Source organism: Lonchura striata, chromosome 4A (assembly GCF_050655825.1).
Source record: "Lonchura striata isolate lonStrDom1 chromosome 4A, ASM5065582v1, whole genome shotgun sequence".
Taxonomy (NCBI): Eukaryota; Metazoa; Chordata; class Aves; order Passeriformes; family Estrildidae; genus Lonchura; species Lonchura striata.
This window is the reverse complement of record NC_140742.1, coordinates 3,702,609-4,279,324: the sequence shown is the minus strand read 5'-3', so window position 1 is coordinate 4,279,324 and position 576,716 is coordinate 3,702,609. Positions and strand designations below refer to the sequence as shown.

Below are 576,716 nucleotides of genomic sequence, written 5' to 3'. Positions count from 1 at the left end.
CCCAGGCTGCTGTCTGCAAAGCTTGGAGCAAGCCTGCTCCCTCCTCACCCTTCTGCAAGGGCAGGGGAGCAGAGCCAGAGCTCAGGGCTGTGCTGGGAGCACTTCCAGCAGCAGCAGGAGCAGGGATTCACATCCCCCCATGGGATGGCACAAATGCCAGCCTGGCAGCCCTGCTGCTCTCCCACCTGCCCTCTGGAGATGCTGCACCCTGGCAGAGTGACCTGTGCAGTGCAGAGGAACTGCTCTGCTTCTGTTCCCAGCCAAACAGGCACCAGCAAGCCCCAAAAGAAGGGAAGGAAAAAGTTGGTTTGATCCAAGCCCTCTGTGCAATCCTCCCACCCTCCCCTCCCAGCTGGGAGCACCTTTACCAGCTCTGCTGCTGTGGTCACAGGAAAAAATTATAACTTTATAAAAACAAATTCAAGCCTTCTTGAGGAATCTTACCAACACTGTGACTTTTGGGGAAAACTGCAAAAATACAGTTTGCTTTTAAATGTAGTTAACTCTCCCCAGTGCATCCCCTGGTAGTGCAGAAATCCTGATTTATCACACACTTACAGTGGGTTGTAGGAGGAAAACAAGGCTTACAAGTCAATGTTTCAATGTACTAATTCACTTTGCAATGTAGTTTGTTTGTTATTTGTAAATGTACAAATATGCGAAAATTAATTGTACCATTTGCTTTCTCAAAATAAATATGTTTTTTCATCTACCAATCCAAATGTTTCCAAAGAACTGAGTGATTAATACCGTCTCTAAAACTGTGATTATGTCAATAAACATAAAGCAAGATATTGGACTAAGTATGACTCCAACTGTGAGTGATTTACAGTGATAAAAATACACAGATGCCATCTGTACCAACAGAAGAACACTCGTCAAAAATTTGTCTTATGGTAACACTTCTCTCTCATTTATACTGAAACGAGCACTATTTCTTTTCCAATGGCATTGACAGTAAAATATGGCCACTTTTCAAGTGAGTAACCCACCAGCAGGAGAAATACACTGAACACTATGAATTAAACTTCTTTGACTCACTCAGGGCCTCCAGGATGTATCATTGAATGCTCACCAAGTATTAAACCCAGTTTGCCAGCCTAGCTCTGCTAACTCAGTAGCTGCTTCCACACTAAGAACTTTTTTTGGAGGTAACACCCCCTTACTTTTTGCAGAGAAAATTAGAAAAAAAAAAAATCAACAAGAAAAAAGCCCCCAAAAAACCCCAAAAACCCCAACAAACTCACAAACCAAAACAGAAAAAAATAAAAAGGAAAAAAAAACCAACCAAACAAAGCCAAACCTCAAGCAAAATGGCCAAAGCTTTAGGTTCAGCAGCAGCCTAAGTCCTTAGTCTGTGTGTCTGATGCTTGCCAGCATTTTTGCCAGGTCAGCATTAAGCAAGAGGGCCATGGGGTAAGCACTGGGGAAAGCAGGGCAGGCAGTGAGCACTCCGTGATAAATATCAGTCAACTTCAGATGCTGACAGAGACATCAAAAGAAAAGGAGAATTTAAATAGAATCTGCACACAGAGAGCTTCCAGTAGCAGCAGTTGCATAAACAAAGACAGGCTACCCAAAGCATTTTTAATTTCTAACCATGCAGCAGACCCTGAGTTTGAGAGTGGAGAGGGGTTATGTCATTATTTCCATTTATTTCCAGGTGTAATAAACCCATGGCAAGTGCAGGGGAGGATCTGGAGGATGCCCAGCTCAGCCTCACGTTCCCAGTCCTGCCCTGACTCTGACTGTCCCTGGATGTCCAGGGGAAGGGAGATTACAAACACCCACAGCCTTTCAGAAATAATTTTCACTAACAGTGGCCTAAAGTGGGTCTGCTTTGGGCTCTAAAATATGGCAAGAATGTAAATTAAAGTGCAAAGTAAAGCTGTATTTATTTCTGATTTTTGTTCTGTCACTGTGCTTCCACCCCCACTTCTGTCAGTGCTCCAACCCCGCAAAATTTCCTTTGTATCAGAAAGTTGACAGATTTAGCTCCTGAACACTTCAAGCTACTTTGCTTGCTGAAATTTAGGAAAACAGAACAGCTGTCATTCAAGCATACTTTGCAAGTAGCAAGCCTGTTCACTTTCTAATGTTTACTCCCTAAAAATCAACACTTAAATGACATGTTCTACTGACATCACAAACCCCACTCGGATCTGACAGACGTGTGGAGCAAACCTGTGCCAGGGCCTGGGGTTCCAGAGTTCTCACACAGCTGATGCTGGGCATTTGTGTAATCACTTTTTGCTTTGTTTTGAACTGTGCAGGGTTTTTCTGGTGCAGTGGTCACTCTTGGTCAGGTTATGAATTTGGACTGGAGGATAATTCCACCTGGAGCAATTCATGGCACAGGAATGGGTAAGGAGCAGCTTGCCACAAGGTGAATGGCTGAAGCTGCTTATTTCATGGAGATTTTCTGGTTCAGGTGTCCTTCAGGACCATACCAGGGTGCTACACACAAATCCAAGGTGATTTTCTCCTTAAGAAGCTGTGAGATCAAGAAGCCTCCCCTGGGCAGTAAGCATTTGTTCATGAGCTCACTCCTTCATGATTTCACATCATGGTCCTCACTAAATCTTCTAAAATGAAGTGCACTGAAAGTCACACATAATCCCATTTATCAGGGACTGGGGAAAGGCACAGTTAAATCTCAGTTCTTGATAGCTTTTCCTCTAAGAAACCAACCAATTTTTAGATTCCACAGAACTATCACAGAAATGAAAAATAAATTCACTGACTACACACTAGACAACCCCCAGCAGTTCAGTTTCCATCACTTAAGCCTTGCTACCCATTCTAGGGGGTGCATTTTTAATGCCAACTTTGATGCTGCTCTGCTCATTAGCAGATTTTCCATACCAGCCAAATGCCACTTATGTGCCAGCAAGGCATGCAAAAGTAGGTGATCTGAAATTATTTTCCCTAATGACATTTTCTTTCTGGATGCAAATAAAATTGTGTCTGGACGTGTATCTGTATAATGCAATTACATGGCTTGATACAAACAGACACGATAACTACAATCCTAAATTAAATAACTGCACATGAAAATCCCATGAAAATATACTTCTTGTATTTAACATCCCTCGTTCACCTGCCAGCAACCAGCATTATGGGCATTTTTCTGCTGGTTCTTAAGACAAAATAGTGCAATCTTCATTCTAAAGCAGTAAACATTCACTCTTGGCATGACTGACTGTGGATTTTTACTAAAGTTGGTGCAAAAGTCCCAGGAAGCAGTGGAAATTTTTCTATTAATGTGCCTATAAATATGTGCTAGTAATTAAGTAGAAGTTGCATAATTTATTCTGTCCATGCTGCAGATACTTTAATTGCAACTTTTTTCCTTGAGAAAAGTGATGGAACATTGCTTCAGGTATCTGCAGTAATCAATACTCCCATCCTGAGAAGAACACAGCATGAATAAATTAAAAATGTGACTGAAGACTGGGAAAAATGCTGATTATACATTGTTATAACCTACAGAGATAAACTGCATCCATATGCCAATAGTTTCCATACTTTTTAACAGAAGGATATATCCCAAATATCTTTGTGTCCAAGGCCAGGTTGGATGGGGCTTGGAGCACCCTGGGACCGTGGAAGGTGTCCCTGCCATGGCAGGGGTGGCACTGGATGAGTTTTAAGGTCCTCTCCAACCCAAACCAGTCTGGGATTCTATAATTCCATACAGGAAAGAACAGACAGATGAAAACAAATGTCACACTGGAATTTGTATATAAACCAATCAGAGCATGAAGAATAAGTAAGGTTAACAAAGAGTTTGTGTCTGTCTTCTGAGGAAGCAAAGGTAGACATTTGATAATCCATAAAATCCCATTATGGCACTCATTGTGGGTACCTAATTCCATGCCACTGGCCAGTTTTTATGCTGAGTCTCAAATTTTGTGCCTGTTTTCCATCACCTGGTACCACTCACTCCTCACCTCATGGCTCCTAAAACCTTTACCTTTCCTCCACCAGTGCTCACTTGTCACGCTTCTGTTGGAAATCTGACAATTTCCAGTTAATTGAAAGAAAAATGTCTGATCAAAGGGCTGGATTTTACAGCAGCCATGGTGACATATGGCTGCCCAGCTGGGACAGCCTGGGTGCTGTGACAGTGACTGCAGGGCCAGAGAAAACAGCCCCACCAAACACCTCCAGCAGGGCCAGGTGCTCCAGGAGGGCAGCCAAAAGCCCAAAGCTTCAAAGACCCAATTTTTGAGCGAAACCATGCAAAGGCAGGAGGAATTGCCCCCATGTTACCAGTGGGGTTACTGGGAGGTTGGATGAGAGCCCTTTAGGAGGTGTTTGGTGTCACAGAACAGGTTCCCATCCTCTGCCTGACAGGGAAACCTCACCCAGCTGCAGACACTGCCACTCCACACCAGCCTTGAATGGTGTGAATATTTGGCTTATCACAAACTGCCCCAGGTTTTCTGGGAGCCTTTGGCTCAGGGGGCCCTGCCTCTGTCCCCGTGGTTTTGGGGGGACTGAGACCACACAGGTGTCACCAACGTGATGCTGCTTCCCTCAGGGCTCAGGAAAGCAAAGCTGCCCTATGCAGATGAGGCAAAGTGATGGACACGGGCATTGCCAAGGAATCTGGTTAATTGTTTTGCTCAGAAGAGGAAAAGCTGGGAATTCTTGTCCAGAGGTGCAGCACCTTGATGAGGCAGAAGATTAAAAATGTCCAGCAGTATAAACCACAGCAGGAACAGGCAGGTTTATTTTCCTGACTCTTACCTGAATTAGCATTACAAAATGTACTACAGTGGTGGGACCCCTTGGCCTCAGCCCGCAGAAGGTTCTGGACCATCACCACTGGCTCAGTTTGGACTTTCTGTGGAACTGAACCTCCTTGACAGTAACTGATAGAATTAATAAGTGTGGAAAATCATCTGTCTTCTCACAGAGGTTTTCAGTAATTCCTCCAAACAAGATAACCATCCCTGTACAATTAACTTCAATGGCCACAGTATTCAACATTAAAATGAAAATAAATTCTTCCATTTGAAAGACATGGAGTTAAAATACATAACCTCATTCCAGCTGCAGACATTGCCACCTCCAGCACCAGCCTCAGTGTGAATATTTGGTTTATCACAAACTGTCATTGAGTCCTGAAACAAGGAGTGTCCAAAAGGAAAACCACGTGCAGAACAATGCAGGGAGACTGGAGAGAAGACAGAGTGTGAGCAAGGTGGAGGGAAAGGATGTGCTGGATTGCTGGGACACCAAAAGAAAAAGGAAGCAAAACAGGACAGTAGCAAAGAGGACAAGAAATTGCACATCAGCACATCCTGACTTGTAGGAGTGCACAGAAACCAGCCCTCAGAATTTGGAATTATGTTTTAAAAATTAACCAGACATTCCAAAGTAAATTTAAAAATAATCACAAGGATCACATCACATTTTTCGACATAGGCAAAATCCATAAAGAATGCGAAAATTACTTTCATCAAAATATATGTCTTAAAATCAGTCTTGGTGGGATTATTTGAATTTACACAAGCAGAATTTCTGCCCTTAAATCTATATAAAACCTCCAAATGTCTGAAGAGACACGTTCAAATGAAGTCCCGGAGCACATGCTGGTTATCCCGGACATTTACAACACTGGTTTTCAAACACAAAACGCGCAAAGCTCCGCAGGAGCTGCTGGAGTGAGAAATTCATCGAATGTGTGCAAAACCTGATTTCCAGGGGTGACGTCGAGCGGCCGCTGCTGGGAACGTGAGAGAAGAGCTCTCTCTGCTGGTGCTTTCCTGGAAAAATCCCGCTGGAATGGGAATAAATCCGGGATAACACGGCAGCCCCAGCTCTGCTGCTGGCCATGGCTACAGAAAAGCAGAATTTGGCCAAATTCACGCGTTAGGTGCTCTCAGCTGCACGAGTGTGAGCAGCCTGCGTTTTGCCAAAGTACTTTAAAAACCCAGCAAAAAGAAATGGGATTTGCTCCGTACCTTCGGGGAGGGAAATGACTCCTTTAGAGCCGGCAGGGATAGAGGCGGCTCCCGCCGGGATTTTCTGCTCCCAACAAGCAAAACTCCACCTCTGGGTGACTGGGAGGATTCCTGCTTTATGTCGTCTAAAGAAGTGAATGGCAGCAGGTGAGCGAGTAACCTTCATCTGCGTGCTGCGAGAGCGCTGGGCGCAGCGAGAACGTTTTAAATCCAGATGTGCTCCAGGAGAAGCCAAAAGCTCAGCCCGTCCCCTCCTGTGGCTTTGGTGCTTTGCAGGCGCAGGAGACAGAGAGAGCTGCTCAGCAGGCTCAGGGGAGCACAGAGAGCCCGACGTGGGGATTTCCAGGGGTTCAGGGCTCGTCTGTGGGTGCAGGAGGGGCTGGCATGTCCCCATCCCTGTCCCCAGCCGGGCTGGACAGGGCTTGGAGCAGCCTGGGACAGGGCAGGTGTCCCTGCTCCCCCTCCCCAGCCTGGTCACAACTCACCTCTGGGAGGAAGAACAACAGAAGAAATCAGGGAAAAGCAGATAAATAGGGCTCCCTTCTTAAGCTTTTGGGTTCCTTGTTGTAAACAAGAATAAACCCCCACGATTTCAGTAAATGTGGTTATAAACCAAATAAACTCACTTTTAACAAAGTGTTGGTTCAAGCATGTCACCAGATGCTGAATTATTTCATCAAATGAAATTATGCCTTCACTTATTCCAGATTTTTTTTCTATAGGACTTTTATGTTTATACAAACTAAATATATTGCTTAATACATTTTCTTTTCATATAAAACCATGGCAATATTTTAACAATATGCCCATGCATGGATTCCTACTATAGTATTAATTTGCTTTATATTCAGCATAGAAGAAACAAAAATTGTGCAATTTTGAAGCTCTATTTCTACACAAAGCATAGGGTATTTTAGGATTTATTAAGGCAAAATTATCAAAAAACAAAACGAAAGTTAAGTTTTCAGCTGTCATTAATTTGTGGATTGTGGGCTCACATTGCCTACAGGTAATACACAGAGAAACGTTTATTTTGTGAAATCTATAAAGAGAACTTGAAGTTATTTCTAAATGCTAACATTATACAAAATTTGCATTTATACAAATGAAACTGGTTTTTGTGTCATATTACAAAAAAAATCAAGACACAACATCGTGAACAAGACTTTCAGACCAATTAGGCATACAATTACATGTGCAGGAGGCATGCACAATTGTGCAGCTAATTTGTGCATGAAATTACTTTGATTGCACATCCTAATTGGATAAATGTGTGTGCAAATGCCAGCAGTCATTGGTGCTGCAATTATCCAATGCACATCCATAGTCATGGCAACTGCCTGCAGAAATGAGATGCAGCCTTGCATTCCTAACTGGGCTTGGGATTTCAGCTGAAATCATTTTTGTTTTCTCCTACCAGGTCTCCTGGACATGATATTTCTGGAAATTTCTTACTTATTTCCTATGCAGATGAGGCAAAGTGATGGACACGGGCATTGCCAAGGAATCTGTTTATGAGCAAGAAGAGGAAAAGCTGGGAGCTCTTGTCCAGAGGTGCAGCGCCTTGATAAGGCAGAAAATTAAAAATGTCCAGCAGTATAAACCACAGCAGGAGCAGGCAGGTTTATTTTCCTGACTCTTACCTGAATTAGCATTACAAAATGTACTAATTGTGAGGACCCCTTGGCCTCAGCCCGCAGAAGGTTCTGGACCAGCACCACTGGCTCAGTTTGGACTTTCTGTGGAATTGAACCTCCTTGACAGTAACTGATAGAATTAATAAGAGTGGAAAATCATCTGTCTTCTCAGACAGGTTTTCAGTAATTCCTCCAAACAAGAGAACCATCCCTGTACAATTAACTTCAATGGCCACAGTATTCAACATTAAAATGAAAATAAATTCTTCCATTTGAAAGCCATGGAGTTAAAATACATATCCACTCTTATAAGTAGGGGACCAAATCCTGGATGAATCCTTAAAAGAAACATATTTTTCCATTATTTATTTTGTATTTAAAGAGCTCTCTATATATCCAGAGATACAGAAAAATGCTTTTCAATAAGAATGGGCTGTTCAAAGGAGTCTGGTGGGGTTTGAAACTTGATGGGGCAAAGGTTCCATAAAATCCTTTATAGCCCTGGAAAATCCTCATCTAAACAGATACCCAGCAGCTCAGAAAAAGCAGAAGGGTGAGGGTCAAGTTAATGCAAACTCTGTTATCAACCCACCAAGAGCCACTAAATCAAGCACTTCCAAAGCACTCTCAGGAATTTTAAGGATTTTCCTCAGCCACATGAGTTTATTTTGCTCACAGAAGGTATGTTACTATGAGTCTATCTTAGAAATGAGTGAAACAGCTTCCTCCCACAATTGTCTGTGATTCTGGTCACACTCCTTGAAAAAAATAAAGTACAGAACAGACCAAAGGGCTCTGCAAAACAGCAAAGGAATTATCAAAGCTAAGAAAAAAAAGAGATGTAAAAAATAGGACATTTTTCTATAGTCAAGATGTGCAAGAAAAGAATGATAGATAAAATAGTGAGCCGTTATGGAAGTAAATTAAGTGATTACTCTGTTTACTCTTATAACAGAGATAGAAAATTGAAGTCCATTTAAATCTAGAAAAACTCACTCTTCTTAAAATTAAGGCATAAAGAACCTGTGGAATGCATTGCCAACAGGAAGCACAAGAAACAGAGATCCTGTCAATGTGGCCATGGAACTGCACATCTCTAAAAACTGCTCCTACCTGCAGTTGTACCAATGCACTTCTAGGAAGGTTTTAGATCTTTTCCCAAGCTCAAAACTCCTACATCTCTTCAAGTTCATTGTTTTGGTCAGAAAAGCCCCTGGGGTGCCCAGAGCTGCTGCCAGCCTGGCCTGATGTGTTCCCTTGGCAAGCAGAGCTCTCTCCTCCTCCTGTCCTTGCAGAACCTGCCCCACCCTCCCTGATCTGGAATCAGTGAAGGCATCATTTCAATTGATGAAATAATTCAGCATCTTGTGATGTGCTTGAACCAACACTTTGTTAAAAGCGAGTTTATTTGGTTTATAAGCACACTTAACTGAAATCGTGGGGGTTTAGTCTTGTTTACAAGGAAACCAAAAGCTTAAGAATGGAGCCCTAAAGAGACCCCACTGTCTCCTTAAACCTTTCCAAAACACTCTGGGAAAGAATATTATTCCTGAATGAAGGCAGAAGTGAACAAGGCTTGTCTTAAACAGCATCTTCATTTTGTGTTTTTTTCTCTTTAATATTTATTTCTCTTTCTGGGTGCTCCCCAGGCCCAGCAGTAACCATGAGCTGAGGCTTTCAGGGCAGGATGAAATCTCTGCCTCCATGCTCAGACCTGAGGTACAGCCACCTTCCAGAACATTCCCTCAGTTTCCCCTCCCACATACAGTTTTACTCCAACAGCTTTTGCCTTGAGAACTCTTCATTTCATGGGTTGTGCAGTGATAAATCTGATCCCCAAGGAGACTCCTAAATCTCATCTGGGATTTTGGGCAGGTCACAGCCTCCTGATGGAGTCTTTTGGCCCTGAAATGGGGCATCAGCCCTGTTCATGAGGTTTCCAAGTGTGCCCCAGCTGTGCCAACAGCTGCTTGACAGAAACCCCATCAAAGCAAGGAACCAGGCCATATATTAAACCCCACAATGCTGGAAGGAGGTGGGAGAGGAGAGATTTGGGGGTTGATAGCTTTTCTATCATAATAAAGGTGGAGGGATAGCAGTTTTGGAACTTGTTGATATGCATGGAACTCCAGGAGCTCCTGTTCTTTCCCTGCAGTGCATCTATCACAGCCTATTCTCTTCCAGGACATAGAAAAATGATTCAGCAGAAATTGAAGTTCCTCATTTCTATGCTGCAAGGGCTCCTGTTCATTTCCAGGGCACTTGAGAGCCTCAGAAAGATAGTTCTTGTTAGCATGCAGCCTCCCTGGCCCCCAGCTGCCCTGCTGAGGACACTCCATCACGGAAATCACAGCTCTGCTGCTCGCTCTAAGTGATGCCCTGCTGTCCCCAGGCCTATTACACTGGCCCTGGGAAATGTGTCCCTTGTCAGCTGGGGAATTTGGAGTTTTCAGCAGTTTGCTGCCATCAGCTGTAACACAGCTCCCCTTTTTTCTGCAGATGGCAGTGTTCTCTACGTACAGGGGAGGAGGAGGCATCTAAAATGTGTTGTTACATCTCTGCTGGGAGAAAGAGCCTTTTAAAGTGTTCCAAATTCTTACAGCTTTACTCCAAAACCTGTGTATTACAACTACTATCCACTTCTGGCAGCAGTAGGAAAGAAAAATTCATTTCTCCAACACGGGTACAAAACACCTTTGGGATTTTTTTGTTTGTTTTAATAATTTTTAGAACACTCTTCCCACGGAAAGAATGTGAAAAAAATAGATGCAGTGAATATGTCACAGTCAGGTCTTGTGATTATCTATAACTAGAGCTGCAGTAATTGTTTTTGTTGTTGTTTTGTTGGTTTTGTTTTTGTTTTGGGATTTTAAAAAATGTTTAACTTTTAAAGTGCCTGTACAGAAAAGTCAAACTAAGCACCTGTGGTTCCAGCATTATTTTGTCAGTCAAAAGGATCAAGAGTATGGACAATTTGAAAGGAAAATGGCATAACTGACATTGGCATAACTGGCCAATTGCAGCCTCTATTCCCCCATTGTTTCCTAGTCAGAGAACTTTGTATTTCTCTCTAAGTTTCAGCCCTGAGCCGTCATTTTTTTGTGTATCCAGCTTCAGGTCTGACAATATTTCAGCATTTGAATTTTTCCACTCTGGAAATACGTATTAAACGGTATAAAATGACAAAGTAGTTGCCAGAGCAAAAAGTCACCGTCAGCATTAGATAAAAACTGCAAAAAATCTTAATCCAAAAATTATCTAAATGCATATTTGTCTTACATTCCAGTTTCAGCAGAGCTTGCTCCTTTTGGTGCTCTCAGGGAAGGAGAAAAGAGGGCTGTGTTTCAGTTTAGCTTCACTTCAGAGACTCCTGGTTCTCATTTAACATCAAATCTTTCAGTGCTGCTCAGTTTCTTGCACTCTTTTATGTCCATCAGTTCTTCCCCAGTCTAAGTAAAAACAGTTTATAGGTTGTTGGGAAAGAGATTAAATCACCTCAGCAAACATTTGGGCAGTTTCCCTTCAACCCCTCCAGCTTCTCCCAGGACCCCTCAGTTTGGGGGCTCTGTTCCTCTTATTACTTGGCAGTAATTTAACCAATTAAAACAGATCTCTAATGACAGCATTAACATCTAAAAATTACCACACGTTTTTATCTTTAAGAGCAATAACTCCCTTTAAATGAGCGACTCTGATTTCTGTATGTAGTGATAGGATTTCAGTCTTTAACTGCAGCAGTTACTGCCTTGTTTGGACTCACCTACTCTACCACAGGGCAAAATCCAAATTTTGAGGACTTTTTGAGAAAGAAAAGCCATCACTTTCCCTGGCTGCTTTCTTCACAGTTTTCAATGCTGACATTGCTGGAGGTTCTGGTCCTTGCTGTGCTTGCATTAAGGGGGTTTTAGCAAACAAACCTTGATCCAGCAAAGTTATTTGTAGGCAAACAGTTTCTCCTATTAAGTTCTTTTTTAGATGCACAGGTGTTTCATTAGCCTGACTTACACTTGAAGCTCTTCTCTACATCCTCTAAGTTCTTCAGCACTGTTTACAATTTAAACCCCAGAATTAATGAGAAAACACTGTGGAGTCAAAAATTAAACCTCCCTGGCCTCGGCAGGGCACAACCCAATTTTTACATTATTATTAAATTTATCCCACATTGCACAGCATTTGCTGGGAGGTTCTGTTGAGTCATTTAGTGATTTTTCAAAGTCCCTCCCTGCCTGGACACAGTGTCCATGCTGTGGCTGGGAGCTCTTTTCCCTGGGCTGCAGCAGCATTAACACATAGCTCATTATAATGGCTCTGCTCCCATTTCCAGCTGCATTACTGAGCATAATGGCCCTGTCCTTGTCAATGCTGATTAAGCCATAATCATCTTGTCAGTGGCAAATGTTCAGAGTGGTATTGCAATATTTATGTTACATTATTGATAAGAATATTGAAAGCATTAGACTTTTCCACCCTGGCAGAAAAGCTGCCTTTCCAAGGGTATTTTCCATTGTTGGCTCAGATCTATTTTACATTTTATTCTGTTCCTAATCCTCTGCTCATTTGTGTGTTATAGCATAACCTGCACCTAAAATATACATCTGTGCAAATGGCTTTATGAACATGAATTTTGAAGAATGAGATAAAATTCATCTAATGATTTCTGTCATCCACAATACCATGCTGACTGGCAAAATTCCCTACAAACCTTTTCTCTTCTATTCTTTGCCTGGGATTCCTGAAGTTAATCAGCCTATAAGTAATTATCACAAACCCTACTATCAAATAAAAACTAGAAATTGAGTCTGGTAGAAAAAGAGCAAACACACACTTGGAAAATCCTAATCTACAATGATGAGACTTGTAAAAAATGGCAACATGGTTCCTAATATTTATTTCTCTGTGTCAATTAAATTTTGAACAAACTCCAAAAGTGAATGGATCCCACTAAAGCTAAATTCCATAGGCTGAGCTTTTATGGGAATAGCACTTAGAAGCTAAGAATGCAATAAAATACTGTTAGAAATCCTGCAGACAAGACAGGTTGTGTGAAATTAGGCAAGGGCTATTTGGTAAAAAGTTAGAGGAAGATCTGAAAGTATTTTATGACTACAACAAGCTGCCTCCTAAAGAATTGCACACATTTCAAGGAAAGCTCATTGGAAACAAAGTCACTGAGCTTGTGGTAAAACCAGAATTGTATGAAGATAAAATGGGCACTGTAAGCAAGTTATAAATGGAACTACTACAGCACTTGTTTGTCATATTTGAATGAATATGAAAGAATTTTTAAAAAATTAAAATAATTAATATTATTTAAGATAGACTTTTCTTCTTTGAGCAGCTTTCTGTTTTATATTAATCCTGCTAAGTCCCTGCCCCTGAAGTGTGATGGAGCAAACCTGGTGCCGTGACTGAGAGAGAACATTTTCAGCTAGATTAAAGTCAGCAATACATTTTAAAGGCTGAGAATTTAGTGGTATTTTCCTGAAACGCCCAAGTTTGCTTTTTCACTATGTGAATACCTGGAGAATTGCTGCTGAAAAGCAGAGTTCCCCCAGCCTCCCTGGCTGCCACGAGGCATCCGTGTGTTTCCTCCTTGCCTTTGATGAACACCGAGCAGCCAGCGCAGCCATCTGGTCAGGGAGAGAGGAATTGTGTAAAAATGAGATATGCGTGTGTAAATAAAAGATTGATGAATGAAGCCCTGAAAGCTGAGATGAAAGTGAAGCAGAACAGACAGGTAAATCATTCTGATACTTATGTTAGTGCTGAAATTATGTTCCTCTACTTTCTTTTTTTTTCTTTCCTTTCTGCTGACAGCAGTGCAGGTGACAAAGAATACTTTCAATTTTGCTGCTGACACAAGTGCTGGAGGTTAGCAAACTGTTTGAGTTCTATTGCTGAGGAGGGATGCTTCAGTCAGAAGTGAGAAAGTTTTGTGGCTTCATTTTTAATTACTTAGTTCTTTAGTTATGAAGCTCCAGCTTCAACAGTACCTCCAGAGCACCCTAGGCTGGCTTGCCAAAAGTGATGCTATGTTTAGGAAAAAATGTAAGTTCTTTATATCTTCTGGCAGAATTTTAAAGCTAGAGTCCTTCCCCCACAGGTCTGTGAATTTTCAATAAATAAAATATTATTTTTAGCCAAAGTAAAATGGGAGTAAAATCCAAGCAATTCTTTACAGGCAAGCTTCACCTAGGAGCCCATTAGACGGAAAATGTAATTAGGATGTGTTTTTTATATGAAAATTAAGTTGACATTTGAGCGATGAACAAAAGAAGATGGTGATATGCAAAAAACCCACTGCAACTCACTTTACACATAACAAATCGCTGTCTGACATTACAGAAAGCTTACTGAGTCCACCTGCAACTCCAGCACTAAGGAAAAGCAACCAGTAACTCATCCATTATCTGAAATATCTGAAATATCCACTGCTTGTGTGTTGGTGCATTGGGCATTTTATAAATTTAAAGCCAGCAGCAGGCTCAGTTCACTCCTGTTTTACAAAACATCCATGGAACAGACTCATTTTGTAGATCAACAGTATCAGGCTTATTCTGAGTTACCTCAGCTCCTTATTCAGAGCTTGACATTTCATGTAAACCATAGGACCATGCAAATCACCACGTTTACTTTTGATGAATGTTTTTGTGTTCTGTGGCTGTTGGTTCCCTGAGAGTTTAGGAGATCTACCATGAGATATAAAAGACATTTAGGAGATCCACCATGAGATATAAAAGACATTTAGGAGATCCACCATGAGATAGAAAAGGCTTTCCCCACCAACTTTCTGCAGAAGAACATCTGCAACTGAGCAGCTGAGTCCACTAAAAAGCCAGGATTTATCTGGTGCTTATCTCTTCATGTGACAGAATAGTTTTGTGGGTAATTTTCAAAGGCAGAAGCAGGAATTTGACACAGGCTTTTTCTCTAAATCACAGTTTAAGAGTTCATTCACATGTTGAACAGGGAAAGAAATCCCACACAAATATATACAGGCAGTTATATTTAAATAAAACAAAAAACAATCCAAACCTTTTTACACTTGGGATAGCCATTCTAGATTCCATCTAGGCATTAACATCCCTGGCAGTAGAAAGTTCTTGAATAAAATATACTGCAGACTTCTTGACAGAGAAATGCTGGCAGTTCACCACACAAATTACTATAAAAATCAAAGGTATAGAGAAACTTATCTGTAATTTGAAGTGGAAGGATAAAATGGGACCAATGCTTTAATCTGTGCTCCACTGTTTATTCCACAGGGAAATCAATTAACTTCTTCAATTTGTTTTTGCAGGTGATAAAACAAAGATACTAAATATCAGTCATCATATCAAGGCAAAAATCAGAAGAGTGTTAAAGGTGGCAAAGAAGCATAATTATCATGAATCCCATGGAAAGAAAATACTGTCCTGACATGAAAAAGATTATTTTCTCTGAGAAAAGGCAAGATTAAGGAGGAATAATGTGTGAGTACTGGCACATTATTTAATATAATATTTATTGGACAATACTGGAACAGAGTCACAGACACAAGACAACAAAAGAGCCTGAGAAGCTGTCCCAGCCAAACCTCAACACCTTTCCCTGCCAGCCATGCTTGGGAACACAAGGGTGTGGGTGGAAAAGAATTGATTTTGGTAAACAGAATTCTACTCCAGTTGTATGAAATTCCTGACAACAGCAGTATTGTAAATACAGGTGAACCTGGTGGGAAGAAATGCTGATGTCTGACTCCAGTTCAGAAGGCTGACTGATTTCAAACTATACTATAATGCATTAATATACTATTAAAAGGAGATACTAAAACTACAAACCTATTTTTTCTAACTACCATATTTAACTCACAACTCCCGGCACTCTCCCAACAGTCCAGCCCCAGGTGGGTTGGATTGGCCACCAGGCTCAAACAATCCTCACCAGAATCCAACCAAGCATCACCCCAGCTAAACAATTCTCCAAACACATTCCACATGGGAAAAAACAAGGAGCAGAAAGAGAAATTGTTTTTTCTTTCTTCTCTCTGTGCTCCTCTATGAAAAAATCCTGAGAAAGAAACTAATGTACCTGCAACACAGCAGCACCTCCATGACACCAGTTCTTAATTCAATCTTTGTGTCTCCTGAATGTCACAGTTTGAGATCCCTTCACACACGAGAGGAAGTTTCCAAGGAGGATGCAGGCACAGGGCAAGGGAAGAGCCAGGTGAAGGATGGATGGACACAGAATGAATCTCTTGGGCTGAGAGACCCTGGAAATTCTGTGTCCAGACAAGGCCTGGGCAATGCTGCTGGGATTTCTTAGGCCAGCCTGGTGCTGAGGGAAGGCAGAGCCTGAAGGCAGCACAGCTCAGCATTCCCTGTGCTGTGCTCAAACACACACTACCAGCAGAAATCAGTAAGGAATGAAGGTGTTCTCTTCCCTTACTGGGATTTCTCTCCCCTCTGAATCAAGGAAAATAAAAATCCCTGAACAGTCAGAACCACCACGCTGCAGAAAAACAAAACACTGTCATCTGATGCTGCACAACAGCCTCAGATAAATCTGTTTTGATGATTTTGAGCAATTACTTTCAAAACAGAACATGGTGTTGAAAAGGAAGACATAGGAATATATTTTACATTGAAAGGCTTTGTGAAATTATATAATCTGTAAAAACGGAGAGATTTGGCCTCTGTTTGCTTTCCTTCCGTTCCTCATGGTTATTATTGCCTCATTATACAGTCATTTGTACAATGTTTTGGCAGACATTCACTACTGCATAAATTAAAGTTGCTGAATCTAGTCATGCCTACAGGTCTTTATGAAAATACCAGCAACATTTTTATTTGAATGTCAAAGTTTGTCAACCATTAAACTGATTGATTTTTCATTATGCAATTCAATAGAAGAAGCAATCTTCAGTCTGTATGCAACATTACTCAGAAAAACATGCAGCTTGGAAAAATCCTTCCTGCTTAGTCTCTCCACAAAAGAACTGTGCTTTAAGGCTGACTTCAGACATTTTATTAATACAGTAGCAACAGATAAGATGCTGTAATTCAATTCTGTGAAAGAGAATGAATTCATCTGTGGTAATCCAAAAATTCCAATAATCCTTTAAAAACCCTTCCAAGTGGCTTTTTAAGTGCTGTGCCTGTTGGTGTCAGGAGGAAGAGGTTGAAGCTGTGCAGGGTGAAGCCAGCAGAGCCCCCAGCAGAGCCAGCACCTCAGGCTCCAGCAGGGAAGGACCTTCCTGTCCAGCAAGGACACAGAGCAACCTCCTTACCCTTTCAGTGTGTTCCTCCCTGCAAAATCTCCGAGGAGAGGACAGGAGTGGCCAGCAGGAGCTCCAGACTCACCTCGTGTTCCTCTGAAGTCAAAGACTGTGAAGCTCCAATCCAGAGCAGCACTGAGCTGTGCCAGGGAGGGATGAGCTGGGCAGTGCCCACAGCCCCTTCCCCAGCAGTGCCCAGGGAATCTCCAGACCTGCAGAGCTCCCAGCAGGACGATTTCAGCTCCTCTCCAGTCTGACTCCCCCACCAAGTGCTCCCCGTGTGCACATGAAGGAGGGGAACACCTGTGGCAGGCTGATTCTTCTCTCTCTCAGGACTTTTCATAGAGGATCCCAGGGAGAAGAAAGAAAAAACAATTTCTAGTTCTGCTCCTTGTTTTCCCATGTGGAATGTGTTTGGAGAATTGTTTCCCTGGGGTGATTGCTTGATTGGATTCTGGTGAGGATTGTTTGAGCCTGGTGGCGAATCCAACCCACCTGGGGCTGGGGTCTGGAGAGGGTCACGAGTTGGGAGTTAGATTTGGTAGTTAGAGAAAGTAGGCTTGTAGTTCTAGTATCTCCTTTAAATAGTATATTAATGTATTATAGTATAGTTCTACTAAAGAAATCATTCAGCCTTCTGAACTGGAGGCAGACATCAGCATTTCTTCCCACCAGGTTCACCTGCATTTACAAAAGGCACCAGCAGGATTTACATTTCTCTTCATTCCCACTTATCACTCCAGTATTACTCTAGGCCTGGCACCATTAAACCTCCTTGACTCAAAGATTAAAGTATACAAAACACACAATAAAAGGACCCTTTTAATTAAACTGGGACATGTTACAAATTTTACAAAATAAGCCCTACAAATACACAGAATTCAAGCTGTAAAAAGATGAATTGAAATAAGAATGTGCATGATCTGGTCACTGAATATAATCTGCATTTAGATGTTAAGGGCTTAAGGACAACAGTGAAATACCCAAAACAGGGCTGTGGTTACCGAGTCTTGTGAGAAGTATCCAAATCACTGCTTTTATTTGAACATCTCCCTAGAAAAGATAAGTTATGCAAATAACATTTTACAAATTCTTAGGGAAATGCCATAAAGAAAGAAATCCATAGAATTCATTATCCCTGCTAAAGGGATTACATGGAGTACAAAATCCAGCAGTTATTTTGCACTTTATAACCCCAAATAAAGCACACATCCATATTTTTGGTAAGAAACCAAGAGGTGAAGTGCTGTCAAATTACTTGATTTAGAAGCAGTGAATAAAATTCAAACAAGATGCCAGTTACTTAAATTCAGTGTTCCAAATCCCAATTGTCTTCAAGGACAGTATTTCAAACTTCAGACCAGTTTTCTGAGATTCGTGCTTAGTTTAGTCTATTTTTTTCCCTCAAAGGAAAGGATGACTTGGACTCAACCAAAAATAAATATAATAATTAAGAAACCCCATGTTTACTGCATGCAGCAGCATTTTTCAGACTCACTGGACCATGGACAATGAAACTGAAAGCTAATGTCAGGTTAGAGTAAGTTTATTTTTAATTTAATAGCACAGTCAGAAGCACTTCACTACAAAAAGTTATGACTTTCATTATGTCTATAAATAGGCAACCTACTGAATTGTCGAATAGAATGTTAATGACATTAGCATTAAGTCCTAATTAAACAATGAAGCAATATGCATTACAATCTGCCAGCAAAATATGCATAATCAGAAAAAAATTCATAAAATAAGGATAATTTGGTTATTTTTATTAAGCAGTAAATAAAGAGTTTGTGCTGATTGGTGAAAGCTCACTTGAGAAACATGGGAAATGTCAGGGATGGAAGGAGGGACTTGAATAACAAAACATCTGCCATGCCAGGCACATTACAGGAGTTCCACTGGATTTTTTTTCCTCAGATCATTTGCTTCTCTACTCAAATAATTCTGCTATCCATTTTCACAGTTATCATTCCACTGTTCATTTTCTTTCCCAAATACATTTACTTTTATTTCACGGACCTCCTAAAAGGCTTCAGGAAATACCTGTCACTGTTTTACACCTTTTTACTACAGCATTAGAGGGAAATGACTCAACCACATTGAGTGAGGAAAGCAGTGCCAGAGCCAAAAAAAATTCCATATTTTTAGAGTCCCAAGTGGATCTAGAATCCACTGGTGGTGTTATTCCTCACGTGAGTCCTGCTCTGTCCCCCCTCATGACACTTGTGTGTTTTCAGACCTGTGCATGCCAAGTGCTCCCTCAGCAGACAGGAATATCCTCACAACTGAGAGGGCTGCTGGCTCTTACCATGCTCGTATTTTCACTCTGGAATCAGACTGGCAAGGAACCAAATGTTTCTTGGCTTAAAACTTCCATGGAAAGAAAACACATCATGTACAAACGTCACCAAAATAAGAGGGTGGTTTGGTTTCTTTTTTTTTTTCATTTTACAGTGGCTTCCTTAAAATTAAGACTTTTAAAAATTTTTCATAAAGACATTTTTTCTTTCTTAGAAATTATATAATTTTTGAAATGGTGTGTTCATAATTATGTATTATTTCAGCATCCAAATATGGAGCAAGGAAATACCCCATTATTTAAGCTAATAAATTGCTGTAGGAGTCCCATAGTGGATTCTCCCTCGATAATCTGCAATCTAAAAACAATTCACTGAAGGTACTTAGCTGGGGCTTACACAGATTTTTGTGCAAGAAAAAGGCTGAATTCACTGGGTAATTTATTCACAACAAAGGAATCCACCATGACTTGACTTGCAGTGACTTTCACGCTAGGGAAAGTTCCCAGAGCAGGGAGCTGTTTGGTTGCATTGGGCTGACAGCTGGTCTCTCATCATGATTAAATGGCTTTCCCTTGGGTGAGCTCCAGAAATATGCTGGGTTTGAGGCAGAATAGATGCAGAATTCCACATTAGCTGTTACTGAGTTTCTTATGCACACAGTGTCTAAAACAGCCCAGGAGGGTTTGGATCTGGGATTATAAAAATGTTGGTTTTTCAGAGAAGATTCTTGTATCTTTTCTCAGACTCAAGTTTCCAGTGATTAAAAACTTGTTCCTCACTCTAGACATCCAGCTCAGGTACAATTATCAGCTCAGGTACAGTTACCCACACTGGTTTGGTGGTTTGTGACCAGGTTTTGAGGCACGGGTGAGCTGCAGTCTGGTGCAGCATTACCCAGATGTTTTCTCATTACTGACCTCAGCTCTCCAACAACCCCTCCCCACAGAGCATTTCCAGAGCAGCTTCATGCTCACGCCAAAAGAGTGAGACAGAGCTCATGAGAGAAGCTTCCAGAAGCTGGAGCAGCACAAAAGCTCTCCCAAAGCCAAAGGTGCATTTGTTTGGCACCAGCTGCTGCCACACCAGCAGAGAAGCCTGGGCTGATTCAGGAGGTCCACAGGCATGGCCTGCCTCACTTCCTGAAGTCCTAACCCTACAGAATGTAGGAACAGCACTAAGGCCTTCTCCAGAGCCCAAATATACAAAGAATTATGGGGTGGCCCTTCAGAAGGAAGTACGAGATCCTGAAAATCTCCACCTAAAAATGTGAGTGCTCTGAACTTCCTGAATTGTTTAGTCAAATCCATCTGGGTCTGATATACACTCAGGTTGATACTTTCCATCTCTTTTGCAAATAGTGTAAAATAAATTGTCTGTTGGAATTGTGACAGCAGGAGTATTTTCTATTAAAGTCCCCTCTGATCAGAACTCCCATGCAGTCAACAACTGCATCTTCTTGATACTTTGCTGTCAACTTTCTGAATCTTGGATGTCAGTGGGATTTACAACATTCCTGCTGGGCTCCCCAGCCAGATTTTGAAGAAACATTCACTCTTACAAATAGGAACTGGCAGCCTGTAAATAAACATAATGGTGGAATTGCTAATAAGTTCTATTTCCACCACAAGTTCTTCTGTTGCTGGGGATGAGGCTGACAAAGTGAATTTCACATGCAGACCACTTCCTACCATTCACCTCTGCAGCTTAAATAATCCTTCTATGGCAACTTCTGATCCAAATAAAGTTATTGAAATCATACACTTAAGCTAAGATTTCTATCTGATAATTGCAGCAAGATTACTATTAAATTGGATTGCAATAAATGAATGTTTTGTATCAGTGTCTGGAACTTCCAGTGTCACTTCTCCATCTTACCACAGGTACTTGGCATTATTGCTTACCCAAGGAATGCAGGCAATTGCCTTGCCACCACAACTCTCCCACATATTTTTGACAATTCTGGCAACACAGGTAATTCTAACTTTTGGATTTTCTGTAGTGGTTGGTTTCTGCAAAGGTTTAAGTGATAAGCTTTCATGAATTAATTATTTTGTCATATAATACTCATATATATACCCCCATAGGAGAAGAATTGTTAGGAACTGTAGACACACACACAGATCAACTGTTTCATGATGTGATATCAGCAAATTACTCCCCTTACTGGCAAATCAGCAACTGCATTTAATGGCAGGCACAAAAGCCTCAGAAAAAATTAAAAAGGAACATGAACAGAAGACAACCCACCAGGATCTGCAGAGCTGATTGCTAATTAATGGCTGAAGAGAGCACTCACTGAGGCAGGAAAGCCAGGAGAGATCTCTGGGGCAGTTTAGGGTAGCTGTAGTTCCACACCAGACTTTTTACATCCAAAGGATGACTTGCTACTGATATAAAATCACCAGATAAGCAAAACCCAAAAATGCACTGCAGAGATTATATAAAATATCTATATAAATAACTGTGTGAATGACACCATACACAATACAGGATGAATAAACTTATCCACAGATAAAATACATTCTCATTTGTACTGCCAAGGTATTGAAGCACATATATGAGTGTTGAGGAAATTAATTTTATCCTTTCTCTAGTGGAGATTATGGATTGTAAGTGACCCAGTCTCTTATTGTGTGAAAACAGTACATTAATACTTCTGACTTGTCATTAATCAATACATCACTAGCAAATTATTCTTGAAATTAAGCTGTTGCAACACACTGCTGAAGCAAAAAGATTTAGACGGGAGAGAGAGGGGGCTAAAATAAAATTAGATCAAATCCAAGGAGCTGTGCAACCTGTATTGAATGGGAAATTGCATTTCTCAGCTACACAAAGAGAATCACTGGGGTAACTCTGACAAGATATAGTCTGTGGAAAATATAAAATACAATGTAAAAGAGAAAATCCTGAATATTCCCCCAGAGCATTCCTGTGAAACACGTCCCAGCACATTTCCACAGAGGAGCTGGCAGTGCCTGGATGTTTCTGAATCAGCAAGTCTAACAGGCAGATATTTTGTTTCAGGGGTCAATTTTCCCATTGATGCAAGGAGGATTTACACATGCAAGTCCCATTAACATTAATAGGAGTTGCCCACATAAATCCCCCTGCAATGATGGGAAAAAAGACCCCATAGTCTGCAAGGATCCAAGTTCTAATGATTACCTGTCAAATGGCCCTAAGCATCATCATCACCAGAAAAAGCAGACGAAGCAGCTTCATGGCTGAAAATGCCTCCAAAGGAGCAGTAACCACCTGCATCCTACAGCCCAGGCAATGCCACAGAAGGGAAAATGGCATCAAATGGACTCTTTGAATATGAAGGGTTAATCCAATTAACCAACTTAAAAAGAAAGTACTCATTAGAAAAGGAATTCAAACATATCAAAGCACTCCTTAGGAAAAAAAAAGGTGTGAATATTGTATGAGCTCCAAGGTGCTTGAAGGATAATACAGCTACTTGTTTAAAAATTCAATTAACCTTATCTTTCTTTAACTTGATTTATTAATAATCCCACAGATAAATTGCCAGTTTTTAAAAAGTCATGTTATCTTTTGAATACATCCTGTATGACAAGCCTTAAAAACTACTTCAAAAAAGCCCAACCTTCACTTTGCATGCTTACACCATTTAAAGAAAGAACAAAATGCAGTTCAGAGCATGATTTCTGTAAAATACCAGCATCAACAGTCTGATCTACTGCTCCTGCAAGTGAGCTATTGGGTACTCAAGTACCATAGGAAAAACATTTAATGCTTCCATTCACCCTACGAAAGAGACATGAAAACAGTTTTTAAGCAATCAATGTAGTGTAAAGTCATAGCCTCCAACGTGTACATCATCCCATCAGATCTCAAATCAAATCTGAGCCATTTCCAAACCTAGCTTCACATGGACACAGAGCACTCAGACAGGAATTGATATAAACTTGACAACACAGGTACCCATATTGGCAATTACAGGTATCCTTGTGCTGAAAGCAGCCAGGGGAATTCTCAGGAAATCCCAGCTGAAAGTGAACTGTTTTTCTTTGAAAAAAAGTTGAAAGAAAACACAGGACCATACACTTGCAAGCAAACCTTTAATTTTCGTCAAGAGATTTCCTTGTAAACACAGATGAGAGATTCAACTATGATCCCTGTTTTTGAGAGACAGACAGGGATAGGTCCCTCCACTTATCTCTTTTCTAGATCGGCAGATGTTAAATAAAAGCACCATACACTCATGCTTCCCAATACACAGAGAAATTACAGCTAAATGAAGAGGCAGCCTGCTTCTTTATATATATATATGTTTATATATAAATAACTGCTCAGTCACAAGCATCCAGAGGTTACAGCTGTTGAACACTGGGAACATTCCAGCCACGTGTTCTTCTGAGGACTCTGGGATTATGCACACACAGACACACACATACCAGTACCTATCTGACAAAGGGTGCAAACACTAACCCTGAAATGCAAACTGGACAGTGGGCACGATGCAGGACAAAGAGAACAGGATCAGTTATGATGTAAAAAAATAAATAAATTCCCCTTTCTGGCTTGGAGCCAGGTTCAGGGCAGGCACAGGCACCACAGGACTGTACAGAAGCCTGGCTGTGGCACGGCCAGGCAGAGCTCCATGTTCATGACCCAGTGGCATTTTTTATTTACTTACAGTATTTAAGCACTCCTGGAACTGGCTCTACCTTCATGAAGAAGTTTAAACCCCAACTCACCAACTCTAGAGATACTACTGAACTACTGGGTGTGCATTTTAAAGTAAATCTTTAAGTACATGATAAATACTTTCTATATATGATTTCAAGCATGGTTCAGAAGAAGTGCAAGTTTAACATGGTAATTTACAACAGCTTTCTCATTTTGTAGTTTTTAATACAAACTAGGTTTATAAATAGTTCGATACATTTTATTGTATAAATGCTTCATGGTTTATCATTACAAAATGCATAGTTTATAGTTATCACACTAATTTTAATCCTATTAACTGGGATCAACACAAACCTTTGGAATTATCAGCTGAACCTTCTTTTCACCACAAACTCCCGCAGCTGATGGTCATTTAAACCTCTCAGACCCCAAACTTCCAAAAAGTAACTACTGACTTTACTAAAGGCCCAAACAGTGCAACAAATCCAGGGGGCTAATAACAGGAATGCTCCATTTATGACTGAATTTTGCTGGCAAATCTGGCATTAAGTTTAAATTCTGCCATTCTCCTGACTCCAGTAAATGAAGTCACTAGAGAAAATGTGTCATCTGTTAGGTCTTACTAAAAAAACTGAATGTAAAATAGTTCCATGAGAGGAACATCTGGATTATATTTCCTACATGGTTATGGCATCAGTTTCAAAACCATACAATAAAGCCACTGCAGAACTGTCAATATTATTGCCTTTAAATTCCATTCATAAGACCACTGTGAAGGGCAGATGGTGAATCTCACCTTCAGCTGTTTAATTAGCAGAGATCCAGGGATTTTTAGGAGAAATCATCTAACCGGTAATCAAACTTGCACTTTTTTTCTTTTGCTTAGCTTTGACTTCCTCCTTAAAAGATGGAGGAATCTTTCCAAGTTGTAAAACAAAACCAAATCATCTCAATAAATCATGAATCCTATTTTAGCATTTTCAATTCAGATGCTTCATTCTGTATTTTTTTGTTTAGATACAAACCCCACTGGATCTGGTGGGCCTCTGACTGTTTAAAAGTGTCTCAGCTATCAATGAAACGACTTTAAAAAGATGATCCAAGCTAAGGAAAGTAAGGCAATGGCAAATAACACATCTCTGGGGGTTTAAAACCTCTTTTTGTTACCCTTCCTCTCTTATGCACTAGTTTGGGTCAACCTCCTCTTCTCCTAAGAGAACACTGTTCATTCATTCACTCATTCATTCATTCCTTCATTCATTCTTCCCTTGTAACAGAAGCACCACCTTCACTACTGCTCTCCTCAGCTGAGGTTTCAGGCTTTGTCTCTGGTGAATTATTCAATCCAGACTCTTCTGGCTCAATCTCATCTTCATCATAAATAATATCTTCTGGATTCGGTGGTGGGGGGCAAAATTCCTCTGTTGGAAACATTTCCCGGAAAATGGTCTCAGCCTATTCAGGAAAAAGAAGAATAACAAACTTTACCTTGAAATGTAACACCCTGAGGCAATATTTTACAGATATTTAAGATTAACCTCCGTTCTTTCAAATCAATAGTGATTTAGTACTTTGACAGTATTGTAAACACATGGGAAATCCATTCCTTCTTGCAGACCTCGAAAGAGAAAAAGCAATTTATCTTTTTACATTGTTCTACTAGGAAGTCACAGCAGGGGGCTTTGTAAAAAATGCTGGTCATTCTGTGTTGCATTGAGAACAAGAAAGAGGATTTTTCTGGAAGCAAACTGATCTTCTGCACTATAAAACTATCCCTTGCTGCAGTGCAAGGCAAAGCATGAGAAAGATCTTGGCTCTTTCCAGAGAGAGGGATCACTTCACAAGGAAACCCAGGGAACTGTACACATGTACCATCCATATCATGGCTAGATGGGTTTCCTTCTTAGATTAAAAAACAGCAAAAAAATTCTATTTCTCCTTTTCTGAACAGCTTAAACATACAGCACAGCTGAGAAGTACTCTTATCCAAAGGAATATTATCATTGAAAATACATCCCAATACATTTGTGGTTTATATAAAACTCCTATCTATAATCTATAATTCCAAGGTGCACAGACCTGTATGTGTGAAAAGAACTGTGTTTTAGATAAAAAACACAGATCTAGTTCAATGACTTAATTTACAATGGCACCTGCTCTTCATGCCATCAAGGTTTAGAAATCAAATAAGACCAACAAGTTTTTTGGCCACTACAATAGAAAATATTAAAAAGAAACATATTCTTGGAACACCAGTGTGGTTGTTATTCCAACATGCACAATACAAGTACAAAATCTGGGAGAAAAAAAGAACCAATGGAATACAACCTTAGGATTCCAGAGAACCAGACATTTTGTACAAAGGATGCCAAAAATGCTTTAAAACACAAGAATGCAAGAAGCTCTATTAACTAGTGTTAAAAAACTTATACATGTACAAATAACCCATCTATATGGTTATCTTATAAATAAATTTTAAAAGTAATTTAAAAGTAATAAAGTAATAAGAAAATTCAAAAAAGTTATTTAAAGTAATAAAGTAATTAAAAAAAAAAAGCCTGAGATGTTTGGAATTTATTTACTGAACCCACATGCTCTCCATCATTGGAAATCATATTTCCATCGAGGCTTCCTCTTCCAAGCCCTGCCAAGGCAAACCCAGACACCTGAAGCAGATGCTGGGTGTGGGCTGGGTTTCTCAGAAGGCACAGGAATGTTCCCTTGGCACTCCCCAAAGGCAGCTGTGCTGAGAGCTCCCACAGCAGGACTGCAGGGATGCATTTAACCCTGCCACTGCTCCAGGCCTGCCCTGCCACCTGCAAAGGCCCACTCACCATGAGCAACCCTGGACAGGAGGGAGTTGTCTGTGGATGAATCCAGCCCTGAGCTCATCCCCAAGAGCTCTCTGGATGAACCCCACTCCCACCAGCTCTGGCTTTCCATCAGCACCTCGTGGGTGCAGGACTCCAATTTTAACTGCTTAAACGACCCTGTCTACTCTCAGTTCAATTTCATTTTTCATTCTCCTTCCTAAATTTTACTCCTCCATACTCATGAAAAACAGTTTCAAACTTTCTGTATTAATATAGGAAAAATGGGACAATTCTGTTCTCTACTTCAAAACCGTAGTTTTGTCATTTGAAAGCCTTGCCTAGTAAGTCTGGGGAGCAAGGGGGTACAATATCCTGAAAAGCTGGGGTTTAACCTTTTGAAAGCAAGAGGAAAACTTTTAATTTCAAGTTTGCACTTGTCCTTGCTACTCCAAAAATACATTTAAATTATTATTGTATTTAACAGAATACTGAGGGAAGATGTTGTATTTTGAACTAAATACATGACAAATGATAGCAGACAAACATTTGCTATGCAGTTCTCAACAATTATTCAGTCCAATCAGTCAGCAAATATCCACTCCAAAAACAGCCTAACAGTTATGAGGTTGAACCTGGGAAGAAATTCTCATGGGAACAACGTTATGTAGGACATCATGACACTGATTACAACTAAACAACTTAACGGTAATAGAGCACTTTCAGGTCTCCCAAGTTTTTAAGTTAACTTTATCCAGCTGAAGCAATACAGAATAAACAATAATAATTTAACAACTCTTTCATTGTAACACTTTGATATTTAATGTAAGTAATTAAGGTAGACAATAAGTCCTTCAATATTTCATAGTATCAGCTGAGAAATGCGTATCCAGTTGAATCCAGCATTAAGACACAGGCATGTAAAGCCCTTGCACAGCAACTCCAGTAAGTTGGAGTTATTCAAAACTAAATTCTGTTCCTGTTTTATTGCATTCCAACTTGTGGATAAACTCTGGGGACTTTCACAGCAACTTTTACAGGGACCACAACCAAAGTACCAACACTTGATTAACTCTGAAATCCTTCCAGATATAGAAAATAAAGAGGTTAAAGGACAAATATTGGCCTGACAGTTTTAGTACATCCTCTCATGACCATGAAGATGCCTCAGAAGTCTGAAATATGGCAGGGAATATATTACTTTAGCTCATAATAATTCATGTCAGGTTGCAGCAGTGAAAACAGAAAACTGGAAGCCATATGCTTTACTAGCTCCACACACAGGGAGTTTGAAAAGATCATAAATGGCATCTCCATTTCATTTAGCCTGTCCTCGGGGCAAGTAAATGCAACCATCAGCATTAATTCAGTATCACAGCAGGAACTGAACACAGAATTACAATAAAACAAGTGGGCAGTAATTTGTGTATCAGGCATAGATGGAGAGTTGTCTGTAAGAGCTGTGGTCCTGCCTTGCCAATAATGTATCAGCAGTGCAATCACACAGCATGACAAACAGAATTCAGTAATACTGATGGGAATGAAGAAAATAAATCACAGCAAGTATCGCTGAAACACTAATCCCAAAATGATTACAGGAATCAGATATAATTTTCAAAGCTATCTTTAAGACTAATACACACACTGGGGTTTTTTTTAAGCTGTTCTGATCCGTGAGTTTGCAAATATCTCCTGCTTGGAGATTCCATCCCATTCCTAGGAGGGTGAGAGTGATTTGGGAGTGGAAGACACACCAACTTACAGCTATTTCCCTCCTCCTCTTGTCTACAAGGTCCCTGCATGGTGTGACTCCTGCTTCATCTTCAGCCTTGTCTTCATTTTGCTCTCACACATGACTTCCAATTATAAACATGTTTACACTGAAATATTTTCCTCTTTTCACTTCTTGTGACCATTTGTTTCAAAATTTAAGTCAGGTTCAAAAAACACAGCCTCTCTCTGTTTTTGTCTGAAAGGCAGTGATTTAGGCTCTTGATGGTTCCTCCTCAGAGATCTGCCTGGCATCTCTCTCACTGATGGCCAACAGTTTGAACATAAAAGCTGAACTACAGCACCAAGAATACTTAAACAGGGCCTGATCTATTCCATCATTGTTCACTGATATGAAGAAAACCTCTTAAGGGAAGACAAATCTGAATGTTAGAAATATTAAAATCAGAAATAAGTTTTAAGTGTATTTAATCAGTTTTTAACATACCCTGTTTTAAACATCAGTTAGAAAAAATCAGACTTAGAAAGGTACTAATTTACAATTTAAAAGTGCTACCATAATAATTGTCTTGCATTATTTTTTGTCTTTACAGGTCTTTATCCCTCTGAGAGGCAAATTATTGCCTTGTAAAGCAAAATTAAGGATACTATTAGCCCTTAATGACACTGTTCTGACCCTGCAGTTCAGGCTATGTCAGCCTTTCCACTTCAAAACCTTATTTTTAAGAGGTTTATGACTTAAGTCATAAAAAATCCTGCAACTGGCTAGAAGATGGCATGCACATTGTCTGAACATGGCTATTAAAAATACAGCTTTAAAAATGCCTAGAGACACTTCATCCTCCAAAGCTGTGAAGTGTTCTCCTGCCAGGAATTTGTACCTTCTTTATCCAGGGGATCTCTGAAAGGAAAATTTTTTAATACAGTGATACCAAGTCAAAGAGAAGGAAAACAGAGAGGAGGCCTAATCTACCACACTGGAATTGTGCTGGGTTTTTCTCCCAATAAGTTTCTGGTTTGGGACTGCCCTACAAGTATTAAACTTCTTTAGTGATCCTTCCAACTTGAACTGTAGACTGGATTTTCTGGCTTTGATTTGTACTATACCTCTTCCTTTACCTTCCAGGTGAAAGCCTGCGACTATTTCCTGATATCTCCATCTACCTAATTTTATAATTTTGCAGAGTTATCATGTATATTATCATATATATTACATTAGAATTATAATTCTGCAACCAAAACCTGCTCTGCCCAACCTGTTTGACAGCACAGTCATTTCCTAAAGCAGAGTCTGGCCCAGAGCAGACATAGACATTGGAGGGTAAGCCAGCATAGGAACTCTTCTCAACTCCTGAGGAATCTCTCATGTTGAAGTAGACTGCCCAGAGGACTCTGGGTTTCTCCAGTTCTTCATTTTCAGTCTCTGAAAAGGAAAAGGAGTGTTTTCAGTAATCAATGTTGTTGTGTGATAAGATAAATATGGAATCTAGGACACTGGAAATCAAATTTTTACCATGGAATTACTGTAATAAAGTATTTTTGTTCTTCAAAAAGTCAACTATTTAATTTTCTGAGATTCTCCTTCATCATTGTTTCTCTTTCCTTTCCAAGCACAGCTATGCAAACTCTACTCTCTGCACACCCTCCACCACAGCAGCACCACTTATCACTACCAGCACCCTACCAAGAAGCCTGGTTTAAATTTAACACCTCTCACATTATCTCCTGCACTGGGGATAAACTGCCAGAGCACATGACAGACAGCAAGTCCTCCCTGGGCTCTGCCAGCTCACAGCCACTGCATTCCCTGTGCACAGATATTTCTGATGTGTCATTTCTTCCCTCCTTTCACACTTTTTACATAGAATCTCTAATTGTGGCAGTGCTGCTAAATGAAAATAAATGACTAATTTGTATTTATCTACGCTCATTGTGCTGCAATTCTCATCAAGAATACAAAATCATCACAAACTTAACTTGCTTGCTCATACTCTGTCCCTCCCTGCTGTACTTTGCACATTCCTATGATCCCTCTGCACACAGGCAGAAAAATCTCTGGAAAGATGAAGGTCACTTCTGAACAGCACAATGCAATGGAGGAACACAGACCACAGAATCTGAGCTTGATAGATACTATTTGTTTGGAATATTTGCTGTCCCCTTTCATGTATTTTCCTCCTCTAAAGTAAATGAAGCTTATAAAAGATCTTATGAGATTTACTTCTTTCCAAAGCAGAAACTTCTTGACAACTATAGCATTCAAAACAGTATTTAAAGCAACTGAATTACAAAAAAAGAGATAAATCTATGCTATTCCTTCAGTATCTTTTTATAACTGTCAAATAGTTAAAAAAAAATAGGTGCCACTCATACTGAACAGTTTGAAATATAAATTAAATTCATCAGCCTGTGAAAGTCTGAGCCTTAATACAGGGCAAGATGCTCTTTAATATATTTAAAAGTTCACATTGCTCATAAAAGTTACTTCTTCCTCATTTAGGCAGGAAAATGAATGAAGTCCTCTTCTCCAGGTGACTTTGCCTCTTTGACCTGCCATGGCCCAGTGCTCACTTTATCTGGTGATTCATTTTCAATAACTCCAACAGTATTTGTTCTGACATTTTAATTAAAATACGACCACTACCTCATCCTGATGATAAAAAGGCCTATGTGTCAGGGAAAACTGGCTTTTCAGTGCCTCAGTGCACCTGAGGACCCCTATGATCACAGAGTTCCTACAGAAGAATTTCAGTCAGCTTCTAAACAATCTATCATTTCAAAACTGGATCACTTTAAACATGAAGATTAATGCCACCCCTCCCCAAATGATTAGAAGACACTAAGCTGATCTTCTCTTCACCAGGTCTTTGAAACACATGGCATTGTCTTGAAAATTGAAGACAGAAGTTAAATATTAAAAGGTGAATATTAGCAGGCTTTAAGTTAACACATATACAAACGAGAAATGTTTGCAATTCTCCAGTCTAAAAAAGTTTTCTATTTACAAATCCAAGTTGTTTTCTAAATATTACAAGCAAACCAATTATGAGTATTTTATCTTAGTAACTTGCATTTATACCAACAAAACCCCAGTCACTGGGAGCTGAGCATTGTTTTCTCTCAGAAGAAGAGTGATTTATTGCCTTGCAGCATGGGCACAACTGTGTTTCAACTGTTTTGGCCAGGGTTAGAACACAGCTGCATCTCCCAAATGCACATCACCTACTCTGTGAGCATCTACCACGAATATGGTTCAAGATCTCAGGATTAAATTTCAAAAACTTGTGTGCAATTAACACAGGTATTTCAGGAACAATTCCTTCTGCTCATCAGCAGCTGCTTTCCTCTGGGGTGTGGAAGTGTCCACATCAAGGCCAAAGTTCAACAAAGTAGCCAATGTTTCCTTGAATTTAGAGCCAAGTAGTTCATTATTGGAAATCTATCTTTGTTATTACAATACAGAACAACTTTATGCTACCACTGCTTACAGCAGAATCCAGAAAATTTCAATTCAAACAGCAAACAAGGAAACACTTGAAGACAAGAGGCTGAGCAACAGCCTGAGAACGAGGCAAGAACAACCCAAGAAGCATCCACAATTTCACAAATATTTCATTTCACTACTGCACCTTTCAAGGATGTGCTGAACAGCTAATATGTTCCATGCAAAAAAGAAAATGTAAAAAAATAAATAGGTCCCAGACACTTATGATCATGTCCTTGGATACTGAAGTTAATCCAAAACTGAACAAGTCAGTAACAGCTACTTTAATAAATTATACTTATGCAAGATAGTATCATAATACCTCATTTATTTATTTTTACCTTTTTCTGTATTTAGATTGAATAACTTCTGTACAACAGGCTCTAAATCTTCCCTTGCAGTTTTAGTTGATGGACAGGTTAGATGGACTAAATCTGGGGAAAGAGAACACAAACTAATTCCACTCACCAACACACAAATAGATAAACAACATTTAAATTTTTTATAATGCACAGCAGGCTTTTAAAAATCACAATTCTTCACAAAATTCCTTCCTTTAAGCCAGGGAAGTGCTGTACCATGGGCACACAGTGTATGTACAGCACCCAGAGAAATTCTCTGCAAACACCTCAGAATTCTCTAAGTTACTCCCATGATGTACATATGACTGTGCAATCCTTTGCACAACATTTTATTCATCCACTTCTTAGATGGGAGAACTATGGCTGAACAATCCTTTATTTGTTCTGTTTTGCAGACTCTGCAGTTGCTGCCTCCTTGAACAACCACTTGATGCAGCTCCTGACCCTCTTCTGTGCCACTGGCACCTGCTCAGACACAGAACCAGCTGCTTCACCCCACCTGATGTTCCAGCCATTCATTCATTTAAAAGCCTCACCTTGAAGCTTTTCATGGGTCCACCCTACTGGACTCATTTGCTCCTGGAAACTTGTCACCAGAGAAGTGTCCATCAGAGAATCCTGAAGGAATTTAACACTGTACAAAATTTAAACTGATCAGTGTTTTCTTCATTATTGCAAATTTCTGATTTATTTAAAAGCAGAGCCCAGCTCTGGTATTATTTCAAATCTAGATGACATTTTTGTTTCTTCTCTCTGAAGCCTGGCTGTTTTCATTATTTTCCAGTACATCACACAGATCTTGATCCTGGTTCCATCAGGAACAGAAATTTAACCCTTCATGGGCCTCTGCTTTCAGGTTGCACACATACAGTTTCTATTCAAACATTAATTTTTTATTAAATCCCAACTAAACCTTCTGTCTGAAGGAATATGTACTAAACTAAGGAAAAGGGTGGTGATAATCAAAGTTTCCCCCTAACCTTAACTAGATGCTTCCAATCCCTGTAATAAAATCTATTCTTTCCTCAAAAAACCCAGCTATAAATCACTAAAGTTCACACCATTTACTTTCTATAAAATCTTTTTTATTATCTTTAAGGTTATGGTTATGAGTCACAGTCATCAGTATATATTTTGATTATACTTGATTTACTCAGGTATAACTGCATTAGTTACAGTGGTTGCCAACATTTGTCTTCAAGTAATTCTCCCAGCAAGAAGAACGATGAGTTCAGTTCCTGATTTCATCATTACAGTCTCCATTTTTAGGGCAAGTGAAGGAGTTTGGTTCCACTCAAGTGGCAATACAGATGATGTGCCTGTCATTTGTGCACTGTGATCAAAGAGTAGATGTATTTGTATACTTATCTTAAATAATTGTTCCAAGGAGAAATCAGTCAGGTTAAAACCCATTTACAGATAATGATGTAAAAGTTTTTTAAAAAAATTATGAAATATGTCCCATAACTGGACCTCAGCTATGCCTAATATAGAACTTTATTATTTCAATATATGAAGACAAATTTCATTAAGGAAGGCAGTACCTTCTCTTCTGAAATGAAAGGAATTTATGTAGAAAACTAAGTAACAGAAACCTAAATATTTCAGCACCATAAAAATCTTCCTGAAACTAATACTTTAGATCTATGGAACATCAATCCTTCATTAGTTTCACTTCCTGCTGTATATATTTTCTGAACCCTGAATAAAAAGAAATCAGCTATTTAAATGATATATTTTAACAACATGCTTTATAGCACTAGGTTATTAATTAATGACCTAAAATGCACTCTTTCAGCATCTCTTGTATCTCCTTAACCAGAACCCTCAGGACAATTAATTACAAGCTTATGTTTTTTTACTATTACTTAGTAGGAAATATAACTTTGAATGACTTAATAATTTACTTTACTCTTCTTTTATATGCAAAGAACTTAGTTCAAGCCTATTTAACAGCAAAATAAATTGGTTATTATTACAGTTACTTCTTTCTTGTGAAAAAGAATTAGGTAAGGATTAGGTAATTCTATTCTAATAAATACCCAAAACGAACATTCTATTGCTCAATTATTTCAAGTTCATATAAAATAGCAACAACAGAATCCTTTCAGAAGATAAAAAGCTCCCAAATACAGTGGATTTCAGGTATTTCCATTTAATAGTTCAGCTAAGGGAGCCCATTTAAAAAAAAAACCAAATGACAGATTACCAGGAAGATTCAAGATTTGTATCTTTCATTAAGATTTCATTGGATTATTATTTTTATCTTCTGAATGAGGATTTATTCCTGTGGAAGTGAAAATGAGTCCATGAAGCTCCACAATGGCAGGAAGCCACGGCTGCCTGTGCTCTGAGCAGCAGAGGAACAACATGCAGAGATTTTCAGTTGTGCTCCAGAGCTGCCAGAGCCCAAGGGGAAAAGCTCCTTTACTTACAGGTGTCCTTCATGCACGTCATGGTGGAGGAGCAGAGCTCGATGGCACAAACTGCTGCCCTGCCCGGCTCCAGGGGAGGCACTGTCAGGACAGACACCTGGCAGCAGAAAGCAGAGCTTGAGAGAAATCACAGTGCCCTGGAGGATGGGGCAGCACCACCATCCTCACCACAGCTGAAAAGGAACTGCAGTCCCACTGCTTGGTTTTCTAGTGTGCGACGACAGAGCAAACACAACTCTGATTAATAGTCTCTAAAATTAAGGACTGCAAAGACTGACAAAGCAGATCCAAAGAAGCATCTTAAAGTCTACAATGAGAACTTCAAACAGCAAAAAGGAATGTTTAAAAAAACCAAAGGAACTTTAAACGAACTTTAGACAAGATGAATAATTAACTGAATAGTCAGGGTAACAGTTTATTAAAAAGCAAGCAAAATTAAAATTAAAGACAGAAGCTTAGAAACTCTATTAATTATAGTGTAAGCCAAACAGGAAAATCCCAATCACTGAACTAAACTAAACTAAAATTTGTAATAGCTTTCATAGACACTAAAACAAATTAAACAATTACCAGTACAGAGAGCTGACTAAAGATCTTGATTCAAGCACAAACAAAATGAATTAATGACTTAATTCCTCCCAACAACGAAGTATTAACACACGAGACGTGATACAGAATTGTTGTGTACCTGCTGCTCTGAGTCTGTGTTCAATACAGACTGATCTGTAATGAGCACTGCCCTGGAGATCTGCCTACAATTAAATAAAATAATGATGTAAAAAATAATTATATAATAAATTTAATTATGCAAAATGAAAACAAAGATGTAAAAAAATAGCAATTTAGAGTCAAAGGTTTGGTAATACCAGGACCATTTCACTACATAACCTTTATTACTATGATTTTTAAGTGGGATATTTTGCCTGTTGCTGAAGCAGAAACACCCCTGGAATATCAATGTAGTATTTTCAACCACCAAAACAGGTGATGAATAAATGAATCAGTGCAATTGTATCAAACAGCCTCCCCTCTGTTTTTTAGGAAGTTCTTTTGCTTACTTGATCAAGATTAGCAGCAGCACATGAAGGCCTTGTGCCATTCCAGAGAGCACAGGAGCCGTGGGATGAAGGGGAAATGCAGCAGGGCAGAGGTCACTCATCACCTGCAGTTTGTGCTCCTGGGTTATCCTGCTCTGCCCTCACCAGCACAGCTCTGCTGATCCCTCCCCTGCCCTCTTGTGACACACAGGCCATGCCCAGGGCTTCTGGCAGCAACAAGCAAATCACAGAAACCAAGGAAGTTTAGTACTTGTCTAAAGATTAACAAATTTAAAGCAAGGACAGCAACTGGCGCCTTCACCTTCCAAACACATTTTGGCAAATATGAAATTCCTAACACATTTAGAGCTCTTGGATTTTTATATGGGAAGGGGGAATCTGATTTCAATGACAACTGAAGAAAACCTGACTATAGAAAGTACACAGTTAATAGAGAAATACTTTGCACAGAATTGAACTGTACTGCAAAAATAAAGGAGTGGACAAGAGGTTCCTCAGTTTAACCTGCAGGGTACTTTACACACCATGATTTAAAAAAACTGTGGTTTTTGCTTAACCACATACCTGTAACACACATTTGTGCATGTGCTCTCTGAGAGGTAACTGTCTTCCACAATAAAATAGTTGGCACTTATTCTTTGTCCAAAATGATCCACAATAGCTTTGCACCTGTTTAAAAAGAACCAAACCACAGTAAAAAAAAATTGATATAACAAAAGCATGCACAAAGTTAAAATTGAGTTATACAGCACAATATTTGTATCTTTCATTAAATTTAGCTGTGTATTTCTTGAATATGTGAACTCCTAAACCAGTTCAACTGATCACCAAATCCTAGACTGACACATTCTACCTGGTGTATATGCAGTTTACACATGCAATGCCAATACAGATAATGACATCCCACCTTCAATAAACTGATCACTTTTTACAGAAAATATAAGTTTACAGCACTCACATTTAGCTCCACGTTTCTTACCTCCTGATACGTAAAGAAATGAAACTGTGAATTATTCTGGAGTTACTACCCTATTGCAGTGGGGTTTCTGTCTTAGGAAGACACCTTTACCAAAACCAAGTTTATTTTGACAAAATAATATTTGACAAATTAAATAGAAAATTAAGTTAGGAGATTTGGGAAAGCTCCTTGACAAATGAGTGCATCAGACTGTTCCAAGAGTGAGTTACTCTGTTTATCACTAAATATACTCTTTATCTCTAAGTGACACACAAATGGATTAACTGAGTCCTGGTGTTTCAAGAACAACACAAATGTTCTCCATAGAACAAGGACAGAAATAGAAGTGGGACAGAAATGCAAACCACAGAAATTAACCCATTCAGTGAGCTTAAATGAGAATACAAATCTCAGATTTTAAGGGGGAAAATTGGCTGTAAAAGAACAAACTTCACTCATGTATGACATATGAAGCTACATCATATATATGAGACAAAGAAAAAGGAGGCTGCACACAGATACCCAGTAAAGCAACCTCTGCTGCTGATTCTATTGAGTCCTCTTCCACACTATCAGAACATTTACTGCATAAATAAATAAAGCAAATTAGCTTAACTGAACTTTTTCTTGGGGCATGAAAATTACCTTTTTTAAAATTAAACTTTTCTGAATAACTTTACCAGTGTTTCAACAATTTAACACACAGGACTTAAAACAGCGAATTTTCTCACACACACACACATGTGCATGCACAGGGAAACATCCAAAGGAACACAATGTCTGAGCCAGAGATCATGTGCAGATTTACCTTTTTATCATACCTTTTTCTGTAGAATATCTGACAAGCAAGTTATGCTTTAGGAATGAACAACATTTCTGTCACTTAAAAGCTATTTGTCAGCTTCTGTGATCATAATGATCTACAAACCCAAATCTATGTAAGTAATAGCAATCAGCTCCACCAGCTCTGGTAAACCAGTTGTCCCTATAACCTGAGATAAGAATTGAAAAAAGGTGACACATAGTCCTCATCTGTAAATGTAAGAGGTTTATGACTATTCAATATGTTTTTGTAACACTGACTTCTAATGCTGACCTCCCAGGCATCTGGTCCCTACATATATTCCTATTTTCAAATTCAACAGGTACCTGACAACAGTCCAAGCACTATTTAACATCTAACATTCTTCAGTTTTAAATCCTATCCAATGTGTGTTTCACTTAAAACTTTAACAAGTTTTTCCTAACTGTTAATCCCAGTGATTTCATCCTTGAGCTCTCATTTGAATACTGCAAATAAACAAGGAAGTTGAGCTGCTGCAGCTCATTTCTAATTATAACCTTTCTTATTGTTTATGAAACAATTTCCCCACCACCCCCCAAACATTATGGAGGGGAAAGGTTGATTAAATGTCATGTTGCATCACTCAAAGCCAGTGAAAGCAACGACACATTTTATTTTCCTGCTAAGTGTTCTTTCCTCTCCTTTGTTCAGAAATAGCAGCAGGTTGTATGTGTGATAAGATTTTAAACTGAGAGAGAGAGAGAGAGCTTTTAATTTCAGTCCCACTTTACTTCAAAGGGTGATGCTGAGAAAATTTCTTTCAAGTAGTGCTTCCACATGCAGCAAACACTCCTGCACTGACATTATCAGGTCTCTGTCATCTGATCTGTGTTGCGACAATGAATCACAGCCAACCCTCCATTGACCTTCTTTCAATGTGTCTGGATAAAAGGATGAAAATTAGAATCCATCTCCTTGCAGTGCCACGAGTTATAAATGTACTTTATAGGGCTCATTATCCAAACTAATGGACTAAGGGCGACATCCTTGAAATGGACTCAGCAGCACTGACAAAGCCAGTCTGCAGTATTTCAGCAGATATGTAAATTACTGGCTGTTTGCTCTACCTTTTTATCACAGATGTATAAATGGCCATTTATCACATCCCTTCCATTTTGAGACAGAATTATGCAATTGGAAACATATGTGAAGTGTGATCAATATAAAATGCTCACCATTATGATGAAATTTTACATGTACCCAAAAAAGTGATATACAGTAAACACAGAGAATAACAACATTAGCATACATTAAATGTGGCTTTTTTCCTCAGCCTCAGAAATATGAGGTGGTTTTAATTTTCTAACAAGTTCTATCAAGAACTCAGGATGCTCTACAAAGTTATTAAAACAGCAGAACTGGTACCATACATAAAACTCACATATTTTAAAGTGCATTACTAAAACCTTAAAATAGGAATGTCTAAAATTTCTGTTCTTTCACCCTGTCTTGCCTGAATCTTATTTTCAAATATTATAAAAAGAACTACAGAAAAAAGATAAAAATAATTGTAGAGCTGAGTATGAAATCTACTGTTCCCTGTATATACAGGCATGGGTGAAATGTGAAAAAGCAATGTTAACCACATCTAGAAAAATGCTGGAATAAACTTTGGTTTATTTTCTGAGACTTTTATTTTATTTGGTTTATATTCTGAGACTTTTAATTAAACTCTAACAAAAAAGTTTTAGAAGAAAATCAAGGCTGGAGCTAGAAGTATGTATTTTCCTTATGTGCACTAAACAAGGAATATTAAAAATATAAAAGAAATCCCTGCCTAAAGGCATGGATGAAGCCTGGAGGGCTGTGGAAGGAGCTATAAACTGGTAATGACCACTACATGCATTTCTGCAGTGCTGAGTGAGCCATCTGTAACCTGGGGAAGCTGCCTCTGCAAGCACACAGCCAGCTGCACTGACAACCAGATATGAATTTGCCTCTTACCAATTACTATTAATGGTCTGTTGACTCAAAAGCTCAGTAACTCATAAATAGCCTCATTAACAACTTGATAGCTGATTTTTATTAGGCAAAACACTGAAGCCCAAAGTCAAGAGGAAATACAAGCTGGTGCAGGGAGGGAATACACAGTGAGGAAGGAGATAACAGCAAGAATGAAACAGAAGATAAAGGAAATGGATGTCTTGGATGTGTTGTGCTTCTTCATATTCACTATCAGATAATGGCATTATTAAAAGCTCAGTGTTTTTGGAATAATGAAAGTCTGGTACAATCTTTAGAAGTATTCTTATAATTTTGCTCCTCAAAAATCTATCATTCTAAAATGGCACAAGTGAACCCCAAAAGCAGCCTAAAAAAAGACACTTGTGCTGTTTTTTTTAAAACTATATTCAAAACATAAAGGCAGGTTAATGGAAAAGCAGCACTCCAGCTCTTCTGGAACCCACATAACCTTATAAAGAAAACATTGATTTCAGAGGTCTTCAGGATGTGTGGAAGAAGCTGGAAACTGGGGCAAGCAATACCACTGACCAGTTAAGACCTGCACAGAATAGAGTTTGGAAGTTGCTACCAACTAAAAGCTTTGTCCCCCTGCAAGAGCAATTTAAAGATTTAAACATTATTGGAATATAAAACTTCCTACAGCAACAGTTCAAATATCAGTGTTAAAATAAATGACAGCTTCTGAAAGGGGCACAGATTAATTTGCATATGAACTGTGCATTTGGAACAACACACCTGATAAAACACATTTACATCTCAAAGTCTACCAGTGTGCAGTGAACTCCAGAACCTTCGGGAACTGGCAGAAAGGTAAAATCTGGAGTTTATTCAGTTTCAGGGAAAACAGCTACTTGACCATGTTGTAGCAAATGCAGCTACAAGGACTGTGCTCAAGGAATTGCAGAGCAGCTGGGAATTAAACTCACACCCCCTCATTTAACTACTCATTCTCCTAATACATTGGAACTACTTCATTTCTAAATTAATTCTCTAAATTTTCTACAAAACACCTTGAACTTTTCAATTATAGAAGCTAAGCTGCAAACAGTCTTTAAGACAGCCAAAGTCTGCAGTTAAGATTAATATCTGATAAAATGTGTATAACAGAAATATGACAATTTACAGAGGTGTGAAAAATGCCACTATGGAAAAAACTCTGTGTTGGTTTTTCTTAGCTCAACTTTAAACCTGCCTACAGGCCTGATATTGTTGTAAAAGAATTTATTCTGGAATAAGAGGGCAGCATAGTTTATGACAACAATCTACCTAAAAACTCATTAAAGTCTTTTCTCTTGGAGTGACATGCATTATCAGCAAAGATTAATCTGATGAGTCTTTAGGTGAGCTCCATTTTTAAAAATGCAATAACAGAGGGCTTTGTTGTCATCTGATGAAAATCAATTAGAGTAGGTAAGGCCACAAGGAAAACTAACATCACTCATCACCAGCCCCCCGGCAGCTGAAATGATTTGTCTTCCAAGCTTGGGTGATCAGGAGCTGTAGTAATATCACAGGGAAATTAATTTAGTTTCTATATTCTAGACCCACTTTCCTTGTTCTGGAGGACCTATACACAAATTACTTTTAATCAAGGTTGATGTGTTATTAATACCAAGGAGGATCTGGGAAGAATATTTTTTTTTTAAATTGACTCAAGACATTTTTCACCTGTGTTTTGTGTACAAACAGAAGGTCTCTGATGGCAGCCTTACCGTCCCGAGGCTCTGTCCAGCACCAAGCAGCGCACGGCGTGACGGAGGCAGTAGATCCCCCCAAACACAGCACACAGCCTGCAACAGGGAGACAAAGGGTATTACTGCACCTCTGCTAATTGTAATCAGGTGAGTGGTCAGCAAGGCAGAGCTCTGAGGTGTTGGTAACACTGGTTTACTGACAGAAGCAAGATGTGGAGCTGCTGGGGTTCAGAGGAGGTCACTGAGTTATCACGGGGTTGGAGCCAGCCTGGCAGAGCTGGGAGAGGAGAAGGCTCCAGGCAGAGCTCAGAGCCCCTTGCAGGACCCTAAAGGGGCTCCAGGAGAGCTGGAGAGGGACTGGGGACAAGGGATGGAGGAACAGGACAAGGGAACAGCCTTAAACTGAAGGAGGGTAGATTTAGATTGGATATATGGAAGATATCCCTCCCTGTGAGGGAGGGGAGGCCCTGGCACAGGTGCCCAGAGAAGCTGTGGCTGCCCCTGGATCCCTGGATGTGTCCCAGGCCAGGCTGGACAAGGCTTTGGAGCAGCCTGGGACAGTGGAAGGTGTCCCTGCCCATGGCAGGGGTGGCACTTGTTGAGCTTTAAGATCTCTTCAAACCCAAACAAGTCTCTGATTCTGTGATTTTGAAGTAAAAGCATTTTGATATTGCTTCACAGATGACAAACTTGAAAACTTTCACTTTGCAAACCTGCCTTCCAAAAATGGCATTATTTTGTCATTCTAACATCAGATGAGGCAGTTCAAAGGCAGTCAGTCCCACAACCCCTTCTGACCTGCAGGACTGGGGCAGCCCAAGGAGCTGTCAGCACCACCAGGTACTATGGGACACCTGGAATACTCAGTTCCCTAAAAGCACTCCTGCTCCTCATGGAAAATCAAGAGATGCATCCCAAAAATCCCAGCCCTGGCTGTTTGGAGATTGTTGAAGATGACACAAAGGTTAAACATCCACTGAAGAACTCTTAGAACCTAGAGCTCTGGGTTTATTATCTCTCATGCTGCAATCCACAGCTTCCTGCCTGACACAGCAGCAATCAGGATCTTTCAAACCAACTCAGAAGAGTTGATTTCATATCTTGCATATAAGAATAGAACTATTAACTACTAATGGATTCCTTAGTTAAAAACATCAATTACAGTTTTCCTTCAACCACAGCCAGGGGATTTTGATATATGCATTTTATTTTTCCAGCATGCTTTGAAAGAACTTTGCTACTTGGCTGCACAGAAATGTGAATTACTTCTTTCCAAGGGTAACCTGGTATCCAGGGGATGAGGGCATGACCAGTTTTCATAGGCCAGCAGAAAACTTCTCTTTTAAAATGAAAATGGAAAGGAATTTTGATTGTGTTGCTAAACAATCACAAACAGCCAAAACACCTATTAGAACAGCCTAGCATGAAAAATGACACAGTTAGGATGGACTTGCCAAAAGTATTTAAATACAGAAACTGAAATATTAAACTAAATGGCACCCCAATAATTTATGACAAAGTAAAATCATTGTGCTGGCATTACTTTCATACAATGGGCTATTCAAGATGATTTGACTGCACTTGAAGTACAAGGCAACTCTTTGATACCATTAACCCTAAATGACAGACATTTAAACTGATATTACTCTAATTAACTGGCGACTGCCTCCACCAATAATTCAAGTTTTGCTGAAAGATAGCAACAACACTGTACTCGGCTTCAACTTTGCCCTGGTGACATCAAATCATATTACAGCTAAATTAACAGTTGTGAAAATTTTTGGCCTGGTAGCCCTCCATCATACACAGCCTTTAAATGCCATTTCAGTCCCCATCAAGGCAGAAATCAGGAGTAGCAATTTTTAATACAGCTGTGAAACAATGGGACATATTAAAAGCTGCATTTTTGACAGCATATTCGCAGTGATTTATGAGTTTGTATATAATTTGATTATTCTATTAATTTTTCTGATTACTGATTCAGCTAATACAGTGAAGGTCACTTACAAAATAAATCTTCATTACATTTCACAGAAAGTAACTGCCTCCAACTAGTTGTTTTCTTTAATTAAACACTAATGTAACAAGAGAGAAAATAGGCTTCAGGGTTGCTGCATCTGTTGATACAAGAGGAGTTTACTGCTTTGATGTAATGCTCTGTGATATTAATTGAACAAAAATAGAATGTCTCTCCATTTGACATCTCGATTTCCAACACTGAGATGCCACAAAAACACTTGCATTACAGACTAAGCCTTAGTTCACTCTGAAAGAGTTTTAAAACTGTATCAAATAATTTTATACCAAAATCTAGTTTTTATTTCTAGCATGTAATTAGTCTTCTGCTTTCTAAAATGCACGTTGTGATTAAAATTTTAAAATTTACTGTTTTTTAATTGTGCATTTTTTTCTGTAGTAAAAACTACTTGCTTCTCTCCTTAAAGCTGAATACTCCATGTACAGCACTGCAAGCTTTGGAGAAAGATGAAAGAAAAACATGGCAAGTGCTGAGATAATGAATTGTCCTTTTCAGTTTATTTTTACACACAGAGCAAACTGTGACCTCGTTCTTATATTAAATTGTTTCCTGAAAGGCCCCTAGAACATCAGCCTTTCCTCCAATGTTGTTGTGTTCTAAAAGCATTAACAGCTAGAGTCCAGACAAATCAAATAAATAAAATAGCTACAGCTACAAAAAATGATGGTCAATCTTTCCAATAAAGGGTATTCATACTAAAGTCAAAACTTGGTATGTGCATCCACCTGGGTAGCACCAAAAATCCCCCACAAAAAACAGCACTAATGAAGAAAATAATCAGTGTCATCCTGAACTGTCCTGGCATTTGGAGAGCTATGGAAGGGAAAATATACGACAGAAATGCTTAAGGAAGCAGATGAAGAGTCAAATATTTTGACTTTTTCCTGCAGGCTGTGTTCATTATTCCTGTGAAATTTAAAAAGGTCCTGTAAGATTAGAGAAGCAGCCTATGGTCTAAATCCATCAGCAACATGACAATTCTAAATTAATCACAAAGTTCCTGCACTTACCCACCAGCACTCAGTTCACTCACAAAGAGTATTTTGAACCTGTAGCCTGCAATAAGATGATTTCTTTTCCCAGATCTCCCCTTCCTTCTGGAAAATCAGGCTGTGACTGGGAAATGCTGCAGGAAGAGGAGCTGGAATGGCAGAGCTGGGGTATCAAATTTAACTTTAAAATAAGAAATTGCTCCTTTTGATTGTATGGAATTTAGACTGCATATACAGACATATCCATTCACATCCTGTGAAACATTCTAGTAGTGAATACAGTATCTGCCAGTCAACCAGACAAGATAAAAACTGGTATGCTTGGTCTGGTTTAGAGCACAAAGCTCTAGCTACTTATCACTGACCCTAAATAGACCCTCTGTGCACTTCTCTCCATAATTACAAAATAGGGGCAATTTAAGTCTATTTCATCAGACTCTGGCAAGGATTGGTATTTATTGTTCATGGATTCTGAATGATCACACAGCACTGCAGTACAACTATTTCAAGAGTTTTAACATTTGAATTCCTATTATGTGATATACTAGTTTTGGGGTTTGGGAAGTCACTGCTGCCTTTTACAGGCCCAACATTCCAATTCTGTTTCCCCAGTTCAAATGTTAGAAGATGATGCAATAAAAATCTTAATTCATCATATATTTCTATGTTCCTATACTTCAGCCTTACTTTGTGCCCGTGTAGATTTCTTAGGGTGTTTCTAAACATGAGGAAATTCTGTTGACAAAAATAAGACCATGTTTAATCTGTCTTTTCATTTCAACTAGTAATTACTAATTTAAACAACTTTAGTACCAGCACCTTATTGCTGATAAGTCTCATGATACTGATGACTCTTGTCACAATATAAAAGTGTTGTTTCTTAAAATTAACCACATTATCAACCTAACTTTTTCAAGGATATTGCAATTAACACTACTTCTTAGCAAATCAAGGTTAAGAGCCATTCTCTGGGATTCTAAACTCAATAAATAGATGATTTCTATGAAGCTTAGGTGAGAAACCATCAGGCAATGTGTTTAAGTGGCCTAGAAAGTATGGTAAAAGCACTGTGGCAACTGTAAAAAGTTGCTACAGAGCTGGAGAGGGAAAAAAGAAAAAGGAAATAGAAGAGTCCAGTTGTTTCTGTGCTGCTGTGAGGGCAGGGAAGTGCAGAGGCACTCCCAAGGCTCCTCTCTGGAGGAGCTGGAAGGATGGGGCCTGGCTGTAAACCCCATGGACCTTGTTGGAGAAGCAGCAGATCCTCACCCAAGGTCATTCAGCTGCCATTACACAACAGCTCTGCCCTCCCAGAGAAGCTGGGGAGAGCAGGACTGCAGGGCAAGGCACAAAACCCAGGCAGTAGAACCAGTCACTAAACATTAACCCATCTATAAAACCCATTTATGCGTTCTCTGCCTTCAGAAAAGACACAAAAATTCCAGTTCTCTTAACCCTCAATGAAATTTAAGGGCTATTTTACTAATTCTGTCATGTTTAGGAAGCTACCTTTCTCTATCTTCTGTTGAAATGAGAAAGGACTCTGCTAAATGCAGTTTGCCTCCTCATCTCAGATTTGCTCCAGTAATAAACAATCTTGTCATTTCCACAGCTCTCCTGATAATGCTGCAAATATTCACATATCCGAGTCAGAATTCTCAGGAAGGCCATGTAAGGCACAATCTGCACATTCCACACAATTAGGGAGGAATTTCCTTGCTAAGGGACTGGTAAGAGGTAATACCAAATAATATATTAAAATACATTTCCCTCCTATTATCACCATTATCCTAATTATTAAACCCTGAAGAAGTCAAGATGACCAAGAATGAGAGCAGGACAATGTAAGTCTGATCCCTCAATACAATTTCTTGACTGAGAACTTTTCCATGCCAAGTTAGGGATGGGAAATCAATACACTTTGACAGCATCCACATGATTCAGAGCATCCCATGCGATAGATTCTAATGGCTGAAGGCCTTCATGAGGTATAACCTCCTGCAGAACACAATTTCTAGTCAGAAATAACAAGGAGCAGAACAGCTCTCATATTTGCAAGTAATTTTTTAAACAAAGAATTGACAAACGCTCACTTAGAAGACAAAATCTAAAATGGGAAGGTATTCTCCAAGTTTCATCCACTTAATGCATTTTATAACAAAGGTTATTTCCAAATTAAAAGTCTTTTCCTGTCAAATTCTGAGAAATACTGTGGGCAAGGACACAAAAGCATTCCACAGCTGTATTAACGACAAGGCTCACTGATCTGTGAATAACCTGAAAAAAATGAAGATTATTGAGTTACTTTACCAATCTATCCATCCATCACTAGTGAACAGGTCTCAGAATGATGGATTATCTCACTTCCCTCATGTTTATCCCAAGAAGGAGTTTCTCCTTAGAGGGAAAAACAAACAACTGATCCTACAAACAATCCAGCTAACTCTGCTTGCCCATTTTGCATTCATCTGCCAACGAAGTGCTAAGAAATATATCAAGTTTGTCTTTAAATGCCAAACTACATTTGAAGTTTTATTATTTCCCTGAAATGCAAGTGAAAACAATTAAGAAGAAAGCAGAGTGCAGCTACTGGTACTATTCAGTATTTTAGTACAACCCAAGCAATAGTGCTAAGTTGTCAGTAATTCCAATTACATTTTCTGGTCCAAAGAAATGGAATAATTAAAAATTATAAGAGATAGATAAATTAGGTATTTTGAAATGGAGGACTGAACTCATATCTCACTATGTTTTTTACATCACCTGTGATTGTTTCACATGTGCTGACACTCAAATCTGTCACATCTGATTGTCACCAGGAATTAACATTGTTTAAATTTCTCATTATTTTCTCATTAATATGCTAAATCATACAATTTACACACAGAAAAGTTCTGCCTCTTGCTAACATGCAGACATGATACTCATGTATAGATTTAGCTGAAAAACACGGTGTTCCGCATTTTTAATTATTACAGTCAGGTTTCCTGAAGTCCAGTTTTGATTTTAGACCACTAAAACCTTTCTAGATTGTAACAGGGACATAATTGGGAATTTTAAAGGACCTGAAACTACCCCAGAAGCTCTGACAGTTGTAGCAGGTAATAGTGCACACGTAAAGGTAAAACTGATTATTCATTTTTAAATATATACAGGAACCCTTGGAATCAATCACACTATCCATCTTATCTCAGCCTGGCCTCTTAATCTTCCTGTAAATATGGGCACTGAAAGAGATGGAACTGTCTTAATCAGATCTTTCCTCCATCACTAAATTACTGCTGTCACTGTCACGGAGACAGAAAATTACAATTTCAGCCATAATCTGTAGGAACTACCACAAAGAGTGACACTGCCCACTGAATGCACAATGGGAAAGCTCAAAGTCTGTTTATAGGAAATACACATCATTAACCAACTACCCCTAAAAGTCAGGGACTCACCAATTCCTCTGGCCAAGCAGCTGAGGATATTCCAGCACCTACTGCCACCCCAACATCTCAGATTTTGGATAACTCTTAACAAAGACATGAGACACAACATGTCACTGTAGAACCTTTGTGACATGACACAGTGCACAGTCACCAATTCCCTCTGAAAGTTCACATGGGAGAAAACTACTGCTTCTCAGAAAGTCAATCCATTTGCATGTTTATATAAGTAGGAGTCCAGAGGAAAGAATCTGAAACCAAACTGAAGAGAAACCTTGCCTGCTCTGCCCCAAATTCAGTGTGTTCACAAGCTAACACAGTAGCAGATGTAAAGGCTTGTCTGGGTTTTCCTCAAGAATGAGATATTATTATATTCACTTTTACTTAACATCACACTATTGCTACATCATTAGAAAGGAGGAGTCAGAACAGTTTAGTACCAAGAATGAAGCAAAGGAAGCTGTTAAGGGCCAGTGAAGTTTTGCTGCTTGTCAGCTCAGGAGAGCAGGAGGCTCCCAATGACCTTCCTTGTTCCACGGCTCCAATTTATGAAGACAGAAACATCCCATCTGTACCTCACCATATTGGGATGTACATTACAGTGATATAAAAGTTTAATTTTCTCTCCTAAACCATCCCTGCTTAAACCAATAAAGAAGGAAGAGCGCTTCTGCTCACTCGAGTGTCGTCAGCAGTTCCAAAAGGTTGTGGTGTTTATGCAGGATTCATTTGGGATGCAAGGATGTGACTTACAAATGTCTTTGACTCATTCCCATCAATATGCATGTGTGCCATTTATAACAGTAGCCTTGATGAGAACACACAGTGTAACTGGCTGCAAGAAACGCTTAAGAGGTTTACATTAAAGCAGAATATAGAACAGTGGTTAGAAATCACAGGCCAGGTGACACCTTCCTCTGATAAGCTGGTGATAAAAGCTGTAGGCTGTGATCTATAGGCTCTGGCGTTGCCTCTTTACTCCACAGCCCCAGCAGCATTCTTCACATACGGCTCACTTTGAGCAAGACAATCCTGAGGGCAGAGCAACTTTAAAAAATGTGATTAATCTCAGAAAATATTATGGCTGCCTCCTAAATTGTTCACTTAAAAAGTAAAGACAATTTTTTAAGAAGTTTTGTATTAGAATGTTTGTAATACAAACCTTTTAGAATTATAATTACTTTTTGGTTTGACAGATTAATTTGCTTCATCTACTAAAATACTGTCTTTGGTGTAGAACTTATACATTGTAGCAAAAAAACTCTAAAATGCAGCAATCAATGATCTGAAATAGAAAGTTCAGGCCATCTGAAGAACTCCTGTCATCACAGAATGATTTTCTGATAAGAATATTTATAATACTTCTAGACACCTCTACTGCTAACTCTTGAAATATACTGCTGTTACACATCAGAAAACTGCATGTGCTGGTTATTAAATAAAAAAATTAAGCCAAAGGGATTTTGAGAATGCAAGAAAAATGTCATGGATAAGAATCTACAGAGCAAAAAAAGAAAGCAAAATTTTAATCTTAATTATTCAATTTACTTTTTCCCCCAGGTATTTGAAGGTTGAACTGCCAGAATTGTACTACCTCGATGGCTCTGATAATATTCTGATTTATTAATCTGCTGATCACTTACAGATACCTGGCCTCACATGAAGTCCCATAAAGACACAAACATCCATAAAAGGCCAGAAACACAAATTCTGTTGCATGACTGTAGGCAGAGTAGTTACCTAACCTCAATTCTTGGTCACAAATTATCTGCCCCATCACCTAATTACATAGGTCTGCAATTTAAATCACCATGTAAATACAGTTTAAGGAGCAGATGAAAGGCTACTGACAGAAGATGGTAACAAACAACATTTCTATTCAATGAAGCACAATTATTCCAGAACGTTTCTATCAACATATAACTGCATCCATCCTATACACAGCCAAGCAGGATCAAGCTGCTAAGGCCATTCTTTTGGCAGTAATTTAAGGACTATTCTGGAGAAGAGAAACAGAATCTATCACAAACAGGAATACCCAACAACCTGCTGTAAACCACAATTTCATAGTAGCACACATGTAAAAAGCAGAACTAGTCCAGCACCAAACAAAGCAGGTAAGACCCTGCACTGTTATTTAAAGGACTGATGCACAAATATATCACTCAGACAAACTGGCCTTGCCAGGCAAAACTGCTTTTTTTAAACAGAGCTAATGTTTACTTCAGACCTACAGGTTACCACATTAAACCCACATTGAGCAGATGGAAAGGCTGCTTGCCAGCAAAAGCAAAGATGAAAAAAAAAAACCCTCAGCCTTTTAAATGGCAGCTGAACTGTTGGAAACAACTGAAATGAAAACCACCCACCCTCTGCACACGGGTCCTTGATGGTCCCCAAAAGCACAAATCACCAGCCAGAACCACAGGCCAGGGACACCTCTGGAGCCAGGGGAAGGACTGCACTGCCACTGCCACACTGAAGGGGATCTTGGTTTATCCTGGAATCAACTGGGCTTTTTTGTTTTACTTGCTTTCTAAGGCTCAGGGAGTGGAGAACATATGGCTGCTGTTTGGGATGTCAGAATGCAGCATGGCTCAGTGAAACAGAGCTGCATGGGATCTCCTCTGCTGTTCAGTTCATAGGAGCTGGAACCTTGCAGTCTAAAGACAGCTACAAAATGATGCCAAGAGCATAATACATAATTTCACACCGATTGCTCTGTTTGTATAAAAGTCTGTGATGTAGAAAGGTTTGTTTTAAATCTAATTGTAAACTGGACACATGGCACCATTCTCCTCTTTCAGAATAATCCAATTCATTGGTAAATATATACCTGTGAATGGCAGATGCTTTCTCAGCATTAATTAGTAACACAAACTGACAACATGGACCTTCCTGCAGCTTATCAGGAAAGACTCACATACAATGTTTTTCAACCTATCCAAATGCACAGTCACCCTTTTGGACAGATATCACTGAGTCTCCTCTGTCAGATTTAAAAAGGAACAGCTACATATGGGTTAAATTAAATGGCTTTCTCATTATTAACTTACTCACAGCAGCCACCACAGCCAGCACCTACTACAAGCTGCATTTGTAATACAATGAAAAATGTTGCAAAGTATTATCCTAGTGAATGATACCTCTTACATTACAAGGGTTTCCTTTTTAGAATATGTCTGGGTTAAGTGAGGCTTACCTGCAGAAGCACTGTGGGATCTCTCCTTGCCCATATAGAGGGAACAAAAACGGGGTGTTGCCATAGCGGCCAAGGCACTGCAGGAATTTTTTTGTTGCCTGAAGACCTTCCAGAGTGCTGCTCTCAGTCTCTGACACCATTGCAATGGAGTGAAGGATGAAGTGCTGCAGGCTGGGGGTCAGCTTCCGTGTCTGGAGGAACTGAGCAAACGTGCTGCTCTCGTAGGCTGAGGGAAGAGCACACGAGGCACTGAGCACACTTTAACATCTGCACTGTCTCCTGTGCTTCCACTCAAGTGCTTTTGGATTCCAGCAAGTGAGTTTTTCAACAAACACCTTGCTGAAAATGGATCACCCAATCAATGATGGTTAGAAGAACTACTCCCAGAAAGCGAGTTCTCAGAACACAGAAATAGCACTCCATTAAAATATTTCAAAATATTACAAACCTACTTTATGGGTCTTCAATGGTATCGCCTATACATTGTTAGACTTGAAATGTGATCTAACTTGACTTGTTAGACTTGATCTAACTCCACTTCCCAATCCTGAGAGAAAAGTGAGAAACTGTAGGCAAAAATCCATTGAAGTGCCTTGGGATGCTATATCCAGTAAATTACTCAAAATATTACCCCAAATGACACCCACTCCAGAACAGGACTGCTGCATCCACACTGCCAGTGCTAGAGTGGATATTTATGCTGAGACAAGCCACTCACACAGTGCCATCATCCATTGATAAGAAGGTGCAATATTTATTTCAATTTGATGACTTGCTGGCAACAAACAAATGTGGATGAGACAGAGAGCAGAAAGGGATCAAGGACTCCATCTTCCCTTTAAAATAATATTATTGCTGGCACATTTTGAAATTCAAAGAAACACAAGTCTTCTGGGAGATGTTTAAAGCATGTTGGCATTGATACATCTCTGAAAAGCTTTAGTCATCTTCATAACAGAAAGGTTTTTTGCCAGGAAAAGATTGTATTAAGCAATAGCATACTTCCATACTATTCAGAGATCTGCTCTTATTTCAGTCCTGGATAAATTCCTAACTAGTTCAGAAACACTCCTATCAGTGCAGAGACCAGTATTATCAAGCTATATATTCTGTTCAAGATTCAACCAGTGTTTTATTAGAAAATGTATCTTACTGCTCTTTGTACAGCCATGCAGAAAGTCATAAAATGACAGGGTTTTATCTTTTGTTTTATCATTCTAAAAAAATTCTCAAGTTTTCCTCACTTCAAACTTCTTATATAATTTCATATTTTACAAAAAAAAAAAAGCTTTAAAAAAATTCTTGACGCTCATGAACTCTGCCTATTAAAAGTCTGCCTTCCCACGAATGCAGTGATCTCATCAAGAGCAATTTTAAATTTCTGAAGATTTTACATTAGCCTAATCTGACTCAAAATGTTCTCAATTACTTCTCTGGCTATTTTAAAATGTAGGAACAAAATCTGTTTAACTGTCTCTGAAAGTAAATCTAACGTTATTTAGGTACATGAATCAATGGATTCATTTAAAATTGATGTGGCATCTCCTTTTTTTACTTAATAAATTTTCTAAATTCCACCAATATCCTTACTGAGCACCTCCGTTTCTTCCAGCAGCAGTAAACTGAGATCACCTGTAATCAATAAACCACTTCAGACTAATGAGTTTTTCCCCCTTCAGGATTTTCTGGAGTTCATTACAGACACTCCTTTTCTTAATCTTACCAGATCGTGATGCTGTTTTTCTCTTGCCTATGTTTAATAATTTTCTCTGATGTTTGTAGTCCTCTTTCGTCACTATTTCTTTTTAACAGATTTTTTCTCTTTGCCTTAGTTTACCTTCAGACTCCAAGAACTGGGAACATCTCTTCATTCTTTGTACCCTGAGGAGCACAAACCCAAAGCACCTTCCTCCTGTTAAGCTGATTTCCCTCTTTGACCTGCTGCTTGTTATTCTTCACACATTATAGCTCAAATCTAGTCTGATTTCCTCTCATCTAAATAAGCCAACACTTGATAAAAGCACTTTGAACTTGCCCTTTACAACTAAAGAGCATTAAATTACATTCACTTTCGTAGTTAAAAAATTCCATTTTCTCCATTTCTGATTTGTTGTAAAGCATTGCAAAGGTTTACCTAGTAATCAAAAAAAAAAAAAGACAGAACATTCAGATACATCACATTATTTTAAAAAATACCTGGGGGAGGGGAAGAAAACACTTAAAAATGACAAAAAGCATTTTGCAACCTTGGTGTAATATATAATTTTGCTGTTAAAGAAAAATGTAAATAATAAATGATGTGGGAACTAGAAGAGCAAGTGCTTAAGTAGAAGAATTTAACACTGAAGGGAAAAGGTCACAAAAAGGTCAAAGCATACTTTAAAAATGAATCTGTAAAAATAAACCACATGAAAACACAGGAGAGCTCTCAGAATTGTGCCTCCCTGAAGGAACTCCTCAGAAGGGAGTGTGCCTTGTTCAATGAGACACTACCTTGGTACTCCTCGGGGTGCTGCTCATAGTCCAAACAAAATGTCAGAAATTTCATAAGCATTCTCTTCTCCACCATGGTGAGCTGTCTGCTGTTGAAGACATCTGCTCTAGAACAAGGCACCTGCAAAGTATTTTTTAATAATTTCAGATACTTTCCACACTCTGAATGAAAAAACATCAAGCGCCAACAGCCTGATTAAATAACAGACACTTCAAATTACTGTTTTCAATTACAGTTATTTTCTTACATATTTATTTTCCCTATTTTCTATTGTAACTAAAGTTACCAATTTTCCACAATAAGAATATCCAAAAATCTTTTTTTATATCCCTTCAATTTCACTTGCATCTCTAACTGCAGAGATAATCACTAGAGTTTGTACTAACTATGCCAATATCTCCTGTTGCCATTATCACACTGATTTCTCTTGTATGTAACAAAGACAAATCAAGTCTCTATGTCAGAATCTTAAAACCTTAAATCTGTGAATCTTCAAGAATTAACTGCCAGTCAGTCATGGCCTAAACATTTAGCCTGAGGTAAAGATTTATGTCAATATGCTGGACTGCACAATTTTATTTTAGTTTGGTTTGATTTTATTTTAATATTTCTATATAACATACAAACATATTTTCTTCCAGAAATTAAATCAGAATCATAATTAAGGAAAAAACATCAGCCTCTTGACACAAAATTCTCAAAAAACCCATTTCAAGCTTCTTGACTTTCAGAAGAAGAGATGAAACACATGCAGCACATTATTTTCTGTACCTGTTCTACTTTCCCTTCTCGGAAGGCGAGAACTCGCATGGCGTTTTTGAACTCGGCGTATCTGCTCACGTTGGACTTAATGAGGAGCTCAATTAACAGCCCCCGGGAGTAAAGCAACTGCACAGGGAGGAGAAAGGAAGTGGTGGCCGAAGAGAATCAATGAAGCACCCAAGAAAATCCTCACCAGCTGCTCCCTAAATCACCTGAACCAAGAAGCACCTTTTCCACAGGTAAATTCCATGACTCCCAAGCTAAGGTTTAGTCATATACAATTTAATCTTTCTAGAGCTACAAATATATGATTAAATACAGAAGGGCCAGAAATGCAACTATGAACTGAAAATGTTTATATTGAAAAGTGGAACAGACTTTGCAAGATCACACAGGAACTTTCTGGACAAAGGTTTCCTGGGGCATCACAAGGACACTACAAGGAAGCTGATGTTCCCTTCCAAGGAAACCCCAGCACAAATTCCTGGCCTTGCCCTGCTGACCACTCTTGTGTCCAAATTTCTGAGATTTGCTGCAATTAACACCATGTCCCACAGTGGGACAGCCAGAGTACAACAAGGATACAGAATAGCATTATCTGCTTAACCACCACCCACTGACTGGTGTTCAAGATGCTTGGAAGTGGGATCCACTTTTGGAACACAAAGTTTGCAATATGGCATTTTGTATTGTCTTCACAAAGAATCAAATGAATTATTGAAGAGAGTTTATTTTTCATTTTCCAGAGGTTTGAAAACTCTTTTTAGGCACAATATATAAAGTGATGCATTCAACTTTGAAAAAACTTTCTTGTGCTGTAAAAACCATTTTTTATCTTTTTAAAAAGATAAAAAATCCGTATGCAGATTGCTTTTGCTTGTTTAAAAATACAGTTTTTAATGGTGCTACTTAAAAGAACATATTTTGCTGGTACTACCTAAGTGCTATATTTAATGAAATTTATTTCAAGGCAATATTCCTGAGCCATGTCTTTTAAACTCTTTAGTAATAAACCACTTAAGGAAACACATTAAATAGCTCATGTTTGTTTTAGGAGTAACAATTCTTACTTCTCAAGAGTGGCTATTTTGCCTTAAAGATGCTGTCTCAACGTGAAGGGTTTTAAAACAAATGTCAGCATTTTAAGCAAAGTAAAAGTACTTAGACAAAAAGAGTCATTCCGTTCCTACCTTAGAAACTAAATCAATATTAAACCTTCTGCCTTCTCTAACAATTTGTGAGTAGGAGATTTTCTTTGGTTCTTGGGCAGCATTTTCGGAGGGCGCAGCTTCTGTCTTCGCCAGTTGCGGAGCGGAGTCGCCTGCAGCCGTGCTGGGAGCAGCTCCGCTGCCAGGGGCTGCTCCTGCCCCGTCCCCTGCAGCTGCCCTGGCTGCCTCAGAGCTCGGGGGCTGCTCTGCCTCTGGGCTCTGTGGCTCCTCTCCAGGGCTCTGCACTGCTGGATTCTCTTTCTCCAACCCTGGAGAACCCCCCTCTGCTTCTGGACTCTCCTCTGATCCCAGAGGAATCCCCTCCGCTGTTGGGCTCGCCTTCTCCGGCCCTGAAGAAACCCCCTGGGCAGCAGGGGCTCCAAACACAGGCAGCTTTGGCAGTGCACCAGCTTCTTCAACACCTTCAGCTGAATCCTGACTGATTAAAAACACAGAGGGGGAAGAGAGGAGGGAAAAATGTTTTTGAAGAGTCTTAAAAACTTGTTTGAAGTTTTGAGTCAGTGCCAGAACAGCAACCTCAAGCATTTCTAGGAAAAGCACTAGAATTTCTTTATCCTGGCCCATTTAGGTGCTCCACCCACTAACAAACTTTGGTTCTTTGGCTGCAAAGCTATAATTCAATAGACTATTTTTACTGAGGAGAAAAAACACCAACAAAAATTTGAGTTTTTACTTTACATATACTCAAAAGCTAGAAGGATCTCAAAATTAAAATCAAGGCCCTCATGATAAAAGAAACACAGCTACATAAACAATACAAATTGACTATTTTGAAATAAAACCAATAACTTGACCAGGTGTTCCCCATGGATTAAAACCCATGAAGCTGAAAAGCAAATATGCATTAAGGTCATTAAGCTGAGATACTGCCCTGAAGAAAACAGACAAGCTTTACACAACCAAGCTCCTCAGCAGCCAGGATCCCAGCAGGGCCATTGAGACCAGACCACTTGGACCCAAACTTTCAGTAAAACTTTCAAATTCCTGTTTCAACTCTGCCCTTGCATTCTAATTAGTTGTTCAAGCAGCAATGCTGTTATGCAAGTGTTCCAAATCCATGCACAGGGGATGAAGGCGGCCACAGGAGGGACATTCCCACATAACTTTCACTCTGCACAGTTCATTTCCTTTCCACAACATTTCTTTAAAATTCCACTTATAAAGCAGCCCTCCACTTTTAATCTCATCTTCTTGTTTTATGTTGAACTTCAAGGACACCTCCCTTAGAAAGCAGGACTTTTGAACTTGGTTTAGTTTACACTACCACTGAGATGAATCAAATCAGTGTCATTGTAAGTGAAAGGAGTTCAGCAACAATTCCAAACTATCTTTTTATCTTTATACCACAAGCCATTAATGCACTGAATAAACAATTTAACCTTGGCTGAAAACTAATGAACTATGATTTTAAAGGTGACCTGCAAACACAGAGTATTAACAGAGATGGTTAAAATTCCCAGAACAGCAAGGAATTTCTCAGCATCAATACCAAAATGCTCCCTCACATACCTGCAGCCTTGCAGATGGAAGCAGGGGCAGGATTTCTGTTCAAAAAGGAACAAAAACCTGGTATCCTTTAAAAATTGCTCCTCATTTATGAACTCATTGAGCTCACATGGACTCATGAAAAGTTTGGAAGTAATCTCCCAGCCTGCTTCCAGTCACCAGGAAGCACTTAAGTCATGACTGGGGTAAAATATTGCCCTGGGAAATACAGGAACTGCTACAAGGAAGCACTAATGAGAGAAGGCTGTTTCTACACATTAATTATGTCTTTTTGCTTCAGATTGCCAGCATTAGGTAACTATAAAATATCAAAGAGAGATAAGTACTTTGTCAAATGTTGTTCAAAAAAAGTAATCTTTGCTACAAATAAAAAAGAAAGTCAATTAACTTTTGGGGCTCTATTTGGATTTTGGGGTTTTTTTAGGATTTTGGAATATGGTGTTTGTGAAAAGTGCAAAAGCTCTTGCCAGTAATTCAGTAACTAAGAATGAAGCTTTTATTTAATTAATCCTAAATCTTTATAACACAAAATTTCAGAATGTTTTCTCTCTAGCTTCTCCCAATCTCAATGAACAGTTCATCTCATTTTAAACATACTTACTACTTTTTAAAATCAAAATAAACTTGGATTCATAATACACTGTATTTTTCTATATCACTCTGAGAAGCAGTGTAACAAATATTTACATATTTTAAATCTCTATTCACTTCCCATTAAAGAATAGGTAAATCTTCATTGTTTGCAGCTCCACACTTTTTATAATGAGAGTCTAAAAACTGTATATAATCTAAATTCATTACATCCTTCCTATAGGACCAAATATCCCTGAATAATGTAAGAAACTGTCTATAAAAATGACTCAAATTGAACTTCTGTACAGACAATTCTTCTCCTAATTCAGAAAAAAATAATACATCTGCAGACAAATTGTTGTGTAAATTTAGAATATTATCTTCCACCATTCATCAATTAATGGTACTAACAAAGGAATATCTTAAAATGAATGTGTCTTATTAATGCCTTGTAACAGCAACCCCTTCAGATAGGTCAAATGAAAAATTGCCAACCAGCTGGTTAATTTATTCAGCACAGGTGTTCACTATTTATTTTTCAGCCATTTGCCTTTTTTCAATCCAGCTTGTTGTAGACACAGTATTCTTTCCCTTTGATGGATGCACTTTGTTCTAAGGCCATTCATTTCAGAGTTGCACTGTGTATATTATACTGCTACCCAGCTGTTTATTCTTTCAAAATAAATGTTTAATGGTTACTTCATAGGAGTTACAAAAGTTAAGCAAAAACAACAGAATCTAGGCAGAACATGTAAATAGTCAGAAACACAGTAATTGACTCTCAGAAAGTATGAAGTTCTTTAGGAGAACTTTTACTTTGCCAGGTTTATTAATCTTATCTTTGTTCCTTGGGGGAAATGTTTTTTTTTTTGGTGGGGGATGACCAAGTCAGCACTGTACTGATCTAAGGTGAATGCTTAAAAGCTTAATTTTACCCAAGTATAATCTCACTTCTAAGTGTAACATCTCAGTGGTAGGGGGACTCACTTGGGAGCCAGCTATCAGTCAAAAATTATAAACAAAATTAAAAGACTATGAAACCTTTCCATCTGATTTAATTCTGGTTCTGAACATTATTTATTATGACAACAGGATGACAATTACAATATCCAAGTGCTATTGCTTTAAAATAAGCATTACATTTTATCTGAAATCCAGTCAAGCACCATTACTGTGCAGCACTGAACCTTGGAAGAGTCTCAGTCTGTGACCTTCAGATTGCATTTATGTAATTCACACCATTTTTTCCCTCCATATGATGTTTAGAGAAAGAAACCTGTATTTCTCTATGAGTATGTGTCAGCATTTCATTTAGTTACCTATGGTATTTTCTTAGAGATTCAAGGTTAAACTCTCTCAAATAATTTCCTCTCAGGAATTCTGGAGAATGTTGAGTACACAATCCAGAAGACAAAAATAATAAATAAATAAATACACAGTTCAGTTAGTTAAATTTATATTCAGTGGATTGAACTTCAGTAAGTTAAATTCATTGCATATAAAAAGGACAAAGGGTAATTTTTACTTTATAATTTTACCACAGGAAGTATTTCACAGTTACAGAACTGTTGTCCATTTGTGTTCCTGTTCTTTTGTATGTGGGTCATTTTACATGTAATTAGGGTTTTAATTTTTGACTATGAGAACAGCAGCTTTTAGGCAAATTAAGAATGGAAAAATTTAATTGATGGCAGTGCACAGCTGCCACCTACTACTACTATCTAAACATAACACTTCTGTTTCCTACTCAGAAGTAAATCACAAACTCACAAATTGGCCAACAAATTACACTGCACCCAGAGAGGTCATCTAGGAAGGATCAGGTTGTTTCAGTGAATTGATTTCAACAAAGCACAAGGACATGAGAACATTTCAGAGGCCAGGGTTGCTTTTTGAGACAATGTGTAATATGGCAGCATGGTGAAACCCTTAAAACCAAAAGCACAATATGATCATTTACTCCAGGCATACAAAATTGTTCATGAATTTCTACATTTTTACTTACTCGCCAAAACAGAAATCTTCTACATGTTGAATAGTTTTATCCTTGCTGCTAAGAGGAATTGCTTCTTCATCCTCAAGGATCAGTTTTCTCCATTCCTCACATTCATCACTGAGATCTGTCTTTTGCTTAAAAGAACAAGTATAACATTACATATTATACTGTGCAAGCTGTTCTTGAAGTATAAATCTCTGCAGACACAAATAATATGTACCATCTAAAGAAAAAAAAAAACCCTTAACTGTCCTAATGGTTTTTTTTTCCATTTATATTTTTTTAGTTAAAACAGTTAGAGCTGGTTACTTTATTACACCATGCCAGCATTTATGCTGAAGCATGGGCTCTAGTAATCTGAAATCTAGGCTTTAGTGGAGAGTTGAATGTAACTTGGAATACAATCTCATATCTACATACATACAATCTACATACAAAAGACAGGTTTGCCACAACCAGGGTAGTTCCAGACTCTGTGACAAAAGTCTTTGAACGGAGACTTGGTGATCTGGGGGATTGTATTAATCTGTGCACACAGCAATCTCTAAATCATACAACACAACTCATAGGATATGAAGCTCTGAATAAGTGCCCTGATTATGCCAGGAGGCAGCACAGTGTAAAGAGCAGGCATGAGACTGAGCTGAGAAACTTCCATCTTCTACGGCCCAACAGGCTCCGAGCATTTCCGTAAATAACAGAGCAGCCATTTGCTAATGCAGCCCTAGTGCTCCATCTCCTGAATAAATATCCTCCCTGGAAGATTTCTAGTGGACTGCCATGAATCAGATAAACTTTGGTCATTGAAAAATACACTATCAGCATTCATCTTTTTGTCCTGGTTACAGGACATTTCAATGCAAGGATCCAGCACCCACTTCTCTGCCTCTAAGGAAGAATCAGCTGAATACAAACGAGAAAAACAAAAGGGCTGAAACATCAGAGAGTGGCAAATAATCAAAGAGGAAATGGAAAAGATCAGATTATCATAAAGGAATTGAAACAATGGTGTAGATGTTTCTCTTTAAGCTCAAGAACCCAGGAGTGTGGCTGAGCACCAAGCTGGTCTCAATCAGATTGACAAGGCAGGCACATCACAGCCTCAGACTGCCAGGCCAGAGGGGTGAGGCTCAGCCAGGAAAGCTGGGAACTACAAACCTCTTTGATCTGTCAAATTACCAAAGAGCAAAAGCAGGGAGGTAATTTGTCTTGAAATAAATCATGCAAACAACAGAGATTCAATGTTAAGGAGGCCTAAAAGAAACAATTTGGGAAATTTTTACCTGATTTTCTTTAATCCAGGACAATAACCCTGAAAAACTAAAGCTGGCCCAGTTTCCACCATAGTAATTTCTCCTGTAAAGAAAAAAAACAAAAGGAAAACTTGTTGGACAGGTAAACAACTTTCCAAGATTTAAAGAAAAAACCACCAAGTCTGATACATTCAAAACATTTTACATGGCAAGATTTTTCAGATGCAAAATAGATAAAAATTATTATTTCATAAGTTTTAATAAAATGGAAAATTTCCATTTCCTCCTTGTATGCATCTCTGACCAAACACACTATAGTCTAAACTCAAATTATCTGCAGGGTAAATGGATAATGCTGAGAACAACACATGGGATGGTGTGAAGAAGAGGAAAATAGAGATAATACTGCTTTTTGGCCAAGACTGGCTCTGTTATCCATTATGTCAAATACAGGAAAGTGCAGTTTATTGTTTATTTACTGCATACACAATGTATCTTGCCTATTGCGGGCTGTGAAGATGCTCTGGCAAAACACTCATTGAACTGCATGTACTGCAGGTGGAGCCAAAGGAACTGATTTGTACAAAGTGATCATCCCTCCCTGAGCACTTCTCAGTTTCTATTTACCACCTTCTTGCTTGAAAAAGATTTTAAATCACAGAAAATGAATAGTTCTGCTGTTAATCAAAGAACGTCTCTGCTCTCTCTTTTTGAAATTTCTCTACCAATATTTCTCTAAACATCTGTTGGATTAGTTGGCTTTTGTTGTCATGCATAGCACATCTTAAATATTTAACAACTCTGAGAAGAAAAATAATAGAGCAATTACATTTTAAAAAGTCACCAGTCCTTGCAAAATTAAAGTTATTTCAGGATTTATCTCTGTTTTCTGGCAATGGGTACTGGCTCTTCAGAAGCCTCAAAGATACCAAAAATACCCTCCTGAACAGATAGCTAATGTTATTGCATACACTAAAAAAAAAAAAGGTAGGGAGGAAGATAGGGTTTGCATTTTAAAGAATAATGTGAAGGCTGTTAAATCAATCTTATCATAACCTCCTCCACTTTTAAATTGTAGAGATCAGTGTGATAACAGTGAAAAGCTAAATTCAGGTTAGATTCTCCTGACTAGATTTACGATGGGATGCTTTTGACAGGGCTTATCTGCACTGACAAAGACTTCATCAGGAGTGTCAGCCCTGCTCAGCACCAGAGCTGCTGCTCTGGACCACGGTGCTTACTTAGCATATGAAGGACAGATGTCTGCTGAGCACTGCCTAATTGCTCCTGACTACAAACTGACCTAAAAAAGTCTTTCAGCTCCTGCAAGGCAATAGTGAAGAACATAAATAGGACATCTTTTGCAAAGACAACAGAATCCAGCATTCACTGAATAAAGGTGGCTCCAACAAGGGATTGGGCAGCAGTGACAGCACAGCTCCTTCTGCACATGGTTCCCAGGCAGGAGCTCCAACCCTCTGGAACAGGAGCTCATCCTTACTTTGTGTGACTGACATGGTGAGCTACAGAGCTACTGCTGTTTGGAATCACAGAGAACACAAAGCAATGAAGATTAAATCCATGAAATGCCCAATTCTGTGAGACTGCCATCTGTAAGAGACACTGACAGTTGTATGTGATAACTTCTAGCTTTGTTTAAGCTGTCAATGGTGCAGGGTAATTTTTTCACGTTTCTTCAAATTCTACAGAATAAAAAACTCAATATCCATGTATTATCTGTCATTTCTGGGATTTCTAAAAACCATGGCCATGAAGATTTATTTTTAAGGAAATGTGCTGCTCTGATTGCAAGTTTCTTCAATATGGAATACAATATATAGTTGTTGGAGCAAGCAATGCCATGATCACAGAAATCCCAGAAAAAACCTAACTAAAATTAGGAGTGGGTTTCTTGAATCTACACCAATATTAAGTCATGCATATTTAGACTATTTAAAGTTAGAATTTTCAGTAAGAGAAATTAACATTACTTTCACAGAAAGTTACAAAAGTTTGTTTGTGAGCTGTCAGACATCTTTCATGTGAACATTCCTCTGTTCATCAGCCTGGTTTTCCTCTGAAATTATTTGTTTTACCCAGTGTTGAGGCAACCCAGTGCGTTCAACAAAGCACTGCATGACCCTGCTGTGGAGCTTCATCCATTCTGAGGAGCTGGCACAGCCCCTCTCCAAAGGAAAATGAACTACAGCTGTCCCTGGTGTCTGAGCACCCTTCCCAAGCTGGGTAATGCCACCTCAAATATTCATCTCCTCAAGTAGCAACTTCCAGATTTTTTTTATCCTGGAATTTTAATTAGTTTCACTGTACTACACGATGAATCAGGATTGCTTAATTTTCTCATCTGAAAACATTACAGAAGGAAGACAGAGCAGACATGATTACTGACATAATGAGCAAAGTTTATAGCAAGTCTTGAAGAGGAATTCTGAGAAGAGCTGACTAATGGTTTTACAATTAGGACTCCTTTGTAACCAAATATTTTTGTTATAATTGCCCTGAAGATGAACTGAGGAATTCCTTTAAGTAATGGTCAAGATCAAAGCCTAATTAAAGCTAAAATATTGTCCCAAAATCTCCAGGCCTAAGCTCCCCTCTTCTCTTGTTATATTAGCAAACTACAAAGATGGATATTCTTTACCTTTCTTAGGGTTATAATCCAATTATTCCCTAACTAAGAACATGAATAATTTTGAAGGTGTAACAGCAGAGGTAGAAAATACTTTTTCTACCAAGTTAGAGCAGAGATGTTTTCCTTCCCTACCATACATTATTTCCTAAATTATATTTGTTCAACTCCTCCTGTGTTACCTGGATTTCACCTAAATTACAACACTGCTCCTTTCCCTTCACCATTTTCAAATCTCTAATCTGCAGTTCAGAGCTAACAGCAGAAAAAAGTTTTGCAAACTTTTGGAAATGTAGCTAAAGTACAATTTTAACTCTGCAAATACCTTGTCTCTTCTCCTGTGCTACTTTTTCACTTTTTTCTTCAGTTACCAGGACTGAAATAATTGGCTAATTCCAATCTGGAACACTGAAATCACAAATTATTTCTGACCAATTACCAATCTTGATCTGAACCAAGGAAATATCTAACATGCCCTTCTGCAGACAGACTGCAATTTGAGAAACAAGACACTTGTGAAAGCAGGAGATTCCCAATGAAAATGCAAGACCAGCAAATGGATTTGTTGGCTAGTGCCTGATGGGGAGCTGCCCTTGCCAGGCCACAGCCCCCATGGTGACACTCAAAGTGCTGCTGCCTGCACAGAAGCTGCTGATGCCTCAGGATTTCCCCCAGGAGCTGTCTGTCCAGCACCTGATCTTCCAGAAAGAAGTCCTGACCCATCAGAGCAGCTGTCTTTTGCACAGGAAGTTACTGCCACATCGATTTTAAAGATCTGAACACAAAATTATTTATGTTTCAAACTCATAAAGTTTTCTGTGCTACTTATTAGTGCACAGGCAGATGTATTAAAGATTCCCAGAACCCTGTGATGGTGTTTAGGAGCTGCCTGGCTTTCAAGAGGAGGGGTTTAACCCAAACAGCTCCTGAGATCCTTCAGAAAAAGAGTGGGTAATGGTGGCAGTCACTTGTGCTACATCACATTAGATCCTGGGATATGAACATGACCAAAGGGAATTACCATGGCCCAGCTAAGACCATGTTTTACACTCCAACACCTTTGCTGTGAGATTGTATCCTAAACCAAAATAAACAGAAAAAAAGACTTTTTCAAAAAAACTCAAAATATACCAGAATTAACATTTTTTCCCTAGTTTTCCTAATTGAAATTAAATAATTTCCTTATTTTTCTTCCAAGAAATTGACCTGCCTAGAGAAGCACCTGTTTTGCTCTCTAGCTGCTGTACTCCCACAGCTCCCTCACTTCACAGCAGTTAAAGATCCAAATAAGGGCTGTATGGATACACAGGGTATATTACAACATATATTTTACAAGTTCTGAAAAAAAAAAAGTGAGACAAATTATCTAGCAGAAAGTAGAACAAACTACAAAACTAGGGATCTTGGACGGGGGGAGCAGGGGGGGGTGTACAGGCATAAGGTCCAGCACACTTCTGGATGCTCAAATAAAAAATTTTGGACACAAGGAACACTTGAGTGCTCCACAGGCAAAGTATTGGCAAAAAATAAGAAAGGTAACAGGTGTAAAGAAGCAAAACATGCCCAGCTTGCTCTACTTCTCACAGAAGAGAAGTTAAAATTCTGCATCTAGACCCTCCTTTGCCTTTGAATTAAATTCTATGTGGAAAGATAAATAAGCCAATGAGGAAGAATGTAGACAATAAACTGCAGCCTACAAATGCTGTATTCCAGATGCTGAATATCAAATACAAAATGTAGCTAAACATGCCTCACCCCTAACTGCCTCATCCTCAGTAACCAAACTGGTGCATAACTACAGATACAGAATTAAAAGAGGCAAATAAACAAAGGACCAAAAGCAGAAACTTGAGCAAGTGGTTAGGAGAAAGTCTTTTGCATGTGCACAATTAGTACAGGAAGCATATTCACTTCAAGTAATCCACTTTTAGTCTTGATCTACCTTTCTCCAGCGGCTTCAAATTTAAACTAAGTGCCAATCTCACATTTTAAATTGGAAATTACTTTTCTAAATCATTTAACAAATATCCTTGAAATCTCACATGTCAACAGCTCATTAATATCTACAGTAAATGTAGCTCTCTGAGAAGAACCACAGATTTTATGTTTATTGAGACAGATAGCTGGCACAGAGAAATAGAGCTCCTTCAATTACTAGTTGGCAGAAGCTAACTTCAGTTTAAAATCAGTCTACAGCAATTTATGGCAACACTGCAGTGAAGTGACTATTTTGAATAAGATTAGCTACTGCTGATGGCAATGCTTGGACAGTGTTTATAAATCAAACTCAGAACTCAGTATTTTATAATAAGCCACTTCAAAACTATCTCCCATAATCACCTAAGCAGTATATTATGATAAATGCAAACATGGCTGGAGATTAAAAGTAATAAAATAAGGTACACAAGGTAATGAGAGCAAGTAAACTATAAACAAAGACTTTATGCATGTATGTGTGCAATACCTGGTGCCTGACTTAACTCAGGCCTTTGTAGGGAACAACAGATTAATCAAAGTAGCACATCTAACACAGCTATTTCAGTAACCCCAAATCTCATTTCTTTATACACTGAGAAAAAATTTAATTAATAATTCTGATCTTTAATGAGGGGAACAGCTTACATTGTTAAAAGGCAATATTCATCATAGCTAAAAACAGGCATGGATAACAGAAATCAAAGTTTCAGTGGCCGATACTATTACAGACTTTGATAGCAAATGAAAAGAGAAAACTGAAATAACACAAGTCATTCTCACAAAGAGAATGGGATAATTATTGTCAGGAATAAGAATTAAGGGCACTAAACCTGCAGCCATTCCTGCCTGTTGCAAAGAAGCAGCCATCACAGCATCCTTCACCACAGCACTGATGTTCCAAATCCCTGAGCTAGCTTCCAAAAACTGCCTGCTCTATTGATGGAAATAACACCCCCAAAATAAGGCAGAGACAGAAACATAACATTACTTGGTGCCAGATGAAGAGACAGGAGTCCTGCAGCCCACACTGACAGAGACACAGAAACCCTTCCAGTCAGTTTAGCTCCCAAAAAGGAAATTACTGGAGTAACTTACGAATCCACATGAAGAACTCTCTGGCCACTTCTGGCACACGCTGCTGCAATAATGGACTCGGGCAAACCTGAAATGACACATGCAGTTTTTAGAACTTAGCACGCAATGATATATTAAAAATTGCAATAATGGTAGAAATTGGTCAGAAGCAGGCAACTCAAACAAAAGAAATGTTACCATGTGAGTTACTGAAATTTTTAGCAGTCTCATGCTACTAAATTTTATGCACTTTAACATTTTGCTGACTCCCAATTGCAACTTTATTTTTTTTTTTAATAACTCTATGGCACATACCACTTGCGAACACTACTGAGTTAAAGCTTGGAACCAGCATCTTCTCTCCACACCCTGCTCTCATAACCAGACTGAGCAATTGCCAGCACAATGACACCCAAAGCTTTGTGGGGTGCTCTGTAACCACATCCTTGGTAATGCAGACAGGTATTACTTGAGGGCATTTCTGCTCACTTCAAAGTGAACAAAAAGACTGTGATTGTCCTCAGAATGGTGTCCCTATCAAAATCTCCCATGTTATGCAATCACACTCTACCAAATCAATATGTTTTCACTATATTTAGGAAAAAAATGTAGCAAAAAAGCACACCAAAAAGCTGTGATATCTCTACCAGCAATACATGCTTGGAATGGCACAGGATCTCACTGGAGTCCAATAAATAAATGGGGCTGTTCTGTAATGTCTACTCCCACTCACCAGATTTCACATGCCCAGTTAAATGCCTTGGATTCTGGAGCAGGTACAGAAAAGCAGGACAGTTCACCAGCTAAGCTCTGTAGCACTAACTTCCCTCAAATCTCTTTTTCAATGATCTGTTGCCTATTTAAGCAAGTAATTCAAGGACAAACAAAATTCTAGGGACTGGTATTAGGAGACTTAGGCCATGTATTCAATGAAGGGATGAGATTTAAGGAAGTGAAAGGAGTGTTTGGCTGATCTGATTTCCAGCAGCACCAGAAGCAGTTGCACTGGTGCAACTGCAGAGACAGACCTGAAGGGGAAAAAGCAGCACTGGAAGGGCACAATCTACTCTGGCTCACCCCATGACAAACATCATCTCCAGCAGAATTCCAGGCCTGTGCTGTCTATTCCTCAGACATAACGGTGCCTTCACCAACAAATAAACCTTGCAGTCTAGAAACATCCCCTGGGAGCTGGGTACACCAGACCACACTTTCACCAACTCTTCAGACCAGCAAAGGACAACACAATCATCAAAATAAAGATGAGCAACCTCTGCCCTCATCATCTGCCCCTCCTGACCTCACTCCAAATCAACTAAATGGTTGGTTTTTGGGAGAGCTGTTCCATGGTGTTGTCCAAACGTACAAATGTTTATATCAATACAAAGAAGGAAGTGTAAGACAGGCACGACAAATTTTCCAGGAAAATAGCTAAAACTTCCCTCCAAAATTTCTGGTTTTAATGATTACTTTTTTGATGGATTAAAAAATAAATCCTTTTCTGAATTGATAAAGCAGAAAAAGTGAAAATAGTTTTCAATGTTGACCTTCCATAGCAAGTGAAGGTTTAACATAGAATTAACCTTCAGGGGCAAAAGGAAGGATGAACAGTTGCAGCATTTTCTGGGATATTTGTTTCACAGCCTAGAAAGGCCAGGTCTTCCAAGTTGAATTTTTGGAAGCAAAAGGTCAAAACACAGACCATTGTGACCAAGGAGACAAGGAGAAAATACGTAAGTGCACCACACACCTCTGGACTGCCATGAGGCCCTGGCTGCACAGAGCCATTATGTGAAAGCTCCACACTCAGCTGTCCCCCACGTTTATATATATGGTTCATTTCGCTCCCTCTATAAACTATCTGGAATAGAATCTACAACTACTCTTTGTTTGGAGTTCCCAAAAAAGCTTTTCTTTCCCTCATTGGGGCACAGAGAGTATTACTCTAGAAATGGAATTGAAAAACTTGTTTCTCCTTTCCTATTGATAAAAGCCACTGAGAAAGTGTTGTAAAACATCACCAATGCTGCCTGGCTGACCTGGGCCGAGTTATAGCTACCAGGGCATAACTGATTGCTTTAAGCTCGATCCAATTGATACTGTGTTGGAGGTCTGTTCTTCCATTAACCTTGGATGAAATTGTTCCCTGAATTAGCTTCCTTGCTCTTGAAAGCTGGCATCAATTTTCTTCACCAACCCTGTACTTCTAAGACACCGTGGCCCCCCACATATCCAGTGGTAAGAGTGGGAACGTGGCTGGAACGCGAGGCTGGTGCATCCCAGCTTTTGGGGAGGCTCCCAACAACCTGCTGGAACAGGACACCCTTTGCTCTCAGGTGACACCACCTTAGGAAAACCAAGATATAAATAAGACTGTCACATGGCACCAGTTTCTGAATTCTCTTCTCCAACAGAAACAAGGGCACAGGGAAAAGAGGAAGTTTTGTCAAATGCAAGTTGCTCCTACGTGTGACCTGTCTTACATCGTGGTTACTGAACAAAAGCCTTTTCCAAGAAAGAGGGTTCTGGACAATTACGATATAGATATTGGCCTTCTCTATCTAGGAAAAAAAACTAACCTGGAAAAGCCTGCTTAGCAAAATGGCAATTTATGAAATGACAGCATGGAAAGCTGAACTGCCTCTGACAGGATGCTCAGAGAGTCGTACAAAATAGGTCCCTTCAGATAACTCAGTAACAGAGAAATATGTGTTTTTAGAAACTGTTCTTACTCGGAAACAGCCTCCTGATCAGAACTTTGATTTCTCAAAAGCCCTAAAATGGATTATATTCAGATTTTGAAATGTGTTTAGATCCTCACTACAAGACACACTGATCCTCCTGCATTTGGCTTCCCACTGGAAAGAAACAAAGTGGCAAGCAGAATGCATTGTAACAATAATTAGCTCTAATTAAACTAATGAACATGGTGGCATGGCCACTTCAGCATGCAGAGGAAAGCAAGGTCTGTACCAATGTTTCTGTCCAATGACCTGGGAAGTGCTGAGAGAGACTTCAGGGTTGACCCAGAAGCAGCCGCAGGCAGAAGGAGGTGCCAGTGGGCAGAAGGAGGGAAGGAGGGAGGTGCCAGTGGGCAGAAGGAGGGAAGGAGGTGCCCAGCTGCAGAAGGAAGGAGGTGCCAGTGGGCAGAAGGAAGGAAGGAGGTGCCCAGCTGCAGAAGGAAGGAGGTGCCAGTGGGCAGAAGGAAGGAAGGAGGGAGGTGCCCAGCTGCAGAAGGAAGGAGGTGCCAGTGGGCAGAAGGAGGGAAGGAGGGAGGTGCCAGTGGGCAGAAGGAAGGAGGGAGGGAGGTGCCCAGCTGCAGAAGGAAGGAGGTGCCAGTGGGCAGAAGGAAGGAAGGAGGGAGGTGCCCAGCTGCAGAAGGAGGGAGGTGCCAGTGGGCAGAAGGAGGGAAGGAGGGAGGTGCCCAGCTGCAGAAGGAAGGAGGTGCCAGTGGGCAGAAGGAAGGAAGGAGGGAGGTGCCCAGCTGCAGAAGGAAGGAGGTGCCAGTGGGCAGAAGGAGGGAAGGAGGGAGGTGCCCAGCTGCAGAAGGAAGGAGGTGCCAGTGGGCAGAAGGAAGGAAGGAGGGAGGTGCCCAGCTGCAGAAGGAAGGAGGTGCCAGTGGGCAGAAGGAAGGAAGGAGGGAGGTGCCCAGCTGCAGAAGGAAGGAGGTGCCAGTGGGCAGAAGGAGGGAAGGAGGGAGGTGCCCAGCTGCAGAAGGAAGGAGGTGCCAGTGGGCAGAAGGAAGGAAGGAGGGAGGTGCCCAGCTGCAGAAGGAAGGAGGTGCCAGCGGGCAGAAGGAGGGAAGGAGGTGCCCAGCAGGCAGCACAAGCACCAGACTCAGGACAGCCCTGTGCTGAGCAGAAAGGTTTCTCTGCACACACCCCTGACTGCCTCTGCCTGAGCACTGCCTCCATCCCAGCCCTCCTGGATACAGAACAGGCAGATTCATCTCCATAAATCTCCAAGAGGTGCCTGCTGCAAGCTGACCTTGAAGTCTGTATCTGGTTGTTTCCAGTAACCTCTGACCAAGATAATCTCCATTACATTAATTTTTGGAGATTCCCTATGAAACAAAATCAGCCATACTCTCATTTTCTAGAATATAAGAAGTAAAGAAGAAACAGAGGAATTAGCTACACATTATTTAGTTATCCTAAAACCAATTATATTTTTAGTTCCAATACAACAAAATTAAAGTTTGAGATAAGTGCTAAGGCGGAAAACTTTTTTTTATTCAGGTTTAAAGCCAATTAATTTCTGAAGTCTTATGAAATAATGAAAACTTATAATTCACCTCTGTGTGACCAAAAATTCATTTTAGGCTTACACATTGTGTCTCCTGTTTAGCAGCTGCACTTGCTGCTCTAGTGCTGCACTGCCTCTTGCAGTGCCCTGAAAAGGACGCAGTCACTGCCCCGAGCAATTTCTAAACTAAACAGCTCCACATCTCTGTGAGCATCCTTGTTCCTGAGCTGCTCACTGCAAACTGCTTTGCAGTCATCTAGATGATAAGTTTTTACTGAATTACACAAGATCCATCTTGAAAAGGCTTAAATGTTTAATTTGCTTCACTCCATCTACTAAATAAATCACAAGTGGCTTTTCCATAATATAAAATGTTGGAAGGAAAATATATAAAAACGTTGGAACACAGACAATTTCAAAACAATCTTCTGGAGTCAGACAGTTGACCAGCTGCAATACATTTTGTTTGCATCTGAACTTCGAAGTAGAGAAGAGCAGCTGACTCTGGAAGAGCTCACTACAAAATACTCCTAGTGTGTTTTTGGTATATGTGACATTTTAAAAGCATTTCATAATTTAATTTCAAATTAAAATACTTATTGTATATAATATTTTAAGGTAAAGATGATTAAAATTGATTCATTTTAATATTTGCTCATATTGCAGAGCAGTATCAGAAAATACTTCTGCATTACAGAGAATGGCATAAAAATGCCAACCCACTAAAAAAAAGTAAGAATGTGTTGGTGGTCAAGAAAGAAGTCAAAAGTAAAACGTTTCTTCTCCTACACTGTAATTGCATATAGTTATCTGTGTCTCATCAGAGGAACTTGGCAATGAAAACCATTCAATCTCACAGTTGGTGTAAATGAACATTATTTACAAAAAGAACACAAGCATTTAGACTTGAAATAAAAATTTAACTTCTTACTAAAAATTATACTCACATCAAGCAATGTTCTCCAGCACAAACTACAGCTCTGAGTCCAATCATTGGTTTAAAGCAATAGCAGCAGATAAAGCAAAGCATTTGAGTTTAAAGATCTGCATAGCAAGACACATTGAGTTTTATATTCACTCAAGTCTTCTAATACTTCCACTTCTGTTTCCCCATGGGAGAAGAGCTTGCTCTCCTTGTTCCTTACACATTTATACACATTTAATGAAAGGATAGTGAAGTTTCTCCTCCTGCAGCAGCAGCTCCAGGCAGCTCCCAGGTAGCAGCAGGGGCTCTCTCTCTCAGGGTGCTCTGGCACAGCCCTAAGCAGCTCTGCAGGAGCACTGGACCCACTGCCTCTCTCCAGGCAGCAGAACCACATTTCCTGCTGGGATACACAAACCGGGCTTTCCACTGTTCCTCACTCCAACTGGAATTTCAAAGTACCTTACTAAGCCTTTTTCTAAAGGAGTTTTTCACCTTGATATGCAGATGACCTACTCTGTATTTTTCACAGTAGAGTCACAGGAGTCCTACAGGCTCTGATTCTGTAAGATCAGCAATATAATCTGGAAAAGCTGCAGAACACAAACAGGCTGAGAAGGACAACAAAGGATTCACAGAACAATGAGCTCTCCCACCAGAGCAGCCAGGGATACTGCACAGTAACTGGGAAAGAAACCAGTGGGAGCCTAAACCTCCCAGGCAGCACCTCTGCTACACCCCAAAATCCAGACTGGAAGCCAGGCCAGCACACAACCCCTCCATTCTAGTCAGGTTAAAAGGATCAATAAAGAAGATAAAGATTTATTTACATGTGGAGAATACTGAAAAAAATGAAAGGGGGACATACACACACAGGACAGGACTGAGTCAGTGTTCATTTTGTTTGACATTTAAATGGACAGGCAATGACTTATGTACAAATGATTATAAAACGTGGGTCTATTTCCTCCTTCCAGACACCAACATTACAAGTCAGTGCCACTGTGTTAGTCCACAATGACCACTGACGTCAAAAAATATCCATCTTCAGCTGGCTTTCCATTGAGCTTTCATCAACTCTAAATAGCTGCTGATATAAACTGAACACTGTGCAGTTATATAAGATAATGCAACCAAAATATCTACCCAAATGATGTATTACAAAATATTTTAGTCACATGCTAAAAATATCCTGCAACAATAAAACTATTAGTTTTTTTTTTAATCAATCTTCATTGTTTACTTTGAAATTAGCATCTGTAATATTTGTGTTAGTTTATTTGTAAGGTATATTTTCAAAATTGTGTTAGTATCTGGAAGTGATTTTTTCTAACACACTACACTTACATAAGATAAACATAAAGTACTTACACCACTCCCAGCATATCGAACAATAAATAATAGATTCTTCTGACAGGACTTTGATGACCTGGCAAAGCCCGAGTGCTTTCAGCCAAAATCATATGAAACCATAAATCACTCCTTATTTTATAGAATATTTCAAAATGGATTCCTGCTTTCTACCTTGAAAGTCATTTCATGTGTTATTTATAACCACTGAAAACCAGAATGGAAAGAAAATTGCATAGAACTAGAATATTTACTGTGACTGCTTTTATAAAGAATAACTCTTTTTTAGGAAAAAAAAATAGAATTACTAGCAGACAACTTGTGAATACAACACCTTTCAAAGAGCCATATCCTTTACAACTTTCCCAGCAGCTAACACAGGTCTTAAGGAGTGTCAGAGACAAGAAGTCCAGACTGAATACAATCCAATTCCCTGAAGAAATTCCAAGGTAAACATGACCCTGCACCTGTATCCACACCACTCTGCACAGCCACAAAGTTGCAAATCTTGGCACTTACAGGGGTTTCTGCCCTAAACTCAGCACTGCTGAATGTTTTGCCCATGAATTTTTCTATTTCACAACCGTCTGAAGACAAAAGGTCAGCCACTGACCCCCAGTTTTGCTTTTAGACCAAAAATCACAGAGAAGAGACCTTCCCAAATAGCAGAGCTGCTCTGAGGACTGATGATCCTGGAGAATATCTGCTTTGGCCGAGAGCTAGCCAACAAACCCACTCCTGCCTGGCTGATGGGCAACAGGAACACAGCACTGCATTCAAAAAGCAGGGAAGCAGGGATTTGAGAGACTGGAGGAGGCAGGGAGGGGAGAGTCACTTCAAGGCTGCAACAGAAAAGGAAGTAAAGCAAAACAACATCCTAACAGCTTTAATTCTCATATTGTGTTGGCCATGAAAAACATCAAGATATGCACATCAGTTTCCTGTCATGAGATAATCCAGTTTTCTTTACAACTATGGATGTCAATTCCATGCTAGCAGCAAAACTTCAGCTGCTGTACCCACCAGGATGAGTATTTTTGTACCCATATCCACTCTGCTCTAAACTTGCTCATGCAAGAAAATATCTGAGTTAAGGAAACGGAATTTCTTCTAAAAGAAAACTTCCTTTTCCCAAAGCAATATTGATGAATTAATTGAATCTAGATATTAACTGAAGCACTGATGACTAAAATTTAGTTGAGGCTCCATCTGCACTAAGCTCACTACAGGGAAACAGTTAAATGAGCCTGAAATAAAAACAAATCCAAATCTTATGTTACCACTCAGTCTAATTACTAAATTTAATAGATGCATAAGTTATAAAACCAGGAAAAGACCACACATGCAGAAATTAATACAATTACTACAATGCATTAAAAATACCATTAAACTCAAACATTCTAATTATTATGGTATGACAATTGCATATTCATAGATACACTCAGCACTGGTGACAGCACTAGAAACCAGAGAGTTGAAGACTAGGCTAAAATATTCCCTCAGGAGTCACTTCCCAAAGAGAAGAGAGATGAAAGTTCTACTCTGAACAATCTTCCATACTGAGAAATTTAATACAGATTAAAAATCCTCAGTCAGTCATCAGTGCTAATCACCACTTATGTGTGTTCTCAGTAAAAAGGAATGCAAAGACAAAACAACTCCTAAAGTGCAGAACTCCGAGAATCTTGAAATTAGTTAGAGCAGTACTCTCTACAGGTGGGCAAAAAAGCATCCTTGAAATATAAATCAACACCCCCAAATACAGCAGTATTTCAGAGAATTTAGCTCAGAGAACCTCCCTCCTGCAAAATCAAAGCTCCAGTATCACACCTCACTCCAAAGCAGGGAAGATTGGGTTTGATGGCTGCACATGACCTGCTCTCTCTGGCACAGACAGTCCTTGTTGCCTCCGTGGCTAGAGAAGTAAATAGCTTAACATGAATATAATTTTCATAAAACTCTGAGTTTATGCATATTTACCTCATGGATGTAAAGAATGGATCATCCTCAAAAATCACAGAAGTTACACAATGTTTAATATTTCACCCTTACAGTTTGATACTTCAGTTTCTCATTATTAACCAAGCTCCTCACACACTCAAAATGTTCTCAAATCTGAGCACATATTAAAAATGTCAGTCATTACTGCAAACCACTCCACAGAACAGGGTTAAGACACAGAAGAGATCTCTTAATTTGCTCAAGAACTTAAATTTTTTATTTTTAGCACAGTGTTGGTCAAAACAATGGGGGCAGTATGGTTTTATAATTATTCAAAAACTCCAGATATAAATCAGAAATCTTTTAAACAATTATACATACACTGTATGGGGGTTGCTTTTCTCTGCTGAACACTGAAATCAGCAAATTCTTTAGAGAAATTCATTCATTCTATTCCAAAGTGCTAGGAATCTTAAATCCCATGGACATAATTTCACAGATCAGCAAACTCCAAAACCAGAGTTACTAATTTCACATGAAAACACTAACATTTGGGAGTGCCTTCCCATTTGTGCTCCAAACAACACCCTGAGCTCTTTACAAAAACAAACAAAATCTGACTGTAAATTTGGGACTTATAAACGGTGATGCACTTTAAGACTAGAGCTCAATGCTGAATTTAAGGCTTATCAAGATCAGTCTGAACCAAGCCAGTAGAACCCAGTTTGTAGAACCAATCTGAACCAGGTCAGATTGGTTCTACAAACTGAAATTGATTCTACAAACTGTGTTCTACAAACAGAAATATATTCCAATAATTCAAGATTATTTTGCTACACAAGCACCAAGAATCTCAGTTCTGAAGGAGTATTGAAAAATTTCTCTTGGTTTGTGAGACTGTGGTAAGTTACAGTGAGACACTCCAGGTCTCCATCATTATTCACCTGAATAGTATGAAGTTGCACAGAACACAGAAAGTGCAGAAACATTAGAATTAAGTGTCTGGAATATGCAAGCATTCATAGACAGAGAAATGTACTTTAATGAGAAAGACTCAAAAAGTTTTGTGTTATTTATAAAGCAGGCGTAGAAATCAGAAAACTGACTTAGAAGATTTAAAACTACTTGTATTGCAGGATATGATAAAAACCATGTTATCAGCCTATAGCACATATACTGCAATGAGACAGAAGTTCAGCTCTTCAGAGCTATTTTCCTTGCACAAAAGCAAACCTGAGGAGCAGGAAGGTGTTTCGGGAGTAAGGGCTGGCAGGAGAGGCAGTCAGTCACACAAGGCTTTCCGAGGCACCAGAGGAGCCCCGATCTCAGCCGTGGGGGCAGAGGTTTGTGCCCGCTCACAAGGCCGGGGGTCCTGGCAAATCCCTCAGGGCCAGCCCCACACGGCCCTCCGTGACAACTCCATTTTTACGCAGATCTGGCCACCGGAGTGCGAGCAGCACCCCCACAGCGGGCTGCGGTGCCCGGGACGCCGGGAGCAATGCCCCCGCCGGTGACACGGAAACGTCCCCGCAGGTACCTCAGCAGCCACTCGCACACCCTGCCCGCCCTCCCCGGGCGCCGCTGCCGCCCCTCAGCCGGGGACCCGCGTCCCCCCGCCGCCCCTTCGAGCTTCGGTCCCTGCCAGGGCCGGCGCTGTCCCTCCCCGTGTCCGTCCCGCCCGTACCGGTGCCCACCACCACCACATCGAACTCTGCGGGCAGGTTGTCCGCCATCTTGGGAGGCGCCGTCACGCGCGCGCCGCCGGCGGAAAGGGCGGGAGCGGCTGCGGGGGTTCCGGCGGCCCCGCTGAGGGAGCGCAGCGCTCGGGGACGGGGAGCGGCGGCCCCGCTGAGGGAGCGGAGCGCCCGGGGACGGGGATCACCGGCCCCGCTGAGGGAGCGGAGCGCCCGGGGACAGGGAGCGGCGGCCCCGCTGAGGGAGCGGAGCGCCCGGGGACAGGGAGCGGCGGCCCCGCTGAGGGAGCGGAGCGCTCTGGGGGGAGCGGCGGCCCCGCTGAGGGAGCGGAGCGCTCTGGGGGGAGCGGCGGCCCCGCTGAGGGAGCGGAGCGCTCGGGGGGGAGCACCGGCCCCGCTGAGGGAGCGCAGCGCTCTGGGGGGAGCACTGGCCCCGCTGAGGGAGCGGAGCGCTCGGGGGGGAGCACCGGCCCCGCTGAGGGAGCGGAGCGCCCGGGGACGGGGAGCACCGGCCCCGCTGAGGGAGCGGAGCGCCCGGGGATGGGGAGCGGCGGCCCCGCTGAGGGAGCGGAGCGCTCTGGGGGGAGCACTGGCCCCGCTGAGGGAGCGGAGCGCTCGGGGGGGAGCACCGGCCCCGCTGAGGGAGCGGAGCGCTCGGGGGGGAGCACCGGCCCCGCTGAGGGAGCGGAGCGCCCGGGGACGGGGAGCGGCGGCCCCGCTGAGGGAGCGGAGCGCTCGGGGGGGAGCACCGGCCCCGCTGAGGGAGCGGAGCGCCCGGGGACGGGGAGCGGCGGCCCCGCTGAGGGAGCGCAGCGCTCTGGGGGGAGCACCGGCCCCGCTGAGGGAGCGGAGCGCCCGGGGACGGGGATCACCGGCCCCGCTGAGGGGGCGGAGCGCCCGGGGGGAGCGGCGGCCCCGCTGAGGGGGCGGAGCGCCCGGGGACGGGGAGCGGCGGCCCCGCTGAGGGAGCGGAGCGCCCGGGGACGGGGAGCGGCGGCCCCGCTGAGGGAGCGGAGCGCCCGGGGACGGGGAGCGGCGGCCCCGCTGAGGGAGCGGAGCGCTCTGGGGGGAGCATTGGCCCCGCTGAGGGAGCGGAGCGCTCGGGGGGAGCGGCGGCCCCGCTGAGGGAGCGGAGCGCTCGGGGGGAGCGGCGGCCCCGCTGAGGGAGCGGAGCGCCCGGGGACGGGGATCACCGGCCCCGCTGGGGGAGCGGAGCGCTCCGGGAGAGCCCCGCGGTGTCCCGGGTCCGTCCCCCAGCAATCCACCAGCCCCTCGGCCTCAGCGTCCCTCCTCCCTCTGCTGTCCTCATCCACAGGACCCTCCCCGAGCTGCCGTGCGGGGATGCTGCGGGATGCCGCAGGGAGTATATATACATACACAAGCACTTATATCCATCAATAAGCTTCTTAACTACAGTCACATGGCGGCATTCCACCCACTGAGCCCAACGCGAATCGCTTCAATGCAAGCACGCGTGTTTTTGTATGACTTAACGCGTCGATTTGAGGAAGAAATTAGGAAATTGTTCCCTGTGAGGGAGGGAAGGCCCTGGCACAGGTGCCCAGAGCAGCTGTGGCTGCCCCTGGATCCCTGGCAGTGCCCAAGGTTGGACAGGATTTGGAGCAGCCTGGGACAGTGGAAGGTGTCCCTGCCATGGCAGGGTGGCACTGGGGAGCTTTAAGGTCCCTTCCAACCCAAACCATCTTATGAATGCCGCTGAAGTTTCTTGGATGACCATTTCCTCAGAAACAACAAATTTCACTCTTATTATTTACATATTTACTGTTTCGAAAACAGTTCATGTTGTTTTTTCAATCTTGTTGCTCACTGCTCTTTATTAATATATCCAAGAAAATATTTTCATAATTGTTTTTAAAAAGTTCCTTTACCCCTTAGTGCAATATTTTTTCCTTTAGCTAGCATGTTGAACATAGATTTAAAAAGAAAGTTATTACTGTTAGAAAGTTTATCAGTCATTAATTTCATGTACTTTCTTGTTAATTAGCAGATAGATGTTTGACTGTACTACATTCTCTGCATGCAAAACCCTTTCTTTTTTTCTCAACTAATTCATTAACTCTTTCATTCCCTCTGAAGCCCAAAGCCACACTTTAGTCTTGCTCAGCTTCTTCTTTCACCTTACAAGGAGAAGAAGGTGGAATTGGATAAAATCCATAATCTCCTGCTTCAGAATTGCCCCTCCCATAACACCAATCTGAGTGTAAGAACAGCGGGGTTAAAACCACAGATTTGAAAAAGCCAGATACAGCAATGTAGGCAAAATAACCCAGCACAGAACACCTGTGCCAGAGCATGCTGGAAATTTCTGGAAAGTTTTTATTTTATATTTAATGGCTTATATGGCTTTAAACTAATCTCTTAATATTATTCATTGTGTATGATTATATTAAAGTCTTAGCACCTTAAATCAATAATAACAATAAACCAGCTAGCAGCCTGTTAACACCTTATTACAAGCTTCTTGTTCACATAGCAAAAGAATAGTGAAAATAGTAAAAAGTGACTAATGGAAACCAGAGGCCACGTTACCCCTGTGGTACTGCCAGACGTGCTGGAGCACAGTACAGCACAGAAAACAGTCTTGCATGAAACATCCAACCATGCAAGAACAAAAAATGGAGATTTAACATCAGCACTTGCTTATTACTACACTGATAAATATGTGACAGGGAAAATTAGGAGTTGTGAATTCAGATAGAAAAGGAATATGATCAAACCTTATGTTCCTTATATTTATGTTTCCAACTGTCCCAGAGAGATTTTGATTAAAATTTACATTGTTTTATTGTTTGATTTTGATTAAAGCTTCCAGCTCCCATGCAATTCCATGGATGGAGCTGTCATTTCGTCTTTTTAACATTTAAAAGAAATAAAGCTTCAGAATTCTTACAGTGCTGGATCATCCCTGACCTAAATGTCTTGTGCTGAGGAACAAAGCATCACTATATTGGTTAGATGAGATACGACAAACTCCCCTTGCACATCCTTTTCCTACTGAGGGAAGGCACACTTGGGAAAGTCTAACATCACCACGAAACCCTTTTGTTACTGTTCAGTATAATTCTAGGACTGCACTGGAGCAGAGCTATTTTACTGTCAATGTCTTACTGTTTCTCAAGTGCTTAAGTATTTATCTCACCACAAAATGCTGTTGTTTGGTGCTGTGAGTTCCTGTTAGCTTCATTCATAGGATGCAATCAGTGCAATCCTATTTCGTGATGACAGTCATTATCCACTGGACCAGAAATCCTCCTTAGTACTTTTTATTTGACAAAAATGATTATTCAGGATCTTTAACTGCAAGGTTTGTCAGTCCCACACAACACCAAAGTATTTCTTTGTAGTTTGCAGTTTTAGTATCAGCAAATGTAGAAGTGAAATATGTAAGTATGAATAATTTTTATGAGAATTTCATGGACCTTGAGAAAATGTCTTGCCATGTTTTTCTCTTTAGCTATTTAATTGCAATGTCATATTAACAGAAAGCAGCATACCCAATTCTGCATGGATGAATAAGCACATTCAATAAAGAAGATTTAACAGAGTAAATCAAACACTGGATTAAACATTTTCTGCATAACAGACCACAAAATGGGCATTCATTTTACCAATAGATCCTCTACATTAGAAACAAATAGAAATGCACACCAACGTAATTAAACTGCACATCCTGTGCCCTGATTACTGAATTTCCCTATATTTTGTTAAACTAGGTCTCATCAATTGGGATTGCCAAAATGCATTCCAAAATGCATACTGAAAAACTGAATGTATATTTTTTTAAACATTTGGATTAAATACATTTTCCCCTATGTTTTAGGAAATAATTCTTTCGTATGTAATCCTACATGTTGCAGAGGATTTATGCGGATTTTTTAGCAATAGCAGTTCAGAAAGGCACACAAAGATAATTTTAAGATCCCACTTTTAGCAGTTCTAAATACTTTTTCTATGAGCAACTTTTCCAACTTTGATCTCAACCAAAACATCTCTCATAAAAACACGGTGTTTTACTTTATGACTTTTATTTGGGATTTTCACGTGTTCGTAGAAATACCCTTGTTAGTTTAAAGTTTGTGTAGTTAATACCTAACTCTATCAAATTGCTTTTCAGAAGTACAGTAATCTGAGCAAAATCTCATAAGGTCTGGAAGTGTTTTTATTTTCCCAGATAGGAACACTGAAGTCCAAAAGAAAATTAGGAAGAATCAGCATTAGAATTATGGATTTTCTAGTTATCTCAAGATCTAATCTCCCACCATTTGATAAAATGCTTCTTTCTCCAAAAACAAACAGCAAATGCTATAATGCTATGATGAATTTTAATTTTCTTGAGTTATGTAGTCTCTTTATCCTGTGGTGATTTCACGTGTGAAATCTCATTATTCATTCTATTGTTCCCTCAATGGATACAGAATTTAATTCTCCTTGAGTACCAGTTTGAATAAGGATCAGCAGCAGGATCGGGCCCATTGGCTGCTTGAAACACCCAGTGAATAATCTGATTTATCCCAGCGAAATGGCTCATTAGTTCAGGCAGTGTTTGTGTGCTGCTGCAGTTGTGTGTGGTTTTCCTCTGGAGTTTTGCAGTTCCACAACTGGCACCCACTCACGCGTGCACCACCCTGATTGTTCATTAACCACAGGAACAGCCTTGCCGCAGTCAGGCATGTTTGGGAAAAAATTATTTGTTTCTAAATTTATCCTGAGCTCTCAGACAACCTTGATTCCAACTTCCTCTTTTCTACCATTATCTGAGTTTGTCTTCCTGTCACAGCTTGCAGTGGTCAGCCTCAATCATGCCCATACAACTTGTGTGATGTTAGTGCCATTAGACGCTATGCTGCAAATCCTCAGTGGGACGGAGACACTCAGTTCCCCTGGATGGAATGAATATTCTTGTGATACAGGCCTTGGTAGATCAGTGACCTGAATATATTTTAAAAACTCAGTCTAAATAAACTCACATTCTCTACCTAAGGAGCGCTGAAACTCATTTTGAGGTTGCCCTTTTGATTACTAAGATGTGTGTAAATTATGGGATTGCTTACAGACACTGGAAAGAGAATTACATGTCACTTGACTTCTGTAACCATGCAAGGCAAAGAGTTTATTTTTTCAATCTTTAATTAATGACAATCTGCAAAAATTCTGCAGGGCTCTCATGGCAGTCAAAATTACCTTGTACAAAGTGAGCACCAAGGAGAAAAAACCCAGGACCACAGTTTTGACAATGCTGCTCTCCCCGTGTACCTGGCAGAGTATGGAAAGAAAATTCCACTACAGCTACATTAAGGATTACCTGTAAGTTTTATGGGTTTCCTAAAACTACAGGTATTCAGGAAGAAGGAGAAAGTCTTTGCAGCAGCCCCAAGATTCAGGTTGGTTCCAAGTCCAGGATGCCACAAAGCAGAGTTGAATGCTTTCTGTCCTGGCACTTCCACTCTTTGTCTATTCCAGAATGTAAAATTCTTGGTCAATTACAATACCTCAGAAAGTGTCAATCAGAAAAAAAGAAACTGGAAATATAAGACTGCTGTATGAAGTTGTGTAATAAATGAAGATTCATTAGGATTATGATTTTTAAGATTTAAGGAGGATTAAGTAAAGATGGACAAGTGTGTAATGACATTCAGTTACTGCCTTACTTCATTTGCAATATTACTCAAAGCAGTTTTATTGCATAATGAGGTTTTCAGACTTGTGTTCTCTGAGTTTAGGAAAACTGTACCTTTTCCAGCACATCTGGAGACTGTAACTTAGGTAAGAAATTAATCTCTTTTCTCTGGAAATATTCCCATTCTTTTATATATTGCATTTCTTTTATTCATCTCTTTTGACTTGTTGCCAGTTTATGAATACAGATCCTTCAGCCATTAGTGCATATTCCTAATTCATTACAGTTAAAGTCAGCACAAGTTTTACCATGTAAAGTTCAGCCTCACACTCTTGGTCTTTTCTGTTTGATTAACAAACCCTAATTACACCTGAAGGTAGACTGTATATTGCCTTAAATGGGAGTTAGGAGTAGTTATTTTATTTCATTTCACTTAATTTATATGTATGTATTTTGAAATGTGGCCATACAAATACTGAAAAAAACAGGAATTAGTCTGGGAGATGGATGATACAGAAAATGAAACAACATCAGCCAGCCACAGGTTGGAAGTTTTGCATTTCATATTTGAGGAGAATGACAAGTGCAAGATCATTGAGTAATTTTTAAACAGCAGCATTCTCTAGTCTTGAAAATCCTAACTGGCACCTGGCTGAAATGAGAAGAGAGGATAAAGGAAGACTTTAAGTTCTGAAACTGATAAAGGTCCCTTAGGAAACTGCCCATAAATATTATAATATAATTAAAAGGGTTTAAAGTAGTCCATAAAGTAAAGGAATTGATGTGTCTCATATGCAGTATTTTTGCCCAGACTTCACCAGAGAAACCATAAACAAAAGACTATAAAGGCCTCAGCTGAAATGAATTCTTGCCAGCTGGAATTCTTGTGAAGACACACGTGTCACCAAGGACTCCAACACCAAAGTGTAGCCAAGAGACTGCTGAAAGTTAAAAGTGAGTAACAGCCAGGGACTGACTTTCAGGTAAATCAGGCTATAGGTGGTAACTACTAAAAATTAATACAACAACTACATTTGAAATTACAGAAGCAGGTGACTAAAAATGATAAAGCAAACACTGTTCCTGGTTTGATAAAATCGCTGTTGGAGGCTGATTTGCCTCAGTTCAAGGCTGGGTCTGTCAGAGCTCCACTTGGAGCTCTTTGTAAGAGCAGAGATTTAATTTGGGTTTTGCTGCTGCAGTGGTGGAAATTTAACATTATCTGAGCGTACACACAGCCAGGGAGGGGCTGCCAGACCCTCTTCCTCTGTTTCCTCTAAAAGGGCATGTATGCAAATATCTCAGCTGCAGCAGGGTGATTTGGGGACAAATTGAAGTTGTGAAAGGGCTGTGGCTAAAAAGAAAGTTATCAGCTTATAAACAGGAGTATGTGTAATCACCTCTTTGATAAATGAATTTACTAAACTCATAGACAGCAAAGGCCTCCTTATTAAGCATTTCCATCCCAACATTACAGTTCAAGCAAGTTTTGTATTTAAAATACTCTCTTTAGGATTTTAAAGCCAGAGAGTAGCAGTAGTGGTGCACTGAAATCTTTAAGGCATTTGAAATATTATACTCAGCTTGCTCACAGAAATGAGAAAAGCTCTTGTTTTTCTTTCAGAAGCAGTAAACTGGTGCCAGACTGTATGTATGTGTGGTGCTTTTGAGAATTCAGGATGGACACTCAGGATTTAACATCCATTTTTCATTAATCCAAACATAGTACACTCCATTTAAATGCTGCCTTTTCTTCTGCAGAAAAGAAGAAATCCACATTGCACTTATTAAACTTTAATTAAACTATATGTCTAGGAAAAGAATTCCCCTACTGTAACAATATGTGGCCAGCTATATTGAAGTATTTAGTGTTTCTTTTAAGATGTTTGCATTTTAATTTGCTTTCAGTGGGCAATATCTGCAACCTGACTTTCAACCCCATTGCCTTGATAACAGCATTTTCTCCAGGCTGTGTGTTCTTCGAGTGATAATATATAAAATGAAAACAATAAAAGGTCAAATCTTGTAGTCTGAATGAAAATTTTATTTTGAGTGCAATAAATCATAATGCACAGTACTTTGTTTAATTTTAGCATCATCTTTTTCAGGGTAAGATGCTGGCCTAGCAGATCCCAGATCCATGCAGCACTCCCAGGACAGCTCTTCCACAAGGTAACTTCTCCAGGAGCACAGCAGTTATTCCTGGAGCTCCAACCACCTCTCTCAGGCATTCTGCACCACAGAATCTCTGAGGGAGCGAGGAGACTTCGAGCTGTTACCTCTGTGCAGCTCTGTGCCTGAAATGGCTCAAACCAGAGAGCAGAACTGATGGGAGCACCACGTGCCCTCCCTTTTGTACCTCCTTAGCACCTAAGGAGCAGCACTTCCTCCTCTGTTTGATGCAGTAAATAAGGAATAGGCTGTAGCTCCTCACACTGGGAATATTAATTCTACATAAAGACCCTCATTTCGGCCCTTCCATTGAGCCAGAAGAGACAGAATTTCCCCCCCACTTCAGAAGAATGCTGTGCTGTTGTCAATGTTGAGGCAGATTATTAGGAAGATTTGCAAGAGTAACTACTTAAAATGGTCACATTCATTTTAAAGAAAAGAAATATAATTGGTATTTGCATAGAAGAAAATGGATGAATTTGAATTTTAGTTGATTATAATTATTGTCATCATAATCATCATCATTATCTTTGTATGTCTAAATGACTGATTCAAAGAAGAATTTTTAACACATTTCACATGTCAGTGCAATTCTTTTCTGTTTTGTGCTTTAGTGCTTGGGGTTTTTCATTTGCTTTTTTCAGTCTGAACTTTTCATGGAAGCTATTGTAATTTTCTTTAAAGGTGGAAAAATGTTTCAAAAGAAGTCAAATCTAGAAGTACTACATACGTCCTTCTTTTTTTAAAAAAAATATAATAAAATTGTACAGAAAAACAGGTACCTAAATACTGTGGAATGGCACTGTGAACTTCTCCTAAAAAAGGGTTTTTAAATAGTCAGGTGCTACCTAAATCTAGCCTTTTGAGCCAGGCAAGGGATGTTAAACAGGGATGGCTGCACACAAATTAGTAGGTGAATTAATTGAAGTGGTACTGCATCTAGATGAGGGTATCATTCAAAAAGTCCATTAACGAGCTGTGTGTAGGCACTGAGCTCCTAAAGACTTCCAAAGTTCCTAATAATTGTTTGTATTTCAGCACTATGGATACTGATCCAGCTGGGATTTAATTCTATGTTCCTTGGTAATGTTGCTACATAAACTCGGTGTATTCAACTAGTAAATTATTGTGTGGGTTTATCAGTATTGGCAGTTATGAACAGTTCAGACCCACAATATTTGTTGGTGAAAGCAGTTTCCTTTTTCCTGAGTTTGTATCACATCAAACCAGAGATGAGCAATCAAGACTACAAAGGCTGTATACTGTGCATAGCAAAATAAAAGTTTCATAATTCCCATTTCCCTGATGACTTTGAAATGACTATGAAAAGCATTTTGCAACAGAGGGATCAGCAGAGCTGGTGTGATAGCTGCAATTCCTGATATCTGGCATCTGTGAAAAACAGGGCTTGATCTTCCAGACCTTAACCTTTCGTGTTACTTCATTTGCTTTTGTTCCTTTACTCTTCTGTCAGGGCCAGTGAGCCATGTGCTAAAATCCTGTTTCTGACCAGGGTTGCTGTGGCTTGTGGAAACAATTGCTCCCTGCAGCCTTGCAGATGGCAGCTTCCTGACAGCCTCTTTTCAGATGGCCTCCTGCACAACCAGGAGTTCCCTAAATAGGAACTGGGAAGATGGATTCTCTGGGAAGCCTTGGTTCAATTCAGTTATGGTGTCTTTCCTATTTTCTTGGGATGAGCAGATACATGTTCATGCCACTGCACAGAAAGATACCTTAAAAAACACTCTTGGAGCTGTAAAAACTCACAGATGAGCTGTCTCTGCCCCAGAGGTGGACTGAGGAGAGCCTGTTGGAAGGATTTTCCTGCGTGGCTGCTCTTAGGCAGAGGAGCTGTCACAATTCAGACTGGCAATTGATGAGCTGCAGCACAGCCATGGGAAACCTCTGGCCAAAAGACAGACTTTGAAGTTTCCTCACTATGTCCAGGAATTGGAATTTTTAACGTGTATTTTGTATGGAAAAGGATTGCACTGGATGATGCTGGATTCAAATAAGTTTCAATTAATGGAAAATATCAACAAACCCAGGATTCCTGGCTAATTTCATGCACTGAAGTGACCACAGTGTGTTCAATCAACATTCATTATTGAAATAGCAAATAAAATAAGTGTCTGAAGTCCTATCACTCTAAGCAAAAACTTTTTTTTAAATTTTAAGTTTTCTTTGATTCTATTGATATATAAAATAGACCGCTGTCTAAAATAGAACACTCAGTTCAATTTTTAAAATTTAAACTAAATTGTACATTTACATTTTAGGGAAAAATATTTACATTGCAAAGTCTTTATTAAAATAGAACACTCAGTTCAATTTTTAAAATTTAAACTGTATTGTACATTTACATTTTAGGGAAAAATATTTACATTGCAAAGTATCTATTAAACCTTGTTTTATTCTATATTCACAGAACTTGTGAGAAAAAATAGGGAAGATCTTGTCATATTTAAAATCATAATGGAATCAAAATTGTAAGACATCCCTTTAGAAAAAATTTGGAAGAAATACTTTCAGTTTACAGTGCTCCTCAATGCAAAAAAACCTAAAATTCATAATACTAATGAAAGATATCAGTGATGGTATCCCAGGGTACTAGCAAGTTTTAATATTATAAATACGGGCAAGGAGAATTTTTTAAAAACTCAAACTACAGGATGATTATGCATTAAATAATTATGATCACAGGTGTTCCAACCTGTACTTTCAACTCATGGCCTGATAATCCTTATGCCTCCACAAGTCACTGGTAATTCCATCAGAAAGTAAATGAAGTTACAGTATATAAAACCAGGTACATTTTTTTTTCCTGGGTTATCAATGTTTGTCACATCAACCTTGATGTGAAAGTAAGAAAGAGGAAAAAAAGGTAGATAAAGTCAATAATGTCTCTTGAAGATGATGAGACACTTCTTTCATACGGCTTTATCCAAAAGCTCAGAGAACATATTGAGACACATAGATTGGTCAAGTTAAAAACAAAAGCTGCTCTTAAATATTTGATTCTGATCTCATTCTGAGTTGCTTTGACTGAGATTCAGACAGACTCAATTCTATTGTGGATTCAGCCTCAGCAGCCTGGGCTTTGTGACAGGGCTAAAATAGCAGAGTGTGTCCCCAGTGAGACCTTTCCACTTCCTATAACGAAATATGGAGTATCCTGGAACTAATTTAATTAAATAGTTTTATTTAAAAAAAAAAAAAAATTAGGTTCATTATATTTTCTTCAACCTCCATCAGAGCTGTGAAAAAGGTGACCCAAGAGTTGGCAGAGCAGCAGGAAGGCCTCAGGACCAGGCTCACTCCTTGGGGAGTTGAAAAATAGATGAGAATTCTGAAGGAGAGGCTTTCAAAAGTTCTGTGTGAACCCAGGAGGTTGTGTGGATCTGGCCTGAACTTCCCTACACCTGTCTTCTGTTCTCTCCAGACTGTTCTCCTTATCCCCTGTACATCCCAGACCTCTTATTTAGGTGGGATTTTTATTCCTCTAAGAGAGTGTGAGGTAGAACATCCTGGACTTCATCAGCTGCAAGCAGTATCCCCAATGAAAGTATTTACCTATTTTTAAATTGGCATTCTAAGTGAAATTCAAACCTTCCCAGGAACAAGGTTCAGGGATCAAAGGGTCAAAATGGCATTTACTACCTCAACCAGTTTGGACCAGTTCTACTGATTTTTACTCAGAACTCCAGACTGATTTCAATAGGAACTGGCAGCACAGATTGATATTACTTTATGGATTTCAGAAGAAATGTAGTTTTTGAAAAGACAGTATCATAAAATTGATGTTCAATGCAAAATACCCATTGATCCCCATTTGTGTCAATATAATTTCTATAATTTGAAGATAGTAAGACACTGAAATGTCTGGTAGTATCCAACATAAAAATACCAATCACTTCCATGGAAACAGAAACAGGCCCACATTATGAATACTAAAATATTTCTGTGTAATGAAGTATTTAAATCTTTATTATTTCATTACTGAATGATAGTAAAAAAAACAAAGTATCTATAGAATTTTAAAATATGGTAATTTCTAAATATTTTTCTATCATGCTTATAAAAGATCTGGACTCCTGAATGATGCAAATCAATTATCCCTGTGTGTGTGAAATGCTGTAACAAGATCAATGAGACCTGAACACAAGGAGGCATCTTAGGATAACAGCTGCAGATGCACACATTGTGTAGTGAAACCCAACCAAAGGAACTCACACTGCTCACCCTGATGGTTCTTCCTCCCCCACAGAAAATCCCTGCCACTACCCTGCCCAACTCTAAATGCATGAAAGGAAAACCAAGTAAGAGCAGGTAGCAGTCAGGATATCAGCACAGGCAAAGTACAATAAATGGTCACTCCTAGAAGTAAAAGGAATGCTTTGCATTCAGCTTGGGAATTTATTTTAGATGGGACTTAATGGTCAGACTCTGCTTACAACCAAAAGCTGTACAGTTAATGGCTCTGTGGAAAACTGCAAGGACAGATACTTAGTCCCTAAAACACATACTGGTTTTAAAGATGAGCTCAAGATGATTACTTTCGCAGTATTAATAATTCTGCCAATTGGATTTCCACAAAGTAGATTCAATAAAATACTGGGAATATTTAGTCAATAAATCAATTACACTTCCACTCAGTCTGGATAGCTATAAATTGTTTTCTCATTGATAGAATTCTGTTTATGAAAACCTATTTTCAAGGAAACGACTCCTAAGGTTTTTATTGGAAAATGCTTTGCCGTTAAAACAGAAATGAGAATTAATGGAAGGGCCACATGAGCTTTATATGTATAAATAAAAAAAAAAATCCCAGACACTTTTTTTTTGCTATTTGAGGTAGAATGCGATGTCCATGTTTAAAAATACCAAAAGAATGTAAAGAAAATTAAATACCTTCTTATCCCACTAGATGGTGGTGCCTTCAGACTAGGGCTGAGATGCTCAGACAGACAGTACAGGAAAACTTTTGCTTTCTTTAACTGACCTGCAAATGTGGAGAGATGAGGTTAATCTTGTTCCTCTGGGAATGGTAACAAGCATCTGGGTCTGATGACTTACTGAATATATTGAAGTACATGAATTGTGTCCACAGAGCTTTGCTATGAAGTGTGTTTTAACTCAATATACATCTAATAGTATTAAGTTTTCTTCTTGAAGAAGAAAAGGTGCAAACAATATTGAACCTCAACGATGATGGTATCTTGTGTAAATCAGCTTTGTTCCACTGAGGTCCTGCTCCTTTTGCTGCCCTTCTCTCCTCAATCAAAATCCAGATTAACGTGGGGGGTCATTAGCAACGACTGCATCTTGTATTCATGGATTTCATTGGAACCAGCTCAAAAGTACCACTCACGTTTTTGTATGACAAATGTGCTGCTGGCTTTCAGAAAATGTATTTACACATCTGTTAGACAGAAAGTGATAGTGCCAAATGTGACAGGTCACATCTCTCCAGTGATAACACAAGTGACATTTTGATGAATAGGAAAAGTGGAGGGGACCTTGTTTGAGAGTATGTTTGTGCTTTAGTTATCTCAGGCTCTGTACTGAATGGTCACATCCTTCATGCCTCACACAGAGCTTGAGCTGGGAGCTCGGCAGGTTCTGTGAACTGCAGAACTTCTCTCAAGGGCTGTGTCTATTGGGGGCTGGCCCAAGAGAGGCCCCAAGTCACACTCAGTGCATGGAGGGAGCCCTGAGGTACTGTCCCACCTGGGCTGGAGCGAGGTTGGAGCTCACAGAGTATGAAATGTGCAGCTCTGCCAGTGAGCAGCCACCAATCTGCCTACACAGGCTCTCCCAAAGCAGCCACAGTTCCCTGGCCCAGGGCAAGCCATGGGGACAAACTGCTGGGTGCACACATTTGGTCCAGAGATCACCCACCCAAATCTGTGCAAAGTAGTCAGTGATCAGTCAGAAGCAATGTCTGAGACTTGCACTGGAAAGAATAAAATAAGTCTGAACCGTTTTCATTTTGTTTAAATATCATTACGTCCATTGCCAGTATGAAAATTTTAAGATTAAAGTTAGAAACTGCTTTGTGTATGGAAAAACTCCAGTCAGGTAAGCTCTAATGTTAGGTTTTCCAATTTTCTTTTTAACGATGGTGTAAGGTACAGAAAAGTTAAGGATGACCATGTGTGTCTCAGAAAAGACAGCATTAATCAAGAACCCCTGACTTCTCTTGTCATCTGTAACTTTTGTTCTCAGTGGGTTTTACTCAAGCGTTCACCCCACTTATAGTTTTAAATGACCTGGAGTCATTTAGAAACCAGGCCTCCTTCTAGCACAGTTTGCTTTGTGCTTATTTGCTGTATATTCCATTTATTCTGTCCCTCCTATTCTACTCCTTCACTTTTTGATTCTTGTGTTTGCACCATCTCCTCAATTTCCTACTTCTGTTGCAGGTAACACAGTAAACAGCAGCACAAAGCTAAGCTATGTCACACTAGTGTGACTTCCAGGAAAGATTACAGACCCAATAGTCCAGACACTGCCACATGAGAACATCACAGCCAAAAAAGGCTTAATCTGAGACTTTTTAATGAGCACTTTGTAGGGAATTCATTTGTATATAAGGAGGACTGAGGCAGGAAAATGGATACAGAAATGGATGTGGATGCCTGGTTCTTCTGTAGAGCTTTAGCTGTTTTGCATGTTAAAATCTTCCCAGCTGTATTAAGGAGAAGGGATCTGCTCTTATTTTGTCTAGAAAGGCAAGCAGGATTTTCTGAAATCTTGAAGAAGCAAAATTCAATCATTGTTACTTGCTGCCATTAAGGGTTGAAATGCAGCATTTGCCAAGAGTGCAAGTTCCTTCATTTGATCCCTTTGACTGTACCAGTATAACTGCCAATCACAGGAAATACCTCTAATAACTCTTCCTTTTACTTAATAAGGAATACCACATCTTTAAAACATTAGAAACAGATGTCACTGCATTACTTCACTGCTGATGTATGTAATAGAAATGACACACTAATTAATTTAATGCAGTATAAATGTACTGATTATTTATCATGGCTGACAATAAAATTATGAAAACATTCAATTACAATCAGTGGTAATTCATTATTTATTGATTCTGCGTTATGCACACATTAATACAATACATTTAATCACCTAAGAGAAGGGATCATTTTTCTATTGATACTTAGACATTTAGATTCATCAGTTTCATGTAAAAACCTTGATGTTGAGGTGGGAAGTTTTAATCCACAATTCCAAAAAAACCTCAGCTGAAATGTCAGAACTAAATTGAATACAAGTGTCAAGTACAAGTGCGTCTACAAAAATGTGGGCACAAAGAATGACACACTAATTTCAGTCTCTTCTTTCTCTCACGTCAGTGGCCTACATTTGTTCATATAATTGTGGGTACTCTTTCTCAAGGCACTAAACACTAACCCAGCAGAAAGCTAATACTGTTTTTTCTTCCTTTTCAAGCCTTTACTCAGAAGTAGCACCATCAGGGCTTTGCATGCTCAGGATATAAGCTCAGAGCTCACTAGAGCAGGTTACCAGCTTTACACCGGGCCCTGAGAAATTTCATTGTTAAGGATGAGGAGAAGGGTTTGTCACTCAGACTCCAGCTGGGTTGGAATTCAGGGAAAAAAGGTGTTTCATTTTGTTATGATTTCATTGCTAATGCATCTTCCAGTTATCTTTTATCTTTATTTTGGACCCGCAGTTACTTCTGACCCGTGTAAGTCTAGGTTCACATTTATTCCCTCCCACTTACTTTAGGGACAATCAAAGTTCTTTACTAAAAAGTAGCATTTTTTTCCTATATTCTACTCACATTGAACATACCTCTATGAAGACCATAGGAAAAAAATATATTTTTAAAAAATCACATTGTGATATCTATGGAATTCCTATTTTTATTGTCCTCCCTCATGTTTGGCTACAGGAAACTGAAATGAAGCCCAAATAGCACTACTGAGCTTTCCAGTCTTCTCTAAACAAAAGTATTATTTTTAGTTCATACCCTGATTCTTCACTTAGCTGCCATTAGTTTTCCTCAGTGTCCCCCCCTCGTCAGGTGTGTCACCCATAATTTTCTCCCTGGACCCCATGGAGAGCAGGAGCCCTGTTCCTGCCAGCTGGCAAAAAGAGATTTCCAGAATGCTCCTGACTGGGGCTTTCCTCTCTCCTCCTGCGTCAGGGAAGGCTCTTTCCCATTTCACTCCAGTGGGGCATATGCAAGGATGATAAAAACAAAAACAAACAAATGGAACCTTTACTTGACATCTTGCTATACAAACACAGCCAATTTTTATATAGGATTAATACACAATACAGCAGGATTTCTATGGCTGCCAGTGTAAGAAAACAGAGTGTTTTGCAGACCAGCCAAAGAGCAAGAAAAATAACAAAACCTTAATTTTAAAGTAATATTCTGAAACACTTATTTCAGCTATAGGGAGGCTTAGTAGTTTGTACACATTGAGATTATGTACTGCTGGACTTCATTCAAAGAAACCATCTGGATACTTTATAAATGACAAGATATTACTGGATGATTGTTAGGCTTTAGTAACTTTGCCTTGTCTTTAACAAAATTACAGAGAAATAATAATATTCATGGATATAGTTGATTTGTATATGCTTAGTTGAACTGGACAGCTGCCTGGCATTAATTCTCAAACCTTGAGCATTTTCTGAGTTTCAGAGCAGTTCTTCTCTCCATGGACAGTCACCTCTCAAGGGTACTGCTTTTACTACAGCCTTTATGATTTTATATTGCTTCATGCCACTCCAGCTCACTGGGTGTTGATGTGCAAGGCTTCCTCTGGCCTTGTGAAAATTCAGTTTTATTTAGAAATATGTTTAGCTTATGGAAGGCATTAAAGTCAAAAAGGAAAAATAATTCCCACGGTGTATTTTGATTGTTGCATTAATTTTAAAGGGAAAAAAAAGTCCTTTAAAGGGCAATGTTTGAATCTGATTTATTAAATCTTTTAATAGCAATCATGTTCAGAAAATTAACACCCAAAGGTTTCTATCTGGAGTCAGTTATTAGCTGTTTCTATAACTTCCAGTATATAAATATCTCAGATGAGTTCAGGGCTTCATTGTACTTTGCCAAAGTAAGTAGGCCCTGCCCCACAGAGCTTCCAATCTAAGGTTTGAGCCTAAAAAGATACATGAACTAGTTCAGAAAATATGAGAATTCTTATTGAAAGGTATCAATTTAAACCAAGTTATGTGAAAAGTCTGCCTTGGTGTCAGGCAGTGAGGTTAGAGACCTGAAACCAATGGCCAGGGTCTTAGAACACATAAAATCAATGGAGAGAAGGGGAGGTTCCTCCAGAGTGTAATTTAAGATCAGTTATGTTCACAAATATAGCAATTTAGTTAGCATACAGTCATCTTCTCTCATCTAAAATGGGATTACTCATAATGCAAAAAACATTAAACTTTGCAGAGAAGGTGCCTAAATAAGCAAGCCTAACAAAAGAAAAGAGAAGATGGCCCACACAGGCAATGGAACCATGGAAATAGCTGAAATGCTCTGTTGGTATTGCTTGTTTGGCATCAACTTGGAAAGTTTTGTTTGTTCTTTTCTGCTTGCTTTGTTTATTGAACGGCTTAGGAGAAAGCTAGAAACAAAACAAAAACAACAACAGAAAAAGGAGGGGAGTGAAAAAGTTAAAGGACTAGGAAAGAAGGAAGGATAAAGAATGAAAACCAGAGGCAACAAAACAGGAAAGAAGGATGTTGAAACGCAGGAAAAACGGGAACAGGGTGGGAAAAGAGGTGTGATACAACACTGGGAGAGGGTGAGAAGCAAATAACCAATGTAGGCAGTGTGCCCTGGGTCTGCTGGATGTCTGATCATCCTTCGTCTCCTCTTGTTCAGGGAGAAGGGCCGCAGGAGCTCTGGCAGCTCTTGTGTCACCCGCCCTGGATGCTGGAGAAGGCGCAGGATGTGCCGGGATGTTCGCAGGCCGAGGCACCACATGGAGCTTTTGGGGGCTGTGTGAGGAGAGGGCCGAGCCCGCCGAAGCTAAACCACAACTGGCGTCCCAGCATCGAGGCTGGGAACTTCAGACACCTGCGTGCCAAACCTCCCGAGAACGGCCTTTGCCTGCTGTGAGCGACCGCCAACCTGAGCATCCCTCGCACCTCCCTCCATCCTGCTTGTGCCCCTCTCCGGCGGGTCTGGGCTTGCTTTAGGCCGGACTCAGTGGCCGTGGACCCGCGTCCTGTGCCGGGCCGGTGCCACCGCGCTCGGTGCGCTCCCGCTCCGCTCCGCGTTTGTCTCGGGTACCACAGGGAGCCCCGCACCGCCCCCGCTCTGCCCAGCGCCTGCAGCTCCGGCGGGCACAGGTGTTTGTGCGCTTACAGCCGTGCCCGAGCGCAGCCCGGGCAGCCCCGCGGGATCCCGGCACGGCCCGGGGACCGAGACCCCATGACAGCCCGGGCAGCCCCGCGGGATCCCGGCACGGTCCGGGGACCGAGACCCCATGACAGCCCGGGCAGCCCCGCGGGATCCCGGCACGGCCCGGGGACCGAGACCCCATCACAGCCCGGGCAGCCCCGCGGGATCGCGGCACAGCTCGGCGAAGGGGGCGTTCTCGCAGCCCGTGCAGCGGGAGCCCCTCGCGGGCGCGGGCTCCCTCCCAAAACTTCGCCCCGAGTTGCGGGCGCCGGGCGCGCCGCGCTCGCTGCCCCGCGCCGCCCGCCCCAGGTGCGCGGCCGGCGCTGCCCCGCCCCGCCGCGCCCGCAGCCACTGGCGGCGGCGCTGCCGGCGGCGGGCGGGGCGCATTGGCTGCAGGGCGCCGTCACTCTCCCCGGCGGCGCTGGGGAGGGGTGTGGGCGCTGCGTGCGGGCGGGAGCGCGGCGGTCCGGCGGCAAGGCGCGGAGCGCAGCGCGGGGCTGAGGCAGCCGCGGGGAGCCGCGCCGGCCATGGCGGTGTCCGCGCCGCCCGTCATCGCCGCAACTTCCAGCGGCGGCGGCGCGGGGGGCTCGGCGGGTTTGTTCCGGGCGGACCCGCTGTACTCCAGCCCCGCGGAGTCCCCGCGCCTCACCAACAGCCTCGTCAACACTTTCCTCTCGGCCGGCGGCGGCGGGGCCGGCGCGGGCGGCGGCGGCGGCGGCAACGAGTGTAAGATGGTCGACCTGCACGGGGTGAAGGTGGCCTCGTTCCTCGTGGAGGGGCAGGAGCTGATCTGCCTGCCGCAGGTCTTTGATCTCTTCCTCAAGCACCTGGTGGGAGGGCTGCACACGGTCTACACCAAGCTGAAGCGGCTGGATATATCTCCCGTGGTGTGCACGGTGGAGCAGGTCCGCATCCTGCGCGGGCTGGGGGCCATCCAGCCCGGCGTCAACCGCTGCAAGCTCATCACCAGGAAGGACTTCGAAACTTTGTACAACGACTGCACCAACGCGAGGTGAGCGCGGGCTCCGCTCCGGCCCCGGCCGGCCCGGGGGAGCGCGGGTCCCAGGGGAGGGGCCGAGCGGGGCCGAGCGGGGCCGAGCGGGGCCGAGCGGGGCCGAGCGGGGCCGTGCGGGGCCGGGGTGCGGCGGTGCCGGCACGGGAAACTTTCCCTGCTTCCATCAGCCCCCGCCACCGCCGGGCAGCGGAGCGGCTCCGCGCGCCCGTCTCCAAACTTTTCTCCAAGCAGGGAAAGCCGACAGTTCCAGAAAACGCTCCTTTAAAAAAAAAAAAAAAAATCAAAACCCCGTATCTCCAAAAGTTTTCTCCGTTATGTTTGCCCGCTGGAGCCCGTGGCTGTGCCCGGCGGGGGCTGCGGGTCCCGGTGCCCCCGGAGCGGCGCCGCTCCCGCACTCGCAGCTCCGCAGCGGCCGCAGCCCCTGCCCGGCTCCGGTCACCGAGCCCCCGGATCCCTGCTGGGTCCTGCACACCCGGCGTTATAATCCCGGTTTGTGACCTCATGGCTGCTGCCTTTAGAAATGATAATGATCTAAATAAACACAAAACCCTCTGGGGCTCGGCAGGAGCGCTGGTGCCGTGGGGCAGGGTGTAAGGCAGGCACTTGGGAGCTGCCGTTCCTGCCTCAGCACTTGCTGAGGGACGTCTCGGAAACATTTCCATGTCAGCGTGCCGCCGCTTTCTGTGGCAGCAAACTTTCTTTGCAGACGCTTCAGCGAGCTTGGGGTGCGATACGCGACCCGCGGCGTGCCCGTGTTCGTAACTCCGGGCTTTGTGTCCCCGGTTCGACCTGCTCAGCACTGAGCGAGGCTTTTAATTTAATAACTTCATTTCGTGCCATGCGGGGCCTGATCCTGCACTCGCTGCTGAAGGGGGAGCAGACCGGGCGTTATTCTTGAACGCAATATTTGCTTTGTTTCAAATCACTTTATATTGCAGGTGGCAGTTTAGAGATGCACTTTATTGCTAGATCTGTTCATACGAACTATGTGCTTTCTTTCCTTGCTCTCGTTCTGTTTCTGTAACCCCTTCTCCCGCTGCCTATTTCAATGTCAGGCACCTCGATGACATCACGCCCACTGCTTTATTTAAGGGATGGGTTGGGAAGTACGGTTTGAGGCTTACATTAATTTTATTCCAATACATTAGATTACTAAGGGGCACATTTCGCATGTAAATGCTTCTGTGAAATGTGTCTGAGACTGGACTAGCGTGAAAGTTGATGGTTAGAGAAATACATCTTGTTAATTTCTGTGACCGTGCCAAAGTTTATTAGGGAAGTACAGGATCTGATATGATGCAGCCCGTAGATGCAGTCTAATGATTTCTGCTCTTGTACAACCAGCGTTTTAAAATCTCTAAATGCTGCAGTGTTGAATGTTTAAAACTTGTATTTCCCAACTTTTTTTTTTGCCCCCTTCTCTTTGACACAGACTTATGGGTGTGATAGGACAAGGTAATGGGTAATGCAGGGAGCAGTGGGAAGGGGAGCTGCAGGTGAGGAGCCAAGTGATGCTCCAGGAGGGGCTGAAAGGAGCAGAGAGTGGAGCAGAGCCTTGGGAAAGGCTGGGGATGGGGCACAGCTCTCAGCTCAGACTCACACGTGTTGAATGTGCTTAAACTCTCCCCACCCCGCTGTGAAAACTTATTTTTACCCATTCAAGAGTAGCAAATCCCTGTACATTTCGCTTCTTTGTGCCTCGTGAAGATGCCTCTGGCTGGAAGAACCTGCTCACATCAGGTGTTTTGCATTCACGGTTTCAGGTGTAATGCATGAGGAGTGTTATCAGCACACCTGAAACTTTGTTCAAGGATTGTAACTTAATGTTAATTGTATTCTGTCCTGTGAATTAAATGCTTAATGCCTCATTTTATTTACAGATTATTTTTTCCCTTGAGCAGTCCATACTTACTGGAGAGAATGTTGGGTAAAAATAGTTAAATACATGAGTAATCTTGATTATTTTTGTTTGCTGTGAAGTGACCTGGGAAGCACTGCAATGCACATTATCAAACAAATCAAATGCAGTAGAACTGTTAAAAGATATGCTCACAGTTTTTAGTTCTGCACCTGGAAAGTAAAAGCTTGAAAATACAGTATGTTTTAGCAATACTGCTATCAACTCTGAATACTGTGCATTGCCTTTCTAGTTAATATTTAAAAAAATTGATAGCTATTTATATATTTGAATACTGTAGAAATGCTGCAGTAAACTCGGGAGCTGCCAGTAAAAGCAGTAAGAAATGCTGGGTATCATTATTTTCACTGGTAATTGACTTGTAAAAGTCGTCATCTCTTAGTAGTGTGCACTTTTAGTTATTTTTTGAATTGGGATGCAAACCATCAATTATATATAACTGAAGAAAAAGATAAATTCTGTTTGTCCCATTTACTCTGTTGCATTTTTCTAGTTGAGTTTGCCTACAGAGCTTGCAAGAGCTTCAGAGAAACGCACCCGTGGGTGGAAGTTTTTGGTGTCTGTGTTCTGTGGCGGGAGTTACTCTGTCCAGCAGCTCTGACCTGGCTATTTCTGGAGCACGTTCATGTGCACTGTTGACATTTTAATTCACATATTTACACAATATTCCTAAAATGTTTGTATTTAGCCAGCACTGTGCACTCTGGTTTGAAAGTAAGGTTTGTGAAATGAAACTAACTCGCTCATTTCATTGCAGGTCCCACCCTCAAGTGAGTACAACATACTGACAAAATCAAGCTCCTGATGGGCAATACCTTAGAATATTGCTTACATTATGGAGGATTGCTTAAATTTAGTAGTGAAGCGTAACATTTAGTTAATTAAAAAAAAAAAAAGCAAACTATAATGAGGATGTATTTTTAAAAGGAAATTTAAAACTGTAGCAAGAACATGTTGATGATAGTACATACGTCAGTCCTGAAAAATTGGATTATATGAATGTGATCAAAGCCTCTTCCACGCAGTTCTGTGTTTGATGGATGCTGCTGGCCACTGAAAAAAGCATAGCATTGGTCTGGATTATTCAGTGAATGGTCAGAATACTTTCCAGAAAAGAGTATTCAGTGCATGGCATATTTTTTTATGATTTAAAGCAACCAGTTAAGCTAATATTTTGCATTACTTTGGCTATTCACAAACAATAAAAGGCTTTAGAAATGAATTTAAGCAGTAAATGCAGACATTTAATTTTATGAGATAATGAGGGTCTAGTCATTTGACTATTAAAAGCTACCCTATAGTCAGCAGTACTCTGTCTTTTATTAGGAGACTGATGTCAAGATGATAATTAAAGCAATCCAGCCATGGATTGCACACAGCTTCCTGTATATTGATAGGAAATGTGGACATCTGATTGTCCATAAACTTCTTTTTCTAAGTGGATATTTAGCCTGCATTCAGACTTGGCCAAATCTATGAATTTTGAAGGTGTTAGCATTTTTAAATAAAATCGGTTTTTCAGTTTCCCTCTCTTCCTTGGAGAAGAGGCTCACTTCAGACACTCTGGAGAGAGATCACTGGCAAAGTGGATTCTGCTTGAGATGGAGAAAGGAATTCTCCCACTTCCTGAGCGGTGTAGTTACGCTTTTGGAAAAATCCCTCTTTCTTTTTGGGTATCTTGAAAGTCTGTGCCTGTTCAAAACTCCTAAAATACTTGAATATTTTCATCAGATGCATATCTAATCTGGAGAACCCTTGATTAAAATTCCCTTCTTTCTTCATAGCACTAGAGCTCCCCATTTGAAGGATAACATGCTTTTCCTCCAAAATGGAGTATTTGTATGATTCCTGCATGTGTATATGCATAATACATATGTAATTTTCTACTGAGACTTCTACAACTGAAAAATACTGTGTTTTTGTAGCAAAGACAAAAAAGCTAAACAATTAGGTATTAATGATATTCTTGTTGCATATTCAAAAGGTCTTTGCAAGCATTTCTTCTCCTTTTTTTTCTTTTCACCATTTCAACCTGCAGAACTCTTCACTGTCACTTCAAATCACACAATTCTACAAAGATAAAACAACATTTAAACTCATTTGCTTTGGGAGGAAAATTGAGCATTTGCACCCAATAAGCCTGATTGTGGAACTGCATGCAAATTGTGTTTTGATTTATCTCTTTTGCACTTTTTTCCATTTGAATTGATCTTGCATTAATTTCGCCAAGCGGCTCTGTGAGGCTGCAGATGTTGCCCTGTGTTTAATAAATCAATGAGACAGATCTGAATGAATCACTTCAGATGGATTCTCTGCTCGGTTTGATGTCTAGATGTTATTCTTAGCTTGTTATCATGACAGATGCATTAATGTTCCCATACACTGCCAGCAATGTCAAAGAGATTGAAGCTTTTAAAGTGGCGGTATCCCCTTTTCCCCCTTCTGTTGGAATAACTAAATTGCCTTTAGGAATAGGTCAAAATATAAATTTAATCTTGGCATTATTGTGGGGGAAGATGCTAAACTTCTGATCGTGCTACAACACAGGCAAATGCAGATTCTTACAGAATGATTAATTATTCCCAAATAGTGGAGATCAATATTAAAATCTAAACATAGGATAGCTCCTTAATAGAGTAACCACTTTCTCAACATTAATATTTCATTGTAATAGGAATGATACGAATAAATAATATAAGACTAGAACATGTTAAAAGTATTGCTATAAATAGAATATCATTGTGTCCAAATTGATTACAGGCTGAAGTAAGGCTTTTCTTTTCTTCCTTTTTTTAACTCATTAAGAATTTTCTTTTAAAGTTAAGTATGTCTGGATTCAACATCTGTTAGATTTAAAATACTTGTTTATTATGTTTCTGCTACTACTCCCCATGTAAGGCCAGATATGTTGGAGAAGTTGTTGATCATCATTAATTTCGGGTCAGTTTAGTCTGGTATCCATTATCTTGGACAGAACCTGTGGAACACAAACTACAAAAGGCTGGAACGTGTCTTTGTGGAAAGGTTTTAAATTCTGAAAAAAATTTAGCACAAATTGTAAAGTACTCTGCCATGAATAATGAAGATCTGTTTCCCACGTAGGCTATGCACAGCTTTTATTCCTTAGTTGTTTACTAAACCACTCGTGGTCATTTTTGTTTTTTCTTAAGAGGATAAAACAGTATTTTGTGCAGTCATTTTGCTAAACCTGATTTCTCTCTCTGATGATTTTATTTTCATTTTAAAAATTACCAGGAATATTCCTTTTCCTAATCTTTCCTTGACACAGAAGAACTTTGACTTTTTGTCTTTAAGGCTTCTGAGAATAAATTGGACAAACTGGCTGTAACGGATCTAGATTTATGTTGGCATTCTTGGTATTCTTGCTCCAGTAGTTCCAATTTGATAAAGGAAACAATATATGTAATAGAAATTCACAGTTTATTCAAATGAGTTTAAGCTTTAGCATTGTTATATTTGCCTTTCTCTCACCAATATATCAATGTGTGGCAATAGCATTATACTGAGAAAGCCTCCAGAAGGGACCAGCTCTGTGGATGGGGAATTATTCTCACGCTGGGGCTGTGGCTGCACACGCAGCCTCTGTTTGTGCACCCTTTGAAAGGCAGGGAAAATCAACTTTGGTAGAGAACTGAGGAGCACAGCAAAACCCACTGAATTAAAGAATCGTGTTTTATTGTATGGCAGTGGCCTTAGAGTGAGAAATACTCTCTACCTACCTTAGTAATTTTGCAGTAAATATTTCAAATGAGCCTCATGAGATGTTTTAAAGAATTGTCTTGGTTATTTCACTGCTTTCAGGCTGGAATTGGTATTTTGTAAAGGCTGTTTGTCAACATTAGTGTTAGAAAGGTGTTGAAATTTGGGCTGCAAAGTCTCTGTTTTGACTTTGCTGAGGTGAACCTCCCTTTCATGCCAGGGGCTGTTTTCCAGAACAAGGGAAAAGAACTTAAAAATGTTTCTAGGATCTGAGCCCTTCTCACCAAAGGTGAGATTTATTAAAATATTTACTGAGCCCTGCCTTTGGAAGAATAATGTGTTCCTGTGTTTTTGGGTCTGATCTTGTACTTGCTGAATATAAGAGCTTGAGTCTCTTTTGAGCCTTTCCAGAGGTGATAATTACGAATTTTCTGACGTTACAAAGTTATCCAAATCCTTATTTTAAAATACATGGAAAGTTCCCAGCTGGTTGCTTTTTTAAGTTCTTTGTGTGATTATCAGCGTAAGGAAACCTGTAGGTGTATGGAAATGTGTAATTTTAATGATTATTTACATGCACTGTACTAATATCAAACCCAAACGTAATGAGGCTACTTCAGAGTTCCTGCTGTCTGGGATGTGTTCCTTTGGTGTAAGCCAAGGCAAGGTTTTTATATGTTCTGATTAAACCTGCATTCCCAAGCACAAGTATGTTAGTTAGTAATGATTCCTAGTGATTTAGATTTATCCTGCTTGATATTAGAACCGTCCCTCGGGGCTACAAGCTTTTGATCTTTGTTCCCTCTCGGTAAAACAGGGTTGTCCAAAGTGTCTCGGTAATAGGGTTTCCCCTCTCCCTCCATTCTACAACCTGTAAGAAACACTGATACCTATTAACTAATGTACTTTGATACCTGCCCCAGAAGGTTCCAATATCCGAATCCTGTAAAGCAGAAATTTCTTTGCTCGCCTTTAGTTTTTGGTAGCGCAGCCACGCTGTTGTTTTGTGTGCGTGTAAAGTTTATTGTCACTAGCAGACGTGGGGAGATTATATTCCCTTGTCAGTACATCCTGACCCCCTGAGCCCGTTTTGCTCATTAAAATAGATTATGTCAGAGCCTTTCGTGACTCACTCACAAATACCACTTCTCCAGAAAGTAAGAACCAAACCCAATTAATGTGCTGCCTTTATTACTGTGCAGTGCTTTAAAGTGTGATGTTTAGCAGTGTACATCGTTCCTATGATAAGGTATAAAATGTTCAATTGCATTGTGCCTGATGTTATCAAGTTTCTGGAAATTGATATCTGGTACTGGCATTTAACCTACATCCACTCTGCCTGCTATCTATGGGATGGGTTAAAAAGAAAAAGTACTATTGATCTGGAACTGGATTAAAGTTTGAAATCGGCAACAGCATGAGCACAAAAGGCTTTTTTATGATTTCTCAGCTTGCCATTGATCTACCAGTTTTATTGCATTCATTATTTATTAAAAGAATTTGCAAGCTAAACATAACGTTAAGCTAGTTTGCACACAGGGACTGCACTTAGGAAATTGAATGGAAATTGCATTAGAGATGAACATCTGTGCTATTTTTCCACTCGTGTGTTTATGGGTTTGTATAAAAGGTGTATTGGATTAACAGTTATAACCATTATAGCTTGCAGCAATATGTTAGAACCCCAAGCATTTAGTAGTTATTTAAGAAGGAGACTCTTTTTTCTTACACTAAAAAGTATGGTAATGCCATGACAAACAGAGCTTTTATTGGATTATTCTTTATTAATGGGCTTTTTACAACTAATGTGTAAAACTTGAGGTATCTTGCTATATTATGCATGTTCACTATTATCTATGCTACATAAAGCTCCATTAATATTGTCATTAATTGAAGGTTTCCAGTGGCAATATTAGTTAAGGATTTGGCATATAGTCACTGAAGTATTGAAATGTATTTTATAGGAATGTAAGTATTGAAAAGATCCTTAATATATGTTCCTTCAGATTTTTCCCCAGCAAGTCAACTAGTTTACTCTCCTCCTTGAGCCGAGTGCCTTCTGTGATGTATTGTCAGTGAATCGGGTGAAGTCTTTAATATTTTGAGATAATTTTCCATTTCAGTTGAATTGTTCAGCTGCCCTTTACACTGGCTCTAGTTGTGTGTGACATGCAAAGTGTAGGGTATATCTTGAATTTTGAGGTCACGTCCTTTCTAGATTGTGCTCCATTGGGGACAGGGATAGTGGGGTGGAGCCATTGGGGACAGTGGGGTGGAGCCACTGGGGACAGGGACAGTGGGATGGAGCCACTGGGGACAGGGACAGTGGGATGGAGCCACTGGGGACAGGAGCCATTGGGGACAGTGGGGACAGGGACAGTGGGGTGGAGCCACTGGGGACAGGGATAGTGGGGTGGAGCCATTGGGGACAGGAGCCATTGGGGACAGTGGGGACAGGGACAGTGGGGTGGAGCCACTGGGGACAGGGACAGTGGGATGGAGCCATTGGGGACAGGAGCCATTGGGGACACTGGGGACAAGGACTGTGGGGACAGGGACAGTGGGGTGGAGCCCTTGGGGACAGGGACAGTGGGGACAAGGACTGTGGGGACAGGGACAGTGGGGTGGACCCTCAGCTGCAGCCCTGGGCTGGGTGGGGTGGGCACACGCTGGAGGGAAGGGATGGATCCAGAGGGACCTGGTGGGGCTGGAGGAGGCCAAGCTCAGGGTGCTGCTGCCTCCCAGAGCAGCTGTGGGTGCCCCTGGATCCCTGGCAGTGCCCAGGGCCAGGCTGGATGGGCTGGGAGCAGCTGGGACAGTGGAGGTGTCCCTGCCCTGGCAGGGGTGGGGTGAGCTTTAAGATCACTTTAAACCCAAACCATTCTGGGATTCTGTGGTTCAGAGCAGTTCCTTTTCTCAGTGGGGTGAGCTGGAGTCAGTTGTCCTGAGCTGTCTCCAGTTAGATTTTGAATATTTGCAAGGATTGAAGTTCAGCCTTTCTGGGCAACTTATTTGCAGAGTAGAAATAAGTGTGCTGTGGGAGGAAGATTTTATTGGGATGGCTGGGTTCCGTGGGAGTTGGGAGGAGATGTCACAGGCAGCCACTGCTGGGGTCACTGCCCTGCAGAGGAGTCACTCAGGCAGGTCAGCACAGACACTCTGCTGCTGTGCTTGTCCTTCCTGGGAGTCAAGCATGTCATCTTGTGCCATCTCCATCTCACAGACAATTTCCTGAAATCCTCTGTGTGTGCTGAGGAGCTGACTTTGCCTATTCCCCACCGCCCCTAGAGAAGAATATTTGTATATTTGCAATTACAAAATAAAGGTGGCTGTAAAGAAAGCTCCTGGCACAGAGGTTGTGCCAGTAGGGGGATTTAGTTACTTGTATGTTACAGTAACTTAAGAGTTGCTAATTAAGAAGATAAAGCTAGTTGAAAGGAAAAAATATTTTGAGCTTCATTTAGAACCTCTAATCAGCATGTGTAAAATACGATACATTATGGTTTTTCTTAAATGTACAGCGGTTGTTTTTGCCTAGTGCAAGTTTGACATGCTAGCTAATAGACTGTTTTGATAACAGTTAATCAGAGAATGTCCTGTGTCTGTGAAATGTTATCCCTGTTGTTTCTGTGAGGCTGATGAAGGCATCTCTCTTTCAGGGCTGCAGGTGTCTGCAGCTGCCTCCTCTCCTCGTACTTTCAAATGTTGTTGTGTGCTGAAGGAGGGCAATTTTCTAAAGAGCTGCTGAGATAATACTGAAAAATAGAAGCAGGAAAAATGTCAAGTCTTTCCAGTGAGACTTAAAATACATGTCTAAACAAAAAAAACTGAAACCCCTCCCCCAAACACGCAAAAACTCCCAAAACCAACAATAAAAAAACCAGAGCAGAGCGAGGTGGTAAAATGCTGGCAGTTTAGACAAGAGCAGAATATGGATGCTGAAACAGGACCCAGGGTAATGAACTTGGTGTTCTGTTCCCTCTGGTGTATGAGCTTGTTGCTGAAAGATGCATTTGTAGGTTTAGGGAGTCGTTTGTGTTTTTTACACGGCAGTTCATGTATCTGATAGGTGACTTATTAGAATACCTTGAGTTGAGCACCCTGTCATTACAAATTAATTTTTATATTCTGCCAGGCTGTCAGACTGTTTTCAGAGATGTCAGACAGCACCTTTTGCTGCCCTGCTGCATTCCAGGTGTGTGCCACTCCAGGTGTGTGTGGTCAGCAGTGCTGAAGAGCATTAATTCATTCTGCTGTTCTACGGACTAGGATTTCTTGTCTCAGAAGCAGAATTGTTCTCACTTCATTCTGCTCTGGTCTTATGAATTGCCTTCCTTGCCACACAACTGACTTTTGGTTCAATCAAATCTCTTCTTGCTGGAACCTTGGAACATTCCTGTTTTGCAGCTTCATGAATGACTTCTGTCTTGCATGTTAAGGTCGAGGGTTTCTGGTCATCCACTTTGCCCTATTTAAAATACTTTCTTCAGAATTTTAGTTTGCATGTACCTCTCCCACCCCACAACCACAGCTCTCTAATAAACTGCTCTATCTTAGTTATTTGTCCTTAAAGGAGAGAATCTCTATTCATGTTGGTGTGGAAGCAAAACAAAAAACACTGGTGAGACATTTATTGTACTCACCTTTCTCAAGTAATGCAGAGAGTGCAGTGGAGTAGATCAGATTATGGCATTAGACTTTTAAACCATTTTTAAGAACTTCTGTTCACTGAGTGAAAGTCAGTTGAGTGACTGAGTTCTTAACTCTGGTATATTCTGATCTGGATAGAAACTCTTTAGGACAACTTTTTTTATTTGTTCATGTGAAGTTTCTGATAGTATAAATGCCATATTGTTGTTCTTTTTGAAACTTAGCTATTAACAAGAAATTGAATGCCTGGCAGGGATGAGCATCTCTGCTGCTCAGTCTCACACGTAAGCCAACTATGTAAGGGGCTTATTCTAGCAGGACTGCATTTCACTGAAGTAGTAGTGTGTTGTATTAGGGCTGAATGTGCTGTGATGATGATTTCTGTTCTGTGGTCTGTTCAGTGATGATGGTTCCCCCCCATCCTTTGCTGTCACAGAATTTCTCTTTGATATGTTCAGGTTCTTGTGGCCACACAGCTTCATTTTTCCTCCACATCTAGATAGTCCTGTCATTCACAAAAACAATACAATAACTCAATACACAAGCAGCAGACACAGCTCACAAGTTTCATTTATTGTGTTGGTCACCGAGTTGTCTTTAAAACTTTAAAAGTGTCTTGCAAGCTCCAAGTTCAGGATTTTCTTGACTGTGTTTTGATACTGGTGGTTGCAGGGGTTTTTGATGCTGCTGTTAATTACTTTTCTGCTTTTTAGTTAGAAGCTCTTTTTAGCATCTTACCACAAGAAGTAGTTTATCTGATGATGTCAGATCGTTTCCAGAATAATCCCCTGTAGTGTCTAGCACTGTGAGAATCTGAGTCAAAGTAAACAAGTTTACAGACAGTAGGTGGGCAAAGAGTGTTTTTGTTTAAGTGTTTAGGTTGATTGCTTAGTTTGGTTGTATGACTGTGGGCAAAATTTGAAAGTTCCTTTTTTTGCTTTTGGTTTTTCATAATGTCCTGACCCAACCAGTGTAAGACTGCCGAGGAGACTGAATGAACACGAAGGCTTTGGATTGCTATGCTTTGTCTTTTTAACTCATTGCAGGCAAAATTCCACACTGGAACCATTGTAGAACCAGAGTCTTCCAGCTGGTTTCAGTGATTTCTGATCGCCAGCGTGGAAAGCATCCAAACCTCCATGCATGGCAATGAGTTAATCTGTAAGTTACTTAGGGCCACATCAGGAAACATTTCATGCAAATTTGGAAGTGGAATAATGAAACAATCCTTGGGACATCAGTTGTATCCCCTTTGTATTTAGTGAATCTTATATTTGGATAGATTTTTATTAAGTCCATATATTTGTACAGGAAATAAATGTAGAAAAGGTGCACAGTGGAACCCCAAACCTTTCCATCTGCATTTTTATGATGAAAGGCACTGCATGGGCTAGGAGTAGTGAGAGTCAGTAGATGTTCATTTGCATTGCCTGGTAAACACTTGTCAAGAATCAGGGATTACAAATTGAATAGGAATATTCACTTTTTCCATTGAGGGAAGTGTTGACCAATGGTGATAAATACAAATCATTTTAGTATAGGGAATACTATAAACTTGTTGCTGTGCATATATTGTACATTGCTCACATTCAGAAATCCTTACTTGGAGTATAATCATATTTCATCTATTTGAGACTATCTTGATTACTTTTAATCAGGGAGCAAATTTTAATATTCTAAGTGGAGGTGACTGCATGTGAAGAACAGTGAAAAATAATTGTATGTACCTTAGTTTAAAAAGTAGTAAACTGATAATTATTATGTATTTAATTAGCACATGCATTTCATAAAGGTTATGGCATCATAGATAGCATCCTGGATACTTAGCCAAATCTTGATTTATTCTTGCAGAATTCAGGAAAGATTGAAAGCACAATGAAGGGCAAAGCACCGAGCCCCTGTATTTGTGTGAACGCTGTATGAGCCCAAATGGTGGCTGGTGATGAGTAATTCACAGTGCACCTGGCTTTTCTGGGAAATCCTTTGCACTCTCTGAAGGGGAATGGCCATTGGTGGGCTATTTCTGACTCTGGTTTTGGTGGAAAATTCGGCCTTGTGTGTCACTTAGACTTTGTGACACGTGTAGCCTCCCAGGGCCTAATGACTTGTCTGCAGATGGGCTGTTATTTATTACAGTCATGTAGAATAAAATTGATTGTCTTCTAAAATTAATTTTTCATTTGCCTCCAGCTCTGCTTTAATAGAGGACACACAGTTGCCTGTTTGCAGAAATACTGTTTAATCACATTAATATCTCAGCCCCCCAGGCTGGTGAAGATAATTGTACAAACGAACAGCAAAATCTGTATCTTTAACTTCTTTTTATGATTAAATTATGCAAATGACTTATCTCCTGCCCTTCCAAGCACTAATCATCTAATTAGGAATGATGTGTTAAAGGGATGGTTTTGAATCAGGAGAAGGGGAGAACGGAGGAAGCAGAAAATGGGACCTGACAATGAAACTGCTGAAAGTACTGTAGCAGTACAAGATAAATTTGTGTATGTGTTCAAAAAGAAATAATAAAGGCTTGCTGTGCTCTTTCTAGTGCTGTTTTTCATAAGAGGATAATTCTTCGGTCTGATCTTCACCCGTAATTTTCCATATTAACTTTAAATTCTATATTATTGTTGTTATTGTTAACTTAGTACTTTCTCTTCCAGTTCTCCTAAGCAATGAGTGCGAGTGTCTCTGCATTCGGCTTTAGTAATAGAATGCTTTGAAAGACAGAATACATTTATTTGTAGTTTGTGTCTTATCAAAGTGCTTGTCATTGTACTGAAAGATGTCCTGTGCCTGTTAAATACTTCACATATCTCTGTCTCTCTTTTTTGAATACTTAACTGCTGGTTAAAGAAACTCACAGTTTTGCATTTTAATGTGAAAACGTAAGTGTCCAAGTAAAGAGGGTGCTCATCTCTTCATTGTCCTGTGCCTAGTTTGTAAAGTTTCCCTTTGGGTGAAAACCTTTAAATTTAGATACTTAGGCAATAATAAATTTATATTTGAAGCATATTTATATGAAATAATCATGCCTTGACCTCTCCAAGAGCTTACAGCCCAGTTTGCTGTGTTTCATTTTTTTTTCCTATTCCATAAGCAAATTCTGGTTTTTGTAAGTCTGGCCTTTATAAGCAGATCCTCCTGCTTAAGGCGCATTCCCACATTGGGTCCAAATTGTCAGTGTGTTAAAGGTACAGCAAACCAGCTCATACCAGGTGACAGTTTGGTAATGTATTTGTTCTTGTTTTTCCTTGACTCAATTATTGCTGTACTTTCTGTATGTGATTAGAGTGCAGTTAACCAATAAAAGAAGAATATTCTAGAGACTAACTGAAATTTCAGGTATTCCTCTATGAGAATGTATTAATTCCCTTATAATGTGTGAAAGTATTAATGCATAAGAGTATATGGATTCATAGGATGCTGTATGTAGATAACCAGTACCTTCCACACTCCCCAAGACATTTTCCAACATCTGTCTCATTCTTTAAGGAGCCTTAGCTTCCCTGCCTCGTGTCAGGCTTGTGCCCCTGTGTCTGTCAGAGGTTTACTGATGCAGTCTGAGGAGTTTAACTTGCACAGGAAGGTGTGAAACACTTCTGCAAAGGTAGGTATCCCCCAAGAGAAGCTAAAAGCAATGATGTCAGAATAATCTTTTGGTAGTGCTTAGGTGTATGTCACAGGGATTTAAGAAGGATGAAAAACCTCATACAAATGAGTAGTTCTAAAAAATTAAAATGCTGACTGGGGCAGATAATCTGGCTTTTCTGTGTTGTTTTTGGATGGTTTAGCATAAAGGCTGCAAGTTCTGACACTGCTTCCATTTGTCTGACACAGACGTAAATTGCTGGTGGAATGTTTTCATAAACACTTCATGGATGGGGAGGCTGCATTTTCTTTCTGTACCTTCCAGCAATGGGATTGAATTAAATCAGTTCACATCTATCTTTGTGTGTATTTTTATCATTATCCCCTCCAAGTTTTCTCAGAAGCAAAACTTGTTGAAGAGGACTTGCACCAAGTCTTTGTGCCAGAATATTTGTGGAAGTAATTTTGGTACACAAGGTCTAAATATATTTTGGCAGAATTATAGGAGACCCAAAAAGAACATGGGATTTCTTACGGTATTAAAAGGTTCTTGGATCCATCAGGGACTTAAATTGCTGTGAGGGCTTTGAGCAGATCTGTTCTTTGGGTAGGAGTTCTACGATAATTAAGGAGCACACAATCCTAGACTAAATTCTTCTGTTTCTTTTAGATTGGCTGGATTGTGATACCACAAGAAGAGCTAAAAATAGAGGCTTTGTGCTTAGGCTGATAGTGTGTGATAAGTCAATGGAGAGCATGCTGGACAGCATCCAGCTGCCATTCTTTGTGTGGCTGAATTTCATGAGCCCCTTGGCTTTTGGCTGAGGTGTTTGTAGGACAGTGGCACGGAGGTCAGGGTTTCTGAGATGGGCACCTGCTGAGAGACCATTTGTAGATGGTCTTAGCATCAGCAAGGAATCTAAAAACTCTTGTAATCTGTAGCCTGCATTTCCCAGTTTTTAGGCAGAGGCAGATTGGAGGAAGGTAATCTGTAGTAAGCACTTGGATATCTTTTTCTTTTCTTTGTCTGCACAGGCTCAGGGCTTTATCTTACCCAGCTGCTCATTCAGATGTTTTTCTTATCTCTCCACTGGGCAGTTTGCACTGAGTAATGATATGTGACAACAGATGGTAGATAGTGAATTGTTCTGTGAATTAACTTGGTCTTGCAAGAAGTTGGACAGGAAAGAATTCTAAGACTTCCCAGTTAATAGGTACAGTGCTGGAGCCATCTCATTATTTTTTTTGGTGTCCAGAAAGTGTTAAGTCATTTAACTTTACTCCCATAAGTTCTTCCTCCTGGTGGCTGGAGTGCTGGGCTTACCTAGAGTGACCAATTCTCTGTACTGACATAATTCATGGTTGCTAAAATATCCGGCAGCCTGTCTTAACACAGTCAAATTGTGAAGTCTTTTAAATGTGAGAGAATTTAAGCCAGTCTTGACCTCTCTGATTGCTGCTCATGCAGGGCATAGAGAGAGAAGTGGAGATGAGTGTTTCAATTACTCTCATACCTTACTGGTCTTATACTTTGTGAAGGAAAGGATTATACCCAATTAAACAGCAGGAGAGTTAATACCTACTGCTTTTTTTCCTTCTTTTTGTTTTGGTTTTTCTTTCTCTTATAATCGTTCAAGGCAAAGGCCATTTCAATATTAATCAAGTTACATATTAAAATACTTACTGCACAGAACACTAAACTGTTATGCCTTTCCTCTAGCATGTTCTTACAGCAAATCCTGTATCAGTGGTAAGGTCTAGGCCAGATGTGACATTTAAGAGCAATGAGAGTTCTTACAGAAGAGTGGTCGTAGTTATTGATTTGTCTGCTAATTTCAATTTAATTTAGTCTACAAATCCAAAAGAATTCCTTTCTGTGGTCTTATTGTGGGTTGGGGTAATTTAATATTTTCGAAGAAACACATAATCTTGTCATTGGGCTGAGGTTTTGGCAAATCTTGAGAAATGGTAGAAGATTTAAATATTCAAGGATCCAGATGCCAGTGTGTATTATATGATGCACAGTTTCTGGAATTGTGGGTAATGCGGAATGAAGCTGTGTTGGTCGAGTTTCCTTGACTTCCAAGAATAATGTGAAGATCTTTCTTCACCCATATGGTTGAAACTCCATTTTGATAAACAGAAAACAATAATCTCTGCTTTCCATGGCAGTAGGGTGCCCACTGCTTCATCTCCTTTTCAAGGCCTGGTAGTTCATGAACATGAAATGACAGCCTGAGCTTATTTGTGTGGTCAGTTTAATACATTCACATAGCTCTGCTATTTCTTGAAAGTTATAATCTTTGATCGTGGTTTTTCAGAAATTGCTGAACTTGTACATTTGATGACTCACAAACATTAGAGAGGTCAACTTTCTTCATGGAGCTGAGATTAGCTGTCCATGTGTCAGTGGTGTTCAAGCTGGAATATGCAACAGTTTTCAAATTGCAGCTGTGTGAAAGTGGTGTGGGAAAGTGTGGAAAAAACACTGGAACTATTGAGAGGATGCTGATCCCCCTTTAAACTGTGGGGGCTGTACATAGGTTACCCTTGGACTGTAGGTTCTCCAAAGTAGCCTCTCGTGATCATATTCTGTGTATTTCAAGTGTCAGGAGAAATAAGTAGTCATTGAAATAATTAGTGATGCGTAAGAAGGTGAAGCTGGGATTTCAAGACTGTGCAGGCACGTGGGTTAATACTTCTGTAGGAATTGTTCTGGTTTCTGCATCCTCAGGTGTTGACAAATCCTTGTTGTCAACCACCTATCATGGAAAGCAGGGCTGGGGAAGGGTTAATCTCATCTTTTTCAAGTGCATTCTTTGGCCAGTTTTGCAGTTGTTACACTTCTGTATGTGCAGGAGATATTTAGTATTGTTAGTAATATCCCAGGAGGCTAAAGTGTGATTTTGGCAGTGGACAGAGCAATTAGTTTGAGGGTAGTGAGGGTGCCTAAGTTGTACCCCCTTTATGAAGTGTGCTGGTACACGTCTTCTCTCTCCTTGGCTGCTAAGCTTCAACCCTCTGCCAGCAAATAGTAACGGGGCACATCCATTCTGGATCCATCCACATACAAACAGATTGCCTGAGGGCTCTTTGTGTAGCTGCTTCTACTCAGAAAATCCTAGGATGTGTCACAACTGGATCTTGTCTCTTCACATTTGAGATCAGACTCGTGTCTCTGTGTCTCTGAGCCTGCTTGTAAATTGGTGTATCTGAGGAGTGAGCAAGGAGCAGCATGATTCCCAAAAAGGCATTGCTGGGAATTGTTTGGCAAAGTCTGTGGGACAGACAGACAGCAGTGATAAGGTATGAGTATGACAAGCACATTCTTCTCGCTCTCAAGATTTTTCATAGAGGAGCACAAAAAGAAGAAAGAGAAAACAGTTTCTATTTCTACTCCTTGTTTTTCCCATGTAGAATGTTTAAAGAATTGTGTACCTAAAGTAATTAATTAGATTCTAGTAAAGATTATTTAAACCTGATAACCAATCAAACCCACCGATGTCTGAACTCTCAAAAAAAAGTCACAAATTGTAAGTTAGTTAAATATAGTAGTTAGAAAAAGTAAGTATGTAGTTTAAGTATCTCCTTTAAATAGTATATTAATGTATTATAGTATAGTTATAATAAAAAAAATATTAAACCTTCTAAGCTAGAATCAAACATCATCATTTCTTCCCACTGAGTTCACCTACATTGACAATATTAGGGGACTCTGTAGATTCAAGGGGCACTTTCATCTTGGAAACTGTCTGGGGAAAAGTGAAGGAATGAGAGCAAAGGTATCCAGGAGCCATGCATACAATCACCATGTGCCTAAAAATTCTTATTTAATGGCATAATATATTCACCTTGGGTAAGAAATTAAAGTTAATTAAAAAACCAAACCAAACAATCACTTAGTGTATGAATGCATAATATGAAATACACATGTAATAATCTAGAAAAGTAAGGTATGTATTCCATAGTGCAGTTATTTTGGACTGGAAGGTTGCTCACATCCCACTTTAGATGTTAAAAATTAATTTTAGGAATAGAATAATTTTTTTATATGGCAAAATAAAAACTTTAATGGGAAGAACCTTTCCCTATAACATTTTAAAAATTGATTTCTTGTAACTTATTTTCCTGAAGACAGTTGGAGAGAATAAGTCGTGAGTATAGGTAATGAAAAAAAAATACATTCTAAAACTACTTTGAGTTCAGCATCTGCCCCAGAAGACTCTGGGAATCATTTCTGTAGACTGAACAGGCTCGGGTTGTTCCACAGCTGGCCAGGGAGGAGCTGGTTCCATTCCTGGTTGGAGCCCTTGGGCACAGGTCTGTGCCTGGCAGGAGGTATTGGATTGGTTTTCTTTGAATTCATCTCACTTGATGCTGTGGATTTGCAGAACTGAGGGTGCATTTGATTCTGGAAATTAAAACATTTTTTAACAGATAAAAATTCCCAGAAATGTATTATGCCTGGACAAAATGATGTGGTATGGATTGTTGCATGAGAAATTATTATTTTTAATTTTATTTTTCTGTACATGTGCTCTATTTATACTGTATGTGTATAACTCATAAACTAAATTTTTAAAAAGAATGTTCATTTAATCATAAGTAAGTTGTATTTGCATTTCCATGGCATTTAGTGTTGTGGTAATCTCAGGAATTCCCCAAGGTATTAATTCTTCATGGGCACTGAATGTTAAACTGCTCCAGTAGTTTATGAATCTCAGATCTTGATTTTCAGGTAATTGACAAAAAGCATGAAGAGCAGCTATATCCCCAGGGCCCCCTGAAATTCCCTTGGTTTCTGGGGTAAGATTTCAGTGGCTGGCTTGGAAAACTTGAGCCAGAGTCACTCAAGGTCAAAGGAAAGTTGGACACGTCAGAGAAAGAAAACCTAGAGAGGCAACTCTTCCCCAGAGCCTGAAAATACAGCTGTGTAGAACTCTGCTTTACAGAACTCTCTAATAGTAACTCTTCTATTATGGGATGAAGGTGAAAAATACTTTCCAGATTTTCCCCTTTATGCTTTCATCATAACAGCAGCCTTAAATTTTGCTATAGGAAAAAAAAAAATTAGGTTTTTTATCTCTTTATTCTCCTAGTACCAACAGTATAGAGCTGGGGCTTGCTTCTTTTTCAACCCTTGTTACACTTAAGAATCAAAGTGTGAAGTATAACAGATTGATAAATTCAGTATCTGGATCTTTGTCCTAAATTAATTTATCTTTTCAAACATTTGTATGCAAACTCAATTGGAATTAAGATTAGAAAATCCAAAGGAGTTGAAACTTGTCACATCTGTGGTTACATAAAAACAGGGCTTTACTTTGTGATATTAAAGCAACAAATTGCTGGTTTATTCCTAGAACAGGCAGATAATCTTTCTCAGTATAGCCTGATTTTATCTTTTATAGTTCTGTGAATATCCCATATAATTTGCACTTTGCAGATAATGTAGACTTCTGAAGATCTTCACCATGGAATTTGTACTTTTTTTTGTGGCAAGCAGCAGAGAAATAGGGAACAACCCTCTCATCATTTATGTATCATGACCCAGCATCTCGGAGCCTTGGGCTATTATTTCAAAATCCAATATATTCAAACTTTGGCCTCGGAGAGCAGTAGGATCAGTACACAAGAACAATAGAGTGATAAATATAGATTTTTCATTAAGGAAAAGACTATATCCTGTCATTTTTGAATCAGTGTTGGAAGGAGGATCTGAGGATTCATGGCCTCCTATAGGCTTGGACGTTGTTTTTATTCAAAAAAAGGCCTTTTCACATTGCTGTGAGCGAGGCACCGCCGCCACGCAGAAATAAAATTTTAATTTATGCTAAAGGAGGGATGCACTAAGAGTGTGACAGTAATTTAATGCCAGTCAGTTTGGAGCTGTGCATAATGAGGGGGAGATGTGGAGCTCCGCTCATGCCCAGGGCTGCACCCAGGTGCAGAGCCTTGGCTTGGGGTGAGCTGGGCTGCCTCGCTCCCTGCACCAGAAATTTGATTTTTTTTTTAGTCAGATTATCCACAGGAGCATTCTTTGGAGCCCAGAAAGGTTTCTAGGGTGAAGTGGGGCTCCTGGATGGATGGCATATGCTTTTAGGCACCTCCTGGATGAACGTCCATATGTACGTGGAAGCCACCCCCACGGAGGAGGGGGATCTGCTGAAGTTCTGGAAATTGCTGAACTCCTCAGAGCTGTTAACACGTTATATTCTGGGAGACTTTCCCATTCTAGGAATACTTTTCGTTTAAATGGATTTTCACTCTATTTCTTTAAATAGAGCAGCTGTGATAGTGTACAAACAATCAGGATTTATGCTGAAAAGTAATTCTTGTGCTGTTTGCTTCATTCTCAAGGAAACAATTTATGTTCTTGTTTTGAACCCAACAGTCTGATGCTTGTTACTAGAGAATTCACCAAACAGTGAAAAGTTCTGGTTTGGGCAGTAAATTTAAGAAATCTCTGATTTTTGCTGGGTTCAGATGTCAAAAAAGCATGTTTGACCACATCTGTCAATATGTGTGTGCCTGTTTAACCACACTTACTTCTATTTGAATGTGAACAGCAATGCTGGGGTGGGTTTGGGGTGGGCTTTGTACGTATGTGGTGATTATATATTGCTGTTGTACCTTTTGGAAGTTTACAGAGGAGACCTGTGTTTGATTTGGTGGGAGGGAGGGTGGAGGTGGAATGATAAATTATGGCCTTGCTTTCCAATCCTGACGGGAAGATGCTTTATTCTGTATTGTTATCAATGAGAAAATAAAATTACAAAAATAATATTATTTCACAAGTTTTCTGCTTGCTTTTAGCTGACAGGTCTCAAAGTGGAGATAGCTTTTTCCACCTGCAATCAAATGTAATAAACCATCTTCACTGCAGAAGTCAAATTCCTGGAAAAAAAGAAGTTGGAAGCTCACACTTACACCATAAAACCTTGTTTATTGCACCCATCAGTCTTGGAAGATATGCCCCACAATGGGGTTTGGTAAAGCCATTACAAGGTGCCGTATGAGTTCCATTTGCCTACAGTAAATAGAATGTCAGAAGTGTCAGGGGGAAATAAATATCGGGCTGGTTAAAAGGGAGCAGAGATGGCTCAAAGCATCATTGAGAGGATTGATTTATCTGGCATGCTGTAATGACTGCAGATGTGGATCTGTTATTCTAGATGAGCAATGAATTTGATGAGCTGATAACACAGGGCCAGAGAGGCCTGGTTTTAATTACTGATGAGGAATTTATTTGTGAAGCACTGTGATTTACTGAGGGTTTGTTCTGTTATTGACAGGTGACCTTGGGGCTTTTCTCTTTTGATGAATAAAAAAAGCGGCATTTTTTAAAGGAAAACTGTTTTATCAGTGCTGTGAATACAGTGAGGTCATTTTAGATAGAGTATTGTCTTTCAAACCATCTTTATATATAATTATTTTTTGCAGCAGTTGTTAATTGCCTCTCTCATTGAGATTGTTGTGTATGCTACACTTGCTACTTGAGAGACACTAATTCTGGTGCAGATTGTTGCTAGCAAGAATATGTTGAGAAGAACTTTGTGGCAGAGATCTTAAAGCAAATAACAAAAAAGTCAAATTAACCAAGAGTATATTACTGGGTTGTTCAGCTTTTCAGCTGCATGTCTTATCCTGCATGTATTAATTTTAATTTTCTGATTTTCCTTACAGACCACCAAGGAGAAAAAATACAGAGAATTAAAAGGCTCTTTGTTTATCTGTCTGCTTGGGTTTGGTTTTTTGGGTTTTTTTTTAGTAATGATGTTTTAATATTTGAAGCAGAAATTTTTTTGGTGTCGTGTCCATCAGAATACACCCTTTTGTTAGGCAGAAAGTTATTGACATACCTGTTATTTTTATACACTTATTTTACTTCATTTTCTCATGCAGAATATTGTTTTCTTTTTGATCTCTGCATACAATGGGAATTTTAGTTTTGACTTCTGTGCTTATTCTCCTAGTTCTGTGATGCACTTGCAAACTAGCATCAGAATAAATCAAAGTGATTTCTGTCTGAACTGTGTGCAGGTACTGTAGTTTTCCAGTTTTTTGATACTATTTGCTCTTAAATAAGTTTTTATTTTAACAAAGTAGGAATTCATTTGGACTCAGCATTTTGTACATGATGTCTTGAGGAAGGTACCTGTGATTTTGGACACAGAGGAAGGGTGAGAAGACTTAGGATGAAGTTCCTTGATTTTTTTACATGAAAACATAACTTCTGGAGATACTGGAGAAAAGAAAGGATCAAAGATCACTTGATAAAATGCAGAATTACAAAACCCGAACCAAACCCACCAAAACCCCCTTTGAAGCAAACACCTCCCCTTTTCCCCCCACATTGTAGTGCAGTTTTGTTCCTTGCTTTTTCTGTGGGATTTTCCATGTAAAGGGTGCAGTTAGCTAATCACGAATAACATGTATCTTATTATAAACACTCGGTGTTTAGCTCTGGGGATGGTATTTCAATTAAATGCATCTGACAATTTTAGATCTGTTCATGACTTAAATATTGCAATTAAGCAAACTGCTGTTAGTAAGAGTATAAAAAACATTCTGTTTTACAGATTTACTGGTTTTAGGTTGTGTCTTTTTTTTTGTAAAATAAATGTGTTTTTTAAACCAATCAAGTATATTTCACCTATAAATATGAATATTTTTAGTAACAACAGCAAAAATCTGTCTTCACCTTTTTTGGGGCTCAGTTCAGAATATTATGTGGGACTTCCCTGTTATTAATAAAGTGAAGAGAGATCTATTGCATGAGTTTTCAGCAAGGGTTTGGGTATTTCTCTGCAATAATTGCAGCCCAGATTTTGGTCTGGTGGGTGACCTGCAGCTGCTGAGGTCGGTTGATTTTTGTCATTGATTACAGCAGGAGATGGTTGCAGCCCACAATTCAAAGCAATTGCATTGCTATTTATAAAATCTGTTTTTTTTTTTTTTTTTTTTTTAATCACTTCTTACGTAGCATCTTAACATGCACAATAAATATTAAAGAATTAACAGACTTGGAAGTTTTTGTAGCTTCTGTGGGATTGGGCTGAAGTTGGAAACAGTGCTCCAGAAGACACATTCCTTATTGCTGCTTTTCCCAGTGCCAATCTGTGTTTTGTGGCACTGTAAGTAGCAAGGATGGAAGGGACAAATAAGCTGTTGTATAGGAACTGTGCTTGTTTAGAACAGGATTTACTTTTTTTCTCCCTCATGGATAATTAATGTAGTTCTTATTTTAAGGTTACAGTCTGCTGCTGAATTGCTTCTTGCTCTTGTGGGAAGGTTCTGTGAGAGTTGTGTGCGTGAAAATAATTTCTTGTACAAAGTTTGCATTATAAATTAGCTATGATTTTTCCCAATTTCATGCCTGTCTGTGAAAGCCATTTTACTCTGTGAATCCTGTGATTCCAGGCTGTTGGTATGAAGGATTTGGTGCCTTCACTCCCCTTTCATCCCTGCGTGGCCACTTTGTGATTAGTGTTTAATGCCTCCAGCTTCATTGTCTGGATTTACTGACGCCAAGAGTGGAACTCGTGAATTCCAGCCCACTACAGGGAGCTGTGTTTGCAAGAGGAAAATGCAGCTTGGGTGTGACCTGGCGTGGCTGTTTGAGGAGTGCTGTGCTTGAATTCCTGTGCGTGATGCTGCGGTGACCCCGCGCTGCTGCTTGTCACTGAGCTGCTCTGGGCTCCAGAAGGGGACCCTGTCCCTGTGTCTGGAGCTGTAGGGATGGAGAGGCACCTGCCTAGTGGATGCTCTCCTCCTGGGATGTGCAGCAGTACCCAATTTACCTGCTTCAGTTGCCTCTGCTGTCACTGCATGGCGACGTGCAGCATGCAGCAGATGCAGCAGAGGGCCTGTGAGGCAGATAATCAAAGTTATTTGGAATATGAACATCTCTGTAGCAGTACCTTACTTCAGGACAGTCTGTGAATAGACATCAAGGCTCTTTTATGAATTACAATATTTTTTTTCCAAAATGTTTTGTTTGTTGTTTGATTTGAGCATGTATATAACATTGTATTTTGTTGGATGATTTTTCTCATGTTTTTATGCAATCATGTATATGTGTGTATATATAAATACCTCCTAAAAGCAGTCTAGAGAAGTGAAAGGTTTTGCACTTTTTGAATGTTTAGCTCACAAACACTGAGGTTTTGCCCGAGGCAAGGTGGATCTTGCCTGTGCCTCAGCACCTGCATGCAGCCAGTGCAGTGAGCTCCTGCATCTGTCCTCACAGAATGATGCAGAAGCCTCAGGACAGGAATTAAGACATGTCAGATGTGTCGAAGCTGGAGATGTTAAAAGGTGTGTAGCTGTTGCTACCTGGCAGGTTGCACAGTGCTGCTGAAATGTAAACAGCCAGTCTGTTCAGAGCCAGTTATTCCTGGCCATCCCTTCATCCTGTGGGATAGAACATTATTTCAGTTTAGCAGTTCTCAGTAGCTGTATGAAAACTGTGAAGCTTGGAAGCAAATGATGTTTTCTCCTGTTGAGAGTGGTTAGAGCTAAGGCAGTTGGAATGAAAAGTACTGATGCAGCTTAATTGAGCTAGCAAGTGATGTCCTACAGAGCAGGGTGGCACAAAGGTGAAAAGTCCGCATCTAAATAAATGTCAGGGAAAGGATTAAGTGTTCATTTGAAGATGTGTATAGCAGTACCTTCTTTAAAGAGTTGTAATTAATCTTGCAGTGTGAACTTTTTGACCATATGACAGTGTAATAAGGCACAAACGTTCTAATTCAGTGTGGTGCCACGTGCTCCAGAATGAGGAGCCGAGCTGTTCTGTCATGTAAAGCTGGTTCTGGACTGGCTCTGAGGTCACTGGTGCCTTATCAAATCCTCAGTTGTGTAGGACAGAGCAAGCATGGCTCATTCTGTGGAGTTTTAGTCATTCAGGAAAACTCATCTCTTCTATTTCTGTCAGTATTTTTGGTGACTTCTGTCAGTGGTGTAATTGGGAAAGGATGCAGGAGTGCTGCTTGCTTTCCAGCAGCACCTGATGTCCTGTTGTGTTTTATTGCTCTGTATGTAGCTGTTTTGTAGAAATTCCTGAATATTTTTATTTGCACAGTTAACAGCATTGGCTATATTCTGCACTCAGGCTAGGGCTCCTTTCTTGTTCCTGTTGATGTTGCTTTCTTGACTTGAAGTCCTGCTCAAGTTCCTCTTGCACAGAACCTCTGTTTTTAAATGTTATGGAGCCCTGTGCCTTCCACAGAGGGGCAGACCTGCAGCTGGTGATTTTTCTTGCTGTTTGTATTGATAATTGTTGTTAGAAGCCTTGTAAGATCCCTTACTGCTTCCAGTGTCTCTGTGTTTAAAACAAAAAGCCATGCTTTGCTGGCAGTAACTTCATGTTGAGGGGACATAAATGAACATTCTAGAAGGTGCTGGGTTCCCCTGGGATTGCTATTCTGCTCTGGCATTTCTCCCTGTGAAGTTTGTGTTTATAGATTTCTAGAAATTTGCCAGGTGAAAATGAATTATAATTATATTAGGATTTTATTTTACCAAGCATACCTCCAACAAGGTATAGGATAATATGGTGTTCATTTGCATAATTTGGAAGTGAGTAGTAAAACATGCAGCTTTGCAGAGTTCATCTTCAAACTCAGATTATTGGCATCAGCAATAACAGCTCAGATGGGATACAGCAGCTCTGTTTATAGACACTCTCACACTCAACATAATCTCATGTTCCAAGTTTTTTGTCACTACATAAAAAGTGATTTTTGGTTTCTATCATTACTTTGAATTACTTTGAAGTAATTCTTTTCCTGTGGTGTAATGAAAGAAATACCAATTGACTAGTTAGTCCTTGTCTTTTTTTGGGAGAGGAAAAAAAATGTCCAAATTTCAGGAGCAGTTTTGATACCTTGCTGGAAAAGAAAACACAGAAATCCATTCCTTTGCTTTCCGAGCTCGCGGTGTTAATGTTTGAGCAGATCCTGAATATTTGTGGAAATATCTGTAAGTCTTGAAGGTTTCACAACTTCCATCACAAAACCGTGTTACTATGGAAAAGTGGCGTTCACTCTTTTGACAAGTGTGACACTTAACGAGGAATAAAAATAATACAAACCACAGAATATATACACTGAGGAGGGAGTTGTCTGCTCAGACAGTTTGTTGACACTTTGTTGGAAAAGATCTCTCTGCTCTGTTTGTTGGGAAGGATCAAAAATACCTCGGAATTGGACAGGGTTGTGAACGTTTTGTGGGGATGTTGCTACATATACATACGTTCTAAATTGGGGCAGAGCTGTTACGGGCTCGGGGCCTTCACGTTGAACAGAGAGACTGTCCAGGGCTGGGGAAATGCCACCAGCTTGGTGAAAAAAAAAGCAGAATACAGCACTTGAGCACTATTTCAGAATGAAGATCTTTCTTCACAGCTTTCCATTAAGATGCTCAATGTAAGGTGTGCAGCTCTTTACAAATCGGAAAAAATAGAATGTGTCTTTATTTTTTTTTTTTCTTGTTAAGATTGTTTTCCAAACATGGATGCAGTGAGACAAAAATGTGCAGCTTTTTCTTGGCGTAGGCTGTCAGCAATGACACCCACGAAGGTTTATTTCTGCGAAATACAAAAACGTGCTCATATAATTGGTGCCTTTTTTTTTTTTTTTAACCATATTTAGAGCTGGCTGTAGTGTAGTTGAGCGTTTGGTGCTTCCCCCCACCCTTTGCTCAAGGTTTGGGGGCAGAGCGTCAGTGGCTGTGCGTGGTGTGGGGTGGGCTCTGGTGCAGGGGACATCCATCCTTTGTTGTCCCTTCCCTGCTCACAGCCCAGCTCACTGTGGATGTTGTTCTGGAGGCTTTTCAATGTGGATGTGAAGCAGTTTGCCTGTCCTTTGCTTCGCAAGAATTCTCTTTTTAAAAAACAAAGCTGTGGCTATGAAGTAGCCTATTTGTCCTAAAACTTATGAAAAGGAGGGGGAGGGAGTGCTGGGACCCATCTTTATAACAACAATCAGCCTTTGTAAGGTTTCATTCCAGGCTAATGGCTGGTGAAATTGTTCTGGGTAGTTAAAATGAAATGAAATGAATTAAAGAACATGAAGGAGAGCAAGCAGAATGGTTTATTGCTTTTCTTTGAAGGCACAATAGCTATACTCTGTCTCTTTTTGTTACTCATATCTGTGTGGCGGATATTTAAAGTCAGGGGTTTGAATAGCATGATGGCTAAATGAGGGCTATAAATCGAGGGCTATGGTGCAAAATTCTAGTGCCAGCAAGTACTAAAACACAAGACCAAAGAGGCTGGGGTCTAAAATTGTTTTAGACTGATGAATATGCAGACATAAAAGCAACAGAATACAGATATTTCCTACCAAAAATCTCCAGAAAAAAATAATGATCAGTTATTTTAAAAAGGAGAACAAATGTTTTAAACACATTAATGCTTTCAATTTATCCTGGAATGTTACTGGTATTTCCTTAAAAGTCTGCCAATCCATGCTTAATTTTAATTAAGAATGTGAATAACATGAAGTAGTCAAATATTTTTGTTACTGGCAAGATACAAAAATGTCAAGAAGCTGATGTACAATATTTAATTTATAAGCCTACAAATATAGGCAAAAAAAATTTTTTTTTCTAATGTGTTACCTTACTGATAGCAACACGAAAGTTTACCAAAGTGGGATAATGCAGCTTAGAAAGCACCTGGTTTAAGACTGTTGTTACACAGCTGAAAAAATAAAGTGTCATATCAGGTTGGGGTCACGTTTGTCTAAGAAAAACTAACAGGAGGATTTCTATTGTCAACACAGAAGATGAGCAGTGCGATAACAGCAAATTATACTCTCTGATCCACCCCCTGTTATAGAAGTGACTTGAGATTAAAGCCTCAGCCAGGAATTTCATTACTCTTATACATTTTTCACAAAGGCAGTATTTGCAGAAGCAGTGGTAAAGAAGGGTCAAATTTTCATGAAAACATGAGATGATTTTTGACCATGTGTACGTGGGCATACATATATATGTGTGTGCACTAATATAAGCATGTTTGGAGCCCCAAAAGATACTTTATATTATGTAAATGTAAAGTGAACATGCCTAGGCCTTGGGCTCAGAATGAGAGAGTGGATGTTGGCTTGTATTTAGTCCATGTTGTGTTAAAAGGCTGGGGATTTTTTTGTTTGCTTTTCATATTTTCGGTTTTAAAACTTCAGCATAAGAATATAAACCAAAGTTGAAGATAATTTAGAATATTATGAGTTAATAAAAAGTAAAGTGGTTTTCCGGAGGTGAAGAGTACAAAACTTTGTTACTTTCCAAACAACAACAAAAAAATAGTAACAGTTCTGGTTTTATTGTTATTCAATTCAGCAGAGTCCAGAGTCTGGGAATGTCAGTTTTCAGGCTTTTAGTGAACAGTGGCTATTCCAGGGTTTTGTAGTTGAGTCTTCATGAGCAGTTGCAGGACCCAGCCTGGTGCTGTCCCTCAGTGTCCCTGTCATTTCCCACTTCTCTTCTTGCACCAAAATCCATTCTTTCGCCCCCGAGCGAGGGCACAGGTGAGTAGGGGACAGATGTCCTGGCTGCTGGGTGTGGGCACTGGGTGGCTGGTTCCTTTGTGGGGTTCTGCTCCTGGCTTTGCTGTCCTGCTCTGCCATCAGTGCTGGGTGAGCTGTCCCACTCTGCTCTGTGGGATCTTTCAGCTCCAGGCTGTGCCAGTCCATCCCTGCTGGGGGAGAGCCAGCCCCCAACCCATGGCATGTCTTCTGCTGAAGGGAGATCAAACTCCTGAGTCTGACTCACAGAAGTGGAGCAGAAGTGGAACAAGGCACCAGATGAGAGCTGAGGTGTGTTCTGGGTGTCCCTCAGCTGCTCCCTAACTGGCTTTAGCTGCTCACCTAGGGGCAAAGGCTGCTGGAGGATGACCTATCCAGGTACAACAAGCCTTGGAGCTTCATCAGAAGAGAAATTTGGGGTGAATGAGCAGGAATCTGACTTGTAACCTGAGCATTTCACAAGTGTGAAGCTGCTGCACAACTTGTGCTAGAAAGCAGCACTCTACATTTTTATCGTGTGTTAGGGAAGTTCATCCATCAGATTTAGGAGATGGATCAGCTCCAGCCCTGTGGCTTGCTGTGAAATTGCTATTTGGCATTGCCCATCTATTGTTGCAGGGCACTTAGTGCTGCATGTGGCTTTGTTTGTAGTTGCTCCCTTTTTAAATAAGTCAGTGTGAAAGGTATTTCTTTGCAGATGCTTTGCCTTCCATAGGGAGGATCAGAATGTGGCTCCATAACAAGGGATGGGCTTTGTGCTCAGCTGGGAGGAAGCCTGCACACGTGCTCCCCACCTTGTTCTCCTTTGCTATTGGAATGCTTTTTAAATGCCTGAAATGTGGTAGGTGACTGACATCTGCTTAGGCAGACACGAGGAAAAGCTTCTTACTAGTTATACATTTAAAACTTAGAAAGAACAGTAGATAGCTGCCCGTGAAAATATTTATTACATCCATATGAAATGGCCCATTTTTTAGCTGCTGGTGTATTTCCATAACGAGCATGTTCCACTGGGATTGTGTTTACTTTAATAAAATTTTTCACTGCTTCACTCTGATCGTATCTGTTCTTGGATAAGGATAGTTTGCAGGGCAAAATGAATGAGTGGCTTTATGCATAATACAGGAGTATCAAATTAATCAAAATGTAAGGTGCTTTCTGCTTTTTAATACTGACTAAATGTTTTTCTTGCAGAAATTAGTTGAGTTGGCTGCAAAATAGATTGTTATATTAAAATGTCTTTTTTTTCACAACCTTTAAAAAATATTTGACTTTTTCTTTATAAAAAGGTCACACATGTGAGATGTACTCTACGAGGTGGCTGTGGGAAGAAGTAGTAGAGTTTATATTTAAGAGGGTTAACTATGGCTTTGGGAAGATGTGACAAATATTGGGGGGCCCCTGAAAGTCAGAACAGTAGCTCATGAGTTGGGTTTTTTGGGTTTCCAGCCTGATATTCCCTAAATAAAGGATGCTTTACTTATTGAGCCAGATTGTTGTCTTCCAGTTTTTATTGCTGTGGCTGATGTTTTGAGCAGCTCGTGGTGGAAGACTGGATCCACTTCATACTTGAGTGCTTTTAAAAAAAGAAATTAAAGCGGATAGAAGCTTTCTGCAGGTTTACCAAGCCCTTGGCGTTGCTGCTCACCCCAGTCAGTGGTGCCAGCCTGTGGTGTGGCACTGTACAACTGGCACTTTGATTTTGAGTAAGTAAAATGCTTGGGGGGAAAAGGCAAATAGTGCAGGAATTAGGGCCTCCACCTCTTTCTCCTTTTCCCCCCATATACTTCGGCTCCTTGTGCAATTGTTCTTTGTTCAGAAGCAGCCTGGGATGCTGCTGTCCCTGCTTCCCTGAAGCTGCTCAGTCTCTGGTACAGCTGTTGTCTGCTCATAACCAGCAGCTTTGAGGTGAGAGATTGAGCTCTGTTCTCACTGCCCTTTTCAGCCGTTTTGGTGTGGAATTTTGCAGAACAGTTTTGCCAAAATAATTTTCTGATATGTTTTTACTGTCGATGTGCACATTTTGCAGGAGTCTGAGAGTTCCCAAGTCAGTGTTGTGCTGTTCAGCATTAACATTTTTGGGCTATGGTTAATGGCACTGATGAATTCTGCAAAAATGTAGGAAATTTGCAGTATTTTAACATGGAATAAGAAACTAATAATATTGATCTTTCTGGGTTATTACATTTGCTTTTAAAGGTAGATGAAGCATTAACACCTGAGACTGCAGCGTTGATCATGGCAGTGTCACTGTAAAAGCCTGACTGTCACTGCACTTCAGAGATAATATAAAGAGCAGCCCACCTCTAAATCAGGTGATTAACTTCCTCCTCCATGCCTAGGCTGGAAGAAAGAGTTTGTCCACTGAATTTCAACAAAGGGCAGATTCACAAATCCTGTTCTGCCCAGACAATGGGAGTTTGCAGTGATGGTGCTGGGAATTTTCCAGTTGCTGAGCATTTCCCATGAAGTGCTCTGGCCTTTTCTTAGCTGATGTGTTGGAAACCAACTTACATTCTGAAAAGTTTGAGGTATGTAGGAGTAGAGATATTTCCAGATCTTGTTTTTGGAAGTATTTGTGGTGTTTTGTCTGTGGAAAGTAACCTTGGAAGTATGACATGTGTTGCCATGAATCTCTTTTGTTAAGAAGAGCAACAGTTAATGTTGATTTTGGGGTGTCCATTTGGGCACCCCTAGAGTGAAAAGTGATGAGAAGAGATCTTTGAAAAGGTACAAAACCTGTTTTTGGTGTTGCAAGTTTATTTTAATTTAAAAAAAATTTCTTTGTTTGCAGGTAGAAACATGTAATAATCTAAAATCTAATTCTCCAGTGACTGTTTCAGTTGTGATAGCCTCAATACTCTATTCAGTAATACTTTCAGAAGTTTAATTAATTTAACAAGAGCTGCTTGCATGTAGCTTTTGTCAATTTCTCTATTTTTGATAACATAAAAAAAAATTCTGAAAGCTTTTCACAGCAGTTTGAGATTTAAATTTAAAAGTAATAGAAAACAGTTTTAAAACAGTCTTGTCAGAAGAAGTAAATATTAAATGTGTTAAGTGTCTGTTCAGGAATGCAGAGGTTGTGTATTAATGTATGACTCTCAAGGCATCTCCCACTCTCTTCTGCAATTTTTTTTTTCCTCCCTGCATTATGCTTGCCTTTTTTGATAAATAAATACATAATGAATTTAGGGAGTGCTGGGAGACAGGAAATTAAAGGAGTAGCCATTTAATACTGGTAATAATATGTATTTTGGGCATCAAACATTGAATTAAGATGCAAAAACTAAAGTAGATCGCTGGAAGAAGTTTGTGTGATACAGGATTTAAAATTGCTAATGAGTAAATGCTGCTGAGGATTTGGGATTTCCCCTCCCTTCTTCCTGTTCCTTCAGAGCCCGGAGGGTATCTGACAGTCTTTAATACTGGGTTTTGATTTTTGAATGTAAAAACACAGTAAAAGTCTAATAAAGTAAAACAGGTTGCATGGTTTCAATTTCTAGGGGTGGGGTAGGTTTTGTTTTTTGTTTCTTGGCTTTTTTTTTGCTTTTAAGCAGTTTAGCAGAAAGCAATTAAGAGAGCTCATTCTAGTGGCTAATCAAAATCATAAACCAAAACACAAAATAAAGGCAAAGTATAAATTAGTGCTACTGAAAAGATGTTCCCAAACCAGCTGTGCTTACATACATCAAGTTTACATTATTAACTGCACCATTTCTCCACCAGTATGTTGTCAGCACAGTGGAATGAAGCCTTCATCTCTCCCCATTATTTCCTTTCATAAAAGCTAAAATAACTTCATCATAAAATAAGGCGGAAAATAAAGTCACATAAGACGCCGAGTTGAAAATGGGCCTTTTCATTCAGACGTTTTGTTAAAAAAAATTAAAAAAAAAATAAAAGCGGTGGAGCTGCACGTGAAGAGCTGAAGAGGAGCTGCAGAGATAAAGATGACAGATGGGTGAGGGGGCTGCCGGGCCGAGCCCCCCTGTTGGGGCTGACAGATCTGTCCAGCAGTGGCACCGGGGCAGGGAGGCATCGGCTCCAGTAATGGAGAGATGTCTGCTGGAAAGATTGCTCCATCACCGTGATGGGCTCCCTGCACCTCATAAATCTGAGATTGTTCTGGGCTCTGCGAAATGAGAGCTCCCTCTCCCTCCCCGAATGAAATGTCGGGCAGGGAAAGGGACAGAAATGAGAAGCAAAAGTGAGGAAAGTTATCTTTTTAACGTAAATCTCTCGGGGAAACAATAGCAGAGCCATTCGTGGTTTGAAAAACGGTGCTGTGGCAATTTTGGCCCTAAGCTGCTTTATGGCCTCTCCTCCCTCCCCTCCCCGGTGCCTTTCATCTGCTCTGAATTCCATGTGGGAGGTGGGATCTGAGGTGGTGACAGCTCCTGGAGTCCCCATCCCTGGAGGTGGCACTCGGTGCCCTGGGCTGGTGACAAGCTGGGGATGGGGCAGAGGTGGGACCTGATGATCTCAGAGGTCTTCTCCAGCCTCGCTGCTCCTGTGGCTCCTTCGTTGCCTTTGGATTGTGATACAGAGCCAGGACGGGGTGCTGACCCAGCCCTCCTCCCCAGAGGGGAAGCTGAGGATCTGCAGTTCCCAAAAAAGGTCTGAAGTGAGTAGGAAATGATCGTGGGGTGTGTGATGGTGGGACTTTGAGAGCTCTGAGCATCAGCCCCTGGTGCACACGCACTGCTTGTGGAAGCTGCCATGGATGCAGGCGTGCTCCCCCTGCCCCTGCTGCTTTTATTTCTGCATCCTGTGTGCAGCTTGGGACCAACTTCTGTCTGTTGGAAGAAGCTCTGCTTGAGGGTTTACTTTAAAATGCTTTGCGAGTCCTGAGCTGCTGCAGGGTTTGGTTGCCCTGGTCAGCAAATGCTGTGGATCCTTCTTATTCCCCAGTAAGGACAGATATGTGAACATAATTTATCGTGGCATATTTTTATGAGCTTTTATTAAGTTTAGGTAGCTTATCAATATAGATTTCACAGTAGTAAACATGGAAAATTTAGAGGTAATAATTCATCTAATTTGCAAAGGGGAACTTGTGACACACTTGGTTATTGAATATAAAATTCAAACCAGGCAGAAAAGTGCATGGTTAGACACAATGTCCTGTGATTTTCCATGGGTAGATTGTGCAAAGCTGACTTAATAGCTGTGTTTGCTATAATTACTGATTTTTCTAGAAATAGAAAAGCTGCCATTGCTGTCTGGACTTCTGTAGAGGATATAGTTAAGGAAATTCCTGGACAGGCTGGCAAAAAGTGAGGAAAGCAGCTTAAGCATGTTCAATGTAATTTGAAATTATCAGACTTAAGAAAGGTTACTTGATTGAGTTATCAAGGATATTTGTGTCTGATCTTATTAAATATTTTTAATGATCACCCAGACACAGAGTGGATGTTTGGTAATACGGTTTGCTGATGACAAATGTAAGAAGATACTGTCAATATATAGAAGAATAAAGATGACCATTTGGTAATGTGAGGGACTTGAGTAATTGAAATGGGGTGGAAATTTGTAAATTATAGGCCAATAATTCAGTTAAGATGACTGCTAAATCTGAAACAGTAGTGCAGACAAAACAGTGGAGTTGATTAAAAGGGACTCTAGAAGACACCAAGAAGGAATGGTGTAGACAAGTGAAGGAAAGCTCTGGCTGGTTCCTTTTAGAACTCAGATGATTAAAGCTGCTCCAGGAAGGGCCTTGCCTGTCCTGAAGGCATCAGTACTTGGGTCTTTGCAAGAAGCTCCACTCCTGCCTGGATAATTCCTGTTCTCTGGAATTGGATGTGGCTCTTTGTGCTCTGGCTGTCAGTGCAGTTGGGAACAGAGGCTGCTCCTCCAGGAAGGCTTTGCTGAAATGGTCATCCCTTCACCTTAACTACATTTGCAAAATGTTTGCAGACATGTATTATTTTTATTTTTTTCTCCCCTACTTAAAAGGTTTTCTGCTCTCCTTGCACTGTCTTTACCATCTCTTCTGCTTCAGTCTCTTCAGAGCCTACTTTTGTCTCACCAGAGATCTCCCATTCTCATAACCATCCCATTTGTTCCTCCCTAGATGTTTCCTTATTTCTGTTTGTTGTTATACATACTTACTTTACATTGTACCTTGCCTTTTTGTTTGTCTAATCTGTATGTTCTGACTCTGTTATGAGTAATCATTTGAATCCCTCCTGTGCCCAGTGGGATGTTGAGTTCTTTGTTACACATACACAGTCTGCTGCTTCCACACTGAACCTCACAGTCCTCAGTGACCTCTGGTTTATGAGGTTGTTTTTTCAAGATGGAGGAAATTTTTCTTTTTTTTTTCCTCACTTTTTCATTTAATTTCATTTTTCTCATTTCTTTTTTTCTCTTTTTTTATCTCACTAGAAGATGAGAACAAGCTGAGCTTAGTGGACATTAGAGTAGCAGCATTCTGTTGTTTATCTTTCCTTATTTCTACCTGCACAAGAGAGGAAGCAGCATTCATATTATAGTGAATAAAGGTATTTCATTCAAATCGGGCAGCATCCAAGGGGGGGAGGCCATGCTTCAGCAAAGTAACAAGCTTCATTTTAGAGTGATCCAGGCACTTGCAGTTTATGGAGAGTGAACTGAAAAAGTTTGGTTAAAGTCACCCAGCAGATGAGTTGAACGATAGAGAATGGGAAAAAGAGTCACAGAAAGGATGATGTTGGAAAGGACTTCTGGAGTTCATCCTGTCCAAATTCTTGCTCAAGCAGGATGCACAGAACCATGTCCAGACATCTTTTGGAAAGATTAATTATGATATATCAATTTATTATTGCTTAATTTCCTGTATTTATTTATTTGACAATATAGTTCAAACACTTAAAACATGGGTGAACGGCCCATGAAAAGAATAACCCGTCTCTCTTGATTTTTTTTTTTAATGTATTTGAGGAATAGCTACACTGAAATACGTATTTTGCATTTTGTAGTGGATGTTGTAATGATTTGTGCAGTTTTTTTCTCAGTAAATTGTCAAAACCCTCTGTAAGAATGATTTGCAGTTTGGTGGCTGGGCTGTGTTGTTTTGCTTCAGCTCTTTGTATTCTATATTCTGTTCTGTGCAATGAAATTATATACTGTGAAAGGAAATTAACATTTTATTTAATTTATTTTAAAACTTTGGAAATTTATACATAATTGCAACAATTTATTTGTCATTCATGGAGCATCCCATAGCTTGTTCAAACTCTGCTTCTAAGCCATCTGTGTAATGACCACTGTTCCTTTTAGCCATAGGACATGGGGCACAGGCTGTTATTTCTCTGTGTCCCTGAAACTGCTAAAAAGTATAGAAAATAGATTGATAAATGGATAAGAAATAGCAAGTAGTAAACAGCAGTTTCCATATTCTGCCTCTATAATATAGACAGTTGTTTTCCAGTGTAGCTTCTGAGATTTTTTCAGCAGCTTTGGGAGTTTTTCAGGCTTTTTCTTCCAAGTTCTCGGGTCTGTAATGAAGTGTTGTCCTCCCATAAAAATGTCATAATCCTGGAGTGATTTAGAGTGCTTCTGGAGCCGAGATTGATGACACAAGGAATGGTTTGCTGTAATACACTTAAAGGCATCATGGTCTAGTTGCCAGAACCAGGAGTTGAACTTAGGTCTCATTGCTGGCCCTGGAAATGGTTTGTGTGGTGACCTTGGACAAATCACCTCTTCTCTTGGTGGCTGTGCTGTGCTGGGCAGGGTGTGAGATGGGATCCCAAAGCTCCTGTAGCCTCACCAGGCACAGTGTGAAGAATGCTGTGGGCAGGATGAATTTGCCATGAGGAGACAGCTCAAGTCTATGAATTCCATATGAAGTAAAATTTATCTCCTTTATCTGTGTTTATCTTTACTAAAAGCCCTGGAAACAAGTGCATAAAATTCTGCCTGAATTTTCTCATCAGTCTTGGCTATTTCAGGATCTCACCCTCTTTGCTGGAATCAGACACTTGCTTCCCTAGCAGGGTGCATTTTCCATTTGAATCCACTGGAATTTACTGGGGATATTTTTTTAAATTTATAGTGCCTGTTAAGAAAGGAGGTTTGCCCAGTGGGCCAGTTGCTGTGTTTTAAAGTACATATTTATTATATAATCAAATTCACTCTGCTGTTCTAATATTCAGCAAGGATTCATTTTCCCATGGTTATGAACCTGCCTTGTGCTCACATCCTGCTTGGGAATTGCACGTGTATGGTGCCTGTATTGACCTGTTGAATGTAAAAAAAGCAAAGAAGGGAGGTGACACAGATATAATTTCTTCTATTTTCTCCTGATTCTCACTATATTTGCCTAGTTTCAACAGCTGAAGATTTTAAGAATTAAAGGTTAGTATAAGGAATTCCACAATGAACTTTGGGTTTGGCAGCAGGGTACTCCTGTTGAGCATCACTTACCTTGTGCCACGGGGTCAGTTTTGGCTGCCTGAAGGGAGAACATCTCCCCTGCCTTTTGTTCTCTCAGTACCTGAGTGACTTATGGGAAGCTACAAACACATCTGTGCAGATGCTTTCATGTAACATCTATTTTGATGTTATATGTCCAAAATATATTGCAATTCTAGAACAAAATCTGACTTAGGAAGGATCTTCGTTGGTGCATGCAGCTGGGGATCTTCCATGATCATCCAAGGGGAGTTGTCTTTCATTCATGAGAAAGCACTGGAAATATATAGAGATGAAATTAGAGATGGTATCTTAAGGCTTGTGTTGAGTTCTTTATGTATCAAAGAAATAAATAATGGAATTTAACCTAATATAAAACAATTTTTCTGGGCCTTTGAGGGCGTTTTGTCTACACTGTAAGAAGATTTTATTACCATTTAACCTTACTGTTTTCTTCTTCACATTTTCTTTTAAAAGACATATTAAAAGGAACATACCACACTGAGAATGGACATGACATTCAGGTTTAAAAATGGAGTGTTTAATGGAATAATGAATAAATGGAAACAGATTCGTCTGTCAAAAATTAAATAGGAGTATTCTTTGATTAATATCAAAATCTAATCTAAAATAGTTTTAGCCATTTCATACAGGTGACATCTGTGCTTAAATATAATTTCCTCTCCCTGTTCTGGCATGACTGTTAATTACTTACTCAATGTAGTTCAACATTTAGTTAATAAATATGTCAAGCTTTTACCATGGTGTTCTTTTTGCAGAGTTGTGAATTTGCAATTAGTTTTAGATTTACTACATGGTGACAGACAGTGCTGTATAAATAGAGGTTAAACACACAATTTACATATTAATTTCATGATTCATTTATTCAATGATTTATGTGGATATAGATTGTATTTAATCTCCGTGCTGTAGTTGTTTCAGGCATGACGAACAGAATCACTACACTGGTGGAGAAGTAATGATGTCTGTATTGAGCCACAGCAGCACAGAGGAACAATGAGAGATTTGGAAACCCAATTATTCATTAATCTCAATACTTTTTGAGAGGCTGGTGAAAAGCAGTAATAGGTTTGTAAAGCATGTATTTACAGATGTACATGTGTACACATGCACATACACGCTGGGGAATTGGGTACTCCATCTTGTCTCTGTAATAATTCACATTATCATTAGATTGTGCTCTGTGCCCAGTTCTGTTAACCCTGGAGGCCAGATTAGTCATCACCTTCCCATTCTGGTCCTGCATGTGTCATGGCATTGTTTTCTGGACTTGATGTGCATGTGTGCTTCATTTAAGTGCATGCTGGTTATTGTATTCCAGAAGTCTCCATCTCTTCTACTTCTGGTCAGATCATTTGCAGTCATTCTCTCTTTATTTATTACAATTTTTAAAAGCTTAATGAGTATTATTTTATCTGTAAAAACACTTTCTCAATTTTTTTGTCCTTAAGTTTTAATTTTGTTTTATTGAAAAGAAGAGCAAAATATTAATAGGTGAGATGAGAACTTGAGAAAATAAATGCTCTGATTTATATATGCCTATTATACATATGTGGGTATAAATGTAGTTAGGGGGAAGTATTTTATAAATACAGTTAGGGTTATAACTAAAGCTCGTGCACATGTATTCGGTATGATGAATGTACTAACTCAAAGCATATTTTTGGTTTAGTATGATTTTCCTTCCTGCCAGTTGTGAGTATAAAGGTCTCTGAAGTGCAGAAAGATCTCTGACCTAATTCAGCAGATTATGGCCTTTCAAAGGACTTGATCCACTTCAGACAGTGTTGAATTAAAGTATATCTCTGACTCTGCTGGGTTCCCTTGCAGTACTGTGTGTGTGGATCCTGCATGCCTCTTATTCCAAGTCTTGCATGAGGAAAGGGGAAGGCTCCACCTTCAGTGTGTTCTTTGAATCCCTGCAGACAAACACTGATTTAGCACAAAAAATCCCAGCATATAAGTGGAGCATATAAATAAGGGTAGTTGAAAACAGATTAAGCAACTGAAACAAAAGACATAATTACATCTTAAATTCATTAAGATAAATGGCTCATGGCTACTTGCTTTTTGGAAAGCCATAGAGGGACATTTTCTCAGGGAATGTTCTCGGGTACATCCCTGGCTGTGCTATTCCATCCTCCCAGCACCTTCACAGGGGTTTCACATGTACAGTTTGTGTACATTTCAGGAGAGCATTTTTGGAAGAATGCTCTGATTTTTAAAGGACTGGAAGAGCCACTGATAAGGTGAAAATACTGTATGAATGGTCCTTTTGAGGTGAAGTGCTTTGGACTGACAGCAGTCATTACTCTGTCACCAGGTCCCACAGCTGGGAGAGGTGGAAATCCCATTTTGCTGTGAGGAATTTTAGCAGTGTGAGTTGAGTTCAGTTGCTGAACGTGGCCAGGTTTTGGTGGCAGGAGGAGGTGAGACAGCCCTGGGGATGCTGAAGGAGGCTGTGACTCCATGGGAGCCCCAGGCTGGAGCAGGGTCCTGCAGGACCTGTGACCCCGCAGGGGACCCTGCTGGAGCAGCCTGCACGCCGTGGAAAGGGATCTGTGCTGGAGCAACTCATGGAAGGGTGTCTCCCATGGAGGATCCCACACTTGGAGCAGGGGAAGCAGCAGGTGAGATGATGTGTGATGAGCTGAGCACAGCCAGCAACCCACCACAGCCATCTGGAGAGTATCCACAGGGAACATCCCACAGAACTCTTGGGATCCCTTCTTTCCTGGACATGAAAGGATGAAAAGTAATCCAAATTTTTTTTTTTTTTTTAATGTCATGGAAGCTGCATAGGGACCAGTTGAAAACTTCAGCCTCTTCCTTAGGTCCCCCCTTTGCTCACACATTTGCTGTGTGGTTTTCCTGAGTCCCTGAGCACACAGGTATGTGCAGCCCATGTGTTCTGGTGCTGTTTCCCTTTAATTACCTGGGAAGAATTGCCAAGTGTGTCTTGAAGCTGCCATTTCTACTTCTTAAATCAATCTTAAATCCCTGAAATATGTTAGTAGATCTGGAACCTCACTTCAAACCCCTTGAAAGTGCTCTGTGCTGAGTAGCTGACTGCAGGGAGCAGGTGTCAAACAATATTTAAATGACATTCTCAACAAAATAAATATTGAGCTGCCCTGTCACTTTGGTGGGAGAATAATCTGCTCAAAAAAAAAAATCCCATTCATTGTAAACTGCCTCTGACATTTGTTCTTAGGAATTATTTGCAGTTTATCTTCTGAGCTAGAGCCTTTATCAGCACAGCAGTTGAACTGCAGCGCAAAAAAAAATGGTAATTGAGTATTTTATCAAACGCTTCCAACAAAACGGACTTTGCAAGTCGTAAATGAAGATTAAAACCATTGTTGGCAGGGATGAACAAATTGGAATGATTTATTATCTGAAACATCAATATGTCACTGCTCAGAAATAAAATAAAAAGAAACAAACAACTGCCCCCCTCCCTGCAAAATGTGCACTTAGTCTCAGCCGAGGGATGGAAGGTAAATACATGTTTTAATTATTTGTGCTAGAGAGGCTGTTTAAAAAAAGAAAAAGAGAAGAGAAAGCATCATCATAATGGCACAGCTGCTGTGGGACATTATGTGAGGAAAAGAGACAGTAATAAGAGAACTGTGTCAAAGGAAAGCAACTCTGAATGTGTACTTCAGCTCTCCTGATTACAGAAGGAAGATTAAATATTATAAATGGGGCAATTTGACAGAGTGGATTTACTACTTGTGTTTAACACCTAAAGAGCCAGGGATTTTAGAAGGAACCTTATCTCATTTGTGAAATATCTTCAAAAACATTTTGAGAGGAAAACATATTGAAATATTACAGTATATAAAAATTTGAGTGGTTGGGAATGAAAGAAGTTAATCTGTTATGAGCTCTGTATCAGTTTCAGATTAGAAAACAGAAGGCATGAGAAGTCTTACAAGAACTGTGGGGTTTAGAAATTGTATTTTCTGTATTTGTTCATAAACGGGGAAGCCTTACAGGCTTGATCTAGGGACTTGTTGACCCTGGTTCAGCAGGAGTCCCTCCCTGTGACAGTGCAGTTGCTCTCCCTCCTGTGAGAGCCCAGAAGGCAGCAATATTTTTCAGGGACAACAGCAAAGCCACTTTGCTGCTAATTCCCTTGACAACTTTGTGTAGACAGGGAATCTTTAATGTTGGAAGAGACTTCCAACATCATCAAGTCCAACCTTTGGCATCCTGTCAAGTGCCACATCCTGTTCCTTGAACACTTCAGTGCCTGCCCTGGGCAGTCTGTTCCCCAGCATCCCCTCTCATCCAGTGGAGAATTTCTCCCTGGTACCCAGCCTGAGCCTCCCTGGCACAGCTCAGGCCATTCCCCTTGTCCTGCTGCCATTTGCCCGGGTGCTGGCAGGTACAGACACACTGTGGTGTTCAACCATTTCATCCCTGATTTTACATCAGGATCAAAGAGTTCTGCTTGGATCCTTTGCCTATAGAAAGATCAGAAGGATTGGGGAAAACTTTTCCTGGTAGTTGCCCAGCTGCTGTTCCCGTTTCTGAATGAAGGTAATCACTGAGCTGAAACTTTCCTGTAAATCAGAGGATGTGAAGTCACACCTTTAACATCTCCACATTTTTTAATTTTCTTGCTTTTCTTCTCAGTAATGTGCTTTTATCTTGAACACCAGGTAAAGAGTTCTGTTCAGAGAAGAGAAAGATTCTGTTCTGAGAACAGATTTGCCTATTGCTGCTGTATTTGTAGCATTTAAGGAAGAGAGAAAGACTTGTGTGTTAATGTTCTGCATGTTGCAGATTTGGGTTTTTTTCCCCATTGAGTAAAGGAGATAATTTAAAAACAAAACAAAGCCAAAACAAAAAAGCAGGGACCAAAGACCAAAACAGGAGGTAAAGCCTTCTTTCATCCTGGAGAGCCAGCTCCAGCAAAATCATTCTCGGTGTAGTCAGCCTTCGTGCTTTACTAATATTTTTAAGAAATGAATGAGTGGTAGAGAATTAGCTGAAAGAAATAACCTAAGCTTTTGGCAGTTCAGATACAATAAAACCCAAGAGTGACCAGTTAAACCTTTCTGTTCTGTCCTGCAGTGCAAACAATGCTGTTCTTCTGTTATCAAAGTTTGTGTGTGTTTTTCTTATGTGTATTCAAGAAGCAGACCTGTGTCTGTTCACCATGACTGTTCACCCTGTTTCGGTTATTTTCAAAGTATTTTGTAATTGAAACAGCTATGGAAATTGATTAGGAAGATAGAGAGCTTGTTTCTGCTCCAAAAATTGGGATTCCCTAGAGTTTAGTACAGTATTAATGTATCTTCTGGTCATTGTTTTCACTGAAAAACTGAGATCTGTTAGGAACTTTCTGCTGTTCCTGTAAATTGCTGGGGATATGGTAAGATTTTTTTTTTTTTTTTAAGAAAAAAACCCCACTTTTTTTGTTTCACATGGGAGCTTACAGCTCATTACTGGTTTGATTATTGTACATCCTCACCATTAACTGTGAGTTGTTACATCTTTTGTGTTGTTGCTTCTGAGTAAACCCCATTGTACAGAGTTCCAGGCACCTTTCAGTGAAGGTGATGCCTGGGATTTCTGTGCTGAACAACTCCTCAGTATACTGTACATCATTTTTATTTGTTGTAATAAAGGGGGAGAGGCTTTGTGCCATCTGCACAGTGTTAGTTGGAAGTTTGTTCAAAACATTATGTTCCAAAGAGATTTGGAGTTCAACAGAGATAATATTCCATCTTCTCCAATTAAAAAAAATGAGGTTCAGTAACATAATATTGAGGTTGGAAAGTAAAGCTGCTCGTAATTGGGCAAATGCCAAATCTGGGAAATAGGACCCTTTCCATACACTGCTTACATAACTGCTTGATTATTTTTTTTTAATGAAGCTGGTTTCCCATGGATTTCTGGCTTTTCCATGGATTTCTGAGTACATATAGTGTGTTTAGGGAAACCATACTTATGGTGCAGGAGAACTGACTTCAGGGTGTGTCCTGTACAGCCTGGAAAATAAGGAGGGCTGTCCTTGGAACCAGCCCAGGGATGGGGAGAGGCTGAGAGCCACCAGCTCCATCCACAGCTGGTCCCATCAGAGCCCACAAACCCCTTAGCAACCATCCTGGAAGTCATTCTTGTGCTACAAATCATAACGAGGTCTGTGCTGGCTCGGCTTCTGTCCTGCTTTGTTGTTTGGTTAAAGAAACATCTCTGAAGACTTGCTGAGTAAGGAACATTCTGTGTCCAAGCCAGTAAATTTCACGTATTGTAGCTGTTTTTACATAATAAATTCAGCTTGTGGAGTTAGAGGAGTTTGACAGGCCTGTATGTGCTGATTAATCTTCAGCATCACCTTTGTTCATAAATTTGGTGTAACGTAGTACATAGGTTGGCAGAGCTTTAATTGTTGTCCTCGAGAAATTTAAGTGGTGTAATTCCTACCCCACCTATCTCAGTTTGCTGTACCACTGCGTTAAAATATATAGGGAGAATAACATTACCAAATTAACACGGCTCAGGCTATTCTGTGAATACTATTCAAATATGTTATACTGAATATAAGAATCTTTTGGTTACATTTAGCTCTTCCGAGTCAACATTTTGCATCAGGTTTTAATATCATATGTAATAGAGGAAATGCAGTTACAGTGAATTGTTTATGTACTTGTATTTTTCAGTCAGCAGGTTTTTGTCTTGGCCCCTGATGTGCCAGAGACCTTGAATTTTGAACAATTAAGTAATAGTACCCATTAAACTTTATTATCTTCTGCTGCTCCCCAAGCTAAAACAGTCCTGGGCAAAATTGAGATACTCTGCAGGCTAAATGAAGTAAGGGGATTGTTCACAGTTTTTAAAAGACCTTCCTTGTGTGTAAAATACACAAAAATTATACCTTATACATTTGAAAAAAAGAAGTAGTATTTATGTCCTGGCTTAATCAACACTGGTCTTTTGAGACTGCTGGGTGATGTAGAGGAGGATCATTTGATATTTTTGAGAAAGAAATTAAATGAATTATCAAGAAATTGTATTTGTCTCTTCAGAGAAGATGGATACTCAGGAATTCTCTGCATGTTCTGGGCAGCAGTGATTCTTAACCTGGAAGGAAAAGCTTCATTAGTCTTTAATGGTGTGATGCCTGTGGTGCTGCATGGGCTCTGCCAGCAGCCCTGGGGGGCTTTGGGGGCAGCTGGATGGTCCCTGTGGGTTTTGGGGTCCCTGTGGGTTTTGGGGTCCCCGTGGAAGCTTTGGGGTCCCTGTGGGTTTTGGGGTCCCTGTGGAAGCTTTGGGGTCCCTGTGGGTTTTGGGGTCCCTGTGGAAGCTTTGGGGTCCCTGTGGGTTTTGGGGTCCCTGTGGAAGCTTTGGGGTCCCCGTGGAAGCTTTGGGGTCCCTGTGCTGCCACCCTGGCATCCTACAGGGTCACTTCAGTGCCAGGGGCTCTGAGACAGCTCTCCCAGGCTACCCAGGAGGATTTTCCTTCTCTGCAGCACTGCCTGCATGGACCTCTCTGCTTTTCAGGGCTGAGTGGTCTCCTGGAGGCAGAATTCCTGATGATGCTGCTGGGCAGGAGTGTCCAAAGCTCTTGGACTTTGTTTTACCAAGCAGTGCTCAGACAGGAGTGCCTCATGCACTGACAGGTTTGATACTCAGCTGCTTACCAAGAGATGAAGTTCTTGTATCCCCAGCTGAGCCTCATTTTTCCAAACCCAGCAGATTTCTTAATAAATAAACCCACTTCTGCTGCAGCCTTAATCCAGTGGACATCATGGAAGAGAGTTAATATAATAGTCAATTTTGTTATGCAGTATATGGATGAGATAAAACTCCATGTACCACATTGAAATGCATGGTTTAGGTACAGTTTTTAGCTTTTTCTCCTCTTTTAAGGTAGCCCTTTATTGGCTGCAGTGGGAAAAGCAATACCTGCTTGAGGGATCAGGTTTTCATGCAAACTCCTATATCCCAATGGGAAGTGCATTAATAAATCTGAGACACAGCAGCATCAGGGATAATACCAGGCAAAATAAAATGGTTCTGGCTCTCCCGAGCCCAAATAAAATGCACTGAACAGAATAGCTCTTGAAGAATTGCCATTAGATGCTCTCTGTAGTGGTGGTGTGTGTCCATCCTACCTCAGTGTTCAGATGGGGTTTTGGTGGGTGATCTTCAGTTAAAGAGCAGCTCGCTGCTTGTGCTGCATGTTTCATTTAACTCGACCAAAAATATTTTTCACAAGTCGGATGTAGCTACAAAAAGACTCTACTGCTATTTTACAGCCCTTCTTTAACCCACTTTGCATCCTGGCAGCTGCAAGTGGTGGGAGCATATTTAAAAAATACCCCAGGTTCTGAATTGGAGGAGTTGGAGCATGAGTTTCCTTCTCCCTCTCCAACAAGAGCTTATCAGGTCACTTAGAAAGCATCATGCTGATTCTGTTGATTCAGGCTTGTAGAAAACAGAAAGTTCCAGACAGCCAGAAAGCTGACAGTTATGAAATCTGTGGTGAGGTTGGAAGATAATTTGTAAGATGTGGACGTGTTTATTTTATGCATTTGGTAGCTGACTCAGGTCACATTTGCATTTGAAAATAAGTTACTCCTTGTTAACAAAGTGTGCAAGTGAGATGGTTTTCTTCAAGTAGTTATTGGCTCTTCTGAAGTGAGAGGAACAATCCAAAGGGAGGACGAAAACAAACTATTCCTTCGTATCACTGTTTTTGGGTGCTTTTGTGCACTGATGCCACTGATCAGTGTTGTGGTGATACCCTGGGCTCTACAAAAAGGGAGTGGAGAGGTGATGAGCAGCTGGTACAAAACCTGACAGACTGCCCTTACTGTGAGTTTTTAAATGGTAATTCTTTCAGTTAAATCTGTACATAGCTCAGGTGGGATTGCTGATGGACAGTGTGTGGCTGCAGTTTGAATTTGAAGGATTTTTGTGTTGGTTTTGGAATGTCCTGAAGAGAAGTCAAACAGCCAACATAAAGACTTCGGGTGTGGTTTTCATTTGGAGATTTTTTCTTATAATTTTACATATGGAATATGGTAGTTTTAAGGCTGGATGTGAAATAATCTCAATATATTCTGTGCTCAAAGCCTTCTTCCAGTGATTGTCATCTTTACTCCAGCCATCTTCAGAGAGAGTTTTGGTTTATTCAGAGAATTATTCTCCAAAAATTTACTTGAAAAGACTTTCCAGCTGCCCCTGTCAAATATTAGGTATTAGAAAAAGGGAGGCCCTAGGAGGGTTAATTTTATAATACCTGTAGTACCATAATATTTTTGATTAAACTAATATAATTGGTCCTGGCTGCTGTTTGAATCTCAAATTTGACAGAAAAATCTGTGTGAAATGTGAGGGAACAAGTAACTGGGGCATCACATGAAACCAACCATTTTATTTCTTGTAATTTTCTATCTGCAGCAAAGTTGGAAAAGCCCAAGGCCCAGGGTTATGACTTTGTACTCTTGCTGTTCTGCAGAGTAGGTTGAAGATGGAGATGATTTTGATTTATGAGGCTGTCAGTCAGACATTAAATTAATTACAAATAGGCAAAGATTTCACAATGAAACAAACAAGGTCTTTGACATAAATTATATCCTATCATTAAAATATTTAGAAATGTGTAATTATGGTATTTAGCAATGTTATTCAAATTATAATTAATAGGAGCCTTAATAATAATACCACATTTTAAGTGACTTCACATTTTGAAATGCTTCCTTTTATCTTTATGTGCATTTTGGATTTAGATATCCTATTTAGGTATTTTTATACTCTTCCTTCAGGGATCATTATTCTGGTGCATCGTGTGCAGAAGTTTCAAGGTCAGCATTACTTGAACAGTTGTAATAGTCCCAACAGAAAGATAAATATATATTGACTAAGGCTGGGGCTTCAATTCTTTCAGTTGCTGAAGGTCAACAGCCCCTCTGAGGTGCTCTCCAACCTTCAGATGTCTATAGGTTAAATCACTGATGAATTACTGCACTTTCCTAAATGCAGGAAACAATTCTAGACAGAGGCAGCTCACGGAGTTGTGCCTGTTGACTGTTCCCAGACTTGTGGAAATGAGTGAAAACCCAAATGTCTGAATTTGGTGTGTCAGAGCAGAACTCTCACCCTTTTCTCTGTGGAAATCCTGCCCCTGGCACGCCCCTCCATTGAAACTCAGTTGTGATAAAATAATTCTCACTAACTTGCAGCAGTGAGGGTGTCTGTGAGGCTGCAGTGACAGAATTCCAAAGAGAATTCCCTGGGAATGCTGTTCCTCTGAGGACAGTACACGACCACGCCTCGCTGTAAGCAGTGATGAGTCTTCTCCTTCCCAAAAAATGTTGCAGGCTGGAAGTAAATCCTCTTAGAGAGCCCTTCCAGCCTGCTCAGGCTGTGCAGATGTTCCTGCAATATTCCACAGAATATGCTCTGCAGAGATCACCTTGGGTTCTAGCTCTGTATTTTGCAACTCAGCCTTCTAAATCAGCAAGCACTGCAACATCCTCTGCCAGTTTAAGGGGATTCAAAATATATCTTCATTTCATGTTACTTTAAAATGTCTTTTGCAAAATCAAATACTCTTAAAAGTGTCACTTTATTGTGTCATTTAAGGCTCATTATCCTAGATATTGTCAATATTTTTATTTTCAGTTTGATCTGTATAATATGTGTACAGTGACGCGTTCTGACATAAAATGTAAATTAAAACTTTACCATTCAGAAGATCTGTTTTACAGTGACTTCTGAAGTTTGCATTGTCCATACACGTTGTTTGCTATTTTGATATATCCTGTATCAGGAGGTTCAGATAAAGGTTTTTGACCTGTAGCTGGTCTAGAATAAATAATTATATTTTTTATATATAGCTGTATTTAAGTGTGTGTGTATATGTTACAATTTTTAATATTAAAAAAAACCCTTTATATTGGAAACTTTTCAGTATAGTTTTGATAGCAAACTTCTTTGTTTCTTTCTACAAATGAAAAAGCTGATCTATTTATCAGCAGTGTAAATGTATGACCAAGTATAGACTGACTCAACTAAGTTTCACGGCCAAAATTAGGGAAAACATTCAGCAATATAATTTCTGTGGTACTGTGCAGTCCCTTAATTTGTTTGTTCTGATTTTCATAGGAAATAGTAATTAATAGCAAAAAATTTGCAGCTGCCATGCTTGATAAGTAGTAGTTTCCCATGTGCAAACATAGCTATTTAATGTAATTTCTGCCAGAACAGGTATTTGTAAAGTAAATCACTTGAAATATAAATTTAAAAGTATGAAATACATTTCAGGAAATCCAGTTGTCCTGATAGCAGCTGAAATTCAACCCAAAATACAGTTAAGTGTAGATGTTGTCATGATCTTGAACAGTTCAAAGAAATGACATGCACAGTATTAAACCTCAGCAGTTTATTCCACATAAATGACTGTAACATGCTGGGCAGCATTTTTGTCATTTCAGATTTTCATCCCAACTTTTCCTTGTGCTGTTTATTAAATGCCCTCAATATCTGACTAAAACTTTTGGGGTCCAACAGTCTGCAGGAAGATGTGTTGCTAAAATGAGGAAATGTGAGAGAAAGGAAGGTGAAAAAAAAATTTGGTATCAGCAAATAAATTAACACAGTTTTAAAAACCGCATAAATTTCATAAAAATTAAGATTTTATTTGCTTTCAGCCTTCTGCTTTTTTCCTTTTCTTCAAATGAAAGCTGGTTCCCCATACATGTACGTGACTCTTGGAGCTGAGAACTCTTAGAGAACATTTCAGAATGTGAAGAGCTGAGAACTCTTAGAGAACACTGCAGAGTGTGAAATCTATGAAAAAACCGAACATTGGTAACGTAAGTCCTCGATAAGATTTGGATTTCAACAGTGCAGCCGTGGGGGAAATGGGGAAATACCGAAACCAGGGAGTGCATCAGCAGATAAGGGCAACCTTCTCCCTGTGCTTGTGACCGTGTGTTGTTGTGTCAACTTCTGACTCACTGGATTCTTCCTGGAAGGTTAAACCACAGGCTTGGCAGTTTAAGTGACAGTGACGTGCGAGTAATTGCTGCTGTGTCCCAGGAAATTAATTGGATATTAATTGCAGCATAAATGGGAAAGGAATTTTGTCGCTCCTGGCTGTGTTGAAGGCGTGCCTCAGGTGTACCAAAGCTGTGTGACCTTTATGTTGCTGTGGAGAGCCCTTGCTTTATTTTATTATCATCAGAATTCACTATTGGTACAGTTTTCTGCATTTCAAAGGACTTCAGGTTTTATTGATATTGTATTTGATGTAGGATGTGTTTGATGTCAAAATTTTTTGGGAAGGATGGCCTTCATCCTTTGTTCATGTTGAACTTTGGTTGGGGATGGGATCCCTTTTGAAGGGAGGAGAAATTGGTCTGGGCACCTCCAATCCTCACTCTGCTTCCTTTGTCCTCCTGAGCTCCAGCAAAGGCTGCTGGGCAGAGAAGGACCAGTTTGGATTTACAGTTCCATGGGAGGGCAAGGCTGTAGGTGGCAGAGGTGGCCAGGGAGGTTCCTCACGAGGTCCAAGAGCATCCTTCCATGGGGATTGTCAGGAGGAGGTGGTTCCACCCTCCCTCCTTCAGAAAAGGCTTCTCCTTGGAGAGGGCACCGGGGTTGCTGCTCTCTGTCGTGTCTCACTTCTCATCTTGGCGTCTTTTTGGCACTGATGCTCCTCCAGCCTCAGTTCCACTGAGGATCTGCTGTGGCAAAAAGTCCTGTTGGAAAGGTTTCTATCTGATAGAGGATAATTGATGTTGCTTGCTCTTTTAAACCCATTATGAACTGAGTTTCTGTTTGAGTTCTTCTAAATGGTCCAGAGCATCAGAAACTAACCTTTATGAGCATCTCCTAAAACATTCGTACTGATGGGATCTCCTCATAGGTATCAGTATTGACTCTAAGCATTGGTACTGTCTTTAAAATGTGCATGAAAGGGGGGAAAATGTAAAATCAAAACAATTTATTTCTTTAAAGACCTAAATGCTAATAAAGAAAAGCATAAACTCCTTTAATCAATCAAAGTTGTCACTGAAATGCCATAGCTTGGGCAGAGGATAATGCAATTTGGTGGAATTTTCACTGTCGTCTAAGTACCAAATATAGATTAATATATAGTTCAAAACACTTTAATTTTTAAACTCTTGTCTTTCTTCTTCGCTGCTGAAAAATTATTCTTGAAAAATAAAGAAACTGCCCTGTGGTCAAAGATAGTCTTAACTACCTGTCAATCAAAAGGAGAAGTTTGTTGAGACATTTAATTACAAGATAATGTAGTCATCAAAATCTCGTTGTGGTAACTGACAGCTCATTTTGGACTGAAAGCGTACAGCTACCTCCCCTGAGGTCAGAGATGTTCCGAGGTTAACGTAGTAATGACAAGTCCTTTATTATCACATTATGACATTGAAAAAAATTGCAATTATACTAATAAATTAATAACAGTAATAAAATGACAGTCATAATTGCATAATATACATGTTGTCAACGGCATTTTTGTTACATGGTTGGAATTCATATTTTATCTGCATATCTTGCATGATATTAAATTTTCCCAGTTCAGTCCAGGCATGCAGTGGCTCCTGAAATTTCTAAAAGCCTGGGCAGTTACTGTAAGTGCTGGAAATGAGACTTGGAGGTATCAGTTGTTTTTTGCATTTAAAGATTAAAAACATAAATAGTGAAAATGAAGAATTCCACGCTCAGCTGTAATTAAATATTAGAATTTGGGTTTTAGCCATATCCCTTAAGAAAACATAATGTCAGTTATTGGATATATTAATGGATAAAAACCTGAATTAGAGAGGAACTCTTAAACTAACAGACAAAGAATGTTCATTTTCCTCTGTAAATAGAGAATTCAATGGTGTTTTTTTCCTCCAGATTTTCTTTACATCTTTGCATTAGAGTGAGGTAAATTTTGTGTGGACAGGACCAAGGGAAGAGGATGGGCTCAAGACACCTCTACTCTTATTTTATTACTGAATTACCATGACACTGATGGAAATCAGAAGTCTTCCATTCTGATACTCACCCATAACATTTAGTTTACATAAACCTCCACTAGGTACAAAAATAGGGGTCAGCACAGAGTTTCACCCATTTATCTATCAACAGTAGGCTTCCTTCTGCTGCTAATGCAGCTTTTTCTGCCTGGGTTCTGACAGGTCTCTGTCAGCTTCAAGTGAATAAATGTCCCATCCCTGTACCAGGGGGACAAGTGCACTTGTCCCTCTGCTTCCCCTGTCCCCGTGGCCTTGGGAAGGGTCAGGCTCACCCCGAGCTCTGGGCTCGCTGGGGATTTTGCCCCTTTTCCAGCCCGACTGCAGGGATGTGCAGGTCCAGGCCTCTCATCTCCTCCCCAGCACCGCCCTGAGCCTTCTCCTGACGTGCAGGATTCCACTCCAAGTGCTCTGAGTTCCAGCTTTGCTTTTTGTGTGCATTGAACTCCGTGGAACTTTTATCTGCAGACTCTTTCCTTGTTTTATTTTCATTTTCCAGCAGAGTGTGAAAACACCACCAGGTTTTATGACCTGTTCTTTGATTAATTTGAGTTAATTCTTGGCTCAGTTCCACCCTCCCTTCTTGATTCTACTTCTACTACAAGTTTTAATTCCTTCCCCAATACAGCATCATCAGTTCTATTAGGGAGCCATAAGTAAAAGCTTAGGATACAGGCACAGTGAGGCAAAATCTTAAATACTTTTATTCCTGTGATTTTCCTTTGGACCTTTGTGGAAGAAAGTGATGCTACTGCCAGCACTGTCTGCTTCTGTACTCCAGGCTGGTTTTTTTTAGGTTTTTTTTTTTTAACCCTCAAAAAAGAATTGTTGGATTTTTTAAAATTTTGTTTAAAATTCTGTAACCTAAAAAAGAAAATGCAAAGGGTTATCTATCACATAGAACATTCTGATAATTTAGATACTACATAATTAGCATTTACTACATCCGATTGACACAAAGCTTTCAAGAATTTGTTTATGATGAGGAGTTGACATATTTTCATGACTACAGAATGAGTTTCCTGGAGGAGTCCAATCCCTGCTTCAGGGTGTGGAGGTGCTGAAGTTTTGCAAGCAAAGACTGGTATTTTGTTAATAAAGGAGCAGCAACCTGTTTTTCTCTGTTTCCATCACATACTTAGGATGGAAGCAGATACCAGATGTGGAAAACTTCAGTTTAACTCATTAATAATTTGCAGGAATGCAAAATACTGACTTTAATATTACTGTCTCTGGAAAAGCAGTTGAGAACAGGGTTGTAATAACATCATTATCAAATCTATGTTACACCAACACTGATCTTGGGCAAGAAGTGCTAAAGAGCTGTGCAATGCATGTGTAGCCTGTGTGGAAACAAATTTTGCTCTTGACACAAAATTTTAGTTTCTTCCTTTTTTTTTTTTTTAATATTATGCAAAGTATTTTGGAGTTAGATAACATCAAGAAACAAAAGAATTTGATGTTGAATAGTTACATGAGTTGTAGCTACCATTCTAGCAGAAAATTTCTGTATTATTTAGCTCACCAAATTATGGAATGGAAAGAAAAAAATGGTCACGACTAATATTTCATTAATTTAATAATCTGCATGGGTCATACATTCCAGCAATTCAGGTAGAGTTTGCTCAATGCAATTATTTTACTGTTCATGTGCATGTCAGTTATTCTCTGGAGATAGTGATGAATATCAAATAATTAATACAGCTGAGAATGTTTCTCTGTAGCAGTGGGTAATTTGTGAGATTAAGGGAAAAGGTTTTTTTTTTTTTAATTATCCCATATTCCTAAATTTACTCTGTATCAGTGACAACTTCCTTTTCCCACAAAAGTTAAATGTGAAAGGTCTTTTTCTTGAAAGGTGATTTGGGTTCAGAAGCAATGGAACAATGCAGTTATATTTACAATTGTGTAGTAGAAGTTTTTGCAAGTAAAGAAGCGTGTTGGATCTGCTGAGATTTCTTTCTGTCTGAAGGGACAGTTCTGTCAAATCCTTGCTGTTTCTACCATGTGCTTTGTGCAGGAGTCAGCTTTAGATGAGGCAGAATTTCAGTTTTTATTACATATCCAGTGATTTACTTGTGCCTGATTTTATCCTTGTTGCTTCCATTCCTTTCCAGCTAATCCTGATCTTCTGGGATCCCCTTTCATTTTGTTTTCTTCCTTTCTCCCTGTCCTGTTTGATGCAGGTAGCCCTTCATTTAGTGGACAAGTTTTTGATGAGAGTGTGAAAATCTGGTCCTTGGAGTCCACTGAGGGTGTAGAACTCCTCAGCAGGATGCTCTGCACATCCTGTCACCATCTTTCTCATAACTCTAGCAGCTAATGTGAATATTTTTCTTTCTGGAATGAAGACACTCAGGAAAAAAAAACAACAAAAAACCAAAAAACCAGAATGTAAAATAAATCCTTTTGTTCCCCCAAATCCAGACTGCTGCCCCCCTTCTCTTTTCCCCCCAGACATCTGCTTTTGTGGTTGTAATTCTGGCTCCAGTCAGTTTCCCTTTGAGTTCGGAGAGGGGGGTATTAGATGCTTTCAAGTCATTCACCTCTAATTTCTGAACTGCAATTAGGAATAAACTTTTTTCTTGCCCCTACTTTTTGCATCCTAGGGTAGCAATTAAGAAGAGCCGGGTGAATAGGTTACCATTTTATCCAACTCTATTACTCTGACTGATGGAGCTATTAGATAAAGGCAAACTGTAATTCTTTATTACCTGCCTGGCTCATTTCTGCACTTTGCCCTGGAGAAGAGCTGCATAAAAGATCAGAGTGTTATTGAAAACTCCTGAGCAAATATTGAGCAACTTGCTCGGTCACTCAGGTAATGACAGAATTCCAGGGAAATGCACATGCGAGTGTTTGGGTAAATATGTGGTGAGAAACTGCTGGATGGCAGGGCTGGAAGTAGGATGGCTTTGGGAAAGAGGAGCTGGGAACACTTTGTATATGATAAATACGCTTATAATTAGTGAGATCATTAGCATGGACACCATGTACTTAAGTATTCACAAAGAAGTCTTTAAGCTAAGCAGTTAGCTTCACAATGAAGGAAAGAGACAAAATGAATTATATACAGCTGAATAAGCTTTTCAGAATCTCCAAGGAGGTGACTTGTCTGTTGATGGCCAGTGGGGGTCGAAGAGTGAAATAATTACTTAACAGCATGTAAACAATGTGAGATGTGAAGTGTGCATTTTTTTCCTTTTCTTTTTCTTTTCCTTTTTTTTTTTTTTTTTTTTTTTTCATTGAGAGAGTTTCTTGTTGCGATGGCTCCACTGGGACAAGCAGCAGAGAAATTTGATTAAATGGATGCCTGGGGTCACGACCCTGTCTAAACATGCTGCAGCTCTCAGCATTAATCAAAGAATGTTAAAAAAAAAAAAAAAATTTCTGACCTTGCTGCATATGAGTATTGGTGAGCTGTGAATGCAGGCGTGGATGGATCGGGGCTGTGTGAGCGCCCTGCTCACAAAGGGGATGCAGGAGGAGGCAGCTTCCAAGGACAATGGAACCCTTCGTGGTGTTTCAGTTCTTGTTCCGGGACTTTCATGTGCTGAGAGCCCAGCAGCAGCACTGGAGTTGGGAAGATTCCCATTAGGATGTAGTTGGGAATGCAGCTTTTTGTTATGGGCTGCTGCTGCTTGAACCCTGAGCGTGGAAAATATTTATAGCTCGGTGCTACATGGGAGATCCGTGGGTTCAGAGGGATTCTTGGCTGCCTCCCCTCAGTTTAATGGATCTGGAAGTGCAGAGGAAGCAGCTCTCCTCTGTAGGAGTAGCCAGGATTAGTATCACACTTATTGTTTAAGTTTGTATTCTTAGAGTTCTGGTAGTAGCAGGGTGAAAGGTCTTGAGTTTTACTGAGCGAATTACCTTGTAATAGAGCTTACAATAAATCAGAAAGTGAGACGTAGCCAGAATTGCACAAGTGGTTTTTTAATATTTGCAGTAGTCTGGATTGCTCCCTGAAACTCCATTTGATTTAGCTCTCAGTACCAACAATTCTCATTGCAGGCAAGAATATTTTGGGTAGACAGAATTCTATCAGGGAAATCGAGTGTCATCGGTGTCCAATTTTGAAAACAGTCCAGGATAAAGATCTTTCATCTATTTTTATATTATTTAACTGGGAACTGAAGCAGTGCAAATACAGAGAAAAGGGAGGTGGTCAGTGCCATATTAGAGGAATTACTTTGGTCTTTCTGTCTATGGTTCTCCCTAAAGAGTCACTATTACGAAAAATTCCTGGTATCATAAATGGAAGCAGCTCTATACATTTACATGTTGGACAACAAATTAACAAATTAGAAATTATTAAACTGTAAACAAATATAAATACGGGAAATACACATGTAGAGAGTCTGTCTGAAGGAGATATCCCAAAGTTTGCAAACACCTGAAGTAGCTGGATAGGAAAAGATGTAGTGGAGATCTGTGTGCTTCAGCAAGGACAGCCTACCCACACTGTAAGCTGTAGAAAAGTTCAGGTGGAATTTTAAGTGTATTTCCAAGTGTAGTGATTAATCATGGAACTCATCATGGACCTGCATTCACTGCTTTGAGAGTCAGAACTTTGCATGAACAGCCCAACAAGCCAGTTCTCAGTAGAGCTGTACTCTGCATGTCCTTGTGATAGAAAAACCATAAAAAAGCAAACCAAAGATTCCAGTATTATGAACTAATAATACATGAAAGTCAGTTGAAAAGGTCTTGGGTGAAACCTCAGGCAAATTTCCTCTTGTGAGAGCTGCAGGAACCCTGAGTTTTAGAAGGGTTTGGAGTTACAGGGTAGCTCACTGATGGCAAAACCCAAAGCTGGGGTGGTTGTTGCTGGCTCCTGCCTGGCTGTGTCCAAGGGGGATCAGTAACACAGGGCTGATTGTTAACAGTGTTTTTGTTACTCTTCTTGGTTTTCTTCCTGGTTTTCTCTCCTGCCTTCTATGAAATTCCTTCCCAAAGAACAAAATAACATTATCTTAGGTCTCTAAGCTTTTGGAAATTCACAGATTGAAAGAAATGTAATCTTCAAAAAACAGCCATCAGTACTTGTAAGATGGTTTTTTTGGAAGAGGAACTTGGAGAAGCAGATTGTGCAATTTTTGACTGTGATCTTTGCTTGTTGATGCAGAATTGAGTCAGAAATCACTCCAGAGAGCCTTGGATTTTCCCTAGAAAATCTCATTGAAACCAGAGACAGTATTTATGTGACATTGTTCAGTCTCGTCTTTGTAAAGGAAAGAGTTACTCCAACAGCAGGTGCTTTTCAAAAACCCACCTCAGCTTCCCACATCCTGAGCTTCTGAGCTTTTTTGACCTCATTGAAGAGATTTGGCCAAGTTAGGAAGATAAAGACAAAATTTTGGATGTGCCACGATGGACTTCAGTACGTATTCTGTGACAGAGAATAATTACATTTCAAAAGTTGCTTTTATACTTCCATCTGCCAAATGCACAATTGCCTGTCCTGAGGGTCCTTAGGTGTGAGCCCTTCAGGTGGGGACAGGGTTAAGGTTGTTCAGGTACTTCAGCTACCCTTTAATGTGCTGATTTAGGTGCAGATAATCCCTGAATTTCGTAAATGGCAGAGCTTCTAGGATAAATATTTCATAATTGTAGCTTTTGAAAAGGTTTAGGTTTTTTGATAAAACATTCCTGATTTTTTAGCTGTATTTAGTGCTGGATTTTGGCTGGGACTCGCCATGTATTTCTGTAATTGTCTGCATTTATCTTTGAGAAGTGACACAGAGGGTGGCTGCTGTTTGGACTGAAGGCGATCCAGGTCATTGTGCTCATGCCAGGCTGTTTGTATTTTTATAATTGCACTGCAGAAGAGTTGTTTTGTTCATATCAGAGCCAGTTATTAATATATAGATTCTTTTCTGTTAATGTTTCTGAAACAGAATTTAAAACATCACCATCAGTGTCCTTTTACCATCACTCTGTGGCAATTGTAACACATTATGCCATAACTAACCCTTACTGACTTTTCACTAAGGATATCTGTATTCTAGGAAGACTTACATAATTAAAAAAAAAATTAAAACCCCATTTTCATTCACATTGGAAACAGCATTTCATGCTGTAAAATATCTAAATGGTCAATGACTTTTAAATACCTTTATTCAGCTGTGCTGAACATGCATTACTGAAGTTGAAAGTTCCTTTATCTTAACACAGAATTTTTTGCACAAACACAAAAGTGATTTTTGTGTAGTAAAAACAGGAGAGTAGAAGATGACCAGGTTTCACTTTTAAGTATATGGTCTAGTATTAATTTAATGTGGTTTTTTTTTTTTTTAAGCAAAATGAGCAACTTGAGTAGGAGTTACCTGGTTAAAAAGAGTATATTTACAGAAGTGCTTATTGTAGTTTAAGAAGAAATATAAAAGTGATTGGTAAAATGCTGTAGGTAATAGAATGTTTCAGAGCTGATCTTGTGTATTCAGTGTTCCACTGGGCTTTGAAGCTTTATGGTAAACTTGTATTTTCTGGAAAGGTGGTTGTGGAAGTGGAGTTGGCACATCTGTAGTCTGCAATTCCCAGCTTCTGCAAGACACCCCATAATATCTGTGTTTATCCATGCTCCAGACACGCCATGAGCCATTCCAGGAATGATTTTTTCCCTTCTGCCTCTGCACTGCCTGATCTCTGGTGGTCATGGCTGCAGGACCCTTCCACTCTGGGCTGGACTGACAAACTCTGGTTTTTCTGACAACCTCTGCTGGTTTTTCACTGCACACCAAACCTCTTCCACGTGGTTCATTTTTATGTTAAACTCACACAGCTGGCACTGACTGAAATGGTCTCATGTTCTTTGCTGTTGCTTTTATCATAATCCTCAACCCCTTTTACATATTCCCTGCTATTTCCCTCAATCTTCCAGTAAATAATCTGAGTGTCAGATGGGGAATTTTTTTGGATATACAAATAAAGAAGACTGAGCACAACTACCTCCATTTTTTTTCACATGGTGCACGAAGTTGGGCTCACAAAGGCAAGACAATTGTGTAAGTGTCATTTAGAAGAGGATAGGGATTTACAGGTTGCAGAATTTGATTAAAATAAAGTGATTCCTGCAAAATTCAGAGTTTTAGGTTACAAACCAGACTCACATCTGTGTGCCATTGTGATCTCTGTGCACATGTACAAATACAGAGCCTTGGAGCCATGGTTCTTAACACGTGATGTGTTTATTCAGATATTAAAAGGAACTCCATGAAAAGCATACTTTTAACAAAATATTTTGTTAAAAAGAGTTAAATTTATTCATCATTCTCGCTAAAAACAATTCTACAGTAAATATTTTAAGTAAGTTTCTTAGGGAACACAATGGGCCATCTAGACTCAAGTCACACTGACAGCACTAAAAGGCATTGCTCGATTTATGAGAGCTCTCTGTTTACCCAAGAATGTAGAAATTTCCCTTTCTAAATGGGACAGCCTTATCTTTATTATTCCAGTGCCTTTTAGTTTACAGTTCTGCTGTAAGCAATGTTTCAGGAGTCTACTTCAGGATTCCTAAATAAATGAATAGACAAAATTAATGCTCACTGCTAGCAATCTACATTTCATATATTGTGTGATTGAAAGTAAGCCTTGCTGAGCAGCAGAAAAGAAAAATGATGGTGGCACTTTATTGATACAGAATTTATGTGATAACAGACGGTAAATTGAGCTTCTGAAAATAAACCTTGCTTACAAATCTTGGGGTTTTTTTTTGAAAAACAGAAGCAGACCGTGATGGCAATGAAAATCCAGTTCCAGGCATATCCAAGAAGCCATCTCTCTACTTTCCATCAGATATGTGTCAGAATGGATAGAATTGTGCATCATATTTGCTCACTGCATGCAGACCAGCACCCTGCACACAGTGTGGCTGGCTTGTAGCTGTCACAGGAGTAGAAATAAAGCCAGATTTTTATTAACAAAAAGCAGATTCCAGTGCATAAACCAGTGCTAATTGCATGGTCCCTATCCGGATGTCCCCAGGAAGTGTCACTTCCACACATTAATATGGACCAGGGGCTTTGTGTGCACCAGAAAAGTTTTCAATATGTCCTGCCCAGAGTAACTATAAAACCAGCTGATGGAGTTCCAGCTCAGAGCTCTGTTTTCTGCCCAAGATAAAATCCTACCAAGTGTAGCAGCTGATGGGAGCTGAAGGGACGTGTGCTGTTCCCATCTTCAGATAAAAATCTGATAAAGAAAACAGCTGATGTAAGTTAAAACACAGTGTACTATTTATATGCTAAAAATAACATTTGGAATGCTTTTGTGTTGAGTTATCTTGGCTGTCTAGAGCAGCAATTAATAATTTATTCTGCCTATCTTAATCTGCTTTTCTGTCTGTTTATCAATGGACCTTCACTGAAGAAGCCACAATGACAAGTCAGTGAGATCCTGGGATTTGATGGGCTTCTGTCTTTAACTGTGAGGTGCCTCTGTTTTTTTAGCACACTGCTACTGCAGCTGAAATTTTACTTAATGTGCTTTTCTCAGTTCTGTTTTGTTTACTCTTGCATGTGACTGCTTCCCTCACCCAGCCCCTTGTTCATCAAATAATCCATCATTCTCCAGGATGAACCTTAAAAAAACCACTACGACCCCTCCTACCCCCTCCAAATAAAACCCCCAGTGCTCTCTGAACTAAACTGATGCTTTCTGCTAATTTAGGGGAAGATTTTGGCTATGGAATAAATTATCAAACCAATAGATAATCTGCCAGAAAAAATTCTCTTGTTTTTTTATGTACAGGGTAGTCAGGTCCCTGTGGGAAGTTTTTGCTTGTTAAAATTATTTAAAAGAAATTAAACTGCTTTGTAAAATTGATTTTATTTTTACTTCTGTAGTAATGTTTATTTTTCGTCTGCATTTTTGCTTGAAGTCTTGTCATGTTATTGTAGAAATTTAATACTGTTTTAAGGTTGATGAGAGGCTCATAGTTCAAAAAACTCTCATCTGAGCATAGTTTGGAGAACAAAAAGCAGTGATAACCAGGTTGCTGCTCTTGGGATGCTGAGACTTAACATTAATTTATATCCCTAGCCACACTTGATAGTGATTAAATACAGAAAAGCATTCACGGATCATTTTAATTCAGTAATTTTACGCATTTTCATTAATTTTTAGGCTGTACACCGACTGCAGAAAATCGGTGAAGCATTCCATATGTTTGCCTAAGTTGCCTTTGGTGCTTGTGCTGCATTTTGGCTTTTCCAAAAAGGAACCTGGGGGCCCTGGAGCTGGCGGGGTCCGTGCGCTTGGGGCCGGCCCTGCCTCCGTCCATCCCGCACGGGCTCCCCGCTTCCAGCCCGCTTCACATGTTTGTCTTTCCCTAATTAGATCCACGTAATCCATTCAGCCGGGCTGTGACGTCCCGCTCCCTTGTCCTGGCTGGCTTGGGCCAGACAATGAGCACAAAGATACAGTCGGACTCGTTTTCTCATTATTGATTTCACGCACCAGCTGGCAGCTGTTGGAGCTTGTTCGTTTTTATAACCCTCTGGGCAACTTTTTAAAAGTACTTTTCTTTGGCCATCTGCTAAATGCAATTGGTTTAATAATTAAAGACTTGCCATCCCTTTTTGGAGAAGCACAAATGCTGTTTCTGCAGCTGAGAGTTGGCTGGTTTTGTTTTAAGCATAGGTGGGATGATTCCTGTCGGCGATGCAGCCGCGGCGCCTGCGAGGGTCCCATGGCTCATGTTAATAAGGGATAAAAAAAGGGAACTTTGCTGTGGGTTTGTTCCACACCAGCTGAGTGCAGCATGTGGGGAGGGGAGCTCGTGTCCAAGCTCTGCCTTGTGTCCCAGTTCTCAGCTCCTAAGTGCTGAGAATTCCCAGTTCTTGTGTTCGCAGGAGATCAAGGAGAGGTTTTCCGCTGGGTTGTGCGCAGCGTGTTCCACCATGAATTGTGCAGCAGGGGAGGGAGGATGAGAAGATTTGGGGATGTTTTCAGCACAGGCTTTGGGAGCACCATCTGCCTGTGCCCTGCCTGGGGTCAGGGTGGCACAGAAGCCTCGGCACAAATGGAAACCAAACTCCTGGAAACCATCAAAACTTCTCTTGTGTTCTGTTGCTTTCAGCTTCTTTCTTTTTGTCTTTCCCTTTGCAGCAGTGATGGCAAGTGAAACACCAGGGTCAGTCTTACTGGGACTAACTGTAGATAAAAAATTATAAGAAGCATATGCAAGTTCTTCCTAAGAAAACCAAAAAAAACCAAAAAAAAAACAAAAAAAAATTTTTTTTTTTTTCTAAAAATAAAAGCAGAGTCACTGGCATGAATGGGTCCCTTGGAGCCCCTGGATTTTCCATGTGTATCATAGGCAGGATGTGTAAAAAAGATCCAACCTTAGTTTGAACCCATCTTTATGATGTGATTAGATCTAAACTTTCCCATGATTCCTTCAAAAAGGGCTGCTGAAAAATCCTTCTGTTTACCAAACAGTTTACCATTTGTTTCAGATGTACCTCAAAGCTGACCTGGAGGATTACTCTCATGAGAGGTGAAAAAGGGTAATTCATTTTTTATGTTCCTTTAATCTTGGAATTCTTTCAGGAACTCGCTGTGCAGGAATTAGTGCATTTAATTTTGCTATGGCATCATTTATTTCCCAAAAATTCTTCGCTGCACAGTGTATGCTTACAGAATTGGTTAGAAATTTGCATGGAGGAGAAAAGTCCATCAGAATTTATCAGGGTTTTTTAATACAATTGAATGAGACCCTTTTGTAGAGAACGAAAAAGGAAATAGTCATGTGTTTTCTTAATAAGATGAAAGATATCTGTGTTTGCTTTGAGATTTTTATGTTTGTTTGTTTTAAAAGTATTCCCATCTTTAATATTTTTGTACTTTACAAACATAATCTTGTTCCAGACAGCTGTGATCTCTGGTCCCCTCTAATTCCTAAAGTAGACAAGAGCAAGTCAAATTTTCCAGAGTATTTGGCTAAATATCCCCTGAAATATAATTGAACTGAAAGTGAATGCTTACAGTAAAAGTTCAGATTAGAGTGCAAAGTTTGCATGAGAAATTCCTTTCTTGAACTTAATCCTGTGGTGGTTTTCATATGGAGCATTCTCATCATAGATTTCATGGTTGTTGTATTTTTTTAGATTGCAACAAGTCTGCCCTAAGCTGTGTAAGCCTGTGCTTTGCGTAGGTATTCCTCTTTCAAACAAACCTCCTCACTTCTCTTCCGTTTCTGCAGCTTAATTCCAGGAGCTGACTCTCTCTGAGGCTGTTAATTCCGAGCCTCTGTGTAAATGGGAAACGGGCAGAGGAGCTAAATACAATTTCTTGTATTTGTTGAGCTGGCAGAGTTGACAAAACGGGTGACAGCTGCACAAAGCGCGTTTGGGTCAGTGATGTTTCTCTCTAGGAGGTTGGAATGATTCTTCCCTGGATGCCCTAAACCTCTCGGAGTGTTTCACAATGCTCTGTGGAGCTGCTTTGAAGTGTCCTTTTCCTGTGCTAAGTTTAGTGCTGAATGAGCTGCACACAGATGAATGGCCCACAGGCCACTGGCAGGGAATTCAGCTTGGGATCAGGGAATTCAGCTTGGGATCAGGGAATTCAGCTCAGGATCAGGGAATTCAGCTTGGGATCAAGAGCAGGGAATTCAGTTTGGGATGGAGATCAGGGAATTCAGCTCAGGATCAGGCCCATGGAATTAAACTCAGGATCAGGCCAGGAGCTGCCGTGGGTAGAAATCCAGTCAGATCCTTAATTGCAGGAACCACCGTGTTTGATTTTATGGAAATACAGTAAATGCTCCTTGATTTGCTCCTGGATAGTGCTGGCATTCACTTGGGCGTGTGGGAGAAACTCCTCATCCTCTTCCTCTCAGCCCTGGGGTGTGCAGACAGCCCAGTGCTTCCTTGTTTCTGGAATCCTTGTGGAGAGGTTAGGAATGAGAACTCCTAAAACCATCCCCCTCCTTCCCCTGTTGACCTTTCCTTTGTTTGAGCTGCACCCCTTTTCCAGAGAGAGAAGGGCAGAAACCCCGGAGAGGTTTGGGGTGCAGCACTGAGCCTCAAGAACAAGTGCTTGATTGTGTTATCTGATAGCATTTTACACCCAACTTGCTTCCCTGTACAGAAAGACAAAGTCTTCACCAGGAATAATAGAGGCCAGAAATAAGCTGAGGGTCTATAAAAAGAAGTCATCATAAAATGCATTCATGTGCTTGCAATCCCCAGGATAAATATTTTTGTTGGTGCTAAGTAATGATCTGCCATTGGTACAGATTCTGAAAGCAAGAAATGATGTTTCATAAGTTATTTTTTCTCGGGCTATTTTTTTTCCTTTTTCCTTCTGACAAAACTTTTCACAGATTTTTTTCCTCTGAGGTGGCTTTTGCGGTCGCCGGGCTGGGGGTGTGTGACAGGCGGATTTCTCTGGGATGTGGCTACAGACAGCTGTCTCCTCTTGGAAATGGACTTCTGGCTTCGAGGGGGGGTTTGAAATGGATGCTGACATGTGGGAATTAATCCACTTTGTCACATACATTGGAGTGTGGCAGAGACTGGGTTTTTTCCCCCCTCTTCAGGCTGTCCCCTTGCAACAAAAATAAAAAATACAGGCAGAATTTTTCTTGTGCTACAGCTGCAGTCATCATGTCATTCCTTAACTGACCCCCTCTGGAGATGCCTCACATTCTGCTGCAAGGCTTTCCACTGTGGTTCCAAAGAAAAAGGTGAAAGGATTCAATTCTCTCCTAAGATGTGAGGGTTTTGTCCCATGCCATTGATTGTTTTCAGATGGTGACCGGAGAGGATTTGGGTCTCTCCACACGTCTCTGTAAGGGTTGGCAGTAAAAATGGGATCTGCCTGAAAAATTTCCATCCTGAGTAATTCCTGGGCTATTAGAATTGTTGGACAGACCTTTCAGTGGAGAGAACCAGATAGTGCTGAAGGCAAATACACTAAAGATTTGGTCTGTTTATTTTTGTCTGTAATCTAATAATAACAGTAGTGCTTGGAATTTAATTTATTTATTAATTTATTTGGAGTTTAATTTATGGTATCAAATGAATTTCACTCACTAAGTGATGGTCTGAAACAGGTCTGATTTTGGCAGCTTTGGTCCTTTCTCCATGAGAGAGCAGGACAGTGTCTGTGCTGTTTGCAGTTGCATGGAATGACTGATTCTCTGACCTGTATATAAAAACAGTCCAATATTTTTTGCAGGTTTAATGAGCTGCATTTTCCAAATCTCATCTCTGGCTTGTGGAATTTGTGCAAACAATTTGTGCTGGTCTCGCTGAGGTGTAATTGTGCAAATAATTCCTGTAGGACAGAAAGGGAAAATAAACACTTTGAACAGGGCAGGAGAAAACAAAGGTGGTGGTCAGTGCTTCTGTTATGTTATCTTTAATTACAAATAATATAAAATAAATATTGAAGGGTTTTCTAGGGAATATTAACACTGTATTTTCATAGCATTTTTTATTGCTTGCTGTGTAAAATGCTACCTGCAGTTAAAGGTGTTTGCAAAGGGAGATTCAGCTAAGAACCTGTTGCTCAAAGTAGTTCCATGGAAAGATTTTATGGTACTTATACCAAAGCATGAAAGGTGCTTTTTTTGTCTAAACATTGTAAATTTTGAAATATTATTTCAAACAGTTTTATGCAGGATCAGTTCAACTAATATGTACTAAGTTCTGGAGAGCCTTTGAAAAAAACTCATGAGCACAAACACTGCTGAAAAGAAATATAAATAAACAATTTCTTAATCTTTTGGACTAGAATGAACAGTTTACTTGTAGATCCATCATCCAAGTTTTCTAAAATTAAGAGACGAAACAAAAACTGTGAAACAATTCTAAGTAATTTATTGGTATTGTTGATGCTTTCAAGTGAGTGAAGTGCAAAATGATGTCTAGATAGTAATTATTTGTCTTTTTTAACATACTTTATAATAGAGCAAAATAGCTTCCTGAAGACTGTTTGTATTTTTTTTTTTTGCAAGTTCTGTCAAATCCAGCAAGATGTATAGGTGCCATTAAAAATCCATATTGATTTCCCACAGTCAGCTGGGAGTTTACTTGAAAAGTCAATCATTAGTTGAATGAGTATCTAAAGCATGCTCCAATATCTACTGGTAGCTTAAGTTTTTAAGCAAAAATGATTATTTAAAAAAGAAATGCAGGTTCTGGGGTGTGGTATGTGCAGATTTGTGTTTTTCACCATGCTGGGCTGTTCTGCCCTGAGTTTGCATCTCTGATCCTTCACATTTTAATTTATTTGGATTCAGCTTTCAGCTGCCCCTTGAGTACTCACCATGTCCTGGAGCTGAGCAGGATTTTGGCTTTTCCTCCTCCTTCCTTCCTGTTTCTTGTCTCCTTCCTTACTCTCCGGAGGAGAGAGTTTTGAGAGAGGAGATGGCAGCACCTCCACAGGGCAGGTGGAATGGTTATAATTAATGGATGATACATTCTCTTTACACTTATTTCATGGACAGCTTATGGGATCTCTGTGCTAATGGATTGATTCTATTTAATGTATATTAGTAATTAAAGAAAATACATTTTTAAGAGGCAAGGATATATTTAATTTTAATAACTATCTTTCCCTGAATCAAGGAGTCTTTGCACAGAGCTCTAATGGGTAACATTAGTCAAATGTGTGATAGATCAAATTGTTAAGTATGAAGGGTGTTGTTAATGTAACACAGAAGAGAAATCTTGTGAGGTAACTCTGAATAACACCCAGGAAGAGTGCATTCATCATGGCATGCTGACAAAACATCTGAGTAATGATGGCCATTAAATCTTTTGTCATGGCTAAGATATGAAAAAAGAAAACAAGTTAAAGTGTGAGCCATTTAGGAAAATTGCCATTTGACATGTAAACCTTTCTGCCTCTGTGTGTTCATTTTTATATTGTGGAATGAATTTGCATTTTAGGAGGAAATTTGATTTGCCTAGCAATTAGAGGAGAAATGGTGAATTTCAATTTCTAGTTAGTCAAACATTTAAATGGAAAGAGCAGAGTTGCTTTCCTTTCCTTTTTTTTTTATCCTGGAAGGGAAAACCCCCAAAATCGTGGCAAAACAACCAGCTCACGAGATTCCAAAAGGTTTGATTTATTGATCTATTTATTCTTGGAGAAGGTGTCTGACCATCTCTATTAATCTTTGCACGACCCTGGGTGTGAGTAGATGTTAACTGGGCTGTGCCAAACCCAGAAGAAGGGAGCAATTCCCAAACACTCAGCACTGCTCATTTCCCTCTTCGTGGTCAAACATGGCAATAAAGCCATGGATTTACATGGTGAGGTCACTGGAATGCAGTTTATAAGAGAGTTTTGGAATTGATGTCACAGAGAGAAGAGACACTGGAGGGGTGCAGTAAGAGAAGCAGAACTCGGAGAGTCCCTGGTTTTTCTGTTGTGGCTGAAAAGCCAACTGCCAGTTTCTTAAAAGGAATAAACTCAGAATAAAATTGGTTATGAGTTTCAGGACTTCAATGGAATTGGCATTTTTTAGCAGCTGGTTCCAATATCACATTTTTGTAAGAAGATAAATAAGAAGAAAATGGTGATGTTGAGATCAACGAAAAGTTTGTGGTGAGACGTTTTGGGGTTGCTGGAAAGGTCTGTCAGGTCACTGGAGTGTATCCACACAGCAACATTCTGTTGTTATATTTGGAGGAAATGAGGCAAATTACAATAAAAACTACATTTAGCCAAGAAAGAATTTGTAGCAAAATTGTCCAGATGGTTTATCTTAACCCTGACAGCAAAATATGTTAACCAGATTAGTAATTTAGACACCAGTAATACAGAGGGACTGTTTGGAGCATTAGTGGTTTGGGTTTTTTTTGAGTTGGTTTCTTGACTGAATTTCTTTAAATGAATGGTCAAATTTTAGTGCTTCAGGTTGTATTTTAATAAATATGCCTCTTCAAAAAACCTGAATTTGCTATATACAACTCGGAAATAATGGCAAAGGTAACTCACACGAGTTTATTGAGTTTGTTTTAGTGTAATCCTTTCTAAAAGTAAACTTCAGATAGCTTTGACCCATCGAACAGTGGTGTTTCATCAGCAGCTTTTATGGGGTAAGGGGAGGGCCTGGGAATTCTTCTGCATTTTGTTACAGCAAAGTAGCAGCCCCAAAAGAACTGAAAGGGCTTGGAGCTACTTAAAATTTTAAACTGTGGAGTCATCAATAAAATGCCTGAAAACACACATGAGACACGGAGAGACAAAGGGGAAGGAGAAGGGGTACAACAGCCAGTAATGGAATAAGAATGCAAGGAATATATGTAAAGGTTAGGAAATCTTCTGACCTCACTTAGGATATTGTTTTTGTTCTGGTTACCATATTCTTTAAAGATGGAACATTTGAAAAGGGGAATTTGATTGACCTTATGACTAAAGATAGGAAGTCTGAGGAGAGGCTAAAATCATGAATTTCTATAACCTTTAAAGAGCAAAGGTTGAAAGGCATTTAATTGGAAATATAAAATCTCCTGAATTATATATCGATATATAACTCTATTTCTTTTATATCAGGAATTATTATGAAAGGAAGGGTATCTGTCAGTTGAGGGGCAAGTAACTGAGCAACCCCTGTGCACTTTCTGCTGTTGTCTTCTGAGCACAAAGAAACCAGGCTTTCTTTCCACTTCTAATAGTACCTGAGCTGGGAAAATACAAAAACATGTGAAATGCATCTGAAAAAGTCTGGAAATAGTCTCAGATATTCAGGCAGAGTTACTGGTCATTGCTGGAGGGGCTTGGGTTCACAAACACAAGTTCTCTGTTGACCTTAGAGGCTGTGTGTGACTTCTCAGGAGACCTTGCAGGATTTGGTTCCTCCAAGTTCCTGAGACAGGGAGAGGTTCCAGCCCTCTGCAGATCCAGATCCTTCTGCAGATCCAGATCCCTCTGCAGATCCAAATCCCTCTGCAGATCCAGATCCCTCTGCAGATCCCTCTGCAGATCCAAATCCCTCTGCAGATCCAGATCCCTCTGCAGATCCCTCTGCAGATCCAGATCCCTCTGCAGATCCAAATCCCTCTGCAGATCCAGATCCTTCTGTTCCTGCTCTGGAGAAATCCTGCACTCCACACCCCGTGCCTGGATCTGGGTGCTGGCAGAGCTTCCCCTCTGAAATAGGAGTGGGAAGGGAACCAAACGTGGGGGAAGCTTTGCAGTTGTCACCTAAAAGTGCTCTGGAATTACCAAAATACAGGATTTAATTTAAAACTCCTTACAGCCATAAATAGGCTTTAGGATGTTTTTTAAGATGAATTTTAAAAATTATCCTATTCAGTAAATATTTTGGGTAATCATGTAATATTTTCGCTGTTTTTTAGTAACTAAAGAGATCAAAAATAGTTTTTATAGTAAAATACTCAGGCCAGAATGCATCTGTCTGTGATGGCTCATCCCAGAGCCATGTTTTAAGTAGTTGGTAGAAAGAGGAAACAGAAATAAGGAGCTGAGCAGCAGCAGTGTTGCTTCTCATGTGGGTTGGTTGGTTTTGCTCAGACAGCAACATGAAAAAAAGAAGTGAATCTACTTTTCACCCTGCTGTCAACTTGTAGAAATGGAGTCACTTTTCTAGGAGGTGAAATGGATAGATTTGGTATTTCCATTTATCTCTGATAAATGCTGCTTTTTGTACTCTAGGTCTAATGCCCACTGACATCACTGTTCAGCTATAATAATTTAAATATGTTAACTGAGTTTAAATTGGGCAGCTCCAAATACAGTTCTGATGTGATGCAGTGCTGCAGTCACTGGATTGCAATCACTGTTTGCCTCTTTCAATATTCAGTCACATCATTTAAACTTTCTGTGCCCAGAACATTAGGATGTTTTTATAGTTTTGAATTTGTAAATAATTTCCATTTTGAGGAAGATGCCTGGTCACTGGAGCTCCTCGTGTGCATTGATTAAATCTTCCTGTGGAGCAGGATCCATGAGAATGCTGAAGGTCCATTAGAAAATACCCAGCTTGATTTATTCTTGATGAGAGAAGCATTGATCACATTCACATACTGAAACAATTATTGATGGAATCTATGATGAACAAGTCATTCCAGTTGTGATGAACATTGGCTTCTAGCAGACATTTGACACTGAACCATGAGATTCTTTGTTGTTACAGCACATCTGAGAAAATCATTAAGCTTTTTGAAGCCTTTACAGGCTGGGCCTGAGAGTATTATTTGCATTAAGTTCCTTTCACATCAGTTTTGTTTTTATTGCAGTAATTTATTAGAAAATTTGGGATTATCAGTAGCCACAGCAGATATTACAGGCAGAAGTATAAATGTAGCTCACCTTATTATCAGCATGTGTATGTGCCAAAGGACTTTTGAGAAAAATCAGGATTATGTTTAAGCTGCTAATAACACGGTGAAGGCAAACTGCAACATTTCTGAAGAACTAGAAATGTTTGCAGTTCAAAATTTTCGAGTTCTTAGATTCTTCTTGAGGAGAGAAAGGTTGAAAATCAGAAATGTCCTTCATGGTTGGTTTCAGTCAAGCGTATGTGAGTGGGAGGAGAGTGTGACACCAGTTGGAAGAAACCACATTTCTGACTAATTTTCACACTGGAAGTTGCAGGATTTAATTGAGAGTTTTGAGAGTGCAGCTGGATTCCCAAGAGTTGTGATCATTTTTACATCTGAAGTGAAGCAAGCTGCCTGTTCAGCTGTGCAGGGCAGCCAGGGAATTCCCTCCATTGCTGGTCAGACCTTTGGAATGGTTTTGCAGAGCTCTGCACATGAGATCAGGCTGCTCATGAGCTGTTCCTCACCGATTTCATGGCATGGAACATGCAGGGGGAAACTTGTGCTCTGTCCATGTTATCACATCCACTCAATGCCATGAAATCTGCTCCTGGGAAAGCAGGAAGAAATCTGTGATTCCCCCCCAGACTGCTTGGGAACAAAGCCAGGGAATACAGCAACACCTTGTCCAGCAGGATCACACTCTGTCTGCCTAAAGATCCCAACTGATTTGTGTAACAGCCTGAATAATGAGTGTGGATTTTCAGTTTGGTCCCTTGAGCTGTTCCACTCCCTGTGAACTCTTCCTTTCAGTTGTGATCTTGAAGTTAAATTTGCTCAGTATAATTTTATGTTCAGAAAGAAGGTAAAAAATTAAATTATCTTAAGAATACAAGATTTTTAATTGTCTTTTTTGAAAGGTATGGGTAATTAATGTTATACGATGGAGAACAGCTTGCAAGATTTACTGTCATATTAGTATTTAAATCTTTGAGATCTCTGACCCAGTGTTCCCTGACCCACAGGTTTACTGTCAATCCTCTTGACCTTCTTGCACTTGGGATTTTCTTTGGATTTTTTTCAGTAAACTGGTGTTACTCATAATGAGATAGATTTATTAAAGTTAATAGTCCCTTCTTTCCAAGCAGAGTCACTCAATATTTTCCTCCTGAATTGCATTTGAAAGTCTCCATACAGGCAAAACAGGATTATATTTTGTATTTTATGTGCTCCTCAAAGGATGATGGACAAACACAAACCCACTGTCCCGTGTTTTTTAACTCACACACATAGGGATCCTGTTTTTTTCTAATACTTTTGAAGACCAGAAATTGGGAAGTCTTGAAAAAGAGAGTTTAACAGACTTAACCACTAGAAGGTTTTGCATTGGCCTACATCAGAAATGCACGGGGTGAAAAATGTTAAAAAGCATTCTTCTAACCCACCAAACTTTTCCATTAAAGCCAGCGTGTCCAGCAGTGATTTCTGCTCAGCATCACTTTCATGAGGTGACCTCTGGGGATGTTCTACATGCACAAGAATCAGGCAGGCAGAGCTGACTCGCACTTGGACTTGCACAGATCCATTTGCAGAATGTGGTCCCTGAATAATTTAGAAAGCAACAGTCCAGAGGAACTGCAGCTCAGTGCTAGAGCATGCTGAGAAAGTTGGTTTGTAAATTATTATTTTTATTTTAAAGCTGGACTGCTCCAAACTTGGAGTGTTTTTCTGTTTTGTTTCCATTTTCTGTTGTCTTAAAACAGATGCTCTTTGGAGGGGGGCAGGGGGGGAAGGTGTAAAATTAAAACTTAAAGACAGAAAAATGTAATCAAGGAATAAAATACCCATTTTCCTTCAAATACCTCTGAAACCTGCTCTCAAATAGTGCTTAAATGAGAATGTTTTGCAAAACTGGTTTAGAAACAGGTATTATTTAAACTAAAAAAAAGGAAAAATTAAATACTGAGCTTTCAAAAGACTTGGGATTTCGCAGTACCTGCCATACTCAGGGAATACTTACTTCACAGGGAATTTTGACACATGTGGAGATGGTGTTGTGTGCCTGCCATGGGGGATAACAAATCCATCTCTGAGTAGGGAGCAGCTTCTTGTGCTCATCTTGGATTATATGAGGTTTTCCTGCCAAGTGCTCAAATTTACCCTTTCTTCCCAGATGTTTGGGAGTAACTGCTGTGAAATTCTCCAGGGAAGCTGCTGTGGTGAGGTGTGGGATCATTGCTAAATGCATCTCAGTCCATACAGAATGCCTGCTGAAAGGCAGGATGGAAGCCAAGTGGAATTGCCAGGCTGTTTGGAAGAGGCAGCTTTTCACATGTGGTCACCCAGCATCACTCAGAATTCTATGGATTTTCATAGGATAAAAGTTGTGGTTATAATCACATTACAGGAGAATGGGTCTCTGTTAGTTTCCTGCACCCAGAGACAGGACTTAGCACTGGGTGACACTTGGCAATTAAAAAGTGAACTGGGATGTATTATAATGCATTTTTTCTGGTGATAATTGCCTCAGGTGAGTGTTGCATGAAGATATTATCAAGCATATGTGCAAACAAGGTAAATGGAGTGCTGTTGCTGGCATATCTGTAGTAAAGTTGGTAAGAAAATTATTTTAAAAATGAGTGGCAGTGGTGAGTCTCCACATAAATTAAGCATTGTTTACTTGCTGCCACATGAGCTTTCTCTTAGTGGAGTTTGTTTATTTATTCCCCCCTCAAATGGTGAGAGAACACTTCATTCCTTCTAGATGCAGGACATCTTCCTAATTACTTAAACTTTTCTTTTTCCCTCCTTGCATTCCAGATGCTCACAGATATGAGTTCTGTTATGCTATCAGGAATATTTGTTAATAAGAAAGTAACTTAAGTAGTTAACATAACAGGAGTTGATTTGACCTGCTGATACGCATTTTTGCAGAATAAACAAAGCCTGTTATCTGAGATTTTATTTATAAGGATCTGCTCAAGTGATCTGAGATCCCCCCTTGTTTGCCTGTCCTGCCCTAGACCTCGGCACATAATCTCACTGTACTGCTGCCCTTTTGACATCTGATTGCCCTTTCCATCAGCATCCATCCAAAAGCATATTTGTCTAAAAAGGAAACAATTAAATTCCAATCTCATACAGAAAACCTTTACTTTTCAAAGAAAACATACTGAAGAAGTCACAAAGTCGTACATGATGGGGAACCCTCACTAAATCAGAACCAGAAGTCATTAGGGCAAATTCAGCTCCTGCCAAAATAGACACCAAGCCACTGATCTTGATGATATTTTGCCTGTTTATATTAGTAATATTATATTCACTTACTTTTTATTTGTTTTTACATTAAATCCTGTAGTAAGACTTGAGTTATAATGTATGTGACAAGTATCATTGACATGCAAGATAAATAACAAGTGTGATTGGGGAATACTGAAATATTTCAAATATGAAATGATCTACTTGTTTTAACCCCCTATGATAGTGGGCAAAAATGGCTGAATGCTGTGAAATTCTGTTTAAATGATGTTATTTTCCTCTCATACATGGATGTCCTATTGCAGAGGGATCTAAGAGTTGAATTATTGTGTTTTTTCAAGGATAGCAATGAATTACTGTAGTGCGCAGAGCAGATCTGCTGCTCTCAGTGTTTGCACATCCTTTTTTATTTGTATGTCTGCAGTGATCCCACTTGGGAAATGCCTTTTTGCCTTCATTCTGAGCATTGTTCCCTGACTTTGTCCATAGCCACAGGTACAGAGTTTTGGATCCCAGGTTTGAGCTGTGTTTGACATCTGTGCCTGCAAACAATTGTGAAAAAGCTACAAATAATTCATGCTGTATAATCAGTGGTATCATTGAGTTATACTGTGAATTTAGGTTTGATAGGGAAGCAGACTTTGTCATGCCTTCAAAGCCTTTCATGCTGAAGAATTTACTAAAGGGAGTTATGTCACTGGTGTCTCATTGTAACTTTCTCCAGGTAAATAAAAACTTGACGTGGTATTTTCAGAGTGGAATGCTGTGGGGGCATCCTGGTTAACAGCTGCAAAGAAGAAAGTTAAGGGATGTATTTTCATCTTAAAAATGGAGAAGAACATGGTCTAAATAGAAGAGGATTTCTTTGTGTATTTTTTAAATGTTAGTCTTTATCTGTCATGCTTGATCGTAGACTGGAGATGAAAGGTTGATTATATCAGATTATACTGTAATTTGAGCTTTGGAAGAGGGATGCAGCCACTGAGCACACTGTGAACTTTGGTGTTCATGGCCTGCCTGGTGGTCCTGGACATCAGGACAGGATGAGTGAGCTGGGAGCAGGCTCCTGGCTCTTCCTGACAGCCCCATCCCTGCCTGCAGCAAGGGAAGAGCTGGCCTGGGCAGATTTCACTCCTGAAGCTTTTTGGCAAAGGCCTGTTTTTATCTCTGAACTTCCAAACCTAATTCCTATCTGAGGGAAAACTTGAAACGTGTAGTTTTGTTATTAATTTAACTTCCCACAGCTTCTGTTCTAGAGAGAAATGGCTGAAATGACAGCTCCAAGGATCTGGAATGTCAGTGACGTGTCCCTGGGTACCACTTCTCTGCAGGTGGAATTCCCAGGAATTATTAAAGCCTCACTGCTGATAAATCCCATCCCATCCTGATTTTGTTACATCTCCAGCTATGTAGGCTTGAGTACTCATGGATTTACAGTGTTTGAACAGCTTTGGAAATGCTAACAAGGTTTTTTTCTGTTTAGTGAGTTTTATAGTACAGGAAAGGGGTGGGCTGCTGTTTCCAAACTTGCAGAGCTTATGGATTTGTAAAATGTTACTGCTAATATGAGGAGTGCAGCTTGCTCACCTGGGCAATACTTTTGTTCAGTCTCAGATCAAACTAAATCTTGGGTAGTTGAGAACTAGGCAAGTGTGTGTATATGTATGTGTGTGTGTGTGTGTGTGTGTGTGTGTGTATTTTTTTTTTTGTTACACTGAAACATGTCTGTGTGCTTGGAGTTTACTGTGTACTTCTTAGGGTAAAAGAAATTCAGCTGTGAGTTTGTCTGTTCAACAGTCAAAATCATAAAAAGACATTAAATTCTTTCCTATTTGATATTCAAATGTAAAGCAAGTCCAGCTAAGTGAATTAAAAGAATTGTTCTTAACAATGAGGTTAATATTTTTCCCAGCTCTCTGACTGACAGTTTAATGGAGGTTTTATTGTGTTATGTTAATGATGTCGGTGGAATATATATTTCTTTGTTTGCATCTGTCACTTATAGAGTTAATTAATATTCTGCTGGTTCCATATAGCTTTTTGTTCAAAATCAGTCCTCTTTTGCTCTGTGCATTTCTTTGGCAGCTCAGTCCTTGCAAAAGGAGAAGTTTGCAGAGTCCTGAGCAGCTATATGTCCCTACACACGGAGCTGCAGTTTGCCACTGATACCTTCTGCAAAGCAGGACTAAAATACCAGTGTAGTACATAAGCCTTTTACCACCCTTGAAAACCCAGCTTGAACCTTGAGCGAGTCATTTACATGATGTTTCCTTGGGATTACCTACATTCTTGTCCACTTTGACCTTGTAATTTTGCTCACAGTTGGAAATGTAATGCAGAGTGACTAAGATAATGTTGTTTACACAGACTTTAAGTGGAGTGACATTATAGTCAAGCAAGTGTCACATCACCCAAAGTGAAGGAAGACTTAATTACCATAATCCTGTGAATACTAAAATTCCTTAGCCATGTGCAGCATAATAATGTAATGTTCTGCATGTTCCATTTAATAACCCGAAGGTGCTGCATTAACTCTTGGGGAACTTTTAGTTATCCTGAAGTGAAAGCAAACAGATTTAGAGCGGGTTGGGAGAGATTGTGTGCTCAGTGTTGATCCTTGGTGTATTACATTGCTGCCAGCACATCCCATCTTCTTTGAATTTATACTTTGGCAGGTGAAACAAAACTGAAGCAACTGCACCAGCATCTCTGTCCGCCCAGTGGCTGTGGTCTGGGCCAGGGATTTCTGCAGGTGATGAAGGCTTAAGTTCACTAAATAACAAGACTGATACAGTAATAAAACACAGTGTGTCATGGTAAACACACCAGTAAGCAGAGAGAAGTGTTAAATCCTTCAAGGCTGGAACAATCTGTTCCTTAAGTGTTCAAGCCATCCTACCTTTTGCTGATAGTCAATGCTACACCAGCTTTAAGGACTCAGTGAGTAAGTAGATCTTGAATGAGGATATAATCATGAAAAGGCAAATCACGAGCAATTATGGTGCTTCACAAAGAGCTAAAGTATTTGTCATGTTCTCTTCTGAGCAGCGTGTAACTGTTTTATAGCGATGGAGTGATTATTCTTAATATGTTGTCTTTATTTGAGTAACACTGAGTAGTAGTGCACAGCCTCCTGCATGCCTTAAACACAGTTACAGACTGACTTAAACAATAAATAGACTATTTAGCAGCTGCAAGAATGCAGTGTAGATAAAACAGAGTGCAGTGAATAGCTCTCTTAGAGCCCAGAGAGTTCTCCAGATCCTGCTGGCCCACGTCCTGCTGTCTGGGCTCTGGGCTGCTGTGGTCAGTGGCCAGCAGGGACAGATGGATTTGAAAGCACAAGTGGAGAACCCAGTGTGATTTAGTGTGGTTTGAAATACAGATTTGGGGTTTGCATCTTTCTGAGAGCAGCAGATGCAGTGGTTAATCTTGAGCAGGGTTGTGCTTTTATTTGGAACTGGTTTTTGATAACTGTGTGTGGGGTGTAGCTGTGTGCTAATGTTAACTGTGTGCCAGTGTGTAGTTCAAGTTTAGGGTATAAGGCTCAGATCTCTGAGGACTGGAAAATGTAAGTTTACAAGGAAATGTTAGGAAGGGGGACATTAAAAAGCACGTGCTGCTGGTGGAGGATGTGGGTGTACAAACAGGCAGGAGCACTTGAGCAGTGAGTCAAGAGCTGGTGTTGGTTTATGCTGGCATGAAAAAGCTTTTCTCTCTACTTACACCAGTGTGATGCAATTGATGCAATTGCCTTTAATGGAATTGGGCTTATTTGTAGGGAGGAAATGGCAAAGAAGGGTTTTTGTGTGTTAGTGAGGATTTTAAAGGATGGATATTGGCCCTAAGGATATTCTCTGGAAGGAGGGCACCAACTACCATTGCATGGCCTAAGCTTTACTGTATTACAGCAGTTTTTGGAAGGTGTTCCTCAAAAGTGATCCTTTTCCCTGGGAATTGGGCCTGGGGGGAAGACAGGAGGATACCCTGCTGTCATCTCCAAATCATCTCACAATTCTGGAGAATGAAATTAATATAACAAGCAAACATTTTGTGCTTATCTTGTCACAGGGGTGTTTGTAGTCATACACATACACATTTGTAATATAATTTTCAAGCTAGTTCTTTTTTTTTTTTTTTTTTCCTATGGACTTTCCAGCCATTTTGCATGTTTAAAATAAATGCCAAATCTCTTATCAGGGCAAAGAGCATAGACTTGCTGTTTCTTGGGTTGTTTTTGTAGAATTAAGCCCTGCTTAACACTACTGATTGCCAGAGGTCTGGCCTTGCCCTGTAGTATTCAGTAAGGGTATTATGGGCTAAATAATAGAAGACAAAACAAATGCAAATGACAGAGAATGTAGATCATATATGAGAAAAGTTTTGTTGTTACGGATTGATTTATTATTTTTAGAAACAAACTTCCACTGCTAGCAGCAGTGCTGTGTTCTCATTCACACATCTTTGTGGTAGAACAGGAGGGTCTGGGGTGCCCTTGGATCTGAGGGATGAACCTAAAGCTCTGTGCAAAGCTGAACCAGCGTTGGCTCAAAGCCCAGCTTTGTGCTCCTGTTCAGCCCCAGCACGGGTGGGCTGGCCCAGTGCTCTGAGCTACCCATATCCCTTTGTAAACTTATTTTCCAGTCCTCAGAGAACCTAGTCTTACACCCTAAACTTGAACTACACAGTTAGCATTAACACACAGCTACACATCACATAGAATTAGCAAAAACCAGTTCCAAATAAAAGCTCACATTCAGCCTGAGCATGGCCAGGGTGGTCCAGATCCCTTCTGCGTGCTCCAAGCTGCCCATATCCCTTTGTAAACTTTTATTTTCCTGTCCACAGTTAAACTTACATTTTCCAGTCCTTACACCCTAAACTACACACAAGTCCTTACCCTTGAACTACCTACCAACACACAGTTAGCATTAGCACACAGCTACACACCACATACAGTTCAGCAAAACCGAGTTCCAAATCAAAGCTCCGGTTCAGCCCCAGCATGGCCAGGCTGCCCTGGTCCCTTCTCCGTGCTCCGAGCTGCCCATGTCCCCTTGGCAGGGGGCACGGGGCTGTGCCCAGAAATCCCAGAAATGCAGTTTGGGGGTGCCAGCTGGAGCACCTGTGAGCCCAGGCTGGGCTGGCCCAGCTGCCACCACGAGCAGCAGTCGCTGCCTCGGCAGGGTTTGCCCTTTCTGTGGATGTATAAATTTTGTTGCTTAACAGGAGTTCTGGGAATGAGGCCTTTTGTAAAACTGATGACAGGGAGGAGCTGCCTGGGGCAGGGGCTGTCAAATTATCTCCTTTGTGACTGCAACACTGCAAATATTACCAAGGAACTAAAATCCCTTCCCTCATCCAGGGCTCTCTGGGGGCAGTGATGCTCAAACACAGAACTCCTCCTGTTGCCAGAGATGAATCTTACAGGTTCCAGCTTTTTTTATTTTTTAACTTCAAATTATAGAGTGCTTTTGGAACATGCAGATTTTATAGGATAATTCTTGAGAGCAGAAAGTTCAGAGACTTTTCCAGATATTAGGGCACCAGAGTTTGGCTCTCATCATTGCTGGCTTCCTTAAGTAGGTTTATTTTCCTAGATGTCTCAGTAATTAGTTACTTATGTCATGACTGAGAGCATTTTGGGTCCAGCATATTTTAGTTTTCCTCACAGAGATGTCACACTCTGTTCTATGTTCTTCTGGAATGCAGAGGATGGGAAAGGGTTTTCAAAGACACAAGTACTGGTTACAGAAATTTGGAAGAACATTCTGAGTGACCTGAGTTTGGGAAGAGATAAATGCTGTGTTGAAACATGCATTGAAAGTTCAGTTTGCATAAAATCTGGTCAAAACCCTTTAAGGAAACAGCAGAAGTTTGGCTGGAAGGACAATCAGTGGCCAGATTGTGTCCAATTTCAGAATAGTTCGCATTGTCCCGTGCAAAGACTGAGATGAAAATGCTGCTGGATAAATCCAGCAGCATTTTCATCTCAGTCTTTGCATGGGACAATATATTCTACTATGAAACTAAATCAGGTTTTCCATGACTTCTTTCCCATTCCCATAAAAGGTCTCCCAGTCACTTGAAACATGATTGAAAGTAAGAGGTATATAAATATATGATGTGTTGATGGCTGGGGGCAGAGCTGGAGCTGGCACTGGGAGGTGACCCTGCCCATTCCCTGCCCATTCCCTGCCTGTGCCCAGCATTCCAGAGGGGCAGACACCCCCTCGGATTCCTGCAACTGCAAAGCTAATTAGTGAAATTAAGTTGAAAACACTGTAAACAAGTGAAGTTGTTATTCATTCCGCACGGCACTACAAATGTGGGAGGACATGTTAAATGATAAATTAGGCATGAACTGCTTTAATCTGGAAGCTGAACATGCCAGCGAAGGGCCTGCATTTGTAATTAGCATCGGGGGCCACAGGAGAGTGGTGCCTCTTTTAAAACAGTGACAGGGAATTGATCAGTTTAGGTTGCCGTGGCAACCAGGAGCCCTCCATCACTTTCCCTCGTCCTCCTATTATGCCGTCCCCACGTTCAGAAATATATTTATGAACTGTAAAGATAAACTACTCAATAATGCAAAAGAGGCTCCAGTGCTCAAATGCCAAAGTGATGGGGGCCAAGCGGCTGCCTGACTACCCGATAACAAGCTTAAGTGTTCTCTGGTTGTCATGACATTTCTTTTACAAAGCAAATGATGTCTGCAGGAGGAAAAAAAAAAAAAAATCTTAAAATTAGCCGAGAATGCAAATCTCTTTATGAGGCTGTCACCTTCATAATAACAGACAATAACTGATGATTTATGAGATGCCACCATAGCAACCAACTCCTTCAGCACCCCCTGGTTCCTCTCACACAATAGCTTGGGCTCCTGTGGAAAAGTTTCCAGCATGAGGCTCAGGTCTTGGAGCTTCTTATTCCATGAAATGTTGCAGGGATTTTTGCAGTTGTACATGTAAAGGGACTGAAGTCCATTCTGTAAAAGCAGTGCAAAGCATTATCGACATAGAGCGACTTCAGTCTGAGAAAACAGATTATTTTTATTTGCTATTCAAGTTGCAGCAGGAGCTGGGCCACCCAGGTCTCTGCTGTGCACTTGGCTTTTTCTGAGTCTGCCATCTAATAACTTGTATTTAAAAGTGGTGGTTGTGTAAATCAGCTCTTTTTATGCCTTCTGGTGTGTAAGTTAACCTGACTGTCCTAGAATAAGTGATTGATTTGGATAAGAACTTAAATGACTGCAGAAGAAAGGCTTTTATTTGCAAATGGTTCATTACATAATGAATGATTTTTTAAAAAATAGTTTTTTAGATGACTGCCTTTTCTGACTGGAAAAATTGACTGCTGGAGAATTAGGATCTCTAATCTCGGTTAAAGGTCATACAGCACCAGGAGATATCAGGTGAAGTAGTGTTTGTGTCTTCATGCCCAAAGACCATATTATTTGCTCTTCTGAACAGGAGTAAGGGCATGGAAACCCTCTTACCCCAGTCCTGTATCACTTTGTACATCTCAGGTCCCCAAATCTGGTACCTCGAAAAGTCAATTTAATGTTCAAAGAGACAAATTGTGAGGAGCAGTTTCTGCTTACAGGGGTGTCATTCACCTCCTCACCCCCCCGAGTTCCTTCCACTCTTCCTGTCATTAATAAAGGAGATTCTAAATGTGCCCTTTTATTACAGTTCCCTTTTTAAAAAAGGACTGTAGTAGTAAGAAAAATCCACTGATTAGAAAAAGCATTCTGAGAGTAATATGTTAATTTTTGGCCCTTATCTTAAGATCCATGCTCAGACAATGATTCCAAAAAAAGTAGTAGACACTTGTTTGAATTAAGAATTCATGATCTTTCCCATTCTTTTTTGCTTTGTCAAATATGACAGGTAGAGCTGTCAGTTCCAGTAAGTGATTTCTGGTAGAATAGTATCTTTCAGTCACCCTGCCTGCCATAGAGAGGAAAAAAAGAATGAATAGATGGAAACCCTTCGTGTTGTTCCTGGTTATAGCCAGACATTTATTTTTTTCTATTGGCATTTTCATTTCTTTTATCTTTTACCTCATTTAATCTAACTTGTTTCATAACTTTTTTCAGGAATAGTTTTTCTAAGACGAATTAATTACGTGTTTATGAAAAAAATGGAGATTTCTTGTTGTGCTTAGGATGAAAACAAATAAGCTTGGTGGTTTTCTCCCCCATGGCTGTGTCCTCTTGTCATCCTCACCTCTGACTTCAGCAGGACTTGCTGCTTTCTCTGCCATTGACTGTCTCAAAACCATAGACAAAAAAAAACCCCAAAAAACACAACCAAAACCCCATAGTATCTCCTGCCTTTTTCTGGATCACCAGGTTTGAATACTGTAAAATACACACACAGGAGGAAGAGGAAGGAGTAAAGGCTGGTGGTGGTGGTGGGCTGTGAGAAGTGGGTGTGGTTCCTGTGGCTGGAGCCTTGGGACCCCTCCTGTTGTGTGTTCTCCTCCTCTCCCCGTGCTGCCCTGGTCTCAGGGACATGGAGGACATTCCCTGGCTCCCTCTGGGGCTGGGCTGGGTGTGGAGCTGTTCTCATCAGCATTTTACAGCTCTGTGTGTGCAGCAAGTGCAGAAAAGGCAGTAAAATTTTTTTGCAGTGTATTGACCTGAAGTCCATTTGAAGTTGATAAATACCAGCTGTTCAAACAGAAAATTAAATAAAAGCAAGTCAAAACTTACTCTGAAGTAAACAGGTGAACAGTATGTAAGACAAAGCAGTTCCCCAAAGGCATTTTTAGTACATGGTCATTATTTAAGTCCTGACTGAAAATAAACAATGCTGACAGAGTGTGTGTTGGGGGGCTGTGATATATGAACAGTGTCAGTTCTGTAGGCTGATAACCTATAGCTTGACATCCTTATCTATAAACTTTGACAGATACATCAGTTTGTTATTGTCACTTTATTAACTTGCTTCTATGATAGCAGAAGATAATCTTTCTCAAAGCCTAACTCAGCTAATACTTTATTACGTAAAACAGTTGGAAAAATGTCAACAAATTTTGTTTGCCCTGCTAAGGAAAATCCTTTACAGTTCTTTACATGTTGAGCCAGTATTTCACAATATGGAACAGCATTGTTTTCCTATCAGCAGCAAACAATAAACTGTTTTTTCACATTAAGTTACTTATGCCAGAGACATCCTGACAGCCTCTCTTAAAAAAAAAAAATATTGCTCAGAACTGTAGTTGTGGCTGCGTGAACTAAACGCTTGCTTAATAAATTAATATTTTGGTCTTGTGATTTTTAATTGGAAAATAACAGCTGTTCCTAGTTGGAACTGTGTGTGTGTACTTTGTCTTGTGGTGGTTTCAGCAGAGCTGCTGAAACAGAGCTGCAGCACAGCTCTCACCAGCCCTCTCTCCAACCCACCCCAACTCTGGTGGTGCCACGGGGCTGAAGGGGCATCACAGAATCTCCAAAACCAGGGCTGTCTTCTTCTTCTAGAACATCTCTCAATCTTCCTCTGGAATGTTGGTGTGAATTATGCTTCCAAATGAGCATTTTTCTGAGTTCTGTGAAACAGTTCTTGAAGGTTTGTTTGGACCTGAAACTTGATCCAACATCTGCTGCATCACTCTGTGCCAGTCTCTGCCCCTGTAACTCTGTGCCCCGTCTGTCTGAGGTTTAATGACACATCTTATATTGCAGGCTGTGTCTCCATGTGTGTGACTGATGGAGGAGCTGGGAGATGATCCTTTAAATGCTCATAAATGCATATTTTTGTGCAGCGAGGTGAGGCCAGGCTGCTCTCCAGCTGCCCGAGCCCACCGTGTGCCCTGGGTGTCCATCCCAGAGATGTCCTTTGGGATGGCTGGGAAAGAACCAGCAGAGCTCAAGGTGCACAGGCAGCCTCAGTTCTGAAATTACATCATTTTGGGAGCTTGGTTGTCTCCATGGTGGTCCTCCATGTGCCATTGTGGTCTCGAGAATGGCAGTAAAACCCCCAGAGCTGCTGTGATCTGCACTGGCTGGGCTGCCCAGCCCTGCTGTGGGACTGATGGAGCAGCTGTGCCTGTGGCCATCCATCCTGGGAAGAGCTGGGTGCCTTTGGCAGCACTTTCCATGGATCTGTGTGTGGTGGAAAGGCTGAGCTGCACTCGTGGTTGGAGAGTACTTGAGCAGCTACAAACTTCTGCTCGTCTTTCCCTGCTCACACCATAGACTTTCCTTCCCTTTCCTGCTCTACCCCACTCCTTCACCCCATTCACAGGCCTTCATCTCCCATCTCTCTTCTTCAGACTTGGTCTCCATGTCCCCATTTTACTCAGCTGCTTGCCTCGAGCACAATCCTGGGTTTTTTGTCTCAAAACGATTGGCAGGAGTAGGAGATCATCCCCCAGTGTCCTGAAGTGTTCCAGTTTTCTTGAAACACTTCGGTGAAGTGTTCCAATCTTCTGTAAACTGTGTTTCAGGCAGGGAGGATCTACTGAGGTTAGTGCTGGGAAGCAAGAATACATTTGGAGAAAGGGGAGAGGCAAAATTCAAGTGTCAGTGGTTGCTGTTGATTTTAGCAGGAATTTAGGAGAGGAGGATCCAGGCAGGAGTTTAAGCAAGTTTGAGCAAAGGCCTCAGTTGGCTTCACTGTACAAATTTAAAGGGAGTTGGCAGTGCTAATTATCATATGTGTAATCCTGGGAGTGGGAAAGGATGTTAATAAAAGGACAGGTTGATGGCATCCAAATTAAATTTGAGAAAATATGAATTTTCAAAATTTTGACAGCTTTTCAAGAAAGGGGTATTGTGAGGGTGCCCCAGATCCAAATCTGTTTCTGCTGCATGAAAGTCAGTGTTATGAAACATGGGAGTGTTAAAGGATTGTATGTAAAGAAAACTGTCATTGTAATAGCAAATGACACTATTCTTTTGCTGTTCTTCCAGAATGATCCAATGAGGTCTTATCAACAATTTGTGCTTGTATGATTTCCAGAAGAGACTCTGCAACTGAGCGTGGAGCTCAGTGTGTCATTGGAGCTTACAAATATTTATTGTTTGGTTTAGTTAGAGTAACAGTATTATGTGTTACAGCATTATTACTTCACAAATGAAATAATTTTTATCTCAAGTCAAAGCTCTATGGATTAAAAAAATACTGACTTTGTAGACAGTCCTGCTTTTCACTGGGATTTATTGATGCATTCTGACATGTTTTTGAAAAGATCATGTAGAATAAACTCAATTTTAAGGACATGTATGTGGCATCAGAGAAGAATCTTGCAGCATAACATTTGGTCTCTTTCTTCTGTTCTTTACTTAAGTAAAAGTAATGTTCCTAATTTAACTGCACACAAGTTTAGCATGGCCTAAAAAAGTAAATCATTAGAGAAGAGAAGCTCAGCTCCCTGACTGAATGGCTAATGAAGCACAGCTCGAGGAAGACAAACTCCTAATTCCTGTTAAATAGAATTCAGCAGGAAGGTGGGAGCTAAACAAAATGGTCATAAACAGAATAAGAAACACTAAGTGGGAAAAGAAAAGCGTTGCAGGATTGCTGTTGTTGTCCTGCTGGGTTGAGATCAGGGTAACTCACACCCAGTGCTGCACCAGTCCCTGGGCAGCTGCTCTGCACACCAGCTCTGCTCATTTTTGGTGGAGCCTTGCTGGCTTTGACTACTCCATCACAGGGGCACTGCATGACAGCAGCAGGGCTCCTGGATCAATATTGCATCGTGTCATTTTGTGCTCTGAGAGAGCTGCAGGAAACTTCAGCACGTGCTGCTTTGGAAATGTGCGGCTGGAACTGAAAATGGGCTGGGAGCAGGCAGTGGTGGGGTGTGGAAATGGAGAGGGGTGGTGAGTGTGCAGGGAAATAAGTAAAGAGGCTTTGAGGGTGAGATGAGAAGGGTAACTCTGCATTTACATCACTGCCTTCAGAGACTTGAACAAGCTCTGGGTAAGGCTGGTGTATGTACCTTCGAGCCCACTGGATTTTGCTGCATTTCCCAGGTGGAGTAGGACTGTGCACAGGCTGTAATTAATTATTTCTGCAAGAAACAGGGTGGTTATACCCCCCTCAGTGGATCAGGAACTCTGCTGATGGTGTGATTTAGGAACTCCTTGCTTGTTCTGCTAGTTTCTTCCTTGTCTAACCTGTCTGAGCCAGTGGAAGTGTTAATATTAGAGGGAAATAAACGTGTTCATTGGGATGCTCCATCTGAGGAAGTTGCTTTGTGTGTTTACATACAAACTTGTAATTAAGCAAAAATATTCTAGATTTGAATTAGAGTGGTATGGCAAAAAACAGATACATGAGGTTATTGTTAATGTTTTTAGAGTGGGTACAAGAAACAGGGTGGTGAGTTGGCTCCAGATCACCTTACAGTTGATGTTGTAATCTCATTAGGACAGGGAAATAAACAGGAAAAGCAGCTAAGAAATCAGTATATGATCATAATTTATGGTTGTTATGTAAGAGAGTTGATCAGATAATTCACAAAGCTGGAATGTTACTGTAAAGGATGTGGCTTGTTTGGGAAGCAAAGACAACTAAACAAGAAAGAGATTTTGCCTTTAAAACAGGGCTTGTGCACCTGCCTGAAGGTTGAGCTCTGCAGGGAGATGATGTGGGAGACGGGCACTGGATGTGATGGTGGCTCTGCTGGAAGGGCCACCAAAGCAGGAGGGATCCCTGTGAATTTGGGCAGAATCATGGAAAGCACAGGATTTTGTGGTAATGTGAATTTTTTTTTCCAGGGGAAACATAACCAGCATGTACTGGAATGCTTTATATAGTTCCCCCCTCCAGTTTTTTTTTTAATATACATACATACATATATATCTATACATATATATATATATATATATATGTGTGTGTGTGTGTGTGTGTGTGTGTGTGTGTGTGTATGTATGTATGTATCAGATAAAGAAGCTTTAAAGTGTATGAGTGTATGATAAAAAAGCTAGTTGAGAATGTCAAAATGTAATAGAAGTAGGGTGAGAGGGTTAACAAGAGTTAACAAGCCATATGACAAGTAGAAGAAGAAATAAATCAAGTGCCTTAAAATCATGCAGACTGGTGTATTGGGATGAAGAAGTAACAACTCCATGGCAGTAGAAGAAACCTTGCAATTCCTTTAAAATAATTAATGTGGGCATAAATACAAATGATTCCTTTGCAGAGTAAAAAAAGGAGCTGTGCAAAGAGGTCGGATTGGGTGATTTAGGATCTCTCTGACAGTCCTGGGTGCAGTGTGGCAGCAGGGGAGCTCAGGGAAGGTGTTTGGGACAGAGCAGAACAGCTCGAGCACATGGGACAGGATGGGAAAGGGCAGAGTGATGCCTTGTGAAGGTGACCTAGAACAGAGACTAGACAGAGCTGGAGAATAAAGTAGGGATTTATTAAGAGGCCTCAACAGATTCACCTTGGGCAGCACAACCCAAAATGGTCACAAAATGCACGACTGCTCACAGGGTCTCACACTTCTATCAGTTCTGCTCCATTTTTATATTGGAGTTAATTGTCCTTTAGCCCATGAAGTCCCATCCTTCTTGTTTTTCTCTCTTCGGTCCACATTGTTTTTGCTCTTGGGCCTGAGGTTTGGATCATTGTCCTTGATGCCCATCTGGAGAAGGAATTGTTTTGTCTCCTTGCTCTGTAAGAGAGCTCACCATCCCCTGATATGAAGCTCAGAGTTACACACTCAAGCAGCACAGAATCTGAGAAATAGAAAAGCTAAAACCTGAGGCACCAGAGAACAGCGGGAGATGCCATCAGAGAGGGAATCATTCCACGTGTCCATCTCAGGAAAACCAGGCTGATGTGCTGCAGTCAGAAGGGAAGGGCAGCAACAGATGGTGCTGGGAAGATGGAAGAGTTTCATGGCTCCAGGTCAGCTGCCAGGAGATGTCTGACACAATTAACAGCAGTGGCACAAGTGCAGGAGCCAAACTCGAGTGAGAAAACAAGTGTGACAGAAAGCTTATTTGGGGTAGATGTTCTCAAATCAGCTGGGTCTGGTGCTGTGGAGTTAAGGAATGGTGGATGAGGTGTCAGAGTGATTAATGGCTAACTTGGGAAAGCCATGGAGGGATGAGAGAGGTACCAGCAGAGAGGAGGGGAGGAAGGAAGAGGAAAAGCCTGGAAATTGTAGAGCACTCAACTAGAAATACGCTGTGATTAGTGAACAGTTTGTGAGCATCCAGGAGACAACAGACAACATGGAATAGGAGGGGCAAATTCTGTCAAACTATTGGAGTTTTCTCTTGCAGAAGAGGGGCAGTGCAGGAGGACAGAGGTGAAGCACTCAGTGTCATGTGTCCTCACTGTAGGAAGGTTTATGAGTGTCTCACAGAGTGGAAAATGCAGTCGAGGTGAGGCTTAGGAGATACAAAACAGGTTTGGGTTTGTACTCAAATATTGTTATTTGCATGGAGAGGGCAAAAATGAGCTCTTAATGAAGTTGATTTGAGAGTTGCAGGGTGTTCTATCACAATTACTGGAAATTTGTCTGGGCTTTTGCTGCCTCCTGTGCAAATTGTGCCAGTTACATAGGATTAAGGCACAAGGGTTAGGATTCAGCACCTTGACTAAGTTTTGCACGTTTGTTTATTTTCCTCTTTTCTTCCAAATTACAGCAGTTTTTTTCCTCTTAAAATGTTACCTTGCCCTGGACAATACCTTAGACCATTTCGGGTATTTTTTTAAAGTAGTTACATTCTGTGTTTAAAGTCTGGTCTGTGGAAGAGGTAAAAAAACCTGCTCATTTTCCTTTTTTATTCTGAAGACTGTCTTAGAGAATGGTGCTTGTTAATGGAAAGAAAAGTGATTTAAAGGGCTGAAAATCAATCTGTAGGATGGGATTTGTATCCCTGTCAGTGGAAGAAAAGTGTGTTTATAATAATTGAAATACCACGTGTTCATAATTGACAAAATTAGAGGCTATATGCACAATTTCCCTGTAGAGAAGGAAGATAATGATTTCAAAACCTTGTTTGTTCAGGCTTTTTAATAAACTTTATTACAAAGGAAAAGGAAATCTGGTATTTGCAGCGGTCTAAACTCTCACTCACGTGGGAACTTCAGATAAAATCATGGCTTCCTTTACATGATTTGTACATTATTGCAAATCATCAGGCTGCATTCTGTGGCACGAAGGCTGGTTGGAAATCATGGCTTTTTGTCAGGATTTATTTGGATGGCTTCTTAATTTATCTCCCAAAAATTAAGTTGGTGTTGCTGGAAGCACTTGATTTTTGCCAGAAATACATATTTGAAATGTAATTTTATTGACTTCTATGTTTTTGCCGTAAGTTTACAAATCTAATCTGAGAGAGCATGATTTCCTCAATATTTAGCATAGGAAACCCAATGTTTTCTAAAAAGTAGCCTGTCAATAACTGTTACATTTTTATGTTCTCTGAAGAGAAGTGCCTTGGCTCTTGCTGCCCAGTCCTAGGAAAATTTTAATTTTCTACACTTTTATATCCTTCTGTTGAAAGCACTAAAGGAAATCATGTCAGTGGTGCCAAAGTGTTGGTAACAGGGTTTGTATGAAATGGCCATTCTGCACTTACCAGGCCACAGAGAGGCCAAGAATGGGTAGCACAGAGGGGCTGAAATAAAGCATGTTTTATATTTGCAAGTTTCTTCTGCAACAGTCAATTCCAGTAGGAGTTGATTCAGTAGGAACCACCAACATTTCAATTTGCTCTCTCCAAATGGTAGTTTTTGTAATAAAAAGTGAATTTTAATGACCAGGGAAAGCTCATTTGAAACAAAGAAAGCCGTCTGTTAGTTTTATTTTGATTGACAAGCGTGCCAGGGATAAACTGTTGGCTGACACTGGAACATGCCTCATCAGAGCAGTCTACAATGTCCCCAAAGTCAGCTGAAAATGTTAAATAACATAGAGCATCAGGATCTTGGAACGGCTTGAGCGACAGGAAACAAACTGTTTTTTGTTTTTCATTTGGTTTGTTTGTAGGTACAAAAAGGAATCTGGTGAGTGTTTACATCTTCCCATGACATTTTGCACTAATACTGTTGCAAACAGATTACAGAGTAGAATATTAAATAAATACCACAAAAGGAACTCCTGGTTTTCAGTTTCCCCCAGTGCTGAATGACAGTAATCCACTCTGACAAAAGAGGGTTATTGCCATTAGTTAATCCTGTTATGTAGTTCCCTCAGCAGCCTGGAACACACGTTGATAAAGACTGGGAAAATCTAAAATGTCAAACTGAGAGGCCACTGATGATGTTGACCACGAGGCTGTAGGAGCAGCCCCGAGCTGAGGGTTCAGCTGCTGGGGTGATGCTCTGGGGCTGAGAGGAGCCGTGGTCGGGGGTGGCTCCGTGTGTGGAAAAGTCTCTCCTCCAGCCCGAGCTTCCAAAGAAAGGCTCAGCAGTCTCTGTTGTTGGTCTCAAGGCAGTTTATTGCAAGTTATCTAAAAGATTTTCTCCTTGGGCTGTTGTGGTTTGCTCCCAGCTCAGGCAGAGGCACACACACACCCTGACATCCTCTCTGACCCCGACTGCTTCTTCTCTCCCGCCAGGGCTGCTGCTGTCTTTTATATGGGACATTACGTGTGACATGGTTACAGTTTTCCCCAATGCCTATTACCTATATTAAATGGTGATTTTCTACTCTAAACCAATCTGTGAGTGCCAACATCACCAAGAACATGGAGGTAAGGAAGAAGAAAGAGGGAGGACAGGGCAGGCCCAAATCCCTGTTAAATCCATCTTAAAACTTCTGACCCCCATGTACAAAACCAAAACCCCCTGTACAGCACTCAAAAATTCTTCTCTCTACTTTGTGACTACTTCTACTCTAATATCTAAACTTTTGTGATTCTTGTTCTTCCTGCAAGGTTGGTAAATCATTCCATGGTTCAAACCCAAAATCACAGCTGTTTGCAGCTGCCTGCCAGGGTCCCAAATGCTTCTGACCTGGGCCCAGAACCTCCAAAAATGTCTGAGGGACATTTTGAGTTCCGACAAGTGGCATTGCCCAGCAAAGGGTTGGGTCAGTGAGGATCAGCCTGGACATAGGCAGGATTTCAACCTGTTTGTATCATTTTTGATGTGCCAAGCCTTATGCAGACAGTGTACCCAAATCGTTGCTCTTACAGGAGTTGGTTTTGAAGGCAGTGCAGTTCTGAAGTTTTTATTAAGTCCTCCCAAAAATACCAAAGTTGTGTAAGCCAGGGGTTTGTTTTAAAAGGTGTAACCCAGTGTGTCCCTGGAGAGTCAGTCTGTCAAAGCTGGGGCTCGTGGTGAAACAGTTAATTAATCTTTGGTTCATTTGGAATTACGAAAGGAGGGTTTCTGTGTGTTAGGGTGGAAGGCCTGTCTGGGAAGTAGAGCCTTGTCTTCCCCCAGCAGCAAAGCCTGTGGAGTCAAAGCAATCAATGACTATTAATTATCTTTGTTAGCATAATGAGGAGGAGCCAGTTGCTTTCTTGGTCTGATGCTGCTTCGCAGCAATATTCTGTATTAAATCCCTTGGCACGAGGGTGGTTTAAAGCACATCCTGTGTGTCTGTTCCAGAGACAGACGTGTTAATTCCGTGCTGGGAGGTTGAGGATGCTCCTCCGCTTCTCTTGCAACTCTGAACTTCATTAGTGTGTGGGTGATCTGTGTGATTTCCTGTTTCAGAGCATGTGACAGTTTAAAACTTGTTGCAGATCTGAAGGAAACTTCAGCAGAACAGCTCACAAGTCTGTTGTCATGGTGAGAGACTTATTTCTCTTTTTCTGTTAGAGCTTTTCACCGGTTGCAGGACAATTAGAAATGTTGGGCCCCTGTGTAATCTTTATATATGTACATCCACTAGTAAAATATTTGCTAAAATGTTAGCTAATAATTTTATATAATAGTGATCATTTCATAATGTAATTTTCATTAGTCGTGTCACTTGAAAAATTTATACATAATAATAATAGTTACATATATATACAGATATATATATAAATACATATATACACACATATATGTGTAAATAATTATATAATTTAGTATCTCACACAATCATTAGTATATGATCTAAACAATTTAAAATGCATCTAGTTGTGGCATGCTTGAATGCATGTAAGTTATTTCCAAGATATTTGAAAATATTTGGAATACTCATTTCAGCATGAATTGCATTTTTGGACCTCAGCCGTTGAACCATCAGGGTCTCTCTGGGATATCCCACTGGAATATATCCCTGGGTTAGGGTCTTGTTTTCCCTGAAGATTGCATGGTGTAGTAAAATAGAGACAATTTTGTTGTAGTTATCCGATCCATCACATCACAAACTGATATTTTTTCAGAATATATGAGAATTACTCTAATGACTCTGCTTTTCCTTTAACTAAGCCTCCACTGAAAGCCTGTAACTCACAGTGCTGCTGCTGGGAGAATGGCTCCCATTTATTTCTAGTCATAGCAATTGAAATCCAATATTTATTCATTTACCTCTCAGTAATATATCTGACAGATGTGTTGAATAACCAAGTAAATTGCTGCCTTTAAACTCCTAGCCTTTTTTATTTGAATTCACAGTATCTGGGAACACTGCTGGTAATGTAGTAGTTACAATATCTACAAATTAATGTAGTTGAGTTCCCACTTAATCTTGTGATTTGGCTGCAGATCGGATTTGTGGGTTTTTTAAAAACCCCCGAGTCAGGTTCCCTCTGAGAGCAAAGTCAGCTCAGCAAATCCTACAGGAGGCAGATCCGTGGTGTTCCTGCATGGAGAGCAGCTCGGGGTGTTTGGTACCTGCCAGAGGTTTTGGCTGTGGCTGGTGGGACTGTGTGACACAGAACAGGTACAGTGCATGTGTCTTCCTTGTTTCTCTACCAAAAATTAATGGATGCACCCCAAACACCAAGGTGCTCTTCCCCTAAGGGGTGCAGAGATGAACTCAGGGTGTTGAGACACCAAAAGGAGCAGTGCAGTCTGAAATGCTGGCCCTGGAGGAGAAGCAGTGAGGAATGGAGGAGTCACTGGGCTGCAGAGATGGAGTGGTGAGGGTGTTGGTTTGTGTGAGGTCAGCCCTGAGATGCCAGGAGAACAAAGGAATTTCACTTTCTTATTGTGAGATAGACATGGAAGATTGCTGTGTAAAGGTCTCAGGTCCTGAGATTTTAAGATAATCATAACGTAAAGAGAGTGCACGTTTCAGTGTCCAGCTAGATTTGAAATTAGCCCATGAATTTTGTATTTATACAAAATATTATATATATATATATATATATATATATATATATACTAATATATATATATATACTAATATATATATATACTAATATACTATATATATACTAATATACTAATACAGAGATTGAAAGGTGCAGGAAAACAGTGAGGAGGAAACCCTTCAAAGCAACTGTGTAATGGAGGTGGAAAGGACTCTAACAGCCTTGTGGGAGACTGAGCTTCCAGGGCTGTTTGTTGAGTGCTCTATACCTGCAGCCTTTTGATCACAGATACTTTGTAGGAAATCCAGTATTATTTTAGAGTGGGTTTATCCACTGTTGACCTCTGGTGTGACACTTTTGGGATGGCATAACTACCTGTAGGGAACAGACTGTGACAGAAGTGGAGCAGTTCTTGAGCAATGTTTCATGTTGTCCCACTGGTTGCAAAAATAATGATCTTTAAAAGAAGGGAAAGATTCTTTGTCTTGTTTTTTTCTTGTTTTTTTTTTTTTTTTTTTGTGTGTTGTTGGTTTTTTTGTTTGTTTGTTTATTTGTGGTTTTTTTTTTTTGTTTTGTTTTGTTTTATTTTGTTTTTTTTTTGTTTGCTTTTTTTTCTTCTCCAAGTGTTAATTTATCACTTGTGGTTTTTCAAGTGGAGCTGCTGTGGAGGAGCAGAGCTGGCTCTGCAGGTAACTGGAAGGTGGAACAAATAATTGCTTTTGTAACTGGATCAGTCAGGGTTGGAAAGCTGCTGAAAAGTTTGGTCAAATTCTGGTTCTTGTTGATGAACGGAATATGATTAAAGCCCTCTCCAATGATGAGGCTGTAGTTCCCTGCTTCCAAATATTACGTTGGTGTCAGACAGCAAAGTCTGAAAATTTAAAATAAATCTTAATGAGCTGCTTTGGCCACATTTATCCAGAGAAGAGTTTTGAATGAAAGTGTGCTGCTTGTCTTCAATCCCTTTTTGGCAGGGAATTTGGGAATATGCATTTACCATGAGCAGAGATTTTAATCTGAAGTAGAGTTTTTGGTCTTTTTTTTAATCTGGAGGCAATTTTTGCTCAAATAATGTGATAAGACTCTGAATGGCTTCTGCCAAGCATTAGGAGGGGCAACCAGAGCACACAAAGTGGGGTGAGGTTCCCTTTCCCTCCAGGTGCTCTGTTCTCCCAGTGTTTTGTAGATGCAAATAAGCGGTGCTGATGAAAGCATGCATTTTGTTTTCTCACTTCATCTCCTGCCAGAAAAACTTAATGGTATTTTAGAGCTGATATTACACCTCAGAAAAGGGGTAATGCATCTTTAAAAGCTAAACTACATCTTCTTTACTTTTATCAAATTCTCTATAAATCTTTCATGACAGTTTATTTAACAAAGTGTCATTGAAACTGTATAGATGATTGATGTGACCCATGTAAGATCAACATGAAATGTTTGTAAATGTCAGCAAAATGTGACCATCTAGAAGCAAGTAAGGATGGTGTTGCTGTGAAAGTGAAAAACAAACAGAAAATGTTTATCTTATTCTTTACTTTCTGGGATGAAATTACAAATTCATAGAGGTAGTATTAAATGATTTTTCTTGGACATTGTACCATGCAGCAGGGAGGAAGATCAAATTTTATTTTGACGTACTGGGCTTTTATTATTTGCTTCTTTTACGGTGGCTAATATTTTCTCACCTATTAAAAAATTCTAATTTCACTTCTCAAAAGAATAGTTTTAATTTGGATTAAAAAATACTAGAAAATAGATCAGATTCTGAACAAAGCAGCTTTATTCAAGCAGCTGCTGTCATCAGAGGAGCTGGAAACAGGTTGAGATTCCCTTAATTTACCACTTCTCTGAAGAATGTTGGTCTTAGGAACACACATCTGCTTTTTACCTGTTCCTTGTCACCATCTTGGTGAAGATGTTGACCTGGTAACTCCATATCAGTTCTACACTTCTGGCCTCAGTATAATTGAACAAAAAAACTGAAAACTTCTACTGTAATCCTTCTGATAAACTAATTTTTGGGATCATCTTCTTGATCTCCTTTATTGCTACAGTTTGCCAAGATCAAGGAAAACTTGATGTGACTTTGGGGGCTCTTCAGAGCCCTTGGAATGCCCTGGGGGTGTTTCATGGTAGCAGATGGGGCTCACCAGCCTTTAATGGCTCATCTTTCATCCTGCAAAAAATTGCAAGGCAGAGCATCACATGCCTTGCATTTATAGTCCTTTGTGCTGGTGGGTGTTCAGACACAGATAATATTCTGGGTCCAGAGAAAGATTTGCAGCAGCTGCTCTGTTCTCTGTGTTCTTTATGCGAGTATGATCAGCCACCAGATTTTAAGGGGAGGAAAAATCAATAATGAATTAGTGATAGAGGTGTGTGTGTGTGGTTCCTGGTTTGCTTCTCATCCCAGTTCAGTGCAGAGCTTCTCTGTCACAGCTCAGGGCTCAGGCAGGGTCCCCCTCTTGATTCACAACCACCCAAAGCAGCTGCAATCCTTGTGACCAAAACTCCAAAGGAAGTTCGTGAGAGCTGGAGATAAAAACATTTTTGGGCAGCAGCCAAAGAGAGTCTGAGCCTGAGCCCGATGGTTTTTGTAGTATTGCAAAACTTCCCTGTTTGCCAGGACCTTCCCTCAGTGCCCAGAGATGAGGTTCAGCAGCTCACAAACAGACTGAGAAAGGGAAAAGAACCTGAAGGTGAAAAGAAATCCTTTCTGCTACCAACTGGGACAAAAGCCTTTGCAAATTACTCTAATGAGGTGATAAGATACTGTGGTGATAAAAATCTTGTAAAGCAGACATGTTTGTGTTGCTTTTAAATTAAACTAAGACAACATCAAAGGAAGATGATTGAAAAATTTAATATCTGAAGTGGGAGGCACAAAACAAAACTGAAGGAGAGAACAACAATCAAATCCTGTGTGCTGATGAATTTCCAGATGTGATGGGATGAGCTGAGCATAGCACAGAGGTTGTAGTTGGGTTAGCCACTTCCCAGGAGCAGATTTTGCCATTCCTGGCTTTTTTTTTTTTTTTTAATTTTTTTTTTTCATTCCCTATGAGACAGTTCTAAGTTTTCAGATACATAGATACAAATGTCACATTGGCTGTAGGTATTTAAAATGGGTTTACTGGGGATGCAGTATTAGCTATTTACAGTCTAGTGCAACAATGATATGACGTCTGGGAAATGGAGAATCTTTGGCATTTCTGTGGGAATACAGGACTTTGTGCTTTAATGACAATAACATTGGCATCAGAGCCTCAGGAACAGCATTATTCAGGAACCAGGAAGCACTGGGGTTATTCTGGTATCTTCAATAACTACAGTGCCCTGATTTAAAAAAGTATTTCTTCAAATACACTTTAAAGATTTTAAAAGCTACTTGATTGCTTTTGGAAGAAGCTGTGAGTAGTTGTGGACCAGAATTTAGGTGTGTGCATCTGCATAAACTTTAATATCAAATCCTGAGTGCAGGTGAGCAGGTGTGTGACAGGAAATGCTGAGTGAACTGTGAGAAAAGCTGCAGATCTGAGTTATTTGTAAACTGCCTTCATTTCAAAGTAACCTACATTTGGGGGTTTATTTTTTAATCATAATTAAATAATAATCCAGCATATGGTTATCATAAAAAATACAGGAAGTAGCTGGAAGTTAAAAAGCAGAGAGTTAGTGAGTTCACACTGGTGTTATTAACTGGTCACGGGTGACAAAAAAGGCACGAAGAAAGCAATAATCAAAGGAGACAGGGTTATATAACAAATAATTTGTAGGTGGGTATGGGTTGCAGGTTTTTTGGGAGTGTGCACAGGCAGGCAGAGGAGCTGTGGTTTGCACAGTTGGTTACAGTCCCTTGGCTCCCCTCAGTTCTCTCCTCTCTGCACCACTCGGATCCTGCATCCCCCTGCACCAGGAGAGCACCACTATTCCTTACAGCCATGGCAATGAATATGCAAATATCATTACATTAATTGGCAGTTACAGTTCTCTGTGCTCTCAACAGCACAGAGGATTCTGAGCTGTTAATAGAAAAGCAAAGGAACTGTGGCCCGTAGGCGACCAATATAAAATTAAACTTTATTTTCCCTTCCTTCCTTGGCACTGCAGTTCCTGGGTATGTGTTGCACGTGTCATTATGTTCTTCTGTGAAACTCCAAGCATCTCTCTTAGCTCAAATTCACTTTTGACACAAGTTCAAATTAAAATCCTTCAGCACACCAACCCCTCTGTGTGTTGCTGGTCTGCAGGAAAGGAATGATGGAAGCAGAAAGGAAAAATTGAAAACATTTTCTGTTTTCAGATGCCCTCAGCATATGGATGGTTCTGCATCTTCCATGGCTCCTCATATTTTAATGTGAAGTTCAGAGATTTAAGGAAGATTTTTCGTTCTTTCTTGGCTAATTTGGGCAGAAGTTAAAGTATTCTGTGTAGTGCTGGAGCAGTGTTACTTTCTGGTGTTTGACATATTTCTGATACAGCACAGATAAATCGTGGGAATTCTGTTTTATTGTGGATGTGCCTGATCCTGAAAGTCTAACATTTTTTAAGGGAAAAAGGGACTTTGAGCTCTAAAATCGCACCTGAGCAGTGTCTTCCTACTGCATCTAATTTCTGTAATTATATAAAGCAAGTAATTTTCAAAGATAATATAGATTAGTTTCTTCAGTTTTCTCAGCTAAAGGAATGAGTAAAATGAATGTACACTTCTGAGTGATGTTTAGTTTTACTGTGTCTTCTGATCATGTTCTGCATTACTTCCTTTATATACATTAAACATTAAAAACGTAGAAATTGTTCAAAAAATGACCATATAGGGTTCTTTCCTCTGCAGAAAAGAGTACTGATAGCTTGATCTGGCAGCTGACCAGTCCAAAATCTCAGTGGTAATCTACAGCTGGCTTAGACTTTAGTCTTTAACTGAGAAATGAAAATTAAAATGTAAGAATTTGTTTGAATGTAGACAAAATTGAAATACCTACAAAAGTACTTCCTTGTCACAATTATACAGGCAAAATGACACATTTCTGCAAATTGATGTTTTAAGAGACACACATAATTTAGTGACAAGAATCTTGGACATTGGAGGGTGAAGACTTACTTTGAAGGGTACCCATGGGGGTTGACCATTAGTTCATTTTTTTTTCTGAGAGAGGAATATTGAAGGTGAAACCCAGCAAGGCTTTTCCTGACAGAACTCCAGCATGAAGTACTTGAGGAACCAGAGGAGCTGTCTTCTGACAGGAAGTTATGGCTGGAACCATCTGTCTGTTCCAGCTATCAGAGGGAAATTGTAGATGTGCTTTAACATTATTTAAACTTTTAAAACTTCAGTTTAATGTGTACACAGTAAAAATCCGAGGTGCATTAACGTATGGAAGGCTATTAATTTAGAACAGTTTTCATTTTCTGTTTTGAAGCCAGATGTTTGTAGGTGTCACCTTCCAGTCTAATGATGGTTTAAATGACTTTCTCCCCCCTCTTTTACCAGTGCACAACTTCATGTGCAGAAAGATCAATTCCCAGAGGCCTGCGACGTGTGGCATGAAGGAGAAGTTGTCAGTGCCATTTGCTCATCATGCACTTCTTGCAAGGATTTAGGACACACAGGTGGTGTTACCAAACAGGGATAGAGGCGGTAGTGAAACACCAAATGAACTGTCTTCAGTGACTGGACAGGGCAGCCAGAGCAGAGCTGGTGGATGAGGAGTGGGTTTCCCACAAATCCATAATGTTTGTTAGGAGAAGGGAAGATGCATTTTGGAGAAATGGCAGAAAAAACCCCATTTTGTGGTGCCATAAGTCAGATCTGCAGGCAGAGCGTGGTCCAGGCACTGGTCAGGGCTGGTGGTCGCAGCTGGCCATCTCCAGTGGGCACAAGGGCGAGCCTGCAGGGCTCAGCATCCTGCCAAAGGCTGCTGCTGGCATCCCAGGAAGCTGAGGGGTGCTGGGCAGTGACCTTTCTCCACAATTTTCATCATGAACATCACTGGAGAGCCCCAGATTTTGAGTTCTTTCCTGTTGATTGTAGACACAATGAAAGTCCAGTCACTCTGTGCGAGGTGATTGGAGCTCTCTGCCAACTTCCCACACATTCCAGAGGGTGTCAGCTCCAGAAACTTTAATTAAAATAAACTGGTTATTTAGAAGCTACTGTGGGACGGATGTTCTCGAGGTTTTTTTGCAATGAACTGTACAACAGTGAGACAGGTAAACTTTCAGGGCAGTCAATAATTCAATTAATGCATGAAGTCATGTACTTTTTACTGCTGGTGTATTTGTCACCTCTGTACACTGATCATCTCACAGATTCATTTTTTAGGACGTGTGTTGTCTCCTTACATGCAGTATGTATAATTACATTTGAATAGTTACACACAGAAAGGATACCAGTAGGTTAGAAAATGCCAGGTTCTGGAGTTTTCCTGCGCAGTGCAGCTGTTCCACGCGCTATTCCCAACAGAGCAGCTGTTCTGTGAGCTGCTCAGGAGCCTGGGATGTGAGGTGGAGCTCAGGGAGGGTTGGGAGTGTGCCTGTGCCTCTCCTGTGTTGTGACAAGGCGTCAGCGCGAGGGCCCAGCCCCGTCATTACACGGCGTGTTTATAAAACAGCGGCGGGGAAAACGTGTCAGTCACTGCAGGCAGTGGTGACAGAACTTGAGGGGAGAACGTTCCCCCCTCAGAGCTCCGGGGAGGAGCGGGCTGGGAGGATGCTCAGCCACGCGAGGAGCTCAGCGCGGCCGGAGCCGCGGAGGCGCGCGGTGCCGGGGGCATTCCAAACCTCTGGTATGTCCCCAGTGGGAGAGTTCATGGCTTGGTGGTTGTTGTGTGTTGACATCTTGTGTTTCGTGGGCTGTTAATGCTGTAGAAATCTATAGTTTAAAATATTTTTTAAAAATATAATCTTGAAGTGATGACTGATGTTGAAACACCCTTCCCACCCAACGGTTTCTCTTAAATTCAAGTTAAAAGCGAATTAAGAAAAGACAATGTTAAATCAAGGCTGAAAAGTGTGAACTCAAATATCTCTTCCCAATCCAATCATCTCAGCACTGCTTTCTTGGGATTTTTAAGAATCCCAGTGATTCTTCAGTGGTCAAAATTTTTCCTGGAGAGGCCGCTGTGTGAAAAAGTGCATAACCTGTATCTGATTGTCCTTTGAAACAAACAAATCTCTCATTCCACAGGGCGTATGGAATTTTGAAGAGGGATGTCTTTGCATTGTAAAAGTGGATTTAATGCTTGTGAGAATGTTGGAAGCACAGTGAAGTGTTCTGTTGTTAAAGGGAAGTTAATAAATGGACAATGTTACGTTTCATGGTTGCTTCAGTAGATCTTAACACCTCAGCAGTGGTAGAACTACACCACCTCTTAGTCAGAGAGTCACTGAGAAGTTAGTGCTGACATCAGCTCTGTTCTTATTCTTTATTCTATATTCTATATTTTATTCTTTATTCTATAACCCAATTAATTCCATTTGGTTATGCAAACTTATAAAAAAAAATCATAAGATATCCACAGATATCTATCCACTCATATCTATCTTAATTTAAATGCCTGCTCCTTATGCCTTTATATTTATGCAGTGGCTTTAATTGTTAAATGGAAACAAACTGTTTTAAGTAATTTTTAAAAACAAATGGAGAAGAACAGAAATACTAGGCTAGTTTTAATCATGTAATAGAAAGCATGCTATAAATGGGGCAAAATCTCAGAGTAAGAGACAAGCATTAGCTTAGTAACAAGACTGTAATAAGTGGTTATTGTTTTAGCCTTTCCCCTTCGTTGATGTGAATTTAAGACCTGCTTGAGGCAGCAGTTAATGTAGTTGAGGGGTTTCACACGTTCTGCTGGGTGCAGTTATCAGAGTTGGATGTAAAAGGTCTTGGGCTGGGCTGGCAGATGTGTGGCAGGTCAGTGCTGAGGTGCAAGAGCTGTGGGAGGGAAACACCACCTTGGTACATTTATAATCAGCATGTTAGTGGAATATTCAAAAAAGAACAGCCAAAGAAGAACATGACATTTTGCTGTTGCTCTTCCATGAAGCACTGCTGTGGTTGTTGGATGAGCAGGAAATCTCCACCAGTGACATGGACATTTGTTCCAGGGACTCTGTGGTCTAAAACAGCAGAGCAATGTGAACTGAGTGAGCAAAGAAAATGCACAATGGAGGTTTTACTGAGACTCCCACATCATTGTGACAGGCTGTTGAAAACCTGATCTAATTGCAGATACGTGTGTTTGTTTCACGGATTACTTTTCAAGTCATAAGCTACCTTGTATTCCCAGTGTTAGATGCTTAAAGTTCATTGTCTAAGCCCCAAAAAAAGTATAAAGCAGGATGTAGAAGCAGGATCTGTGAATCACTGTTGGGTTTGATACTTTCCCCATGTAGTTTCGGAGCCCGTTGGTGTGTTTGGTTGTGTTCTCGTGAGTTCTTTGTTGGATCACTGCTGTCCTGTCGTCAGACCACGGCAGCTGTGGGAACAGGGACGAGGAACTGGCTGTGGATGGGCAGACAGCTGTGCTGTAGGGATGAGGGGCCGTGGTTCAGGTAGGGCAGGAAATGCCAGATGTTTCTTTGGGCACTTGGATGTGCCAGCCCTGCTCTGCTGCTGGAGCGGCTCACACACATACTGGAGTATAAAGCAATTAGGAATATATTCTTCTTCAGGTAAATATGCTCTGAAAAGGAAATATTCCCCACGTGTATATGAGATGCGCTTATCTAAATATGTTTGAAAGTGCTAGAAAATTACTGGGAAATTTTCCTAGATCAGAATACATTCGAATATGGATAAATATTTTTGAACACTTAAAGTAAATATTTTGTTCTGACTTAGTGTGTCCCTTAATGGCACAAAGAGAGTTTTGTGAGCAGTGAAGGAGGCAGAAATGCCTCCAGGTAGTATTTATTACTTATTAGTAATCAGAAGCCATCCCTGAAGGGGTTCAAAAGCTGTGTGGATATGGCACTTGGGGACACGGGTTAGTGGTGGCCGTGGCAGTGCTGGGGGAACTGTCAGACTTGGTGGATCTACATAAATGTGATTGTGTGGTTCTATGGTTCTGTTTGAGAAGATCCAGAAGAGGCCTGGCTGCCTCCAGCAGCATGGGGAGCGTTCCACGGCACGGGGAGCAGCGGCTGCGGTTGGGTGGCTCCAGGAATGCCCAAATGTTGGCGTGCAGCTGGCAGATTGAGCCGAGCAGATCCATCCTGCCCAGGGGACGTGTGTGAGGAGCTGGGGGTGGCGTGTGGCTCCAGAGGAGGATCGGGCAGATGGAAGTGGCTCTCCCCGGGCCCGCGGGCGCCGCCGGAGCGTCGCTCCCCGGGAGCGGCGCTGCCTTCCAACACCAGGAACTGATGAGTTGTATGCAATATGCAAATGGGAATGCATAAATCTCCTGAATGACAGCTTAATTTATGTGCAACAAATTTATGTGAACCCTTAAGAATGTGGGATTAGATTTTAATTAAATATCTTCAAAGGCACCCTGACTTACTCAGTTTTTTGGCTGCTGTCTTTATGAGAAGTTTAGGAGGGGACAAAATCCAAATGTTAACTATATTATTTACTGTATTTTCTAATAAATTATCATTGGAGAAATCTCATATATATATATCTTGAATGCATATATTTCAGAGACTATTAGATAAATCCTAAGACAATAATAATAAAATCAAAGTACCATGACACTTGTTGGAGCTTAAATAATTAGTGCCACTGGTTCCCTTGTTCCTTTCTCTTTAAAATGGGTAAGCATCCAAGTTAAAGCTGCTGTAAATGTTTAATGTTTCACATTCAAGAAGTACCGTAAACTTCTAGAAACTAACGTTTGCATTTTAATGGTTATTGTTGCCATAGTTGTCACCCCAAATGTGATGAGTTGATTGTTTCTGCTAAGGCAGTGAGAGCTAAATCCAGCTTGGCACCTCAGCCAGTCTGTGGCAGCTGTGTCAGATTATTAGCCTGGGCAGAGCATTTTGAGGTACCAGGGTATAAACAGTGGGTGCCTGTGGCAGGCACATTCTTCTCTCTCTCTCTCAGGATTTTTTTATAGAGGAGCACAGAGAGAAGAAAGAGAAAACAATTTCTAGTTCTGCTCCTTGTTTTTCCCATGTGGAATGTGTTTGGAGAATTGTTTACCTGGGGTGATGCTTGATTGGATTCTGGTGAGGATTGTTTGAGCCTGATGGCCAATCCAACACACCTGGGGCTGGACTGTTGGGAGAGAGGCAGGAGTTCTGAGTGAATTAGATATGGTAGTTAGAAAATGTAGGTATGTAGTTTTAGTATCTCCTTTAAATAGTATATTAATGTATTATAGTATAGTTCTACTAAAGAAATCATTCGGCCTTCTGAACTGGAGTCAGACATCAGCATTTCTTCCCACCAGGTTCACCTGCATTTACAATAGGTGCCTAATTCCCTGGCTCCCAGAGGAGCAGGTTATCCTGCCCTGGAACCAGCAGATGACAGGAGCAGTGCTTGAAGCTGGAACAAGCTGGGTCAGCAAAACCATGGGGGTTTAGCCAAGTGCATATTTTGGTGTTTTGCTGGACAGAGCTTGCCAGTCTGGAAGAAGCAAACCCAGTGTGATGGGAAGAGGAGGTAAGAAGACAGCAAGAGATTTCTGCTTGGAATTTAAGTATATGTAAAATTAGACCTGAATCATGTCATAGTCTTAATATTCTTTTTACAGAGATGCAGTTAAGCTTAGCAAAATACTTTCTCCAGCTCAGTCAGTTAATGGTGGCCTTGGCAGTGCTGGGTGAACACTTGGACTTGATGTCTTCTAGGTCTTTTCAACCAAAATAATTCTGTGATTCTGTATAGGAAAAAAAAAAGAAACTGTGTTACCCCTTTGTGATAACCTTTCATTTAAAAAAGGAAGTAGTTAACGAGGGTGAGGAAACACTGGCACAGGGTGCCAGGAGATGATAGATGCCACATCCCTGAGAAGATTCAAGGCCAGGTTGGGTGGAGCTTAGAGTAACCTGATCCAGTGGAAGGTGTCCCTGTTCACTGCAGAGGGTTGGACTGGATGGTGTTTAAAGGTCCATTCTAACCCAAACCACTCTAGGATGCCCTTTCTGTATTATTTCTGTAGTATTTCTGCAGTATTTCCAGTTGTGTTGCCCCCCCTGCTCACACCCACTGAGCTGGACCCTTGAGGTGAAGTTCCAGCTCTCTCTTTTGGGTGTTTCACATGTCACCTGCCCCATGTTCTTGGGGGGAGTGAGGTCCCACTACAAATTAGGCAGATGTGATAAAACAAGGAAAATATCCAACAGGAGCAGTGAGGTCCTTGTTACTGTTCAGGAGCAGAGCAAAAAATCTGTTTTCCATCAGCTCCCACCTGGGAGAACCTCTGGGATGGTGTGAAGGTGTCGGGCTGACTCCTTCTATCCAGGGAGAAGCAGTGAGAGGAAGGGGCAGGAGCTTCATTCCCTGCTGTCTTCTGGGTCATTCTTTACTATATTTATGCATTTTATACCATAATACTGGCCCAGGGAAAGCAGCATGGATGAGACATTTCCCAGTGGTGGGAGAACAGACTTGAGGCTGCAGGATAGATTTGGTGGATGTGAGGACAAGAGCAGAGACTTTGGGGGATAGTCTATAGGCAAATCATTGGGAAATATTGAGCAGTTAGGGCAGATGTTGATTGAAAGCGTAAATGTGGAAGGAAATGGATTTTGAACCTTGTATTTCACAAGTTTTTAGTTGCAAACAATTTCATTTTTATCTAGCTTAATAACACTCACTCCTAATGTAATACAGTTGCAAAATGGGTCACACTGGTGAATACAGCACACAAATTTGTGTTTAGGCTGCCTTTTTCAGTTGTTTTTTGGTGCAAGTCCTTAACCACAGCCCTGGTGAGCTGTTCCTGCCGGGTTCCTGTGTCCGTGCCGGCGGTTGGGAGGGTGGTTGGTTATCAGGATTGGAGCTCCAAATTCACATTATTGGCTGTTGCATAAACCATGATAGCACATGAAAGAACAAGCTTACAGTTGCTGTAATGGCAGTGTTTTTTAATGCCAGAAAGTAAATAAAATCTCGAGGTACGGCGCTTTTTTATTGTTGAGTAAGGACTAAGAGTTTCTTGAAGTAGGGTTGTAGGGTGGATAAATCAGGGGGAGATTCTGAGGTTCAGCAAGGAAACACTTGGGGGTCAAAGAGGAACAAAAAAAAAAAAATGCAGAGAAAAACCCATCACCTGAACAAGAGACCAGAAGTGCACCAGGAGTTTGAAAAATATTCTCATTGAGTGGGGCGACATCTAAGTGTAAGCCCTTTTTAATGTTTTTCCTGGGTTTTTTTTCTAGGCAGAACTTTTCTATAGGTGACCACCTTTTTGCACGCTTGTGGGCCTTTTCTATTTCACAATATCTCCCTGACATGGGCAGATCTGTGGGGATATGTGAAGGCAGAGTCTTTCTGTACATCTTTACATCTTCTTCATTTAGGCACTGATGGGTAATGTTTGCTAAATATCTTATCAATGCCTTTTATAATTATATTGACCCATTGATATTAAATGAATGTTTCCTGTCATTATGGCTGCATTTAAAACTGCAGCCTTTAAAACTTTAAAATTCCAATAAAAACTGGTGTATAGATTAAAGCATGGCAGTAAATGCCGTTTATTTTTGAGTATTTTTTTATTTTATGTTGCTCGTGATCAAAGCTGTTTTAAATAATGAGATTGAAAAAGTCAAGTTAAAAATAACTCTAAAACACGTAAAGGCTGTTGATGGAAAATTTAAATACATAAATATAGAATTGTTAAATATCAAGGTAAAATTCAAATGTAGAAAATAGAACAGGCCAGTGTGGTTTTTTTAACAGTTTCATGTTGATTGTCTTGTTTTTAATTTTGCCCAGTTTTAAGTCTGAGTAAGGGAATCCTGCTTTGGGAAATCTGCAATTAATATAAATTTTATACTCTTGGGAGGTGTGGCAGATCTGAAAGTCTTTAGTGAAAACACAAATGCTAATAATGGATGGCAGAGGTTTTCTGGACTTTAATGTGCACATAAGTCATTGACTGTGCAGTTTTTGGCTGGAAAGTTAGAACTGATGCCCAGGGACTCACAGGGATAGCAGGACTTGTCCATAACAGGAGAGAAGTGCTCTTTGAAGTGTGTGACTGCAGCCAATCTGTTTTGAACTGACTTGGAAATGCACAGTTACTAAGAAATTTAAATTTGGGTAATTTAAAATTATTTTTACACTGTGCAGAATTGCTGTTATAAAGTTAAAAATGAGCATGCTCCAGCACTGCAATATTAAAAAGGAAATCCATTTTACTTCATTAGGAAAGCATGTTTTAAGAAACGAAAATTGGAAAAAATAGTTTTAAAGCTTCATTATTTTATTTTTGTTTTTCCCAGGAAATGTCTACATCCAATAATAATAAAAATCAATGAGTAAATAAACTGTGAGAACATGCTCACCAGGCACCAGACTTCAAGATTGCACGTAAAAGAAATCGGGCTTACAAGGAATTACCGGAAAAATGTTCTTGTACATTTTCCTTTGAGATTTCAGCACTGCAGCCTAAGCAAAATTTCAACCCAGGCAGATTTTGTGCAGTTTGAAAAGAAATGTCTTCTGTTGTATTTGAAAAAGAATCAAGTTATGTACTTTGCACTTCTTCTAATGTCAATTAGTCACGGTCGAATAATGCTTTGGAATAACTGGGCTCTTTTAAGTATCGCTGGAAAATAACCTTTGCAGTTAGCTGAGGAATTTGTTCTGTCGTTAATATTTGCTTAAGGAGAAGCTGTGCAATTAAAGCTGGAAGCAGCAGCGAGCAGTGCTGGAGGAGGACACTGGAAGTGCTTCAGCATCTCTGCTCTCAGAGGGGAACCCAGGTTTCACAGCAAATGATGCTCCTGCACAGAGCTCTGCCCGTGCCTGAAACCTGAAATACCTCTCTGGATGCTCAGAAATAATCCCAAAGAGTAAAGGCTGGATGGAGTGAGTGGGGAAATCTCTGCAAAGCCTGATGGCTTTCAAAGCAGTGCAGTCAGGGCAGTGAAATGTTAGTGAAATGTTATTTTGCTGTCCCAGCTCTGCCCCACAGGTAATCCACAGGGACTGAGGAATTCTGTGCCTTTCTACCATTTCATGTTTAAAAGTAGTTGATCCCTACAGTGCCATTTCAAGGAAAAAGTTGTGCTGCTTTTGCTGTATATGCAAAGATCTGTTTAGATGTGTTTTATGTTGAGCATTCCTCTCACATCTGCTGTTTGCCACACAGAATACAGTGATGTAAATCTTAATATTTCATTTGAAATCAGCCCATTCTTACAGCTTAATCATTCTGACTTGCAGTGCTTTCAATTCCCTCTAGCTTGGGAATACCTTCCTTGCAATCAGGTGCTTCAGGAGCCCATGTGCAGTTCCAGGTACAGCCATGCAGGACCAGATGAGTTTGGGCAATTTCTGCCTTTCCTGATGCGACGCTTCCAGGCTGCAGCCCAGCAAAAAGTTGGATATTTTCCTTGTTTTATCACATCTGCTTAGTTTGCAGTCTTTTATAACACCTAAATGTCTCTCAGCATATTAACGTTGCAGATGTTGCCTCTCTTTTGGAGGGCTAAATTTTTGTTGTTTTTCACACTTCATTAATTTTGCTTTTTGAAAAAATTGAATTAATTTTTAAGCTGCTTTTGTTCACTCAGATCTCACTGAAGGGTTTTGTAATCTTTCCCCTCTCCCGTTGATGCATTCTCTTCTTTGAGCTGTTTTAAAGTTCCCTGCTTTCTTTTCTGAATGTTTATGAATATATTAGACTTAGAGCCAAATCAATTTATTGCTGGTTTTCCAAGGTAGATCCTCTCCATACCATAATTTGCTTTTTCAGTCCACGAGTGCTCACATTCATACTCATCTTTTATTAGACCAAGGCACTCTGTTAGTTGATTTTCCCCATTAAAATAGGGTCTAAATGTACTGCATCTTCTTTTTCCCCCCATATATCAATTAAATCTACAACTCCCTTTCTAAAAAGATTTTATTCTGCCTGTGTTGCCATCGGCCTGAGATCATTCTTTTTATGGTTGTTTAAGTATTTATCAGAAGCAGAAGTTATTTATCCAGGTCAGTAATTACTGGACCTACCTAGACTTGAAATGAACACAGAACGGATTTTCATGCTTCCTTCTCTGTGCTCCTTGAAAGTTGTTTTTTTTTTTTTTTCAATAAAAGCTATTTTTAAAATTAAGGGAAAACAAGTCATTGACCTGGAAACTAATTACATTGCTTGAACTCAAGTTTGATTTTTGTTTGTTTTTAAGAAAAAGGAAAATTATTAGTTAAAAATACTACTTAGAAACAATTACTTGAGCAGCTGGAAATTTTGCATGGAAGTGATGGGACTGTTTCAATGTATTGATACAGAACTGAAGCTGCCCCCTCATTTCAGTGCAGTGCAAGGTGAAGTTTATGGTTGTAGTTATTTAAATGTCTCTACTTTTTGAAAGACAACCAAAATGAAGCTGAGCAATAAATTCAGTGGGATTATTGTGCAAGGAAATTGTAACAACCCCCCTAGAAGTGTGGGGGGCCCACAGGTTGTAACTTTGCCCTGCAGAAATTCCCTGTATTCCAGCATACTCTGCTATATCGTGTGGCATATGGGGTACATTTAATGGCTTTGTTGCCTTTAATTTGTTCATATTTATCTGTCTTGAAATAGTGCAAGTCTGATTGTGTGTTCCATATCACAGATAATGCCAAATTATTTGCTTCTAATGACACTGAGGAAATTCCTCTTCTGAATTTTTTCACATAAACCCCAGCACTCTGGAGCTCTTAAATTTCAAGGGAAGAAATGTATATCTAAAATGATAGAAATTGTTAACAGTGGTACACATTGAATTATCTGAACAAAAGCAGGCCAGATGTCCATCACTGTAGAATTAAGTTAAGCAGTTGAATTTATTGTCGAATCAGTCAGTTTGCTGTGTGATGTATTTGATAATTTCTCCTAAGTTAATTAGTTCCAAGCAGATATTTTATGGCACTATGGCCTGGCTGTAAAATAATGCAGCTGGGTTGTTTTCAAATGGGAGAGTTTTCTTCTGTCATTTCTCTACAGCTTTAAAAAATATCTGAGTGTTATCTGGATAAGGCTAAGCTGGAATTTCTGTCGCCCATGTAGGCCAAGGTGATTATTCCAACTTGAGAATGTCAACAATTACCCAGTACTCATGTTTAATTAGTAAAAGGGAAGCACCTGTATTTTTAGAGGAAAAGAGTTCAGGATTAGACTGTACAAATTCAGGTTGTAACAAAAGACAAAAATGAGCAGATTATTCATCCTTGGGGAAAATCAGTCACTGGATGGGCTCCGCTCACGGAAAAAATGCAACAAATAATTCCTTTTGCCTCTGGTCCCTGTGCTTTTGTACTGATGCATATCAGTAATGATGTTTGCAACTGCTTGGTCTGTCCAGCAGCAAAACAAAAGAATTAAGAGCACTTCTGGTGATTAGGCAGACCCGTAGCACTGTGGCTTTAATATCTTAAATTTTACACTTGACATATCATTGCCGAATGAAAAATGTGACTTTTTATTTATTTTCTTTAAATGGCTTTCTTTAAACCACCATCTGGTTGAGGCATTAAAACAGGCAATATTGCTCTAAGAGTTTTCTTAAGACCTTTCTTTGGCTGTTAATTGCACATTTATAATTATGTTCTTACAAAAAGATAAAAGAGTTTTGAAGAATTATTCTTGGCAACAGACCTAAGGTTGAAAACCTGCTGGTTTAATGTGTAAATTATAACGTGTGGAGTTGTGAAGAGTGGTTTTGTGAAATGCTCGAGTAAGCTCAAGAATCTAAGAGAGCTGTCAGAGAGTTTGCACTCGTAAGGGGCTAATGTTCATTGCAAAACAACTCATAATATGCTGTGCCTGAAGGCTAAATGAGCAGTTTAACTTAAACACAATCACCAACTTTCTGGGAGACAGATAAAGGAAACAATTGTTCCTCCAGCAAACTTAGAGAAATGAAAAAAACAGCCTCACTTTGATGCCTGTTTTAAATCATTAATTTTCCTGTAAGTTAATGTAAATTGAGGATTAAACAGAAACTGTTACCATCTGACCCTTATAAACTAAACTTCTGTGTGGCTCATCTATTTGAAGTCAAATCTATCCATACATCTAAACAGGAAACTGAATGAAAACATTTTTTCGTTTCATTTCCTATATCCTGGAAACTTTTTCAAAGCCTATTTCCTTTTAAAAGTTAGGCTGCATGCTTCTAAAGCTCTTTTTTTTTTTTTTTTGGTCCTCTGAGCATAAACTTAACCAGCAGTTCCTGAGCAGAGGATTAGGAGGGGGTGATCTCTGCACACTGAACTTTATCCATCTGAAAATGTTTCTAAAGTACCATCTTTGCAGATGGTTTTGGACTATGTGAGGGATCCAGGCTCTGGGTTAGGGTACAAATACTGTAATTATGATCAGTTTAATTTCACAACCAAGTGGCAAATGCTGGGGATTCAGGATTATGACATGTCCCTACAGCTCAGGGTGATTTCCACCTCATAAGATCTGTATTTCACTGTCTGTAGTGATAGTGATCTCTAGAAATACTTTGCACTCTAGGGATGAAATTACTATGCATTAGATTATTATTATTATTATTATTACTACTACTACTACTAGTATTATTATTATTGCTGCTGCTTTTCTTACTGCAAGGATAAATGACACAGTTCTGATGCTCAGCACTGAGGTCTGAAGATCATGTAAAAATATTGTTTTGATTGTTTTAAAATTGCTTTGGTGTTTAAAAGGTGGTAAATATCAAACAGGATGGCTGTCATCCCTCGTGTTTCAGGGATCCTGAGCACATGGTGATAGGAAGCTCTTCCTCCAGCGAATGGGTTTGGCTTTTTGTGCATCTGTGCTTGACAAAAACTCATCTCAATGAGCTGACTTGTTTCATTATCAGCTGTTCCCATGTCAGAACAGCATCATTTTCTCCCTGGTCGGTTAAACCTCGCCCAGCACAGTGGATTTGAAGTCAGGTCCTTCCGTGGGATAATGGGACTGGAAAGGGCAGACACTGACAGGGAAGGATTCACAGCCCTGACCCTTCCTCCTGGCCATGGCCCTGGGAGCAGGGCTGGCTCCCAGGATGAGCTGTTTTTTCCTAGATAACAGATAGGCAGCAGCTTCTGCTGTTGCACTGTTGTGTATTGAGTTTCCAGAGCTGGTGCTTGTTTCCTGCAGTCCTGAATTACCTGTGGAGCTGACACCGAGTGCTGGATGCAAACAGATGAGAGGTGGGCAGGGTTCCCAGGTGGGCAGGGTTCCCAGGTGTGCAGAGTTTCCAGGTGTGCAGAGTTTCCAGGTGTGCAACATTCCCAGATGTGCCCTGTTCCCAGGTGTGCATCATTCCTAGGTGTGCAATGTTCCCAGAGGTTCAGCGTTCCCAGATGTGCCCTGTTCCAGGTGTGTAACATTCCCAGGTGTGCCCTGTTCCCAGGTGTGCAACATGTCCAGGTGTGCAGAGTTTCCAGGTGTGCAACATTCCCAGATGTGCAGCGTTCCCAGGTGTGTGGGAGGGTGCAGGTCATTGCTCTACACCTTTCAGGTGTTAAATCATTGTTTTTCTTTCCTCCTCACATAGCTTTAGCCTAAAAAGAAGGTTTTGAGTGGTTTTGCTTTGTCACAAAATCAATTTGAGATGATGCCTGCCCCCTCCTAAAGGTGCACCAGGATTTTTGGCTGTCCTGGTACTTTTCCTTCTGCTAATTTGGCCATGAAATATGAGCTCCCACATCTCTACCTGATTTAAATGCATCAAAGAATCCTGGATCTGCTGATTGGATACATTTTCCTTCACTAAAATGTCCCTCCCTAAGCAGAAAAATACACTCAATATGGGAGGTGTTGTAGAATTTTTACTTCAATACCTGGATCAAGAACATGAAGCCCATTGCTTTTGGAATAATTCCCATACCTGAGCAGTACTAGGCAAGGTTTTTCATTGAAGACATGGTGGTGAGGAAGATGATGTAAAACAGCAGATTCCTGCCATTCAGTGAGGGTCTGTTACAGCACATGGAGAAAGAAAATATAGAGGGGCTTCTGGTACCCTAATAATTGCCACTTGATAATATGCTTTTAGCAAGAAATATGACAAAAATTCTGCCTTAATGCATGATATGATATGAAATTAGGATAAGATAATATAATACCACACAGCCTCCCTACATTTTTTTCCCCTGTAGTTCACTCAAGTTAGTTGATGAGGACATTGGAAGTTTGAAGGAACAGAGAAGCACAGAACTCTGGAATTTGCCCTTGTTGAACAAACAACATCCAAACAAGATGCTCCAGGTCACAAGTGTCACCTTCTGCAAAAACTCTGCTTCCCTTGGTTTTGCAGTTGATTCAGGAGTAGTTGTGTTCCTTGTTGTATAAAATCTGAGTCTCTTGGACTGGTCTGGTGGGAGGAGACAGCAGACTTTGTCATGTTAGAGCATGAGCCACTTGCATTGAAAGGAAAAAAAGGATTCTTTTAGCAACTTTCAGGGTAGCAAGATAGGACTTAAATGACTTTGGCTCTGGACCAGATAATCCTCTTTTGTTGATGTTAAACCACTGGCCACAGCAGTGATTACAACATAAGAGTACAAAAGAGGCTTTATTTATAATACACTTTTTCTTTCATGTTTCCAATCATAAAAATAAATATGTTTTATTGGAAAACAAAAATTTTACTTATTTACTTGTTTGACTGCTGGGAGCCATTAAGTATTTCCTTTTTTTTTTTTTAAGGGGAAGTGTGTCACTTGCATTTAACTCAGATAAAAATGAAGGAAGATGAAACTCATTTAATTTTAGAAGGTAATTTTTTTATTTGTTGAACAACTGTTTTAAAATGGATAGCCTGCTGCGAAAGAAACAAAGCACTTCAACAAAGCAGGAAATCAATAGCCACAAGAAAGCCTAAAGAAAGTGAATGCATACAGTGAGCAAGTGCCATAGAAATTATTTTCTGGTGTAAGAATGGTAATAATAGAATGCATATGGAGGGAATGAATAACATGATAGAAATATACATAGAAAAGACATGTTCTCCATTTCCAATTATAAATAATGACCTCTGTGTTCCAGTATTTAAACTTTGAAGGGTCTATATGGTGGTTTTCTTCCTGATTTCCCCACCCCTCAGTCCTAGGTAAATATTTATGCTTGCAAAATTTAGCAGGCTGGCCGCCATGGAAACGTATGTCTTTCATTTATCTCCAGGAAATCTGGTTACAAACACACTTTTACTTCAATTCTTGCAGTTTTTTCAGCAGTTTTTAAAACAACCTCCTGAGTGAGGAGCAGGAGTTGTGTGTGTGACGTGTGAGTGGGATTCTGTGGCAGGGCTGGGTTTGCCCAGAGGTGGATGGTGCTGGGAGGAATTTTTGGCAGAGTCTGAAGGGAAGTCTTGTAGAGACATCAACAGCAGGTACAACTTGTCTGCTGGGCTGTTCTATCTACTCCAGATCATACTTGAGTTCAGGAAATAGCTGAATTTGGGCATAACTTGTGCTGCTTTTCAGTAGTTTGAGCTGCTTTTAATGTAGTTGGCGTCTTCCAGTTTTTCCTAATGGTACATGAGAGACATTTGTAAAATTACGTGGTGTTTCCAGTGGGAAATGATCTGTGACTCTGGTGAGAAGGTTCCTTGGTGTAGCTGTCGATGGAAAAGCAGACAAGCTTTTGGTTAGAAAAGTATAGGAAAACAAGTAGTATTCGAGGCTTATCATGAGCTGAGAATAATTATTCCCTGTATCTGTTACCCCACCTTGGGGAGAAAAGGGAAACCTGACTGGTGGAGCAGAGGGAATATTACCAAGAAGGGGAAGAGTGATGCTGTAATCTCTTAGGGGAGGGGATGAAACCCAGTGCTCACCTGTAATTTGGAGAGGAATGAGATCCCATCACCTGGGATCTTTATGACCCCATGGCTTTGGTACCCAGCTGAGATTACAGAGTTACAGATTCTTGCTGAAGCACCTCTCACTGTCAGCTCTGAGGCTGGCCACACTCACAGGCAAAATTCAGTGGGGTTTGCTATCACAGTCATTTAATTATCTGCTGTTATGGAGTTCTCATCAGGTAGAGTTTCTCTGTGTCTGCATACCTGTACACAAAATAGGGAAAATTTCTACATTCCTGTGGGTTAAGCCTCATGTAACTGATAACACTTCTGTGGTTTTATATATTCATTTTAGCATCTTTTCAAAACATGAAAATTTTATAGCCAAAATGTTAATTTCACCAGAAATTTCCTTCTGCCCTTTTATTTTCTCATGGTCCTAAAGGTTTGTGCTTTGTTGTTTGAAAAAATCCTCTCCTACTGTAATTTGCAGTAGAAATAATAATCTTGTCTGTCTTTGGAGATAACAAATGAAATACCAACAGTCACAAAATCTGGAAAGGCAAAGTGGAGCTGTGTCCCTACATTACTGCCTGTCTAATTTCATGCTGGTCCAGGACCAGCAACAAACTGGTATTTTGCAAATATATTTGGCAGCAAACTGGCGAATTAGGGTATTTTCTGTGTAGTGGAGTTCAGCCCTCAGATGTTCACTCCTGGACAGAATCACATAATCACAGAGGCACCTTCGGACTGCTGGGAACAATTCCTCCTTTCAACATGGATATGGGTGCAAAGGACTGCTTCTGTGTTCTTTCATTTATTAGTCTTTAAAAGATGAATTTCTGTTTTCTACCTTTGAAGGGTCTTTGCCAAGATTGTGAAAACACCGAAACCTGTAATGCAGAGATTAAAAACAGTTACAGCAGGAGCAGTTTCTCCCTGCATCAACCTGCAAATTGCTCTGACAGCACTGCCCCACCACAGCACAATGCAGCCCTGTTAGGGAATTAAGATCAGCCCCCCTGGGTTACGTGATGCTCAGGGCTGTGAATACGTCAGGACTTGCTCTTGGGTTTCTGGCCATCGATAATAGGCTTAAACAGTCACATTTTTACAACTTTCATTGAATGGAGACTTACTGAGATACAGCTTAGTGGAAACCAGCAGTATTTCAAAACTCTTTTACTGTAATACATGCCTCTAAATTGGCATTGAATTCAGATACAGGTCAAAAATAAAGCTTGGAACAATTCAGAGACATGACGTGGGTGTTTGTAATAGATGGTGATTCCTTGCTTGTAAAGTTTCTGTGCAAATTTTTGTGGATGTACGTGTAAAAAATCAAATAATTCTTAAAAAAAATTGGGGCTGAATTAAGTAGTATGAAAGGAGATTTATAGCTCCTCGGTGTCCTGGCATATCTTTGCATGGGGTTGGAGTGTGTACAGTGTTTCTGTCTGTGCCTTGGGCAGCATCAGCTGTTGGGATGGAGCTGTGCTGTCCCTGTGCTGATCCCAGTGCCTGCCTTGTCATCTGCTCCTGTCAGTGCTGAGCTTCCACACACAGGTGCAAAAATCCTAAAAACCTGCTCAGTGGCTTGGTTCTACCTGCTGAATAGTCAGATACTTGAAGAGATTAAAAAAAAAAAAAAGAAAAACCAGTCAGAATGCAAATTACATAATAACATTGGCTATAATCTGCACTGGTTCCCACTCTGGCTGGATCCAGAATCCGAGCAGAGCCATCCAAGCAGCTGAGCTGAGCTTTGCAAGGCTCAGAAGAAAGCTGGCCTTGTCTCTGGCACTTCCACATTTGGTCTAGCTGGACATCGTGGAGGAGCATTATTTTGGCAACAAATCTGTAATTCGAATTTGTGGTCTGGGTGTGTTGATAGTGGCACAATTCCAGCCTGGACTGGCCCCCTCCTGCAAGGTTTGGTCTAGGCAGAGTGGGAACAATGGGAATGAAGACGCAGCAGCAGGAACTGTGTTCCCCTGGCTCTGATCCATAGCTAAATGCAGTGTATTTTATCTGTGCCAGTGCACCTCCACTGCCACAGTTACTAACTTGATGCATTTCTGTTAAATTTCTGTGTGTCCCTGCATCTGCTGCAGTCACACTTCCAATTTCCTCCCTGCCACATGGTTAAATTGAGCTGGGGCAGTGTGGAACATGGATCAACCTCCAGCTTGTCTGCAGCCATGAATCTCCCCAATTCAGAAATTTGGTGAGGTATCCCCCTTTTTCCTGTGGTCTTGTTTGACAGGAAAAAAGCAAAACCAGGAATGTTGAGGTACTGTTGTATCTGCAGGCATACTCATAAGTAATTAAAGAGTTCTTTAAAGTTCTGAATCTCAACTAACCAAAAACCCTTTTTTGGTTTTAAATTCACTTTGTAATGCCTGATTTCAGAAGTAAACACTCAGACTTTGTTAAGTAAGAACTACTATAGTGACAACTGAATACAAGGAGTTCAGGTAATTTTTCTGACTGTAGTTTTCTGACTGTAGTCCAAGTCAAGTTTTAGATGAGTAGTGGATTTTCACTAATTGAGACTTTTTAGGATGAACGCAGTGATAATGTGCTACATTCCATTCTTAAAGATAAAGTTAAAAAGTTGTAATATTCCATGGGAGTTCCAGCTCTGAGCATCTCAGTGCTGTTAAGGAGTGCTTTTTTTTTTTTTTCTAACAGTAACACCAGTCACAGTGACAAAGAAAGTTCAGATCTGTGATGCTTTAGAACAAACTCCCAGTGACATTTTCTCTTTGGACATTCCTGGCTGGAATTCCCTGGAGAATCAGGTGGGGATGTGGCGGGGATGTGGCTTTGTGAAGGCTGACCTAGAACAGAGACTAGATGGAGTTAAAGAATAAAGTAGGGATTTATTAGGAGGCCTCAATGGATCCACCTTGGGCAGCACAAGAGCCCAGCCAGGGCTGCACCCAAGATGAACCAAAATGGTCCCAAAATGCACGACTGCTCATGGGGTCTCTCACTTTTATAAGTTCTGCTCCATTTGCATATCGGAGTTAATTGTCTAATTACAGCTTTAGCCCATGAAATCCCATCCTGCTTGTTTTTCTCTCTCCAGCCCATGGTGTTTGTGCTCCTGGGCTGAGATTTGGATCATTTGTCCTTGGTGCCCAGCTGGAGAAGGAATTGTTTCATGTCCCTGCTCTGTGAGGAGAGCTCACCATCCTTAACAAGAAGTCCAGACTAAAGCATTGCACACACTAAAGCAGCACAGAATGTGAAAAACATTAAAAGCTAAAACCTGAGGCATCAGGGGGATTGTATTTTGGAGTGCCAGAGCCTTTCTGCACACGTGCTGTGTCCCTGGCAGGTGAGCTGTGCCTGTCTCTCCTGGCGTGGGCACTGCCCCGAGCGTTGCCATGGGCACCAAGTTCTCCTCATCGGCTCCAGCAGCTTCATCCATGATTAATGTTAATTGCCCATTTTGCATGGATGACTTTTTCCCTGCTGCTGAATTGGCTCCTGTTGCCTTTGATGTGGCTGGTGATCCAATGTCCTGCCATGGCCAGACAAGTGATCAGTTTGCCAGCGCCCAGAGCAGACAGAATCAGGTTGCTGCGGGGTCAGGGTTTGCTTTTCTCCTTAAACACCAAAAGGTCAGGCAGAGTTTAACTACCACAGGCATCTTTGAAACCTTGTAATAAATGCCAAAGAAGGGAGATTATTTTTAAGTCCGTGCTACAACTAAAAATCTGAAGGTAACGGGGAAGAATTCTATCTCATCAGGATGTTACATTTATTGGTAAATACTTCAAAAAGTACCTTGCACAATCACTAGGGGGTATTTCATGATTTTTGAAGAGATGAAAAATTTAAATTTCTGCTTCCTGTGCCAGTTTCAGGAAAGTAACTAAGATTGAGAGTATGTGTGTTTTATTTAGCTTTTTTAAGTGTTATTTTTTGTAGTGTTTTTCTTTTTTATTTACGTCTGAGCGCTTGCACCACTTACTGCCACTATTAGCAGGGCAATTTACACAGTGTGTCATACAGTACTTCAGTATTTCTCCTTTAAGCTTAATAAAATATGTTGCTATTGAAGAAATCTGTGATACATATGAGAGCTTCCTAAATCACAGGACTAGCATATTTTTGTACCAAATAGCTCCAGCCTCATGAAATCAATAATTAATTTATTAACCGGATCTCTTTTATAAAAAAAATAACCAAAATCAGCAGTCCTGGTGAGGCTGCCTCCTGCCAATTCATAAATAGTTGATGACAAAAATGAAAAAGTGTAGAAGTAAAATTCAAATCTGAGCGATCAAAGTATTGGGTACCTCATCTATCACAGCTTGGAATAAACATATCACAGAAAGTGTCATATCTCATTGACACTGCAAAACATAATGCTTTCCCTTGTTATCTAGCGAGCTGCCAAGGCTACAGAGTTTATAGGCTGCTAAGATAATGTGCTGCTGGTAATCCACTTCACTTGCAGAAATATGAAGTACTGTTGAAATATATTTCTACTTGGTTTATTCTTTGCTCTCCAGAGGGTAGGATGCTATTTCAGTTCCTCTAAAGAAGCTCAGAGAATGAAAAGCAAAACATCAGGATAAATTATGCTAAATGGTGGACTAGACCCCAGAGGAAATCATGCTTCTGTGGTACAGTATTCCTTCATTTATCTTACAAATGTTACATCTAATGTTAATTTTGTAAAGGGAAAGCATTCAAAGGTTCATCTGATCTTTTTAATAATAGTTTTAGTGCTATAGTGTTATTTGTCAAACTCCTGCCATCATAACTAACTTGCCTAGTTTTGGCAGACTGTTCATACAGAAAATATTTTGGGCTACTAATACATAACATTTTATTTCACAAAACACAAATAACCTAGTAATTACACTCCAAAACTTAACAAATAATTGCCAGCAAGCAATTACCATTCAATTAAAGAGTAATTACATGGTTATTTGTGCCCTGTAAAATAAAGCATTACTGAAATCAGTAGCGCAATCAATATTTTAGCAGAAACAGGATGCTGCAGTGATGGACCTTTCAACCTGTGCTGATTAAATTGTCATCCAAATAACAGTTTCCTAGTTAAATCACCACATGTTTATTTGTCTTGATTAATATGCAAATTCGCTTCTGATTCTAGTAAATCTCCTATATTTAAAAGCACAAAAGTAGAGCACTATCATACATCAGCGGTGATGCGCTGCATATTTCCACTGATTAATTACATTTTAAAAAGCATTGATGAATTTGTGGATTTTATGAAATACAGTTATCTATAATGAGCATAAAATAGAGTTACAAAAGATGGAGGTGATCAGTAACTTTAAGAAAATCACAAAAATAAAATCTTTTTTAATGTATTGATTCAAATAAAAAATTTTTATGATATCAAGGGAATATATAAAACCTAGAAAGAAAAAATAATAAAATTAGCTCTCAACAGAAGTGGAAAATAAATAAAGAAAGAGACATTAATGAACAATTTCTCAGCATTTTACTGTATAATTTCAACTGTCAGTTATACTTCTCAAAATGTATTTTATTTTTTGACAAATCTAATTTCAACCCAAATTTAAAAAATGAACAACATTCAGATTAGTTCATTTTTCTCTTTCAAGAGTTAGTGATTTTGTGGGGCTGGGGTGGAGAGGATGACAGTAATGACTTTATAACCATGGTGCAAATACAGGTAAAAACCCAAAACCTTCACTCGTTCTCACTTTCAAGTGGTTGGTGACCCAAGGAGTTTTTAGGGTTGAGAAATGCCAATCAAATGTTAATCACTAGAGACTTTATTTAGTAAAAAGAATGAGTTTCTGGAAGTTATACATGGGAAGCAATATTTTATTTTGGTTTTAGCCTCCATGGTCTTCACTTGGGACCATAATTTTTGTTTTTTAAAGAAGTTTTTAAAAGATACCCATAAACTAGGAGTTTCTGACTGAATTAATATCTAATTTAGATTTGAGTAGTTTTCCATTTACAGAGATCTATTGATGGCAAGCACAAAATTTGTGTAGAGATTGTAGACTCTCAAAAAAATGCATTTAAAATTGTTTGAAGGTGATTGTTCCTGTTTATACTTCCTTTGTTACCAACAAGGAAAAGATTTTTCTACACTTCTTGAATATGTGACTTTCTTGAATGAGAGAAAGGAAAATGTGAAAAGAAAATGCAGTAAAAGAGCAGGGTGACAAAAAGATGAGCAATAATATTAAATAAAGTTAATATTTATATGCTAATGCTATTAGCATTTATATGCTAATACTTCCATAATCACAGATTATGTCTTACTCTCCCCAAATGATAATTCTGCTTGCCTTGGGTTTACTGTTCAGTGCTTTTATTATCAATTTTGGCTGAATTGTGGAGGTTGCATGCGTTTTAAATAGTAAAGGAGAAATTTGGTGGATTTTGAGAGCATGTGGGACAATAAGAGGGGATTCTGGGGGGAGTGCTGAGACACAGAGCAGTGCCCAGCACATTCACAACAGAAAGTAAATCCCATAAAAATCTGAAATCTACTGGTCCTTTGTGCATACCTTACCAAAAACCCCAAGACTTTGAGCAAACGTTTGTATCCTGTCTGTAAAATTCCTGGTGTCATGCTTAAAGAAAAATGCCAGAAAATTTGTTTCTGGCCCAAAGTGGAAGCGTTTGAACTCAGATATGTCATTTCTGTGAGTTCTGTGTCCTCCCAAGCTAAAGCTGTTGATTCCTGATGGCTGACACATCTCTGGGAATATCCAGGGAATCCAGCTGGAATTTTGAGGTGTCTGCTGCAGTGCTGGGGGCTCTGGGATTCCTGTCCTTGGCTGGGAAGCAGACACAGGCACTGGGAACTGCACAACTCAGCATGACAGACCCAAAGGGTCCTTGCAGGTGTGTCAGGGTCAGCTGGGAGCAGCGTCCAGTTCTTCACTTAAAAACTGAGATTAAATTAGAGACAAAGAACTTGGCTTTTATTTGAACAGATTCAGCTGGGAACAGTTCCTTTCAAATTATCATGGCTACAGCTGTCAGCCCCAAATCTGGGCCCTAGGAGTTACTGATTTACAGGAACGCTCACTAAAAGGGCTTTCACTTCTTCAGTCCATCAGACTCCTTCCCCAGAAGGACCCAATCCCAGAGACACCAAGATCTTTGTTTTCCAAGTGGAACTCCCCTTGGCTGTGTGAGGAAGGGTATAAATACAGCCAGCAGTGCCTGGAAGGGAATGGAGGAAGTTTTTGATGTGAACTTCTCCTCCTTCATCTCTTGGGCTTTCCATGTGGGTCAGTGCTCAGGCACAGGTGTCACACTAAGGTGTGGAAACACCTTAAGTTGTGCTCAGAGCCATCAATGTGAGCTTCTGTCAGGGCAAAAACTGCAGAACAGGGCTGGAACTGCACACAGTCTCCCCTCCTCATCCTCTGAAAACACAAATCATGACTAAAAAGTCTCTTTGTAAAATCTTCTGAAGCTGTTTGTTGCATTTTGAAAATGTTTTATTTAGATTAATACCAACATAGGGAGTTTTCTGCAGAAGATTTGTTAGTATTTGAGCTCGGGAAGAAAATGTTTTGTTGTTTTGTTGATTGAGCTCTTCCACTGGGAAGAGCTGCTAATTTTAGCAGGTTTGTAGGGTTTTTTTTCAGAGACAGTAAGTGCCAGCTAAGCACTTACACATGCCTGTGGATTACAGGCTCCTGTAATTCAAAAGACCAACGATTCCTCTTTGTTCAAAACACCCATGTTTCAACCTAACTCTGTCTATTAGAAATTTTGTTGTGCAGGAGATGTTTTCAGCAGGTGATTTTAATAGAGAACACATGTGTGCATCAAACTTCCCCTGGAAATCAAATGCTGTTATTTTAGGTTTACATTATTACAGCCCACTGGTTCTTGTAGCAAGCTTTACTGCACAGCCATCATAGTATGATAAACAACTGAAAGCATCAAAAAGAAAAATGGAAAAAATACTGAATAAAATAAAATTCAAAATGGACAAACCTGAAGCTAAAAAGAAGGGGGGAATGGTTTTATAGAGATAAAATGGTAAAGCAAAAAAATGATTTTGTGCTACTTTGATGTACAGTAAAACAAAATAACACTAGCACAGTGTGAAAAATGAACAGGTTAATGGTACCTCTGTGGAGTGCTGCTGGAAGTTGTCTTCATTTAAATGCAGAGTTTGTCGTGCATTGATGGAGGGCTTTGCCACTGTAACTTGATAGAGTGAAGTTTAACTTAAATTTCTTTGTGAACTAGAAGTCGTTTTGGAAATGCTTTCTATTCAAACCTCATTCATTGTTGCAGCTTAGTTATTTTATACAGTGTTTCACTCTATGTTGTCAAAAGCTCTATTATTCAACAGAGTAAAATCTCTTATGACCAAAGAGAAGCAGCAATACTTTTCCAAACACGAGGAGGTTGCATTTTTATTAGATGGCTTGAGGAAGAGTCGATTCAAATGGTTTTTTGGCCTGTAAATCTGTGTTATGATGGCAGTGGAGGATGGGGACATGGACACACACTGATGTAAGGGCTGAAGGTGATAGCTGAGAACAAGAGTTCAGTGGAACCGGTCTGTGAAGGGACCTCTGACATTTTGGATTAAAATCTGCACGCATAATTCCCAAACTGGCGAGTTTTTTGGCAGCTTGGGCTAACACTTGTTTGATCTGTAGTCATTAAACCCACCAGTCAAGCTGAGAAGGTAAATGTGAGCTTTGCAAAGCTCAGGGTTAGGTTAATGCTGCCCTTCAGAAGGAGGCAGGTACCTGCCATGAGCAAGGTTTGAGGTGATGTTGCCTTCAGGGTTTCAGCTCCTCATTTCCTCATCACAGCCTGGAATTTCCTGGGTTTCAGGTGCATGGCAGAGACTTGGGAGCAATCACTGCTATAACCCTTCTCCACTGAGTTTATGGAAGCCTTGGATACTGGAAAACCTTGTTCATGTGACACCCGTGCAGTTCTTCCATGTTTAACCAAGCAATTTTTCCTTTTTTTTTTTTTGTCCTAGGCAGGAACTTCTAATATTTATTTTCACATATCGCTGGTGGCTCGTGCGTTTCGTACAGATGGATGGCGTGTGCGGGAAGCAGACGTTTCACAAAGAAAACGTTTTAATTTCTGCTCTTGTCCCAGCAGCTCCCGCCCAGGACGACCCCCGAAGCGCTCGCTGGGAGTGGCGATCCAGGAGAACGCGCGGCTGCTGCCCCACGGCGTGCCAGGCCTCCTGTCACCAGGGCTCATCTCCCCAACAGGTAATAAAACCCATCAGATGATCAGCCTCATCTCTCCATACCGCACAGCAGTTAAAATAAACTAATATTGATCTAACTGCCTTGTCCTTCAGGGCTTTTGCAGGCTTTACCAGAGGTTACATTATTGGATTTTTTTTTTTTTTTTTTTTTTTAGCGTTCATGAAAACTCTGTTTTGCTGCTGCAGTGACTGAAATCTAATGGATTTGTAATTTAGTTCTTTATTAATTGTAATTTCCTTACAGGAAATTCCATTAAATGTGTTATTTTAGTAAAAGAAAAAAAAAAAAGCCAACCTGAGAAGCTGAACTATTGTCTGGGAGGCCTGTTAGAGGCATTTCTTCCTTTGAAATGCATGTGTGTTTTAGTTCTCGTGGGATCTGAGCAGCGTGGCTAATGCCTGGTGTATTGTAACCCCATTAATGTGTGCTGGGGAGAGACAGAGATGCTTGTAGGAATTACAGCAGGAACACTTGAAAAGCAGATAAGTCCACATTGCCACTGTGCATTGTGCTTTAATAATCTGCTTTCACTATCATAAAGTGAAAAATCTAGCATGAAAATATGTGGAATTATAAACATAATTTAATGCGTAGTATTTAATTTCACTTCATTAATTTATTAATAGAGTTTAAATTAAATCTTGTGCTATCCTGATGAGTGTTTTAATTTTTTATTAATTGCTGTATGCTAAAGGTAAGTTGATTTTCATAATAAAGCTGTATTCACAGGCCGTATTCATAAAAGTAATTGCTTAAATATTCAACAGACTTAGCAGTTTTAGGATTGCTGTCAAAGTCCAGTCTAAATAAACTGTAACTCCCTAACAACCAAACATAGTGAAGTGTTTAGGAGAATATAAAGTCATAGAATATGGAACAGGAAAAGCAGAATGAACAAAGATCCTTGCTGGGAGTAGAGTGCCATCTCTCCTGATCTCACAGGTCACTCTGCTTGCAGAACCTGTGCACTGCAAGCGAGGGACACAGTGAGGGCTCTAACTCCCCTGCAAGGATGTCCCAAGGATATCACAGGGAACCTGTGGAAGGGGGGAAAGAACATTCCTAAACAATATTTACAGCAGCCTTAGCTGGAGCAGTTAACAAAGTATGGAAGGACTTGGCCAGAGCCAGGTCGGGCTGCTGCAGCTTCATGCACTGCTCAAGTTTGTGATGGGGATCCAGAACTGTGATTTCCCTCCTGTAGTTTATAAATGAGGATTTTTAGTATCTCTGTTGTATTCTCAGCTTAGGAATTCCATGGGTTCTTGTTTTTGTTACTGCTGATAGACAGGAAAGCACAAGAGCCTCTTGCATGGATCAGTTCTTCTCTGAAATCCAGAATATTCCATGTTACTTTTCCACTCTGTGTGTGTGTTTGCAAATAGGACACCAGATCACACAGACTGCCGTGGTGCTTCAAACTGGGAAATATTTTAGGCTGCAGCGTGTTGGGGATGCACAGTGAAGCACCACAGACACATTCTGTGTCTCACAGATATTTTGAGTCGCACACAGTTTGAGCAGAAGATTATTAAGTTGAATTTCCAGGCTGCTGGGAGTTGTCTGGAGCCTGAAGTGTGAGTGGGCTCCATCCCCTGTATTTAGCACACGGGGGGAGGTTTGTCTCGGGGGTGTCTGTCGGGGCAGCCACCTCCCTGACCCTGGGGAAACCTTGGGGAGCTCCAGACAATGTTCCTGGAGCTGCTGATGGGGAAAGTGCCCATTTCAGAGCGTGGTGGTGTCTCCAGGGGCTGCAGACAAGGAGGGTCCCGGGGCTGAGGTGGCCCCAAGACAACCAGGACAGCTCCTGTCACCCAGGGCCACAGCTCCCCAGGGCTCCTGGGGCTTATCCCGTTCCTAAGGGAGGAGCTGGGGAGATGCTGGGCAGCCAAAGGTGCCAAAAGAGCCTCCTGTAAACTCCCTGGGGATCTGAGCTGCTGTGCTCTGGGTGGAGCACCCCAGATGTGAAGCCCCCATCAGGGTCATCTGTACCTCTTTGCACTCAAATTGCTGATTGCCTTGCTCTGGGTGCCTGCAATACTTTGGGATTGGATTCTTTCCTTTGGCTGAAGTAAGAACAAAACAGGTTTAAACACTTGTTATAGAACAGAGGTTTTTGTTCCAGATTTCCAAATGGTGGACAATAGACTGGAATAAAAGCTGCTCCCAGCTCCCATGTGGATGTTTGGATGGCTGTGGGAGGGGAACAGGACCAGGACTGAGATTTTGCAGCATGGGAGGGTTGGATCCGTCCCTTCCAGAGGCTGACAGGGAGGCAAGACAAGTTCTTGCAGCTTGAGGACTTCCTTGGTTACCTGCCCCCTGTAACTGCAGTGTAATTGCCTGAAGCATTTCCTCTGCATGTCTTCTTGTCCTTGATAATCCTTGTTTCCGATCTTGCCCATTCATTCTACAGCACAGATATGCAGATGTTAATGTTAGTCTGCCTACATTATTCTAATTAAAAAAAAAAAAAATCACTCTTCTTATGTGGCTCCCTCATTTGCTATGTCCAGCTTAGTTGTTTTCTTCATTTTAGTAACAGGCTCCCCGTCAGCAAATGCAGCATGATTCATCCAGCGTTGCATTTTTTCATTTTTACCTCCTCTTCAGGCTGCTGTCAAGGTAAAGTGGAGGCAGTGGCGTCCAGGCTGGCTCTTGCTTAGATGGATGGGTCTGGAGAAGTCGCAGTTGTGGCTGCAGAGCTGGCAGCTCTGTCTAGAGGGGGTATTACAGAGTGATGATTAGTAACTTCCTGCAGACTCAGACGAGCCGTCTGTGTTTCCACTCCTTGAAATGTGCTGTTATTTTCATCACCCATTTGGTTTGTGTCAGCTCGGTTTACATGGTCATTTTCACATAATAAACAGGTAGTTAAATTAGGCACACTGCATTTCCCAGTGTGGAGGGTATTTTTTTGACCTCTTGGCACAGCGAGCTCCATCTACTCTTAGACCTAAGTAATGTGTGAAGGAGCTTCAAGTGAAGCCTCGACCTCTTTAAATGTTTGTAGGTACTTTCCACCCTGGGGAATGGGAATATTTGGGTTACATCTGGGTTATTGCTGTGCCTGAGAAGGTTGAGGTGGTGTGTGGGATGCACAGCCCTGGGGAGGGCTGAGGAGGCAGCACAGGAGCCGTGCCCTGACTGCATCCTCCAAGAGCTGATGTTAAGCCCTGTCCATTTTATGTTAACTTAGGAGAAAGTGTTTTCCTTTTTGTATTGGTGTAGGAAACGTGGGAATCAGCGTGGTGCCCCTGCCTGCTGCGAGGGCAAAGCTGAAATCCTGTGTGTCACAGAGGGATGGTCATCAAAGGCTCAGTCCTTCAAACAATGCCGTGAGATGAAGTGACATGAACAAAAAAAAGGCTTTATCTCCTATTAATGTACAAGACTTTATCATCAGTGTATCTTAACAAGACAGCTGAGACTTATCCGTGGAGTAGATTCTCAAGGAAGTTTTGGGGTCTGAAGCATTAGTTTGCTGTGTGGAGAGAAGCTGAAATCTGTTACATGATTAAAGCCAATGGTTCAGCAAAGTGGAATGGAATGAAGCTGAAAGAGTGGTTGGATCTTCTGAAAGTTATTTGTGCAACTCCAGCCCTCCTACCCCTCACTTAGGTTGTCCTCAGAAAAGGTTAGAAAACCACTCTGCCTTCATTGCACTTTTTTTCTTTGTTCAGTGTGTAGAATGGCTGCTCTTATTTCAAAAAAAGTATTTTGGGGGCTGCTTCATTTTGTCATCAAGGTATTGGAGAGTGGCTCGTGGAGAAAATCATGCTGTCTGTAGTGAGATGGTGGTGGAGGGCACACAGCAGCTGCGTGGGCAGTGTTGGAGGCAGTAGGGTGGGATCTCTGAGAGTGCCCTGGGCTGTGTCCTGCAGCTGGAGCTGGCAGTCCTGGCAGGCCCAGGGCGATGGGCACGAGCTGTCTGGAACATCCCTGCTGGCTTTTTCGGGGCTGTGCAGCCTGGCAGGGCACAGCTGGGAGGTCAGCAGAGGGATCACAGTGAGGATTTAGGGCTGGGAGCTGCTGAGGGCTCAGCACAGGGCTGGCAGGAAGCCTGGCTGGTGGGGAAACGTGTGAGAAGAGGAAAAAAAAGTCATTTTCAACTGGGTACTCAGACAGAAGTAAACCTCCTGCATTTCTGATGTGTAAGACAAACTGCTATTTTCATTATCAGCTACATTAGTTTCACCCCTCTTGAAATGATTCTTCTTTTATTTCATAAGCAGTTAAAATATACACTTTGTCTAGAGGTTTTAAGAATGCAGTGTTTAAAATATTGACTCATTTGTAGAGATACAAATACTTTTTTCAGAACAGTTTTGTCTTATTAATAGTTAAAGGAATCTGTTGTGAACTTAATAGTTTCAGGTAATTAATAATTCAGTGGAGTTAATATTTTAATAGCTGCACCAAGTCCCATCATTGTGGGACTCACATAGAGCAGCTCACAGGATCTGGTAACTTCATGTGTTCCTTCATTCAGTTCAGCAGCAACAGAGGCAGCCACCTAGTCTTTTCACAGAAAAGGGAGGATAAAACAGGATTTGCTGCAGTCTTTGGGCATGTTGATGTGATATCTCCCTGTTAGAGGAGTAAAGGAGGCTGGAGGCTTTTGGGGTCTCTGGTGCCCAGTTTTGTTTGTCAAGGTGGGCACACAGCAGCCAGCACAGCCTGTGGCAGCTCCTGCTGCCAGCAATCCCACGGACCCTCTCCTCACTTGTTAATTTAACTGAACATTTCTGTGTGTTTACATCCCATTTCTGTGGCTCATTTCGCTGTTTACAATTACCCTTTTTTTTTCTTGGGTTTTTTTTTCTTTTTTTTTTCCTGTTGTCATACGTGACATTTGAAAGTTCCATTTATAATGAGAAACATATGCAGGACTTTGTCACTGTTGGCATTACCTGGCTTGGTAAAAATTATTATTTTTAATCAAAGGCAAACACACTGATTAAGGATGCCACAACACTCCTCTGCCTATGGGGAACGTTAACAGTTTATAAATTGTTCTTGGTGACAATTCAGTAGTGAATTACTTTGATATATATGGCTAATAAATTAATATGATTAAGTTAATGAGTAGTACAAGTGTTGCCAAACTCCACTCGTCGGGCTTTTAATGCTGCTCCACATTTGCAGCTCGAGCTTCCCCCTGTGGTGAGAGGATCAGTGCTACCTACGCACTGTCATCGTGATAAATGGCATATCCCACAGTGCCCTGCACTCCATCTGCTGTGTCCCCAAAATGAGAAATATTTTATACAAATCACACACTCAGAAGCTCAAAGGACTGTGGAAAGATCTATTTTTTCAAACAATAATAAAAATGCATACGTCTCTTTAGCAACTCTTCATTTTTACTGTCATAATGAATGCAGATAGATTTGGGAAATGAAAGCTCGTGTGAGTAACATAGGAAAGTTATCCACTGCACACTAAAGCTGACAAATAAGTTACATGTGCGCTCTTTCATTTTATCATGAAATGTTCTTAGATAAAAAATGATGTTAGAACATCTATTTAACTGGATTTTAAAATTAAAGACCATGTGTGCAGCATGATTGAGTACCACCCATCTCATGCCAGCAGAATTCTGTGCTGAAGGGAGCCTGAATTGGAGTGAATGAGGAATGCAGGATCATATCATTACTCTTTTAATACAGCCATTCAGTAGAGTTCTGATAATCTGAGAACTATACTTGGTGACTGTGAGTCACTCAGTTTCTCTCTTTCCTTTTTCTCTTTTAATATTATCTTTCTTCAAGGATCCATTTTCAGTGTCTGCTCTGTCGGGTGGGACATTACGTTTTTAACAAATGAATTGCTAAAGCTGTTGAGATTTTGCTGAATGGTTAACCTTGTTGTAAATTTAATTTACACTTAGCCTCCGCTACTAATTACTGTCCGAGAAGTGTGAAACTCAGTAATATACTTTGATTTTTATGCATTTGTAGAAATGTTTTTTGGAAAATTAATCCTACTGAGTTCCTACATCTTTAGGGAAAACAAAGTTCAACCAGGGTGGTCACACTGAGAGAGTTAAGCCTGCATCATCCTGACACTCAGGGTAGGGCTGCACTGAGCTTGCCTTGATTTGCAGAGGGAGGGGAAGCATTTGAAAACGCTGGCTGAAGTGTCACAGAGTCAGCAAAACCAGTAAGTTTGCATCTCTCTGTTTCTAGCATCCGTGGTGTTCTTTTCCAGCAGCTTCTCTGCTACTCTCCTGTCTCATGGCACCCAGGTCTGGAGTGATCCTAAGGCCTGTCTGCTTCTCTCTGTCTTGGCTTCAGCTGATTTTCAAACCTTTTTTAACTCTTCTTGTTAAGAAGTGCCTTGATGTCATAAATAGCATCAGGAGGTGTGAAGGATTTGCCTTCAGCACTCCCTGTTTTCTGGAGGACTGTTTTGGAAATGACACTATTATAATTGAATTGTTTTTTTAGGTTTTGTTTTCCTTTACAGTAACTTTGATAAAGTTGAACAAATAGTTACCAGTATCACAAACAAGTGTAGTTAAATGCATCTTATTGTGTTTGTGTGACTGCACTTCGTGTATCCAGCAGTATTTCAAAGACTTGTTAAACTCAAGTTATCTAAATTCTTAATTCTGTGTCTTAAAACTTAGAGGTACAATTTTATCTGGAAGGATAATACACCTCTGGTTGCAGAAAAATACAGATCCATCATCTACTTGCAATGCTAAAGGCTGCTGTATTTACATAAATAATATTATCTTGAAATGCAGCATTCAGATCTGCATTAGATTGGAGTAGTGTGGTTTTCTAAAGGAGAGCTTTATAAAGCTGTATTTTGGCAAAGTTCTTGGTATAGCAAAACTGGTGTGAAGCTGTGCGGGAAAAAGGAGAGAACAAATCTCACTGGATTAAAAAATAAACATGAAGTGCACTTGAATCCAGGTGGTTCCATAGTTCTGGTCAGGTGTTGAGTGTGATTGTGATTTTAAATGTGTTTGTGCTCTGGTCCTTGTCCCACGGTCCTGGAGTCCTACATGAGGGAAATGCTTCAATGTGGTTTAAGATCAGCAAACAAATAATCCCACTGATTTGGCTTGGATTAATTGTTGTTTTAAACACGAGTGTTTTCTACTTCCCACCTGGAGGACAGGTTCTGTAAGGATTCTTTGCAAAGTTGCAGATGCAGTCGGAGCCTGATCCCAGGGCCACCCTTGGCTGGGTGGTGTCCCCTCCTGCACAGGAGCCCTGTGCTCGTCCCTCAGCCCTCCCCAAGCAATAAAACGTGATGCCAAGGGCTGGCAACAAATGAGGATTTGTGATGAGCAGGAAACATCTCTTTCTGAGCAGTCTGAGGAGGTGCAGGTTTTTATTTGGAAGCAAGAAGAACTGAAATAGATTGATTGCCTGATCGCTCTCATTAAGTGAGGCTGTAGTAGGATTTCACTGGAAGTGTGTTTGTGTTGTATCAACTATTTTAGCTGCACAGTTTTATGAAGGTTGCATGGTTGTATAGTTCAGTTGTATAAACTGTTTTATCACAGGGGACATTCATTGGTGTAAAGCAAAACAAGCAGATTGAGTGTAGCATTTACTGTGCACCATTCTCTGCTGGTCAGAGAGGCCTCGTGCTTTGCTGGCAGCTGCTCTTGCTGGTCCTGGGTTGTACCTCTCTGAAAGATAAATGTAGGGCTGCAGGTCTGGAGGATTCCGTCTAGAAACCAAATTCATGCTGAAAATCTTTGTAAAATATTAGAAATTCCTCCAGCTACTAACCTCCTGTGACTTGAATATGAAAAGCTGCACTTCAGAAGGAGAAGCATTTTATATAATACATGTCTGAATATAAATGACAGACATTTTATTAGGAAAAGAAAGCCTTTATTAAAATATAATGATCTACATTGTTTTTATGTAATCTAATGAATTACAGTAAAGGCCTGAGAAATGAGCTGGAAAAGGTAGAGTACTCTCCCATGAAAGCAAGCTATGATAACCTTTTTGTAATTCTTTAACATGTTGAAAGAGTATTTCTGCGCAGACTTATTAAATTAAGCAAGGTCACCTTTTCATTCTATTAACAGAATTAGTTTCCCAGATCATGGACTTTGATTCTGAAAATGTAGATGAATCATGCACTAACATATGTCAAGTAGAAAATTAGTTGTAAAATAATAAATCATTTTGATGTACATTACTTTTTTGTTTTTACTGTTGAACAATTGTTAAAACTAAAATGCCTAATTACTGACTTTTTGCATTTGCATATTGATTGGATGTGCTTTAGTAATAATAATATTTCTGAGTGGATTATCTCTCCTTACTGGGGCAGTCTCAATTTAATATTTGCATAAAAGGAAGAAAATATTCTCTTCAATAGCAGTATAACATTTTGTTCCTTTGACATGCAGTATACAGTCATTACCCTGAAAGGTTAGCTGTAAATAATAACCAGTGAAACTGGGCATATGCCTAAAGATGAGCACATATATTACATTTACCAGTCTGACCTCAGTTCAGCAAAGCAGGGATAAAACTGACATCATGTCATGCAAGTTGTTTAGATGTGTTCCCAAATCTCTGCCTGTTATTACAGTCTTTTTATATAAGATGTGTGAGGAGGAAAATTAAATTTAATGGATGTTTCATAATTTTAATGTAAAATCTGCTGTAATTGTTCATAAAGAATTTCATTATCATTCCTAATTAAGAAAAAATGTCATACATATTTCTAGTCCCTTGGAATGAATTTATTTTTTCTGTCTTTGCCTTTGTCACCTCCTTTGCTAAAAAAGAAGCAAAGCACAGGCTCTTTGCTGGGATATGCAGCAGAACTGAGAGAACATCCCAGCAGTAGCCCCAAGCTCTCTGTAAATAGGGGAGTGAATGGAACAGGTAATTTTCATGGTGCTTGAATGGTTTCACATGGAAAAAGGCAAATGTGCAGCTGTAGCTGGGTCTGACATGAGCAAGAAGCCTGGTCCTGGACCTGGTGCTGCACTTGGTTTGGCCCTGGCAGTCACTGAGCAGGTGACTTCATTACACTGAAATCAGGCAGAAAATGTCCTTTTCTGGCCACTCGAGTGAATCAGTCAAATTATCGAGTGGCAAAACTAATTCTATGCCTTGGGCCATCAGAGCTGCCACTTCCTATAAGTCAAGCCTTCCCTTAGTGTGAAATTGTTTTTTATTTTATTCCCTTTCATTTATTATGCTTATTCCAGCTAATCCACTCGGTGAATGTGAATTACCCAGCTGACCAAAGCTGTTTTAGATGTGCAGCCTCCTCATGCCTTGCTGGTGAAACAGGACTGGTTTCCTTTTAAGGAACCCGTGATCTGTTATGATCTCTACACTTAAAGTAATAATTAACTTTTTCAGATGAGAACTCAAATGAGGAGAAAAGTTTGAATATGTTTTTAAATTAACTAAAAGTGCATATGGCTGAGCTCTTGTTTTAAAAGCACTTACAATTCAGATGGGTCACATTTTTAAGAACTAGAAATATATCCACAGTGAATTGTAGGCCATTAAGTACTAGGTAATTTGAATGACTTTGACAGAAAAAATACTCCTTTGGAAAGAACTGAATATTGTTTTCCAGCAGTAAAATATCGCCTTCAATTCTGCCAGAAACAGAGCTGAGATGTGCTGAAAGCACTCATACAGGTGATATACCCTAGGCAGTAATTTGGTGTATAATTCTGTCCAAATGGCAGTCCCTCATCTGACTGTGCCCTCTGGTACACAGCATTAACATCTTCCAATAAAAGAAGAGCAAAACATATGGAGGCTTTTATTTCAAGCAAAGAAAAATCAAAAAGAATAATGAGGATAAAAAGCAAAGTGCCTGTGGTGATGGGCAAGGCAAGTTACAGGGGAGTTGCTGCAGCAGGGTGCTGCAAAACAGCAAAGCAAAACCAGCCTGAAGGCACCTCCCATAGGCATCCAAATATATTCCTGGATGTGCAGGACAAAAACTGGGAGATGTTCATGCATCAGATGCTAAAACAAAGAGGCACCATGCAGGAGAGAGCAGGGAGATTGCTGGAGCTGCTCACACAGAGCTCGGAGCTGATGGGAAGGAGGAAGGAGAAGGAAAGGGAAGGTGAAAGGCTCACACTGTGATGAAGATGGATGTTCTGCTGACAGCATCAGAGCAACAGCTGCTAAATCCAGGAGGCACTTGAAAGAGCCTCTCCATTTTGTTAGGTGTGGAAGTCAATGGGTTATTTGGGCTAAGAACACCCTATTATTCAAATTCAGCTGACCCAGAAAAGTTTGCCATCTCGCAGTGGCAATTTGGAGGGCTCTGCTCTCGTGGGTTTAGTACTGCCCTTGCCCTGTGGAATATATGGATATAGTGATCTCAAGTTTTTTACCTGAAATTCATCGGATTGGTCAGTGTAAAGCTTCAGAAGAATGTTTTGTGTTGGTAGCTGGGTTAGATTGCTAAAAACTCAACAGCAGACTCTCTCATTTCAACATATCAAACATCAAGGAAATGCACCATGAATTGTTTTGGCCTTCCTGTTTTGGAACTGGTTCATTACAAATTTTAATTACAGATAATATTTCTTCAGAGTAGCTTATCAGTCTACATTAGCTAAACATGAGTCCTAATCCTTTTGAGAATTTGTGTTCATTTATGGGACGTTTTCACTGTAGATTGCACTCAGGAAAATATCCCAGGAAGAGTTTTATTGCCCATTGATATGGACACATCCTTCATTTTCTGTTGTGTCTCTCCTGATCTCCATTTTTCCTTGCATCATATGACTGCCTTTCCTTTTTTATGTTTTTGCCCCGGACTTTGATGTCTGCACCAAAATTTGTGTTGACCTTGAGGTTGCCCTCAATTAGCTGAACAATTCCCACACCGTGGCCCCCTCCAAAATCCTGTGCACTCAGCTCCTGGTTGGAAAAGCAGAGCCATCCTAGAAAATGCTCCATGATAGTTTTTCTTTCAAATTAGTGTTTATTTCCAGGCAATAAAGAGAAGAAGAGATACAAATAGAAAGAGGAAGCAGTAAATCCTGGGGTTGCTTTGGGTGAGTTTTCTGTGCTCAAACCATCTCTGTCTGTGCCACCTGCAGAAAGAGGAGGATTGGGATGAGAGAAAAATCTCATCCCTGGAAGTTCAACACAGCTCTCAAGTGTAGGAATATAAAAGGGTAAAAGACTTCAGAAAGTGTACAAAGGTCTCAGAAAGTAGACACAAAGCTAAGAAAGGTTGGGAAATTTCAAAACCTTCTCATAGGAAGCTAGAAAGTTAAGAACCAGGTGAATACACATATAGTTATCATAAGGAACAAGAAAAGAGAAGAACTTATTGATAGTTCAGGATGTGAAAAAGATAAATGCTTTGCAAAGATGGAAAATGTTTCAGTCTTAAATAATAAATTACTGTGTATTGTTTGAGGTTCATAGAAGTAATTTTGTTAATGTTAAACCCACGTGGGTCCTTTTCTTATTAGTTAGAGTATAATGATTTTAAACCTTCTCTTTTATGCTATTGGTTCCAAGAATATGCAGAAAAAGGCTTTGCATGAGCTGCCATCTTGTCTCTGATTGTATTTGCATGGATGCTGTGATTTCCCTGTGTCTCTTGCTTTTTGCCTGTATGATACAGACAAATAATAAATCCTGAGTCTGCAGCAGTCAGGGTCCCATCCTGTTTGTGAGACACGGAGCACTCGAGATCCAGAGGTTGTCTGCCAGGGATCAGGATCAGGAATTGGAGGAGGAATGGTCAGAAAGATGTTCAGATCTCATCTCTGGAGCAGCACTGGTCCAAAGTTACATTTGTGTAATAGTCTTGTAGGACCTCTGTGCTGATGCAGTGAAAATGGCACTGAGATCAAAACAGCTCAGGAGATTAAAATACGCCTCAGTTTTGGGATTTGCTACATGCATATTGTTCAAGGCTAAAATGATTAGGTAGTGTGTTAATTGAGAAACTAGCTGGTCTTGGTAGTGAGCTTATTTTTTTTTTTTTGTGTACCACAGCTCAAGAAAACAGACTGGGCTCCAAATAGTGGGTGAACTGTGACATCTAACATGAGTTATTACTCATGTGTTTTTTGCTAGGTGATAGCCAGTAATACAACTGCAATACTTGCATCTTCTGTGTCATCAAAGTGGGCTCTTACACATCTGTGAAGTTATAAATGGAAATTTTGCAGTGGATTTTCTGGCCATTTTCACAGCTGTGATTGGGGGAGACATTAAATATTGTGGTGAAATGATTTTTCACAAATACCAAGCATCCATAACTATCCCTTTTATAATGTGCTCAAGAAACTTTGAATTGTTTCAGCCTCACCTTTAATTTTTTTCATCTTTATGCATGTTTATTTTACAAAATAAAATAAATTCAATTTGTCTAAAAGGCGTTACCCTGTGTCTAAAAGGAGTTATCAAGATTAATTTTATCAAGCAGTTGGAATAAAATACAATAATTTCCTCTTAGTTTTTATATTAATTCTCAGATTAAAAATTAAGGTTTTCCTGAAGTGCAGAAGGGATGCAGTGTTGGTTGATCTTGGTTTAGCTGTGACTCTGAAGATTCATGAGTTGAATTGATGAGATGGAGCAGGTTGACACTGATCTTGCCAGTCCAGACTTGTAACCATGTCAGTATTTTCTTCAGGTGGAGCAGTCTGTGTTTGTCCATTTCTGCACATTGAGAAGAAACACCAGGAGCTGCTGATGCTTTCCTGCTGGTTGGGTCATTTTCTGGTAGAGGGTGTGAATTTGTGGTGTGGCTAAACATCCCCTCAGTGTCTCCTCCATTCACTGGAATGTCTTATTTTGTCTATTTCTTTTTCATTCTTTGCTGGGAATTTCACTGGAGACAATTGGCTATTCAATGTATGTATTAATCAGATTAACTCCTGATTTTTCCTTTGGATTGGAACGCCTTGGTTTCTCAGTTTGAGACATTCATTGTGCTCTATGATGAACAATGTCTTCAAGTGAAAGGGAATTGGAATATCTTCTCTGGGTTAGTTTTAATTTTACTGAATGGATGAAGAAAGATGAAAGTCAGCCTCTTCCCCAGAGTTAGTCAACATTGGAACTGGAACCTAATTAAGGGATTTGAGATTTTTTTTTTTTTTAATAGTTTGAAAAGGTGAGAATGTTAAAGGCATTCCCAAGTGCCTGGCTCCTGGCACAGGGATGGGCTGGGGGCTCACTTGGCATCTTCTGATGCTCTGTTCCCATTGTGCCATTTCTGTGTGTCTGGGTTTGACTGGCAGCTGTCAGTCATCCTGCTTCCCCTCCCCAAAATGATGCCAGCAGTTGGATTATGCCACGTGGGGACAGACGAAGTTGATTAGTCAACACTTACGAAATATTTAGATGGTGGAAAATGTGTGTAGTACAGTGAGGCCATGATTATTAGTCATGTCTTTAAAAAATCTTGCACTCAATTTCAGGGCATTCCGCCCACAGGAGAAGAGTTGAGAGCAGATTTTTGCAGTGAAATTGCAGAGAACTGTGGAAGATAATTTGAAGTTTCAGTCCTTTAACATTTGTATTCTATTTGGGATGTCACTTCCAGTAAGCTTTTTAGAAATGTAGTGGTGCAAATGGAAAAGTTTCAGCAAATATTAAATTTAACAATGAAGACTTTTGTTCTTCATTAAAACATTTCCTGATGTTTCCCGATAGATTTTCATCTAAACACTTGCTAATCCCAGAGCTCTGACAGGCAAGGCCTGCTGAATTAGGCCAACTTCTGCTACAAATAGCTGCTGCACATGAAACAGTAATCATTGCTTTCCAGTCTATTATTAGATTGACTTCATAGGGATTGCTTTTTTCTCCTGTGAGTTGATGCATAAATGACATGCTTTACCCTCCAATAAATCTAACGGCAGAGTGGCTCTGACATGATGTTCATACCCCTTAGTCCCATGACAGATTATTTTTGATGGCTGCAGAAGTTTACAGCAGCTTGAAACCATTAGGATTTAAAGGCATCATTGAGATTTTACAGCGTACCTGCCTCAGACGCAGCAGGGCTGGGCTGCCGTCACCGCCTGTCGTGGAGCCCTTCCTGCCTGGGCTGGTCCCCAGCTGGCCTGAAGGGAAACCCTCCTGCATCCTCAGAGAACGTGTCCATCCCTGCATCCTCTCCCCGGGCCTGAAATTCCACCTGGAGACAGCCCAAAACACGGGGAGAGCGTTGGGCACAGACCGGCCTTGTGCACTGCTAGACATTCCAAACTTTCTTTCTTCTTACCCTCTTTAAGCATTTTTAAATTGTTTGTGGTCCCTTTATTCCCAGCTCTTCAGTATTGTTAAATTCAGTTTTAGTAGCGTGCATGTGATTTTAATAGAGTTCTTTTTTCCAGATTTAAGAACTTTGTTTTTTTTTCCTGATGAAACACAAATTAAGTTCGCAAAGCTCAAGACCTCAAATCCAAGGTGTTTGCTGCTATTTGTATCTCATGTGAATGAATGGCTGGTTTTAGCTCTATTTATAAGCTGTGATTAGCTTTTGTTTCATACATCTGTCTAAAATTTGCTGCTTTTAGACACAAGAATCACAACTATAAAATTGCTGTCTGACTATAAAATTGCTGTCTGACTTAGTAGGAAAATCTGTGTTGATTTCCATTGATTTGTGTGTGTGTTTGTATGCACCTAAAAACCATCATATCAAATTGAGCTCTATAGATTGCCATAAATCTCTCTTCTATGAAGTTTCTAAGAAAAGAAACAAAAACTTTTCCATCTAACGTCTCTGGTTTTGTATTCTGGACAGAGTGATTGAACCTGCTTGTGTTCTTAACTTCTGTCCTGTAATAGTTATGTCAGGCAGATTGGTGTGGAATAGAGAGCTAATCTTAACACAGATCTGCTGTAGCCTGACAGGTTTATATTTGACAAATACACTTTTCAGGGAATGCCTAAAATGTGGAGTATAAGATACAAAGATACTACAAATGGTACATACTGCTGGTAGATAAATAGGAAATTGTCCAAAGAAATCTTCCAGTTCATTTCTCTAATTAGGTTACTCTTTTTTCTTAAAAAAAAAAAAAAAAGAAAAAAAATCAACAAAAGAGACATTTAAAAGTTATATGGATTGATTCCCTTAATAAGGTGGGTTTGGAAATGGGTTCTAGTTGTGCTCTGTTGTGGTCACAGGCTCCCTTTTTCTGAGCATTCTTTACCATAAGTGTCCTTTCCTGTTTGAGAACGCACACTATGAATTGACAAAAAAATTTCTTTGTGGAAATCTTAAGTTCTATGGATTTATATATTAGTATTTAATATTATATTACAGTCTTTCTGGAAATAAAACTGATTTTGTTAGAGTAAAATATTTATGCCTTAAGAGGAGGATAATTTAAAAAGGCATTGAGAAGATATTTGGAGTTTCCAAATGTGAACTTGAGATACACAACCTCAAGCATTAAAAGCTGTGCTCGTTAGATCAGGGAAGAGAATTAATACTTTAGGTATTCAAGAAGGTATTACATTTGTTATTGTTAGAACACCTTGAAATTTGATTTCATGTGTTCAAAGCATTCTTGAAGAGGGTTTGGGTCTCTTCTCTGTGCCTGTTCCCTTGAATTACCTGAGCTGCCTGAGCTCAGTGCTGTGGTTGGTGTGCTGGGACAGTCCTGCAGGAAAGGCTGAGTGGGTTTTATGGGGCTGGGCTCGTTTATGTCTGCAGCAGTGACCTCTGCTCTTCCTCTCAGTATGGATATCCCTACATATTTTGTGATCTTTAGTGTTATAGATGATGATGAAATGCTGATCAGTTGGGCTCTGTCTCACAGAACCTTCTGCAGATGAAATAGAGGCTGTTGACAGCACAGGGAACCATACAATTTCACAATTAGGCCATTTTTCTTCCGACTAGGAGAGTCTGAAGTGAAGGAACCCAAGGATTAATCAATCCACTGTTTATATCCATAGGTAACTTCACAACATGTGGATTAAATCTTCCCTGCACCTGTAGTGTAACATTTTCCTCATGCTGTGGAGTAATACCTTAACTAAAACCACCTCAGCTTTCTGGTGGCTTCAAAGACATGAAAAACCACAGTCAGGATGAAAGCATTTTATTGTTTGTAATTTTTAGTATAGTGCATATTAAATGTAATAACCGATGAGTTTGGGAAGATAATCTATTACCATATGCAAGAACCATGCTCCATAAGTTATACACATCTTTAGGAACTGTTAACTTTTATAGAATTTGCTGCAGCAAATCATTCTGGGAATGCTATGTACTTGTGTTTTCAATTGAGGCTCTAACATTTGGTTGAAGTATCTTCTGTACTTCTATCATCTCATAATTTCCTTCAGAGCAGTAAGAGAACAATCTTCATCTTGGGTGGGAGGATGAGGGAATGCTAATTGAAACCATGTAATAAAAAGGTAATTTAGCAAAACTATTAGTTTTTGGTTTTTTACTATTTTAAACCTATTATTTTTAAAATTACATCTGTATTAAAAAGGCTGTAAAACTCCACTCCATGTCAGCACATTGCATCTTAATTCTCATTTTCCTTTGCATGAATAGTAAAATCTTTATAAATGGAGAACCAAAATTAATTGAATAAACTTCAGTTGAACATTTTTATGTTAATGTTTGGATTAAAAAAGGCCTATTACAGACTTTTTGAAGAACATTTAATGGTTTCTAACATTGACCACACCTCGAAGGCAGTATGGGAAAAAAGTGCTGATGGAAGGAGACAAAGCCCAAAAACAAATGTTAATTGGGTTGTGTGCTTGTGGCTGTTTTTAGGTTGCAGTGGAGTTGCTTACACCCGTATCTGCTGCTAGATCATGCTTTTCTAGCCACAACCTTGATCAGAAAATGTTCTTTTCCAGCCTGGCAGCCAGTGGGTTGCACAGTTCAGCACATGGAGATGGGGCTGTGGGTTCACCCAGGTAACTTTCCTTTCCCAGGCCACTTTAGGGCTGAATTGTGTCTTCCATGTCCAATTCCTACAAATCCTTTTTTTCTATTAATTTCTATTGCAGAGAGGACAATCCAGGGGGCTGCTGAGTGGGAGAGCAGTGGTGAGGCTGAGCAGGGGGCAGAGAGCTCAGAGACCACGTGGCCCTTTTTGAACCTGCTGGGCCCTTGTGTGTTTGGTGAATTTGGGTGTTTGTGTGTGTTTGGGTGAATTTGGGTGAATTTGGGTGTTTGTGTGTATTTGGGTGAATTTGAGTGTTTGTGTGCATTCCCAGGGCCAGGCAGTGTTGACCCAGCTTTTCCCTTTGCTCTCACTCGTAAATGCTGGGATTACCTGGGCGATTGTTTCCTCAGAATGCCATAATGTAATCTCAAACCTAATACTCCAACAAGCATGCACTAATTAAAACTGCAATTATATTTTTGCTCAAACAAAACGACTTAATAAACATTATCACAAACTGTTTACCCTTCCCAAAAACAATTTATGCTCACTAATACAATTTCCCATTAAAACTGCTGCCAGGTAAATTAAAAACTCTTGAAATAGTAAGTAAGTGGGAAATTAATTCAACAGTTTAATCTAGAGCTAATAACAGTTGCAAGCTCAGAAAAAGATTGCTACAGCAGGGAGTTAATTAACAGCTTATTCCCCATTTGATAAAAGTAATCCACTCTAATTCCAGTGTAATTTACCTCAATGTAATATAAAACCACAAGCTGCTTCTGGTGCTGGTAATTATTAGCCTTGTCCTGTGGCCACATTGACAATAAAATTCAGCAGTATCTTAATAATAAGAGGCAGTGTGCTAAATGCCCACAATTAAAGATGTAACATGGAATCTTGAAGCTGCAACAATCATGTGTGAAGCTGAAGGGACTGGAGGTACAGTTGTGACAACGTCCAATTGCTGCTGCTCCTCCTCCTCCTCCCCAAGGTGTGCCTTTCCTAGCCCAGATTGTTTTCCTACACAAAGTTCTGGCTCATAAATGCACCAAGGTACATTTGCAAAGAGGGCTTGTGTCATTCCCAAGTGAAACACAAAGTTTGGAGCTCTTGATCTGAAATACCATGCTGAGATCATAAACGCAGGGTGGTTCTTTTGACCTCCATTATAATGAAATCTGTTTTCCTTCCATTTCTCTTTTTGTGGGGTTAAAATCAAAAATCAGATTTTAAAAATGCATATATACATTTATGCATTCAGAAACATCTATGCAAATATTAGTCTGTACAGATGCATGAGAAATAAGTTTTATTGCAAATATACTTGTTTAACCCTAGCATAGTATTTTCTGATACTAATTTTGATTTCCTCTTGAGAAGTCATGGTAGTCTATCAGCAAACTCAAACTGGATATTTAAGTATTGCCAGGTTTGCTTACCTTGCTTTCTGACTGTTGGGCAGCTTCCCTGGTTTGTTTGCATGATGTGTTTTAGCACTTTTCCATTGTCCCTGATTTAGGGATGTCATAGTAAGGATAACCACAAGTTAGTGCACTGTAATTGCAATTCAACTTAAGTACGTGGAATTAAATGACCTATTTTGTCATGTAAATACTCATACTTGAAATAAAAAAAAAAAAGTGATGTTATTTTAACCCAATGGCTATTAACAAAGGGTGAGTTTGATTTTCTGCTGTCACCTAAAACATTTGTTTACCTTATTTGTGTGCTTGAGGAACTTCCTTCTGGGAGAGGAATATAAATACCTGGGGCATGCTCATTGGATAGCAATTGCTAACAAATACACCTGAATTATAATTGTAGGGATTTTTTAATTGTTCTGAGCAGAGGAAGGATTGACTTTGAAGAGGTTCTGGGTCTGTCTCTCCTGTTGGGACAGTGTCAGAGCTGGTGACAAAGATGAAGACAGCGACTGCAGTGGTGGCTCAGTTGCAGGGATAGTGTTCTTTCCCACATGTTCCACAAGAAATCTACATTTTTTTGGTGTAGTGCAGAGACAGATGTTTAGAAGTGAGTTAGAGCTTTTAGCACAGGTGAGATCTGGTAGAACACTCTCCATACTCTGTTTTTCTGTTAGTGCTCATTAGCTAAACCAATGTGCTTTTTTCTGCATAAATGTGGCTCTTCCTTCTGTATAGTATGAATAGTTTTGCCTACTTTCAGAGCTGATTTTTAGTTTGAGTAATGAGCCCTGGGGCAAGGAATGTTTGCCCAAGGAGAGCTGGGCAGCAGCTCAGCTGCAGCTGGCTGGGAGGGATGGGTGACCACTGGAGCTCCCTGGGCTGAAAATCTCCATCCCTGCACATCCCCAGGCTCACCTGGACACTGTCCTGGGAAATCTGCTCCAGGTGACCCTTTCTCAAAGGGGAGGATTGGGCTTTCATGATCTCTAGAATTCCTGTTCAGCCTCAGCCATTCAGTGGATTTCTTGTGGTGCTGTAATGTCTCCTTAATCTAATGGTAATTTATCATGTTAAGGTTTCTCTTTCAGGCTTTTCCCAACAAACGAGGTATGAGCTGTTCACTGAAAGAAACAGGAGAGAAGAGTAGACTGAACATGAGAAATGGGAGTTTTTTACTTCTGATAGAAGAATTCACAGGAGAGACTGTTGGTGTCTGACTATATTTAAATTCTGGTACACGTTCCCACTTCAGTTATTTATGTACTTAACAACAATAAGTTCTACCAACTTTAAACTTAATTTACAGTTGCATTGGGAAGGACTTCTAAAATTTTTTTTGTTGTTCAGTACAATAAATAATCTTGACTGTAAAGGACTTTCTTGCTGACTTAGAAGTCATCCATAGTCCGTATTTTGTCTATATACAAAATCACTAATATGAGTGAAGCGATGCTTAAAATTCTGTAGGTCAAGGATTGAAACCCAATCATCTCCGAGCAGATCTTGCTGGAAATGAATCAGCACAGCTCATCAGCTGCTCACAGCCTGGCTAATGCAGTCCTGGGCTGGCACTGCCATCCCTCTGGCCACGCTCTCAGGGCTGGGGCAGGCTCACAGCAGCTTCAGCTGAGTTAGCATCCAAATTGTGCAGGCTGGGGAGGTGTTCTAACAGCTGGAGAAAATCTTAGATTTAAATACGATTTCACAGTGAAATAACTTCGTTTTTTTTTTTTTATTTTGTTGCACTTGACAATCAAAGGAAAGACATTGAAGCAATATTTGAAAACAGCTTAGTTTGGTATTGCCATTGTCTGCTCTTCAAATACATCTGCAAGGTTATTGTTATGAAAAGTTGTATATAAATCAGTGTCATATTCTCAATTGCTATTCAAGTAAGTTCTCTAGAAACAAGATTCATTCTTGTTTAGTATTTAGCATTTTACCTGGGGCACGTGGGGTGTAATTGTGGGGGCTGAACCTTGTGTGTCTCAGGATAGAACACTGGATGAGGAGGTTTCTCCCACGCCATGTGGAGATGGCCTGGACAGTTCTGTGTCCTCAGCAGTGCCAGAGTTCTCAGACTGATGGGGTGCAATGGGCTGGCACCAGAAAGTTGCTGTGGTCATGAGACACAGTGAAATTTTTAATACATTTATACAAACCAGCCATTAGGGTGCAGGTTTAAACCTTCTTGCCTGCTCTAAATAAGTTTTTCTAGAGAACTATGTTTGTGAAGGACACGTGCCATTAAACAGACCATCAGAACAATTTTTCTTAGTAAGTTTATATTTCACTGAAGTATTAAAACCCCAGCATAACTATTTGTGTACATAATTATTGAGGTGAACAGTCTGTTTACATCCATGGTACACAAATTATGCCATATTCTAGGGAATGATTCTGAGTCTTCCACAAGGAATTTTCCACTCTGTGGGGTAAATGTGTGGTGCAAGGGCATGCTGTGGGCTGCTCATGGCTGCAGAAGTGTATGCAGGACCATTCTGGCCAGGTGTGGAACCCTCCTGTACAGTAAAAAATGCAGCAACCCTGGCTCAGGGGAGAAATGATGATGTCTGACTGCAGAAGACTGAAGGATTGCTTTATTAAAACTATACTATATGACATGAATATACTATTTAAAGAGATACTACACTATTCTGCATACTTTCTTCTTACTTACCTAATTAACTCAAACTCGTGACTCTGCTGAGAGCCCAACCCAGCTGGATCCACTGGTCACTGACCCCAAACAACTTCACCAGAATCCAACCCAGCCATCACTGCAGGTGAACAATCCCCACACCACATTCCACATGGGCAAAACAAAGGAGCAGAGATAGAGATTGTTTTCCTCTCCCTGTGCTTCTCCTGAGAGACAGAATTCTGTCTCTCTGTCCAGAGAATGTAAATGTCACACTCCTGTGTCACCAGGGCTGGGAATTCCACATAGGAGAAGCCTGCACTTCCAGCTGAGCTCCATCAGTAGCTGAGGAGCACATCCAGGCTCAGCTCATGGATTCAGCTGATGGGGAATTCATTCCGCACCCAGAAAATGCTCCCAGCCTTTATTTATTTATTCATGCTGTTAAAAAATGACCTTTTTGTTTTCCCGTTGATGTTAAACTTTCTGCCTACTGCTGCAAATCCTTTGAACTTTATTTCTGTGGTCAAGCACTTGCCATTTTTCTTTCTCCTGTTGCCTTTTTTCCTGCCTTGACCCCGAGTGCCCCGGGTGGGAGCAGCTGGAGCCGGTGCCCAGGAACGTGCAGGTCCCTGACACAGGGCCAGGAGTGACATCAGTGATGTTGGTAGCAGCAAAAATTGGCTGTGGAGGTGCTCTGCAGGCAGCAGGGCAGGGATTGGGGTTTGGGCAGGAGGTTTGCAAGGCTCAGGGAGAGCTGGGTGATGCAGTCCATGGCTCCTGCACCATCTGAGCTCTGATTGCAGTGTGTAACCTGTGAGCACGTCTGTTAGCACAAGTCATTTATTTTGTCCTCCTGGTTTGGTTTGGCCTTTCAGACAATTTCCATTATGCTAATGTAATTAATAGACATTCTAAAAAGCAGGATTAGGGCATTTTATTTCAGGAGTGTGTGTGCTTTGCTTTTTTCCTTTTCTTTCCCCTGCTGCCACTACACATTTCACTGCTAATGCTAAAAGAACCTGCTTTTCTGCAATTCTTTCTGGCATGGAAGGGCTTTCCTATGTTTCTCTGCCTCATTGACTCTCCATCTCATTTAAAAATCTTTGCTGAAGATACATCTTTTTCCCCTTGCATGACCCTCATAATTTTTATCTCTCTCTGCTGTTATTTTAGTATGTAATTTTACTTTTAAACTAGCTGATGGCCCTTCGTTGGAGAAGGGGCAATCAATAAATTATGTGCTGATTGTGTATGTTCTTCATCATCTTCTTGGATTTCATTGTCCAGACCATAGCAGTTGGTACGTATTTTTGTTGTACTTTTTCACCTTCTTTTGGGTATAGTTATTCTTGGCTTTTAATAATTGAAAGAAAATTAGATCTTTTTCCATCATGAAAAAGAAAGAATGAAAGAATGAGTCTTCACCTGCTAAATATCATTTATATCAATCAATGGCCTTGCTGAGGGAACACAAGCTTGAGCAAACTCAACATGGACTGAGCAAAGAAAGTGAATGATTTTCCTGAATAATTTTCAGTTCATGTCACTAAATCATCAACCAACAACTTTTAGAGGTAATAAATTTCTATTAAAAAATCCCGAGAACTTCTGAAATACTTCTTTTTGTGATAACAAACTATTTCGGGGGGAACTTCTGTAACAGCTTTTATGAGATAAGTTTTTGAGATTCACCTTGAAACGTCTCTCAAGATGTCAAGGGGAACTTTGCAACTTTTTCTACCATTAGTCGGAAAAAAAAACCTAGTAGGAAAAAATTAGTAGAAACTAATAGAAAAATAGTAGAAAAAAAATTAGTAGAAAAAACTTATCAAGAAATTTTTGAGACTCACTTTGATCCTTCTCTCAAGAAGTCAAGGGGAACTTTGCAACTTTTTTTACAATTAATCATTAGTAGCAAGTCTGCAGCAGTGAGGTTTAGAGAAAGAAGATCCCACCTGGGGTAAATCTGGTCAGTTCTGGAAACACAGAGGTGTGAGTATGGGTGCAGGTAGTTAAGCAGAAGTAATGTCATCTCTCAGATATAGAAAGGTATTTCTTGTAGATCCATTCTGTGGTCTCATTACATGCTAATTAAGGGAAAAAAAAAGATAGGACTGAGCAACTTCTGGTAATTTAGATAATTTTTCTGCCCGTGAAACATCAGCTTTTTGGCAGCAGCTATGTTGCTTCAAAAAGATTATTGGAACACTTGTGATCAGAAAAGTCTGTCTTTCTGCTGTTTTATGGGGCTTTAAAAATTAATTTAATATTCAATAGCTCTGTAAAGTAGCACCAGCCATGTGTGAGTTACCTTCCCAGCTTTCAGGAATGGTTGGTGCTGGCACTTCATGCTGTTTCTGGAAAACTAAATTGTAATATGTAAAAAAGCAGGAACATATTCTTAGGTAATCTCAAAGCATGAATCCAGTCTCATAAAGATTTTCATTCTGGTTTGAGGGATAGGATGTGCATCTTACTCATTTGCTCACACAGACCCTTGCTGCTGACCCATTCATCAAATGCACCAGTGCAGGCCAGCAGGAATGAGCTCTCCAAGAAAGATAAAGAGCAGAAATCTCAAATGAAAGACATTGTTCTCTGTACCAGTTCACCTCATCTGCCATCACCTGTAATTGAGATTATCCAGCTTCTCATCTGCCCCTGTACCAAGGTGCTGTGTGGGGAAAAAGGGGTAAAGAGGAGACATAGACTTCATAAAACAAAATCAGGGGAATTCCAAGTCCTGAGTTAAGACAGTGCTGGAATATTATTTAGAAGCCTTTCAGCTATTTCAGTTTAATAATTGCTGAAAAAAAGAGCAAGCTATAACACATTGTTGGCAAGAGAATGTCAGCCAGCCAAAAACAATCACAAAGAGAGACTACCTTGCACTCTGAAAATGCTGATTGCACTTTCTGTGAAGCCAGCAGCAAAAATATGCTTGTTTTATTTCTTACTTTTGGTAAACAACTTAATTAATTAATCTCTCGTTGGCTAATGCTGTGCCTGCAGTGTTGCAGATGAATGTTCAACTATCACAGCTCCCAAAACTTGGAAGCTGACACTCAATTTTGTAAATGTAACCCAGCAAGAACTTATGATGCCTTTTCAAACTCCTTAGCAAATTAAAAGGGCAGTTCTTATAGCAATGAACATTATTTACTAACATTTAAATATCCTCAGCAGTGCATTGTTTGATGAAATGTGTCAGTGTACCCAGAGTGAGTTGGTACCAATAATCTGTGTCACTCTGGTTGGGCCAGGAATCTTAAGCATGAAGCTCCTGCTTCAAAGATTCCATTCCTGGTGAAACAGCAGTTCTTATTGCAGTTTGGAAATAGAGCTGGTCCCTCTGCTGGAATTCCAGTAGAATTTGGTGAGGAATTCTCTGGGTGAGCTGGGTACTGCCTTATCTGTGCACATCAGGGTTGTAGGAGATGTGCCCAACTCCTGAGCTCTGCCTCATTGTGATTATTTACTGAGTTACTGCTTTCAACATACATGACAACTTTTACTGCTTTTTTTCTTTTTTAAAACCCTGGTGAAGATGGTTTCATTTCTCTCTAGGAGATCATGGGTAAGCAAGGAAAGGGAACTAAGCTGCTGTTATTGCAACAGTGCTGCTCTCAAAATTTAGTTTGAACTATCCCAAAGTGTCTTCAACTTGGTAATAATACAGTTTTGCAAACTCCTAAAAGTGGATAGCCAAATATTTATTTTAATGAGTATTTTTATTAAACTAGACAGCATTATTACTGCTACAGATGAAAGACCTATAATGTGACTTTAATACTGTTATTAGATGTTAATGTCTTAGGAAAGCACTTTGAAGATGAAATAGTTCTCATTTACTTTTCCCCATAATTAATCCTAATGTGTCAGGGGACAGCACATCTTTGCCTCCTGTTTGGTTTGGCCAAATAGGAAAGACAAGAATGTAAAACAGCTATTCACCTGTGAGTGAGTGAAACTGGAAGTTGTGAGTAAATCCAGCAGAAATCCAGTTGTACAGATCTCCTTCTTAATTTTCTGTTTTCACTGCGTAAAACAAGAACTGGCAGTAGGTTGTCCAGTTTCCAGGGTTTATGTTGGGAATTATTCATAACAGATTTGTTATTTCTACAATTTAAAACACCAATCCATCCCATCACTGATGGTGTTATGCTCATCATGTTACGAGTCCTTTCAGGAAGGGAAGAATAACTCATTTCCTGCTGGGAGTTTTTCTGCCCTTACAACTGGACACTAAATATTTTTATTCAAGGACAAAACTATTTAATCATCCAGACAAAAGTAAAATTATGATGTTTTCAGCAAATGTGGCTGCCCTTGCCTGTGTCTGCAGGGTCTGGGGGAGTGGGGACCCCGAGACTCCTGTGCCCCTCCAGGGCTGGGCTTTACTCCTGCTGCACCTTCCCGTGCTCCTGTTTTTCACTGGGAAATTTCCATAGTTAAAAAGAAAACAAAAGAAAACCTCCCCGTGATCATTTTCGGTCTCTGGCTGTTATTTTTTAAAAGGTGCAGTTATTGATGTCTCTGTACCAGATGGTGTGATCCCATGATGCCTCTTATAAAATGTGATATATAAGCATATACCTCAATAGTTCAGGGTTTGTAATATAAATCAGTCTTATGATATCCTCCACAGGCTGGTCCTTTTATATTCCTACTAAGAACCAAATTAATCAAGCACTATTTTGCTCTGATTTTTGCTTTGTAGTCTGCGGGTTTTTATTTGATACAAGTTAATTTTTATCCATAAACACACTCTTGTTTTTTAATAAATTCCTTTTTTTTTTTTGCACAGAACCAGACACAAAAGATTATGAAGAATTTATTAATTTCATTGTTTAAGAAGCACAATATTTTGAAACTTGAGCCTACCAGCAGAACAGTTGGAAGACTGAGATATATCTTCATTTACTATGCATCTGAATAACTTCTATAGCATTCTACTAATTGGTTTGAATTTTTTTCTGTCACTCAGCACATTTCTAATATACTGTATAAAGAAGGTTTCTAATTCTTGGGCTTATTTCTTTGGAAATGCCAGTAGCCACAAATTCCACAGTTTATTCTTTAGACAGATAAACTTAATTTTCTTTGGGAAATGTGTAAAAAGAAAGATGCAGATTTGTGTGGCTACACAGTAAATGGAAGAGACCAAGACCTGTTTTGGTGATGCCTAAATATTCTGTATAATGAATGTTGTAGGGTTTTGTGTCCTTTGAGGGATATGCAGAATAGCAAACAAAGCTAAACCAAAGGAAGTTTTTATTGAACTTTTGTGGGCTTCATATCTTAAGGGTAGAGAAGTGAAAATATTCCTGGCTTCAAGAAGAATCAAACATTTTTCAATGCCTGGAGAAATACAACTGAGGAGAAACAGGAATTCCACATTGCGGGTTGATCAGCAAACTGTTAATAGTGGAAGAATATATTTAGTTATTTATATGTGTATATATATATATATAAAATATAACCCCCTCCATGTGGGGTGGATGGCAGCTTATCTAAAATTAGGTTTACACCTAAGCTAATATCCAGCTTGCTTCCATCCTTGTTTTCTGTCCTTGAAAACAAGGTATTTTAACACTGATGAACATCTCTTCTGTGTTGGTGTGAAGTCGAGATCTGTATTATTTTTCTGTCAATCACTGACCCTTCTGGTTTGAGGCAGGATTTTGAAGCATCAGGTTTGCAGCAGTGTGGGTCAGTGCACTGGAGGCTGGGTGGGATCTGAAGATGAGGGTGTAATTTTTTGGGTGATGGTGAGCCGAGGTGCTGAGGAACAAGCCAGGTTTATTTGTGATGGAGGCGAGGTCCTGCAGGTGGGTTTAGTGAAGAAAGGGATATTTGTGCAAGGATATAAGTGCATATTTGTAATATCTGAGAGTGAGGAAGCCAAAACAGTGCTGGGTGCAGGTGTTCTGTGCCTGGGAGGGGCAGAGCTCAGCTGAGTGGGGTTTGTGCCCTGCAGAGATCTCAGTGTCCAGGTGGGCTCAGCAAATCACTTCTTGCCTCAGCAGCAGAAATGTGGTACAGAAAGTAATAAATAACAGCAAAAGTGTTATAGGCCATGTCCTTCTAAAACAAAAGAGGGGAAAGTTTGAGATATTTTCCCTTTTTAAGAGGTAAAGAGTACAGAGAAGGAAAGAACCTTGGTGTGGTTAAATCTGTGGCTGGAGGTTGGAGAGCAAATGGCTGAGGTGTCTTTGGGGTGGGTTTTAAGTGGCCCTGGAGAAAGGTACTGAGAGAGGTTTTGGGGGAATCACCTCTTCCTTCCCTACTTTACTGTTAGAGCTTGTGGTCAAGCCTGTCTTCTTTTGTGATGATAAAGACCTGACTTTGTGTCTTGGGAAATATCTCAGCTTTTTATCTGCTCCTTATCACTGCTGTAAAACGATGATAGAATAATTTGAAAGTAAGAGCAGGAAGTTCTTCCCTTTATATAATTTCTGTAGAGTTTCTGAGGACAAATGCTTGCATAACTCAGATACAGTAATTTTTCTTGTGATATAGTTTGTGGTATAAATCATTAATTTTCATCAAAATGCTAAAACTGAGGTTTTAGCAGCTGAAACTGTCCAACTGGGGTTGGGGCATTTCCTGCTATCACTGATTTTTATCACGGCTCATGGAACTCCTTTGGAAAGTTTGTAGCCTACCAAATGGTTTTAGAGGTTCTGCAGTTCTTCTGGTGGCTAATGATAATTAATTTTTTCTAGCAATAGTAATGATTTAAGCATATTGCTTTAATGAGTGTTATCTCATCTTTTTCCTTAATTAAGCAAGTTGTCTTCAGTTAGCAAACAGCATTACTGCTGACAAATTTGAAAGTAATAGTTTGTAGATTGTAATCCATTCCTCTCCCACTCCTGTTTAGATTTCAAGTGTGGCTGTCCCCAAGAACTGTGAAATAATTCGGGAAAGCATCTGATCTGCACTCTTGGTTAGGGACACAGTTGCTTCCTTTAATTGAGTATTCCAATATTTTTTCTCTGTGCTCTGCACTTTCCCCTGTAATTTCTTGCTAGAGGTACCATTGGTCCTGATTTTACAGCACTAGTGGATGGTAACTCTTAAATTTGCCTAAAATGAGGAAAATATATTCTTGAAATTGTTTATATACATCTAGCCTTAACAACAGTATTTAGAATTGACGTCATTCCAGTAAGGAAAAAAAAATCTGGTCAGATACTTCAGATGTTTTTCCAAATGTTGGTACATGTTAAAGTCTTACCAGTTGAAACCTTCAACCAATTCATTTTAGTAAGATAGGGCCTAAAGTTGAAGTATTTTATAAAAGCTAAACAATGCCAAATGCATTTGGCTGAGATCAAAAACCAAATCTATTTGTTCTCTTTCATCTTCAGTGTTCCATTTCCTAGGAGTGTGACCTTAGTCAAACATCTATTAAAGTTAGCTTTTGATCTTACTCCCTGTACAAAAAAAAAAAAAAAAAAAAAAAAAAGTCAATCTTTAGAATTTTCTTCCAGAGACAATCACAGTATTGTGTTTTAATGTTCCAGTAGCGTGTGAGTAAATAGGATTCTCTGATGTATGTGATAGAGCAGTGGCTAAATGGGACAATCATTTTTGTGTCAGAGACAAGAATCAAAAGGCAGCATTCTTCAGAAGCTGTTAACTGGAAAAATCCCCCCAGGTCAGTGGAAACACGTTAACTGGTCAATGTGCTGCATTTTTGGGTCCTTTGATGGAAATGCCTTGTAATTTGATAACAGGTAGCTGTTCATTTGTAATACAATTTTCTCTTCACCAGTCAAAGCTGCCTAGTGATTAATCAGTAAAGAGGTTAATTTTCCTCTCAAGTATGAGCAGTTTGGTGGCTTTTTGAAAGAAGTTAGTGCAAATTATTTATTCCCTGAAGAGAATATAAATAAATTTCTGGTCATCTTTAAGTTCCTTCACACTAGGGGAGTCTGTGTCACATCCAGCCTCAACCCTAGGGAAGTGAGTAGGTTTTCTTAAATACATACCAGTTCCTAAAAATATGCAGGGGAATAAAATTTCAGGTAGGATTTCTGTTTAGCATACTGAGCTGCTGAGATACTAATTGATAAATGTCTGTTAAATCTGTTCTCATCAATGTAGTGCTACTGTTAGGGAAATGTCAATTAAAGGATATAATAGATAAATAGTGAAACTATTTATTTTAAAGGAATGTCTATAGAAGAAGCAGAATTTGTCTTTTTAATAAACTTCAAAATTGACAGATGTTTTGCATGTTGAGCTTCTAAAACCAGAATTAAATGCTTACTGGGAATACATTGGAATATTACCTAGATAACTTTATAATAATGAATTTAGCAATGTGGGAAATGCCTTAAAGTAGATTTAAACCTCTCAGCTCTAAACAGCTGCAAAAAGTACAGTATTAATATTGAGAAATGGTTGAGGACTGCAGAGTACAATAATTGTAAAAGAAATGCTTGCAAGGGATTAGTTATATAATGTAGAATTCTGGAAAAGCAGGATGAAAGATACCTGCAGTATTTTTCTGAGTTCAGTAAAAATATCTCAGTACATCTTGGACATCATTTATATTAAATGCAGTTTTATTTTTAAAGTAAATTTATTTAATTTCAATTTTAAAATCCTGAGACTCTATTTTAAAATCTGAACATACTTTGACTACTGAAATAATTGCACAAATCCTGAGCTAAAAATGTTTGTTGCCATAGTTCTAGAAGAAATGAAACTGCTATACTGGTGCAAACTCAGGAGTAAGGACCAGTAGAGTTCGTATGTAAAGATTTGCAAGGGCAAAGAGAATATTTGCATAATTTTAGATTACTCAGGTTTCAATTCAGTAACTAAATTATTCCTCTCCTCCTCGAGCCTGCATTTGGCTTGGAGGCTGGAAGTTAATTCAGCTTGACCAATGAGTAGAGACACATCCTTTAAGATTTTAAAAATGGTGTAGTTCATCTTCTACGTGTTATTTTTATTCACCACCTGGAACAAGAAAATAAGCTTCCAGTCAGTGTCTCAGCTTTGAAAAATGTTCTTTACCTTGCACAGCGTAAAATGGAAATAGCTATTCTGGCATAACTTCATAAACAAAGGTGATATTAACCTATTGGGACTAAATTACTTGTCTCCTGTGTTATTTGTGCAAGTAAATGTGCATGAATAAGCTTCAGCAAAGCTGTAGGAAAATAACTTAAAAACAGAGAGTGCAGAATGATCAGAAGTAAAAAAATGCTGCAGCAAAGAAAGTAAAGGTGTCCACTCCCCCATAATCACATTCCTCACACTCTGGCTGTGGGATCAATAGTCATTCATTCGTGCCCCAGAGGAAAACAGGGTCCTTTTGTTTCTCTACCTGTGCTCTGAACATTCCCTGGAGTTCAAGCTGGTTCTGCAGCTCCTCATTTTCCCTGTGCACTTTGGGACTGCACAAATCCATCACCCACTGCAGAGGAGCCCAGAGCACCAGTGCAGCTCTGCGAGGTGTCTGGGCAGCTCCTGCCACAGGAATTTGCTGTGCAGGCTGGAGCATTGCATGGGAGCTTGTCCTTGCTCAGGTGCAGCCCTTTGGATTGTCCAGACCCTCTGGAACTGGAAGGAACTCATCCAGAGCATCTCATTTCCTTCTTCCAGAGGAGAGCTGCATGGTTCTCATCCCGAGTGCCAGGGTACCACGGGCTCCTTCTTGGCACCAGCAGCACTGGTGGAAGGGATTTGGTGGCAAATCTGCATTCCTGAGCACTGTGTGGAGATCAGGTTGTGACTGCTTTGAGGCAATGTGGTTTTCCACTCCCCGAAGTGGGAAGCAAACCAGAAACCCAACAGGGTTGTTAAGCCAGAAGTGTATAAAGAGATCATATTGTGGCAGCGGGTGGAATCCTCATTTGAATAGGTAGAGGCCCCTGCTCCTCCAAATGTTATTTTATTTTACATTCAGCAATTAATGGAGTATCCATTTGAGGATTGGCTATTCCAGGAAAATTAAATTTTTGCACCACATTCTACATATTTTGTCTGAATACAGTAGTTGTAAATGTGATAGGTTCTGCTTGAAGCTGGAGATCCCCTAATGCCATCCGCAAATATTTTTCAGTGTGAGTAAGTTGTGGGTTTTCAAATGATCTTAAAGCATGAATATTTTGCTTTAATTCAACAGCCAGAATTGCAGAGTGGTTACAGGTCTCAGAAGAACATTCCTGGAATTTCTGTTCCTAAGTGATGCTGCTTTCAAACTTGACTCTTTTGAGGTTGTGCTAATTAAATGCCATTTGGAGAGGAGTGTCTGGGCTCTCTCTTTTCATTGCTTAGATTATTGTGCTTCAAATAAGCATAATATTTTTGTGGGTTTTATGAACTGGCCACAGATTCCTCAGCCTTAAGTAACCAAGAGTTGTGTGTGATCAGAGCATTCCGTTTCTGTTCTGGCAGAGTCCTGAAAATGTTTTATGTGGAAGCAGCAGCACGTAGGGGATGACTGTACAAATTTGCAAACCATACTTTTAACAATCCAGTCTCTACCAGCAGTGCTGATCCTGGCAGTGTGATGAGGTTTTTTGTGAAATATTTTAGCATGATGAATTTATGGAACTCGCTATTCACTTAAAATCTTGGAAATACACCATTTTAAAAGTGTGGATTGAGACAGCTGGGATGTAGCTGCCATGTGTCATCTAATACAAAACAAATATTTGTGTGGTATTTTCCTGTCACAAGTAGGAAGTAGCTTGAAATCACTCACAAAGATACCCTTATTCCCAGAAGACCTTCCAGCCCAATTAATTTTACAAACTCAAGAGATTTGTGCCAGCTCCAGATAAGCTTTCAGAGTTCTTGGTACTTAGTTGAAAGGACTTCCAAATTCTTCTGCCATTTCTCTTCTCTCATTACTTCTTATGGACAAGTGCTTGAAGCTTGATGTAATGGGAAAAGAATAAATGTGGAGGAAAAAAAGAAACAACAGCAAATTCTGACTTCACATGGCAGCACATGCACCATGGCAGACTTCTGTGATTATAGAAAAGTAATAGATTCTGCATGATCAATATGAGGACTGGGAGGTTTAATATATTGCTAACATAATATTAGGTTACCAGGAGCCCAAGAATATTCTAAAATAGATAACAAAGTCCTCCAGTCAGAAGCAGATACTGATGGTAACCACCATTCTTTCCTGTGACTTCTGAATGTTTAGTACTTTGGAGTTAATATTTTTTCCTGTAAATGGAATTTATTTTGTGTTGCTCTCAGGGAGGTAATGTAACACATTTCTGGTTTCATTTTTAATTTTTCAAGTCCTTATCTCATACTGTTGTGATCTTTAGTCTGTGACAGCATTATGAAAGCATAAGAAGATAGTTTGAGAGTTTGGGTGATTATGAACATTAATTTAACTTAGTGAAATCAGAGTCCTTATGCATAAATTTATCACTCTCTTGATGTTTGAAAACACTGCTTAAATACATTCCATATTGTAAATTCCCATTTTGTGTCCAAACGTTTCAATGACATGACTAAAATTGCATCAGGTCTGTCCTGAAGAATGTAAAAGTTATCAAGAGGTTGTGATTTTTTCAGTGATAATTCAATGGTTGCTGTGTCCTGGTGTGTGCTTCCATCTTTTGAAAGCTGTACATCCAAAGTGGGGTGGTCAGTCAATCAAATGTGCAGAAGAAGGTAAAGGTCACAGTAATGCAGAATACTAAAAGTATTATGCATTAGAGCCTTGACAAATCATTCTCATGACAGAGATTGTAAAAAAGAGCAGAAAATGTCACTAAATTAATCAATTCTCATGAGACCCACTGTAAGGATTATAGAAAAAAAAAGCAATGTAACCCTCTCAGTGCTTTTGAAGTTCTGATTTTCCCGTTTCCCTCCAACAGGGGAAGCTGCAGTTCAGTTTCACATGAGATGCAGGTGCCTTTTTGGGTAGGAAGTCAACTGTGAAATACACACCTGGGTTTGCTGTGCATCAGCTTGAACAGGAGTGCTCATCTTACAGATCTAGGCACAAATTTGGGATTAAAATTTCTGTGTGCTTCTAACGGAGCCCCTTGGGTCTAGAGGGAAATCTGACAGCTCTTGGGTCATCATCTCCTCATATGGATGGAGGATATAAAATATCCCAGGTACTTGATGGAAAATGTTCACATTAAAAATGTTTACAGTCTTTCAGATGGATGTCAGGGAGGATAAGATCAGGACAGAGGTTATGACCAGGGTGAGAAGCTTAAATAATACAGACAGACATGGGATGAAAGCATCTGAAACTCTCCCCGTGCTTAAAGCAGACTCCCAGATTTGTCAGAATCGGGGCTCTTGCTACTGTCTAAATATGTGTGAAATTAGAGAGTGACAACCTGTTGCTTCTGTGAATTGTTCCACAGAGTAGCAGAGATGTTTTGATGTTTGGAGGCTTTAATCTTATTTATGCTCATGTGAACTTTTGCATGAAATTGTATTTTAAAGTGAGGTGAGCAAGCACACCATGTTAAACAGAAATTACCAGGATTGCAAAATCAAGGCGTCAGAAACTCAGAAACATTTGTGCAATGCTGATTCTGATCCCTTGAGCATTTGGCAAAGTCTTTAAATGACATTATCAGTGTTTTCCCCAGCATCACTGCCTGGGTGGTGATGGAGCATCCATTGACCTGTGTGGGACGAAGAGACCTGTCTGTGGTCTGTCTCCATCCAGCAGCTGCAGCAGGGGAACTTACCTGAGGAATATTTAGGGACTGCACAAAAGCAGGGCATCAAGTCCCTCAAGAAAAGACTGTGACATTTTCAAGATGACTGGAGCTTCTCTGAAAGATGAATTTCTCACAATTCCTGGTAAATATGAGTAATACTTGTTTGGATTTTTTTCCCTGCAGTAGGGTTATTTTGTCATAGTATAATGTTTTTGACATTTTGAAGTGTAGGTATTTAAAAATGTTAAGGCACTCAAAAATTTTTAAGTATTGTCTGAAATGTTTTGGCTAGGATCATCTTCAGGAGTTTCTCAACTTTCATTGACTTGTTAGAGAATCCAAGAATCCTAGATTGGTTTGTGTTGGAAGAGACCTTACAGGTCATGTCATTCCACCCCCTACCATGGGCAGGGACACCTTCCACTAGACCAGGTTGCTCCAAGCCCTGTTAAGATAAATCAAGGATTCTTCATTTTCTCCTTTGTCTTGATAATGCAGCATGATGAATGCAGAATTTCAAATGTTCTCCTCAAAAAAACAGTTCTTGCTGTCATTTGTCAGGTTTCCCGATGCAAAATGAGAAAGAACATATTTTTGAAATATGATTGTAATATCAGAACAACTGGCTGCAGGTGTAAGAACAGATGAAAGAAGCTCCAGCATTGTGATGCATTTCTTGGCTCTTGGCTGCATTTCAGCTGGGCAGTGTCAGAGGGATGTCCTGGATTTCAACCATAATTTGGATCCGAGTGCCCTCCTGGCTCTGGGGTGATGCTGCCACAGCCCAGCCCAGCCCAGAGCTCTCCAAAATCCATCCCCAGCCTGCAGTGCCCACTTACTCACAGTTACTCACAGTTACTTGCAGTTACTCACGGGTACTCACAGTTACTCACAGTTACTCACAGTTACTCACTGGTTCCATCACTGGGTCTCTCAGCTGGTGCTCACTGAAGGATTATTGTGACCATTCCCAGGTGGTAGCCAGGGAACCCTCAGTGACCACAGGACGTGCACTGGAGCTAAACCTCCCTGCTGCTGCTGTCTGGGTCTGTTCACAAACATGGAAAACATCTGCAGTAACAAGAGTTAGGAGCTCAGACCCATCTCCAAACTGCTTTAAGACTTTGGACATTTTACTGTTCTTATCCAAGAATTCAGTTTCACTGTCCTTTGTGTAGTGCTGGGTTTTGTATTTATCACTAAACCAAGATGATTCATTTCAACTACAGAGAAGCCTTCATTTCCCAGGCTGATTTTTTAAATTAATTAATTAGTAAAATTTTGCAGGCATTCTGAAAATGTGGAGTATATTATATATATTCACTTATTAATTTTAATTAAAGTGAGTGTTCCTTTTCAGTCTTGGAAAGCTTAATTTGTTGGAGGTTTCAGGATTGTTTTCACTGTTGGCAATATGGTCTCTTGTACTGACATTTCATAGTACCAGATATTTTATCATTGCTGTTTTACACAGCATGCTTGACCCATAGCAGCTTTGAATGCAGATAATAAACAAGCCAATGCACAATGCTTGACTTTTATAGTGAAATAATATGGCACAGCTAAACTGGGTTTCATTTTTCCTTTTGAATATTATTAATTGCAATGTGTTGACTGTTAATTTAATTAAATGTTTTGTTTTAATATAAAATCATTTTTCAGTTCACTGACTCACCATTTCATTTAATTAATTGCAAACCTCAGGATTTGATTACTCATAGTTCTCCTTTAGTTAATTTACTTGTTCACAGTTTTGACAGAAAAGCTTTCAAACTAATATGAAGGAGAGGCACAGTCTGACTAATGAGGAAACTGGAAAAAAATAGCTGTAGCTGGAGTATGAGATTAGCAGACACTCAGGGTCACCTGAAAAGCTCAGAGCCCTTGTATTCACCATCAAAATCCAATTTTCAGTGACTGGGCAGTGGTTAAATGTGCAGGAGTCACTTGCACCCAAGACACCAGCAGAATGTAGCTGAGTTTTGGATTCATATCCCCACACCAGAAAGTGGAATAAAGGAATAAATTGGAATACAGGAATAAATAAACTGGGGGCAAGGGACACTGTCCCCTTGTCCCCTGGTGCTGGGGATGGTTCAGCACTGCCCTGTGATGGGGCACAGCAAGCAGCCTGGGGCTGTGACCTTTGGGCCATGCAGGGAGAATGCTGCTTCTCCTGAAATAATTCCTGAGACTTCACCGAGGAAGAACCTTCAGGAGTGTGTGCTGGGGATCTGTGAGTGACAATTAATGACCTGATGGCTGGAGGAGCCTCTCTGGTGCTGCAGGGCTGCAGGAGCAGAGGATGTGCTCAGGGGGTGCAGAGCAGCCCAGGCTCCCAGGGGCTCTGCCCATCTCAGCCCCCCGAGCACTGGGTGCTGCCCAGGGTGGTGCAATGCCCTCTGGAGCCAGCTGGGAACTGCCCTAATTTGGGTCCAGACTCTTCATTTGCAAATGGTTTGGTTCTCAGGCCTGAGCTGTCTGCCCAGAACACAACTGCAGAATTTTCCTCCAGTGCAACCTGTGCATGAAATGTGTGGTTTGTGTGTCCCTGAAGGGTTATTTTGGTTATTTCAGTACATATTTGGTTATTTGTATATAAATAAATATATAAAAATAAATATATATAAATAAATATATAAATATATAATATATAAATATATAACCAAATTCTGTGCAGCAGAATTTGTCAGAAGGAGGGTGCAGCGTGTCCTGGCTGTGCTGGGCTCACAACAAGCAGATCTCAGATGGCAGCTGGTGGTTCTGCCATGCACACCATGAGCTCCCCGTGTACAGAGCACAGCTCCCAGATTCCTTGCTTCTCTCAGAGATCCCACCAGGAGCTGCTCCCTGCCAGCCCAGGTGACTGGGGATACTGGGGACACTGGAGCAGCACCAGCCCCAAACCATCCCGACAGTGCCCAGACTGCTCCTGTGCCGTGCTGTGGTGGAGGATGTCCCTGTTGGACATCCAATTTATTTCCTGGGTGTTCCCTGACTGATGGCAGCTGGCAGAAGATAACTGAAGAAAGGGAAATGTAAAGTGTAAATGAACAGGAAAAACCAGAAGCTTTGAAGTATGTAATCCAGCACGTGGATTTTCCTAGCAATTCGTTTTTGGTTTTTTTTTTAGGGGGAAGTAGAGAGATAGATGTATATGTTACAGCAGTTCCCAGGGCATTTTTCAAAGTGAGCTGCTCTAAGTGAGATTCTACTGCTGATAATGATTCATCCAAGGGGATGGAAATGATTCTTCAGTTCTTTGTAGATCCCTAGATAAGTCAGTTGAAGAACTAACAGCTAACAGAACTAACAGCCCTCTTCTCCACAGCTAGCTCAAACTGAATCAATTACAGAAAAGAGTTTTATTAATAGTTCAATTAAATAATAGCTCCAATAACATTAACCATGGTGGTACCTAACTGAAGATGATACCAGTGCTGGCTGTTTTCTGTTTTCTGAATAATTTCAATCAGCAGCACCCTCTTACTGCTGACCACATTTGCCTTAGCCTCAATTTTGTTATCTCCCAGAGATGCTGAAGAATTACTACATTGTTTTTAAAGTGCCTCAGACAGATTCTGTGAATTCTAGTTCAAGTAAGAAATTATATAGACTGTGGAGTGAGTGAGAGAATAAAGATGTTGCAGGCACTGAGTTCAGGGGTAATCCCAGCTCTGTTTCCAGCCTGTGCCTGGCTGTGCAGGACCTTGGTGCTCTCTGCACAGGGCTGTGTTTTACTCTGCAAACTCTTGCTGCTGAAGTGGAGTGACTTTGGTGTGGCAGATGGCACAGCAGAGTTTTCTGATCCATCACTGCTTCTTGGCTGGTGTCCTTATGGCAGCTGTGTCTGGTTAGGGAGCTCAGAAACGCCTGACAATAATTACCTTTAATTTCTGCAGGCCACATCGTGGTGATTTGGGGACTGTGTTTATTATTTTCTGTTTGTTCCATGGTACCTTTCTGCCTTCATTACACTTCTGGCAAAATTGTTCAATGGAAGGTTTTGGGAGATTTTTCTTTTTCTTTTCATTTTTCTTTTTTTCTTTTTTTTTTTTGAAATACAGTGCTACAGTGCCCTGAATATTTTTTTTTCTCTTGTCGTTTCCCTGAATATTTTGCTAAAGATCTGAATTTATTTTCCATTCTCTATTTACCTCTTCATGAATAGTTTCTTTACTGTTTTACATATTTAATTAAATTCCATAGCTTCCAAACTATATCAAGAACCTGTATAAATAGTGACCCTGATGAAGACACTGGAATATTGGTTTATCTGTGCATCCCTGGGTGCATACAAATGATAAAATGTTGGGAGGAAAAAACTCCATGTTCCAACACTGTATTTTTGTAACCATTAAAATGTATGTGAATTCCCTGCAAATGGATTAAAAATAGAAAGTGAAAAGGTGCCTGGAAACCTTGAAAACAGTCAATTCCTCAGAACTGTGATTATGCTTAGTTTTTTTTACTTCCTGAAAAAAAAAATGTAAAACTCACTCAAAGAGCAATGCCACTTCCTTTCCCTAAGAAAAAAAAAAAGTGAAAAAGTTTGCAGACTAGTTCATCTTCTCCAGAAAGTGTGTGGAGAGTTTTATCATTGAAGATGTATTCTGTGATGGATTAAGTGAGAGTGTCTGAGATAAAAACAGGAGTTTAAACATCAGGATTTTATATCTGCTTGATGAAAAACCTGTAGCATTTGCAAAAGAACTTTAAAGGGTGTTGAAAAAAAATCACAGCGTAGTGGTCTTTTGTGTGAAGTGAGGGCTGCATTAAATAACCTAAAAGACAAAAAATATTGGTGATGATCAGAATATCTTTGCTGAGCTTGACCAAATTGCTGTAGCCATGTGTGATAAAAGGTGCCCCTCTCCACGCAGTCCTGGGTTGCTTCCTTCCTCAAATCTTTCTGAAATAATCAGAATTTTGTGCAGCCCTTTAGAGGAGCAGCAGGGCTAATCTGATTGTCAAATTCTTAGCAGCATTTAGAAGAATGTTGTAATTTATGGATAGGGTGGGAAAATTATTAGTTCCCTTTAATCAGCATCTGAATCTCTCAGTAAGCAATGCTTTCCAGAAGCAGATTATTTAATTCTGGTTTGATGTATGAGACTTCAGTGAGTTGCTAGAACAGGCACCACAACCAAAAAAATCCTGGGTTTTAATAAATGCAGTTCAGATTTTGTGGAAATAGGCAGCAATTAATAAAAGCAAGTCCTGCTGTCCTGAGGGAAAAAAAAAAGCCAAAACATTTAAGCCATACCTGCGTGACTAAACAATTGTACCTGTAGAGATATTTTTGGTTTTGTACCTGTATCTCTTGGGTTTTCCTGCAAGAACTTCAGATTTACAGCCACATCTTGCCCAGAGTAAAAGTAATTTGGTACTGTCTGGAAGAAAATCTGATTCTTTATTTGGTGACCAAGCCAAAATGATAAAACTTAAAAAATTCACACTTCCGAAAAAAAAGATACTGGGAATCTAAATAATAATTTAAAAAATCATTATAATTATGGTGAGCCTGATGTTACTCTGGTTGCTCTCTTTTACTACTGTAAATTAATTGAGTTTTAGTAATTTGAAAACCTTCTATCAATACCCCCCTCAATTCTGTGAATTTCTGCTGGTCCTAATGGTCTCTTAAAAGTGGGAGTGATTCTGTAATTATCCATATTATGTATTTCTGCACATTTCCAAAGTAATATTTTCATATTACAATAATATTAATCCAAACCAGGCAATTCCCAGAGGGACAAAAAATGTTTGGATGCTCAATAGAACAATGAATGCTGTACTATTACATGTTAATTTGCTTTGAACTGCTGAAATTAAGGAATACTGTATCTTACTCTGCATGTGGAAATTTTGCTGCAGCTAAGTAAGTCAAGCAGAAAGTGATCAAAGTGACAAGGTGATCAAAGCGACAGGAAATTATATTTAAAAGTATAATCAAAAGGGATACCATTAAATAAATATTTCTTTGTGCTATACATGTTAAAAAGAAAAATAAACATGAAAGGTTTGGTTTTTCTAAATTCTTAGAATGGTGCATTGAAATAACTTGACTTTAAAACAAAGATGGTGTTCAGGGATAGGATTACTTCACTGGACTAAGAATGGCCATTGAATTTATGTGACTTTTTCTTACTGAAAACTAATGTTCTGTTCATACTTGCAGTGCCACGTTGTACAATATGACACTACATATTATTTATTTATATTTTTCCAGGTCTGACAGCAGCTGCCATGGCAGAGGCTATGAAGCTACAGAAAATGAAACTTATGGCCATGAACAGCCTTCATGGAAGTGGGAGTCAAAATGGAACCGAGTCAGAAAATGAAGAGCTCAATTCTAATGCAGGTAAGGGATGCTGTGCCCCTGAGCTGCCCTGGAGCTCTCAGCACCTGGATCTCAAATTCTTGGGCTCTTGTATTTTGTAAGCTTTGTCCTGCCAGTGCTAAATCAAAATTAGTGCTCTCACTCCTCCATATTCCTGCAGTTTCCCCCCTAAGAGCTCCCTTCACTAGTGGTTTGAAAAATATTGGTGAATGATCATCATCATTAGGGTTGGACACAGACCTTTTAAAGTGCCCCCTAAATACATCTGGAGTAACAAAAATTTCTCCATTGGCAATGACACTGTCTGGAGTTTTCCAGTAAATGATGGAAGGGTTCCAAAAGGCCAGGCTGTGGGAACTCCTGAGTTCCACAGGTCCCTGGAGAAAGGTAAGGCAGGGAATGCTCCATCAACAATTCATGGCTTCTCTGCATTTTGTTCTTTCCTTGGTGGGTATTTGCCAAGCCCAGCTGTGCAGGGCATTTGTGATAATCCTTGGCTGGAGTCACCTTGGACAGGAGGACGGGGCATGGACACGTTCATGTGCTACATAAACACAAATATAGATTTGAGCTAAGCTCCCCAGTCCCAGCTCCCCAAGAACAGGGCTCAAAGGTGAAGTCAAAACAGATCCTTTCAAGAGGAAATCTTTGTTCATTCTGATGTCCTTCCAGATGAATAGAAGAGATTTTTCCTTGGTCAGTGTAGGGAGCCTGGAAGGAGGCAGATCCATTTTGTCTCTGATTCCTGTTACAGTAAGGGCAGTTTCCCTTGGCCTCAGTTCTTCCTGCGTCCCACACTTCTGCCACTTGGGGAGCAGATTTTGTTTGTTGCCATTACCAATTCAAGAGGAGAGGCACAGAGTGCTGCCCGTGGCATCCTGCTCTCCCCTCGGCTCCCGAGGCAGAGCCTGCCTGCTGTGTGCTGCATGCGCATCCTCCCATCAAAATGGTAATTTATTAGACCAATAAAGCAGCAGCTGGGAGGTCTTAGACTCATTTTCTAAAGGAATAACTTTGAATTCATGACAAATTATGCACAAAGCAGTCTTTCCAAAAGTGGTATTGCCTTTTGCTAATTTTGTGTACTCATCTGTATTTGAAGAAATCTGGCTTCTAACTCATGCATTAAACCTTTCCCCAGCTCCTGTTCAGTAGGATGTGTATTTCCTATTTCCCTCTCAGACCCTAATCAATTAGTGCACATTGAATTCAGAAAAAAAGCACTGAAAAATCCTATTTAGTGGTTGTAGCTAAAATAGTTGGAATAAAGTTTTGAAGATGGAATTACCACAGAAAAGCAAGGAAACTTCATACAGAAAAGATGCAGGGTTGGTATGGGGTTTTTAAAAGCTGCTGTACAAAAGTTTAATTTGAATGCTCATTGTTTTGTGTGTTACCTGGTAAGGCAAAATTTGAGTACCTCATGTGGGGAGAATCTACATTAATGTGATTATTTTAGGTACCACATGGAACAAGGAAGGTTTTTGGGGACTCTCACACCAGCCTTTGGACAGTGCATCAAGAGTGTGCACTTTACAAGGGAGTTCTCTGTGGTTTAGCAATTCAGTGAATTCTACAATCAACTCAGTGCCAGTTTAAATATTTGGAAAAATTCTCACTGACTTTAGTTACAGTGGGACCCAAGAATAAGAGTGTGGTGGCAGTTCCATACAGATATTTTCTCAATTCTTTCCTCTTTTCATTGCCTGGTGCAATAAAATTGCCAAGAGCAAATTTTCTGGCTCCAGCGCCAGTGTTGCTTTCAGACAGAGCAATAACTCCTTATCAGAAAGAACCAGTACTAATCCTATTAAAAATCACAATTTCCCCTCTTTCCAACATGTGCAATGTGAGCGTTGGGATAATTTTTGTAATGTGTGGATTCCTCCTTTATTGCTGGGTCACATTACAAAGATTTACATTGAGCAGGATGTGTCAAATTGGAAAACCACCATGAAAGGAGTGTAAGAGGTGGCTGTGCCTTTCAGCAAATAAAATAACTGAAGAATTATCAAACACTCACTACAGAAAACTCCTTGGTGGGGCATGAAGAGAGTGGGAATTTTGTTTAGAAGTTAATGCACACGTTGTAACTTTGATCTGCTGTGAAGGGAGCGTCAGGATAATTCCGTGTGCCTGAAACCTTCACCAACTGTTTGCTTTGCTCTAGACTTACAGGTTAAATTACTATTAAAAATAAGATGAGGATGTGAAATGAAGAAGAAAATTGAATTTTGATTTTTTTTTTTACTAAGAAGAGGTGGAAAGGAACAGAGCAAAGGAGTCAGAAGCCCCAAAAGTGAGAAAAACATTTTATTTTAGGAGAGAGACCTACAGTTTCTTTGATTTGAGGTTGTGTTTAATAGCTTCTGTAATGGCTGCAACATGACTCTGCATCTAGATTTCAGCATGAATAACAACCTGTTCGTGTTTCATTTAGCTCCAAATGAGAAATTCTGTGTTTTATTGTTTTAGGAAATTAGTCTGTGTACTATTGCTCCTGGAACTTTATAATTAATCACTAAAGGTTATGGCTGTGGAGAGTTTGTGGGAAATAGATGTCTGAATGATTATAATTGTAGCTGTCAAATCAGAAATATGGTTGAACAGAGCCGAGGACCTTTTGCTTCCTTTGATTTTTTTTTTTTTTTTTTTTTAATTTTTACAGTAAAAAGACTCAAAGGGTTGCAGTTTTACTTAAAACAATTAAGTTGTTTTTTTTACCTCGGTGTTACACATTGACTTCCTACAATGCCACTTAAATATTTCACTTTTGGATATGTGCCTTCCTGCTCTTCTCCCAGTCTGATAGAAGAGTGGAATACTCTCTTTTTGCTGTTGTTTATTTTAAATTAAAAATGTAATTGAGCGGTATTAAGTCCTGAAGCTTTATTGCCAGATTTTTTTTCCAAGTGTGTCATTATATACAGGCCATTAGTATAATAAAAAAAAGTGTTGAGGATGTCTTGGCATATTCATCTCAATCCCCATCTGTATCTGGTGAAGTATGAAATAATTTTGGGTTTGCTTCTTACTGATGCCTAGCCTGTCACTTCTACAGTTTCTTCCTCTGTGCATCATTATGAGGATGGAAACTTTTAAGAATTCTCTGTCTGAAGCCAGAATTTGTCCTGTCAGTTTAAATTCTGAGCTCTTAACTCAATTTAACATGATCAGTGACTAATTCCTCAGATATTATATTGTTCTCTAGCAAATTGCAGGTGTGGAATTGAGCCTTACAAATGTGTCTAAGGAAGCAGGGGATAAATGTGCCACTTCTTTTCCTGCTTCTAATCCAGCTGGTGTTTTTTTGCCATCAGGTCCTACCTCCTCTTCATGATGTTACTATAATCTCAGTAGTGGTGGAGTTTGGTACTGGGATATTCTAAATAATTACTAAAAACAAATGCTGCAAGAGTTAATACTGAAAATATAGGGGGAAAAATTCCCCAAAAAGTTTAATTTGTATATTTTTTTTTTTTAATTGAAGCAATGCTTCAGTTCACAGTGCTGTGAAGAATGCTGTTATACATTTGAACATTGCTGTCCTCCTTCCACTCTCTCTCTCAGAAGAGAAAGAGATTTTTTGCACCTTCCTACTCATCATATGAAGTGTTGAAGCAAAACTTCTCTGGCAGCTGAAAATCTCCTCTTTAATCTGGCACTGGAGCCTGTCTGGCCCCACAGTCCAGCTGACCTGGGCTGGCTGTTCCCTGGGGTTGGGTGTCCCTCTGCATGCTCAGGTGGTATCCGGGCAGGGAGGATGAATTTGGAGAACCAGGTAGTTTGGGACAAAAGTGCCTGGATACAGGGGAAATCCATCCCTCTGGAATCTCAAATTCCCAGCGACCATAAGTCTTTTGTGATGTGTTCCTCCTCCTTTGGCTCCTCCAGGTGAGTCCTTGCAGAGGACGCGTTTTGCTGGTGGCACCTGAGGGTTGCCAGGAGTGGTCGGGGCTTTTTGTCCTCTTGGGAAGTGAGGAAAGGCTGGAGTGAGCAGCTGGAGCTGACTCCTGCTCCCTCCCAGCCCAGCCACACAGCCAGAGCTGTTGTTCTGTAGAAATAAGATAAACAGGATGAAAACTCTCTGGTTGCACAGAGGCGCTGACAAAGATGAGCTCCATGGTGGTGCAGCGCTAAAGGCAGGTGAAGTGTGTTCTGGAAATTAGCATGGCATTGCTGCCGGGGATTTGGAACTCAGCTGAAATCCAAGCTTTTCTTTTTAATGTGTCCAAGTGTGAGATAGTTTAGGTTGTACAACAGAGGCTGGGTAACATCCCTCAAGCTGCCTGAGCCTGGAAGGATCAGTGCACGGCAGTCGTGACAGGGACTGTGTGTGCAGAACCGCAAAGAATAAAGCAGGTATTTCCTTCTGGTGGCTTTTGCAGTTAGCATGCATGATTTAAGAAATGTGTTTTGCTTTCCCAAGAGAGATATCAAACAGTACTAAGTGTTTCAGTGGTATTTCCTTAGGAAGTCAAAATGTTATTCTGTATGTAGAGGCTTGTTGCTTAATTTCCAGACAAGGAGCTAAGTTAGGCAGAAAAGAAAGGAAAAACACCCGAGCTTTTGGCATATGAGGATCAGAGAAAAAGCTCTCTCATAGAAAAAAAAAAGTGTTATCTTTTTATCCTTCTTTCCCTTCAGTACCTGCCATGCAGTTTTCTCACAAATGCAAACATCCTTCACAATCTGTTTAAAAAACCACAAATACATCACTCGGAGGAATATTTAAGGAGCCATCAGGAGGGAAAAAACTCATTGGTTTAATGGAATGCTGTCAAGGAAAATCAGCATCACAAACGACACAGGGGCAGAATTGATACTTTTGCACTGACATGTTAAAAGAAAATCCCATGCATTATTTAGAAAACCCAGAAATCTGTCAGCTGTATGATTGCCGAGTTAGCAGAAGCAGGAGGATGCTGCTCAAGTTGAAAAGAAACGCGTAGGCACAGATCCATATTGTAACCTTTCATGTTCTCCACCCACCATGAATACCCAGCTATTACACGGTCAGCATTTTTTAGTTTTTCTCTTTTAAAATTTTCAAGTGCTTGAGAAGTCAAAAGAGGTAGGTCTTTTCTCTAAAAAGCAGGATGCCAAGGCTGTTATTTTATTGTAAGAATGTAAAAATGACAGGACCACAGAACAGGTTTTTTTAATCCTTGAGTACCATGTAGATTTCATGAAGTAATTTTTCCTCTTGTTAAGGCAAGTAGTTTTGTGTTATTTGAGTAGAGAGTTATACATTTTCTGAAATAGTTACAAGTTTTCTTAACTTGTCCTTTGGCCAGGAGGGATATGTGCAGTCTTGAAGCAAGAGAGAATTTAACATGTTTTGTTTTTTGTGCTATCTCATCCAAAAACCAGACTCGACTCCAGCCCGAGCAGACACGTTAAAATATTTATTCTAAAAATTGGGACCTCTGTGCTGTTTTTGTAGGCAGTACCTGAGGTGGTGATGGTGAGGATGAAGATGGGGAGGTGAGGAGGCACACGGGTGATGCTTGACCCCTCTTGTGGGACAGGATCTGCCCAGGGGAGTTTCACCCAGGGACATCACACCCGAAGGAGGTTCAGGGCGTGGTGACACTTGGTGGATTTCAGGATGTGCTTCCATGCTTTGCCTTGGAGTTGTGCTTTCATGGAATTTTGTTGAACCCACATGGAGGTGATGGTGAAATTTATTTAAGCTTTTTCAGTGAGAATGGAGTAAAGGATTTCAAACATTCTCATGACATGGGGGCTTTAAAAAGTTTTCCCAGTGGTGGTTGTCAGCAAAGATCCATGACTGGGGAGCGACACGAGCAGAGAATTCCCTGTGGATGGTGTCCGTGGTGCCTCCCTGGGGCCAGGCACTGACAATCCTGGAGGAAGGGTGGATGTGCTGTTCTGTTTTTAAGATACAACTCCTCAAGCATTAACCAGGAATCAGATGCTGTTTGTTTGGGCAGTTGTACCTCGTTTGCACTGTGCAGTTTTCTCTCCTCTTCCTTCCTAGTGGGATACTTCCAGGGCCCCCTCAGCCAGCCCAAGAATCCAGTCTCCACATGGGAAGCTTGGAAATAAGATGCAGATATTTCTGTAGGAAATTGTGGTATTTTGGAGAGTCTCAGTGGATATTTTGTGCCGTGTTACCCCAGCACTGGGCAAGGTTTAGTACCAAGAATTTTTAAAGGCTTCAGTGAACCTCATTTTCAGTGGAGGGCAAAAGTGAATTTTTTTATCTGCAAATTTTCCTTAATGTCCCATTTTAGATACATTCTTAAGCAGTTACCTATTGAATGCATGTGAATAATTTAACTGTATTTTTTAAAGTATACATTTAAATTTGAACATAAATACTTTATAGTAAATATAGATAATTATTCACACATAATTGTTGACACATCAGCTAATATTTACATATTTGGATTTACTGACACACAGTTCTGAGAAATGTGAAGTAGCTCTGGCTTTAGTTTTAAAACTAATAAGGGAGAAAGAAATCTAGAAGGGTTTTGCAAATGAAATTCCCTGTCCTCTTCTCTGTAACTGAGGCATCTTTTTCTGTGAGAGGAATTGTCTTTCAAGTTTTTGATGATTATCTTACACATGATGAAATTAACTGTGCTTATGTAACATCCTGAGCTAATGTAAACTGGTTTAAAGATCAAGCAAATTTAGGTTTTCTCTTATATTGGCTTATTTTTAGAAAAGGTTGTTATTAACTCGTGAAACTCTGGGTTGTGTGAATGCTTTTTCAGTGGGTAATTCCCAAGGGCATATTTTAAATGGATTCATGACAATTAGGTATTAGATACTGCTAAGTGTTTACAAATGGAGAATATATATACTTGTAAGTTTATATTTTAGTAGTTAAATATCTCACACAATCTGTTTCCTCATTATATTTTAGTTATCTTACTTGAAGTCAAAGAACTGTTGTTCCTTTTTTCCCTCAGAATAAAGTAGTTTGTTTTTTTTTTTTTTAATAAAGGCAAGATTCCTTACTACGATTTCTAACTTTGCTGGAACAAATCTGTAGATTGATATCTATCAAAGATTCATATCTATTAAAAAGCCCTGCCTAACACCAAATCAAATCTCCCTGGGTGCCCAGGGCGTGATCATAAACAACCTCTCCAGATTTTTGCCGTATCTGCTAGCAGAACTAAGTGCAGCAAAAGATAAACTAATGACAAAATGTAAATGGTATGGCTAAATGGGGGAGAATTGAGAGCTTTCACATGTCTGTCACCTTTCAGATCCTTTACAAATTTATAGTCTCAGAGTGCAGAGGTCTAAATCTTCAAAGCTTGAAAAACAGAGGTGCAGCATGAACTAATCTTCATTTTTTCCCCTATCTTCTTACAGCAGCACTAATGGAAATGTATTTTGTTTAATGACTCTGAAATCCTGTTTGTAATTAGATGTGGGAATTGGTCTTACTTTGTAACAGATGATACTGGAATAATAATATGAGAGATGCTACGCTGAGACCACTATCCTCCTAAATCTATATCATTTTTCATTTTATTGACAGGAAATGTGTTCCTGGAACAAAGAGATTGATTTTAAAGAGTGGAAAAATAATGTCTAGTAAAAACTCGAATGAAAACATTTTAGCATTACTTTAAGTGTGTCACAAGACTATATTAACCCTTCAGCTGTTTTTTTAATTTTAGTAAAAAATCTTATAATTGTTGCTTTGTCACTGGTACAATCTTTGAATGAATGCACCAAAAGGTAGAGAACTTTAATTAATGATGGGGTGCATACAATTAAAATGCATATCATATTTCAGAAGGATTATTCATAATAATTAATTTTGTCTGTTAAAACACTTTTCCAGTCGTAAATGAAGTAATTAGGAGTGGGCACAGAAGATGTGAGTGAGGGCTGAGCTCACACAGTCCCTTCAGAGTATTAGTCTCTTTACTAGGTCTTGATGTCATAAATCATTTTGGCCTCTCTAGAGCCAAGGCTACATTTTTTCCTTGGTTATAATTCTCGTTTTTGTTGGTAGTAGCTGAAATCTGTACTCCTACCAGTGTGCTGAAGGAAAGCAGGTGGCTCCAAAGTGTCCCCATTAAGACAAGGTCTCGTGTTCATCTGCAAGCACAGGGGCTCCACAGCACTGTGGGACTGATGCTGATCAGAAACACACCAAATTTAGGACTTCCTGAATAAAATTTTATGAAGACCAAGGCAGATTGGATGCCCCACACTTCAAAAGGAAAAGCATTGCAGGTGAGATGTTTTAGTGGGGTCCCGTGGCTGCTGAAGGACACGGTGTGGAGGGGATTGTCCCTGCAGTGACAAGGTGAGGAGGCACCTCTGCCTGGGGTCAGAAAGGCAAGGAGGGGAAAAGCATGATCCAGCTCTATCCTTCTGAAATGCATCTTGAATTTTATGCTAAAGCATCCTTGGAAAAAGTAAAAGCAGAGCCAGGAACAGGCAGCAGTCATGGGTGAGCAGCAGAGTGCTCAGGGATCTGCAGGTTTTCCACGGTGCAAGGATAAGGAAATACCCTATATCAAATACTTCTTTTATTTCCACCCCCACTCCAGGTCCTTGTATGTAGTCTTGTTTCCACAGAATCTCACCTGCTGGTCATTTTGCACAAGGTATCATGTTCAAACTCTGTGGTTTAATTTCCCTTTGCAGGGTGTAAGGATGTGAGGAATCCTGTAAAGAATTCCGGTAAAAACAAGTATTAGTGGTAGTTGCCTTTGTTAACACTAGCGAGTCCACTTCAGTCTGACATTAATGATATTTTAACAATAGAGAGTACTTCTGTATTTTAATTACATTGTAAAGTCTGGAACATTCCTGTTCTTGTTAAGGCACATATAAGGTAGGATGAAAACTGGCATATTACCTTTGATGTGGGCCACATGCTGGGAATCCCAGAGGATGTCATTGATAGTGATACAGCTGCCAACAGCAGGAGTCTCAGGAATGACAATTTTAATCAGATTTTTAAAAAAAGTCCTCTAACATACAGTTAATTTACGTTGGAGGCAAGACATGTTTGTGGTGTGATTATTTGGAATATTTTCTCACTTAAAGGAGTAGCATTAATCCCCCCCAAAATTTCCAGACCGTGGGTTTGTAGTTAAGGATTCAGCACTAGATTTGTGCGGCGTGCCCTGAGCTGACATTTCTGCAGCTGAGATTCGGTAGCAGTTTTCCTTGCAACAGTTGGTGCTGTTGAAATGTCTGGCTGATCTGTGAATTTGATGAGACAGAAGTCACTGTGGTCTCCAGTAATTCTGCCTCTCCTTGCACCCACAGAGTACAAGGCATCCCTTAGTTGTGGAGCAGGGGCTGTGTGGGTAAGCAGGACACACATAGATCAGAGCCCTACTACTTTTTATAGCATACCTTGGCTCTCTTCAGCATTTAGATTCAAGTTTTATTTTCCTTTAATGAAGTTTTGATCTGCAAGAAAATCAGGATTATGCATTTATTTCTGTGATTTTACAGTAAGCATCTGACAGTTTTGCATAATAGGTTATGCTTTCTGCTCCATATTCTGTTTAAAAAAAGCTGGAATCCAAAGCTGTGAGTGACATTTTGGTAGAATTTTAGCAAGTACAGTCATTACCAAATTAAAAATAGATACAGGTGGGTAGTCTGTGTTTTTAGCTCCTTTAAAAAAAACCCAACCCTTGACTGTATACAAGAGCAGCAGTTTATCAGATCATTATAGTTACAATTAGGAAAGACCAGCAGTGTTGTCTCAGACCAAGAGTAAATTTACCTTTATCCACCAGAGGCTTTAATTTCCATGGCGGCAACACCTTTTCCTCAAATGAAATTCTTACTCTTAATTTTTTAGAAGGTTAATTTAAATTAATAAGATCACTGAAGAGTATTAAAACGTGGTCCATTTAGTCAAGGAGAAGCAAATGTTATTGGCACCGTATAATTGAAGCTGCTAATTTGTCCATGATCTAAAGGAAAAATGCCTGGATTTTTAAACACAAGTTTCAAGTGCTTTATTATTTTGGAAATCCAGGCAGTGTGATGCTATGTACCTGACTAATACGTATTTATTGGGCAGCTGTGTTTGAGGGAGGTTCCCCAGGCAGGGCAGTGCTGCTGCTGTGGGTGGGCACTGCAGGCTGTACCTGCAGGCTCACGCTGCCCACACCTGGCTCAGCTGGAAGGTAGCTTCAGGGCAGTTCCACCCTGCAGGATGCCCCTGCTCTCCTGCTGCAATTTGTGGTGTTCAGGATCATCAAACCCAGCACTTGTTTCCTTATCATACTCCAACTCTGCCATCCTCATGTCTGACTGACAGCTGCCCTGCTTAATTTTAGACATTTCATAGGTTTTCTGATCATGGCCATTTTTCCTGACGTTCCCCTAAGTCTTCCTTGTTAAAAGTTCTTTGCTGCATCTCGTCCTGTACACGGTGGGTGCAGAGAACAATTTATTACTCTTTATGACTGAGCATGATCTTTATCTAGTGAGGACAATTAGTGAGCTGCTGCCTGTTGTCCCTTCCCTCCACTGAACACCCTGCTGTCCTGCAGGCTCACTCGGAGGATTTCCCCATCCCTGCTCAGCTCTCCCTGGGCTGCCCTGGCCCCTCTCCAGGTGATTCAGATCCTCCTGCTCCAGGGCAGTGCCTGGGTCAAGGTCTCTGTTCTGGGCAGGAGTGTGGCAGGGATGGAGACACAGAATTCCTGCCATTGTACAGGCTCTGATCTCCTGGAAACATTCCCCTGGCATGTCCTGGCAGCAGCATCCTGCTGACCTGTGTTCACCTGCAGTCTGCTGCAGACTCTAGATATTTTTTTTTTATTTTTATATTTTAAATTTAAGCAGGCAGTTAAACCTCACTCTGAGCTGAGGATGGCTACTCTAGCTTTCCCTCTGCCCTCAGCAGGTTTTTACATTGTATTTCTTTTCAATCTTCACAAAAGTTTAGACAAATTCTAATGAAGATCCAGAATTTTGGGTAATTCTGCCGGGTATGCCTAGGATATAGACTAACATTTGCCCTTGAATGGGGAACATTTAGTTCAGTTGTGCTTGGCCATTTTATAGTTCATTCTCTCTGTACATGTTGACTGAAGGAACATTCTGAAGGTAAATTAAAATTGATAGCTGAAACTGAAAATCAGCATTTCCCATCTCAATGCCGTGCATTTTTTAAGCTGTACACAGCTATCTGCAATTAATGCTCTTTGTTGTATATCTTCTGTATTTACAATATATTTGACAATAAAACCTTTTTTGACATTTAATCAGTAGCAGAGTTGTTCCACTCTCATTATATATTCATGAACTTTATCACCAAGACAAGACATAAATGTTGAGCTTCCCTTTAAGATCAGACAGGCATTGATATTTAAAATGTTGAAATTTGAGGGGGGGTTGCTGCTGTTCTACACTTGTGCAATATAAAAATTAGAATAGATTCTTCTTTTTAAGAAGACACTCAGGTTTGAAGGATGGAGACAGTGAAACTTCAGGACTAGTGAAATTGTAAGTGCTGTATATTCTGTTACTCATGAGCCATCAGAGGCTGCTTTTCCCCCCTTTTCCTATGAATCTTATAATATTAGTTAAATTGTGATTAATTTTCTCATATTTGAGATGGAAGTTGGAAAGGCAGTAGGAAGAAGTGTCTTGCAAGTTCTGTTTGTTGATTGACTGTCTCTAAGAAATTGATGTGAGGAGGATTTTGGCATTTCATCCTTGAGAAATATTCCCCCTCACTTGCAGCACCTCTTCTATTTTTCTGGATTTTGACAAAGTAGATATTTTTTGGAAGCTGAGTTCAACTTTATTCTCTTTCTGTGTAAAGTCTAAGATCCAGGCAGAAAAGTCATTTATAGAAAAACAACACAAGTAAGATCTTCAATTTCACTTTTTAAACACCAAGCATACCTGGGTATATCCTGTAGGTTAAATGGCATTTCTGTGTCAGTGGGAGATTGAACTTTAATACAAAAATACTACTGAAACCAAAGGGAATTTGCATTAAACTTGCAGGTATCTTATATTTGGGAGGGTAATCTCTAATGAACCTCTCTGAATTTAAACTCAGTGATTCTGTCTGTAGAGGACATATTTGCATTGTACTATTGCTCACAGCTGATACTGATTTTCTCTCCAGCTAAGTAACAGCCTTTCCTTTCTGCCTCAAATAATTACAGCCCAAATCGGCTCCTGTACTATGTAAATGGAAAATCCAAGTCATCAGGATAGCAGTATACCTGCAGTTTGGATTTAAAAGAAGTATTTTATTTATTAGATGAGTTATGGCACTGAAATAAATGGTTGGTGCAGTTATGTAACATCTCACCTTCAAAATTTAATCATCTACAAATGTAATTTATTTTTCATGAGCTTCTTGCTTTTTAATATGATTCATTAATTTTTTTTTCCTGTTGGTGGTTCATCTATTTTGAATGGAGACTCCAGGCATTTATTCCTCCTCTTCCTTTAACGCTTGGTATGGTTGACGTAAAAATATTTTTCAGTAATGTTTGTATTATTTAAACAATTTCATATTTAAAAGTTTGAAGTTGCCCAGAGAAGTTGTGATCTCCCAATCCCTGGCAGCGTCCAAGGCCAGGTTGGACGGGGCTGGGAACAACCTGGGACAGTGGAAGGTGTCCCTGCCATGGCAGGGGTGGCACTGGATGGTTTCAAGGTTCCTTCCCACCCAAACCAGTCTGGGATTCTATATTTATGTACTATTGGAAGCACATGAGGTATGTGACAACAGTGTGGTCACAGCTCCCCCATTTTTAGTTCTCTTAATTGTATACATGCAATAACTTCTAATTCAATTAAGACCAGCAATATTCCACATTAGCCTGTGTGTCAAAATCCATGCAGTATCCTATAAAAAAGTCATTAGTTCGGTAATATCAATTTAACAAGTTTTAGCTCATTAACCTTGACACCAGCAGTGCTGGAGAGAGGAACCTTTTGATATTGTTGTTCTCAGCATAGAGCAGGGAGCTCTGGAAATGTGCTGAAATCCGGGGCCATTATCCCTGATCATCAGTTACGGCTGTGTGCTGGCTCTTCTGGGCAAACACCACAAATTACAGCTCCTCAAGGTAGCTTAATAAATGCTTGGTGCAGTTATACAACATCTCACCTTCAAAATTTAATCATCTGCAAATTGCAGAAATGCTTCTTCAGTTAGTTCTTTTTCTGTTTCTGGCTTTGTGTTTGAGAAATTACAGTTACCTTTGTAATCAAGTTCTTGGTTTAGCTTATAAATATTATTTAATATTGGTGCAGGTACCATTACAAAATGGGAAAATGAGCAATCACTTAAAAGCAGAGGACAAAGAAATCAAGAAGAAACTCCAACAGTCAAAAGGCTGTTGCATATCGTATATTTTCTCTTATACTAGTAGAATCAAAAAACCATCACGGTTGAAAAAGACCTTGAAGACCACAGAGTCCAAATTGATGTTGTCTGATTTGATGCCTCAAACTGGGTGATTCTGATTTTCAGAATTAAGAAGCAGAGCTGAACTCATTTTTAGCCCCATTGTTAATTACAGAGGCATTTGAACAGCAGTCAGGAGGGATTCTATAAAAATCAGGGTATTTCCTTAGAATCAGCTTCCCCTAATCCCTTCCACTCATCGTGAGACTGTCACTTTTTATGAATTGAGGACAGCATTTGGATGTAGAGAGAATGAGCACCCACCTGTGAGGAAGGGCTGTGTGAAAGAGGGAAGGAAGAGGGAGTTAGAGCATTGTCTCAATGTGCAAGTGAGAAAACAAAGCAAGATGAATGTGGAAAACAGAATATTTTGTTGTCAGCTTTTTGTCCTGTTCATACCAATCAAATTTTCATGGCTTGCTTTCCTTTTCCTTTTCCTTTTCCTTTTCCTTTTCCTTTTCCTTTTCCTTTTCCTTTTCCTTTTCCTTTTCCTTTTCCTTTTCCTTTTCCTTTTCCTTTTCCTTTTCCTTTTCCTTTTCCTTTTCCTTTTCCTTTTCCTTTCTTCCTTTCCTTTCCTTTCCTTCCCCTCCCTTCCCTTCCCATTTTCCATAAAGGAACAGTTTAACCTCAGCCAAATTTTCAGCCTCACAAAAGCAAAACAAGGTCAATTTAAATGAACTTAAGTATATATCTTTTTTTTTTTTTTTCCTCCTGGCATGTTTGTCTCATAAAAAGTGAAGGTTTGTTTGTTTGTTTTTTGGTTTGGTTTGGGTTTTTTTTTGTTCTGTTTTGTTTTGTTTTTGGGTTTGTTTTTGTTTTTGTTTGTTTTTTTTTTTTTTTTTGCTTTTGTAGAAATCTAAGCCAAAATGAAAAGTACATTAGAGTAAAATTGAAATGATGGTTGACATCCAGGTAGTGGGGAAGAGCACGGTGTTGAGGTTGAGTGAGGTTTTTCATGTCAAAAAACCACTCTATTTTGTAGTACTGTGAGTTTGAAAATAGATAATTTCAAGTGATTTTAGCTTTGAGAATTTACAAAAAATGTAAATTTTTGTTCTCTTTGTACTGTATAATAAAAAGCAGCTATGTTGAAAATTCATTACAAAATAAATCTACTAAATTGTTATTCTTTTAAGATATGTAACATTTGGCTTCTAAAATCTCCTCTGTGGGCTTTTGTCTTTACCTAAGAAGCATTTTTTGAGTAATCCACAAAATAATTTTAAAAATAACTGATGACTGTATGGATGCAGAAAAGAAATGCAGTTTTATGAAGTCTTTCATCTAAAACCTAATTCGGATAGAATCACCTGTACATGAAATCAGAAAATTAACATGTGCTGGGTAGTTGGGCAAACATGTCTGTAAGCCAAAGCTGTCTCTGCAAATACTGGATTGCTTTCTAAAGGAGATGTTGCATTATTTGACATTTATGAAAAACTGACAGAGTTTTATGTGAAACATGTAGTGACATTTCTTGTGGCAAATGTATGTTATTTTACATTGATGTTAAACCCCATATGGGGACATTTCTACATGTATATGTATGAATGTATCTCAGTATATTTGAAATGAGAACTGTAAATCAGACTGCAGATTTGTGCCCTCTAATTTGGAGGTTTGTAGTCTGACCATGTTCACTTGAGATTTAAATATTTTTCAAGATATTCAAGCTTGATTACTTGGCTTCACCTGAATAATGTAGCTTCGAATGAAGGCTTTTATCTGGGTAGCTGTTTTTGTATTAGGACTAAAAATTCGTACCCTTCCAAGATGTTTTGTAGAGTAAAATGTGATCTTTAGATGTTTCAAAGGGTTTTTTTTTGACCAGTATTTTTAAAAGCTGCCATAATTTACAGAGTGGAGGTTCAGCTGCAGACTGTGGGGCTTGGCTTTAGGGGGGATCATGGTTAGGGGATGTTGCTTGAGCAATGACATGGACAGAGGATATTTGCAGCAAAGCCATCTGGAGCTGTGGAATGACCAAAGCTGTCTGTGGCACTGAGGGGACAAAATCCTTCACCTTCTGGCCAAAGCCCTGGGCTTTGGAAATTGGGGATGCTGAGCTGGAACCACAGGTAATGAGCCACAGGTGTGCTGGGACAAAGTGCATCTCTTTAAAAACCTCAGCAGAGAGTGTGATCCTCTGTCCCTTTCCTTTTCACACAGAATCTCAGAAGTGAAAAACAGATCTTCAGGCTTCACAAAGTAAAGAGCTTTGGGAAGAGTGTATTTGTCATTATGTTTAATTTGCACATACCTCACCAAAGAAAAGGCCAGGGGAGCCAGGCCGAGTACACAGCTGTACAGGCAGCTCAACTAATTGCCTCTCCATCCTCAACCTCATTTATCTTCATTTCTTCCCAATTATACCAAATTATCAATAGTCTCTGTTGCATCAGAGTCTTAATCCCCTTTATTCAGGCAGCATTAGATAGTGGCAGATGAATTCTTGGAGGGAGTCAGGGTAAACAGCCATGAAATGCCACCTCTGGCAGATGGCATTGCTCACAAGAAATGTGACAAAACATTTGGAATTTGTTACCAGGCATTGGTATGAGAAGGCAAGCTGTCAATATTTTTTTAAATGATAATCAAGGTGGTGCATACTTATACCACAAGCAGAAATGAATCCTGTCCAAAACCTCAAGCTTAGTTAAGTTCAGTTTGGCACTGTGCTATTCTGTTTTGTTGCAGAAGCCTCTCGCTTTCTCTTCTTAAGAAATAGTTTCACTTTATCTGGTATTAATAACAACATTTTATTAATGTTTGTTCTGATGGTAGTTGTTGTTTATTGCTTTGTGTAGCTCAGAAAGAAATTCTAGCTTGAGGATGTAGAGTATCCTTTACAGAATAACAAGTTTAGGAACGGTTTATTTGGCATTGTTGGTCAGTTCTAGGGGTTGAATCCTGCTCCTTAGAGAAGCTAATGCTAATCCCACTGGCATTCCTGGAGGAGAATTATTCTAGAGGTAATGGGAATACCCAGTGGCTAAGCTTGCAGAATGAGAAAAATGTCCTGAGAAGCAAAGATGGATTAAATGTGTGAGATGGATCCAAGTGCTGTGCTAGGAACCTGTTCAGGTATTACTGTGAGCACAAATGAAAGTGGTTGTGAAAGGAAGTACAAAGTTGGCTGCTAATGTAGTTCCAGGGTTTTTGTGTGTTATTTTTAGGCTGGCATGTAGTTAAACACAGTAGATGTCCCTGCTGACCTTTTCTGTGAATTGGGTTTACCCACGGGCTCCCCTGGTTTTGGCAGCACTCTCAGTTTTTTGGAAGTCAGTTGTATTTAGTGCAAGGTTCAGCTGTCAGATGTAAGAAATGGAATTAATTACATGTACCTGGCCTGAGTTCCCATCCTGACACACCTGGGTGGGGCTGCAGCCACTGATCCTTTGTGGAAACCTGGACTGTGGCACTGAATGTCACTAGAGACCTTCTTTGTAAAAGTGTGTTGGGCATCCCTCAGCAGCCTCTCATTCTCTGGTAACATCTCCAATGAGTTTTGTGCAGGTGCTGGAAGTTTGGAAAACTGTCCAGGTGTACATTAAGGCCACAGATTTTATTTAATGCTTTCAGTCTATACTTTGCATTATATAGAGTTCTCTTAGTGTTAGGAGATCTTGGAAAGATTATAAATACATGATCCATTTATGTCACTGCAGATTAACTCAGCAGATTGCCATCTGCAACTTGAACTGTTCTTAATAATTATTTCAAAGAAATAGTAAATGATGAATTGTTGAAGCTCAAATAATCTGATTTTGTAGTTACCTGTCTGCCCCGGATGTTAAGATATTCTCAAAGCCTCTCAGAATCAAAATAAAATATCTACCAAGTTAGAGTCATGGTAAAAATAATAAAATACTGTGTAGTATTTTATCTCAGTGGTTCTTTCAGTAAGTTGTTAAATATGGGGAAATATTAGGTAATTTTTAAAAAGGCAGAAAATTGTAAATTGTGGTGAGTGAGGGTGTGGTGATTATCATAATTGGAATACAAATCCTGGTTCCCTGCTTGCTGGTGGCTGCAGTAGTGGACTTCAGAGGGATGTATGTTTTATCCTTTCTGGCAGGCAGCCCTGCAAACTGTATTCAAGATCTGAAAGTTAAGCTGTTTTATTTCTGGCTTGTGCATCATCAACAGTAATAAAAACATGACAGACCAGAATTTTGACCTTCTTTCTCTCTGTGAAATGAACGTGTTTCTGAAGGCAGGCTGTAGTCCTGCAGTAGAAAACAGGTTTTTTGTTGATGGTCCTTAACCAGAATAGATGCTGTGTTCTAGTACATCATTCTTATCTTTGTATAGAAAAATAAAACAGTTGTCACACAGTTGTTACTAAAAATGTTAGCAATAAATGTACTTCATGTTCTATAGAAGAAACTGAATAGAGTTTTATAACTTAATATTTAATCCAGTGCAAGAACTAGGAGCTGTCAGAGGAAGACAGCAAATGCCAAATTAACCCTCCCAAAACACACCTTCAAATAACACCAGGTGGTTTTTCACACAGTGCAGGCACAAGTATCTAGCTCTGAGAGGTGTTTGTGAGTACCAGTGCATTTTAGTGATAATTGTTGAAAGAGTTGATGTCTAAATTTCTGTAGATCTGATGTTTTATCTTGTTAAGTGTAATTTTACCGGATGCTGTCATTGTGGAAGTTGAACCACTGAGGTGTGTTTGTTGTTTTGGAGTTCAGCTGGAGGTGCTGGAGGTGATACTGAAGTTTAGTTGATGCAGCCAGTTTGTTCATCCACACTGGCCACAGAAAGCAGTAGAAAACACTTGGGTGTATTTTAGGAGCGTTTTTTTGGGTCCAGTTTGCAGAGATGAATGGCTCTTGTCTGGGTGAGAGGGGGAACAGGTTTGCTGCTGTTCAGGGGCTGGACACCAGCCCTGGCAGTCATGGTGGGATCTTGTTTTGGCTGGAAGGGCAGGGAGGGATGGTCACACCTGCCCAGGTACTGGCACTGAGACTGGCTGGGCTGAGCTTCAGCACCAGGCTCATCCATCAGCACGTGGCAACCTCAGAGCATTTCATTTACCACCTCCTCCTTTCTTTGTTCACTGTACAGGAAGCAGTGGATGGTTTGGGAGGGATGGTTAGGTTCCTAGATAAATATTGCAGCTCTGCTTTTATCATCTCAAAAAGTATCTTCCTGAAATTAATTGTTCTTAATTAAATTGGCATCAAATATTCTGACATATTCCCAGTTACCTTGAATGTCCTGTTTGCTGTGAAATAAACTTTGATTTTGCTGTCATCAAGACTTTTCAAAAAGTTTAGAAATGATATTCAGATTTCAGATGCCTTCTTATTGTGTAATTATCAACAGATTACTTCACCTAAGTCCTGACAGACATATTTTTTAAGTATGACTGACTGATGGACAGATTGGGAATTGCTGAATTAATGGGCACATTTCAAAGCCTTGGCAGGGCTAAGCAGTAATTACATCTGCTGAACCACTTGATAAGTTTTTGGAAGTAGCCCAGTAAAGCCATCACTGGATTTCTTGAGTTTTAATATCTTACCCTACACACTTTCATGGCTTTCTTGTAGGGTACACTCCAAAAGTTGATACAGCCAAATATACACAGCAGATAAATCCATGCATTAAAGCTTTAAATGCATTTCAGATCTGCCATTTAGATTTCCAGATGGTTGTAATGATTTTGCGGGCTGATTAAAAATCTTGTTCCCATTTTTAAAGTTGAGCACTTCATTTGGGAATAATAAGGGACCACAGAAAGTGCCCACACTTGTGTGGCCTCTGTAAATAACATTTTCTACTGCCAATACAGGGAACAGAATTTGGGGTTAAATGGGTAAAAATCCTGACCCAGAGCAGTTTTATGGTTTTCTGACAGGAAGGTGACACTTGACCAGGAATGAGACCTGGGTGGTGTCTTCCTGACCTTCCTGCAGTGAGAATCTCAGTTTTCAACCTAAACTTGTCTTCCTGGAACACTCAAAGGTTGATACCATGAAAATGTTGACAGAAAGTTGTAGGCTGAAATGTTTTTGCAGAAGATATTCTGTGTAGGCCAAGGGACCATTTTTCCCAATTATCAGGGTGAGGCTGGGATATTGGTAAAACAGTCTGGAAACACAGGGCTTAGGAGTGCTGGCAAAAAGGCCTCTGTTATTTTGGGAGTCATGGGGTTCTGTATAATCCAAAAATTTTCAAAGGCCCTGTATGTGCTGGACACTCACAAGAAGTTAGAGGTGAGAAATACTTTGGAATTACCAGTGCTGAAATAGCAATGCATGGAATACTTTTTTTTTTCACAGCTGTTGTTGTGCTTAATATGCCCAACAGGATGAAAAATGTGTTTAAAAATAATTTGAGAATAAAATTGGCCAGTGAAGATGGTATTGCTTTTTACAATTGGAGTTCAATTTTTCAGGAATGTATCACAAGGAAAAGTAAAATGACAGACATAGATTGAAACAGCGTGGTTGTGGAATTCGAAGGTAGCTCTGACAGAGAGGATTTCATTTAGTTCAACCAGACAGATTTAAGGCTGATAAAATGAATTTGAAACCAAATGAAAAGAAACTGTCACCGAATTGAACTGTGATTACTTTCTGGAGATCTTTCAATACCTAAAACCAAGACACTGATTTAATCACTACAGATATGTCTTTACAAAAAAAAACCCCAACAAACGAACAGCAGATTTTGGGGTTTTGTTCTGAAGACTGGAAATGCACAGAGAGGCTTATTGCTAGAAAACTTTTGGCTTTAAGAGCTGCCTTAAAAATTCCTAAAGTTAATAATGGGTGAGTAGCAGCATTTTCAGAAAAACTGAAGCTGAGCTTATTGCTTGAATTTCCTTCAAATAAATACAACAAAACTTAAACAGAGACACTTTGTGATGGAAAATCACCCTCCAGTGGGGCTGTTGGGGGGTCTGTCATTGACAAGCAGGTAAATGTATTGCTTGGCCTGATTTTCCCTGTTTGTTCATGGTACCTTGTGATTTAACTCCTAAATTCACATGATTTCTACTTGGCTGAACATTAATGTAATTCATGCACTGCTAAGTAACTTCTCCCAAATAACCTGTGATAATAACTGGTGAATCCAAGATTTCATTTATTACACAGTAAAAAACTGCCCAGATCCACACGGGGTCCCTCTTTATGTGTGCCCTGCAGTGCATCTCCCTGGATGCTGCAGCCACTCCTGCCTTTCTTTAACCCCACTGTGCTTTCAGCTGCAGCTCTGCAACAGCTTGCAGCACAGCTCTGCTGCTCTGGGCTGGCTGGGGGAGGCAGCCCAGACTTCTTTTCCTTGCCCCTTTCTGCAGGTGTTGGTGAGCAGCCCACGAGCTCTGTGCCTGCACCTGCCCAGCATCAGGAGCTCTGGGGCTGCAGCTCCTTTCTGTCTTTCCCTTTCTTTCTGATGCTGAGAACAGCCTGTGCTGGGACAAGATCGACCACAATGCAAACAAGATAAGGAAAAATCACCTTTCTGTCCTTCAGGTTTCTCTGTTGGAAGGAAGGTCATGTGGGTAGGGGGTAAGAGTGTCAAACATAAAGCTTTTGGTAAAGTGTATAAATGTTGTATTGGCATTTTGATAAATAACTTCTGGGTGCTCTAATAATATTCCTATGACACTCATGTATCAAGTACTCATACTTTAAAATGAAATATTCTTTCTCATATAAAATAAATAAAAAGTTTTATTTCCCTTCATATAAAAGAGGTGGGTCCCGGTGCTATTTCCCATTTTCTCATTTTTCATAGGAGTGTATGTTTATTTTTTCCATATATTTTTCCCTTTATGTTTTATATACCTAACAAAATTACTTAAAACACTTCTCTGCACATACTGTAAGCTCATTATATAAAATACAGAATTGAAAAAAAAATTAAAATCAAAATGTGATATCTTTGCCTTACAGATGGCACCTGTTTGGACAAAAAAATGGAGATGAACAGAAATCTGAAAAATTGTGGTTAAACATGAATTTGAAGCATTAAGAAGGATTCGGTTTTTATGGATGTATTCAGTTCTAATTGTTATGGCAACAAAGAGTTTGAAAATACACATTGATATGTTGCATGTCAGATATGTATTTGCTGATCAAACATGCTGACAACTGTGTTCCCAAATAAGAAAATTGTATGCTCAAAAATAAATACCTTTTTTCAACGCTGCATGGCAATTAAAGGGCTGAGTGTACCAGCACAGGTTTGCACGTCACATACTTGGTTTGTACTGCGAATCTGCTTTAGGCTTGCTGTAAATTTGTATGTAATCTTTTTCTTACCCTATGGGCACAGATACTCCAGGGAAGAATGTAAATTTTCTTTTGAAATGGTTATTTTTCAGCTGTGCAGAAGGACTGTGGTAGGATGGATCTGTGGGGTGGAGAACGGGGCAGGACCACGAGCCCTGACTCGTTTCCAGTTCAGTTTCCTCACTGGTGTAACAGCAGTGAGGAATTCCTAATTCTGCCCCTCAGCTTTCCCACCTGGAGCTGACCACGCTGCCCTTATAAAACACTTCACACCTAAACAGTTCTAGGGAAGAACTGCTCTAATTATTATTTCATTTTTAAGAGGCCTCCTACTACACAGGAAATGCAGTCCAGATGGAGAGATGGAGCTGTTATCTGTGGGATACTGCAGGCTAAGGATGCATTTCATTTAACATCACTTTTATTATACATCCTACACTCGGCTGTATTTTTTTCTTTCTCTAAGGAGAAGTGATAGGGAACATAAGAATACAGGAATGGTCTGTAGAGATAAGTGTATTGCAATTTATTCTTGTGTTGCTGGCACTGAATACTGGAGCAGATTTACAAGTGGAATTTGCAGAGGGGAAAAGTTATTGTTGTCCCCATCTGTAAGGAGAACTGGTCCAATGATTTGGACTGTGTGACACAATTTAAATTCAGTTTCCCCTTCTATTGCAGATTTCCTGGGTTTCCTTAAGCAAGTCACTTTTCTTCACAGGGCAGTTCTCCATCTGTAAATTGGGAATAATGGAATTTTCCTGCAGAATGTGCAGCTGTTGCAGAGCTGGGCTCAGAGAGCTGGGGGGGCTCTGCTGCTGCAGCCTCAGGGCCACGAGGCTCTGCAAGGCAAGAGAAACTTCCAGAATTAACTCAATGAGCTGAGTTTAGAGCATCTGTGCCTAGGGCTGGAACTACCCAGGGCAGAGGAAAACGGGGAGAGGGAAACTTTCAGATGAAGACTCAGTTTTTAATTTTCATTCAGAAATCCCAACAAACTACCTTTGGCCCAATTTTTGTGGCCAGTGCCCTGATATGTGAAATTACAACTTCAAAATGTGTCCGTAAGCAAAAAATTAATGCAAAAGCATGTGTGTTTTTTGAGGAATCTAAATGTTAAATTTGTTGAAAAAGCATATGCAGAATATTAAAACTCACTTGTTAGAATCAAATGCTCGACATTTCCTCCGAAAGTCCATAAATCACACATTTAACTTCTGAAACACACCAAGTAATAGCACCCCAGCTTCACAATATTCAAAGTGAACAACTTCCACACTAAGTAGCAGTCAAATGTTATTTGAAAGAGCTGATATACAGTATATTAAATAACAAAGATGCTGACACAGCCTTGACTGTAGTAGTTCTAATTACTGCACTATGCCATGCTACATTATATCACATGGCATAATTTAGTGTATCTTTCTTTGTCAGTGTATTACTCATCATTTTACAAATTACAACTCTTTTATAGGAAGGTAATTCATACTTGGACATAGTGCTAAAATGATGGAGTGTTTTCCTTTTTTCTCAATCACTGATCTTTCAAACTTTTGCATTTAGCAGTATTAATCATGTTTATTAGCCAAGTGTTGTCATAAAGAATGGAATTTCTCTGTTACTTTCATATTCAATTAAAATGGTTTTTTGCTTGCTGCCTCTATCTGCTGCACTCCAGTAATCTATTTACTTATTCTAATTGAGATTCTTGTTCATAAATTCAAAACAAAATCAATACTGCATTTACATGTTTTTCTAAAAATCTATAATCTAAGTGACTGTGTGGGGTGTACCTGAGAGGGGAGTGATCTTAAAATACCTTTTGGCTCTAGAAATGTTCAGTCTAACATTTTTTCAGGTGTTCTGTTTTGTAAACCAGATGTATTTTGGAATTCACTAACATGGTCTATTTAACCTGATGTTCGAAAGGAATTTATTATTCTAGTGTGTAATACTGAAAAAACTTTAAAATTGCTGCAGAAGACCAGAGCGAGATTTGAGACACCAAGTGCTCAGTTTTCTAGACTTTGTGTTTGTTGTAGACAGTAATTGCTATGCATAATAGATATCTGGACAGAAATTGCTGAATATTGATGATTTCCAAGCACAGCCTGTGCCAGGCTCATTTAACCCACAAAGTGAAGGGTTTCATGTGGGGCATCCCCAGGGTCAGGCTCAGCAGTGGAGGGGGAGCTACTGAAGCTCAAAGATAACCAAGCTTGAGGATAAACTGTAGTAAATCTTGAGGGCTGAATTCCAGCTGGAATGTGGTGACACTGGAGGAAGGGAATGGCCAGATGCCTCCAGGAGTGACACAGGAGCACAGGGGTGGACTCAGATGAATGCCTGGCAGGGACTGGTGGCCTTGTGTCCTGCGATGGCAGGAGAAAGTGACTCAGCCTCTCAGATACTCCCATTCTGATAATTCTTTTAATCATGACTGATGATTGCATCCTCAGACATTTAGCTTTTCCTGTTTCCACAAAGCAATATTTTGAAAGTAGGTGATGCTGAAAGCGTCTAAAAGTTTTTTTTTGCCCAATCCTTCTTTATTAATTTATTTTTTGAAAAAATTCAGGTGCGGGTTCCAGGTGCTGTGCCTGTGCCAGGTGCTCAGCTGTGGTAAGGAGAGTTGGCTCATTGCTAACCAATTGAAATATCTCTGAATAAAGGTGCATGCCACTCATGGTTTGTTTTGCCCTGTTTTGCAGGTGGCAGTGAATCCTCCTGGGACAAAGACAAGCTGCAGTCTCCCATCACGACAGGATCCCAGCACAGCATTGGGCACCCCACGCTGTCAGGGCAGTCCAGCCTTGGGAGTGCACACCCACTCAGCCCCCTCCAGCAGAACCACCTGCTCACCAACAGTATGTACTGGGAAAAAAGAGTGCCTGGAGCCCTGCTGGGAGCTGGGCTTGCCTTTCTTCCCAGCCTCGGGGAGCGGGGAGATGGTGGGAGACATGTGGGTGACAGGAGGGTCAGGCCTTCCACTGCCAGCTGCGCTTGTGTCTCATGTCCAAGCCACCCTCTGCCATCTGTCCAAGTCCAAGTGGCTGTTCCCTCTTGGAATACTCAAATCACTCACCACTGCATTTGGGACTGTCAGTCTTTAAGTGTAATTTCCATGCATGGATTGAAAGGAAAAATAATCATAAAGTTGCTTAAAATTTTAGCTGTATGAAAAAATTCTCTTCGAGTTGGGAATGCTGACCCACCAAATAAAATATGAGAGCAAGGAATAAATGCAAGATGTCCAGTTAAAAGGTCATGCATTGAACCCAGCTATCCAAAATAACTGGAATAAAATGGCACAGGCTGGATTTGGAACTTGGAGCTCCCCAAAAAGCCATCTCTTTTCTTTCCCTTAGGAAGGGAGCAGGTGGGAAGCCATCAGTTCCACTTCTGTGCACCCAGAGAGGGAAGGAAGGGAAGGAAAAAGTGTTCCAAGAGAAATGTTTGGGATTAACATTTTAAAAATTAGTGAGGAGTAAAGTTATTCCTATAGTTGATAGTGGATGAAGAATGAAAAGCTCATTATTTATGAAATCTCGTTGCTTGTTTAAGCTCTTTAATCTCCAAGTTCTCAAAGTTAATTTTTGGTGTTAGTTTTAGGGATGAGTGACATTTCTAGCTACTTACACAATTTTTGGAGTAGTTAGTTAATTCTCCTCTGCCAGGCCCCAGACCTGAGCAAATCAGAGCTATTGAAACAACTCCTACAAAATGAGCCTGCTTTGTTTGTGGGAAAGTGTGGACCTGAGCATTTTGGATTAAGTGTCAGTAGTTAAAAACCACCAGGTCATAGGACTCAAATTCTCTGTCATTTGTCCTTTCAATTTATATTCTTGCATAATTCAATACCTGGATTTCTTTTACACACAGACATATTGTGTTCTTTGCTCTTAAGGATATTTTCCAGTGGATTTTGTAAAGGTCTATAGGCTGTTAAAGGGTTTACTGGATGTCAGACATTATGCCCAATGATTTGCAAGTGCAGGATATATTTTCCTCATAGTCCTCTGAAATGTTTGACGGATTGTGTCTTAAAACTGGTGATGTGCTGTTAAATTCTGTTTGTAGTTTGCATTTAGTTTGCATGTCAATTGGACTTTAAGTAGACATACAACTCAATGTGGCCAGATGGTGTCTGGGAGTTTTGGAACTCTATAGAGGATGAGGAAAGATTATTGGGCTGTTAAGGGAGATCTGGAGGGGAACAAAGGCTTGTGGATGCAGGCACTGGAGGGGATTGTCAGAGTGGTTTGAAGTGAAGAAAGATGTATGTGGGCATTGCTTATTGCCTATCATAATTAATATTGGCATGGATCATCATATAAAATAGAGAGTGAGTCATTAGACATCACAGTTGTTGATCATGATATGCTCATGTTTAACAGGAATAGTGTGGGAGCTGGGAAAATTGCAATTCTGCCTTTCTGGTGGGCACTGTGGTGTTTTTATATCACTGGAGTCAAATTCTGTAGGAATAACATAAGATATGTCAGTCAGTGGTATTTTTTATTGTTAATCCTGTCATACACCAAAATGGTGACTAGCCTTCTCCTTTGCAATAGGTAGGATTAAACCCAAAAGTTGAAAACTTTTTAACAAAAAACAATCTCAATGGCTTGTGGTAATGACTGGTTCTATGTTTGTGTTATTTAATACTTGCACATGAATTTTTTAATGAGGATTTCTAATCTAAATGTCATTTTGAAAAATAATAAGTAATTTTTGTCTGGCAGAATGAGTCCTGATTTTTGGGTTTTTTTCTGAAAAATTAATATTGGATGCCCAATAGTAGCTATCTTCCAGTGGTCCCTCTAAAGAACTTCTGACTGCACAATAATCTAAATAATTTTTTCAATGAATTGGTTTCTTGGTCTTTCTTTCCAGTGCAGTTATTACTAAGTACAAGAAGTAATACACATGCTGAAATGGATATTAATGAAGTATGAGAATCCAATTCTTGCTAGCAGTAACTTCACCTTTTTGGCAATGTCAGGATCTGCAAGTTGATCCAAATAAATTTCATACCTTCTTAAATTGGTTTATATCCATAGCAGAAGACAATTTAAAATGACATTTTGAAAATTAAAACCTCTGGCAACAATTTGAACCTCTCATTACATGTTGCAGTTCACAGACCTTCTGTACAATTGCTCAGTGGTGTCTGTAGTCCAAGGCACAGCCTCCTGGATTAAAAAAATAGGGTATAATAATTTAGTGTGACATTGCTGAGAAGTGGCAATGGGAAGGAGTCTTGGTAGGAGTGTATGATCAGATAAAGTTAGTAATAAATATCCATCAACATTGATATGTTGGAAAACATGCAAATTATATGCATGTTTTGTGGGGCTTTTTCCTTCTTTATTTCTCTTAACTAAAGAGATCACAGAACTGGTGCAGTGGTATATTCATTTTCTGTCTCGCCCCAGCTGTGTGCTCCTCTCCCCAGCACAAGCCAGCCTTTCCTGGGCTGCACAGACAATCATCCCCTGTGCAGCCCAAAAAATGATCAGATTTGCTGCTGTTGGGTTTGAGTGCTGGGTGCTGCAGTGGGATGTGACAATCCTCAGGGTGTCCCAGTGACGTGGATGTTTGCTGGAGCTCACCCTGGGCCGGGGCTGGCTCTGTGTGGTGGAAAAGTCTCTCCTCCATCCCGAGCTTCCAAAGAAAGGCTCAGCAGTCTCTGTTGTTGGTCTCAAGGCAGTTTATTGCAAGTTATCTCAAAGATTTTCTCCTTGGGCTGCTGTGGTTTGCTCACAGCTCAGGCAGAGGCACACACACACCCTGACATCCTCTCTGACCCCGACTGCTTCTTCTCTCCCACCCAGGGCTGCTGCTCTCTTTTATATGGGACATTATGTGTGACATGGTTATACAGTTTTTCCCAATGTCTATTACCTATATTAAATGGTGATTTTCTATCTTTTATATGGTACATTACGTGTTACATGGTTAAAGTTTTTCCCCAATGCCTATTACCTATATTAAATGGTGCTTTTCCACTCTAAACCAATCTGTGAGTGCCAACATCACCAAGAACATGGAGGTAAGGAAGGAGAAAGAGGGAGGACAGGGCAGGCCCAAATCTCTGCATCTTAAAACCTCTGACCCCCATGTACAAAACCAAAACCCCCTGTACAGCACTCAAAAATTCTTCCCTCTACTTTGTGACTACTTCTACTCTAATATCTAAACTTTTGTGATTCTTGTTCTTCCTGCAAGGTTGGTAAATCGTTCTATGGCTCAAACCCAAAATCCCAGCTGTTTCCAGCTGCCTGCCAGGGTCCCAAATGCTTCTGACCTGGGCCCGGAACCTCCAAAAATGTCAGAGGGACATTTTGAGTTCTGACAGATGTTGTGGACCCTCGGGGTGTCCCAGTGACATGGTGGATGGTGTGGGCTCTCAGGGTGTCCCAGTGACATGGTGGGTGTTGTGGACCCTCGGGGTGTCCCAGTGACGTGTCCGTGCTCTCCGCAGGGATAGACCTGCCCTTCATGATGATGCCGCACCCCCTGCTCCCCGTCAGCCTCCCCCCGGCCTCGGTGGCCATGGCCATGAACCAGATGAACCATCTCAACACCATCGCCAACATGGCCGCGGCGGCGCAGATGCACAGCCCCCTCTCCAGGGCAGGGGCCTCCGTCATCAAGGTAAGGCTTCCTCGTGGCTCCTGGAGATTTGGGTGCTTCTCTCAGGAGGAGAAGGACAAGCACGGACAGTGAGCAGTACCCACCACTGCAGCCAAGGAGTTCAGCTGCTCTGGTCTGTCAGTGAGTCTGGCATGTCATTAAAAATGGACACTGATACTACAGGCTAGACTAAGATCTCTGAAAGCTTAATAACTCTCCTAAAATGCTGTTTAAAGTAAAATTTAAGATAAAATGCTGGACGACGTGACAAGAATTCTAGTGCACTGCAAATCCAGTGCAGGTAAATAGCAAAGAAAATAATCATGAGTACCTTAGTGAGTCTGAAGAACAAAACAGGAATTCTAGCAGCGCAAAACCAGAGCAGGTACCTGAGTAAATTACTACAAGTATTTCAGTAAGTAGAGTCTTTGGTAGCCAAACCTGAACTTCCTTCCGGTTGGTTAAAACATGTTTGTATTTTGAAAGGCTTGTTGTAGTCTCTGCCAAGTAGGCTGTTGAGAAAGATTTTTGCCTGTGTGGAGAGCTGCTGTCCTGCAACACACTCAAAAATGCATTAAAACAAGAAATTTTCAAAATAGAAGTGTGTAGGATCAGTGTATGTGAGGGATTGGTATGATGGGATTCTCTAAAACAGTGTGTCCACTTTTTACTGAGCAAAAATTAAAGGTGTTAGCAGTCTGACGTATGTGTGTGTATTTGCATGCACATGTGGGTTTCTTGTTGACAAAGTAAAAGGTTGTCAGCTTTGAAAGTTCATTAGTTTAATCCATTTTTCTTTGGGTTTAAATAGATGAGTCTATAGGGCTATCTGTTTTGGAAAGTAAATGTATTCAATATTTGTGTTCATTTACACTGATGTATCCCCATCACTCTAGAATCTGACTTCTGAGTTGCTTTATTCTTACAGCTCTCACTGATTAGCTGAACTGATTTGCTCTCATATCTTTATTGTAAAACATCTTAATTTTAGTGTGTAATTTTTTTATCATTGAGAAAGTCACTGCTCCCAACACTACAGTCCAGTAGTGAGAATACATTAGTCAGAGTTGTGTTGTACTTCGTTTTGTCACAGACTGGTGCTTCAGGAGATTCTGTTTCTAAGTCAAGCAGGGAAAGGAACTCCTAGTGACCAAGCACGTGTTTATTGTTCATGTCCATGCAGCATCCTCTCAAGGGGGACAGCAAATATCACTTGTCACATCACTGCAGTAAAATTCTACATCCTTTTGTTGTTGAGGTTCTGGAGAGATTTATTTTCCTTCTGATTTGCTTTCTGACCCTAAGCATCTCCAAAATTGCCTCAGGTTGTTTCTCTTTTTTACAGAGAGTTCACTTCCAGATTAGAGCAAATTTTGTTCTTAATGCTTTTTTGTTGGATTCTAGGGAGATTGGAAAATTCAGAGGTGACATTTCCCTTTAGGATCCCTAGTTAGGATTAAGAAGTGTAAAAACTTCTCTCCATCATCAGTGTACTTGCACAATTGTTGGCTGAGTGGAGAAGACACCTCTCTCTGATGCCCAGCTGTATATTAGTTAATGCAACTCATTAAACTGTTAGAAAAATTAGTTGAAATTCCATTAATTTTAAACCTAACCTTTTCCTTAAGTGTTCAGAGACCTCTTGACAAAGCCCTAATTTAAACACAGCAGTAGAATATTTGTAGCAGCAAGTAAACTTGCAGAAGCTTTGATTGTATTCTAAATGTTACCAGTATGTCAACATGAAGATTAAATACTATATTTGTAAACAATGCCAGTCCTTTGTAATTTAAACTGCAGTTTTTGCAAGCAGCTGGGTTTCAGGGTGTTATTTAGTAGACCCTTGCTGATGTGAGTTACTTATTTACAGCAATTTTTTCCCCAACACCTGCACCAGAGGAGACACAATATCTCCACAGCAGCACGAGGTCTGGGCAGGGCTCTGGTGGGAATTATTTCCTCTCATGTTGCAGAGGAAAATGCACCAGTAGCCAACATGACAGAGGCAGAGTGGGAGTCCTTTGCTGTGTTACTCTCACCTGTCAAGTGGTGCTGCATCTTTCTCTAGTTTGGCCTGAGTGCTGGAAGTGTAGATGAATTTTATTACACTGTGAGGCTCCTTTTGTCCTTTCCTTGCCCTATGTACAATCATCCAGCACAGAATGATGACCAGTTAACATGAAACTCTTTTACAAAATGAAACGTAAAAAAAAAAAAAGAAAAGCATTGCTGCTCCTGCTGTTAGTAATACTTTTATTATAGGACATTATTTAAGTGCATTTAATAAGTACAAAATATAGCTAGTTTTCAACAGAATGCAATCCCAGCATCATGTTTTTACTTAAAATGGGAGAAATGAATGGAATATATTGAGTGTGTGTCTGTTTCCATAGTCTGATGACTAAAATACCACTTGGCCTGTTTTCTATAGGTGTGAGAATCAGCTGCTTTATAAGGTTTTGAATGAAGTCATTATGCTTTTTATATCACGTTTGCCATTTAGAAATAAGCTGTTCTACCAAGATATGCATGATCAGCAAAGTTAACATTTAGTGCTCCAGAAAGAAATGTCATAACTATGAAACTTGATTTCTGCCTGACAGGAACACCATAAATTAGGGAGGCACAATGGTCAGGCTCACAAAACCTTCTTAGCCATCTCTAACATGATGTGATGTGATTATAGCAGCACCAGCAGCACTGTGGCTGCAGGCCTGGCAGTGCCCTGTGATAAATCCAGCCTTACAGGGATTTACTGCACATCTGAAGAAGCTTGCTGGGTTTGAAACTTGGCTCAAGTGGCTCAGAAGAATCTCTGTTATTGAGGGTCTCATATGGCCAAAGCAAAATTTGACAGGGACACTGAGTTCACCACCTTCTCTTATCCCTCCTGCATCCAGTTCTTGTTATTTCTTTGTTTTCAGAGCTGTTCTTCAGCTGGGTCTGCTCTGCAATTCAGGAATGGCCTGGATGTCAAATAAGCATCAGTCTGGGGTGGAATTTGGCTAAGTACACTTGAGTTACAGTTTGGGCTAGAAAGAGGATGCTGCTCAGTGGATGCTCAAGGCCAGGTTGGGTGGAGCACTCATGGAAGGTGTCCTTGCACCTGGCAGGGCTGGAATGAGGTGATCTTTAAGGTCCTTCCATCCCAAATCAGCTTGTGAGTCTATGAATAAATGTAGCAGTTTACTGTCACACAATAATTTTGTTCCTGAAACTCCGAAAAACCTACTCAGTGGCAATATTTTCAAAAGGAAAGTTGGGATGAGCAGAAAAGTGAGAGGATTTTTCACTGAAGGTTTTGAAACATTCAGCTCCAGAGAGCATGATGTGAAGATTTTTATTTTACAGTGCACCTGTAACAAATATGATCTTACATGGCTAAAAACAGTGTTTTACACAATTCCAGCCAAAAGCAGGGAGAGGGCAGGGGAGAGGTTTGGGGTTAGGAAGGTGAAGGGAAGAGAAGGCTGGCAAGAGCCAAGTCTGGAGCTGTGACTGTCCTTGATGTGCTTGGGAACAGGCTGCTGGGAAATACTGAAATACCGGGTTAGGCTGAGCTTGAAATTCTGGGAACCAAACCCAAACCAGGGTCTTAAGATGCTCCCTTTGTGTTAGATATGCAAAGAGTACTGAGAGTAATGAGGCAAAACTTCATGCCAGAGATCTGAGACTCATCTCCCGAATTTCCCCTGCTTCTTATTTTACTTACCTAACATATTTTGCACCCTGCTTCCTCCTCTTTCTCATGTCTCACCCTCTTCCTCCTCGTGCTCCCTCCTTTTCCTTCTGGCAAACAGCCTCTTTGGAGCTGCTGAGGGATGTGCTTCTCCCGAGTAGGAGTAGTTCTGAAAATTGGTTTCCTGCTGTCCATTTTTCTTTTGTTGTCATCCCCTCATGCTTGCTTTATTCCTGCTTATCTTTCTTGCTCTCATTGAGGTCCCAGTTAGGAACAAATGGTGCTTTTGTTGAGTGCAAATGGGAAATACAGAAAAAAACCCAAAAAAAGTAATTTAAATGCTTTTAAAAGTACAGCGTTTTAATTTTCATATTTTGTAATTCCTTGAGAATTTCACCCCAATGCACTTTAGAAACTAATCTGATAAACTAAGCAAAGCATTATTTGTACAGTGGGATCTAAACATGCAGTAGAGATTCCTGAATCTCCTTCTGTTTGAGTTCTGTTTTTCTCCTGATTTTGTGGGATTGTTAAAGCATTTGTAAAGGGTGTATATGACATGATTTTAAATTCCCTGAAGAGAGTACAGATGGGCTGTGTAATTATTGCTGAGAGGTGCTATTTTTCTGTGTGCTCTACAACTCACATTCATAATATTTACCTGACAGCCAGAAAAATGTGGCCATCTCAGAATGCTCTGAAACACTTCTTCTCACAATAGAAACATTTCCCATTACAGAATTTCTAACGTCAGTAATTTCATATCTCTCTGTGCATTCAATCCATTATGAATTGTTTTCAGAATATGGCAACATTTATAAAATAAAACTTCTCTATAATGTATGTGATTTTTCATATTGTTGGATTTACTCTGTCCTGTTCCATAACAGTTTATTGCTGGATGGGATATGTTGGAGGAGTGACACGAGAAACACAGGAGTTTGTTTGCTTCTTAGAAGGTTAATTTTTGTGGCTGTATTTGAGGTGAAGGAGGAGTGTGCAGGTTTGTATCTCTTTATTCACTGATTCAGAGAAATTACTCTGCTGGGAGATGTTCAGATCCTTTCAAATTGCATTAAATACTCTTCTCATCTCCTCCTTTGGAGGGAGGCTGTCCCTCTCCCTGCAGTGCCAAGAGCACCTGGCTCCTTACCACCCTCACTGAGAGGTTTTAACCATTGAAAACTTACTTAAACTTCCAAGTAGAAAAAAAAAATTCAATCAGAAACATCTCTTTTTGCAGAGCTTGCAAGGGAAAATTGTTAGGCCAAGCACATCTAAGCTCTTAGTTCTGGCTCAGATCTTTTTAGTATTAGCTTAGTCATTTGCATTTGTCCTTAATAACTGATATGGCTCTAACAGAGATGAGGTAGAGCATTTTCATCATTAGTCCTGGGAGTGCCTTTCCTCCCTTCCATGGCAGCACAGGGTGACACAGTTCAGGAGAGGGGCACAAGTACCAAGTTTCCACCGTGAGATCCTTTCCAGCTTCAGGCACTCTTGTGCTCTCAGACTGAAAGTAAAACATCAAGATCTTAATCCAGGAGTGAAGGTTTCCATGGCTGTCCCAGTGACTGCTAATTTAAGAAATGGGGAAGAAGGCAGCTCCTGTTTGGCTGTTTCCCAACACCATCTGATTAGCTGCACTTCTCTGTTTGGCTGAGCAGCTGGCAATTAATGGATTGATAGGAAGTAGTCACAAGGTAATGGAATTAGAGAGTGAACATCTGGTATTAAAATCAGTAAATGTAGGAGTTTTTTTATGATTTCTTAAATTCTGTGAGAAAATAATTGCCAGTTGACTGCAACTGAAACAACTATATGTACACAGTGGAAAAAAAAGTGCATTTTAAATGGCAAAGTACATATTTTAGGCGAATGACTTCCCTATACACTGCAAAAGATGAATGGGATCCAGCTGGCTTTCAGACACACAGATCCTATCTTGGTTTTTAGACCAGCTGTTTACCTTGTTCATCTCCAGTACCTACAGCAATCACAGGTACTATAAGTAGCTCAGAAGACCAACAAGTCACTCCCAGTCTTTGTGTGTGCTCATTTCCAGAGCGGAATGACTCAAAATCCAAACCAAACTGCTCTTCTCTAGCCCAGAAATGGCTGTGACCATCCTAGTTCTTGTTGGCACCAGTTCAGGTGTAGCACAGCTTCTGCTTCCTGTGGCAGGGGTATTCTTTTCCTTGGAAAAGCCTAAACTGAGTAGTGCATCAGTTAAGGATTGTAAACTTGTGAGCAGCATTAAAAATATGATGGGTGTTAGGATTCAAACAGCATTAGTATCAAGTAAGGTCAATTGGAAAGAAATGCATCTTATTATTAACTAAAAAAAGGAAGTGTTAGCAATTCAATTCTTTGCTGACTGGAATTGTGAATTGTGTTAACTTTTCTTGTTCCTCTCACTTGCTGAGGATGGGATTCAGCCAGGGAGTGGGGAGCAGAGGTAGCTCAGCAGGGAATTAGAGTGTCAGATTCTGCCTGCCCATCCTGTCTTCACAGACCCCTCCAGGGAGTCTGGCTCTGGTTTCTAGAATTCTTATTTTATTTCTGTGTAGTCCATTTTGAGAATATGAATGGAGGAGATATGGCAACCACTGGGAGGTTGAGGTGTGGCATAATGAAGATCCCAGTGTGCAAGTTAATGATGGGATTTTTTTCTGCCAAAGCCCATGAACTCTTGTTTTTCCATCATGGTTAACATCAGCTTGAAGTCTTTCTTACAGCTCTCGAAAACTCAAATCTAAGCCTAAACCAAATAGAATCTCCATTTTACCTTCCTTTCCATTTCATTAGATAGGGTGAATTCCAGCCACTGCAGGGCCCTGTAGAGTAGAGCAGCAGCACCTCAATTAAATATGAAATAGAAAGATAAATGTGTGAATAAAACATTGAAGACTCAGACAAACTTTCAAAACCTGCTTGTCAGCAGTGAAATGCCACTAAATCCTCTAGGAACTCATTAATAGATTAACATTTGGAAGAGTAATTACAACTAAATTACAACTAAGAATAAAGAAAAATAAAATGGAAAATCCAGCAGCATCATTTCTCCAAACTCTTGGCATAAAAGGAAGATCAATACTATAAAAAAAGGAGAGGTAAGGAATTAAGGTCAAGATGATTATGTCAAAAATAGGTAAGCTGTTCATATATATTTCAAATAAAACTACTGTATAGTATTTGCTATTATTGGTGTGGACTACTCCCTCACAGGGATATTGAGCTGAAATCAAGGATCTGTCTGGAAATTGGGTGAGTTCATGACTTCAGTGCCATTAAGCTAAATCACAACTAAAATCAACAATGTCAAGCTTTGTAGTTGCATTTTCTGAGGCAGAGAAGGACACTGATTTTTAGTGAGACAAATATATTACCCTTCAAGAGGATTAAATACTGGAAAAGTCCTTTTTGAGAATTTATGTTACAGCTCTGTAAAGGAAGGAGAAAAGATGAGATAAAGTAGGTGCTGTAGGTAGATAAATAGGTGAGATATTGAGAAATATTTTCATTTTTCATAAAATTCTCACAATCTGTAGAACCCTTATGTATAATTCATTCAATTATAACCTAGAATATTAGTCTTGCAAATTTATGAATAAGAATAAATATAAATGGGGAAAATATTACTTTATTTAGGAATAATTCTTTATTACTGTGAGTTTACCTAGTGTGTGACCAGGCTGCCCTGCAGGGTGTAGGGGAACAGAGCCATTTTCAAGAGGAAAAAAATTATGAAAATTAACAAGGTTGTAAAATGCATAGATGACAAATCAAATGAAGTCATCAGTGTGTAAAACAAAATGTTAAGATTTTAGATTTGCAATTTTCCTATTTAAATGCCCTCATTGATTTGTTACAAATACTGTTAACCCTGTGTTTGGAAAATGGTGAGGACATTATCACTTGTGTTCTCATTTGTAATAAAATAGATTAACTTGCTGTGAAATTTTAACTAGGCTGAGACACAACAGTAGCTACCTAATGAACCAGAGCACATTGCTGCTAAGTAGCTAAATAGATGCATACTGATTACAGGACTGAAAAATGGATCTGTTTACCAGCAAAAGAAGAGTCTGCTATAGCATTATTCATTATAGGAGGGGAAAATCAGTATATTTCCACATAAACATTTAGAAATTGACAATTTCTTGATGCATATGCAGCCTCACAATGTGAACCTCCACCCTCATTTGGAGCATATCTGATACAGAGGGAATTTCAGCTCCTTTTTGCTTACAGGGAAAGCTCTGCATTCCCTGTGCCTGTACACTGTGTAACTGGTAAGATATTAGATCAACTAATAGTCAACTAATTCTCTTAGAAAGTGACTCACTGTGTGATTAAGAAGGACATTATTATTTGACACTTCTACTTCTGCCTGAAGATTTCAAACCCAGACCCTGAGTCTGAAGGCAAATTACTCCAAGCAGAGATTATTTCACAGTGAGAGACAATGGGAAATGCAGTTACCAGAAGGAGCTGGAATACTTTGCTTTTCCAAATCATCAGCTTTTGAATTACTCAAATAACTCCCATTTAAGATGACATATATGGCTGTTTGTGTGATATCTAAGTGTTAATTCCTAGTCATATTTGTTCATAGGGTTTTTTGCAGAACAGTTGGCATGTCCTCTCCTTGGCTATTCATTTTCATGGTTGCAGTAGACAATGAAATTTACTTAAACTATGCACTCTTCTGTAAAATTAATCATTTCAAAATGATATCTTAATTGTAAATTGAGTGCTCTTTGTGGTTAAAAGAGAGGAAATAGTGCCAAAGAGGACTGTTAAAACTGAAATCCATGCAAATGAAATTGCAGTCAAATTTGTAACCTGTTAGCAGGAACCTATTTGGAAGCTATTATTTGCACAAAAGTAAAAAACACACAGGATTTATCCACTCAGGATTTCATATGTATGGTTTGTTATTTAGGACAGTACTTTCTGGGGTAAGAATGTGATTTTAAAAGCAACTCAGTAAGAGCACATCCACAAAGTCCCAGCTCCCTTCTACTCATCCGTTCATCTCTGCAGCCTCCAAACCCTCTCTTTTGGAGGCCAAAAGGAAGAAAACACAGGAGACTTTAAGATTAGTGACTTGGACCTTTTTTTCCTCCCACAGAATTTGAAAAATCATTTGGATAAAACAGTTCAGTTTTCAAAATTATAAAAACATGTGACTCAATATAATAGACTCATATCTGTTAAATATAAGCATTAAAAGTCTCCCGTTCAGATCTGTTAGTTACTGTACATTCATTAAATAACAGATAATTAGTGAAACTGATCCATTGAGGATTAACAGCTATGTAATAGATACACATCTGTTACATGGTTTTGGGGCTGGCTTGTTATTTAATGTACAATAACAATCCTATTAAAACCAGGTCCGGTGCCACGTTCTCAGCTGGTGTGGTTGGAGTAGGGAAATGTCATCCCATGCTCTGAGGAGGATCCAATCTCCTGTTTCCTTTGCACAACTCTCAGAAGTACCTGAAAATACAAAGATGAGTGTGGCTTGGAGGGATGGTTTTAATGGGTAACAGAATATTCTTGTTGATCCAGCTGGCAGTGTAATTAATGAATTGCCCTGATACATCCAAACAGCAGCTTTTGTTTCAGGAATTTATAATGGAGAAAATTCTAGGAACCACCGTGTGCTTCTTAAATCTGCATTACTGATTCGGGCTTCCACCTTGATAACTGCATAAAAACTTCAGATGCTACTGAGTTTATTTTACAGAGCGCACAGTAAATTGCTACCAAGGAGCCAGATTGACTATTCCTAATGAAACATCTTCGGAATAGATTAGAAAGGAGGAAAGATTGCAAAATTCCTTTGAGACAACTTTCCCAGATGAACTGTAATTGTGATTTTTAGTGAGCTGGAGGCAAGAGAATATCTTTTTTTAAAAAAAAGGAAGTTAGATTCCAGTTCTGAGTTTGCACAGGAAGCAGCTGATTGCCAGGAATGAGGGCAACTCTAGAGTTTCAGTTTCTGTAGTTCTGTAAATTCAACATTTTTTCTCATTGATGTCTCCCCCTTGGAATTACAACTTCAAGGACTTGCATAGATGTTTTAAAACAGAGGAGGCACTTTAGAAGAAAAATACTTTGGAGTAGCTCAGGCCCTGATTGTCCCTTTTGGAAGATTCTAATTTTCTATTGGTTCTGGGAATAGGAATGAAGGGCACTGAATTTTTTAATTAAAAGAGTGTGTGTGTGAAAACAATGGGTTGAAAGTATCTCAAGTGGTCTCACAATCTCTTGTCTTAAGGATGAATTTTTACTTATGCCTTGTTTGTCTGACCTGCTCCTAAAGACTTTTACTGATGGCATCTTCAGGCAATTTGCAAGTATAGATACACAGAAATACAGAATTTAATTTTGCCTCTTTTTTGTTATTTTTTACATTTTTTCCCTCCTTAACTCAAGTGCTATATATATTTAAATTTGAGGTTAGTATCAAAGTTTCTTGTGCAAATATAAATGTGACTTTTTGCAAGAAGACTCTTGTTTTGGTTACCACTGGTGCTTTTCATGCAAGAGGGAAGTTCTTACCAGAGCCACGGCATTTATCCTTTATTCAGGTGCTACCCTGAGAAGATACTGATGTAATTTATTCAGGTACAAATTCTAGTTACAAATTCACAAGTACAGGTTCTGATTACAAATTTGACTGCATTTAGTGACAGTTCAGTCCAACTTTGAATTGTTTATTTGAAATGTGACTCATATATGGCAGTCTTACTACCTGTAGATTAAAAGTAGTTTGTGAAAGCAACATGAAAGAATATTCTATATGTTCCTACGTGTGAAAAACTTAGAACATAAAAAGTTGCCAACAAGAAAAAGGTGGCAAATGATCAGCTAAGCTCAGACCTGTTGCTTGTAGAAGCCTGTGTTGGTTTTGGCTGTAGATGACTCCACTGCTCGTAGACACGAGTTCTGTTCTCTGTTTACCTCAGAAACACCATTTGTTGCCATTACTTTTACGCCAGCCTCACTTTTTTAGTTTGCACCTCGGCGAAGCCCGCGGATGAGAGGGCCCAGCCTTGCTTTCTTCTGTTCGCAGGAGAGGATCCAGGACAGCCCTTCGCCGGCGCCGTCCCTGGAGGACAGCCAGCGGCCCGGCAGCCACGCGTCCTCCCACCCCAGCAGCAGCGTGTCCAGCTCCCCGTCCCAGCTGGACAACACCCCCGACAGGATCGGTCAGTGCCGCTCGCTCCCCGCGACCCCTCTCTGCTGGGAACGCCAGGGGTGACGCCAGGGGTGACGCCAGGGGTGACACCAGGGGTGACGCCAGGGGTGACACCAGGCGTGACACCAAGGGTGACGCCAGGGGTGACGCCAGGGGTGACGCCAGGGGTGACACCAGGGGTGACACCAGGCGTGATGCCAGGGGTGACACCAGGCGTGACGCCAGGGGTGACACCAGGGGTGACACCAGGGGTGACACCAGGCGTGACGCCAGGGGTGACACCAGGGGTGACACCAGGGGTGACACCAGGGGTGACACCAGGCGTGACGCCAGGGGTGACTCCAGGCGTGACGCCAGGGGTGACGCCAGGGGTGACACCAGGGGTGACGCCAGGGGTGACACCAGGCGTGACGCCAGGGGTGACACCAGGGGTGACGCCAGGGGTGACGCCAGGGGTGACACCAGGGGTGACACCAGGCGTGACGCCAGGGGTGACACCAGGGGTGACACCAGGCGTGACACCAGGCTCCTCACAGAGCAGGAGCGCTGGGCAGGACAGAACACACGTCCAACCAATGTGGTTGATGCAACGTTCTCCTATTATTAGTGAGAAGATGGCAGTTTATGTGCACTTCCACATAGTTTACGGTTTACAAAGGCACTCTCGTTGGCAAGCCCACATTGTTTACCTTTGCCTTAAGGTGGTCAGGCTTTTCACACTGCAGCTCTACCCTAATTCACACTCAGATCGCTCATTACTTTGTAGTCAATTTAACATAATTTCTAACTGCGCCACAACTGAATTCTTACTGCATCAAAGGCTCCGAGGCCCCACCAAGGCCAAGTCTGAGGGGTGGCTCAATTCTCACTCCAGACATAAATCCTGCCCTCTCTCTCTCAGAAATCCTGCAAGAGTGGGGAAGCGCTCGCTTGTTATGAAATAGCGCGTTAGGTTCACCCCGGTGGGTTTTTCATTAAGTTCATTTCTCTGCACAGCCCAGCCCCTCCTCTAGAGTTCTCCCTGTGCCAGTATTCCCTGCACAGAGGGATCGCCTCAAACCCTTCCCTGGTCCAGCCATCCCCCTCGGCGTGCTCGGGTAGGGAAGTGCTGCTCAAGGCACCTGCCGTTGAAAAACAGCAAGGTATCTTTTTCCTCACATGTGTGTGAGGAAAGTCACAGATTATATGATGACTTTTTTTTGTTCCAAAAACCTCCTTGTGCCCACACATTCCTTCATCACCCCAAAGCTGAGGCCTTTCTGGCTTTTTTGGTCTCTCCACCCCAGCTTTCACAGCCTGTGCACTATCGATTAAAATGCTAATTCTGTCTAGAGGAAGTTTAGATCCTATTCTTGGTGCTTCCAAGAGGGATCTAGGGCAAGTCAATTAGCATCTCCTCACGTCAGTGTGTGTCAACACTGCTGTCTCCTCATGGCCTGGAGCCCGTGCAGGCTTTGCTGAGCCAGATTTAAACCACAAAAGCCATGCACTCCGGGTGAGTCACTGGAGAATTCCCTGCCATGCGCAACCTACTCCTGGAATTTTGCAGTTCTGACCCTGGTCCTTGCAGCAACACCACAGCACTGCCCAGCACAGTGGATAGAACCCGGATTCTTTGCCCAAAACTGTGCAAACACAGGGCAGAGATTCCCCTCATCTTTTTCCTGTGTGAAATAAGTCTGGAAATACACAGGACAAGAAACTTTTCCTGTAGCAGCAGTGAAAAGAACTGTTGATGTCTCTATGTAGAGATCTAATGTAAAAATATGCATAAATAATTTTCATTTTTCATGACTTTTGCTTTTGAAATGGTAAAAAAAAGCTCTCCCTAAAACATAGTGATGAAGTTTGTAACAAGTGTCCTCCCTGGAATAACTGTGAAGTCTGTCATTGGTGGATTGTGGCAAAGGAAATGATTTAATCAAATAAGAACAAGGAAAGAGGCATCCTGAAGTCATAAACTGCACAGGTCTCACTGAGCTTGCAGGTGTTAAGTAAAGAATTTCCTTCAGCACTGAAATGTTGGAGGGTGTTTTGCTGTCACCAGTCAGTTTGGGTTATGATCTGGCAATCTGTGGTTTTCATTAAGCTTACTGCTTTATAGATAATTACTAATACTTAAATCCTTAAATGTATTTTTCCCCAAAATGGTTTTTGTGAAGTACTTTTCCCATTACTTAATAATTTTGAACTTTTCATAAGAAATTACATTTATCTCAGTAGTAATTTGTGTTCTGTCTTGGTAGCCTTGTCTAATAAACTTGAGCAGATTAGCTTTTACTGCCTATTTTATTTGGCTATAAGAGTTAAAATACCAAAATATCAACCAAGAGTAAATATAATTTAATATTTTCTTTTCTTTTAAATTTTTTTTACCGACAGTGTTATATAACTGTGCCCTATGATTTTTTTTTTTTAGCCATGCTGACCAACAGCAGGGAAGGAGAACTCATTGACCAAGAAACTGGGACCAGCCTAAAAAAAATACAAAAGGAGAAAGGTAAAACCACAGACTGTTTTCATCTCAGGCATTTAATTGCACTTATTATGTGTTTTATTCCTTTTTCTCATGTTCTGCATATGTAATGACATTATATTACTAATTTAAGAGAACTAAGTGCTTAATTGCAATGAATAATGTATCCGGTGAACTCACATGGAAGTGTAAGCAATGAGAACTTTGCTTCTCTCTGTTTATATAGCATGAAGGTAATATTTTGCAGATCTTTTGGCTCAATTATTTATGAAGTTCCAAGCAAATATTTGATCAGTCATGTGGTATTGTTTGTTTGCCTTCAGGGGACGTGTGTACAGACTGCTCTGATGCTGTGGGTGAACAATTTCATTTCATATTGTCTCACCAGTGAGGGGCAGCAAGGGAAGAGGTGATGTTTGGCTTGGGGGGGACTCTCCTGTAGGCAGGGAAGGGCTTCCATTGCTGGGCTCTCCTTGTGGAGATACTCAGGGATTTATTCTGGGAAAATACTGCAAAGAGATGTTGAGGAGAATAGTGAAGTTTTAGAGGGAAAAATATGTGAAGGGAAAGAAGGAGGAGACAACATAAGCTAAATATACTTGTAAGTCTACTGAGAATATTCATATTTATCATCATAAATGAAAGCACAAACTGATTTTTATTTTGCTTGAGGTGATTTTCATGCATTTTCAGAGAAAACGAAAAGGCAGGCATAGACAATTTTATGCGCGACTCAGAAGAGAATTTGGAGCCAGTGGTTCCAGAGTTATATGAAATAATTTGAGCAGTGTCAGGGTTTTGTACAATCCTTAGAGGTCGACTAATCCAGTCATGGGTAGGAAGAGCCTGAAACTTCCTCCTTCCTCTGTTCTCAACTCTCCTTGAAGACAGAAGCTGTTTTCTATTCACTGGTTTTTCTGGACATTTAAGCACTTTCCTCATGAACCCCAAAAGAGCCCTTCTCTGCCATTCTGAGGTCATTTTCTGTCTGGATCATCCTGCTTAAATCCTTTCCTCTTGATTCCTATTGACATTTACAGAAAGTTACCAGCCATGCCTTCACTCCTAACTTTTAAGAATTACATTTCTGTAGTAATTGCATGGCGAGTATTTAATCTAAGCCTGAAAGTGTAGTTGATTTTAATGCTGCTGAACCCTGCATGGTTTCTTGCCACATGTTCAGTCATTTTTCAGTGAAACAATTCAGTGTCCTGTGGGGTTCAAAGATGCAAATCATGTACTTCTTGGTAGTAGCAGGATTCTGTCACTCAGAATGGATGAAGGAAGGTACAGGTTAAAAATCTGAAAAAATAATTCAGAAATCCCCAGAGCAAAAATAATTGAACCTTCACCACCTGTGAACCCAATTCCCAGGCTCCTGTGATCATTTCTTTTATCATGGATGAAATCACAAAGATCTGATGCTAACAGTTTGTGTGCCATAATTCTCCTTAAGATTAAAGTTGTGTAGGTTTATTCATTTCCTAGTCTACCTTTCTGCATAATTTCTTTAATTGATTAAGTACTGGGAAATACATCTTTATACATGTGTTAGTTCTGCATGCACTTAGGGGATGTTTCTAGAATTAATTTAGTGTTCAGTGAGCCACCAGCATCAGAAAAAAATGCTTCAAAATCATAAGACATTTTAAAATATTGTTTTAGATTTAGAACAAAGTTTCTTCATTTCTGCATGGCCTGCAGATGTCAAGTTTTTCTCAGAAAATCTGAGAATGAGAAATTTTGTTTTCTGTCATGTACAGCTGCGATTTTTCAAGTCATCCTGTGACTCCAGAACCTTTTATGACATTACAGAGGGATCAATACAGAAATTTTAAAGGCACCAACCTTTATATCCAGGATTCCAAGCTGATTTTGCATTGATCAGTGGGACAGACCTGTAGTGCAGTTTCTGTAGGAACCACTGGGGTTAGTCCTTAATTATTTGCCCCAGTCCTGTGTAAATTCTCTGTTCCTAATATTGTTATTGTTTTCTCTTGTATAATTATTTTGGGACTCTGGTGCACCTCAGTTGTGGTGAGTGTTTTAGAGTCAGATGTGGACAGTGTGAGGAGTGTGATCTGTGCTGCCTTGCCCTGCAGAAAAATCCATCTAATTTGTATACAGAGCAAGCTTTGTTTTTCCAAACCTGCCATTGCTCTTACCAAGGCAAAATATATTCACCGTGGAAAAGATTTTCAAAGTTATTAAGAAGGAATGTAGTTAAAATAAAAGTATCAACATTTATTAAGTATGACAAGTAAGCGGTTTATACAACCGTGGCAAACATATGTTTTCACATCTGTTTTGAGTAATATCATCATGATTTTAAAAATGATTTATAGCTCTGCAGGCCATAAAATGCCAGCTTTGCTGTAAGTTGGAAGTTTTCAAACAACAAAGAAATTATTGAAGGCATATATTGAATGTGTTTTTGTGTTATACACCTTGACATAACTTCACAAAGCTGAGCTCTCTACAACAATTAAGATAGCAACAATTGAAAATTAAGGAACTCAGATTTATCAGGAGTAATATTTATTGAAATCTTATCAGTTAAAAAATTATTACAATTATTGTAATGATTATAGACAAAATATCCCTCAGGATACACAGGTTTTGTTTTCCATATCCCATTTTAAGTGATCTCAGCAACAGACAAAAATGTGCCACTTTGTTCTCATCAAGGTAATTAGGGCTGAGGAGAACATGGCTTCACAACAGTGCTTCTTTAGAAGACAGTTAATATGAGGTTGTTGCAATTCCTGTGATTTGTTTGCATGTGTTGGTGGGGAAAAATTTCCAGAATTGTTGGTTATTTCATTGCAGAGCATTTGGAGCCCAGTTACAGCCATACCTATAAGCTTTTTGAAAGAGGAATGCCATTAAATCTCAATTACTCTGCTTCTTTTCATCATCCTTTTAGAGGAAATATGGTCAGATTTAACATTAGAGGGCAACAAAGTCAAACATCTTTGGAAGTCTGCATGGTTTGGGGTCTTTTTATATATATCTAAAATTGTTTTTACTGCATGGATTACATACAGTGCTATATTTTTGTCAAATGCCTTTTTCTGGCATGTTACACCAGCGTTTTGCCTGTGCATCTATTTCTGAGTGAAAAGCATATCAAGAGTAATATGGACTTTATTTTGAAATCACTAGTGCAAGGAAACAGTTACAAAATCCCCCCTAGAACACACAGCCCCATATTTTACCTGCACAATTACTCACAGAAAATACACTTTTAAATTCATCTGCTTCAATACATACCCTGGAAAAAATCTCTATTGTGTGGGGTAGGATTGTGTTTGACACAGCCCTGTATAGGCTTTACAGAAAGCTCCATATGAATTCTGGCATTAGGAAGGTGAAATGAGCCAGAAAAGAATTTGGCCGTGCCTTCCAGCCGGATTTAGATGCTGGTACAATTATTCTGTTTGACTGCATGACAAGAAATATTTCAAACTCCTCACACAGGCTGGAGCAATAAAAGGCAGTGGCCCAACTCTTGCCACAGTGAAATCAGTGGGGATGTGCAGGATGTCTTCAGTGGGAAGAGTTTGAGCAAAGCTTTGTATTTCAGAAGGTTTTTCCCCCAGCTCGTGGTGCTGGTTGTTATCCAGACATGGATAGCATGTTCACGTAGGGTTTGAGGTGCAAACCAGAGGAAAATATTGCAGGAAAATTCCATTAATGACCCATGTTGTCAGACTTACCCGCTGTTTCTGCAGTCTATGATTACAAATAAATAAGATTTTTGCTGAGAAGGGGGCTTGGCCTGCACTCCCAGAGCTGCCTGAGGGCAGTGCTCCTCCTCCAGCCCATCCTGCATCTCCAGAGCCCAAATCCAGGCTGTGGATGGGGCTGTGTCCCATGGCCCAGCACAGCAGTGTCCAAACTCTGCATCTGGCAGCTCTCCCTTCCCAGTTTATTAAAGAACACCTTTTCCTTTATTGCTTCAAGGAAAGGGGAATTTTGCATCATTTCTGTCCACTGAGTGAAATATTTTCAGATGGCCAGAGACCACGGTAATGAAAGAATAACCATATTTATTTCTTGGATTTCATTAGCAGAAAAGAGGGTTTATGCTGTTTAAATTAATCACTGCCAAAGGACTGGGCTACTCAGGATGTGAGGGGAGGAGAATGAGCAGGTGCAGAACACCTGAAACAGCAACAGGCTGGTGGGGCTGTGCTCCAGAGAGGGGACTTTCCCAGCAATTAACCTGAGAGCATCCAGATGGAAAAGGGAAGGAAGGAGAAGGAGAGCAAGGAGCACGAAGCTGAAGCACACGGTGGCTGTGCAAAGTGTGCAGCACCTCACAGGGTCTCTGTGCTGCTTCTTTGGTGGGTCAATACTGGCATCTTAAAGATATCATGAGGAAAAAAAGCTGTTTTCTTCACAGATGTGTTCATGGATACATGAAGAGCTGCCCAGATTAGGAGCAAATCCATGTCCATTGTGGTGTCTGAGTGTGTGTATCACAGACTCTGGGGTTGTTGGATCAGCAGTGAGTGCAATAATACATGAACTTCAAGGTTTCTTTTTCCCAAAACCTTGAGTGACATGGGCAGTGCAGATGTCCTCTGGATAAGTCAGAGATACTTTTACATTTCTATCCACAGAGAATACTGAAAGATAAGAAGCATAGTGCTCTATTTTGGGTGGAGGCATTTTCCACAAGTGTTTTTTTGTTGTTAAATTTAGCCTACAAATGAACTGGCAGCTGTTAAAAAGGTGGCTTAATAGTAGATGTGATTGTCTGTCAGTTAGTCAATCCAAAAAAAACCCAAACCCATAAAACCAAAGCAAACTCTATTAACACTTAGATTCACAAAATGTAAATAATTAATAAAGGCAAAGCTTTAATTTTTGAAGTGTCTGTACTCATGATGTTATGATTGTATGCTTAACTATTGCTGAAAGATTTATAAATATAAAGGCAATTATGCAAGAGATGCTAGTGAAGTACTCCAAGGTCACACCTTTTACATTAAGTTTATATTAGAGCTTTATTTGCAGAATTATTTTTAGGAATGCTCTTTTTCTGATGTGTAAAACACCTCCTTCATAGTAATCTTGGCAGATGGGCTAAGGCAGTTACTTGCATTGATATATAATTTATTAATATGTTTTATTTATTAGATTTCAGTTATTTTAATGTATTGCTGTCTAAACACTACAAATTATGAGTCTGTATAAACACAGTGAAATAATGAAATTTTCTTTACTGAAGAGGCATTGAAACAAATTTTTAGTAAGGTATTAATGTCAGTCTGTACAATAAAATGGGCAAATAAGAGGGAGATCAGGTAGCTACTCTTCAGTCAGTTGTCTCTTCAGGGACATTCCCAATTTTCCTCCAATACTGTAGTTTTATGAAGGCTCAACTGAGCGATATCAAATTTGAAAAGTAGAAGAAGAGGAGAAAAATTGTTGATTTGCACCCAATGACCTAAGAAATCTTTTGGGTTAGGCCCAGGATTTTTTTCCTTAGCACTGGTCTTAAACCTGACCCGCTGAATGCTCTGCTTGGTGTTAGCTCTGGTGCAAAGTCATTAACCTAAGCCCTGCAGTTGGTGACATTCTTGATGTCTATGAGTTATTTAATAAGTTTGCCTTCAGTCCTCTTTATGAGCAGTGGGATGTGGATACTCTGCTGAATGTTTTTGTCATTCAGAAATCCTTGGGATTTTGGGGAATACACCAACAGGGGCTCAGCCTCCCCTGCCTGAGCACCAAACCTGCTCAGGGGCACTGTGCTCCTGCCTTTGTGTGCCCAAGTGTGCAACTGTGCACACACAGAGAAAGAAAGGAATAAAAATGCAGATAAAAATTCCAATTAGTCATAAAAATTGGTTAATTGGTGACTTTGAAAATGTTGTGGTATTTGTGACTGAGGAAGACCTTCAGGAAATTCACAGAAGCTGTGCTTCATAAAACACAGTTCTTTCCTGAGGGTTCCTACCAGTGAGCCAGAGTTTGTCCTGCTGCCCACAGCTGGATGTTCCAGCTCAGTGAAATGCAGAATTCAGGATTGTGACAGCAGTGTGTGCTCCTGCTGTCAGAAGAGCAAACCCAGCACTGGCGGATGGTATTTTGTGTAGCCCTTTTTGTGTACTCAGGGACTTTTATTCTGATTTGATCTTGAATGTCGAAGATGGCTCTGTGGAGTGTGTCTGTCTCCTGTGTAACAGTCACATTAAGATGGCAATTAAGGGCTCTGTCTTCCCTTTTGTGGAGGACTTGCTGCCCAGAGGCTTCTGGGGACAGCAAGGCTGAGACAAAACTGCACATTAAGATTCAGCCCCAAAGTAGTTTAGAATGTTTAGTGCATTAGATTTGTCCTTATAATAACAAATAATAAATCCTTAGTGAACTTCTAACCGTAACCGTTCAAGGATTCTGTGCATAAGATAGTGAACTAACCTCAGAGTGGAAGTAGAAAAAGATTATTCTAGATGGGTAGTTATGAAACCCAAATAAACATGTTCTTCATTATATCTCAGCTATTGTGTTGAGTTCTTTTGATGAAGTTGCATGAATTCTTATTAGCAGAGCTGATAATGGCCCATGTGCTCATCTCAGAAGCCACAGGGGCTGCAGATTGCAGGAAATCAGGTTCCATGCTTGATTGTTGGGACAGAAGGCACCACTCCAACACTTGGACCGTGTATAGGATTTCTGTGTCACAGCCACTGGGGATGGACAGTTCTTTCAGTAGGTTGTTCATATTATCAGTTGTCCTTTGGAAATCCATAATCGTGCCTGAAAGAGCAGGAGCCCCCAATTGTAATCAGTCAATACAATTCCAGCTGTATTAGCTCAGTTTGTTACAGCCCCGTGCTGATAATGCCAAGGTTTTAAGGGAGATTTTATCCTTGCATGGGCCATTCACTCAAGACTTGAAGATCCTTGTCCCTTCTGCAGATTCCCAGCTGTGAATATCCTTCTTGAAGCAGGATTGATAAAAAGATGGAAGGAGAGACAGCTGTGAACTCTGAAATTGGAGGCGAACAAGTACAAACTAGAAAGAGGGATTACTTCAATACAAAATTCCCCAGCACACTTCTTTGGTCATGCTTGGCCTTTCCATGTTGGTGTCAAAATACCAACTGATTTATTTTCTTCTTTTATTTTGTAGTCAGTGTGAAAGTACTTTCCAAAGCAGATTTTCCTTCAAGTTGACAGAATGTGACAGGCTATAACAAGCAGTTTAATAAATAAAATTCTGCTTCCAGGTGTATTCTGAGATGTTATAATCTATAAAACATGGTGCAGTTTTGAATCTGACTGTTTCAGCCATCACTGGGGCTGCTCTGTGATGTTTTGATAGTTGGAGCTGGCTGGTGTGAATTTGCTGACATATCCCGTGGCTGTTTCGGGAGCGCGTTGTCAGCGAGGGGATCCAGAGCTGTCCAGATTTCACTGACACTTCAGTGGAGAGCCTCTTCTGCTGTGCTGGCAGGTATTTGATGTGGAATATGCTGCATGATGGAGCATCTCCAGGAGATGGCTGAGCTGGAGCAGAAAACGGGATGTGTGTGTACACTTGCCTACTCACTGAGGCCAGAAAATAAACATTGTTCAGAAAATACCAAGTTATTTATAGACATTTGTAACCTCTGGTGACGTTTCTGATGGTGTAGATTAGGAGACTGTATTTGTTATTGTTGTCTTGGTTTTTGTTAGTTTGAAAATCTAGAAATCGACTGTAACGATGGCACCCTCCAGGCAAAAGTGTGGAGAGATTCACATATTAAAGGAGGAGCCACCAGAGCTGCTGTTTGACTTTTGACATTATTTTCATTATTGTCATTATTGTCATATGGCCTTTGGCACTGGAGGCAGGAGGGATTTAGGTAAAAATAGAGCTGGAATTGCTCTATAAAACCACAGATCTATATTTATACTTACATATATTTATATTTACATACCATCTATATTTATATATACTGAATTTTATTTTAACTGATTTATTACAAGGAAAGAATAATATTTCTGTGAAATCATCAGCAACAGTAAGGTTGTTAACAATAAGCAATAACAATAAGGATTATATCATGACATAATTTCTTTGTACAAAGATTTTGCTATTTAAAAAAAAAAAGAAAATAAATTCACCAATATTCAAAATCTAATTAATAAGTTCCTTAGAGACAGTTCTCTTGTTTCAGAAATGGTCATTGTTAATTTCTCTCCATAAACACGTGTGGAAAACTCAGCAGAAAATGAGTCAAGTATTTCTAGATTAGGGTCTGATTCACAATAAGAATTCTCTCTAATACACAAGATAACTTTTCAGCATCCTATTTTATGATGAGTGTTCTGTAAACATCACTTCTGTATGGGCCATATTAAATACTGTATGGAGCAGGCTGGAGCATTAATTTTACACAACTATCAGCTCATATATAATCAGTCACATAAAATACTGAGGGTAGATGGTCCCAAGTATCAGCAAAATATGATTATTTTTCTGGAAGAGGTGTTGCAAAATTGGCAGAATCAGTGTGGGTTTTTTTCACCAATGAGGGCCAACCTACAGAGGTTATGGGGGTTAATAAATTGTAATGGCAGAACTAAAGTTTAAAATTTTGCAGTTTGTTCTTTATGCTCAATTTTTTTTCTTGTAATTTTTGCTGCTTTGAGCAGCAGTGCAGCTGGGCTGGGGCCTTCCTGCCTGACTCCAGGGAAAGTGTGTTCTGTTATTCCAGTGTGGAAATTTTTGAGGAACTGGTTCCTCTTCTATGACCTTCAAGAATATCTGTTCCCATTTCCTCTGTAGAAATCTTACAGGCTCAAGGGCTGTCATTTATTCCCTAATATTCCTCCTCATCTGAAAAAGAAAATCTCATCTCTCTATACATGAAACTGTCTAGTTTTCTTTTTTTCTTGAAGTCTACACATAGAAATAAAGCTACAGAGAAATTCCTGCTGGCAAAGGACCAGCAGCATCCTGCACTGCTCTCCTGAAGGAATTACTATGGGAAGTGTCTGTAGCATAGCTTTAGAATGTTTGCATCACTACAATGAGCCTGTTTGTCTAAAAAAAGAGATTATAACAGAAGAAATCCAGAAGGCATAATAATACATATTAAACCTTGTTTTCCAGGCTGTTGAATCAATTTATAGGAATACGTGAGTGAGCAGGAAGGTAACAGCATCTGGTAGCAATAACAGTTTCCCTTCCTGAGTTACCAAATTAGCTATGGGAAGGTGATTAAAAATAAAATATAACGATTTCTGATAGAAATAGGTAAACTGCATGGGCTTTGAGATAAGAACTTGACAAATGTGTAAAATAAATGCAAAACTAGTTTTGAAAAGGGGGGGAATTACCATTTTCTGTGTTGTGTGCCAAGGTTTGTGCATTTCAAATGTTGGCAGTTGGCTTCTTTTCAAAACTGATAAATAATGATGTTTGCTGTGGAAACAATTATCCTAAAAATAATTTAAAAGGATTGTATCCCCTTTTTGTTTGCCTATAAAGACCACATTCGATTTATATATAGACAGAAAGAGCTCCACTTGCATCTATAAAACAGTTCTTAAATCATTCTAAATTATTGATGTGCACAAAGAACTCTTTCCGCTTTTGTTTGAAGTTTTATTTCTGCGGCGTTGTGCTTTCTAATTGTACTTTCAACTGCTATGACATCTGTTATAGTTGTTTCAAAAACTTTCCATACTTTTCTTTTTTAATGATAGACAGGCTTTTCAAAGACAAACTGTCTTCATTTTGAGCGAGAAAAATAATTAGTTGAAAAAAGATCACTGATTTGGCCGGCGAACTCACCATTTTACTGTGTTATTTTTTTTTTTCACAAGTTGCTGTTTTATATGATTCCAGCACCTATTCAACAGAAAGCTGGCCAAGAGGAATTCATCTCTGCAGTAACTCAGAAACCATAGAGCACCAGCATATGTCCCTTGCTTCCCCGAGGAAATGCAGGACTTTTTTCTAACAAAAAGAGGACCAAGAAAGTACTTCACAAACCCATAGTCTCTATATGTCTAACAGATGGAAAAGGAAGCTACTTTTCCAAACTGCTGTGCCCCACAATATAGAAATAAAGCTCAGAAATTGGAGATGAGGTTAATGTTTAAAAGTCTGCTTAGAAGCCCTGTTTATTATAGCTGGTGGTAGGAATATGTGGTGCAGCAGTAAACAGGTTTCTAATGATCTTTAACATAAAGCAGTCTTACCTCTGGTGTAAAATCTAGGAGACATTTAAAGTATTCCAGATTAGGAATTTAAATCTAAATTGAAATTATTCCAGATTAGGAAAGCACAGTATAAAGACATTTCCCTATCTTTTTTCAGAGGAGGGGATTTTTGCCCCTAAGGTAGAATTTTTTTGCAAATTTAAGCCCTGGACTCTGGTCCCGTTGTGGTACACCATAACTAACCTTTAAATTATAAGTTGCCCAGGATTCATATAATAATTAATACATTGCTCGGGGATTTAATTGACCACAAGATTAAACTATTAAGGAAAAAAATTCATCCTAATTGAGAATTGAACCCCTACCCTTTATTCATGGAGTGTCTGCTCTGCCACTTGAGTCGTGAATTGGGGGTTAATTGACTGTCTAGAATCTCCCAAGGAACAATTATTTCATGCAGTGGTGTTAACACATCCTGGCATGCAGCATTTTTATGGGAGTCCTTTTTTCCCCTGGATTTAGAGAGATGTCCTGAGCACAGCAAGGAAAGCTGCTGGATGTGGGAAAGGGAAGAAAGATGGGAACAAAAACAGGATTTGGAGTTTCCTTTCACATACTATCCCAGCACTCTTCATGTTTCTGTGTAGATTCAGCGATGTAATTTTGCTGCATATTTAAATGTCCTCTCTTTTTCAGTGTTCAGGGAGTATAAATTCCTTGATAATAGTTTGAATTTGTGGCAAAATTACACTTCCCAGCTCAAGTTGTTACAAAGACTTGTAGAAATGAGCAGCCTGGAGTAGTGGGAGATGTTCCTGCCCATAGCGGGATGTTCTCTAATGTCCCTTCCAATCCAAACCATTCTGTGATTCTCTGAAATAACCTGTAAGTAATTTAACATAAACTCCTATAAAAATAATAATAAAAAATATCTAGGTGTACTTAAATTTTTGCCATTTTTTACTAATTTGCTTACATGGTGATTAATAAAATTCATTACTTCATAGTAGATTTTTCTGCTTCATTAGTGCAAATTTGCAGAACTTTTCTAATTACTATTCTCCTTTGAAGAATAAATAATAAGAGATAATATCAAAACTTTTTAACTAACTGAAAACTTAGTTATGGATACAGTTAGGCATTTTTATATTTAAGTATATTCTGGTTTTTAAATGCTTTTATAAATGTGTCTTTTCTCTTTACAGAAGAAAATGTCAGAATTTAGGAGAAACTATTTTTGGGTGGCATTATCAAAGATAAAAGGAAATGCAGAAAAGTTTAGCTTTTCAAACTTTGATTTTGAAAATGAGTCTTAAATCCTATGAGCAGGAAGGACTGAGTTAATTCATGCTTGAAGCTGTGTGAAATCTCCCTGTGCTGAGTGGAGTCTGGGAAGGGACAGCACCTCACAGGTCCTGTTTGGAACTGGTGCTGTACAAAAATCTGTTTAGTTTTGGTGTTGTGGTGGATTTTTATTCGTTGGATTATTCTTCTTAAGTAAGTACCACACCCCGAGGAAATCGTAGTTGTAATGACATGTATGCACATGAAGTGTAATTGATACTCTATAATATCTCTCCCCACAGTTGATTCAGATACTCGGCAGCAGTTTAAAGATGTTTTATGAACAGGTACTTCTGGTGTAGAGCACTTGAACCATGTGCACATCTGAGAGGGGCCTTGGCAGTGGTGCTGTGGTTCACGATGCATCAAACCCAGCCCTGTGTTCATGTGCTGTGGAGAGAGATGTGCCCTGCCCTGCCAGGTGCAGCATCCCCCAGGGCAGGGGGCACCCCCAGGACCCCGTGTCCTGGCCTGTGGGGCCGCAGGGATGGGAGAGGGGAGGTGGACAGGACTGGCTCCTGGCAGAGTGCTCACTGCAGGGTGAGGTGTGCCCTTCACAGCTTCACTTGTGTTTCACATCAAACACCAAACATGAAATGTGTGCTCCTGTGCTTTCTGTCTGCACCAGCATTCTGCTGCCCAGCCCTGGGGGAGCTCAGCCCCAGGGCAAAGACAGGCACAGCAGCACTGTCACAACATCCAAGTGACCCCTTACACACACATCAGAGCTGCTGTTTCACAGCTGGCTTCACATTTGCATTCACACTTCCCAACCTGCTCTGTCTGCAGGAGATTGGAAGGATACTCCTGTGCTTATTCACTACTACAGAAATATCAGCAGCATAATCTCCCTGGCTTTCTGCTTTTTAATAGTTGTGTTTTAGAAAGATGGAAGCGTGGAGAGCAGGCATGGCTCAGACTCTTCAGTGTTTGACTAAAATTATTTCTTGCTTGTAAACATTAGAGGTGAACAGGTAAAGTAGATACAACAAGCACTAAAGAAAGGAGATTTTACGTTGTTACCTGGATTTGAGTTGGGTTTCATTCACTGGTTTCCAACTGCTCACTAAAATCTTGGACTTAAGAAAGAGGAAACATGATCTGATATTTCTAACAAAAAACTCAGCAGGGTGTTTCTTGCAATGTGAGGAAACAGTTGTCCCAGGTCCCATAATAACAGTCTAGGCTCCCAAAAGCTGCCAGCATCTGAGGAGAATGGTGCCCTGGTGAGAAATAAGAGAAAGAAAGAACAGCATTTCCCATTGCTGATGACTTGGAAGAAAAAACCTAGACATGTTCACAGTATGAACTAAGTGACAAAGCAATATTTTACACTCTGAGTGTGATTCCTTTACTGTTATCACCTAGTTCTAACTTCTCCCCTTTAAATATAATCCTGTTCCACAGTTTCCTCCACCTGCTGTTTTCCAAACCTCACACATGTCCTTAGTCCACATACACCATCATCCTTCAGCTACACTCCCAGCCACATTTTCCACTGCCAATTGAAGCTCTCTCCAGCACCCAGCTTGCTTGCCTGCCTGCCTGTCTCCCTTCAGTTTTTTTCTCTTAATGTTTTGATTTTTTTTTTCCTTTCTGTAGGAAACAAATCCATATATTGACAAAGAAACCTCCAGGATCAGAAACCTTTTTTGGTTTTGATATTTTGGGTTTTTTTCCTACTTTATTTATTCTTTTTAACTAAGTACCACACACAAAAAAAAATTAACACTTTGAATGACTTTTCAGTGTGTTAGGTAAGTGTAATTGACCCTGTGTAACATTGCTGTCTGCAGTTGGTTGAGATTTTTAGAAAATCCATAGTCTATCACATAGAAGACCTGAGTGGAAGTGCTCAGCAGTGTAAGATCCAAAGCCCTACCCTGCAGGTATTCAGCACTGCTCAGTGGGTATTTTAAATTGTGATTATGGCCACACAATATTCCCTGTGCCTTTAGCTGGGCACGATCTGGCAAGTGCTGCAGTTAAAAACCAAATAAAACCCCCAGAGCCCCTGCCCATGCTGCCTGTCCTGGGATTCCTGTGGGGCTGGGGGAAGCAGCTGTGCTCAGTTTCTGCCCTTGGAGCAGCATTTTCCTTCACCTTCCCTTCACTGTTACTGGAGGAAGTAACTGATAGGGATCGACACGATTTCCTGGGCACAGCACATTCAGATTTTTATTATGATACCAGGACATATGTTTGTGGAAAGAAGATATATATGCATATATCTCTCTGTTTAGCCCTGGAATAGAAAAGGTGTAGAAATGGTATATTACCGACATGAAACTGAAAATATGGGTGCCATAGGGTGCAGGAATTGGGCCCAGCTTTGCTTACAAATCAGCTTGATGATGAGGCTGCAAAAGTTATATTTTCACTGCTTTCACATACTGAATTTATTAGCTTCTGGAAATTGATTTTGGATGCCTTTCATTTGCCATTGGGCTGGAGTCAAAGGCAAAACAATGATATACCACATTTTGCTCACTCATCTTTTTATTGCCCAACTATTGTTATTGAGGAAAAGACATTTGATGTGTTCCTCAGAGGAGACAGAAAGCACTTTTCATTTTCTTTTAATTGATGAAAGTGCAACTGAACGCAAGTCCTGCAGTCCTCACCTTCAATATCCAGGAGGAGTTCTAAGGGATAGAGGGAATGGCACTGGGATTCAGCTTGGATCAGGGCTGAGAGCAGAAGCCAGCAGGGCTGTCAAACTTTGTCCTGTTTTATTTGCTTGGAAGGAAGGGTGCAAAGTTAATATCGATGCAGTGCTGTGAAAGTGCTCAAGTAGTTATCTCTGGGAAGGTAATGTGAACTCAGCAGTATCATTGCTTTGATCTTTGGTTAAAGTCTCACAAAACTAGATTGCTGTTTGATTGACAACCTTGTCAGAGAGTGAATGAAGACTGACACTCTAATATTGAAAACGCAGCGTTTACAAAACTTTAAGCCCGAGTTTTCTCATGACACTGCTGCTTTTGTGGAAGACTGAATTTCACATTTATTTTTAAATAAGTGTATACCTTGCTGTGTGCAGCTAAAACTTATGATTTTAGACTGCTAGCTCACAAATTCTTCTTAGCCTAATAATTGGTGCAGATATGTTTATAGCAACGGCACTGTCACTGTGCATTTCAGGAGTGGCTGTTTGAAGGCTTGCACGTGGTGGTATTTATCACATCTCAATACCAAATCATGATCAATCCAGCACAGGCTGATGGATGCAGGAGTGGCAGGCTGAGCTTGGGCTGGGTAGTGGAGCTGACAGTGTCTGGGTGGGTTTGATAACACTGGTTAAAGGTTTTCTGATTTGCAGTTCTCTCTTGAAGGGTTGTCTTCAACTGTTGTTCCTTCGATTACCCCCTGTAATACCCTCAAATGAGACTGTTAAAGGGAGACTTAATTTGTGGAGTAGACTTCTTTCATACCACAAAGTCATGGGTACTTTTCTGCACATTCTGCAATTTTTTCTTTAAGTCAGGTAAAATAATACATTTTGCTTGTTCAAAAAATAAAGGGCCTTAAACAACTCTCACTCCTATTTTTATCTGACATGACATTAACTGCCATGATTTAAATAATGTGTAAGAATGAACCACATTGTGCCTATTCTCACATCAAAATACCTTCAGCAAGAAAATGTCTCCCCAAAATAATAATCCTGCATCATCCAGAGGTGTTAGTGAAGAGACTCTTTATACGATGCAGTTTAAAAATAGGCATCCAAAAGATTTTCACAGAAGGGGCTGCTGAGCTGTGCTGTGGGGCGTGGGAACTACTTAAATTGGCTTTCCTGTCAAAGCCAGTGCTTGCTGAGGCCACATCATCAGTTTTTCCTGACCTTCTGGTTCTCAATTTACTTCAGGATTGCTAAATTCTGTGTGCACTTATTTCCTTACCTCTTAGGTCATGTATGTCCTGTATGGATGCGTATGGATGTAGCATTTAGCATCCCTAGAAATCTGCATAAGCACTTGGAGATTAAGACGCGTACAGTACAATGTAATATCATTACTAAAGTATCCTTCATGAAAAAATACTAATTAAAACCCCAGATTAAAGCCCCCTTTATCAGCAATGCAGCTTTGCTGAAGAAATTCTAAATTTGACTGTATTTTCAAATTGGACATGTGTAAGCCATGAGGACAATTAACCATTTCATCATTTGAGGTCTGCAAGTGAGTGATTTCAGAATGAAAAGCATATATAGCTATGTTGATTATGTAGAATAAGTTAAAATCAGTAATCACATTTAAATCAGTACCTTTTTTGTTTGTGTAGAAAATGCATGTCCACAAAAAAACCCTAATGAACACCTAAATTTTGCTGTAAAGGTTTTTAAAATATATGTCTGAAATTCCTTTGGAAATGTCCACAATCTGCTTCCATATTGCAACACATATGGTAAGAAAATCTTGCTTACAAGCCAGTGACTGTTTTTAAACAGTTTTCAAAATTGCACTGAATAACAGCTCATGCACAAAAACTGGTGTGTTTTGTATTTATAACAAGCAGCTTAACATTTTCTAAACTATGACAAATTTCTCCCTGGATATTTCTTAATGTAATAATAGGATTAGTTTAGCTGTCCCTAGGGTTTTTTTATGTACGTAGGCACTGGTGGTATGTTAGGAATATTTCTGAGTCATTCTGGTTCTGTCTTCCTGCTTTCTTCAGAATTTAGAGGCCTCTGTGGCCATAAAGGTTGTTGCTGTTGATGGCTTTGATGTGTGTGTGTGTATGACACGTAATGTTGATATTTAGGAACCGATTCCCTTGCTATGATTTTGATAAAGCAGTTTCTGGAACTTGTTGTATTTCAGTTAAAGATTTACGGCTCTCCTTTCGTCTCAGACCTCATTTTTAAAGGTCAGAAGAGAAAAGAAACCCCAAACCATAAACATATTAAGTGAAATATCCATGGTACCTCCAGTTAATGGTATTTCCTTAAAGAAGATAAGTTACTAAGCCCCCTTTTAAAACAAGAGCGTTAATTTACTGTTTCCTTTCATCTGTTGAAATAATGACTTTTCTTCTTCGCCTTCAATAGTTTGTTCTGGTCGTTAACAGTTCTGTAAAATTAAGTTTGAAAGGTGCTTTTAATGTTCACATAGACTGCCGTGCACATTTGACTGTTAAAATCAACCTACTTAAGGCAGAACTAATGTTTAACACTCGCAGCCATTTGAAGTAGTTCACTGCCCAGTTTAATGGTGCTGCCAAGGGCAATGGTCACATTACTCGCTCCTGGATTTGGGGGGGTTCTTGTGCTGGCAGTAAAGACAATCCACAAGATGCCTGAAAACACTGGCTTAGACCTTAAAGGCATCATTTTTCTACTCCCAAAGCTATCAACTGTAATTTCGTGGGTAGCAGCGGACGAGAAGCACTGACCCCTGCTCTTGGCCACGTGCTCTGTTTAGGAGTCACAGTTTCTGTGTCTTAATAACCTTTGCTGCAAGCTCTGGTTAAAAAAAGGTGAGATCAAACCGTGCAAAACCCATGCTGCTGGTGGGAGAAGTGATCTTCCATCATGGGAACTGGGGTTTTGGGGTCAGGTCAGCTTTAAGGCACCTGCAGCAGCAGGTGAAGAGCGACCCTGGGCAGCCCAGCCCAGCCAGGTGGGCAGGAGGTGGGAGGGACACGTGGGGACACCTTGGCTGCATCATGAACCAGCTCTGCTTTGGTCACAGCCCAGCCAGCACCTTCTGTTCTCTTGTTTTTTGTGGATTTCCCTGATTCATCTGTCTGCCATGCACTATAAAAATGCTGCTCCAGCCTTGCACTGGGAACGGACCCTCCCAGTGGCCAAATTCACTTGAATTCCCCTCCTAACACTGCCTCAATCTGAGGGGTTGAGAATGCAGGCCAGATAAGATGATTTAAGGGAGTCTTCAGGCAAATTGTACAGAAGAAAATGTAACTTATTGCTTTGTGGAGGTGGGAGCCAAGCTGGAATCCTCAGCACAGTGGGAATTGCCTGGTGCAGGACTGCCCTGAGTAACCCCCAGCCCAGCACATACATCACATTATTCCTGTGTGAGGTCACGGATTTATAACCAAACAGCTGCTTTTTCTCCTTTGATAAGCAGGGGCAGGCAGAGAATTGAAAGATTAAACAATACATCTTCTCAACCAGAAAAAAAAATTATATATATTTACTAAACAGTGAGTGAAGTTTTCCCCTTGGCTGGTCTAGTGCAATTTTGCAAGCTCCAACAATGCTGAATGGATGTTATTGAGAAGTGAATTTGGCTCATTCTTTTTTATGCTTTTAATAAATACCCAAGGGAAAGGCAGTTGTTCAAGGAAAATGAAATACAAATAAACATAAAATTTATTCTCAGTAGGAATTCTGAGGAACTTGGGGCTTGAGTTTTATGCCATGTTTTTTTCCTGTTACTTGCACACAAAAGTAAAATATTCATGTAAGCTGTCAGTTCTCTAAGGTAAATTCATCCTTTCTAAAAAATAAAACAAAATATAGATTCACAGTCTAGAACAGAAACAATGTGAAGCATAAAAAATGATATTTCTGCTCTAAAGTACGTCATTGTAATGGACCATATTATTTTGGACTGTGGATATAAATGTTGGAGGTTTTTGCACAGCATCCTGTAACAATTCTTGAGACACAGTCATGCACAAGACATCATTTGCAATTATAGCACTTTGCCATTTTCAGCTGCTCTCTGCTTACTTCTCATTTGATTGATAATTCATGTACTTCAAGCTAATAAAAGATTTTTCATTCTGCCACCTAATAGACATTACCAGTTTTTCCTACCTAAATTTCAGGAAAACAGTGGTAGTTTTATTTGAAGAAAAAAGGAGAGAGAAACTTAGTTGTTTTACAATGCCTTTTTCTCTTAGATTCGTGGAGTACCACAGAAAAGTACAGTCAGTGGAGAATGTTTATTGGAATAAAGAAGAAGAATTTAGATTTTGGATTTAATTTCAGACTAATCATTGCCCAAACTTTAACAAAGTCCTTCAGAAAATCTGTGGTTCCTCGGCTGGAGTGTCCTGTGGAGGGTCAGAGGCACCCTTTTGGGATGAATGAGTATTTTGATTACCAATTATTTATCTTTCATTATTACTATTATTACTGTTTCTGAGTTCAAAAATAATTTCGTTGCACTGTCTAATAACTGTTGGTTTAAACAAATCACATAAAGAGACTTTTTATGGCTCTAGGCTGCACATCCAGCTCAGCTACCTTTGTCAGATGCAGTGCAGGTTGATTTGAAGTCTAATATTTATACCAGAGAGTGTAAATCCAGACTCTGCATCGTAAAAGCCAGAGCAGATTTCAGTGTTTGAGACTGAACTGCAAAGGTTCCTGAGCACCTGGACTGACTTTGGAAAAATGTGGATTTTATTTTCCTGGAAGCTGTGTGGGAAAACACCTTCCCGGGTAAGGTTTGTGTTCATTGATATTTTGATCCACTGCTTGTTTTTCATCAGCCACAGCCTTGGAAATTGGCACAAACCACCCAGAAATAGGTTTATCCCCAGCCCCTTCCCCTGGGCCTGCAGTCACCCCTGTGAGAACCCCAGGGCTGGAGTGGCAGCATGTACAGCATCACTACCTTTCAGAATTGTACAAAACTAGCTGATTAAATCTGATTTTAAATACTGCTTTCAGCTCAGAACCCTGCCTTTTTAATAATCAATTAAAACATTGCTTCATTGTGTTTATTCAGTGTGTATAAAGCACTGCTTGACATGGATTAGACCTTACATAGCAGTACACAGCTGTAGCCCATCCAGCATTTTCCAAATGAGTTTGCACAAGGAATAAAAGATTGCCATCTGAGCAACACTGGAGGGAGACAAGAGCAGACAAAAGGCAGTTAAACGCTACAAAAAGAAAAAAGACCCTGTTGAGATAGAAATTTCTGAGCAAATGCCTCCATTTCACAGGGAGATACTGTAGCAGGCAATGTACATTGATTTTAGCACGTGAAGTACATTGCTTTGGGGATTCATTAAGCTTCATTTTGTGCACTATCATGAATGGGGATGTCAGCCACTCTCTCAAGTAATGCAGGGTTTCAAAGCGAGGAGGTAGAATAAGCCAAAGTGAAAATATAATGTGCCCTGCAAAGAGAGTGAGGCAGTTGGGAAAAGAAAACGCTTGGCTTGCTAAAAGCTGTACGTCACAGGAGCAGTAATCAAAACCTAAATGTTTGTAAAGGGGTTTATGCTTATAGAGTTTATAATGTGGCTTAGAGCAGTAAGTTCATGCTCCTGGCTGGCCTGCTGGGAGTCCCCCTGGAAGGAGAGATGCACTGATGGAGTGCAGACCCTCAATCCTGTCTTTTGGAAGAAAAACGTGGGCAATTATTTGATACTTTTTAGTTACCCCCTTCTTTAAACTTGTTCAAGCTATTTTTGATTTTGGTCACTGGTTTTTCACCTTCAGTATTTGAAGTGGGAGGGTGCTTAAGAAGGTGTTGTGTTCCTCCCCTCCACTTTTCCTTGGGAGCCAGTGGCAGAGCTCTGCTCTCTGTGGCCCCTCACCATCTCCTCAGGCATCAGCTGCCAAATCCAGAAGCCACAGAAAGTGGCAGGTCCATAAAACTGGATTTTTCAGCTACCAACCAAATCCAAGGCTGGTGTGAAATCTGTGAATGCACCAGAGGTCTGGGTTCCTGTGTAATTGTATCTTGTTTTAGTTGACTCCAAAGTAACTCCAATGGTTTATCCAAAAATCTGTTCAGTAGGTTTTATTTAGTAATTATGACACCACTGGCATTTTTTTTTTGTCTTGGCCTACTATATAAATTATAGTGCTTCAGAAACAAAATGTTCATGAAGTTCCTTAAAGTTTTACAAGTGATGGGATTGCAATGCTAAACCACCAAAAGAATGGGATTGTACCTAGACATGGCTGCGAGGGGAAAAAATCCTCATTGCTCAATTCTCTAGCTTTTGTGCCTTGCCTTCAGCAGGTGTGACATTGTTTTTAATGGAATTTACCCAAATATCTGGGTTGTGCTGTCACACTCTGCCACGTGCACTCTGTAATAGAGCATGGCTTTATGAATTGTGCTGTTCACGTTGATGGCACAGGGTGGTTGGGCATAGAGGAGTAGAGGGAAACTGCTGAGAGTTGCTGGGAGTTGCAATCCTGCACCATTCAGGGAACCATTGAGAGGGAAGCAGTCCCTGGAATTGCTGAAATAATTCACACCTTTTTTTTACAAATGATGTTTTGTCTCTGTTACGTGCTGGGGGTCACTGAAGAAGGTGGTCAACACAGAGGTGAGCACAACAGAACAGCATCCACCTCCCCAGCAACTCAGCTCCTCTGAGGCAGGAACACAGCAGATTAAAGTCAGATAGCTGCTGCCTTCTGCAGAAAGTTCTCTTCTTTCCTCTCCTCAGTATTTGACCCTTTAAAAGCGCTCAGGCCAAGTGACAGCTGCAGATCTCCCAGTTATTAGGCTGCAGACCAGTGCATGTGCAGAGTTTGGTGCTTAGCTTCCATTTATACCCTGATCACAGCTGCCATTTGGGTCAGGAAGAGGTTTTCCTGTTGATAGATTGGCTGTGTGCTAGGAAAACTTGTCTTTCCCCAGAGCATCGTGTAATTATTTGGTGGTGAGGAGTTGCCATGGCCAGGCAGCTCCGCACGGATTGCTGCTGGAGTATCCCTGAGTCTGGTCACTCTGTCACTGCCCTGTCACATCCCCACACCAGGGCTGTGTTTCTGCCTCAGGGGCTCCTCCTTGCCCTCCTAGCTCAGCAAGGGAGGAGCACAGAGATCAGTTCTGTGCTCAGAACTGTTCCTCAGCCCCAGAGAGGGTTGCCTGTGTCTGGGTTGTGTCTGCGACCTGGAGTCCTGCAGGAGGTACTGGCAGTGTCTGACTGGTGGCACTGGGAGTGGAGATGGGATCGGGATGTGCTCTGGGCTTCCTGGGACGGATCAGGATCTGGGGCAAGGTTAAAGGTTTCTGGGGAAAAGTCAGAATTGAAACAGGTGCAGTAAAAGGGAATGGATTTCTCATGCTTAATCAGGGTTTATAAAATCAATGTGTAACTGAACTGAATTCAAACGCTGGGATATATAAGCAGAGTCCTTTATTGACATCTGAGGAATTCATAATTCATTCAGAAGCAAACCTTTCAGGTGCTCATCTCTCTATGGGTATATTTTCCTGTTAATCATATTTCTCCTAACGATCAGTTTTGAAAGTTGTCTTATTTCTGCAGTGCAAAAAAATCCTGCTGGTGAACATTCCCCAATTGCACTCATAATTATTTCTGATTAAAAGTGCCCTGGCCTGACAGCACCAGGGAAATTAATAGGAGAAGCTTTCTACAAGTTTTAGAAGACGAGCAAAGACATACTCACTCCCTCTTAAAATTATTTAAGCAGGTGCTGTGGGAAGCCATTGCTTTTATAATGCTCTTCAGATGTTTACAGCAAAACATTTTTTTCCCAGTGATTGAATTTTTCGAAGTACTAAAATACCACAGAGAAATATGTTTCCCACCAGTTTTATGGCTCCCTGGATGCATTCTATACAAACCTTGTATCTGCCTGGACACAAACACTCTATTGCAAAAAGATATCTTGCCATTTTAACAAGCTGCACTGCTTTGAAGGGATACACTGCATCACCAGTGGGAATGTCAGTACCTTAAGAGTAATACTGCTTTAAGGGTACTATTTTATTAAAGCAGACTTCAGTAATTTGTTCCTGACTGTTATACACCCTTATTTTATTAAAGGTATTTTACATCTGTGGAGGAGATTACTACCACTCCTATTTTCTCCACCGCTTGGCTTTAATGGATGGTGTGGAATATAATATTTATTAAGCCTAAGCAGGGGAAGACATAATAGCAGAATTGTCCTTTACAACCTATTTTACACAGCTGTAAAATAAACCTTAATAAAGCAAGAATAATTATCCAGGAATATCCAGGAAATGGAGTATTCCTCCTGTTTCAAATATTTGAAAGGCTTAACTGCTGGCTATAAGTGTACTTTAAGAAATTGAACTCAACAGTAATAATATTAATATTAGTTTGATACTATTTTAAAATATAATAAGAGGTTAAGTACCTTGTGTGTCACAAGTGCTGTGTTAGCATAAATCAATATACAACTGTAATTTCTCTGTGGTGTTGACTGTATAGGATCCTCCAGGATTATCCTGTTTCCTGCATAGCTTTGTTTTCCTGTTTCTTGGTATGATTTCTCTTCTTGGTGACAGTCGCTGGAATCTCTCCCAAAGGGAAAGATTTTGTATCAAGGACCTAATGCAGCTTTGCAAACTGATTCCTGATCAGATATTCCAGAAGAACTGCTAAAGCAATTCCTCTCTTCCCTCTGCCTTCCTGATTTCTTCCTCCTGTTGTCCTATTTATATTTTTTTTTTTCATTGTGGAAATGATTTGGACTACAGTTATTACATTAATTATCCAAACTGACATTTTTGCAGTGTGTGAAAGGACAGGGTGGTATGTAAAATAGATGCACTAAGAACACCTACAGTATGACAACAAGTAGCAGGGTAATTGCTGAAAATGAAGTCTTTTCTGCTATCCCTTCTCTTCAACATCTGTTGTTCCATATGGAGTCATAAATATTTGCAACAAAATAGTTGAAGAAATAATCTCAACATTAATAGGGAAAAGCTGAATCCGTGAAGAAAATTGAAGAATCTTTTTTTTTTCCTTCTTGGCAAATTCCTCCTACCCATCCTCATCTGACACTTTAAAATCTCAGTAGAGGAATAGTCAGACTACAGTGATGCTTAAAAATCACCATGAAAAAAAACCCTTTGTGAATGTTAATAGGAGAGTTAGCTGAGAAAAATTTTATAACCTCCTGCTAATGACCATGAGGAGGATTTTGTTTATTTTGTTTCATTTTCCCCCTTTCTTCCATGCCACAGTAATTTTGCTACTAAACTTACATTGAATAGTTCGCATTATTTCACAGAAAAAATCCTCCTCATCGTGGTGAGGAGTGACAAGGTACTGGTGCCTGAACAAAATAGTCATTTTAAATTGCCTTATGGAAAATGCACATCAATAGTTTTTAAGCTTCTCTCTAGATTAAGAAGCATTTTAAAGCACATAGCAACTTGAAATATTTTGGAATCCAGATTACGAAAACCTGCCTGAGGAGCAGCTTAGAGGAGAAAGCAAATATATTAATAATATGGACAAACTACAAATTGTAAATAATTCTGAATATAAAAAATAGCATTTTGAAGGCTCTTTATATATGTATTTAGGAGCCTTAGTAGGAGTACTTTGGCTTCTCTTTAATTAACAGAATTTAACAAGGTACCATCAGTTGTATTTGTTTTTCTTAGTCTGTACATACTGAACTTCAGACTGAGGTTATGTGCTGTGAAACTTTAGTTCTGATGTTGAGCCAGTGAATTGCTGCACTTTTTACTTTCATATTTTGTTATTATTGTAAACCAAGCATTTCATCTAACTCAGATCTTTGTTTTTAAGGCTTGAATTAATAAAATATTTTCAGGTGATTTTTACTGCCAGTGCCATGTGAACATCAGAGTATATTGTAAATATGTTAAAGTTATAAATAGATATAATTTTCTGGGTTATTAATGAGAGTACACTGATGAAAATGTCAAAGCTGTATAATTACACACCTCTTGATAAAGAGTGTGCAGATAAAGGCAATTTATAAACTGTAATTTCAGCCTTTTCTAGTGAAATTTTCATTTCTTTGCTTTTTGCCGCCTCCTCGTATTCAAACCTCAAGTGGCATCTCTGTGATGTCCTTTGGGAGGAAACACCCTCATCATTCCTGAGATCAGGAACGGTGCCCGGGGGACCAGGGCAGTGCTGTCCCCTGTGCTGGCACTGCTGGGGGGACCCTCGTGACCAGAGGGACAGAGAGGGGCTGGAGAGAGTCCAGGGACGGGGACGGAGCTGGGAAGGGGCTGAGGGAGCTGGGGGGGCTCAGCCTGGAGAAAAGGAGGCTCAGGGGGGACCTTGTGGCTCTGCACAGCTCCTGGCAGGAGGGGACAGCCAGGGAGGGGTCGGGCTCTGCTCCCAGAAAATGGGAACAGCTTTGAGCTGTGCCAGGGGAGGCTCAGGCTGGATACTGGAAAAATTCCTTCATGGAAAGGGATGTGCAGCCCTGGAGTTCCCATCCCTGGAGGTATTTAAAAGCCATGTGGATGTGGCACTTGTGGACACGGTCAGTGGTGGCCTTGGCAGTGCTGGGGAACAGCTGGACTCCATCATGACCTTACAGCTTTTTGCCAGCCTCAATACTTCCATGGTTGTATGGCTTCCATTTCCTGCTGATCCCACTGAAAAAGTTTTATTGAACACTTGTTCAGACAAAATCGAGTGATTTCAGAGTGCACAGGTGGGAACCTGCTTGGACACAGATAAGTGGAGCAGTTGATGGTACTGTTCTCTGGTTGTTTCTAGAAGCTTTTAAGGCAGCATGGAAATGTATAGGAAATGTGTATTTAATTGTTAGATGCTGTTCTCAAAGTGGAGTTTTTCCTGGCAAAGCTCAGTAGTGAACAACGCTTGTATCGGTCACTGGAAAATGAAATGAAATCTCATTTAAAGGTACTGCACTGGATTAATCAGCTACTTCTCAATTGCATTCATTGACCCCGTTCATTCAGGGGCTGTAATTAATAAGAATAGCAGTGACTTTAAATTTGGTACCTGAATCACAAGGTTAAAGCACTAAATTTCTGCTTGGTGCCTGGTTTACAGGAGACATCTCTTTTCTCACTGATGATCAAGGAGTCAAAATTTCAAATTAAAATAAGTCTCTTTCAAAAAACTGATTTTGCAGTCAAAAATTAAAATTTTAGCCCTAATTGCATTAAAATACCCATGTTTGGACACTACCAATCCCTGTTGTGAAGCAGATGTAGAGCTGGAAGTCAGGACACCTCTTGCCACCATGAAGATATAACAGATGATTCTGTCAGGTCTTTGGGCAAATAATGGTATTTCAAATACATATTTTACTTTCAGAGATGAGTCATACAGACAACCCAGCTGATGTTGCAAATCCTCTGCTTTATTTTATTAAAAGTCAAAGAAGTCCATTAGAGTATCCAGGTTGTTCTGTAACTATGGGCCATTAAATGTAATCCCCATCACTGAGGTATGAAACTCAAAGAATTACAATTGTAATAAACCACTTCAGTCCTTGGGTTTCTAAATTTTATGCTGCAGGCAGGGAAAAGAAGTGACCCAGCTACCATCTGTGTCCAAAACCATCTTCTTATCCCTGCCTGAAGGGTTTCTGAGATCAAATATCTTGGTTAGTAACTAACAGGTTAATAACTATAAATCCTGTATCAATTGTTTCTCTCTCCTCCATATGCCATGCATTCATTTAATGCATGGGTTATAGTCTGTGAGCTGATGGAGGTGAATAATGCTCCTACAGCTCCAGGTAGATAAAGTTTTTAAGTGCATGAGAAGAAATAACTTGGTGGTCTAACCAGTGTAAATTGCACCTTTAATACTTCTCCCTTGTTTTGAGAGGGATGTGGCATTTCCAGTGGATCAGGGCTGTGAGTGATGGGTTTAAAAACATGCCTTCTGAAAGAAAATAAACCAGCTGGCAAATAAAAGTGCCTGTTGGTTTGGGCCGTGCAGGGAGCAATTCACATTCCCCATGTTCCCAGTGCTGTGTTCAGTCTGGAGGTTGATGCTTCATTTGCCAATCCCTGTTCCTGCAATTTAGGCAGAAGACAGAAGATGAAATACTTAAGCATATTGAATTAAGAGCAAGAAACTTCCTAGCAGATTTCTGTGTGCTTTCCCAGGATGATACTCCATTCACTGTTAGTGTTTACTGTGTATTTCTTTGCTCTGCAGTATAATTCTTACTTTCATCTATTCATCTGGATGTCAGCTAGAAATTAAAATGAAAAGACTGCACTCTAAATGGATTCCTGAATGCTTTTATAAAGCATGGCAGGTTTAACAAACAGGCTCGATAAAAGTAGTTCCCACTTTGCTTCAATAATCAGAAAGGTTGTTTGTGTCCTTGGTCACACTGTAGCTGTCTTGGCTTTATTTCTTGCTTATTCTGTTGTATTGTATATGTGAGTGCAGCTTTTAGCATTTATATTTTTAGTGGTGTTTAAAATCAAAATCCTTAAATCAACATTATTTTTTTCCATTAAAGAGATGCATTTGATACAGTCCCCAAGAAATGCTTTCAGCACATGCCATTTTTAATTGCTTTACCAATTATGATTCCTCAAGTCTAGCTAATAAATTTATGCCTAACTGTGCACTTATTCAGAGCATGGGCAAGATGTAGACACCGTTCAGATGTGAAGACCTATTACAAGATTGAAATAGATTTCTAATGCATTTATCATTCATCTTTGCAGAGTGTGATTTCAATCAGAAAAAAAATGATGAATGGTTTGACAGTTTCCACCCATATACGCTAAAACATAATATGCTGCTTCTAGTTTCAGCTATTACAGACTTTAACATGCAATGTGACCTTGGTCTGCAAAGCATGTTTGGTTAGCACAAAAACTTAATCATAAGAAGTCATAAGTAGAATCCTTCTTCTTTACTGCCCTTTTTCTGGGACTTGGAAATTTATTGCTTCTGGGACAGGTAGGATATGAACAATGGGCCAAATAGAGTCCAGGGTTATCTCATCTGTGTGAAAACTGCTGCTGAAAATCGATGTGACCTCTGCTACACTGTCATCCCAATTCCCACCCTCTGTGTCCTATTTGTCTTTTGGTAGAAGCTTAGATCTGTGTGCTGTCTCTATGTGTCTCTCTTGGGCCAGATTATCAAAATGAATCATTGCCTGCATACCTCTTATATTTCTATTTATTTTCCTGGTGTTGACTAGGTCTGATGAAATATGATTCTTTTTGCATTTGATCCTCACTGCAGCAAGCAGCACCTAATTTAGCTGTGTCTATCTCTTTAAAGAAGAGTAATACTATTTTGAAACTTCAATCTGCTGTACAGTAGCATTACAAACCATAGACCATGCAACCTGTCTTCACAGTCAATAGTAATTTTCCTTTCGGCCAATTTAATGTTATTACTTTCATCTCCAAATAGCAGAGATTTCTAGAGGTGTTAGGGCAGCTCCAGTTTTGTTATGCATACTTCATGTATTGCTTTCTTTTTCAAATGCCACTTCTGTTTAGTCTTTTGTGACTCCATGGCTTCGCTGTTACTTCTGTGTGGCATCATGTGTGACAACTAATCAGGTTATTTTAAAAACTCTGCCACTGATATATTTGAATATGAGAAATGGTGTGTCTGAATCAGCACAAACTCTGTGGTCTGAGTTTGTTACCCGAGTTGGGATTTTTTAAATGGATCACTTAAATTTCATCTAAGATGCCTTCTCCGAGGACATGTGGAGGTTACTGGCTTTTGTTATTAGTCCTGAAAAATCATTAGGAAGATGTTCTGTTTAATGAACTCACAAAGCAAAGACAAAATACTCCCAAACCAGAGATTTCAAAGAATACTTTAAAACAGCTAATGCTCCTGGTTTGTTGTCAGGTGGATGCAAAAAGTGCAGCTCAATGGAGGCTCCTGGTGTGTGTTACACCAGAAAATGGTGCTGCAGTGGAGACACCCTGGGTTAGTTAGTTGTCAGATGCTTTTTAAGTTGTTTATTCCTTAAAAACAGGAATGGGAGAGGGAGACCTTTTGAATATGGTGTGGTCTAATTGTAAATTCAGGCTTTAATATGACGAGGGCACTTGACAGGTGAAACTCTGGGGGCTGGCTGTGCTGCTGCCCTGGGCGAGCACTGGGATCAGGAGCTCATGGCCAAGGCAGGGATCACAGGCTTCTCTAAAAGGGAGGAGCTGGGCAGACACTTGTCATGATTTCTACAAGTGCAGGATCATTATATATATATATATATATATATAGAGAGAGAGAGAGAGAGAGAGAGAGGGAGAGAGAGAGAGACTGGAATATTGCACAGAAGTATTTTTTTTAGCATTTCAGAGTGAAAGAATTGTACAAAGTTTGGCTTCAGACACAGCTACATTTTAATTGTGTGATTTTCAGCAATTAAAATGAATATATGGGAAGAAATACTCACAGGGATCTGAGAGAAGGAGCTACATCTACTGTCCTAGAAGATTTTTCAGTTATTCTATTCAAAACTGGGAGTTCATTGGTGATAGTACTGAATCCTCACCAAATTGAAGGGATTCTAGAAAAAAAACAATTTCTAACATTGTTTCTTTCTGGATACACATTTCTGCTGTCTGTGCACAGCTTGATCTATACCCACACCGTGTGTTTGAAAGATGGAATGAATGGGGAAGCTGGCAGGCCCCAGTTTGCTCTCTGTAGGAGATGCTCCAGTTGCAAGCAGCGCTGGCAGAGGGGATGGATGACTCAGTGGAGATTATTTACTGCTGAGCACGGGAAGGGGAAAGGTAAAGGAGTAAAGAGATGTGATACATTCCTTGATTAGAATTTTGCCAAGGTTATACCAACAAAAAACACACATCACAGAATGGCAAACATGACAGGATGAAGACAGGTCATTCAGGTTTAATGAACTGCGTAATACTGTTATAATTCTGTGTATAATTCTGTGGAATTTGAGATATAATAGTCTGTACTCCATTACAGCTGTGTTATAGTCTCAGTGTATTGATTATTGTTCTGTACTATTTTGCCAACTTGCCTTGGCAACAGTCCCAGCTGCACAAAGACTGAAACAATGTTGATTTTACTAACGCACTTGTATTTTGACTTCCAGATAAACAAAATGCTAGTTTCTACAAATTACAGTCACCTATATTTCCAATGCTTTCTGATGTCGCTTTTAAACCTATCTTTACAGAAGAGGTCCAAATTGCCATTCCAATAATGAAACCAACCTTAGATAAAGTCCAACTGGCTGGACAGGCCTTGCCTCCTGGATTTCCGGCGCCATTTCTTTTTGCTGATGGTCTTTCATCAGTAGAAACACTATTAACCAACATTCAGGTAAATTTTCTCTACAGGGCCAGGTTATGTCATGATAGATAACGTGTGTTTCTTTTGCACTCTTAAAAAGTTTCAAGAACTATTTCATATTTGCAGTTTCCCATCTCTTTAATTTAATGTCGTACTTAGGTTTCCTCTCTCCCTGGAGTTATCAGTCATGGAAGGGTTTCATACATTGTATATTTGACTTAATAATTGGCAATAAGAGTCATATTGAAATTCACTATTCTCATTATTCCTGCAGTGCTCTCTCTGCAGTTATTGAGGTGAGCAGAGACATGGCACTGTATGTGCAACCAAATTAACCAAAGCTGTACTGAATGATTCGATGCCACAAAATTCCTCATATATAACTCCAGAATTAGTTACTTCCAGTGCCTAGTTGTGTTTCAGGTCTGTAGGTTCCTGCTTCTAATCTTTCTGTTTTCCTAGAGGGTGTAAAAGAAACAAGTGGATGAATTTTGTCCCTGCTGAAAGAAAACGGTGTTTTCAGACCATGCATTTGTGTGTATTTTAGGGCCTGCTGAAAGTGGCTGTGGACAATGCAAGAGTCCAGGAAAAGCAGATACAGCAGGAAAAGAAGGAGTTAAAGATGGAGCTTTGTAGAGAGCGAGAACTACGAGAGAGCTTGGAAAGGCAACTCACAGCTGAGCTGCAAAGCAGAGGTGAGTGAGTGAAAAATGGGGTTTAGGTGTGTGTGAAATGTGTAACCCTTTGGCATTTCCAGCTGGAGCTGTCGAGGGCTCACAGTTAGCTGACATTATACTGGTGTAATGCAGCAGTGGAGCTGCACTGGTAATGAAAGACTCAAATCTCCCAGAACCACAACGAAGCACAGCTTTCTGTAAGCAGGAAGAACAGTGGCTCAAGGATTATTACCAGTAGGACAACTGGCCCCAGAGAGTTTTGGCAGGTTCTGAGGAGGGAAGCTGGGGCAGTTCCGTGGCTTCCAGGTGTATTAGCATCACTCTGCCCAGGTATTCCCAGCCCAATTTCTTCATTTGACAGCTTTAATTTGTGTTTCTACTCTTATCCTCCAAGCATCATCAGTCTTACTGTGAGAAAGACATGGCTTTAATTTGGGTATTCAGGTGATTTTTGTCATTACTTCCCTAGCCCACGTTTCTGCAGCTTCAGTGCTACTCAGTTTATCTTGTAGAGAACTTCAGCACAACAAAATAGACCTGAGAGAAATTGTCTGCCCAAGTGCAAGATCTGAAGCAAGTAGTCCTAGACATTTTTGTTTTTTTGCATCAGGAGATGGAGGTGCAGTAGCACATCCCAAACGGGGCCTTCTGAGACAAAACCATGACTGTTAGAAGCTTTTGATAATAATAGGCAATTAAAATGGTAAATCTGAATTTCTCGCTGTGCTGTTGCAAGAGAGGCAGTATTAGTATTCTTTTTAAAATTCAGATCCACATCTGAAGGAAAGGAACTTCATGTGCCAAAAGCTACTTCTAGATTACATCCATGAAATCATAAAGATAAAACTAGATAAGATCCAAAGTGTAGGTGCCAAGTCCTAGCTTTCCTGTGCTTTTTGAATGGAAATTGGGAGTGTGGAACTGTCTGCAGTGCCAGGTCTCACTTAGAGGCACCAAAGGGCACCTCTCAGTCAAGTTGTGAGGGGTCAGTAAATCCTGCTGAAGCTGTTAAATTGCAGTGGGTGTCCAGAAATGTTGCATCACCCAAGTGTGATGGGACTGTGTATTTCTGTAAAACAAAACTTAGCTCCTTAGGACAGCACAGTGTTCCCCCTCCTGAATTCCAGTTAACTCACCAAAATCTTCAAGTCATTCACAGTCTTTGATGGCTCCTGACTTGAGAGAGAATTTCACCAATAACCAGCATCCTCAGAATTGTTTGTCCTTCAGCTCACCACCACATGCCCATCCTTATTGTCATAGGGGTCTTGAGCTAGAACTGCACCTTTGAATATGTACATAAACTAATTTCTTACTGTCTCCATCATCTGCTAACTGTGCCCTGACAACCATTCTTACACTGTATTGATATTTCAGCCACAATTCAAAAACGCTTGAAGAAAGAGAAGAAGGCAAAGAGAAAATTGCAGGAAGCTTTGGAATTTGAATCCAAGAGAAGAGAACAAGTGGAACAGGCTCTGAAACAGGCCACATCAGGTGACGGTCTCAGGATGTTAAATGGTAATGTCTTAGTTGGCCTTTCACAGTCAGCTTAAAATGATGTTTGATTGAGTGAGAAAATTTCAGAATAAACCCCCACAATTCTTTCCTGAAATAATGAAAAATCTATTTCAGGCTATGTGCTCTGGGTCGAGAATTAAAAAAATAAATAAGTCTGCAACTAGAGAAACAGACAGAGCAGTTTACACAGAGATGACAAGAAATGCTGAATATATTATAGAGAAATCTGTTACAGTGCCAGCTAAGACAATGTGAAATTTGGTTCCTATAAGGTTCTGTGAACTCTTCTCTCCCAGCAGATTCATTTTTAGAACTGCTGAGCTTCATTTCAAAAGCCGTTTGGCTGAAGTTTGCTCAGCCTCAGGACCTATTAAGTTTGTTAAATATGTATCAGCTTTCAGAGCTGACTGGGTTTTGAACACTTCCCAAATATTCTTGTGAAACAAAAGCAAATCAGTTCATCTCCTAAACAGTGATTAAGTTCTGGCTACCAGAACTTAAGTTTATTAGAATTAAGTTCTGGAATGATTTGCCTTTTGTGCTTAAGATGGTTCTAGCCAAACTTTAGAGCTTTGGTTTGAATGCTTAAGATTGAACCTAGTTGAGATTTAATTAATTTCAGGTTCTGCAGCTAAGGTTCAGTCTGTGCATCCCTACCTGGAGCCTCTGCAGAGGCTCAGGAATCAGAGTGACGTTCAGTCCCTGCTGCATTCAGGTGTCCTGTGGTGTGTTAATTTGTGCTGCCTGCTTTGGGCACTGCTAGAGACTGCAGAGTGCAAAAACTGCCTGACTGCTGAGCAAAAATAATGAATTTGGCTTCTCAGCTGTGAGAGCTGCCCACACTGTTGTCTAAAGCCAGGGCAAGGCTGTGTGTGTGCCCTGGCACAGCAGTGCTCTGCAGGAGATGGGAGCTGTGATTTATCTGGGGCACCCAAGGGATACAAACTGAGAATGAGAGCAGCATCTCTCAGAGGCATCCTCTCATCCGTAGCCCTGCACATCCTGGAAGCAGGGACTGGCTGCTGTCCCTGGAGCACTGGCAGTGCCAGGGGGATCCAGGTGTGGATTCACAGCCCCAGTCACACCGGGGTGGGGACAGTGACCAGGGAGAGTGGATGGCCGGAGCCAGCAAAAAAAATTTCTCCACCACTTCTACTGGATCAGACAAATGCCCAGACTAGATCCCACAGACAGAACCAGCACCTTGAGAGGAAAGTCAGAAAAAAGCTAAAATCCTGATGTGCTGCAAGGTCACTCCTCTGGGTGCTGCCACTGCAGGGAAGCAGCTGCTGCTCACACACCAGCCAGGAGCACCCAGCAGTTCTGGAAGCCACAAATCCAGGGATACCAACATTCCAGCAGTGTGATTAACACACCTTTACATCTGCTAGTGTGGGCCTGGCTGCAGCAGTTTGATTTGCAGGCGCACTCAGGTAGTCATATATATGTTAGTGCCTGCAAGAAGCTGATATTTACATGCTAATCTGATTGCACATGCAAATCAGGTAGCTCATTAGCATCTTAATCCACAATTTAATTGCAGGTACAATTTTATGACAACAAAATGTGAAGGGCTATTCTGAGTATTTTTAATTTAACTCTGACAGTCTGTCTCATTTAACAGATGCTGTTATTAGTTACAGATGACTTTGTCATTTTTGGTATATACGTGTATTCTGAAGGGTTTGAGAAGAAAGAACCTTTTCAGATTGATAGGTCAGTGCCCTGCACTTGCTTTCAGAACAGGAATCTCAGTAAGTGAAACCCTGCAGAATAGCAGTCACTTGTAATTTTATAAGGAAAAAAATGTGTATGTGAAAATACTGCTTTTTTATCACATATACATTTATAGAGCTATATATGCACACATTACATGGATTTCATTTGCACATTTATTGCTGAGCTATTGCTCTCCTGTAAGGGCTGTACTTCTCAGGGCTGCCTTGCTTTCACTCAGGGCTCAGTTACTGCAGGGTCACCAGCAAAGCATCACCTCTGTGACAGATCCTGACACTGAGCTGAGGGGATCTGTGAAAGCAGCAGTGCAATTATTCCCTGCTTGAGAAAGTCCAGAAGCAGGCTTTTGGACAGAAAAACCCCCAAACTGTATACACAGCTTCCTTTCAGGTGTGGGTTTTTCCTTCCTGTAATTTCTAAGGGCTGTGTGATAAGGGAAGCAGATGTTTCTTCAGGATTTGAGGTGCCATGGATTCAAATCACATCCCCTTCATGCTAATCCTTGTTGGCACAAGGTGGATCGTGGCATCTGTTCCCGTAACACCCTGGGGTGTTGGAGCCCCCACCCCCACCCCAAGGACTGTGCAGACAGAGGGATCACCAACATGAAATTAAACAGGTCCAAAGTGAGTGTCATGAGACTCCTTCTCAACTTGGGGAAAAAAAAAAGAGCACAGTCCTCTTTGGAAAGCTCTTCTCAGAGATCTGGAAATACTTCACATAATATGACAGCTGTAATTTCGGTTTGGGTGGTAACACATGCTCACACATCCCGAGCTGAGGCTGGAAATGCAATTTGCACAGTTCTTATCTGTAACATGCACTCGCACAAACTGATACACACACCCCAAAACTGTTGCTGGCACTGGCTATATTCTTCAACTCTGTAATTTGGGGGTATCTGGCTATACACAAGAGTCAGTGTAGTTTAATATTATCACAGTTGAATTTCAACTTCTATTTTTCATGTGTCAAATGCCCTCATTCTCCAAGAGGATTTTGCAGACATATTATTACCACGTGTTGGTTATTATCTGATCGTCAGAGAAATGTGAAGCACATTAAAAATAATTCACTGTGAGACCAGTAATGTTTGCACATTTTGGAAACAATTTACTACTGAAAATTCTATGAAGACCAAATGTTTTATGCAAGACCATGTTAACTTGGAGAGCACCCTAGTTTGCTATAAATATTTTTCTAAAGATGCCTGAGAGAGGGGCAAAGGGGAATGTATTAATCTTCAGTCTCCCATCTTTCAGATGCTGGAATCCCAGATATGGAAATAGAACACAACGGAACCCAACATGACAGTGCAGCCATGCAAGGTGCAGTATGTACCACAGCTCCTTACTTGTGTGCTTGTCATTAAATATTAAGTAAAATCATTTTTATATCTCTTTTCATGATTTAAGATAAATGTAAATTACAGAATTTCAGTTTGTTTTCCTGTTTGATACAGAAAACCTTTGCAAGAACAGTACTTTACAAGATCAGAAATTAACTTTAAGTAGAGGTGCTATTTAGCTGAGGTGATTTAGAGGTGGTATTTGTTTTAAAACTGATATTTATCTACCAAAACATATGCCCTTACTTCAAAAGGGGTTTCACATATGATTTATGATTTGAAATATTTTACCTCTGGTCTTTACCTACCTATCAAGATTGCAGATGTTTTCATAAAATGCATGAACAATAAGTGAAAAAGAAAAGCCATGTTCACATTATGGGCAGCTATCTGGTGCTACTTTTCCTTCACTGTGTGGCTGTGTGTAAGTGCAGCACCTCCAGGTATGGTCTGAGTGCTTCCCAAAGAGCAGGAAATGAGTGCTGGCTGAGGTCTGGGATGTGAGGAATTGTGAAATCCTCCTTTGGGGGAGCTGAGACACGGGGATATTCCCAAGGGATATTCCCATTCCTCTTGGAAGCCTTTTTGAGCCACACAGAAAATCCAGTCACCTGTGATAAAATCTTCTCTGAGCAATTTGAACATTGAAATTCTCTGATGAAAGTCCAGCTTGTAGAGTCTTCCTCCCTTCAGTCCTGTGCCGTGTTCATTCCAGACCACTCAGTTCTGTGCTGGCAGCCTGCAAACAGCTGCCTCTTCCAAAGAGCTGCTGCTTCTTAGAGCAATCCCACCCTTTCTCCTGCATCATGGGATGGTAATGTGCAAAAATCCCCTGTGCTGTGGCAACTAAAGGCAGTTTGTGCAGACAGGAGAAGGGCTGCAGTGCACTTTGAGACACAAACCTCACTCGAGTATTTCTCTTCAGCTGGGGAAGGTTTGACTTGCATACCTCTGGTATGCATCTGTCGTCCATCTGTCATCCTTACAGAAAAGCTTTCAAATATTTTTACTGCTGTCTCTTCTTGTGATTTTAGATTCATATGCTCTGTATTACAGAGATGGAGAATCACAGCTTTATTGTAATGCAGATATATACATCTGACATATGTGTGTGTATATATATGTGCACATATAATGAGAGCTGTGCTCTAAATATTGCAATTGGAAAATTGCTGCTGCCAGAAATAGTCAAAATATTGGATGAGCGTTTGGGACACATGTATTTAAATTTGATGAGCAAAATGTTCTTTACATATCTGATCTGCTCATGGTACCTGCTGAGAGGAGTGCTCAGTGCTCTTCCAGAGAACTCTGAGAGTCAAAGGTGCATCTGGGCAGACTCTGGTAAAGAAGAGAAAGGTAATTTCAGTTTTCAGTTGAAGAAAAACCATCACACCTAGCTCAAATGTGTCTTTACATCAAAAATGAGTAAAAATACTGGGAGGAAGGTGATGCACAGCCACTTCCAATGACCATTTACTTGCCTGAAGGAATCAAGAGAAATTTATAGTAGTTTATGTAATTTAATAAACAGGAAAGCCTTGTGATTTTCACCATTTTTGTTTCACCATTTTTGTTTGTTGTCGAGTTCTTTCTTGTTTTTTTCCTTTCAATCTGATCCCAACTACATCATCCCTTCAGTTACGAGAGGTTTTGGCTCAGGAAGTTTTTGTTAAGCATGGCCAAGGGGAGAGCTGGATATTCCCTGGGTTAAGTGTCCCTGTCCCTCCCAGTCCCTTCCCTTTTCTGCCCTGACCCCCTGGCTTGGAAATCCTGCTTGTGTGGAGCTGTGAGGAGCTGAGCCCCTTGGTCACTCTCAGCTGATAAAAAGCTTTCTGGAGAGCTCTCTGTGGAACTTGTTTAGATTTCAAAGTGTTCCTGTCCTGTAGCACCGTCTCTTTCATTTTTATTTATGCTGATACTGTAATAACTTTTTCTTCCCTTTCCCTTTGATAACCATTCGTGTCCCTGACAGCTCCTATTGCTGCTGCAGCTCTGACAATTCGAGCACACTCCCTCACTGCCCCTGTCATTTGCTGCCTTTGTTTTTTGGGCCCTGGGAGGAGGAAGGGGCAAAATACATGTCCCTAATACAAAGCTGTTTCCAGGCCTCCAAAATCTCTCTCAGTTGCTCAGAAAAAAAAGCTTTAGCATCAATACAGAGCTTTCTTTTTCTGTTGTCAATAGCTCTGCTGGACAGAAATCTATCATTCACACAGTGCTTTTCCTTTGAAATTCAATTAGTTCCACTGCCAGTATCTCCTTAAGACGGTTTAAAGGAAAATTACAGAACTACTGCACAGCCACCTTTCACAGTGATTAAGTCATATCATATTTTATGCTCATTTCTTAAAATGATTTTATTAACACAAGCTGTTCATGTACTGAGTTTCTGATCTGCATTATAAATCTTTTCCATTTAGTTGACTCATTTTCCCTCTGCTTTGTATATTAATTGAACAGAAATTTCATGCAGATGAGACAAAACTTTTTTGAGCTTTACAGTGTAATGCTCCATATCCCAGATGTAGTTGAGAGCTGGAGCTGGGAGGTTTTTAGCAGGCAGAGGAGATCAGTGGTGGTTGCAGAGCAGGTGATGAGCACTCAGACACCCTCCTGCTCCTCCTTCCACCACTCACTCCTGGGCCAGCACCACAGTGCATCAACCATTTTATCAGCCAATCTCCCTTCCACATAAAATAAACATACTGGGTGTCATTAAGTGCACCTTCAGATCAATGATTTTTGCAAATGACATTCAAGTACCATTCGAGTAGTGCATTTTTGCTGATAAAAGCAAATTAAATTAGCACAACTACAAGTGTGCTGATAAAAACTAAAACCGAACAGCAGCACCATTAGCTAACAAAGTAATATTTTCTCTTTACTGCTTTCTGCCATTTAGTTATTATCCTATTGGAAATCTAATTATAATCCTTTTACTCCCTAGTCAAACTTCACAGTTTTTGCAAGCTTAGCACTGACAAGTGATTTCATTACATTTGATTGCCCGCGCCCAGATTGACTTAACTTCACTCTGAGACCTAAAAGCCCTCTCAGTTTCTCAGATTCCCTGTTTGCACATTACAGCAACAGCTCCTTTAATTAATTAGCATGAACAGCAGTAACATGAACTGCTGAACAGAAAATAACATCATTTTATGATCGCGGGGAGACTTCTCCTTTTGCATGTTTATACCTTAGTTAACTTTTGTATTACAATATTTCATTGTTAGGGGATAGTGGAACAATCAGCAAAGCAATGTTAGCTTAAAATCTTAAAAAGTGGATGTTACAGTAATACTTGATAACAACAATTTACAAAAAAATAAAATTTCAGGAAGGAGGCAGCAGCATAGGCAGGCAGGCTTTCCTGAGGTGAAAATGTACTTCACTGTGCCTGTAACAGGAGGGTGACCCAGGTCTGCTGCTGCTTTTGTTTGTCACATAACTTGGCAGAGATTCAGCACAAAAAACTCTGGGATTACCATGAATAACTTTTTTTTTTTTAATTTAACATGTGAATAACATTTTATTTCTTTGTCAAAGATAAAGGACTGGTGTAGTTTGGAATGTATTTTGGGGTTTATCATGGACTGGGCTTCAGTTCATTGGTGTTCTGATCCAAGCAGTGAGTTGTCAAACCCAAGCTGCTTTAGCTGAGTCTCAGGTCTGTTGTTCTCCCTCCTGCCCAAGCTGTGTTCTCTCCCTAGAGCGTGTCCTGCTCTGGAGGAATTACTGAACCCCTGGTAGCTGTCTCGTGCTGTCATGGCAGAGCTCCTGGAAAAGCTCCTTCAAAGCTCCTGTGCAGTTCCCAGACTGTCACTCCATGGCCACACGGCCACGTGCAGCTCAGAGCTACCCCAGCAGGGGCTCACCAGGAATGGGAAATATTTGACAGGGTCCACTCAGCTGCTTTACTCACAAAATGAGAGGGGAAGAAGCTCCTGCCCAGCAGCTCTGTGGGTGAGCAGCTCTGCAGTCCTGAGGGAAGGAGAGGTTTTGGTACCAGTCCTGAGAGATGCCCTGGTGTTGCTGCAGGTCCTCAGCTGGGTAGTAATTAGCATTGACTCCATGGTTCAGAAGGCTAGATCAATTGTTTTATCATCTCATCTTATAGTGTATTATATTTCTGTATTACAGTAGCAAGAGTTCTCACTAACACCTAACTAACTAACAAGAACAACTGGTGACTCTCTCCTGAGACACCTGGCACAGCTGTGCATCTGATTGGTCATTGAATCTAAACACCATCACCAGAAGCTAATCAAGCAATCACCTTGGGTAAACAATCTCTAGAATACATTCCACATGAGAACAACAAGGAGCAGAGATAATAATTGTTTTGATTCTCTTCTCTGCTTTTCCCAGGAAAATCCTGAGAAAGTCTGTGCCTGCTCCCCGTGGCCAGAGAGCTGCTGCCACACCCTGGGCTCAGCCAGCTTGAAAGATCAGAGAGGGCACCTCTGATATCATATCTGCACCTCTGCAGAGGTGGAGAGAGGCTGTAGGAAAGTGGGAGAGATGAAAACAAACCAGGATTTGTTGGTACTGCTGCTACAGAACCAGCATTTATTGACCATGTTCTTCCTGGGTCAAGAGGGAGCTGTGCCCTGCCCTCTCTCTGCTCAGTTGGAAGGATATTTGCAGATAAAAGAGAAGTTTTACTGGACAGCTAATTTTTTACTTGTCATTTAGCTGAATGATCAGCCCAGGCCCATCTCCTTTTCATGGTAGTGAAGAGACATTTGCTGAATTTTGGTCATTGCTCTGGTCCTTACCCACAAGCAGGGCCTGGGTTCATTCCCCTTCCAGGCAGGAAGCACTCCTGTCTGCCAAGGGCTGTATGGAAAGAGGCTTTTTCTGAGGTATGTGATCCTTTGGAGAAGCAAACTGATTTTTTTCTCATTTTTTTCTTTGTACAAAGTAAGACACTGGTTCAAACTAATTAGCCCCATCTTTGCAAATTAATTTATTGTTACTGTATTGCATTTCCCATGTGTTGCTTCCTCCAAAGCTGAGCTTGGCTCTGATCTAACTGAGGTGCTGTTTACCCAGCCTGGGAAGGGTGGGGAGCTCATCTCCTGTGCAGTTGGACACTTGTTTTGTTTTAAAGTAGTTTAGGGAAATAAAGCTAAATTCCTGATTTAAACTAGAGATCTTACAAACAAAGGATTCAGAAAATTCAGAGATGTGGAATAAGCTGGGGAAAAAAAATTAAACCTGAATAAATATGGAGATGATGATTATTTGCTTTGGATTTGTCCTTTATGCACCCATTAAAACCTTGGAAGAAAAAGATAAAGGATGGTATTGTGGCTAAAAAGAGTGAAAGAGCTGCACCTACCCTGGGCTAACAACTCAAGGAGGAAAACACCATCCTGAGGGAAAATTCCATTTACTAACACAGACTCTGGCACACCAAGAAACTCAGAGGTCTTTACTTGTCTTATACATTGTGAAGGGGAAAAAAACCTCCTTTCTAAATGTCTTGCTTATTAAGCCAGTCATGCATTGCTCTGTAGGCTGTAAAGCAGTGTAACATGCACAGGGGGCTCATAAGCATATTTAGTGTTAGGGAATATCATTTATACAGTTTTTATATTGTCAGTATTACCCCTAGAGAATGAGATTAGGCTTTAAACTACTGTAAATCTACGCTTTTGCTCACCTTTGTATAATTTCGTTTTTTAATAGAATGAAGCCCACATAAATGAATATTTGATTAAGGGATAAACCTGATAAAAGAATACATTTATTGCACACAGATTTATTCAAATCTTTGCTATATAATACAGTAAAGTACTATAAAATGGTCTATAGCATGCAGTCAGCTGCACTGAGGAGATGGTGAATATTCTCCAGAAAAGATTAATTTGACAACATCACATTGTCTTTCCTGTGTAAGTGGGGGCACAGCTGCTCCCAACACGTTAATTCCTCAGAGGTGATTGCTGTGTGACGTGGTTAATGCCATGAAATTCAGTTTATTGCACAGCAACAAAAAAAAGTATTTTAATTTCTGGAGAACAACTGAGGGTGTTAGAAAAAAGGAAAGGCTTAACTGTGCACTTTCTGTTCACTGATCAGTGATGTCTCCTGGGTGGCTGCACTGGGCTTGAGATGTGGCATTTACTTTTCTCTCTTATGGGTGTTCTAGATACTTCCATTGAACTTTCCTTGAGAAATAAAAGGGGTTGGAAGGAAATATGGAAACCTGTTCCAAAGTTTAGTCTGCCCACAGTACCCTCAATGTCCTCATCTTACCTTAATTTAAAAAAATAATACTTAGAATTTATTAAGAACACAAAGAACAGCCTCCACTAGGAAGAAGCCATGTGCAGCTTCCTGATGATCATGAGAAAAAGGAGAAAAAAGCCCAAACCACAAACAAACCCTACACTGCTCAATCCTGGCATTTCTGCTGAACCTCCCCAGGCTTTAGTAATTCCCCACCAGGTTTAAAACAAGAATTTTCATCAGCCAATGGCCTGAAACTAATTTTATTTCTTTCTTTGGAGGCTCCCAAACATCCCTCTGGAGTTGTTATGTCTCTGGCTCTTGTGATCTTTATTTGTGCTTACATCCAAAATACGTATTAAATCATCTCAGTTTGGAGAGTCTGAGCCTCCTTAAAACCACAAAACATTCAATTACTAATTAGCTGTTTCCTGTTCCTAATGAAGTGAACATGTCGGATTTGGATTAAAATTCAGCTACTGCTCTCCTCTGTTTATGGTTCCAGATGTTTTTGTTTTATCTAGGAGGTTACTTTGACAGCTACTGCTAAATGATAAATCACTCATATTATAGCTGAAATGCATTTTGAAATTGAAATGTGGCAAACTTGGAGATTGCTCCAAGGATCAGTGTCAGTTTGCAGGTCAATACTTGTTCGTTCCTTAGGAGTGCTCGGTATTGGCGTATGTAAAACAGTCATGGGAGAGATGTCAACATTATACAAAATGCTGCTCCATATTATCATTTTGCTATCATCTTCCAGATCAGTTCTTGCAGATTTAGCTGGGTGGATTCATGATTCATTGTATAATGAGCAGGAATATGGATTCTTGTTAGCTTCAGTTTCTGTGGGCATTTCAATATTTATTTTTTCTCTGGGCTTAAAGTTGCTTAATGTGAAAAATCACAGTTGATAGGTACTATAACTAGGAATATTTTTATGAAGTGCTTTTCTGCTTCGTTGTCTAAATAAAGAAATAGAATTTTAAGAGAAACGTGGTGGTTTCTGAATGAGAGAACAGTTTTCCAAGAACAGATCCTGATTTACATTTTCTGAAAGCAGTGCAGTTTTAACACCCTGTTCCCTGGCAGGTTTTGTGCAGTGCCAAGGGTGTGTGCTAAAGCTGGTGCCTTGTCCCTGCTCTGTCCCAGGGAGGCAGCAATCCAACACTTGCTGCCTTTGGGAGAAAAGGACTGTTTGATTAAAAAAAATACCTTAAAGGAATAAAATCCAAATCAGAGTGTTTGCAGCCTGTCCTGAGCCATTGCTGACAAACACCAGGGCAGGTCGTGGTGTGTCTTTGTCCTTTCTTGAGGGCATGGCCAGGTGTTGTCACCCTTTCCCTGCACAAAACTTGCACACGCGATGGGCAGTTTCATTTATATTACTTTTAGATCTGCTCGTTTGCCTTGAGGGAAAAAAAAATCCACAACCAAGTGAAGAAACCACCTAAGTGTCAGTTAATTATCAAATGGTCAACTGTACAATTGACTTTTTTTCTTCTTTTTTGTTTCCCTCCAGAAAACAGAACATACATCAAGCCGACCATTATGTACTGAAGGAACCACCTATTGCTGAAAAAATGTCTAATGACCACTATTTGAAGACTACATAGTTCCTGAGAAATGTCCCTTCCAACCTTTGATGCCTTCAGTACCGTGTGAGGAACAGGATTTGTAGCATGAAACTTGAAGGACAATTTCAAGCAATTTACTGTTGCTGCATTGAAAACTGCCGTATTAAGAAATACTGAGACTTTTTACAAGCTTACCATACCAAACCAAGCCTGTCACAACAGATCATTTTTAGGTCCCTGGAGATAGAAAGGAGTTTTAGTATTTTTAAGCACATACATCAATTATTTCCCCTCCCCACCCCGCCCCAAAAAATAACTTTTTTTTTTCCTTAGGAGGTGGCTATTACTGAATAGCAATGGCACAATGATTTTAAGCCACAATGGTCCTCACTGGCTGTACATCATACAAGTCCAGTTTATCACTGAAACTGTTCAACATGGAGCTGTTTCGATTGTGTTTATAAATTAAGCTTTGTTTACTGAAGCAGATACTCGATATATATTACGTTTTAAAAAGAAATGTGTGTACATTTTTTAAAAGAACGATGTAAAAATTGTCCTTTCATTAGATGACCGATTCAAAAGTGTGAGCTAAACCCTAATAGCTGATGTAATATGAGGATTATAATTGATGCTTTTTTTTTAATGCTCAGTTCAGCTTGGCTTTTGGTCTTTTAAGATGGAAAAATGAATATGCAGTAGAGTGTTAGATAATGGAAACTTTTAAGTATGGTTTCTCTGTTGTACCATATTAAGTTAAAGTACACATTCTTTGTTAAAAATGTTCTTGCTAAAAATACAGTATTAAAAAGTTTTTTGTTTGACTTTGGAAATCTTTTAAGATTTTTTTTGGACTGTGAATTCCCATAGTAACTGTACTAATGCAAACCAGTATTTTGCACTATTAAAAATACTTGAAGAAATGACTTAATAAAGAGGGTGGGTTGGTATTAAACATTTTCCTAATTATTGTATGCTCCAGATTCTGAACTTTGAAAAGTGAAAACAGCTGAAAGTTTCCCTTCTCAAAACATGGGGCTGAAGGCTGGTTTGAGTCAGGTGGAATTTAGTGATCACCTGTTCTCTCTTTATTTTAATTCCCGGGTCAAAGGCACAGTGCTTATTTCCTTACCAGCTCCTGTTTATGTACACATGTTTACACACACATGCCCTGAATATAAATCACTGTCACTTAAAAACAAAAAAGACCTTTAAATAGATCTACAGGGAATATATTCCCTATTATTATGTTTTCTTCTGGCTACATCTACATGGACAGTGTTCACAATTTCTTTCATTTTTAGCATTGCAATTTTTTTCTCATTAGCAGACTCTTGTAAACAGACTCTGCAGAATAAAATCACCTGATTTTTTTTTTTGTTTCTAAAATAAATCTTTTAGCTTAACCAATGTCAGTTCAAGAAAAGGTGTTGCCCTCTGTTCTACACATGATCAAGTGACTTAATCAGAATATTCTTCCAATGTACAAATTGGGTTTGTTCCATATTCTTTTTATAACAGCTGTTCTAATAACTGCATTAATCATGCTGCCATTGATCAAACCATCAAAAGTTGAATGATACAAAGAAACAGGAGCATTAGGAATTGTGATTCTTTATAAACACTCATGTGTGAATAAAACATTGCGACACCAGAACTTAAATTGTACCTTTAGGTATAATATTAATTTTAGTTTCAATTCCACTGGGATTTACTTAAGTGAGGTCTGAACTTTATTCTAAATCTTATTTTTCAGAAGGAGTTGAAACAGCCCTTGGAGTGCTGCAGCATTTCTTACTGACCCAGTGCTGGCAGTGCTCCTGTGAAGTGCAGATTTTGAAGAGAGATCTTTGCTCAGTTTTCCAGTATCGTGTAGTTTAGAAAGACTCCATATAACTAAATAACTCAGTCTTTAAAATACCAACGTTTTTGCACTTTCCTTTCATCTCCATATAGGCTTTTTGAACATTTTTCCCCTCACTGGCTGATGTACACATTCCTTAAGGCATCACTGAGCCTAGGTTGATGAGCACAGGTTGATTCCTGATCTGCCATCCCAGATTGGCTTTAAATGTCAAAATTCTCACAAATGAAGTTTAGGAGACTGATAAACTGGAGAGCTTACTCAGAGTTTACTCTGTTTTCAGTCCTCACTGGGTGGTTCCTGGTAAGTATTGACAAGGCAGGAGGCTGAGGGGTTTGGGTGTCAGCTCAGCCTAATGTGTGGGAGGAAGGTGTTAAAGAAAGGCTCAGCCTTCCTCCCCACATTCCTCCTCACTGGAACAGCCCCAGCTGGCTCCCAGGGAGGGACAGCGCTCTCGGGGTTGGGATTTAGGGTGGTTTTTGTCAGGGTGTTTGTGGGAACTCAAAAATGTCCCTCTGACATTTTTGAATGTTCCGGGTCCAGGTCAGAAGCATTTGAGACCCTGGCAGGCAGCTGCAAACAGCTGTGATTTTGGATTTGAACCATGGAATGATTTACCAACCTTGCAGGAAGAACAAGAATCACAAAAGTTTAGATATTGTAATAGAAGTAGTCACAAAGAAGAGGGAAGAATTTTTGAGTGCTGTACAGGGGGTTTTTTACTTTGTACATGGGGGTCAGAAGTTTTAAGATGGAGGAATTTGGGCCTGCCCTGTCCTCCCTCTTTGTTCTTCCTTACCTCCATGTTCTTGGTGATGTTGGCACTCACAGATTGGTTTAGAGTAGAAAGGCACCATTTAATATAGGTAATAGGCATTGGGAAAAACTGTAAACATGTAACATGTAATGTACCATATAAAAGATAGAAAATCACCATTTAATATAGGCAATAGGCATTGGGGAAAAACTGTAACCATGTCACACGTAATGTCCCATATAAAAGACAGCAGCAGCCCTGGGTGGGGAGAGAAGAAGCAGTCGGGGTCAGAGAGGATGTCAGGGTGTGTGTGTGCCTCTGCCTGAGCTGTGAGCAAACCACAGCAGCCCAAGGAGAAAATCTTTTAGATAACTTGCAATAAACTGCCTTGAGACCAACAACAGAGACTGCTGAGCCTTTCTTTGGAAGCTCGGGCTGGAGGAGAAGTTTTTCCACCACACAGAGCCACCCCTGGCCCAGGGTGGCCTTTGGCAGGTGGGGCAGAGGGACCCGGGCAGCCCCTCCTGCAGTGTTGGACACTCAGCTGGGCGTGCTGGGGTGCAGCACCCACAGCCCCTCTGGCAGCTCTGGCTCCCTCAGAGCTGCCCAGCTGTGGGGTGCCCTGGGCCACGGAGCCATCCATGATCCCAGGGAACGCAGGCCAGGGAATGGCTTCCGAGTCCTGTGGGGTGCAGACCATCATAAACCCCAGAGGATCCATAGTGCCCAATCTCCATTTGAAGCCTGGATCTATAGCAGTCCACAGTGAGGACATGGCTGTGCATTAAACCTGAGTGCTGCTCGAAGGAATTGCTGCTTACAAGGAAGTGGCCTGTAAATACATTTATTTACAGACTATTTTTGATAACGTGACAAAATGTAGGCTAACCCGAATTGTTACAAATTTCCTTTATGGCCTCAGCTGATCTCCACAACCCCTCCTGTGCCTGTGCATGCACTGAGCCCTAAATACACATGGGACAATTCCCAGCCTGGGCTTGGATCTGGAGCCTTTGGCAGCAGCAGCACTGACAGAGGCACTTCCACCTTCCCCCTGCAGCTTCCACTGGCCCTGCTGCCCTTGCTGGGGTTGGCAAAGAATTTGCAGAGACTTTTCTAAGCCAGGTCATGTGCTGTCATCATTTCTAATACATCCTGCAAATGTTTAAGCACATGTAAAATCACTGTTCATAAACAATCTGACTTTAGTTCTGTCTGCAAATATGGGCGTCTTTGATGATTTGAAGCTGAGATGGAAGGACAGTAAAAAAAGTATTTTTATAATGATGTATTATGGATGGATAATGATTTGCTACTGCTTTATATTTGTATATCAAAGGAATCAATTGAAATGAGCCAGTTCAGTGTCAGCAGAGCACAAATGCTGCAGCTTTTGTGGGTGCTGCACCCACCCTTGCCTTTGGACCTGGACCTGTTTGAGTCTTCTGTTGGAACATGAACATTTGGGTATGGGCATCTAAGCCAGGGAAAAAATTCTCTTTGGAGCTCATTTTTTAAAATAAAAACTGCCATTTTTCTGAGTTTCAGTTACAAATGCAGTAAGATTTTACTACATCTTCATTATATGATTCTGTTGACATAATCCAAAATTGTGAAAGCAAATACAGCACCATACATTAAAATGTTCTTATGATAAGTGATACTTTAAAAACTGGATGCTTTATAATAGTTTAACTATCTTAACATACATTCAGCCTTCCATGTTTGAAAATGCTTTCACAGCTCTTTCAGAAAGGACACTGAAATGTGTATTCACTGAGCAGAAGGTCCCTTTCAGCATCTATTATTTTTTGTCTCCAAGAGTGGTTAGTTATGGGAAAAGAGGGTTTTGCTGTGTATATATATAAATATATATATATACACACATACCTGCTGCTCCTGGTACCAGAGCAAGCATTCTGGAATAAATTCTGGCTGGTCAGAGGGAAGATGGAGATGAAGCAGCCAGGGAAGTGACATGTTCATATTGAACTATACAAAATCTGTCCAGCTCTAATTAATCACTGTGTGCTTCACTCAGCCCCCAGCGGGCCAGACTTACTTTTCACAAGAAAATCCAAAGTAAAACAGTGGAGACAAGCTCAGTTCTTCTGAGTTGTTACCTGAAATTATTTCATAATGGTAAGTTTTGTGTCACAGTCCCCTCACAATAAGTGTTGCAGTCCAACCCCTCTGCATTAAGGTTATTAAAGAGATTTTGCTGTACACAGCCTGATTTAAATGCTCTGCATGAAGCACTTGAATGTCTCAGCAGCACATGGATGGACCAGGGCACCTTTGGACTGTGCTGCAGGGTGGGCAGGAGGTGTTTTTGGTCACATTCCCTGCCTTTGGGGAGCTGGACACAGCAAGGAGCCTGCAGGGTGCTCCTTTAGGATCTGGGCTTTGCTTGAACTTCCACTTGTTACCCAAAGCCAGATGCCTAAAATGGATTGTGCCCCCCATCCACCAAACTGGCCAAAAAAACACTGGCACTAAGTGAAACAAGATGAATTAGCTAAGAAGAGAGGAAAGGATTAACAGGAATGAAAAATAAACCTTAATTTGCTCCAGTGCTGGTAGGATTTGGCATTTAACTTTAATCTTATGTTTCGTTCTGTGTCAGGGAGAAATACCTGTTTTGTGTTTCCCCTGACAATTCCTGCCATTAGCTGAAAGTGTTTATTCCCAGAGCTGTGTGCCATCAGTTGATGATGACAAAGAGAGGTTTTGGCAGGAAAAATCCTTTAACATTTGGAACATTATTATGAAATATAATACTGTCCTTTGCAGATCAGTCCAAAGCTATTCCATGCAAATTGTTGCATTCTCTTCCTCGGTGTCAGCTGGAACAGAGGGGGAACCACATCCCTGAAAGTAAGAAAACAAAAATGCTTAAATAACAAGGAATAAACTCCCTATTGGACTTTTTCTTGATAGTTCTGTAAAGCTGCTGAAAACAGAAATGGTACACAGAGATTTTTGGTGTCAGATCAGTGCTTTGCATTTTATGTGATCATTTACACCTGTGCAAAGTAAGTGTTTGGTAGCATTTGACAGCTGATTTAGTAACGTTTGACACCTATATTACAATGTTGAAATGACTTTACAATGTGCAAAGCCGTGGAAAAAGCTCTGATTCTTTTCATGGCTTTTTCTTTATAGTTGAATATTGAAATTCCATTCCAAAGGTAAAAAAAAAATATATATAATTCCTTGCATCCTGACTGTAATTCTTTATTTCTTCTAGTATGTTATATTCTGCTCATACTACCTTGGGGGAAAAAAAAGAAAAAAACATAAAAGGAAAAGAGAAAAGCAATTGTGTTTAATCCACAGCCTGGATTCACAGGTGCTGGCACTTACACCAAACCAAACTCAGCTGGAAGGAGACACAGGGAAGTGAGAACTCTGCCACTGGGATGAGAAACCCTGCAGGATTAAAACTCCTGATTTGTAAAAAATTGTAAGTAAATTGCATTATTTTTATAGTTATCATTTTTTTTGAAATTAAGAGAAATTTTCACTAAATGAAAGTTTTGGTTTTACTTAAGTTGGTTTTGGCTTCTTCAAAGCAAACTACCAAGCCAGAGTATTTCTGTTTTCTGCTTGAAGACAGGTGGTATCAGACTTTTCAGGACAGGGGGTTGGTCAGTTTGATACTTTGGACCCATTGGAGAAAAAACTTAATGTCAGCAATATCACCTCTGTGCATAAAGAGTCACTGCAGTTCTGAGTTTACAAACAGAGCTTTTCTCACTCCAGGACAACAAGCCCGGTAAGAAGGATCATGGACACAGCAAAAACACTGTCTAAATTGTCCTGTACAATTTGTGAAGGCACAGCTATTTGAAATTCAATTGCCAATGTTGTGTGTTGACAGGATGTGATATCTTAATGAAAATAATAACATTGTTTGCTTATCTGGTACCAGCCTGATTTCCAAAGGGAAAGCCTCTCAGACTTCACACATGGAAGTGCTTTTCCAGCTGAACTGCTGCAGTAGCCAGTGCAGCATGAGTAAGTGAGGTATCTGTGAAGTTCATGGACTGGTGAGGAGGCAGGGCTGATTTGCCAAGGCTGGAATTACTGACAGGCTGAATGACCCATGGCCAGGCTGTCACCTTCCTTTCCATTACACTCTGCAGCACAGCCCAGCAGAACAGAACCTGGGAAAAATGACTCCAGCAGGAGATTGCAGGGTTTTCAAGGTCACCAGCGTTGGCTTGTCATTTCCTAGATCAATTCCAGTGGCCTCTTGCTGGCACCTATTGATAAGGCAGAGAGCAGCCTCTTGCTTTGCCATCACTCAGAATTAAAGCCTCACGTTCACCAGTGGCTGTCTCTTGGTCTGAACCACGTGCACAGAAATCAAAGCTCCCCATGCCCTCCCTGTGTTCACAGGGCTGCTTTCACCTGCACTGCCTGGCTCAGGGCAGCCCAGCCAGCTGGCACGAGTGGAGAGCCTCAAATGTTAGCCAAAGGACAGCAAAATTATTTGTTTTAAACAAGAAAATAAAGCAGTGCTGAAGCCTACCCTAGGTCAGGGCTGGCTCCGTGTGGTGGAAAAGTCTCTCCTCCCACCCGAGCTTCCAGAGAAAGGCTCAGCAGTCTCTGTTGTTGGTCTCAAGGCAGTTTATTGCAAGTTATCTAAAAGATTTTCTCCTTGGGCTGCTGTGGTTTGCTCACAGCTCAGGCAGAGGCACACACACACCCTGACATCCTCTCTGACCCCGACTGCTTCTTCTCTCCCACCCAGGGCTGCTGCTCTCTTTTATATGGTACATTACATGTTACATATTTACAGTTTTTCCCAATGCCTATTACCTATATTAAATGGTGCTTTTCTGTCTTTTATATGGTACATTACGTGTTACATGTTTACAGTTTTTCCCCAATGCCTATTACCTATATTAAATGGTGATTTTCTTTCTTTTATATGGTACATTACGTGTTACATGTTTACAGTTTTCCCCAATGCCTATTACCTATATTAAATGGTGATTTTCTATCTTTTATATGGTACATTACATGTTACATGGTTACAGTTTTTCCCAATGCCTATTACCTATATTAAATGGTGCTTTTCCACTCTAAACCAATCTGTGAGTGCCAACATCACCAAGAACATGGAGGTGAGGAAGGAGAAAGAGGGAGGACAGGACAGGCCCAAATCCCTCCATCTCAATACCTCTGACCCCCATGTACAAAACCAAAACCCCCCTGTGCAGCACTCAAAAATTCTTCCCTCCACTTTGTGACTACTTCTACTCTAATATCTAAACTTTTGTGACTTCTTGTCCTTCCTGCAAGGTTGGTAAATCATTCCATGGTTCAAACCCAAAATCACAGCTGTTTGCAGCTGCCTGCCAGGGTCTCAAATGCTTCTGACCTGGGCCCAGAACCTCCAAAAATGTCTGAGGGACATTTTGAGATCCAACAAAGCAGGACATTTGACTTGCTCAGCGTGGCAGCTGCAGCTGAGGGAGGAGAACAGACAACAACACAAATGTTTATTGTTTGTGTTTTGTACCCAAAGGGTAGCAAGGGGAAATCACTAAAGGATAATTTGCTCAGTTTCAGAGAAGGATTGATTTCCAAGGATGCAGAGTAGTGCACCCCAGCACCCGAGACTACTCATTTCCCACTGTGGCTCCCAAACAGGATCTCCCCTGCCATGTGCTCAGCATTCTGGAAAGGGAAGGGTAAGGAAGATAACATCAGCTGCTGCAAATAGGCCTGGTGATTTCTGACTTCAGTTTTATTAGGAATTTGAAGGTGACATCCCTTCCTGATGAACACATCCCCAGCCCATTAGTGTCAGCCAGAGTTATGCTCACATGGCACAGAGAGCTGATCTCTTCTGTGTGTCTGTCCAGGCTCTGACACACAGCCCCACTCCCGGGCCTTACTCAAACAATGACAACTTAATGAGCATTTACTCAGTGCTCCATGTCTCTATAAAAGTAATTTTTAAATAGCATAATGGAATAATATTTACTCGACAGCCTCTGCATTGTTTATTCCCCAGTGTCTATCTTAAAGTCTTGTAAGATGGAAATAAATATTTACTCACTCTTCATTCATGCAGTTTATTCTGTGTAGAACTGCAGCCAGCTCTATTCATCCTATTGCCTTTCAGCTGGATGCTATAAAGAGAATAAATTAATTGTTGCTAAACTTATGTATGTGATAAAAAGGACAAAAAAAGTTTGTGCTGGCTCCTGTCTGCATTTTACTGCACGTGCCCCCTCCCACCCCATCCCCTCAGCCAGGGTGAGGGAGAGTATGTGCATATAAAAATCACATTGCCTCCAGCTCATTGCTGTCCATTGACACAGCCTCTCTGTAAAAACTTTTGATGAATAGTCAGCATCTAATTCCTCAGTAATAAAAAACCCTAAGTTGCTTGCAATCATTATTCCAAATGGAAAAATTAATTGTAAATAACTGGAAGTCAATTAAGGCTGGGTTCTGCCGGGTAATGCAAATCTTTTATAGTTTTGTTTCAGTTAACTGCCTCATTAATGATTTATAGATGTGTATACAGCTGTGGGAACCATAGCATTATCTAATGCACTCAGAGAATAATTACATATGAAAAGAACTACGTGGCTCAAGGGAAAAACTCAGAAATTACTTACTGCCTTAACTTCAACCGTATTAAGATGCAAAGCATTTAGAAACCAACTGTGATGTTTTATCATATTCTTGAGATTTCATGTTCTTTTTAAAAAGGGAAAAATAATTCTTTCTAAAAAAATATTTGTACACTTCAGTATTACACAGTACACAAAAATCAGGATGTCTCGGCTGAGAATGTCAGCATTTATTTATTATTTAAAAGACTAAGTTATAAACCATTCCCATTGTGCATCTGCTATACAGGAATAAAAGACATTTCTCCAGTTAAACAATTCATGGGCATATGCATCTATCTCCCTGAATTACACAGAGCCAGAAGTAATTTTGGGAAGACTTCCTTCAGGAGTCATTTTCCTGAATATACAAATACACTGGTACATTTTCTTTGGTGATGCTAATTTTGGAAGTTTGAGGAGTTTTTTGTAAAACTTTATTTTCCCTCTTGAATAGGGCAATGAGCTTGAAGTTTGCACCATTGGATACTTATGTCTTGTAGATTTTAATCCAGTGATAAACTGCTGCTGGATATTTCGGAGCACCATATAAGATCTTTTGCTTTTAAGTCTGTTTTTCTTCTTTTGAGGGCAGAGAAGGGGTCAGGGTTTTTCTCCCCAAACACAGACATTTGACCTGCCCTGACATTTTCCATGCAGTTATCTCCATATCAGTGCAGGTCCCCAGAGCTCCTGGCACTGCTCTGGGAGGATTCCCTGTGCCAGGGCAGAAAACCCAAGTGTGCCCCAGCTCAGCCTTCATCCTCAGCCTGAGCAGCCACATCCCCTGCTTTTGTCCCCAGGGTGGCTCCAGGAATATCAGGGTGTTCCTGGCCAGCTGCTGCTGGTTTGAGCTGTCTACAGCATCCTCAGAGCCACCTCCTTCCCCATCCCTGGGACACCTCCCAGAACATCCATCCTTCCTCTCTTCCTCCCCCACCTTCTCCAGGCCTCTGCTCCCAGCTCTGCCCTCCAGCTGGTGTGGCTTTGTTGGCTCAGTCAGGTGTGACATGAGCTGTCTGTGCTCCTTCCACCTGTGGGAATCCAGGGCTTCCCTCTGGGACCCTGGCAGGTCTGGGACCCTGGCAGGGGTCAGGAACCCCCTTGACAGAACCCCCAGAGACACTGGTTGTGATCTCTGCCCATGGAAAAGAGTTTTCAGTCTTACAGGATGAACTACAAGCTCTGTGTTTGATATAGGTAATAATTAAGTGTGGCATGGGGGCAAAAGTAAAATTTTAGGGTTCTAGATTAGGGGTCCAAAGGGGACAAGATGCAGGAAATTGGGTGTGCCTTGTCCTTTTTCTCCTTCTTCATGCCCTCCATGTCTCACTGTGGTGTTGGCATTTTTCTGTTGGTTCAGGCTGGGGACACACTGTCCAACGTAGGTGACAGATATTGGCACGTTATTGTAAATGCAGCCCAGGGAGTTTCTGGTATTTAATGTTTGTCACATCCCACTGAGGGCAGAGCCCCACACGCTGCCCTGCAGGACAGAGCTGGGCAGGGCAGCAGAACATGTGAGAGATCAACAGAATAAACAACCTGGAAACCAGCACAGACCAATTATGGCTTCTGCTTTGGCAGCGGGGCAGAAAGACAGAGACTTTCTACAATTTCAGAATCATCAATAGCTCAGATTCCAACACCCACCTGTCCTGTGATTTTTTGGTCATACATTTGGCAATATTAAAACTCTGGCCCAGTTGTCTATTGGAACTATACAAGGCCAGAGGGAGGCAAATAAAATTTTTTATTTTGTCTGCAGATGTTCAGACTCTTACATTAAACCTGTAACTCTCCTGTACCACCTACTCATTTCCCAAATCACGTCAGCACATTCCACCAGGTAGGAAAGAAAAACAACCAGCCTGATGTCCTTTTTGTGGGGAGGAGGAGTGGGGAAAGGACAGCAGACACTCATTCCAGGTTTTCCCAGTGCCATCAAACCACAAACACTGCCTGGCCACCAGCCTGCTGCTGCTGTGGGATTAAATGGAGCACAGGATGCTCAGTGTCCTGCTTGCTGTGCTAGAGAGCTGCTTCCACAGAGAGGGATGCTCAGATGAAAATCCACAACTTTTTTTTCTGTGCAGAAAATCTGTGGTAGTTTCTGCTTCTTCATGCCTGTTAAAAACAGGTTGAGGTGTTTGTAATTCTGCTTGGCACTGAAGGAAATTGTTGACTCTAGATTGTATTGACTGATGGAATAATTCGGGGTGATGAGGTCTCAGGAAGTAATTTGTTCCCACCTTCCACTCAAAGACTTCTGCAATCACGTCAGTGACCATGTGTGAAATGGAAGTGAAGGCAAAACCATGGGAATAAGTTTTTTGGAGGGTTTATTGCCAGATAATAAACAAATAGACAACTGAAATTGTCATAAGATATTTGTAACTCTACAGTGGTGTAATGAAACATGTTAACCTACAGGGGCAAATTAAGGGCTGCAAATCAAGTATCATTTAACATTAGAAAAATGTACTTTTAATTTTAAGCTTTTGAGGCTGTACAGCATAACCTGCATAAGGAGCAGCTAAATTAATCAAGATTAAGCTGTCTAGGGTGATTAAACACACAGGTACAACCTTTGGCTGGTGACATCCTCAAAGATGTCCTTATGGAGTTGTAGGCACAGAGTTACAGGGCCTTGATGGCACTGGAATGTGCCTTGGAATATTCTTGTGGAGCGTCTGGGCTTGACACCTTCTGGTTCAACACAGTCTGGCCATTCTTACCTTCTGCTATCTCTGTTTTTATGTTTTATTTTGGTGCAACCACCACAGGTAATTCCATTAAGTCTTCCTGAACAGTAGCCAGTAGTTCTTATGGCCATTTCTTACTTGCTTTTGGAAAATAATAAAATAAAATAATAATAGGTGAGATATTTGGCAAACCATCTGCTAATTAGCAAAAATGTTTAGTTATTTCTCTTGTTTGGCTATAGCTTATCACATTATGAGCGGGAAAGATTTTAAAGCATTCTCAGTTCTGGTTTTAATGTTCTTTATAATCAAAAGGGTAAAATGAAGGCACATCACCATGATGAGGTGTGTGGTGGGAGGCAGGCAGAGAGACCTGCCAGCTCTCACCAAGCCTCTGTCAGAGCTGAGTGTTCCATAAAGATGCTCCCTCAGAGACAAAAACAATAATGCAGATCCAATTTGCATCTCAGATCTTCTGCCCCTGAGAGAGGAACAGGATCGTGAAATTATAAACTGGAAGTAACACTTTATTGTGAATTCCTTTGCCATTTCAAATGCAGCTTGGAGACGGGATTGCTGCACCCAGTGACTCTGCTATAAATTGTTAAAAAAATTAATAATGCCAAGTTTTCATATGTCACAATTGACAACTTTTCGTAGCAAAGAAGAGAAATTTTGGAAGTTTGAGCCCTGATTTTGTCTGATTTTTGTCTGCCATCCTTTCCTTTCTCAGTCTCACACTCAGGCTGGAGATCTGCCATGAGGATGAGCCAAAAGCCACAACCATTGTGGTGGGACAGAGAGGGATGGGAGAGACAGGAGACCTCTGGGGACTCCCCATCCCAGCAGGTGGCCAGTGGAGCTCCCAGGTTCTAAAGGTGACAAACTCATTCCTTAGCAAGCACAGCTCAGTTTCTCTTCTGTTTCCTCCCACCCCCAATCAGATAAATTCTCATAACCCGGAAAACCCAGCCAAGGAAGCATTTATTTTGTTTCCATATGACATTCTCCATCTGAAGGATTTGTAAATCAGACCCAAAAGTCACTCACAGCAGGTTGAAATCTGATGTTAAAAAGATTCAATCTGGGAAAAAAAAAGATAAACCCACCCTGAAATAAATTCTGATCGATTATATTTACTATGAGTCCAATTATGCTTTTCCATTTTATATAATTCTTGTGGAAGGCAGGGGGAAATTATGCATATTTATCAATATGGTGTTATTCTTTATTCTGCCTGTATGCCTTTGGCAGTGACTTCAGAAGATAAATGCTAAACTACCCAGCTAATAACTCAGGAGCTTTGCTCCGAGTTCCAGATGCCCTGGAGGAGAGCAGCCCCAGTGATCATTTCTCCTCCTGGATGGAAATTTTGAAGTGTTCCAGTTGGATCAGTGTTTGAGAAAGAATTGTTCCCCTTTATTCCTCCTGGCTCGTGCTGTCCTTCCCGTGGGGAGCAGAGTTTGCTGGAAATGCCTGCCCTGAGCCCTCCCTGTGGGGTTTGCAAACATCCAGGCAGAGGATGGAGACCCAGAGGCCACTCCTAAAAATTTTAAAAAACATTTACCTACTTCTAACAGAAGAAAAGAGTGCAAAATGAGGCTGTGGAAACTATGCACCAAAATATATCTTTTCTGTACATGAGAATTAAGACTGAGTCTTAATTAAAATTAGCAGTGAATAATACATATTCACTTGAATAGTTTATTATTTCCTCAGTGCATGTGGTTTTATCACATCAATATGCATTCATGCACATTTTGTGGACTGTAAATGTGATTAGCCCTTCAAGTTATATTTAGGGCATTTTTAAATTGGCCACTTGTACCTGTGTGCCACACATCTCATCACTGCCCCTGGAATCTCATAAAATCAGAAAAATACTGAGAACTTCATCAGCACTGTGACCTCATTTGAAGAGCACCTAAAAATGCACTTACTTTTATTATTTAGCTATATACAATTGAACCTTACATGTGATAGCTAATTTTAAAAACAATATATGCAATTTCATGTTCCCGTGGGTGGTGAAATAAGTGTTATTTTGTCCTTACAGCTGTTACTTTCTCTCAACATAATAATACACAAATCAGTAGCAGAAAGACAACATTTCATAGTCCTTCCTTATGCTATAAAGGTGATGCATATTAACTTTGTAGTTGGTACTGGTATAAAAAGTGCTGGTGTATTCTAAGTGCATTAAACTATAAAGTCATAATAGAAAGTACCAGGATGAAATTATTTTGGACAGCTGGGAAGACTTTGATGCTATAAATTGTAAAAAAAAAATTAATAATGCCAAGTTTTCACATGTCACAATTGACAACTTTTCATAGCAAAGAAGCAAAATTTTGGAAGTTTGAGCCCTGATTTTGTCTGATCTGAAGAAAGGGTGCCCAGCTCAGATCTGAGCCCTGCCTTCATCCCCCAAACCTCGCCCACTCTGTGGGATAGGGCCGTGTAAAAATCCCAAAATAGGGGGGTGTGGGGACACAGAAAGCCTCACAGCAAAGATCCACCTGATTCCCATTTACAGATGGGGAAAGGGATGCCAGGTGGAGATTGAAGGGACTTGTTGAATGTATGTATAAATATACGGAGAGCTGGCATTTCATCTGCTCCAAATGCAGTCACACCAAACCTGGAGGAAGAGAGAAACCATAAAATTCCACACTCTCCTGCTGATTCAGGAGGGTGGGAGAACCCTCTGGATGGGCAGCTGATGAAATCTCCTAATTACTCGTGGCCAATAAAAGCTGATAGCCCTGCACTGGCCAGGAAAATGATGGATGCAGTTTGAATTCCACAATTCTCTCACTCTTTGCCCTTCATTTTGTGCAGAAGAGAGCCTGTGGGTGTCCCCATGTCCCCAAAATCCTCAGCAGGTGGAAAGAGAGGATGGCAACGGGAATGAATCAGAGTGCAGATCCAGAGTGATTTTAGGGTTCCACTGGTAACATTTCACTGAATTAAGGTGATTTTTTGTGTCCTGCAGGCTCCAGACAGAGATTGTGGAAAGGGAGAGATGAGGCTTGTGTGGGTTCTGCTGAGGTAAAACATTCCAAGCACGGCTGTGTCTCCATCCAGGCATTCCAGGGAGAATTCCTCACCCCACTGAATCCAGGAGCCTGCCAGGGCACAGAGACTGGCTGGGAAAAAAAAAATGGATAAAGATATTTTTATAAAAATCCCCCTGGGACCATCTCCTGTATTTAATAAGGAAAAGCACCTTCTGTGCAGCCAATAAAAGTAGAGTCTCTCATGAAGATTTATACCATATTACACACTGAAATTCAATGTACAATGATACCCTTGTGTATACAGTTGTCAGAATAATAATCTTTGTCTGTCTGATCAACTTATATTTTATGCCAACAACATGGCATTTAATATTATACAGTTTCAGAGGAAGAAAATAAATTTATTCATGTAACAACTTGCCCAGTAGCTTAAACAGACAAAGTGAAAAAAAAATAGCTTGGAGTTTTTACATTAACTTGTGATCCACAATACAGATTTCTATACAATTTCAGCAATTTTATGCAGCAAGAAAAACTATGATTCCTAATCTAGTTTCTGAAATTGTCTCACTATTTTATGCTGCCACGAGGAATAATGCAGTTGGATCTGACTGCTGCAGTTTGCTTTTGGCATCCTCCTGAAACGAGGAGTCTAAAAATACAAATGGTAATCAACAGCTTCTTTCTATATTCTGCATTGTCACATTCTGTGCTGTATTCTTAGGCTTTGTGCCTCAAAATATACATCCAGAAACACTTATAGAGAAGTTATACATGGACTCCCCCACAACCAAAGCACTCCTTGAGAGAAATCAGTGGAGTCTTCCCACGACTGGGGCTGGTTCCAAATGATGCAAAGCTCTGCCAGATAAGAAAACCTAAGCAATATAGAAAATCTCTGTTGTATGTAGATCCATTAAATCTATTCTCCCAGCAGCCTGTGTAGAAAACTGACAGACTTTGAATGATTTATTGGTATCTTTTTAAAGGCATCTACTTTTTTACCTTACATTAATTTTTCTTTATATAACAATACCTGACAAAAAAAGGAAACCTGGTGACATGCCACTCCCACCCAACCCCCCCCAAAAAAGCTAATGAAAAGACTGGATAGAGGATTGGGAAGAGAAATAAAAGAGGATGGTTAGAAATGTATCTGTGCCCCAAGATGCACCCTAAGAACAGGAGCTGCAGACTCAGAAAATAAAGGGGTGCCACAGCCTTAGAGCAGTTAAACCTCACCTAAAGTTGGTTTTATTATTGGTGAGCCCTGGCAGAGGTGCCCAGGGAAGCTGGGGCTGTCCCTGGATCCCTGGCAGTGCCCAGAGCCAGGCTGGACAGGGCTGGGAGCACCTGGGACAGTGGGAGTGTCCCTGCCATGGCACTGGATGGGCCTTAAGTTCCTTCTAACCCAAACCATTCTGGGATTCTGTCATTGCTGATGAAAAGTAAAATTCTTGTGAGAGTGTAACAAAATGGGCAGAGTTCTCCATTTTTATCAAAACCTCCAAGTCCCCTGGCTGGGCTGTGATGCCTTCAGGGAAGCATTGCCTGATGATCCATTGGTGACTATCATTGAAACTTTTCCAAAATTGTGTATTGTTGCACCAAGACACAATTGAATTGCTGTTTCCTCATAACAGGATGTGCTCTGAGGGCCTGAGGAACGTGACTGATTCCAAAATACACAGACACACACACGTGCACACACTCACACACAGCTCCTGCGTGGGAAGGAGCCACCAGGACGTGTTGGCCAAGAGTTGGACATTTCTTTTGCAATCAAAGAGAGGAAACAGCTCTCCACTGTCATCTTAATTATCAGAATCTTCCTATTCAGGCTGCTGTGGACCAGTTTTTAGGTGAGAACTCATATACCAAATTAATTTCTGTGGAATAAAAGAATTCTGTTTAAGAACAGAATTAGGTAGCTCATGACAGAAACACACATGAGAAAAATACACTTTCACTACAGAAGTAGAAAAAAAGCTGAAGGAGGACACAGATTAAAACCAGCTTTGAGATTTATAGGAATTTGTTTGCATAGAGCACAATTGGAGCACTTTGATCAGATTAACTCCCCTATATAAAAGCAAACCAACACTTCCAACCCCCATCATATTGCCCTGGGAGAAAAACAAAAAAAAGTCAGTTACAAATGAGCTGACCCTCAAAATAACTCAGGCCTTCATGGACTGATAGTCTGAAACTGCTCCAGAGAGGTGAGAAAAGGCAAAGGAAAAATCAAAACATCAGAAAAGGGAATTGCCTAAAAGCATAAGAGAGCTCTTGCACAAGGCCAGCTGAGCAGGGAGGTTCTGCTGACTGACACCAGCTGGGCAGGGCTGGAGGCAGACTTTGGAAATATATTCAGATTCATGGCACCGTCTGAGAATTAGAAACTTAGAACCCAAAAATAGAAGTTATCTATTTTTATTGGCAAAAGAAACCACCAGAAATCTCCCAAATCAGTTGCACGTGGTAAAATCAAAACACTTTGTACCTGGAGAGGTTTTATTTGTAGCTCAGTCAAATGCACTTTGAAAACTGCTCAGTGGTAAATGAGTACCAGATTAATTGCTGTTAAAATCAGATTATGATTCCTAGTATTGAAGTAAAAATTAAGGATTACAATTCTAATAAAAATAATAGATTATTAAGTGAAATACAGTTTTCATCACTCAACAACTATCATTACCAGAATATGCTTTTGTCTGGAAGTAGCTCAGTTAAAGTAACTTTAAGAAAAAGCAGATTTTTGTTTCTTTGTTTCAGAAGTATTCTACAAATTCTAATGATCCCTTTAAAAGGTTTCATCCCCTCCAATTATCTTCCAAATATATCCTGAGCAGGGATACTGTGACACAAATATCTGTGTGCTGCAAATGCACTGCACAGGAATGTTTGTGCTCGTTTAACCAGGCACATTAAATTGAGCTGCACAGATTTGTGTCATGTATTCCCCTCGGATGGCTCAAGAATGCTGGAGCCCCAGGAACAGATCACCTGCCACTCTTGGGCCCAGGCCTGCTCCTATGGAAGTGGAATATTTCATATTTATTAAAATAGCCAGGGCTTCCTACATAGGGAAGAGATTCAACAAACAAAAGCTGCTCTTTTGTTTGTATTTGGACATGGGCTTTTGCAGTCACATTATTTATCTTTATTAGTCTTAACATTTTTTGTCATACACCTGAGGATGGTGGATTTCAAAACAGTCACATTTTGTAGCTGATGGAAAAGAAAATTTCCTTCTTTTCTCCATACAGATGCATCTTAGGTTAAACTGTGTAAGCAAAGTTTTCCTGAGAGATTCCTTTACCCACTGGGAAAATTTTGGAAGATGCCACATTAAATATTCCAGCAGCTCAGACCTCATAGAGAGTTTTCTTTTCTAATGTAATGAATTTCACCTGTTTTTCTTTTCACTTACCAATTTGCTTATCCCAGCAGTGTAGAATGAAAAATTAGTTATAGAAAACATATAGATTTTATATTTAACAAAGTGAAGTAGGTAAAAACTGCTCCATAAAAATATTTTTTGCAGGGCTTTTTTGCTTTGAAAGAAAACAGGTATCCCTGTTCCCTATTAATCTTTTTTGATGCATTCCGTTCAGGGTGGCCAGCAAACTGATAAGATCGTTCCTTCAGATTTCAAAATTACTGAATCTGGAAATAGTTCTCATTTATCTCATGCACTGCTGAGAAAACAATCTCAAATCGTTGGTTCTACTGATGAAACTTCCTTAGCAACACAAGGGCTCCAGAATTATTTTTCAGACCTTGTCAATGCTTCCTGTGAGGTTTCCGTCACTGTCAGCATCCAACACCTCGCAGATGAGCAGGGAAAAAACCCAGCCAGCCCAGAAAGCTGTGATAAATTAATAGAAGGTAAATTAATAGATTAAATGGAATTAGTAGGAGCGATGATAAATCTAAAATTCCCTAACAATAGTCCAGTGAATTATGTTTTAGATTTATGAAGTGTTTTATCATGTAGATGAGAATCCATAGGGAAGGGACTGGGGGGGTTAGAAAAAATCAGGGAGGCTGAGCACTTGGACCTGGGCATTTCTTGGGGACTGCACCCCAGGAACCAAGGCAGGAGAACCCTCACTGCCTTGACTTCCCCAGCCTTGCTGCTGGACAGGGCACCCCAGCAGGAATCCTGCTTTCCTGGATCCTGCAGACTGCTCTCTCTGCCGTGCTGGCACTTAAATAGGACTTTTCAGCCATAATCTATCATGCTAAATTATATTTAGGCCCCAGTTTAAACCTTCACCACCTTCAGTTTATACTGGCAGTGTGCAGCCAGTCCCTTAAAACAGATTTCAATAGTTGTAAAGTCTGTAAAGTGTCAGCAGTGCAGGATTTGGCTTTTAATGTAATTGGAACAGAATAAAGTTACTTTTTTTCAGGTGCCTCCACTCTCAGGTTAGAGGGTGCTTTTTTGCTGTGAAGATTTTTTCCTTCCCTGACACAAACGTTCACCCCAGTTCTCAAATTTACCAGTGCTCATCTGACACTTCACAAGTTGCCAAATGTCTACTCAAAAAAACCCAAAAAACCCAAACCAAAAACAAACACCCCCCACAAAAAACCCCCCAGAAAACCAAAAACAGAAAACCCAAACGGTTTCTGCTGAGTTCTAAGCTAAGTGTTAGAGAGGAAAGCTGGAAATTAGTGAGAACCTGTCTATCCAGGGCTGAGCAGAGCCACTGAACATTAACCCTTTACTGACTGCACTGGGTGTTGTCTGCCCTTTGCTCAGTCCCTGCTGCCAGGGAGCAGCCTCCCCTTCCAGCTGCTCATGCCCTGACTTCTATTTTTTACTTTTTTTTTTTCCTTCAAATTCCTCATCATTTTTTTAAAGCTAGTATGATTCATCACCTGCTTTCCAGAGTGGCTGACACAGGGCTGTGTTGCCCAGACTAAAGTAGTCAGGAAGGGAAAGAAATCCCTACTGAGGCTGTACAAGACAATCCATAATATTCTTAAACTATTTTATCACCTTTAAATCTTCAACTTACTCCTTGCAATACTTCAGTCTAAGAAAAGCTCCTTAAAATTTTAAGAACAGGTTAAGAACTCTTAAGAATAACTCAAGAATAGCTTCTTAACCTCCTTCTAAGATGAGCTGAGTGTTCCCCTCTTGATCCATTCTGCAGTGATTTCAGACAGACAATTTAAAGCCAAGGAGATTAAATCAGTCAGAACAGAATGGTAGATAAGATTTCAAATGTTCAATACTGAAATATCTACTGCACAAGAACGGTGGGGAGATATAAGCTGGTAACAAATGATACAAAATAAAGTTAAATGGCATCAACATTGTTAGGATCAAGAGCTTTCTCCTAAAAGCAGTAAAAAACTATATGGTGTACTCAGTGAAGAAAATGAAAAGATCAGATAGTTTATGTATTTATACAGGTTGATGAGTGTATCACTGAGTAGAGAAAATTCACTTTTCCCTCCTGCCCCATCCCATCCAAGGGTGACCTGAGACAGTTCTGAGCAAACAGCCTGCACTGCCTTCACCTTCAGATCCAGGATGAATTCCAGATGAATGAATCAACGTGACAACAGAAAGCCCTGTCACTGCTTGGATGGCTTCCAGAGATGTGACACAGGGACTCGTGTGTTCAGCAGCCAGGAAGCACCAGCAGATGTGAGATTCTGGAATGCAAATCCTCAGCAAAATGGGCTCAGGAGCATCCTCAACCTGTCCTCCACTTTAATCTGTCCTCCATTTAATCTGTGTTTAAATGTCTGATTCAGAGGTTTGTCCACCATGGCAGCAGTGTTGGTCAAAGCAGTAGATAGTCATCTCTGCTCCTCTGACAGTTTAATGTCTCCCAAACCACAGAAAATTGGCTGCAGTGAGGCAGGAACAAGGGAATAAATGCCTGAAGGAACAGCAGAGCAGCACAGGCTGCATTGGGCTGTTCCACGTTTACATTTCTGTTTTATCACAGACACACATGGAGAACAGAAATATTCATTGGAAAGATCCTCATCCACTGGTCCCAGGCTCAGTCAGAAAGAAACCCTCAAAGTTCAGCTGCACAAGATCCCTCTGGATAAAGGATATAAGAAGAAACAATGCAGGCACAGAATTTGTGGTGACTGGGAATGGGGCTGTGACTGAGCCTCATCCCTGATGGGCTACAGCTGTGCAGGACAGGTGAACACTATTGGAGGCAATGGGACATGGAGTGCTGAGTTCTGCCCCATCCCAAAAGGGCACAGAGGTCCCAGACCTGCCAGGGCAGCCAGAGACCCTGGCAGGGGTCAGGAACCCCCTGGACAGAATCCCCAGAGGTACTGTCTGTGATCTCTGTCCATGGAAAAGAGTTTTCAACCTTACAGGATGAATTACAAGCTCTGAGTGTTTGATATAGGTAATAATTAAGTGTGGCACAGGTGCAAAAGTAAAATTTTAGGGTTCTAGATTAGGGTTCCAAAGGGGACAAGATGGAGGAAATTGGGTGTGCCTTGTCCTTTTTCTCCTTCTTCATGCCCTCCATGTCTCACTGTGGTGTTGGCATTTTTCTGTTGGTTCAGGCTGGGGACACACTGTCCAATGTAGGTGACAGATATTGGCACGTTATTGTCAATCCAGCCCAGGGATTTTTGGTATTTAATGTTTGTCACATCCCACTGAGGGCAGAGCCCCACACGCTGCCCTGCAGGACAGAGCTGGGCAGGGCAGCAGAACATGTGAGAGATAAACAGAATAAACAACCTGGAAACCAGCACAGACCAATTATGGCTTCTGCTTTGGCAGGGGGCTGACAGAGACTTTCTACAATCTCAGAATCATCAATACCTCAGATTCCAACAGGCACCCAGGTGCAATGGCTGTCAGAGGAAGAGTGTAAAAGAGGAGAACAGGCAGCAATAAGGGAGGAGCCTTTGGTACATTACTCAGTGTGGTGTTTCTGGCTGTCTTGACTGCAAAGTACCACCCCAGAGGCTGCTGTTCTTACACCTGAGGATGCTGTGATAAAATCACCATGTTTAAGGTAGGACAATCTGTGCAGGGCAAAATGTGCCTCAGAACAGAGGCTTCTGTTCTGCAGACAGCTCTCAAAATGGTTTTCAACTAACAATTTGTCTCTCAAAAGCTTTAACCAGGATATGAAAAGGTGTAGGGGTATAGAAGTTGTAGATAAAATTAAGAACATGTTTACTAGATGATAAGTAATGTGATTTGTAGAATAGTTTTAGTGGTAGCAGTGAGTTGAGTTTGAGTCTGTTTTAAGTATGTAGTAATGAATGTAGCCTATTTTTAATAGATAGGAATTACAGATTATGATATATTCAATCAGCCTACTAGTATTCTTATGTTGTACAAGTATTTTAAATACTCTTCTGAGACCCTCCCCTACTCCAGGTTGAATAGCAGGCAAAAATATCTCATTTATATATATATATTAAAAAATCACATTATTATGTAGCATATCAGCTGTCCCCATAAATGCCATCTAACCATTTGTATAATATGCTGGAAAGCCTTTAAAAACCGTATTACAGAATTAGAGGTGTAGAACACACCCAGAAAGACAAATTTATTGTAAATAGGGTCAGACTTCCACAGTTAAAACCTCTGGGAATAAAGGGAATATTGAAGAAAACAGTAAGAGTGAGAGAAGGCAAGAGAGCATAATAACCTTCCTTCCTCCTCTTAAATACTCAGTAAATACTATTTATTTATTTGAAGAGTTATGAACTACAGTACTGCTGCTGCCAAAGAGACAGAGCTTCCTCCCCATACATAATTTAAGCAATGAAACGTGGGAAATAATGCATGAAAGGTACAATTTAATATTTAAAAAAATAAAATGTAGATTCCTTGGTATTATATTAATCAAGTATTTCTTTAAACTTAAGACAATTAAATTATTGTCCTATATAAAACAAGGATTTTAGGTGATAAAAGAACTAACATTGGGCAGGTTAGTTTGTTAGCTGACAACCAGAAAAATTAAATTCAAGAAAGGTCAGTGTGCAAAGGGATTTCTCATCAGAGAGAAGATACTGTGTATCATAGATTTCAACTTTTTAATGTTTGGTATATTTTTACATTACATAAATCCCATACTCTACCATTCTGTACTATAAATACATTGCATGAGTTCAAATAAATGTTTTATGGTGTTCCCTCCCTCATTTATACCTTTAAAAATGTGCAGCTATGATTTATGCTTTTGAGGATGGCATAATAGAATTTGACATTTTCCAGCTGAGGTGTGGCCTAGTTCCAGCTCCATGCTTCATTACATCGCACTCCCTTTGAGAGGATGAGGAGAGTAAAAATAGCCAGGTTGTTAAAAATGTAAAAAGCATAAATGAATTCTCACCAGATGTGCTGTTCAATTGTCATTTTCATGAAATTATGGTTGTTAAACTTTTGTTTGCCATGACATGCTAGAAATCAATATGTGCTTTGAACAATGTGTCTGGAGAGATTGTTTCCTCCTCATTAACATCTCTCTTCTTTGGATTCTCCCATAATTTAAATAAGAGGCGATTGCCAGGGTCCAGCCTCTGCCATGGACCACCAGAGCATCCCCAGAAACTGGATGGAAAGGTTACAAACATTGCAATGCTTAAGTTAGAAAAGTGAATAGTTTAAAAGTTTTAAAAACACTGTCTTTTTGGCAAGGAACCAATGAGAGTGTAAGCAACACATAAAATATGTTTTCCTTATCCTGCTGGGCAGATTCAGGATGTTTTTATCTTAACATCAGAGTGGCTGGGTTTGGCACCAGGTGACAGAAATGCCTCACAATTCACTGGAATCTGCTTTGCTGGATGCTGGAACTAATATTCCAGTATGGAGCCCATTTTAAGACTGTTCTTTCACTGTAAGAGGAATTTAAAATAATTGTTTGAAGGAATTAATGGGAATTATGCTGCTTTTAAACTGTATGGGTTCCTGAACAGAGATTACTTGCTCACTCAATGGTCAGGAAGTTTGGGGTGGAGATTTCTGCTGTCTGAGGAAAAAATGCTGTTCTTTGGTCAAAAAAGTTGTTACAAACAAGATAGCCAAGAAGAAAGATTTGTCAGCTTCTCTCTGAATGGCAAAAGGTTGAGTAGATTACTCAATATTTGTCAGGTTTGAGGTGATTGCCTGTCACTACACAAGACGTGAATAATATTGACAGCTTTATAAGATCAAAATTCAAAGCAAGGCCATGTGGCTGCATCACACAGAACTTTGCAAAGACCTTCTGTGTCAGGAACCTGTTGGGCTCAGAGCCACAGGATGGTCCCTGCTCCGGGGTCACATCCCAGTTCTCCAGCCACGTTACCCAGTTCTGCCCGAAGGTGCTCAGCAGCTCCTGCAAACAGCCTGAGTAATGACATCACAGCTTGTTCTGGGACATGTAACATGAAGCTCTACACCTGTAGCCCTAAAGAGCCTTAAAAAGTAAATTATAGGATGTTTAATTATTATTCTTTTTCTTGCACATCCTTACTCACACTCAGAAAATCCTTGAAAAGCTGAATTATGAACAATCCCTGGTGTAATCTTGCTCTTAGATGCTCCAGGAGAGGGTGTGTGCAGGTTTAGGGGAAAAACCTGGATCTCCTTTGGGATCAGTGACCCTGTTCCTAGTAGAAGGGGTTTCTGAATGGACAGGGCAAATGAGCTGCTGCAAATGCAAAAGGGTGAAAACAGAATTCTGTTCTCTGTTTTGTTACAGGGAGGGTCAGCAAACCCTCGATGGGGTAATCTGGGAAATGTAGGTCTGAATGGGAAGGGAACCAGGATTAAATACAGAAAGAAGATAAGCTGTGAATGGAAAGTGGAAGCAGAAATTGAAGGGATAAACTGACTTGCAGTGAGGACTGATAAAAATAAAAGAGGTCTGGTATTAGGTGAGGGCTTGGAAATACTCATCTGGATGGAAACCATGAGGACAGTTAGAAAATGGTTTATAGACTGGGACAAGAGGCAAGTCTGGGGGAAGAAAATGGGGGGAAAATAGTAAAACATATTTAAATCTACTTAGAAGATGAATACAGCCACGTGACAGGTATTTGTCTTCATCCCATGCCTCCTATCTAGAGATTTGGCTGTATCAAAAATACAGATGTTTTTATTTCTCATTACATTTGGCTTCTCCATGAACCTCCTCTAAGTAAAGACGTCAATGGAAAAATTCAGATCTTTCTGCTGGTCATGTTCTTTGTAAAACTAATGGTGCTAAGCAATGCTGAACAATATCTTTCTTCTGGAAAATGCTCTGAGAGATTGAATAATACCTTAGAATGTTAGAAAAAAATTAAAAATGGAGCAAAACAACTGCAAGCTCAAGAGGATCTTCCCTTTTGCCGAGTCCATTCTGAACTCCGGGAGAAATCCGGTCCGCGTTTTTGCTCTTGCTGAGGCCATTCCGAACTCTGACCAAAATCTGGTCCTGGTTTTCAATTTTGCCAATTCCATTCCAGACTCTGACAGTATTCCGGTCCTGGTTTTCTCTTTTGCTGTGTCCATTCCAGACTCCGATGGTATTCCGGTCCGGGTTTTCCCCTTTGCAGACTCCATTCCAGACTCTGGCCAGAATCCGGCCCGGTTTTTCCTTTTGCCAACTCCATTCTGGACTCCGAGAGAAATCCGGTCTGGGTTTTCCCTTTTGCCGAGTCCATTCCAGCCGCTGGGATAAATCCAGACTCTGGCTGGATTCCTGTCTGGGTTTTTCCTTTTGCCGACTCCATTCCAGACTCTGTCTGGATTCCTGTCTGGGTTTTTCCTTTTGCCGACTCCATTCCAGACTCTGGCTGGATTCCTGTCTGGGTTTTTCCCTTTGCCGACTCCATTCCAGACTCTGGCTGGATTCCTGTCTGGGTTTTTCCCTTTGCCGACTCCATTCCAGACTCTGGCTGGATTCCTGTCTGGGTTTTTCCTTTTGCCGACTCCATTCCAGACTCTGGCTGGATTCCTGTCTGGGTTTTTCCCTTTGCCGACTCCATTCCAGACTCTGGCTGGATTCCTGTCTGGGTTTTTCCCTTTGCCGACTCCATTCCAGACTCTGGCTGGATTCCTGTCTGGGTTTTTCCTTTTGCCGACTCCATTCCAGACTCTGGCTGGATTCCTGTCTGGGTTTTTCCCTTTGCCGACTCCATTCCAGACTCTGTCTGTACTCCGGTCCGGGTTTCCCTCCTGCCCGTTTCTAGCAGATGCGCTTTGGCTGTGGAGACAAAGCCAAACATAAATTCAACCCAAAATGCATCCCACTTATCTTGCTTTGGGAAATATTTCTGAAAAAAAATAATCTTACTCCTGAAAAGGAGTTATCGATTTCCTGGGATTGGCAGGGACCTCAGTAAGGATATTATAATGTGGCGTTTGATGTTCTAGAGGGATTTCAACAAGTTGTGCATGGTCAAATTCCATTAATCAGTTGGCTTTCTTCCAAGGCTGTGTGTGTCCCTCTCATCTGCCGTGGTGCCCTCACTGTAAGGAAACCTCACCTCACCTGCTCAGACACATCTCAGCAATTTTAATTGCTTTTTCCTGCTCGTTACAGTACCAAACAGGCTTAGAAAAATCCGAGTATTTTATAATGCAGATTGTGGGGGTTATGAGTAGAAGAGGAGCGGTTTTGGCATTGTTGTGAGAGGATTACGGAGCGTGCTGGGGGAAGTGCCCCGTGGATGGATATTGATGGTGTGTGAGGGAGAATGGGAGACAATCAATGGGACTGGGTTTTGCAGGGAGCTGCTCAGGGAGGACCACTGCTGCCAGTATTGTCACTGCAGTGCTCTGTAATGGATGAGTTTTATTCTCAAGCTCTGCTAACATTTGAATTAGAAATACATGTTTACTGCTTCTTCCGTTTTGGAAAGGATGTGCAGGCTTAGATCAGAGCACGTTTGAGCCAGCCTGACTCAGTTTTTAGCAGATGACCTTTAATTAGTGGGAAGATATTCTATCCATATCATATTCGTTCACTTGTCTTACTGGGCATTAGATGGCTGCTGTGAAGCATAAAGGATTTTTTTTGTCCTAATCCCTGTGATGTGACATGATTAATGAGATGAAATTCCCATTTGGAGTTTCCTACCAATCAATAGGCAGATGGGCAGTAGTGGATGTCGAACAACAAGACAGCAGGAGTTGCTTAAGCTCTTGCTACTTTCATAGAGGAAAAATATTTGGAGACATAATTTAAAGGAACAGATATTATCCATTGTTCACATTTTTCTCCTTCTTTGATACTTGTTTCTTTATTTTTAATGATTATGGGGGTTATGTCATAGGTAAAAATGCCATCTTATATGTAAATAACATATTAAGCTAAAATAAGTATGTTGGAAAATCTTATGGATGTCGCTTATGCCAGGTAGATCTAACACTGCATTGGCATTGTGAAAACATTTGCAAAATGGTGGGTTTGATTTTTCTCCACATCCATGTTGATGTAAATCAACTTACACATCATAGAAGCCAACAGAATTACAAAGCCTTAGAATGAAGCCTTTGTGAGTATAAAATTAGGCGATTGTTTAAATACTGAAATGAAAAATTAAATGCATTTTGCATATCCTGCAAAATACATCCTTTTTCACCAATTTCAACATTTCACTCTCTGACCACAGAGTGTTTTATACCAAGGAATTAATGTGTGAAATTATTTAAGTAATAGGTTATTCTCAGCTGTGAAAATTTTGAAGTTTATAAAATGGGCGAAAAATCATGTCATTTTAAGTCTTTACCAATTCAAACTTCCCTTTCTTGAAAGTAGAGTTTATTTATAAATATGGCTAAGTATTAGAATAAATTATATAATACAATTATACCTTTATATGTCTCAAGATTAAAAAAAATAATACCATAGTGCATAAAAGGAAATGATAAGCCAAGAAAAGGCAAAATATGGCAGACTGGTGGATCTCTGCCAAGCAGATTAAATCTGAGGAAATAATGCAAATTTCCAAAAGCAGAAGCAGCAACAGTTTTCAGGAGACTTCTTTCATAGCCCTCATATTGATGCTTATTTTCTTCTGGGCAATATTTTAATTCATTTAACCAAAAGTATTTATATTTAGTGTTTTGTATGTTTAAATGATTGATCTTGTATTTTCTTCTCATTACCTCATTCTCCCTCCCTCTCACAGACAAAGATGCTCACAGAGTAAAAATTCATAACACACTTTTCCTAATGAACAAACTCCCACCGAGCACCAAAGTGCTTAATGATGCTCAGCAGGCAGACTTCTGCAGTTCCCCTATGTGAGCCAATGTATAATCACACCACAAGTTAAAACAAAGTTAAAACAATATTTAGGATGCCAAGAGAAACACTGGAAATGTAAGACATGCTGCATTTAAATTTTTCCAAACTTTAATTCTGTTCCTCTGTGTGTTCATCCGCTGTAATTCGGTGGGGGGAGAAGTGCACTGGCTGAAGTATTTGTGATTATGAAAGTAAAATCTCCTTGCAAGGCAGCCGAAGTAAATTAGGCAAACTGTTTTTAATCAGCCTTCAGTAGCTTGCAAATACCCTGTTTCAAACAATTTTATTTGTGTAATACATACTGTATATATTGATCTCGTCTCCTTTTCCTAAGTAATATATACAGATCAAATTCTGCAATTAATCAGCTCTGCAATGAAGTTAACAATGAAAAAAAACCCCAAACCTCTTTTTGCCATGCTTGTTTATTAGGATATTCTTAAATTAGAGCTGGCACTTAGAAACCCAGCTATCATGGCCCACTCACGAGTGCTTTTAGGAATGCTGCTCAGGCATTCAATTTATTCCTGGGATTATTAATAAGGCAAGGAGATCCTTAGACTGGGTGGTGGGAGGCCACTGCTTGCTCCCATCTTCTGGAAACATTCCAAAAACATGTGGATGTTGGGAACATGGTCAACAGTCAGACTTGATCTTTGGGGTCTTATCCAGTTTACCCATTAATATAATTCTGTGATTTTGAGACAAGTGCCCCGCCTGTCCTCAGACAATTCTGTCCTTCCCTGGCAGCTGGTGAACAGGTAAATGTGTGCCCTGCCCTGGCTTTTTCTTAGATACATATCCTTGTCTTCCCTCCCTGAGCAGGACACTTGTTTGGTTTGTTTCAGGAGAAAATCAAGAGCCCTACAAAAATATGGCAAAAATCCCCTTTAACTGAGACCAATCCCTGTCCCTGCTATGGTGCCATGCCAGGGATCGTTGTCCTTATGGGGAAAACCAAGGGCACATCTGTAACTACAGTGATTTAAAGGAAAATACATGGGACAATTCTATGGCTGCTGTGTTGAAAACCTGGCATCTCCTCATCTGTTCAGGGATGCTCCCAAAAGGCAGGTGTGGAACAGCCCTGTCCCTTTTGGGCTGTGCCATTGGGGCAGGCAGGTAGGGGCAGGGTTAGGAACAGGATGCTGCTGGTGCTTTGTCAGGGGTTGAGAAGTTGGATCAGATGGCAGACAAGCAGTGAGTAAGGCACTGTGAGGGATTTAGCTGTGCACAACTTCCCACCCAGCCTCAGGGTCCCTTGAAATCTCTTAGTCAAGAACAGAATTTCCAGTGGCTGCTTTGAAGTCTTGCTTCATGATTTTCTTCATGAGAAGACAACAGTCATTAGTGTGTTAGCTTAGCAAAACAATAAGCATACTAAAATGATGTACTTATAAGTTTGATTTATTTATGGTAAGGCTCACTCACAGGCATGCCTAATAATTCTGTTTTATTCTCTCCCCCTCTGTTTCTATGCAATGCATGGCTGCAAGTGGTTTGGCACAATTCTCTTCTCCAGATTCTTGACCATGGGTGACTGTGCAGCAAGTTCTGCTGAGAAAGTGCACATTAAGAAAGTCTTGCCCCTTTATAAGCACTAGGGCTTCTCTTTCCTACTCTAAAAACTACTTCATTCAACTAAATGCTGCAAACTTTCTCTATTTCACATTGATTTACTTAAAACACTGCAAGAACCACATGAAGATGAAGAGCTGGATGTAGCAGGCAAGGAGGCTGTTTGGTTTCCCCAAGGAGTGGCATATTCAATTATATATTATGGGGTCTGATTTCCTAAAAGGTTAAATTCAGGAAATACTGGGATTTCAGTCATCTTTATATTTGACCACAGTCTGAAGCTGGATGGATTCCCAGAGCCAGCCAATGCTTCTCCTGCATTGACCACCCGACCTCCTAAAATGGCCTGTTAAAGGCCAGAGCTTATTATTTATCCAGTGCTCATTCTTTGTGCAGCCTCCAATTTTCAGTGTGGTAAAGCAGACAAACCTTAGCACAGATAAACATTGGATATTGATTTTGTTATTTATAGGGGGAATTCGGGCTCAGTTCTCCCCCTGCTTCATGATCACTCAACAGAATATAAAGCATAATTTCCCCACTAGTGATTACATAAAAGGAAATGCTGATATAATTCTTATCATAATGGCACTGCTCAGTGCTCACATGGGAGGACATCTTACAAATACCTTCCAGAAAATCTGGATTTGGTACTACACTGATTATTTCACTTAAGTGAGGAGAAGAGTTTTAGGCATGTTCCAACACAATAAATTTTGACTGTAATAGCTGAATGAACCAAATGGTTTGGACACACAAGTTAATAACCATCCTATCAATAATTCTACATATAAAAATACATCTCCATGTATTTGTTGAGAATGAGGGTCCATTCATACATTTCCAGACCACTTATTTAAAATATAAAGCTGAAAAGCATGAGTTTGAATATTAACGACAATGCCTCAGGTTAAGATGAATATTTATTGCAAACTTCTTCTGAGAAATGGGAACAGTCTAAGCCACGTCATCTAGATGAACCTTTTTTTTTTCCCCACAATGTGGCAAAAAAATACTAAATATTTTAAGGTAATTCAGTAGGCAACAGGAATATTTTTTGCTATGCAAATATATTTGGAGAGCCTAAGATTCTTGTGTTCAAAAGGGAATGCTGCTTGAGAGAAACTTGTACTTATCAAGTTCTACTTGTTATAAGTAAAATGAATTTAGTTATAAAGGGAAAAATGACAATTGCTCTTAACTCCTGCACCATTAACAGTTGTGCTGTGTGGGAGGAGGAATAAATAAGATTTTGTTTTAAAGAAGGGACTTATGACCTGGCAATTACAGCTCCTGCCTCGGGCTCCTGAAGAAAAAAGCTTTTAAGTGTGGAGCTCAGCTGAGGAGGTTGTGCTGAGTGGGTGAGTGGGAGGTTCCCCAGGCAGACCCAGGCTGGCTCTGCCCTGCTGGGCTGGCTGCACACCAGCTGAGCTTCTTCAGTACAAAGAAGCTTAAAATCTCTGCCTTAACAGAGATTTTAAAAGCCAGGCTGTGCCACTTGAGCTTGGGCGTGGGATCACCCTGAGCTTTGGCATGGATTGGCCCTGCTCACCTTGCTCTGCTTCCCTTGGGGTAAGGGCAGAGCAAGAATTTCTGCCCACAAAATCCCAGATCCATGTGCTGCTGCCCCACCTGTGCCACCAGCTCCTGCAGGGACATGCAGGAAGCCTCTGTGCCCCACAAAATTTGTGCCCACCCTGGCACTTCCAATAAAAATATCAATTATTATATACATATAATAAATATATTGTTATATTATATAATATAACAATATATATAGTATTATATATAAACATATATCAGGTGTTTTTCAAGTATTGAACAGATTAGCAAAGCGATTAATGGAGAAATTCTTATGTATCAGAAAAACTTGTGTCTCTGTTCTGCTAAAAAGAAAGAGTTAATATTTTCTTGCATCAATCTCTTAAATATAGAGCAGTTTGCTGTAGATCTCTGGTATTTCCCTTCCAAGTAGAGGCCTGACTGGAAGCCACAGCAAACCCATCCCATTTATTCTTTTTAATTTCACTGCTGAAGATCTGAAGAACCAATAAGTCTCCCAGCCAAAATTCCCCCTCATTCCTTCAAAATGCAGGTTAATACCACCTGCTTTATGTTCCATCAAAAAAAGCTCTAAAACTCTAAAGTAAAAACTCTAAAATCTCTCCACTGAAAACTTAGAAAAGAACTGATTGGCTCACTTAAGACTGCCCATGACTTGGGAAACAGGAAAATCTACAACATATCAAAACAGGACAACTGCAAAAGTTGGAATTGTGCACATCCAGTCCATTTCCCACCAGGCTCGCACATGCAGAGTTGCTAAACCTCATTACAATGTAGCATAAATGGAGGGCTAATTAACATAAGAAACAGATCCAAAAGAAAATCCCATCAACATACATGAAAACGAAGTTGATGTGTTTGAAATTCAGCCAACTACAAATTAATTCAACATAGATTACATATACAGGGAGGGAGAGGCTCCAGCAGAGTAACTGGCATTGTATGGGCAGCTATGCCAGGGAGATTCCCCTTTCCCCTGCATCCCCTTCCAGTCAGGAAGATGAATTATATTCGTGCACCATATGCTCCAGCACCAAACCAAGCAGTGGTCAACCTCTTGGTCCTGATAGCTGTAATTTCTTTATAAATTAATTTGTGCTGTGTCTGTTTTCCCCCCGTCTAGACAAGTGGTTCTGGGCCAAACACAGTCATTTTGTGGCTTGCAAAGGGCTGAGGTGTGTAATTACTGCACCCTGCAGTGTCACTTGCAGCTGCTGGTGGCATCCACGCTGGGGCCATGGCAGAGCACGTGCTGCTCTGGGAATCCCTCTGAGCAGCAGAGCTGGAGAGAAAGAGCCTGAACTGTGATCAGGGTAGGAACAGCCTGAGAAAAGCTCTGTGCTGGTGTTTCTCTGTACCCCAGCATCCAAACTGGATTTGCTGGAGCAAACAGTGGAGGTGAGAACAGAGCAGAGCTGGCTCCAGGCGTGGCTGCAGACTCTGGTCATGCCAAGAGTCCTTGGCAGGTTCTCTTCCCATCTCAGAGCTGCTGCTGTGAGCAATTCCTGTACAAAATTCACCCTGTGGTCACTGACAGCCTCGTTGCACCAAAGCTTTTTCAGAAATAGCATTTTATCCACCAGATACAATTATGAGCAGTCCCACTCGTGTAGTGCAAGCACCTGAACCATATTATTTGAAGAAAATAACTTTGAGAATCCTGTTTCTACTCAAGCTGCTGCTGTTTGGCTGACCAAGGGATATGTGTGTCCTCACACTAGAGGAAGAACCATTTTTCTTCTCTTTATTGCTCTGCTCTGTAGATCTCAAATTATCTGAAATACTGTCTTAGTTAAGTTCATATTGCTCTGCCCTTCAGGTCATAGCAGATGCCAGGGCCAGAATATTCTCTAAAACACTGGCAGGTGTTTGTTTGAGTGGACTTTTATAGGTCTGAAGCCTCATTAGTTGTTTTCATGACCTGAATACTAATTTAGCAGTGTGCTTCTTAGGCTCTGGGGCTGAACACTCAGAAAATTGCAATTAATTTCAATCTATAGGTACTAGTTATCCTTACGGAAACCAATATGAATTAGTTTAATAAATACCTTTTATGCCAACAGAAATTCTGTGTAAGTATAGCAGATGATTAACAGAATCCCTGTAATAAAGTATTTTATCTCAAGATGTCCCACGTACAGCAAAAAATAAAGTGTTGGGTCAAGTAGCAAGTGAAAGATATTCAGGATTGGTAACACCTCATTAAAAACCATTTCAACTGCCCTAAGGCAAGATGTTAATACACAGTAATTGTCTGCCCAGAGTGAATCTTTTTGCAGTTACATGAATAATGCAAAGTAACTAAATATGCTTGTTTATGTATTTAACATATTCACTATAACTTCAAAGCTAAAGACTGATTTTTTTTTAGTGTTTTGTGCTACAATCACAAGTTCACAAATAGGAGAAAGAAGGATAAAAACACTCTCTTTTACAACTGCAAACTTCACTTGCAGAAAACAAAGTATGAAAATAATTTAATAAGGGTATCTGTGAATCCCAAGGAATTAGTACTGCTGCTACATCTGCACTCATCTTGTTGCTCCAATAAAAATGTAAACAAATAATAGGACACCATTAATTGTAATTTAAACAGTGTAAGTGATGCCTATTGCGGCACAGAAAATTACAGAATGTTTTCCAACTGCATTTGTGAAATTGCGTATGTGATTTTAGCATTTTAGCAAAGAATAGCTGTAAGTGGTGGGACAAATATTCCAGTAAATCTCAAGTACCCTCACAAACAGAAGACAATCTGTGTCTTCAATCTGCCTGTAAAAAAGGATTTTGAGATTTATCCATCTCAAAATAATATTTTGATCTTATGTTTCAGACTTTGAAGGTCTGGATAAAAGGAGTTCACTTTTCTGTTGGATGATTTTTAAATGAAGTACTACCCAAATTTTTGGAAAGGCTTTGGAAAGGCTGGAATTGTTGACACTAATCCCTGAATTCAGTCAGTCCTTCATAAGGACTACTTTCTACGATGAAAGTAGATGTCTTGGTAAGGACTACTTTCTACATTTTATGAAAGTAGATGTCTTGGTATGCGCTGAGTGTTGAAAAAAGCAGTTTAAAACTTGGGCAGAGAAAAATGGTAGCTCTTACCTAAAATCATTTTAAAAAAATCTTTTTCTCTGCAACCTCTTGGTCATTGATATATCATTTGTGTATTCTGATGTTGCTGTAAGATGTAAACAAAATCTAATTGAGTGTTCCAGAATATTAATGTCCCATATGAAGATTTCATTTATTATTCATGCTTAGGAAGTTGCCAGTGTTACTGAGTTTTGGGTGTTTGATGCAAAATGCTCAAAGATATCATCTGGTTTGAAATCTAGAATAAATGTTCTGTTTCAGTTGAGCAAGAACATGGTACCACTGGTTTTCCATTAACAGGAGACAGAGTGGGTGACAAAAATCAGCTTATTCCCCCCTCTTCAGAATTAAGTAAAATTTCCTGCTAATTTCTGGAGGTCTATTATGGATATTTGTATTAATTAGCACACAAAAATAATTTATGTAACTGTAAATTGTGTCAGTACAGAACTTTTTACACTCAGGGAAGAAAATTTCCTTTGGTGACTCTGTAACCCAGTGACTTGCACGGGTGCTGTAAAAATCAAATTCCCAGGACAGGAATCCATGGTAGGGAATTCAAATCCCTGAGCAAACAAGCTGTTCTTTAATTAGGCATCTTGAGCCATATTTTTAACTGTCTATATTGTGAACTTACGATCTAATCAAATCAGGAGAGAAAAAATAATAGGAGGAGGAACCATGAACTTAGAGCAGTGAGACTGATCAGAAACCAGGGAAAACCTAGTGGGTTTGTACAGATTTTTCAAAATGTAGAAATGAATGCCAGGCATGTTCTGGGCAGTCTGAAGCCCCCTGAAGAAATGAGAATGAGCTGTGCTCTCCCTCCTACTGATGTGTTTCAGCCTTGATTTCAAAGGTCTCTTTTCCAGACAAGCCAGGATAGTTCATGCCTACCCTACACTTGGCCCTCCCTGCTGAGAATACCAACAAGAATGTCTCATCTCCATGTGATATTTAATCTCCTCTGCAAACCCCTGAGGGGCAGAGATCACATCTACTTGTCTGTAAAACCTAATGTGCACATATGGCAAAGAACAAATAGTAAAAAGGATCACAGACAATGCGTGAGGCTAAGTTTTGTTTACTTTTCTGACATGAGAGTGTTTTTATGCCACAATTACTTTCCAGAATACTCAAGCCCCATAAAGCCCGTGCAGCTCTAACCAGGGTGAGGTGATGTCATTCGGTACAGGAACACAAAGTTTTATCATCAGCTTTTTCTCAGGCAAAAGTGTTCTTTTAACAGCATTTGAGGTTGAAAGGCTAGTTAGGAAGACTGAATCCTTTGTTTTGTCCTAAAGTATATCTGATGTGGCAGCTGCTCCCTGATTTAAGAGGAACTGGATAATCTCCAATGATGGCAACAGAACTTCACGCAAGAAATGATAGAAATTTTCAATGCTTTTTTCCTATTTATTTCCCCAGTCAAAAAATAGTGTGCAGTAGCTGCACAGTGCCAGCAGTGCTGTGCTGAGGATTGCTGGTCTGGAGCAGGGATTTGGGAAGGGTGATGCTCCTCAGCAGTGCTCAGCCCTGCCCAGGGCTCCCACCAGCAGCTCCAGCACCACGGAACCGCTCGTGGCTCGCGGGCTGGCTCTGATGCTCTGCTTCCAGCCAGGAAAAGCCACCATTACATCTGTAAAGTCATTTAAACCAGCAGCCTGCCTTGGCCAGGATGACAATGAGTGGAAATAATGCAGGTGAAGAGCTAAAAACTGCCTTCCAAAGGCAGAGCCCTCCACTGAAATCAGGAAGCGTGCACATGATCGCTGGGCTGGAGCAGGGAGCCAGCTTTCTGCCAGAGCTGGCATGGGAGCAGAACATTATTTGGATTCAAAAACTATGTTAGAGAAGGACAACAACATTGTCTTAATGACTCATTTTTGTCAGACCGGATTCAAAACTTATACCAACAAATTTGACATTTCATACTGCTCTGCAGAAAGCAAGTAAAATGAGTCCATGTTTTAAAACAGCAGGGAAGCTTCCAGTGCTACAATTAACTGGTAACATATGCCACTGCTGCCAAGAGGATTTTTAATCTCTTTAAACATTAATGTAGCATTTTTGCTTCTGTCGCAATAAGGCAGCCATCTGTGTTTGAACCTGCTGGGAAACTGGGGATATGTTTACAGAGAGAGAAATAGAGAGAGGCAGAGAGGGAGGTAGACATCCATGTTTCTAGACCCAGCATCAAAAATAACAATTCAAACATTTTAAATAGTATTATTAAGGTGTCATATAGCAGTAGGAAGATTGTTAAAATGCTCAGACTGCTCAATTTAAAACTGTATGAGAAGCTAACCCCCAACCCAGAACGTATTCTCCTTATTTAATATACTTGTTTTTCTGCATGACTGTGAGCAGTTAATAAAGGATTTCATTACAGACTTATTTCCAGGAAAATCCCGGGTCTGTGACATTGAAACAAACCTTTTATATGATGTTGAGCAACAGTAAAAAGCGGAGAGTTCTGTAAATCCTTTTAGCATGAACCTCCAATTCTGCACTGTAGTCTCATATTTATGAGGTTTTAATTTAATTTTTTTTTATTAGGAACAAATGTCCTCTGAGAACCAGATACAAAAATACAAGCTCACAGCTACCCTCTACAGACATATAAAAGGTGATAGATCTTGGAAAAACATCAGCCCTGCTTTTTTTTTGCAGTTTCTGTCTGCACTCCTTGGGATGACAGCCTTCAACAGGGGGACAGGTCTGAGGGAAAGGAAAAGTGAGAGGCATTTGGGGTGAGGAGCTGCACTCAAAACCAGGTCTGGAAAAGCCTTGGTCATCAATCTTTCTTGTTTTTGGGGATGATCCCAAAGCAGCTCTGGTGCAGGCTCTGGAGCCAGTGTACCCCTGACAGCACAAGCAGATCCCAGCAAGACCAGCAAGGTGTGGGACAGGCAATCACAAAAATACCCAGGCAGAGTGGCAAAAATAACACAAAAAAGAACCTGGAACAATCCCCAGATGAGGAGGGATCCCTGGGAAAACGCCAGCCCCGACGCCGATCACTGCAGCCTTTATGAATTCACATGGTTAATATTTTTAATTTGGTGGGCTAAATTGTTAAGTGCTGACATCCAGCATCCTTTGATGAAGCTGCAGGTGCTCAGCACATTTTAAAATGTAGCCACACATTTTTGGGCCCATTTGTTTTTCCTGGCTACAGCAATTCAGGTGGGAGGTTTTAAAGAACTTAAGTAGGCTTTTTGCTGCTGGGTTATTGCTGGTTGCTGTGGATATATTGACTAATGGATGGAAAGGGGATACAGGAGTGGTCTATTGTGTTATTAAGGATTGTCAAGCAGGAGATAAAGCCCTTTTTAAATGGATGTGTGCATAGGTTAAAATACATCACATGGATCCAGACATTACTGTATAAGCCCTGGAGTGATAGCTTTGGTTACAGCTCCTAATTTAGTTTAAATGTAAAATGGCCATAAATAACAGTTATTTCTCACACAGACAATTAAGCACCCAATATTTATAAAATACCATGTATCACACAGACCTCTAAAGTTTGAGAAAAATCTCATGCTGTTTTGGGGATTTATTACATCCTATATATTTCCTATTACATCCCATATATTACCTAATGAAAGAAAACCTATATGAAAAGAATAATTTCCTTTCTCATAGTGCTTGTTTCAATTTTATCCCTTTTTGTTTCAAACCAGCCCTTCCTTAGCTTTCCTGAACTTGGAACTGGCATGTACTGCCTTGTATCTTTATTATCTTTATGATGTGTTGAACTCACCCATTAAAAGATAAGTGTAATTCTATGACAAACCACTTCACCTGCCAGCAGTTAAGCTTGGACTGCAATTGTGAATTGTTTGATTTTGAATCACTAAATATGCACTGAAGTATTTAGGTTCCCTACATTTTTTGCCATTATACTTAATAAAATACTTTATCACAAACCAATCCTCTTAAAACAGACTAGGTAATATTGTCAGACAAAAGTAATGACAGAAAGTCTAACAAGGGACACTAAAAAGAAAGAGCAAAATTCCTGACAATCACAGTATTTATGAGCCACCTGCACAGAAACAGTGGAATTTGTCTAGATTACATATCATTGCTTTTTTTAGACTATTTTGTCCGTCTATTTTTTTAACACCTGATGTTCCAGACAGATTTTGGCTTTGGTATGACAAACTGTGATTGCCTTGGATTTTGCATTCTGCAAAATATTTGTGATAAAAATTCTGAGTAATGACAACATTTTTTTAACTATTTTTATTTCATAAACTCTTGGAGAAGTCTCACTTTCCACAATCTCTCTGTACAGAAATTTCCTGAATTATGCCCAGAGGCTAAGAAAGGACTTGCTCCTGCTTGTCCATATATTTACTTCCTTGAAAACAAACAGAGTATGATTGAGATATAACCATAGCTAAGTATTTGTATATATTTTTTCCACACAGAAACTGAAAGTTTAACACTTCACTTTACATTAAAAAAAAGCCTTTACTAGGTACTTAATTTAGTGAACACCTATGGGTGATAGGTAATAGCAAAAGAATATTAAAGTTTTGTGATGGACCAATTATGGACTAAAAATTAACTTAGAGAAAAATATTGATAATAAAAAGCCCAGCATGAAATCTGATGATAAAACAGTTACTAAAACCTCATTCTCTTCAAGAGTGTTCAAGGAAAATACCAATATTCACTCAATAGCAAAAAACCCAACAGAGAAATAATATTCTGTAATCAGCAGTGGCAGTCCAGAGAGGCTGTTAATTTAGCAAAGAAATCAATCAGCTTGGCCAGGAACGATTTGCTCCTGTTCCACCAGGTCACTCTTTTCACCTTGTACCTGAAAATGATTCCCATGAGGACACAACTGAAGCTGCTTTTTCCAGGCCCAGAGATCTCCATCCCCTCCTTGGCCTGAAGAAGAAATCCCACTTGTGAGTCTTACAGGCAGATTTAAACAATTTCTGGTGGCAGGAGGAAGAGATTTCTGCCAGGTGCCAAACACAAAGCAACACAATGCTTGGCAGTGTAGTAAACTTGCTTAGATTGTATTTTTTCCTTTGGATTTTTTCAGCCTTGAGTAAAAGGACCTCCCTTGGATTGGAAATGGCAACCGAAACATTAAATAAATCTGAATGCCAGCTTTTTAAAGGCATAAAAATAAATTAAAACTTGAAAATTTGTATTCAACAAGTTCATCATGCTTGTAACTGACAGTGTCAATATAGTAAAATGATTCAAGATACAGTTCCTAATTCTAATTTTTGGTCAATGCTGCTTTCAGTAACGAGTGTTTTTGGCTCAAATATGAATTACTGCTCTTCTGAATGGAAGTTGACTAGTGCCATCCCACAGAACAGAACACAAAATCTTCTCTCATGGAGGGCACTTACCAACTGCTACGAATACCACGTTCAAAATCATGTCATGACCAAAATCAAAGTTCATTTCTTGTGTTGTCAGTTCTCCACCGCTGTGGGAGCTCTCCTTACACACTAATCAAAGTGATTTTCCTCCTCTCTCTGGATCAATTTCCTTCCACAATAAAAATCAATTCTCAGTCACTTTGTCTTCCCCAGTCAAAGTCAATTCCCCTCACGCTGACATACATATTCAAATGTCTCCCCTGCCCCAGCAGCACAATCCAACCCACTGCAAGTCTTTATGGATTGATCTGGTTTACCCACGGGCAAACACAATTAATCCCCACTCACACTTGCAGGATCCATTTCCTCTGTTTCCCTCTCTGCCCATCCCTTCACGCCTCAGGAATGGGATTCTGCCCTGCCTGGTGCCCTTCAGGAGCTCCGATCTCCTCCCATCCATCCCTTCCGAGGTTTGATTCCAGCTTTTCCCTTTCTTAGTCCTCGTTCCAAACTGGCAGCAATCCCAGAACTCGCACTCCATTCGTCTTTCCCTTTGCTCACACCTCTGCCTGAGGTCTCTTACACACAATTCCTTCCCAGTTCAGTAGTGGTGCAAGAAGTTTATTTAAATAGAACTTGAAACACTTCATTAGCTCAAATAATTCATTCTGCCTGTATCATCTATTTCCTTTTATTTTTTTCATTTGTTTTGCTCAAGGTGCTACTCTTCTCTTACACGCTGATCTTTGGAGATTTCAACACACATTTCTCAGAAATATTTCCCAGTTAAATTGTCACAATTCCATTAACTATCATCTCTGAATATCTCAGAACCAATCCTTCCCTCTCACCAAGATTTGTTGGATGTCGTTTTTCTAAAATCTTTTACAGATGGACTCTGAAGAAAACCCACCCACTCATCATATGTCTCTCATGGGGTTTTTATACCTTTTGGTAGATTTTCATCCAGACTTGTCTGATATATTTTGAGAATAATTGTTTTACAGCTCAGGAAAAAGAGAAAATGAAAACATAAGCGAATATTCTAAATAATATCCAGCCAGAATTTCATATCTCTCAGCTTTTTGAGTAAGGCTTCAGCTGGAGGTAGATAGATAGAATAAGAAAGAAAATGCAGAAAACAAACGAGATCAATATTCAAGTTTTGATGTAAAACTATTAGATGTTATATTGAAAATATCTAAAATAATTTTAACGATCTGACAATACTCATCTTGAATTTATTTTAATGCATAAAAATATTACACCTGCAACTGCAGTACTGGGCTGTGTTAGGCTGCTAATAGAATTGCCTTCAAATTTTTTAGATAAAATTATAATTCTGTGATTGATGTCATCATGCTTTAGCCTCAATCACTTCCACAATATCAGCCTCCTTATACATAACTGCATAAGATGTTGCTTTTTGTAGCAGAATAAATAAAAAGCATTTACCTCCATTTTATATTTAATTTAATTTATGTAATAAATTTAATTAATTTAATTTTTACTTAATTTAAAAATAAAATTTACACTATTTCAGGGGGAAACAAATTTATTCATTCACAATTTGTCTTTATCTTTTGCCTCTACCAGCATTTAGAGCTTGCAACACTATTTGCTGTTTGTGTGCTCTTTGGAATTAATTTCTATGCAAAAAAATAAAAATAAAAAAAAAAAAACATGGGGGAAAGTCGTCATAAGTGCAAACAGCAAAACAAACTGGGGATTTTGCTGGCATGGAGCAAGGCATGGCTGAGTGCTTTCCTGGAAACCCAGCCTGGGAGGGCTGCAGTCCCATCCTCTCTGTAAATGCATTAGTACCTATTGTTTTAGCCCCAGGTGCGCATGTTTGTCTACAAATTATTTTCCTCCAGAAGGCCAAAGAACAAAAGCCAAAAAAACTCCTAAATTGGAAAATAACCTCATCCAAGCTCATTTGCAGGAAATCCAACACTCTCAGCTTTATCATTCCAAAACCCATGAAGACAACACAAGGGACAGCTCCATGTGCTTTATATAGAGAAAAAGAATTATTTTGCCTCAAGAAAACTCAGCCTCACTCAGGGACTGGGGGAAGAAATGTTTATGCCTAATGATATATTTGGTTTCAGTAAGTTTTATCTAATTTAGCAATAAGACAAAAATTGGAATTTTCTTTTATCACTCATTTTATCCGAGGTCTTCCAGTACAGCCAGAACAATTAAATTCTTGTGTTGAAGGACTGAAAATGTGCTCAAAAGGAAAAGTTGCTTGCTTTGGTTTTGCCTTTTCTTTTGTGCTCTCCAAAGACCTGGTTGAGAGACTGCACAGCTGGAGAATATTACTCATGTGGAAAAGGAAAAAAAAAAAGATGAATGGAATCTAAACCAATTAAAAACACTTGAGATGTTATAATTTTTTCATCTCAGTCTTGCATTTCAGAATAAATAGATCTTTGTAACTCCTTCTGATCACATTCTAATGAGAAAAAACACGTAACACAATCTGAAACAATTTTGGAAATCACACAGAAAATCCGCAGCAGGTCTTTTTGCCCAGAGGGATTTCTATCAGAAGCTATGGAGAAGTCCACTCAGGTATTGCCAGTTTTCTGCAAATCTGCTTTTCTGATTTTGAATTATTTTAAGGAACACAGAATATTCAGATAGATTTCTGACAGCTCACAGTGAGTCACCCAAACCCAAAAATGAACCCCTTCCATTATAACAGCCCAAACAGGAGCACCAATGCTTTTAAGGATATTTGGCATGATATTCCCAAGTAAAATGTCAATTCAAGCATTCATTTTTAGAGTTCCTCAAAGTTCTGACACAGTTTCTTCTGCAACAAACAGCTATGAAGAGACTGAGTCTGCTGTAGAACAAGAGTTTTGGAAGGGAGGGACTTATCCTGAAAAATCAGAATAGCATCAAATCTACCAAGCCAAGTCACTCCTTAATTTAAAAAGGCCATTTCAGTCCTGTGGGAAGTCAAAAGACTATATAAGGCAAAATCCCTTTTTGCCTAAGACCACCTAGGCAAGAGCACAACAGGAGAGTTACAGCTGCCAGTGGTATTTTCCACAAGCACAGTTCCCTGATTTCATTGGGAAATAGAAATATAAATAAGTTATTTGACATTCTGAGGGATGGGGTTGGTGTTCAGGGGTACAGGAACTGACAAGGTGCATTGCAGCTGTCACTGAAATTTATAGGAATTAGCTTCTGATGTGTCATCATCTCTGTAATGACACAAAAGTAAAGAAAATAAAGAAAATTTAAGAACTTGCTACATCCTCAATGTGTTTGTGTTTCTGTGCAATAATCTGGCTCTCAAATATTTAACTTAGACATACTTCTGAAACAAATTCAGCTTTTTTCCTACTTAGGGACTGTAACTGGGCCAATATGTGTTATTTTCAACTGTTTTCAGTCCTACATTTTTCTCTCTAAATATTTGTGTTCGGGTACTATTGGCTTGATTTTCCAGAGCTCAAAATGTGAACATTTCATATTCCATTCAGCACCTTCTCATGAGATATGAAAAAAGTATTCATAGAAAGAGGTTGTATTTGGGTTTAACATTGTTAGTGTTTCCTCTCATGAGGGATATTAAATAATTTCATGCACAACTGCTCAAAATATTTTTTAAACTTCGGTAAACATAAGATTGCCAAAATCTAACATATGTTATGTGGTATTTAATCCTCCAGAGGAGCTGAAGGAACAAAACACTTCTGCTAAAGTAATTAATAAGCACCAATACAGATACCTAGAAGCTGTTCCATCAAAATGAATCATATCCTTCTCGAAGTCACACCCAATATTTAAGCAGTCTAAAAATGAAAATTCAATACACAAGAATACTGGCTAAAATAAGTGCTGAAATCTCATGTATCGAGATCAAATCACCAAAGCTGTGCTACCTTCTGCTGCTCCTGAATCAGGAAAAAGAGGGAAGTTATTTGTAGAAAATTAATTTTGTCTATGAGAAAGCTCGTTTGGCACAGCACATGAATCCTGTGGGGACTGGCGATTAAGGTGAAAGTGCATGTTAATGAATTATTGAAAGTAAATTAAAAACCAGCAGAGTTCCCTAAATCCACTGCCATTCGTAAAGGTATTTTCAGTCACTGCTTACAGACAGGACAGATAATTCTTAATTTTTGTTTCCCTGTAATTTAGCATATGCAAAATTCTCTGCTAAGTGAATCCTGCTGTAATATTTGGCCAGCACTAAATTGCTTCACATATTTTGTCCTAATATTTACTAGGCAGAAATAGAAACTCAGGTCATGTGTGGATCTTTTCAATCAACACAGAACTCCTCAAGGTGTAGCAAAAAGTTTGAGCTCCTTCTATCAGCTCAGTGTTGGAGCTGCTGCCTGGCCACAGCTGCAGGAAAATGTTTCTTCCAGTTCAGGGGAAAAGAAATCCTCTTCTCCTTCTCTCAAGGTGTGACAGCACAGAGGAGATAAATTAAAATTCCATGAACAGCAGAAGAAATGATAAGGAGAGGCAGCCTCCCAATCAATGAGGTATTTCATTGGATTACCATTGCCCGTTCTGAAATTAGAGCTGCTCAATTGTTTTACACTGCACTCAATGAACACTTAAAGTAAATAAAAATCAGCATCTGAGCCTGCATTAGAACCATGAACTCCTCCATAGGTGATGTCACTGGGCCATAAATTCATCTCTTAATATTTCATGCTTCATTCTTTTTTTACTATTTATCATATGAGAGTTGTATACATAAAGCCTAGCTTATACATCTCAATATTTTTACTCCTTATAATAATTTCAACATAATTTTTATGACTGGTGTGGATTTTTTCTTTCTGCTTTTCATTTTAAAGTAATCTTTCCAGTGATGAAATTTGATAAGTCAAAATAATAAAAAAAATTATTTATTCTTGGTTTTGATTTTGACAATTCTCTTAGTACTGAATAAGGAAGTCTGCATGGTTTAGGATGCTATTAATAAAATGCAAGTCCTCAGTAAAATCAGAAAATAAAAAAATCCAATGTTTCTTCATCTTCACATGATAAAGAATGGAAAGTTAGAGCTTTAAATGTCCAGGTCGATTTTCATATAAAGGCATTTTCAGAATAAAAGTGGTTTTTGTAGTTGGGTTACAATAAGTTTCATTCAGTTGTCATTATCTGAATGACAGAAGTGACATAGAAATTGAATATCCCTTTTCCTTCACAGAAGGTTCCTCCAATTCAGTATTGAAAAAATGAGTTTAATACCGAAACTGTCACTGCCTTTTTCACCTGGGCTTCTGCTGGGCCAACAGGCTGCACACCTTTGCAAAATGTTTAATTAATTTACACTAATGATGCAGCCACTCCATTAATGCACTTTCCAGGCATCCATTCCCGAGGATCAAAGTCAACATTCCTGGAGCTGGAGCCTCTCTGAGTGCTCCAGGGCACCTTTTACCTCGCTCGATGGAGACATGGATAATTTATTTATTTTTATTCCTGGATGAAGAGGCTCTTCAATATCTTTACCACAAAGCAGAATAAAGTGGCTATGAAATCTGGGCTCATCAGTGGATGAGGTGTCATTAGCCCAAAACTCCTGTGATTAAACAGGCTGAGACAGGAGAAAGCTTAATTACACTGGTGGAAGAGTTTAAGGAGCACATTAGGGAACAGAAGAGGGAAACCCCACAATATTAAACCCTTTATGTAACAGAATCTTTATAAAACATAGATTTAGAAGATATATTTTCTGCAGATAGGCTCTGCAAAGTATGGTTTTGAAGGTTTCTATGAAAAAAAAATATAGGAACTGATTACTTGGGTCCTTTCAACTACATCACAAATTTACTTTTTCCCTAAAATACACTTTATATACAGGGAGGTTTTTTGTTGTTTTTTTTTTTTTTTTTGTTTGTTTGTTTGGTATGGTTTGGGTTTTTTTGTTTTTTTTCCCCCCTTTGGAAACAGCCCTTCCCCCAACATCAGGACTTTTGGATCTACTCATCAACTTCAGTTTGACAAATAATAGAAATCTCAAAGACAATTCAGAAAATATAAAAATACTAATGTGGTGGGCATGAATGGCTTTAAGCTGATGGAGGGCAGACCTTAATTGGATATTAGAAAGAATGGAATAAGCTTTGAGTTCCCTTCCAACCCAAACCTGGGATTCTGTGCAAATCAGCAGCCTGAGAGGAAATCATTGACCCCACAGAAAAAAGCATTGAGATTTTGACATTTTCTGTCTCAACAAACTTGTTTTAGGCATTTTTGGAGCCAGCTGACACCATTTTGTGGGTTGGTGGGTGAAGGAGAAGTGCTGGGCTTGAGGGAAACTCTGGTTCCAGGTCCCCTGAATGTAGGAACAAATTTAGAAGAATTGAGGCTCCTTTGTTCCACAAGGTGTCTTTCCAGGTTTTCATCCCACAGCAATTGTTTGTCACAAAGCTGAAATACTTAAAAATCAGGTTCTCACATTTTTCACAGCTCAGCAAGCACTGTCATGGAAAAGCTCTGTTCACATACTTGTGCTGAAAATGACATTTAGCTGCAGACACACATACACCATGTCAGAGATGCAAAAAAATTCCAAACATTTTTCCACATAAATCCAGAATGACAAAATATTATCTGTTAGCACAAAGCAGAATAAAAAAGAACTGACTCTTTTTGAAGGTATTTAAGCTCAGTAACTGTCTAAAAGAGCATTTTCCCTCGCTGCTTTTAAGAACCCAAAATTTATTGCAGCACAGTAGGAGTCTTCAAGGTCAAAGGGTAGATAGTCTGCTTGCTGCAATATAATCTGACATGCTAAATCATGTACAAGCAGCCAGCAATGCTGCTATCATGAATTTGTAGGAGAATAGAAAATGATTTTTACAAAATATTCATTAAACTATATGGCAATTTTCATTTTTTATGTGTTCTTTTTTACTGCTTTGTTTTCCCTTTGCCATAAACATTCTTTACGAAAAGCTCCTTCTCTTTCTTATCTCTCCTTTGACAAACATTATGTCACAGAGCAAAAGCTGCTAGTGGAATAGTTTTAGAGACAGGAGGTAGAGGCTTTCTTTGGGACTGTACCATAGAAAAAGCATTTTTCAGAAAGTATGAAAGAAAAAAACATATTCGGGGTTTCTTGTTTGTTTTGTTAGGAAAAAACACATGTATAACATTCCCGAGGATGATGGCAGAGGATCAGAGCCTTCAGCAACACTTTAATCTGCTGCTCAACTCTATTTATATTCCACCTGAAGGAAGAAATAATTGGGAGATTGACAAAAAGAGTCACTGAATTTATTTAGTGTTAAATCCTGCAAGCATGCCAGGCTAGTTGAAAGTTGTAAAACCCAAAAATCTCACAGAACCATGAATTGGGAACTCCTGAAAGAGATGTTTTACAGGACACAAAAGAAGATCCTAAAGCAGCCAACGCAGGGAGGCAATTCCACAGCATGTAAAGTCTCTGGACTTTCAGTCCTTAGGGGCAATGGAGATTAATAAATAGCAATAAATAAATTAATGAAAGGACGAAAAATACCCAGAATCCAGTGCATTATTGAAACAAAGCATCTCTTTAATTTCAAACAGGATGGGATACAAAGAAGCAGAGTGAATTCCACTAAAAATCCAAGATTTTACTTGTACTGCCAGAATTGGCTTTCAAAGTGCTCCAGAAGAAATGAAGGGTTTTATCCCCTCTCCCCTCTTCTTACACAGATCACACAGTTATTCCTGAGAGCAGCTGAATTTAATCCATTTCTATGCAAGAGGGAATTATTATTATTATTATTATTATTATTATTATTATTATTATTACCATAATTTTCTTCTTCTTTTAGGACCTTAAAACTCGTAGCTTAAGTTCTGTCTTAGCTTTTCAGAAAGAGCTAAGTTTTGTTTCCCTGTCCATATTTTCCAGTATCCAGAGCTCCCCAATCTGACACTCCTTAATCTGTTTCCAGTGTCATTTGCAAAAAATAAAATAAAGAGCTGTAAATCTTTCATTAATTCAGGACAACTGAGGATATTCACACTGGCTATTTACCTATAAAACACAAAAGTGTTTGAGCTACTCAAAAGCTGGTAATTTAAACAAACATATGGAACAAAGGCATTAAATATAATATTTAATGTCTCAATTTTTGTCTATTACACAAAAATCAGAGATTCATACACAGATAACAATAAAACATAAAGACCAAACCTCAATCTAGAAAAATATTTGCTATTTCTTTTTTAATTATCACTGGCAGTATCAGCATTAAAAAAGGAAAGGGTTGACTTTGATTTGACCCTATGCCTTTATTTTTGGGATGGCAGGAGCAAAGCCTTTATTAGCCAAGGGTGCCCAGTTTGCACTTATTGCCTGTATAACTAACTCAGAACACCTGGGCCACACGGGGTCTGCATTTCACTTTGCAGCATCAAATCCCAAACTGGGCAAGCTCTGTCAGGACACCACATGGTAGATGTCAAAAGCTCTCATTTTTACCCAGGAAACCCAGTAGTGGCACTTATTAACTGAGAAACTATTTCCACTCTTTTTATGTGGGGAAGCTTGAAAGCACCAGCCCTGAGAGGGATGTATAAATGGAAATTAGATGCTGCTTTTTGCCCAGAAAGCAAACAACTATCAACCCCATCAAATGTTTGCTTTTCCTTTTCTTTTTAATTCCTTGGAACAAAAAGGCCAGCTGGCATTCCTTAAATTTCTATTATTTTCTCAAGATTCAGGGTAAGCCAAACTCACAATTACCATAAATCTAGAGGGCAGTGTCTAACAGATAAATCTACCAGAGCTGATGATTAGCATTTAGCTTTTGAGAAGTAACGCTGCTCATGCTGCACCCACGATTGAATTTTAGATGCATCATATGAAAATGGAATGCACCTCTCCAGCCTGCTGTTATTCTTCATTCCACCTTTTGTCTCTGGGTCTGATCACTGTCTTTTTCATCTCTGTGGGCTGCCATTTACAGCTTTCCACAGCTTTTGTGTCCAGTGAGTCAACCCACTTCACCTGCCCCACCAAACAAGTGCCTTTGCTATAACCAGGGGCTAACTGAGCACATTAAATACTATTTTGAGTCACCAAACACAGAACTCTCAGTAAATGCAAGCTGACTCCAAGCCAGATTTATTCCTCATAAAAATAGCTATAATGCTTCTTCAAAGACTGGGTCCTTAAAGGACTGAAGGAACTTTCTATTCCCTACCCTGGAAAAGTGGGTATTAAAGCTATTCTGAGTCACAGAGGTGTCAAATCCCAACACTTAACATTCCCACCAAAATGTCCATATATAAAGTCTTGGAATTCATGATGGGAATATCCTGTTAACAACCAAAGCATCTGCCATGAAAGGGCTGCACCTGGTACCTGAGATCACCACAGACCTCTGCAGATTTCGAGGCTTTGGGGAAGATACTCATATTTGAACTCTTATATAGAAAATGATGTTTTTAGTCATAAGTGCAGACCAAAAGTTCATCCCTGTAACACAGGACTCCACAAGCAGCAGCCCAGCTTTGTTGCTGGTCTGTAGAACCACCTCTGTACTGCAGGTCTGTCCTGGAGGCCGGGCTCCTTGAAGTGTGATATGGACAATTTGTTTGCTATATCATTGATGCCTCAGGTTTTAGCTTTTAAATTTTTCACATTCTGTGCTGCTTTAGTGTGTAGTTCTGGGCTTCATATTAAGGGATGCTGAGCTCTCTGCACAGAGCAGGGTGACAAAAAAATTCCTTCTTCAGCTGGGGACCAAGGACAAATGATCCAAATCTCAGCCCAGGAGCACAAACAACGTGGGCTGGAGAGAGAAAAACAAGCAGGATGTGATTTCATGGGCTAAAGCTGTAATTAGACAATTCACTCCAATATGGAAATGGAGAAGTGAGAGACCCCATGAGCGCTCGTGAATTTTGGGACCATTTTGGTTTATCTTGGGTGCAGCCCTGGCTGGGCTCTTGTGCTGCCCAAGGTCCCTACTTTATTCTTTAACTCCATCTAGTCTCTGCTCCAGGTCAGCCTTCACAAGGCATCACCATTAATGAGAGAAATCCACAAATAATTTACATTTTAAACCCCCAAAAAGAACAATATTAATACAGAACTATTATCTCCCAAAAGTAGAGCTCTATACATAAAAATATAAATAGATCTCAACTCACACACAACCAAAGATTTGCAGGAGGAGTTTGGATTTGCATTCCTTCACTTGAAGTAATTAAAAGCAAATCTGGAAACTGTTATCTTAATATAAATATGCATTGCTGCAAATTTTCAGCTTCAAATTTTTTGGTTAATAATTGACCAAATCAGTACTTCAGTAACTATTTTCCATAGAAGTAATTTGGTTTACAGAGTGACCACAGCATGTGGATTATAATTATCAAGAGTCTTTGTTCAAAGTAGCACAAATTCTGAAGAAAAAGAGCTTTGTTGGTCATTACTGCAAAATTCTGTTTTACAACTGAAACCTGTGCCTGTTCACCTGGGAAGCATTTTAATACAGGAGCATTTTAAACGCTAACACCTCTATAATAGCCAACAGAATGTGCCTAATAAAGGCTGATTTACACTGCATTTGATTAAACTGTATCTCCATCTGCAAAAGGTAAATGGATTCTTAAATTACTTGGGATAATTACAGCCCACAAACCTCACAGACCTCTTGCATCAGTTCCTGGGCAATGAGTGAGGTGGCAGCTCCTGAGCTGAGTAAGGAATGCTGCCACGTTCTGAGGCAAGCAGAGGTGCACAGAGAGAAATGAAAGAGAAAACAATTTCTATTTCTGCTCCTTGTTATTCTTATATGGAATGTGTTTTGAGAATTGTTTACCTGGGGTGATTCTGGTGAGGATTGTTTGAGCCTGATGGCCAGTCCAACCCACCTGGGGCTCGACTCTCAGAGAGGGTCACAAGTTGTGTTAGAGAAAGGAGTACGTAGTTTTAGCATCCTCCTTTTATATAGTATATTAATGTATTTTAACATAGTTATAACAAAGAAATAATTCAGCCTTCTGAATTGAGTCAGACATCAGCATTTCTCCCCATTGGGTTTGCCTACATTTGCAATAACCTTCTGACTATGGATTAAATCCAGGGAATCAGCTCATCCCAAAGCTTCCCTCCTCTTGAGCTACGCCAAGGGAAATACAGGTTGGATATTAGGAAAAATTTTTCACTGATAGAGTGATAAAGTTCTGGAATGTCCTGCCTGGGAGGTGTGGAGTCACCATCCCTGGATGTGTTTAAACAAGCCTGGATGTGGTGCCACGGTTTAGTTGAGGTGTTGGGGCTGGGTTGGTCTCGATGATCTTGAAGATGTGTTCCAACCCAGTGATTCTGTGAATTTCCAACCCAGTGATTCTGGAATTCTGTGAATTTCCAACCAGTGATTCTGGAATCTGTGAATTCCTCCCAAAGGCACCACAAGAAACTCAGCAGGAGCCCTGTGCTGGTGCTGACCCTCTGTGCAAAGACCATGACCACTTACCATGACTCTTACCATGACCACTGAACCCCCCCTTGGAAAAGGGAACCAGAAAAATCCCTAAAAGAAGAACAAAGGAGTTTGTGGGGTTTGAGCTTTTTTCCCCATTAAATGGCTACTGAGCAGCCCAAATGCTCCAGTAAAGCTGAGCTGAATTTTCAGCTGGCAGATACGTTACACTCAAACAAGATTATTTAACGTAATTTTACCTCAAATTCAAGGAGGGTTTAGCAGACAGAAGAGTAATTCTAATGGATGATTAGATAATTACTGAATTATTGAACAATTATTAGATATTTAAAAAATGCAAGCTTATTTAAAATGGTCACAACATCCTAAACTCAATAATTCTGTTTTAATGATCTACAGAAGCCTATTTTCATACAGTCTCAGACTAACATATATATTTTTTTGATACCACAATTTTCAACTCCAGTTAAAACAAGGCAGGATGAGATTTGAGGACTTTTGAGCCCAATCTGCATACTGTAGTAATTCTTGTAGAAAATACAAAGTGAGAAATAAGGGGCTGCAAAATATTTTCTTTTTTGATAGTGGGAGAAAATTGTCCAGTTTCCAGTTTTGTTGTTGACTTTGCTGATAAGAAATCAGTTAATGAAACCTTTGATGATAATTAATGTAACAGCAAAAAAAAGTGATTTATTGTCTTTTAATTTAATGCCAAATTTTACCCTTTTTGCTGGTAATTTATAAAAAAGCCTGTTTCCCTTGAAAAGTCCCTAGGCAATAGTTTTAAAGTCTACAGAAATCAGAAAGAGCCAAAGGAAAAGATTTGGCAGGACACTAATATATATTAAAAAAAAAAAATTAAGATGTATAAGCCAAAAGATCCTGACAATAAATATCTATTAAATCCTTATTAATTTTCAGATTGCACTGTGGGAAAACTGAGGGTGTTGTAATGGCTTTTATGCCTGACTCCACAGCTGCTACAGCTCCCAGCAACTTTGGAGTGTTTGGTTCCATATCACCTCTGAAACACACCTGAGCGTTATTCCTGCTCTCAAGAATACAGGAAATCTGAAGATTTCTGGCATGAACGTAAAAAATATAAGGAGCTTGAAAAATGAAGAATGTGTTGGAAATGTGTCAGTTTGTGTCAAGGATGTAGAATAACTGAATTCTTCTGAAGGGTTATCACTTGTGAGATATTCACTCAAGAATGAGTGAATAACTAGCACAGAGCAAAAATCAACAGCATAAAATGTACTTTTGTATACAAGAGTTTATAACAATTTTTTTCCTCTTGGCCCAGTATTCCAGCATTATTATTGAGGGATCCAACAGAAATAAAGAGAAAAAAAACCCAGATTAATCAGATTTTAGAGTGGAATAGATATTATTCTCTAGAACTGAATAAGCTGTGGTCTGAAGATGGTAACTGAAATTCAGGTTTGATGTAACCTCCCTGCAGGGCTCAGTGTGATCCTGGGCCTGTCCCTCAGCTCAGCTCCTGCTGGAGGGAACACTGAGGTTTAGCTGAAATATGACTCAATGGATAGCCAAAGCTGCCTGAGAATCTTCAGTATTCCGAAATTATACATATTTTCCCCCAAAATTTCATTAATGTGGAACATAATACTGTCACCTAATAGTTTTCATAGGGTGCATATTATTTAATAAAAAGCCCTGGGAGTTACTAGGACACTACAACCCAACACAATTGTTTTTCTGACACCGAGGCCCATTAAAGGAGAAACACAGGGCTCAGGTCACTTATGTGCTATTGTAAACTTTGGATTTTCCTCTGACAGATGGGATGGCTGAATTACAATAGAATCAGTTCCTTGTGATGGAAACTGCAATTCCTTCTTCAGGCCTTGTTTTATTTGTCACAGTAATTGATGCTGGGACTTTGGACAACAAACAACCCTTCAGCCTGTGGAATTTTTTTTGGGCTGTGCTGGACACTGCTCCTCATGCTGTGCAATGGGACTGTGATCCCCAATGCAGACTGAGGAACATTTCACTCTGTTCTGAATCCCCCCTCCAAATATAAACCATCAATTTCAAATGTACATTGCTTTCATGAGCTATTTTGCTATTTTTATAGTTCTTTTAATGCCAAGCATTCAACAGCTCTACCCTCCCTGAGAATTCAGTGGATATCCAACTTTCTTCTAGACTCATTGCTATAAACTGCTGCTGACCACATAAATCAAGGTGCTCTAGGAGTGAAACACCCAAATCAGCACCTCTGAAAGCTCTGTGTGCAAAACTCTGACACTGAGATGTGCTTCATTCAAATACCAAATTATTTCATTAAACACCAGCAAGTTTTTAAGAACAGGCGGCAGAGGGTGATAGAGCAAACAAGAATTAAGTCACTGTTAACTCTGTATGTATTGAACCCTTAAATTTACTTCTCAATTCAAATATAATTATCAGCACGTATTCAAGCCAAAAGAGTCAGGGACATAAGGATGTCCTTTGCTAATGCCAACACAGATTATAGAAAACTCCTGTGAAAATTCAGTCACATGGCTGCAAAAGGGCCCCAAGGACACAATGGTTTTCCAAGAGATGTGAAAAATGGGGTGGCTGGTCAAACCTAACTCAAAAAAGCAAAGCACAGGCACAGAGAACTAGGAAAATTATGCTGGGAAATGCTCCATGAATGTAGATATATTAATTTTACCAAAATAATAGAGAAAAAAAACAAAGACAGAAATGCACCCTGTCCATTCTGATCAAAATTATTCTTTTATTTTGAGGGCGTTTAAATAGCTTGAAAGTTATTAATTTTAAAATTTGAAACCAGTACTTGCACTATTTTTTTTATTACACTAGGAATGAAGACAAGGGGCTTCCTACTATGACGAATGCTATACTGCAAAATTTACTCTTTAGTGCAGTCTACACTTCTTGCAAGCTCTTTTAGTAAGAGTGACAAAGGTGATCAAATAGATTATCAAGCCAATCAACCATGAAAGATCATATTTTCTTTGTATTAAAATCAACAGAAAGTTGCTTTATCAGATCATAAATAAAGGTAGACACAATTAAAATTGGAAAGATAAAATTATCAATGGTAAATGAAAATATTAGAATAAATTCTGAAATATAGAATAAATTCTAAAAATCCAGTGATAGCACAGAGAAATATGAATGCTTTGACTCTAAAACAACTGAAAGGAAAAGGGATTCTTCCTGCTGATCCAGCAAGGATTTGGGATTTCAAGGCTTTCCCCATTGCCTGAGCTAAACCTTGAGATATAACAGCACAGGAATTATTATTTAGGTGTTAAAATTGTACTAATTCTATATCAAACCCTGGGCTACCCATTCATTAAATAATGTGATGTTGCATCTCCAAGATCGCCTTGATGATGCACGTATTATAAAATTTCTGTTTTTACAGAATTTGAGCATTCACTGGGATTATCCATTTACTATAAAAAAGTGCCTTTCAGGCCTGAAAATCAAATCCTAAAAATAAAATGCAGCTTTGAGTTTCCAGCAGAGCTATTCTAAGCCCCAAATCTGCACCCCGAGCTGGAGCCTGTCCCTACAACAGGAGAAGTTCCAAGAGGATTTTGGGGTCCCCTGCAGCAGCAGGGGCTGACAGACAAAGTCTCTGTGGGGTGGCACCTCGGAATAAGTCTGAATAACTCAATCTGAAAGTTGAGCTAACAGACTTTTGGACAGTAGTAAATCACTGTCAAACAATGAGAGACACGTTGATGGTTATAATTCTTTTCTCTGTTGACACATCAATCTGTCTGTCATTCAGTGCAGAACAGAATCCATTACATTAATATGTTTCCACAGGCAAATTGAGAAATTGTGATTTTAATCTCATCAGGGTGGTTATTTCTGCAAATAGCAATTTTAGCTTGTTTAAAGTTGTTCTTATAATAAATTAAATTTTAGTTGAAGAAATTAAACATTTAGCGCTGAAAACAACTAAATATTAGTGCAGCTAAATTGCTATTAATTTTTTTTAGTGCTAATGCTTCTGGAGAAGGTAATAGTGTATAAAACAGTAATGAAGATGCTACACATTATCTTCCTCAAAACTAGAATATTTTAATTCATGGAGATACAGATATTAAAATTTTCACTGGGGTTTTTCCCTGCTCCGTCCCCAAGCAGCTTTAGCTGATATATGTGGGTTCAGTCAGAATATTCCAATACCCCATCAAATAAATAAATAAATAACCTCTCAAAAAGCAGAATTGTATGAAATCCATGGCATTGCCCCTGCAGGCCCAGATGGAGCTGGAAACCAAGGAAGGCTGCGAGACTGGCTCCCTGAACTCATTTCTAACACCAAACACCACACATTTTGCATAGAAACTCTCTTTTTTTGGAGTTCACACCTGTATTTTGGAGGAAAGTGGATTCAGCCAACCAGCAGAACTTGTGATGAATCTGAACCAGACCTGTGAGAATTCAAGCTTTTGCCTCAGAAAAGAGTGAAGTGTTTCACGATATTTCACGTTTAAAGTGAGGGTTTCTCCTGGTACCAAATCAAACCTAAACCAACTGACTGAGGTTCTTTTTTTCCTCTGAAGTTTTATTCACAATCTTTATACTTCACCCTAATACTTGCTCTCTAAAGATCATTTTAGTGCCCAGTCGAGTGTAAATAATTTCCTTTGTGGTCCAGTACAAAAATACTCTTCCCTAATTCAGCTCACATGGCTAGAGCTTGAAAGGTACCTTAATGAGACTCATATTTTTTTTTTTCCAGCTTTTTGAATATTTGCAGTAATGACAAGGAAAAACATGGGCATTCACAAAGCAGCAAGAGCATCCTGGGCTAAAAGAGCCAAATAAAAATTATATTTTTCAACAGAATGGATGACACAGGTGACCTTTGCCATTCCTCTGTACTTTACATGAGTCAAGGGAAGACAGCATTAAATTATACAATGCCAGGTATGTAGAAATGATAATTTCCTGCTGATAGAATTCTTCAGGCATCTTCTCTGAAAGTTTACCTACCTTAAAGAAAACAAATAATATTTCTCTGTATGTTAACACTGTGTTGACCCCTGTGTTCACATTTTTATGCACTTGTGGAAGAACATGGTGAAAACACCTGGTAAATGCTTGTAGAATAAAAAACCAAAAATCTGACTTGTGAAAATGGTCTTGGTAACATAAAGCTCATGAAATCAGGACAGTCACTTATGAGTTTTAGCAGATGGAATAATGTAAACTCCAAGGCTCAAACAGATACAGAATTTAAACTTGTCTATAGCCCATGGTCTATAAGTCCTTTACCGCCACATATACTTTTATCTTCATGTAAATAACTTTGCATTGTACCCTGTTGTGTACATTTGGCTTGCACCAGGTATATTTCAGATGACAACTCAGTACAAAATGCTTGACATTAATGTTCAGGCACTATTCCTTCCATGGCAGGCAATTATGACAGAGAATTCTTTTTTTTTCCCTCTTTTAACCTGGAGGTGACCTGCCACTGGAATGCAGTTTCCTCTCTCATCATTGTAAAAACACTAATAGCACCATGTCATGCAACACTGAGAAAAACCCCAAACAAACAAAAAAAGCCTCTCACAGACCTGTAATCCCATTGTTACTTGGATAATAAAGAGAGGGATTTTCCCTTTATGGCTCAGGAGTGGACACAAACATGACAAATAATGAGACAAATACCAAGGAAAACCAACAGGATTTTTGGGACAAGTGACAGAGGCATGGGGACAAGCCCCTCTGCCACACTGCTGCTGAAATTTGTCTGCAAACACTCATTTTGGACGAGAAATGGAACAGAAAGTTTTAGGAATGCTTAAAATTATTTCAATGCACGCTTGAAATATTTAAAAAATTTGTTACAATGGTTTGAGCCGGCCAGGTAAGCTGAATGATTGTTGTTTCACTGAGCTGGTGCTGCCAAACAGAACCCACCAGTGGGTGAGGGCTGGCAATCCATGGAGCACAGCCAGCCAGGGGCATTTAGGGAATCACCCTAAACCAACAGGGCAGGACAGCTCAGCTGGGGAGGAATTTACCCTGAGGGGTTCCCTGGCTCACCTGGCCTGGGGGATGCAGGGATTTTGGTCCCTGATGTTCTCCCTGAGGGATGCTGGAGGGAAAGAATGAATGCACTGGCAGTGACACCCTGAGCTCAGCTGCCATTCCTGCAATTCCATTCCTGCGATTCCAGAAATTCACAGCTTTGTTAGCATGGCTGAAACAGAGTGGTCAGGGGCAGCAGAAATATGACTCCATGCAATAATCCAAACCTCAGACAGAAGAACTTCTTTTTTTCACTGTTTCCTAACCACTGTTTGGGAATTTCCAATTCCTCGCAGGCTTAGAGAAATCTCAAGAGAAGCATAAAATTATTGAATTAGTTTTAGATATGCTAAGCCTTTTAGCTCGCATTACATCAATGGCAAATGAGTGCACCACTGTTCTAAAAGTCAGATTACTCATTCAGGATCAAAATACTACTTTGAAATATCTGGCATACACATTTTTAAAATTCAAAATGTGTTAGTAATTAATATTTGGGTAAAAAAAGTATCATCAAAAGTATTTTCATGAGATAAAAAACTCATAACAGTTTAAGATCAATACTTCTGGAAAAGAGTATAGTAATTGCACATATATAACTTTCAGATTTTTGTTTTGCAAATACACAAACTACTGCAGAAACCTCAAATAAATTCAATTCATACATTTCTTCCCATTGAGAGAGGAATGAATTGTGTAATTTATTCTTCTGTTCTATTTGTGTTATCTTATGTTTTAATTTAAACTGAACTTGTTTCAGATGACTCTCATGTAGTGAAACAAGACAAATTTTAGTGTTTCAGTTTTGCAGATATGATTTAGCATTCAAAAAAGCACCTTTACAAACCAACTCATTCTGCTGCATTTTTTAACTTTTGTAAACAGATTGCAGAGAAGGAGCCAATGCAGATCTGGACATCTTGTATGTCATCAGGCACAGCTTTTGAGTTTTTTATTGCATAAGGGATGGATTTCTGACAACACATTTTAAAAATTGCTTCTTATCCAAAAAACGACAGGCAAGAAAATTACTCATGAAGAATAATCTTTGTTCAGTGAGAGCAGTGCCCCCACGTTCTCTGCAATGGCCGAGGGAAGTGGCTGCACGTGGAACACCAGACAGATCCCAGGGAGCAAAATCTCCCCAAAACTCCTGCCACAGGGGGTTTCCACAGCAGTTTGTGGCTGCCACTCCAGCCCCTGAGTGGAACATCTGAGCTTTCCCTAACCAGATATCTGTCACTACCAAATCTGTCAATATACGAGGAAAGTCAGAATTTTAGACACCTTGCACTGGACGTTACACTAAACCCCACACATTATTTTTTTTTCAATAATTGTTATGACAGTTGTGTGGGTTATGCTAGTTACAGAGGATTTAAAAAATTTGTTAGTTCTTCGTAACTAATTAAAGAAAATAATTAATAAGTGGGAAAGTTTCTTTACAAATGTTGAAGCTCTCTAAGGAGCAAGAAATATTTCGTAGAAGAAAGTGGTCAGTGTTCACCATGGCAAAGAATGAACAGAGTATTTCAAGGTTTGGTCCTAAGGAATATGAAATACATTACATTTGTTATGTAATATAAGTGGTATTAAAAACTTATATTTTCTAGCCATTCTAATATTTTCATAAGAAAAAGAAAATTCCACACATAGACTTTACAAAATTCGAAATCAATGCCATCGACTGTATTAAACTTGTCAGGAGGCAGATCCAACATAGCTGAAGAAGTGTAATCAAGAAATAAATATTATTATAGAATGATGGGGGAGAAAGGTGAAACTATACTGCTTACAAGTGTATGCTATTTCATAAACAACTTTTATCTGTAATAATGGTCTGAGAAAGATGATGAAAAATTTTTTAGAAACATTAAAAATTCTTACCTGATGAGAATTTGAAAATACTACAAAGTCTAATTCAAGCAGCCACGAATACAAGGATACACCATAAAAACTCACACTCACTACTGGCATGTGTAGAAAGTCCAAAGTTCCTCCCTGTGTGCTCAGGAGCTCATCTGGAGAACATCCAAACACGAGGTGGTTCCTCTCCAGTGAGTTCATCTTGCCTGACATCTCTGTTCCCTTGTTCTGGATTTCCTGAACAGAAATCCTGTCCCATCTCTCTCCTACATAGATATATTACACAAACCCCTCAGCACTTCAGATTCTCTGCAAAACAGACAATTTTGGGGAACAGCACCCGATTTTATGTGTTCTCCTTTGCTGCAGGGAATCTACAGTCACTGTGAATGTGTCATTTTTCCCCAGCCTCCATCCATGGTCTCACACACCCAGCAACCCTCTCCTCTGGCAGCTTTCCTTCCCTCCCAGAACAGAAACCACTCATACATTTCACTCCTTTCCCCAAAATACTGCTCATGCTACTAATTACAACCCCACCAGTACTTTTTTAGTTTGCAAACTTGCTGCTCTTCTCCAGAAGAGAAAAGATTTTTGACTCCATCCTACCCATTTCCCCTTTCAATATTCACATGGCCTTTATTCCACCTAACAAATTAATTCATATCTGATGGTCATGGGCCTTTTTCTGGCCAAACCAGAGGTTTTTTCTGTTTGGATCTTCTGTAAATTCTGCTTCTCTTTCCTGCTGTCTCTTCTCTTCAGATCATCCTTCACAACTTGTACAAATTTGTTCTTTGCATTACATGACATTATTTCAACTGTAGATACCGAGTCAAAAATCTTCTCTTTAAGAAATAAACATAATATTCACAATATTTGAAATATAAATAGCAACCACTTAAATAGCAACCATGTAAATAGAACTTGAGCCATACAGTGAATAAAAAAACCTGGTCTAAATTCCTGCACAGTATCTGTTACATCTCTGCCAAACAAAAGAATGAGTTGAGCACAAAATGAAGCTCTTGTTTTCCAACAAATGCTACTTAGCTTTAGCTCATAACATTAGCTGAGAAGATTAGGCCTATGAAAACTCAATTTTCCCAGTCCAATGGGAATAGTGGAAAATAATACACAACAAAATAATAAAACCAGCCTTGTTTTACTCAAAAGAACCTAACACTGTGTCAACGTCCTCTTCAAGTGATTGATGAAGTAATATGGTGCTACACCAAAATAGGGGCTGGCTATCATTTAGAAAAACAAACACAGTGGAGACAACCAAGGAAACAATTGTACAGATAAAAACCCCAAACCACTGACAAGGCAAGAACACAATTCAGTACAGAAAATGGAGAATTTCAGAGATAGCAGTGGGGTTCCATTAGCTGCCTGGCTAATCAGGGACCAAGTGCTGACAGGTAATGCACTGGAAAAACGCTGAAATTCCAGGCCAAAATTCCATCTCAGGTCATGGCTTTTGCACAGTGCAGATGAGCCAAGGGAAACGGGGTGGGAGAAGGGGTCTGGCTGCTGGAGCTGTGGGGAAATGTGTGGTGTCCCAAAAACACAGCCTCTGCTTCTGAGGGACTTTGGAAGTGTCACCAGGGGTGAAGGTGTGATCTCCAGCAGGAGGAATTTTCACTGGAGTAGCCCTTAGGAGAAGTGTATACCCCAAGAAGTTTTCAATATTTTTAAAGAAACTAAAAATAACTCTTGATGTTTGTAATACAGATCTGATCTCTTACCAAAAGTTTTATTGGCTTTTCAAATACATTTGTAAGAATCTGCCTTCTAACTTCTGCAGCTTGTTTATTAAATGAATAGCTTTGGTTCAGCACTCCAAAAGCCATGGAAATGGATAAGTGAATTCCTAAAAGCTGCTGTTAGACACACCTGCATTTGTCACAGCCTGGACAAGCACGAGCACACCTGGACAATGATCATGGCTAGAGATGGCAATGGCTGATTTGGTAATCCTGGAGGCTCCTCTGTTCTTGGAAAGCATCCACACCATTTAATATAGTTTTCCCTAATTTTGTATGCTGCCACATGGATATTTCACTTCTGCCAGGTCACAAGAGTGTTTGAGCTCTTTCTTGATTAACTTCATTGTTTACATTTGCCTAAGTTCCAAAATGAGTGTGCAGTGCTGTGGACTATGAATCTCCCCAGAGTACTGCAATGTCCTTGAATGGTTTGGTCACTAGGGAGAAGAAATTTATCCTAGAAGGAATAAGGTCTGTAAGGAACACAACAGAACCATAAACTCAGAGAAGATCCTGCAAGAGAAAGGGAACAGTCTGCTAACTGTGTTTTAGGAGAAGTTATGAAGCCAGGCAGATAAAATCAGAAGGAGGAACTATTTTGAACAAAGGCAGAGGGGATAGCAGCTGTGAGGGGCTGACAGAGAGAAGGATCTTGTGCTGAGGCCCCAGGTTGTCAGACTCCCAAGTTAGCTTAAAGGTCACCTCTGAAAGATAGCATTTCAAAGGGCAAATATTACAAGGTTGCCCTCTCTGCTCCTACAGCTGAATTAGGCCTCCAAGAGATCGACTTTGAAGGATGGCACTCCAGGGTTCTGCCTCTTCTCTCCTTTCATTTGTCTCTGTTATAAGACAACACTTTATATATTTACTTCAAGATCAGCAATGCAAAGAGCAAGATTACATACAACAATAAAGAACATGTGCATTTATCATGATAACTATCCACTACAGAATACCAGAGCAAGAAAATTGGGTTGGGTGAGGCTTTTTGGGGTTTTTTTGTGAGACACTGGTAGAATGACTAAAAAAGAGTTTGCCAAGACAGGGAGATTTTATTGTTTGTAAAACTTTCTAATTGTAAAGTTTCTATTTGACATGGATATAATTCCAAAATATTTCTAATTTAATATTACAACTACTGTAAAAGAAAGCTAGGAAACGATGCTGGTCCAGTACAGTGTTTTATGGTAAGCAAATCTGTATTTAGAGAAGAGAGAATTTGGCAAATGATCAGATCGAGAGATACTCTCATCTAAGGCAAAACCCTTCCCTACTCCAAATTTCCTATGAATCTCCTGACTAGTATTTCTTCTTTTCACACCTATTTCCATTCAGCACCTTGGAAAATTCTTGTAAGTAAGAAAAACATTTTGTGCTTAAACAACTCCTGCCTTGCACTAATCTTCTGACTTCATATTTGCCATCTTTCTACACTATCCAGAGTGTGCTTAGTCTGCAAAAGTAGCATGGAAAATTTTTAATTCTCTTGAAATACCTGGCACTGAGCAACGTCAGGTGAAAGAAATTTAATTTTGTAGAATATCATTTGGCTTTGATACAATTTACTCTACATTGTACACTAACTCCAAATTGAAAATCAGTTTTTTGTCCAAGACCCCTTCTTCAATATAATTAAGCTGTGGACAAGAAACCCTCTTTCTGTGTTTTCTGACAGGTGTAGTCATTGACACCTGAATATTTGTTCCCCAATTTAAGGATACAAACAGCTTTGTTATTAACCCTCAGAGCTTCTGACCTTGCTGCTTTTGTGAAATAATAGTGTGAGAGTGGAATTTTCTTCCAAATGAAATGTTTACTCTATAAAGCTGTAACTGCTGTATTGCATTGTATTTTTATGTTTATTGTTATGAAATGATGTTATTTGTAAGTATAATTCTGTAATAAAAACAAAACAAAGATTGATGCTGAAAGAGAATGAAATTTCAGAACATGGTATAAAACTAATCTAATACTGGAAAATCATAAAAAAGTGCAATTACTCTATTTACAGGTGAAAAGGAAAAACAATTGCATACATAAAAATAAAAGCTTTATTTTTATAGTAAGAAGATTATGAACATTGGAGTGAAAGAGAAATCCTCTTACAAACAAAAGGGTTAATATTAATTGTGCATCAGTTTTGACTATAAAAGGAACATTATTTTAATGCTGTAAAACCTGGTTTTTTACTCAGAAGTACCTTTGCATAATGAATGTTGTGGCTGTTGCAGAATTTGCCTGAGTCTTTCCACATAAATCACACTGCAGTCAACCTCCTTTTGTTTTGTAGAGCTGATGTTCAGTCACAATATTCTCTTTGGTGCCATTCTGGAAGTACTAATTTGTACTGTTGAAAGATGCAGATATTAAAATCCACTCACAAAATATATGTGCATCCTTCAGAAATATCAAAGGATGGGGCAAAAAGATAATTCAGGATGGGGCCAGTTGGAGCCACAGAATTACATGATGGGTGGAAGGAACAAGGAGAATTTATTCCTGGTTTATCCTAGAAAACCTCTGACACATCTGGGAAGCTCCTGGGGAACAGGTAAAATCAGTAAAAAACACAATCCACAAGAATGTTTGCTGTTCTAGCAATAAGTTCAGTTTTGAGTGGAATGAGTTGAAATTTCCTCCTTGTCAGAGGAGCTACTTTGAGAGAGTTCCAGGGTGATTTGTTGCAGTTTCGAAGACAACCAGTGAAACCAACCCGTGATTTTGCACCTCTGTCCTCCATGGATGAGGAAAATGTCTCCATGTGACACAATATTCATCATCAAGGGAAGAGGTAAATTTGGAAAGCAAAGTGGCATGTTGGTACAAAGGTGACTTCCAAGTCTCAACCCTTCTTACTGGAGTGTTGTACGGTGTAAAGGAAAGACACAAAATTAACGTACCTCAAATTTACCCTCAGCCTGCCTGTACCAGAATTAAAAAACCCAACAACTTCTTTGCAGAACTTCCTGAGTTTTTGCACCAACATCTGAAATACCCATCAAGCACTGGCTTTTACAGCAACAAAAGTGTTGTTGGTACAGCCAAAGAATTTATTTGTAAGGGAAGATCACATCCACCAAAATCAGACACTACATTCTCCTTTTGGAATTTAACGTGCAAAAAGATAAGAAGGAACCATATTCATCCAAAGCAAAATGGAAAAAGCCAGTGGAAAGAGCTACTTCCTGAGCTATCGTAATTAAAAGCCTTGACATATCTATGAAAGAAGGGCTTGGATAATCTTTATTATACTGTAAGCAAGGCAAATGGCAGATTGATATCCCTTGGCACAGGGATACACTACTAAATATTTGAAGACAAGCTGTGACTTCAAATATCACATCCAACTGCAACTTTAATTTTTTTTTGCAGAAAAAGCAACTCATGCTGAGGAAGATATGGCTTATTTGAAACTTATTTACTGTCATAACAGATGGTGAAGACTAGAGAGAATATAAATGAAAAATATGGGGGCCCAATAAATGTCAAGGCTCCCAACTTGGTTAGTAAAATTAAAAGAAAAAAAAAGAAATAAGCTATATCTATGCAAGATACAAAAACTTAACAGAATAGATTAGCTTTTTAACATCTTGGAAATAACCATTTTTCTGCCCACACAATGTGAGATCAAAAATTGCATTGATTTTATAGTCACTGCCATCTTGAAAAAGTTATGCAGCATGATCTATGCAGAGCTACTATTATTCAAAGCTCCTTTTCAGGTTTTACCCCCAAAATTCAGGTGGATTATGACAATTTTATCAGTAATATCTGATATATCATGGTTTCCTATGAACCCATGGTGGGGTAGGAGCTTTTTGGGCTGTCTTTGTAACCCTACAACTACGGCCTGAGGAATGAGGTCAGAGCTTGAGCCAGAGGCAGATCCAGGCCCTTCTGTTGATGGGGAATTTTTCAAGTCTGGGGTTCTCATTTCTAAACAAAGCAAAATTTAAACCCAGCAGAATCTGCAGAACAAGGTTATTCTTTATGCTCAGTCCTCTTTCGTCCTCACCTCAACCTCTCTTACCTTCAGAGAGAACTGAGCACCCAGAAGTAGAAAAAAGCATCTGGTATCCACGAAACTGAACTCTGGAATCTCTTCCCAGAAGAGGATCCTGGCATGGTGCAGCCATCCTTATTTTCCAAAGTGTGCAGGTGAACAAGGAAACACAAAGGAAAGAACACATCCCTTAACTGGAGGAAAACTGCATTTGGCCTGTCCCTGGAGCCATCTCTGCCTTGGCAATGCCTCTGCTATCAAAAGCAAACTAACTTAAGGCAGAACTGAACCAAAATGACATTAATGAAAATCTGAAATAAATTCTTAATGTGATGTTGCATAATGAAGTTCATCTTGTCTTCACCTTATTGGGAAGAGCTTCCACGGTGACACTGTGCCATGAATAGACACTGTACTTAACAGAAGAGCACAAAGCCAACAGCAAAAAATTAGATATTATTCTATATTTAGCTCCTCTCTGGCTGTCTTATGTCACCTAGATGACTGAAAAATACGCCACTAATGCAATATTTCATTCACTAAAATGCTGCACAGCTTTTAAATGCTACTTGAAATCTCACAATGAATTTCAGAATGTGGTAAGAAATGTAATATTAACTATCCCATAAAAACACTAGAAGAAATAACGTAATGAGTATATTTTTATACCGTTTTTCTTAATGATAAACAAGGAAACATACACAAAGTCCTGGAGTTTTTCATGCTGCTACCTTTTATGTTTTCTGTGCATTGTATTTGAATACTCTCCTCTTGATTATGTTCTCTGAAAAACTTGTTTGAAGTAAGATACTTTATTTTAATAAGTGGAACAAAGCTTTGAATAGCTTGGTTCAAAAAACAGTTTTAAATGAAAGGAGCTGTTGCTAAGCACAGGGATCTTTGCCAAATACTTTTTAAATGGTTTATTGTGCCCGAGCAATCCTGAGATTAAAAACATCTCTTGAATTACAATGACACATCAAAAAATAAAATTAATGTGGGGGTTTTCATTACAAGAACTGAGCCTCTGTGTGTTATTCTTTCCATTAGATAAGAAAGAAACATACTGTGGTACATTGTTTTTGCTGTCAGAGCGAGCTTTTAGGCAAATATACACTATCACACTACATCCCTCATGGATTCAAGCACGCACTCTACAAGTTCTTCTATTAATTTAACTTAATGCTCAGGATTTAAGGGATAGACTGTATATTTTCACATATTTTTCTGCTCTGGGGATGAGTTATTTTTAGACTCCATAAGTCTTCATCAGAATCAGATCACATTGACTCATCCTACTGCAATATGAGCAATAATATTGCTTCACTCTGTAATAAACATTTAATTTTCCACTGTTCTTGTGATGTTACAAAACAACTGTTTGACCAAGCTGTGGTGCTGCAACACTGCAGAGCATGCAGATCTCATTGCCAGTGAGAAACAGAGTGCTGGAGTGCTGGATATTTTAGAGAAAAACAGAAGCAATAGCATTTCCCAGCTAATATAGATGTCTAAACCAGTGCTCTGAGTAGTGCAGGCCTCTGAGTACACAAATTGTGATTTAAAATAGGGAAGAAGGAAGTAGAGAACCCAACAGAGAGAACAGCTGCTAATTGATTTTAAACCAAACTCAGTTTCCACACCTTGAAATCTTATTTCCCTTTGTATCTGGGGGCTGTGAAGAGCGAAAATCCAAAGTTGCAGATGTCTCAGCTGGGTTTGAAAGCAGGCCATGCAGATTGTTGGGATTTTCCTGTAAATCACCAACTCTGTTTTACCCAATATCTCCTGAGACAGCACAAGCCCCTTGCCAGATAACTCGAGCACCCTGGTACTGCATGGCTTCAGCCCACAGGTTTTATTGCTCAGCGTCCATTCTCCTGCTTTATTTCCCAAGGACAAATTAAAATATTCATCTGCAAGTTATAGATTACAGCAAATTAAAACACAAAACACATTGTACACCTAAAACTGAGCCAAATCTGACCTAGGAAAATTGGGAAGCACAAGAATGATTGGAACAAGTGGGTCGGACTATATTGGTGCTGTTACTCCCATATGTAACACCTCAAATGACTCAAATAACACAGGCAAACATAGAAAACGTAAAGAATTTGCAGTGAAATCCTGCCACTTCCATATATTTTCTTGGACATTATGAAGATAGATATTCAGTTTTTTTAAAGCTCAGAATATTTCTAGCACAAAGAACTTCTGTATTTTAATGCCTGTCCCACACTGTCACACTCTTAAGAGAATCTGCACCTCCAGGTAGAGAGCTTTTTTATTTCCCATCTTAAACAGGAAATATATGACAAAAAAAAATAAAAGGAACATGTCAAGAAGAAAACCAAAGTCACCTTCTCAAACAGGCCATGGATTCCTTGCTCTCCAAGCTGGCACAAGCACTTGGAATTTCAGTGAGGAACTAGACTGGCCAGAAATGTGCAGAAGGTTGTTTCTTACTCCCAAAGGCACAAAAGTGAACTTGGAGTAAATGTCTTTGGAAAGGCAGATATTAAAGATGCTGGATGTTGGTCAAGTCAGGAAAGACCTGTCCAAATTTTATTTTTAAGGAGTTTCAACCAGAGACACTCCATGGCTTTAATGTTTCTCCTCCAGGAGATCCCTGATGAATCCACACATAATCAGGGTAATCAGGGTTCTCTGCCTTCAGTCATACAGGACTAGGACCTGTGCTTTAGGATTCTTCACTCCTCAAGCCCACTTGTCTCATGGGGAGCTCAAAGGCAATGAATGCCACTGGGAAAAACATTCCATAACAGCCCCATTTGATTCCCTGCTCCGATAGGAAATAAGAAATAAAACACTTTAAAAATGAAACAGTTCCCTTCAACCTTTGCTGAAAGAAGACCATCACAGTTTATAGTGCTCAAAAGGTGAAGCAGAAATATAAAAAAGATGAAAACAATTACAAACCTTTACACGTCTCTTTGGAAAATATACACTTTTCTGGTTTTCTTTGATAATACCACATAACTCAAAGGGAATACACAGCCTCACATAAAACATCCATCCACCAGAAAAGGCATTTATTGGCCTCAGAAGCCAGATATCACCTAAAACAAAACACACCATTATTTGGACAGAGATGAAATGACTCGTCCTGCCATTGGAACTTGCAGGGAGAGGCACTTCATCACCAGGCAATATTCAACAGCACTGGGCAGGGAAATTGTGCAGCTTTGAGCCTTGGTTCTGGAGCCCACAGCTCATGGCAACTGCATTTGCTCACATTCAGTTCTGTGGATTCTTGTTTATTCACTACGAGAGACAAGCAACATAAAGCAACTCTGAGCTAATCATTTTCTCATTTCCTAAAACATGAATTACACTAATAATTAAGGCATTGCTTTTTTTATATTGATTGAAAAAGGAATTAACACAACTGAATAAGCAGCAATTCTCATGGTCAAATTTCCACTAGCCTCCAAAGGAGGAGATTAATTTTTGTGTTTGAATGTCCTTAGGACCAGGAAAAGGCTGCAATCTTTCCAGGCATCAACATAAACCTCAAGCTCGTGAATAAAAAAAACCAAAAACTATGCTGAATCAAACTATTTGAACAAATTGTGCACATGTTAGATGTATTAGAAAAAAATATTAAAGGCAGAGTAAGTGAGAGAAAGTGACTCTGTGCTGGTAAAACTTAATAACAGCAGATCATCTACTACCCATGAACTACCCAAGACAAACACCTCCTTCTAAACTGGAAATGAAGCTTTAGGAGATAAAACATTTAAAAATGGAAAACCATGCAATAACTACTGAGATTACTCAATTTTCAGGAAGAGGTTTCAGTGGAAATTGTCCTTATTTCAGGCAGTGTTTAGTTTTGTTTTATCTCCTTAAGTAGCATGACAGTTTCTTATTAGGGCACTTGGCTTAAAGCTTATTTTTTAAATTAAATTTCAGTTATAATAAACTCTTCCATAGCTTAAACCAAAGTGTTCCAGCGGTAGCTCATAGATGTTATTTCAATAAAGAAATGCTGTAAGCTCAAAGTTTAATGATTCTTTAATGATGGCTCTGTTGTTTAATTGGAACAATTGTTGCAGAGACATTTGTGCTCTTTGGCAATTGCTATTTCTGCTAATGTTCAAGTAAAAGTAAACATACTTCGGGTTCTGGAACCTCCTTAATCCCTTTGGCAAACAGAACAGGGGAATTTCAAAATGAGTAAAAAATGGGACTAATTTTCAGTTTTTAGTCAATGAACTGAAATCTCCCCTAAAATGATCCATATTCCAGTATTTTCCACCACACATACCCTTTAGAGCCATTCCTTCCTTCTCACCTCTTCTGTAACATGATCTTATTTCCGTGGTCTCAGGGTTTGTGTGAGACAGCAGGTGTCAGAACCACCCAGAATCTTCATTCTTCTTCATTCTTCATTCTTTCAATAAGCTTGAAAGTTGAAAATATTGGAATTTAGGAAAACATTTTTATCTAATTTTCACATAAGCTTTTAAATATATGGAATATAAACTGTCTTCCTCACTGAAAGGGTGAAATAAACCAAAATATAAGCATGCAAAATCACTAAAATTATTTCAACTATTCCCCTTAACCCACACTTCCCAGTGAAGCAACATCCTCCTGCAGTCTTTCCATATGTTATTTCCCTTCTTTTCCCTAGTCTTTCCACTCAATTCACATCCACTCAACTGAAATGATAGCTCCTTATCTGTCTGAATCTTGGATTTCTGAATTTTCCTCTTGTTTTTCATGACCTGCCACTGCCTCCCAACACAGGAACCTAAGTGTGTGATACGCCTTGCCTGCATGGTCTTCTCTTTTTTCCAGACCATTGGCTTATAAAATGAACAAAATTGGTCCTAATACTGATCTCCTGTGGCACTCCACTAATCACTTCCCTCTTTCCCAAGCCACTACCCACTCACAAATGCCTCCCTTTGATGTCTCAGTTGATAATTTATCTATTCACATACCTCAGCTACTATAAAACATCGAAATTACAGACCTTGCAGATTATTCTTTTGTGTTTTGCTCTATCAACAGATTTCCTAAATGCTAGGAAAATTATTTCTATGGACCCAGTTTACCTTGTTACTGCATAGCAATGATTTGTTAAACATAATCAAATTTTTGTGGCTGCCTTTAACTGTAATATTCCAGGTGCCTCCACTGGGGCCTGGTATAAAAATAAATGGAGTAGGAAAAAAAATTAAACTCCAAGATCCTTCTGTGCACTTATTTACCAACAGAGCTCAGGTAGAAAACCTTGTAACAAAATCTGCTGAGTTTATTAATAGATATATTCTTTATACTTGTATTCTCCATGAAAATTTCATATTTTATTTTAATGCAATCTGTTAATGAAGGGAGATGTGCTGTTTCTTAGGAGGACAAAGCAGATGATGCAGGAGAGAGAATCGGAGTGTTTTCCTTGCGCTCACCTGGTCTAATTTCCAGAATCTCCTGCCCAACATACTCCTGCCTCTTTTCTCACCCGAAGTTTACACACTCCCACAAAAGTCAGGACCTGTGTTTTCACCTCCTCTGGAGGCATTTGTCCATCCCTCTCCCAGAAGTGCAGTTACTGTGAAGCCTTCAGGTGCTTCCCTGGAGCTGAACTCCACGTGGGGATGAAAAATGAGGAGTAAATGAAAGCATCCCCCTGCTCTCACACCCTGGTTTCCCACCCGTGGTGCCAGGGTCTGTTCTGCACTCTGGGATATCTCAGGAAGGTGCAACCTCACTTGTACTTCAGGTGTTCAGCTGGTGGGCAGGGACACCTCACCCCACGGAGCAGCAAATGTGTGGCACAGACAGAACCAGAGATTTCAGACATCGGAGTGAAGAACGTTGATGGAAAATTGCGCTCTGAGCTGCTGACATCCTTTAGCTATAAAGCAAAAATAAAGCAGAATAATGTTTGGAAAAGAATAAAAGCTCTGGTTTATATTTACTCTGTGCTCACAAAATTCATTCTTCCTTTCCTTGGCTAGTCAGAGACATAAAAATTCTATTACAAAAAAAAGAGTTTGCTCCAGACCCCATCAAATGTCAGAGACATCCTGATAGCTAAGTGCCAGCACAAAATAAAGATTAATAATATTGGCAGCAACCTGCTTTCCCAAGACTTCTGTAAGGAAAAGGGACAGACAATACCAGGGTAGCCATGCAGACAGTTCTTGGCTCCTACTTTTCCACTGGTGTTTTTTCCAGTGTAAACTTTATCCTGAATCCCTCGAATTATTGTAAGAATTCCTATGGATTTGAATGATGTGGTATCACCACTTCAACCTTTCACCCCCAGCAAAAATATAAAAATAAATAAGGAAAAGGCTATGCCACAGTGCAGAAATGTTGTTCTGCATTCCAAACCAGTCCCACACGTTCCTGCAAACGCAGTGACTGTATGGATGTTCCTCTCATGCATAAAAAAGATCCTTAACAGGCTGTCTTTACTCACAGGGCCCTTCAACAGGTATTCCCACTTATGTCTGGAAGTGCTATGTATTGTAAACGTGCACACCATCTTATTTTATATTGAAACAGAAACAGATTGTTTCATATAGTTGAAATAACTGATAACAGAAGGCAGAGCCATGCTAATTTATGTTGATCAGGATCTGTGCACATTTTCAAATCTTTGAAGGGAGGCAACTTGAACTGAAGCTGTTATGTCTAAAACCATCACATGAAGCCCAATTGAGGAGAGCTGGAAAAAACAGTTGTGCAGGAAAAAAAGACAATTTAAAAAATAGTTAAATCCTTGTCTACTTTGAAATTGAAGATTTCTGTGCTGAGATTGAGAAGAAACCCTGCATTTCCAGCAAGAAGTATTAATGGATAAGATGCCATGAAAGAAGTGATGTCAGGTAAGCCAGAAGCTCTTAAGCCAACTATGAATTTAGGAGAGAAAAGCACAAATATTTTACTGACATAATTGATGTTGGAAATCTGACTTTTAAAGCATTGGTATGGATTTCCTAGCACTATTTCTACCCACAACATTATTAATCAAGTAACCAGTGATGTCCCAAGGTGGCACTGGGGTTGTACCACCAAGGTGTGTATGAGAGATTTCCTGCACTGCACTGGCATTGCCAGTGGGAATTTCTCCATGAGAAAAAAAGAAAACAAATCAATGATGATCAAATTGAAAAAAAATTATGGAAGAGAACAGAAAAAACAAGCAGAGTTATCGGGCGACCTTCTAAGGTGTATCAGAGAGAGAAGGAGAATTACAAAGTCTCCTGAAAAGGTTGGGGAAAGCCCCTGCAAGAGCTGTGGGTGTTGTGGTGCCAGTGGCAGCATCAGCCCCATCCCTGACCTCCTCCCACTGTGCTCCTGGGGAATTTCCAGGGGTAGATCCTGGCAAACAGCAAAGGAGGCAGCTGGAACAGGCTCTGAAACAGTCCTGTACTAGGCTGGAATGATCAGAGAAGTGATAACAGCCAAGCCCGTCCTTATCACCTCAAGAATCATTCCCACAGGGATGGGAGGTTAATGGAAATTGGGCAGCAGCTTTTTGCTGTGGACGTGGACACACTGAGCCAGGCTGGGGAGACAGGGTTTCATTCTCTGGTGCAAAAGCACATTTTTAGGTCTCTAAATCAGGCATGCAGGCAGATGTCTGTACAAAACAAACATGGAAGCTTAGGCTTGGCCGGGATGGAGATTTCCTCATCACCATGCACCACCTGCTTTGCTGCCACCACATGCTGGCACAGTCACAGTTTTGTTTTCTGATATCAAATATACTTTTAGAGTACCAGAGATGACATATATTTGGTAAGTGCAGGGCTAAAGAACCCTTACTCATGCAAAATTAATGACTAAAAATGGCTGAGTATTCTTTCTCACCAAGAAAAAGGCAGTTACAAAAACCTGGATTTCCATGTCAATTATCAGGCCAAGAAAAACCTAAAATCTTAACTATAGTAAGTGTACTAAAACAAAAGAAGAACTTTTAAAGTGCTTTCTGTTTTTAAATATATATATATTTAAAAATACAGCATTGACTGCCTAAAAACTCTTTTGAAAATGCATTTATTTATGGAGAAAACAAAATTCCCTTTTTCTTACCATGGTTGATAGAGACCTTGTCCTAGCCATGATCTACCCTAGGAAACACAGAGAAAAAGGAATTTCATTACAGAGACACGAAATTTGAGTTGAACTCCTTATGTAGATGCATGTAGAGATGCAGAATATGGTAGTATTGAAAAATAAATTTTACACAGGGATTTAAATAAACGTATTAGTATTACCTTGGTTTCAGGAGTGGATGGAGTTTTGTTGGGAAAGAACTCTGGGAATGGCTGTACTGGCCCAGAATGAACCAGCTTTTCCCTCCTTTGTACCACCCTGCTCTTTTATGTCCTCTGCCAGCAAAGCCAGGGCTGATTTGTATAAAATAACTCCAAATAGAAAAATAAAAGTGGACATTTTCTATGCTGCACATCACTTGAGAAATCCTTGACAGACTCAGGATTTGCAGGAGACTGAATTGTTAACTTCTAGAATTACAAATCAAGCATCATCCCATATGGCACTACTTTTCAAATGACTTCCCTGTAAATCACAAAACCAGAATTCTGACTCATCAGCACTGCCACTGACTGTGTCCATGACATGAATTTGGGCTCTTCACAGAACCAAAAAATTTACAATATCCCAGTTAGTGCCCAGGGTGAACTGGGAGTAACTCTGGGACTAACTCCTTCTGTGTCCCCCCTTTAAATTATATTTTACTTTCTCAAGGGTTTACTTTTGTCTTGCGTGTCTTTTCCGGAGCTCCTTGGCTCCCCTCCAGGTGAACACAATATCCAGTAAACATTCATTTTTCTGTAAGTTTTATGCAGCAAAGACATCACCAGCATTAGCTGTACCAGTGCCACACTGCTGTTTAGGTCCTGCTTTCTATTATTCCTGTTTATCTATTAACAATTATTTCAACAAGATAACTTCATTTAAATGAAATATCTTCCTTCCATCTCCCTTGTCACAGGACCCAGAGTCAGGCAGAATCTGGAAGTAAATCTGCTTTTTGTGACACATCAGTGAGTAAAACAATGTCTGTAACAAGGGAGCTTTGTTTTATGACAGCGGAATTTCCTCTCTTCCCCAAAGTTTGCTTTTATCCTGGGGCATCCAAACAATACCTTTTTCTTGCATATTTATTGTACTCCATCAATGATTCTGAATCTCCCTCCTCTCCATGTTTGGAATAGACCTGTGTAAGCTTTATCCTATGGATTTCAAGCATATGAATTGAAGTATGAAAAATCAACTCTTCAGCAACACCACTACCAAATCCCATTTCAAGCAGAGTGACCAACTCTGTCAGTCACAGGAATCAGGACAAATAGAGAGAACTTTCTTGAGCTTCTCAGGGTTTTCCAACACATTAATTTGATATATTGTTACTGAGAAATATTACACCTATATCAAAAATATAAAGACTCTACAAGAATGACAGGATAAAATACGATTTTTTTTCAGTAGTGTCAACAGTGAATTAGTTAAAATTTGCAGTAGAGCAGGATATAAGCTTTGATCCACACTGCAGCATCCCCACAGCTCACTCCTGAGATTATTTCATTGCCATCTGAAGCACGTATGAAGACACAGGGCCTGCTCTAATTACAATATTGTAGTTTTGACTGACAGACAATATGTCTACAATCAACTCATTTGAAAGCCATGTGTTGCGACAGTTCCTTGTCCGACTCCACAGTGCAGAACCAAGACAAATCAGTGCCTTGTTACTCTGCACTAATCCCACAGTTAAAAAAGGGAAAAATCTCAGGAAACACATGTACACAAAGAGCAGTGGGGCCAAGAGGTACCCCAGTTTCTTTTTCTCTTTTCCTAATTGTTAACATCTGCTGACTCCTCAAACACTGCCAGAACGTTTGAAAACAACACCTCAACACATGTAAACTCCAAAACTACTGATCCCAAACTTCTCAAACTTCACATGTGTCCCAAACAAAGTAAGTTTGAATATGAAAAATTAAAAATCTCCGTTTCTGAAGCCACAAGAAACCCCACATTATTACACTTATTCCTTACTCACCCCAATATATCTCTGATGCTGAAACAACGTTTTTATTCTGACCTCACGCCGGCCTGGATAAGTATAATTATTATGCAGCATAACATGACAGAGATATCTGTCATTAGTAGAATTTCTGGAATTTTGAACATACATTTCAATAGCCTAAGTGGACCTAGCTTGGCAATTTAGCTGACCCTGGAAAAGAGTGCCTTATGTTCATCTTGTGCAATCTGTCCAGTAACAGATGTACACCATTAAGATGTAAAGTGAGGTGGAGGAGGATGGGAACAGCAGGAGAAGAGTCAGGCCATTAGCAGAGGAGCCATGAGCTTCCCTAGGCCAGCACCAAGGCAGACAGGAACCTACAAATCACTCAAAACAGGTTTTTCCAGTAAACCTGTGATCAACAAATTACTATTTTTGAAGCATCGTGCTTACTTTATGTTAAATGATACGTAAACATATTAAAAAAAAATTAAAAAAAGGTGAGTGCAGGGTTTGTGGTGAGAGCAGGGGGGTGGGAGCAGAGAGGGTCAGGTGTGGCAGAGGGACAACGAAAAAAGCAAAAAGCCAGTCCCAAATCACAGCCTGGTGTGGAGGGGCAGCTCTGCTCTCCCCTCCAGCTCACAGGAGCAGCAAACCACGGGTGGGGAAGTTCTCCAGGTGAAGCTGCTGCTGGTGACCTGCCACAGCAGCAGACACAGCCTGGCACCTCAGCAGCTCATCTGATTAGCACCATCAATACACTGGGAGGGTTTAATGGCTTTTGAAGCTCTGTCCTTCCTATTTCTGTGAAATTTTCTCACCTTTGTTTATTCAGTTACTACAACAAATGTGTAAAACCAGACAGGACTTGCAATTAATTGGTTTTTAAAGTGTTCAAAGCGTCACTTTCCAGGATTATCGCAACACAAAAATATTCATCGTATCTGCCCACACCAAATGTTGATATAAATTATTAATTTAAAGCAAATGTGACAATTAAGCAGATTTATTAGCCTTAATTCATCATGCAATTACTAAATTACTTCTTTTTAAAGCTCGTCTTCTCTCTTTTTTGCAAGCAAAACTGCTTTTGTTTTAGGTACCATATTTTATTTATTGATACACATCATCTTGAGAATGAGCTATCCAAGTTAAATTTTGTAGAGACAGCATTCAATTAACGCACAAACAAAATACATACACATACTTATTAGCATCACAATAGCAGTCTCCAGGGAGGAAAAAAGTGTCTTTCAGGCAGAGTTTTCAAGTAAATAATTAACAGACAAAACAATCCCTGAAACTGTGGCTAAAGCACCCTTCTATTTGCAGTTTTAGTACAGGGACCTCTAATTGACCAGGGTTGGATTGTTCATCCCTAAAAGTAGCCCCTTTTGCCATGAGGCTGAAACCACAGATGGGAGAATAATGGCCACATTTGTGTTTGCCTTGCCCGTGGCACAATGTCTATTCTGTCAATAACAGAACACCAGGATTATGATTTTTAAGTTTTCAGAGGTATGAGAGTCCCTAGCTGAAAGTATATTAGAAATACAGATAGAAAACTTTAACATCCAATTAATTGTAATAAACACATATGGAACATGGCTCTTTGGACAACTCTGGTCTTTACCACAAACACAACTTATTCACCACATATTCCTTTGGGTGTCTTTTATAAAAAAAACCATCTCTGTTTGTGGTTTAGGTTTTTTTCCTCCCTCACACATTACATGTTGCTCTGGGAGCTTAAAATATTGTTTTCAGCTGAGCAAAAGGAAACGCCAGGGATAATTTTGATAAATGTAAGCCATCTCATATTTTCTGTTAACAAGTGCTTTGTGTGTCTAATAACATGCACCTGTGAAGCTGATTTTTCTTTTTCATGTGACCTCACAGAACTAAAAAGAGACTGTGCCTTCTGCTGGGGCAATAACACGATGGAGAGACTTAATAAACACAGAGATAGAAAAGGCCTCCTGCCCCCTCCCCACCCTGTGGGCCATCCCTCTCCTGGGTTGAGGTTTATTCTCAGGATTTTTCTGGTGAAGAATAAGCCTGGACCTACAGATTGTGGTGGGATAAACATGTCTAAAGTGGGCTGGGCTCAGCTCAGTGATCAGTGCAAATCCTCCAAATCAGTACAAGATCAAACACTGGACTCGATGCTCTTGGAGGTCTTTTCCAACCTAAATATTAAAGCTGCTCCTCCAGGAATGGAACTCTTTACACAAATGAACAAACACAATGCTCCTTTCTAACAGACTACTAGGAGGTGAAAAATGCTACAGAACAGTGAGAATTTACACAGATCTCATCAGTATTTGGAGTGCTGCTCTAAAATTCCAGTGTATTACTCCCTATAGCTAAATGCCTGTGATAATGCAAATAATCTGGAATTGTGAAAATTCACCGTGCTTCCAATGGACTTGGCTTTCCAAACAGATTTCCCAGGAGCAAAGAGCACAGACCTTTCCTCCAGGGCTGTCAGAGATCCCTGTTTCCCCACAGGGATAAGCTGGGGGCTTTTCAAGCTCCCTGCCAAAATTTCCCAGGTCTATTTGTTTAGGATGAACAGGGAATGGTATATATTCTTGTTTTGCACAGGTGGGTCTTGTTTGACTCCGTTCTTCTGGGGATAAAACATTAAAAAGAAAGAATTATAGCCTGATACAGAAAATACCTAATGAAACAAACGAACAAACAACTTGATTTAAAAAAAAAAAAAGTCAGATTTCCCACAGAACTTCTACTTGATATCTTTGTCACAAGGGAAAGCTTCAAAGTTTCTGTTTTGAAAGCTGTTTCATTGTTTATCATGTAAAGGCTCCTGTGAATCGAGGTAAATAGTAATGAATTTCTTCCAATCACTTGACAACTACAAAAGAAGCAAATATCCACTGGCTAATAAGAATTAAAAAGAAAATTGTAGCTTACCTGGTTTCCTGTAAAAAAGATTTTCCTAAGCAGAATCAGTAGGTCTCCAAGTGACAAAATATTTTTGCTTTAGATGAGACAACTTTCTCAGCTTTAAAGAAGTTCTTTAGAAAATGAAAAATATATTATATAAATTTTCTCCAACACTCAGCCTAACATTAAAATACTTCATCATTAAAAGAAATATGTCTTGTACTATATTAATTTGTACAAATTTTAGATTACAATTCAATGTGTCTGTGAAACGTGACTGACTGGAAATTTTCCTTTTAAAGTAAATATCTTCTGGTCAATTTTTTTAAATTATTCTGTCTCTGTTTCTAAATTCCTCTTAGCAAGCTTGTTTTATTTTAGGAATGCTCTTTTAGTCAATTATTTAAATTGTAAGGCTGTACAACAGGATATGGTCTGTAGGGATCTGTTATGTACTGATGGGTCATTTATTTATGAAATTTCTGTGCTCTGTGCCTGCTAAAATATTGATGTTCTTCCCCTTTGCTCCTTTTTTCTGATTTAAGTAAAATGGTAAGTATTGAATTGAATTAATTTAAAGATTAGCCATTATAATGAAGTCTTATTTAATCATTAAGATAAGCCAAAAGAGGTGAAATGTGGCTGACAGAGTTTAGTTTGGAGCAGAGTGAAGCTTCTGTAAAGTCTCACCCACATTCTGGTTTAAATATTATGTTAGTTTTCCTGAGGAAGGAAATGTCATTGTCACCTGCATCTCTCATCTCTGCCCCTCCCAAGGATGTGACATTATTCATTTCCTTATTATTATTACTAAATTATAATATATAATACAATAATTATATATTCAACAACTATTTAAATCTCTTTAATATGTAAATTATAATATATAATACAATAATTTATATATTAAAGAGATTTAAATAGTTGTTGAATATATAATTATAATTATTATATATAATAATATAATATATAGTAAATAATAATAATGATAATAATAATAATAATAATAATAATAATAATAATAAAATCCCTCTTTATTATTAACTTGATTTTCACATTTAAACAACAGCCATGGCCAGCTAAAAGTGTTCAGGTAATTTAATTTTGCTAAAATTCTTGCAAATGTCTATTTCTCTTTAAGTATCTTCCTGAAGCCTTCCATTTATTTATGGGAAACTATCACTCGTCTATTTTGTGATTTGGCACTGCTCTCTTTTACCAGAGAGCTGCTTTTACAAGAGTCTCATGTAAATAAAACATTTCCTAGCTAGCAGAGTTTTCTAATTTAATTCCTGTTTTTTTCATCCTTACATGAGAAATGAGCCTTGCTGGCCAAGCTGAGGGATTGGTGTGAATGTGGTCTGAGGTGTCATTTGTAAAACAATGAATTATTAGAAGAGCTAATAGGAACAACCTATGATGATGCAGTGTCAAGCAAGGCTATTTGTCCTTCATAATCCCTGCCTTTATGGGTTAAAAATAGTTGTATATTCAAAAGCAATCTGAATTTCAGTGTCTCAGTTGTTGGTATGTCAGTAATTTATCTAGAATAGTCCATACTTTGTCATAATATCCCCAAAAATATTGCAAGTTCATTTAATAGTGTGCTGTGCTTTAGAAAAATACATGGTTCCATTTCAGGAAAAATGTTACATTCAAAGTTTTCTTGGTGTCCTTGGTATTTTGAAAAAGACAAGAGACTTTGAAATTCTGATACTTGAGTGTTTAAAGAGATTCAGTAATTATATTAATATGAAAAAAATACAAAGATAAATTCTTCTTTTTCATAATAAAACTATAAAATACGTCACAGTCTCTGGAATAGAATGCAGCCCATGGAATAATAAAAGGAAACATTTATGCATGTATTTGATCAGCTTTGAAATAGAAGTGCACAGGGAAAATTCTGGTCTGCACTTCCAACAACTCCTAAAAATAATTTCTGTTGAGCAAATGGATCATGAGGCAGCCTCTGGAATCACCATAAAGGGGGAGCCAAAACCTCTACTTGAGTCAGGGGCTGACACCTGACTCTGCATTCTTAGGAAATTTGATTTTCTGTTTCAATTTTCTACTTGTAACGCCAGACTTTCACATGAATTTATAACCCAAGGAAGAAAACATCAACCTCAAAATGTGTAAGTAAAATCTGGGACTTATTGTGATCCATGAAATCCTAATTACTGAGCTGTTTACCAGAGATAAAAGCTGGCTGACAATGCAGTGCACCAGCACAGTTTGATCACTAATTGTAATCTATCAGGAGCCATAAAATTACTTCAGAATACCATTAATGGTTTTTAATTCTGAACTGGGATTTGGAAACCTTGAGATGCTGTTTAAAAAAGACTCCTCTCTATCTTGAAAAAAATAAGCTTCTACAAGTGATTAAAGGAAAATGAGGCATGGATGGACTGAAGAAAGGCCAGACTGTAGGGTGCACACAGGAAAATACATAGTGTGGGAATATTTCAGAACTGGCATGAATCCAGGAGCCAATTTAAAGCTTTTCTCTGGATATCAGATGGTCTGGTGGGACATCAGTACAGCAGGTACCTCTCGTGAGGTAAGTGCACCTAAAGCACCTTGTTAGAGCTCCAACATACCCGAGGGAATGAGGAGCAACAGGTCAAAAAATGTCTTCTCTAATATCTACCACTGAGCATCTGCTCCATAACTTCAGCCCAAAATTTACCATTAAAATTATGCAAACAAAGAATGTAAATAATGACTGGAAAGGATTATTCCCTAATTCTAAATTACAGTGTTCTAGTAGCAGCACAAAACGAAGCAATTTCTTTGTGCTCCAGCTCTTTCAAAGAACATTAAATTCAATTTTAGCAATTAAAATTCCTATGTCATTAATCAGAGTTTGGACTTTAATGCAAATAGCAATATGGGACACGACAAAAAATCCCAATGCTGGGTCAGAAAACCAGGCTGGCATTGCATTTTCAGAATACTGCAGATCAGGAATGTGGGCACAGGCTCTGGGTACAGTGACAAAATCTGGTCACCTGCTTGGTCAGGTCAGTCAGGGACCTGCTGGGGTGAATCCAAGCAGGAGTGAAGGAATCAGGGGTGCTGGATTCCCTGGGAAATATATTGATTTTCTTTACAAATATGAAGCTGACTTCAGGATGGCTGTCCTGGGAAGGTACAGCCAGCATGGCACTTACCTGTACTAAAACAAGCTAAAATGTCACAGCTGGAGTGAAACAGCTTCACTTGGTCTGTTGAAGGACCTGAGTGAATTCAGGGAAGAAAAATCCATCCAAGGTTATCAAAGAAAGGCCCTGGGGAGGGCAAGCTGCTGCCAGCTGGGAAATTCTCTTGGAAAGTTCATTCTGTGCTCAGCCTGGACATTGGCCTGACCTTGCAAAGTGCCTTTCCTAATGGGACATTCAGTCACCATCAACAAACCTGCTCTGAAAGAGGGAAACCGAGCATTTTAGTGACAATAACCAAATGATTTTTAACTATTTTTGACTGTTTTTAACTATTTTTAACTCTATTTCCCCAAACATTAATTGTGGAGGCAGATAAAAGATATTTCACTGCTACTTTTCCTGGTTTTGCTGTGACTACCAGCCAGCTCGCTGACACTCTTCCCTGTGATATTTCGTTTCTCCCTGAATGAACCAGTGTTCTTACATAAAGGACCACTTTGTTTTCCTGGCCTTCAGGGAAAAGCCCTGGCCTTAGATCTCCAAAGAACAAGTATCAAGTATTCACATGACTGCTTAAAAAATAGCACCAAAATTGCATTTGTCAGAATCTCCTGTAAAAATATTTTGCCTGTGCAAAACACTTTAGGCCCAATGCCACAGAAAATTAAGTTCATTGCAAAAATCCTTCTAATTTGGCAAAGAAAGTCTTTGATCCCAAATTTTACAGACAAGGCACTCTTTGACTTTTGGAGCTCAGTTTCTTAACCTCTACCTATTCTTTTATATCTTATCATATTTGCCCTTTCTTTTATATTCCTTTTTTTTAAAATGCAGAAATTTTGCAGGTTGGGCCAATTTTCTCTGGTTGTTTTTTCCTTTGCTGATGGAACAATAATAATTTTATAAAATAAATTTTTAAACTACTTATAGCTCTATGGTTCCAAAATGAAAATTTTTATTTTGTTATTTTAAAGCAAATCCAGCCACTGGTGTACAGAAACAACATGAATGCTAATCTTTCACATTATTTTCAATAATGCAAGTTATTATTCTGACAGTCAGCCAGCATATAGTAGAGAAATTTAGGTAAGTATAAAACAACAAAACAGCAAAAATACTAAAAATTCTTTACAAATATAAAGGTGGCTTCAGTTCAGACCAATGTAATTAGGCTGAAAATACATTGATATCTTTTTGAAGCACATCTTTCTTTAGTCTGTGCTCCATGAATTTCCTCTCTGGAGTCTGCATTGAATGAAACATCCCTCCAAATATGTTTAAAAAGTGCCTTAAATTTTAAGTCATGGATAACTTTTCATTAGACTGAAGCAAATGAAATTATTTGGAAAAAAAAAAATTGCTAGAGCTCATTGATACTGTATTAATACTGATAAATTGCTAACATCCACAATTTACTATGCACTTATTTAAGGTTTTAAGCATATTTCAATTTGCCCATGAGATTTCAGCACGAATCACTCCAGAATCATCTCTCCATGACCCAAGTGCATGAAAATAATGTTTCAAATGGCTGATTGTAAATGTCTGTGTGTTGATCCTGTAACATTTTTATAGCAATAACATTGGGCTGGTTTTATGGGAGATGCTTTGTAGCTTGGCATCTGAAATGGGATTGCTCAGCACACACATCTAAGGAGAGGAGTCAAAACTCTGTCTTATTCAAAAACGTGTCACCACCCCAGATGTCTTCTTGCAAAACCCTCTGACCCACAAAAACAATTCCAAAATTCTTGCACACCACTTATTTGCACAGAAATTAAGAACTGATGAGACTCTTGCTGAAAAGCCTTTTTCTGAATTTTTTCCCCCCAAACTTTATCAGTCGAATAGAGTTCAAATTCTTTAGTTTTGTTCCCAAATTTAGATGCTTATTTATCTTATAAAGCCATGCAAGTAAATCCTAGGCAGTAACTCAGGATAAGTGAACTTCATCTCTATTTTGTGGTTATTTTTGTATTGATGTTGCTGAAATGAGAAATCCACCCCGCAGTCCTCACAATGATTTAAAAGATGCTCAGGCAGTTTTTTCACATTATTATCAGTAGTTATAAAGGGCGAGAGAGGAAATGCTTATTCAAGCTACAAAAACATGAAAGAGGGAAAAAAAAAAAAAAGATTTTTCCACATTAAAATTCTTTGTCTGTTTCAAATTTAAAAGCGAGTAATAGCTAAAATATGCATTGGGTTCTGCGAGACGCGGAGCAGCAGCGAGCGTTGCAGAGCATCACTGCAGAGCCCTGGTGCTCTTTTCTACACCGAATTCTTCAGGAGCCCAAATCCCTCAGGCTATTCCAAAAATCTTCCAGATCCTCAGTGCCATGCCAAGGCAAACCTTGCCAAATCCACCTTTCATTCTCTGTTTGCACATTTCTTACACCAGCCCTTCCGAGGACAGAGGTGTGTTTTCTTGGGTGTTTGCACTTTGCTATGTAAATTCTCAACACTCAGCACAGCCAAAAACCTGTTTTCTTCGGCTGAAATTGATAGCACAGGGATTTTTTGTTTTGTTTTGTTTTGATTAAAAAATACCCAACAACTTCAGTCATTAAACCTAAGCCTTAATTATTTACAGAAGTCAAACTTCCACTAAGTCATGGGTATTTTGCTTGTATGTAGACTGAATTCTAGTCAAATATTTTAGACAAATATGAACGAATTCAAATGAGATGGAATTTGGTAAAATGATATCTCACATTTTCTATAATTAACATATAGTAAATCTGGAATTTCACTAGAAAATAATCCAAATTGTGCACTGAAATCAGCTCAGTAACAGTTCCATTAACTGAATGTTATAGCCAAGAAAGATTTTGCTTTTTTGTTAAAGAGTGAATTAGTATCATAAATTAAAAGATTCACCTTGCTATAAGATAACCTTTGGAAACAGGCAATTCTAATTTAAGACTAGTGTTGAAAATGGGACTTCCAAATAAAGCCCTGACAGTTTTAATTTTTTTTTAAGTAGATAAAACAAACACAGCAGTTCAAACCCTACAAGAGGAAAATAAAACAAGCTATACATAGGAAATATTAAAGAAATATGAAATGTTCATTTTCAGTATTTAAACACAGAGTATTTAGTCAGTGTACACAAGAGTGCTTCATCCCAAGTGCCTTTACAGCTGTGTCAGAGCACCATTAGTATTTCTGCCATGGATTACTGCATGGAAGAGAACAGTTTCAAGAGGAATTAAATATGGATACAACCTTCTGGCTCATGATGTCCCTAAACTGCAGATTGCCAGAAGTGTCCCTTGGGACAGGGCAGGAGTGGCTGAGTGCTGGCTTTGCTTTTCCCAATATTCCAGGAATATTGGGAGAGGCTGGTGTGACCCAGGGCCCGTGGTCACCACGCACTGGAGCTCTCAGCAAGGTGACTCTGGAGTATTTCTGTGCCATACATTTGTTCTTGAGAGAGGGAAGGGACTGAGAACAGCCTTTAATAAAGGGACACAGATGTTTGTGTTTATTGCACCACCTGAGCTAATTAAAATTCTTACCTTTTTAAAAAAAGGGAAAAGCTCCCTGTGGGAATGAGAAGTGGCTTTAAAAAAAAAAAATTACAGATGGGATAATGAAAAAGATATTTATTTTCAAAATAAATTATTTTGTTTAGAGCTTTTGAGGAAAAAATTAGTATTGTGATGCTGATGCCCAATTTCACAGCTTTCTTTGTTTGAATCAGGATGTGAGAAAATGGATTTGTCAGGCAAGTGCCTGAAGATCCAAGGGAGATGTGCAGCACCTCATTTGGGTAAGAGGTTTTGTACTCAACATTGGAGAGGGAAAGGACTGGAGAAAGGATCCTATTCTGGACACCTAAAGGTGACAACCTTTGGCAGATAAATACTGTCATGGTGCTGCTGCTGTTACATGAATTCTAAAGAAGATTAAAAACTTTGTGTATTTCCCAGATGTTCCTGAGCTTTGCCATATCCACAGGGATTCCTGAGCAACACCCACAAGAGAATATCAATGAAGCTACAAAAATTCATACCTTAGTTGGAGGTGCACCTATCTGACTTTTTTTTCCCATTTCATTCCAATTTCAAGGACTAAATTCTTTTTGTAGTGAAGTAGTTACTGACTATAATTTGAACAACCCCTTTCCACATTTCATTGAACTGCTCTTGAAACCAAAATGCCAGATAAAAGAAAAAAAAGAAGCTTTAATCTGAATTAGTTTTAGAGTCAAATTGTTTTGCAGAGATAAAAGATTTCTGTTCACAGATAGGTTTCTGTTTACTTAACAACTAACAAATATTTTCTAAAGGTCTGAGAATTTTCCATAGCATCTTGATACAATTGAATAGAAGACCCATTTAGACTAATGAGCATTAAGATTAAATCATTTACTCACAGATCAAAGGAGATTTTAATTATGTAAACGAGTTGTTCAGAAACACAAAGTGTTCCATTAAGCTTCACAATTAATACATACAATATTTATGAGTTCAGACTTTTTTCCTTGTTAAAAATTGATTGTTACATCAAAAAAAAGTTTCCCTAGATGCACTGATTGAAGGAAAAAATATTTAAAGCCATAAAAGTAGCAGGCATGCAAAAGATTTTACTGCCTTTTGCTTTTCCTCCTCCTCTTCGTTTTCCCCTTCTCTTTTTTGCTGTTGTTGTTGTTGCTCTGAGCGCCTTGTCACCAGATGTTCATTATGTGTACAAAATATTGAGTTTCCCCAAGTCAGGACTCTCAGCACGGCCCTGCCAAACTGCAGGGCTGTCACTGGGCTCCAAAACCAAAAACACCCCTAAAACACCCCCACTGAAGGTCTCCACACTTCCTTATTTCTTAGAATATGGGACAGCAATAACCAACAGCATGGTGCAAAAAGGAGCTGAGGTTTGGTTCACTGGCAAGAATCATAAATTATCTTTTTTTAAGGGAACAACTTCAGGTAAAATGAAGCATAAAAGGGTCCCATCTTCCTGCTGACAGATATTACAACGGTGCTGCACAGGGTAGATTCTTAAATCACTACATTATTTCTAACAGGCAAGATTAAAATAAATGCAAAGAAAACAAATGATGGAAAGAATGCTGATAAAATATGCAAGCTGGATTAGTTATAGAGTAATTTATTTCTACTAGAAGTTCTACTTAGGAAAGCAAATCAAAAGAATGGAAATTTGCTGACACTAAGTAATCCTGGAAAACACAGAGGCTGGTTGTAAGAAAACTGATGACTGCTTAAGAGGGATGAAAAATCCATTCCAATTCTCAAGGCCAGAGGTTTGCATTAGAAAAACTTTTGACGAGATTAGTTTCTGAACTTAAAAACTTCATTAAAAAAAACTGAAAAGAAAAAAAATGGCAGAATATTTTTACTGGAGGTGCTGGGGCAAAATTCTAGCCCTGGCTGCAGAGTAAGCTCCAAGAAATTAAATCAGATCACTGGTGCAGATGCATCTGAGGCTACAGAGTGCTTTAAGTCAGAGTTAGCAGCTCAGCCAAGGAGGCAACTCAGGCTCTGACAAATGTGTAAATTTGACCAGAACAGTCACTGATGATTCCGTGTTAGATTTACAAGGAAGAAGCATAAAATATTTAAATATGTTATGAAATCTGTACCATTGTGTCAGTGAAAAATTCCAACACCTTCAACATTCTGTCTTAACAGAGCAGCTGAATTTTTGTGGGCTTTTTTTTTTTCCTCATATATTAGGAACTCATCATACTTTAGCTCTTTCACTCAATACCATGATCTTATGATTGATCCTATTTATTTTTGGTTTGTGTGCAACTTGATGCTGATGCCAGAGTTATTCTAATTATAACACAGTCAACAGAATGACAGAAATCTTATGTCCTGAAACTCCATAAATAATTCAATGGAATTCAATAGTTTATGTTCATTGCAATCCTAATAAGCCCACAAACTTATGGTCAGCTTTCAGGTATTTTCCATACATTTAGCATTCTATTGAAATATAATTGCATCCCAAACCAGAATCATTTGCCATGCCCCTAATGCTCCTGCTTTTGGATACAGATGGTGGAGAGAAAAAGTTTAATTCACTACTTATCTATTCCCTGCCTATCAAAATAAGCGCAAATGTAAATTATCCCAGTCACTTTCATGCATGGCACATGGAAACTGAGAAATCTGAGTGTTTTATATTTCCTTTTGGCAGAGGAAAAAGTGAACTGAAAATACTTTCAGTACCTTCTCATTAGGTATTTTTCTTACCCCCGGTGCTCTCATTTTCCCTGAAGCCTGGGCACAGCCTGGGCACAAGAAACTCCCACCAGACCAAGCAGGACACTGCAGCACATTCTCCTTCCAGGGAGGTGAGGGAGGAACTGTCCAGTGTGTCCCAGCCATCCCTGGAGCAGCTCTGGAGCCCTTGGCAGAGCACGGGAAGTGCCCAGGAGCAGCTGTGCCACCAGGGCACCCCAGGCTCTGGGTGGATCCAATCCTGCTGATGGAGATTTTCCCAAGGGATTTCAGCTGAGAGTCTCCAAGCCTTGATCCCTGTCTGCTCTTGGCACAGCTGGGTGTGATGCCTTAGAACTTCAGCTTTTATATCTTTAATGTATTTGTAATCCTGCAGTTCATAAGTGTGTAACTCTAAACTCCATGTACAGTGTGAGCTGCTGCTTTCCCATTTTGGGCAGACACAACAATTCCTCTCCAGGCCTGGCAACCAAGGACACCTCACTGCCTCAGGCCCAGAGATGGAAAAAAAGTGAGTTTGGGGGGGAGTGAACTGGGGGTAAATGATCATTACCTGAAGCTGTAATTGGAAGATTAAACCCCAAAATGCAAATGGACCAAACTTATAAAAGTGTGAAAACCCGTGACCCGCTGTAGTCCATGGTGGTGGTGGGGCTTCATCTGCTCTAAATGTTCCTGAAGACCCTTCAATAAATATAACTGGTTTTATTCCCTTAATTTTGCCTGGCCTCTGATTTTAGGTAGCCCAAAAAGGCATCAAGTGCACCCTCAGTGCTCTGGTTTGGGTGGGCAGCATTACCCAGCCACAAACCAGAATCTCCCTGTAGCTCTTGCCTTATCCCAGCAGCTCTGGGGACCTTGACTCCAGTTCAGCCAAAGGAGTTAAAACATTTTAAAGTGCCTGGAAGAGAAGGATGGAGCAGAGGTGGGGTTTGGGTTGGTTGGAGCCATTTGAATGATCTGGATTTCCCGTGTGTGGGACAGGCAGCAGGAAGGAGCTGGAACAGGGAGGTCAGGCGGGTGAGATCCTAACAGGCTTCTCGACTGCCTCAGGGCTGCCTGATGTCCCAAAGAGCCAAAATGTGCACAAAATATCCCAAAGAGCACAAAATGTGCCATTAGTGCTGCCTCACGGGCTGGCAACATCACCTTTGAAGTGCTGATATTCAAAACTTGCACTCAGCTTCCAGGCCACAAAGAATTAAGAACAAGCAGCTTCCAAATTTGCTGTGAGTCTTGTCTGCTTATTATATATTTGATAAAAAACAACTAAAAAATGTCTGTCTTTCAAAAATACAGTTTTCTGGTTTTTTTTTTTTTTTTTATTTTTTTTTTTTCTGGGAAGCTGGTGAGTTTTTAGAGGTACTTTTTAACACCCAGAAATATCCACTGCAGAAGTAAATGCATGAAGAGCATTGGCTATACACTCACATTATTGTTATTTCTAAAGTTATGTTTTTCTCCAACCATGAAATCACCTGAAAATTTAAGTCCCAGATCTGTTTTGGAAATTTCCTATTTTTAATATCTGTTATTTACATATTCCAGTTAAGTGTCAGAAGGAAGCAGAGATCAGAGCAAGAAATGAGGGATGGAGCCTCTGTCACTGCAAGGGTTTCTGCTCTGTGTTGTTCAGAGCTTTCCCCTGTCCCCTCCTAAAGGATCCAGAAGAGAGCATTCATCTCTTTTATTGGAAAATTATTCCCTAGTTTAGCAGCTGACAGCCACAGAAGGGAAAAAAAGTTTAATTTTTTCTTAAGTTTTAGCCCATTAGTCCAGAAGAAACTCAATGCCATCCCAGCTGCTTGCTCTTTTAATTTGTGTATATACACTTTCCTTACATTATCTCATGTGTTTAGTCTAACCAGACAAAAAAGGATGAATGTGATATATTTGTTTTTAGTGCAGTCTTTAATAAATCTTTATTTCTTCTTATTCAGAGTGCAAAGACAAGTAGGAGGATAAGAAATTAAATAACATTAAAAATTTACATATTCAGAACATAAATATATGTCTTAATTCAAAGTGCTTTTATAACAAAGATACTACTAAAAAATGCACATAGTAAAAGAGAAATCCAACAGAGCTTCCATCTGAGGCAATTTGAAGCATTCAGGCTCTTCCTTAACTCTTCTACAGCAGTTTGAAGATGAAAGAAAACTCATTTTATCCACTAAAATACAAGTTATACAGGGGGACTTAAAATAAACTGACCTAAAAATAGACAAGGAGCTAAAGATACTATGTTGTTTTCAAAAATCACAGCTGTTCAAACAAGAATTGAAAGTGAATGCATTTGTGATTTTCCAGATTATTGAATTTAAAATTCTTAGTCGCATTTCTCCAGTGCTCCTTTCCGTGGGATTAGAGCAGTAATGATATTTTTATGTCATTTGCTGCTCCCTAGTGGAGATAAAATATAATTTCAAGGTTGAAAAGATCACCAAGACAGAAAGAGATCGATTATTTGTAAATTTTGAGCTGCGAGGAAATCTGAGTTACTGAGATGAGTCAGTGCTGCAGTGCAGGGACCCTCAGTTCTGAGGTGCCATAACCCCAGGGTTGGGGGCTTGATCCCTGCATGATTCCATCCTTGTGGGCCCCTTCCAAGTCAGAATATTCTGAGATTCCGTGATATCTCATACAGCTCACCACTGCAGAGTCAGGCAGTGCTTTTTTGAATAGAAATGTAAAGTTCATAATGGAATTAGTGAGAGTGATGCTTGCGTATCAAAACCCCAAATTTGGCTCCCGTTCTGCTTCAGTTGATGAAATACACTTTAAAATCTAGACATTTAATAACCCTAAAAGCCTGTAGTGCAAAATGAAAAATCGCTGTACAAAAAGAAGAAACTTTTTTGCTTAACCTGCACAACTTTGTAAATGTGAATATTCCTGTGCTAGCCCAGAACTTGCTGTTTGTTTGTTATTGCCTCTCCCATGAAATTGATTCCCTAATTTCCCTGAGTGCAGAGAAGGGCTCGTCTGCTTTCTCTAATCACAGAGGAAAAAGCAATAAATTATATTCAAGCAGAATACATTTACAGTATCTTCATGCAGTTGGTACAGCACGTGCATTTCCAGCTGATTCTCCCATTAAAATCACATCAGTGTGGCCAAGTCACCTTATTCTCAAATTTTATCATTTGCACAGATTTTGCTTCTGGAGGGGCAACCAAAATGTCTCAGAGGACAAAGCACTTGGACCACTTCATTTTCAGCTAACTCCAAAATCAAATTAAGTTTTCAGTGGAAAACTGACTTGAAAATTTTGGAGTTAACTGGCAAGGATGCTCTGAACATTTATTTTAAGAGCCAGGGACTTAAATAGGTGTTTGGCAGCTGAGCTGCAGACAGACTTGGGGCTGAGTCACCTTTTAGTCCTGCTCACAGTTACCTCGAACATATTCACCATTTCCACCTCCAAAACTTGCTGTACTGGTGAAGAAATTAGAAATCTCTGACAGGCAAAGGGTGAAGTGTGAACTGTGAAATTTGGTTACGAATTGCTCACTCTGAACAGGAAGGGCATGGGCAAGAACAACCCTATTTTGGATTCTCCACGATTTCCCGCTGGTATTATTCTTAGAACAAGTAATTATATATTTAACTACTTGCAAGTTTAAAACTTAATCTCATTTCCCATTTGTACAAAGCAATTTGAGGGGGTTTCTCTGCAGATTTCTACAGACACAATATCTTCAAGATCTACCTTGTTTATTGGACTCTTCAGCAATTTTTAGAAATTGTTGCCCTGTGCAGTCAAATAGAATTCAATACCTTATTTATAGCACACATTTGATTCCTTGCTTTGTAGTTGTTTCTTCATTGGCAATTTCAGTAATTACCGGAGTGCTCTGCAGAGCAAGAGCAATGAATTAAGCTTACTGTGAGCACAGATAAGAACTCAGTGAAATAAAACAAAAATAGTCACACAAAACAGGGAAAATGTTAAAAAAAAAAATCAACCTATAAGCTCGAAGAAGAGAGTTGTGTAACACTTTCTAAAAAAGCCAAGAAAATATTAAATTTACCAGTATTGACACTTCAGTATCCTCCACACAAAAGTTTGATTTGGAAGAGTAGAAATTGGCTGCTTTGCAATATTAGATCCTTATTTCCCTCCCAGTAGAGACATGACTGAGGGCATCAAAGCCACCTGCAGAAACCAGAGCCATTGCCAGATTTCTGTCTCCTAGAGCAGAGCTTGGCTGCACTGAAGCCCAGCTGATAATGTTTACATCTCCTCTATTATTGCCTATGAATGTTATAGTTTTATCAGATTATTAATTCTCATTTGTTATATAGATCTCATGCTTTGATTTGGCTTTTCAATTGATCAGCACTTCTTCAAAAACAAGCACCATTAACATTGATTTCACTCTTCCCTGTCAAACTGACTTTTATTTGCAATATCACCCCTTCCAACTTTACTCCCAAAGAGCCACTATTATTACAAGTGGGTGATTATCCATGTGGGTCCTCCTGATAGCAAGGAAACAACACTCATAAAATAGTTTTTTGTGGCCACTAAAGCAATATCAATATTAAGCAGATGATGAGAAAAAACAGAGCCCATCCTTGCTGAAAGAACTGTCCAACCTGGCTCTGTAGTATTCCCTGCAATAATGTTATCTGTTCCACTCAAGGCTCAGAGAGGAACAAAGCAGCTTTTTTTTTTTTTTTTTTTTCTGCTCCCATCCCCTTTTTAGAGGGCTGAAGAGGTGATGTGCCATTTGTGTGTGTCAAAGTTTTGCATGTAGAGTTGCCAGTTCCCTGTTTTTAAAGGTTTCCTGACTCAGTGGGGATTTCACAGTATTTAAGCAGATAAAAATTCATTTTGAGATTAACAATCACACCTTGGGAAGACCACAAGACCTTTACAAGACATCAAAGACCTTAAAGACCTTCCCAAGACAATAAATGATCAGTGTTTTTACAGGGGAAACTCACCTTGGCCTTTGGGTGCTATCAACCTCTCAGCATTTCTTCAAATCTGAACGCTTGAAAAAAGCCAAACCTATCAGGAAAAACAAAAAACTGGGAAAAAAACCTCTTGCTTTTGGAAATAAATTTTACTGACTTTGGATGCATGATCTCTTAGTCTAGATCCCATCTTTGCTGCTTGAATTGCAAGATGAAAATAATATGAAAGATGAATATGACAATCCTTGGTCTAACCACTAAATGGCACAGAGAGATGTACTCAGCTAGCATGGGCAGCACTCAGCACCACCTCCTAATGAAAAATGGAACTCAAATTTTGGGTTGGGGACATAAATTTTTCCCTATTTTCTATTTCTGATCTCTCAGCAGCTATGCAAGAGCAATATCTGTCAGTATCAGAGTTACTTACACCACACCATACTAGAAAATTCAAGATCAGCCTATGCACCCTGCCTGCACTAAAGAGCATGGATATGCAGGAAAGTAGATGGTAAACATGTTTTTTTTATTGATTTCTTCTGCAGTTTTTAACAGTTTTTCTCAAGTGTATAAATTTTAATTTAAAATGCAAATTTGTACACATATAATTGACTAAAATATAGTGGAATTAGTACTGTTAGCAGTGATTTATTTCATGTCACCAAGAGAAAAATCATAAAAACTAACATGACACAGAAGAAAAATTCCTATTAGTTAAAAGCTTTGTAGCACAGCAAACAATTCCCACTGATGAGTAAAAAAGGAGTTGTTATGTAGACTGAATATATCTTAAATGATAAGCAATTACAAATTGACAACACTGCTCTAATGGAATGATAATGGCTATCAAGGGTAATATCCAATAATAACAGAGAATAAGCAACTGAGCTAATAGATCAATTAAACCTACAAGAAAATTTGTGCCCACTTTGTCACAGTGGCTGTTCCAAGAGCGGATATTCTACATGGAACAATCTCCCACAGCCAAGGGACAGACTAGATTTTTAACAACTCCTGTCTCAGAAGTTCAAAAATTAGGGAAAAATGGATAAAATGAGTGTTCAGCTAGGTGAAGAGAATATTTTGTAGGAAGTATAAAAGTTTGTCTTTGAGCCACTGTGATTCAAAATTCCAATCAAAAAAATTGGGTTATTTTCAATTTTTTTTCCTAGTTTTCCTTATGGATGAATCTAAATATTGTCAGAAAGGCCAAGATACGTTAGAACTAAAGAGAAGATTGAAATCCTTGGTTCCCCCACTGGAGAAGCCTCCACCTCCGTGGCAGCCCGTGCTGTTAAGCAGCTGAAGCAAACAGATCCACCAGTGTTTTATTTATTTAGTGCATTGCCAGCGCGCGGGCTGCACTTTATCACGGTGACGGCTGAATCCATCATCCTCTACCTGCAGCTATAATAGGAGTGCTCTCAAATCAACAAGTCTTTCCTTCAGAGTAACTGAACTGTAAATTGTCCTTGACCAGTCAGACAAACAAAAACAACCTTCCCTGTTAATCTGCTGAAGACAAACAGCCCGGTGTCTCCCCTCCTGCCAAGAAGGATGTCGGTGGCAGGGGCGGTTTATGCGCCGCATCCCTCACGCGGGGCCATCCCGCCCCCAGGTTCACCTGCTCAGTGAGGGATGCAGACAAAGATGCAATCCGACCTCTAAAAATGTAAAGAATCATTTTGTTTCTAGGGTCACGACGCTGGTTTTAATGGAAATGAGGTTTCCTGGGTTGTTAGGGTATATTAGAGACATACAAGTTTTTCTGCTGGACAGGAAGATCTTCCAATACCACAGGCGTGACATCCCGATAATCTTATGTTAAACACAGGCGAGTTTTTACTCTTGTGCATGACCAGAAAACCAATTTCCTAAAACACAATTAGAAAATTAACTAATGATGCCTGGGCTTCACTATTCTAAATTACTAGTTCACACACATATATATAAAAATTACTGGAAACACTTTTTATTTAATTTTCTGTGTTTCTTGTGGCAGCAACCGAGTGCAAATATTTTCTCTCTCCTCATCACTCTTTGTAACTGACTTTTTAAGGTGTTTTACCAAAAAAAAGCATTCCTGAAAGGCTCCATTAAAGAAATGCTGACACATTATGTTACAGTATGTTACAGTATCTTGGGTTCTATCAGTCACATTTCATTACTTTTACATAACATGGCTCTATTGATGCAACCTGATGTGACATGTCACACTGCAGTGTCAGCGACAAACTTCAGCTAAAAAGTTTTCCTCCTCAAAAGCCCTGTCTTGACAAAACACAGGAGGTATGACTACACATATTCCTTTATTTATCACCACAAATAAATAATTTAAATTAAGACTAACGCCACACCTGTGTGTTGGCATATAATTCCCTGCCACATTTGTGCACACCATGTGCAAAGTGGGTAATTGTTGGAGTGTTTTACTACTGCCACATCTTTATTCAGAACATCCAGAGGTGTCTGGGTCAACAGCTTCCTATTTATTCAAATTTATATTGACTAGCTTCAGAAGGCAAAGCTGACAAAATGATTAATTAGACTTTATAACTCATTGGCAGCCTGCAGTTTAATAGAATTAGCAGAGCTTAAGTTCATCTTTAAATACCATGACGGTTTTAATTTTAAAAACGTCAAATTACATTTTTCAGTCAGCACCAGATACGAGACGACTTATTCCAAACTTATGGGAAACCCAAAAAGGCTAAACAGTAACCATGTTTAGGATTGGATTTTTATGGCAATTTAAATCTTTAAGGAACAGATTAATATTTTCTTTTTCCCCACATTAACCAGCTGCACTCCCTGGGTAGGCAGCGAGTGGACCAGGTATGAAGGTTTTTATAGGGTTGGCATGTGGGATTTCTTGTGCTCCATCAAAAATTATTTAAACTGGACCAATTCAACAAAAATAGTGACAAACCCTACAAGGTAGATGTGAAAAGACTTACCAAATCAGTAGTAATGATGGCGTTTTGGTCTTAAATATGAAAAGGTCTACCTGGCCCTCCACAGGGGACATGACTATGAGAGGTGCCACATGTGCTTGTTTCATTGTCAACTCCTCCTGTAAGCTATTGCATTTCAAATACTAATATTTAAGTAATATTATTACATTATACTATTTATATTATATTATATATGTGGTATTATACAATAATATTTATGGTGATTCATATTTATATGCATACAAATTAAGTGGCATTTATACTGAATAAGAAGAATTCTGCTATTTTCCTCTTTATTCATCATCATTTCCATCCTCGGGTGCCATTATGTGACCTGACCTGCAGAAAGACCCTAAGACTTATTGTTCACATTTGCTTTGTTTTTATTTTAAAACATTTTCTAATGCAGAGAAACAAGTTTTATATTACCTTTCTATTTCACTCTGGAATGCTTTCTGCAAAAGGATAGATCAGACAGAGTAATGATATTCGTGCTAATAAGCATTTGTAACTGATAATTTTAGCCTAAGCTGTATTAAATATCAATTTTTACAAGGGATGAAATTTAGCAAAGGTGGACAGCTCTAATAAGAAACGGTCTTAGCATGCAAATCCCCATAATTCCTGTAACAGCTTGCTGTATATTAGTTTTTCAATCCTTATCTAGACCATAAATGTTGAAACTGTAGAAACAGGGGAAATACAAAATTCAGATTATGCTTTGACCCCAGCCATGAAAAACATGTACTTTTAACCAACCACTGAATTTTATAAAAACCCCTCACCCAATTAAAAGAACCCCACTTTGATTTCCAAAGGTTTGCAGTCGTGGCCCCTGTGTTCAAAGCTGAGTATTCCTGCGTTGGTGTGGGACTCAAAAACCCCAAATCCATTCAAAATTCAGGATTTCAATCGTGGTTGAACACTTGTCCTGAGCACAGGCAAAGCAGGGGACTCTGCTGACTTGCCCCTGTACCTTGGTGTCCTTGGAAAACATCTCCCTGGCTCCTCTGCATTCCCAGAACACACGTGAGTTACACCAGCTTGTGAGAAGAAGCTTTGATTTGAAAATAATGCATTAATTTAATATTAATAATGATTTGGCATTAATTCTGAACTTATTCTGTAGTGTTTTACTTCAGAGTCACCCCGGTTTACTTTACAGACACAAAGGGTGTTAAAAAAATTGGTGATTTACACATTTAGGTTGACATCACATATGAAGACCTTTTAAACAATACTTGATGAAGAAATGATGTCTTGGGGGAGATAATAATAGATGAATTGTACAAAAAAAAAAAAAGAAAAAAAATCTGAGTTTTTGCTGCATATCCAAGAGGAATTTAACACCATGACACCAGAAGCGTGCTCCAGACAGCAAAGGGAAACTGCAAGGAGAGATTTCCAGCAAGGAAAGGGCAAGATCAGAATGCCCACACTCTGCTGCTTTGCATATGATTTACATAAGCACAGACAGGATGAGCCACCCAGCCAACCAGAAACTGAATGAGAGGAGGTGGCAAACAGCAATAGCAGACAGGTCATGATCGTGTGTCAAAACACTGCAAGACCACAGGGAGAAAAAAGAGTGAGAAGCAGGATAAATAGAAAAGGATCTGGAGTTCAGGATATTCAGAACCCCTCAACTAAATGGGTTTTTCTAAAGAGGGCAATTTATTCACAGAATTACAAAAGTTAACCTAGAACTAAGAAACTCACTTATGATACAACACTGATTTTTTGTTTGCTTGTTTGTTTTCACAGACTGATTCTAAATGTTTTACAGTAAACACGTGGGTATTTAGTTTTGGGCCATACTGGCAAGTTCTCATTTTTTTTTCAACGAAGCAGTGGATCTCCAGGACACACAAGCTGCTGGAATTCTAGGTAGCCTTGCTGATGTGCCAAAATTAAAATCATAGAGAAGCACTTTTAGCACCTGCCTGTACTGCATCGATCTGAAAGTAAAGCATGGCACTATTTTTAAGAGTTTTTCACTTGTCCAAGGCAAAGTTAGAAACTCCCAATTAATACACATGCAGCTCTTTTTATGCTTAGAAAAAGTATTTAAAATGGTGTGGTTTCTGCTTGACTTGGTGCCAAATTAAGTGTAAAAAATGTGCAGTTTTTGGAGTAAGCAGATACTCCCCAAAATCTGCATCTCAGTACAAATGAAATTCTTGTCAGTTTTTGCAACTGTGAACAAATGCCCACGAAGTTCAGAACACTCTAAAGCACATAACACAATCTCAGTTTTATAACAGAAAAGTGTCATTTTTATGGACTGCAGCACAAACCTCACTGTTATTTCAGATATTTTGAATTAGAAAAGAAAATAAAATGCACATGGAACACCTTTTATGAAGCCAGAAATATCTACAACATGTAAATAGGCTTCCAAGAAACTGCAAGGCATTAGAGAAGAATAAAAAATATAAAGCTAGTGTATAAATATGCTGGAAATTCAGGGAAGGGGTACATATATATTCCCATAATGTGTAACAAAATCCTATCCTAACTTCTCTGGATATGTCATGAGACAGGAATTACAGTGATTCCATGAATTAGGAGGGAAATTATTTCCAATGGAAAATTATACACTGACTTTTGAACAGTGTGATATTGCGGTTTTGTTCCTACTCTTTATTTATTTTTTGTTTATATTCCTCAGTTATGAGAATCAAGGTTCCCTCTGAACCTGCAGAATATTGGGAACTGACCTGGTTTGATGTGCTGACCAGGAGGAAAACTGCAAACCCACAGAAAAGCAGTTTCAGGGGGGTGTTCCAGAAAATGCATTTTTCTGAAACCTTGATGGAATTCCCTCTTCATTCCAGGAACTGGACAGAATTTTCTTCACAGAGTGGAAGTGGCAGACTGTGATGGCAGGGAAACAGAAAATGGCCAGGGAGGGGGTCTGTGTCCACCTATGGGTTCTCATAAGCAATAGTGACATGTGGGTAAGGAAAACAGATCCCTGGAAATGAAATTAAATGAAATGCAGCAGAAATTTGCAGGTTGGGTTTTGATCATGGGCAAGCTAAGTCAAGAGGCAGCAGAGAAATAAAGCACTGCCTGTTAGCAGTGCAAAATCTGAGTTTTATAGAAAGTGCCACCAGACAGGGCTGATGGTCCTTCAGGAAGAGGCAATTTTCCACTTAAATGCATGTGGATATTAACGTGTGTAGTGCTGTGTAAATGAAGAAGGCAATCTATAAGGGACTTGGAGCAGGCACACTGAATGAGATTCAAAAGAGCCAATTCAGCATATAGGGGATACATGGCTGATCATAGAGCCATAATGAATAACAATATCCCTTTGATGTTAATTAGTTGCACTTGATAAGGCAGTGCTAGAGAGGCTTTACAGCAGTGGGGTAAAGAAAATCAGAATCTCAATAAGGCTTTCAGCATGCTGAAAACAATAAGGATTTTTTAAAAAGCAAAAAAAACAAGAACACTGTCAAGGAGCTCCTAATTCACTAGATCATCCAACCTCCAGAGAAAGAGGAAAGACTTCATAAAAGGCAGAAACAGAAGTATCAAAGGTACAGTTTTGTCAGAAACATCTATATTTCTTTTGCTTTTCCATACTACTGTAATTTTACTCTTTGCCTCTTTTATAATCAACATTTTACTTCCCCAAACCCATGGGGCACAAACAGGGTCACCCAGCCCAGCAAATTGCCACCATCCAAACACTGAACTTGCTCCCTGCTCCTGGATCTTCTTCCTTTGCTGTTTGGGAATCCATCCAGACACCAAAATGCTCAAAGAGTATTCCTGTCAGGCTTCAAAATCCCCAAGTCCAGCTGAAATTCAGGGTTTCATCACTGTTGAACCCTTGTCCTGAGCACAGGAAAGCAGGGGGCTCTGACCTACACCTTGGTGTTGCTGGAAAACAAGAAGTGCTGCTGCTTCCCTGCCTTGGCAATCCCGTGGGAGAGCCCAGCTCAGGGTCACAGGGACATGAAAGGAGAAGTACATATGTGGAAAAGCAATGGAAGAACAAAGGAATTAACCATCCCATAAATAATAATCCAAAAAATCAGAGCAGCAAAATATTTCACTGAATGAGCTCTATAAAACATCCAAAATTCTACTCAACTACACTTTCAACCTTTATATTAGTCTTCAGTTTGGGTAATTTTGTGAGTAAATCAGGTTAGAAAACAAGCCAAAATGATCATAAATATCAAGCACAAATTAAAATTACGGTAGAAAAAGCTCCTGTTCTTACTCCTAAATGATAAACTTCTGGTATCTCAACACATCTGCAGTGATTGTGTTTGCAGCATTAGTTTGATCAAAAAAATAAGAAAACAACCTTATGCATTTCTTATTAAAAAACCCAACCCCCTCCAAAAAACAGATCATACTTTGATTTAGGTTCTTATCAGCTGATAGCCTTAACTTCATGGCTATGTAAGGAGATGGAGGGAATGATTTATTGTTGACTGTCATTCTTTCTGGAGATGAATAATCTTCTTCCTCAGTATTAAAGTGGCTTTCAGGCAAATCAATCAACCATAGATCATGTCATAAGACTGTCTGCTGATGTTAATAAAGCATTTGGTAATAAGGATCTGTATGTGTTGTATTTATAGACACAGAAATGCTATAATGCCCTCTTTAAAAAGGGGACAATTGGCCTGTGGCATTGTTTAAAAATGAAGTTCAACACACAAGTTTCTTATTTCTCCAGGATATTTTACGTGCAAGAGTGCAACAGTTTGCCAGGAATGCTGTCTCAAATAAAGGGATTGAGTGAGGGAGAAAAAAGTCAACTGCAGGTGCAGCCTGAGTAATGAACATTATTAAATTTTATTAATAATGTAAATTATTATGTAAATTATTACATAAACTATTATGGTATTATTATTGTAAATAAAATATCCTTTTACTTATTATTAGCATTCCTGTATTTCCTAGGCTTCCTACATAACCCAAAGATTACCTTTTAGGTTATAAGGAAGAGAGGGATTAATGTGGAACAGCCTATATGTGAAGGCTTACTTTAAACCTGCCTCTTTTCCACTGTATATATCATAAAATGACAAGATAATGGATTGTCAGGGCTGCAGAACACACAACATTGCCCCGTGGAACTCCAGCACAAGCACACAGTCGTTTCCAGGTCAGGTATGCTCAGGAGTGGGTAATTTAAATTATCTATGAATTCTTTCCAGCTACTGAAAATTCATCACCTCCATATCTCCAATAATAAGGGAAAATGACATTTACTGCAGAATTTAAATATTTAGAGGAATGACTGAATAATGACTTAAGGTCATCAAATACAGTTTTGTAATTGAACAATGAAAGAACAAAGAATTAGAAATACATCAAGAGGCTTCTGGGAAATAGGGAAAGTGAATTCTTTCTAAATCCTAAAATTTTGACTTAAATTGTTTGCATATGTCAATTGTTGAGCTCTGCAAGCTGGTTTTCATGATTTGGACATGCCTTTCTATTATCTTTCTATTGCTTTTTAAGTAGAGGTTGACTACTAAGAACAGCTTGAATAAATAGTATTAAATAAATGGTCAGGAAGTAGGATTCCTCAGATTTAAAGGATTCCTCAGAATTTCTGAGTCTCATGATCATGTCTGTATAACATTGCAGACATTTTCCTTATTGGGCAGAGACTTGCCCTGTGGGAGTGAAAAAGCCAAAGCCAGGAACACTGACTCCACAAGGAGAAATAAGATAAGGTACAGCTAAAGCAGCAACCATGCTGGGAAGCTCCTTGCAGTGCAAAAAATTCAGTTTTGAACCACAGATGGTGGAAAACGAGATACTTGGAGGATTCAGAAGCTTTTTGCAGGGATATTGAAATGGGCAAATGAAGTGATCTGGGCAACTCTGAGTTTGGTGTTCACAAGGAAACAATAATTGGTAGTTCAAGGATAAAGAGAACACATTGAAAAAAAATAGGAAGAGATGATGAATCATAGATCAGTTTGGTTGGATTTGGAACAATTATGGAGAGAGCACTTGTAGAGCCATGGAATTGCTAAGGTTGGAAAAGACTTTTGAATTCAGTAAGTGCAGCCATCACCCTGAGCTCGCCACATCCCATTAACCCTGCAAGCAGTGTGGGGGAAGAGTCAGACCCTTGACATTTCCTTGTCTAAGACTAAGCATTTCACTGCAATCATTTCATTCTAATTCATGTGGATTTTTTCCTCCCCCACACCCTTTTCTATTTTTGTCCCCCATTTTCCTTCAAGATGTTGCAGTGGGCCAGGGTTTAGCAGCCTCCTGTGTGGATTTAGTTGAAGAACCAGTTAGATTGGTTACCTGGTTATACTGTGGAGTTATTTCCTTCCCTGATGGCACTGAATTAGATTGCTGGAGTGCAACCTTTACAATCTGTCACTTCTCCAGATCTTTTAAGTGCCGTTGATATCATCCTAGAAATTTCAATCACTAGAGTAGGAATAGCTCTGGAAATTATTGATGTCTATAATAAGGTAATATGTCACGGCAACAATGTCATTTTTGTATGGATTCCAGCTGGTGCAGATATTAAAGGAAATGAAATGGGAGATAAAGCAGTCAAAAAAGCTTTGCAAAATAATTCAGAAGTCATTGAGAAAGAGAATTCGGTCAGTCAACAAACAAAAAATAGCAAAGCCAAACAACTAATTCTGGCAGCTGAAGGTTAGAAAAGGATAAGGCAATTTACAACAGTAGAATATTCTACTGCTGTGCCCAGCTACCAAACCCCACAGAAATGGCAATAAAACTGTGCCCAAGAACCAAATCTGAGAGCAGATGAATTGCATCCAGGTGCTGCAGTGCCTTTTGTTAGATGTCCCTACCAGAACATCCTCACCCAAAACTGCTCCATTGCAAACTCATCCTAACAGACAGAATATTGTTCAGCAGAGGGCAGGATTTCACACACCACTTAAGAAACATCATATTTGTTCAAGTGGACATGTTCTCTTGTTGGAAAAATGTGTATTAAATCCAAATAAAAAAGATCCAAGAGGAATGAAAAATCAAGTTTTACCTTACAGTTTGCAATTACTGGAGCTAAAACTACCTGTTAAGTCATCCTTCCATATTTTTTCAGCTGAAGTATAAGTAAAATCTTAATACCATGAAATTTACAGTGTGTGCTTCCTTCAATGATAGTATTTACCTAAAATAGGTAAAAGTGGGATATTAAGCTCATCTAAAGGCATATTGGATACCTTTGCAGTAATAACCTGAAAAATTGAACACCCCTATCTAAAGACACAATCCCAAATCTGTCCTCTGGCAGTTAAAATCAGGCTGCACAGACATATACAGCAACCTAAATATAGGTAAAAGTAGATATTTGGAAAAGGAAGTTTGGGAGGGTCAAGGTCAGAGCACATTCCTCTTTCCTGTTGAAGAGACAGGATATTTCACACAGAGAGACATTATTTGGGGATAATATCAGCATCAGAAACACGGTGTGGAGAAAGTTTGCTTTTATTTTTACAGTCAGGTCGTGGGAGCTGACACCTGCCCATGCCAGTGCATCACTTTCAATGCCCTCATGCCAACACCGAAGACTTCCCATCATGAAAATCTTATTAAACCTCTGAGCATCAGCTCTGGGCTCTTTTCCTGCCTCTACCATGACAACAATTCCCTATTACACAAGGGCAAGAAAAAGACACCTAAGAACAAAAGTGGAAAAATCATGACAACATATAAAACACGGAGATGGTGTTCTGTGTAAATCACATTTTTAAAAATAGATACATGTTTTAACAGCAGTTCAAACATTAAAAGGAAAATAAAAAAAGTAAAAGGAAGGGAAAAAGAAGTTGAAAATATTTTACCGCCCTCCAGTGGTAAAATGTGAGATGGACAAGAACTGGCAGAGTTTTCGGGGAGTGTTTTTATTTCTTCATCTCTCCTAAAATCTCCCCAAAATATTGCAGATATGAGAAACTTAAATGCTCAAGAGAAGATAATACATGTAGATGTCAAAACCAGGACAAGTATATGAACATATGAATCTCACTGAACTTCTGCAAATCTTTCATCCCTCCCCAGTCTAGGCAATGAATTCCCAGAATGGAGATTTTTATATTCTTAGAATTCTGTTCATAGGATATGAAATTTTAGCATGATCTTGAGAGATTTAACCATTCATGTTAAATCTCTTGTGAGATTTAACCATTCAGTGTGGGGTTTTAATTTTTTTTAATAGGCGAATAGAGGGGAGCCTCAAAACCATCTTTTGATTTAACATGGAAGGCTGCAAACAATGAACTGTGAGCATGCCAATTTACTGAATCAGTACACCCAACATCCAAGCATCTCCATCCCCATGTCCAAGCACACCAACATTGTATTCTTATGGTAATGCTCAGCCAGAAGCATCCAGGGAATGGTTTTTCTGAATGGTAGGTAATCAAAATATAGCCTGATCTTAGGAAATACTTTCCTTGAGTCACTTTTGACACAATGTATTTTTGACAACTTTAACATTTTTTTAATTTCCCCTCCAACAATTAAAATTAATCCATAATAATTTTTCATTAGGTCTAGGTCACTGCAAGGTAGTCATCCTCTTAATGACTTTGCATCAAATTATTTTGGGTCTTGTCTGTAAAACTAGAGATGCCTTTCAACACCTCCTCAAGGAGGAGCAAAATCAAACAATACCTATTGTGCCTCCCCCAGAATCCCTAAATCCAGCAATTTTTCACTGCAGTGGTGCTGGGATGCTGTGGGACATGAGGGTCCCACCCAGCAGTGCAGACCTCAAAGACCCCAGCGTGGTGTCCTGCAGAAACAGCAGCTCTGCTGGACATCACCCTGGTGCCAAAATGTTAATTCCTGCAGAATTAATTCCTGTCCTGTTCCAGCCATCTGAAGCACCATCAGAAGAACCCAGTGAGGGTTTCAGAGTGCTCAATAAAGCAGCACAGCCTGACTGGTCTCTGTGGTGCTGCTGCAGCTCAGCCCAGGGCCCGACTCACAGAGTGCCTGGAGCTGCCCTCCCTGGGCTGCTCGTGCCCAAAACCAGAGCAAACACAAATATTGGAGACTGTCTTGCATACAACCTGTTTGCTCTGCTGTTTATTAATTCCTCATTCAGCTGTGCAAAAAAAACCATCTATAATATCACTTTCAAGCCTGGCTGTGAAGTGGCCAAGCAAACAAGTGTTCACTTCCCTGGGGACCAGCACAGCTCCTTCCCTCGGAGCGCCCCGGTGCCCCTGCTCCGGGGAAAATTCCACTACTGCTCTCCTTCTGCTGAGACATATGACTGCAAACATGCTCTTCTCACAAGCACATAAATGTTTCCTCTCAATCACAGCAAACGATGTCTGTCAGCTGCTCATTTCCTCACACTACATAGTTGCATGCTTTGTATTGAATTGTATTTTCCGTGATGAAATTGTCTTGCCTAATTTGAAATGGAAAAAAAAAAAACAACAACCCAATAAACCACAAAACCCAAACAAAATCAAAGCACAGAAAAACCCAAGGAAAAGCACTGAGCTGTTTGATTACTAAGGTATATGACTTCTCTGAGGAGCTGTGTTTTATAAATTGCTGAATATCTGTGCTGAGGAGGAGCTCAGCAGCTCTCAGGACATACCTGTGAATAATTGACAAAATCAGTTCTGAGCCTAAATCCTCTTCGGAAACTCTCTGAACTTGGGCAGTCTGGGGAAAAAAAAAAGAAAAAAATTCTAATTTTTCTTCTTTGTTATGCTCTGCAGTTCCTCCAACAGCTCCTGCACTTCTGTGACAATAAAACATTAACTGTGGAGCAGAATTTGCAAAAGTTCCTTTATCAAGTCCCTCCCATAACTGCAATCCAGTAATATCACACACAATATCCTTGTGCCAACAAAGCATTCTGTGATTTCAGATGCTTCTTTCACAACTCCAGCTCCCATTACAAAGCAGCTACCAAATGAGAGACCACATTTAACTTTGGACCTCAGAAGTAGTTGATCCTTAGCAATTTTATTCCTATTATAACTTACGCAAAAATACAGCTTTGAATCTGCTCAAACAACTTTTCTGCCACATTTTTTTGTCTGCTCAATCATTTTGTCCTTGTGGAAATGACAGCTATCAATTCCACCTGGGTAGTATAAATGTGCTTGAAGAAAACAAAATGTCACTACTTTCAATTACAAGAGCAGCATATAAATGCCAACTCATTACAGAGTACTTAAAGCTCAAGTCTAAACTTACTATGAATTACTTTCTAAATCTAAATGCCAATATTATACTTAGGAGTATTGATTCAGACATATAAACCTATTTAACTCTCTGGGTCAGAGTTTGTTTATCTTTTGTCAGGAACAGATTACCAAGGCAGGGAGAGCAGTAGTGGGTTTGGATAATGGAAGGAGTTTGCCTTGAGTGCCCAGCTTCATTAAGAGGTGACAAAAGCCTGGGATTGTAATGCATGTGGCATTTCAATGCATGCATCAGGCTGTTTTTATATTTTACATAATACTCAAGTCTGAAATTGGATGCTGAAACTCTGATTGAAAGCAGCACTGTGACCTACACAAACACTGGAGGGACTTAAGAACATGCTTGAAGCTAAACGAGCTCCTCATTGTATTGAGGCTTCAGAGAGGCCCCTCGAAATTCAGTTAATTGGACAAGAATCATTGCATCAAAGGCCAGCCCACACAGTGGAGTTTGTCAGTCACTCTTTGCCAATCCTTATGGAATTACCTGCCTCGCATATTCTAATGAGAATCGTGAGTCTCTAAAAACACAATTTTTGTATCCCCAACCCCTTAGATGCCTCTGCTACCTGACCTTGGCTCCAGAAGTGACTAAATTAAAGGGTCTAACATTACCCTCGAAGATTTCAGAGCTTTTTTCTGGACTCTGGGAAAACTAAATTCCCTTCCTGAAGGCCCACAGACAAAACTCACTACTAAATCCCAAATTTTAACTCAAAACAACGCCTTAGCAGCAGGCAGAAGGATGAGAGAATAAACTTGAGGAATAAACTGGAGGAGAGAATAAACTTGAGGAATTTTCTTTCCCTTATTAATTCAGTGGTACAGGATGGTGGAAATGTCTGTGGGCTGGTTCAGGAGAATCTCACAGGCAGTGAGGCCATACCAGAGCCTGAACCCCAAAATGCTCTGAGCTGGTCCCATTTCTGCTCTGAGCCGAATCTGCTTGCTGGGAGCATTCCAGCAGTGCAGGAGGGTGGAATTGTGGATACAGTCTCTAGGGAAATACAGGTTGGATATAAGGAAAAGATTTTTTCACAGAGAAAGTAATAAACTTCTGGAATGGCCTGCCCAGTGATAGGTTATTCAAATATAGTTATGGTGTATTTTATGTATCATTAAAATATCTTTAGGAAAATATATTTTTTTTTCTTGCAAATGCCTTTGTACAACTAATTTCTCAAATCATCTGAAGACAGCTGTATCCACCGCGTTATGTTTTCTTATTTTCATTATAAAAATGCTTTATGTTACTTTAATGGTGCATTTGTATTTCAAGAGTAACAAGGGTAACCCTTCAAACCTGTGGAATGGAATTTTGGAAGGAACCAGCAGAGGGACCCCTTCAGTTAAAAATTAAAAATAATCCAAAACCCAGCCCTTGAATCCAAACCCACCTGAGCTTTATTTAGGCACAGGCCCAGATAGTGTCAAAAGTACCAAGAGCACAAAAAGTAGCAAATTTCTGATAGAAGACAGTGAAGTTTCACACAAAATAACAAATTCCCTTTTTGTGTTTGTACATTTCCAGTAAAAAGTGTGATATTTTAAGATTACCATTCAATTACATAATACTGAGGATGACTGGAACCCATTTGCTAACTACCACAGTGTCAGGATGAGAGCTGAGAAAATGATCTGGCTGCATTTTATGTTGTTCCCTGCAAGTAAACAGAAAACAGGGCTGTGGCAGGAGCAGAAATTATCCCCCAAACTGCCCTTTCCTTCTTTCAACCACCACTTCCTCAGGATGGAACAGGATGTCCATGGGAATGTGAGCGCTCAATAACAATCCCGAGCTGCAGAGAATGTCTGATTGCAGAAAGGATCCACACTGCTGCAGCTGGAGCTGCAACACTCATTTTCAGAAAGTGTGGTTCTGCAGCAAACACCTCCCAAATGCAGCTTGAATTTGAGGGGAAATTTGTTCAGGGAGTGTGTCTTGTGCAATTGTTGCCATGGCACCTTAGCCAGACGTGCTGTTGTAGAAATAATTAATTTTTCACATTGCAGAAACTTGGTATTGTAGAACTTTCTGCTTTTTGTTCTTCAGTTCTGGGAACTCCCAAAATAGTATTTCTAGTAAAAAGTGGTAGCACCTTTATAAGCAATGTTTGCTCACACTGCAATGTGACAGCCCCCATGCTCCTAGAACATGTATTCTAAAAAAAAACCTGTAAGCTATGAAATTCTGGAAATGCAAATTCAGAAAAGATCTTATTGTGCTGCCTGCTTCCCAATGGTTTACAATGTTCTAAAACACCAATTCCATGCAAAAGGCAACACGGGCCAGCACACAGCTCTGCCTCACATTGAGAATAAAAAGCAAATCAGGTACCAACCACTACAGATTGAACCTGGTTTTCTCTCTTAAATACATAATCCAGTCAGAGACCCAAAAGAGCTTTGAGGAAAAGCATCTTGATTTTTAATTTCTATTAATATTCCATAAATTATCTTATTTACAGAGAAAAAGGTAACCTGGAATCTGTAAACCCCTCAGCTCTTTCACAGATAGACAAAATTTACAATCCAGTAAATCACTCTGATTGCACAGAGAACTGATGGCAGGTGTACCTTTGAACCTATTTATTAATTATGATACTAAAAGATTATTTTTTGTCACTATAAGAATGAGATAATAACAATAGCAAGACACAAGGAAGTAATTTCCTGCATACAACACAATACTTTCACAGTGCTCTTTGTCTAAAAATTCATCTCCTTCCTCTTCAGGCTGTTTTGAAACTTCAGTTCTTCCCTCCCTGCAATTTTCTCCTATTCTCTTATGTCACTTAATAACTCAAGTCCTCCTTCAAATATTCTTACACTTGCATGGCCTTGCAAACTAAAGAGTTTGTCTGCAGAAAGGGATTCTATTTTTTTCAAATTTCCATCATTTTTGATAGACATGTAAAAAATTACCTAGGTTTAAAAAAACACTTGGGGAAATAAGTTTTTGAATATCTATGCCAAAGTGATGGAGAAATTTATAAATGTATCAGAATAGCAACATGGGAAATAACAGGAAACAATTTGCAGAGAATTATTTTATGGCAGGACTGTTCTGATAATTTGCCAAGATAAATTTTTCATTTAGTGTTTTAACAAAAGAGACAACCTAAACATTAAAAACATATTCTCCTCTCTATTGACTGATTATCTTGAGCTCTCTTTTCCACAATCCTGATACCTTTTGGGTTCTCCTGCTCCCAAGAACTGCTAAAAAGGAATGAAATCCTATTGTATTTACCAAAGCATACACAGGAATTCTTTCCCCCATGTGCTGATAAGGATCCCACTGAGGACAGATGGCAGATGCTAATTCCTACCCAGCTGACACACAGAGGGTTTTTGATCACCATGTAGGCAAGGAATAGAATAACTTGTGAGTTAGTTTGGAAAACTCAGGAGATGACCAGAACTTGCTGGGCAGAAAGCATATGGCCAGCAGAACTTGAAAGAAATGAGCAGGTTTGGGATTATTGCATCTGACTTCTCTAATCTGACTATTTGAGCATTTGGGGAATTTCTACAAAGGTTTCTTACTTCATACATTTATAAAAATATGCAAGAAATTGAGAATTTGAGGATCTCTAAGCAGTATCTATATATATCACTGTCTGTGAAAACTATATATATACTGATATATTTTACAATCTCCACTCGCATTTCCAACTCTTGAAGTTTTGCAGCACTTTCATAGTAAAGGCAGATTAATTCTTGGCTTTTTGGGATTACAGAAACTCCTCACTAGTAATTTAAATGTGTGTGACATTTCTGGAGTGCACAGTTAAAGAGAAAGGGAGGAAAATAAAAATTCAGAACTAAAGGTCCCTAAACATCCTTCCTGTTTGTTAAAGGTTAAGGTCTGAGTGCAGTTCAGTGCTTGAAGAGCACATCAAACCCAGTGTTCCTATAGCACAGGGGTAACAAATTCAATTCCAAATGCATTTAAATATGGATTTTCTCCCTGTACATTTATCTCTAACTAAAGGCTGCCCCTGCTATACAGCCTTTGCAGCAGAACTCTATTTTCTATTTCTCAGCAGCAGGTGGCTTCCTTCTTCCTGTGTTAAAATTCAACAGCTTAGTCCTACAAGACACCACAGATTTAAACAAGTGGCCTTTCTGAATGAATAGAATTTACTTTAATGAGCAAATTTAAAAAAAAAAAAATTATTAATAATAGGGGAAAATAGAGTAGAGAAAATATGAAATATCTCAGATTTTCTTTTTCTTAGAGAATTCAATTGTAATGGGTCATCACAATAAAAACCCAAGATTAGAAAATCTCTAAAATAAAGAACTGTACTATTCTGTTTTCATATTGTCAATCCTTACTTATTTAAAGTTTGTGCAGTGTTATCTACACTACTCTGAATCCAATGGCAAAACAATTTTTGAAAGCTCAGCTGGGGAGATGAACTTGCCATAAATTATTTTCAAAGGTATTGCTTGGCTTTTAAAACAATTATTTCAATGGCATTTATTTTTTTCCCCAAAGCAATGCCAACTATTGCCTTACATAACTTTTATTTAATTGAAAATCAATAAAACGATACTCATATAACCTTGGCATTCAAAAATGACATTTCTCCTTTGTTTTTACAGCACACACAACAAACAAAAAAATCAATGCTTTCTCTCTCCACACTTGGATAAAAAGGATAATAAAGCAGCAGGCTCACAGTGCTGCATGATATTGATTGTGGAGTCTCTCAAGATAAATTACTAAGATTTAAAATTATTCTTGGTAAGCCAGCACTACATATTTTTTTATCAGTTTTCACTGATAGTCACATTTGAGGGAATGTGAGTATCAGTACATGAGCTAAAATACATTACACTGGGGGTAATTCTTTGTAAAACTCTTCAATGAATAATGCACTCAAGGAGCACATTTAAAAGTGAATATATTACATATTTTTTTTCTGTAGAGAAAAATGGTGCACGTTTTCTAATCAAATTCATTGAGACACTCCAATACTTGCGTAATACCTGGACAAATACATTGAATAGATGTACATTTGCTTGCAGTTTTTAGCAAAAGAAAAATTTAGGACAAGATAAAAGAAAGAAAAATTACTTTATTTTTATTAAAAAAATAGCTTTTCAAGATAGGCCTTTTGGGTGAATATTATAGTACAGGCTAGACCTAACAAGGATTATTTATGAAGTATATTTATATTGTGTTATATTATTTATATTGCTAATATTATTGGTTAGCTATTGTTTATATTATTTTTATAGTATGTTATATTATTTATAAAGATTGTCTTGAAAAGAAATTAAAGATAAGAAATTTTTCTGTGCCATCTTAAAGGGCAACTTTTTATATGCCACCTTGAAAGGATTGCTTTAAGAGATATTTAAATTTGAAGTTAATTTCAACATGAATGTATCTTAGCAACTTTATTTTCACAGTAAAATTCTAATGAATCATTAGCTGCCACTTAAACGTGTAAAAAAATAATTGAGTCTTATATGTTATAACTGAAAATTTATTACAGCCTTTAACTCGGAGGAAAATGGAAAACACACAAAGGTTTTAGAGGGCTGCAAGGGGTATATTGCTGACTATTATTCTATAAAATAAATTAAAACTGCTATCAAAGTCTAACTATAATTCATCTTGGGGTGTTTTCTGGTCTGCTAAGATTCTTATCACTACCAACAGCAGGCCATAAAATGTTTAATATGGTATCTGTATCTTTCTCCTCAAAGGACATCGTTAGCTCACAAAAACACTCAAATTCTAGCTCCAACTCTCCAGAATTTTTACTTCTTTTGCTTTGCAATTATCCTGCAGGAAATATTTCTATAATTCCAAGGAGACTTTGGATTTCTAGAGGGGTGTTGGAGGCAATGCCATGTAGAGACCAGGGGATGTCCTGCGATCCTCTGTTCCTCGCCGTGGTGCTGGGCAGGCACCACGGGGACCAAAAGTGACAAAAGTCCTCAGGAAACGGCCCCGGCAAAGGCGTTGTTTAATGTGGATGCTGAGGGAAGTGCCACGGAAAGCATTTATCAGGAGCTTCCATCCAGAGAGGAAATATGTTGTAGGGAAAAATGCAACTATTACTCAGCAGGCCAAGGGCAAAGGAAATAGGAAATGGGTTAGAGAGTTCTCTGAAATAATCTGTCACTGAAACGTGAGAAAACAGCCCCGTGTGCTGCCGGTCCTGCTGGTTTAAAGCCTTCCACGAGTCAGGATCCGTCTGCTGCCTTGTGCCATTATCTGAAAGTTGGCTCCTTCCAATTCGGGCTTCTTCAAGGTAGGATAAAAAGCTTAATTTGGGTCTTATCTTGACACATCGTTTGCATGTTTATTATTTGAGCCTTTGGAGTAACTCATAGGAAAGTCGTGAGCTTATCACGGAAACAATACATCTCAGAAATGCTGCAAGGGTTGGCTTTGGGGCTTTGTACAGCCTGCACAGAAATGCCAACGAGTCAGCCAAAATGTTTTAGGGATGTCAGAGGGACAGAGCACAGCTCTGGAGGATGCCACCTCGGAGTCTGCCAGGGCTGGGACAAGGGGTGCAGCAGTGCTTTTGGGAGCAGAGAGGAAACCTCCTCAAATGCTGCCATGAGGGGATAGAAAAAGAGATGGTGTTCTGAACTCTGCATTTTTAACTTTGAAATACTCAACTCTGCAGGTACTAAATCTCAAGTACGCCTTCATTGCTGGTAATAAAGGTGCTTGTATCAATGAAGACAAAATAGATACTTATTAAAATTTGATTTTTGATGTTTTTATGATAATAATGTTGGTCAAATGAAGAGAACAGTCAGTCTTTACACAAAGGGATACTAACACTCCTTCCTTCAGACAGATCTTGTGTTCTCCCCATTGATTAAAAAAAACCGCAAACAACTTTCTCAAAAGAAATCATAATGGCTGCAATTAGTGTTGCATTATCTTTTGAATTCCAGTATCCTTGACTTCCTATTCAACAAAATATTACTGAAATTGTAGCAATTCCCTAGGTTTGACAGATGATTTCCATGCTTATCTGAAAACACAGCAGGAAAGAGAGAGAAGTGCATTATATGGAATATTCACACTAATTCCAGATATCAATAATATGAAACAATGCTCTCTAGGTGCTTCAGCAGAGAGGCCCCTCCAGAGGGTGATTTAGAACAAGCAAATTAGACTCTCTGATGTGAATGGCACTCAGAAGGCTCGTGAAGCCAGGCAAAGTGAATATGTCCTACAATGGATAGGACATATGCTCCTCTCAAGAGCATAGGAAAAAAATACAAGCCAGGAAGAAGAAGTACAGGAGGAAGATAATCAGCATGATTGCAATCTTGCACTCAACTGGGTGCTTGCCTTTGTCTGTCTGCTCTCCTGCCTCCATTGTTCACTCTCCATATCTTTACCCTCACACCACTTTCTGTTTTAAACTACAATACCATGTGTTCCTCACCACTTCCTTAATTTATAATGTAGATAAACAAATGACTTCATCCAAAAGGATTCCACTAGACAGTGTGCTCACACGCCTCAGTGCTTACCACATCTCTGAAGGAGACTTTCGTTTTTTCTCAATGAGCAGAGGAAGTGGATCTTACAAAGCATCTCCTCAGTGAGGAAAAAACAGGTTAAAGTTATCTCATTCATAAAGGTTGATAACTACAAGAATGATAAAATGACCGTGGCTGATGCAGAGAAATTTTACAGTAAAATAGTGAAAAGCAACAGAATTGAAAAGCAGGGCACAAGTGCAGAAGAAATTTCAACTTAGGTTGGCTGAAAAAGGGCGAAGGAATGACAGAGATTAGTCAGGAGATGAGATCAGAAAGCATTAAAAACATTCTCAGGTATTTTTAGTGATAAAGACATTCTTGGCTTTGTTTTTATTTCTCTAATCGATTGTGCTTCCCTCTGCAACACTGTGGGGACTGGGAGGAGTTCCAGTTGTGTGTGGCTGGAGCTCTGGGCACACAGAGATCCTGCCAGGAGCAGATGCTCCGTGCTGGGCTGGGCATCCTGGCTCTGGGAACACCTCCAGAGGCAGCTCAGGAGAAGAGCTGAGAGCCCAGTGCCCACCCTGGGGCTGCCAGAGCTCTGCCCTGGCTGCTTCTCCAGCTCCTTTTCCTTTGGGAGGAAGGCTGAGAGCACAGGGGAGCAGGGCACCCCACAGGTGCCTGGGGTGGAAGCAGGATGCAGACACAGGACTGCAGAGCAGACACAGGACTGCAGAGCAGACACAGGACTGGAGAGCAGACACAGGACTGGAGAGCAGACACAGGACTGCAGAGCAGACACAGGACTGCAGAGCAGACACAGGACTGGAGAGCAGACACAGGACTGGAGAGCAGACACAGGACTGGAGAGCAGACACTGCCTCCAGGGCTGCTCTGAAGCTCAGATGCAGCAGGTGATGCCAACAACTCATTTCCAACAACGCTCTGTTGTGAATGGAAAAGATGAATGGAAAGGATGCTGAAGCAATTTTCATACTGCACTTCTTATTTTTATTGTATAAGTCAAGTGGCTTGGCAGCAAAAAAAGGGTTAAGATGAATACATGAAGAAAATAATCCAATTGCTTCCGAGATTCATGACTTTTCTATATAATTAGATAGTTCTGCCTTTTTTTAAGCATTGGGTACACTAAAGCTCTGTAGGTAGTGATGACAGCTGACTGTACAAACGCCTGCATGAAGTGAGAGATCAGATCCAGAGATTTCTTTAGGAGAGCTCATTCCAAAAACCTCCACCACCTTGCTGGCAGCATCAATAAAAGGCACTGCTCTTGCCTAATTTGCTTGTGCAGTAGAGCTGATCCCCATTGGAACACATTTGGAGAATAAGGGTGGGAATATCACAGGGAGAAGGAAGTTTGCAATCCTCTTGCTCTTCCTGTAAATATTGCATGGATATCTAGAAGATTTAGATTCAATTGTAGAACAACCTGTCTGGTTATTTTAATTTTTTTAAGCAGTTAATGAATTCTGCTATTAAGTGTTGGTAGACATATTGTGACATCTGCTGAAAAACAGCCAATATCTGTATTGCTTTGTAATCCTAGAATCAAGATATTTAACTATTTTTGTTAAAATCTGAACAATTTCAGACTGCAACAAGAACATACTGCCCTCACTCACACTGTCAAAGACTTACCAAAGAAAAAATACCCCTGAGAAAACCCTGAGTAGAGCAAGGTAATGCATCATTTTAAGTAGGATTTTTACAAACCATGTCTAATAAGTATTATGTACTCACAGGAGCATACTCTGGGGCAGGAAAACAAGAACTAATAACTTTTGAGGAAGTGACCATTTTCCATTTGGAAACTGCTTTTTAACACAGCTACAGCCTTACAAAGCAAGGGACCTTAACTCTGTCTCTTCTGATGAGACATAATTGATTTCAAGCTAGATGGGGTCAAATATATTCTGTGCAAATACAGAAGACAAAAATAATGATGCCAGGATATGTGAAACAGCTGAATCCACAGATGCCCATTTTAGAGAACAAATACCAACTTACTGTGGGCTACAGAAAAGGCGAGTCATCTTTATCTAATACATACATATGTGAGGATATATAGATATTATGAAATTATTATAAATTTATAAATTATTTTTAAAAGTTTTCATTGCCCACTTGGCCATAGAACATACCTGGGTAAAAACAATTCTCATGGCCACTACATGTTGAGTAGCAGTGCTCAAAAGGTTGATGCAATGAGTCTTCAAGTCAAACAGATAAGGCAGGATTTCACTACTTGACTACAATATCAAAAATAAAATTGCATAATGTGAAGTGTGCAACACTTGAATGTTTTGCTCAGAAAAGGAACAGGGCTGTCTGCTTCTGTTTCACTTAAGAAAATGTGAAGACTTTACATAAAACCTTGTTTACTACATGTGGGATAATTAGCTTGTCAAATATTAAGACAGTGTCAGTTCTGTTCCATTAGCTAGCTGAAGATACTATAAATTACATGGAAAATGTCCAAGGAATAATAATATCAAGGAACACCATGCCCTGGAGGAGCTTTGGTGATGGTTTTCTTCCTCTCCCTCGCTGTAAATCCTCTGCAGAGAATTTTTAGACAGAAAGGTCCCCAAATTTAGCCCACAGACTGGAGTGTAAATACCCAGAAGGGGAGATCAGCTCCATCAAAGTCTGCGTGTCATATTCTATTTACAGCCCGACCCAGAGGCTGATGGTTGGGATAACACGGTGCAGAAGAGGCTGAGCAGGGCCAGTGGGATGGAGGAGCTGGAATCCTCCTTTCCCTTCCCACAGCCCATGGACACACATCTGCCACAGCAGCAGGGCCTGGCCAGAGCTCCCTCTGTTCCCTGCACCAAAATGCAGCTTAGCACCTTCTCCCAAACGCTCTGGAGTGCTCAGCACAAATAACTGCACTAAAAATAACCTGCAAAAATATGCACCAGGGAAAAAGGCAGCGTCTCAAGGCAGCTGTCTGCTTGGCTCTGGTGGAGCTCTAGGAAATCTCAGAGAGCTGGCTTACTCTCAGAAATGAGCAGTGGGATGGTTTTGCTCTGTAACTCCATTTAAAGAGGCTAGATTGATACAAATAAAAGCAAATAAAATTAAAGGTTACAGCATTTTTAATGCTCTTCGTAAATTTTGCTGTTAAGTGATACCAATAGTCATAAATAGGTGGATTCAAAAGTCACTGACAAAGGGATAAATCCCTTTAACTGCAGCAATTCTGTGGGGCCTTTTTCTTGGGGTAAACCTGGATTGTCACAGTCTATTTCATGGATCTTTGCAATTACATGTGTAACAATTTAGAATCAGGGAATAATTCAGGCTGGGGACATTCTCTGAAGGTCCCAGCCCATCTAGCCCAACCTCCCTGAAAGAGGCAGGGTCAACTATGAAATGCTAGTTAAAATTGAATTTTAATAAAATCAGATATACAAAGACTTATACAGTAAGAGCAGAAAGATGATACTCCAGTAAATACTTCCATATCAGATCTTCAATTAGTAACATTTAACAATCATTGGGACACTACCAATATTAGGGAAAAGAATGTTTTCTATAAAATGATTGAATTTTTTTTCTATTTATCCATACTTTCCCAAGCATAAGAGTTGGGAACCGATAATCTACCTGGTTTGCAGTCCTCTGGAGGAAGCAATGTGGGATCACAAGGAATGGATTATTGTGTCTGCTCATGACTGATCCAGATACATCCACGGAGTTTGGTCTGGCAATAACGGAGAAAATAGCTTGAAAATATCACATTTTGGATGTGGGCTGAAAAGACTGATAGTTTCTAGCAGAAGGAAATGTTCTCCCTCTTCTTTGAACTACCTCAGGCCATGCATTTTTGGGGAGCAAAAGAGTCTGTGGTTGCCACTGACAACCTGGCCCACGAGGATTTGGTGTGGCTTTGCTGTCTGACAGGGTGAGGTACAAAGGAATGCCAATGCCTCCCAAACCCAGCAAAATCCAAAGAGAAAAGCAAACTGCAGTGCTGATAATATTTCAGCTTTTGGTTTAAGGGATTTAAGGATCTTAACTTTATAAAAATGTTTTTTAAAATTCCAATACTAAAAAGTGTAATTACAATTCCAATACTCTCAGCTCCAGTTTTTGCTTTTTTTTCTCTGTGCCTACTGTTCATGCTGTCAACACTTGTCTGGTTCATTTTGGTGTCTGAGAACTCTCAGAATTACAAAATAAATGTACTGTATCAAAAAGCTTGAGACATGAAGACTTGTACAACAGCTTGTATTACACTACATCAAAATGGGAAAGAATTTGTGACACCGTTATCAGCTTGTGAGAGCTGATATTGCACACAGGGAGTCTCTGGAGATACCAGGAGGGATTGAAGCTGCTCCTGTAATCCAGCAAGCTCAGGTCAGAAAGCTCTGATAGGCAGAAGTAATGGTGCAGAGCAGACCAGATAACCCCCAGCAAATAAATAATTTGTGTGGCCATAAGGAGAAACTCTGTAAGTATATGGGAAATATTAGATCCTGTCCTCATTTCCATTCTTGATTTGGGAGGCATAATGAAAAAGTATCTTTTAAAAAAATTAGAAGTTTTTCCATATGCCACTTTTGAATGTTGACTTGATTCATCTGTCAATAAGTCAAATGAAAAAAAGTGGTTTTTTTGTTTTCTGTACCTGACTGTTCAGTGAGGCTTGGGTTAAAGACGTTCCATTGCCTTGTGGGGTGAAATTCATAAGGATGCATCTAATGATCTCTTTTTCCCTAACAGCTTAAACTATTTCCTTTTCCCTCAAGTCCCTCTAACTGCTCTTCATTCGGACTTTACACAAACTCTTTCCCCTCCACTGGCTCAGAACCTTGTCATCCCAAATCCCTCAGGACACCACTTCCCTTTCAATTTACTGCCTTTCTCTGCTTTCCTGCCTCATTCTCTCCATCAGCCCTGCAAACCCTTCCTCCTTTCCAGCTGCTCCTCAGTGGGGACAAGCAGTTGGCAGAGGAGGGGAGCCAGGACAGGAATGCCACATTTTCTGCATCTTTGACACTTTTACAGACCCCTGACCACAGTAAACACTTGGTGTGGCTGAAGTGCATGTGGAGTGATTGGCAATGAGCTGTGAACTGGGACAGTCTTGGGAGGAACAACCACTCTCAAGTTGAACAGAGGTAGAAAAGACATAAGAAATAATTCTTACATAACCCTAGAATATGTCTGGAGGCTTTTTTGAAACATGGTTTCAGTACTTTTTCAGAAATTCAGTTTCTTTGCTGACAGCAATATTTTTATCATTTGCACCACAGCTTTTATTATTCATCTAACTCAGTTATTCTGAGTTATTATTATTATGAGTTATTCATATTTGGATGTTTATTCATCTTGTATGGATTAGAGCCTTTCACTAAGTGTTAATTAAGAATTTGAATATATAACTTAGTTTCCTAAGCAGATATCCAGCACAAAACCTCTACTAAAGAAAGGAAAATCTGCCTGGTTTTAAAGAACAGCAGATCAAAGCTGCCTGAGAAAAGGAATGGTGTCTTGTAAGAGGACTAGGATTGCTTTCCAAAGGCTACTCTTAATCCTTTCATATAATATTCATACATGGAAGTAAACTCAGGTCATGCTTCAAATAACTTATTTCAGAAATTAAGTTCTGAAGCCTAACTTGAATATTTGTCTAAAAATAGTAAACACGTGACCACAAAAAGCTTAAAGCTGAGTTCCTTTAAATCCTAATGCATTTTGGAGTATTATTGGAGAAGGTCAGAAAAAAAGGCCATGGAAATGAATTCAGTGTTGCTGATATAGTTTGATGACAGATATTTTTTTAATACATCAACTTCAAATAATTTTTGAACGTGACTTTAATGCACCAGAAAAGCTCTGCACAAGTTGAGATCTCTAACTACACAAAGGGCAGGAGCTCATATATCTGGTGACCAACATCTTCAAGGCTTGCAAATAACGACAGAACAGGAACTGGACAAAGCTGGTAAAACTGGAAAATATAGGAAATAAAACGACTATGCCTCCATTTCCATTTCTAGTGACACAAAATCTCCTCCTAGACAAGGGACTGAATTCATAAGACATGCCATGGTGTCACCTACTAAAGACACTAAATGCTTTAACAGCAAGTTAGGAACAATCATCCCTGGATCCTGGATACTTATTCTCATCCTAAATCTGTTTTGTGAAGCCATTAGCTCAATCCATTCAGTCAGACAAAAGTTATAGCAATTGAAAAATTATAAAAATATGACTGAGTTCTCTTATTCACCAAAAGAAAGAAGCAGAAGAAATATATCTTATATGAAATTTACTTCCGTGTTATAGTTTAGTGTTTGGAAACATCTTCATAAAGATTATTTAAGTCCTATATTGCTTAAATAGACACTGAAAATTATTTTGCTGCTATCCCTTACTGAACTGCTGAAAGAGAATTAGCTTCCAAGAGGAAACAAACAGTTGGAGGCTTTATTTGAAAATCTAAGAAATAAGAAGTCAGTCATTTAAGGAACCATTTTCTCTCCATCTAAACAACTCAGTGATACTTCTTTCAAATATATTTTGTTTGAAGAAGTATTTTCTAGATAAGAAAGAACCACTTGTCTTTCATCTCCTTGGTTCATAGGCTCCTTCAGTAAATTTTTCCTTCAGCATTTTAATTGGCTCCCAGTACTGTTCCTACTGAGGGAAGCACTAAATCACAATAGATTTATAAGTGTTATAACTATATTTTAAGAGGTACCAGTGGGTTTGTTATTAGTATTCTGCTGTAACAGGAAAAGGACTAGCTCAAGAAACAAAAAATCTGATGTCTTTGTGGCACACGAGGCAGACCCAGGACATGGCAGCAGGTTTGTGAAACCATTGCTGGGTGTGCCATGGTCCCTCTCATCCCAACCCTGCCCTGCTCAGAGAGCTCCTTACCCCCCACGGAATTTAAACCTTCTGCGAGCTCAGCGTGAGCAAACCAGGCTCTGAGAGCAGCTCCTGGCTGGGACAACAAACCCAGCCCTTCACAGCCCAGCTGCACCCTCACCTTGGCCAAGGATGTGATACATCCATGCAACAACAGCCTAAACATCATCCTGCCCTTTTTGGGGGATCTTTTTCCCCAAAACATGCTCCTGCCCGTGTGCAGCTGACAGGGTTCTGTACCTCCCCCAGCCTGGGCTGTTTTGGAAGCCAAAGAGATGCATGTCCCTGTGCAGCAGCTCGTGGCTTTTTGTGCTTCTGGCATTATTGCCCAAAATTGCCCATTGTAGCCTTCTCCCTCCACCACAGATTCCCGACAGCTTGCTTGGGAGAATTTTCTCCTTCATCCAATTTTTTTCCTAAGCAGCTTCATAAAGTTATTCTTGAACCAATGACACTGATCTGTAATATTGACACTTGAGTCAAAAAAGTTTCATTGGACAGAATTTGCACCAAAATTTTATACAACAAACCTCAGTGCTGTGTTGGAACAAAGTACAATCCTGGCAAACCTCCTCTCTACAAGCTATTGTGCACTATTCACCTTTGATCTTGGAATGGTTCCCTCACTGTTGCAAATTCAATGGGCTAAATAAATGCCAGCCCATATGCCCATGAGATGAATGCCCACAGAGAGCCCCAGTGCTGGAATAAATATTTATCAGAGAGCAAAAAACCTGCTCCTGGACCATGTTTTTAGTCACTTCTCCATCTTGGTATGAAAAAAATCAAAAAACTTTGTATCTGGTGAATGGGAAATGGTGTGACAAGCACAATAACGAGTCCTGGGAGCACAGGGCTGCTGGAAGCAAGAATAGGAATTGTTTCTGACTGGAAATTTTAAGTATTTCTTGAACAAAGTCCACACAAAAATCTTCCATTTGAAAATACCAGTCCTACAAGCCACAAGCTACAAACCCTCTTCCCATCTAAAAAATCTAATGACAACAGTAACCACAATTATCATCCTGCAATCAGCTGAAATTGGATCTCTTTACACCACAGAGCAGATAAATGGTTTGCAACAGCAGCATTATTTCTAACCCCCCTTCCTAATTTACATAAAGAAATTAATATTCTGAAAGAATAGTCTCTGGTGTATTGGTGGGAATATAATTAACAAAATCAAGACAGTATTTACATGAGTATTTGTTTTGATAAACAACAAAATGTGCTGAAGACAATTTTTGGGAATGAATTGGTATTTGTTTTTTTTTTTTTTTATGGATGGCACAAGTTGGCCTAAAAGCTTGATTTTCATTCAGGATTTTAATTACAGCCATAGCAACAAATGCTTGCAAATTCTGACAATAGCTGTCAAGCTTTTTTGTCTTAATCACTCTTCCCTGACTGTGGGGAATATATTTTTAAAAGTATGTATTGCTTAAGCAGCAATTCACCCTGGAGTACAGGACATCTGTCAGGAAGATCAATAAAATCTCAGCCCTAAGGGGTTTGATCAAGGCTGACTTGCATATAAACTACAGATGATGCTCAGAAACTAAACTAAAAACTAAATTTAACTTCAAAAACTCTCAGGGTAAGAACACTGCCCTATCTGCTTTTAGCTCTGTGGGGGACCAATGGGTTTCTATTCCTGAAAAGCAGCAAAAGGCTCTCATTTTCTCAGACAAACCCACGTAAATGTGTCACAGCCATGACTCTTCTGGGGTCCTTGAAAGGCCTTTCTTTTGTCAGCATCTATAATGATAATAATTTTCATTACTGTTTGTTCTATATCAAGAACCGCTTTATTTTAACAATCTCTACTTATATATTCATAATTAATTTTCTGCCACTTGATACATTTTAACTGTGCTTACAGCAATAATCTTTGAACCCAGCTGAAAGGCAAAAAAAAAAAACAAAACCCTAGGAATTCTTCCATTAGTACTCCAAGCTATTCCATTTGCCATCCTTCTTTAAAATTCGGGTTTGGTGGCTGGTATAAAGTCAATATAACTAGAAAATGAAATAGAAAGGCTATTTCTGGAATCAAGGAGGGAATGATTTAAAGAAATAAAGAAATCTGTGATATTTCTTTTGATGTGTTTTGTGTTTTTTTTAAGTTACATATGACTCATTTCTTGCTTTAATATATATTATTGAGGTTGTGCATAAATCCTTATGCTTGATCTAATTTTTTTTTTGCCAGAGTGTGCATTTATAAGATGTACATGGCTTACACCCAGGGATTTCAGTACTACAAGGTGCATTTTTTTATACAAGGATTCAACACGTGTCTGCTTGGGTTTCTTTTTTTTTTATGGTTGTTAAACCTGTAACTCTGCAGAGAGAAATCTGGTGTGAATTCCTCTTTTCACTGCATAAATTCAGACTGAAATTAGATCGAATAGTAGGGCTTGCTCATTTCCTTGTGTTCTTACACTCTTTTTCATCTGTTTTATGCTCATGGTTCTTGTTGTGTTTGAGCCCACAAAGCAGTGAGTGACTGCAGAGTGGGGTGTGCCACTGGGAGGGCACCTTTGGGGTGACACCCAAATATTATTCCTCTCTGTGACCACAATCAGGAAATCCTGTAACAGCAAAGCAAATGCAGCTGAACATCCCCAGAGGTTTTTTGTGGTTTTTTTTTTTTTTTTTTTTGAGGGGGAATACATAATTTTACACTTTCATGATGTTATAATGATTACCCAGGGTCTCTCTCTTGGGCACAACTCAGAGCCCATCATTCCCACAGTGCATAATTTGACATTTCTCTGTTGAATCTCAGGGGCCCTTTTATTGCCCAGTTACTGAACCTTTTGTTCAAATCTACAATTCTTCACTGCCAGGGCCTGGGGGTGATAATCTGCTGCTCAGCATCATCAGGAAATGTTAACTGATAACTCCAGTCCTTCTCCCAGATGTTATAAATGTGCTGGACAGCAAAGTTCCAACCTCCAAGCCTTATGCAGCCACTGTTAAATTCCCTCAAGGTTAAAGATGAGCTTGCACTCCGACCTTGTTTTGCACTTCAGCCAATTATTTCTCTTCTCATGTACCTTCCTTCTTATCTCACATCACAAGAGGATGTGCAGAGCAGGAAATATCCTGTGAGACACTGACAAACAGGCAGTTGGAGCTGTAAACACAGAGATTCAATAATTATTGGTGCTTGTGTGCATGCTTAATGTACGGATAAAATGGGTAATCAATCAGAAACTGTGATGCATGACAGATGAGAGCAGATAAGAAAAGAAGGGAAATGGAGAGTTGTAGCTTGGCCCCTCTGGTTATAGAAAGAAAATAAGACTTTCAGTGCTGCTTATCAGTCACACTAGAATTCTTCTCACCTCAGATGCAACACTGGATAAATGTATTTCCACAGCAAAGCCAATCTTGAATCAGATCCAGGTTTAAAAAAAAAAAAAAAAGCCTAGCTAGGCCCTTTGAAAAATACTCTGGAAAAACTGCCATATTTGAGCACATGTTTTAATGACAGCACTGGCATCTAGATACTTTCTAGAACTACAAAGAGAGTTCCTTTCAGTGCTTTGATGCCACATGTGGGACTAAAGGCTGTATTAATTCACTACCAAGTGGTTTTGGGAGCATCTTAGAATAGGCAAACCCACCTAGAATGGGTTTTGTTCTGGGGTGTTCTAGAATATTGACTTGTTCTCCTCCTAAGGGTTAATATTCATTATTTCTTTTCCAGCTTTGTCCCTTACTCTCTACTGACATTCCCATGAGCAGTCAAAAGCGAGTTTCTTTCCTTTTAGATATCTTTTCTAAAGAGCAATGTCAACTTTTATTCAGACATTTCTTTTGAAGAAACCATTACCCTTTGCATTTTTACCCCAAATGATATTATTTGTATTTAAAAATGTCAAAACTTCTGCAGGGAATCCCTGCTATATAATTAGATCTTTTCTAAGATGTCAGCACTTATTAGTGCTGCAGCACAGACAGAATGGTACAGTTATCACAGTTTGAAGTGATAATGCTTTTGCTAGTATTTTATTATTTAAAAAGTGCCTTTTGTTAATATTCTCTGTTTCTACGTTAGTATTCTCTGGCTTGGAGGCATTTAAACAAATTTTCTTGAATCAGATATCTAAATAAGAACCATCTTCTCAGTTTGCCCCTTGACCTTCATATGAGCAGGGCTAGGTTCTACTACATGCATTTTTAGGAAAAACTGATGGTTAAAGCTTTTAGCTTTGAGAGGAAACAATTCCTACTGAAATACAAAACCTGCTGCCTCCACTTCAAACCAGTATTTAATTCTTGCACCTTTCAGTCAGTTCCCACACTGTCGTGTGTACAAGTGGAATGCAGCGTACACGTGCAATTGAATTAATGTGAAACTCTCATCAAATAAAAAGCTGCCTCTAGTCAGACTTCAGAAGAGAGGCCTTGCTGGAGCTGCAAAGATAGAAGGTGGAACACTTGCTCTGAAATACTCGAGTTTTCTCTCAAGGTGTTATTTTCTCACATATCTGAATCTCAGGCTTCTCTACCACATCGAAGGATGTCTGACACAGATCTACCCAAATCCTTCTCTAACACCATGAACCCCATTTACAATCTTCTCATTTTAATTTAAAAGCTGCTCCCGAGGAAAAAAAGCCCTGCCTTTTATCATGGCAGTTTTGCTGTGACTGTGATGTTTCCTCCACCACTCCTTACAGAAATTGGATAGCCTACAGGTGCATCATAATAAAAGGAGCTCTGTGCAGTCTATCTCCAGGTTTTCCAACAAGGTGACACTGAAAGACTTTCATTTTTAAGTTGTATAAAATTGGCTTCCTTACAGAGCTCCAAGGTATGAGACAGTTCGTGTTTTGACAGCTTATTTAACAGGCTTTGCTGGCTTCATAGGCAGTTTTATCTTTGGCCAGGAAACAAAGAAACCAGGGACAATCAGTTCCAGGATGGAGGAAAGGGCTGAAATAATTAAATGAGAAACAGTAATGATTCATACACTAAGAAGAAAGGGAAAAATCCACATATTTTTTTAATTTAAAAAATAAGTAATTTCAAATTTCTGCTTTGCTGTCCCTTCTGCAACAGTTCTAATATTCTCTGGAATTTGTTCCAAACTCTTGTAATTTTAAGGCACATGCCATGTCTGGGTCACAATTTCCCTGTCTAATTAAACAGCAGCAGCTCTCTGAGTCATAGCCAAGGAGGCACTGCAGTGCTGCTAACACATCTCACGTGTTGGAAAGGTTTTCACTCTAAACCAGCCTTTTATCTATGTGCACGTGGCCAAACCACTCACACCCCTGCCCGCATTTCCTTCTAGAGGATTCCCCTTTCACCCTTCAATATTTCACATTGCCTCAAAGAGCAACCTTGAACATTTTCTTTCATGTGAAATTTTGTGTTCAGTACATGACTTAAACAGGAGATTTTACAGTGTGAAGGGAGAACAGAACAGGACTTGAGCAGGAAAAGCAGCCTAGAACTAAATTAATCCACCAAGTCTGCTTCCACTGTACAGGGAACGGAATTAAAGAAAAAGTTATTAAAAGTCAGGGATAAACACGGAGCTATCTCCAGCAGAGAAGCAGTTCTGAGAACTCGGGTGAAGAATTTCAGAGAGGAATTGTATATTAAGCCACAAAAAATGAGACTTAAATGTTCATCCCTGTAATTACCCTTCACGATTCAAAAGCTTTGCTCAAAATCTTAACTTCTATTCAACCAAGCCATGTGTTTTGATTTTCTCTCTAGCAATATTTCGGAGTTTACGAAAGTTTTCCATAACCAGGACGTTCAAAGTGGGTAAACAAACCTTGTGGTTTGTAAACAAGGTGGGTACAAACCTTGCCAGGTTTTTAGTGACCTCCAGGAAGGAAGAATCTGGTACCAACATTGGTAGTTACATCACCCAGAAACCATCTCATTAAAGATGAGACCAGAATGGGAAAAGCAGCATTTGTGCCTGCTTTTCTTACGAAACAGAGTGGCCAGAGCATCCCCCCAGGTGTGAGGAGCTGCTCTGTGCTGTTCTTAGCCTGGTGGAGAGCCATCTTCCCAGGGAAGGGCAGTGTGCTACCATCAGATGTTAGCATCATCAGATCCAAACTGCTCAGGGTAAGTGCCACCAGCCCTCCTGCAGCCTGGGCAGTGAGCAGCCAAGTGCAGTAAACCCCAGAATATTCTGGGTTGGAAGGGACCCACGGGGCTCAACAAGTCCAACTCTCAAGTGAATGGCCCATCCAGGGTCAGCTCCACAGCCTTGGTGCTCCCAGCCCAGCTCTGGGGCAACCTCAGGGCCCCAAGGGACAAAGGTGGCAGCAAGGCTCATGTGGGAGTCCAGGGCATCCCTGGAAATTCTGGGACCCTGGCAGGGGTCAGGAACCCCCCTGGACAGAGCCCCAGAGACACTGGCTGTGATCTCTGTCCATGGAAAAGAGTTTTCAATCTTACAGGATGAACTACAAGCTCTGTGTTTGATATAAGTAATAATTAAGTGTGGCACGGGTGCAAAAGTAAAATTTTAGGATTCTAGATGAGGGGTCCAAAGGGGACAAGGTGGGGGAAATTGGGTGTGTCTTGTCCTTTTTCTCCTTCTTCATGCCCTCCATGTCTCACTGTGGTGTTGGCATTTTTCTGTTGGTTTAGGCTGGGGACACACTGTCCAACGTAGGTGACAGATATTGGCATGTTATTGTAAATCCAGCCCAGGGAGTTTCTGGTATTTAATGTTTGTAACATCCCACTGAGGGCAGAGCCCCACACGCTGCCCTGCAGGACAGAGCTGGGCAGGGCAGCAGAACATGTGAGAGATAAACAGAATAAACAACCTGGAAACCAGCACAGACCAATTCTGGCTTCTGCTTTGGCAGGGGGGCTGACAGACAGAGACTTTCTACAATCTCAGAATCATCAATACCTCAAATTCCGACATGCTCACTGCAGGATTTTCTCCATATTGGCCAGGTTGGGAAAAATTCCTTCACTGAAAGAGTGGTTAAACATTGAACAGGCTGAGCAGGACAGTGGTGGAGTCACCACCCCTGGAGGTGTTCAAAAATGAGCAGGTGGGGCCCTTCACACTATGGTTTAGTGGGTGTTTAAAGGCTGGATTCAGTCTTGGAAGCCTTTTCCAACAGCAATGATTGCTGTGGTTCTAAATGTTCACTAACTGTAGTTAAATCAGCAAAGCACAATGGAAGAACCCTTTAGGTGTTTACATGAGGTAATATAATAATACTTCCATGCTGTATAATTGCAGAAAATACAATTACAACATGTTGAATCATTGATTAATTTGAAAAGCATACGTTGACCTTTCTTAGCTAATCAATTCCTTCTAAAAATAAAAATAGATTTTTTTAAAAACTAAGAATAAGGCATCTTACAAAAGGACTGAATCAAAGTTCAACACCATGGCAGGTTCATGCAAATAGCACAGGGAAAAAAAATCATATCAGAATCCAAAGCTCTACTTCAATTTGCATCTTTTGTGCAATTTCCACTTAAAAAGCTCAATTCCATTAAACAGAGCCAAGACTTGCTCATTAAGTACTGCCAGGTATGAGAAACTTGGGAAATAACTGAGACTCTTTTGAAAGATTACAATGAAATAATGTGGGATCATTCACATTACTGAGCATCGCTGTTCAAATCCCCTTGCTGTCATTGTCACACGCCACGCAAGGTTTATAATGAACTGGTAAACAAATGTTAATTAGGAATTTCTCGGAAGTTTGAGGAACAGGAAGGGTTTAGTGAGCTGTGACAAACACTCTGCTGAGCCACGCGTCCTTTTTGTGGCAGGATTTATTCTGGTGCAGCTTCAGGAGGATCCCTGATGTGGATCCAACCTGGCTCATGCGCTAAAGACTAAACTCAGCTGTAACTTGAACAGCTCCACACGGTTATATCAGGCTGTAAATGTGGCTGACATGCCATAAAACATTTTATATAGAGTCACAAAACCTCCACGCCAATCTGATAAGAAACACCTCTGGCAGTGCCCAGCTCTGTTTCCCATGAAAAGCTCATTTAGAGGAAGCCTCATCCACAGGGTTGACAGAGTCATTCACAGCAAACTGAGCCCAGTAACTTCCCTGGCACCACACAGAAAGAGAAATATGAAATATGCTGGACATACCCCAGCAGCTCCATGCTGATTCAAATGGAGACACATTCCTATTTGCTGAAGGTAAATACATTCCTCCAACTCAGATTTTTGAGCATGGCCTGATCAATACCTTGCACACTTCACACGTTTTTGCATCACTTGTCCATTTTAATCTTTGCCTTGGTAACATTGAATTTCTTTGCTGTGCAGAAGCCCTTCCCTTGAGTAGTCCCATGAGTATTAATTCTCACCTCACTAATTTCAGTAGAGGGAGAAGTCAGCTGCCAGATCCTAAGTCTTGCCTACAATTAATTAACCCTGTGGAGAAGATGTAAAATGCTGCACTACTGCCTAAAATCCTCAGCAACCCCATGCAGGTGTGCTCCCTGTGCCCACTTCTATTTGTACAGCAAAGAGTAAGGAGGTTTTAGAAAACAAAGGTCAAAACCAAGTAAAGACAGTAAAAATCCGATCAGTTAATTCATATTTTTATGTCTTTTTCTCACCAAACTGCAGGCTTTAAAACAAGGAGTGAAGAAGCTGCTGTACCTGGGACCTCCTTGCACACATCCCAGTCACAGAAAATTGCCTGCCTGCTGTGTAGTGTGGCCCACAGTAATAAAAAAGCTTTGCAGTTAACAAAGCTACATTCTGCTAAAAAAAAAAAAAATCCTCCCCAAACCCCAAATAACCAAAAACCCCTTTTCTCCCCAAAAAATCCCTGTAAATAATATTTTTGAGGCTGTAAAGAAACATACAATATAAATTCTAATAATAAAAATCACACACATCTATATTTGAATGCAAACAATATTAAGGAAGAAAAAAAATAAAGAAAAAGAAGAATAAACTAGAGGCCCATTAAGTTTCAAAGCATTGTTTCCATAAGTTTTGGCACATTCTCTGCTTATAAGCTCATTTACTCATACAGAGAAACAGCATTTTGAGCCATGAGAAATCTCAATTAACAGATCAGTGGATGTGTCATTATTGTCCAGCAGGTTAATAGAATTACTGGCCAAACCAAAACCAATGGACTTCCTAAAACTGCATGGTGAGAAAAAAGAATTAATTTAATGTGTAAGTCTGGAAAACTTTCAAATACCACTATATTTTTCCCTCTTTACATACTGCAGCTATCCCTTCACAGACACACTTAATTGACTGGAACAATTCTACTTGGCTTCAGTGACTTTATAATTTGTCATAACCACCTCACGAGCTCTTGAGGAGACAGACTCTCCCTCATACTGCCAAAACAATCCTATGAAATATGGTTTGGTTTAATTGAAGTATAATGAATGCCTTGAATTTTAATTATTTCTGCTGAGATGAAAATGTTCCTCTGCCAGAATAACACATTTAATAGGAAATGGACTTGCTTTGTATTAATTCCCACTCTATATCAACTTCAGGAATGAGTTCCTTTGGTTGAATAGGCAGAACCTGGGAAAAAAAGTAACCCACAAAATTTCAGCTCTTCTGCCTGTCAGAATATTGATGTAATTGTTGAAAATTAAATTCATTCATTTTATGCTATAGTAAAGCTGAAATCTGTTTTCTAAATGCTAAAACTATCTGAGATTTTCCCTTTTATGTAGAGATGTGACTCTTAAAAAAAAAAAATCGTGGCTAACAGGGAAGGAATGTTGAGTGACATATTGACGTGAAAATATTTTTGCTAAATGTGCATGTGCTAAATTTTAATTCTGCTCTAGAGAGACTTGAAAAGAAAAAAAAATCCCTGCTGAAATAAATACAGGGCACTTTCTCTTCAGAGCAGTGATTCCATGACAGGTTGCTTGGAAAATAGTGTGGAAATATTAAGTGTACCGATAATTTGTTTTTTGTCAAATGTGACATGGTTAACATTTGATTTAGTACTGCTGACCAAAATTGAACAGGTGACAGAATACTGGAGCCAGGGGAAAAACAAACAGACACTGAGTTTATTCCTTTCTGAGCTTGTTAACTATTGCTCCTTTGGGAAAGAAAACCCCACATATTTCAAACACAGAAACAGAATAAACTGAACAGAAAACAAAGAAATAAATTAACAAAAAATAATCTGACATCTCCCAGAGGCACCACCATTTTTCTGCTGGAGCAGAAAAACTTTCAGTCTAATTTACAGGTTCATTTGAGATGCTCAGTCTTTAGAAGACCATGCAACCAGGGGGTTTTAGTTGCACTAATTAATTCAGAGGTTTTTATTAGCTAATTTTCACACTCAAAATGTATTTTGAATATGAAAATATAGTATTTCTATGACTGGAAATGAAAATGGAGTATATAAAGGATATCTAAGACAATCTCCTTTGTAGTACATCAATGATCTAAAAAAAGATAAGCCATTGTTGCCACCATCTGCCTTGCTTTCTTCTCCTACCTTTGTTTCCATTTATACCTCCTTGGGATTCCTTCCCTGACTCCCAGAGGAGCTCTTAACAATCAAACCTAAAATGAATTCAAACAGTGACTCTAAACATTAATTCCCCCAGGTTCAGGATGAAATACCAATATATGCCAAAAAATCTTACACGTTCAGAAAAGCAGAGCTACAAACATATGCAGTAACATATGCCTTGAAATGAGCAGTACAGTTATTTTAAATATTGAAATGTTTTTAATTTTTGAAGACATGAAAACAGCTGAACCAGTAGCAGCATCATTAAAAATCTGGCAGTCAAAGTTTTCAAATGTTAAATATTAAAATGTCTTACAAATGCATCCACTATAGACCTAACATAACTCAGCAGTAATTGACATTTACCCCAGATTACCTCCTGTCTTTAACAGGAGCTTTTCTGATACGCATTGAATAAGTGTATGAATTGCAAAAATAATTGCAATATCCTTGGGCATTTGCTTTAAAACATTAATTTATTCAAAGAATGAAATGCAAATGTTGCACCAAGACATAATCCACCTGCTTTAGTGTGCAAGGGGAAGAGTTTCCTCAGCTTTTTTCTCCTCTAAAAACTGTTACTGCACCTGAAATCCTCCCTGTGTCAGACGTGGCCCAGCTCAGCAGGGAAACTGCAAAATTCCATCTTGTAGCTCCAAAAGCGAGGAGCTGCCTGGGGAGGAATGGGACAGGTCAAATGTCCATGACCACAGGACTGATTCCATGGACAGGGGAATTCCTGATTCCTGTGTGGGGCAGGATTTTGTCCAGCCCCAAAGCAGAAAGAAAGCTCTTTTCTCCTTGGCAGTCACTGAGATACCTTTTTCTTTCCCCCTCCTTTCCCTTTTTTTTTTTTCTTTCCCTTTCCTTTCCCTTTTTTCCCCCTCCTTTCCTTTCCATTTTTTTTTTGTCCTCTCCTTTCCCTTTTTTTTCCCCTCCTCTCCTTTCCTTTCCTTTTCCTCTCCCAGCTGTGGCCTGGGTATGGATCCAGAGCTCCTGGCAGTGCTGCAGGAGCTGAAATAGGGAATTTGAAGGGATAAAGCAGGGGTTGGGGTTCAGATTCTGCTTTACCACACATGCATTAAACTTACTATGAATCTGGCAGGTACGTATTGGCTCTCATGGGACAGCAATTCCATTCATTTTTCCATGGATTCTGGTATAGGATAATCCTGTCTAAGACAGAAAACCTCTCTCTTCAGAGAGGCTAAAGGAAGCCTTAGGAAGGCTACCTAAGAACAACTGAAGATTGTTAAGCATGAATGGTGTTTGCATCTGACCCATGGGCACACTGGTACATGATAAAGAAAAGAGTCATTGCTTGTAATAAATGATTGGAGAAAATACTAATTACACTGAAAATGACAGACCTTTCCAATTATCATACCTAATCCTACCTTACATATACCTTCATGCAAATGTGTGTGTATATGTAAATAAACAGATATATATACAAAATATGTATTTCTCACATACCTGCAAAATACATTAGTTCCAGTTATCAAAAATATGCAGAAGAAGTCAACTGATAAAAGGTCTTGAAGTGATCTGACCAAAGCCTTACCATGGATTGTTGCCCCCCCCTTAGATCCCCAGCTGCCCAATGGAGCCAGGAGGATCCACAAACCCACCCAGCAAGCAAGCACAAACAAAAATCTCTTATGGAATAGCTTGTAGCTGGCAGGTGAGCCACTCCAGCAAATAGCATGAAAATGATCCTTAAAAAGGGGAAGAAGCAAACCAAGAAAGGCTGATGGGAGCAGTGTGATTTATAACGTGCCAGCCCTGGGCTCCTGCTTTGGCTGCTGGCCTTGGAGCCCTGCTGGGAGAGCAGGAGCTGCCCTGGCTGCTGGAGCAGCTCTGGCTCTGCTGCCCAGCCCTGGCTGGGGATCCAGGGGATGGAAGTGCTGTCCTGGAGCTCTGTGCTCTGCCTGCCCAAATCCAGACCCCTCCCAGCAGGCTCAAAACCCTGCAGCATCAGGGGAATTGGCTCCTCGCCTCAGCTCTGTGCCTTGGGGCTGTATCGAGTTCTATTTTCATGGTCTCTTCCAGAACACAATTGAAAAAACCTCCCCAGAACAAAATTTCCCCCCCCCCAGTTTTTATTTTTCTCGCCGAACAGCCTAAAACTAATTTAACTACATCGAACATATCTGCTCTTCAGTTACTCAGAGGAAATATTCCAATTTTTGCCAGGAGTGCTCACCACTAAGGTTTGTAGCCTTGATGCAGAATGAACTTTAGGTGGAATTCACATTTCATTTGTTTGAAAGTGTTTAAAAGTGTGAAATCCAACGACTTTTCCTCTCTCTTGCACTACTGCAATTCCTTCAAATCCAAAGTCAATGTTGTGTTTGAATTTCTGTTAAACAGCACCTGTAATCCAGCAGGAATTCTGCAGCAATTCCTGTTTGGGGTCTCCTCTGTCCCAGTCTCAGCTACAGAACACAGCACTCTCAGCCTGAAGCTGTAATCTTGTGCTAGGTTTGAAAGATAAATCCCCAATACTACTCCTCCACCTACAGCTCACCCACAAAGTTACTTTAAAATATGGAAATTTTTAGATATAAACTTATATAAAACTATGTATCTTATGCATAACATATTAATACACATTATATAATATACATATATATATTTCAGCTTGTTGGGGGTAGAATAGAAAATCTCATCAGAGGTGTATTTTGTTATACAACACCACATTTAGCTAGATAATGAGATAAATAACAAAGAATTTGTGTAAATACGAAGTTAACCTTGTTCATTTCACACCACCAAATGGTAAAAAGTAATTCAACTAAAAAAAAAAATATCTTTTTGCTTGTTGCCAGGAAGAAAATGTTATTGGAAGCTTTGATGCTTGTGGCAAATGGTATCAGTCATGATTAATTTGACTACAACTGTCAGTTTTGCATTATTTGACAGGCATTTCTAGATGGGGCTTATTTTCTGAGAACATTTTGACAAGTGTATCACAGCACAAGTATTTCTAACTAAAGGAAGAGTTTAGGAAGCAGTCAGAGTGATGCAGAGCAGAGAGGTGTTTGGGTGAATTTCTCAGGAGTCTGGAGAGCAAAATGCCAAAGCTGAGATGAAAATTTCCCAAGCAATGACAAACATACACACAGAAAGCTGTCCTCAAGTTTTGCATGTGAGGGTATGAGCACAAGTCATGTAATTCATTCTACATTTTTAGAGTTCTGGGTGTTTTTTTGGTTGACCAGCACTGTGCTTGTTTGTGAATAAAAAAGGAAGAATGAACAGATGATACTGAGGAGCGGAGATAACAAAAATTGGCTGGACTGAGGATGCTTCACTGCAACCAGCTGGCTGATTTTACAAACAGAACTGGGCAGAAGCAGCACTGTGGGACTCACAGAGCATCTCCCAGACCTTTGGGCACGCTGAGAGATGGGTCTGGGAAAAGGAGAGCCCTTCCAGCCCCACCAGAGCAGGCAGGAGAAGGGAAGGTGACAGCATCCTGAATGCCAAGGCTATTCCAGAACCAACTGCAATCACCATCCCTCAGACTGAAAATGTCTGTGAGCCGCCTCTGCTTCTCCAAAAAACACCCAATGGTTTAACCAGAGGGTGGAAATTCACCACCAAGGCTGACCACATTCATTCACCTCTAAAGAGAAAACTTTTCTCCCCACTTTTTCCCAGATAGCTGCTGGTGTTCTCAAGTCCCAGGCTATTTTTGGCAGGGCCTGCTGAACAGTTCCAGGACAGAACATTCAGTGGCCTCTAAGGTTGCCTTCAGCATCCAGCTGAGGGTGAACTGGCAGGAGGTTCAGGCACACAGCCTCAGATAATGGTTTGCCGTGGCAACATTCCTGCCTGCTGCCAAATTCTGGAGCTCAAGTTTAAAAGCTGATCTCAAACCAAGGTCCTTTTCCAAAAAATCTCTAAGCTCCTATTAAAAAAAAGCAAATATGCACCATATTCCTCTCAAGAAACCAACAACAACAACAAAAAAAACCAAATCCACCAAAAAAAAACCAACAACAACAACAACAACAGCAAAAAAAAAACCCAGAAAAAAAAAAAAAGATAAAAAAATCCATCCCACATAGGAGGAAGCAGTCCTTGCTCTGCCATTTACTTGCAGAGCTGTTACCCCAGCTCTTCTGACCTCACTATTGGCTTCTCTTCTACTAAAATGCTACATTTCCTCTATGAATCTGCCTGGCTTAAAATCAAACATGCAATATTTATATACTTCTAGTCAAGCATGCAGAAGATAAGAGTGCCATTTCTGAGGCAAGCAGCAGAGTTTAAAAGGCACTTCTGTTACTGTGGGTTTTCAAAAGCACCTTTGGTCACCGCCCTGTGCCCCTGTGAACCTCAGCAGAACTCAAAGCAGAAGTTTCCCAATAATGAGATTTTTTTTCCCCCGGATGTTCTGAGCATGAGGAATAGTTGCCCTAATTTATGAAATTTAGAGCAGAGTGAAAAAACACCCTAGACCTATCAAACAGGTTTTATTAATATGGAAGGTACCTCAGAAATGAGTTAAATTTATAATGGAGCTTAAATGTCATTCACAAACTGCAGTGATGGCACAATTTTATCATTATATTCCAATTCTTAGAGCTTTTGAATTTGAGTTTCCAGTTCCCAGCTCTAAGTTCTCAATATATTTAAACTACATTACAATGAAAAAAAACCCAATAATCTATATCAACTCAAATATCCTATTACATAGGGAGAGAATGCCAGGAAATACAGAATATAAAGGGTTTTTTTCCAAAGGAATGTCAACCTCTTTCCACTCAGTCTTCAAAAAGCATCCACACCTAGAATCAGCTAAAAATGAGAGATGCAGCTGAACAATCAATGACAGTTCAGATAAGAAATATCATCAGCATCTTCAAAAGCCTCTCAGTGACGGACATTTCTGTGGATCTTTCACAGTGTTCACTGTCAAGCAAATGCAATAATCCCTATGTCAGCTGGCAGGGCACCAGCAGAGCAGAATTCTCTGCCTTGCACATCTCACTTTTCCATGAATGAACTGCCTGTGTCCCACCTTTGCACTGCTCAGCAAATCCTCCAGCACACACCAGCACCATGGCCTTGCTGGTATAAATTCAATTTAGTCACTACATGGATGGTAAAATCCCAAGAAATAGGAGGAAGTTGACTTTAGCAGTTTCATGTTGGGGTATACAAAGCTTTTCCCAAAAGTTTGAGATCACTGAGATCTGTTTGCTGTAACAGCAATACAATGGGGGGAAAATATAATGAAGTACATCAGGTCTGGCTGATTCATGCACAAGTTACAATTCAGATTGCTTGACAGAGTATTTTAAATAAGGATATTGGCAAAACACCTCATTCTAGATGGTTCATTATCCAAATAACATCAACAAAGAGCAGAATAATTGCTTTGCCTCCTCTTTTTCTGCACTCAGTGCGTGCATTATTATTGTATGCGCTTTCCTAAAGCAAACAGCCTCCTTCACTGGCTATTAAAAAGTCTTTTAAACTACCTGAATCATAAACCTCCCTGGTTCTGAGTGTGCTCTGCTTTACACAGGGGTCCTGTTTGTACTTCCTATAATTCTATGTCTGCACATCTGCAAATGTGCTTATTGCGAGCAGATTTCAGCACACACCGGGACCCTTGGGGGCAAGGTCAAGGATAAAGTTCCTCACGCACCAGCAACACAACAGAGGACTTCAAAGACACATTGTTTGCAGTGATTTAAAGAAATGGGCCTGTCTTTAAAACCTCTGTAAATGCTTTAGGCTCTCATAAATCCCAGTGACAGAGTGGTGCTCACAGGTTCCAATGGTTACAGGCAGATTTTGAGCACATGCTCAAAAAATAGGGAAAAATGTCTTTGGGATATTTGGCTTTGCCACCTGTGGCTTCCCTTCTCCATCTCTCCTCCTTTCCCCATCTGTGATGATTTTGCAGGACCTTGGGGGAAGAGTTTGTGTCTGGTTTTGCCCTGGGATGCTGAGAACCAGGGAAATATAAGATGAACAGGGCAAAGTTAGTTATTCCCACCTCTCCTTTCACAGCAAGGACACTGCTTAGAATAGTCAATATTTTCTGTCCCGGTGAATTTTCTTCTGGGTGACTCACAGAAGGACATGGATAAGGGTCAGGGCAAATTAATTATTGAGGTAATCAGCTATCTGCTCTCTGCTTTAAAGAGAGAAGGGTCACAGAGAGCATAAAGTTAATTTATATATGGCAAAGTAAAGATAGGGGAATATTGCTTTTCTAAGAAATCATTTAAAGATTTCTGAAGAGCTCCCAGAGCTTTGGATCAAAGATAATGAAAAAGTACCAAGTACATATTCTCATCATGACTTCTATACCAATACTCTGGCATTTTCTTCAGAAAAATAATCCAAATTTTTCAACAGATTGCTTTTGCTTACTGGGAATTGAATTATTTCTTATCTGTAGCTGCACACCCTCACAGACCTGATTTGGTTCAAGGAGACAAGTGAGACATCGAAATCCACCTCAAATACTTAAAAATATCAGCAAGTATCTCATTACCTTGACTTTTAAGGCTGATCAAACAGAGCAAATAGTCTGTAGTTGTTGAATACAAGCTTATTTCTCTCCACCCAAAAATCTTTTTCACAACTGTGAGTAATGAAAGCTGTGCCCAAAAGTAGCCAAGAAAGCCCTTCCAGTTCTGCAGCACAGCTTCAGTAGCACAAAAAAAAATCACCTGAACCTGGGTATTTCTGACAATTTAATTTACTACACAACATTTGCAAGCTGACAGCCTGTGCCATGTAATTAAGAAAGAGATGCCTGGCAAGATTTATGTGTCAGGGAGAACCCACTGGAACCTAATAGGTTTTTGACAGGACTGAAGAATTGAACAAACTTAATGACTCTGCTGGTGCATCATAGAATTTCCCGAATAAGGTTTTTTAAAAAAAAGTTTTAAAATTATGTTTATTTGCTTTAAAAACAAGGAATTTGGGGAATTCCAAATTTAAAATGCCATTATTTGTATTAGGTTATCAATGGAAGTTTATGGATTACATAATATAAAACAGGAATTTCCACCTGGCTCTATTCATATCCCACTGCTAAATTACAAAGGTAGAAAATGTGCCTTCAGCCTAGGGGAAAATAATATCAGAAAAATAGCAAAACTGGCTTTGAGGAAAATCAGGGAGAGAAAATAAAGAATCAAATATTAATAATAATATTAAAGCCTCGAGCTAAAGCAAAATAAAGTAAGGAAAGGCTTTAGTCATGCTATGGATTTCAGCACTGAATTCATTATAGGAATGACAGCACAACCAAGCACAGGAAAAAAAGAAGAGAGTTTAGTTTGGAGTTAAAGAAAGTGGGTCTGTTCATACAAAACTGTCTCTTTTGCAGGGAAATGGATGATCTATTTCAAGTACTTTAAAGCTTACTAAAGAGAACATCACGTAAGGACAATTTTGCACTGACCTGGACCATGTGCACAAGCTCTTCCCATTTGCAGATTATCTCATTAAATATTGAGATGGCAGCTCTGATCCATTTTACACTGCTGGCAGTAATTTAAATAGGCTCCAATAAAAACAAAAGAAGAAAAAAATTCTAACCTTCTTTTCCATTTTTCTTTTTCAAAGCGTGTTTCTTTAATCCTTGGGCTGAAAGGGTTCCAAACCTGTGCCTTGCACCTCCCTGGCAGGGCCCAGGCAGCATTTCAGGCATTTCATTCCCAGCAGGCAGAGCCTGTTTGCTTGGTGACATTTTCAGGTGCCACACAAACCACGCTCAGTGGTCTGAAAAGTCTTTATTGTGTCTTTCAAAGCCACATCCCTCCCCTGAGAGGCTCAGCTGGGATGTGCCCTGCACTGCAAAGCTCTCCATGGGTGTTGCAGGCTGATTCACAAAACCTGAGCTGGGCTGAGGACCAGCAGCTGTAGAGGAGCACCATTCATATTTGCAAAGACTAGTGAAAATCTTTTATTTTGCCTCATTCTGCCTTTACATTTCTGTACTGCTGACATAAATCAGCATCACAGGTGAATAATGTCCCCAAACAGAAGAAGGGGACACAAGGCAAAGCCTCCTTAAATCACAGCAGCACCGAGTAAAACTGTTAGTTCCTACATGCTGAGAATTCAAATGCTGTATTTGTTCTAAAACACACTTTTTTTCCCTCTTCAGACACAGCCAGGCAAGGGGGCTGCAATGCTGAGAATTCAAATGCTGTATTTGTTCTAAAACACACTTTTTTTCCTCTTCAGACACAGCCAGGCAAGGGGGCTGCACTTTGGCTTTCAGGACATCTCTGCCATTAAACCTTTGAACACGTGCAGCTTTTTGTGCCTTAGCCCTCAGTCCTGCAAAGCTGATTTGTGCAGCCAGATTAATGAGACACCTACGTGCTGGCAGTGCTACACAAAGTTTCATGCAGCATTAATCAAAATATTGACCAAAATAAGATATTTCAGGTAAAGGATTCTCTGCTTTTGAGCTAGGTGAAAAGGCGATTGGAATTTTGCAAGTTGTGTGAGAAAGAATATAGCTCCTGTAGTGGTATTAAAAAAGCCAGACAGAATAATCTTCTCTTGTTTATTAAAGCTTCTTGGACTTGACCAAGTTGATGAGAAGAAGGTTATTAAAAATTCTGATATATAAATGATGTGAAACACATGACAGATTTTTGGAATTTCAGTATTGTTTCCTTTTGGAGGTAAAAGATGTGTTATTTTCCAGAGGATTGGATGTCCTGCTAATCCAGCAATGCCTTTGCCGTGTGTAAGTGAGAGGTCTGCAAGGCAGAATGATTAGACTGTCAGCCAGAAGAACAATGAGCTGTGTTCCAGCACACAGAAAGCAATTTCAGAGGGAAAAGCCACCTCAATGGAACAGCAAGAAGCAGTTATTAAGTAAGGAGAGGCAAATAGCTTTTATTTTCCCACTGCTTTATCCCATAACATTTTCATTAGCATGACACATAAAATTATGAAATAAAGCACTAATATAATCAACTGCTGGCAGTGATTAAAAAGCAATCTCATGTCCAAGGCTTTTCTGCATGTTTCCATGGTTAGCTGAATTGAGTATTTTAGAGCAGTGGAATTTGGGAGTTATATTTTTCCTGTAATCACTAATTCCACATTAGCACCACCATATTTACAGGCATTTACATTCTTTAAAGACAACTGTATTTTACATGAAAATGGTGATGGCATCCAATACTCCTAAATGTTCAAGAAAGTGGTAAGCCATCAGGAACTCACTAACAAGTGCATTAGCAGTAACTTAATTTAGGAAATTAATGCCAGATACTCAATCCAACTGTGCCAAACAATGTAATATGTGTTCTAAAGTAAAGTTCTTTATAACCCCTGCTGTGCAAATTGAGACCTCAAAATGACTTGATGCAAACAGCTTTTTAAATTGACACTATCAGCCAAGAGCATCTCTCTCATTTGTGACATATGCTGAACTATATTAGCTAGATATTACCAATTTATTTCAGCAGAAGCTTAATTTCAGGAGGCTTGCTACCCTTAATTTCTCCTGAAACAGTTTCCTGATAGTGTACTTGCAATATGACTTAATTTATTACAGCAGAGCTGTCTTTGCTACAGAATTTCTATAGTTAATGTATGCAGCTGGAAGTATTTTCCCTAATCAAAGAGAAAAGGGCCACTTTGCCAGATCTCATCAGAGCTCAAGCACCCAGCAGTGATGGGGATTTCTGCCCTGCACTGATTTCTGCAGATCACCAGAGGACCATTCAGGAAATGGTGCCACTTGACATTAACACCCAACACCAGAAATTCCTGCTGCCAGCTCGGGGCTGGAGAGCTCCCACCTTCCAGCCACCTGCACCCCTCTGAAACACCCCAAACTGAGCTGGGAAACTGAGAATGGAGTGAGAGTTTTGTCTGCAGCTTTTACCACTGAAACTCTGTCACACCTACAGGAGCTCCTCTCACACAACTGGGGTTTGGGGCACTGCAAAGCTCAGGTACAAGGTGAAGAGATAAGGAGCTGTATCAAATAAGATTGTTGGTGAAGTTCTGAAAAAAATTCAACCAGCATAATATACTGTTGGAATCTGAGGTATTGATGATTCTGAAATTGTAAAAGTCTCTGTCTTTCTGCCCCGCTGCCAAAGCAGAAGCCAGAATTGGTCTGTGCTGGTTTCCAGGTTGTTTATTCTGTTGATCTCTCACATGTTCTGCTGCCCTGCCCAGCTCTGTCCTGCAGGGCAGCGTGTGGGGCTCTGCCCTCAGTGGGATGTGACAAACATTAAATACCAGAAACTCCCTGGGCTGCATTTACAAGAACGTGCCAATATCTGTCACCTACGTTGGACAGTGTGTCCCCAGCCTGAACCAACAGAAAAATGCCAACACCACAGTGAGACATGGAGGGCATGAAGAAGGAGAAAAAGGACAAGGCACACCCAATTTCCTGCATCTTGTCCCCTTGGGACCCCTAATCTAGAATCCTAAAATTTTACTTTTGCACCCGTGCCACACTTAATTATTAATTATATCAAAAACTCAGAGCTTGTAATTCATCCTGTAAGATTGAAAACTCTTTTCCATGGACAGAGATCACAGCCAGTGTCTCTGGGGGCTCTGTCCAGGGGGGTTCCTGACCCCTGCCAGGGTCCCAGGGCAGCCAGAGGGAAGATCTGGACTCCCACAATCTACACTAAAAAAGACGTGATATACTTGATCACACCCTTGTCCTAGGCCATAACTGGATTTTTCAGCCATTTCCTGCTAAATAGTCAGATTTAATGTTGGTTTCTGTTCTTCTGTTTGTCTTCAGCAGGCTGTGTATCTATGGCCCTTTGGGAATCTGTCATGAATAGGTTTTGTCTCAGGGCATTGTATGTTACATTCAGTGATCTGTGTTTCCTGGAGGTTTCATGCCATCCCTCTCTCCCTGAAATTTGCTATCACTTGAAAATATAATCACTATGTTGTTCAGTACCATTTTATTATTAATAAATAGATAGGAAGAGAAAACATATTCTATTTTCTTATTAATTCCCAGATTTCACCTTATGGTACAGTACTTACATGTACTTCTCTTTCTTCCCCCAGAAAACATGAAAACACTAAAAATTCCTTACACACCAAAATAGAAATGCTGAGTCTCTCTACTCTAAAAATTGCAAATGTGAAAGAACCAAAGATTTTTTTTTTTTTTTTTTTGCACAGGAAGGATAGGACTCGAGTGTTTTAGTTTTGTATTTTTATATTCTGGGCCAGTATCACACAGTGAAAGTGCAGCCTCAAGGTGTTTTGGCAGCTGACAGCAGCTAGAGCCAGGCTTAACAACAATAATATTGTGATATGGATCTGTATGGCTTTTTGTCAAAGTAAAAATTGAGTTATTGTGTGCTTTTACAGGCCACATGAGCAAAGGAGTGGTGTCAGGATGCTGGAGACAGGTTGCTGACAAGGTTCACAGCACTTTTTCAGATGAGCTTTGACTATGATGCTTTTGAACATCTGATTTTAAAAATTATTCTGTCCCCTGCATTCTTATGGATTCACAAAGGAGAGATAAACCTCTGGGAAAATTGGTAGGAAAAGTGATGACAGCTGGGAGGGAAAGTGAAGGTTGATGGATTATTGTGTTACCAAACCCCAGCAGTAAAAGCTTCAGCTTGTAAGAAATGATACTGCTCCCTTGTTGCTGTAAAGGTAAGGCAGCTGCTGCTCCAGAATTCCTCTTTGCAGAGACAAAAACCCAGCTGGGGGAGCTGGGGTGTGTGCCTGAGCTCCAGCCAACCTGTGCACCTCCAGTCAGAGAAGCCCTTAAGGAGAAAGACACCAAACAATTGCCTCAGACCTCTCCAAAACCTGTCCCAGGCTGCTCATTTTCCCAGGAATAATCAAAGAGCTCTCCAACCCCTGAAACCAGGCATTCAGGAGAGATGCAGTGTGGCAAGCACATTTCTCTCCCTCTCAGGATTTTTTCATAGAGGTGCACAGAGAGAAATGAAAGAGAAAACAATTTCTATTTCTGCTCCTTGTTTTTCCCATGTGGAATGTGTTTGGAGAATTGTTTACCTGGGGTGATGCTTGGTTGGATTCTGGAGAGGATTGTTTGAGCCTGGTGGCCAATCCAACCCACCTGGGGCTGGGCTCAGAGAGGGGCATGAGTTGTGTTAGAGCCAGAGAAAGTAGTATGTAGTTTAGTATCCTCCTTTTATATAGCATATTAATGTATTTTAGCGCAGTTATAATAAAGAAATAATTCAGCCTTCTGAATTGAGTCAGACTTCGTCATTTCTTCCCATTGGGTTCACCTGCATTAACAATAATGCAGGACTACATATTTTAAGAGGCTTTATTGGCATACAGCACCTTTCATGAGCCTCAGAACACATTTGTGGGATTAAAACCTAAATACTCCTAAAAACCATTACATTCTACAGTGCACAGAACTACAGCTGCCTCCAGGATTCCCCTCTTCTGCAATTAAAGGTGCTATTTCTTACTTTTTAAGAGACAATGAGCAAGAGTCATATTAAAAAAAACTTCCCAGAGAAGACTGACCTTGGGCATAAGTCCTTGTTCTGCCAAGGCTTTCAGATGGCAAATGACACAGAGCTGCACTGACAAGTGTCAGCTCCACATTCTGGGCTTTGTTGAAGGTATGCCAGATCCTTTCCATACTCCTTCATACCCAACAGGAATCATTGGGGGTTAAATAGGGGTTGTTGTTATCACTGAGTGTGCAGAAAATTCAAGTATTTTCTGCATGTACCTGACTACCATGGTCCTTTTACATTTGTGGAATGTAAGCCATCATATGCTTGTTTGATACATCTGTTTCATGTAATAAATGCAAGTTGCAGCTACAATTCTGCTACTTACTGGTAGGTACTAGTAATTTGCTAGTGGTTACTAGGTAAGGAGAGTCACCTTTAATAAATACTGCCAGATTTCACAGCCCTGCCCCACCAGCACAATAAAGATGTTGGTAAACTGAAGAGACTTCACAGGAATAAAACTCAGTACAAATAATTTTTATACACCTTTGCATCCATCCACATTTTTTCCATTCTTTTATATCTTGTTCTTGACCTGTGACAGGTGTTTCAAGTCTGAGTTTGAGCTTTTTTTTGTGCTGCATTGGTGGCATCACTTTCAAGCCCTTGTCCATGGGAGACCCTTCTGGATATTTGCTGTTTCTTATTTCACTCCAATATTCTGGTTCCATTTTGAGGATGACAACACTGCCACTGTTTATCAAGATCTTAATCAGACTTACTCATACCAGGCTCATGTCTCACATGCTTTTTCCTTGGATCTTGCAGGAATGCTGTGATATTTTTTTTTCCAATTCTGGCTCAGGGCTTTGTAGGTGGGTTGCAATCTGTAGGACAGTTCCCAGTTATTTGAGGAAGCAATTGCGTTTAAATGTGTCAACACCTTCCTTAAAGTGGATCATCTCTCCTGCCTCCTTTAGTGGGGAGCATGGCAAGTCACTGATTTTCTTAAACTGATTTGTGGCTGTGATATTCAAAGTTTTCTTTGAAAAGAAAGCAGGAGCTTTCCTGCAGATTTTAAATAGAGCTATTTGTTTTGGGTTTCGTCCTGCTCCCTTCCCCTTAGCTCAGACTCCTGCAATGCTGCTGCTGTGCTATGCAGATGTTTCCTGGCCTATCTCTTGCACAAAGGATGGACTAATGGGAGTTCTTTTTAGCATTATTTTTCAAAACAGGGTAATAAAACATTCAGCTTCTTGTTCTCTGTGTCTGGCCTGCAGTGGAAGGGCACGGGCTGAGCACACAAAGTGTGCAGACCCTGTGGAACACAGCTTGGGCACAGAGGGAACAGTTTTTAAACAGGGCTTGGTTCAGGTAGCAACAATCTGTGCACATGTGAATCTTATTATCCTGTTCCCCCACAGTGCAAACTCTGTAGAGTAAACAATATTGATATGAGTAATTAACTTGACTTTCTAAATAATGCAATATCATGACAGACAAAAAATGTCTTCAAAAATATGAGAAAGAGTTCTTCACTTTTTGTGCTTTTTGTTTGTCTCATTCAGGCTGTGCAGATTTTTCCCTATTTGACTCAGTTACCTGGCACTGAAGAACTCTGCTCCAAAGTTTTCCTTTCCTTTGATAAAAAATTCAATTATTTTTATGGTCTGTCTCATAGCAAAGCAAAGAACTACTTTATCAGCTCTTGCTACCAGCCTAGTCCTTGCAATACTCCTGGCTTCAGACTCCACATGTGGTATTTTCTGGGATTATTTTACAAGAAAGGTGGATGATTCCTCTTTTTATTACTCTTGTCTAGGTTTGTTGGAACAGAGAGATATTTTTCTAACAGGCTCTCCATGCATGCACTGTACTACCAGGCTCAGGGCAAAAAGAAGAAGAAAAAAAAATAATTTTCTATTGAGAAGAGAATAAACATTACATAACTGCATGGATATATTCCACTTGCTTCAATTTTCAAAGAAATTACTGAGTTGTTAACTGAAAAATTCAGACATTTTGAAACACATTACAAAACTCCTTTCTGTTAGGTGCTTTGGTGGCAGACAAACTTGGGAGGCAGCTGTAGCTAAATGTCATTTTGGAAGCCTATTTAGAACATGATTTGTGACAAAATTATCAATTACTTCTTATAGGTCAATTATGACCAAAGTACTTTGATAATTTCCTAGATCAAGCAGTGCATCAGGTATTCACACATGTAATCTTAAAATGATTACCAAAACCTATTTAGGCTCTTAATATATATCATTGCAATTACCTGCAAGTTCAATGTGTTTATACAAAGCTTTTCAAGTCATTCCCATTTTCCTGCTGGGTGCCAGTCTACCATCAAATTTCATGTATTTTCCTGATGGCAGCAAAGATTTTTCTCCAAGCCTTGTATGGTTTGGATGGGATGGAAGGGTTTTTTTGGATAAAGACTTCTTTTTTCATTAAAGTCCTGGCAAGGGATGAGGCCACGCTCCACCCTGCAGGCAGTGATGCTTTGCTGCAGGACTGCAGGGGAGATTTTGGAGATGTGCTTGTTCCCCACAGCTGGCAAACACATGAATTTTACTTGGCTCCACCACAGCCATGAGATAAAGATATCAAAGAGTCCCACGGGCACAGAAGAGCTCAGGAGGGACCTCTGGAGCTCACCCAGCCTGATCTCCCATCAAAGCAAGGCCAGTGAGGGCAGTGACACAGATCCACCCGGGATCACAGAATCCCATGCTGCTTCGGCTTGGAGGGACCTCAAAGCCCATCCAGTGCCACCCCTGCCATGGCAGGGACACTTCCACTGTCCCAGGCTGCTCCCAGCCCTGTCCAGCCTGGCCTTGGGCACTGCCAGGGATCCAGGGGCAGCCACAGCTTTTTTCTGTGCCAGGACCTCCCCACCCTCAGTGGGTCTCACGTTCCTTAGGGAAGGAGATGCCACAGCCTCTCTTGGGAGCCTCCTCCCAACCTCCCTGATCACCCTCACAGGCAGAAAGTTTTTCTCACATCTCTTCAGCTTTTGGCATGGCCCAAGACATGCCTGCTGTCCATGGCTCCTCTGGAGCAGCCTGATTCTGTCTCTGCTCTCCCATCAGGTACCACGAAAATGCCTCCGAGCCTTTTCTTTGTAAGGTTGAACAAATCCTGCTGCAGCTGCCTCCCCTCATCCATCATATGCTCCACCTGCCTGACCCTCTTGGTGGCCCTGGCTGGACCTGCTGTGGTCCCAGGAAATCCTGTTCTTTGGACATTTCCAGCCATGAGGGGAAAAAAAAATAATGCTGTTACACTGTTATTCACCTAAATGAGACCAAAGACCTTAAATTAGGGCTAGTAATAACAGAAAAATCTTATATCTTGTCTCTTTTCTCATTTAAAAGGTTGAATCCAGTCAGAGATACACCTACAAGTATGTGAGAACTTCACCCAGAAGTAAACACTTATTGCATTCAGGTTGAAGAGATCTAATTTTCTGACTAGAAGCTAAATGTAAATGGTGAAAAGCAGGTACATGGCATAAAGTTCCTCCAGGGTTATACATATATATGCCACACTTGCAATAGTTTCAGGCCTGAAATTTCAGATTATCAAATCACTTATGTTGACCTGGTACAGCACACTGAAATTTTAGCCAGAACTCTAACAAGCTCTGTAAAAAATAATCTCCTTATGCCCCACCTGAAACATATCCTGTGCTGACTCAAGCTAACTTTCTCAGCAAGGTGGTCTCTTCAGCAAATGTCCAGTTTGACTATTTTAATTTTAGCTAAATTCACTACATCTGCTGAAACCTGTACTGAGTTGGCAGGAACAGGAGTGCTGCTTGTACAATCCCCAGTAAAATGCAAGGAATATGCTTTTGATGATATCTCAGAGCAAAGGATGACTTCAGCAAAAGAGATTTAAGAGAAGAAAACCGACAGAAGCTTTGTGACATGGTGGAAAAATATGGATTAAATGCATCAGAGCTGTTGCTAAGAGGAGCTGACAGAGCTGCTGAGATAGCTCAATGACCTGATTAAAGAGTAGTGAGAAACTGTGTACTCTGTCCACCTCTACAAGATTTCATCATAAATTATTTCATTAACTTGGTATATAGAGACTCCCTCCCTAAAATAGATGTCAAATTGCCATGTAGGCAATCCTCAGGACTATACAGAGATACCACTGAGTCTCATTACTTGTGTGAAATTGAAAAGAAAAACATCCTTAGGTGTGCAGGCTGAAACTGAGAAGTAAAGAAACATTATATTGAATATTATATACTTGTAATGCAAGAAAAAATTCCTGAAACACTTGGGTCTTCAGAAAGTTTTAGACTGCTGTAAAAGGTCATCATTAAAGTGTGAAAACATCTTATATTGACTTCTGGATATACAGTAATCTCTCTTGCTCAATGCCCAGCCTTTTTACTGATCCGCTCAGTGTTTATAAATCTTTTAATATCCCTGAAGTTTGGTAGCAGCTTCTTTACTAACTCATATCCTCAACAAGCTTGACTTGGACCCCCTTATTAAATGCACTTGAAGGCTTTTATACACCTTCTTCTTAACATGACTTACTGGAAGTTGAATAAGTTTTCTAGCTTCTCTCTACTCCTAGAACATCTGAAAGGAAATCTTTTTAATGTACATTTAATTGCAACAGCTCAGCCTCAATGTTCTCTATAGCAACAAATATGCATTGGCTACGTCTGTCAAATCTTCCCTCAGCTCCTTCCTTTCTGCCTTTTATGGCCAAGCCTTTCACACAGGTTTTCTTTTGTACAAAGTCTTTCCCTCTATGGATCTAGATGAGAAAAGATCTTCCAATTATTTTGATGAGTTCTTCACTCATCCTGTAATTTCTCTCACATTCATCCAGCCCATGATGCTGCATTTCCTTTGCTTGAATACCATGAATAGGACAGGGGCAGGAGAGCCCAGCATAAAAACTGGCAATTCCTCAGTCCTATACTATCATTTTTCTTTTTATTTAGTTTTTTTTTTTTTTTTAACTTTACTTCACATTTTCTTGCTTGTATTATATGCATTCCAAAAGAATAAAAAGCAGATTTTATTTGAAGGGTCAGTGTCCCATCACAGAATTTAGGTTAAACAAAAAAGAAGAAAAACTCACAGAAAAGACAGAGAAAAAGGAAATTAATGTCAGAAGGTCTGAGAGGAGAGGTTTTTTAGTGATGGGTCCACTCTGAATCATGTCCTATTGACTTTGTGTTACAGCTTTTCTATTTCTGCACACTGCTTACAGTTGGATAGACCATCAGTAGCCAGACTGGAAGAATATAAGATAAAAAAAAAAAAAAAATCGGTCTATTCATTTATTTTCAATTTGCACATGAAAACATTCTGTGTACATTATTTCAAACCACACAGGGAGCAGTTCTCACAGCCCTGCCTGGTAACCAAGGGATGGGAATGAAAACCTCTCCCCTATTAAATTTGCTGGAAACGCGATAGAGTGCCACCATCAAAAAAAAAAAAAAAAAAAAAAAAAAAAAAAGAAAGGTGTTTTCAAAAACAAAAAAACCCCAAAAAACCCACGAGTGTTTCACTGTCCGTGAGAAATCCAGAGCAGGATGGGAAAGGCTGTTTACACAGGCACTTAGCCAGGAAACTGTGCTTTGCACAGACCCAGTCATTCCGGGGGCACATCTCGGATTTTTCCTGAGCTCCCTCCCTCTCTTCTCCTACCTAGCCCTGCAGCTGTATGGAGAAATCCATCCCTAGGTGCGAAAACACCTCCAGAGCTGTGCATGCTCAAAGGCCGCCTCTCCTTTAGGTGAGTGCCCCCACACCGAGGCCATTTGTAGGAATTCGACACAGCAAGACAAACCAATGCACACCCTTGAGGACACGCGGGGGCTGCGGGAGAGTTTCGCAGCGAATCGCCACCAAAGAGCCCGAGAGCATCCTCTTCAATCTCCCCTGGAAAGCAGCATTGCTGATCAGCAGGCTTGCTGGAAGCGCCGGGAGATAGACAGAAAGTCTTGTCACTTTATTTGTGCATGCCTGCCTGCATCTTAAACCGCAGCTCCCGGAGGATCATGTGAGGCTGGGTTATATATTGGGAGCCGCGCCACGGAGCTGGGAGTGTGTCAGCCCGGCAGCTGGGGAGTGTTATGGTTGCTGCTTTCCTGTGCTAAGCTGATTTACTTGTTTAAGGTCTGACCTCATCATCCTGTCAGTATGGATTCCCACCTATACAGCTAACAGCAGCTCGGCATCGCTCGCCGTGCATTAATCAGGAGAGAGGAGGGAGAGAGCTGCCGGTGTTTGTTCTTCTGTTGCCTTTTCTTGAGAAGAGGAGTTGAAACAGAAGAGATAACAAAGAATCCATTTCCTTCCTGAAAGAATAGGCTTTTTTTTTTGTTGTTGTTGTTTTCTTTTTTTTTTTTTTCTGAATAAAACACCATGTCAGTCTCTGGAAAGAAGGAGTTTGATGTGAAGCAGATCCTGAGGCTCCGCTGGAGGTGGTTCAGCCACCCCTCGCAGGGCTCCGCCGGCTCCGGGGGCTGCCACCAGCAGGAAGGCTACGAGCACAGGGGCACTCCGGTGCAGAGCAGGCTGAAGAGCCACTCTCGGGACAGAAATGGGCTGAAGAAGAACAGCAGCCCTGTCCACCACAACATCCTGGCCCCGGTGCCGGGGCCGACCCCCGTGCACCACCGCTCCATCCACAGCTGGCACCAGCAGAGCCTCATCGAGCAGCTGCGCTCCAGCGAGGACAGCCCCAAAGGCACCGAGGAGAACTCTGGCAAAGAAGACTCAAGTAAAGCCACACAGGAGCTGCAGATGGTCACAGAGCAAAATGCAGAGGAATCTGCGGAGAGGTAGGAGTTTTAAAGTCTGCACTTGGAAAGCCAGACTTGCTTCCGAGTTATTCCCTAAAACTGTCTTTGTTTTTAGCCAGAGTTCCTTACTGCATTCATCTCACCTTGTATCTGTGCACACCCACACTCAGAGGAGAAGGAACACCAGAAAAATGAACAGAAACATTGTCATGAAATTTTGATCTTTGCTTAAGGTACATCATTCCATAACTCTTCCATATGCATACAATCTGCCAGTTTGTCAAATTTGCTCTATCAACATTCACAGCGTATCAATTTCTTCTCTTGATTTATTGTGTATGAGTGCAATGAAAAAAGGAGCCTCCTGACATCCTGTCCTCATTCTGACTTTATCAATGGGTGCAACTTTGACAAATGGGAGCTGCTGGAGGTGCATGGGCTCTGTGGTTGCCATTGATCTCTCACATTGTTCACTGATTTTCTTTTACTGTCTTCCTGGCAAGTAAAATTAACCTTGAACTAAGTGGAAAGGAATAATCATTCTTTGCTTTTTAAAAGGTTTGTTTGAAATCCTGGTACTTTCACAGCTTATTTTGTAGGCTAAGACAAATATTTTCTGCAAGGTCAGGTGAAAAATCATTACAGCTATGAGGTGTTAAAGGTGTAAGCACAAAGGAAGAGCTATTTTTAAGTTGTGAATAACAAAGAATGCAATGTTAATACCACTTATTTAATTAAGGTTTTTTTATGTTTTCTTTTTTAAAACTCATGTCAGTATTTTTAGCCTATCCAGCAACATTTTTACCCCACCTTTCCCCACCTTGGATTCAAATCAAAGATTTATGATATGATTATTTTCACCACTTGATGAGATTGGTATCAGTCTTTGTACATAATTTAAACATATTACATTGCATTTAAATACAAATTTATCTCACTTGAAGTTACAGTTCTCTCAGTAAAAACCAAGCTGACAGCTTGCATATTTTTAGCAGTTATTATTTTTCAAGTTGTGCATCTGCTGTGGGGAACATCTGCAGATGGAAGAGCAAAAACTGCATTCCAAAATGTCACTTGGAAACCAGTCCCAGTAGTCAATAGGTACCAGATAAAATCATGACAGAATAAAAGCACTGAGGAAGGACTGTGGGAGTTCTGTGTGTTTCCAAGGGCACTGCTTTGGAATGGGGAAGCAGCAGATCCTTAGCACAACATTTCAAATGATAGTAAAGATTTCCTGAAAAGAAAAGGGGTGATTTTAGACACACTTTAGTAGGAAAACTGATTTAATTTGAAGAAAAATAAGGAACACTTCTTCATCTCTATAAGATTCTACACCATGTGAAGAAGGAAGTAAAAAAAAGCCTAATCAGTTCAGTTTGAGAGGTAATAAACCACTGCCTTCTAAAATAAGATGTGACATTTTCTCCAGCTATATATAAAGTTTCTGCTAAGACCTCCTGAAGTTTTGTACCTTCACATCCATTCCAATTTAAGTTCTGCTTTTGAGCTGTTGGAAGTTGCAGCTTTTAGGATAGTTTCGGAAATGCATATATCAAACATTCTTACAGTCAAATAAGTGGGTTTCTCTGAGATATCAGTAAAAGCCATCATTGCATGTTGTAGATTAAAATCTATTTTAACATACATATTATAAAGCAGAATTGGTAATTGATTATTTATAAACTGATTCATGGCTATGAGTTTCTCTATAATTAAAATTTATGTCAAGAAAAAAAACTAACCATTAAGGACAACACAGCTCAAATTTCTTAAATATGTATCAACAGAAATCATTAAGTAAAACAATGTTCCCTTCCCCTACAGCATCCAGCACAGGCAACACATTAATTAATACATTAATTGGCTGGGTAGAAATGAGATACTGAGAAGAAATAAGGAGAAGTAGCCTTATAACCTAAGTCTAGGATGTAGATATCAATGTGTGGATATATTTTCACCTCTTCAAAACAATGTCTCATCTCTGAAATCGTGCCTTTACATCATTCCAGGTCTCCTTTCCCTTTAGAAGTTCCAGATAGTCCCAATCAATGTAATCAAGGGGCTCTGCTGGTGATTAAGCTGTAAAAATCAGATTTTTGTGCAGGATCCCCTGAGCCCACGTTCTCACACTGCCAAAGCCACCACAGCAGGAGCTGTGCAGGTATTGCAGGTAAATCTCACACCCACACCTGAGGACACCAAAGGCAAATTTGCTTTTTAGACCACAAAAGCTCCATACCTTCAAAGCAGCTCTCTCTCAACCAGTGGCTTTTCCTCTCCCCGGAGAAGTCCCATTTTTAGGTGGATCTAAAGCAGGACTCTGTTGAGTGTCACATGGACATCCTAAATAGTAGAAAAGGAAAGACAATCTGTCCAATACCTCAACTCTTAGCAGAATATGAAAGCAGTTTCTACTAAAAGTTTAATGCTTCCCATGGAAAACTTTGGAAATGTAAACACAATATTCTGGATTTCTTCAGAAAAATGTGAGCTGTCTTTCTGTCAAAGCTCGGGACTGAATGCTGTCAGTGATGGACAGAGAGCACCCTGGAGTTTGATGAAATAAGGGTTGGTTATTGAGGAGGAAAGTTAAATAATAAAGTTCCAAACAACAGTTCCATTTGGAATACACAATCATCAATATACTTATTTCTGCTTTCTTCAACCCATTTTGATATTCCTGTCCCCAAATTAATAGTGCAAGACTTAAAGAAACCCTTCTGGTCCACGGGTTTGCTCCTGAATCATATCCCATGACAAGTGACAAAGTAAAGGAGGCTCAAGTGATTAAAACTCGTTAGTTTTGTCCTAATTAACCAGTTAATATGTGAACAGCCAATACATTTGGAGCCATAAATAAATGGTTTATTGGCACAAGGGTAAGGAAAGCCTCTCAGCATCCTGGGAACTGTCTGGTCCAGTGCTGCTCAGGGAATCTGCTCAGACAGCTTCTAGGAGCATCTACAGCAATGGGCCTTGACCTGCTGCTCTAAGATCCTTATGGAAGTTACATCTGTAGTTTGGAAAAAAGAGAAACAGCAGACAACCTTTATTTACTGACCTCATCTCATTCTCACCAATCTGCCCTTGAATGGGGACTGGGACCTCTGCATGGGTGAAAAAGAGAGAAACCAGCTAAAATCTGCATAGCCAACAAGTTATTTCGTTTGTAAAGTGCATTTCCCAGTGTAGCATTTTCTGATATTACTGGGGTGATCAGCAAGATAAGCCATGCCAAGGAGGGACAAACACCTTCAGAGATTTCAGGTTTGGCTTAAAGAGGGAGCTGAAGTGAGCTCTGTCAGAGCCCGTGGGAAATAACCTGGGGCTGGCTCAGCTGGGAGCTGAGCACTCGAGCTCTCTGATCTGACATCTCTGATCTATCCTGCTGCCATCTGGTGAGGTTCAGGCTCCTCTGCCAGGGGGACCAGGAAGAATTTCCATTTCTTTCAAAGAAAGTGGTGTGGAAGCGATCCAGAGACAGCAGCACACACTGGGAGGATTTAATTGTTAGATTTTTGACAGTTGACAGAAACTTTTTGTGTATGAACACGTGTGTGCACACACAGGCTGACAAAGCACTGAAGCCTCCTAAAAAGAAGAATTTTGATATTGAATTACGTTAATTAGTTCCCTTAGTAATTTCTGGGCTCACAGATATTGACTTCTCCTTGAGCACACTGTGCCCAGCATTAACATTCTGCCACATCCATCCCTGCATGCCTGCCAGGTTTGTGATTCCACAAGTGTGCAATTGCAGACCATGTGTGCTGGTTAAGTATTTCCTAGCTGCCCAAGGGCATTTAGATTTCAAGAGTAAATGTAGCATCCATTCATCATTTTTCTCTTCTGCATTTTTTTTTTTTTTATAATTATGTGGCTGAAAAATTGCTGACAAACTCTAGCTTGGGACAAATTCTAGGACAAATGTTTTCTAATTTCCCACATGAGGCAAAATATATTTCTAATTAATTTTAATAGTATCTTTTGATGTCATAATGCAAATAGTCATTACTGATGCACATGGGAAGAGATACTTGGGAGGTACATCCTCCCAAAGGCAATCCTTTTCCATGGTGGCTATTTTTGATGTACATCTATTTTGATAGTTCATGCTAAAACTTGAAAATTCACTTTTTTTGGTTTTGGCAGAGATATGGAAATAACCATCAGGCTATTTTCATTACTGTCTCTGACATACATGCAAACACACGTGTACATGACTATTTCAGATGTTGTCTCCTATCTGAGGGTTTTCTCTCGAGTTCTGCTTTTAGCTCCAGTAGCAGGCAACAGCATTGGCTCCTACTCCAGTGTGAAATAAAGAAAATCTAAACAAGTGACAATTTTCCTGGTGAAAATGGGAGACATGAATTATTGTGTGAAACCACTGGTCAGACCAGATTGGGAGGGCTTTTGGCACTCTGAATGAAGTTCTGGGCAGCCAAATAAAGAGTGGAGCACAGGGATGACTGCTCATGCATCCCAAGGCAGCAGTGGAAGGGAGCACTGAGATGTGCCCTGTGCAGAAAGGTGCTAAAGGGGGGAACATCACCACACTGCTTCCCTGCTGTGCTAAGAACTCAGTTCCACCACCAATCTCTGATGCCCAAGGCAAAGTTTGGAAACGACAATTCCTAATCTCACATCATAGCAGTCATTATTTTTTCAACCAACCTACTCCAATTTTATTTTCATGGAACCGCCAGCATTTTGAAAAAAGTTTCAAAAAATCTTAAATTTAACAAATAAGTATTTCAGAAGCATGATAAAGAATGCTGGACATGTGGTCAGACAGCATTGCAATCCTTCTGGGACAAAGCTGGACCAACTAGGTTTAGGTGCTTCCTTGCTTGTCTACAGTACAATTTAAGCTCACTAATGCCTTGGTCTTTCCCTATCAGTAAATAAATAAATAAATAAATAAATAAATATGGTATATAGTATATAGTATATAGTATATACTATATACTATATAGTATATAGTATATAGTATATCGTATATCATATATCATATATCGTATATATACATACATATATATACACACATATCATATATATATTATATGTATATATAATATATAATTAATCATATATATATTATATGTATATATAATATATAATTATATGTATAATATAATATGTGTGGCAAATAATAAGGAGAAAAAATATATATTATTATATATTATACATATAATAATATATATTTTTTCTCCTTATTATTTGCCACACTTTCCTTCTTGACACCCTTTGCTTATGTTTGAAAATTGCAAGTCTAAAGAGCTGCAGTTCCTGCAGTCTGGCCCCAGAATTGCTGTCCTGCCAGCTCTGCTATTTCACTGCTGTCCTGCAGCTCTGCTGCACTTGCAGCTCCGTGGGCAGCCCTGGATGTGTTCCTGTTGGAGTCTGGCAGCTCTGGGGGAGAGCTGGATTCCTTCTGTGCCATCCTGGCTCAAATCTGTTTGAATGTCCTCAGAAGTTGTTTTTCTTTTACCAACAATGTGGTAAAAGCTGTTGCTCATGCCTGCCTCGTGATTCATGTGAAACTCCTGCCTCTGTACCACAGACCTGTTCCCAAGCCATCTGTACATTTTTGTAGTTATTTGTTCCTAAAACTTTGCACAGATAAATTCCATCTTGTGTTTATCAGATCATGTCCCCAGTTGGCCGAGCTAGTATTCAGTTCTGATTTTATAACCCTGATTTAGTGATTTAATATTCAGTTCTGATTTAATACCCCGCCATACATGCAGCTCTTCTCAGCTTGATCTCCAATTGTAATATATAATACCAAAGATTTATCTTTATTTTTTCAATTAATTTAGAAAATTTATGAGAAGTTATAAAGGAACTTCAGTGCTAAATTCCTTAGGAACCCAGTTTGATTTACCTTTCTATTCGTCAGTGAACCATGGATAATTTAATAACCTGATTTCAAACCAGTTTCACACTTGCTCCAAAATGGGTTTCTCCAGACAGTCCTTGAGGCCTGAACTTTGCAGTGTCTGATATAAAACACTGAAAAACAATATTTTTATGTTCAAGGTATACATGACAAGTCCTTTCTGTTCTCCATAATTTCCAGTAAAAGCTGTTAATGAGGCATTTCAGTTTACTTTGGCATGTTATTCTTGGCAAATTCTTGCTGACTTAAGTTTTATTTCTAAGTGCTTAGAAATAATAATTATATGAATTTTACACTGTATAATTTGGCAAGAAGTAGAGACAAGGAAAAGAAATTATGTTTGTATCTTGTGGAGAATTTCTCAGTTTCTATAGAATTTATAACAATTTAATATCAATTCCAGCAGTAAGTTTTAAAAAAATGATTTTCTGCAAGTCTGCAATGGATAACCAAAATGCTCCCTTGTTACCTCAGGGACAAGCAAAACCTAATTTTCTTCTAACAATGATCTTTAGCTAAAGGTCGAAATATGAGTTTGGAATTGGATTGTTTAAGATGTTTGTAGCTGATTTGAGAGGGGTCAGAAGTGACAGCATTTTATGGAAATTCACTCACAACTGGTTGAAATAGGGTAGCTGGGGGTATCCAAGAAAATTTCATATCTAATGTTTGCTAAGTGTGGAAAATCTAAAAAGTTATAGTAAGTGGTGTCTGACGCAAGATTAAAATCTAAGAGGAAAATCAACTTTTTTTTTTCCCAGCAGCTGATAATTCACAAAGAGGAAAAGGCCTTTTGAGGCCAAGTGAAAATGCACTGAACAGTGACCAATGAATTAATTCTGACTAAACGAATGCTGTGAGCTCATACAGGAGCTCTTGGTACAGAAATTAGAATCACAATGTCTCAAATGCATCCTTGGGATGTATTCCTACTCTCACTTCTATTATGACATCTTCTGAAGAGCTTGAAGAGCAAAAAAATGGGTATTGGAGTGGGTTGAAACAGTTATTAAAGATGAAAGGAATGAGTAGAATTGTATTTTGAATTTAATTTTGTATTCACCCTGTGGAAAGACTGGATATTTATTAAATTTTTTTCGTAGCTAGATAAATAGACTCATAGGAAAATTTAAGCTGAAAAGGGGCTCTGGATGTCATCAAGTCTAACCCTGTCTACCCACCAAGAAGTCTATAATGAGAAATAATCTGACTTACTAGAAAACACACAATATTTTACAGGCCTACATTTAGCAAGCTTAGCTTTCAAAGATGAATTATTACAGGCAAGGGAAAAAATACCATTTAATAGTAATTTAACAATCTAGGACAATTCCAGTCATTTCAAAACAATTTTTTTATGATTCAATTATCTTCTCATTTTCACTCCACAGAGCTCGCTCTCAGCAATGACAGCTGTTAAATGGCTTTTTAAAGAGTTGTTACTGTTCTTAAAATCACTTCTTAATGTCTTCAGAAAAAGTTAGGGAGATGATTAAACACATGTGCCCAATGCAGAGCAGTTTTTACAGACCCACTGAGATTAGGCAAGTGAAAGATCAACAAGAAATGAGATGGTTGGTGAAATATTCTGGGAAAAGGGGGAAGGTTTTGCTTGGTTTCAAAGTTAGAGCCAGACAGGATCCTTACAGAAAGAAACTATTTCTTTTCACCCTTGGTTTGTGGCTGAATTGTTTACTTTGGAATATTGTACTGAGGGAAACTACTAAAATCCTACACATTTGAAAAACAAAGGGATTTTTTTTGTTATAATCAAGCAGCTAAATTTGCCCAACTAAACGACTGTGGCTTACTTGTGCACCTGTTGATGTGCAGGGTAAAAGAATTACAAAATGAAGTTGAAGTACTGTTGGGATTCCCAGAAAGACCTGAAGATAAATATAAGCCATAAACATAAAGAAAATAAACTTTAAAACAAAGTTATAACCAAATTTGACCTCTGTGACATCAGATTCCCCCTCAGTGACAGAAACACCAGCACTGGAAATTCCCACCCTGCTGTGACAGCAAATCTGCTCCCAGAACACCTCCTTCCCTCCTTTTCCAAGTAAATGTTCAACAGTCAAAACTCAATTCAGAGCAAATTAAAATAGCTGGAACAAGGAGCCTGGCTCTTTACAGAACTTCTGCCCATCCAAGAATTCTTAGCTTAAAACATCTTTGATTTCATTGTAGGAACTGCTTCCATCCTATGGGACAAGTCAGGATATTTCACTAAAACCTGGCTGCTGCTCCCAGGGAACACGAGTACAACTAAAAGTATTTAAAGGAACGTCCTGCCTTCATTTCAGGTTTAAATATATGCTAGAGCATCTAAAATAATACAGTTTCAAAGTGTTTTGTTAGGAAATAGGCACTGTATTCTCATGCTGGATAAAAAACTTGCCTCATCACATTCTCCACTAAAGCCCATTTATGCCCAAGAACCATTTTTAGTGGAAAGGAAAGCAATGGCTGATACCTGGTCCTTCCTTCTGTTTTGTTGCACATATTTTGAAAACCTTGGAACAAGAATCTAGATTTCTTACCTGCATATTGCCATTTGATTTAATCAAATTCAAGTGCTCTTAGCCTACATTTTTATCTTCATGACCAGGATCTGAAAATCAATATATGGGTTATGTCTCAGATTTGTTGCCTGCTTGTTTTTATTACCTCAGACCCATCACCCATCCTCTTGCTATCACAGTTCACTCATGTAAAACATAATTCTCCTGGGGACACAACAGGAACTAAGCAGGGTTTTCAAACATCCAGATTTGCCTGCACACAGCTTTGCAAAGCAAAGTGGAATCCCTGTACACTGTGATTGATTCATTATATTTCACAGTTGCACTGTTTATCTTCTCCTTATACTGACATCACAGAAATCAAAGTCTGCTGGGACTTCCCATTACAATAAGTAGAGACCAATATTCTTCCAGTAAAATGTTTTGAACAGCAAACAAGGGCAACACATTTGAGGAGGTGGACAGCCACTGTCACCCTTTGCCATGCTTCAGTTTACCTTATAAGTTACAAGTCAAGAGGAAGGGAGGCATTCTGGCAAGAAATGAGCATTTTCAAACCCTATTCATTTTAATAGAACTTGAGAAGATGAAGAACCTTTTTGAATGGGGCCAATATACCTTTATTTAAATGGAAATTGTGAACAAACCACTAAGAAATCCTTAGAGCTGGAGAGAAGCTATTTTAAGCTATTACATATGGTTTGAGTTGCTAGGGAAACCTCTTTTCCAGTGTTCATTTAGCACAGATGCTCAGGAAAGCTCTGTCTCCATGTCAGACCTTTGCAGAACATTGCAGAATGTGAGGAAATAGAGATGCACACACGCACACATGCAGGCAAAAATACCTCAGCAATTTCACCTTAGTCATGTTCCACGTCTTTGGGAGCAGCTCCTCCTTTTCCTCTCTGCCAGGACCACCAGACCAAAAGCTCTGATTCCAGAGTGAGAATATTTGTTCAAACATTGCTTTCAGTTTTGATCCATTGGGGTTCATGTTTTAGACATTCACCTTTGTAGAGCAGGAGCTTTGCCTTTATCTTTTACTCAGTGAAAAGGCAAAGGAGAGGCTGGCTCTGATGCCACCATTACTGGCCACCCTTTTGAGCAGGGAGATAAAAATATATACTATATATATATAAATAATATTTTGAGCAGAGAATAAATATGTACTCTGAACAAAGACTGGGGTGCTCTATCATGTTTATAATGATCATTAAAAGATGAAAATGCTGTTTCTGGGTCATGACTAATCTCTGTCTCACAAAGTCTCTCACAAAATATTCTCTCCAGCTCATCATTCAGTTTATGGAAAACTACACCTAAAGGCAGAAATCCCCTCCTGTGCCCTTCCTTACCCCCAGCCTGCTCTGTGTGCTGGTGCAGTGCCTTAGGATGGGCTTTTGACCTTTCTGGCTGAGATGCCTGACCCAGTGAAATCCCCCAGCAGTGCAGCCAGCACAGCCCCTGGTGCTGTCACAGGGGATTTAGGAGCAGAGCAAACAGAAGTTCCAGCCTGGTGATCCTGCAGGAGCCAGCTCTCCAACCAGAGCACAATTTGCTGCTGAGATCAGCACATAAAAGACAAGGCTGTAAGTCAGGAGCAATATCTTTTGCCTTAATTTGTTTCATTCACTTAAAGGATCCCAATTTCTGCTGAAAAAGGGATGTAGAGTGGCTTGGTGGTACAAAATGCCAGTAAAGCTGGTTGGGAGGAAGATCCCATGGGGTGCCCCAAAGCAGGAGAGCTCTAATGTTCCTCTCCCTCCCTCTTTCAAGCAGACCCAAATTACTCCTCAGCTGTTTAAAGTTTCCTTATACTTTTTCACTTAAAGTGAATCCAAACCTGACTTTAACACAATTAATAAAGCAACAAAGTCAGGACTGGGAGGACAATATTTTATGAATAAATGCAGTAAAATTGCTGTGTTATTTTTTGTATAACCCATTACAATGTACATTTTTTTGTATAACCCATTACAATGTACATTTGTACATTCTATTGACACTCCAGGAGAAAAACTTATCATAATAATAATGATATAAGCAATATTTTTCACAGTTCATATCAGTTACACACTTTTAGCCTTTCTTTGTTTTTCTTTCAATTTAATGTGCTACATTTATTTAGATTTTGTGTTTTTATTCCTATTCAATTACAGTGAGTGAGGCTGACACAAACCCTGGCTTGTTGGAGCATGTTATCACTATTATCTGTCCAGATAAATGCCAAGTCACTAATGGCATCGAGAGAACAGGTTTTATTAAGCCAGGTTGTCAGAACCACTGGTAAATACACTTGATACTGTCAAATTAAAGCAGCCCTAATGTTCTGTCTGTAAAGGTTGTAAAGACAATTCTCTCTCTGTCTTCCAGAGGTGCTGTGGGCTCAGGAGTAGAGGTTTCCTCACTAAGGAATTCCTGTAAGGAATTAAAACAACACTCTTCTTTTCTGAGCTAGCACAGGAGATGGTCAGTGACTATTATTTCTGACATTAGCAATGATGTACATAATAATAAATAGTTCTCAGGTGTTAAAAAGTGCAAGTCAGTGACCCAAGGTAAAAACAGGAGCTAAAGTACAACAGTCTACCTAATTTATAATCAAAATTGTCTCCAGTGAATATGGAAGGGCATCCACAATGTGCTGGTTTGGTTGTTCTGACTTGAAAGAAAATGCCCCCAGTTGAGCCAGAAATGAATACTGCAGGTTAAGTTATTTGAATTCCTTTCCAGACCTAGGCTTGAGTTATATTTTCTGACACAGAATCTCAGAAGATAACAACTGGCTGGAGAGTACTTTGGTAGCAGCATATCTGTACCTAGGGACACACAGAAATATTTGGCTTTAACACAGGGAAACTCTCTCAGGGTGTAATTGCACAATTAAGAGAAGGAGAGAATTGATCACAGATAAATTTATGTGGCTTACAAAACCTTCAAGCAGCATAGAAAACTTCAGGCTACTTCTCATCTGTGATTTCTGCCTGTGAGGCTGCCCAGACCTTTACACACATCCTCTCTCCCTCATTTCTAATAAATCTGTAATTATGACAGGGAACTTTTCTAACTTTTAAATAGGTTAAAAATCACACTTTTTCTCCCCAGTGCAGCAGTGTTTAGCTTTCAATGAGGTATCCAGCAGATCAGCTGAATCAGGTCAGGAGATATTTTGGAACAAGCCTGGAGATTTTTATATGACTGGGGGTGTCTCATATAGCAAAATGAAATTTGAAGTGGTGCTTTCATCTAGGGGATCATGTTTCACTTGAATGGGAAAACGTGATAAGCCTTGTTATTGGTTAGTTAGAAACCAGATAAATGCAGGAAAAGAAAAATGTGAAAAATGAAATGGCCATGAGAAGCGCAAGGAGAGTGTTCCTTTGCCTTTGATGAAAAACAAAAAAGAGGTGAGAAGCATGTATGAAGGTATTACAGTAGTGGTTTGAGGTTTAATAAATCGAGATCTCTGAAAAAATCTCCCAGCAGGATCCATGTCTGATGAGCTGCAAGGCTCAGATTGGCAGGGGCAGGATAATTGCTATTGAGACTGTTACTCTGCCTTTCCAAAGCTCTGCTCACTGGAGGCACAACCACTTCACATCTCATTTTTTCTTAGACTTGGATCTCCCTTTGCTCCTCTCTGCTCCACTTTTCCCAATAAAAGGGACAGCATAAAGCAGGGCCTTCTTCCCCTCATGCTCTCCCATCAGGAGCCTTTCTGAAAAGTCCTTAATGAAGGAACAAACATGGAGTTAATTAGTTTCATCTGGCAGTAGCTTTGCTTGGAGTGAAAACCAGTTCTTCGTGCCATTGGCCTGTATTTTGTTTTCTATGTCCTCTGAAGAAAAATGCCACAGGCTCAGATCCAGCGTTAAGCCATTATTTTTCATTTTCTCCATTCTGACAGCTCAAAATCTTGCTATATCATGCCTTCTGGTCACATAATTTTCTGTTTTTTAGAAAGATTATCATTTGCTCCCAGGAAGTTGAGCAGGAAGCACTCAGCCTCCTCATGTTTCTCCTTCATTTTTAATTTCCCTCCAACACAATCATGTAATACAAATGTGAGTTTGGAATTCATGCATTGCAGTGACTTGGCATTATCAGAACAAAAGATAATTTTAAGCTGATAATATATAAAATGCTCCTATTCTTTTACCTGCAAGGTTTCACTCAGTTATTCTTTATTATATAATGTAAATGAACACAGTGTTAATTCTTCTGGAGGATAATGTTCTTGAATGGTGATTTAAACTGGCATTAATTGAAATTATTTGTCTGACACTCACTTCATCCCTGAATATAGACACATTTCTGTTAAATAAAACACTCAGGCTGTGCAGGCAGTGTTTCTCCTGGCTGGTTGGATATTGCTACAGCTCCAATTTCTATGCCACAGAAATCAATGATTTTAAGTCATACATTAGAATGTTTATAGTAAAGTTTGGTGTTCAGATTAGTTCTGTACCAGGAAGAGAACCATTAGAAACTCCTTTCTTTGTATCAATTTCATAATCATCTGCATAAAACAAACAGTGAGCATAAAACCCTTCTGTAGACACAAGACCTTTCAACAGTAAGAAAAGCAGAAAAAGGTCAACAATTAAGAGAGTTCACACACTCATCTGCAGAGACTGGAAAATAATTTTGCAATTCCTCTGTTAAAAATAATAAATGTACAATTTCCAAAGGGAAAGAGCTTCCTGAGTGTTTGGATTGACTCATCTTTGTACCTCAAGAGCACGGTGTGGAAGCTGAGAGAAGGCACAAAGGGCTCAGGGCTCTGCAGTTTATCATATATAATGTTTCTATTTTCCAGTGGAATTACCCCAACAAATCCCTGATTTCTATTTCTAGGAGCATTCAAAATATCCTAACCCAAATTCATCCTGCTATGAATCACGATGACATCTGTCTGTACCTTGTCGTGTCTGGGGGAAGAACAAAACTCAAAGCTGAAGTGGTTTGCAGTTAATGATATGCACATTTACACTTGTAATCCCAAATGGGAAAAGTTATTTTAACTAACACCAGCTGAGGGAAGTGGCAGGTTTATTGCTAGCCTTGGCAATAAAAAATTGCTAAAACCAGGCAGTTTCAAGAGCTCCAAGCTCCAAAGGAAATGTCAGAGCTTTCAATTTAGTTGGGAAGTCAGGAATTTCCCCGTTAACTGAAAAAAATTATAAATTTTAATAACTTTTCTTCATTTGCTACATCATTTTAGATCATTATTACAACCCTATGTTAATGTTACAACCTCAGCAGTCATCAACAATTTCCCATACTCTTTTAGGACAAATCTTTTCACCCATAACTTAAAAGCACCACAATAAAGAATAAAAATGAAGAAGATGACTGCAGCAGAAATTTCAAGGCAGAGGCTGGGACAGTTACCAATGTGCTACAATTTTATCAGCATCAATTAATACAATTAATAAAATTTTATCATTATTTTTAAATTAGTTTTCATGCAATATTATGTTTCTAAGCTTCCTTATCATCAGATTTGCCTTCTAATTTTGGCCACAGACACACTGCATGAGGTTTAACAAAACACTGAATTTTAAAAAGGACGTGGCAAATAAATGGCAGTTATGTGTTATTGCATTCTAATTAAATAATGAGGAAATCTGGATTTATCCTTCATACACTGATTAAGGGAGAGTGCTCTGTTGATTAGTGTGAAGAGTTCTCCATTATGACAGAAAATAAATTTAACATAACTCGGAAATTTAAACAATTGTAGGCCTGGAATGAATCACAAAACTTATGCCATCAATTCTGATTACAGAAAAGATTAAATTCTACCTCCACACACCATTTTTATGTCCTGACTTACTTAGGACCTAGAAAAATCTTGCTGTTGCTTGTCATTTCCTCCCTGTGTTTCATTCAGGTATTTATTTGAACAGAGGTGTAAGCAGCTCTTTGAAAAGTAAAATTTCCCCAAAGTTTAATGAGAAAAGGGCAAAGATGCCTCTCTGAAATTAAGCTTGGTTCCCAAAAAACTTTGCGTCTTGCTATGATATACCCATTATAATAATAATTAAATATTAATAGCAATTAAACCTTCTCCCTGCATGATTTTCTGTAATAAATTCATGGAGCAGCAGCAGGAGCAGGATTTGCCTGGAATTCTCTCAGCACCTCGTCTACCTTTGGATTGAATCCCTGACAGATTTCAAGCATGGCTAAACAAGTTATTCATATCTCTTGTATTAATTTCACTTAAAACCTGCCATCCCAGCTCGATTTTGAAAATGTCATGTGAAATAGTGTCAGAAGTCATCCAGAGGCGAGATGACTTCTGACAATTCATGTTTTTCTCCCAGTGAGCTTTGGTGCCTTGGAAAGAAAAGAATAAAATACAATTTTCTGACATGATTCATTCTGACCAGCCATGCTGGCTGGTATTTATGTCCTTCTTATCATCCAGACACTTAATGCTTTTTGATTATTTCTTCAAGTTTTCAGTTTATATGGTCTGTTTCAAAATTCCATGTTTCTTTTAAAATATGGGACCATATTTTGACTATCCACAAATCCTTTCAGGAAAACTCTGGAAAGATTTCACTTGGTTCTCCACCTAAATGCAATTCATGCAACTCAGTGACTTTAGAATAATTGAAATATAGATTTATCTCTCCAGGCTAATACACATTTTAAGCCATTATGAAGAATGCTAATTACAGCTCCCCATCCCAGTGAACACCAGCACAAAAATAACATGAAACTATTTGGGTTCCTGATTTTTCAGACCAAATCATTGGTATTTTTCCTCCCTGACTGATGCACTTTTGGAAACTTTCATCCCTGAATACTCAGCTTTTGTTTGTCCAACCTTGTGCACATTTTATACAATACAATACATACAATGCAATAAATCTTTATCTGTGCCACACCCTCAGCATCCTCTGCCAGAATTCCACATCAGACTCCAGGGGGCTTTTCCTGACTTCTTCCTTTTGGATATTTTAATCCCTAACTTTAGTTCATCACTACCCAGCACTGAAGGTCAATATTTGAGTCTGACAGTCATGCACTTAGGAAAATATAGAAATATTTGTCTTTGAATTCGATTTTCCCCCTCCATAATATATCTACCATTTCGAATCAGCTGCTGAAGATAAAACAGAAATTATATTATTAATTTTAATGAAGAAATTGCTTTTGCTTCCAGTATTTTTCAGTCTCTGAAGACATTTGCCTTTGAAATAATTAATTATATTAGTGGTATTTATGGTGTAGTTAAATGTGACTCCACTAAACTTCTGAAAAAAGTAACCAGGACTAAATGAAATAATTAGAATTTCACTCTCTTGGAAATTATTCTCTAACCACGAGTAAATATATGCTATGGGGAATTATTTATTTCCCAAAACAGTACTGTCTATTTACAATTGGGATGGCTGAGTATTATTTGAGGTTTTTTCTGCAAACATCAAGGCTAAGTGCAATCTGCTGAGGTACAACATTTAGAGTGTTGTGTCTTAGATATACTGAATCTGAAAAAAATAATTTTTTCAGTAAAGAATTTTCTGAAAAACATTAAAGGACGCTTAAGTGGTAAATAACAAAACATTCCAGAGTATGAATTTGGCATCCAGGCGCTGATACAAAACTAATGAGCAGATAATCCAATTTTGCAGCTTTGTCATTGTCTGTGAAACATTGAAAGAAAACAAATAAGAAAATGGAGTCATTAAACACACTGAGACAAATTCATTTTTGTAAGTCAAAAATGACAAAGAAAACACATTAGAGGTGAACTTGGTTTTCCCCTTTTTCTTTAAAACTTAACTAAACCAAGATAAAATGGATTTGAAATTGTAATAAAGACAGAAAGGTTTTGCAGAGGGGATGGAAAACTGCTATGTCTCGATTCAATATTACATTATAATTTGATTTTTAATTATTTCCCTTGACTTCTATGAGCTATATAATGAGGTATGATCTTTGAAAATGAATAGTCTAACATCTCTATTTTCTGAAACTACCAATTCAACCCAACTTGCCCTTTTTTATTTCTCTGTTTTCTGAACTAGATGTTAAATTGTGGATGTAATTCAATATTCTGCTAAATTTAATACGCTAATTTTGTGAAGAGACCTTATCTCTCCTAATCACTTATGCATTTGCATTAATAATATCAAAGACAACCAGGAAATTTAGTCAACAAGCTGTCATTATTTCCCAGTTGGGCTTGGAAATTTAAAAAACCAGGTGCTATATATTCTAAAAAAGTATTATATTAATCTGAGAAAATGTTTTTCTAAATAATCTTTAGCTAAAGTATTGTTAAATATTGCAGCATTTTCGAGCTCTATGATATATATTTATATCAACAAATGCATTATTATTATTAAAATGGATGAAGAAACAAAGAAAGATTTTTCTAATGGTCAGGAAGGTGTTCCAATCTACATCAAGATCCATATTTGAAGGCTGTAAGAAATGTTTTGAAAAAACAATTTGGGTTTTCTATAAGTGGAAAAGCTTACAGAATTCTGCAGTGGGAGGAATATATTTATATTGTACATTTCCAGGAAAGGCAGAGAAATTAATTTGTCTCCATTATTTGCATTCAGATTCTAAAGGCCACGTACAGGTTCAATGAGCTCTTAAATTGGAAATTTCTCTAGAATTATATGGTGCTCATTAAATTGTCTTCAGAATCATTACTATTGAGTTAAGTAATTTAATTGACAAAGTAAGAAGAAATCAGAAATAAGACCTAAAGATGTAACATCCAACATTTCATACCAAGAGGTATTTTAGCTATCAGTATCACAGGAAAATAGGGTTTTTTAAGGATTTGCATTTATCTCGTCAGTGCTCTGCAATCCACTCAAAACATGGAAGCAGACAAATCAGTAACACCCCCTACTACACATACTTGCAGTAAACTACAGTTTATGTGCTGGTTTATGAATTAAAACTTCCAGATACCAAAGAGAAAAAGCTGGGAGAAGGCACGGTAAGACCAGGATTATGGGACGATTATAATTTAAAAATTTCTGTGCTGCCTTTTAAATAAAAATCCAGCATCATCAGCGTTTATAACACATTTCTCACGCTGTGCTCATCACTCTGTCCCTGGCAGGCTGTCCACCACCAGCAGCTCTCTGGGGATGAGCACCAATGGCTCTGACGAGTATTTCCAGTCCACGAACCACGCGGAGCAGACCTTCCGCAAGATGGAGAATTACCTGCAGCAGAAGCAGCTCTGCGACGTGCTCCTGATCGCTGGCGACCAAAAGATCCCAGCCCACAGGTACAGCTCCCAAAATGGAATTTCTGCCTGAAGTTCCCAAAAAGCTGCCTCGATTTAGGAATAGCCTGGTTAGTTATGAATGGAGTTACTCTAATTAGGACTCTAGCTAATCATGTGATCAACCTTTCTGATATATCTATTATTTTAAACACAATGAAATTCCAATGCAAACCGCTGGCGCTGTCCACCCTCTCTTCTTGCTGCTGTCAAACTACAGCAAGATCAGCAGAGAAAAGCTGCCCAGATAAGCACTCTGGGAGATAATTAGATTACTAATTACTCTTTTAACTTCACTGCTCACTGCTGCAGGACTTGACTCCTGTGCTAATTACTAATCGTTTCCGTTGTACATGCAATTCATGACATAATAATGCCTGGATTTTCTGGGGATGATGAGGTAATTTGTTGTCCTGCTGATGCCTTGTGAAGGCTGCCCTAGAACAGAGGCTGGATGGAGCTAAAGTAGGGATTTATTAGGAGGCCTCAATGGATGCACCTTGGGCAGCACAAGAGCCCAGCCAGGGCTGCACCCAAGATGAACCAAAATGGCCCAAAATGTATGACCGCTCACGGGGTCTCTCACTTTTAGAAGTTTTGGTCCATTTGCATATTGGAGTGAATTGTCCAATTCCAGCTTTAGCCCAGGCAGTCCCATCCTGCTTGTTTTTCTCTCTTCAGTTGTTTATAATCTTGGGCTGAGATTTGGATTATGTGTCCTTGGTGCCCAGCTGGAGAAAGAATTGTTTTGTCTCCCTGCTCTGTGCAGAGAGCTCACCATCCCCTCATATGAAGCTTGGACACTAAGGCAACACAAAATCTGAAAAACATAAAAGCAAAAACCTCGAGGCATCTCTGCTAACACTGCCTCCCCTGCAGGCTGGTTCTGAGTGCAGTCTCTGATTACTTTGCTGCCATGTTCACCAACGACGTGCGGGAGGCGAAGCAGGAGGAGATCAAGATGGAGGGAGTAGATCCCGAGGCGCTGAAGGCGCTGGTGCGCTACGCCTACACAGGTGACCTGCTTCTGGAAATTTATATCTAGTTTTGTACATTGATATATGAATTTTCACACTAAAGTTCTGTTTATAGAAATTTACATCTATTTTTTATTCATTAATATATGAATTTTCATACTAAAGTTACGTTTATAGAAATTTATATCTATTTTTGTTCTTTAATATATGAATTTTCACACTAAAATTCTGTTTATAGAAATTTATATCTTTTTTTTCATTAATATATGGATTGTGATGCTAAAGTTATCTTTATAGAAATTTATATGTTTTTTGTTCATTATTATATGAATTTTCATACTAAAGTTCTGTTCATAGAAATTTATATCTATTTTTGTTCATAAATATATGAGTTTTCATACTAAAGTTCTGTTTATAGAAATTGATATATATATTCATTCATCAATATATGAATTTTCACACTAAAGTTATGGTTATAGAAATTTATATATTTTTTGTTCATTAATATATGAATTTTTATACTAAAATTCAGTTCACAGAAATTTATCTGGTTTTTTGTTCACTAATATATTAATTTTCATACTCTGGTTTGGAAGGGAGTTTAAAAAATCTACCCCTGACACCTTCCACAAGACCAGGTTACTCAGAGCTCCGTTTTGGGGCATGTTTTTCCTTAAACAGAATTTTCTTTTTTTTTCTTTTTTTTACCAATCCAGATCAGATCTAAAGCTGTTAAAGTTCCAATGAAAATGTCACAATAATTGTATTCAAAATCCACCAAATCCTGTAAGTTAAAATATCAGTTTAAAGAATCCTTCAGTGAGAAAGGAAAATGAATTTGTGGTGAACCACAGGACATCTCAGAGAAAAGCCAAAGAGCAACAAGGATTAAAATAATGAAAATACAAAGGAAATTACTTTAAATTTTCTTTTTTTTTTTTTGGCCTAAATGACAACTCCTCAGGTATCCTGGAGTTAAAGGAAGACACCATAGAGAGTTTGCTGGCTGCTGCCTGTCTCCTGCAGCTCTCCCAGGTCATTGAGGTGTGCTGCAACTTCCTGATGAAGCAGCTCCACCCTTCCAACTGCCTGGGGATCCGCTCCTTCGGGGATGCCCAGGGCTGCACCGAGCTCCTGAAGGTGGCCCACACCTACACCATGGTAAGGGGAACAGCTGGCAGCTTTGCAGTCACAATTACATACAGAAATATCACTTCTGCTGTTCCCCACTTCAGAGTTTTGCCCTGTAGAAAGGCAGCCTCAGTGAACTTAAATTTGCGGTACGAGCGGTACCTGCTCCTGCCAAAAATTGTAACAGAGCCTTAGCACGGCTCACGTCCAGAGACAAACAGTAATGGGCCACCCTCATGCCTTTGATTCCACACACAGAAAACCCTAAAGCTGATTTTAAGGTGAGACACGCATAAAAAGAGTCAAAATAAAGAATGTATTGGAAAGATTCCGAATGCTAAAAAGAAGCACGTCCCTGACTGGAACATAATCCTCCTCTGGCTCAAAGCAAGAAATGAATATTCAGAGCATGGGAAACAGAGAAGTGAGATAACTTGCTATGAAACCAAATGGAGGGATAAATATTCAGGGCAACAAGATGTGCTATCACAGCTTAAAACACACAAAAAGAATGGCAACTGCTACAGCTAAATAGATATAAAAAGAGCTACTTGCTAGGAGACCCATGGCAGCTTTCTGCTTGAAATGTGAGGGAGAAGTCAGAGGTGGTTTAGAGGCTCCACGATGCTGAGAGCCCTGCAGCAGGGGATGCTGCACCTGCTGGAGGAGGCCCTGTCACAGCAATGAAAGCTTTGTTTAGCAGCAGTCACACCCCCTTTGCATTCCCAAATTTGAAATGGGGCATTTAAGATAGAGGTTTGCCCAGCCTGTGTAAAATAGTGTTGTCCTTGCTGCTCCAAACCTTTTTACACTCATCCAAAATCAGGAAATCCCCCTCTGCTGTTGCTTCTTTCCTCCCACCAGTGTGAGAATGTGGGGGGCAGCTTCAGGAATTTAAAATTATGGTTCAGATTTCTGCAAAACTGAAATAAAATCATAGGGTTGGATTGATGATTTTATGACAGTAAGAGATGTTGAGACAATAAACAACAAAGAGATTATGACAATAATTTTTGTCTATAGTTTTTAAAACATTTGAATCCTCCAATCTTTCCCACAAGTTAAACCTCTATTTTTTTTTTGAAACCCTGTGTCACAGATTTGAGAGTTAAGTCATTAAGAACCTCCTAAAATGAAAGATCATGATGACTCTGTGACACTCAGCAGCACTGGACATAAGTTTGATATTATTTTCCTTGAAAACAATTTCTACCACCTCCTGTCCTTGCATGGAACAGACTGAAAATGCTGAACCACATTTGCTACTGACAGCTTAGAAAGAGAGGAGGAAACTGCACCTCTGAAATAAAAATCTATTTCAAACCCTTGCAGTGATATTACAAAAATACTTTGGAGAACAGGAGATCCTAACAGTGCACAAACACATGAACATTGTGAAGGGGGATAAATAAAACTTTCAGGTTTGTTTCATGTTGGTGAAAACATGGAATTAGGGGAAAGGCTAGAAAGTTGTCCTGTAAATATAGAGCCCATTGCCTTTTCTCCTGTAAACACCAGATCCATTCAATAAAACCAGACACAATGGGGACCTTCCCCTGCAATATTTTGGCCACTGAGGCAGAGTATTAACAATTTCCTGCCTGGTATCTTTTCGTGCAGATAGAGCTCGTTCTGATAAACAACTTGGGCTATATTTGTAACTAGAAGTGGACTGGCCTTCCTGTCCCTGTTCCCTGAATGTCACAAATATTAAAGCAGGATATGCATAACAGACCAAAGTTGACATCTCCTTTAATCACTGATACTTCTGTGTTTGCATCCTGGCTACACTTGAAAAGAGTTACAGAAAGTGAAGAAACTGCTGGAAACAAAAAATAAAGTATCAGTTACTAAAATTTCTTCAACTGCCCTATTTCAACCTGGTTCCTAAAGAAGATATATTAATTATAGGAAATACAGAAATAGAAATTCTATTTCAAATTCAGTCATGAATTTCTACATGGAAGTAACATAACCCCCTCTCTCTCTTCATCAAATTTCTTTTTTCCTTTGGAATTTGATAAGGAAAGAGATAGTATATATATTTATATCCTATATATTGATATCAACACTGATATTGTTGTAACTCAATTGTACAATATATTTTTAAAATGAAAAATAATTCTATGAAAGACCCTAGGTATTTAACACATGTGGTCACTTCTGGAGTTGGGGAGTTTTATCACAGCAGTAGCTAAAAGGCTGAGAACCCTTCCTTGGGATTTATCCAACTTTGTATTGCCCAAACAGTGCTGTTGGAAAAGTGAGCTGAGTTTCCTTTGCTGGATTTTCTTGCCCTAAGAGCACAGTCACACAGCCAACAGCTGGCACAGCTCATTGCAAAAGGATTGGAAGGTTTTGGTTTATTTGGCTGAAAACCTTTGAATCTGCAACAGAAGGGACACATTTTATTTGAGTGCCCACTTGGCATTTCTAAAATGCACATTTTATCTTCAAATAGTATTTCTTTCAAGCCACAGAGCTAAGATCACACTGATGAACGAAAGTGCCAGTGGCAAATCCCTAAGCCAGGACAAAGACATCTGCAGCAGGATGGTGTGAGAATGAGCATTATTCCTCAGTTCTGCAAGAATAGGGCAGCAAAAAGCAACAAAAATTTCCTTTAAATGGTAGAAGGACATTCAGTGGTCTTTAGAGCATCCACAGCATTTCTCCATCTTGTGGAAGGAACAGGACTGAAATATTCACAAAGCCTACATTATCTAAGAAAAACTTATTTCTACCTGTGAAAATCACCAGTGCATTCGAATCTTCTTTTATTTTTAGGAACACTTCATAGAAGTAATAAAAAACCAGGAATTTCTTTTGCTCCCAGCTAATGAAATTGCCAAGCTCTTGTCTAGCGACGACATCAACGTGCCGGACGAGGAGGCGATTTTCCAGGCCCTGATGATGTGGGTGAGGCACGACCTGCAGAACCGCCAGCGGGACCTGGGGATGCTCCTGTCCTACATCAGACTGCCCCTGCTGCCACCCCAGGTAGGAATATGAAGGGTTAACTCTGCCAGCTGAAATGCCTCTCTTGGGCATCCTGTAGGCAGAGAGGAGAGCTTTGTGGAAAGGGTCTGGCTGGGACTGGAGATAATTGGTATTTTTTCACCCTTTTAAATTTTATTGATGATATAGGATATATATCTTCATTGTTTTTAAGCACAGATGAAAATAAATCCTCCAGTGCCAGTGTGATTATCAGGCTCAGAATTACCTCTAAAAAATGCCAGTCTATTCCAAAAGCCAAGTGTTCCTTCCTTGGGTTGTAATAATTCTCCTCTAACAGAACAGCAATTTAGATAACATGCAAAGATAATTCTTCAGATTTATCAAACTGCAGGACAGATAAGCCACAATGCTTCTTTCTTTATTACCATAAAAAGCAGACAAATATAAAAGGGCCTAAATTATTGCTGACAGTTCTGAGCACTGACATTACTTGTCCCTTAATTCTGAAAAAGACAATTCATCCATCAAGTTCCAGAGCTGGACAGTCTGTTTTACAGAAAGGTGACACTGCTGTGTCTGTGCCATAGAGGAATCTTTATATTTCCTCAAAACTGCATATAGAATATTGAGACTGTCAGTCAGGACACTTTATGAATCTGCATGACTGATGCTGCAAATATTCTACCTTGAATAACATATAAAAGTACCATACACACTTAATTTTAAATACATTTAGTATCTTCTAATATTCACAGAGATGTCCAGTACTCTGTGGTAGATTTATTTACTCATGTGAGTTTTGTATAGAGGAGTATACAGTATATGCAATACTACAAATTTCTGATTTGAGCCTTTTCTAAGAGTTAAAAGAAAGAGGTAGGAAAAAATTAATCAAAGCCATCACACTCACAGACTTTTCCCCTGCACCTTTATATAGTTTTGCTTGCATCAAAGCAGAATTCCCAGCAAAGCACAAGAGAGTGGTGAACTTAAAATGAGTATTTGTAGCTACAAATACTTTAATTATTCAAGTACATGCAATTTTAATGATTTAGCTGTATATCAAGATGCTTTTCTCTCCTATTTCTTAGCTACTGGCTGATCTAGAAAACAGCCCAATGTTTGCAGATGACCTTGAGTGTCAGAAACTTCTGATGGAGGCCATGAAGTACCACCTGCTGCCAGAGAGACGCTCCATGATGCAGAGCCCTCGAACCAAGCCCAGAAAATCCACAGTGGGTGCCCTTTATGCTGTGGGAGGCATGGATGCCACCAAAGGTAAGCCCACAAGTTAATTTGATTGGATTAATTAATTGTATTACAGACACCTAGGGAATATATGACATTTAGTTAAATATTTCCCATAGGAAAACATCAATTTAGGGGTAAAAAAGAAGAAAATAATCACATAACAGAGTCCTACCTGTCAGGAATGCTTTCATCTTGCAAGAATCACATTTGTAAACAATTAACTCATATTTAGGTGCAGACTAAAGAAGTTGGAATCATATGGTGATTTTTAAGATTAAACTTGGTATGAATTTTTGCAAAAAATAGTTGAAATTACAAATCAGAAGGAAAATTAAATATTTAAAATGTTTCAAGATTTGTTTAATATTGAACCTTGTGGTCTATATTCTGACAAATTAAGAAACTTTGATTTCAAAGAAGCAGAAAAATAAAACCAAAAGCTTCACTGAACTACAGAGAACTCTTACCTAATGCTTATAAATCCTTATTAGAACATTTCAGGTGGAAAGATTTATATTTTTCATGAATGCAGCTTTTTCAGGATTTCAAACACAGTTGTTTTTTTTTTTTTCCAGGTTTGTAGTCGAAAGTTAATTATTATAAATATATTCCAGTTTCTATTATTTGATTTTCACAGCTGCAATCGGGTTACAGCTTTAAACATTGCACTATTCTATTTAGGAGGCAGAATATCAATTTTCTCCAGGAACCTGAACTTCAAACCCACAGCTTGGAGCCAGAGAACTCTAATTAGTTTAAAGTCTAGCAACTTGCAGCACAGAATTACTTTTAGCTGTGTGAGTTCACTTTTAATAGCATCACAAAGAGGATAATCCATTTCATGGTTTACAAAAAGCTGCTGACGACTGATTTTTCCTCACATGAGAGACCTTGCAGAGCTACCTCCCTATCTCTGCAATCAAATCAAGTGCAGAATACACATTCATCCAGCACAACACGAAAACATTCATTCCTAGGACAATTTAGCAAATTGGAGTTAATCTGCTGCAATTAAGCAGATTCATTAGTGATACTGAGTATTTATGAATTATATCAGACAATCAGGTAGTCTTTAAAGTATCTTCTCCTAAAATAAAACCACAATTTTCCAATAATTTTTTTCCTAGCAAAGAAGGGGCTATTTCAGTCAACATCTGCACTTCCTCTTGGTGCTTACTCTTACTTCTTGCCTTGGAGTGAAGCCAATTGTTTGCACTTTTGCCTTTTGATGGGTCAGAAGAGCAGCACTTCCTCTCCTCCTGCTGTCCTGCACAGCTCTGGCTCAGATTTGGGGTCTGGGAGATAAAGGAACAGCAGAGAGAGACCAGGATGCCCTGGAGGAGCAGCTCTGAGCAGGGAGCATCTCCCACCCCTGGCAAGAACACACTGCCTGTGATAAAGGCAGACACCAGGCAGTGCCAGCTTTGCCTTTGTGCTTATCTCAGGTGCAATACCAAGACAAATCTCAAATTCCAACGATCAAAAGAAGATCAAAGAGGTACTTTTGGACCGGAATTTTGAAGAATGGGGAAGTGCCTAAACCGCGTTAGATTTTGTGACTTTCAAATCATGGAGCCTCTGTAAAAATTACAGCCCACAGGGTATGGCTGAACACACTTAAACCTGACTGCATTTTCCCCGTGCTGTAGTTAGTGTGAGAGATTTCCTTTGAAGTGGAGAACTTTGGGGCACTCACATATTAACATAGAATAAATGAGGAAGAATCAAAGCAAAGAGCAGCAAACAGAATGACAAGATGGAAAGAACAGGCAAAGAAACCCAGCTGCGCTGAATAAAGGGGGGAAAACAGAATTTCTGTCTTTTATTGCAGATGGGGCTGGTAGTTTCTTTCTCAACCTATGCCTGTGGAAAAACTTATAGATAAGAGAAAAGACAGCATGAGATAAACTCTTATTTCACTGAATTTTTGGAGTGCATCAGGTGATCTATACCAGCACTCTAAACCAAATCCTACATTTCTTTTTTGCTTTATTGCATGGTTGTTTTCCTGTTGTAAAAATAATTTCTTAGCCACAAACTGCCTGTTGTTATCTCCAAAACACCACTTGTCTGGTCTCAAATCCCAGTCAAGGAACAAGAAATCAGCTGTATTTTCCTCATCTGGATGCCTTTGATTGAGCTGAATTTGAGCTCCAGGGTGCAGTGGCAATTCTGCCTCAGATCTTACTGAGCCGTGGCCTCGCTGTGCTCAGCAGCTCTCAGAGGAGCAATTATGGCTCCTGAGTGATGGTGGGAGCCAGCGTGTGGAGAAGTGTCAGTCTGAATGGCAGAGAGCTCCTGCCTTAGGAAGGGATTCAGGAAAATCTTACTGCAGGACCAGTGACCTGAAAGAAATGGAAAATTTGGCAGGCAGCTGCTGCAGGGCTGCTGCACAGGTGAGCCTCAGGGGAGATACCTGTGGGAAGCAGGTGTGCACTCACACACAGCCCTGCCTCCTGCCTGACTCCATCCTCAAAGGGAAAAGAGCCACGGGACTGCTGAAGGTGCTTCTCCAGTTCCTCAGACAGATACAGGGTGGTTTTAATATCTCTGACACTTCAGGCCCAAACGTGGTTAAAGAGTAGATTGTTGTGAGGCACTGTATTCATACAGAATATAAAGAAACCCCAAAGCAAACCCACAAACCCCCTACTCTCATGGTATTTAAGCAACAGATTTAACTCGCCTCCAAAATCTGCAGTGCTACAAAAAGTGACACAATTTAATTCTCCATTTCTTGCCACCAGTATATTCTCATAGACTTGCCAACCATGTATGCAATTAATGCAGTTTTCTCATTAGCTCTCACATGAGAACAGAAGTGTGGGAGTCCACTTGGTTCAAAAAACGGAGGGGGAGATGTGGGAGTCCAGGGCATCCCTCTGGCTGCCCTGGCAGGTCTGGGACCCTGGCAGGGGTCAGGAACCCCCTGGACAGAGACCCCAGAGACACTGGCTGTGATCTCTGGCCATGGAAAAGAGTTTGCAATCTTACAGGATGAATTACCAGCTCTGAGTGTTTGATATAGGTAATAATTAAGTGTGGCATGGGTGCAAAAGTAAAATTTTAGGATTCTATATAAGGGGTCAAAAGGGGTCAAGATGGAGGAAATTGGGTGTGCCTTGTCCTTTTTCTCCTTCTTCATGCCCTCCATGTCTCACTGTGGTGTTGGCATTTTTCTGTTGGTTCAGGCTGGGGACACACTGGCCAACATAGGTGACAGATATTGGCACGTTATTGTAAATCCAGCCCAGGGAGTTTCTGGTATTTAATGTTTGCAACATCCCACTGAGGGCAGACCTGCTGCAGGTCAGACAGAACATGTTATAGATAAGCAAGAATAAACAACCTTGAAAACCATCACAGATGATTTACAACTTCTTTGGCAGTGGGGCTGAAAGAGACTTTCTATAATCTCGGAATCATCAATACCACAGATTCTGACACAGAAGTTCCCAGCAACACCTCATGCACAAAATTTCAATATTTTATAATTGACTCGTGTTTTGAGCTGGCTGCTGCCTGCTGGGCACTGCTCCCTGCATGTCTGTATCTGTTTTTCACAGGCACCACCACAATTGAGAAATACGACCTCAGGACCAACAGCTGGATCCAGATTGGGACCATGAATGGCCGGCGGCTGCAGTTTGGGGTTGCAGTGATTGACAACAAGCTCTACATCGTGGGGGGCAGGGATGGGCTCAAAACCTCCAACATCGTTGAGTGCTTCAACCCTGTCACCAAGGCCTGGACCGTGATGCCCCCGATGTCAACGCACAGGCACGGCCTGGGTAAGAGGGGCTGTGCCTCTGCAAATGCCTCCCTGCACACACAGCGGGGTTTGGTTGACCCCAACACTGCTGAGAAAACTTCTAACAGCATTCAGTGACACGCAGCAATGTTTGCAGGGGATGTTTCTCAAAGAGAGATTTGCCCATTGCCATAATTTTATGGTTTTATTCAGTATTCACCTAACTAGCACTGGTCTTCCAGGGTTAATTTTGCTGATAGGAAATTCCAAAATATAAGCTATAGTGAAAATAACTTCACATGATTTAATGGTCAAAGGATACGTTTATAATACAATAACAACCTGATTTTATTTTATTTTTTTTTAATTATGAATTAAGCCCAGAGGTATCAACCACCTCTGTAACTCAGAGCAGGGCATTACCCACACTGAAGAAAACAGTGTATGGAAATAAATACAACTTCACCAGTTCTAATGTTGTAATTACAAGATGTTTTACAAAGTTCTGCCATGGCTTAATATCTATGGGTTTTTTACTGCATATGAAATCTAGAATTTATTTCTAGAACTATAAAAAATAAGGCTAAGTTTACAGATTGTAACAGAAGGAATATGATGATTTCTGAACAATTTATATATCCCAGGCCTTATGAAAAAACTGGCTTCTCTGAAGTTACAGAAACAGGTATTGCTTAAAATCATCAGTAATTTCAAATGCCATCGAATATTTTTATTTTTATGGAAAATAGAGGAAGATTGATCCAGAATTTTTTGGCAAACCATTGTGGCCCATGTCACCTTCTCCACTGCTTGACAGAGAAAGGGTTGTGTAGGGTTCTTACTAGCTGGAGCAGAAAATTTATGAAACCAAATACTAGTAGGTGGCAAAGGGGAAGAAGACCAAACAGATGAAATAATTTGCATTGAAATCTGTATAATTCCTGACTGCAGGGGCATAATTCTCCCCAGCAAGTAGGTCACAGCCATAAATTGGAGTGCCCAAAGTTTGGCTTCAATCTGTGCCTGGCTTACAAAGCTGCCTCACACTTACAGTCCCCATTACCTTCAGGGAGATTCTGTGGAGCTTTTGAAGAAATCAGGCCATGTATATTTAGGCCTGAAAGACAGATTTAGAGAACTTTTAAGCTGCTGGATTGAAATATTTGCCTCACCTAACAAAGGGAGCAAAGAGCAGCAGCTCCCAAAGGGAAGGCACCAAAGCCCTTCTCTGGAGAAGCACAATGGCCCAGGATTTGTCCACACAGAGGTTTGCAGTGGCAGCCAAGCTGGCTCTCCTGTGCCTCAAGGACAGCAGATAGGAGCCAGCTGTTATCCAAAAGGCATTAAAATGTTGTGGTGCTTTAGCTGGTGAGGACAGCCAGCTACCCACCCATCCAGGCTTCGTGCTGGCAGCACTACAGAGCTTCAGCTGGCTCAGAATTGGGAGAGGCTGTTGGTTTGGGCATATTTTTCATTGCCTGACTCGAGTTTTGCCTTTTTGTAGGAGAATAACATCATTTCCCAGTTAGGGACTCAAATGTGTTTCAGAGCAAGGTCACCAGAAGTGAAAGAGATAAAAGTCCAAGACGAGAACATCAGAACTAAAGCAGCTTTCCTATAATCTTTTGGCAAAAGATAATGGTTATTTAGAAGAGCACTGTATATGAAGTGCTTGTTTATCTCTGTTTATTCTTCCAAATGAAAAGGCAGCTTTCAGATCGCTTAATACCAGCCGAAATTGCTTATCTGCACAAAGGGAATTAACGTGCGGAATGAGCTCACCGCTGGTCACTGAAACCAAGAGATAATTTGTCCCTAATTCTGTCTCCCAAGGAGTAGCAATGCTTGAAGGACCAATGTATGCAGTTGGTGGCCACGATGGCTGGAGCTACCTGAACACGGTGGAGCGCTGGGACCCGCAGGCGCGGCAGTGGAATTACGTGGCCAGCATGTCCACCCCACGGAGCACCGTCGGGGTGGCGGCGCTCAACAGCAAGTAAGGCAACAGGAAAACCTCTCTCTGGGCTTTCCTTTGCTTCCTTCCCTGCAAACGCAGCTCCTCACATTTTATTCTCAGGCTCATGGTTATTAATGGCCTCAAGGAAACAAGGAGAAAAATGTAATGCGTAGAAATAAGAAAGGAAAGCCTTTCCTCTGCTGTGTGGTAAATTGATTGCGGGCTTGCAGTCAGGTTGTAAATCATTTCAGCCCTTTTAAATCGTAGCAATGTGAAAACGTTATCACATGCACATCAGAATTTTACCTAGAATATAACATATGGGGATATAAAATCAGCTACTTAAATAAATAGTCTAATTTTATGTTAATATTTTAAAATCATTGTGTCTAAATAGACAATGTTTATGGAAACAAAGTTTTTCCTTTGTCATACAAATTCACAGCCAATTTTTAAAACCTTGAAGTTGCATGGTGTGTTTAGTAGAAAGAAGATGAGTTTATGAATTATGTTTGACTTTATTAGATGAGTTTATTAATTAGGCATTAGCCTCTTATAAATCTTATCCTATCCAGATTTGCTGCACCCTCCATCTCTTGCTTAAACACACAAAATCAAGTGTTAATGTATTTAAACATTCTGTTAAGATGCTAAAGCCACTCAAGCCCTTTTACATGGGAGCAGACAACTCTGTGCATCTTAAAAAAAACCTTGTAAAAAGCCTCAGGTTATGGAAGATATGGTTTGAGCCAACATTTCTTATTTAACCCTGTGGGAAGCTCTTAGCAGTCTGTAGGGGCTGGGAACGCTCAGTTACAGACAGACAACTGCATTTACCTGGAACCTTTTGCCACTGGCTTCCCTGAGCACTTTGGAAATTCCCAGAAAGAGAAGGATAAAAAGCAGAAACAATGATGTCAGCAAAGGGGTATTTGCAAATGGAAGCTGGGGGTTTGCATTCATACAAGGCAGGATTCAAATCACAGCTCAGAAGTCCAAGAGAGGCAGAAGTGCCTCTCCAGGTCCCTGCTGTACCTCAGAGGAAAGGTTCTCAGCAGAAACTCCACCAGAAACTCCTCCTGGTGCCTTCCACAGCAACAACATGCAGGAAACCACTTGGTCAAAGAGGAAATCAGCCTGATCCCGACTCTGTTCTCAATCATTGCTGATACAAACTGTCTCCAGCAGGGCTTAAATCACGTCTGTTAGTCTGCTGATGTAATTTCTGGCACACCAGGAGATCAAATGTCCATCACTCAGTGCTACTGCTGCGCTCCAACCAAGAGAATGCTTCTCCTTTTCCTGTTTCCCTGAACCAAAGCATATTTTTTCCTGTTTAACCACACCAGAAAAGCCTTTACATATCTGTGGAGCAACGCTTTTGGACCAATAAATTGTCCATTGAAAGTATCAGTCAATAATGCTGTATTTGGTCTTTTCCTTGGAGAATGGGAAACACCACTGTGTTTGTAGACATGTTGTGGAAAACAAAGGATCCCAACCAATCACTCTGTATATACAGAGATTTCCTTGCCCTGTGAAAGCTGTGTAAACAAGCAGGCTGTATCAATGGCATGATGTGAAAAGAAAAGAAATCAAAGCCTCAAGTTTTGTATGAATCAGACAATAGACTGCACAACCAAACTCAATTTTATCAAGAGAACAAATATTAGGAGAGAGAGAGCTGGGGATTTTTTATTATTCTAATGGTGAATAAAAGAATCTTCTAGTTAAAATATGCATCAGAGAAGTCTGAAAGCTTTTTAAGTCTCTGGAATAAAACAGGCACTTCTAAAGGAAAATTCAGCTGATCTAGTTTATGTGATTTACTCTGGGCAAGACATTTCCCTAGGTCTCTAATAAGCTGCACTAAATAAATTCAATTTCATGGCAGAAAACAATGACAAGGGTCTGAAAGGGAGCAGAAAAGCCAGCACATTTAAGACCTGAACACACCTTCTATTACATTCCATCTTATTCCAGCAGCATCCCAGTTAGCTTGAGACTGGAAAGAAGTTCAGGCTTTGGAAAATTCATTGACAAAAAGCCAAAACCCCTGATGTTTTTTAGCAGGGATTACCACAATTTATTCCTAAAAATTGCCCCGACATCAGTTGTTTAAATCTCTGTTTGCTAAGTGCCTTTGGGATGAGCAGATATGATGACACAAAATGTTACCTTCTGTCCAGCAGATTTTCTTGAATACAGACTCAGAGGAAAATATATTTACAATATGTTTTATATATGTTTTTGATATATATTCAAGTTACTAAAATTAACTACACAGGAAAAAACTTTTAGTGTAATGTCAAATGTTCTGTAACCCTGTCCCAGAGAATGCTTCCATATGTTTCAAACATATGCAGCATCTTTCAATTCAACTCTTACTATTGGCTCACATTTAGAGAACCTGACATGAATTTTTAAGCTTCATTTTCATACGTGGCTGCTTGAAGTGAAGAATGTAACTTCATCTAACATGTTTGCCTTTGAGCAAAGGAAGTTCCAGGGCGCAGCAAACAATGACAATTTTGAAGTGGTCTGAGTGAAGTCAGCCAGACAAAGTTCTTATTAGTGGGAGAATAAAGACTGAAATAGTTTCTGTGTTTGTGGGTTGCTCTCCCAGGCTGTACGCAGTTGGTGGGCGAGACGGGAGCTCCTGCCTGAAATCCATGGAGTGTTTTGATCCTCACACAAACAAGTGGAGTTTATGTGCCTCCATGTCCAAGAGGAGAGGTGGTGTTGGTGTGGCCACCTACAATGGGTTTTTGTACGCCGTGGGAGGCCACGATGCTCCTGCTTCCAACCACTGCTCCCGCCTCTCCGACTGCGTAGAGAGGTAAGAAATTATTTTGCTTTTTTCCTTTTCTGCTTACTTCCTGGGAAGGGATTCTAGAATAAATTCTCTTCACAATTGGAATGTTGTGTTTGTAAAATATATTATGCCTTTTTTAAATAATATTTTGAGCAAGAATAACTGATTTCCAATACTTTTGTGATAACAGAAGTATTAAACCTCAGCAGCAAATTCCTCCCTTCTACCTGAGCTTCCTAAGAGCCAGGTAAAAACAACTGAAGTAGTGAGACAAATTCAACATGTGTCCTTTCTATTTCTCAAATGCCAGAACTCAGGTTTAGGCTGCTTTTGCCATGTGCTGTAGGAATGAAACACTTTTCGGTTGTTCTTCCAGTAATTTGACTGATACTGATAAAAGTTGTAAAAATATAAGAAATATCACAGAGTCTTGTCATTTGGGGTAAAGAAAGGAAAACTTATCAGGTGTTAAACCCTGCTGTGAACAGCAATGGCCAAATTTTGTTCTCAGTTAGATGGGGTACAGCAGGAATTACCTGGAATTCACTGCAATTTATATTGGAATAGATCAGAAGTAAAATCAATATTAATGTAAGATGTTGCCACAAATTTCACACATTTCTCATTTCATGTGAGAAACTTAGAGCTACTACACAAGATATTTGACTTCTTTTATAGTAAATATCTCTGAAAACGTTAATTCTGACAATAAACAAAAAACCAAAAGCTTTATGGAGGAAGAAAATGATAAACTATTGAAATTAACTTTGCTGAGTCAACTGGTGGCCATACTATCATTTCCTCAGGTCCCATTTGTGCTTAAAATATATTCATGGCTTAATGTAATTGAAATGGAGAGATTGTAGTCAAAAAGTGAAAACAGGGGTATTTTCTGTGTGCTTGAAGGCCCCTCTAGTGGCTAAATCAAAAACTGAATCACATCTCAGTTGTACTCATACAACAACGAGTACAACTGAGATGTGATTCAGTTTTTGATTTAGTCACTAGAGAAAACAAATGAAATCAGCAGGATATTCGTGAGAAAACAAGCGAATATCAGCAGTTTAAACCTGAATCGTGTCTCTACCATGCATTATTCTGATTTTGATCCCCACACTTCCTAGGTACGACCCCAAAACAGATGCTTGGACCACCGTGGCCCCTCTGAGCGTGCCCCGGGACGCGGTTGGGATCTGTCCCCTGGGGGACAGGCTCTACGCAGTGGGGGGCTACGATGGCCACTCCTACCTGGACACCGTGGAGTCCTACGATGCTCAGAACAACGAGTGGACAGAGGTAATGGGAACACAGGGGATGTGATCCTCAGAAAGGACAGGGGCTCTTCCCGTGCCAGAGTCCAGCACATCCCTCTGGCTGCCCTGACTGGCTCCAGACCCTGGCGGGGGGCTCAGAGACCTTAGCAAGAAGTCAACAACACCTGTGGCTTTGATTTTAGCCCATGGAAAAAACTGTCAACTTGGTATGAGGAATTACAAACCACAAGGGTTTGACTAATATAATAGTTGAGTTAACACAGGGTGTAAAAGTAGAATTTTGGAGCTTTTAGACTACAATTCAGGGAGGTCAAGATGGAGAGATTTTGACGTGTCCTGGCCTTCTTCTCCTTCCTGTCCTCCATGTCTTGCTCTCATGGTGACACTTTTCTATTGGTTTAAGGTAGAGACGCACTGTCCAACATAAGTGATAGATATTGGCACAATATTGTAAACATAGTACACGTAATTTTTTATATAAGATGTAAATGCCACCTGAGGCAGCATGGAGAATGCCATGACCTTCTTGCTAGATGGAGCTCAGCAGGTCAGAGAAAGAATGTTCTAGATAAGGGAAAATAAACAACCTTGAGAAGCCCACCCTACGCATTTCAGACTCCTTCTTTGGCTGCAGGGTAGGAAACGAGGACTTTTAGACTCTTGGGGTCATCCTGACACCACAGACCCTGAGATTCCTGCAGCTAGGAATAATTCCACCTAAATAACCGCGAAATTATCGCCAGTTTGGTGAAAAGCGACACATCGGGATGCAGCAGTACTGTAGGTGGGCTTAAATAAAATATCAGTTCCCTCTCCTGAAAGATAACCACGTAAAACCTTTCAGACTGAGGGGTGGAGGGAATGCATGAGCAAGCAAACCAGCTTGCACAAATCACTGGGTTTTAAGTGCTTAAATTCAGTGTTGGTAGATCTTGTGTGTTTGTCAGCCATACCCTCCTCTGGAGGCACCTCCAGACTTTGATATTTATGGCCCCCCACACTGAGGCCAAGAGGAAATCCCTGCACTGCTAAGATCCTTTTGCAGCCACACAGTCCCTGGTTTTGGAATACTGGATGAGAAGATCTTTTGAACATGTGAAGGGGACAACTCCACACTGCACCTTGAATTTTGCCAAAAAGCTCAGATTGTGTTTTCACAGCTTAGTTAAACTTAATTTTTTTAGCATTACATCAGTTTGAATAAACAAATTGCTCTCCTGTTAATCTGAAAGTAATTTCTTCTCATCCTATCCATGGATGCTACTAAAAATGTTTCCTCCTTTTCCTTTTTCCTTTTTCTTTTCCTTTCTAGGAAGTTCCTGTCAACATTGGCAGGGCTGGAGCATGTGTTGTTGTTGTGAAGTTGCCCTGAGGACTGTAAATTTTTATGAAACTGAACTGAGTGGAGTCTCAGAAGTCAAGAAACATTTCCAGGACAGTACAGACTGCACACACCTGAGCAGCCCTCCCTTACAGACAATATTTATCCCTGAGCCATCACACCATTACAGCACAGAAGTGTCTTCCTGCATCACAAAAATGAGAAAACTTTGCAGAAGTGAATTACTTTGTTATGCCGTTATGCCTAATATGTAAAATCCAGTAAAATGGTTTAAATGTTTGAATGGTTCAGGTTTGTTACAAAAGTGTATCTATTATTTATAATTTGCAGCAGTGAGAGATGTGCATAAGATTTCAAAAACTTTTTTCCTTTCTATGTTATCAAGAATGCTACAGTTTATAAAAACAGCTTTTATATTTTAAGTACATGAAAATTACTATGAAACACCTTTACCAGGGAGCTGCACAAAAAGAAATATTTGCTCCTAAATATTACTGTCAACAGAATATTCTCTGCAGAAGTAACTTAATTTCTATAATCAGAAATTAATCAAAATCAAATTAGAGAGTCAGATAATTTGTTTGTTCTTTACCATCCAGCACTGCTAGAACTGTGGCAGAATATCCATTTTAAGCAGTGCATTGAATAGAGTAGTAGGGTTAAGGTACCTTTATCCTATTGTGTGCCAACAGAAAGAAATCTCTCTTGTCAAAACATAATGCAAATATAATTTGCAATAATTTTCAGTGCATAGATTTGTGATATTTTAATGCTGCTCTGTGTGTCAGGTTACTCATGGATTTCTCTTTGCCCACGAACCATCTGTCAGTATGTGTTAAACTCATCTGACTATTCTTGGGATAATAACCATGCATCAAATTTTAAAACAATCACACAATTACATTCCTTGGATATAACTTACAAAATGAAATTTTTATATCATATTGATATGACAATCTTTGACCTCAGCTGAAGATTACCAGCTTTCTCTCATGTACAGTAGAAAAATGGTAAGGAAAAAACCACTCCCACTGTGTAACACTGGATACCATCTCTGTAAACATGCTTATGTTCTACCTGGAATTTGTGGAATGATAAAAATCAAGAACAAACAGGGAAAGGATCACCTGAAAACAGCACATAGTATTCCACATGCATGATATCTTCTTTTTGCGTGCCAATTTCTACTGTTTTGCTTTAATTAAATTTTTTATAATTTCAAATGCTGAAAGTGTATTCTAGAAAAAAAGAATGTATGTAAGATATTCTATGCTGTAAAGCACAATATTTGGTCAATATCCACCTCAGTGTTTGTTATGTTGTTGTTTTGTCAGTATCAGAAAATTCAGGACAGAGACAAGGATCTCTGAATGTGTAGGCCAACTTTCTTGATAGAATACTGTGGTTTCAGATTTTAGCAATATGCTATTTTAAAACAAATTTATAGTATTAAACCTATTGAATGCCTCTAAAGAAAAAAATATCATAAGCATATTTATAAAAAGAAGAACATTTTTAACTTTAAAAATCAATTATGTTTATATATAGCATGCTACATTCAAATAAACTTTACTTTCTCTGCTAAGAAAATTTGGATTATATTTTAACAACTCTGCGGTTTTAATTTGCATCCTTTCAAAACCAGAAGATGCAGAAGCAGCAATCTCATTTTTGTACTCTAAAATAACAAAATATTCACAAAGACCTCCCTGACAAGTAAATGGGGAATGAACCCTAAATGGGCTCATGGGTTCCAGAAGTAACATCAGAAGAAGGAAATATTTTAATTTCCCAGCAGATCAAGACTGAAGCAAACACAGGGGGCCAAGCACGGACAGAGATTCTGCCCAGTGGCGCTGGGGAGGGGAGGTGGGTGCTGTTCCTCTCCCTGTCCACAGGGAATCTGTCTGTCCACCTACCCAGAACATCTTCTTGCAGCAAACACTAACTTTTAAACATGAATAATAACAATTCCAACATTTCCCCCCATTCTTTGCCATCCTCCTTTGGTCCTGCAGCAGCCATGTACAATCTTTTATATGAATAAGGATTTGTGTGGATGCAGGGTGAGGGTCACTGATGCTTTTCACTCAGGCTCTAAATCATGGTTTTCTTCTAAACCAGCACATCTCTGCTGCCAGCAGCCACCACAGCCCCATGTGTTTGGAGAACACTGGTACTGAATGCTCATTTTAAAAATTCTAATATAAAAATTATACAAACAATGTGCAATTGATGCCAACATCAGGACAGACTGACAATGCCAATGGGCCTGACCCACTGAGCCTTGGCAGCGAATTTGAAGTTTTCTTGGGAAAAAGAAGTCAGAAGCCTCAAGTGAGAGAAAGCAGCCATGGCTCCTGAGCCAATTGAGATATCTATAAATAAAAATCCATCTCCAAAAACCTGTTAAAGTCTATAGTACCTTAATCCAAACACAGAATATTTGAGAGAAGACACAGAACTCCCCTACAGAACACCCCTGCCTTTGTCCCCTCCTCAGCTTGCAAGTTTTATTAAATGCTCTATCAGTAAACAAGACATGAAACACTTAGGGAAAACACTTAGATATAAACAATCCCCTTAAATATCTCTCGAAACACACCCTGCCATTTCTGTAATTTAATAAAGGCTCAGAAGGAGTATTAGAACACTTCTTGCATTTCTTTACAGCTCTCTAAAGAAATCGTGTCATGAGGTTTGCTTATGTAAAAAATAACACAAGGCAGAAAAAATATGTCACACTTCTAGCTTGCAGAAAGCAGCTCCATTTATCAGTTTAATAAATTCAGTAGCTCTTCCTAGCATGAGCCACAATCTCTGAGGCAGAGCATGTGAATATTTGCATGTTTGTGTCTCATTTCTGTGGCTAGGCTGCAGCAACAAGTGTACTTCAATTTTAACTTTAAGGCTGCATCTTGTTATAGAAACAACACCAAGATAAATACAGGTAGGGGGAAAAGGGAAAGGATGGAAAGGATATGGTGGGTTTAGTACTGAACTTTAAGGGTTTTGTTTTGTTTTTTTCCATATTATTTGTACAGCAGTGAAAAACCATGTGAAAGGAAACCAGCACTCCACAAAAGGAAATTTGTCTCGTAACAGGAAGGTGGAAGGAAGGAAAGCAAGAGAATTTGAATGTTTGGGTGATAACTCTACATGTTAACCCTGTTTCTGTCTAGTGGGAGATCTTCACGCCAAGAACATAAGCCCAGAAAAGTCCTTCCCACAACTTACCAGTGATACTTGGAGAAAAGCAGTATTAGAGTTATTTACAGCTGTTACAATAAAAATAGATTATTTTCCTGATAGAATATAACTTTTAATTTCTTGCATAACACAGCTACACTAAGCCACAACCTCAATTGATCATTTCTGGGTGTCTTCAAATTGTACAAACCAAGGAGTGAAGAGCCTACATTCAGAGTTTATAGGAATTTAATAAGGATTTACTCAATCCAGGCAGCAACATGAGATTTTTTTCCCTGACAGGGTCACACATACTACATTTTCCACATGGGATATTCCAGTGTGGATTTCCTTAGAGCTGACTGATGTTTGCCCATTAATTTTTCCCTAAGGGCACACATGAAACTCTTAGATCCATCTCTTAATAATGAGTCCTCTTCCTCAGCACATTGAATAAGACTTTTCTCATGCCCCAGCCCTGAGCACTGGGGGTTTGAGCGAGACTCCGGCTCAGCTCAGGCTCGGTTTGCCATTCAGGCTCTGCTCAGAAGATGGTGCTATGTGACAATTTTTGGAGAATCCTGGCTCTTTGTAAGAGAACACGAGGTTACCTTGTAGTAATATTTATCCTCGATATATAAATCCACTCTTTAACACTCTCAAGAGCCTCCTCCATTTGTTAGTGGAGCTGCCTTATGGATCTGCTGCACACACAGACACTGCTGAGCTCCTCAGGAAAGTTTGGAATCAAAGTTACCGAGGCACACAAAGCCCCTGCTGTAAATATTCCCACAGCCCTGCTGCCTGTCCTGCCTTTTGGCACATGGAAATCTGTCACTACAGGACACGTGAAAGCACGACGTGAGCCACCTGCTATTTGCAAGGTAAAGAAGGAGGTTTATTTTCTGACTCCAACTTTTATACTTTTCCAAAGGTGACAGTGGATTGGAGAGTGAACGTGCCACCTCTCCAATGACATTGGACAAACCACCAGTACATCAACTTCCTCCACCCCCATGAAGGAATGCAAAACAATATGTTGTTTATAGAAATTGTGTGGGAAAGTTTTCTAAGAGAATGTAAACTCAGAAAGCTTTAGAAAATCTTAAGGATCAGGGCAACAGAAATCAAAAGCTGTTCGTGTTTGATTTTGCCGAGCTCAAATCATGGAACCCATTTCTCTGGCCGCAAAGGTCGGGATGCAGAGCCAGCGATGTGGGCAGGTGGATGAAGAGAAGGGTTTGTTTTGGTCCATTAGCCCATCGAGCAGTCAGGCAGCCCCCAGCACCCACCCCTGACTTCATCCAGACGTTTTCAAGCTGCAGTTCCTGATGTGGGGTAAAACTGCACAGCTCTGCCATTTACAAATGCACCCGACACGTCCATAGGTCTTAAAAACATCAATAAAATAGATTAGAAATAGAATAGAAAAAGGTTTTTGCCCTGTTTGCCCTTTTTCCATACTAGGATAGTCATGAAACAGAGCCAGAGGTGAATACAAGTGTGTTTTACATGAAAGATAGGGAAACTTCATACAGTCCTGACAATTCTTTTTTTAGGGGATAAAGCTTCATCCTTCCACAGGAGCAGGGAACAGGGAATATTCCCAGATACTGAACACAACTTTTCCAGGATTCAGCAGTCTCACATAACCTCTCTGTAAACACAGAGCTACAGCTTGCTTTTATATGTATTTCACCCTGTCACCTCCAATTTATAAATGGTTCAATGATACTACTTCCAGAATTCAGAAAGACGTTCTGAAGGAAAACATTAAAAAGTCCAGTTTATGAATTATTCCTTACAGAAAAGAAAGACTAATTTACAACCAGCTTTATACCATTTATAAGACAGCTCTAAATAAAAACAATAAATGAAAAAATGTCGGGGAAAGTGAAGTGTTAGAGCACTTGAAACTGACCTTTTCCTCTGCTATACTTTAATTAAAGGTGCAACTATTCCTCACTGACTTCTGTCATCTCAAGGTAAATCCGAGCTCAGAGACATTTGACTATGCTCTGTAGAGAAGTTAAGACACCACAAATATATTAATGATCTGCTGGGAACCACCACCATTACATGGCAAAGTTTGCTTTTGCTTTTTCAGGACACCTACCCCCCACCAAAGATATTTCCTCAGTAATTACAACTGTGGGGCAAAATAAACTCCATAAGAAAACATCTTTATTTCTGTGACACAAGCAGCACAGATGGAAAAAAAAAGACAAAAATTCAAATTTGTTGCTTCAGCTTCCCAAACTCCTCAGTGTCCAACTGGTCCCTTTTAAAAGCCAGAGCTAATATTTGGATGCAGCTGTTTACATAACAAATCTCAGTGGCTCTTTCCCTGCCTCCCCCTCCTCACTAAACAGGAGCTTTCTTCCAAAAACCTTGGAAATACCATTTCCTTAGAGGCTCCTCTAAGCATTACCTCCCTCCTATTCTCACAAAAACCATCTCCTATTCTCTTAAAAACAAACATCCTGCCCCCAAATCCTCCAAACCTCTTTGTGCCAGAGGTTTCCTGCCTGTGAGAAACTCCTCCCAAAGCTCAGCGTTTATCTGACAGTGCTCACACGTAAATTCAGGCAGGAGGAAATAATGCCAATTGTCACCAAACCAGTCCAAGTGGGAACAGTTTTAATTTCAAGCATTCAAATGTAGGCTAATCTTTCTTAAAATAAAGATAAAATCAGCACTTCTAGATGAAAAAAAAAAATAAAAGCCCATGTACAGCTACTGAACAACTGATGATAATTGAAAAACCCCATTCTGCCCAAGGCATCTCTGATAAGAATTGATTATCAAAGACCTCATTAGTTTCTTTCACTCTACACTGTTTGTGCTGAACAATAGTAAATAAAAAGTCTTGTGATGATTGTGCCTTTACAACCTTAAGTATTTCAGAAAAAACATGTGCTTGTCTGATTCACTTGGGAAAAACAGTGTGCCATATAAAGAAAAATTCATTTTAATCACACTCAGTAATCAGATTCTTTTGTGGGAAAAGGGGCCCGCAGCTGCTAGATGGAATCAAACATGCTGCAAGAATAAAGAAAAATCACTATGGCATGTTCTTCCCCAGCAACATTGTACACACTTCATTAACAATGTCCTGTCAAACTGGGAGGGATTGGAGAGAAGAGGTCAGGAGTGAAAAGAGCCACTACGGAGTAGGAAAAAAAAAACAAACCCAAAAAGTAATTCCTCTGAGGAACCTGTCAAACTTAATTTGATCCTTAAAACACAATAAAATACATTATGAAAATCTCATTTGATGCTTTACTACAAGAAGTAAAAAGGGCCATGAAACAAAGCAGGAGCAACGAGGCTCTGAGTGAATACAGGAACATTTTTTACAGACTTCTTTCCTGCTTTCTTCCCTCCAACAACAGAACTGTCACATCCAAAAGCAACATTTTATTTGGAATCTGTTTCACTCTATGCTTAGTTACTTAGAGATGAAAATGGTATATAAATTCACATTTCAATTATCTAACATGCAGACATAGCAATGGAGTTAAAATTCATGGTGATTAAATGCCAAGAGGTTTTTATTTCCTTTAGCATTAAAGAGCTGAAGAGAGTTTAAAAAAGGTTAAAAGCCAACAAGATCTAAAATGTAATGTAATTTTCTTAAGTTTTAACAATCAACCTCTGTGAACTTCACTTTACTTTTTTTTTTTTTTTGGTATCTCCTTGTATTTCTTCTCTTTTTTCCTGGTCAAACCTTTTTTACTTAATTTTATTTTTGTATTTTCTCCACTAGGTTGCCGTCATAAAACCCTTATAATTCTCTTATAACTTTTGAGTTTATTCAGCCCTTCAGAGACAGATATAATGCAAGGTCCTCAATGTTGGCATCTTCTCATAAAAGTATTGTAGCTGCTGATGAAGGTAAACTTTTGCTAAAGTTATTTCAAGAATATTGTTTGGAAATCAATTTGATAATTCTCATTATCCTGAATGGTTTATAGTCCCCTAATTTATTTACATAGGTCATTGTTGTTATTATTTAAAATGCAGAGCTACATGTTTTACTCTCAAATTCTCATGTTTAAACAGAATTTTGTAGAATTGTGTTTGGATATTAATTGATAATTGCAAGCAACAAGCTCTTGAGCATGCAAATTGCTCCTTTTTCAGCTAAAACCATTTTTTATACTTTCATATTGACAGAGTCAGGACTTTGAGGGACACTACAAGAATCTAAAAGTGATCTGCAAATTAAAATATAATTTCTGTGCAGTGCATTTAAAGTTTCTTTTCTCCACTGTTAAAAGCTCATTTGCTCTTCTGTCAAATAAACTGTCAAATAAACTGAGTTCAAGCTGTTCTATCAAATACATCAGGGCATTCCTCACCCTTATGGTAAACAGACTTTGTTTTCTATGTTTCATGACCTCTGAAAAGCAGAGATGCACTTCACAAAAAAATAATTCATTTTAAAATGAAGCAGACACCTATTCTAACGTGGTCCCATTCCTGGAGTGTTAAATAAGGAATGCTGAGATTATTTATTTCTCAGTTTTTCAGAGCACAACCCACGAAGGAGAGGGAGCCAAAGGAGCTTTGTGGGCAGGTGAGGGTCAATGTCTTCTCTCAAATAAGAACTGAGAGGATAAGAGGAAGAGAAAACTGAAACTCAGGCTCCCACTGTGAAGGAGCAAACAAGAACCAACCAGCAAACAAATGATTTGAGGAGGATCCAAAACCAAAGGGTGACATTCACATTATATCTGTAAAACCCTGAACCTCCTGCGTGTCTCAAATTTCAGTACAGACAGATTTTATTTTCAGTCTGCCCCAGGGGATAGCTCAGAAAGTCACCCAGTCTAGCCAGGACAGCTGTAATGGCACTCCAAGCTATTTTTACAAAGCAAATCAATTTTTATATATGGTATTGAGTTACAATATCACTAATTTAATTTTGACTTGAAAAAAAAAAAAATACCCCAAAGAGCAGACTGCTTGGCTGATAGCTCAAAGGAAGGGAAAGCAAGAAACTGCATTTCAACCCCAGAGAAATTAATGTTTACGTTGGATAGAAAATGCAAAATAGAACTGAAGAAAAGGAAAGAAAAGGAAAGGAAAGGAAAGGAAAGGAAAGAAAAGGAAAGAAAAGGAAAGAAAAGGAAAGAAAAGGAAAGAAAAGGAAAGAAAAGGAAAGAAAAGGAAAGAAAAGGAAAGAAAAGGAAAGAAAAGGAAAGAAAAGGAAAGAAAAGGAAAGAAAAATATGTGGTGTATCTCTGACTAGATATCCATTACTTTTATGGTATTTTTAAGGTTTAAAAGCTTGGTATGTATCTCAGGAGTGACAGATGTAACAGAAAATTTTATTAATGGAAAAAAAATTATGCATACAGCTCTTACAAAAGGAAAGTGCTGTCTTTGGGGGATGGAAGGTGTGACCATTTACTCCAAAACTAACACTAACATTAAATCTGAACATACTAATTAGGATACTGTAATGCATAACATTTTTAAGAAAAAGTGGATCTTTCTATATTCAATTTTTTGGACTGACAGCAACTTGACATAACTGTTTCAATTCAAACTGTCATCCCCTCTGCCAGGTTTACTAAATAAAATTAATATTTTCAGTCGCCTGCTAATAGAGAAGTATTGCTATGACACAGGCATTATATTTATTTATTTTAATACATGTTCAGGGCTGGAATGGCCATTAGACCTCAGTAGCCTTTCATTTTGGAAAGAGAAGAGAATAAATATTAATGCCACAAGGCAGTAGGAACTGCAGGGCTTCTAAACCCTCAAATTTTGGGGAAATTCTTTAGTTGGCTTCATCACCACCATGCTTGCGCATTGTGCAGTGCAAGCATGGACTTTTTGTGTTCTTAAAGGAAAAGAAGGGGCAAAAGGAGAAATTTCCATGACTTCTACATGAGGAGGGGAAGCAAAACAATGAATCAAATGGGGAATGAGCCATGGTTGTTCTGCACTATTTATCAACAACTGAGGTGAAGGTTTTGCACCATTTAATAAACGTGAAATTTTTAAAACTCAAACCAATAAATTGTTTCCAGCATGACCACGAGTTTTAGACATCCTTAGAATAAATCCTTCCATCAAATGACTTTATCAATCAACATACCAGTCATCTGAGAAAAACTGATGAATCCATGGTCTTGTTCTAAAATTCTTCTGCAAGGTGAGATTTGGAAAGGTCAGATGCTGCTGGGGATTATTTTTACAGCCACCAGTGGGGGTTTGCTCTGCACTGCTGATTGCCCAGGCTGAGTGTGGCTCCCAACACTGCAGACCTGGTGCAAATGGCTCTTACCAAGGGTGAGCAAAGCACTGAGCTCTCACACTATTTCAGAGGATTTTAATTCACACCAAAAATTTATAAATAATTAAAAGAAAATTATCTTTTAAATAATTTTCACACTCCACCCAACGTTTCTTTGGTCTTGGCCAGCACTAAAAATGTTACAGCTTGGGAGGAAAGGAAATCTCCCAGCTCAGTGATGTCACATCTTGATCACAATCACCAGAAAGTGCCAATAAACTGCACCATTATTTACAGTAAAATCAGTAGGATCTGAGTGTGTAAGTGCCCATACACAACTGGACACAAAGACTGGAGCAAAAGCAGTAGTTAACTCTTAGTTAACTACTAAGTTATCAACTCCTTTCATTTTGGAAAGAGAAAATAATAAATATCAGTCCACAAGGCAGTAGGAACTGCAGGGCTTCTAAATCCTCTAATTATAGGGAGATTCTTTAGTTGGTTTCATCACCACCATGCTTGTGCAGTGCAACTCCTCATTCTCTGTGCTAGGATTACTCTTTTGTACACAATAATAACAACAAAACATCTTTAAATAAACCTATAATTTATTCTTTAGTACATTAAATTCTTGTAGATTCTCAAGTTTGTCTTCATAAGGAAGGAAAAGCCATTTTTTTGCAGTCCCATAAAGGTTGTAGCACGTGTAGCCTTGCAGGGAGGTTGCTGAAGCATTACACATGTGATTTGTATCAGTTCTTTCTCTCTGTGCCCATTGCACAGAAAAATAATTGTAGCTTAATAGACTTCTTCTGAATAGTATAATTTATATAGAGTATAACTTTTAATGTAGACTGAGGTTACTTTAAGAGGAAAGGTAAATTAAACATTTTAAAGAGTAAAGATTGTAAGCAAATGGACACATAATTCAAAGCTGGAGAAGAATTATGCTACTTGTTGGAAACTGAAAAGTACTAATTTGCATTTCTGTAATCATTAATAGGGGTTATGAGGTGTCAATTATGTTCCACGTGTGACCTTTCTAGTTTCTAGGTAATGTACCTCAATTAATTGTCTGTGGCATCATAAAGCACCTTTTTCACTGCACCATGACTGTGAAAAGCAATAAAATTCTGCCTCTGCAGCTGAGTATGAAATGCACAGCTGACCTTAGCACCCAGCAGTAGCTCACTGCTGCTAATGCAGCTCTGCCTTTGGCATAAATTCCAGTTCTCACTGAGCTCAGAGCCCAGCTGATGCTTTCCCAGCTCAGGGGGGATTTTTGTGAAGTCACAGGAATGGCCACGCTTTGAAATTCCAGTTTCAGTTCTCAGCTGAGCTGCATGCTGAGAATTCTGCTGGAACAAAACTCAATCAACTGCTCTAAATTTCAGTGCAGAAATTGCTATGAAGGGCAAAACTATGATCCAGCCACACTGTTCCTCTCTCAGGAATATAAATTAACCAAAAATCTTGATATTGACAGGCATTCTGAACAACACTGATGAACAAAATCAGAACAAAACCATACAATATTTTCTACCCAAGAGCCCTACACTGTAAATACAAAGTGTAAATATAATCTGTGAATTAAAAGATGTCATTAACTCATTAAGTACTTTAGAAATATTCAGATGAATATTCAGTCATAAGATAATTAATTTTTTTTTTAAACCTCAATGACCATAAATTAAAATTTTGAAGCAAGGAAATCAATATGATTCTCAGCTTTCAAAGTAATTCACTTGCAAAATCATACAGAAGGAAGAAGAGAAAAAAAATGAGCTCTGGTCATTAAACAGTAAGGTAATTCAGTAGAAAAATATAACCCAAAATGGCAGTTGAATCACTATTTTAAGAAGGAGAACATGGTGAGAAAATTAATGTTAAAAAAACCCCTTTAACCTTCTTCTCTCTGCTCCCCAACAATGTACTACAGAACTGAAAATCTAATCAACAAACAGAAAGCAAATGAAATCCAACAGGATAGTTCATCTTTCTCAGCTTTCTAAATCTTCAAATAAATGTCATATGTAAATATATTTTCCAACCTGCCAATACCAAGGTGTAAAAATCCTCTTGGGTTCATGCAAATGTTTTTTACTGCTCACAAAGACTTTATGAATCAACTGTGAGATATCTATTGAAGTTTATATTTATCCTGTAGTTTAAGTTTATATTTATATTTATTGCCAAGATTGCTTCTCAAAAGCCACCTGTCAGTAGCAGTTTTGTTTTCATTAATTATTGCTCACATGTCCCTACACAGAGACAGACTAGCAGAGGATTTTTCTCAAGTTCATAATAACAAGGCTGCTCAGTAATCTCATGAAGTATGCACTGATACAAAGTTGGCATTACTGAAACTTTTAAAAGAATAAAAATATTTGAAGTTGAAGTGCAAATATAATTTCAGAAAAGCTTCAAGGAGTTCTATGAAAACTAGGACATAATAAATGGGATCAGTATGCAACCAGATCAAAACAGACCTTCCCCAAAACACCTTCCTTCTATTATATCCTGACATTTTTACCTTAAGAAATTAAACTTAAAAGTTTTAAAAAATTTAAACTTAGAAAGTTGAAAGTGGAGATGATTTCAGTTTTAAAATACTCTGAATGTCTGGTATTAGGAGCAAGGAAATGTATTCAGGTTCTTTGTCAAACTCTGAGCCCTCAGCCCATGCAGTCTGTGTGAAACCAGAATATCCTCATTAGATGGGAGAATATTCTCATGTAAAACCATTTTATAGCTCTGAGGAAATGCAGACATCTGAAAGTCAGAATTTTGGCTTTCCTTCCCACATAACGCTATTCTATCAGCTACACTAAAAATAGGGAATTCTAGTTAGGAGCACACCTCAAGCACACTCAGAACTGCTTGGTGCCTACCACACTACAGCTGCAACAGGAGTGACAGTGCCTTAAGACTTTTCCTATTAAAAGAAGATTTAACAGACACAAAAATCTACTTCATGTACTCAAAAACTTCCTGGCAGATCCATGAACTCATTTTGCCTCACTGGTTCTCTGTGAGCTCTTCCTCACCGGTACATTTTTCTTTGTGTAAAAAAATTATTTTATTGAGTTCATGAAACAGAAGGTTTCCATGATCGTCCTATAATAAATAAGAGTGAAACTAAATTATATCAATTCTCATGAAGAAAAGTGTGCAGCTGTGTTTGAGAAGGGAGCTTGTGGATTTAGTGTACCCAGTATTGCCCAAGCTGCTCCCTTTGAGCAGCCCAAACAACTCCCAAACTGTTCCTCCAAACCACTGCATGTGACATTGGAAAATGTCCATTTTAAAAAGAAGAGTGGTACAGGAACAGTAAATGATGTGTAAAATTGAGTAAAAGATCATCAGTTTTTCTCCATATTTATTGTTGCCAACTATTCCCAGAATTGTATAGGGTTGACAGAGGATTCAGGAGAAGTTCCATCCATCTGTATCTTATTTCTATTAAACACTGTAATTTTTTGTCAAAGGAATTTATGTTCTGTTCTGACATGCATTATACAATATGTCCTAGACATAATAAAGTAGTTTCTGATCACTAGAGTTTGAGAGAGATTAATTCATTCTACTTACATTACCCAGAATATGCTCTGTGATTCCTCTATAACAATTTCTGAAGCTTTTCTTTTGCAGGATGGCGATTCTGCTTGTGGGATATCTCTTTTTCATAAAAATGCTTAAGATTTTATGAAGTAAATATGAAAAAGACTCTTATGGTCATTGGAAAGCTGAGGGGAGATTTAAGTTTTACCTGCAGTGAGTACAATAAAACTGAGTTGTGAAAGAGCTTTTAAACCAAGTCTGTTGAAGCATTTTATTTGCTCTCTTGTTGCTTCATTAGTGGAAGCTCCCATTTGAAATAAATCTATGCCTTCATTTTGAAACTTTTCAGGTGATGGAGATAATAATGAATTATTCTAGCACTCGGTTCTTACAGAAAGAGCATCCTTAAAGCCTGGCTCTAGGATTGCCTAACAACTTCCTGGCTCTTCTCACGTACATAAAGCCCATGCTCAGGGTTAATTCAGACATCCTTGATTTGCAAAGACAAAGGTGAACCAAAGGGCTCCAGAGAGGGATGGAACCTCCATCCATCCCTGCAGGTGACAGTGGAGCTGGGGCACACCTGAGCCTCGGGTGGCCCAGGACAGGGACCCGACACATCCCAGCCCTGCTCTGAGCCATCTCCTCCTGCTGGGAGCCCCTCTGAGGGCTCTGAGTGTTTTGTGCTTTTCTTCTGTCTAGAGTTTCCCCAGGAGCCAAAATGCTGTTTGAAAGACTGAACTGTACCTCCATGGAATTTTCTTTATGCTTACAGCACACTGCTGATCACACTCAGTGTGTTTAGAAATTCCCCAGCAGTGTTCATGGTTGCATCCCTAACTTGGTAAATCACTTCATGTCAGAGGCAGCCAATGAAAGAAAACAAAAGAAGGGAAAAAACAGCTGTAGAAAAATCCCCAGGGAATATTCGTTACTTTTATCCTCAAGAATCATTCTGAATATTAATCACTGTCATTTAAAGATATGGATCCACAAGTAAGACCATCTTTTGAGCTGTAACATTTTAAATTCACAGCCTATATGGGGACCTGAGAAGGGAAAAGGAAATAGAAATGAGTTTCTGGTGAGCAGTAGAACCCTGCCTGTGCTGATGCCCAGCCTGTGAGAAGTGGCAGGGCAGTGAATTTCTGCTTCGCTGACTGTGCCAGGAATAAGCAGGATCAGCTGATGCTGGTGTAGATTGTGAGGGATGGCTCTTTGTGGGACCATATTTAACTGCAGGGTGCCCTGACTGTCTTCCTTGAGGGCTGGAGATCAATTCCTGAAGCTTTAGGAGAACCAGGTATTTACCCAAGGATTCCTTGGACTGGGGCCATGGTGACACAGGCACGGCAAGGCTGAGAGCATCCATCAGCTTTCAAACCTCTCAGGCTTTTCAGAGCTTTCAACTGCAAATTCCATCCACCTCTGCTGCCATTCCAAATGATCCAGCTAATGAATTGATGGAAGACTTCATTCTTCAAACCTGATCGCTTTAAATGGGAGGGCTTTGCAAACTGATCCTCCTTAATCAACTGCACACTTAAAGCTTTAATTGTGTGAATACTGCTCGTTTCATTCCAAAATTGCTAGTGAACAATTATCTTACTGTCACTTATATGCAAATCACTCAGAGGTCCTGATCAACTTTGCAGCAGTTTCCTGCTAAGGGTCATTAATGCCATTCCCATGTACTCTGTGATCTCCCTGCTATTATTGTAGCCATAATGAATGCTTAAATTCATAGTAATAAACCAAAGTTCTTTTTTTTTTTTTTTCAATATACCCTGATGACATTTTTCAGAAAAAAAATTCTTGGACTTAGCCTAGTGATTCCCACAGCCAATCAGTATTGAATTTTCTTAGAAAGGAAGTTTAAAAACAAGACATTATTTTCAAGTCTTGAATCGGGGTTTTTCTTTCCCAAAAACCAATGGAAGTGGGGCTGGCAGCTTTGTGCCTGTAAAAGTGTTGTATCATAATCCACACCAGCACATCAATGAACTCTTGGACAGAACCACTCAAAATCACCTCCCTTCCTATTATCCTGCTTTTTGGCCTTCCAAGCACAAATGAGCATCAGCCTGGCTGCCCCAGCTGCAGAAGGCTGCTGGAAGGAGCTCCTGTCACAGTGATGCAGTGACAAAGAGGAGGCAGGAGCACTTTTCACAAGGAATAAGAATTTAGCCACAGATCTGGCTCAGCATCGGGCTGCCTCGATTTCCTGCTGTACAATCCCAGAGCTGCTACTGGACAGGACATTATCCTGCCAAACCTTCCTGATTCCCCACAGGAAAAATTGCCAGCAAGGTGTGTGACTGCAGGGATGTCCTCCAGCTTTTTAAAGAACTGACACCTGATTATTTTCTCCCTCAGGAAAAGACAGCATGGAGGAAATACACCCCACTCTCCTATCAGATCAATTTTTAGAGTGGAATTCACAGCCTGACAACCCTAAGGGTGCTCACCACTGCAGCCCTGACTATGTTCTGCCTGTAAAAAATAAAGCTTAATTAAAAGCATATATGCTTCTAAATTGCAATTAGTCATATGTGAAACCTCCAGAGGCGCAATGTTTGGCTTAGATTTTATCCTTATCTACTGTTTCTAAGCTAGAGGGACAAAACAGATTTTCCTACTTGACATTTAGTTTTGGCATTAGTAAAGCTAAGCAAGGAAAAAAGGACAGACAGGAAATTAATTGGCTGTGTCCATTACCACGGAGCCCTGAAGTTATCACTATAGAAACTGTGATGGGGAGTGTGCCAGGGTGAGAAGAGGCTCGGGTGCTGCTGTCACCTCAACCACTGCCAGGGCACAGGCCAGGGGATGGGAGCTGGGTGAACCACTCAGGCGTAGTCAGGGATGGACTCTCACACACTCATTTGTGGTTATAGCTGCATGGAAATTAAAGTCTCTAATAAAGGCTTCCATTTCCATTAATGAATTACTGGCTTAAGTTCACAGGGGTCTTCTGAAGTGAAAGTGGTTTTGTCAGTGGTGGGGATTTAACCCACTCTTGAGCTCAGTGAGGGCTGGGAAGTGTTTCATGTCCTCCCAGGGGAAAGGAGCTCAAACTCAAGCTGAGTGCTGAAACTCGGAGCCTTCAGGACAAATGTCCCAGGCTGAGCACAGGAACAGCAGCCAGGACTAGAACATCCTCTGATCGTGCTGAAGCCACCCAAAGGTAGGGCAGGAGGGAGATTCCTGCCATAATTCCTGCCTCACTCTGGCTAACATTCAAAAATACCAAAGTGCTTTGCTGGTGGAGATTTTCCAGAAGGCTGATTGATTACCTGCTTCCTGCTGGAAGGGAAGGTTTGTCTCTGGGACAGGGAGGAAAAGGACAGCCAGTAGCAATCAGAGCTGAGGAAGGGTCTCTAGGCCACCAGTCAAAAGGATGAAGTGCCATCACACCAGAGGATCTTACATTTGTTTGGTGTGCATGTGAACTTCATGGCTTACACAAAATACATCCATGTATCACCAGAATTACCTAATTCCCTCCCCAGCCATGCAGAACTCGGTGCTGTTATCATCCAAATTCTCACATGTAGTGAGTGAAAATTCTTGCCAAGACCCCAAATTCACAGTAACAGATTGTAAATTGTGCAGAAATTTATCTCAAGACCTGACATTTTAAGATCTATGTTTTGGCATTTCTCTGTTTCGGCTTATTGAAAATGCAGAAGGTGAGGGTAAAATAGATTGTTAACACCAGAACCCTGTTCTTTAGATGTGGCACATGCAATACATTAAATCATGCCAAAGGATAAAAATCCTATGAATTATAAACGCAGCAAGTGCCTTGGGAACCTTCAATGCACAAGATGTTAATTAAAATTTAACATTTTCAGCAAAGTTTCTAGCAACAGGTGACTCTCACCAGCTCCCACACTGCACACAGAAATACAAGTTGCTGAAGTTTTCAAAAGCATGTGTCTAATCAAGAAGCAATTTTTACCACTCTATCCAATTTTCAGTTTTAAGTCAATGCAAAAAGGCATTTTAAAAATCTATTCCTAAAGCTCAGGTCAAAAACAGACATCTGTGTGAAAACCTTAGGGAATGCACTGGAGAGTCAGCTGAACACTTTGAGCTGGTGACCAGTAGATGGTGGCATAAGCTAAAATACCAAAATACTTGATAAAAAGATGGCAACTGTGATAAAATGACAGCTTTTGTTTTTCCTGAGACTTCAGATATTTTATCTGATACCAGGATCCTTTCTGCTTTATTCTTCTTATTGCAATTGCTGTCTTTGTTCAATTCATTTAAAGTTGGAGGGAAAGGTGTATTTTATTGTCTTCCATCAAATATTAATTTTCATGTTCTTTGGTCTAGTATTTACACTGCAACTCTATTGAATCAAAAAGCCTTCACTTTCAAGACTCCTGATTAATCAGTTTGTTATTTATTTATAGCATTTAATGCAGGAATAGTAATTTTAAAATGGCAATGCCACTGTTTGGTTCAGGCAGAGTTCAGCATTAGCAGGATGGGGCAGCACCAGCTTTGCCTTGGCACAGGCCAGAGGAACAACAGCAGCAGCACCAAAAGGACTTTTCTGCAGGTATTTGTACTCCACAGTGCTCCACCCCGCAGTTCATACATCATTCCTGTTTCAATAGCAAGGAACAGGGAGAGAAACAAAAGCAATTTGCTGTTCTTCATTTTGGATTTGCAGCAGTTGGGAAGGAGCTGATGGATTTGGTGGGACTGCAGCAAAAGGGATGCTCCGTCACCATCTGTCCAGAATCAGCTAAAGAGCACACAGGTTTTCCCAACATCAAGGAAAAATTGGCTCTTGAATTAAATAAGTGCTGCCTAGGTGGATCGGGGAGAGATGTAAGTGGAGATAAAATGAGCTTTCAGAGGTGCTCAGCGTTTGTCAGGGCATCCATCAGAAAGCTGCAGAGGGATCCAATGACTGCAGGCACCTCTGGGCTCCCTCCTGTGTGCTGGGGGCCAGTGGGAATGGGAGCAGAGCCCATCCACTGCCTCTGTCACCCAGAGCAAAAACTGCTAATGCTGCCCTGCAAAGGACACTGCAGCAAAAACCTGCTCTGAACAGGCACTGAGATACCTGGCGGGCTCAGCAAGGCACTGTGCACCCACACAAGCAGTGCTCTCGCAGAGAGTATTTAGTTCAGGAGTTCTTAAAAAGCTCAAACAGCCCCAGATCTCACTCACACAGAATTACTTGCAAATATTCATTGCAATCATGAATGCAAGAAGTTTTCCTGTCAGACTCACAGTTCATAATTTACTTCCACGGGAAGTGATGACTGCAGAACTGCTCAAATTTAAAAGAAAAGTCTTTGCTGAATTATGCCTCTATACACAAATTAAGGTATGATACACATGCTCATAAACATAAACAAAAATCCCTAAAGGCAAATCACCTTTACAGTGGCACAAAATAATCTTGAAAGAGCATTATGATGTCTTTCAGGATATAAAATCTAAACCTGAGCCATCATTGTTACTGCTCTTGGATGGCTCATGAAACAAAGCTGATGCACACACAGAAATTTCAGGTTTGCCCTTGTGCTGCAGTTCCATTTCCATTGTCTGCAAACAAATTCTTGCACAGTTAAGAGAAACAGTCTTTAAATGCCATGGCTGAAGAAATTCAGTTTCACTAAGACTTTCCTCAAAGTTCTTCTATTATCAGGGCTGAGGTCTAAGCATTGTTTGTTACTATGTAATAAAAAAGTAAAAGGAAATTTGGTCCCTTCTAAAGGGACCAAATAAGTGACATCTCATTCATTCTTCAAATTTCTTCCAAGCACCCCCATTTTCCCATATATACATGAAAATGAATACAAATCTGCACTTGTATTTTGATTTACAGCCTTGAGAGAATTAATTATAATGTCAGTGCTTACAGAGATGGTTATGGTGGAGGTTTTCTTTTTCAGTACTTTTAAAGGAAATGTAAATGATGTATTTAAACAACTATACCAATTAAAGAAACCCTACTAGGAAGGACTGGAAAACTGGGAAGAACTGGGAAAAAAAAAAAAAAGCAGCGAGAGCAGGAAATATTTTTGTGAAGGAAAATACTGAACTCCTTCAAAATGCTCAGATGACAATGAATAAAGAGTGGAGTGCCAACAGTGAAAGTGTTTTAAAGTCTTTCCAAGCTGGGAAATATTTACTGCCTGTAGTTCATGTATTGAATGACATTAAACAAAAAGAGTATATTCAACTCCCTGTAGGGTGGAATTCTTCCTTAGCAATCCATGAGGGAAAATGATTCATGGAGTTATTTACAGTGAGATGTAACAAAACCCTGGCAGGTTTCTGATGAAATACTTGTGTGTTGACAGGCAACCAGACAAGGGTGTTATCAGTAATCATCTTTTTCCATCCCTAAAATTTCAGCACATCCTTTTTTGCAGCTATTCACTTTGTATAACTTTAGGGAATGACATTTCCTCTAAGGAAGTTACCGGATGATGAGAGAATTAAATGATTTAATATCTGTTTATTTTACAAATTACTTTAAAAGTAGAGGTGGAATAGGTTATAAAAGCTGTTCTTATAAGAGTTCAACTATTTGAGTTTTGGGCCACTGTTGACTCCCAGAAGCCCACAAATCCAGGAGCAGAAGCTCATGGGGTAGCAGGAAAACCCCACATGTGCCTTTGTTTCTCTGATAAAGCCATGCAAGAGAGGCAAATTTACAGCAAGCACATTCATAATAATCACATGTAGTTTTTCAAAATACAAATCCACAGTAAAGAAATCATTTGTCCTGTAGCAACAGTTACTGCAGAAGAGAAATGATAAGACATTATTTTTAATTATGATATGAGTGCCTGTTTAAGCATGCACACCTGCAAATGAACATCTCTATTTTAATTTTGCCGCTGTAAAAAACAGCTTTGAAAAATTTTTCTTAACCTAAGATAGTTGGGCATTATTCAAACATGTCTCTCAAAGTGAAAGAGTGAGAATATTTGGGATCTGTAAGATCTTCCAAGGTAACTCCCAAACCACTGAAGTTATCAAAAAGAATTCAAAAGTGAGAAGTTATTTGTCAGTCTCTTCAGTTTTAAAGCTCTGTAATACTTAAATTTATTTCTTCTTGTCCTGAAATCAGAATATTTTGCCCACTGATATTTTGAGCAAGCGAGCCTTGCTACCTTCCTCTTAAAACAACCAGATTCCTATCTCCAGAGAATGACCAATCTAATACTTCTTTTTTGACATTTAATATTTCTTCAGGTTATAAAAAAATATCATCCTTGTCTTTTCTGATGCTGCAGCTGTTAAGCTCTGCCATTCCCACAGAATTTTGCTGGGGATGCCCTTTGTCCCAGGCCAACATGTGCTCTGTGTCAGTGGCACCAAAATTTGGAATCTGTCAACTTTACTTAAATGCTTGTGGTTTATTATCCCCTCCTGTTTGGACACAAGGGCTGCATCTCCCTAAATATTCCAGTGATTCCTCCGGAGTGAGTGCTGCAATTTTCTCTCTCTTTTTTCCCTTTTGTTAGCTGTGGGATAATCACAGCAACCACTCTCCACCATTAATTCAAGTGGTACAAAATAGTTCCTGGACAGAGAATGCAAAATTCATTTTAAATGGCAATATTTCTATTTGACTACTTTGGAGTGAATAAAAACAATTTCTAATCTGTCAAAGCCGCCTGCTGGAAAGGATTACAGAAATTGCTAATGTAGAGGAATAGAGAAACAAGAGGTGATAACTGTGGCAAATTAGTAGCACAAAGGTGGTTCCCCTCAGTTATCCAGCGAACTCTTTCTGATACCAAATTGCCTTTGTGCTATATATAAGGACAGAAAAGAATCCACTGACTTTAGGGGGAGAGTGCTGTGTTAAAAGCACCATGTAAATTTGAAAGCTTCACCAATCCTTGTGTTTGTTGTGTCAGCAAGTAAGAATATGTGACCATGTGAAAACCAATGCAGCTGCAGGATGGGAACCTGTGCATGCAATGCTGCCAAATTTTACAGGCTCACCTGCCACCTCCTCCTTGTAGGAATCTTGTGCATTCCAGTGCTGACAGTAAATGTCATGAACTCACTGAGAAATGTTAGAGATATATCAAAATTAATGCAGATATAGGCTGGATGAGAACTGTTTGTCACTTGTTGTCTGACTCCAAACCTCATCCAGCTCCTGTGCTGCAAACAGACCGTGGGTATAGAAAAGGAATGGAGCAATGATTCAAAGTTCTATATGTTCACTGAGAGTAAATCACATTAGAAATGGAAAAATCCACAATCTAATCAAGAAAATCCACAAAACAGGTGCTTAGTGCATATAATGAAAGAAAATTCAGAGAAACTAATCACTATTTCTGACCTGCAGTATAATTTCATTCTCTTTATTTAACCCCCCTTTGACAGCTGTGTACTCACAAGTATTTCTGGTATTTATTTATTTTTCCTTAGGCTTTTTTATTATCTTTATTATTTTTAAATTTGAACATTAACACAATTTAACTGCTACATTTTTCAGTACTTTATGTGGTACCAAAGGAAACAGATTTAAGCTCTTTTAACTTCTGTCAGTCATTAACATCAGTTAATTTGGTTTTATGGTACCTTTCTCATTAGACTCTTTTTGCAACTTCCATTCAAGTCACAGAATCCACCTAATACTGCCCATCAAAAGGTGCTAGGGCTTACTTTGTATTACAGGTGTTTTTTAGAATAACTCCAATCTCATGTAAATCTAAATTCCAGTTGATTATAAGCCCTTCACAAAGATAAATTATTGCAAACCAATCTTCTGCGGATGAAAATGATTGCAAAGCTGATTTTATGCATGCTACACATTCTGCTGCTAACTCTTGGAGTCTGGAAGAAAATAACTTGTTCCTTACTATTAAAATATAATTGAAAACATACGGCATTCTTTCCCATCTAATTTCCATGAGCAGCTAATGAAAGTGCTGCAGTGAAACTGGGCTTCAGTGGGAAGCAATATCACAAAAGCAATGCCAGAGCAGCATGGGTCTAATTACTCAATTTTTAAACTAATTTTAAGGGCCTTTTAGTAAATGCCTGATTTAATAGTTTCACCGTGCTTTGGTTAATATATGACGCAGATGAAAAAGAACAATTGTTTTAAGCACTATAACAAAGACTCCCTCCAGAAATGTATTCACCCAATGATTCTGAGATGCTTTTCCTCTATTTTCTAAAGAATCTACAGGTTGACTGGGACATAACCTGTGAGGAGTTTTGCCAAGAGGCTGGGAAAATATTGAGGTCTCCATTGGACTCTAAGAGTTCAGGCTTTAGTGGTTGATGAGATTTCCCTCAACCCCTACATATGATGGCTATGCAACCCCTACATTTCCACTTTTAGTGCCAGAAAAATCACATAACCAGCCTGGATTTAATGCAGCAGGTCTGCAATAGCCAGGTGCTAAATAAGGTTACTTGTTAATTATGCTGAAAGCACGCCTTGTTAAGAGTTGAGTCTTTTAAAATATATTTTAAAAGAATTACCTAAAGAAATGACATTTCACTTTATGAATCTGATTTTATGGAAGTGAGAGTGCTGTAAAGTAATGGATGCTGCAGCTCTGTGGAAGCACTCTTTGGGGATTACTGCTTGCCCTTACACCATGAAGAACTGTAATGTGCTTTAGCTTACACAGTGACTTCATGCTTTTAGTTGAAATCCCCTGGTTACACCATAACTCACTCTCACTTGGAGAGAGCAGCCATATTAAAAGGAACACTTTCCTGGACAGTATATCTCTGGCTCCCATGCACAGATTTACACATGGCTTCAGTGACAATAAAACATGGGAATCCAGCTTTATTTCAGCGTGGAAAGTTCTCTGATGTAGCGTGACCCTGAGTGCCAACTCTTCAGGCCATCACATCCTCTTCTGCCAACAAAACTCTAAGTTCTCTGCAATTCTAGCAGTAAGAATATCTAGAAAATGTAATACTTGCAATAATCTCTGGATGTATCATCTTGCTTTTTCCTCAACAGATTTAACTGATATCTGGTGTCTGTATTTTCCTTTGAGACAGTGTTCTCTAATTATTTAAATGCATATTTTGTTGGTAAGTGATAAGCAGAGAATGACTTATTCCAGACAATTACTGCTAGAGGGCTCTGTGGCAAGAATCTCAGAGAATTTTAAGAGCAGAGAATTAATACTATAATTTTTTATAATTGAATTATCTTAATCTCAAATGCCTATCCCCATTCCTGTGCCCCCGTACCTAAGCAGAAAATCTCCCTGCCAATAACTCTTTTCCTGTTTTCCTTTATCACATTGAATCATTTTGCAATATTGTATAATGGACTGGATTTTCCTGCTTGCTCTTATAGCACCCTGAGATTAAAAAATATTTAAAATAACTAAAATCTCATTTTGCAAAATTGATGCAGTGTCAGTGGTGTTGGGACCATGACAAGCAGCAGGAGCTCTGTGGGACCTACCAGATTCACCAGATTTTACCTCTGATAAATCCAGATCAGCTCCATAGTGAACATGAGTTATTGAAGCTGCACTGCACAACAGACATGTACAGAACTTGCAGATGAAATACAGTTGGCATGTGAGAACCTTCCTGAAAAGCAGCTTTCCCTTTATAGTGAATGTGTCAGGATTTGATGCTAATTTTAGTCAAATTTCACAAATAACTAATTTGCCAAACGTGCAGTCAGTTGGTAAGAGCTGTAATCATGGTGATTTTAGTGACATAAAATGTTTAAGACCAGTTTATTTCATATTCAGTAGGCAATCCAGAGGATAATTTCTAATTTGTAAGTCTGAAATCCGTTATCCTTGGGAAGCACTATGGAGAAATCATTATCCTGCTTTCTGAGCTATTATGGTTTCTCTGTGAATACACAGTGATTCTCTGCATAGGCACTGAGAACTGTACACAATTAAAAATCATTGAACTTCTGAAGTGCCTCTGTTAATTGCATAGCAACTACAAAATCAAAAAGAATTCACAAATTCAAGTCCACACAGAAAAAAGAACCTCCAGGAGTTCTGGATGTTATTCTTTGGTTCCAGCTCTACCTTTTCTTTCCCACCCTTCCAGCACTAATTGGAGCACACAGCAATCCCTTCTCAGATTTTTCCCTGCCTCATCCCTTTTTTCCCTTTATTGGGAACCAGTGGTAAATTCTTAAATCACAGCACAGGGACCATGCACCATAATCCTATAAACAACCCTTTCTGAGACTCAGCAAAGAGAAACAGCTGCAGGTTCTTATGCTGGGCTTTGAGGAAACAAAAATCTCACTTTTGGCTGGGAGTTTAAGGTTGTGGAGCCCTGAATGAAGAGAAGGGGGAAAGTCAGGAATCCCAGACAGCAAAGCTCTGGATCTTGGCTCATCCCCTGGTTGTGCTTCCTTGTCTGTAACTGCACCGAATCAGCAACTCTCATAAACTTAGGGGAAAAAAAAAAAAAAACAAAAAAAACCCAACCAATCTTTCTAAAGCAGGTATAAAACACCAATATGAAGCAGAGTTTTGCTACAGGTAGTAGCAGCCTTTTCTACTGGGTGTGGAAGTTTCTTGTATCATCTTTTGTGCACTTTCAGATTTTCACCAAATATTTTTGCTATCAAAAAGAGCAAGCAAAGACTGAACTTGAGCAGAATAATAGGAAAATATGAATAAATAAGAGATGGGTTTCTTAAAATTTGCATTTTTAAAATTTGGATTGTTATGAAGCATAGATTTCTTAAATTTAAAGGTTATAATAACTAGCTGATTTCCTCAGTAAATCAAAGTATTGTCTCATCATAAATCCTTCAGCACAAAGTGTTTTGATTACACTGTGCTTAAGAAAGGCCTTGCTTCATGGGCATAATAAAGAGTAAGATTAATTATTAGTGAGGAAAATCTCTTAAAATGCTACAAGAAATAAAGCACCAAAAATTCCATTTCAAATCATTTAAAGGTATCTCTCTGTTCTATGATCTTCCCAAACCAGGAGGAAATTGCAAGCCCTTGTGTGCACCAGTTTACAAATGAAATTCATGCCAAGGAGCAGCAGCCTGCCAGGGAGGATCTGGTGGGGCAGGTGTCTGAGCAGGAGCACACACTGAAGTGTCAGCTCAAATAAAAACACAGATCACCTTTTTGCCCCAGTCAGTAAACAAAAAAACACTTAAAAAGGGCAGCAGTAACACAGGGAGAAGAATATCTTCCCTTAATGGTGCTTTCAGAAAGGGGGAGAAGGCCCTGATTAAAATCCAAATGCCAGGAACCCAGACATTCCCAGGACATGCAACAATTTGTAGCAGCTAGAAGAAAAGAATATTGGAGGAGAAAAGAAGCCAGAGCTGTCAGATAAGGGCAGTGAGTTCATGATTCTGCAGTGCTTCATTGTTAGCCCAAAGGTCAAGGATGCAAGGCAGGGCACTGGAACTCTGTATTGTAAAATGCTAAACACACACTCACAAAGTGATTACAGCTCCAAAGCCTTAAATTAAAGCAGGATAGCACTGCCTCCTTGCATTTCAGTGTCTGCCCTGGGACCAAAGGCAGCAGGCTTTTTCCTTCTCTTTTTCTTTTTTTTTTCCCCTCCTCTTTTTAGCTAAATTGACTCTGAAAAGCAGCCTGTAGCTTTTGCAGGCATCTGGTGCCCAAATGCCAATTCTCGCTGCATCTTGACATTTGTACAAGGTGAGCATCTTTTGAAGCTTCTTCCCTCTTCCCACCACCAAGAATATGAAATTATTCCATCACATTCTCTCAGGATTTTGAAACTATTTCTGAATTATGAAAGGTTAAGTGTCGTATCCTCAAACTGCAATTTGCAGATGCAATTGCCTTGATAAGAATGTAACAGTGACAAGTTTTGCTGTCTCTCTTGTAATTAAAGCAGAAAAGGTGAGCAAGATCTTGACATCCGACTTGGCAAATTTGTTGGAACATTATATTTTATCATTCTGATGGAGACTCAATTTTCCTGTGAGTGAGTTGAAGGGTGACACTGAATTTCCAGCTGGTTGGTGAGGGCTCTATGCCTCCTACCAGCAAGAGATTGGCACTGGACCTGCACTGAGTATTTCCCTTACAGATATTGTAATGTTTATGAATTAATTCAGAGGCACACAACAAACTGTACTGGCAGCTGGTGGCTCTGAACACAGGAGAGTCTAAATTATAAACATAATTGGCCAAGAATCTACTTATTTATATGTAACAATTTATGACTAGAAAAGAATGAACCTCATTGTAACTACTCCTGATATAATCAGGTGACATCCAGACGAGGCATGATCAAAAGTGGAGTAAAATTATTTCAATTGGGAGACAGATTCACTTGTGCAGCCTCATAACAGTAAAAATAACACGTTAAAAAGGATATGAGTAATATTTGGTTGCAGAATTGAGCTGCAGGCTGAGATCCCAGAGATAATTATTCATAATGGAATCCTGATTAAAAATTTGTCTAATTTTTGCACTTTTTTTCCCTATTTTGGAATGCAAATCCTTTCTTGTGGATAAAATTACTGTCCAGCTTAAGGATAATGAAGACAAACAGCTCCTCAATTACTATTTGTAAAAAGCTTATCATAGACTTACTTCTGTTTCAGTATAATGAATAATGAGAATGTCTCCATCATCTGTTGTAATAAAAGTTTAAACAAAACCTCAGTTATTGATATAATTTTAATATATTCCCTTGCTCTAGTGAACAGAATTCTGTTCTTATTTCCTGCAAAAGTCACAGGATAGGGCAGCTTCAAAGAGAAATTGCTGAAATCCCCGATTTTCCAAAGCAAGTAATGAAACCCATATTTTGCACATGTTTACTTAGTATCTAATAGAGAACAGGCTGTATTCCTAGATTTGTCACTAAAAGCAAACCATCCCCTGACCACTGCCACAGCTCAGCTCACACTGGTTTGTAACTGGATACACAAAACCTGACATTAGCCTAAATTGCATTTCTTTTTCACTGATTTATTTAAAATGCAATAAAAACAATTTTACCATAAAATGAGCAGTTCTATGCCTGTGTTGGACAATAATGAGGTTTCTCCAAAACTATGCCAAGAAAGTACCAGGTCTGTTTTACCATTTAATTCCAGCTGAATGGCAGAGCACTACTAAAGCAGTGCCCTGTACAAGGATGAGAGCAAAAGTATCCCAAAGGTGCAGATCCTTTCAGGGCTGAGAGACAAAACCTCTGTTTAATTTATTTATTTTTCCTTTTTCAGGTCAACTGCTGGACTGTTTTTTTTCCAGGCTCAGGCTCTGATTTCATAAAGGAACAAGAATGGGTGTCTTGTAGCTGTCAAGGGACGGCACCAAGATGATTATTTTACTTTGTTTTTTCCACAGATAAATCATCATTCACCACTTAAAATTGCTGTTCCAATGATGTGACATGATTTTAACCCTATCATCATGAATAGCAACACTGCAATTACATCCAAGAATTCACTGCAGTAAACATCTCATTTCTGAAGTGTCAGACAACAGGCAGCATCCTGCAGACTACAGCTCCACATCTCACTAGTAATCAATGCAACCAACAATAGAGCTGATTGACAGGAAGCTTGATGCTATTAAAACACAAACAACAAAAAAACCTGATTTTCTCCAAGTGATAAAAAATGTATGGAACATCTACAGTCCCCTTGTGTTGTCTTCCTGCAGGAAAAGATAACAACACAGATGAAAACCAAAGCAACCTTTTGGGCCTGTCTTTAATTAATTAAAACTGCTGCACAAGAGTAAGAACTGGCCATTTTCTAGGCTACATTTTTTTGTGAGCTGCTGCTTCTGAGTCCTGGGTAACCTGCAGAGGAATCTCCACATACAGATTTATGCAGTGGTTACTGCTGCTTAATGATTCCTCCTAGTTTGGTTTCTAGAGCTCAGAAGCTGCCATCATCACTTGGGGTGTGAAACTGAGAGAGCAGCAGCAGAAAAACTCTGTTCTCACCAATTTAAAATGTTTTTTTAAAACACCCCAGTGGTTTGCTGTGCTCCTGGTACACAAAGGCAAACAGCAAACAGACAAACTGCTCTGCAAACACAGTTACAGCACAAACTCCTTTTCCAGCTCAGTCCTGAGGTGTGTTTTTCCCTATTCACACTGAGAAATAAACCAAACCAAATCTGCCAGGGCAGCGTGAGGATCAGCCACAGAAAAACAATAGCAATAACCTGGAACTATTGTCTTCTCCCCCGACCTTTGAGGCTCACTGCCATTTCTCCATGCACCAGGAATAACCTGAGACATTCCATCTTTCTGACATGAGGAATGAGCTTCGATTAAAAGGAGCTAAAAGAAGAAAAGCTACTAATGTGTTTTATACAGTCACTGATCAGTCCCTGACATGAAATATTTCATTTGCTTTAGGACATTAAGAAGTGTTGTGTACCTAAAAACAACAGCTTGGATGATGGTATATCTATCATTACATACATCATAAAAACAAGCAGGACATAAATTTGTTTCTGCCTGTTAAAGTCTAATTACCTGTAAAATCATTACTTGGCACTTTAACAAATTGACACAATCAACTTAATGATCCTTAACATATTAAAATTTGCAATGTGTTTCTGCTTGCTGCCTGTCCAAACCACAGTAAATATTTGCTGGTTCAGGTGACACCACAGCAAGGGTCAGATCTTCATTTTTTCTGCTAAGTACGAGTAATTGCAATATTGTCACTTGCCATGGTGCCTGTATTATCTCATCAGTCCTACAGCTTGAGGTGACAGCAGAGAGAGCTTTGTAACATTCTCTAAAATCACATTAAATATTTATGCCTTGTTTCACCTTCTTTCTTAATATTTAGAAAGACATGCAGGAATCCTGCTCAGAACATGGCCTTCAGATAATCCTATTATACTGCCATAATTATTTGCCATCATTTTCTTTTAATACCTGAGATATCCACGTCACAAAACTCACATTTTACCTGCCAGACTATTCCCCCTGACCACCCACCCTTAGCTCCATACACTGATTTATTTTCTTTACAGCATCATCTAGCAGTCCAAGAACATGACCAGACATAGTTTATTCTTTCCCACTGATATAAAAGTTTTCTCTCCTGTGAAAATTACAATATCCAGATCCTTGGGAGAAAACCAAACCCCCTCAGAACACATCCAAACTGAAAATCTCATGAGCCAGCATCTGCTATTTTATCTGGGAGACCATAACTTTCTGCAGCAGTTGGTTTTAACTCTCAAAAGTCCCACGTTCAAGGCTGGGATATTTTCAGACACAGACTACTTAAAATTAATGAAGTGACTTCAAGTAAAGTGTTCTGTATCAAAGTCATGAAGAAAGAAACTCATTAGATACTGAAGGAATGTGACTTCACAGGTGTTCTGATGCTATTAAGTGCATCTACCATCCCTTCTGATTTCTAAAAACTGTGCAGAGCCTTTAAATACATTCTTGAAAATTTAATTTTGAGTTTTAGTTACTTCAGTGATCCTTTTCCTAAGTACTAGAAAGTACAACAGAAAATATTTTAAGTTTCTATTGCTTGTCTCTTTATAGAATTTCCCTAATTTCTCCCCATAGAAGAATTTACTTCCCAGTTTCATGACCACACTATGAATCTATTTCTAGCAGATATTTATATCAAAAGAAACAATTAATCCCAAAATCAAGGGAAGCCACTGAAGATCAAATAATGCTTAATGAAGGCACCAAAGAAACTGAGAAACCCCTTAACATTAAAAAATTAAATTAAAGCTGACAGTACATTTTATAATCTTCCAGGTTTTCTGTGATCTCTGTTTAATCATATACAGATGTGAGAGAAATAGCACTACCTCAGATTGAATAACTCTTCTTAAAAGGTATTTTGAAGCTGTTGCACTACAAAAGTAATCCTCAAATTAGAAAAAAAAGAAATATTTTGAAAGACTGAGTTTGAGATGGCAATTGTGGTGTTTAATCAATCCTTACAGTGACATATTGGAACAGTTCTAATTAAAACATGACAGTATCTTGATCAACAATCAGAGGCTGAAACGTCTATGGGAGAGGGCCATTATGATTATGATTTGTTACCTTCATAATTTTTAATTTCATTTTAATCTTTATAATAAAAACTAACTAATAAATGACACGATTAAAACGATAAAGCATTTTTACCCTTTTCTTGTTAAACACATTATTCCTGCATCTGTAAGAGTGGAAACACCTCTACAAAATCCTGCAGGAAAGAAAATTGCCTATTTACCGTGTTCATCCTTAAAAGAACTGTAGAATCCCATTTTTAAATTCAGTTTCCTACAACTCCAGGAAGGTTTTTGCCCCTCTGTTTCCCCCCAGACCCTGCTGTCAGTCAGCCCAGCTGCAGTTCTGGGGGGCCAGCTTGCAGACCCTTGTTCTCAACCCAGCATTTGTGCTTCACAAAGCTCTTCCCTCCACTCCTCCTCATCATCTCCACTGCATCCTGATTGCTCTCAGAAGGAAGGAGCCTTTGTCAGAAGCTGTTCCCCAGTCTGCTCTCTCCTCCATGTGTCTGGCAGTTTGTGTTGTGTTTTAGGTGATTTGTCACCAAATGGATTTGAGACAGGGAGAGAGCTTGTTCCTACAGCTGTACACATTCAGCTGAGAATTAGCACAAAATCATTGAAATTCAGTGAGGAGGCTGACGTTTTTCTTGGAGCATTCTGCTTTAATCCTGTTTGCATTTTCATAAGAAGCCAGTTCCTACTGAACAGCAAGATGAGGATGGTACAAGGTCTCCTAAGGGGCTCTTTCGGAATCCATTCATGAAAAAACTTACTCATGGGAAAACCAAAACATTGTAAAGGATTCAAAATGTTCTAAACAAGAAAGGAACAAATCTGCATGTAATGCTTAATGAAACACTACTCTCCATGAAAATGTCAGAAAGGGAATGAGCTTGTCCTTCTTTCCATCTCAACTGTAAAAATCATATTGAAGGCGAATCCCAGGAGCAGTGCAAATTCTCACAGTATTTCTTAACATGCTGGAAAGAGGAAACTAAGCCTTAGAAGACTCAAACATGAGAGCAAGGAGATTTCCTGGCTAGAAGTATCTTGCTGTTGAGACAAGCTGTATCTCCTTTTATGTATAGACACATCTTAATACAAGTATAAAAACCAAAGCATCCCTGTTTTACCCTGTTTCCAACACAAACCAAAACAAAGCCCTATACCAGCTGATGTCCCAGCCCAAACCAGCACATGTCATTACTGATTAACAGAGGAATTACTACACAGTTTGCAAAAGAAAATGTCCTCCCTCATTTCTAAGAGGAAGTTCTGTTTGGTCTGCTAAAAGAAGGATCATGAAATTAATTAGAGGTCTTTCCTCCATATAAGTGTGTGTGGTTCATTAACACTAATGAGAAAAAGCTTTTTGTAGTGGTGGGAGAGAAATATACCCCATCTGCAATTAGACATACTTGGCTCAGTTAAGAAAATAATCACCAAAACCCAAAATCTCTCTGTCTCAGTCCAGGTCAGTGATGGATACAAGGAGCAGGAGTGATAATTTACTCCCAGAACATGTAGAGTGGTAAAATTGCTGTCCAAGCTTACAGGTTCTCTCTTGCTACTCCATTTGTATTTTGCTGGCACCAAGAGTTCAGGCCTGCAGGCTTTAAAGCATGTCATAAAGACACTGAAATTTGGAAGTCACATTCACTTCTAGTGGGGAACCTGACACAGAAGAATAAAAACCAGAGAGCTGAACATGAAGCCACACTAAGAGTGGGCCTAAAGCTAGAGGCACACTGTATTTCCCCTTCAATTTCCAGTCACAAAGGGCCTGTTGCTCTCATTTCTGTCATGACCATGTTTTCCTCTGGCAAGTTAGAGCTCATCTGTTAGATTGATGACTGGGTATTTTCTCCTTTTTTACCTTTGGTTCCCATTTTGCCCATTGATCTCTCTCCTTCCCTTGTCATTGCCTTTTTTTTTTTTTTTTTTTTTTTTTTTTTTTACCCTCCCATGTTCAAATTATTCCTTATGAGCATTCCACAGGATATTAAGGCAGGCAATGCTTAAACACATATCCACAAATCTGAACAGGGGAAATCCTGCACTGGAGAAATTGGTCACAGGTACTTGAATGAATAGAGGCAGAAGTTTGTCAGTATCTGTGTTTAAGCTTGCTTTCAGCTAGCTAGGATTTAATACAAGATTCAAGAAGAACTTGTACAACTAACAGGAATTGTGGCTGAAAACAGGAATGGCAGCTTCAGGCTGCTCCTGGAAAACATCAGCATGCTAGGAAAAGCATTTCTCTGCAATAACCAATTTTCCTAACACATCAAATGTTGTCACAGTACTGACTAGGATTATTACCAGGGATGAAAACCACAAAACAACAGCTCTGACCTTCAGTAAATCTCAATCCCTATTGCACTGTAACACTCTTACATCTTTCAAAAGCAGAAATCATAAGTAAAAAGCAAAAGAGCTGTGCCATCATCAAAACCACTTTTAATAGTTTGGAAAAATGTGGTAAAGATTGAGAACTATCACAATGGGGGAAAAGATGGGGACCCAGAGGAATTGCACTTCCAGAAATGATGGCAAGACTGCACATGGCACCAAGGAAGGAGCATGACCCCTCTTTTATAATTTTCCAGAGCATGCCAAATTCCCAACTTCTCTTTGGTATGACTGCAGTGATTATCATAGCCTGCATCCCATCCCAAGAGCTCCATATGTGACATTCCCTACTTTGCATAAATTCACGGGGAGGCTGCAGTTCATATGTTTCCTCACAAATGTCTCAGCGTGGATGGCAGAGATGCAGACTTACAGGAGTGACTTTCATATCTATATTTCATTCACATCAAATACTTCATTCCTTTGACATATATCACATATCAGGCTTTTGGTCTTGTCACTGAACTTTCATTAGATGCCTAAGGAAAAGCTTTATAAATGGTGTTGCATTTAATTTTACACTATCCTTGCTCACCACAACTGCACAATAAAATAAGTGTTTTATAGCTCTAGAACTGAAGAAAATGCTCTGATTTTAAACATGTGAGCAGGAAAAACAGCAATTAAATATTTTTATTGTGAATATATTTGATATATAGAAAATTTGATGCAAATTAATTATTATTCATTTTTATTTGTAATAATTTCTTTATTTTATTCATATATCTTAAAGAAAAAAGTATTAATTGGAATCTGAGGTACCCATATTCACTAAAGTAGCAGTGCCACGTATCTATATGAATATGTATGGATGTTGTAATGGTATCTTGACTACACATCTCCATCTGTGTGTGAAATGTTGTGTTCTGCCATGCTGGCTGCTCTGTCCTGACTGCCCCAGGCTGAGCACAGGAATTCCAAACACTGCCAAGTCTGGAGTGGCAACAAGTCCAAAGGCACATTGGCAAAAGCCATATTGCTGAATTTCTCACTGGCAAGGGATAAACTAAGTCATCCCCAGAACTAACTGAAAAATATGCTTGAATTTACATGTTTAGAACTCTACACTAAAAAAAAAAAAAAAAAAAAAAAAATCCAAAAACTTGTCTTCATTTAAATTCCTGTCACCATTTTTTTTTGTGGTCTCGTTTTCCCAGTGAGAAAGTTGCAATTTCTCTTTGTCTGGGTGTAGAAAGGCACCAGTGATATCTGCAGCTTTACCAGATTTTGTTGGTCAAGAAAAGAATAAAAAATTCCCTGTCTCCAACCTGTCAGATGCACTATACATTTCACATTCTCTAAAACAGACATAGATTTTAGAAAAGTTATTGTGATGCCTTTTCCATAAGAAATGTCACTTCAGAAAACACTCCTTTAAAATATAGTTATGCATACATTAAGAAAATTATATACTATCAACTTCTTTTTTGATTAAGTGTTCTTTTAGAGGAAAGACTGTATGCAAACCAATTCAGACAATCAGTTACAATATTTAACATCACTTCATCAAGAAAAGCAGTCCAAAAGTAATCTTCCTAAGATGATTTCACACAAATTACACCAGACTTCCTTTAGAATTTGATTAGGTGAAGAGATAAATCATAATCACTGCTTGTTATCTCTGCAGTCTATTTTTACTGACAATAACCTTCCCAATGTGAGAAGCAAGAAATCTGCATTTAAAGTCAGTTATTGCTAATCTAATGAAAATGCTGCCTTTTAGAGCATCATGACTCAACTCAGCTTTCCTATTTCTGTTGGGTTTAGTCTGACTCATTACTTCTCAGAGGACAGATCCCTGCAACAATGCTTCATTCTGCAAAGTGCTCAAGATGCTGATCATCATCTGTGCAAGATTTATTTTTGCTTTGCAACAAATAAAACCGATTTGCAAATCCAGATGTTTAGTGTTACTCATCAACTACAAAGGCTTAAATCCCACTGAATTCCAGTTCAATGTCATTTGGATGCCTGTTACATAATATAACAAACAGCAATGATTTGCTTTTGACCAATTTTCTCACTACACACTAATAATGAGTGAATAATAATGAAAACCCAATAAAGACTCCAATTCATTCAGCTGTTAAAATAAGCCAGATTTGAAATACTGGAATCTGCTGAGAGTCTGTCTTTCCTACAAGTGCAAAATTGACATCTACTTAAAAAAGAAAAATCATACTATTAAATTATGAAGAATTACCTAGCTGATGTACGTTTAATTAAGCATACACTCCTAGCATAATATTTTAATATTCTACCCTGTTTATTCCAGTGCAGAGAGATTTTGTTTTAATAAATTGATAGAGATGTCACTTCTCATGAGTCCTGCTAGCCTTTAATTGGAAATAATTTATTATATTTACCAGAAGTTGCAGCTAAAAAGGGGAGGGCTACCAAATTTCTTACTAATCATAATATTTAAGTAAACCCTGGAGCACAGGGTGATGGGGTGGGCTTTGTGTTTGTTTGTTTTTTTTTCCAGAATCCTTTGTACATTAACATTTTTCTTTAAAACAAAAGCTTCTGGAATTGGTTTAAAATATGCAATGATGAAATATTGGGACAAAGATTCTACAGTATAACAAGCAGGTTTTCTCTGAGTGATACATTAAAAAATAAACCCTATTGTTCAGTGTTTCCACTCCAGGCTGTTTTGGTGGCAATCAGGATTTTCATTTATTTGATAGCCTAACATATCAGTTGTGTTCCACATGGAAAATTCTACCGAGGAAATACAATTATAGAATTCCCCAGTACTATTTGGGTATCTTGTGCCGTTTTTATGTTTTAAATCAACAGATTTTGGCAACTTGTTCAAATAAATGGAAGGATTATTTCTATCTGCAAGGGAAGGAATTTTAATAATGAGTGTCTGTCCTCAGTTTAGCCCTTGGATGTGATTCCTCATGGAGGAACAGCAGGGTTCCCTTTCAGTTCTTTACAGAGGGATCCAAAAGAGATTTACTACTCAATACACAACCTTAAATATGCCCAATTCATAAACTTGTTTCATCACATTACTGTCTCTTAATTTTAAAAAAATGAAATTATCAGTTTGCCAAATTCTGCAGAGTGGAAGCTCAGCCTTGACATGGAAAGACACCTGGAGCTGAACATCAAATACAAAACAATTCTTAGTTGCTCCCACTCAGTTCATGCCATAAAAGGTCACTGAGCAGAGTCATGTGGTTGAAATTTGATCCCTGAGCAAATTTATGGGATTTGAAATTTGATCCCTGGGCAAACCCATCTGATTGGAAACCCAACCCCACCCCAGCTGGTGAGACCTAAGCCCAACATAATCCTTGCATTGATTCACCTCCATGGCAATTAAATGGAATTCAGAAATTTTTCATTCAGCAATTCTCCCTTTAATACATTCGCAACATATTTTTTTCTTATTTATGAATGTAAGTGCATGAATTCAGTATCTTGGCAATGTTTTTAATGAAGCCTGCTGAAAAGCATTAATTGCTGAGATTTAATAGAGAAAATGATGTATGTTAAGTTCTTTTGATAATTGCCGTGTCTGAATTAAAAGTTTAATTTTCTGTCTTGATTTTGAGAATTACTGGACTAGTTTATATTGTATTATTGCACTTTTTTCCCTCTGAATTTAGAAAAGCTGATTGGATCATACCTTTATTTTCATGATAATATGATTATAGTTTAAGTTTGAGAATAAAAGGTGTTTTTCTCTTAATAAGTTTCCTTCAAGATTACAGCCCCAAGTGAGGCATTTTAGGGTGAAATACTTGCACACAGAGATCATATCCAGCACAGTGGGGTTGGATATAAGAAAAAAACCCTGAAAACCAATGTGTAATTGAAGCATGTTAAGTAAATTAACATAAAGCTATTTAATGGACAGAGCAGTACAACTCAATCTTCCTCTTCTGTTCATTTATTTGCTTTTCATTATTACAGTTCTGTCTCAAGGTGTGATGGAGGAAAAGCAAATTTTAGCCAAAAACCTCACTCTGTAGCTTTAATCACGATGGAATACATGGTAATATGTACACAAATATGGTATACGTGGTAAGCCTGCTGCTGTAAACACAAAAATAATAGAAATACAATATTTTAACTTGTAAAGATCTCTCTTGCAGCATCTTCTATGAGAACCTGAAAGCATCACAAATGCTTTCAGGTAAATGCCAACCAAATATCCCAGTTGCAAGGGACTTAAATTTATCAAAGGAGGTAACAAGGAATTAGGTTCTTCTCCCAGACTTAAACAAAAAAGTTGGAACTTTGGTTTATTTGCATATAAGTCTGAAAAACATAAGAACTTAATCTTTGCTTTAAGGGAAAATATTCAAAAGACCACTACCTGTGGAGCTGCTGGGCCCTTTGGTTGGGTCAAGCTAACCTTGAAATACTGATTAGATAAAATTAATAATGCATTTGCTCCTGTAATGCTGGCTATCCATACTTTAATGCAGGAAAGGCCATCCTCAGTGTTTTTATAGACTCACCAAGAACACGTATTAGCACAGCAGTCTGTCTGGTTGCAGCAGAAATACAATTATGCAAATGAGGTGTGTGTTCCCTGAAGACTGCTAATAGAATGATTGACCTATATACTGTTTAATTTGTTCTCATGCTTTCTCTTTATTGTCTTCCAGCTGCACCAGAAATTAAAACTTGTTAAACTGCATCACTCCCCAGTTCTGTATCAAAGGTGCTTGTGTCACTTTGTGTCAAAAACAATTCACACTTTGTGTGCTCCTTATCACCAGCAAGACATTGAGGGTTGGGTGGTTTGTATTTTGTATTTTTTTTAAAAAACAAATCAGTGCCTGTTTGTTAGAAACATGGGAAAAGATCTCAATTTATAGCTAAGAGTAGTAATAATAATAATAATAATAATAACCATAATAAAATTGCATTTAGGAACACACCAAGGAATGGGTAATAATCTAAAAAGAAGAATCTTTTTTGAAAAGAACGTAGGGAAATTGCAAGGCTTTCACTGGAAAGAGCTGGTTTTAAGAGCTATCTAAATATTCTCTGTCAATACATTGGGGTGTTTTGTCTATTCAGCAAATCAAAGTTCAAGCAGGGCAAGAAAAATTTGCCAGTAGTTGTCAGTGGACTGCTGGTGATGCCATCAGTATTTGCAGACAAGGCTTATTTTGCTTCACTGTGGCAATTTCTTATACACAATTTTTTTACAGCTGATTCCCATAAATGTTTGCAGAGAGGTAAAATGTAAGTGCTAAATGAGATATTAAATGACACACATTTAACTGTAGTTGCTAGTCAGAAAATGGATTTGCTTAGCATTAAATAACAAATTTTAGATAAAAATGACCAGAACAACTTAACTGTGTGAAGTTGATAAGTTGTAAAATGACAATCTAAGCAAAAAAAAAAAAAAAGAGTATTATTTCTTTGCATCATTGCTTATGTATGTCAACAATATTTAGGACTTTCTCAAGGGATCTCAAAACATGTTCAGCCCTTTAGAATCTTAAAAAAACTTTTCAGAGTGTGAATTACACCTGTCCTTTGAGGTTCAACAGGTCAAGAAACTAAAGCAGCCAAAGGGGTGCAAAATTCTCTGTAGTTTGGGAAGCAACAACAAGCACCCAAATTAATGTTCAAATGGTGTTTGCACTTTGACATTTTAAATCTGCTGTCTGTGGCATTGGAGCCTAAAATCAATTGTAAGATTCTGGTCCACACTGCCTGGGATTAGCTGTATTTTTTAACCAGCTTTGGCTTTGTGTGCTTGTTTATAGCAAATTTGCTTCTCTCCAGCTGTAGCTATTTGATGGGGAACAAAGCAAGAAGGGAAGAGGATGTGCAAACACACTGAGCTGCAGGTTCAGCAGATGTCAGAGGGTGGAGGAGCAGGGCACAAGGTCTGACAGCAGCACAAGGTGATGCTTGGGCTGGCTTTGGGGGGCTCCAGGATTGGCTTTCTGAGAGAAGCTGCCAAAAACCATCCCCGTGTGTGATGGGATTCAGGTCAGCCAGCTCCAAGAGCCCGTGGAGACTCATTCTGGAGCAACCTGTGAAGCACTGCAGCCCCTGGCAGGGACTCATGGTGGAGAAGTTTGGGGAGAAGGCTGAATCCCTGTCTAGAGCAACGTAATCAACAAGAGAGGGTTGATACAGAGAGGGATTTCCACTTATCCTGACATTAATGAACTGCAGCAGGTCCACAAAGAAGGACAAAAACAGACAAAGGAGATTTAACTTCAAAGGTCAATGACATACCACCAGAACTACCTTAAACTATGGACTTTAGGGAGTTCAGAGAGAACCCAGAGTCCCAGCCTTGCAGCCTGGTCACCAGAAGGATGAACTGCTCTGCAGGGCACTTCCAGCAATTTATCCTCTGGAAGATTCTCAGCTGAAGCCTCCCACTGAGCTGTGACATTTAATACTCTCACATGTATTGAAAAACCTTGATACACATTCCCAACTCAGACTAAGCATTCAGATTTGGAGAGAAGAATTTCAGATACTGAAATTGTAAATGGAGATAACAGTTGAAAATGTCAGCTGTATCTGAAAGAAAAATCATTTGACAAGATGGATTCATTAACTCTTCATTCTTTGATAAAATGATTTCCTGTTGTGTTTTTCAGACATTCACACCTCTCAAATACTGGGACTCATTAAGGATGTTTGGTTTTTTACCTCCCTCCCCAAGAAGACACCACTAACAGCAAAGCAGCTGCACCAGCAGCCTGGCAAAAGGTGTGTTCACAGATTCTGAGCAGGTCAGTGATGTGTTAACACTGCAGGCATTGCTGGGAGTGGAGAGATCTGGCACAGAGCTATCAGCTCTGCTGTGAGGGAAGCACGAGGGGAAATTCCCCTGAGGAAAACAGAACTGGGAGTTACAGGAGCAGTTGTGAAGGACCCAGTCCCAGGACACCACCCAGAAATAACCTTGGAGGTGTTTCCATGCCCTGGCGTCCATCCTGACACCACCTCAGCATGGGAGGTGTATTGTAAATGCAGGCAAACCCAATGGGAAGAAATGACAATATCTGACTCAATGCAGACGGCTGAATGATTTCTTTATTATAACTATGCTAAAATACATTAATATGCTATATAAAAGGAAGATACTAAAACTACATTCTACTTTCTCTGACTCTAACACAACTCGTGCCCCTCTCTGAGTCCAGCCCCAGGTGGGTTGGATTGGCCACCAGGCTCAAACAATCCTCTCCAGAATCCAACCAAGCAATCACCCCAGGTAAACAATTCAAACACATCCCACATGAGCAGAAATAGAAATGGTTTTCTCTTTTGTTTCTCTCTGTGCTCCTCTATGAAAAATCTTGAGAGGGAGAGAAATGTGCTTGCCGCAGGAGGTGCAAGAGGATGTCAGACCAGGAAAGCTGATGGCAGATGAACCATCCAATCCCTGTCTGAGCCAGGGAAAGCCAGACCCTGTGGAGCCTGTCCTAGGATTGCTGAGAGCACAAGTGAGCTCCAGAGGGGAAGGGCCACCCATCCCAGCTGGATTCCAATGGGATGTAGATGAGCTGTCCAGCAAAGAGGGAATGGAATCTCAGAACTCAGCTGGTGTCCCTTGTCCCCTGTGCTGTGAGCAAATTATCCTTGCCAAACTCTTCCTATGCATAAACCCCCCTGGTACAGGGAGAGCATGGAGTGGGTAAAATCAACTCACCCAAAGGTTTTGTATAATAAGATCAACTTCCTTTTCATAGCATCTTGCAATCAGTTTATTACAGTCATTTCCCTGCAGAAAAGTTCAAAATATATATATTTTTTCCCCCCCTGTATTTTCTCACTTCCTAAACTCACTGTAGGAGTTGCGAGTTATTGGTGGCCATTCTTGTAAAAAGTGAAATTTAGGCCAAATAATTAAGTTTATTGACTGCAATGTCATATTGTGTGGCTACACAATTATGTCAGTTGTCAAAGTGTAATTGAGGCCATACTGTCTGTTACAGTATAAGTCTTCTAAATCCCACATGATTTATGCAACTCATACTAAAACTTTTGAATATTCATAACAATCCTCACAATCTGTGGGCAAAGTATACCCATAATAATTCACAAATCATTTTAAATAATTAGTACGTTGGAGGATTTTCATTCTGTGATCAATAATTGAACAGTTAAAGGGGTAAAAATCTGTCAAGTGAATTATTCATGGCAAATCTCACCCACTGCAAGCAAAAACTTCAAAGAACAGGCCCCTATTCTGCTCCCTCAGACAAGGAGCCCTGGATTGCCAGGGCTGCAGATCCCCTGAGGAAGAGCTCAGGTTCAGTATTTTGTGGGAATTGTATGAGAACTAAAATAGAAAGAACTTAGCACAGGCCACGTAAGCCAGGGTTAAACAGGCAAGAGCAGCTTTATCAATAAACTGGATTCTGTGGCTCAGTGCCAATATTCTGCATTTCCATCTACAGAACCAAATCAGAGCCAAATTTAATGATCCCATTGGCAGCCACGGGGAGTGCTGCCCAGCCACTCAACTCAAGCATTTTTTAATCATTTGCTGAGCCATATAAAGTGTGAAGGTCCCAGACAACAGAACTAAAGCTATTTTCATTACCAAATAACACCTCTCTCTTTTTTTAAAATGTATCTTGTGCTACAGAGATGTAACAGAAGTTTTGAGTCATTGCTTTTAAACCAATTAACTAGTTTATGGTTATTTTATTTTGTTTTCTCTTCCAAGTGCTATTAATTGTCACTATCTGCTGATTAGATAAAGAGTACAGAAGTCTGGAATCCTTTGCTGGAGGTTACAGATGTATTTTTTTTAAACTCAAAAATAGTTGCAAATGTCATTCATTAACATAAAATTACATTTCAGAATTACATTATTAATAGAAAAATAGCTTGCCAATGAAGATTAATAGAACACCATTAGAAGACATGGATTTTCTAGCTTTATTAAATCAGTCTCCTAGGAACAAATTGTGTTAGGAGGAGATAATCTCACTGAATATTCCTATGCATGTGTTGAAGATTATTTTTATTAGCTCAATATATTAAACTTACAGTCATGTGCAAGAATTAGTATCCTGATTTCTTATCACAAGTGGTACAGAGCACCAAGGCAGTGCTCTGCAGTGAGTGCTTTGCTAAGGAATATCTTATTCATGGTTTAGAGAAGAAGAAAGATGATCACAATTTCTAAACTGTTAAATTCATTTTAGAAGACAAAGAACACAGACAGGAAGCAGAAATGAAAGGTATGCAAGGCCTGTATGCTACAGCACAGGGTATAAATCCATCACTACATCTCTGAAAGCAGAGAAGTTCCCCCTCACCTAACCTCCATCCAGTCACTGAGGAGGAGACAGAAGAAAATGATGGCTCTTTCCTCATCCTTACTATTTGCTATTTCACAGTTTGGACCAAAAAGATGTAAATCTCACGTGATGAGATTTTAATGACATGAAATATGAAAGACAGTTAAGCAGGAATCCTAATCTGAGTACCTGAAAACTCTAAAGCATTATTCTTAAAAGCTCACTGTAAATAGAGGATTTTGAAATTCTTATAATTTGTACTTCTATTTCCATTCTGGAGGAAATAGAGCTTGCTCTTAATTTAATAAATTTATTTACAGGCTAAAAGGAAGCACCAGGAACAGAAGGTTTTTTAAAGGAGCATTGGGAGTAGCTGCTTACAACAATACAGCTAAAATAAAACCTCTGTGAGGTGCTGAAATGCAGAGTCTTTGCTCAGGGCTTAACCAATACTTTAGAGTTGGCATCTGTGACAAATTGGTTCTGGATTATTAGTCAGACTTCAGGCTATTGTTGAGGCATCAATCTCTCATTCCATGGCATCTGCTCATTCACTAACCTGTGCAGCTTTGTGTCAGAAAGTCAATTTTTGTCCAAGGATTTGATAGATGTTAATGTGATTGTTTCAGCCTCCATCCTTTTGTTCTAGTGATGATGGCTCAAGCTTTACTCTGCAGAATCTTTTAAGACTGAACTTTGATTGGATAATAAGACACAAGTTTTGAATTCATCTCCCCCTCTCTTCTGCCAAAGAACAGATTTCTCTGCTTAAGATGCAATTCAGCGACCAAAAGCCAAAGAAACTGAATATAATCTCTGAATATAATGTTGTGTTGTTGGCAGTTGCTGCTTTTTGGTGGATGTGGGCTGATGGATCCCACCTGTGGCCCAGGATATTACCTGTGACACTGCTTCCGGACTGAGATTTATTTTATTTGAGTCAATATTGCATTTCTTTACTTACACTTTTATAGTAAGAGGGATAACACAAGTTTTGGAAATGTTTGACTTAAAATGGGATGAATTTTACAAGCTTTTGCTTAAAGCTTTTTTACTTTACCCTAACTATAAGAATGTGGTTTAGAAAGCAAAATTATGACCTGTTTCCCATTCTTTTCCATTATCACCCAGTGAATTAATTTTTGGTTTTAGCTATAAATACCAGTTGAGAGATATTTGATTAAATGACTAACCAAGCATTAATAAATTTTCATTACTGTATGAGATAAATTATATATTAACATAAGATTCTTTATGATACCTCATCACCTTTTAAAAACACAGTCCCTATCCCAATTATTTTTTAAATCAGCACTGTAAATGATAACTAATTTTAATGCTCATATTCAACACTGTGGAATCAAAATAAAAAAAATAGTGGAAAATTCAACCTCACTTTAAAATCATATTTGTAGTTGGACAAATTATCTGATGGAATTCTTTTCTAAAAGTGAAGAATTCATCTTTAGTTCTTTAAGGAGAGGAGACCTATTTCATATAAAGTGAAGCTCACTGTAAAATTCTAACACAGAGAATTATTTTAGATTTCAAAATGTCTCAAACAGGGTGAAGTGATTCGTGTGCAATGTGTGGCACAGACTGCAGTTCCAGGATAAAATTGATATCTGTCGGGTGCTATGGGCTCCCTAATTAGTATTACTGCTCTTACATATCTGTCAAACACAGGATGGACCAAAAAAACCTAATTAGCTGTTTAAACTCATTTCTGTGCCATGTTTAATCTTGAGCTTGTCACATTTAAATTTATTTAAACCTTAATAATATTCAAGATCATGCACTCGTGTTAAAGGCAACATGTGTTTGAGCAATAATGAATGGCTGATGGAGAAGTATTCATTATGACTCAGACAACTTTTTTTCTTTATTTATCCAGGTCAGTCATTTATCTTTTCTATAAGATTTATGAGGTTGTTTTACTCAAACCATTGGAAAACTAAAATCTGGTAACTTGTTATGCATTTCATATGTTGCTAATTCAGCCACATTCTTGATCACTAATGTAATAATTTTAATATCCACCTGAAAAGAAGTGCTTAACTTAATACAAATATTTAATTTGTATTACACGTTAAGCCTATAGACTAGTTTAATTGCATTCAAAGACTAAAATATCTGGTAGAAATTTACTGGAATTTCTTAAATTTATACATATTTTTCAAGGAAACTCTAGATGCAAAGCTACTTCAGTTGTCGATATCAAGAGGTAAAAACTCTCTGAAATATTAAGAACTGCCATAATTTAACATTTGTATCTTTGATTTCCCATTCTGAAAAGCAGCTGCAGATGTTTGCTGCTCTGAGATGTGCTCCCAGTCCATTTTAAGCATTGGTAATTTAATAAATGTTATTAAAAAACCCATGTTATTAAGAAGCAATGGAAAGTCATACCAGAAATAGAGCTCTGGTTACTGTACAACACTTACATTAAAGTTTTAGACATGAAGTGGATGTAGGAATTCTTGTTGGAGGGAAATTGGGCGATTCATTTTCAAGGCTCCTTAATGCTTGTGTCAAACAAAGCTGGATGCAGAACACAGGCAAGAAAAGCCTCCAAGAGCTTTTCATAGAAAACTGATGAAAACTAAATTGAACTAAATGAAAACGAACAAAAACCAAAGTACAGCAGAGCTGTACCTCAATGTGTGACACAAGAGTTGGACTTGGGCATCTCCAGAGGCTTAGACCAGAAGCTGAGAAGGATTTTTTCAGGTAACATCACTGATGTTTCCAGATGGTTTTGGGCAGCTGAGCTTTAGAGCTGCAGTCACAAAAAGGCACAAGGACAAATGTCACATGCCACATGAAATGAACAGCCTCACTCCTAAGGCTTGTCCTGGCAAGGAGCAGTGCTAATATAACATAAAAAAGCTATTTTCTCTTTCTCTAGACAGCTCCTCGATAAATACATGCCTGCAAAATTTTCAGACTCCTACAACATGAATACCACTAATGCCTTGTGGGGACTGTGCCAACAGAAATAAATTTTAAACAAATACTTTGTATATTCACCAACCCTGCACACCTCCTGTCATCTGTCACTTCAAACCATTAAAAGACATGAGGGGTTATCAAGGAGGAAAACTTTTTCTCCTTTTCTGATGAGGTAATAATATTGTAGATCATTTTGGATGAGGATATCTACAGGATGGATGGATGCCCTGCATAGGGCATGTATAAAACAATTTGAAAAGGCATGGTAAAAAAATAGGAGTGTTGCACTAATTGAAATCAATCATTAGATATTTTTGCCTTAATGAAATTAGTTCATGTATTCTACTTTAGGATCTTAAAGGAAAGAAAAATATTGTGATATTCAGTTAGGCAAAGAGTATCTACCTGGAGGAGAAATGCCTGCAATAAGATCTCTACCAAAAAGTTCAAAATTCATATTCAAAATGAAAAATCAGAGAACACATCTATATTGTCATGCTATAATTAATGACTCATTGGTATTGATAGCAAGGTCAGGTTTTTTCATGTTTCATAAATCTTTTTAAATAAGAAAGATAAGGCAACAGTTAAAATACTTTTTTCTTCTTCAATTCTCTGTGATCTAAATGGAAATTAGCCAAAAAAAGTGTGACCATGAATCCTCTAAATCTTAGCCTAAATTTTCCTGATACATCTAATATTGTTAATTTGAACAACAAGAATTTGCACTCAATGTTATTGACATACATGTTATGACAGTATGTAATTTTTCATTTAGACACTACAAAACTAAACAGAAAGACACCTCCATGTCATGTTGAGTACTTAATTTTTTTCCCCTCTATTTTTCATTATCTGCCCTGATTAAAGAGGTCGATTCCTATTCTAAAAATGATGTACAGAGAATAAATGAATAATTTGCTGTGTCAATGCAATTCTTTTTAAGTGACAGGCTGCAAGTCCTTTTACATTGCTTTGCTGTCCAGATGATAGTACCCAATTTATTCAGGTTATCACATTTTCTAAGCTGCTACCCCTCTGGCAGTTATCACTCTCCATCAGAATCATAGGCCTAAACCAATACTTGATTATTTCTAGATATTTAGGCAGCTGTCCTGCTGATGTGATTTCAAATGAGATTTATTCCTTCTAGCAGAAAACCCAGTGTTGATTCATTCAGCTTTATGGTCCTGTAATCAGCAGGATGCAGCTATCAGGTAGTCTCCATTTTATTTAAAATGCATTGATTAGCTCAGCTCATGTTTTTCTTCACTAAATACAATGAAAATACAGAGTGAATAGTTTTCCTAGACAATTGCCCCATTAAAATGCTTAGAGGTTTGTAAGAAGATGACCTAAAGTAAAATTCTGATTACAGTCTGTACTAAATGTACCAAGACACTTCTCCAGATTGGCTCTAAGGTTGGAATATGGACTGTTTTAAAGTGCGATAACATAGAAAATAAAGTCATTGAAACATTTATTGTGTCCAATGGTGTCAAGTGCCCTCCTTTTAGTAAGGAATAGCATATGTAAAAATCAGAGCATTTTTAGTTTATTTTTTGCATGCAAATCCATTCTTAGGTCTTGTGCCACATGGGATGCTTTGGGTTGGAAGGGACATTAAACACCCTCTAGTTCCAAGCCCCAGTTAAACTATCCAACCTGAAACCTTAATGCATAAAGCCATTATCTGCTATTTTTGGGGCACAAAAAAGCCATAAAATCCTCTGTTTCCCTCTTGTGCAGTGAGCTCATACCCACTGAGGCTGGGCTGGATGTTCAGCTGCTTTCCTCAATAAAAATGTAACAAAGCAAGCCCTGCAAGGGTGTGACAAGATTTGTGTTTATGGTTCATGTAGCTGCTCTAAGGAGAAGGCAGGATGTCACAAATGAGAGAAAGAGGCAAACCAGGGTGTTGTAATGGCGTATGATTCTCTGGGCCCAGACTAAGCCTCACCCTGCACGAGTTCCCTGTCTTAAACCCAGCTTTTAGTGCGCTCCCCCTCTAAACCAGCTTGGTAAATCAGACATTCTTGCTCAAGAATTACTTATAACCCAAGCAGCACAAACCCAACTGGAGGAGTTGTGATGATCACTTGCTGTCATTTCCTCATCCCCCTACCTCAGCAGAGCACTGGGGACCCTAAACCCCCACCCAAACCATCCCCCTGCAGCTTTCAGAGTCCTGCCAATTTTACATCTTGCATTGCTCTTACCTGCCCAGGCCAGGGGCACAAAGAGCCAGCCCAGGAAATCTGCACTGCAACGTTCCAGGTGTCTAAAATTGCCACAAAAATAAAGTAGCATGTGCATTAGAATACACCATACTTCTTGGACAATTTCGTCATAATTTGTCATTCATTCTGAGATATTCATTTGTCGAAAAGCAATTAAAGCTTAATTGCTGCATAACCTGAATAATTTAGAAATGCAAATTAGGATAGGAGGCAAGCAAGTATGTGTTCATTAATTTCTTTGTTATCACCATCTGTTTAATTAAAAAAATGAGTTTTACTGAATGACAGCTTGCTAACTATATAAACGTTTTCCTTAATTGAAAATGTCTTTTGCAATTGAGGTCAGCATCTGACAAAAATTGTTTGAGCTTTTTCAAAAAACATTTTCTCTAAACAAATTGTTGTATTTTTAAATTCACATTAAAAAACATTGCCAACATATGCAGTGTAATTCAGGAAATGACATCTTCAGTTCTTAATGCAAAGCCATAATTTCAGAAAAAAATCAGTTCTTTGGAAAAGTGACGGCTATTACATGAACGGTATATGCGATTTATCATCTTTATTATAGATTTTTCAGAAAACTTTTATAAAATCTAGACTCAAGATATGAATACCTCTGGCAAAAAAAAGAAAATAATCTGAAGAATGAAAGAATGTTTTGAAAGATGGATCATATGTTGCAGTCTTTTTGTTTGGGAAATAAGCCTCAGGTTAAAGATGTGTTTGTTTCCACTCTTCTCCCTTTTGTAGTAATTAATGGGGTAACAGGGAGATGTAGGTATTGCCTTTAATATTTTCTTACTAGACTAAAAAAAAAAAAAATCATGCAAGGTCATGGTTGTTCCCCCAGACAGTTAAAAAAGGTAAAAAAGGTGACCTGCCCAGTGTGGCACATGAACACAAAGTCAGGGGGACACTGCAAGGCTCAGCCTCGTGACTTGGCAATTCCCTTGCACAAAACGTCTCTGTCCTCAATGAAATGGTCTTTAGGTTTTAATAACTGGTATAAATGTCTTCTGACATTTGCAGGCTCTTCCTGAGCATGGAAACAAAAACTGTGATTATCACTGAAGGCTTTGGGTAACACACAAAGATTCAGCAACTTTTCTTGACAGAAGAATCCAAGAGGAATTCATGAGGAATCCCAAACCTGGATCTGTTTTGGGAGGCAAACTTTATGTGGCTCAGGTGTTCATGGTTATTGTGGTCAGATCCACAGTCTTATGAAACAGGAAAACTCCCTATGAACCAAAGCAAGCCTGGTAAATTGCTGCAAGACATTTTTGTTTTCTTATGATTTGGAGCTACTCGAAAGTGAGTGTGGATATTAATGTGTTTTCATGGAATTACAGTGAAACTACGTGGGAGATTTAGCAGGTAACACAGCACAAACACTCATGTGGAAGAACAGAAGGGTGAAAAATTGTGGAGAAATGCAGCAAAGAATCCCACTGAATGTGAAAATATAAAACCCTGAACAAACAAAAAATCAAGTTACGAGTTATCAGCATGGGTTTGTCAAAACTGAACAATCCCAGTGTTCTGAGGTGTTAATTTCTAAGTACCATATCACCATTTTTATGCATCAAAGGATCATTTTGGCTGGATATTTTTTCTCCTTTCACTAGATGGCAATATTGTATTATATTCCAGTATATAAGCAATGTTTAAATAAACACGGTGCAAAGATAGCCAAGTAAACCGTATCAGTGCATTAAAAAAATTAAGGGATAATTAAATTTAAAATTTACTTCAGTAACTTGTATTTCCACAACCTCTCTAAGTAAGAGCATCACTTAGGTTTTGTCTTTGATAAACCATGTGCCACTTTGGTGGTATAGTGAGATTCAGCAACTTTTCCCCCCAGATGACATCAACCCTCCCTCTGCCACTCCCATTGAGAGGCATTGCCAATCCCTGGTTCCTTGCACACCACAACTAAAGGGAAGCCAAAGACTAAGTGCAAACACACTTAATCTTATTACTCAAAGCCATTAGCAGAGTTTCTTCATTACTCCTGTGTATATGTGGCAGCATTGTTTAGGATCCCTGCTATGTGACCTTTCTAGTCCTCATAGCTTGCTGAATTTTTCTTTACCTCAACAAGAAGTCAGATGGAATTAATTCTCTTGAGTTTCAGATTAAAGATGTGTTTGTTCCCACTGTTTTCCTGTATCTTTACAGCAGGAGCTAAGTGAAGCAGGAAACATTAGATGAAGCAGAAGACTGATTTATTGGTTAAAGGGAAGGAAAATGTATTACAGAAGAAGAATGAGAAAGTTGCAGTGACAGAACCTGCATCTGAGGTGTGTTCTAAACATTAATTGGACCAGGAAACAGAACCTCAGTCAAGCCTTCATGCTCAGGTCATTAAGCAAAAGATTTATTTGTAGTTTTTTTCGGATTCACTAGCTGTGTAACCTTGACAGGAATGATTGAGAGAGTTTGATTTCAGGTGACTGAACACCCATTTGCTTCAGGCATGTTTCTGGTTGGTAGGAAATAAGGTATTTAAGATTCAGCCTTTGAGAGTTGGCAAGAACTAGTGCTAGTGCACACAACCTGCAGAGTCTGGAGAAATTGTTTTAATGATGAAAGGTGATTAGGAACCAGTCCTGATGGCAGCAGCCTCATTTTTCTTCTACAAAGCTACTCTTTTCCCCTGGTAAACTTTCATATGGAGGCAAATGAAAGCAGTCTGAGAAACAGCTCCCTGCCTCCTGGTCCACTTGCTATCAAAAGGGCCTGAAAACTCTCTTTGACTTTGAAAAAGTCATCTGGTGTGATCAGGACAGGTTTGACTCTGGTGCTGCAGCTGCAGCATTTCCTGCAGTAAGAGACCCCGTGCCTGGCAAGAAGGGGAGCACTTGAGAAAGCACCACCAGACACGTCTCCTTTGGGCACCCTGCACAGAATTCCAGACAAAGAATTCCAGGAGACAGCAGAGAATTTTCAGTCCAGCCCTGACTTACTAATGACTACATGTGTAACAGCTGTAAAGCAAGGCAATAAACCCTATATCAAACTCTATATCAGAGCTTATTATGAGATATTCATTTCCTGACTCAATTCAGAGATCATTATAACATCTAAAAGAAATGAAAATTTCAGATGTGGATCTCTAAGGAGCTCATTCTAGATACACATCACTGAAAACATTCTGTTGCTATAACAGGCAACCATACAACAGAATCCATTTCAGATCTTTTATTGACCTTTCCTACTATTTAAGTCTTTACTTAGATCATTGCTGCTTTCAAGATATTCAGTCTAATTAATTTTAAAATTGTGTTTTACAAGCCAAAACTTTTTTTCCTTTTTGAATTTATGTCTGCATTTGGTTTTAGCATTTCTTCCCCCCTCCATCCATGTTACATCAGGTGTAACCAAAGGCATTAGCTCTGCTTACAAACCTTGTCCTACAAAGGACTCTTTGTATCAGCAAAATACCACTGATACCTTTCCCT

General features: G+C 39.7%; 4 protein-coding genes and 2 long non-coding RNA genes across 13 annotated transcripts; 3 read left to right on the top strand and 3 right to left on the bottom strand.

Moving 5' to 3' along the window:
• Nucleotides 1-23,237: 23,237 nt before the first annotated feature.
• CHM (CHM Rab escort protein) lies at nt 23,238-76,540 on the bottom strand. Its single transcript, XM_021531420.3, has 15 exons — nt 76,482-76,540; nt 66,361-66,427; nt 60,672-60,744; nt 59,398-59,522; nt 55,275-55,731; nt 54,094-54,210; nt 53,322-53,442; nt 50,829-51,054; nt 41,187-41,264; nt 36,272-36,376; nt 35,338-35,401; nt 34,650-34,746; nt 32,194-32,286; nt 29,625-29,791; nt 23,238-25,282 (listed from the first exon to the last, which is right to left on the bottom strand). Exons 1-15 carry the CDS (start codon nt 76,528-76,530, stop codon nt 25,085-25,087), a joined length of 2,037 nt encoding a protein of 678 aa, XP_021387095.2. The 5' UTR covers nt 76,531-76,540; the 3' UTR covers nt 23,238-25,084.
• An 18,577-nt stretch (nt 76,541-95,117) lies between these two features.
• Nucleotides 95,118-342,492, top strand: DACH2 (dachshund family transcription factor 2). 7 transcript variants are annotated; one of them, XM_021531417.4, is made up of 12 exons: nt 95,118-95,718; nt 217,299-217,414; nt 257,280-257,411; nt 281,780-281,935; nt 285,556-285,728; nt 296,477-296,612; nt 299,022-299,102; nt 328,453-328,598; nt 329,116-329,263; nt 330,623-330,766; nt 333,766-333,831; nt 341,614-342,492. In XM_021531417.4, exons 1-12 carry the CDS (start codon nt 95,234-95,236, stop codon nt 341,649-341,651), a joined length of 1,821 nt encoding a protein of 606 aa, XP_021387092.1. In that variant the 5' UTR covers nt 95,118-95,233; the 3' UTR covers nt 341,652-342,492. The 7 variants fall into 7 exon arrangements, with proteins under 7 accessions (XP_021387092.1, XP_021387093.1, XP_085426583.1 ...); XM_021531418.4 differs by having other exon boundaries at nt 95,133-95,718; nt 330,623-330,742; XM_085570457.1 differs by having other exon boundaries at nt 95,133-95,718; nt 333,766-333,836.
• LOC146763260 (uncharacterized) lies at nt 95,780-135,978 on the top strand. The gene is made up of 2 exons (XR_014952397.1): nt 95,780-116,608; nt 117,287-135,978. It is a non-coding gene; the product is annotated as an uncharacterized LOC146763260 (long non-coding RNA).
• Nucleotides 342,493-344,448: 1,956 nt separating the features above from the next.
• LOC110471132 (uncharacterized) lies at nt 344,449-456,756 on the bottom strand. The gene is made up of 7 exons (XR_014952396.1): nt 456,711-456,756; nt 446,454-446,521; nt 414,718-414,755; nt 412,383-412,528; nt 400,960-411,066; nt 350,366-356,781; nt 344,449-347,160 (listed from the first exon to the last, which is right to left on the bottom strand). It is a non-coding gene; the product is annotated as an uncharacterized LOC110471132 (long non-coding RNA).
• Nucleotides 359,072-386,921, bottom strand: LOC146763259 (uncharacterized). The gene is made up of 2 exons (XM_085570461.1): nt 381,860-386,921; nt 359,072-367,856 (listed from the first exon to the last, which is right to left on the bottom strand). The coding sequence occupies exons 1-2, from the start codon at nt 382,050-382,052 to the stop codon at nt 367,093-367,095; spliced, it is 957 nt and encodes a 318-aa protein (XP_085426587.1). The 5' UTR covers nt 382,053-386,921; the 3' UTR covers nt 359,072-367,092.
• Nucleotides 453,221-527,984, top strand: KLHL4 (kelch like family member 4). Of its 2 annotated transcripts, XM_085570455.1 has the most exons (12): nt 453,221-453,347; nt 490,133-491,267; nt 508,768-508,938; nt 509,815-509,951; nt 510,877-511,073; nt 513,831-514,043; nt 515,096-515,282; nt 518,822-519,046; nt 520,840-521,002; nt 523,590-523,802; nt 524,903-525,074; nt 526,365-527,984. In XM_085570455.1, the coding sequence occupies exons 2-12, from the start codon at nt 490,849-490,851 to the stop codon at nt 526,422-526,424; spliced, it is 2,157 nt and encodes a 718-aa protein (XP_085426581.1). In that variant the 5' UTR covers nt 453,221-453,347; nt 490,133-490,848; the 3' UTR covers nt 526,425-527,984. The 2 variants fall into 2 exon arrangements, with proteins under 2 accessions (XP_085426581.1, XP_021387091.2); XM_021531416.3 differs by lacking the exon at nt 453,221-453,347 and having other exon boundaries at nt 482,592-491,267.
• Nucleotides 527,985-576,716: the final 48,732 nt, after the last annotated feature.

What these genes read in the sequence shown, in the direction of transcription:
- CHM (XM_021531420.3), bottom strand. Translation starts at nt 76,530, where the DNA reads ATGGCGGACAACCTGCCCGCAGAGTTCGATGTGGTGGTGGTGGGCACC. An exon ending in GAAGATTTCTGTTTTGGCGA is followed by an intron (nt 55,732 to 59,397) that starts GTAAGTAAAAAT and finishes GTTTTTAATCAG; the next exon opens with TCAGGATTCAGCTGAAGGTG. An exon ending in ATATTGATTTAGTTTCTAAG is followed by an intron (nt 54,211 to 55,274) that starts GTAGGAACGGAA and finishes CTCCCTGTGCAG; the next exon opens with TTGCTTTACTCCCGGGGGCT.
- DACH2 (XM_085570456.1), top strand. Translation starts at nt 95,234, where the DNA reads ATGGCGGTGTCCGCGCCGCCCGTCATCGCCGCAACTTCCAGCGGCGGC. An exon ending in CAACACCCCCGACAGGATCG is followed by an intron (nt 296,613 to 299,021) that starts GTCAGTGCCGCT and finishes TTTTTTTTTTAG; the next exon opens with CCATGCTGACCAACAGCAGG. An exon ending in CGGTCTCAGGATGTTAAATG is followed by an intron (nt 330,767 to 333,765) that starts GTAATGTCTTAG and finishes CCCATCTTTCAG; the next exon opens with ATGCTGGAATCCCAGATATG.
- LOC146763259 (XM_085570461.1), bottom strand. Translation starts at nt 382,052, where the DNA reads ATGGAGTGCGAGTTCTGGGATTGCTGCCAGTTTGGAACGAGGACTAAG. An exon ending in AGGAAATGGATCCTGCAAGT is followed by an intron (nt 367,857 to 381,859) that starts GTGAGTGGGGAT and finishes TTGTCTCCACAG; the next exon opens with CCAAAGCGCATCTGCTAGAA.
- KLHL4 (XM_085570455.1), top strand. Translation starts at nt 490,849, where the DNA reads ATGTCAGTCTCTGGAAAGAAGGAGTTTGATGTGAAGCAGATCCTGAGG. An exon ending in TGCCCCTGCTGCCACCCCAG is followed by an intron (nt 514,044 to 515,095) that starts GTAGGAATATGA and finishes CCTATTTCTTAG; the next exon opens with CTACTGGCTGATCTAGAAAA. An exon ending in AACGCACAGGCACGGCCTGG is followed by an intron (nt 519,047 to 520,839) that starts GTAAGAGGGGCT and finishes CTGTCTCCCAAG; the next exon opens with GAGTAGCAATGCTTGAAGGA.